The sequence below is a fragment of the Anomaloglossus baeobatrachus genome, chromosome 6 (assembly GCF_048569485.1).
Source record: "Anomaloglossus baeobatrachus isolate aAnoBae1 chromosome 6, aAnoBae1.hap1, whole genome shotgun sequence".
NCBI lineage: Eukaryota > Metazoa > Chordata > Amphibia > Anura > Aromobatidae > Anomaloglossus > Anomaloglossus baeobatrachus.
Window position 1 is genome coordinate 162,087,421 of NC_134358.1, and position 414,211 is coordinate 162,501,631.

The 414,211-nt window shown below is 45.9% G+C and overlaps 1 protein-coding gene across 1 annotated transcript; it reads left to right on the plus strand.

Annotated features, from left to right (window-relative positions):
• Positions 1–11,271: 11,271 nt before the first annotated feature.
• LAMA3 (laminin subunit alpha 3) lies at positions 11,272–302,903 on the plus strand. The gene is made up of 73 exons (XM_075353342.1): positions 11,272–11,438; positions 14,655–14,752; positions 16,324–16,439; positions 49,957–50,075; positions 58,325–58,415; positions 63,028–63,159; positions 72,757–72,822; positions 75,393–75,530; positions 82,651–82,785; positions 85,031–85,165; positions 85,426–85,563; positions 91,697–91,743; positions 98,129–98,228; positions 98,346–98,398; positions 98,596–98,701; positions 111,853–111,952; positions 114,084–114,240; positions 127,637–127,769; positions 131,458–131,600; positions 136,691–136,788; positions 139,469–139,622; positions 139,795–139,952; positions 141,395–141,503; positions 143,260–143,357; positions 146,079–146,250; positions 146,532–146,658; positions 149,233–149,372; positions 150,222–150,337; positions 160,926–161,137; positions 162,265–162,469; positions 163,964–164,108; positions 167,226–167,366; positions 174,780–174,941; positions 175,484–175,585; positions 183,138–183,221; positions 188,104–188,334; positions 201,280–201,393; positions 203,070–203,188; positions 204,785–204,865; positions 205,025–205,131; positions 205,399–205,440; positions 207,600–207,751; positions 208,267–208,377; positions 229,719–229,830; positions 230,880–231,041; positions 232,432–232,628; positions 233,707–233,823; positions 236,789–236,943; positions 243,722–243,863; positions 246,760–246,859; positions 246,998–247,114; positions 247,212–247,391; positions 249,867–250,006; positions 251,425–251,607; positions 251,788–251,939; positions 253,045–253,204; positions 260,267–260,400; positions 263,725–263,872; positions 264,023–264,148; positions 264,456–264,592; positions 264,685–264,802; positions 266,115–266,255; positions 268,510–268,646; positions 272,023–272,157; positions 272,561–272,714; positions 274,879–275,048; positions 278,018–278,207; positions 278,703–278,843; positions 279,240–279,399; positions 279,481–279,611; positions 280,230–280,323; positions 290,439–290,558; positions 294,637–302,903. Exons 1-73 carry the CDS (start codon positions 11,313–11,315, stop codon positions 294,780–294,782), a joined length of 9,612 nt encoding a protein of 3,203 aa, XP_075209457.1. The 5' UTR covers positions 11,272–11,312; the 3' UTR covers positions 294,783–302,903.
• Positions 302,904–414,211: the final 111,308 nt, after the last annotated feature.

A 414,211-nucleotide genomic window follows, 5' to 3' on the forward strand; every position in this document is an offset into this window, starting at 1 on the left:
TCCCCCCCAGCCTCTCTCGTCGCCCCCAGCCTCCCCCCCAGCCCAGCCTCTCTCTCCCCCCAGCCTCCCCCCCAGGCCTCTCTCTCGCCCCCAGCCTCCCCCCCCAGCCTCTCTCTCCCCCCAGCCTCCCCCCAGCCTCTCTCCCCCCAGCCTCCCCCCAGCCTCTCTCTCCCCCCAGCCTCCCCCCCAGCCTCAGCCTCTCTCCCCCCAGCCTCCCCCCAGCCTCCCCCAGCTCTCTCCCCCCAGCCTCTCCCCCCAGCCTCTCTCTCCCCCCAGCCTCCCCCCCAACCTCAGCCTCTCGTCTCCCCCCAGCCTCCTCCCCAGCCTCTCTCTCCCCCCAGCCATCCCCCCCAGCCTCAGCCTCTCTCTCTCTCCCCCCAGCCTCCCCCCCAGCCTCTCTCTCCCCCCAGCCTCCCCCCGAGCCTCAGCCTCTCTCTCCCCCCAGCCTCCCCCCGAGCCTCAGCCTCTCTCCGCCTCCCCCCGAGGCCTCAGCCTCTCTCTCCCCCCAGCCTCCCCCCAGCCTCATCTCTCCCCCAGCCTCCCCCCCAGCCTCAGCCTCTCTCTCTCCCCCCCAGCCTCCCCCCCAGCCTCTCTCATCCCCCCAGCCCCCCCCAGCCTCACCTCTCTCTCTCCCCCCAGCCTCTCTCTCCCCCAGCCTCCCCCCAGCCTCAGCCTCTCTCCCCCCAGCCTCCTCCCCCAGCCTCGTCTCTCTCCCCCAGCCTCCCCCCAGCCTCAGCCTCTCTCCCCCCAGCCTCCCCCCCAGCCTCTCCCTCCCCCCAGCCTCCCCCCCAGCCTCAGCCTCGTCTCTCCCCCCCAGCCTCCCCCCCAGCCTCAGCCTCTCTCTCCCCCCAGCCTCCCCCAGCCTCTCTCTCCCCCCAGCCTCCCCCCCAGCCTCAGCCTCTCTCTCTCCCCAGCCTCCCCCCCAGCCTCAGCCTCTCTCTCCCCCCAGCCTCCCCCCCAGCCTCTCTCTCCCCCCAGCCTCTCTCTCCCCCCAGCCTCCCCCCAGCCTCTCTCTTCCCCAGCCTCCCCCCCAGCTCCTCTCTCCCCCCAGCCTTCCCCCCCCAGCCTCAGCCTCTCTCTCTCCCCCGCCTCTCTCTCCCCCAGCCTCCCCCCAGCCTCAGCTCTCTCCCCTGGCCTTCTCTCCCCCAGCCTCCCCCCCAGCTCAGCCTCTCTCTCCCCCAGCCTCTCTCTCCCCCCCAGCCTCCCCCCCAGCCTCAGCCTCTCTCTCCCCCAGCCTCTCTCTCCCCCAGCCTCCCCCAGCCTCAGCCTCTCTCTCCCCCAGCCTCCCCCCCCAGCCTCTCTCTCCCCCCAGCCTCCCCCCCAGCCTCAGCCTCTCTCTCCCCCCCAGCCTCCCCCCCAGCCTCTCTCTCCCCCAGCCTCCCCCCCAGCCTCAGCCTCTCTCTCCCCCCAGCCTCCCCCCCAGCCTCTCTCTCCCCCAGCCTCCCCCCAGCCTCAGCCTCTCTCTCCCCCCAGCCTCAGCCTCTCTCTCCCCCCAGCCTCCCCCCAGCCTCTCTCTCCCCCCAGCCTCCCCCCAGCCTCAGCCTCTCTCTCCCCCCAGCCTCCCCCCCAGCCTCTCTCTCCCCCCAGCCTCCCCCCCAGCCTCAGCCTCTCTCTCCCCCCAGCCTCCCCCCCAGCCTCAGCCTCTCTCTTCCCAGCCTCAGCCTCTCTCTTTTCCCAGCCTCCCCCCAGCTTCTTTTCCCAGCCTCCCCCAAGCCTCTCTTTTCCCAGCCTCCCCCCCCCAGCCTCTCTTTTCCCAACCTCCCCCCCCAGCCTCTCTTTTCCCAACCTCCCCCCCCAGCCTCTCTTTTCCCAGCCTCCCCCCCCAGCCTCTCTTTTCCCAGCCTCCCCCCCAGCCTCTCTTTTCCCAGCTTCCCCCCAGCCTCTCTTTTCCCAGCCTCCCCCCCAGCCTCTCTTTTCCTAGCCTCCCCCCCCAGCCTCTCTTTTCCCAGCCTCCCCCCCAGCCTCTCTTTTCCTAGCCTCCCCCCCCAGCCTCTCTTTTCACAGCCTCCCCCCCCCAGCCTCTCTTTTCCCAGCCTCCCCCCCCAGCCTCTCTTTTCCCAGCCTCCCCCCAGCCTCTCTCTTTTCCCAGCCTCCCCCCCAGCCTCTCTCTTTTCCCAGCCTCCCCCCCCCAGCCTCTCTCTTTTCCCAGCCTCCCCCCAGCCAAAAAGAGGCATCGCAACGATCATCAACTAACCTGTAAGGTGCCCATACATTCTAGGCTCTGCCTTACGCATACCTGCTCCGGTGCCTGCTGCCCTGCTCTGCTATTATCCTCTTCTCCTGGCTGGCTCCAGCTCCAGTCGCGTCCTCCTCCGCGGCGTGTGTTGTCTGCAGAATTGGACGCTGCAGCACGGGGCAGTGAGCTGATTGGCGCGCCCGCGCGCCTCTGACCCGGAAGTGCAGGTGCTGGAACTTCCGGGGTTAATCAGCTCACTATGCCTGGTGCCCTCCGTGTATTTAAAGAGACAGAAGTGCGCCTTTCCTCTCCCTCTCAACCCCCCCTCCCCCCCGAGAACACAGCGAAGTGCAACGGAGGGAGGGGCGGGGGGCGGGGATGTAAAAAAAAAAAAAAAAAAAAAAATTTACATTTTTTTTTTTTTTTTTTTTTTTTTTTTTTTTTTGCTGCCAGAAAGTGCCGCCCCCCCTCAACGTGCCGCCCTAGGCACGGGACCACAGGTGCCTAGTGGCAAATACGGCCCTGGGCCTATGCATAAAATAGATTATCAATAGCTGATTGGTGGGATTCTGGCTCTCAGCACCCCCACGATCAGCTACTTGTAGCTCCTGCTGCGTATAAACTGTATAACGCAAGCAGGCTGGTCAGAATGGTTAGACCCATATTGACCACTTTCGCTCGCACTGGTTACCCCGACAGCCGAGATTCAGTCATATCACTTCAATGCCGAGATAAAGAAAAAGCATTACCACTTCCAGCACCAGGTTGGATTTAGGGTATGGTAAAATCAAGCCTTTATATATAAATATGAGAGCTTCGATGAGGAAATAAGTGGCGCACTACCAGCCATTGAGGAGGAAGAAGACTTCTAGTGGGGTGGAGGACAGAACTCCATGTCTTCTCCCTTTGGACGCCATGTTGTTGCTCCAGGGATGCTGTGATGTCACATCCTGGATACCGGCGGCCGGTACTTTCTTATTTTTGCAGAATCTACCAAAGTGTTGATTTGGCCATGTCGAACTTGTGTTATCTATGATGGATTTCGTCTTTTTTTTCAGCTAATGATGGTCTGTGTCTCTTCCATTGAGAGTTCCTTTGACCGCATGCTGTAGGCTCACAGTTATAGCTTCCAAATACAATTGCCACACCTGGAATCAGCTCTAGACCTTTTAGCTGCTTATTGATGATGGATTCATGAGGGAATAGCCATTGCAGTCTAGTAAAGAGCTCTTGAGATTATTGTTCAAATACTTTTAGTCTCTTTAAAAGAGCAGCTACATATTAAAGAGCTGTCATTCATAAACCTTTCCTCCAATTAGGGTGTGAATACCCTCATATTAAAGCTGAGAGTTTGTACTTTAAGCTAATAATGATTATATAATTGTAAGTTAAATATGTTTTGTTAAACAGCTAAAATGCCAAAACGTGTGTAATTGTCCAAATATTTCTGGACCTGACTGTATGTACTGTATGTACAGTGTTTATTCATATTTTTACAAAACTCTACTTGTGTCATCTTGACGCGTGTTTCTTGAATCTGCTGTCTGATGGGAGTCTTATTTCTGCTGTTTTATTTCCCCCATACAAATATTCATATTGTTTCTGATCAAAGACCTTTATGTTTCTAACAATTTAGCCAGATGTTGCATGCCCACTGACACCAAGCATCATCATATCACAATCATGCAATCTGAGACATGAGATAGACTGGACCAGATTACTTAGGAGCATGTGCACCACAGATCTGAGGATCTTATCTTATCATATCTCTGATGGGGGCACTCAAAAAATTGATTAGTCCGAATACTACAAACCAGTAGTACATAAAAACTGCAGCTGGTAAAAGTAATAATGAAAAAATAATTTATGGTGATGATAATAATAGCATTATTAATTTGCCAAAGACAGAATTTCATCATCCTTTCTATTTTCCATCTATTCACCCATATCCTCTTCTCTTATGGCTCTAAGGCTAAGTTCACACTTCAGTTGTTTTGCATCAGTCACAATCCGTAGCGTTGAGGAATTACGGAATCCTGCAAAATATTTTGCAGGAATCTAGTATTTCCCCATAGACTTCTATTAGTGACGGATTGCGACTGATGACCCTGCGTTGCATCCGCTGCGTCGCGATCCGTCGTTTTTGACTGACCGCCGAGCGGGGAGCAACGCAGAATGTAACGTTTTTCGGGCCGTCAAAATTAACGCGCCGCGCAGGAATCCGTCGCCATCCGCCACACTTGCAATGTATGTCTATGGTGCTGGATTCCGTCGTAATCTGTCTTACGACGGAATCCAGCGCTGGATTCCGCCATGCTCTACTGAGCATGCCCAGCATGTTTGGCACACCCACTGGGCTGTCCCAAACACAAACGGATCATGACTGATCCGTCAAAAAACGGATGCACAGCGGATGTAACGGACACAACTGATCAGTTTTTTCACAGGATTCCTATGAAAGAAATCCTATGAAAAACACATCAGTTGCATCAGTTGACATCTAAAAAACAACTGATCCGTTGCTGACGGACCTGACGGATTGAAAACAACTGAAGTGTGAACTTAGCCTAAGGTAAAAACCACCACATCAACGCAGATAAAAGTTAACCAATATATCCCTAATCTTCACACAAACCAATAAAATGTAGCACTAAATATAAAACTAAAAAAAAGGAAAGACCTTTGATCCGCCGTGAAGGCCCCTTGTTCATCAATATTGTATACGATGGACAGTGATGTTGCTTGTATTCTTTTCTTTGAAAACTAATAAAACTTTAAATTGGAAAAAAAAAAAATAAGGAAAGACAAACATAAGTAAAAACTGAAAATATTTGCAAATTACAGAGACACTTAAATTAGAGAAATGGTACAAAGCTCAGATTCTTACAACGCACTGACTTTTAGGTTTCTATTGAATAGTTGAGACTTGAGGAGAAGCTTTGAATTTTTTAGTTTTTTTTCAAGAAACATGTAAAAACTGACACATGGACCAAAAAGGATCCAGCACAGGGAATAAAGGGTCAATTTATCACATAAGTCTGTACGCCCCTGTGGGCCTGCTATCATGCTAAGGCTGTGTCCGCACTTTGCGTTTTCACCTGTGTTTCAGCTGCTTTTCAGCAGCGTTTTGAACTGCACCGTTTTCATGCCAAAATGCATGCGTTTTGATTTTCAAGCAAAGTCTATGGAAAATGAGTATTTCTTGTCCACACTTTGCAGTTCAAAACGCTGCTTTTAATTTGCATAATTTGGGGCAAAAACTCAGCGTTCAAAGAAGCAGCATGTCAATTGTTTTTGCCATTTGGGCTGCGTTTTGCTAACATTGAAGTCAATGAGAAGTAGCAAAAAGCAAGCAACATCAAAATTCCAGCGTTTTACATGCTTTTTAGCTGCAGAAAACATGCGTTTTGGACTATATAAGTTTCTGACATCAAAATAATGGTGTCGCGGGCGGAGGAGGGGACGCTGCGCTCACCCACTGCTCGGGTCCGGCTGCTGCTGCTGCTGCTCGGTGGTGGCTCGAGCGGTGGGCCAAATCCTGGGGACTCGTGCGGCGTTCCTCACCCGTGAGTGAAAGGGGGTGGTTTGGGTTTAGGGATATTGTCCGTGACGCCACCCACGGTTGTGGTGAGATTGGTGACACCACCGCTGCTCTGGACCTGGGATCCCGGGAGCGATGACAGGGAGCAGCTTGGATGTTGGTTCTCCCCTCTGTGTGTAGGGGGTTTGGTTGTCCCGGGGCCCGGTGAAGGGTTGGGTAGGAATGGCAGGCGGGTCATGGGGCCTGGTGAGGTGCAGGGTCGCGGGGGCAGCGCTGTGCCGCACGGCACGGTGGTACTCACTCAGCCAATGACGAATGCAAAGTCTCCGGTAAAACAAACGGCTGGATGGACGGGTCCCACAGACGGCTGCGGTGTTTCTCCTCCCGGCAGGTTGATGGTGACTGCCTTTCCCTGCACCTGTGTTGTGTGATGGTTCCAATGGCTTCCCACTGGTAACCCTCTCTCCAGCTTGGGTGGATGCTGAGGGAGCCCCTTTTGCCCGCAGGCTCTGGCCCTGGGAACTGTAGCCTTGGCGGTGACTGTGTTTCCCTTTTCGGTTTGAGCTGTCGCCTTCAATCGGGACTTGAGTGCTGGGAAACCCCGGAGGTTCCCTTCGCTAACGGATTTGACAAATTCAACGGCGACTCCTAGCCTTGTCGGGGTCCGTAAGCCCTGCCGGATGGTGCTGGCTTCTCTTTGCTCGCTGATCCGGTACCGCCGGGCCACCGCCCGTCCACGGTCCTTACGGTTTGCTCCAATAGGCCTCTCCTGCAGACGGTCACCACCGTCTGCCAACCTTGCTGTTCCGTCCGGGCCACACACCCGGACCACCTTCAGACTGCTCCACTACCACTTTACGTCCTCTCACTTTCACTACTCAACTCTCAACTCCTTCCCTTTTCCCGCCTCCAGGACTGCGAACTCCTCGGTGGGCGGGACCAACCGCCTGGCCCACCCCCTGGTGTGGACATCAGCCCCTGGAGGGAGGCAACAAGGATTTTGTGTTTGGCTTCGGTGTGCCTAACCGGGGTGTGGGGTGTGTTTGGTGTAGTTCTGTGACGACCTGGCTTGTCCAGGGCGCCACATTGGCATGATATGTCCCTTTACACACACACATAGTCCGACAATTAAATTAATGAAAAATATTAATTTATTGATATTTTAGCCATATATAGTATATAACCGCTATAATTATATTAAATAAAACTATTTTCTTTGTGAGTTATAACATTATATTAGTTTTCATTTTTTTTCTCCCTTTTTTCATAGTGTTTGTATGTTAAAGGGAACCTGTCAGCAGAAATTTCGCAATAAACCTAAAAGATTCCTTTTCTGCAGATCCTGGGCTGCATTCTAGAAAGGTTCCTGTTGTTATTGTGCCCCCTTTGAGACCTAAATAAATACTTTAGAAATTCTTACCTTTTTGTATGCAAATGTTTTTTTATGGTCACGGGGCGGGCTGTCTTGCTTCCGTTATTCGCCTACTGCCGCTTTACGCCGTCCCCCATTGCTCATTTCCATACATGAGGACGCCGCCCAGTGCTCCCGAGGTCTCGCGCATGGCCAGTGGCACTATCGTGGGACAGAACTGTGTAAAGCGTGACCGCTGGTGAGGTGATTGCGCAGGCGTGAGATTTTGGGCGGCGCTGTGATTGTCGTCAGCAGCGTCATCCAAGTACCCGCCCATAATCTCATGCTCGCGCTTTTCCCTCTGCCTCCACCGTCTCTGCCTGCACCGTTATGCCATATGAAGCCACGTCACCTATTACTGCAGGCGCGAGATTATGGGCGGGTACTTGGATGACTCTGCTGATGACAATCACAGCGCCGCCCATAATCTCGCGCCTGCGGTAATAGGTGACTTGGGTACATATGGCCAGCGCTTGCGCATAACGGTGGAGGCAGAGGTAAAAACGCAGGCACGAGATTATGGCCGGGTACTTGGATGACGCTGCCGATGACAATCACAGCGCTGCCCATAATCTCACGCCTGCGCAATCACCTCACCAGTGGTCACGCTTTATAGAGTGCTGTCCCGCGTTAGTGCCACTGGGCATGCGCGAGACCTCGGGAGCACTGGGCGGCGTCCTCATGTATGGAAATGAGCAATGGGGGACAGCATAAAGCGGCAGGAGGCGAATAACGGACGCAAGACAGCCCGCCCCGTGACCATAAAAAAACATTTGCATACAAAAAGGTAAGAATTTATAAAGTATTTATTTAGGTCTCAAAGGGGGCACAATAACAACAGGAACCTTTCCAGAATGCAGCCCAGGAGCTGCAGAAGGGAAACTTTTAGGTTTATTGCGAAATCTCTGCTGACAGGTTCCCTTTCAAACTTTATTTAGTAGTGTCTTTGTAATTAAAACGCATCTGTCTTTTAGCAATGGAAAAGCATGTAAATAGCGCTAAAAACGCGGCTAAAACGCGGTAAATACGCACATGTATTTATCGCGTTTTGATGATCAAAAGCTAAAGCGATCTCGTTGGTGTCACATAATTCGTGACGCACATCCAGCCGCTTTAGCGATGTCGTTGTGTGTGACACCTATGAGCGATTTTGAATCGTCGCCAAAACATTCAAAATCGCTAATCGGTGACATGCCCCCCTCTTCCCAAGTATTGTTGCTGCTGCAGTAACGATGTTGTTTGTCGTTCCTGTGGCAGCACATATCGCTATGTGTGACACCGCTGGAATGACAAACATCTCCTTACCTGCGTCCACCGGAAAAGGAGGAAGGAAGGAGGGGGGCGGTATGTAATGGCCGCTCATCTCCTCCCCTCCTTTTCTATTGGGCGGCGGTTCAGTGACGCTGCTCTGACGTCGCTGTAACGCTGAACGAACCTCCCCCTTAGAAAGGAGGCGGTTCGCCGGTCACAGCGACGTCGCAGAGCAGGTATGTGCATGTGACGCTGCCGTAGCGATAATGTCCGCTACGGCAGCGATCACCACATATCGTGCCACCGACGGGGGCGGGTGCTATCGCACGCGACATCGCTAGCCGATGCTAGAGATGTCGCAGCGTGTAAAGCGGCCTTAAGAGAGAAGAATGAGCGCAGCAACTAATGCCTCTGTGACTAGTCACTGCGCTCATTAGCATATCATAAAGGATCTTTAGAAATACTTTTTCTAAAGATCTCTTTATCTATGCTAGTGTATACAGGGACAGTTAGGCAGGGATTAGCAATATGCACCCAGAACTGCTCGTGGTCCTGGGTACATATTGCACCTGACAGGTTCCCTTTAGGTTAACTTTAGAACTAATACATATTTTTAATATTGTGCTGTGCTAATGGGATTACCTAAAAAAAAACCCACATATGTAAAGACTCTTTGATCTCAAAGAAAATTCTTGGGTGTAATATTTGAGACGAAGTAATTGTTCCAAATGTTTTTGCGTTGCATTTGGATAATAAGATAAATAATGGGTGAAGAAGCATGTCCTGAGCTGAAAATATATCTATAAAATAGAACATCTGTTCATGTCTTTCTGGTTCCAAATAATGTAAATTGCTTTTCATGGTGCTGATAAACTTGCCAAAACTTGGGAACCACGCCTATGTGTTGTATAATTATAAAAAAATAATTACCTTTTCCAAACTTGCTACTGGATCAGTAATAAAGTCATTTAATTGTAATGGAATGTAATAAGATCAGCATTGAGTGAAGGGAAATCAAATGCAAGTTCTGACTGTGCCAGTTATACTGTACTTTGGAGAGTGCATGAGGGTGATGATTGTTGTTAAACACAATGTTTCCGACAAGTATTGTCTTTTTAAGAGCACCACTCATTTTTTTTTTTTATTTCACCGCTGGAGTGATGCTTTAAGGGTATGTGCGCACGTCTGCGTATTACATGCAGTTACGCTGCGTTCTGCACCGCAGCGTAACTGCATGCGTCCTGCGTCCCCTGCACAATCTTTGGAGATTGTGCAGGGGCCGTGCGCACGTGGCATGTTAGAACGCAGCGATTCGGCTGCTTGCCGAATCGCTGCGTTCTAAGAAGTGACATGTCACTTCTTTCGTGCGTTGTGCATGCTGTTTATAGGGAGAGGCAGCATGCAGAGCGCACGAATCTGCCGGCACCATGCGCTTCAGAACGCACATTTTCGGTGCGGTGCAGAGCGCACACGTGTGCACATAGCCTAAATGTAAGTCCCTTTTCCCCTGTCTTAAACTCACCTGCCACCATCTTTATCTGTTTCCGGCACCGCTCTGGTCTGTCTCCAGCAATTTGTGTCTTGCCTGCAGCTCTAATGTTTCATGAAGTATGTTAGAGGTCACAAATCAATACAATTCTATAAGAACCATGTTCTGGCTATCATAGAGTTAAATTGAAAGCTTGTGACTTAAATTCTGACTTTTGGCCAGTCAAAAGTTACAGGCAAAAGATGGCGCCGCGAGACACTTAAAGCACTACTTTAGCGCTGAAAAAAACACCAAAATGCTGAAGTGGTGCTTTAAAGCGGTTTTAGTCAAAAGTCTTATAATTGAATATGTTCATTATATACAGCAATTATAAAGCCTTTAAGAAGCGACTAGGTTATATGTTCTTAAGCAAGAATCACCCCTATTATGCTATTGCATCAATAGAAAATAACGGATACATAGTGTCCGATGTACGCTGCTGATTTGTTTCTCATGCCGAATCGGCATGAGAAAAAGCACTGGTCACGCTGCCCCATACTATGACATTGGTCCGAGGGCTATCTGATAAAACATCGGATTGCCCTCGTCCAAGGTATACGCTCATGTCAACGAATCCTCACAGCCATTTCATGCCCTAACGAACATTACTAACCTTGAAAACTATGTGAAGCCTCCAGATAGGGAAGCTACATATTTATACATGGAGGGGTAATAGCTCTAATAAGAGGCAATAAATATACTTTTTTTAGGGGGAAAATTAATTATTAGCAATTGCTAGCGATATCGTACGCAAAAGCACCCACCCCCGTCGTGCATGCGATTTCGTGTGATCGCTGCCGCAGCGAACATTATCGCTACGGCAGCGTCACACATACTTACCTGGTCGGTGGCGTCACTGTGACTGCCGAACAATCCCTCCCTCAAGGGGGAGGGACGTTCGGCATCACGGCGACGTCACTAAGCGGCCGGCCAATCAAAGCGGAGGGGTGGAGATGAGCGGGACGTAACATCTGGCCCACCTCCTTCCTTCCTCATTGCGGCCGGCGGCAGGTAAGGAGACGTTCCTCGCTCCTGCGGTGTCACACACAGTGATGTGTGCTGCCGCAGGAGCGACGAACAACATCGATAATCAACCATTACCAATTTTTGGTTTTGGGACGACCTCTCTATGGTGAACGATTTTCACCATTTTTGAGGTCGCTTAAGGTCGCTGGTAAGTGTCACGCGCTGCGATATCGTTAATGACGCCGGATGTGCGTCACTAACAACTTGACCCCGACGATAAAACATTAACGATATCGTAGCGTGTAAAGCCCCCTTAACCAAATACTCAATGTGTGGCCTAAAAGGTTTATAAATTATGTTTTCATAAACTATTGATTTATGTTGTGTGTTTCAGGTGGTCGTGAGGCTGGTAAGCGGACGGCCTGGTGCTAAGCATTTCATGGACTCTCCTATACTAAGAGAATTTACAAAAGCTACAAACATTCGTCTGCGCTTCCTCAGAACAAACACTCTTCTTGGTCATCTAATATCAAAGGCAGAAAAAGATCAAACAGTAACACGAAGGGTAAGTGCCATTGGAGAGATTTTGTTTGCCTCTACCGTGTGTATGATGTATGTGACATACCTTTAAAAAACACTTGGTAAAATCACACCTATATTCTAACCAAAGTTCCACATAAAGGAATTAAAGACAGAAAAATAATAATGTCTAATATCATGACCGTGTTGTCATCAGGGGAGGACATATCATTGGTGCAACCCGTACAGCCGCTCAGGGGCCCAAGAGATCAGGGGGCAATTTCCACTGCTAAAAGAAGACGGGATTGGGCATTTTCATGAGCTATTTGACTACAAAGGGCCCATATATTGTTATTGCACAGGGCCCTTTTCTGTCTGTGTCCACCAGTGCGTGTCATATATTTCTTTCATTGATTGCTCAGTGTTTTCATAGTTTATAAAACTTCCTAGAAGGTAATTCTACTACCTTTCTGCTAGTAACCCACTTTCAGCCAGGATGTGACATTTCAGCTTGTTTTCCCTAAATCACGAGTAGAGGCCAATGAAGGGGGTTGTAAACTGTGGAGTAATAATATTATTTTTGGATGCAGGAGGCTTTTAGTAGTCCAGAAAAGTGAAACACTCAGATTACTGCTCAGCAAGTACTGAGAACACATAGACTGGCCATTTCGGTCAATATGAGGTTCCCTTCTCATCGGTTGTCTACTGATTGCTGCTGATGGCTCTTTAAAGGGATCCTGTCTGTAGGTTTTAAATATTGAAGTAGTAGTATTGTTGAGTTAGGATTAAAAATGATACATCCACTATGCCAGTCAAGAGAAATGTAATCAGAGACGCCAAGGCTAGGAGTACATTGAGGGCGCATCCACATTCCCAGACCGCCTCTTCCAGTGACCCATCCCTTGTACATTTCTTGCCTGATTTGTATATGGTGTATCAGATCTGAAAAGAAAAGGTATAATTTTTATTGGTCACAAGCGTCGGCTCAACTGATCCACTGCTTCTTTATCATAGGTTCCCTTTAATGTGTGCAGGTGATAAGGAATACCTGCACACAGGAGTGCGGTATGTTAATAGGCACTTTATTGGCGGTATAAAACAGCTGCAGTAGATTGTGTTGGGATTTAAGTGAAGCTAGTTAGTCTACATTCCCAAGATCAGTATTTGTTGAGCTTTTGACATTACAGAATTTCTGCACCTTTTGTAACTTTTTTCATTGCGTTTTTTGTGTGTTTTTGACACTGCATTTTTATTGCGTTTTTGATGACACATTTTTTTGTCTCTGTTTGGTGTATTATGCTTTAAATAAAGCTGCCTGGTATTGACCTTCTTAGGTGCGGATTACATGTGTTTTGGATATGTTTAGGCCTAGGAAATGCAGTAAAAACGCATGGGCTATTTTATACCTGCGGATTTTCTGCTTCTAATGCAAGTGTGTGGGGAAATTCTGCACAGAAAACTCAGTGTACCCATAAGAGAAATTTCCATGATGCGACTTGGAAAAACGCACTTCAGATGAAATTACACAAAGTGGACATCAGATTTCTATTAATCACTTTGCTTGAACTGTAAAACGCAACATCAAAAACGTGGTAAAAACTCATTGTGATTATGTATCCTAAGGCTGCTATATGCATAGGCTGGGTGCAGATATGCAGGCAGCACCATATATTAAATGTTGATAAAGCAATCATGTTTTATTCTAATATTTTCTTATCCATAAACTCTTTGAAAACATTTGGGTACGTGCATATGATCACTGTCCTTAGCGTTTTGTACCCAGCATGTTTTCCCTGCATCCAAACTGCTGAATTGTACAGTACAAGCACAGTGGATGGAATGTATAGAAATCCCATGCCCACTGTGCTTCTTATTTCCACAGCGTAAACTGATCTGTGGCTCGGCTTTCAAGGTGAAACATCAATTTATGCCTTCGGGGTCGAGAGTTTTCTTGGCCAGGAACATAGCTAGAATCCACTGCGCCCAGAAACTTGATTGTGAACACAGACACTGCATAGTTCTGCGGAGAGCTCTCGGGTCCCCGCAAGAGGAGACACGCTGTATCTAGAATACAGCGTGTCCTGATCATGGGCATGTACTCCCATTTTTCAATTTCCAAAGGACATGATTTCTATTGGTATAATATGATAAAATACATAGAAATAAGTAACATATACTAGTGTAATATGTATGTGTATGTATGTGTATATATATATATATATATATATATATAGATAGATAGATAGATAGATAGATAGATAGATATACAGTGTGTCCACCCATATCCTGTCTACCGCCATTAACTTGAGAACGGCGGCAGCTATAGGCATAGAAGTGGTGTCTAGGTATAGTAAAGTAGCCATGCGCTTGGCAATGAAACCACCTATAGCGCCACCTGGTGGAAAACAACGGAATTAGCATTTTTATCATTGAAAACAGAACGAGATAGAGAAAAAAAGTGAATTAAAAAATTGTAGGGCATCATCAATTCAATACGAATTGACACCTTGCATATAAAACTGCTATGATATGAAACCCATGACCCCACCAAAACATTAAATGCGGGTCACGCATATGGCGCTCATTTAACTTTGATGCTCAAAGTGGCTTCCGTCAGCTGCAATGCACATCTGGACTCTGGACAGCATACTGTATCTTGCTGCACGTTGTACAATATGGTAGGTGACACATTTGCACAAGCATCTGTGATACGTCGTCGTAGGTCCTGCAATGTTGGTGGAGGGGTCGCATACACCTGCTGTTTGATGTGACCTCACAGAAAGAAGTACAATGGGGTCAGGTCAGGTGAGCGTGGAGGCCACTCCACACAGCCACCATACCCAATGACTTGTAGGAAGGTCTCCATGAGGTATCGCTTCCCGTCCGCAGCCTTGTGAGTTTTACACGTTCTTATCATAGCATTTCTGTATGCAAGGTGTTGATTCGTATTCAATTGATGATGCCCTACGACTTTGTAATTCACTTTTTTTCTCTATCTTGTTCCGTTTTCGAGAAAAAATGCTAACTCCGTTGTTTTCCTCCAGGTGGCGCTATAGGTGGTTTCATTGCGTAGCGCATGGCTACTTTACTATACCTAGACACCACTTCTATGCTTATAGCTGCCGCCGTTCTCATGGTAATGGCGGTGGACAGGATATGGGTGGACACACTGTATATACAGTATATATATGTCACACTTTAGTATTTATTTGTTAAATAGAGTATATTTTTGAGTAACAGCTAATATAATTTATCTTTCTAGTATTACTATAGTATTAAGGATGTAAGCATTGGAGGTCGCTGCGTATGCCATGGTCACGCTAATGTTTGCAGTGTATGGAGTTTTGGCAACCAGAACCTGTAAGTAACAGTTGATGTTCAAAATTTAAGGGTTTGTCTGGTCTACAATGATAAGTCTGCAGTCATTGTATATAGCTGTAGACTTCTAAATCCTCAACGCACTCACTGAACCCTGCAAGGATTCGCTGGATTCTTAGGTGAGAGCGGTGGTTGATTGATTGCAATTATGTAGTATGCATACCCCTGGCCAGAATCTGACTAGTAGTCGCCGCCTTGCTCAATACACTAATATCTCCTGAAAGTGCCTGACTTTGCTTAGAACTTCACGATTGTTGGATCCTTGTGTGCAAACAAAGATTTCAATGGATAATTTAGATGTTTGGGGTGATATGGGATATGTCTCTGATTTTTTTTTTTTTGCGAACACACGGTCCACAAAAACTTTCCAGACACATAAATATCTCCATAGATTATAATGGGTACATGTTCTACACATTAAAAATACAGGTAAAACATGTACATGAAAACCATACAAGTCAATGGGGCCTAAATATGGGTTTCAGACCTCCATGCACATGCAGAATGCAAAAACAACCTCATTTAGATGTATTCAGCCACAAAACTGTCACCCTTAAGGCCGCTTTACACGCTGCGATATCAGTACCGATATCGCTAGCGTGGGTACCCGCCCCCATCTGTTGTGCGACACGGGCAAATCGCTGCCCGTGCTGCACAACATCGCCCGGACCCGTCACACTACTTACCTGTCCGGCGACGTCGCTGTGACCGGCGAACCGCCTCCTTTCTAAGGGGGCGGTTCGTTCAGCATCACAGCGACGTCACAGCTGCGTCACTGAGCGGCCGCCCAATAGAAGCGGAGGGGCAGAGATGAGCGGGACGTAACATCCTGCCCACCTCCTTCCTTCCTTCCGCATTGCGGCCGGGAGGCAGGTAAGGGGAGCTTCCTCGTTCCTGCGGTGTCACAGGAAGCGATGTGTGCTGCCGCAGGAACGAGGAACAACTTCGTTACTGCTGCAGTAACAATTTTTGAGAATGGACCCCCATGTCACCGATGAGCGATTTTGCACGTTTTTGCAACGATGCAAAATCGCTCATAGGTGTCATACGCAACGGCATTGCTAATGCGGCCGGATGTGCGTCACCAATTCCGTGACCCCAACGACTTCACATTAGCGATGTCGTAGCGTGTAAAGCCCCCTTTAGGTAATTGCATTACTAGCAATTATTTTACAATAATACTGAATAGGTAGCTACCGCTTTACATCCCTTATTACATACAGTGACATCTCTAGTATTTTAGGCAGCATTTTTGTGCAAAAATCATTATACTTGTTGATATTCATCATGTGATTTCTAATGACAGCGTTCAGAGCTTCTTTAATGATTTACTAGGACATTTATGAAAGAGCAGTCAGTAATTGAGAATAATATTGAAATCCAGCGACCACATTGCTATAAATGCTGCTCTGTAATCTTCTGTTTACCAGGCAGAACTTAAATAAAATTAATTATTACTACAATAAACATGGAAATATCCTGCTATGGGGATTAGTCGTCCATTAACAAAACATACCGTTCAGCTATTAATTTGTTTTATATTTTTTGTGAAGGTATCGATGTACCTGCCAACATAACACGTGCGGAGAAATATGTGACCACTGCTGCCCAGGGTATAATCAGAAGCCTTGGCGTCCAGCCACTGTGGACACTGCCAATCAATGTGAACGTGAGTGTTCTTCATCACTACTAGCACAGTTGTGAACATGATCTAGCTGGTATAATGTACAGTGCCTACAAGTAGTATTCAACCCCCTGCAGATTTAGCAGGTTTACACATTCGGAATTAACTTGGCATTGTGACATTTGGACTGTAGATCAGCCTGGAAGTGTGAAATGCACTGCAGCAAAAAAGAATGTTATTTCTTTTTTTTTTTTAAATTGTGACAAGTTTATTCAGAGGGTCATTTATTATTCAACCCCTCAAACCACCAGAATTCTGTTTGGTTCCCCTAAAGTATTAAGAAGTATTTCAGGCACAAAGAACAATGAGCTTCACATGTTTGGATTAATTATCTCTTTTTCCAGCCTTTTCTGACTAATTAAGACCCTCCCCAAACTTGTGAACAGCACTCATACTTGGTCAACATGGGAAAGACAAAGGAGCATTCCAAGGCCATCAGAGACAAGATCGTGGAGGGTCACAAGGCTGGCAAGGGGTACAAAACCCTTTCCAAGGAGTTGGGCCTACCTGTCACCACTGTTGGGAGCATTATCCAGAAGTGGAAGGCTTATGGAACTACTGTTAGCCTTCCACGGCCTGGACAGCCTTTGAAAGTTTCCACCCGTGCCGAGGCCAGGCTTGTCCGAAGAGTCAAGGCTAACCCAAGGACAACAAGGAAGGAGCTCCGGGAAGATCTCATGGCAGTGGGGACATTGGTTTCAGTCAATACCATAAGTAACGTACTCCACCGCAATGGTTTCCGTTCCAGACAAGCCCGTAAGGTACTTTTACTTTCAAAGCGTCATGTCAAGGCTCGTCTACAGTTTGCTCATGATCACTTGGAGGACTCTGAGACAGACTGGTTCAAGGTTCTCTGGTCTGATGAGACCAAGATCGAGATCTTTGGTGGCAACCACACACGTGACGTTTAGAGACTGGATGGCACTGCATACGACCCCAAGAATACCATCCCTACAGTCAAGCATGGTGGTGGCAGCATCATGCTGTGGGGCTGTTTCTCAGCCAAGAGGCCTGGCCATCTGGTCCGCATCCATGGGAAGATGGATAGCACGGCCTACCTGGAGATTTTGGCCAAGAACCTGCGCTCCTCCATCAAAGATCTTAAGATGGGTCGTCATTTCATCTTCCAACAAGACAACGACCCAAAGCACACAGCCAAGAAAACCAAGGCCTGGTTCAAGAGGGAAAAAATCAAGGTGTTGCAGTGGCCTAGTCAGTCTCCTGACCTTAACCCAATTGAAAACTTGTGGAAGGAGCTCAAGATTAAAGTCCACGTGAGACACTCAAAGAACCTAGATAACTTGGAGAAGATCTGCATGGAGGAGTGGGCCAAGATAACTCCAGAGACCTGTGCCGGCCTGATCAGGTCTTATAAAAGACGATTATTAGCTGTAATTGCAAACAAGGGTTATTCCACAAAATATTAAACCTAGGGGTTGAATAATAATTGACCCACACTTTTATGTTGAAAATTTATTAAAATTTAACTGAGCAACATAACTTGTTGGTTTGTAAGATTTATGCATCTGTTAATAAATCCTGCTCTTGTTTGAAGTTTGCAGGCTCTAACTTATTTGCATCTTATCAAACCTGCTAAATCTGCAGGGGGTTGAATACTACTTGTAAGCACTGTATATGATAATATATAAACTGAAAAGTCATGTTCATTTTCCTGTTCATGGATAATTTTAAGAACCTTGTAAATATATTTTCATGTAACGTGGACTATTCTAATAAAGCTGAGTGACTTACACAGTAGATTTAGGGGTACTTCGCACATAGCAAGATCGCTAGCAAGATAGCTGCTGAGTCACGGTTTTTGTGACGCACCAGTGACCTCATTAGCGATCTCGCTGTGTGTGACACTGAGCAGCGATCTGGCCCCTGCTGTGAAATCGCTGCTCGTTACACACAGTGCTGGTTCATTTTTTGGACGTTGCACTCCCGCTGTGAAGCACACATCGCTGTGTGTGACAGCGAGAGAGCAACGATATGAATGTGCAGGGAGCAGGAGCCGGTGTCTGGCAGCCTGCGGTAAGCTGTAACCAAGGTAAATATCGGTTAACCAAGCGAAGCGCTTTGCTTGGTTACCCGTTATTTACCTTGGTTACTAGCGTCCGCCGCTCTCAGGCTGCCAGTGCCGGCTCCCTGCTCCCTGCACAAGTAGCCGGAGTACACATCGGGTAAATAAGCAAAGCGGTTTGCTTATTAATCCGATGTGTACTCTGGATAGGAGTGCAGGGAGCCAGCGCTAAGCGGTGTGCGCTGGTAACCAAGGTAAATATCGGGTAACCAAGCACTTGGTTACCCGATATTTACCTTAGTTGCCAAGCGCAGCATCGCTTCCACACGTCGCTGCTGGCTGGGGGATGGTCACTGGTCGCTGGTAAGATCTGCCTGATTGACAACTGACCAGCGACCATGTAGCGACACAGCATCGATCCTGACCAGGTCAGATCGCTGGTGGGATTGCTGGAGCGTCGCTAAAGTGTGACGGTACCCTTAGGGGCACTTTGCACACTACGACATCGCAGGCCGATGCTGCGATGCCGAGTGCGATAGTGCCCGCCCCCGTCGCAGCAGCGATATGTGGTGATAGCTGGCGTAGCGAAAGTTATCGCTACGCCAGCTTCACACACACACTCACCTGCCGTGCGACGTCCCTGTGGCCGGCGACCCGCCTCCTTGTTAAGGGGGCGGGTCGTGCGGCGTCACTGCGACGTCACACGGCAGGCGGCCAATCAGAGCGGAGGGGCGGAGATGAGCAGGATGTCAACATCCTGCCCACCTCCTTCCTTCCGCATATCCTACGGAAGCCGCAGTGAGGCCGGTAGGAGACGTTCCTCGCTCCTGCGACTTCACACACAGCGATGTGTGCAGCCGCAGGAGCGAGGAACAACATCGGACCGTCGCGTCAGCGTAATCATGGATTACGCCGACGCTGTACCGATGATACGATTACGACGCTTTTGCGCTCGTTAATCGTATCATCCAGCCTTTACACACTGCGATGTCGCATGCGATGCCGGAAGTGCGTCATTTTCAATTTGACCCCACCGACATCGCACCTGCGATGTCGCAGTGTGCAAAGTGCCCCTTAGTCCACCTTTAAGATGATTCTAACATTGTGTTAGTAAAAATATTACTTTAATTATGAGATACTTTACACAATCTAGATGGTGTAATATGCTAGTGAGTCTGACAGTGACTGCTATGAGATAAAGTGCCTTAAAAAACTATTCATACTCTGTGACTTTTTGCACATTTTTTCACATTACACCCACAAACTTAAATGTATTTTTTTGGGACTTCATGTGTAATACCAACACAAAGTAGCAAGTACCGTATTTTTCGTTTTATAAGGCCCCTTTCACACGTCAGTGATTCTGGTACGTTTGTGCTTTTTTTTAAACATACCAGAATCACTGACATACGCAGACCCATTATAATGAATGGGTCTGCTCACACGTCAGTGATGTATCACTGCACGTGTCTCCGTGCAGCGTACCCGCGTGTGCGTGATTGCTGCACGGAGACATGTCCATTTTTTTCTGGCATCACTGATGTTCCACGGACCACGCAGTGGTGTGGTCCGTGAAACACGTGCCAGAAAAAAACGTGCATTTAAATAATAAACATTTTAACTCACCCAGCTTCAGGCGCGCTCTCTGCAGCCCGTTCTCCCTGCTGCTTCTAAGCCGGCTGATTACTGTCGCGCATATTCATTATGCGCGACACAGCCGACCCGGAAGCAGCTGCTGCAGGGGTCACCGCGGGCCGGATGCTGCATCGTGGGAGGATTCAGCACCATGGACAGCGGGAGCGGGCGCAGGTGAGTTGTTTTCTAAGTGCAATCACGGGCCACGGAGAGCGGAGCCCGGATTGCACTTAGACAACCCATGTGTGCCGTGAATCACGGCACACGCAGGGACATGTGCGTGTTTTACACGCCAGTGAAAAACGTCACTGTTTTTCACTGACGTGTGAAACGGGCCTAAGATGCATCGGAAAAAAAAATGGGGTCCATCTTCTAATACGGTGTTGTCTTACTGGGTGGGAGCGGCAGCAATCGTGGAGCAGGGCGATGCTGCGGCCGGTGCGGATGTCCCAGATGCTCGGTGGTGCTGTGAGACTGAGAAAACAGACAGGAACTATAAGCAGTTCAGGCTTCAAAGAAATAGCGCCAAGAGTCGGTGCATGTGCAAATTGAGTTATCGGCTCAATGACAAGCCGAGATCTCATCTGCGCACATGCGCCACCTTAAGTCCATTGCTGGGACATCAGTGGGCCGGAGGCGGCGTATGTGCAGAGAAGATCTTGAGCCAAGCAGCACTGCCCTCTGCACAAAGCAGTACCGCACAGAGCAGCGCTGCCCGCCGCACAGAGCACTGCACAGAGCAGCACCTGCTGCACAGCCTAGCAGCAGCACAGCGCCCGCATCACACAGCCCACAGCATCGCCACTGCTCGCCCTTGCCTCCTGTCACCATTCTCTACCCGCTCTCACACCCCCAGTAATCTACATTCAGATTATAAGACGCACCCCTCCCAACTTTTTGGGAGGAAAAGTGCTTCTTATAATCCAAAAAATACGGTATTTGTGAAGTGTAAAGAAAGGATACACAGTTTTCTACATATTTTAAACACATAAATTATAATGTGCATTTGTATTCAGCCCCCTGTGGCCTGATACGCCTAAATAAAATTGTGAGTGGCCAATTGCCTCCAGAAGTTGCCTAATTAGTTAATTAAATACACCTGTAATTTATTCTCAGTGTGACTACAGTTTAAGAACATTAAGGATCAAAATTCAGCATGAAAACCAAGGAATACAACAGATAGGTCAGAGAACAAAGTTGTGGAAAGAGTAAAGCAGGGTTAGGTTATAAAAATAAAATAGCTTACACTCTGAACAGCTCACTTAGCATTGTTCAATCATCCAAAAATTGAAGGATTACGGCACAACTGCAAACCTATCAAGGCATGGCCGTCCACCTACACTGACATCTCCAAAAATAACACTTCTCTTTTAAACCAAAAAGCTCTATTTTGGTCTCAACTGTCTACAAATCATTGCCTACTGGCTTCTCCAGATGATCTTTAGCAAACTGCAGACAGAATTGAAAGCAAAAACCACAGAAAACAGAAATTAAATTTTCCCCCCAAAATCCAACACAATTACCACAACAAAAGAAAAGCAACAGTATTTACCTACCCATCCCCCGTGATAAACGTGGAGACAGCACAAGTGCAAAATACTGATGAGACAACCTTACAACCTACCAATTCATGGAGGGGTGACTGGTTAGCATTAGAATTGCACCCGTAAAATGCTTGCATAGAGCGCTGGTTACACACATGGTGCACAGTGTCTGGCTTACAGCCTATTAGTGACTCCCTACTATTAGATTAGGCAGGTTGCGTATTTTGGCTAAATATTGACTAGTACCTCATATATTTATTATATAAAAAATGTTTACACTTTATATTTATTTTCATGCAGAATGCAGCCAAGCTCTTCTATGTTGGCCTTGTAAACTAGAGTGTCTGGTGGGGTGCACTTGTATAGTGCTGGGCAGCCTGCCTGATCTAATAGTATGGGTGTCACTAGGATGTAAACCAAACACTGTGCACTACATTGTGTGACCAGCACCTGACACCAGCGTTATCCGTGTGCAATTCTAATACTAGGCAGTCACCCCTCCATGAATTGGTAGGTTGTAAGGTTGTCTCATCAGTATTTTGCACCTGTGTTGCCTCCCCCTTTATCAAAGGGATCTGCTGCATCCTGCTAGCATATTAGTTTCTGTGACCTGGGTAGGTCCTTTAGTAATATCCTTATATTGGTCCCCTTTTATCCCCTATTATGACGTTGTTCACATACAAACACAAAAAAATCTTTTCACCTGTCCTCCATTACCTCCGTGCCGTCTTACCTGTTTCTTGCAGACCACAGGCACATAGACTCCTCGATGATCTTGGCCACCGCTGCCATCAGCGCTTTATTTACTTCAGTCGAATGATTTGCGTCACCGCATATAATTCAACTGAAGCAAAACTCTGACGACAGTGGCGACCCCTGCACCGGCCGAGATCGTTGATGGGTCTATGTGCCTGCGGTCCTCAAGAAGAAGGTAAGAGGACATAGAGGAAATGGACGACAGGTAAAAAGATTTTTTTGTGTTTGTATGTGAACAACGTCATAATAGGGGACAATAAGGGGACCAATATGAGGATATTACTAAAAGACACCGAGGGAACGGAGGATAGGTGAGAATAATTATTTGAGTATACATGAGTATAAGCAGAAGGGGGCTTTCTCTGCAAAAAAATGTGCTGCAAAAGTCTGCTTATACTCGAGTATATATGGTAAATGCTATCTTAAAGGGAACCTGTCAGCAGAAATGTCCCCTAAAACCTAACAGATTCCCCCTCTGCAGCTCCTGGGCTGCATTCTATAAAGGTCCCTGTTATGATTGTGCCCACTTTCTGACCGAAAAAAAGTGTTTATAAAGTTGTACCTTTTTGGCTTCTGATTCTGTAAATCCGTCACGGGGGCGGGCTGCCTGATGGCCATTATTCTGCCCCCTGGTCCTGTATGCCGCCCCCATCGCTGATTTCAATACTTCTGGACGCCGCCCACTGCTCCAGCCATCCCCGCGCATGCCCAGTGCCCATCTCTCGGGGATGAGCACTGTGCCCAGCGTCACCGCTGGTGACGTGCACGCAGGGTTAAGATTATGGGCGGTGCTGTGATGTTTATTCCTAAGCAACCGCCCATAATCGCGGGACCGCGCTTTCGGTGTAGTCACTGCTCCGCGCTCTTCCCATCTATTTCCTGCCTCGGGGCAAGATGGGAAGGAGGCGAAGTGAGGTCAGCAGCAGCGCGCTTGCGCAGAAAGAAGCAGGCCGAGGGGGAAAGCGCGGTCCCGCGATTATGGGCGGTTGCTTAGGAATAAACATCACAGCACCGCCCATAATCTTAACCCTGCGTGCACGTCACCAGCGGTGACGCTGGGCACAGTGCTCATCCCCGAGAGATGGGCACTGGGCATGCGCGGGGATGGCTGGAGCAGTGGGCGGCGTCCAGAAGTATTGAAATCAGCGATAGGGGCGGCATACAGGAACAGGGGGCAGAATAACGGCCATCAGGCAGCCCGCCCCCGTGACGGATTTACAGAATCAGAAGCCAAAAAGGTACAACTTTATAAACACTTTTTTTCGGTCAGAAAGTGGGCACAATCATAACAGGGACCTTTATAGAATGCAGCCCAGGAGCTGCAGAGGGGGAATCTGTTAGGTTTTAGGGGACATTTCTGCTGACAGGTTCCCTTTAATCACTAGGTTGGAGAAGGCCTTAAAATGGACACAAGCAACTTACTATGAATATGCTAACAAATTTAACAGGATGCTAGGTCGGAAACTCAAACAAAGGGAGACATTGAACTCAGTCTTTGCAATAAAGGACTCTACAGGTAATACCACATGACATCCAGATAAAATGTTTTCCTTTTTCCATTCATCCTATCAGCAACTCTTTTCAAACCCGAAGTCCACACCAACAGACCTTATACAGTCTTTCTTACAGAATTCTCGTATCGATAAAATAAATACTCTAGCAGGTGTTACTGAAGAAGAGATTTTATTGGTAATTAAGCATCTCAAAGATGGGAATACTCCAGGGCCAGATGGTCTCACAGCTATTTATTACTGTTTGTACGGAAAGTATTCAGACCCCTTTACATTTTTTACTTTATTTCATTGCACCATTTGGTAAATTCAAAAAAGTTCATTTTTTGTCATTAATGTACACTCTGCCCCCCATCTTGACAGAAAAAAACGAAATGTAGAAATTGTTGCAAATTTATTAAACAAGAAAAATTTAAATATCACATGGTCATAAGTATTCAGACCCTTTGCTCTGTATTGAGTAATAATAATAATAATAATAATAATAATAATAATAATAATAAGTTTTATTTCTATAGTGCCAACATGTTCCGCAGCACTTTACAACTCAGAGGAGACATGTACAGACAATATGAGAATACAAAATAACAAAATTAAGATACCAAGAGGAGTAGAAGCACCCTTTTAAGCTAGTACAGCCATGAGTCTTCTTGGGAATGATGCAACAAGTTTTTGACACGTGGATTTGGGGATTCTCTGCCATTCTTCCTTGCAGATTCTCTCCAGTTCCGTCAGGTTGGATGGTGAACGTTGGTGGACCGCTATTTTCAGGTCTCTCCAGAGATGCTCAATTGGGTTTAGGTCAGGTCTCTGGCTGGGCCAGTCAAGAATGGTCAGAGTTGTTCTGAAGCCACTCCTTTGTTATTTTAGCTATGTGCTTAGGGTCATTGCCTTGTTGGAAGTTGAACCTTTGGCCAAGTCTGCGGTCCAGAGCACTCTGGAAGAGGTTTTCATATCTCTGTACTTGGCTGCATTCATCTTTCCTTCAATTGCAACCAGTCGTCCTGTCCCTGCAGCTGAAAAATGCCCCCATAGCATGATGTTGCCACCACCATGTTTCACTGTTGAGATTGTATTGGGCAGGTGATGAGCAATGCCTGGTTTTCTCCACACATACCGCTTAGAACTTTCACCAATTATCTTCGTCTCATCAGACCAGAGAATCTTATTTCCCATAGTCTGGGAATCCTTCATGTGTTTTTTTGCAAACTCTATGCATGCTTTCATATGTCTTGCACTGAGGAGAGGCTTCCGTCGGGCCACTCTGCCATAAAGGCCTGACTGGTGGAAGGCTGCAGTGATAGTTGACTTTTTGGAACTTTCTTCCATCTCCCTACTGATTCTCTGTATCTTTAGCCACAGTGACCATGGGTTTCTTCTTTACCTCTCTCACCAAAGCTCTTCTCCCGCAATTACTCAGTTTGGTGGGAAAGCCAGTTCTCGTGGTCCCAAAGTTCTTCCATTTAAGAATTATGGAGGCCACTGTGCTCTTATGAACCTTGAGTACTACAGAAATTCTTTTGTAACCTTAGCCAGATCTGAGCGTTGCCACAATTCTGTCTCTGAGCTCCTTGGGCAGTTCTTTTGACCTCATGATTCTCATTTGGTCTGACATGCACTGTGAGCTGTGAGGTCTTATATAGACAGGTGTGTGCCTTTCCAAATCAAGTCCTATCAGTTTAATTAAACACAGCTGGACTCCAATAAAGGAGTAGAACCATCTTAAGGAGGATCACAAGGAAATGGACAGCGTGTGACTTAAGGCCCAGTCACACACAACGACTTACCAGCGATCTGAAAAACGATGTGACCTGATAGGGATTGCTGGTAAGTCGCTGGGAGGTCGCTGGTGAGATGTCAAACAGTCAGACCTTACCAACGATGCAGGAACGATACAGGTCGCAGTAGCGACCTGTATCACGATCTCAGCAGTCACTGTGACCCTGTCACACAGTGCAAACACAGCGATGTGTCCTGCCCAGCAGGACATCGCCTTTGAAGAAAATGGCCTGGACCATTCTGCAATGACTAGAGATCTCACAGCAGGGGCCTGATCGCTGGTAGATGTCACACATAACGAGATCGCTAACGGAATCGCTACTGCGTCACAGAAACCGTGACTCAGCGGCGATTTTGCTAGCGATCTCATTATGTGTGACGGTACCTTTACATATGAGTGTCTGAGCAAAGAGTTTCAATACTTATGACCATGTGATATTTCATTTTTTCTTGTTGAGTACATTTGCAAAAATCTACATTTCTGTTTTTTTTTCTATCAAGATGGGGTGCAGAGTGTACATGAATGAGAAAACAATTAACTTTTTCGAATTTACCAAATGGTTACACTGAAACAAAGAGTGACAAATTTAAAGGGGTTTGAATACTTTCCATACCCACTGTATAAGAAATATTTACAAGTCTTACTTCCACATGTTAAAACATACAGCAATGTATTACTACAAGGTAAACAGATGCCACCAGAGTTTTATATAGCCCATATAACTGTTATACCCAAACCCAAAAGAGATCCATTATTACTAAAGAACTATCCACCTATTTCACTTCTTAATGTAGACCGTAAGATATTTATGTCTGTATTAGCACAACAAATTAATAAATTACTTCCATATTTAATCCACCTAGATCAAGTTAGTTTAATTCCCACCAGACAGGCCACCGATAATATTAGAAGAAACCTAAGTATCATGCAGTTAGCGAATATTAATAAGATGCCTCTAATGATGTCAGCATTAGATATACAAAAGCATTTGACTCAATTTCACGGCCTTATATGTTTCAAATATTAAACAATTATAGGTTTAACCACAGTTTTTGTTCAGCCTTAAGACTTCTTTATGATACTCTAACTGCATACTTAAAGTTGCCGCCTTCAAAATCTTTATAAATATTTAGAGGCATGAGACAACCGGATATTTAATATAAAGGGCCTCTTTGCAGATGACCTTTTGATGTCAATCTTTCGACCTGTAATATCTTTACCTTGCTTCTGTCTACTTCAAACATTTGAGACAATCTCAAGACTAAAATTAAATATAGATAAGTCAGAAGCACTATTTATAAATACACCCGCTCAAGAAGATCATAATATCTCACAATACGGTTTCACCAAGAGAAATCATTATCTTACTTATTTTAGTCTTTTTTTATTTTACCTGGGGGATATATGTGGAATCAGAAGGGATTGTCCTAGTAGCGGACAACCCCTTTAACTTAACTTCTAATAAGTCCACTTTTTTCAGGTGGAATTATGGCCCACTTATACAAAGGTCTACGTTTGACCAAGCCAGGTGGTCTCCCACATCTTTGTCCTGGATGGGTAGAATCCACTCAATAAAAAATTGTTTCTCTGCTGAGACTTATATATATATATTGCTATCCCCATAAGAATGTTTAATAATACATATTCCATGATCTCAAAATCTATCTGGCAGGCTCAATAACCTAGAATTTGGTTACGTAATATGTTCTGTCGTAGAAAGATGGGAGGACTATCTCTATCTACTTAAGGCAGCTTAATTAACCGTAATAGTCTCTCAGAAAGGTTCTCCTAGATGGGTTGGTCATCTCTCATATTACCATATTTGTTATCTGGTTTATGGTCAAGAAGTCCAGTTCAAGAGAGTTGGGCATAGCTCCTTTTGTACAACTCTTTGCATGTTTGTAGAGAAACTTAGATTTCATTATAGTTTACTATCTAATCCCTTTCCTCGATTGGCTTTATTGTATTTAATAATCCAATGCTCACACAGGGATTGCAATCAAGAGAATTTAAATGGTGGAAGATGAAAGGAACTAGCAGTCTGAAACATATTTGGTCAAATAATAAGAATATGTTATATCAAATTCTTCATTTTGTAAAGAATAATCCCCCAAGAACCCTTTTTTACCACTTTCATGCTTTGAACAAATATGCTTAAATAACCCATTTGGAGGAGAAATAATTTCTGCAATTTACTCTAACTTATCTCTAAAGGGCCCATTACACATATCGATTTATCGGGAGTTATGTCGTCGGGGTCATGGATTCCGTGACGCACATCCGTCATCGTTTGCGACGTCGTTGCGTGTGACACCTATGAGCGACTCTTAACGATCGCAAATAGGATGAAAATCGTGGATCGTTGACACGTCGTTCATTTTTAAAAAAATGTTTGTTTTGGGGAACCAGCCGACAAATTGCTCTGTTTAACACCCTGCCAACATCGAACAACATTTAAACGACCGCCTGGGTCCAACAATATATCGTTGATCTCTGATGCATCGATTTTGAGATCGTTACGTGTAACAGCAAATAAAATACAATACTGGCAAATTGTAAATACGATTTGGGCGTGTCGCGTCGCACATGCGATAGTCAGATAAATTGTAGCGTGTAACGGGCCCTTAACTCTCCCTGACAGAACAAATAAGTCTAAGTTCATATAACAATTGGAAGAGGATCTAAAGTGTTCAATGTCATTAAAGAGATGGCATCATTGCTGTGATATGTTATCAAAAGGCAATAATCAGACCTCTCTGACATAAACATCACTTAGTCTTACACTGGGTGTATTATGTTCCAGCCAGCACGATAAAATATACCCTAATGTATTAGATTAATATTTTAAAAGTTGTGATGTATTAGGTCACATGAAGCATACGTATCTGACATGTGAACTTAGCCTAAAGAAATACATTTGCACATTTTGTGCCTCTTACAGAAAAGTTATTTGGGATAATTTTCCTTACAAAAAAAAACGTCAGTCCAATATTTTGGGCTCATTTGTTTGATTTGTTATCTACTTTTATCTGATGAGGTTTTAGATAAAATATATGCACCAATATGGAAAATTCTGAATGGTTCAAAAACATTCATGTACCAGTGTAGTTATTATTTATTATTATTTATTATTATAGCGCCATTTATTCCATGGCGCTTTACAAGTGAAAGAGGGTATACGTACGTACAACAATCATTAACAGTACAAAACAGACTGGTATAGGAGCAGAGAGGACCCTGCCCGCGAGGGCTCACAGGGCATGGGTGATGGTACAATAGGTGAGGACAGAGCTGGTTGCGCAGTGGTGTACTGGACTGAGGGCTATTGTAGGTTGTAGGCTTGTTGGAAGAGGTGGGTCTTGAGGTTCCTCTTGAAGCTTTCCACGGTAGGGGAGAGTCTGATATGCTGAGGTAGAGCGTTCCAGAGTATGGGGGAGGCATGGGAGAAATCTTGTACGCGATTGTGGGAAGAGGAGATAAGAGAGGAGTAGAGAAGGAGATCTTGTGAGGATATGAGGTTGCGTGCAGGTAGATACCGGGAAACTAGGTCACAGATGTAAGGAGGAGACAGGTTGTGGATGGCTTTGTATGTCATGGTTAATGTTTTGAACTGGAGTCGTTGGGCGATGGGAAGCCAGTGAAGGGATTGGCAGAGTGGCGAGGCTAGGGAATAGCGGGGGGAGAGGTGGATTAAGCGGGCCACAGAGTTTAGGATAGATTGGAGGGGTGCAAGAGTGTTGGAAGGGAGGCCAGAGAGCAGGAGGTTGCAGTAGTCGAGGTGGGAGATGATAAGGGCATGCACTAATGTTTTTGCTGATTCTTGGTTAAGGAAAGCACGGACCCGGGAGATATTTTTGAGTTGTAGTCTGCATGAGGTGAGGGTTACTCCAAGGCAACGAGCTTGTGAGACTGGGGAGAGTAAGCAACCATCAAGTTTGATGGAAAGGCTTGTTGGAGGAGATGAGTGAGGAGGAGGAAAGACAATGAACTCTGTTTTGTCCATGTTAAGCTTTAGGAATCGCGCAGAGAAGAAGGATGAAATAGCAGACAGACATTGTGGAATATTGGTTAGTAGAGAGGTAATGTCAGGTCCAGAGAGGTAGATCTGTGTGTCATCGGCATAGAGATGATACTGAAAGCCATGGGACTCTATGAGCTGTCCCAGGCCGAAGGTGTAGATGGAGAACAGCAGGGGTCCAAGAACTGAGCCTTGGGGGACACCGACAGATAGCGGGCGAGATGAGGAAGTGGTGTGAGAATGGGAGACGCTGAAAGTTCGGTTGGTTAGGTATGAGGAGATCTAAGATAGGGCCAAGTCTGTGATGCCCAGAGATGAGAGAATCTGTAGTAAGAGGGAATGGTCTACTGTGTCGAAGGCAGAGGACAGGTCCAGCAGGAGGAGGATAGAGTAGTGTCGCTTGGCTTTGGCGGTTAGTAGATCATTGGTGACTTTGGTTAGGGTAGTTTCAGTAGAGTGATGTGGTCAGAAGCCAGATTGTAGCCGGTCAAAGAGGGAGTAGGAGGAGAGGTATAAGGACAATTCAAGATGGACATGCTGTTCCAGTAGTTTTGAGGCATAGGGGAGAAGGGATATGGGGAGATAGTTTGACACAGATGATAAGTCAAGGGAGGGCTTTTTGAGGATGGGTGTAATGGAGGCATGTTTAAAGCATGAGGGGAATACACCACTTGTTAGTGATAGGTTGAAGAGATGGGTTAGGGCTGCTATGAGGACTGCGGTGATGTTGGGGATTAGATGCGATGGGAGCGGGTCAAGTGCACAGGTGGTTAGATGTGATCTTGAGAGTAGAGTGGAAAGATTATTTTCTGTCATGGTGGAGAAGCTGGATTTGAAGGAAGAGGGCTGAGTAGCTATGATGAGGGGCTGTGGTGATTGTGGGCCAAAGCTTGCTCTGATGTTGTCAATCTTCTGCTTGAAGAAAGAGGCAAAGTCTTCAGCTGAGATGAGAGGAGAGGAAGGTGGTGCTGGGGGACGGAGGAGAGAATTGAAAGTGTTGAATAGCTGTTTAGGGTTGTGAGAGAGAGAGGATATGAGGGATGAGAAGTAGGTTTGTTTTGCAGCAGTGAGTGTGGACTTGAAGGTGGTGAGGGACTCTTTATATTCAATGAAGTGCTCAGTGGAATGAGATTTCTCCCATCTGCGCTCAGCAATTCTGGAAGCCTGTCTCAGTTGTTTAGTCTGACTCGTGTGCCAGGGTTGCCTGTTGATTGTGCGGGTTTTGGTGTGTGCGAGGGGGGCAGCTGATTCGAGAGCTGCAGAGATTGTAGTGTTGTATAAAGTTGCAGCAGCATCGTGTAAAAATGCAATGTCTATGAGAGGGAGAAGGGACTGAGAAAGTGCGTGTAAATCAAGGTGTTTGATATTTCTGCGAGGGTGTAAAAGTTTGTGGAGGGGGGGTTGCATACTTGGAGAAGAGAGGGAGGAGAATGTGAGTAGGTTGTGGTCAGACAGGGGGAGAGGCGAGTTAGAGAGGTTAGATAGGGAACAGAGGCGAGTGAAGATGAGGTCCAGCGTGTGGCCATCTTTGTGAGTAGCTGCAGAGGACCTGAGACCGAAGGAGGAAGTGAGTGTTAGAAGTTTGGAGACAGATGAGTGGGAAGTGTCAATGGGGATGATGAAATCACCCATGATGATGGTGGGGATGTCGGTGGAAAGGACGTGTAGTAGCCAGGTGGTGAAATGATCAAAAAGGCAGTGGCTGGCCCTGGAGGGCGGTAAATTACAGCCAGTTGAAGGTTGGAGGGGGAGTAGATGCGTACGGAGTGCACCTCAAAAGAGGGAAGAGTAACAGAGGGTGGTAGTGAAATTGGTGTAAAGGAGCATTGGTCGGACAGGAGCAAACCAACTCCTCCACCATGCTTGTTACTGGGGCGGGGTGTGTGCGAGAGTTGGAGACCGCCATAAGAAAGTGCAGCAGGAGAGGCTGTGTCAGAGGGGGTGAGCCAGGTTTCTGTGATGGCGAGGAAGGAAAGTTTATTAGTGATGAAAAGATCATGAATGTAGGATAGTTTGTTGCAGACAGAGCGAGCGTTCCATAGTGCTCCTGTTAGTGGTACTGGGGGAGCAGGGGCTGGGTGGATGGGTATGAGGTTAGAGAGGTTGCAGAAATTTGTGCTAGGTTGTGGATGAGAGTTTGAAGTGACAATAGGGATGTGGTGAGGAGGACCTAGATTAGGAGAGATATCCCCAGCAGTGAGGAGAAGCAGTTAGAGTGTTAGTAGGTGGGAGCAGGAGAGGCCATGAGATGGTCGTGTGTGTCTGGAGACACAGGGTGAAATGTGGAGGAAGATATCTGAGGGGAAGGTGAGATGGGTGGGGAGGATGGAGGGAGAGATGAATAGTTCATTACTGGGTTTAGGTATCAGAGGGGGGAGTAGAAAGTGAAGTAATATAGGGGTGAAAGTAAAGAAAAACACAAACATTGTTTACAGTGACTATGTTTCCACCTTCCGGTCACTTCCGGCCCATTTCTGGTCCGATTCAATGCATCATACTTATATGGTGCATACTTGTATTGGTGCAGACGAAAAGTTTTGTGCAGACTTTTTAGTTGCCCCAATATATACATATACAAGTGCAATCAGCTGTGAAGAGGTGGGGTGCAGCAAGGACCTCTTGATCACTCAATCAAGGAAGCCAGATGCAGCATCAAAAGAATAGAAAAAAAGATTTATCAAATAAATATCACAAGAGAAATACAAATCTTAGAAGTAATCCACTTAATTTTAATTTTCCAATACATAAATTTTAAATATCTAACAATGAAAAAAAGGAGAAAATTGTGAAAGAGAGTATTTTGCACATGATGTTTAAAAATAATAATAAAAATTAAACATTCTGGAATGAAAATTCTTATGAACACTCATGCCAATTAGCACGCACAAAAAGGCCTAAAACTAATAATATAATCAAACCGATCAGAAAACTAAGGCTTACCCTTTCATGCTACAGCAAACCTTTTTTATACAGTAAGCAGAACTGTAGCACCTCCCTGCGATCCATTATTTTGGACAAATATCCTCCAAAGCCTAAATATCATCATTGTATAACTGTCCAAGTTTTTTGAATAGATTGAAGAATAAAATGCTCACTGCTGTGTAACTAGCTGAATTAAACAAAGTATTTGTTGTTCTGGCATTGCTTTACTTTAAGAACAGAAAAGTCTTTCTGGGCCTTGGTAGCTATGAACATGCTTGAGCACAGTTATCAGATCTTCCATCTGAATTCCATTCCATATAGGTACACAAACTGTTCACAACTTAGTCATGGTTACACAGAATCCTGATTGCCACAGAGAGTGACCCCAGTTTTCCATCTATTGAAGAGAAAGAAGACATGAAGTTACATAAATATATCATAAGGATTAGATTTTGTTGTTTCAGAAACAACAACAAAATCTAAGCCTGATGTAGAATGTTTAATGAGAACATGTCATGTAAAAAAACGCTATTAACTGTCAGGTCTGGTGTTTCTGCACCTGAGCGGGACTGTTGTGCTTGCTCCTACGCATGCTCTGGCTCTCTGACGGGTCACCCACCACCCTGCTCCGGCCACGAAGAGCGGGGTGTTACCGTTGGGAGGCAGAGCTCGCACGAGCGCTCGCACTAACCGAGCACGTTGTAACCTGGGGTCACTGGGAGGCAGGACGCCGCTGCTTCCATCACAGGTGTCACTGAGGGGCCTCGGGACACCGGGTCCCCTGCTGTAAGCTATTTCCAGCGGATACGGGACGCTGTATCCTCTGACACATTCAAATGGTGGGAGGTTCCCTCCATTCCACTCTCCTCCTCTTGTTCCGTTGTTCTGTGGACAGAGGGTGGGGAATGGGTGTTGCCTCAGCCAGTCACATGAGTTCAAGGAGGTAGATTTCGACCTGCAATCTGCCTTCCTTAGTTGCTGATTAATTCAGTAGTGTGGGGTGGTTTGGCTGGTTTCGCTTGTGCTGGTTCTCTGAGGTTTTCCTCTTGCATCTCCTACTACAGGTTGGAAATGCAAGGAGATGTTTACAGTTGGGTTCAGCTCCCTTCTTAACTACTGCTGTAGTATCAGCCTGGTCAGCGGTGTAGCTACAGGTTTGGCTCAGAGGGGTCGAAACTTCTGAATGGGCCCCTATCCGGGTAACTATATTTACAACTATGGTGTCGCACCCTAAGGGCTTGTGCAGACAACCGTATTTTTGTTTCAAGTGTCGGTCCGACAAAACATTGGATTGCACTCGGAGCAGTATTATCCAATGAAGCAGTGCATATGTCCAATTTTGTCCTCAGACCAAGTGGTCCTAGAAAAAGAAAAAAATGTCAGCATGAATGCACACATTAATATAGTCAAGTGTAGCGGCAGGGCCGTAGTTGGCGTTCTTGCTACTCTAAGCACTTAAATAGATCATGCCCCCAACAGGTAAGTCAGACTAAAACCTCATGCAGATGTCTGTGATTCATGTTCGTGATCTATCTGTGGTTTTCACAGATACACTACGTACCCATTATAGTCTATGGGGCAGTTCACATATCCGTGTTCTTTCACAGACTGTGTGTCCTTGCAAAATAAAGAGACGTGCACAGAAGGAGCATATTAAATGGATTGTCCAGGTTTACCATGTGATGCAAGTATACTGAGCGAGACTACACATGTCTAGTCAGAATGTGGTCAGTAGAATGCAAATCACACGCTTGTGGTTACATGACGGCGACTCTCTTACCACTGGCACTGGGAAACCCTGACAGTGCACTGTGCGCATGCTATGAGGATTTATAAGTCTGCAGTCACAGGACATAAACGACTGCCGATCGGCTTCATATAACCAACCGGACGATGATCGTTTAAGGTCGGCAATTGTCCAGTAGAAATGCACCCTTAGATCCAGGTACCTTATTGGTGACTTCTTCTATGATTGGTTTTGTATCATGCCATTCTTCTTCATCTGGTCCAGATGACATGATGACTTTGGACATCCACAGCTCGTTTCTGGAGACTTCCATCTTCTTCGGTCTTCTGCAACATATCTCAACGCGATGCCCTAAAAAATAACAATGTCATTATAATTACACCTAAATAAAAAATATCCATACATGTTGTGCAGTAAATAACATATATTCTCTGCACCAGAAAAAATATTATGCTCTCTGACCAAAAAATTATCCTCCCACACTGTCCCCCTCATATACTACAACCACTTCCCCAATCCCCCCCCCCATGAAATATGGCAACCACCCTGTCAAACTATCCCCCCTCGTAAACCATAGTCTACACACTGTCCATACAACATAATCTACCTGTGATATAAAAAATGGCTTTCTTCGGCGCTCTATTGGGAGACCCAGACGATTGGGTGTATAGCACTGCCTCCGGAGGCCACACAAAGCAATTACACTAAAAAGTGTAAGGCCCCTCCCCTTCTGGCTATACACCCCCAGTGGGATCACTGGCTCACCAGTTTTCTGCTTTGTGCGAAGGAGGTCAGACATCCACGCATAGCTCCACTGTTTGTAGTCAGCAGTAGCTGCTGGCTCTATCGGATGGAAGAAAAGAGGGCCCATATAGGGCCCCCAGCATGCTCCCTTCTCACCCGCGGTGGTGCTTGTAAGGTTGAGGTACCTATTGCTGGTACAGAGGCTGGAGCCCACATGCTGTTTTCCTTCCACATCCCCTGGAGGGCTCTGTGGAAGTGGGATCTTGCCGGCCCCCAAGCCCTGGGGCCGGGCTCCATCCACAGACCCATAGAACCTGCTGGATTGGGAGCGGGAGTGCCGTTCAGGGACAAGGCCCTGCAACTTTCAGGTACTCTGTGTCCCCGGCAGGCACGGACACTCTCAAGGCTTGCTGAGTGTTATAGTGCACCGGGGACAGTAGCGCTGTACGCTGGGGGTTAGGTCACTGCAGCTTTGCTGAGTGACGTTATATGTTGGGAACTACTGCGCCGACCGCTCCTGGAGCGGCGGCGCAGCTGCGACTTGTGGTGCGCCGGGGGCTTTGCGCCGACCGCGCTTTTACGGCGGCGGCGCTTCTAACTTTAGCCCCCGGCTTCTGCGGCCTAGCGCCGCTTCGTTCCCCGCCCCGACCCTGTCAATCAGGGTAGGGGAGAGACGCTGCTCAATGGCAGCGCCGAGGGCTGGAGCTTTATTTACATGCTCCAGCCCTCTCACTAGGCACAGGGGGAAGCAGACTTCCCGCTCTTCGTCGGTGTACGCCCAGGGCCCGCCCCCCCTCTCCACAAGGACGCCGGCAGCCATTACACATGCGATCTGGCTGGGGAAAGGCAGCAGGCTCTGGGAGACCCAGACTAGAGGGATTTCTGGCGACCACACACCGCTCCTAAGCGGGCGGTAAGCTGCACAGTAGTGCTGGCCCCACTAGTGCCTCAGTGATATATTAGTGTACTTCTTGCTTGGTACCATATATATATATATATATTTATATAGTGCACTGTAAGGTCGCTTCTTGGCTGGACACCCTGTACTGCTCTGAGGAGGCAGCAACATGTCATCCGCAAAACGCAAGGCTGCCAAGGCACGGGCCGTGTGCACTGTTTGTACTGCATGTGGGGCTGATCTACCGGCAGGCTCCACAAGCCCCAATTCTCCTCGTCCAAAGGGACTCAGAAAGGACAAGGGAGCTCAGATTCCTGGCGGGCTCACTCACGCCCCAGGAAAGCAAATGCAGGAACCGCTTCCAAGGCGGCTACCTCATGACTTTCGGCCTCCTCCCTCCGCATCCTCGGTCGGTGGCAGGCTCTCCCGCTTTTGCGACATTTGGCTGTCACAGGTCAAAGACCGGTGGGTAACAGACATTTTGTCTCGCGGGTACAGAATCGAGTTCAGTTCTCGGCCCCCACTTCGGTTCTTCAGAACCTCCCCACACCCCAACCGAGCAGATGCCCTGCTGCAGGCGGTGGACTCTCTAAGAGCAGAAGGAGTCGTGATCCCTGTCCCCCCTCTGGAACGGGGGCGAGGATTTTACTCCAATCTCTTTGTGGTTCCAAAAAAGGACGGCTCCTTCCGTCCTGTTCTGGACCTAAAACTGCTCAACAAGCATGTGAACGCCAGGCGGTTCCGGATGGAATCCCTCCGCTCAGTCATTGCCTCAATGTCCCAAGGAGATTTCCTAGCATCAATAGACATCAAAGATGCTTATCTCCACGTGCCGATTGCTACGGAGCACCAACGCTTTCTGCGCTTCGTGATAGGAGACGAACATCTTCAGTTCGTGGCTCTGCCATTTGGTCTGGCGACAGCCCCCCGGGGGTTCACCAAGATCATGGCAGCAGTGGTAGCAGTCTTGCACTCTCACGGACACTCTGTGATCCCTTACTTGGACGATCTACTGGTCAAGGCACCCTCTCAGGAGGCATGCCAACTCAGCCTGAATTTTGCACTGGAGACTCTCCAGGCGTTCGGGTGGATCATCAACTTCCCAAAGTCAAATCTGTCACCGACCCAATCACTAACGTATCTTGGCATGGAGTTTCATACTCTCTCAGCGATAGTGAAGCTTCCGCTGAGCAAGCAGCGGTCACTACAGACAGGGGTGCAGGCTCTCCTTCAAAGTCAGTCGCACTCCTTAAGACGCCTCATGCACTTCCTCGGGAAGATGGTGGCGGCAATAGAGGCGGTTCCGTTTGCGCAGTTTCATCTGCGTCCACTTCAATGGGACATTCTCCGCCAATGGGACGGGAGGTCGACATCCCTGGACAGGAAAGTCTCCCTTTCCCAGACGGCCAAGGACTCTCTGCAGTGGTGGCTCCTTTCCACCTCATTATCACAGGGAAGATCCTTCCTACCACCGTCCTGGGCGGTGGTCACGACAGACGCGAGTCTGTCAGGGTGGGGAGCAGTGTTTCTCCACCACAGGGCTCAGGGTACGTGGACTCAGCAGGAGTCCAGCCTTCAGATCAATGTTCTGGAAATCAGAGCAGTGTTTCTTGCCCTACTAGCCTTCCAGCAGTGGCTGGAAGGGAAGCAGATCCGAATTCAATCGGACAACTCCACAGCGGTGGCATACATCAATCACCAAGGAGGGACTCGCAGTCGGCAAGCCTTCCAGGAAGTCCGGCGCATTATGATGTGGGTGGAAGCCACGGCCTCCACCATATCCGCAGTTCACATCCCCGGCGTAGAAAACTGGGAAGCAGACTTCCTCAGTCGCCAGGGCATGGACGCAGCGGAATGGTCCCTTCACCCGGACGTGTTTCAGGAAATCTGTCGCCGATGGGGAAGGCCGGACGTCGACCTAATGGCGTCCCGGCACAACAACAAGGTCCCAACCTTCATGGCACGGTCTCGCGATCAAAGAGCTCTAGCAGCAGACGCCCTAGTGCAAGATTGGTCGCAGTTCCGGCTCCCTTATGTGTTTCCACCTCTGGCACTCTTGCCCAGAGTGCTACGCAAGATCAGATCCGACTGCAGCCGCGTCATACTCGTCGCTCCAGACTGGCCGAGGAGGGCGTGGTATCCGGATCTGTGGCATCTCACGGTCGGCCAACCGTGGGCACTACCAGACCAACCAGACTTACTGTCCCAAGGGCCGTTTTTCCATCGGAATTCTGCGGCCCTCAACCTGACTGCGTGGCCATTGAGTCCTGGATCCTAGCGTCTTCAGGCTTATCCCAAGGGGTCGTTGCCACCATGAGACAGGCTAGGAAGCCCACGTCTGCTAAGATCTACCACAGAACGTGGAGGATATTCTTATCCTGGTGCTCTGCTCAGAGAGTGTCTCCCTGGCCATTTGCATTACCTACCCTTCTTTCTTTCCTGCAATCTGGGTTAGAAAAAGGTTTGTCGCTCGGCTCCCTTACAGGACAAGTCTCGGCGCTATCCGTCTTTTTTCAGAAGCGTCTAGCACGACTTTCTAAGGTGCGCACGTTCCTACAGGGGGTTTCCCATATAGTTCCCCCGTACAAGCGGCCGTTAGATCCATGGGATCTGAACAGGGTACTAGTTGCCCTCCAGAAGCCGCCCTTCGAGCCTCTGAAGGAGGTTTCACTTTCTGGACTATCACAGAAAGTGGCTTTTCTGGTAGCGATCACATCTCTTCGGAGAGTGTCTGAGCTAGCAGCGCTGTCTTCCAAGGCTCCCTTCCTGGTCTTCCACCAGGACAAGGTAGTGCTGCGCCCCATTCAGGAGTTTCTCCCGAAGGTGGTATCCTCTTTTCATCTTAATCAGGATATCTTTTTGCCTTCGTTTTGTCCTCATGCAGTTCATCGGTATGAGAAGGATTTACATTTGTTAGATCTGGTGAGAGCACTCAGAATCTACATTTCCCGCACAGCGCCCCTGCGCCGTTCGGATGCACTCTTTGTCCTTGTCGCTGGTAAGCGCAAAGGGTCGCAGGCTTCTAAGGCCACCCTGGCTCGATGGATCAAAGAACCAATTCTTGAAGCCTACCGTTCTGCGGGGCTTCAGGTTCCATCAGGGCTGAAGGCCCATTCTACCAGAGCCGTGGGTGCGTCCTGGGCATTGCGACACCAGGCTACGGCTCAACAGGTGTGCCAGGCAGCTACCTGGTCGAGTCTGCACACTTTCACCAAACATTATCAGGTGCATACCTATGCTTCGGCGGACGCCAGCCTAGGTAGAAGAGTCCTGCAGGCGGCAGTTGCCTCCCCGTAGGGGAGGGCTGTCTTTGCAGCTCTAACATGAGGTATTTCTTTACCCACCCAGGGACAGCTTTTGGACGTCCCAATCGTCTGGGTCTCCCAATAGAGCGCCGAAGAAGAAGGGAATTTTGTTACTTACCGTAAATTCCTTTTCTTCTAGCTCTTATTGGGAGACCCAGCACCCGCCCTGTTGTCCTTCGGGATTTTTGGTTTGTTTGCGGGTACACATGTTGTTCATGTTGAACGGTTTTCAGTTCTCCGATGTTACTCGGAGTGAATTTGTTTAAACCAGTTATTGGCTTTCCTCCTTCTTGCTTTTGCACTAAAACTGGTGAGCCAGTGATCCCACTGGGGGTGTATAGCCAGAAGGGGAGGGGCCTTACACTTTTTAGTGTAATTGCTTTGTGTGGCCTCCGGAGGCAGTGCTATACACCCAATCGTCTGGGTCTCCCAATAAGAGCTAGAAGAAAAGGAATTTACGGTAAGTAACAAAATTCCCTTCTTCACACTGTCCACATCTTCCGTGCACCTCACCACACTGCCCCCTCTCCATACTGTGCACCCCTTTTCACAGCCTCCATAATGTGCCCTCACGTTGTCCCTCGTATACTGCTCCCCCAATGCTGTGCCCTCACACTGTCCTTATTTTTGTATGCTTTCTCTCATAGTGTGCCACACTTTGTATACTGAGTGAAACCCCCTTTTCTCCCTCCCACACTTTACAGTAAACATTCCTCGCATCTTCAGCTCCACGGTAGAGCACTTACGTTTCATCTTCACCTCCTTTGTGGTGCTCTGTCCCACACTCACTGCACCCCCAGATCCCACACAGCCTGCACCCCCATATCCCACACACCCTGCATCACTCATGTTCCACACACCATGCACCACTCATGTCCCACGCACCATGCACCCCTATATCACACACAACCTTCACCCCTCTATCTTACACACCCTGCACCCCCATATCTCACACACCTTACAATCCAATATCCCCTACTGACCCTGCATCCCATAACTCATAGCTTATGATCCAATATCCCCTACAGACACTGATACCCATATCTCATACACCATGCACCCCCATATCCCACACACCTTTCCCCCTCACTCACACATTGTGGCCTCCATATCCTGCACCCCCATCTCACACACCCTGCCCAGTGCTCCCCATATACCACGCACCCTGAACCCCACCCTTACCCCTTTCTCAAACACCGCTCTGTCACAGTCTGAGACTGTACCTCTCATGCCACTCACCCTGTACTCTCCATGTCCCCTCATTACCTGTCACACGTGTCCACATATCGTCCAGCTTCTCCTTTACCCCCTACTGCTACCTGCCTGGCAAAACTCTGTGGTTCCTCCCACATGGATCACATGTAAATGACATCATCGCAGTTCCTTTACCAATGGCAGACCAGGTATTGTCTTCCATCTGGGCAGGAGCTGATTAGTTCTCCTCTGCATCAGCAGCGCTCGTACAGCAAATTTCTCCAATTCAGCCCTGGATAGCAGTAGCTCCGGTGGGCCCTTCCAGGTCTGGGGCCAGGGGTGACCGCCCCCTCTGACCCTCCTGGTAGCTACACTACTGAACCTGGTCTTTGATTTTCTTTCTGTTTAGTTATTTTCTTGGTGCAATTGACCTACCTGCCGCTGTGTTCCGGGTCGCCAGCTGCTGCTCTGTTTGCTGCCTGGGAACTGCTCTGTTAAAATCCTCCATTGCCAGAACCAGCAGGCAGGTGAAAAATATCCCCGGCCCTTTGGCTTTCAGTCATAGAGGTATGATCACTTGGCTTAATTCACCGCTTAGTACATAGTGGGGAACCAAAGGATCTCATGATCAAAGATCAATTAATCCACATTTGTCCATTGGATGTATGACAATTTGTATCTCTCATCTTCCTCTTGACAATACCCCATAGATTCTCTATGGGGTTTAGGTCAGGCGAGTTTGATGGCAAATCAAGCACAGTGATACTGTGGTTATTAAACCGGGTATTGGTACTTTTGGCAATGTGGACAGGTGCCAAGTCCTGCTGGAAAATGAAATTTCCATCTCCAAAAAGCTTGTTAGCAGAGGGAAGTGACTCACCCCAGGGCTATGGGGTACTCGGTCCCGGGCAGTGTATCTACTGAGACAGTTCACTGGGTGGCCGTTGCCCAGTTCCGTGACCCTGGGGGTCGCTTATAAGGGGTTATATAAAGGGAAATATTAATAAAGGTGACCCCACTTGCGGGTTGCAGCTAGGTAGATGGAGCCACCGCTGCACAGTCTCTCACCGCTGGGGCTGATGTTAATGGCACCCTGGATGTTGGGCCCTACGCAAGTAGGGCCAGGCCCCAGGGGGTAGGTGATGGAGTTAGGCGTGGAAAGAAGGTATGCCACACAAGGGATTGCAGTGTAACTGGTTTCTTTACTCACAGCGTTGTTATGCCTGGCAAGCCGAAGAAAGCTGATCCTCACCGCTGGTCCCCTTAGTCCCAGTGACGGTGTGGTAACCTGGTGGCTTCTTTCCCCTGCACCTGGCTCTGGTTGGTAGGTCCCCATGGCTTGGAACGTCTGGGGGTCCCCTCCTTGTAGCCTTTCAGTCTTTAGTCCGTACAGGGGAGTCAGTTTGAACCCTGTAGGGTCGGTGTTCCGTTCCGGAACCCTGGTTTTCCCGTCACTGCTAGTACCCCAGACTTTACGGTCAGTGAGGTCCTTGGTGGTCCCCTCACTGTGCAGATTTTATCAGGTCTGCCTGGAGCGTTTGCCTGACCTAGGGCTCTGTACCCCGTCAGTGCTATGGTTCCGAGAGTACTCTACCGTACTCCTTCGGCAACCACACGCCTGCACCTGACCGGTTACGGTTACACACTCCCGTCAGTACAGTTACGTTCGTCCTTCCACTTCCACTTACTGACTGTTTAACCCCTCATCCCTGGTTGTCATCTAGTGGACTGCATCGGCTCCACCCCTAGGTGGCCATCCATTGGGTCCAACCCTAGTGTGTCACCAGTGCTTGGGAAAGGGAAAAACAGGGATTATATAAATGTTTTGGTGTTACCAGCACTGGTCTTCTGTGTTCCTGGGGGTAGGCCCTGCATCTTTGACAGGATGCAGTACCTTGTAGCTCCTGATGGCTTCAGGGCGCTACAGATGCATGAAGTGCTCTAAAATTTCCTGGTAGATGGCTGCACTGACTTTGGTCTTGATAAAACACAGTGGACCTACACCAGCAGATGACATGGCTCCCCAAACCATCACTGATTGTGGGAATGTCACACTTTACCTCAAACAGCTTGGATTGTGGCCTCTCTCTTCCTCCAGACTCTGGGACCTTGATTTCCAAATGAAATGCAAAATTTACTTTAATCTGAAAACAACATCTTGGACCACTGAGCAACAGTCCAGTTCTTTTTCTCCTTGGCCCAGGTAAGACGCTTCTGGCGTTGTCTATTGGTCATGAGTGGCTTGACACAAGGAATGGGACACTTGTAGCCCATGTCCTGGATACGTCTGTGTGTGGTGGCTCTTGAAGCACTGACTCCAGCAGCAGTCCACTCCTTGTGAATCTCCCCAATTTTTTTGAATGGCCTTTTCTTAAAAATCCTATCAATGCTGCGGTTATCTCGGTTGCTTGTGCACCTTTTTCTACCACACCCTTTTTCCTTCAATTCAACTTTCCATTAATATGCTTGGATACAGCACTCTGTGAACAGCCAGTTTCTTTAGCAATGACCTTTTGTGGCTTACCCTCCTTGTGGAGTGTGTCAATGACTGCCTTCTGGACATCTGTCAAGCCAACAGTCTTCCTCATGATTGTGTAGCCTACTGAACCAGACTAAGGTCTTGTGGCCACAGGGCTTTTTTTTCATGCTTTTTCCTTCCTTTTTTAATCGATAAAAAGTAAGGAGAATGCATCCCAGCAAAGTCTATGAGAATCGTGACTTGTGCCCACGTTGCTCCTTTTTTCGTTGCTTTTTTTGTTGTTATTGAAAAAAAGAAGCAGCAAGTCAATTGTTTCTGCTATTTTCCTGTTTTTTTCCCTATCTCAGTAGATAAGAAGCATGAAAAAAACATGAAAGGAAGCAAATAAGTATGAAAAAAGCACAAAAAAACCAGCTTTTTTCCTGCCAAGACATGCTTCTTTGTGCTGAAAAAAGCACTGTGGGCACATAGCCTAAGGGACCATTTTAATCAAACGCTTAAGAAGCCTTTTCAGGTGTTTTGTGGTAATTATTCTAATTTTCTGAGATAATGATTTTTGGGCTTTCATTGGCTGTAAGCCATATTCATCAACACTAACAGAAATTGACACTTGAAATATATCCCTCACTCTGTAATGACTATGTAATATATGCATTTCCGTTTTTGTATTGAATTACTGAAATAAACTTAGTTTTTGATGATATTCTAATTTAATGAGATACATCTGTGTTTATGTGTATATATATGGTGTATCTATATATATATATCATTTAGATGTGAAGGGGCTTGTGTATTTACTTTGAAAATCAGTGTCAAAATGGTTGTATAATCCTTTATGAAAGTTCTTCCATCTGATGTTATACTAAGCAAGAGACTGATAGAGCGTGCGAGTCCACGTGTATTCTGCGGTCTTTCATCCACCCTGACTGACAGCTGCAGATTGTACTGAGCAGTGTGAAAAGAAGGGACACTTAGGAGCTGTGAAAGGACAAGCCGGCAAAGTCTAATCTTTCAAAAAGAATAAGGATAGTAGATTCAGGTGTATGATATTCACCAAATAAAATATGTCCTTTACATTGTGAAATCTGGTGCCAGGTTCTCTTTTATCCCATTTTTATTAATCCTTTTTTAACCTTTGACGTACCCCATACATTATGGTCAGATAGGGCTTCCCGACCCTTGATGTAGGGGGTACATCATGGTAATTGCAATTTTACAACATGTTGTTCATGTTGAACGGTTTTCAGTTCTCCGATGTTACTCGGAGTGAATTTGTTTAAACCAGTTATTGGCTTTCCTCCTTCTTGCTTTTGCACTAAAACTGGTGAGCCAGTGATCCCACTGGGGGTGTATAGCCAGAAGGGGAGGGGCCTTACACTTTTTAGTGTAATTGCTTTGTGTGGCCTCCGGAGGCAGTGCTATACACCCAATCGTCTGGGTCTCCCAATAAGAGCTAGAAGAAAAGGAATTTACGGTAAGTAACAAAATTCCCTTCTTCACACTGTCCACATCTTCCGTGCACCTCACCACACTGCCCCCTCTCCATACTGTGCACCCCTTTTCACAGCCTCCATAATGTGCCCTCACGTTGTCCCTCGTATACTGCTCCCCCAATGCTGTGCCCTCACACTGTCCTTATTTTTGTATGCTTTCTCTCATAGTGTGCCACACTTTGTATACTGAGTGAAACCCCCTTTTCTCCCTCCCACACTTTACAGTAAACATTCCTCGCATCTTCAGCTCCACGGTAGAGCACTTACGTTTCATCTTCACCTCCTTTGTGGTGCTCTGTCCCACACTCACTGCACCCCCAGATCCCACACAGCCTGCACCCCCATATCCCACACACCCTGCATCACTCATGTTCCACACACCATGCACCACTCATGTCCCACGCACCATGCACCCCTATATCACACACAACCTTCACCCCTCTATCTTACACACCCTGCACCCCCATATCTCACACACCTTACAATCCAATATCCCCTACTGACCCTGCATCCCATAACTCATAGCTTATGATCCAATATCCCCTACAGACACTGATACCCATATCTCATACACCATGCACCCCCATATCCCACACACCTTTCCCCCTCACTCACACATTGTGGCCTCCATATCCTGCACCCCCATCTCACACACCCTGCCCAGTGCTCCCCATATACCACGCACCCTGAACCCCACCCTTACCCCTTTCTCAAACACCGCTCTGTCACAGTCTGAGACTGTACCTCTCATGCCACTCACCCTGTACTCTCCATGTCCCCTCATTACCTGTCACACGTGTCCACATATCGTCCAGCTTCTCCTTTACCCCCTACTGCTACCTGCCTGGCAAAACTCTGTGGTTCCTCCCACATGGATCACATGTAAATGACATCATCGCAGTTCCTTTACCAATGGCAGACCAGGTATTGTCTTCCATCTGGGCAGGAGCTGATTAGTTCTCCTCTGCATCAGCAGCGCTCGTACAGCAAATTTCTCCAATTCAGCCCTGGATAGCAGTAGCTCCGGTGGGCCCTTCCAGGTCTGGGGCCAGGGGTGACCGCCCCCTCTGACCCTCCTGGTAGCTACACTACTGAACCTGGTCTTTGATTTTCTTTCTGTTTAGTTATTTTCTTGGTGCAATTGACCTACCTGCCGCTGTGTTCCGGGTCGCCAGCTGCTGCTCTGTTTGCTGCCTGGGAACTGCTCTGTTAAAATCCTCCATTGCCAGAACCAGCAGGCAGGTGAAAAATATCCCCGGCCCTTTGGCTTTCAGTCATAGAGGTATGATCACTTGGCTTAATTCACCGCTTAGTACATAGTGGGGAACCAAAGGATCTCATGATCAAAGATCAATTAATCCACATTTGTCCATTGGATGTATGACAATTTGTATCTCTCATCTTCCTCTTGACAATACCCCATAGATTCTCTATGGGGTTTAGGTCAGGCGAGTTTGATGGCAAATCAAGCACAGTGATACTGTGGTTATTAAACCGGGTATTGGTACTTTTGGCAATGTGGACAGGTGCCAAGTCCTGCTGGAAAATGAAATTTCCATCTCCAAAAAGCTTGTTAGCAGAGGGAAGTGACTCACCCCAGGGCTATGGGGTACTCGGTCCCGGGCAGTGTATCTACTGAGACAGTTCACTGGGTGGCCGTTGCCCAGTTCCGTGACCCTGGGGGTCGCTTATAAGGGGTTATATAAAGGGAAATATTAATAAAGGTGACCCCACTTGCGGGTTGCAGCTAGGTAGATGGAGCCACCGCTGCACAGTCTCTCACCGCTGGGGCTGATGTTAATGGCACCCTGGATGTTGGGCCCTACGCAAGTAGGGCCAGGCCCCAGGGGGTAGGTGATGGAGTTAGGCGTGGAAAGAAGGTATGCCACACAAGGGATTGCAGTGTAACTGGTTTCTTTACTCACAGCGTTGTTATGCCTGGCAAGCCGAAGAAAGCTGATCCTCACCGCTGGTCCCCTTAGTCCCAGTGACGGTGTGGTAACCTGGTGGCTTCTTTCCCCTGCACCTGGCTCTGGTTGGTAGGTCCCCATGGCTTGGAACGTCTGGGGGTCCCCTCCTTGTAGCCTTTCAGTCTTTAGTCCGTACAGGGGAGTCAGTTTGAACCCTGTAGGGTCGGTGTTCCGTTCCGGAACCCTGGTTTTCCCGTCACTGCTAGTACCCCAGACTTTACGGTCAGTGAGGTCCTTGGTGGTCCCCTCACTGTGCAGATTTTATCAGGTCTGCCTGGAGCGTTTGCCTGACCTAGGGCTCTGTACCCCGTCAGTGCTATGGTTCCGAGAGTACTCTACCGTACTCCTTCGGCAACCACACGCCTGCACCTGACCGGTTACGGTTACACACTCCCGTCAGTACAGTTACGTTCGTCCTTCCACTTCCACTTACTGACTGTTTAACCCCTCATCCCTGGTTGTCATCTAGTGGACTGCATCGGCTCCACCCCTAGGTGGCCATCCATTGGGTCCAACCCTAGTGTGTCACCAGTGCTTGGGAAAGGGAAAAACAGGGATTATATAAATGTTTTGGTGTTACCAGCACTGGTCTTCTGTGTTCCTGGGGGTAGGCCCTGCATCTTTGACAGGATGCAGTACCTTGTAGCTCCTGATGGCTTCAGGGCGCTACAGATGCATGAAGTGCTCTAAAATTTCCTGGTAGATGGCTGCACTGACTTTGGTCTTGATAAAACACAGTGGACCTACACCAGCAGATGACATGGCTCCCCAAACCATCACTGATTGTGGGAATGTCACACTTTACCTCAAACAGCTTGGATTGTGGCCTCTCTCTTCCTCCAGACTCTGGGACCTTGATTTCCAAATGAAATGCAAAATTTACTTTAATCTGAAAACAACATCTTGGACCACTGAGCAACAGTCCAGTTCTTTTTCTCCTTGGCCCAGGTAAGACGCTTCTGGCGTTGTCTATTGGTCATGAGTGGCTTGACACAAGGAATGGGACACTTGTAGCCCATGTCCTGGATACGTCTGTGTGTGGTGGCTCTTGAAGCACTGACTCCAGCAGCAGTCCACTCCTTGTGAATCTCCCCAATTTTTTTGAATGGCCTTTTCTTAAAAATCCTATCAATGCTGCGGTTATCTCGGTTGCTTGTGCACCTTTTCCTACCACACCCTTTTTCCTTCAATTCAACTTTCCATTAATATGCTTGGATACAGCACTCTGTGAACAGCCAGTTTCTTTAGCAATGACCTTTTGTGGCTTACCCTCCTTGTGGAGTGTGTCAATGACTGCCTTCTGGACATCTGTCAAGCCAACAGTCTTCCTCATGATTGTGTAGCCTACTGAACCAGACTAAGGTCTTGTGGCCACAGGGCTTTTTTTTCATGCTTTTTCCTTCCTTTTTTAATCGATAAAAAGTAAGGAGAATGCATCCCAGCAAAGTCTATGAGAATCGTGACTTGTGCCCACGTTGCTCCTTTTTTCGTTGCTTTTTTTGTTGTTATTGAAAAAAAGAAGCAGCAAGTCAATTGTTTCTGCTATTTTCCTGTTTTTTTCCCTATCTCAGTAGATAAGAAGCATGAAAAAAACATGAAAGGAAGCAAATAAGTATGAAAAAAGCACAAAAAAACCAGCTTTTTTCCTGCCAAGACATGCTTCTTTGTGCTGAAAAAAGCACTGTGGGCACATAGCCTAAGGGACCATTTTAATCAAACGCTTAAGAAGCCTTTTCAGGTGTTTTGTGGTAATTATTCTAATTTTCTGAGATAATGATTTTTGGGCTTTCATTGGCTGTAAGCCATATTCATCAACACTAACAGAAATTGACACTTGAAATATATCCCTCACTCTGTAATGACTATGTAATATATGCATTTCCGTTTTTGTATTGAATTACTGAAATAAACTTAGTTTTTGATGATATTCTAATTTAATGAGATACATCTGTGTTTATGTGTATATATATGGTGTATCTATATATATATATCATTTAGATGTGAAGGGGCTTGTGTATTTACTTTGAAAATCAGTGTCAAAATGGTTGTATAATCCTTTATGAAAGTTCTTCCATCTGATGTTATACTAAGCAAGAGACTGATAGAGCGTGCGAGTCCACGTGTATTCTGCGGTCTTTCATCCACCCTGACTGACAGCTGCAGATTGTACTGAGCAGTGTGAAAAGAAGGGACACTTAGGAGCTGTGAAAGGACAAGCCGGCAAAGTCTAATCTTTCAAAAAGAATAAGGATAGTAGATTCAGGTGTATGATATTCACCAAATAAAATATGTCCTTTACATTGTGAAATCTGGTGCCAGGTTCTCTTTTATCCCATTTTTATTAATCCTTTTTTAACCTTTGACGTACCCCATACATTATGGTCAGATAGGGCTTCCCGACCCTTGATGTAGGGGGTACATCATGGTAATTGCATGGACACAGGCACTGCCGGGCTTATCTGACATCCTAGACCCTGTTCTCACAGCCAGGGATGGTCCCCACATGTTTCGCTATTTAGCCCCCTAAATGCCGCATTTGATACCGATCGCAGCATCAATATAATCATAAGGGCTCGATTGTTACTATAGTGACCCAAGGTCATCATGATGACCTACATGCCACCAAGCTACGTGCGGGCCTGGGATCATGGGGTGCTCCACTGCTTAGGCACCTCAAGGGCTCTCCAAACGCGACATGGTGTCCACTAAAAATTCCAACCAATTTTGCTATCAAAAAGTCAAATGGTGCTCTTTCTCTTCCGAGTGCTGTCATGTGCCCAAACAGTAGGTTTCTACCACATATCAGGAATTGACGTACTCTGGAGATATTGCACAATAAATTGTATGGCACATTTTCTCCTGTAACTCTTGTCAAAATGGAAAATTTGGGGCTAAAGTAATATTATTGTGGGAGAAAGTAAAAATTTCATTTTTTCCTTCAATGTTACTTTTGTTCCTGCGAAGCACCTAAAGGGTTGATAAACTTCTTGGATGTGGTTTTGTGCAGCTTGAATAGTGCATTTTTTTAGAATGGTGTCACTTCTAAGTTTTTTCTGTCACCTAGAACCTTCAATGTAATTTCAAATGTGATGTGATCCCTAAAAAGTGGTTTTGTAAATTTTGTTGAAAAAATGAAAAATTGCTGATAAACTTTGAACCTTTTTAAGTTCCTAACCAAAAAAAAAGATGTTTCAAAAATTGTGCTGATGTAAAGTAGACATTTAGGAAATGTTATTTTATTTATTATGTAAATTATTTTGTGTGACATAAGTCTCTGGTTTAAGGGTAAAAAAAATGTGAAGTTTAAAAATTGTGAAATTTTCTCCAATTTCTGATATTTTCACAAATAACGCAAACAATATTGACCTAAATGTACCACTATCATGAAGTACAATATGTTATGAAAAAATAGTCTCATGTTTATAAAAATTGCAAGTAGCAATTTTTTTGATCACTAATGAATATTATATTTCCTTCCCATAGCTTGCAATTGTCATGGACATGCATCTGATTGCTATTATGATAGCGATGTAGACAATCGGCAAGCAAGTCTTGACATACATGGACAATTCAGCGGTGGAGGAGTCTGCATTAACTGCCAGGTACTTGTTCACATAGTGCTTTGTTTATAGAAAAATATACTCCTGCCATGTTTAAGTGTCTTTTATAGTATAATGTCTACATTAGCGCTTTACCTACTGGTCAGTGATTAGTAAGGGCTAAACCCAGTGTCATTTTATCACTGGGGTTAGCCATTATCCAACAATAGATTTTATCGCTGTGATAGTTATGCAGTCAGTACAATATAGAAAGTAGCGTTGTATGTAATATATTTATTTTTCATAATAAAGAAAATCACCTTTACACATAAATCCCAATAGCATCTATTTACCTTTGTTTCATTATTTTGTATTGTATTGAATGATTTTATTTTAGTACTAAATAATTATTTTTTTGTATAAATAACAAATCATTATAATGGCAAGAAAATGATGAATAGCAAATATATAAAAAAGATCCAAATGGCAATTTACATTCATCTACTGCAGATATACAATTATACAATATTTCAGCAAGTCCTCAGAGGGTCTGATCTATTGGTTAGTTCTGATGAGTATTTCAACATTAACCCTTACTAATTTGTATTGACATATGTCTTCTTGTACTAATATGTACAATAATAATTATCTAGAAGAAATTGAAGAGGAGTTGGGGTACAATATGCACTACTCATACTACTCATGCACTTCTGTATTGATCAAGTCTTATTTTGTTTAGGTTTAATAATGGAAAAGGGGGAATTGTCACGTGACAGATTCTAACCACACACATATTTAGAAATTGAAGGGAGAATATCACATAATGGTATGCTGATACTAGTGTATAAAAAAATTGGTCCGATTTTAATCCTGAAAAAAAGGACAATTTTTTTCTCCCTTGTCATCCGTGTGCTGTCTGTATGCAATCCGTTTTTTTTCTCAGCTGCTGTTATTCATTTACAATCATTTACAGGATCATTTACAGAGTCCTATGTTACAGAATGGAAATGTATCCGTAAAGCACATGCCACTAGGATGGTTCATGTGGCATCCGATATTTTTCTTGCACCCATAGACTTAAATGGGTGAATCTCGTCCAATTTATCAGTCCACTCACAGCTTGCTGTGATCCTTTGCCTCAGGCCGGATACAGCAGAGAAAAAAATCTCAGATTTTTCCTATCACAAAGAGTAATATTGAGCCGAGTGCAATCCCTTTTATTTTCTCGCATTGTACTTGTCTGAGTTATACACTAGTATGGGCGTACCCTAATTCTGATTTGTACAAACCACTAAGGAGTACTTTGCACACTACGACATCGCAGCTGCGATGTCGGTGGGGTCTAATCGAAAGTGATGCACATCCGACGTCGCTGTCGATATCGTAGTGTGTAAATCCTTTATGATACGATTAACGAGCGCAAAAGCGTCGTAATCGTATCATCGGTGTAGTGTACGACATTTCTATAATGTAGCTGCAGCGACGGTACGATGTTGTTCCTCGTTCCCCTGAGGCAGCACACATCGCTGTGTGAGAAGACGCAGGAGCGAGGAACATCAGCTTACCTGCGTCACCGCAGCTCACGCCGGCTATGCGGAAGGATGGAGGTGGGCGGGATGTTTACGTCCCGCTCATCTCCACCCCTCCGCTTCTATTGGCCGCCAGCCGTGTGCCGTCACTGTGACGCCGCACGACCCGCACCCTTAGGAAGGAGGCAGGTCGCCGGCCAGAGCGACGTCGCAGGGCAGGTGAGTGCATGTGAAGCTGCCGTAGCGATAATGTTCGCTACGGAAGCTATCACATGATATCGCTGCTGCGACGGGGGCGGGTACTATCGCGCTCAGCATCACAAGCATCGGCTTGCGATGTCGTAGTGTGCAAAGTATCCCTAAGGATCTGTTTACTTGGACATACCGGTAGCACCAAATAGCCGCTGATCAGTAAACCTTTACCGATTGGTAGTCATTTAATAGCTTGTTGGCAGGTCAAAGTAAATGATGTGCAATGAACGATCTGTAATTGACCTGTGATCTCTCAGTGCACATAGACTGCCATGGTTCTCGAAAGTGCAAGTTCTGGTTACTGTTACTATATTATAAAGTGTGAGAATGCAACTGATAACTTTTGTTTATGGGGTTATACACTTCAAGGCATTCAGACATGTTATTTTTCATAAGCCAGAAAGAGGAAGAAAACGACCAGAAGAGCCCAATTGCAAGGTGAAAAAACTTTATTAAGGTAGATGGTGATCGGCACAATCACAAGAGACACCGATGTCAGAAACTCCCGGTAAAGGAATGAAAAATCACTCAGGGAACATATAGTTGTTCGCCATATACACAGTATAGATGAAAATTACTTATATACATAGTATAAAAGGCAAACTTGCCAAAGGAAACAGGCATACATGTATACAAGAGCAGACTGTGGATCTCATGTAACACTAATCACCACGTGGACATTATAATGTATTAAGCACAAAGGCCATATCAACCACAGAAGAAGCTCAAAAGGAACAATGTCCAGAGAAATGGATATACCTGTTTAAAGACCGGGAGGCCTGGACCAGCGTTCACCCGACGGCCATTTTGGCGGGAAAGCCTTCGTCAGGGGGAGTGGTGTGAGAAGGGAAGTGCGCGGCTAAAAAGGAGGCATCGTCCAATCAAACTGTGGGCGGTTGTGTGACGCATGCGTTGCCACGGCATCCAGGGCGCCGCTCGCCCACCGCGTCATGCGTCGCCCGACGTCACGGTCACGTGACAACCACGTGACAAATCACATGGCAGTCACGTGAGCGGACACCGCGCGAGGCGTATAGACACAGTGTCGCGAGAACGCCCCAGAGCGAGAGGCACGCATGCGTACACGCCCAGATGGATTATCTATGCAGGAGGCCAGAACAGGCTAATGCCAATGCTGCGGTATTGTAAAAATATGTAGAGGCAAACGGAGCGGCCATCCTAAATTTAGTTCTGCATTATTATTATATATTGGTATACTGCGCTGTATATATACAGAGTAAAGCACCTCCAAATAATTCATTCAATACATAAAAAATTAATTAATAAACCGGCCACAACCGCCTAAACCAAATATGGGCCTGCAAAAGCACGATACTGTTAGATATGTGAACCATATCATATAAATAACAGACATGCATCCAAAAGGACCATGTCAAGGGACATCCCATATATGTGGCCGGTCTATTAATACATGGTCACACTGGAAGCCAGTTAAAGGTATATTTATATAATATATCAAAAATTCAGAAGAAATCACAAATATTAAGAGTTATATTATTTTTCATGTATGTAAAAACACAAACCATTGTTCATTAGTGTTTTGTTTCTGAGTTAATTGGATTGGAGTCAATATGCGTGTGAAATCTTACAGGGGTGTTCTCAAGCTTAAAGCTCATATTCACAGAGTAGGGGATAACGTTCCGATTTCTGGGGTCCAATCTCTGTGGCCCCCACCGATTCTGTGAACCAGGTCTCTAAATAACCCCGACTGAATGTAGTGAAGGTTGATCATACACACCGCCAATCCATTCCTTCTGAATGAGAAGCATAGGAGGTTCTCGATCACATGCTTGGCGGATCTTCAGCACTCCTATTAGAATGAATGGAGAGGTGGTGCACGTGATCAATCTCCACTCCATTTAACTGCTGTTCTTCAGAGCCCTGGTTCTCAGAATCAATGGAGACCATAACTGTCAGGACTCTCTTTTCTATGGATAGGGGATAAATTTAAACTTGAGAATTCTCCTAAAAGGTGATATTCATCCATCTGTTTCTGTTTTTACATGCATCAAAAACAGACCATTTTTCTCTTATATTATTGGTTTTTCATCCTTTTTTCTTTCTCATCCATTGTTGAAAAACTGAAGGCAGTAAACAATTTTTTTTTTCCATTGACAGTTAGTGGCAGATCAGTTAAAAATTGATGAAAAATGATAGACTGATGTGAAATAGATGTCTAGTTTTTTTATCTGTTTTTGACAACTCCCCATAAACTTGCATCTGATCCTAAAAACTGAGGAGGAGAGGACATGCATGGAGTTTGACGCAACAGACACAGATCCATTTATAAAAAAAACAGATATGTGAATGGTTTCCTGAAACTATGTGTCAGGGGGCTGTCACTTGTAAAAATAGACAATGAATGAATGAGAAAAACAGATGGGGAATGTAGAGTAACTACCAAATAAAATAAGGTGTAAAGTCTGGATATTTTACTGGTGTACTCTCCCTGTCCATTAATTATATATAACTAATAATAAGGCAGAGCATGTCTTGTGGGGTCTTGTCTGTTGAGTGAGTCAGGAGTTGAGAAAAGTCGTCAATCTGAAGAGCTGTAGTTACTTGATCAATGTGATCATATCAAGGTGGTATTTATTGTCGAATTTGGAATGATGGATTTGATTCTTAGAAGGTGATGGCATGATCTGGCTTGTCTTCATGTAATCTATCCATACAGTGTATTGGATTACTATACAATATAGATTTATTAGCGTTTTGTAGACAGAGCAAATTGTTCCAGATCATTGAACAGCGAGCAATGGGCACTCTCTAGAATTTGACAGATAGGAAGGACTGTGCCGGATCAGCTCCGGAATAGAGGTGATCAGACCTAAACGATTAATGTTCAATGTTCGTACTGAACGCAAAATTTACAAAAAAATCAGTGTTCAAGTTCAGATGCTTTATGTATGATCACCACTCGAGCAAACATCGCCGTGCTCGGGTACGTTTAGTGCTCAGCCCAGTGTGAGGCACTTGTAGTGTTTGAAAGGCTCGTACTGGGGGTAAAATCAGCATTATCGGATGTAGTGTGCACTAGAAAAAAATGTATATAAAAACGCCGACCTCCCTCTCCCGTAAGTGATCTCTTTATGGCTGGCTGCATGTGGGTGGAGACCCGAACTGCCCAATTAGTGACTCCATTGGAGTTCAGCTCAAGTCACGGTCCCAATCCGAACTTGATCTGAACCCACCGAACTAAACTTCCACGGGTACACTAATTTCTGCTCAGGAACCATGCAGATGACATGAACAATTGTGCTGAAGGCAATAGACCTGACCGTTATCCATTCAAGTTATAAAATTAATGTCCATAGAATTGAGTCTTCATTAGTGATGGGCAGACCTGGACTGTAAAAGTCTAGATCCATGCGGTTTCAAACTTACTCAGGTGCTGGACCAGGGCCTGGTGTTTGATCCGGATCCGGTAACTCAGGAAATAAAAAAAATAAAAATGAAGCAAGCGCTTTATACTTATCGAGGCACTGACAAGGTTGCACATTGTTCCAGTAGCCTCTCCTTCACTTTCTGGGCTATCATAATCATCGGCCTTCCTAGCATCCTGATTGGTTGCAGTCAGACGTGCCCCCAGGCTGTGTGACAGCGTCTGCCTGCAACCAATCACAGGTGCTGTCTGCGGGTCTACCATATTATGATACCTAGCACAGATAAAGCGCACGGCTACAGGCTTATTATTTAAATAAATAATTTAAAAAAAAAAACCAGCATGCGATCCCCCCAATTTTGATACCCAGCCATGATAAAGCCTGACAGCTGGGGGTTGGTATTCTCAGGCTGGGGAGACCCATGATTATTGGGAGCCCCTCAGGCTTATAGCATCCTGCAGCCACCCCGGAATTGTCATATACATTAGATGCGACAATCCCAGTGCTCTACCCAGCTCTTTCGGATTGCCCTGGTGTAATAGGAGTTAATGGCAGCACACAATTGTTACTAAGCGCAGAATTAGTGATGGGTAGGGGTCTATGAGACACCCCATCACTAATCCTATAAGTCAAAAAATAAACACAAACACAGAGAAAAATCCATTATTTGAAATAAAATACAGCACCCTCTGTCCCCTGTTTATTAACATCAAAAATACTCTTGAAGTTCCGCCCTAATCCACATGACATCCCACAATGGTCCTAGCTGTGCTACATCCGAGCCTGGAGAGACCAAAAACATGCCCAATCTCTCCAAGCTCAGAGAAACACTGACAGGGGGACCTGGCTGGCAGCAGTGACATCACTCAGTTGACCGGAGGTCATACCCGGGTTTCCACAATATGACCTCCTGTGACCTGAAGCACATTGGCTTAAAGTGCGGGGTCACTCTCCACACCCAGCCAGCCTTTTACCAGTGACATTGCCAGTCGAGGAGTGCGAGGCTTTATGCACTCCCCTCCCCCAGCTGGCACTGTCACTGTTAAAGTGTGGGGCCCACGGTATGACCTCATCCCGTCAGCCCTTTGACAATGCTGTCTAGGGGTCGGGGAGTGCAGGGCAACCCCAGCCGGCACTGTCAGTGTGAAAGGGCTGACGGGGTCAGGGGTATATCCCGCTCTTTAACAGTGACAGTGCCAGCTGGGGAAAGGGGAGTGCAGGCAGCCCTACACTCCCCGACCTCCAGCCAGCACTGTCAGTGTTAAAGGACTGGCGGGGTGCGGGGCACAGCACGCACTTTAACAGTGACAGTGTTGGCCGGGGCGAGCAGCCCCAGCACTTCCCACCCCCCTTGGCCGGCAGTATTAAAGGGGTGTGGAGCACGACCCTGCACTTTAACAGTGATGGCTAGAGGGTGGGGAGTGCGACCCCCGGCCAGAACTGTCAGGGTTAAAGGGCCGGCAGGTTGCGGGGCACAACCCCGCAATTTAAAGTGACAGTGTCGGCCGGGGGGGGAGGGGAGTCCGGGTAGCCCCTCCCCCTGGCTGACTCTGTCATCATGAAAGGGGTGGCATAGTGCGGGGCACGGCCTCGCACTTTAACAGTGACAGTGCCAGCCAGGGGAAAGAGAGTGCGGGCAGCCCCGCACTCCCTGACCTAGGCCAGCACTGTCAGAGTAAAAGGGCTGGCAGGGCACAGCCCCGCACTGTAACAGTTACAGTACCAGCCAGGGGGAGGGGAGTGCGGGCAGCCACGCACTCCTCGACCCCAATCGACACTGTCAGTGTGAAAGGGCTGGCAGGGTGCACACTTTAAGCCAAAGTTCTTCAGGTCACTAGAGGTCATACCGTGGGACCCTTGGAATGACCTCTGGTGAACTGAGTGACGTCACTGTTGCCAGCTGAGTTCTGCTTGTCAGTGTTTCCCGGTGCCTGGAGAGATCAAACATGATTTCGGTCTCTCCAGGCTCGGATGTAGCAGAACCAGGACCGTCGTGGGACGTCATGTGGATTACGGCGGAACTTCAAGGGTCTTTTATAGAACTGATAATCATGATTAAGGGCTAGTTCTATGTTAGGCCTGAAACGCGTAGACCCTCGTCTACATGCTGAGCTTTTTATCCACTGTATGTTTTTTATGGATTTTTCACAATAAAGCTTCAGAGTTTTTCCAAGATGGTTGCTAGCTTTTGACACTTCTCGTAATCATCTCTGTTACACCAGGATCAGGCCTGATGTGCCTGGCACCATCCATCATTTGGGATACTTATAGGTCTAGGTGAGCTGTGATAACATATTATTTTTGTTTATAATGAGTAAATGAATAAAATGATAGCTAATCTTAAAAAATTGGTTTTTTTTTGTGTACTATAAGGGTTCGCTCACATCTGCGTATAAATACGCCAAGTACAATGCGATCCAAAATCTCATTGCACTCGCACCAATGTTAATCAACGAGGTTGATCTGTGAGTTTTTGTTCAGCTGTCGGCCTGAGGAAAAAATTTACAGCATGGTCGCGTAAAGTACCCAAGTCTCGCCAATGCAAGTCGATGGGTATGAGGGAAAAACGTACGGCACACGGACTATCTGTATGCTGTCTGTTTTTGTACGTATACTTTACAATCATTTACAGGACCATTTACAGTTTTCTATGCTACAGAATGGTAGAATAATAGTTACACACGGATGTCATTTGGATGGTTAGAAAAAAATGGCACACTCGCATAGTACTCACGTGACATATGGAAACCCAAACGAATTTCACTCGTCCAACTATTCTGGATGAAAATTGGACCAAATTTTTTATGCGCAGACTTGAGTGAACCCTCAGAGCAGGATTTATTGTAATATCCCTTGATGGACAAATATATTGTTTCATTTCATCTAAAGAGATAAGGCAGTTATTGTTAGCACTATAATGGTAATTCCGTCCTAGAAATATATTTATTTTCAGTAGTTACATAAACTGCGTTGTATCGGTGGAAGCCTGAACATTGGATATGATCACCCTGTAACATGTAGGGAAAAGGTTTTGTAGAAACGTCTTTGAATTATTATATTATGGCTCTGATAATATTTCCATTTCCTGGACAATATTTTGATGTCTCTTTTGGCCCTATTGCAGCATAACACAGCCGGTATAAATTGTGAGAAGTGCGCTGTCGGATACTTTAGGCCTTATGGAGTCCCAAAAGAAGCTGCACACGGCTGTATCCGTAAGTTTTCTATATATTTCTGTTTTGCTGTCCTTGCAACTATGAAATGCTCTGCCATTTGTCTATGAATGGATGATGCTATGCCATTAAATATTAGGAGACATTTTAGCAATGGAGTGAGGAAATGCAGGAAAAAAACTCCCTTCTGTTGTTTTTTCATTTGATTTTCTGAAAACATGCTTTTTTAACAAACTCACAGCAAGACCATAGCCCAGGGGTCTCAAACACGCGGCCCGCGGGCCGCATGCGGCCCTTCAGGTGGCTTCTTGCGGCCCGCAGGCCCGTGGACCTGGTAAAGATGGCGACCGGTGCAGGGGCCGCAGCTGTCAGTTATTTATTTCAGCCTACAGTTTTGTGTTTGCCGCGCACAGTGAAGTTCTCGCTGCAGAACGCAATGACAGCCGCCTGCCAATCAGAGGCAAGCACCTGCTGCATATGACCTCAGATGCTTGCCTGTGATTGGCCAGTGGCTGTTGTGCAGTGAGAACTGCTCTGCACGCGCCGGCCGAACGTTCAGCGATGACAGCAGCTGTGATCATTACCTGGTCCACGTGCCTGCGTGCCGCTGACAGCAGGTGAGAAGAATGTTTTCGTGTTGCTGGCTGAGGCTGCAGTCTCTGTGTGTGTGTGTCTGTCTGTCTGTGTCTCATGCCGTGTGTGTGGTTCTGTTGCTGGCTGAGGCTGCACTGTGTGTGTGTGGTAGCTGAGGCTTCACCGAGTCCACGTGCCTGCATACCGCTGACAGCAGGTGAGAAGAATGTTTTCGTGTGTGTTAGCTGAGGCTGCACAGGGTGGGGGGGATGTGTATTTGCTGAGGCTGCACAGGGTGGGGGGAGGGGATGTGTATTGGCTGAGGCTGCACAGGGTGGGGGGAAGGGATGTGTATTGGCTGAGGCTGCACAGGGTGGGGGGAGGGGATGTGTATTGGCTGAGGCTGCACAGGGTGGGGGGAGGGGATGTGTATTGGCTGAGGCTGCACAGGGTGGGGGGAGGGGATGTGTATTGGCTGAGGCTGCACAGGGTGGGGGGAGGGGATGTGTATTGGCTGAGGCTGCACAGGGTGGGGGGAGGGGATGTGTATTGGCTGAGGCTGCACAGGGTGGGGGGAGGGGATGTGTATTGGCTGAGGCTGCACAGGGTGGGGGGAGGGGATGTGTATTGGCTGAGGCTGCACAGGGTGGGGGGAGGGGATGTGTATTGGCTGAGGCTGCACAGGGTGGGGGGAGGGGATGTGTATTGGCTGAGGCTGCACAGGGTGGGGGGAGGGGATGTGTATTGGCTGAGGCTGCACAGGGTGGGGGGAGGGGATGTGTATTGGCTGAGGCTGCACAGGGTGGGGGGAGGGGATGTGTATTGGCTGAGGCTGCACAGGGTGGGGGGAGGGGATGTGTATTGGCTGAGGCTGCACAGGGTGGGGGGAGGGGATGTGTATTGGCTGAGGCTGCACAGGGTGGGGGGAGGGGATGTGTATTGGCTGAGGCTGCACAGGGTGGGGGGAGGGGATGTGTATTGGCTGAGGCTGCACAGGGTGGGGGGAGGGGATGTGTATTGGCTGAGGCTGCACAGGGTGGGGGGAGGGGATGTGTATTGGCTGAGGCTGCACAGGGTGGGGGGAGGGGATGTGTATTGGCTGAGGCTGCACAGGGTGGGGGGAGGGGATGTGTATTGGCTGAGGCTGCACAGGGTGGGGGGAGGGGATGTGTATTGGCTGAGGCTGCACAGGGTGGGGGGAGGGGATGTGTATTGGCTGAGGCTGCACAGGGTGGGGGGAGGGGATGTGTATTGGCTGAGGCTGCACAGGGTGGGGGGAGGGGATGTGTATTGGCTGAGGCTGCACAGGGTGGGGGGGATGTGTATTGGCTGAGGCTGCACAGGGTGGGGGGGATGTGTATTTGCTGAGGCTGCACAGGGTGGGGGGGATGTGTATTTGCTGAGGCTGCACAGGGTGGGGGGGATGTGTATTGGCTGAGGCTGCACAGGGTGGGGGGGATGTGTATTGGCTGAGGCTGCACAGGGTGGGGGGGGATGTGTATTGGCTGAGGCTGCACAGGGTGGGGGGGATGTGTATTGGCTGAGGCTGCACAGGGTGGGGGGGATGTGTATTGGCTGAGGCTGCACAGGGTGGGGGGGATGTGTATTGGCTGAGGCTGCACAGGGTTGGGGGGATGTGTATTGGCTGAGGCTGCACAGGGTGGGGGGGATGTGTATTGGCTGAGGCTGCACAGGGTGGGGGGGGGGATGTGTATTGGCTGAGGCTGCACAGGGTGGGGGGGGGGGGGATGTGTATTGGCTGAGGCTGCACAGGGTGGGGGGGGGGATGTGTATTGGCTGAGGCTGCACAGGGTGGGGGGGGGGGGATGTGTATTGGCTGAGGCTGCACAGGGTGGGGGGGGGGGGATGTGTGTGTGTGTGTGTGTGTTAGCTGAGGCACATTGCTACAAGGGGACAAGGATGCACACATTTTTACAGAATGGGAAACAAGATGGGGCACATTACTACAAGATGTTGGCCAAAATTACTATGCGGTGGTTATTGTAAAACTGTATTACTTACAAAAAGGGGAAAAAATGTAAAAAAAAGTGTGTGTATGTATGTATGTATATATATACATACATATACACACACTACACCTTTGTTATAATGGACAAATGAAAAATGTTCAAAAACAGTGATTCAAGGTTGTATAGAAAGAAAAAATGGTACCACTACCAATGTCACTTTGTCCTGAAAGGAATGCGGCCCCTCAAATTATTTTTTTCCTGTGTGCGGCCCATACACCCAGCCGAGTTTGAGACCCCTGCCATAGCCTGAACGGATCATGTGAACTGGACCTTACACCATTGTGCATTGATATATACTTTGGGTATGGAAAGTATTCAGACCGCTTTAAATGTTTTATTTTTATTTAATTTTATTATTTCTTTATTTCATTGAAGCCATTTGGTAAATTCAAAAAAGTTATTTTTTTTTCTCATTAATGTACACTATGCACCCCATCTTGAGAGAAAAAAAACAGAAATGTAGAATTTTTTTGCAAAGTTATTAAACAAGAAAAACTGAAATATCACATGGTCATAAGTATTCAGACCCTGTGCTCAGTATTGAGTAGAAGCACCCTTTTGAGCTAGTACAGCCATGAGTCTTCTTGGGAATGATGCAACAAGTTTTTCCACACGTGGATTTGGGGATCCTCTGCCATTCTTCCTTGCAGGTCCTCTCCAGGTCCGTCAGGTTGGATGGTGAATGTTGGTGGACAGAAATTATCAGGTCTCTCCAGAGATGCTCAATTGGGTTTTAGGTCAGGGCTCCTTCTGGGCCAGTCAAGAATGGTCACAGAGTTGTTCTGAAGCCACTCCTTTGTTATTTTAGCTGTGTGCTTGGGGTCCCTGTCTTGTTGGAAGGTGAACCTTTGGCCAAGTCTGAGGTCCAGAGCACTCTAGAAGAGGTTTTCTTCCAGGATATCTCTGTACTTGGCCGCATTTATCTTTCGTTCAAGTGCAACCACAACCAGTCGTCCTGTCCCTGTTGCTGAAAAACACCTCCATAGCATGATGCTGCCACCACCATGTTTCACTGTTGGGATTGTATTGGGCAGGTGATGAGCAGTGCCTGGTTTTCTCCACATATACCGCTTAGAATTATCACCAAAAAGTTTTATCTTCAACTTATCAGACTAGAGAATCTTATTTCTCATAGCCTGGGAGTCCTTCATGTGTTTTTTACAAACTCTATGCGGGCTTTCATATGTCTTGCACTGAGGAGAGGCTTCCGTTGGGCTACTCTGCCATAAAGGCCCGACTGGTGGAGGGCTGCAGTGATAGTTGACTTTGTACAACTTTCTCCCATCTCCCTACTGCATCTCTGGAGCTCAGCCACAGTGATTTTGGGGGTTTTCTTTAGCTCTCTCACCAAGGGTCTTCTCCCACGATTGCTCAGTTTGTCTTGACCGCCAGGTCTAGGAAGAGTTCTGGTAGTCCCAGACTTCTTCCATTTAAGGATTATGGAGGCCACTGTGCTCTTAGGATCCTAGAGTAATGCAGAAATTCTTTTGTAACCTTGGCCAGATCTGTTGATTGCCACAATTCAGTTTCAGAGCTCCTTGGGCAGTTCCTTTGACCTTATGATTCTCATTTGGTCTGACCTATGTCCTGTGAACTGTGAGGTCTTATATAGATAGGTGTGTGCCTTTCCAAATCAAGTCCTATCAGTTTAATTAAACACAACTGGACTCCAATGAAGGAGTAGAACCATTTCAAAGAGGATCATAAGCAAAAGGACAGCATGTGACTTAAATATGAGTGTCTGAGCAAAGGGTCTGAATACTTATGACTATGTGATATTTCAGGTTTTTTTATTTATTTAATAAATTTGCAAACATTTCTACATTTTACTTTACTGAGAAAAAAATGAATTTTTTTGAATTTACCAAATGGCTGCAATGAAAAAAAGAGTATACTGTGAGCCAAACAGATAGAAGTAGGTGCAGGAGAAATACCTGTGTTGTTAAATATATGAATAGATTTTAGCTTTGACACACATCATATTTATATAGTAAAATAATAATTTAAAATACCATCTTAATAATAAGAATTAATTATTAATATCCCCAAAGCTTGCAGCTGTAACCCTGAACATACAGACGGCTGTGAGGATGGTTCAGGACGGTGCTACTGCAAGCCCAACTTTAGTGGAAGTAGCTGTGAGAGGTGTGCGGAAGGCTACTACGGGTACCCACTCTGTCTGAGTAAGTAAGAACAATTGGTCTCATTTTATTTGTGTAACAATTTACTTAATTTCACATACTTAATAGTACCAGCAAATAATAAGATATAACACAAAAATCCAACTGCTTCCTTGTGGGACCAATATAGTCTGGAACATGTATTTGCTCTGTGCCAAATTATAAAATGGTTTGAAGTTAATATATTTAAAGAGAGCCTGTTACTTGCTGAAAAATATGCAGTTAAATACCCTGTAAAAATCCCCGAGCTCCCTGGATCTGTTTCTTTTTTCCATTTTGCTCCAGTCGCCCCATTACAGACATATTGACAATCATTTTGGAGGGCAGTATGTGAAATCTCTGCTCGTAGTTCAACTGGGTGTTTCTTCAGAGTCTCTTATGGACGTGTATACAATCACCACTCTTTCCTAGATGTTGTCAATCATAGTATAGCAACTAATCTATCAGTGTCAGATGCTATTGAGTTTCGTTTTTTAGCATCTCGGAGGGTGGGGTGAAAGCACACCTACCAAAGAAGGCTGTGAAGAAGCACCCAGTTGCACTACAGACAAAGATTTTACATGTTGTGCTCCACCAACACTTGTGAATCTTTGCACTAGAGCAATGTAGCGCGAAACAGAAAAAAAGCAGCAAAATTGGAGGAGCTCAGAGGTCCTTTGGGACCCATGTTTTGTTGATCAATGGGCTTCCAGCATTCAGTCCCCTAGTGATCATTCATTGATAATCTATCTTGTGGAGAGTTGATATACAGTGTTCCTCAGCATAAATGACCACACCCTTTGAAAAGTAAGAGTTTAATCAATATCTCAATTAACACAAGAACAATTTCCCAAATTTTTATTTTTGCATAGTCATTTTTTTTTATCCCATAACATGAAAGTAAGGTTAATAATATAACTTTCATTACAAAATCTTCAGTTTTACTCAAACAAGTTGATGTAAAAATTAATCCAACCCACATCAAAAACTCGGGAAGGCAATAAACTGGAAAGAAAAAACAAGTTCAAATAGGGTCTTATCTGAGGATAGTGGATAATGTGGAGACAAAAAATAGGCTCACCTGGGGAAGTTGTGAAAGCCACAACTACTGAGAAGGCAAAGTTAGCTGCTCCAGCATCCCTGGGGTAGTGGTATTCCTCAAATAAGCAAAGATGGGATATCGCCGAGCAACCATGGAAAGATAATAATAATAATATATATAATATTTATTCACTTATATAGCGCTATTAATTCCACAGCGCTTTACATACATTGGCAACACTGTCCCCATTGGGGTTCACAATCTAAGTTCCCTATCAGTATGTTTTTGCAGTGTGGGAGGAAACCCACGCAAACACGGGGAGAACATACAAACTCCTTGCAGATGTTGTCCTTAGTGGGACTAAAACCCAGGACCTAGCGCTGCAAGACTGTAGTGCTAACCACTGAGCCACCGTGCGGCCCAGATCCAGACAAGATGATAAAATGGTGATTATTATTTTACACGCATTTCTGAGAGCAGTTTCTCCTTCTTCATGACAAAAGTCACATCGATTTTTCATTTGATTTTTGTCCTGAAGAAGAAGTTGCTCTCAGAAATGCACCGACAATAAAATTACCATCTTATCATCTTTGATTTTTCCACGGTGTCGCGCCGATATCCCATATTTGCTTCTTTAAGGAATATCACATCAAAAACTACTACAGCTACTATTTTGTATAACCACAATGATTTTTATGAACAGCACCAAGTCTTCTTGGCATGAAATGAACAAGTTGGTAGCATATTGCAACATCTAACGTATTTTTATATATTCTTCACGAGCGACCTTTTTTTTTTTACAGCATGTCATATTTATAAATCAGTGTTAAGCTTTAATTCAGATGAAATGGCAGCCACCGAAAAATGGCTATACATAGAGGTCCAATGTGTGTTTATAGCAGGCTACACAAGCGCTATGTAAGGGGTCTGTACAACATATGTGCAGCAGTTCTGCAAGTATTTGGTGCACTTTGTATGTTATAGACAGTATAACAAAACCTTACAAATCTTTGAAGTAGAATACGGTTAAAAGCAATGGAACAAGTTCTGTTTGCACAGATTTTTTCCCACAAATATCAGTGAATTTAATACAAAGCATCCTGTGTCTGTACAAAAGGCAAACACTTAGAGAGTAAATAATGACACAAGCGAAAAGTACCTGAGCATTTCTGCTTTCTGTGAAGTTGTCTTTCTTTGGAGAAATACCACTCTGCGTTCATATCACTAGACTGGTCAAGTGTTGCAACATTATTAAATTGTAGTCCTAGATTCTATTGACCTAAATTGCTCCACCTAGGTGCTTCATTCACCATGAGAACTCCTGTGTAGGGTAAAGACATATATCGTAGGTCCTCTTATAGGAGATTCTTTTATTCACATGATTAAATATATACACCCTTTTTATACAGTTTGAGATCCTGTGCAATTGGATAATAATAAAAAAAACTATAACAAAACAATTGAAAATTGCAACATGTTGGTAAATTGTTTTTGTAGCAAAGATATCGCAATAGTAGTCGAACAAACAACTATTGTAAATGGGCTTTGAAAAAATAATCCTAAATACAGATGTATTCAGTAAAACCTTATGGCAGTCACACTAAATTAAGGCTGTTCGCCATGGCATTGTGCGCTGTTTCATGGGCGGACATATCATTGGTGCAACTTATGCAGCCGCACAGTGGGCACTTTTACCTCCAAATCAAGTATAATTGTGTATTTTGATGAATTGTTGGATTGCAGAGGGTCCATATACTGTTTTTGCACAGGTAACCTTTTCTGTCTGTCCGCTAGTGCGTTGTTGGTATAGTGGCTGTTTTTATATCATCTTAGCACTTCTCAACTGTCAAATTGGCAACAGCTACATCTGTACATCACACATTTTGTATAATGTCCAAAGAAAGCAAAAAATACGGTTAAAAATATATATATAGTACTTTACAAAAGTTTTACTCACAGGCAAAACTGCTTCAATGTAAGAATGCATTCAAAAATAGAAATGTTAATAGTTTTTTTTTATCAATTAACAATCTGCAAAGTGAATGGCCAAAAGAGAAACCTAAATCAAATCAATATTTTGTGCAACCATTCTTTGCTTTCAAAACCGCATCAAAGCATCAATTCTGATTGACTTCAAATTTACTCTGCATCAGGACAACCACCCCAAACATGTGGCCATTGTCAACTATCTTCCATATAAATAAGAACAAGGAGTCTTAAGGCCCCTTTACACACTGCAACATCGCAAACGACATCGCTGTAACGTCACTGGTTTTGTGACGCAATAGCGACCTCCCCAGCGACATTGCAGTGTGTGAAACACATCAGCGACCTGACCCCCGCTGTGAAGTTGCTGATCACTGCACATCTCTCAGGACCATTCTTTGGTCCTTTGTTTTCCGCTGTGCAGCATGATCGCTAGAAAGTCTCAGTGTGTAAAGGGGCCTTTACAGCGACTTCGTTAGCGACTTCCCTTTCAAAAAGCTGCTTTACAACGTCCCCAATGACTAACTAGGTCGTTCTGCAGGTCCGTATCGCTGTTGCGTCGTTTTCAGGTATGCCTGTTTGACAGCTCACCAGCGAGCGACTCACCAGAGACTTTGTAGCGATCCCGGCCAGGTTGGGATCGCTAGTGGGATCGCTAGAAAGTCTCAGTGTGTAAAGGGGCCTTTAGAAGTGATGTGTTGACCTCCATAGAGCCCTAATCTCAACATCATCTAATTTGTGTTGGATTACATGATTTGATAGAAGGATTTGCACAAATCTACATCCACAGAAGATCTGTGGGTTGTTCTCCAAGGTGTTTAGAACCTTCCTGTCAAGTTTATCCAATCACTGTGTGCAAGAAGAATTGATGCTGTTTTGAAGGCAAGGGGCAATCACCGCAAATATTGAATTGATCTAAATTTCTTTTCAAACGAGCCTTTGATGGTGGTGTTGGCACCCTTGAGATTGTTCCGGAAAATTAAGTATTTCTCCCTAAAAATTGTTGTAATTACACTTGTTCTGTTATACAGATGTTTATTTCCTCTGTGTGTATTAGAACAACACACAAAAGAACTGAGGTAAAAAATGCAACTTGGATGTACTGTCACACAAAACCCCAAATATGGGCAGGACAAAATTGCTCGCACTTTTCCAAAATTGTGAGTAGACAAATTTGTTTGAAGCATGTGATGCTTTTTCAAACTCAACTGTGGCAAGTAACAGGTGTGGACAATATGAATATCACACCTGAAATCAGATCAAAAGGGGAGAAGTTGATTAAATCTTTGCATTGTCTGTCTGTCACACTAAGAGAACAGAAAACGGAGAAGAGAATGGTCCGAGGACTTGAGAACCAAAATTGTTGAAAAATATAAATAATCTCAAGGAGACAAGTCCATATCCAGAGATCTTCTATGGTGCGCAACATAATCAGGAACTTTACAACCCATGGCACTATAGTTAATCTCCTTGGATGTGGACAGCAGAAAAAATTGATGAAAGGCTGCAATGTGTGACTCTCCATGCTGGTACATCACGTGTGAGTGAGCATGGACCCCCTGAGCCACAGGGGGGCCAGGGCTTACCCCGTTGTGGGAATGGCGTGACTAAGTGGTCCTTCACTAGGGCCAGTGATGGTGTGAATAGACTTATGCCGCAGGTAGCCACCAGATGCCACTCCTGGGGCAGTGTCCTGTTTTTTGATAGCTGAACAGAGCTAGTTGAACAGCAGGACGGGAATGAAGCCACAGACTGGATTGGTCTGACACAGGTGCACAGACAGAGCTTAAACAGTTATACAGAAAGGATTGGAAAAGGTACATAGAAAAAAATGAACAGGAACACTGGCAGGACTGGATCTAGGAATATGGACAGGTTAGGTACAGGATCACAGGCTGGACAAGTCCAGGAATATAAACAGGACAGGCAAAGGATGGGATGGGTACAGAAACACAGGCTGAAGAAGTTAAGGAACTCAGGCAGGTCGGTACTGAAATACAGTCTGGTCGGATCCAGGACCACAGGCAGGACAGGAACTGGAATGCAGGCTGGCTGGATCCAGGAAACTCCAGCAAGGCCAGTATTGGAATCCATGGTTGGACAGATCCAGGAACAAAGTCAGGTCCGACACTGGAACATGGACTGGATGGACCAGTAACTGAGACAGATCCCATACTGGTATAAAAGTTTGGATGGACCAGTAACACTGACAGGACCGACAATGGGAAACAGACTGAATGGGTTCAGGAGCACAGAACTGATTACAGGCAAGAGTGGTGCTGGATACAGGCAGACCGGAGCAACAGGCTAGACCAACGTCGCGGGACAAGGCTAGGATCCTATTGAGTTGCTCATGACTCTTCCAACAGAAGAGGGAGCTTTTAATACTTTGTGCCTTCCAGTGATAGGCTGGGGTCACCTTTTCAAGGAGCATGCACTACCCCTTTAAGAGATGTGAGCATGTGCGCACACCCGAGACTAATGACCATGGAACCCGTGCAGTGTGCACACGCTCTGGGACCTCAGCGGAAGCTGCGGGCTGAAACACACATGGACAGCCGCGGGATAGAGCCAGGGACCACCCTATACGAGGACAGCAATGCAGGAAAGCAGGGGGCTGAAACCCACATGAGTGAACATGCAGCAGACAAGGGGACTGAGATGCATGTGCACACCCACAACAACAAGTGAGTAGCCAAGGAGGTAATAGTGTCAATCTCCCTGTCAGATGGGGGGAGAGGTGAGAACAGGGCCATTGGCGCAAGCAAGCATCGGACCGCCAGCGTACTAGGGCTAGAAACACCAGCGTTAAACAACCTAGGATAGTCTGGATGGTGGATAATCAGCCGCAATCAAGTTCCAAATAAATTCAAACTGTTCTGCAGGCTAAACGTGCATTAGTGTCATGAACTATTCATCAACATGTCAATAAATGAAACGCTATGGCAGGAGACCCAGGAGAACCCCCACTGCTGACACATGGACATAAAAAATGTAGACTGCAGTTTGCCAAAATGTTCATGAGTAAGCCAAAATTCTTCTGGGAAAGCGTTTGTGGACAGATGAGACCAAGATAAAGCTTTTTGGTAAAGCACATCATTCTACTGTTGACCGAAAACGGAATTAGGCCTACAAAGAAAAGAACACACTACCTACAGTCAAATATCATGTAAGTTCAAAGATGTTTTGGGGTGGTTTTGCTGCCTCTGGAATTTGGTGCCTTGACTGTGTGCAAGACATCATGAAATCTAAAGATGACCGAAAGATTTTGGGTTGCAATGTAGTGCCTAGTGTCAGAAAACTTTGTTTGCGTCCTACGTCATGGATCCTTCTAGCAAGACAATGACCCCACACATACTTCAAGAAGCCCCTAGAAATAGATGGAAACAAAGCACTGGAGAGTTCTGAAGTGGCAGCAATGAGTCCGGATCCAAATCCAATTGAACACCTGTGGAGAGATCTTAAAATTGCTGTTGGGTGAATGCAAACTTCAAATATGAGAAATCTGGAGCAGTTTGCAAAAGAAAAGGGGCCCAACATTCTAGTTGAGAGGTGTAAGACGCTTGTTAATTGTAATAGTAAGCTATTAATTGCAGTTATTTATTCTTTGCTCTGTTTTGTGTTGTACCAGTACACACAAAGATCACCAAAGAGGAAGTATTAAAAAAATATAACAGTTGTAGTAAGGGAAAGGTAGGGGCTTTTTTAACTAAAGTATATTAGGAAAGAATTTAAGTTATAACAATAAATAGATTTAGGAGTCTTTATTCCTGTTATTTTGTTTCATAATTCCAATAAAAATAGATTGAACATAAATAGATTTAGGATTAAAATAAAGCATTTAGAGCATTTAGGATTAAAATAAATGTTAGTTTTGGACTACCACTTAAGGTTTATTAAAAATCAATAATTAATGAATTGTATGTGCAATATTAATAACCTTGACTACGTATGCTAGCTTTTCAGACAATGAAAGCTGGATTAATTCAGTAATTTTTTGTATTCTTATTTGTTGATCAATTAAATAAATAAATCTGTAGTAATGTGATATTAATGTTGGTGATCTGTGTACCGGGAAAACCTCCTTAATCTATGGGTCAACTTAGGACATGTTCCTTGCGACTCCTGATCAGGGACTAAACGAAACCAGAACTTGATGTAAATATTGATAATTAAAGGTGACGCAGTGTTTGATATCAGGGAGGAAAAAGACTGAAAGGTAACGCGAAACTGTGACACATCCTCTCATTCTGTTGGGATAATAGGATTGAACATTGAGACTGCTTATCTTGATTTATTATGCAGCCAATGTTTTATTGATTAATATTTTATTAGGCTCTATGGCACTTTACAGGCAATATAGTAGTGAATAAGTGAGAGTGGTATACAAAGTTTGGTAATTATGTTATGCTTCATTAACTTACAAATATATTTGCATTATTCTGCTTTCTTATGTTGTCCACTTGTCTAAAAAAAAAACAAAAACGGAATTGCCACCATATTGGTAGTCATGATTCCTACCCCCGCATGACTTAAAGGGATTCTGTCAGTAGGTTTTTGCTATGTAATCTCAAGACAGCATGCTGAAAGGGTTAAAGCATAGAACTCAGGGATGCCTGTCTTGTTTATTTGCTATGTTTGTTTACGCGGCACTACTTCTCATTGCTCAGACTACATTGTCTTGTGTACAGCAGTCTGGCATGCCCCCTCCTCTGATTGACACCTGACTGTCTATACTCAATCTCTATAGTGCCTGGTGTGTGCAGGACAGCACTCACAGCTCTAATAGGTGACTAAAGGCCGCTTTACATGCAACGACATCGCTAACGCGATGTTGTTGGGGACACGGAATTCGTGACGCACATCCGGCCTCGTTAGCGACGTCGTTGCGTGTGACACGTACGTGCGACCGCTAACGAGCAAAAATACTCACCTTATCGTTGCTCATTGACACGCTGTCCAGTTCCCAAATATCGTTGCTGCTACAGGTACGATATTGTTTGTCGTTCCTGCGGCAGCACACATCGCTATGTGTGACACCGCAGGAACGAGGAACCTCACCTTACCTGCGTCGACCGGCAATGAGGAAGGAAGGAGGTGGGCAGGATGTTACGTCCCGCTCATCTTCCCCCCTCCGCTTCTATTGGGCGGCCGCTTAGTGACGTCGCTGTGACACCGAACAAACCGCCCCCTTAGAAAGGAGGCGGTTTGCTGGTCACAGCAATGTCGCTAGGCAGGTAAGTAGTGTGACAGGTCCGTGCGATGTTGTGTGCCACGGGCAGCGATTTGCCCATGACGCACATCCGATGGGTGCAGGTACGCACGCTAGCGATCTCACTAGCGAGATCGCAGCGTGTAAAGCGGCCTTAAGTCTAAAAATTCTGATTGTCTCAAAACAGCTGCAATTAGTAATCTAAGTGATACATCGTTGGATTCAGGATGTCTTTGCCTACATCATGCTGCTCTCAGATGAGGTAGCAAACACCTGCTGACAGATTCTCTTTAAATGAAACATGACTCATTGATCACCTTATTACTTCTGTTCATTCAGAATTAGTTATAAAAATCAAAAGAAGCTAACTTTCAGGTTTTATTCAAGTCAGAACTGTCCAAGAAAGTGAGAAAAACTGAAATTGTGGTTTTTGAGTGCAAAAAACATTGATACAACTTAAGAAAAGTCTGGGACGAAACAAAATATGATCGTATGGTTCTCTATGTTATCATAATTGATTTGGTGATCAATAAACAATATAACGGTTACCTCTTTCAGGACTGCAGAAGAGTAGAAAGCTAATAATTTACATTTATAAATTTTGTGCAAATAATATGGCTGCATCTCCATATTGTATCTCCGTATGTAATTTGCAAATAATTACAAAGACTAGGAATTACTCTTATTTTTTTGAATGTATCTCATAAATGTCTGTCCACCAAAGATTGTCCCCCTGCCATAGAGATAGTTCTGTTTCATATAACTTGTTCCTTTTTTTTTTTTTTTTTTTTTTTTTTTTTTTTTTACTGCACTATTCTAAGTCCTGTTGTGTATAAATACGTGACTCTTCAGATTTTGTGTTATACCATGCCTGATGAAGAGACCTGAGTAGTCTCGAAAGCTTGCAATTATTACCATCTTTTCAGTTAGCCATTAAAAGGTATCAACCACTGAGGACTCTCTGTTCTTTTAAACAATTTTTTTATCTCTACTGGCTAACACGGTACAAAGATATATTTTACTTGTGTCCACCAAAGATAACACTGCTGAGTTCCTGAATAACGGCAGGAACAGGGTAGCGCCTGATTACTGGCAGAGTTTTGGCTACTTGTAAGCAGGTCACTCTCCATTAAAATCTATGTGGACTTGGCTATCTCCATCCATATGGGATTGATGACAATGCAGACACGAAGACCTTTACTTATGACGTATTTATGGCATAACTAAGGAAGATTGGCAAATTCCATGTAATAAGAGCTTTTTTTTCTATATTTCAAGTAATAAAAGCGTAAATGCAAAAAAATAAATATTGCAGAACAGAAATTCTGGTTCTTTTATCGCTCAGAAATATGTGATAATTTCATTTTTTTTTCCTTTTCAGGAATTCCTTTTTATCCTGTTCCTACCACATCAATTCCTGTGGGACCAACAGCTGGAAATATAAAAGGCAAGAGATTACCGTTCTCAGTTAGATTATGTATCCCCCATATTATATATCTCCATAGAGTGATACAAATTCTTTTTTTCCCTAATCTTATTTATAGATTTATTATACTATTTTATGTGGATGATACAGGTAAATATTTGGCCTCAGCCCATTGCTGGCCTCTTAGTTGGAGGTCTGTGCTTGTTACTGATCCAGTCACACAGATCCATCTGGTCCGTCAAGAGTCACTCTCATCAAATCAGTCCATAAAACCTTTAAAAAATCTGTCTGTAGATATTTCTTGGCCCAATGTGGACATTTCAACTTTCGTGTCTTGTATAGTGATGGTTGGGTTTTAGCCGAAGTTGTAAACAGTCCCGAATTTCCACGACAGTCCTCAAAATAAGGGCACTTTCTTCCCTGTCCTTAAAATAAATTTAAGGTGTCCATTTTTTTTGAAGCTGAAGAAACTTATAAAGATTATTTTGACTATAATTACCATCATTTTAGTTTACAGTGAATGCAGCTGATGTGTTCTTATCAGAATTATAGACTTTAGACATCTACAGTATCACTTATAATCATAATGATGTATTATGTTTTCCCAATGTGTCTGTAAAAAATATTGCCTGTCCTTGATTTTTTGATAATGTGTCCAAAAAAAAAAAAGTCAAGTTGACAACCCTTGCTTTCAGCTTCCCTTACCTCGGACGTGTGTCTGAGCACTGAAGATCTTGTACTTCTGGGCCTCCAAGGAGGCTTCAGTTCTGGAATATGACAACACTGGAGGAAAATGGGTTCTTGGTCAATTCATGTTTGATTTTTCTCTAAAAAAAAAAACCTTTTTAAAACTTTTTTGTGACTCTGTTGACTATTTGCAACAATGCTTCCTTGTGCCCCAATCTCTTAGCAGTTTCAAGACTGCTGCATTCCTCTATAAGATGTTTAACAATTATTGACATTTCATAGTCAATTAAATCTTTTCTTTTTGCCCATTATGTCTGCGGAAAACAAGCTGCCTAGTAGTTCTGCACGCCCTGATAGAGGTTATTGTTTCCTTAGGCCACACCCTCCCTCATTACAGAAATACACATCACCTGATCTGCTTCTTCCGATAAGCATTCAGGTGTATACAGCTTGAGGCCTCTTTTACACGTTTGTGAAAAATCACACATGTTTTGCACAGACTTGTTAAAGGTGCATATGACCCTCCGTGTGCTGTGATTTTGGCACATACGTGTTCTCTGTGTGCTATCCGTCATAATACACGGAAAAAAGGAACTTTCTGCTCACCTGTCCCGGTCACTGTTGTCTGGTGCTGATGTCTTCTGCTCTGCGGTCTCCTGTCCTGCTGACTCCCAGCTGGTGCTGCTGCTTCCGGTCCTTGGTGCAGTGCATATGCAATGAGCATAATAAGCGGGGATCGGAAGCAAGTGACAGTAGCGGCAAAGACAGCAGCGCTGGAGAAGGTGAGTATAGAAATTAATTTTATTTCACAGAAACGTGTTTTTCTCTGGTATGTGTCACACTGATGTCACGTGGATCACATCTGTGCAGTCCGTGTGATACCGGTGCTGCCGGAGAAAAGCAGACATGTCTACGTGTGGAGCACACGGACACGTGTATGCTCCACACTAACACACGTTCCATGTGAAAACACGCACGTGTGCACTGACCTGTTGATTTTAATAGGTCTACGTGTGTCAGTGTGTTCGGTACGTGTGAAAACGGACGTCACTTGTACCAGAGACACGGATGTGTGAAGGGGGCCTGAAGGAGGAAAATCTGCATACAAATGATGGTATGGTGAAAATGCTCACTTGCCTAATAAATGTGCACAGAGTATAGTATTAAAGGGGTATTACCATCTCCAAGATCCTATCCCAATTTGTAGTAGGTGTAATAATAATAATATTATCAAATCCCTCCAATTAGAAATATAGTATAGTTCTCCTGAGTCACTATGTCACTTACCTCATGTTCAGGGCATTGCAGGACCTTAGGTATCCATGGTTATGACCACCAGCAACTAACTAACTATCTGTCACTATATGCATGGTCGTAACCATGGATACCTAAGGTCCTGCAATGCCCTGAACATGAGGTAAGGGACATCAGGAGAACTATACTACATTTCTAATTGGAGGTATTTGCTAATATTATTATTATTATTATTATTATTATTATTATTATTATTATTACTACTACATATTGGGATGGGATCTTGGAGATGGGAATAACCCTTTAAATAAAAACATGTTCAAGCTGAGTCCAGAAGAGTGGGAATAATCTGTAGAGTTCTCCCTTGCCTCTGACAAGTGTAGAGAAACGTCAGAAGAGGAGATTCTCCTTTCTGTGACGGTGGTTATTCAGGCTCTGTAAACCAGCAAATGTAAAAGTGCATTGTTTGTACTGTCTCACCTGAGCGTAAAATGAAGAACACTAAAAATCAAAACTTATTCTGACTCTTTAAACAGAAGATGTCTGAGTAGGGTACGGGATCATTTCCAATTCTGAGAGATGATAGGACTTACCTAAAAAAGGCCATGTTTTCTGTGACTAGCAATCATATATGTTGTTTTTGCTGATAGGTTGCAGCTGTACCGGAGCTGGAGCACTGAGCAATAATTGTGACACATTGACAGGACAGTGTCCCTGCCGTGTAGGATTCCGGGGAACATCTTGCGATACGTGTACTCCTGGATACTTCCATTATCCGTTCTGTCAAAGTAAGTTTACAACGAATAATTAGCATTTTACAACCATTAAAAGAATTAGTCCAGCAGGTTTGGCTCAAGCTCTCTACTATGTATTCCATAGGGGCTTCTCCTGTATTGTGGTCAGGAGTATAAATATGAGAAGGAGAAGTGAGCAGGAGTCCCCAACCTTTTTTACATTGAGAGCCACATTCGACTTTGAAAGTTGGTCAAGCGCCACATTGTGGAGATGGAGACATAGTCAAAGCGAATTTAGCTGTAGAAAACAGGAAACAACATTTGGAAATAAAGAATCTTCCCCATATTAATATCAGAGAGAAAAATTGCCCACCATACACCACACAATCCACTATACCAAGACCAATAACACCACATGCAAGGGAGAGATACCGCCACACCGTGACCAGACAACATATTACCACCATATAGTGACCAAATACAACCACATACAAGGGAGAAATAACGCCACACCGTAACCAGACAACATATTACCACCACATAGTGAGTGAATAACATATATAACAGGGGGCTGACATTTAAAGAGCTACTCCACCACTGAAAAAATGCTGCAGTGGTGCTTTAAAGGTGTTACAGGCTGATGTGGTTCACAGACAGGCAGGGCAGAATTATAGGCGGGGCAGACAGGGCTTCAGCCCAGGGGCCCCCACCACAAGAGCTTCTGAGGGGGCCCCCACCACCATCTATGTGGCCGCCATTTTAGTAACGCCGCAGTGTTCAGGACCGCACTGTACCTTTAAAGATTTTCAATCCCGGCCGGCACTGTGCTGCAGACACGCCCACTGCACGCTGTGTGGGCTGCGTCTGCATAGATGACGTCATCGCGCGCCTGCTGTTGCTGCTTCTTCGTGCTGTAGAGGAGCTTGTGGGAGGACCGGAGCAGAGGCCTCTGTGGATGACGGTGAGTGTGACGTCATCCATCATGGTGCTGGGCAGGAGGTTGCAGTGAGGGGGGAGCAGGACGGGATTCCATAGTGTCAGCGGCAGCTCTGCCGGCAGGACCAGTGCGAGTTATTGCAGGAGTGTGACCTGCTGCAGATCAGGTCGGGCTGTCAGTGCCGTGTCTTCAGCCTCATCCCTCCCCTGCAATAACTCACACTGATCTTCAGCAGAGACATCACTACACAGATCCTGCACTGATCACATCTGAGCCTGCAATACACATTACACTATATGGCCCATATTACATATAGAATATGTGAGGTGCTGTAGGCCCAGGTGTGATCAGTGCAGGACATTGTATATCTGTTCACATGGTATACCACATCCAGTGTACAGAGCAGTGTGATATACTGTGTACATTATATACCACATCCAGTGTACAGAGCAGTGTGATATACTGTGTACATTGTATACCACATCCAGTGTACAGAGCAGTGTGATATACTGTGTACATTGTATACCACATCCAGTGTACAGAGCAGTGTGATATACTGTGTACATTGTATACCACATCCAGTGTACAGAGCAGTGTGATATACTGTGTACATGGTATACCACATCCAGTGTACAGAGCAGTGTGATATACTGTGTACATGGTATACCATATCCAGTGTACAGAGCAGTGTGATATACTGTGTACATGGGATACCACATCCAGTGTACAGAGCAGTGTGATATACTGTGTACATTATATACCACATCCAGTGTACAGAGCAGTGTGATATACTGTGTACATGGGATACCACATCCAGTGTACAGAGCAGTGTGATATACTGTGTACATTGTATACCACATCCAGTGTACAGAGCAGTGTGATATACTGTGTACATGGTATACCACATCCAGTGTACAGAGCAGTGTGATATACTGTGTACATGGTATACCACATCCAGTGTACAGAGCAGTGTGATATACTGTGTACATCGGATACCACATCCAGTGTACAGAGCAGTGTGATATACTGTGTACATGGTATACCACATCCACTGTACAGAGCAGTGTGATATACTGTGTACATGGAATACCACATCCAGTGTACAGAGCAGTGTGATATACTGTGTACATGGGATACCACATCCAGTGTACAGAGCAGTGTGATATACTGTGTACATGGTATACCACATCCACTGTACAGAGCAGTGTGATATACTGTGTACATGGGATACCACATCCACTGTACAGAGCAGTGTGATATACTGTGTACATGGTATACCACATCCAGTGTAGAGAGCAGTGTGATATACTGTGTACATTATATACCACATCCAGTGTACAGAGCAGTGTGATATACTGTATACATGGTATACCACATCCAGTGTACAGAGCAGTGTGATATACTGTGTACATGGGATACCACATCCAGTGTAGAGAGCAGTGTGATATACTGTGTACATTATATACCACATCCAGTGTACAGAGCAGTGTGATATACTGTGTACATGGTATACCACATCCAGTGTACAGAGTAGTGTGATATACTGTGTACACACATCAGATGGTATATAATATGTATGTCGCGGGCGGAGGAGGGGACGCCGCGCTCTCCCACTGCTCGGGTCCGGCTGCCGCGGCTGCTGCGGCCTGCTGCTGCTCGGTGGCTCGAGCGATGGGCCGGATCCCGGGGACTCTAGCGGCGCTCCTCGCCCGTGAGTGAAAGGGGATTTTGGGTGTGGGGATTGGTTATTGTCCGTGACGCCACCCACGGTTGTGGTGATTTGTTGACACCACCGCTGCTCTGTATGGGGATCCCGGGAAGGATGGTATGGAGCAGCCAGTTGTTGTGTTGCTCCTCCGTGGGTAGGGGTTGGTGATCCCGGGGCCCAGTGATGAGGTGGGTGATGCAGGGCTTGGTGGGCGCAGGGACGCGGGGAGGCAGCGCTGTGCCTTGCGGCACTGTGGTACTCACTCAGCCTGAGACGTTGACACAGTTTTCGGTAAAACACACGGCTGGAAAGACGGTTCCCACGGACGGCTGCACTTGCTTTCCCCAGTAGGTGACGGTGACGGTCCCTCTGTCCTGCACCTAAGTTGATGATGGTTGCGATGGGTTCCCACCGGTAACCCGCTCCCCGGCTTGGATATGGGCCGGAGGAGCCCTACTTTGCCCGCAGGCGCTGGCCCTGAGAAACTGGACTTGGTTGTTTGGAGACAGACGTCCCCTTCACTGACGGATTTGGCAAATTATGGCGACTCCTAGCCTTGCCGGGATCCGAGAGGCCCCTGCCCTGGTGCTGACTGTTCTTCGTATACTGCTCCAGACCGCCGGGCCACTACCCGTCCGCGGTCCTTCCAGCAACCTCTGAGCAGTCCCCCTCCAGACTATCACCGCCGTCTGCTGACCTTGCTGTCACTGTCCTGGCACACAGCCGGACCAACTTCAGGCTTTACTACTGTCACTTCAGCTTCTCTCTTTAGCTCCACTACTACTTCCTTCTACTTTCAACTCCAACTTGAACTCCACTGTTTACTCCTTCCACTTCCTCCTCCGAACTCTATCTTTGCTCCACACTCAAGCTCTCCCTGAGCTAACTGTTTACTCCTTCTACTTCTCTAGCTGTTCTTGCTTCCTCTCACTTTCACTTCCCTCACTTGACTCCTCCTCAGACTCTAGTCTGGCTTCAACTGCCTGGTTCTCCCGCCTCCAGGGCTGTGAACCCCTCGGTGGGCGGAGCCAACCGCCTGGCCCACCCCCTGGTGTGAACATCAGCCCCTGGAGGAAGGCAATAAGGATTTTGGTAGCTTGGGTGTTCCTAACTGGGGTGTGGGGTGTGGTGGTGCAATGACCTGTGACCCCTGGCTTGCCCAGGGCGTCACATGTATATTGTATAACATCTGGTGTCTGTATCACAGTAAACCCGGTACTATGTGAGGATGCCTAACACTATCTGGGTCTGTACTGTGCTGGCTGTATACTACATGAGGATGTCTAATACTATCTGGCTCTGCACTGTGCTATATAGGGGCTGTGTACTACGTGAGGATGCCTAACACTATCTGGGTCTGTACTGTGCTATATACTGGCTGTATACTACATGAGGATGCCTAATACTATCTGGCTCTGCACTGTGCTATATAGGGGCTGTGTACTACGTGAAGGTGCTTAATATTATCTGGTCTGCTCTGTGCTGTATAGGGGCTGTGTACTACATAAGGGTGCCTAATGCTATATGGACCTGCATTGTGTTATATGGGGGCTGTATAAGACATGAGGGTTCCTACTGCTATATGGGTCTGCATTGCACTATATAGGCGCTGCTTAATGTAATATGGGGGCTGCATAGTGCCATATGGGGGCTGAATAGTGCCATATGGGGGCTGAATAGTGCCATATGGGGGCTGAATAGTGCCATATGGGGGCTGCATAGTGCCATATGGGGGCTGCATAGTGCCATATGGGGGCTGCATAGTGCCATGTGGGGGCTGCATAGTGCCATATGGGGCTGCATAATACTACATGGAGGCTACATAATACTATATGGAGGACTATGGGAGCTTCATACAACTATTCCCCCAGAGTTGTATGTCCCCTCCACCTGAGAGCTGTATACCCCCAGAGCTGCATGTCACCCCCCCACCTCAGAGCTGTTTGTCCCCCCACTTCAGAGCCACTGTCCCCCTCTAGAGCTGTATGCCCCCATTGATATATACCCCTTTCCTCAGTAATATGTATGCCCCCCAGTAATGTGTATGTCCCCAGTCTCTCTTGTGATGTATATACAGCAGTGTTAGTGTTCTCTATATGCGGCCATGTCTGTTAGTGTCGGCCACCAATCAGCGTGGCACAGACACGTGCCCAGGAGGAGCTGGATGGAGACAAGCGGGGAGGTGAATGAGGCTGTTGCCGGCTTCACAATATTAGAAATATATATAAAAATTTAAAAATGTGTCTGTGTGTGCATGTATGATGTGTATCTGTGTATGTCATCTATGTATGTCAGTGTATATGACTGTGTCTAGATTTATGTCTGTTTATATGTGTTTTTGTGAATTTCTCTTTAAATATATATGTGTACATATGCCTGTATGTGTATGTATCTGTGCATGTCTATGTGTGGATGGGGCCCACTAGGACTCTTTCGCCCAGGGCCTACAAAAACCTGGAGCTGGCCCTGCGTGTACCAGTCATGTATTCTCCTGTACACTGTACAGGTGCGTACCTTTGGAAGGCATGTGGCATATTTGTCCCTGCACAGCAATCAGGGGGGCACCATTGGAAAGTGTGAGGCAGCAGTATGGTGGGAGAAAATTGTAAGTGGATAGTATTGAGAAAGAAAGTGTAAGGGGCATATAATAGAGACTGTGTAGTGGGGGGGGATAAGCAGTACAGAGAAGTAGCAGCATGGTGGCCAGTGTGAGGGCACAGTATGGAGGGCACAGTATGCTGAGGCGGGGGAATGTGAGACTGAGGTACAGTATAGTGACTGGATAATGAAGCAAGTAGGCAGTATAGAGAAGGGGCAGCATGGTGGCCAGTGTGAGGGCACTGTATGGAGGGCACAGTATGCTGAGGAGGGGGAATGTGAGACGGAGGTACAGTATAGAGAAGGGGCAGCATGGTGGCCAGTGTGAGGGCACTGTATGGAGGGCACAGTATGCTGAGCAGGGGGAATGTGAGACGGAGGTACAGTATAGAGAAGGGGCAGCATGGTGGCCAGTGTGAGGGCACTGTATGGAGGGCACAGTATGCTGAGGAGGGGGAATGTGAGACTGAGGTACAGTATAGAGAAGGGGCAGCATGGTGGCCAGTGTGAGGGCACTGTATGGAGGGCACAGTATGCTGAGGAGGGGGAATGTGAGACTGAGGTACAGTATAGAGAAGGGGCAGCATGGTGGCCAGTGTGAGGTCACAGTATGGAGGGCACAGTATGCTGAGGAGGGGGAATGTGAGACGGAGGTACAGTATAGAGAAGGGGCAGCATGGTGGCCAGTGTGAGGTCACAGTATGGAGGGCACAGTATGCTGAGGAGGGGGAATGTGAGACGGAGGTACAGTATAGAGAAGGGGCAGCATGGTGGCCAGTGTGAGGTCACAGTATGGAGGGCACAGTATGCTGAGGAGGGGGAATGTGAGACGGAGGTACAGTATAGAGAAGGGGCAGCATGGTGGCCAGTGTGAGGGCACTGTATGGAGGGCACAGTATGCTGAGGAGGGGGAATGTGAGACTGAGGTACAGTATTTATATCTAAATGCTACAGTTCGTGCTCTACTGTTATGGCTAAAAATGTTAACGTTATTGGGCCCCCACCAGATTTTCTGCCCAGGGGCCCCCACCAACCTTAATCTGGCCCTGCAGACAGGCTACAAAATATCATAACCAGAGAGTCACCCCGCACCACCACCTGAGGCGAAGTGCTGATCTCGTCTCATGGCTGAAGAGACCCTGATTACATTTGCTTATGTAATTTTGGGGTCCATTTGATGCCATATTACAGAATGAGTTCCATTTAGAAACAAAAAAAATCCTTCTTCCATTGTGCACATAGAGAAGGAAATTAAAAATCTTGAAAAATAACAAGTTCATTCTGCTTAAACCTTTCATTGACAGAACCTGCCATAATAAAAGCATCATCGCGGTATAAAAGGTTGTCTTGCTCTTATATAATGTGATTTATGACAGGGTCCGATGTGTGAGTCAGGCGGGAGTTTCTTGCAATCACAGTCACATTGGAATTCTCCTATACTGTCATATTGTCCAAAGGTCAATAACTTCCTAAGTTATAATCCTGTACTGTGGCCTATTTCTGGGTGTGAGTCCACACGCGCATTTTTTTGGAACAGTCATTTTCCGCCTAACCAGAGTAAATTCATTCAACTTTTTTGCTACAAAAAGTGAGATAAAATATTTTAAAAAGTTCTTATTAATTAAAAAATATTTGAATCTCTTGGAATTATAGCTATTCATCATATATACAGCATTATAATAAATGAAATATGCAGAAAGCTTACAAAAGCCTAACATTCAATAAGTCAGCAATGTAATGTGTTATATGACCGACATGTTTTCCTCTCTGTTCTTCCAGCTCCATAATGATGGATTTATTTTTTCGTAGAATGGGCATAGTTTAGAGCTGAATTCCTTTATTGTTGACACTGTAACTAATTTCCTGTCAGTGTCATAAAATAAAAATGATATTTTTTCAATGTATAAAGGCCATTTCCTTTGATTGTTTAGGGTGTGATTGCAATCCTGCTGGCATGCTCCCCGAGGTATGCAGCCCTACAGGAAAGTGCCTGTGCAAGCTTAGAGTCGAGGGGGCACAGTGTGACCAGTGCCGACCAGGCTACCATTCCTTTCCAAACTGTAAAGGTTGGTTTCTTTATAGCTATTTTATATCAATTTCAACCATATATATGAAGCTAAAGTTAGAAACCATGAGCCATAAATATCAGATGCAACCGCTACCAAATGTATAGGGCTGTGCCTGACAAAAATGTAGGGGACACTACAGTCCCTTTACAGTGCTGACCTCTGCGGCTTGATGGGAATCAGACTCCTACTGATCTGATATCTCCCTTGAGGATAGGCCAATAATATTAGAGAGAATCTGTCAGCAGGAATTAGCACTATAAAGTAAATACATGGCTATAATGGCGCTATGATAGATGCATATGATGGTGATTAAATAGGTACCTGCATTGAAGGAATACGAACTTTGGTTGCTGAATAATGTTCCTCTAAAATTTTCATGATGACGTCATCTGTGGTTCGCTTGTGCATCTTGGCGAGACTTGGGGGTAGGGTCTTCTCCTTTTCTACCCCTCCACCTGCCTCCTGTTTTTTTCTACAGGTCACTGATTATTCTTTATTATTTATTGCCTTTTTGAAATTCCGTGCCACCACCACCGCCATAATTCATTGTGAGGCAGGTCAATGAATGATCAGTGAGCTGTAGAAGAAGAAGAGGAGGGGAGGGGCGGAAAAGAAGCAAAAGACCCTACTTCGATGCACGGCTTTAGAAAACTTTAGAGGAAGATTATTCTGCTTCCAAAGATCAGATTTTTTCACTGCAGGTATCCATTTAATCAGCATCACAGCACCCTAATGGCCATGTATTTACTTTACAGTGCTAAATCCTGCTTTTTGTGTTTGTCCACTCACTTTTTAAGAATTGGTATTAAGATCTGTGGAGTTTCCTGGCCATGGTCCCAAAATGTCAATGTTTTGTTCACCAAGCTAATTTGTTATCACTTCTGCCTACAACATTCTCTATCTACTGGAAAAGTAAAAAATGCATCTCCATATTGCTCCTGGATCTTATGACTGGGCTCATCCTTTCTACTCCACACAATAATTCTTCCAGATGTCCAAACAGTATTCAGGGAACTTCATTAGTGAAAAAACTGTACCCCAGTTCTCTGCAGTTCAATTCCTGTACTTCATGCTGAAAGTTATCCTATCCTTGATGTTTTTCTTGGAGAGAAGTGGCTTCTTTGCTGTCCTTTACACCAGGCCAGCTTTCAAAAGCCTTCTCTCCACTTTGCATGCAGATGCATTGATGCCTGCTGCCATTCGTGGACAAGCTCTGCACTGGTGTTGAACCGATCCTGTAACTCAGTTCTCATTTACTAAATGGTCCTACCACTATCTAGGCTTTCTTAAGTGCCTTTTAAGCCTTTTTCAATTGAACCTCTTTCTTTGAAGTTTTTGAAGATCCTACAAATGGTTGATTTAAGTGCAATGTTATAATGTTATAATGTTATAACCAGCAATGTCCTTCCCTGTAAATCCTATTTGATGAAAAGTAATGACGATCACGCATGTTTCCTTATAGGCAACCATGGTTTACAGAAGAATACAATGATGTTAAATTTATTCCCCCTTTAATACCAATCAGTCAGCTCTTATAATGTAATCAGCATGACAGAGTGATATCAACTGCCTTGTTCTCGTTAACACTTTCTCCCGAGCTAACGAGAAAACTACTTAAATATTGTAAGCTGGTTATTTTGCAGTAGGGCTAAAAATAATTAAATTCTTGTGATTAAGTGAAACAGGTATTCCCATGTCTAAGATCCTATCCCAATATTTAGTAAGTGTAATAATAAGTATATTAGCAAATACCTCCAATTAGAAATATAGTGTAGTTCTTCTGAAAAGTTATGTCACTTACCTTATGTGCAGGGCATTACAGTAACTTAGGTAACCAAGGTTACGGCCACGCATATAGGGACAGTTAGTTGCTAGTGGTTGTAACCATGGATACCTAAGCCACTGTAATGCCCTGCACATAAGGTAAGTGACTTTTGAAGATGGGAATACCCCTTTAATTTTCATGGCAATGAATGCCTTCACTCTTTTTTGCAATTCATCTGATCATCTTTAATTACAAGCTAGAGTTAATGCAAATTGTCACTATAAAAACTTAAGCAGCAAACTTTAAGAAAACCAAAATTTGAGCCTGTCTAAAACGTTTGGCCACAATTGTATGAAAAGTCACAGTTAACCTCTCGTCAGGCCATGATGTACGTACTTATAAATGCCATACGCAACTTTCAGACTGTGACTAATTCAGCACTGTTTAATTACATTTCTATTTTCTTTTTCATGCTAGAATGTGACTGCGGTATGATTGGTTCCATAGACCCTTCATGTGGACCTAGGGGAGAGTGTATTTGCCACCCTAATTATGCAGGACAGACATGTAATCAGTGTGCACCAAATTTCTACAACTATCCCATTTGTATAGGTGAGTATAGCCATCAGTATGAGATTGTAATAAGAGTCCTAGCCAACATGTGATAACTGTTATATTAGGCCAGTATTGCAGATTAGTTTACTGACAAAACAGAAATATATTTTTTCTTTAATGTTTCCAACTTTTTTCATTGCCAGTGGAAACTTTCTACTTTGGGGTGTGATTATAACTTTATAGGATGTCTTTTTCTTTGTGTATATTCTGTATTATGGCAGCAGTTTATAATATGTGTATTATGTATTGTTCTTTAGCCTGTCAGTGTTCTCCACAAGGCTCTTATCAGAGCGCATGTAACTCCATTACTGGACAATGTGAGTGCCGACCAGGGGTTACTGGGCAGAAGTGTGACAGGTGCTCGTCTGGATTAGATAACTACCCATATTGTCAAGGTACGTTATTTTGTATATAGAGGTAAGTAAAATGTTGCATAACACAGCTCAAAAGACAGAGTTATATCATTTCCCAATTTTAGAAAATTTCATGCCACAGCGTAAGTATATAATCAGTACCTGTGTTTGACATTATTACACCAAAATAAAGAAAGAGGTTGTCCTGTCTATGCATGTTCCCAGCCAAAACCTGACTAGTGGATACAGCCTCACTCAATACAAGTGTATGGAATGAGCTCATCTGACTAGTTGACGCGGCTGTGTTGTAAGCACAGGCTTGTTCCATACACCTGTATTGAGTGAGGCTGCGCCCACTAGCCAGGTTTTGGCCAGGAACATGCATATCGCACAGTTGCGGTCACGTGACCTCCATTCCTGGTTTAGAAACCGTCAAATCCTTGCAGTGCACAGTTCGAGTTCTTGGAGACTTCAGAAGTCTGCAGTCACATAGAAGGACTGCAGACTTATCATTTAAGACCAATCAAGAAATAATGTCTGGAACACCATTCTGAGTCTGAACTGGGTGCAAAAACCTAAAAAATCTACACTATATGGAGAGAGGGTATGCACCCCAGTGACCATGTAAGGGGAATATATGAAAAGCAGAAACTGCTGTGTGAATACTGACATAAAAAAATCCAATAGCTATATGTAAGAATGAAAATATGAAAAATGGAATCTGCATTACTGCCATAAACATATGAATAAAGAGAAATTTAGCTATTGAATTGATCAATGCAACAGAGCCCCAACACTACGCCAAAGTATTTCTCTACGTTGGGGTCCCTAGCTTGTGTGTGTCCTCTCATGCAGTTAAAAAACTTACCGTGTATGGGAAGCTGAGACCCAGGCTATATATGCGTATAATATGGACTGGCAATAGGTATGGGTGGGTGGGGCTCTGTTGCATTGATCAATTCAATAGCTAAATTTCTCTTTATTCATATGTTCATGGCAGTAATGCAGATTCCATTTTCATACTTTCATTCTTACATATAGCTGTTGGATTTTTCATGTCAGTATTCACACAGCAGTTTCTGCTTTTAATATATTCCCCTTATATACAGTTAGGTCCAGAAATATTTGGACAGTGACACAATTTTCGCGAGTTGGGCTCTGCATGCCACCACATTGGATTTGAAATGAAACCTCTACAACAGAATTCAAGTGCAGATTGTAACGTTTAATTTGAAGGTTTGAACAAAAATATCTGATAGAAATTGTAGGAATTGTACACATTTCTTTACAAACACTCCACATTTTAGGAGGTCAAAAGTAATTGGACAAATAAACCAAACCCAAACAAAATATTTTTATTTTCAATATTTTGTTGCGAATCCTTTGGAGGCAATCACTGCCTTAAGTCTGGAACCCATGGACATCACCAAACGCTGGGTTTCCTCCTTCTTAATGCTTTGTCAGGCCTTTACAGCCGCAGCCTTCAGGTCTTGCTTGTTTGTGGGTCTTTCCGTCTTAAGTCTGGATTTGAGCAAGTGAAATGCATGCTCAATTGGGTTAAGATCTGGTGATTGACTTGGCCATTGCAGAATGTTCCACTTTTTTGCACTCATGAACTCCTGGGTAGCTTTGGCTGTATGCTTGGGGTCATTGTCCATCTGTACTATGAAGCGCCGTCCGATCAACTTTGCGGCATTTGGCTGAATCTGGGCTGAAAGTATATCCTGGTACACTTCAGAATTCATCCGGCTACTCTTGTCTGCTGTTATGTCATCAATAAACACAAGTGACCCAGTGCCATTGAAAGCCATGCATGCCCATGCCATCACGTTGCCTCCACCATGTTTTACAGAGGATGTGGTGTGCCTTGGATCATGTGCCGTTCCCTTTCTTCTCCAAACTTTTTTCTTCCCATCATTCTGGTACAGGTTGATCTTTGTCTCATCTGTCCATAGAATACTTTTCCAGAACTGAGCTGGCTTCATGAGGTGTTTTTCAGCAAATTTAACTCTGGCCTGTCTATTTTTGGAATTGATGAATGGTTTGCATCTAGATGTGAACCCTTTGTATTTACTTTCATGGAGTCTTCTCTTTACTGTTGACTTAGAGACAGATACACCTACTTCACTGAGAGTGTTCTGGACTTCAGTTGATATTGTGAACGGGTTCTTCTTCACCAAAGAAAGTATGCGGCGATCATCCACCACTGTTGTCATCCATGGACGCCCAGGCCTTTTTGAGTTCCCAAGCTCACCAGTCAATTCCTTTTTTCTCAGAATGTACCCGACTGTTGATTTTGCTACTCCAAGCATGTCTGCTATCTCTCTGATGGATTTTTTCTTTTTTTTCAGCCTCAGGATGTTCTGCTTCACCTCAATTGAGAGTTCCTTAGACCGCATGTTGTCTGGTCACAGCAACAGCTTCCAAATGCAAAACCACACACCTGTAATCAACCCCAGACCTTTTAACTACTTCATTGATTACAGGTTAATGAGGGAGACGCCTTCAGAGTTAATTGCAGCCCTTAGAGTCCCTTGTCCAATTACTTTTGGTCCCTTTAAAAAGAGGAGGCTATGCATTACAGAGCTATGATTCCTAAACCCTTTCTCCGATTTGGATATGAAAACTCTCATATTGCAGCTGGGAGTGTGCACTTTCAGCCCATATTATATATATAATTGTATTTCTGAACATGTTTTTGTAAACAGCTAAAATAACAAAACTTGTGTCACTGTCCAAATATTTCTGGACCTAACTGTAGTTACTGGTGTGCATACCTTCTCTCCATATAGATCATTTAAGACCAACAACCACTTTAATGGTTACATTTTGTGTATGTGGGAGGATGATAATCTGAGCAATACTCTGAACTGGACGTGTGAAGGGTCATATTCAAAACAGTCCTCTGGCCCCTGTGTAAGGCCACGTGCACACGTTGAATATTTGGTGAGTTTTTTACCTTTGTATTGGTAGCCAAAATCAGGAGTGGGTAAAAATTCAGAAGTGGTGACGTGTTTCTATTATAGTTTTCTTCTGATTGCTCCATTCTGGGTTTTGGCTTACAAATACTGAGGTAAAAAAAAAACCTCACCAGGTACTGAATGGGTGCACATGGCCTTACTGACAGCGATTTAACAGATATGATGGATTTAGAGTAGAATTTCAGGCTATCCTCCGGGAGGGGAAAGCTTACTCTGTAGTGCCATCTGTTGGAGATACTGCAGCTTCCTTTAATGATTTACAAGAAGACTAGAGAATTATCTGTAGACAACTGGCTAATATTCCTTCATATTGCAAGACTCCTTAAAGATTAAGACCTTAACCTACAGGATAGCCACATCCAATAGTTGGTGCTAAAAAGACAGTTTTCCTTTCTTTCCCGGAAAGCTATTTTGTATACTTTTTCCTTTAGAAATCACACTAAATGACCCCATACAGAATTTTGACACGTATTTTTCTCTTTCTAATTCAAACGGAATCTATCATAAATAAGGTTCTGCTTCCCTTCCCATTAAATCAGTGCAGTAAGGTCTTATACATAATCCCTTACCCTAATTTATACATGTAAATGACCCGTATGATCCTTTCTAAGTGAGTTTACAGTAGATGTCTGTTGTCAGATAGACCTTAGTGTGAGAACAGTGGCATGTTAGGTGGTTATCAGAGAAATAACTGACCCCCGTTGTCATCCTCCAGTCAATCTAATAGACCAGGTCTTCTCAAACTTTTTCTACTAGGGCCTCCCCATAGTGATCAAGATGATATTTCAGCCCCACCATCTGTAATATAAGTCCATACTAAAATTACAAATATCTATACATTTTCCTTTTTTAGGCCTCCTAAACTACAGAGAATAGTGAAATACGAACAAAATGGGCAATTATATTGTTAAACTACAGATTGTTGCAATCATATAAAGGTTTGGGCAAAATATGCCTTCTACCAAAAGCCAGGGGTGCCTCACAGCTTGAGAAGAAACTTTGAGAATTGTCTTCACTCATGTTCTTTATACAGTCTGATGAAATCATAAGGCTCAGATTGTACTCTAATCTTGGCAGAACGGTAGCACAGACAGATGTGAAAGATTGCCTTAGGAGAGACCAAAGAAGTAACAGATTCACAAGAGTTTGTTGGTTCTTGACCGAAGTCTGTGGTTGTCAGGGCGTGCTGAAAGTTAGAGTTTCTGTTCGGGAGTTTGTAGCTATTATGAATCCTTTGTCTTTGTCCAACATTGTAAGATTCCTAAAAACAGACATGTTCTGGGTAATTTGCTTTATAGACAATATAACTTATTTCACAAACCGGCTCCTTGGCATATTTCCGCTGTTGGTTCAGACATCTGGGCTCACATCCAGTGCTCTTACTACCAAACTATTACATTTTCTTGTTTCCCAAGCATTGTCAAATGTGTGACACTTGTGAGGTACGGTCCTAAGGGAAACAACTAACAGACAAAGGACTTTTGTGAGACCGCGCTGGCTGCTAGTTTTATAACCCAGATCTCTAGAGATTGTTAATCAAGTCCGCTTTATTACAAATGTGCAGAGCCGCAGAGTTTAGTTCCTCTGAAATATTTGGATTGACGCCATTGCCATACGTATATAGACGCTATTGTGACCCTTTTTATGATTGCGGATGCGAATAGGTATTCACCAATGTGTGACAATTGTTTTATGAGGTTTGATGTCTTGTTCCAAAGGTCAACTGTATTGTAACAAAAGCTATATTTCTCTGTTAAAGGGATTCTGTTTTTGTCTTTTTGACTTTTACTAATCACAGCTACCATCTGTCACTCTGATATATACCATACTTAAAAGCATAGCCTCCGTAATACGGCATGCAAATATATTTCTGGTAAATTTCATAGGAAGAAAATCTCCATTTGGCTTCTGTATGAAATAAAAAGCATTCTGAAGTCTAATATGGGACCTTAGATTTGTATGGGAGGTGTATTTTATGGGTACAGTGAAAGAGAGGGGCATCGGGCGCGCCACACTCCTTTGTCAAGGAGACCCCGTGAGCGGATGTGACTTCTGGTGGGGTGTATGACACTTAACTTCTTTCTTCGGAGTGATGTCCATCACCCTGCTGGAAGTCGTCGTCTTAGACAGTTAGTAACACACGCAACACTAGAGTTCACTTGGCCAAACAAAATTGTTCACTTTTATTCTTCACACCTTTATGGCAGACATAACCTTCATTTCCTTTCGTTTGCTTAGTTAAAGATATTGCTCCTTGACCTATTCCCCCCATCTTGGATCTCTTTCTCAAGCTCTGGGGTCTGTGTCTCCTTTCAGCCTCCTCCTCACACCTGCGTTTGCTGCTGGCCCCCAGTAGCTTTCTAGCCAGACAACTCTCAAAGCCAATCGGGGTGAGCCATAGGCTCCAGGGCTCAGGGTTCCCTGACTGGCCCTAGCACCGAGGCCACATCTTTGAACCCCACACTAAACTGTTCCCTCTTGAGATCTCCCCACTGTCCTAATTCCCACATCTGTCACTTCCTCCTTAACCCCCTTTTTCCACTCCGCTGCTGGTAACAGTCCCACTACATATTACAATACAATTGGTATAACACAGAGAATACATAGCATACCCAGTACAGGCGCAGTCCACCTCCTACAGCAGAATGCTTTGTCCGTCTGTAAAGTACAACCCTGAAACGCGGCCCAGTGCATGAGTTTTAACAAAACGTCTCCCAAACTGAGTTGACAAATGTTCTTACTTATGACCATTTTAGAAGGAGTAAAATGAAAGGTATTTTTGTTAAATGGGTTGACATTGACTAACAGTATTGATGAGCTATTCTGAAGATAGGTCATCATTATTAGATTAGTGGGGGTCTGACACCTAGCAACTCCACTAATCAGCGGTTTTTAACTTCAGAAGTGGCTGGTATTGGGTACTACAAATCAATGTCGATAAGAGCTGAGTTGCAGTACCCTGGAGCTGCAACTAAACAGTGAATTTTCCCTATGGTCACTGTTTGCATCTACCACCACCATAGCTCAAAACAGCTGATTGTTGCATCCCCACAAATCTGATATTGATGACCTATTCTACGAAACATCATCAATGTAGTAAACCTGGAAGACCTCTATTAGTTTATTATAATCATTAGACCACCTGCATCTATATTCTTGACATTTAATAATGTTTATTGTGTTGTTTATTATAGATGTTAATGAGGAATGTGATCCTGTAGGGACGCTTACATCACAAACTGTAAGTTCAATTTCATTTTGCTGCCTTTATTTGCACAGTTTTATCATCTATTACATAATGGCTCCATTTTTTGTACAGTAAATGAAACATGTAAGTGCTTATTTCATGTAGGGCTTATGTGCAGTATGGAGACTTGAATTACAAGTGTTATCATTTATTTGACTGGCTATCATGCAAAACTGCTTTATATAAATGTACTATGAAAGGGGTCGTCTGTGGTAAGCTCTTTAAAGGGGTAGTCGGAAGGCAAAAGTAAATTTCATTCTAACTCCCTATTTCATGTCAAAATCTAAGCTATTGTCTAGTATATTGCATTAAAAATTCCCTACTGTTCTCTAAATACACTAACTACTATTTTTTTTTGTTTTCTACTTCCTGTCTGATGACGTTTCGTTTGAAAATCCCAGTGCATGCTTGGATACTCAAACAAAGTGTCATCAGGGGGCAGAGTCTGTGGCAATGATCGCATCCTCTGCTCCCTCCCTGAAACAAAGCATCATGAAGGACTCTCATTTCAGGGGCTAGGGTGTTCCTGCTGTGTTCCTGCTCTGGCCCTCCCTGCGCACTGTGCACTTTGTGATCTGTACAGTGCAGAGCGCCCACTCTGTTGTCGGTTGAGATAAGTAATAATTAGTGATGAGCGAAATTATTTGTCACTCTTCCTTATTTGCACAACTATTACGGTATTCAGGATATTCGTTACTTGTTGAGTATTTTGGTATTAGCCTTGTGAGTTTCGAGTCAACTCCCCACATGTTTGGCACCTAATTTTTAGCCACTAAACATGCAGAGATTGCCTGCCAATCACAGGAATGATGTAGCTATCTTTGATATTGGCATTACTGTGATTTACAGGTTAAGTGGGAAAAAAAAATTATGTATGATCCTCTGCCTATTTGTGATAACCAGTGCAGGTAAAGGAGACAGCTGGGACTGGTATTCTCAGGCTGGTAAGGTTCGTGGTTATTGGGCCCTCCCCAGGCTAAAAATAGAAGCCCACAGCTGCCACACAATTGGCGCATCATTAGATGTATCCTGATTGCCCTGGTGCGGTGGCAATCTGGGTAATATATGGGGTTGATGTCACTTGTGATTTTGTCAAAAACCACAGCTGCCATCAAGCCCTGGGTTGGTATTGGAGAGGTGTCTGAAACCCTCCCCCCATTACCCATCCTGTAAGTAAAAAGATAAAAAAAATACAAACTCACAAAAAGCCTTTATTTTAAAGAATAGAAAATAATGACACCCTCTTTCACTAATTTATTAACCCCCAAAATAACCCTGCAGGTTCGACATAATCCACACAACATCCCACGACAATCCCAACTCTGCTATATCCAGAAGCTGCAGAGATGAAAAATGCGAACGATCAGTGCAGTTCCCGGGGAACACTGAGGGCATCGGGGGACCTGACTGACAGTGACCTGACGTTCCCATGGTACCAAGTGTGACCACTGGTGATTGGTGAACCCAATGCTGGATTGCCGGACTGCCATACTGCGGGACATGGTGGTACAGCAATCCAGCAGTCAGGTCACTGGAGTTTACACTCGGGCTGCCCTCAGTGAACCCATTGCTGAATTTCTGGACTGCTGTGCAGCTTTGTCACGCAATCTGACAGTCCAGCAATCCGGCAGCAGGTTCAACGGAGTTTACTGAGAGCAGCGGGGGTGAACTGAGGTGACCTGACTGTAGGACTGCAGTGCGGCCATGTCCTGCAATTCAACAGTCCAGCAATCTGACAGCGAGTTTAACAGAGTTCACTGAGAGCATCGGGGGAGCGAGTGTGAACTCAGGTGAACTGTCTGCTGGATTGCTGGACTGCGGCATAGTAGTTCGACAGTCTAGTAGCTGTGAGGCACAAAAACTTTAAGGAAGCCTTTAAGCTTCCTGGAGTTCCCACCTGTTGGGACACCTGGAAGGTTTGAATTCTTAATAGAGTTCACAGCTTCCAGAGGTCCCAGCAGCTGGGAATTGCAGGAACAGTAAAGGCTCCCTTCAAGTTACCGAGTTGACAGCTGCCATGAGACTTGGTGGCTTTGAGCTCTGGTAACCTAAAAGCACCAGTATAGCACTGCCTTTACTTTATATGCGCAAATCCTGGTGGTTGGTTTTCTTTAAAGGAGCCTTCCTGTAGTTCCCAGCTGTTGGGACACCTGGAAGCTGTGAACTCTTACTAAAGTTTACAGTATGCAGATACCTCAGCAGCTAGAAATTCCAGGAACGTTAAAGGCTCCCTTAAAGTTACCAGGTTGACAGTTGCCAATGAAACTCCGTTGAACCTGTTGCTGATTTGACAGACTATTGGATTGTGGGATGACATTGCTATGCTACAGTCCGGCAATCAGACAGCGGGTTCAACTGAGTTGACTGAGGGAGCCCAAGTGTGACCTCCGGTGACCTGACTGCTGGATTGCCGGACTGCTCTGCCACCGTGTCCCACCATCTGGCAGTCCAGCAATCCGGCAGCGGGTTTACTGGTGGTCACACTTGGTATCTTGGGAACTCGACTGTGAACTCTGGCCTGATTGAACTCACCGGCACCGCTTCTCACAGCCGGGTCATCCGCTGTCCTCAGTATGTCCCAAGAGCTGCAGTGGTCATTCGCTTTTTCCATCATTGCATCTTCTGGATGTAGCATAGCCAGGATCCTCGTGGGATGTTGTGTGGATTATGTGAAAAAGGGTGTGGTGGTTTTTTAATTATTTAAAATAAAGGATTTATTTTATTTTTTTTACTTACAGGATTGGTAATGGGCACCTCCTGGACTCCTCTCCATTACCATCCCAGGGCTTGATGACATCAACCCCATATATTACTCTGATTGTTACCACACCAGGGCAAGCAAGCAGTGTGTGTGCAGTGACGTCCAAGAAGCCATCAGAGTTCCCAATGAACTGATGTAGCGCGGGTGTCACGGGGGTGTCATCAGGATGTCATCAGAGTTAATTGGGAACTCCAATGACCTCCTGGACGTCACTGCACACACACTGCTTGCTGGATACTCACCTGTCACCGGAGGTGCTGTCCCCGATGCTGTCCCCGCGGTGCTGTCACTGCAATGCTTCTCCGGCTTCCAGGTCCTCAGTGCAGTGAATAATCAATGAATATAATGAGCGGGTGAGAGAAGCAGGGGACAGCAGAGCCGAAGAAAACAGCACTGGATACAGGTGAATATAGGAAATATTTTTATTTCAAAGACCTGTGTTTTGTCCGGTACGTGTCACACTGATGTCACATGTATGCAATCACAGATGTCACACATGTAACACACGTGTGACACACATATGACCATACCGATGCGTGTGGCTTGTACCCGATTAAACTCGGACATCTGAAAGGGGCCTACTAGTGCTTGGGGTTGATGTCTTCTGTGTAGTGTCTAAAAACACAGCTGGCATCAGGCCCTATTGTTATTAATAGACAAGTGTGTTTCAGACACCCCCATAACTAACCCAGTAAGTAAGAAGAAAAAAACACAAACACAAAAAAACTTTATTGAAATAAACACTCCATGACAATTTCCCCCATTTACCACTTCATTAAAAAAGAAAAATCCCATGCATGTCCGACATAGTCCACTAAATCCAACATAGTCGACCGAATCCGAAGTAGTCCACAAATAGAAGCCTGAAAAAAAAACAAAAATCTAAAATGTGAATATTCATGAGCATAATGAGTGGGCCCATAAGCAAGTGACGGCAGCACCACAGACAGCAGCGCTGGAGACAGGTGAGTATAGAAAATCATTTTATTTCAAAGACACGTGTTTTCTCCGGTACATGTGACACTGATTTCACGTGGATCACATCAGTGTGTGGTCCATGTGACATCTGCGCTGCCGGAGAAAAAAAGAACATTTCGCCGTGTGGAGCACACAGACACGCTGTCTGTGTGACAACATGGATGTATGCGCAAACCCATTGATTTTAGTGGGTCTACTTGTGTCCGTATCTCCGGGCGTGAAAACGGATGTCACACGTACCGAAAACATGGACATGTGAAAGATGCATTAAAGAGCATCGGTCACCAGGTTTTTGCTACCAAATCTGTGAGCAGAATAATGTAGAGACGCAGACCCTAATTCTATTGATGCATCACTTACTGAGCTATGATAAAATCACTGTTTTATCTCCATGAGATTATCTCTAGAGGACTAGTAAACCTGCTGCCGTGTAAGCCAGCATATTCATGAGCCCTGTATAATCCCACCCTGTCACTGATTGGGCTGTTTTCTGTCCATGTACAGTGTTAAAAGAAAGCTGACAATCAGTGGTGTGGGCAGGGTTATCAGAGCTCAGCATTCACCTCTGCCCTTAAGTTATGCTGTTCTCAGATGGGGTATAATAACTGGGTAACAGATTCTCTTTAATTGAGACACAAGGCTGCCTCTTTGGCCTCTTTAACACGTCTGTGAAAATCACAAACGTTTTTCACGGACGTGTCAAAGGTGCGTATTGCCCTCCGTAGCACACATGTGTTCTCCGTGTGCTATCCGTGATAACAGGAACTTTCTGCTCACCTGTCCCTGGCGTTGCTGTCCGTGGTTCTGATCTATGGTCTCCGATCCTGCCGACTCCCCACTGCTGCTGCTTCCAGCCTGCAGTGGAGTGAATATGTGATAAGCATAATGAGCAGGGGTTGGAAGCAAGTGACAGCAGCAGCAGAGACAGCAGCGCTGGAGAAGGTGAGTATAGAAATTCATTTTAATTCACAGACACATGTGTTTTCTCTGGTACGTGTCACACGGATCACAACCGTGCGTTCTGTGTGACAACCGTGATGCCGGACAAAAACGCACATGTCTGCGTGTGGAGCACACGGACAAACGGTCCATGGCAAAACACGCACGTGAGCGCAGACCCATTGATTTTAATGGGTTTATGTGTTCCCGTGTCTCGGCATGTGAGGAAACGGACCAAACACGTCCTGGTACACGGACGTGTGAAGGAGGCCTTAGACTCAATCAGATCACAGTGAAAATTAGATCTTAAAAAGTGACTTTTACCTGGATGTCTGAAGAAGAATATATCTTAGGATACCTTCACATGTCCAAGCGAAAAAGAACATTTTGTACCGTCCATTGTGGAGTTCCGTGGACCATCCATGTGGCAGTGTGTGTGTCATCAGTGTGCTGTCCGTGTGCTATAGCATACAGACAGAATGAACTTGTATACTTACCTGTCTTTGGCACTGCTGTCACACTTGCTTCCAGGTCCGCGGCCAGTGCAGTGCATATTCATGAGCACAATGAAAGGGCCCGGAAGCAACAGCAGCACTAGAAACAGGTAAGTGTAAACATTATTTTTTTTTAAACTGACATGTTTTCTCTAGTACTGTCACATAGATCACATCGGTGTGCGGTCCAAGTGACCAGTGCTGCCATCAGAAAACAGACATGTCGCCATGTGGAACACACGGATACGCATGTGTGGCACACGGACACATAGTCCATGTGAAAACACTGACGTGTGTGCAAACTCATTGAATTTAATGGGTCTATGTGTGTCCGTCTCTCCGATATGTGCAGAAATGCATGTCACACATACCGGAAACACGGCCGGGTGTAGGGAACCGTAATCTGATTACACCCTAAAAGTTACTGACAGTTATGCGGGCGTCACACTATACGATCTATAGTGCGATCGCACAAGGGACCGTACCCGCCCCCGTCGTTTGTGCGTCACGGGCAATTAGTTGCCCGTTGTGCACAAAGTCGTTAAAGTCGTTACCTGCTGAGCGACAGCGCTGTGGGCGGCGAACATCCTCTTCCTGAAGGGGGTGGGACGTCACACAGCGGCCAGCCAATAGAAGCGGAGGGGTGGAGATGAGCGGGACGTAAACATCCCACCCACCTCTTTCCTTCCGCATAGCCGGTGGGAGTCGCGGGACGCAGGTAAGCTGTGTTCATCGTTCCCGGGGTGTCACACGGAGCGATGTGTGCTGCCCGGGTACAATGAACAACCGGTGCCAAGAAAAATAAACGACTTTTTAAAATTGAGCGATGTGTCAACGATACACGATTTGTGAACGTTCTGCGTCGCTCGTAGGTGTCACACAAGACGACGTCGTAAACGATGCCGGATGTGCGTCACGAAAACCGTGCCCCCGACGACATATTGCACGATAGATCGTCTCGTGTGACGCCCGCATTACTCTCGAGCGGTTTTCTACTACTTTGAAAGTTATTATTAATGTGTACAAGATCATGTAGGAATAAAAAAAATGAATTTACCAGACCAGCACCACTCCTCCATATAAACTGCATACTGTGTCCCCCACTAGTCTCCTGGCTTTCTCTTCCAGGGGGCCCACTAATTGTACATAATGCACAAAATAATGAATTACTTATCTATTTATTTATTTCAATGTTTTTATATTGCAGGGTCACTGCCAATGCTTACCAAGAGTGGAGGGTACAACTTGTGACCACTGCAAGCCATTATTCTGGAATCTGGATGAAGACAACCCTCAAGGTTGCATTGGTAAGAAATTACGATTTGAACCTCTAGCTTTAAAAACGTGCATAATTATATATATATGTACCATGTTATGTATAGCCTGCAATAAGTACATTGAAGTAAAGTTGTTTTCTTTTTCAGACTGTGCTTGTGATGTAGAAGGGACAATAAGTGGAATAGGTGAATGTGATCAGGTAATAATACATTGAGGGATTGTAGAAGAATAGTAAAGTGACTATGACCTTTTCCCATTATACAGCGCCACTCTTGTCCATAGGCTGCATCTGGTATTGCAGCCCGGCTTCATTAATGTTAAAAAGCTTTATGAATTCATTCTAATGAGTTTAATATTTCTCCATACTTGTACAAATGTTCTTACTTTTCTTCTCAGACTGAAGGAGATTGTCATTGTAAGCCAAACACCTGCAGCACATCATGCGGAACCTGCAAAGATGGATATTTTTACCTTGAAGGCAAGAACTATTTTGGCTGTAAAGGTAGGTTGTTTTTGGGAGTTCTGAAAAACTATTTACTGTAAGTTCTGCTGGTATTATAGTTCAGAAAGTGTTAACTGCATTTATTAACTAAAGATCTGTAAGAGCTATTCACTGGATCAGTTGGGATATATTTGGTTAGACCCCTGCTTATACCAAGAACAGGAAAATGGGGGGAAAAATATTCAGATAAAGAAATGATAATAGAGTATATTAAAAAAAGTTAGTACACCCCTCTCATTTTTTTTATTATTATTACTTATCATGGAACGACACTGAAGATATGACACTTTGATACAAAATAAAGTAGTCAGTGTACAGCTGTTATAAGGGCTCATGCGCACGTTGCGTACTTACATGTATTTACACTGCGTATTGCACTGCAGCGTAAATGCATGCGTCCTGCGTCCCCTGCACAATCTATGTAGATTGTGCATGAGACGTGCGCACGATGCTTTTATGAACGCAGCAATTTGGGTGCTAACATTTTGACCCAAATCTGTGCATTCATAAAATGAGCATGTCAATTATTCCGTGCACTATGGATGCAGCTCCCACTCTGTCTATGGTGGGGGCAGCAGCCGTAACGCATGAAATCTTTCTACAAAAGACTGCATCCATTATGCAATGTTTCTGCAGCGATTTGAAGCGCACATGTGCTGTCAAATCGCTGCAGAATTTTCAGCAGGTACGTGCGCATGAGCCCTAACAGTGATTATTTGGTGTGCCCTCTAAATACCAACACAGTCAATAATGTCAAAAACACTTGCAACAAACGTGAGCACATCCCTAAGTGAAAATTGCCAAATGTTATCCAATTAGCCATTTTTCATCCCTGGTGTCATGTAACTCATTAGTTTTACAAGGTATCAGGTGTGAATGGAGAGTAGGTGTGTTAAATTTGGTGTTATCGATCACACACTCTCTCAGGCCCCCTTCACATGCACGTGTCTCTGGTCCGTGCCCGCATGTACCGGAGACACGGGCACATGTAAACCCATTAAAATCAATGGGTTTATGTGCATGCACGTGTGCAGCCATTGGCCCGTGCCTCCGTGTGGAGCATACGTGTGTCCGTGTGCTCCACACGGATGCATGTCCGTTTTTCTCCAGCAGCACGGGTGTCACTTGGCCCGCATACGGACCACACGGGTGTAATGTGGATGCGGTCCCGTGAGACACACGCCAGAGAAACTCACGTGTCAGAGAAAAAAATAACAAATCTTTACTCACCTTCTCCAGCCCTTCTGTCTCTGCTGCTGCTGTCACTTGCTGCCGACCGCCGCTCATTATGCTCATTTAATATTCACTTCACTGCGGCCGGAAGCAGCAGCAGCGGGAGTCGGCAGGGCTGGAGACCGAAGATCAGCACCACGGACAGCGAGGCCAGGGACAGGTGAGTTGAAAGTTCTCGTTCTCCGTGTGTTATCACGGAGAACACACGTAGTGATATAAACACGGCACACGGAGGGGAAAACGCACCTTTGACACGTCCGTGAAAATCACGCACGTTTTTCACGGACGTGTGAAGGGGGCCTCATACTGATGACTGGAAGTTCATCATGGCTCCTCATGGCAAAGAATTCTCTGAGGATCTGTAAAAAAGAATAGTTATTTTACATAAAGATGGCCGAGGCTATAAGAAGATTGCCAACACCCTGACACTGAGCTGCAGCATGGTGGCCAAGGCTATTCATATGGCCGTTTTCACTTAGAGGTGTACTCACTTTTATTGCCAGTGGTTTGGCATTAATGGACAAAGCATTCCTTGCGGAACACGGGTCAGGTGTGGCAGGGGCCTGGGCTGTGACTCCCTTATTGGCATAGCCGTACATAATATTGCATTGTGATTCCTTTCTTTAGCTTTTATTTAAATTTATGCGCAATATTGGCTAAACCTTGTAAAGGCTCTTCCTCTTAATAGCTTTAGCATCTACAGATCTATACGGTTTTCCACTTCTTTTTGGGGATAGACCTTTTGGTCTGTATACATAAATAAATTACTAGATTGGATATAGTCCTTTTTTCTTTTATATTACTATTGTCTTATTACTGCAGTGTATACACACCCATGCCTTATTATTAATACTGAGTCCCTGCCTTCAGTTCTTGTGCTGTATTTATGAATTCTACTTATTTATTGTCATTTGTTATTCTAATATATATTCATTAATAAACATTAAGTATTTTATATAAATGGGCTTGCATTTTCTTTCCAATTTTTGTGTTTCCTATCTATTATACATATGAGCCACACTAACAGGTTTTTGACAATAGGTTCTATTAATGACTGAGTGTTGAGTAGTGTTGAGCGGACCCAGATTCGCAAAATCCGGATCCGCACAGTTTGAGCACCCGATCCGAGTCCGACCAGTACCCGGGATTCGGGGTGCACGATCCGGATCCGTTTTTTTTTTTTCCTCTCTCTCTCTCTCTCTCTCTTGTCCTGGATCCCCATTGATTTACATGGCCGCGGATTCCGGATCGGATCCGGACTTCGGCGGCAACCCGATCCGGATCCGCCGGACCTGGATTATGACCGATCCGCTCAACTCTAGTGTTGAGTTATTTAGAAGGCACCAAATTTACACTGTTACACAAACTGTACACTGACTACTTTACATTGTATCACAGTGTCATATCCTCAGTGTTGTTCCAAGAAAAGATATAATGCAATATTTACAAAAATGTGAGGGGTGTACTCACTTTTGTTATATACTGTAGCTGTGAAGGCGAGTTTGTCAATGGCTTTTGTGAGAACGTTTAATGCCTGAGAGACATAGGCAACCATATGAATTTAGAAAGGCAGTGTTCCACAGTGTCATTTCATGTTAAGGCTATGTGCGCACGTTGCGTATTTGCATGCAGTTACGCTGCGATCTGCACCGCAGCGTAACTGCATGCGTCCTGCGTCCCCAGCACAATCTATGATTATGCAGGAGACGTGCGCACGTGGCATATTAGAGCGCAGCGCTTCGGCTGCTGCCCGAAGCGCGCGTTCTAAGAAGTGACATGTCACTTCTTTCCTGCGCTCTGCATGCACCCCCGCTCTGTCTATGGGAGGGGCTGCATCCAGAGTGCATGGAATCGGCTTTTTTTATTACATACTCTTTCTGCAGCGATTTGAAGCGCACGTTTGCTGTTCAAATCGCTGCAGAAATTTCTGCAGGGACAGAACGCTACGTGTGCACATAGCCTAATACTGTGCTAGTTAGCATTTAGGCAAGTAGCAACCTTACCACCTTTGAGGGCATTTACTTACATTACTCTTCTAATGCCCTTGGAAAGGCCAAAGATCAAGTGAAGTCAAAACCCTAATTTTTCAGAGAAACTCATTTGGCAGTAACTTATCTGCACCAGACAAAATAATCATCTGTTAAAATTCAAAAGCCCGGAATCTTCTTTTCCCCAACGTCAGCTGTCAGAGAGGGCTCAGGAGTCTCCAAACACATAATTATTAGTATTCGGGCAACCGCTATCTAATGTATTTGGGGGCCTTAAATTTGTGACTGTAGGAAAGAAAACAAAGATGTAAATAAAGGCCTTGTCTCTATGAAGATATGATTTAGATAAAAAGAGCAATCTATTGAAACAGGACCTGTCAGCTCTTTGGACTAGAGATAAGTGGATTCGCAGATAACCCGGATCGGCAGGTCGCTGTTATCTTTTGTTTAAAATCTGGTTCCGGTCCGGAACCCAGTCCCCATATAAGTCTATGCGGACCAGAATCCGGAGATTAAAAATGTTGGTAGAAGGGATGGAGCATAGGAGCGGCGCGCTGTACTCACCGAGGATCCATCATGGCGGCACACTGCTTTCAGGTTGCGCATTCACTTCCGGTGACGTGCATTAGGCTCATCGCGTATGCACTGCTTTTTCCGCCCACCAGCCATCCTGGCACCTCTGATTGGTTGCAGTCAGAGGCGCCCTCGGCCTGCGTGATTGCGTCTTACTGCAACCTCTCACATTCACTGTCAGCGGGTCAGTATCATGGTATAAAAATAAATAAATACATAAAACAATTGGCCTAGTGTCCCCCGTATAATGATACCCAGCACAGATAAAGCCCATGGCTACAGGCTGCAGCCTTCAACCCTGCACCTATCTTGGCAGTATCTCAAAATAGAAGGAACTGCATGCGGCTTTTTTTTATTTGTTTTTTGTTTTTTTTTCCAATTTAAGATTTTATTAAATTTCAAAGGAATTACAAAATTAAAACATACATCATACATCCATGCTGTACCAAATGATACAGATCAGAAATCCCAAGTCAATGCAATACCATGCCTTCGCAGGCTTCGTGATATTATATGGATAGTAGAAATAATACCCGGGTAAACATTTAAAACCTTAGATGATAATGTAACAAGAAGAAGAGATTAAGTTGAGTGATAGTCATAGAATCCAAAGAAGGAGAGGTATTTCAGAGGAAAGAGGGGAGAGATAGAAAGCAGGGTGAGGCGACCGGGGCTGATGCCTTGTCTATTGAGCTAAAATTTGTCGGGAGGATGGTGTGTACTGTCTAAAAGAGAAAAGGCCAGGGTGCCCCCAATCCGGAGATTAAATTAGTTCAAGAAATTTCTCACTGGACAGGAAAGACTCCCACTGGAACCACTTAGTGGCTGTTTCCACTGTTTGCCCTCGTGATTGGGCCATCACCATCTCCATGCGATGGATCACATTTACCTCTGTTACCCACTCGTCCAATGTCGGGGGGGTAGAGTCTTTCCATCGCCGTGGGACCACTGTCTTGGCGGCCTGAAGAAGGTGACCCAAAATGGATTTTTTAAAAACCTTTTCCGGTACGTTAAAGATATACAGTAAAGCTGCCTCCGGGCGGCTGGGTACTACGATCCCTGTAACCTCTTTTATGGCTACCAGTACTTTGTTCCAAAAGACCGACAGGCCCGGGCAGTGCCACCAGATGTGAGACATGGTGCCTCCTGAGGCCCCGCAACGCCAGCACGTGTCCGGTATTTCGGGGCACCACGCATGAAGAGACGCCGGAACCCTGTACCACCTGGAAAGTATTTTATAGCTGGTTTCTTGCATCCTAGTGGCAACTACCGACCTGTGGGTCAAGCGGAAACAACGCTCCCATAGATTCCTGGGGATCGTTTGGTTGAGTTCCAACTCCCAAGTTCTACAAAAGCGAGGAAGCGACCCCTCTGCTGCACTAGTCATAAGCTTATACACCCTTGATATTGCATGACGCGTGTCGGAAGGCCCAGTGCAAAGGTTTTCAAAAGGAGTTTGGGGTGGGGAATGAGCCCTGGTAGTGTCCTGAGAGGCTAGGAAATGCTTGAGTTGAGCATACTCAAAGTTAAATCGCATTTTGAAATTCCGGCCCTCTACTATCTCCAGGAGTGGGATGAGAGACCCGCCCGGAGCCACCCGGTTTAATCTTAAAGGAGTCAGTTTCGTGCTTCCCAGAAAATTATTAGATGACGCTCCCGGTAAAAACTCCGGGTTATCGGTTAGTGGCATAAGGGGCCCTCCAGGCTGAATCATGAGATTGCGTGATGACACAGAGTGGACCGTTTTCAATGTTTGTTTAGTACTATAAGACATCTCAATCTTATGTCTGGTGAGGAGCGGCCAGGTCCAGGGCAGGGTCGGTAATGATAAGGGGCACATATCCTGTGCCATACAGACCCAAAGCTTAGAACCAGTATTATGTAAAAGGTCCAGGATCCTGGCATAAGCGGCTGCTAAGTAGTACCGCCTACAGTCAGGTAGTCCTGTCCCTCCCGCATTCTTGGTCCTAGTTAGGACGCTACTCCCTATACGGGCACGCCTTCCGGACCAAACAAATTGATTGAATATGCGCTGCATCTTGGCCCAATAGGATGCTGGAACATAAACCGGAACTGTCTGTATCAAGTACAGCAATCTCGGCAGCGCCGTCATCCTGAGTGCGCTGATCCTGCCGAACCATGAAAGAGTGCCTCTGTGCCACCAGGCTAAATCACCCTCGAGCCGTGACAGGAAACTTTGGTAGTTTAATTGAAAGAGCTTGGACAAGTCAGATGGGATCTTGATGCCCAAGTACCCAATATTACCGTGGGGTGGCCATCTAAAGGGAAGGTTTGGTTTTATAACATTCACAGTTGTTTGGGGTAGAGAAATATTTAAGGCTTCTGATTTATCAAAATTGATTTTAAAATTGGACCATTTGCTAAAGCGGTTCAGCTCCACCATTAAGGATGGGAGAGAGGTGATGGGGTTACATAGATAAATAAGGAGATCATCAGCAAAAGCAGCACATTTATGCTCCCGGTTGGCGATTTTAATTCCCTTTATGTCCGGGTTGGCCCGGATGGCCGACAACAAGTGTTCCATGACTAAGACATACAATAAAGGTGACAAGGGACATCCCTGCCGTGTCCCGTTTCGAATGGAGAAGGGTTTCGATAGAGTGCCATTAATCTTAAGGTGAGCAGTCGGGGCATGGTATAAAGCCATAATTTTGGATGAGAAAACCGGTCCCAAACCTATGTGGTCCAAGGTCTGTGCAATTGACTGCCAGGAGACTCTGTCGAAAGCCTTCTCAGCGTCCAAGGATAGCAACATCATCGGCAGTTGTTTAGTATGTGCGTGTTGAATTAAATCCAAGGTTTTTATGGTGTTGTCCCTTGCCTCTCTACCCGGAACAAACCCAACCTGGTCCAAATGGATCAGGTCAGGAAGCAAAGGACCAAGTCTATTTGCCAAAAGCTTGGCATAAATTTTTAAATCTACATTAAGAAGTGATATTGGTCTAAAACTACCACACACTGTGGGGTCCTTTCCAGCCTTACTGAGTAATGAGATGTGTGCTGTGGTGGAATGGGGTGGGAAGGGGACAGAGTCCGAAATCGAGTTAAAGGAAAGGAGCATTAGGGGTGCTAATTGTTCCGAAAAGGATTTATAAAATTTGGCGGGGAATCCGTCGGGGCCAGGGCTCTTGTTTCCAGGCGTGTCGCGAATCACTGCCAGCAGGTCCTCCAGTATAAATGGACTTTCCAAGTTGTCAATTATAGAGCTATCGAGACGTCCAAAAGGTGAGGGCATTAAAGGACCCTCATCACTCGACCTGGGGGGCTCGACCGGTAAATTATATAACTTGGAATAATAGTCGTGGAAAGTATTCGAGATTTCTGGGGTGGCATAGAGTATTTCGTCGCGTGGGTTCTTGATGCAAGGTATGAGGGTATGAGCTCTTTCTTCTCTCAGCGCGTTGGCCAACAATCTGCCGGGTTTGTCCCCAAACTCGTAAAACCTCCCCCTTCCCACCTGTATTAGACGCTGATATGAGGAATCAAGCAGTTTTTTAACCTGGAACCTAGCTTGTAAAAGGGCTTGTAGATTTGTGGCCGATAAGGCTCGCTTGTGGATGAGCTCCAGTTCAGAGACCTTCTGGAGAGCTTTTACTATGCTTTGGGCCTTTTCTTTCTTGATTCGGGACCCGTGTTTAATAAAAATACCTCGTAGGACACATTTCAATGCTTCCCACTTATATGTGGGGGCTGTGTCATCTACTGAGTGGTCCTCCATGAACCTAGTAATAGAGGTCTGAATATCAGTAACACAAAGCTCATCCAGTAGCAACGACTCATTCAGCCGCCACGACCCTTTAGGAGCCGAAAGAGAGGGGATCTCTATTGTGCAATACACCGGCGCGTGGTCTGACCACAATATATTATCCATTCCCGTATGTTGGATCCATGGGAGAGCGCTATGTTGAATTAGTATGTAGTCAAGACGACTATAAGAGTCCTGAGTGTGTGAATAAAAACTATAGTCTCTGTCCGAGGGATGCTGTATTCTCCAGGTATCAAACAATTGAATGCGCAGTAGAGCTTTTTTGATCCGTTTAATGGTGGTGTATGCAATACTAGATTTCCCTTTGGAATTATCTAATGTGGGGTCGAGGGTGACATTTAGGTCGCCACATAAAATCACCGTGCCCTGTAGCAAGGGGATCGCGACGTCAATCAGACGGGAAACAAAGCTGTCCTGTTTTTGATTTGGGGCGTAAGCATTAATTATTGTGAAAATGTGGGTTCCCACCCTCAGTGAGAGTATAATATATCTTCCAAGACTATCTGTCGTGCACTTTAAGATTTGATGTGGGAGGGATTTATGGATGGCTATTGCCACGCCTTTAGAACGGGAGTCTGGGTTGTCTGAGGATACCCATGTCTGGTAATATTTATTTTTAAGAATAGGGGCATGTCCTTGTTTGAAGTGTGTCTCCTGGAGGCACGCTATTCTCACCTTCCGTTTATGAAGATGATACAGTATCTGTGTCCTTTTCTCCGGAACATTGAGGCCCCTGGCATTGAAAGAAGCAATGGTTAGGTCCGCCATCTATAAAAGAGTAGTACATTAGAGATATATAAGAGAGGGTATCGAACACTATCAGCCCGGCCGCCGAGAATAGAAAGAAGGGAAAGCTGGAGGCAAGTAGGATAAAGTGGGGAGAAGAGGAAAAGAGTAACGAAAACAAGGAGAACATCAGGCAAAAAAAACCTTGCACAGTAAACTAAATCCGAACAATTGTTCCTAGGGAACATATCCGCCTGATCTAGGCAGGACAGAGGATCCCGACCTATTTGGGGAAAAAGGATGTCAGACATAGCCAAGCCGAGCGCCATGCATGCAAGAAAAACATTAAAGATAACCACAGGAACCGGCAACAATATCAAATATTCATGCAGTACGGGCGATGAATAAACTTAAAGGCAGCATACATTCCGCCACTGAGCACATCTATATCGGTCACCGGGGACGGCCCATCCCCCGACCCCGCCTTTCTCTCGGGGGCAGCCCCCTGCCGGACACAGGAGGTGTGGACCGTCCAGAAGAGGCCGGCCGTCCCCTAGGTACCCACTGCTGGAGTAGGGTAGTCGGCCAGGTTGCAATAGGGATTGTAGGTAGATTCAGGCTCTTAGTAAAAGCCGGGAGGTCTTCTGGGGATCGCAAGACCATCCATCGGGAGTCCTTCCGCACCGACAGGGAGAACGGAAATCCCCATCGAAACGGTAGACCCCTCTCCTTCAAGGCATCAAGAAGGGGCTTAAGGGTCGCACGTTGGGCCAGGGTGTGGCGTGAGAGATCCGGCATTATGCGTATGGTAGAGCCATTAAACGACAAGTTTTGTTTCCCCCTAGCTGCTTGTAGGATGGCCTCTTTTACAGCGAAAAAATGCACTCTGCACACGATATCCCTCGGGCGGGGGTCATCTGGATCCGGGGGACGTAGGGCTCTATGGGCTCTATCGAGCTCGAGGGGAGCCCCTGGTGGCCTCTTTAGCAGATTGTTAAAGATAGAGCGGAGAGCAGTAGGTATATCAGAAGCGGCAATAGATTCCGGGATACCTCTAATACGTAAATTGTTCCGTCTGTTTCTATTCTCTAAGTCGTCTACATGTTGTTGAAGGGCAAATAGTTGCTTGGATTGGTTTTCTACAGTCTCTTGAATAGATTGAATAGACGTCTGAGAATTTGATTGTTGCTCTGTCAGGGTGTCGACCCTGTGAGTAAGTGAGGAAAGATCTTGTCGTAGTTGGATAAACTCTTGTTTACATTCCGCCACCACTTGATTAGCCAGTGCTGCAATGTCGTTCTTGGTGGGGATCGCTTGCAACAGTGACCGTAGGTCTGCCAGGGAGGCCGGGCGGTCCTCGCCCATCGAGGTGGCAGCACAAGACGTATTGGGGTATGAATAGAAAGAGTCCTGTATAGCTGGACCGTATATTAGTGTTTGCGTTTGCGTGCTTTGGGGGTTTTTCATATCGTCCCATATTAGTGGCATGGATGTATGGCGCATTGGGGGTGTTCCCAATGCCCTGGGCCCTCCATCCCTGGGAATCAAAATGCCCTTTTCTCTGTCCGAGACTGTCGGGCTCTCAGCCCAGGAAGATCCAGTGGACCATCGATCTGGAGAGGGAGGGGTTGCTTCCCTCTGAGGTGTCCCCCAGGATTCGTTGGCAGCTACCCAGGATTCAGGTGGCTCCCCTGCATTTCCAACTTCCCCTGCAGGTCTTTTAACCCCTGGTGCATACGCCTGGCTGGTTACTTTACCTCCCTCTCTGGTAGGAGTCCCGCTCCCCAAGCCCTCCCGCGGTCCCTGTACCTGGGTCCTTTCTCCCAGCAGTCCTTCTGGGCATATCGCTGCTCCCTCCTTTCCTCTGGCTGCCGGGCCAGTGTATGCAGACAGGGGCAGCAGTGCCTGCAGCGCGGCTTCCCTGTGCAGCGCCTGCTTCTCCCGTGCCCGGGCCTGCCACGGTGATGCATCTTCTGGGCCCGAGCACACGTGCACTCCGTGCACGCACGCCACATTACTCTCCGCTCCCCTGATGCCGGCCGCCGGTGAGTCATCCGGATTACCCGGCTCCAGCAGAGATGTCGCGGGGCGTGAGGCAGGTAAAACGCCTGCTGCGGTCGACCCATCTTCCCTTCCCGGTCTGCTGGATGGCGTCTCCATGGCGCGGCCGCCATCTTGGAATGGCGCCGCAGATGATGCCGCTTCCTCCACCGCAGGGGGTCCACTGATTCCCGCCGTCCCCGGGTGTTCTTTGGAGGGTCCATCCTTGTCATGTGGGGACCCTGCCGCCTCACCCCTTCTCTGGGTCTTCGGGCCCATCGCCCCAGCGGACACCGGTGCAGGGGCCCCTTCAGGCTGTAGTTCTCTCCCAGGCTGAGAGGCAGTCCCAGGCTCCCGGGAACGGGTGAGGTACACCCCAATCGTGCCCTGAGATGCAGGAAGTTGCCCTGAGGTGTTGGGCTTGTTTTTCTTGGTGGATTTGCCCATTATATATATAGTAAACCGGCCCTTTGGATGGATATTTAGAGGAGCTCTAACAAGCAGCTTCCTCACTCGGCCATGTCCAGCTCCGCCCCCCCTTTTATTTGTTTTTTAACTAGTTAAATAAATAATTTAAAAAAAACAACGTGCGGTCCCCCCAATTTTGATACCCAGCCAAGATAAAGCCCGAAAACTGGGGGCTGGTATTGTCAGACTGGGGAGGGTTTTTTGTATTTTATTCCAAATAAAGGATTTTTTTGGTGTTTGTGTTTATTTACTTTCAGTTACAGATTAGTGATGCGGTGTCTCAGACACCTGCCATTACTAATCTAGGACTTAGTGGCTGCTGTGGGCTGCCATTAACTCCCTCATTACTCCGAATGCCACCACACCAGGACTGTCGGGAAGAGCCTGGTAAAGCGCCTGGCTTGTCGCATCTAATTTTTAGGCTGGGGGATGGCCCAATAATAATAATAATATTTGTTCATTACATACTTGTTCTTTACATACAATGGCAGCATTGTCCCCATAGGGAACTTAGATTGTAAGCCCCAATCAGTATATTTTTGGATTGTGGGAAGAAACCGGAGTATCCGGAGGAAACCCACGCAAACACAGGGAGAACATACAAACTCCTTGCAGATGGTGTTCTTAGTGGGATTTGAACACAGGACCCCAGCGCTGCAAGATTGCAGTGCTAACCACTGAGCCACCATAAGCATGGACCTCCCCAGTTTGCGAATAGCAGCTCCCAGCTGTTGAGCTTTATCTTGGCTGGGTATCAAAATTTTAGCTCCCAGCTGTTGAGCTTTATCTTGGCTGGGTATCAAAATTTTACAGTCCAGGTCCGCTCATCACTAATCTGGACTTTTTGGCTTTGGTAAATAATTGCATTCTCCATAAATTAAAATTTTGAAGCATCTTTTCTTATAACTCCTCATTGTTGCATTCTTCTGTGTTTTTTCTTGAGTATGTATGAATAAATGGACTACTTTATTCTTTTTATCAGTGAGTAGTATCCCTGTGCACGTCTGTTAGTGCCCCTTCTGTGCTGACAGTGTCGCTATATGTGGGGACACCCACTGTTACTGAGAGAAGTTGTGCTACGATGATTACGGGATAGCGGGAACTGGAGCTCCTTAGCTGACCCTCAAGCTTGGGGGCCCTATGCTATCCCTAACCTCAGGGATTCTCCTAATGGTGCAGAGGCCTGAGTCTCCTTCCTAGCTCTTCTCCTGACCAGTCCTGATCTTATTCCCTCTCCTCCTCACCCCAGGAAGGGACGGGAGTGTGTTGAAAACCACAGAAACAGAAAGACAGGGGGAACCAAAACTCTGTTAGGACTTGTTCGCATGTAAATGCTGAATATTCTGCAGCAATTTGACAGCCCATGTGCTCTTCAAATCGCTGCAGAAACACTGCATAATGGATGCAGTGTTTCAGAAAAAAAAAAGCCGATTTCATGCGCTATGGCTGCTGCCCCCACCATAGACAGAGTTGGAGCTGCATCCAAAGTGCAGTAATTAATAGACATGCTGCTTTTATTAACGCACGGATTGGGTCAAAATTTTAGCACCCAAATCACTACTTTCAAAAAAGCAACGTGCGCACATATCATGCACAATCTACATAGATTGTCCTGGGGACGCAGGACGCATGCATTTACGCTGCAGTGCAATACGCAGCGTAAATGCATGTAATTACGCAACGTGCGCATGAGCCCTTACTCAGCACACGCACAGAGGACAATAAGAGATTAGGATGAAAACAAAAGCATTAAGGAAGTACAAAACAGGTGTATACTCCACAACTACACCAAGCAAAATCAACACTTTCACCAGAAAGTCTGGTACAACAAAGCTCACAGGCTAACACAGGATAACCTATAGTTGGCATGGGTAGAAGACCTCATCAAGCATAAATAGGAAGGGAGTAGATGTGATTGGCTTCCGCATCACATGTGATTATAGGGGCCTAATTAACAGACTAGCACAGATTAACTCTTGCTAGCCTGCCTATGCATGAGCTCACAGCACGTTGACTCCTGAGTCTGCCTGTGTTGATTCCAGACACCAGAGAGACCATTGGGTGAAGTGTTAGAATCTACAATGTGAACAGAGCTCAATGCCATGACAGTTGGCGAAGTTTGTGCAAAACTCTGTGTAACAAGTTGTCAGTTTATTCATTGTGATATTACCTAAGGTTTTATTAGCTGAGATTTTGATAGCAGCTGAGATGATATTTTATATATGTATTGTATAGAGTAACAAAATGATACAGATTATGATAATCATTGATGATAAGTATCAGTTAATGGGGATTTGAATTGTTTGGTTAATATTAGTGTCTACATTGTTTGACAGGTTGTCAGTGCGAAGTTGGAGGATCGATCAGTCATCTCTGTGATGAGTCCACAGGAAAATGTATATGCAGAAATAATATTGAAGGCCAGAAGTGTAACCAGTACGTATATATTTACACCTAATCCACCAGATTATATTATATAAAGTGATAGTGATACATGACAGTACTTATTAATGTTTTGTTAAACTTTTTCACTTTTCTTAATTGGAATTTAAAAAAATAGGAATACTGAAATGTATAACTGTCAATGAGGGCTTGTGCACACTGTTATTGAGCCTGTCCAACTTGTCATTACAGAGGCACATTGCTTGTATGGGAGAATTGCTCTATACATACCATCTCTGATGCAGTGTGCCATGATTTTTTTTTTCCATGAGAAAGACTTTGAAGTGTTTGTACATGAACCAACTGGTATAAGGCTGTGTCCGCACTTTGCGTCGTCGTAGTTGCAGTTCTAAACGCATCCTCTGGCATAAATTGATTTTGCCAAAGTTGCTTTTGAGCCCAGAAACGCGATAAATACGCATGCGTTTTTACTGCGTTTTAGCCACGTTTTTAGCGCTTTTTACATGCTTTTCCATTACTTAAAGACAGATGCGTTTTGAACATAAAGACACTGCTAAATAAAGTTTAAACAGTCAAACACTATGAAAAAAGGGAAAAAAAATGAAAACAAATATAATTAATTAAATCATAACGAAATTAGTTATATTTAATATAATTATAGCGGTTTTATACTATTTAGCGGTAAAATAACAATAAAATAATATTTTTCATTCATTTAATTGTCGGACTATGTGTGTGTGTAAAGGGACATATCATTCCATTATTTTGATGTAAGAAACGCATTTGTTTATGTAGTCCAAAACGCATTCTTTCTGCAGCCAAAAAGCATGTAAAACGCTGGAATTTTGATGTTCTTGCTTTTTACAACTTCTCATTGACTTCAATGTTAGCAAAACGCAGCCCAAATGGCAAAAACAACTGACATGCTGCTTCTTTGAATGCAGAGTTTTTGCCCAAAATTATGCAAATTAAATGCAGCGTTTTGAACTGCAAAGTGCGGGCAACAAATTGTTACGTCACCGCCGGAGTCTGCTCCAGCGACTTCTGCTCCGATCGCCAGGCGACGCCGTGTTCCTGCCGTGGATGGTGCTGGTGATGGGAGAGGAGTCGATGCCAGCGGCACCGGTGGGCGCAGGCTCCGATCATCCACTGGGCTGGGTTATCTTGGGATCTGCAGTACCGCTGGCTGACTGTGGGTGCCATGTGTCTTCCAGCTGAAGTTGCCAGCGTTCAGCTACAGCCAATGGGAAGACACCACACCCTTCTTATTCCCCCTCCTGTCACATGACCACTGCCAGAGATAGCTCTGATTTTTTTGGCTCCTGTTACGTCCTATTCTGTTGGTGATTCCTGTGTGTTGACTTCTGCGTGTTTTCTGACTACCCTCATGCCTACTGTTTTTGTACCTCACTGCCCGATCCGGATTTGACCTCTGCTACGTTTTCTGATTATGTTCTTGCCTACCGATTCTGTCCCTGTTCTGCTATTTCTGGTTTGACCCTGCCTGACTACTACTCTCTCGGACTGCAGCCTTCCACAGGTAGTGATCTCCAGGGCCCTGTGTAATTCCAAATCCCTGTATAGGGGTTAAAGGGTTTCAGGGTTCTGGGGGTCCTGCTTGGTGAGTGGCTTCCCTCTAGCCTCCCCTTTACAGCTCATCTGAGTCTGTGATCCAGGCAGGCGTTACACAAATCCACTTTTCCTATAGACTTTGCAGGACAATCAAAACGCATGCATTTTGGCATGAAAATGCTGCAGTTCAAAACACTGCAGAAAAGCAGGTGAAACGCAAAGTGCGGACACAGTCTAAGAAGGGAATGGTAGAGATGACATGAACCTGTATGGGTGCACTATTACAGCTCCATGCAAAAAGAGTAAAGTCAAGTCTTTAAACAACCTCAGGACAGAATTAAACATGGGGTTGTTTTTATACAAACCCAAAAAAGGATGTAGTGATATATCTTGTTCCAGACAAAAAGGACTGATCAGCTCAGACCACAAACTCTATGTGATACTGGTCTATTCTTGTATTATTTGTATGGTTGGCTGGATTGTGCCGCACTTATTCTGTGTATTATGTTTTAATATAGTTTGAGTGTAAGGTCTATATATCAAAAATAGCAACAAATTATTTTAACCATTAAATGTATCTCTGTTCTCCAAGGCCCAAACAAAACTATTACTTCCCTGATCTACATCAAATGAAGTCTGAAATTGAGGATGGCACGACTGCTAATGGAAGATCTGTTCGCTTTGGATATAACTCTCAAGAGTTTCCAGGATTCAGCTGGAGGGGATATGCGCAGATGTCTTCCATACAAGTAAGAGAGTTTTACTAAGCCATCTTTAATGATTTTACCCTAATCTAAGGCTTTTTTTTACATTTTTGAACTGTATTAGATCTTTAGGGCTCATGCATATGGCTTACCTTACACTCTGGTTTGTAAACATCCCTAATAAAGCTATTATACAGTCATGGCCAAAAGTGTTGGTAGCCTTGAAATTCTTCCAGAAAATTAAGTATTTCTCCCAGAAAATTATTGCAATTACACGTGTTTTGTCATACACATGATTATTTCCTTTGTATGTATTGGAACAACCCAAAAAAAAAAACAGAGGAAAAAAAGACAGTTTGGACATACTGTAATTTCACACAAAATCCCGAAATGGGCGGGACAAAATTGTTGCCATTTTTCCAAAAATGTTGGTAAACAACTTTGTTTCAAGCATGTGAACAGTCTGAGGACTTGAGAACCAAAAATGAAAAATGTCAACAATCTGAAGGTTAAAAGTCCATCTCCAGAGATCTTGATGTCCCTTTGTCCACGGTGCACAACATAATCAAGAAGTGTACAACCCATAACACTGTAGCTAATCTCACTGGACATGGACAGCAGAGAAAATTTGATGAAAGGTTTCAACACAGGATAGTTTGTATGGGGGATAAGCAGCAAAAATCAAGTTCCAAACAAGTTCAAGCTATCCTGCAGGCTCAGGGTGCATTACTGTCAACGTGAACTATCGATCAACGTTTTAAATGAAATGAGTCGCTATGGCAGGAGACCTAGGAGGACCCCACTGCTGACACAGAAACATAAAAAATAGACTGCAGTTTACCAAAATGTATGTATGCCAAAACCCTTCTGGGAAAACGTCTTGTGGACAGAGGAAACTAATATGGAACTTTTTGGTAAAGCACATCATTCTATTGTTTACCTACAGTGAAATATGGGGGAGGTTAAAAGTGTTTTGGGGTTGTTTTGCTGCCTTTGGCACTGGGTGTCTTGGCTGTGTATAAGGCATCGTGAAATCTGAAGATTATCAAAGTTTATTGGGTCAGTATGTAGTGCCAAGTGTCAGAAAGCTGGGTTTGCATCCTTGGTCATGGGTCCTTCCAGCAAGACAATGACCCCAGATATACTTCAGGAACCCCCCAGAAGTGGGTGGAAAGAAAGTGCTGGAGAGTTCTGGAGTGGCAGGAATGATTCCAGATCTAATGAAATAAGTAGGATCAAAAAAACACCGCTGTATAATAAAACAAAGTCATATTTATTGCAACATCGTCCAATAAGATGATACACCACTCATAAAGAATCTGATCAAGCTTCTAGCTAAACATGAGTCATACATGGAAAAAACAACATGACCTCATGTACCTCTGAATAAAGATAATACCAGCACCTTCATCACGATACTGACACGCCAGTGGGGATAAACTCTCCTGGAGCAAACAGAAATGGGACAGTGATCAGGGCACCATTCAGTTTTATTTGCAAACATCTAAATAACGTTTTATGTCCATTTCCTGTCTTGTGATTTGTTTCTTAACCTTTTCGCACCAGAGCCTGTTTTTGCCTTCGTGACCGGACCAATTTTTTTATTTCTGACCAGTGTCACTTTGACAGGTTATAACTCTAAAACGCTTCAATGGATCCCGTCAATTCTGAGATTGTTTTTTTATGACATATTGTACTTCAAGATAGTGGAAAAATTAAGACAATATATTTTGTGTTTTTTTGTGACAATATCGAAAATTTGGTAAAAAGTTAGAAAATTTTGCAATTTTCAATTTTTTTATTTTTATGCCCTTAATCCAGAGGGTTATGTCCCACAAAATAGTTAATAAAAAACATTTCCCACATGCCTACTTTACATCCGCGCAATTTTGGAAACATAACTTTTTTTTGTTAGGAAGTTATAAGGGGTCAAAGTTCATCAGCAATTTCTCATTTTTCCAACAAAATTTCCCAAATAATTTTTTTAGGGACCATACCCTATTTTTAGTGACTTTGAGGGGCCTAAGTGACAGAAAATACCCAAAAGTGACACCATTCTGAAAACTACACCCCTCACACTGGTCAAAATCATATCCAAGAAGTTTATTAACCCTTCCAGTTCTTAACAGGAACTAAAGCAATATGGAAGGGAAAAATGAAAATTTTACTTTTTCCCACAAAAATGTAACTTTAGCCACAAATCTTTAATTTAAAACCGACGAGCCATTTTATTACTTTTTAGATTTTTATATATATAATGTACTCAACAGTACGCTACTAACTGATTGACGCTACTGACAGATTAACACTACTGATTGATAAAAATTTATTTTTGATCAATTTTTAATCTTTATATATTACTAAATTATTTATCTAACTTATCTAATCAACTTATATTATACTAAACTATACTTTATTCTATACTACACTATACTGTATATATTCTATACTATACTGTATTCTTACTATACTATACTGTATTCTATAATGTATTCTATACTATACTGTATTATATACTGTATTCTATACTACACTATACTGTATTCTATACTATACTGTAATCTATACTGTATTCTATACTATACTGTATTATATACTGTATTATATACTACACTATACTGTATTCTATACTATACTACACTATACTGTATTCTATACTATACTGTATTCTATTCTATACTATACTACACTATACTGTATTCTATACTATACTGTATTCTATTCTATACTATACTACACTATACTGTATTCTATGCTATACTATACTGAACATCTACCCTATCTAACCCTATATGCTGCCTAACTGGGAAAAGGGGGAATTGATTTCTATAGATGTAATATGTGGGTTTTTTTACTGTGTGAAAAATCGCTGACTGACAGAGCTCCTGTCAGCAGCACTTGTCACACTGTTTCTCCTCAGATCAGTCACACACGGAGGATCTGAGGTTAAGCAGTGTTTTATACCGGCAGATTGCCCAGGCAAGTTTGTAACTACAACAAACTTTCCCAGCGATCGTTTTCATTGGTTAGCGCGGCGCTGACGTCACCAGGACCTGAACCAATCAGATCCTGGTGAGGTCAGGGGTCGCAGCTAGCGTCCTGCACCGGAATCCCGGCGCTTACAGGTACCATACGGTCACGATCGCTGCAAAACCGCGGACCGTTCATAAACGTTGGCGCTGCACAAAGCCCAGCAAGCGCCGACGTTTATATACCGTCCGCGGTCGGGAAGAGGTTAATATCGAAGCTGCATTTTTCTGTCCTGTCCAAAGAAAAACAGTATCTAGACGTATACACATTTCAGGAGGATGGCAGAGAATCCGTACAAGCATAAGCATTTCTATTGACTCTTGTTGAAATAGGATACAATTTTCTACTCTAAAGGCCCCATTACACGCATTGATTTATCTGACGATATGTCGTCGGGGTCACGGATTCTGTGACGCACATCCGGCATTGTTAGCGACGTCGTTGCGTGTGACACCTACGAGCTACTCCGAACGATCGCAAATAGGATGAAAATCGCGGATCGTTGACACGTCGTTCATTTTTGAAAAAATTGTTCGTTTTGGGGAAGCAGCTGACATATTGCTCCGTTTGACACCCTGCCAACGTCGAACAACATTCAAACGATTGCCTGGGTCCAACAATATATCGCTGATCGCTGATGCGTCGATTTTGAGATCGTTACGTGTGACAGCAAATAAACGACCAATAAGCTATACCGGCAAATCGTAAATACGATCTGGGCGTGTCACGTCGCACATGCGATCTCATGATAAATCGACGCGTGTAACGGGGCCTTTAGTAGTAAAAAAGGACTGTCAATGTCATGGAGCTTTGTAATAGAAAAACTGAGCTATATAGGAATATGAAGAAATTAATTGCTGCAAATCGTAAAATCATATTCGGTGTTTTGTGAGCCCATGGAAGGATTTGGTAATCATATCTGTCTCCTCTTCTGCTTTGTCTCCTTTCTGCCAGGCCTGGCTCTGCTTGTCTGCAGCTTGTGTTTCCTTCTTTCATCTTCTTAATGTGCTCTGCTCATTTTCCTAAATGTCTTTAAAGGAATTATTTAGTTACTCTGTGCTTTCTTCTTCCGATGCTTCCATTGTCTACCAGAGGATTTGTAAGTTTTGAGGCTAAAGATATTTTTTTCTTGAATAAATAGTTGTTGTTCGGCTTCAAGTATCGTAACTGTCCCTGAGAAAAAATTGCACATAGCCCGACATTTTATACAGTTGTTATATACAGCTTAATGACTCTTGGAGGTCACTTTGTTCTGTCGATTCAGGTGTGTCTTAGCTTCAGGTGACATGAGAAGTTGACATCACTGGCGGTATTTGACACCTACTCATTGGTAGATCATGGAGCTCCAACCTGAATGGACACAATATTCAGAAGATCGCTGGGGTTCCAGTTCAATCAATATGAAATCTGAAAAGTTTTTATAGAAGTTGCCCAGGATTGTTCAATTGACGGTCTGGCTGTAGTGTAGATCAGACACGCAAACACGCGGCCCTATGCCAGGGGTCGGCGCCGGCAGGACTTTACTACAGTTGAATCATTTGCAGTGACACGCAGAGACGTTGTCTGCACTATACCAATGGCTGCCGCCCGCCAATCAGATGCAATGAGGTAAGGTCGCTGTATGACGTCATCTCCTTGCATCTGATTGGCCGGCATCAACTGTTGGTATAGTGCAGACAGCTCTTCTACGTGTTACCGCAAATGATTCAGCTGTAGTAAAGTCCTGCTGGCGCCGACCCCCGGCATGGGGCAGCAACAAGCAGGTACAGTATGTACCCACGATCAGTATCCGCTGTGTCCTGGACGCGTCGGGTTCTGACCTACGGGGCCGCTATTCTCCTCCGCAGGAGTCAGCAGCTGCCCGTGCCTGCGATCAGGGTTCGGAGCGCTGCGGCATCCTCACTGTGTTCTCCCTAGGGAGGGCGCATGCAACTCCTCAGCAAACAATTGACATGATGCAGCCTCTGAAAGCCGCACCGCGGGTCAGTGTTTGCTGCAGGCCGCACACGCACAGTGGGCATGGAATTTCTAGAAAGCCCATTCACTCTGCTTGGACTGTACAACACAGCGTTTTGGACACATCAAAAACATGCTACATCCAAAACTCTGCAAACACTGATCGTGGGCACACAGCCTAATAAAAGGGAATGGAGGAAAGGTGAGGAGATTTTTTTTTTTGCGTATTACTAAAGGATGGGCATAATACTACAGGGCACATGGATGGGCACAATACTACAGGGCACAAGGATGGGCACAATACTACAAGGATGAGCACAATACTACCTGGCACAATACTACAGGGCACAAGGATGGGCACAATACTACAAGGATGAGCACAATACTACAGGGCACAATACTACATGGCACAAGGATGGTCACAATGCTACAAGTATGAGAACAATACTACTAGGCACAAGGATGGGCACAATACTGCAGGGCAAAAGGATGGGCACAATACTACAAGGATGAGCACAATACTGCAGGGCACAATACTACAGGGCACAAGGATGGGCACAATGCTACAAGGATGAGCCCAATACTACAAGGATATGCACAATACTGCAGGGCAAAATGCTACAGGGCACAAGGATGGGCACAATGCTACAGGGCACAAGGATGGGCACAATGCTACAAGGATAAGCACAATACTACTGGGCACAATACTACAGGGCACAAGGATGGTCACAATGCTACAGGGATGAGCACAATACTCCTGGGTACAATACTACAGGGCACAAGGATGGGCATAATACTACAAGGATGAGAACAATACTACTGGGCACAACACTACAGGGCACAAGGATGGTCACAATGCTACAAGAATAAGCACAATATTACTAGGCACAATACTACAGGGCACAAGGATGGGCATAATAATAATACAGCGCACAAGGATGGGCACAATACTAAAGGGCACAAAGTTGGAAATAATACTACAGGATGTGCACAATACTACAGGGCACAAGGATGGGCACAATACCACAAGATGAGCACAATACTACAAGGATGAGCATCTTACTACAGGGCACACGGGTGGGGGACATTACTGCAAGATGTTGGCTAAAGAAGGGAATTTTGTTTACTTACCGTAAATTCCTTTTCTTCTAGCTCCTATTGGGAGACCCAGACAATTGGGTGTATAGCTTCTGCCTCCGGAGGCCACACAAAGTATTACACTTTAAAAAGTGTAACCCCTCCCCTCTGCCTATACACCCTCCCGTGCATCACGGGCTCCTCAGTTTTGGTGCAAAAGCAGGAAGGAGGAAACTTATAAATTGGTCTAAGGTAAATTCAATCCGAAGGATGTTCAGAGAACTGAAAACCATGAACCAAAAGAACAATTCAACATGAACAACATGTGTACACAAAAGAACAACCAGCCCGAAGGGAACAGGGGCGGGTGCTGGGTCTCCCAATAGGAGCTAGAAGAAAAGGAATTTACGGTAAGTAAACAAAATTCCCTTCTTCTTTGTCGCTCCATTGGGAGACCCAGACAATTGGGACGTCCAAAAGCAGTCCCTGGGTGGGTAAAAGAATACCTCGATAAAAAGAGCCGAAAACGGCCCCCTCTTACAGGTGGGCAACCGCCGCTTGAAGGACTCGCCTACCTAGACTGGCGTCTGCCGAAGCATAGGTATGCACCTGATAGTGTTTCGTGAAAGTGTGCAGACTAGACCAGGTAGCTGCCTGACACACCTGCTGAGCCGTAGCCCGGTGCCGCAATGCCCAGGACGCACCCACGGCTCTGGTAGAAGGGGCTTTCAGCCCTGAAGGAATCGGAAGCCCAGAAGAACGGTAGGCTTCAAGAATCGGTTCCTTGATCCACCGAGCCAAGGTTGACTTGGAAGCCTGCGAACCCTTACGCTGGCCAGCGACAAGGACAAAGAGCGCATCTGAACGGCGCAGGAGTGCCGTGCGAGACACGTAGAACCGGAGTGCCCTCACTAGATCTAATGAGTGCAAATCCTTTTCACATTTGTGAATTGGATTAGGGCAAAATGAAGGTAAGGAGATATCCTGATTGAGATGAAAAGGGGATACCACCTTAGGGAGAAATTCCGGGACAGGACGCAGAACCACCTTATCCTGGTGAAAAACCAGGAAGGGGGCTTTGCATGACAGCGCTGCAAGCTCCGACACTCTTCGGAGTGATGTAACTGCCACTAGAAATGCCACCTTCTGCGAAAGACGTGATAAAGAAACATCCCGCAGTGGCTCGAAAGGTGGTTTCTGAAGAGCCGTTAGCACCCTGTTAAGGTCCCAGGGTTCCAGCGGACGCTTGTATGGTGGGACTATGTGGCAAACTCCCTGCAGGAACGTGCGGACCTGCGGAAGCCTGGCCAGGCGCTTTTGAAAAAATACAGAGAGCGCCGATACTTGTCCCGTGACAAACCCTTGTCCATTCCGGATTGAAGGAATGAAAGAAAAGTGGGTAAGGCAAACGGCCAGGGAGAAAAACCATTATCAGAGCACCAGGATAAGAAGATCCGCCAAGATCTGTAATAGATCTTGGCGGACGTTGGTTTCCTGGCCTGTCTCATAGTGGCAATGACATCCTGAGATAATCCTGAAGACGCTAGGAGCCAGGACTCAATGGCCACACAGTCAGGTTGAGGGCCACAGAATTCAGATGGAAAAACGGCCCTTGTGACAGCACGTCTGGGCGGTCTGGAAGCGCCCACGGTTGACCCACCGTGAGATGCCACAGATCCGGGTACCACGATCGCCTCGGCCAATCTGGAGCGACGAGAATGGCGCGACGACAGTCGGACCTGATCTTGCGTAACACTCTGGGCAGCATCGCCAGAGGAGGAAACACATAAGGCAGTCGAAACTGCGACCAATCCTGAACTAATGCGTCCGCCGCCAGAGCTCTGTGATCCTGAGACCGTGCCATGAAGGCCGGGACCTTGTTGTTGTGTCGTGACGCCATGAGATCGACGTCCGGCGTTCCCCAGCGGCGACAGATCTCTCGAAACACGTCTGGGTGAAGAGACCATTCCCCCGCGTCCATGCCCTGACGACTGAGAAAATCTGCTTCCCAGTTTTCTACGCCCGGGATGTACACTGCGGAGATCGTGGAGGCTGTGGCTTCCACCCACTGCAGAATCCGCCTGACCTCCTGGAAGGCCTGACGACTGCGCGTGCCTCCCTGATGGTTGATGTATGCGACGGCCGTGGCGTTGTCCGACTGTATACGGATCTGTCTGCCCTCCAGCCACCAATGGAAGGCCAATAAGGCTAGGTACACCGCCCTTATCTCCAGAACATTGATCTGAAGGGAGGACTCTACCGGAGTCCAGGTTCCCTGAGCCCTGTGGTGGCGGAAAACCGCTCCCCACCCTGACAGGCTCGCGTCCGTGGTGACCACAGCCCAGGTTGGGGGTAGGAAGGATCTTCCTTGCGATAGAGAATTGGGACGGAGCCACCACTGAAGAGACGTCTTGGTTGCAAGGGACAGAGAGACGTTCCTGTCGAGGGAAGTCGACCTCCTGTCCCATTTGCGGAGAATGTCCCATTGGAGTGGCCGCAGATGGAATTGCGCGAACTGCACTGCCTCCATCGCTGCCACCATCTTCCCCAGGAAGTGCATGAGGCGCCTCAGGGGGTATGACTGACCCCGAAGAAGAGATTGTATCCCTGCCTGCAGGGACAGCTGTTTGTCCAGCGGTAGCTTGACTACCGCTGACTGTGTATGAAACTCCATTCCGAGGTAAGTCAGTGATTGAGTCGGTGTCAACTGGGATTTTGGGAAGTTGATTATCCACCCGAACTGCTGGAGAGTCGCCAGAGCGTCTGTAAGGCTGTGTTGACACGCCGCCCGAGAAGGTGCCCTGACTAGGAGATCGTCTAAGTAGGGAATCACCGAGTGGCCCTGAGAATGTAGGACCGCCACTACGGATGCCATGACTTTGGTGAACACCCGTGGGGCTGTTGCCAGGCCGAAAGGCAATGCCACGAACTGAAGGTGCTCGTTTCCGATGGCGAAACGCAAGAAGCGTTGATGTGCGGGTGCGATCGGCACATGGAGATAAGCATCCTTGATGTCGATCGATGCTAGGAAGTCTCCTTGTGACATCGAGGCGATGACCGAGCAGAGAGATTCCATCCGAAACCGTCTGGTGCTCACATGTCTGTTGAGCAATTTGAGGTCCAGAACGGGGCGGAATGATCCGTCCTTCTTTGGCACCACGAACAAGTTGGAGTAAAAGCCGCGACCATGTTCCTGAGGGGGAACCGGGATCACAACTCCCTCTGTTTTCAGAGTGGCCACTGCCTGAAAAAGTGCGTCGGCCCGAGCGGGGGGCGGAGAGGTTCTGAAGAAACGAGTCTGAGGACGAGAGCTGAACTCTATCCTGTAACCGTGAGACAGAATGTCTCTCACCCATCGGTCTTGAACATGTGGCCACCAGGCGTCGCAAAAGCGGGAGAGCCTGCCACCGACCGAGGATGCGGTTCGGGGATGCCGAGAGTCATGAGGAGGCCGCCTTGGAGGCAGTGCCTCCGGCGGCCTTTTGGGGGCGTGACTTAGACCGCCACGCATAGGAGTTCCTCTGGCCTTTCTCCGGCCTGTTGGACGAAGAGGACTGGGGCTTGGCGGAGGGACGAAAGGACCGAAACCTCGATTGAATTTTCAGTTGCTGAGGTCTCTTAGGTTTGGACTGGGGTAAGGAGGAGTCCTTTCCCTTGGATTCCTTAATAATCTCATCCAATCGTTCGCCAAACAATCGGTCACCAGAAAACGGCAAACCGGTTAAGAACCTCTTGGAGGCAGAGTCTGCCTTCCATTCGCGCAGCCACATGGCCCTGCAGACTGCCACAGAATTAGCGGATGCCACCGCTGTACGGCTAGCAGAGTCTAGGACTGCGTTCATGGCGTAGCAAGAAAAAGCTGTCACTTGAGAAGTCAGAGATGCAACCTGCGGAGCAGAATTACGTGTGACTGCATTAATCTCAGCCAGACAAGCTGAGATAGCTTGTAGTGCCCACACGGCTGCAAAGGCCGGGGCAAAAGAGGCGCCCGTGGCTTCAAAAATGGATTTCACCAGGAGCTCTATCTGCCTGTCAGTGGCATCCTTCAGCGATGAGCCATCTGCCACCGATACTACAGATCTAGCCGCCAATCTAGAGACTGGAGGATCCACCTTGGGACACTGAGCCCAACCCTTAACTACGTCAGAGGGGAAGGGGTAACGTGTGTCAGTAAGGCGCTTAGTAAAGCGCTTGTCCGGAACCGCTCTGGGCTTCTGGACAGCATCTCTGAAGTTAGAGTGATCGAAAAAAGCACTCCGTGTACGTTTGGGGAACCGAAACTGGTGTTTCTCCTGCTGAGAAGCCGACTCCTCTACAGGTGGAGGCGGGGGAGACAGATCTAACACCTGGTTAATGGACGAGATAAGATCATTAACTAAGGCGTCCCCTTCAGGTGTATCAAGATTGAGAGCAACGTCAGGTTCAGAGCCCTGAGCTGCGACGTCCGCCTCGTCCTCCAGAGAATCCTCGGGCTGGGAACCCGAACAGCGTGAAGAAGTCGGGGAAGATTCCCAGCGAGCCCGCTTAGTCGGTCTGGGACTGAGATCTGGGCAGGAGTCCTCCGCGTGGGACCTAGGGCCCAACCTGGGAGCGCGCTGCGGCGCGGACCGAGAGGGGCCTGGAGGCGACGAGCTAACGGGGACCGGGGCCTGTGTAAGGACCGGTCTGGACTGCAAAGCTTCTAGCAGCTTGGCAGACCATTTGTCCATAGACTGAGCCATGGATTGCGAAAGTGACTCAGAGAGTTTCTCAGCAAACGCAGCAAACTCTGTCCCTGCCGCCTGGACAGGGGGAGCAGGGGGGTCTACATGAGCCGAGGGGCCCACTAGTGACCGAGGCCCTGGCTGAGCAAGCGAAACAGGGGTTGAGCATTGCTCACAGTGAGGGTAGGTGGAACCCGCAGGCAACATAGCTGCACAAGAGGTACAGGTCGCAAAAAAACCCTGTGCCTTAGCACCTTTGCTCCTTGTGGACGACATGCTGTTGTCTCCTAGGAGAGTGATCACTGAGGGTATATGGGAAGGGGTATACAGCCCGACCGAACAGAAATATGTATATAAATACGTATCTATTCTGTCACCCTGGGGGGGGACCAGCACCGGGTGACCGGTGTGGCTTACCGACCGCTAAAAAGCGAGTGTGTGTCCTCCAGATTCCCTGCCTTAGGTCTCCCAGAGCTGCAGAGCTCTTCTCTGATAATCCTCCACCGGCAGAATGCCAAAAACATGGCTGCCGGAGCTCTCAGGGGAGGAGTGGAGCCGTGGGCGGTGCTAGAAAAGTGCGGGAATCTGGGGTCCCCACAGTGATCAGTAAGGGGGGAGGAAACATACAGGATGCTCCGGCCCTCACAGCCGACGTCAGGCCGGCCGTCCCGCCCTTACCCCTGACAGGCAGGCCCGGGGGCGGGATTTTAGCTACTAGGCCGCGATGAAGCCGGGGACTAAATTTAAGACTGCGGCCGACAAGCAGGCTCGGTCGGCGTGGAAGTCCGCCGGTCTTCCGAAATCAGCAGCTGCTGCAGCGTCCGGGAATAAGGCGCTCCATGCACAGTCCCCATGGGGACACAGAGTACTTTATAGATGCAGGGCCCGATCCCTGAGGAAGAATATACTCCTGTCCAGCAGATTCCCACAGGGGCTGCGGAAGGAGCCCGGTCCCAGTGAATGGACGACCAGTCAGGATCCCACTTCTCCCAGAGCCACTAAGGGATGGTGAAGGAAAACGGCATGAGGCTCCGGCCTTTGTACCCGCAATGGGTACCTCAACCTTAACAGCACCGCCGACTTTAGTGGGGTAAGAAGGGAACATGCCGGGGACCCCGTGGGGGTCCTCTTTTCTTCCAACCGATATAACTAATCTGAGAATGCATGAGTGGATGTGTGCCTCCTTCCACACAAAGCATAAAACTGAGGAGCCTGTGATGCATGGGAGGGTGTATAGGCAGAGGGGAGGGGTTACACTTTTTAAAGTGTAATACTTTGTGTGGCCTCCGGAGGCAGAAGCTATACACCCAATTGTCTTGGTCTCCCAATGGAGCGACAAAGAAATAACTATATGCTGCTAATTTTAAAACAATATTATGAGAAGGTGATAAAATGTAAAAAAAAATTCTAAATAAAGCATGACATTTTTTTTGCCATTAAAAATGCTTTTTTGTATATAAACTGAACAAAAAGTCCAGGTTTGTTATAATAAACAAGCAAAAAATGTTAAAAAAAAGTTATCCAAAAGGTGTACAGAAAAAAACATGGAATCACTAAAAATGTCACTTTGTCGTGCAAATAATGCGGCCCTGCTCAATTTTTTTTTCTATGTGCGGCCCTTATACCCAGCTGACTTTGAGTCCCCTGGTGTAGATCATCACTATTACATCCCACTGATTACTGGTCAACTGGCTCCATGCCTGCGGATACACTGTGTAGTGGAAGTTTTTGGGTACTCCAGTTCTGCCCCATTTAGTTCAATAGGACTTTAGCAGCAGAATCCTAGAACTACACTTCACCATTTTTGGAGCTGTAGTCTTCCAGCTCCATACACTGTGTACTCTTGACCATTTTTGGACATGTTAGAAGCCGACAGTGGGGTTGCCAGTCCTTGCATTGCCATGATTTGATTTTTATAAATTATCCAAAGGCTAGGACATCAATAATATAGTCCCGTATAACCCTTTTAAATACAGAGGTATTTTTTTTTAATTCATGTTAGTGTACCTACATTTTAATATTCTGCTACAGCCATATCCCTCGCACCCATTCAAGTGAATGGATGCGAGAGATACATCGGACTGCACTCGGATGTTATCCCAGTGCAGTGGGATATACGCACAGGCTGACAGTGGAGGAGATGGGAGGATTAACCCCTCCCTCTCCTCCGCAGCGCCCGTCCTCAGCTTCACAGCTGTGACCTGATCGCAAGACCGGACTACAGTCGCATGACACTCGGCTTATGCTCACAGCAGAGCCTGAGCCGGGGGTCATTAGCATATCGCATCCGATGCTCTCTCATCGGATGCCATACGCTCGTGTGAGTCCAGCCTTATGATCAGTACAGGCCCGTTAGGTGTAGTTTGTACAGTTATTCACCACAACGTGCAATGCTTCTACACTCAATTTTCTCAATACTGTATTTGCTCAGAAATAATTGTGGGTATGTTTATGGATGTTGTACAGAAATACAATTCTATGTAGTAAATCAGGTGTGCCCGCCATTTCCGAGCTCATGTTTTCCATTATTACACCACTAATTCAAATGGATCTGTTGGTCTTCACCCAATTACGTCCATGGCAAAAGAGAAGATATAAGTGGCGCGTAGCTCATACAATGTTATATGGAGAGCAGTGTCGCCACCGTCTACATTCACACTATTCTGTTTCACCAGAATGAAATAAGAGTGCCAGTCACTGTGGGAAAATCCAATCTGAACTTGTTTCGTATTATATTACGATACATTAATCCTGAAAGAAATGCAATAACTGGACGAATTTCGGCACACAGATCTCGCTCAACCAAAGGTAAGTCCAAAATATGACACGATGACATCCATAGATAGCAAACACTTATTTTAAATTGATAACCTACAATATTTGCTTCACATATCTGGGCATCATGCCTTGTAAATGAGCTGCTGCCTATGCAAATAATGTAATCTTTTGCTACATACCTAATATCACACTGCATCTTGATGATTCGTTTGGGCTTGTTATATCTGTATTACGAGGTTACGTCACACATTACAGTGCACAAACTCTCATTAAGGGGCATAAGATGAATTTGTTTTTAGAACAGGATTCAGCTATGCCTGACATATCCATTTACTTCATTGAGTCAAATGGAGCCCAAAGGATGAAGGTTTAGCCTCTGCTTGAACTCCTCTCCAAGGCCTCTGTCACACGTTCGTGCCATGGAGGTACGTACACACGTGGACATATGATTTCATAATGGTTTGGACACACGTAAGTATTTTGGAACGGAACGTGTGTCCGTTCCATACTTATGTGTGTCCGTGTGTTCCTCACGCCGACATGTCCACGTTTTCTCCGGCAGCACAGGTGTCACACGGCCCGCACCCGTACCACATGGATGTAGTGTGGATGAGGTCCCGTGTGACACGCGCTGGAGAAACACTTGTAATTATTTTAAAATAAAAAAAAACACATACTCACCTCGACCAGCCCTGCAGAATCTTCCGCTCCAAACAGTTGCTGCCGGCCACCGCTCGTTATGAGCGTATTTTTTGAGGTGGGCGTGCTGTCACGGGCGCTAATCTCCGCCCCTCCGCTCGGCCGCAAGCAGCATCAACGGGGAGTGGGCGGGGCTGGAGCCGAAGATCAGAACCCTGGACAGCAGCATCTACCACGTGAGTATTCAAATTACCGGTTTTCCGTGTGTTATCGTGGATAGCACATGGAGAACATACGTGGCCCGCACGTACCAGAGACACGTACTTACCACACGCAACACGCAGGGAAAATACGTGTCTCACGGCACGTGCGTGATTTCCACGTGAGTGGGGCCTAAGGCTGTGTCCGCACTTTGCGTTTCAGCTGCTTTTCTGCAGCGTTTTGAACTGCAGCCTTTGCTGGAAAATCAAAATGCATGCGTTTTGGCATGAAAAGTCTATGGAAAATGGGGATTTCTTGTGCGCACTTTGCAGTTCAAAACGCTGTGTTTAATTTGCATAATTTTGGGCAAAAACTCTGCATTCAAAGAAGCAGCATGTCAGTTGTTTTTGCCATTTGGGCAATGTTTTGCTAACATTGAAGTCAATGAGAAGTTGTAAAAAGCAAGCAACATCAAAATTCCAGCGTTTTACATGCTTTTTAGCTGCAGAAAACATGCGTTTATGACATCAAAATAATAGAATGATATGTCCCTTTACACACACACATAGTCCGACAATTAAATTCCTGAAAAATATTAATTTATTGGAATTATAACGATAAATAGTATAAAACTGCTATAATTATATTAAATCTAACTATTTTGGTTATGATTTAAATAAGTATATTTTTTCATATTTTTTTAACCTTTTTTTCATAGTGTTTGTATGTCAAAACTTTAATTAGTAGTGTCTTTGTAATCAAAATGTATCTGACTTTAACCAATGGAAACGCAGGTAAAAAGCGCTAAAAACGCGGCTAAAACGCTGTAAAAAAACGAACGGGTATTTACCCCGATTTTGTGGTCAAAAGCAACTTTGGCAAAAGCAATTTAGAACTGCAACTACCTCGACTAAAAGTGCGGACATAGCCTTAGGCTATGTGCGCACGTTGCGTTTTTTCATGCGTTTCCGCAGCGTTTTGAACTGAAGGGTTTCAATGCCAGAAAGCTTGGGTTTTGTTTTCTAAGCAAAGTCTATGGGAATTTAGCAAAATTCGTCCACACGATGCTTTTTTAAATGCTGCGATTTGAGTGACAAAATTTTGTCAAAATCTCTGCGTTTATAAAAACAGCATGTCAATTTATTTTTGCGTTTTGGCAGCGTTTTGGTAACATTGAAGTCAATGACAGCTTTGAAATTGCATCCAAAATCAAAATCCTAGCGTTTTACATACATTTTTGATGCTAAACGCATGCTTTTTTGTCAAAATCAAAGCATGCGTTTTTGGCATTATAGTGAGGTCAAGAGGTTTCCTCCCTCACATCCAGCCCGACTTAAAATAAAACAATGAGTTAATTTTATTTTTAACATAAATATTAAATCTCAATAATTATTTTAGGAAAATTATCATTATAGTGTATGATTTAAAGGATGATTTTTTTTTTCACTTTTTTCCTAGTGTTTGAATGTTCAAACTTTATTTAGTAGTGTCTTTGTATTGAAAACGCATCCCATTTAAGCACTGAAAATGCATGTAAAACGTGGTCAAAACACGGCAAAAACGCATGCGTATTTCCTGCGTTTATGTGGTCAAAACCAAATTTGACAATGGCAAATTCTGCCAGAGGATGCGTTCATTTCAGCAAGTTACAGAACGCAACGTGCGCACATAGCCTTAGGCTATGTGCACATGTTGCGTATTTGCATGCAGTTACGCTGCGATCTGCACCGCAGCATAACTGCATGCTTCCTGCATCCCCAGCATAATCTATGGAGATTGTGCAGAGGCCGTGCGCACGTGGCGTATTAGAGCGCAGCGCTTAGGCTGCTGCCCGAAGCGCGCGTTCTAAGAAGTGACGTCACTTATTCCGTGCGCTCTGCCTGCATCCCCCGCTCTGTCTATGGGAGGGGCTCAGAGCGCATGGAATCGGCTTTTTTTTTTTTCATTACGGACTCTTTCTGCAGCGATTTGAAGCGCACGTGTGCTGTTCAAATCGCTGCAGAAATTTCTGCAGGGACAGAACGCTACGTGCGCACATAGCCTTACACTATGTTCCTCCTTATACCTTCAATTTATTATGAAGACATTGATGTTTTTTTCTGTATAGAGGATGGAATCCAACAGAGAAAATGTTTTGCCTGTGTTCTGTAGGATGACAAACATGGGAATCCATTGTTCATTGTTAAATTTCTCTTGAGGAACATTTCTCATGGCTAAATTTGTCAATTTTCATCAAGTTTAAAGGGAATCTGACAGCAGGTTTTTGCTGTGTAATCTGAAGACAGCATACTGTAAGGGGTAAAATATAGAATTCAGAGATGCCTGTTTTGTCAAGGTCTGATCTGTTGTTTATTTGCTATGGTTACTTTACCAGCAGGACTTTTCATTGCTCAGACTCACATGCACGGCAGTCCAGCATGCCCCCACCTCTAATTGACACGTCACTGTCAATTACAATTTCTATAGAGAGCCTGGTGTGGGCATGGGCAGCTCTCTCAGCTCTGCTACATGGCTAAATCTAATTGTGTCAGAACAGCTGCACACAGTAATCTAAGTGATACATTGTTAAATTCAGGATCTCTTTCCCTACATCATGATGCTCTCAGATGAGGTAGCAAAAACCTGCTGGCAGTTTCCATTTAACGTAATGTGTGTGGGCACCTTAACATAACAATTTACAGATTTAAAAAAAGCATACAAAAAAAAGTTGCAGGATTCTCATTTTAAACATGTAATATTTATTATGCAGTAGTGATTAATTCACAAAATATTAAAATGCTTGATATGTAATAGTAAAATAACATAGCCTTTACATTATATTCTGAGTTCTTGCAATCCCATTTTTTTCAAATTGTGAAAGAGTGTGTATAATCTATAGGTTCATTAGATGTCAAAGACATTGTGTTCCCTCCAAGCGCGGAGCCAGCATTCCTTACTGTGCCAGGAAAAAGTTTTGCAGAGCCGTTCTCTTTGGTGCCTGGAAACTGGATAATTACAGTTTCTGTAGAAGGAGTACTTTTGGTAAGATCACTGCTCTCAGAAGACACAATGATTGCAGTAGTATGGATCTGTGTATAGTAGTGTTCCTCAGCCTGTGACCGCCAGCTGAACTACAGCTTCTAGCATGCCCCTGACAGTCAGAGCTGGAGAGCCGTAGGTTGCGTTGCACCCTTATTATGGTTTTTATGTATAAATGTAATATCTGTTTTTATCAGTATTTACGGTATATAGCTCTAGAATAGACAACCTGAAACTCCCTAAAAATATTTCACTATATTATATGTATCCAATGCACTAGTTCTATCCTTAAAGCACCACTCCAGCATTTAGATTTTTTTTTTCACAGCTGGAGTGGTGCTTTAAATCAAAGTCTTCTGTCCCCGGTCTTATACTCATCCTCCGGCGTTTTCATTTTTTGTCAATGTTGCTCTGATCCTGCGGCGCCATCTTGTGCCCATAAAGTCAAAAGTTGTGACACAATCTCTGAATGCAAGTGTATAAGAGCCAGAATGAGGCGCTCATCGAGATGTATTGATTTGTAACCTTTGGCTTGCTGCGTTGAACACTGGAGCTGCTCACAGGTCACAAATTCCCGGAGACAGACAGGAGCGATCATGTGAATATTTACCTGTCATTTCAGGACCAATATTTAGTGTTGAGTGATTTAATCTATATTCCAGTTCATAAGTTAATTTTTAGGTTCCAAATCCACTATGTAGCCATATAATTAAATCTTAACTTTCTAGTTGCTACCATTAAAAGGAGCTTTCTTTCTAATATTAGTATGTATTAAAAAGAACCTGTCACCAGGTTTCCACATATGGAGTAGGGCCAGCATCTTTCAACCCTCTATTACAGCATTCTAGAATGCTGTAAATATATGTCCCCAAGCCATTCTGCATAACGCAATAAAGATCTAATATTATATTCACCTATGGGATGGTCCATTTTGATGGGCGTCGCTGGTCTTGATCCAGTGCCTCCTTTCTTCTTACGATCACCATCCTCCTTCCTTCATGTTTTGATGACACATCCTACGTCATCCACACAGTGTCCTCCATCGTGCTCCTGTGCAGGCGCACTTCTCTCGGCCCTGCCAAGGACAGACCAAATTACTGTAGCGCACATGCTTTCCCCATGCTTGCGCATTACAGTGTTTTGCTCTGCCCTCGGTAGGTCAGAGAGAAGTGTGCATGTGCAGGAGCACAATGGAGGACACTGTGTGGATGAAATAAGATGCGTCAGCCACACAAAGCAATGAAGGAGTACAACTATCGCAAGAAGAGAGGCGGCGCCTGATCAAGACCAGTGACGCCCATTGGACTGGACAGCCCCATAGATAAGTATAATAAAAAGGTCTTTTTTACTTTATGGAGAGCAGCTTGGAGATATATATACAGCATTTTAATAACCTGTAACAGAGGCCTGAAAGATGCTGGCCTTACTTTATATGGAGAAAACCTGGTGACAGATTCCCTTTAAACTTCTAAGCTCCATCTATTGGTGGTTGCAACCCTAACATACACTGATCAGCAAAAAGAGTAACAATGTCTTGAACGTTTGACTTAAAAGCTTCATATCAAACCATCCACTACAGCTTTGAGCATGAGACTACAATCATTTTATAATCATCTTGGCTATCTCATACATAATTTGACTTGCAACTATTTAGCATATGATTAGTTTGATTAGTTATACAGATGATTGTAATTTCACTGCATTGTTACTGTTTTGCTCCTAAAAATATAAATTTTAATTTTAATTATTTTGTTAGTATTTTGTAAATCCACCTTTGGCTTTCAGCACTACCTGAATCCTTCTGGTCATGCTCTCGATCAGATTCAAGCAAGTCTTGACTGATCCCAGGTCTTTTCTGCACATTCCCAATGTTGGTGCATACTGGTCAACTCATTTGGAATATCTGTACAGCTTTTTCTTCAAATCTACCCTCAAGTGTTTGATTGTGTTGAGGTCTGGAGACTGTGGGGGCCAATCCAGCACCTCTACTTCATTGTCATTCAACCATTTCTTTGCTAATCTTGATGCATGCTCCAGGCCGTTGTCCTACTGCAACACTATGTTGTCCTTTTCATACCCATAGTATTCAAGTGTACGAAGTAACTTGTCTTGTAGGATATTTTCATATAGCTATAGACCACCATCGATCCAAGTTAAGATACCTCAGCTGTGAAACAACCCGATATCATCAGGCTTCCTGCAACAAACTTGACAACTACTTCAATTTCTCTGTCCGTTAGCCCCTTACTTCTTCCAAACTCATTTGCATCTATCCGGACCTAGTCTATTGACTTTTGTCTCATTGTTCCAAATTTCTCATTTCCAATCTTCTAGTTTTGGTACTTTTTTGCAAATTCGAGCTTATGCTTCTTATGACGATATTGAAGTTAAGGCTTCTTCACCTTTTTTCAGGCCACTATTCCAGACGTGTGTAATAGCGTCACACGATGTTTGTATGAAAATCTGTGATCTCACTATTATGAAGCATACAACCCACCTCCACTGCCATGTTTGTCGCGCCAGAACTGACAGACCTTGTGATAAGCTGACTCTTTCACTCCAATATTTTTCCTGGACGTCCACTTTATGGCTTTTGAATGGCTAGACAGACGTCATTTCGTATTCTTCCAAATGTCATGGCACTCACATGATGCAGTTTGGCAATTTTCTTGACCGAGAGACTGCTATCGATGAGCTGGATGATGCTATTTTTCTTTTCTTGGGAAATCTTCTTCATGGCTGCTCCATAATTTGAACCAGTGACATTTCGCTTTCAAATCAACCTAATAGCACATTGAGTTATTAAGGAATGTGAGAACAGGTTGTAATTTGTAGTAGATGTGAAGAAAAAGATTTTTGCACCACCAGGAGTAAAACAGTAAAAGGTGCTTTACACGCTGCAATATCGCTAGCTAGCGATGTCGTGCGCGATAGCACCCGCCCCTGTCGTTTGTGCGACATTTGGTGATCACTGCCATAGCGAACATTATCGCTATGGCAGCGTCACATGCACATACCTTTTCAGCGACGTCACTGTGACCGCCAAACAATCCCTCCTTCAAGGGGGAGGTGCGTTCAGCGTCATAGCAACGTCACTGCGGCGTCACTAAGCAGAGGAGGGGCGGAGATGAGCAGCCGGAACATGCCGCCCACCTCCTTCCTTCCTCATCGCCAGTGGGCGTAAGTAAGGAGATGTTCGTCGTTCCTGCGGTGTCACACATAGCAATGTGACGCCGCAGGAATGACGAACAACCAGCGGCATGCACCACCAACGATATTATGAAAAGGAGCGACGTGTCAACGATCAACGATTTTTGACGTTTTTGCGATCGGTGATCGTCGCTCCTTGGCGTCACATGCTGCGATGTCGCTAACGGCGCCGGATGTGTGTCACTAACGACGTGACCCCGATGATATATTGTTAGCGATGTCGCAGCGTGTAAAGCACCCTTAACAATGCACTGCCTCAACAAGATTCTGCATAGCTAATCATATACTAAATAGTTGCAAGTCAAATTTATCTTTGAGATAGCCAAGATTATTGTCTATAACATAAAGGTAGTCTTACCTTCAAAGCAGTAGTGAGATATGGAGCCTGAAAGTAAAAAATTCTAAACATTGTTACCTTTTTTTCTCGTCAGTGCATTTTAGGATGTTTATCCTTAAAAGGGTTGTCCACTCCTAGGCATCCCATTATTAATCGCTCCAGTGTGCATCCTTAGGCTATGTGCCCACGGGAGCTCGCACCTGCAAATTTTGCTGCAGAAAACCTGCAGATTTATCTGGATTTTCTAGATAAATCTGCAGGTTTCAGCAAGTACAGGACTCCCCATGTTATCCTATGGGACATGGGGAGTGTCTGTGTCTGTTCATGCTGCGGTATGTGCGGCTGCGGAACATGCTGTGGATTTCCCGCAGCTGCACAAAACTGCATGTCAATTATTCCTGTGGAAATCTCGGCCCTCCACTATGAAGTATAGAGTATGAAGTATGAAGTAATATAGAGTATTTCCGCAGGTAAGCCGCATGAATGTCCGCAGGTTTACCGCAGATATTTTTCTGGAATCCCACAGCTATGTATAGCTGCAAATTCCAGGGAGCTGCTGCGGGAAACCTGCGGACATACCTGCGGATATATCTGCAGGTGCAAGCTCCCGTGGGCACATAGTCTTTTGTGACCGACTAGTGAAAGCTGCAGCTGATCAATGGCCGCTGTTTGGCTACAGCGATCACATGATGAATCTCAGCACTGACATTGCTGGAGCTGTGCTGCTTTGAAGGTAAGTATCAACAGGTTTATTTTATGATGGCCACTATAGTGATTGAGAAGGGGTGTCCACTAATGGACTATGGTGAAGGTATATCCTACCACGCTAAAGCGGGCTTTACACGCTGCGACATCGCTAGCATTTTCTGGTGATGTCGAGCGCGATAGTACCCGCCCCCGTCATATGGCCGAAATGTGGTGATCGCTGCCGTAGCGAACATTATCGCTATGGCAGCGTCACATGCACATACCTGCTCTGCGACGTCGCTCTGGCCGGCGAACCATCTCCTTTCTAAGGGGGCGGTTCGTGCGGCGTCACAGCGATGTCACACGGCAGGTGTCCAATAGAAGCGGAGGGGCGGAGATGAGCGGGACGTAACATCCCACCCACCTCCTTCCTTCCTCATTGCAGGTGGATGCAGGTAAGGAGATGTTCGTCGCTCCTGCGGTGTGACACATAGCGATGTGTGCTGCCGCAGGAACGACAAATAACATCGCTAATAAGCAGAAAATGATTTTTTGTTTCAGGACGACCTCTCCGCAGCAAACGATTTTGACCGCTTTTGCGATTGTTTAAGGTCGCTCATAAGTGTCACACACTGCGATATTGTTAATGACGCCGGATGTGCGTCACAAACACCGTGACCCCGACGATAATTCATTAATAATATCGTAGCGTGTAAAGCCTGCTTACGTCTTTTCTGAATATTTACCAATTCTGTGAACATAGAGGAAAAACAGGATTTATCTAGCAACAAAACAGTCATGGATCTTTTCTCTATTTTTATAAATTTGTACCTTATTTTACAACCACATTTTCTACTAGGATTACCTTGTGCTGCTGCCAAGTGATTACTATGAAGCCTCCATTCTACAGATGAGAGTTACACAGCCATGTGACTATAATGGACCAGTTGGGAATAAGTAAGTCAACGACTGCAATCATGTTTTATATAAAACATTGTTCTAAAAACAAATCTGGCATGACCTCAATAATTGTAATAATCACTATTACCTCACCCACTGATTCAATAGTATAAACTATGATCACAGAAAACCATACATTGATGCATTTCTTTTCAAACCCAGCCATTTCTGCAGCCGACCTCTCCTTCCTAATTGATTAACGTGAAGTTGTTATCCATAGTCTGCCATATCACAAGTACAGGCCGGTCACAGTCACTAAAGCAGTATGGCAGAACTGTTTGTGGAAGATTTTCAGATTATTTCAGCTGTACCTCTATCTATAAAGCTTGTATGCTATCTGTCTATGCTGTCTGCTCATCCAGCATTGAACTGTACTTCCTTCCTCGCTGATTGATATAAAGGAGAAAGTAATGGATTGCAGTAATGATAGTCTTCTCCAACTGTCCTTTAATTAATAAATCGATCACTGAATGTTCAGTTTTGCAATTTACAATTTTCACCATAAGCCAATATTACTCATTATCTGTACACGTGTAATTCATAAAAAATCTGTACCATTATTTCTGTTTGGGCCGGCAGTACCAAGACATTAGCCACATACAGATAGATCTAGAAATATTTGGACAGTGACTGAATCTTCATGATTTGGGCTCTGTATGCCACTATTTTTGATTTTAGAATGAAACAACTGAGATACAATTGAAGTGCAGACTTTCAGGTTCAAATAAAAAGATTAAACAAAAATATCCTTCAAAATGTTTCGGAATTGCAACCATTTTTCTACAAAGCCTCCTCATTTCAGGGGCACAGAAGTAATTGGACAAATTCACTTTACCATAAATACAATGTTCAAATGTTCATTTATAAAACTTTACAGAGCATTCTCTGCAGACAATGACTGCCTGAAGTCTGGAAGCCTCGGACGTCATCAAACACTGGGTTTTCACCTTTGTGATTCGGTGCCGGACTTTACTGCAGCTGACTTCAGTTGTTGCTTCTTTGTGGGTCTTTCTGACTTACATTTTGTCTTAATACTAGAAGTCCCAGAAATTTCGAGCTCCCCCCTGAAGTCCCGAAAGAGGGTCAAATGACCCTTAGTCCAAATTGAATAGAACTAACTAGAAACTAAATGGCTAAACTCAATGGAAAACAACAACCTCCTGTGGTGCGACAGTAATGGCCTTAATTACAGAACAAAAGACGGTGATTATAGGATGTTAGCTAAAATCCTTCAGGTTATTCGACCCGTCTCTGGGTTCCAAAGGTAGAAATGTTAAATGACCCCTTTCTGGGACTTCTAGTTTTAAGCATTTGAAATGTAGGCTCGATGGGGGTGAGATCGGCCATTGCAGAATATTCCACTTCTTTTCCTTACAATAAACTCCTATGTTGCTTTTACAGTATGTTTTGGGATATTGCCCTTCTATACTGTGAAATGCCATCCTATCATGTTTGCTACATTTGGTTGAATCTGAGCATAAAGTATCACCCTGTACACTTCAGTATTCATTCTGCTGCTTCTGTCTTCAGTCACATCTTCAAAAAACAATAGTGACTCGAATCCATTGGAAGCCATACGTGCCCATGCCATCATGCTGCCTCCATCATGCTTTTCAGAGGATGGGGTGTGCTTTAGATCATGAGCTGTTTTAAGTCTATTCCATACTTTCTTCTTCCCATCATTCTTTGTGGCACAAGTTGATCTTAGTTTCATCTTTCCAAAGAATGCTTGTCCAGAAATTAGCTGGCTTCTTTAGATGTTCTATTGGCAAAATCTAATCTGGCCTTTCTATTTTTGAGGCTGATTAATCCACCTTGTGCTGAACCCTCTACATTTTCTCTCATTAAGTCTTCTCTTTATGGTAGATTTTGATACGGAAGCACATCCTTGAGAGTATTCTTCACTTTGGTGGATGTTGGGAAGGAGTTTTACTTCACCATGGAAAGGATTCTGCTGTCATCCATCACTGTTGTCTTCCATGGATATCTAAACCTTTTCCGTAGATGACCAGTGTGTTCGTTTTTTTTGAAGAATGTACTAAACTGTTAATTTGGCCTCTCCTAAGATTCTATTTCTCTGATGGATTCTTTTTTTTTTTTTTGAAGCCTAATAATGGTCTGTTTCTCTTCCATTGAGAGATCCTTTAACCTCAGATTGAGGTTTCACTGCAACAGTTTCCAAATTGAAAAGCCATACCTGGAATCAGCTCCAGACCTTTTGCCTGATAATTGATGATGGCTTAAAGAGGGAATAGCCCATGCAGCCCATTCTTTAAAGAGCTTTTGAGATAATTGTCCAATTACTTTTGGTCCCTTGAAAAAGAGACAACTAGATGTTAAAGAGATGTAATTCCTAAACCCTTACTCCAATTAGGATGTGAATACCTTCAAAGTAAAGCTGAGAGTCTGCACTTTAAGTCTTTATTAATTATATAACTGCATCTGGAATATGTTGTAAATGGCTAAAATGCCAATATTTGTGTCACTGTCGAAAAATATATCTTGACCGAACTGTATAATAGCAATTGCCATTGCTTTTTACAATCCGTACAGAACACCTTTTTACTCCACCCCTACAAATACTTTATGAAGATACCAAAACATGTTATAGGTGACTGTCTATTTAGCAATTTATTTATAATGTAGTAATATCTCACTTTTTTCAATTGCTGCTTAGCTGCTTAGTTTTTCAGCATTTGCCCATGGAAAGGTTTACCTGTCTACATGGTACCGAAATGGAGTATTTCAAACAGGATGGGGAAAATCGTCCAATAATTTTTCGGCAACCAAGTTATGGACATCCTCTAATGGCAGCTATTTCTGGAAATCAGGTACAACGTGCTTGTTTTTATTGTTTCTTTCAACGTGCAGATTGGGTGCAGAAAATTACTGCATCAAATCTGCAGCATATGCACATAGCCTTACTATAGTATTTTTTGATTGAGATGAAGAAACATGACATAGTTATGAAACTAAAAATATTGTTTGTATTTGTTCTCGAAGGTGGAATTATATTTTAGCATTAAAGTCCCTCGGGCTGGAATTTATGCTCTTATTTTTAAATATGCCAATGAAGACGCTGAACGATATTTTCTGAATGTGATGATGAGAAATAACCCCAGTACATCAGGCAGAGTGAACGTGTACAGTTGTAAATACAGGTACAGTGCGAGTATTGTTCTGTTTGTCTATGATTGCATTTTCATGAGCAGCACATTCATTGGTTTACATTACCTCTACTAACTCATAGGACTCATGTTTTTATTAAGGTGTTTGCCAGTTTGTTAATGACTGGGGATAGAGAAGTGAATACTGTTTTCATTGCTTTCCTGAATGTAATATTCAATGAGGGTCCTGCTGTAAAAGCAATCCTTCTAGAGTAGAAAACCTCCGTACATAAAGCGTCCAATAGACCATGCCATAAATTATTCTATCAAGGCTCGAACACCTCTATGTCAGCATAATTACTGCTTTTTCCAAAACAGAGCCACAAAACCAATTCTACCCCCTATTAAAATTTTGATGTTTTGAGATATACCTAAAAATTGTGTAAATATTCATTTCTTGTAAAAAATGGTAGGAAAAAATGGGCAGAATTATTAGCAGACTAATTATTCGGCCCTGCAATCTTTTGGGTGCTGTAACTACAGGTGACCATGACAGGAGCAAGGGGGCTCCCGGCGAGTGGTGTAACACAGTGGGAGCATCAGAGTAATGTAATGCCGGGGGAGGTGAGGACCCCCGGCAAGCGACGCAGCACAAAGGGTACACCAGGGAAATGATACAACAGTCGGCCCGTGGTAGGGAGAGGGGAGTGGGGTTGCTTCCTAACACTCACCTGAGGCTGATCCCTACACTCCGTAATGTCCCTAGATGGGTCCTACCCTCCCCTACATTGATCATGTGCCTAGGCCCGCTCTGTCCTTGCACTCACCCTGAATAGTGAAGGTCAGCGAGACGCTAATACAATAAGTCAACACGAGGAAGATAAGATAAAACAAGTGGGGAAAGACACAACAAGAAGCTCTCCTATCTTTCTTCAGTAAGGAACTTCGCAGCTGCAATAGAAACGACACCAATGCTATGCAACGAGCTTCTTGAACATGGTCAGCATAGAAATGAGCTATAGCTGGCATAGTGAGGAGTGAGGAGCGGATATTGATAGCAAAAGGGAGTGGCTGTAGCTAAGGTTACAACTACCTGTTACATCACTGCAGGATAGAAATTAACCTTAACAGCTTCAGTACCTGATGGAATAAAATACACCCCAACTCAGGGTAAATGACGAGCGGATCTTTGATCAACAATACTCTGTGACGGTCTGATCGCATATCACATCAGGGCATGACACACTCGTTACAGTAACTTGATTATGAGAACCTACAATAATGGCTATGCTGCTAGAAAAGATGTCTGTGATGTTGTAGAAATAAGAAAAATACATATGGACCTAAAAAGCATTAGCCTGCCCTAGTAGCTTATCAGCTAAGTCTTTTTGGTGCTTGAAAACATTAGCCACTTCTGAACATTTGAGAGTTTATGTGCAGAAACATACTTGTTGGAGTATATTCTAAATTACCGTTTTCTGTATGTTGTACTGCAGCTTCCTGTGTCGCAGTATTGTAGTGGACAATATGAATCGCGTTGCAAAGTTTGAGATGACTTCTGACACTGAAATATGCGTGACAGCATCATCAGTCAATTTCCTGCTGGTGAGTTCCACATTTCCATTATTGACACTATATAGTGTGCTCTTCTCTAAGGCTGATATTCTCTAAGGCTGCTTTCACACATCCGTTTTTTGCCGTCAGGTACAAACCGGCAAAAAACGGCGCCGGATCCGTTTTATTCCCCATTGACTTGTATTATGACGGATTGTGCTGAATGGCCTTGCGTTGCATGCGGCGTCCGCCGGATCCGGAGAAATGTCTTTGTCCTGCTGCCGGAAAGGACGCAGCATGCAGCGTTTTTTGTCTCCGGCAAAAAAACAGATCACGCCGGATCCGGTGCCGTCCGGCATGTTGTATAATGGAAGCCTATGAGCGCCGGATCCAGCGTCATTCAGCAAAAAACGCATTCCAGTGATGGATCCGGTTTTTTAATCTGAGCATGCTCAGATGAGATGTGAATTCATTTCTGGCCTCTCTCTCTCTCTGTCGGTCTCTCTCCCTCTCCCCCCTCTCTCATACTCACCGATCACAGGCATGGCGCTGCACGGCTGTCACACTGCTCTGGCGGCTTCTCCTCTTTTGAAAATGCAGGCCGCTCATTATTTCATTTCGTATTCACTGCTTCCTCCGCCCACCGGCGCCTATGTGGTTGCAGTCAGAAACGCCCCCACGCTGAGTGACAGCTGTCTCACTGCAACCAATCACAGCCGCCGGTGGGTGAGTCTATATCGTGCAGTACAATAAATAAATAAATAATTTTAAAAAAATGGGGTGCAATCCCCCCAATTTTGTTACCAGCCAAAGTAAAGCCACACGGCTGAAGGCTGGTATTCTCAAGATGGGGAGCCCCATGTTATGGGGAGTCCCGCAGCCTAAAAATATCAGCCAGCAGCCACCCGGAATTGCCGCATCCATTAGTTGCGACAGTCCCGGGACTCTAACCGACTCATCCCGTATTGCCCTGGTGCGGTTGCAATTGGGGTAATAAGGAGTTAATGGCAGCCCATAGCTGCCACTAAGTCCTTGGTTAAGCATGGCAGGCGTCTATGAGACACCCCCCCATGATTATACTGTAGTGAAAGTAAATAATCACACACCAAAAAATCCTTTATTTGAAATAAAAGACAAAAAAAACAAAACACCCTCTTTCACTACTTTATTAAAATCCCCAAATAACCCTCCAGGTCTGACGTAATCCACACGAAGTCCCATGACGCTTTCAGCTCTGCTACAACGGAAGCTAACACGAGTGGCCACAGACCATGACCGCTCTCTGTCAGCTCCATGGAGCAACTGAAGTGAGTCGCGCTGTCAGCGGTGACATCACTCAGGTAGTGACGGTGTGTGCGTTGATGATGGGGGCGGTAGTGCCTGTGTGTGTGCGCGGTGATGATGGGGGCAGTAGTGCCTGTGCGTGTGCGGTGATGATGGGGTTTCTCTTTCTCTCTTACTCTCCCTTTGACATGAAAAAAAAAACGGATCCGATTTTTGCTGCATCCGTCGCATCAGTTTTTACACAATCTGCGACGAATCCGTTGCTGATGGCAAAAAACGAATGTGTGAAAGCAACCTAAGGGTTCCAGTTCAGGGCTTAGTTACTGTGACGATATATCATTCTATTATACCTTTTACTTTGTTATTTAAACATTATTTCTCATTAAATTGATATTATAGATATATATATATATATATATATATATATATATATATATATAAATATATATATATATATATATACACACACATATATACACGTTTACTATATGTTACTTTGCTTCATTTGATCATTGTGTTTCAGCACACTGTATGCATCATCCCTCTGGAGGAGTTCTCTATTGAGTATGCCGAGCCAAAGGTGCGATGTATAGCCGCTTATGGACGAACCCCTGCTCAAAGGTAAATGTACTGTATATCCCTAAGGTCTACAACTTTGATATTGATGACTTAGGCGTAGGCTGGGGTCACACAAGCATATTAAAAATCGGTCCCATTTTCATCTAAACAAGGGGGACAATAGTTTTACACACTTGTCATCTATATATAATTCATTTTTTCAACGTAGCAGCTATTAATCATTTACAAGACTATTTAAAGTTTCCTATGTTACAGAATTGTAATAATTTTATTCTCGCACCCTTAGACTTGAACGGGTGAGTCTTAAGGCCGCTTTACACGCTGCAATGTCGCTACCGAGATAGCCAGCGTGCGTACCCACCCCCATCATTTGTGCGTCGTGGGCACATCGCTGCCCGTGGTGCACAAAATCGCTTAGACCCATCACACTACTTACCTGCCTAGCGACGTGGCTGTGACCGGCGAACCGCCTCCTTTCTAAGGGGGCGGTTCACTCGGCTTCACAGCGACGTCACTAAGCGGCCACCCAATCGAAGCGGAGGGGCGGCGATGAGCGGGACGTAATATCCCGTCTACCTCCTTCCTTATTGCCGGCGGCCGCAGGTAAGGTGAGGTTCCTCATTCCTGCGGTGTCACACGTAGCGATGTGTGCTGCCGCAGGAACGACGAACAACATCGTACCTGCAGCTGCAACGATTTTTGGAATAGGGGAGCATGTCAACGATAAACGATTTTGCACAATTTTGCAACCTTTTTTGATCGCACGTAGGTGTCACACGTAACGACATTGCTAACACGGCCGGATGTGTGTCACGAATTCCGTGACCCCAACGACATCGCTTTAGCAATGTCGCTGGGTGTAAGGCCTGTTTCACACGTCAGTGATTCTGGTACGTTTGTGTTTTTTTTTCTACGTACCAGAATCACTGACATACGCAGACCCATTATAATCAATGGGTCTGCGCACACATCAGTGATTTTTCACTGAATGTGTCTCCGTGCGGCATACCCGCGTGTCCGTGATTGCTGCACGGAGACATGTCCATTTTTTTCTTTTTTTTGATGTCCCACAGACCACGCAGTGGTGTGATCCGTGAAACACGTGCCAGAAAAAAACATGCATATAAAATAAAAATAATTTTTACTCACCCGGCTTCAGCCGCGCTCTCTGCAGCCTGTTCTGCCTGCTGCTTCTGAGCCGGCTCATTACAGTCGTGCATATTCATGAATGCACGACACAGCTGACCCGGAAGCAGCTGCTGCGGGGGTCAGCGCCGGCCGGATGCTGCACCGCGAGAGCGTTGAGCACCAAGGAGAGCGGGAGCGGGCACAGGTGAGTTAATCTCTATGTGCAATCACGGAAAACGGAGCCCGGATTGCACTTAGACAACCCACGTGTGCCGTGAATCACAGCACACGGAGGGACATGTGCGTGATTACATGCCAGTGAAGAACGTCTGTGTTTTTCACTGACGTGTGAAACGGGCCTTAGACAGAGCTGGGCTGTTACACCCCATACACTCTTTAGTGGCTGATCTGATCTGCTGCTCCCGGCAGTAGTTGCTACACATTTGATGGAGCTGGGCTGTTACACTCTTTACACTGTTTACATCTGGTTTGCTGGCAGAGCTTATAACAACTGATCAATGGGGGTGCCAGGTGTCAGATCTCATCAATCTGATATTGATGACCTATTGTAATTACAGATCATCAATATCAAATAATTGGACAAAACTTTTCTATTTTTTTTGTATGGCAATTTCAATTTTGGAACTGGAGTTTTTATCTTTCCTGTTGGTAAAAAACTTTTAGTCATCTCTTGTACATAAACTAGTTTTTCCAACTCACACACAAAATATAGCTCCATATAACCGCCCAGTAAGTATCTGTATTACAGCACATATAGGCTTCGTGCATATGGCTGTGCTGTGTGCCTGACATCTTAACGTAAATTTTTATGATTCATACATAACATTTTAAATGGGAGCTTTGTTTATACCATTTTCTGTTCTTTTTTAATAGTTCACAGTTAAAGGGAATCTGTCACCAGGTTTTTGCTACCTCATCTGAGAGTAGCATGATGTAGGCAAAGACACCCTGAGCTCAACAATGTATCACTTACATTAATGGCTACAGCCATTCTGACACAGTGAAAGATTTGAGATTTTGCATGTAGCAGTGCTGGGAGAGCTGCCTCCGTAAGGCTTCCAGTGTATACTTCCATAGACAGAAGCAGCTAATCACAGAAGGGGGTGGAGTCGGACTGCAACTCATGTGCTGCTGAGACCCACTAATGATAAAGATAAGAGGCTTAAGCTAACATTGCAGGTAAACAAAAAAAGGTGGTGACATAACAAAGGGAAGGCTGAATTCTCTGATTTAAATCTTCCAGCATGCTGTCTTCTGATTACATGGCAAAAACCTGCTGACAGAGACCCTTTAATGGTATCTTTAGAGTTACCTTTCAGTAGTAGATTCAACATCATGTGCATGAAGAAACACTGAGATAGGATATAATTATATAAATCAAGGCAGCTGGTGGCTCAGTGGTTAGCACTGCAGTCTTGCAGCGCTGGGGTCCCATTGAGGTTGACGTCTGCAAGGAGTTTGTATGTTCTCTTGTGTTTCTGTGGGTTTCCCCCCACACTCCAAATACATAGTGGTACGGAATTTAGATTGTGAGCGCTAATGGCACTATATAAGTGAGTTAAATCAATAAATAAATTAATTAAAAATATAATTTATATTGTTCTTGTCTTGAAGTCCTTCTTGTATCCAGTCTTCAGTCTATGAAAATCCACCTCTTTCCTTATTGCTGGACCCCTTGAGAGATGGTAGAGATTCTGATGGGCAGAGGAGTACAGGACAAGAACCTGTCCATGGAGCAGGTCTTCCTTGGCACCAGGGCAACAAAGTATTGCTGACAGCACACCAGGTATTTGCTAAGTTTTCTAGTGTTGCTGGACCTGTGGACACCTGCAACAGTGCTGCAGTGTTCAAATTTAAGTAAAATTAGCATTATTAGTACTTTTATATGAATGCACAACCCATCTAAGAATAGTAAATATAAAAAAATTAATTTGTGTACTGAAACCAGTTGGTTGGTTGACTTTGATCTAATGTTCTTGGCCAACTTTTCCTACAAGTTCCTAAAGCCTTTGTAGTATTTTTATACTAATAATAGTTGTATTTGTCTGTTATTTGTCTGTTGTACAGAATGAGATCATTTTTGGCAGAAGAATCCCTAATACAGGGAGGTATGTCTTCATTGTCCATTACTATCAGACTCAGAACCCGACATTTCCAGTCTCCGTGCTGGTTGACGGTGGAGCACAGTGGTCAGGTATGATGTTGTACGCTCCTTCATATATGGTCATTTTCATTTTTTGTAGCAATGATATGAATGAATATCTGGTATTTCTTCGGCGCTCCATTGGGAGACCCAGACGATTGGGTGTATAGCACTGCCTCCGGAGGCCACACAAAGCAATTACACTAAAAAGTGTAAGGCCCCTCCCCTTCTGGCTATACACCCCCAGTGGGATCACTGGCTCACCAGTTTTCTGCTTTGTGCGAAGGAGGTCAGACATCCACGCATAGCTCCACTGTTTAGTCAGCAGTAGCTGCTGACTATGTCGGATGGAAGAAAAGAGGGCCCATATGGGGCCCCCAGCATGCTCCCTTCTTACCCCACTTGTGGTTTGTAAGGTTGAGGTACCCATTGCGGGTACAGAGGCTGGAGCCCACATGCTGTTTTCCTTCCCCATCCCCCTGAGGGGCTCTGAGGAAGTGGGATCTTACCGGCCCCCAAGCCCTGAGGCCGGGCTCCATCCACAGACCCAGTGAACCTGCTGGATACGGAGCTGGGTACCGTTCAGGGACAAGGCCACGGCCTCCACCATATCCGCAGTTCACATCCCCGGCGTAGAAAACTGGGAAGCAGACTTCCTCAGTCGCCAGGGCATGGACGCAGGGGAATGGTCCCTTCACCCGGACGTGTTTCAGGAAATCTGTCGCCGCTGGGGAAGGCCGGACGTCGACCTAATGGCGTCCCGGCACAACAACAAGGTCCCAACCTTCATGGCACGGTGTCGCGATCACAGAGCTCTGGCGGCAGACGCCTTAGTGCAAGATTGGTCGCAGTTCCGGCTCCCTTATGTGTTTCCACCTCTGGCACTCTTGCCCAGAGTGCTACGCAAGATCAGATCCGACTGCAGCCGCGTCATACTCGTCGCCCCAGACTGGCCAAGGAGGGCGTGGTATCCGGATCTGTGGCATCTCACGGTCGGCCAACCGTGGGCACTACCAGACCGACCAGACTTGCTGTCCCAAGGGCCGTTTTTCCATCGGAATTCTGCGGCCCTGAACCTGACTGTGTGGCCATTGAGTCCTGGATCCTAGCGTCTTCAGGATTATCCCAAGGGGTCGTTGCCACCATGAGACAGGCTAGGAAGCCCACGTCCGCTAAGATCTACCACAGAACGTGGAGGATATTCTTATCCTGGTGCTCTGCTCAGGGAGTGTCTCCCTGGCCATTTGCATTGCCTACATTTCTTTCTTTCCTGCAATCTGGGTTAGAAAAAGGTTTGTCGCTCGGCTCCCTTAAAGGGCAAGTCTCGGCGCTATCCGTCTTTTTTCAGAAGCGTCTAGCACGACTTTCTAAGGTACGCACGTTCCTGCAGGGGGTTTGTCATATCGTACCCCCGTACAAGCGGCCGTTAGATCCATGGGATCTGAACAGGGTACTAGTTGCCCTCCAGAAGCCGCCCTTCGAGCCTCTGAGGGAGGTTTCACTTTCTAGACTATCACAGAAAGTGGCTTTTCTGGTAGCGATCACATCTCTTCGGAGAGTGTCTGAGCTAGCAGCGCTGTCATCCAAGGCTCCCTTCCTGGTCTTCCACCAGGACAAGGTAGTGCTGCGACCCATTCAGGAGTTTCTCCCGAAGGTGGTATCCTCTTTTCATCTTAATCAGGATATCTCTTTGCCTTCTTTTTGTCCTCATGCAGTTCATCGGTATGAGAAGGATTTACATTTGTTAGATCTGGTGAGAGCACTCAGAATCTACATTTCCCGCACGGCGCCCCTGCGCCGTTCGGATGCACTCTTTGTCCTTGTCGCTGGTAAGCGCAAAGGGTCGCAGGCTTCTAAGGCCACCCTGGCTCGATGGATCAAAGAACCAATTCTTGAAGCCTACCGTTCTGCTGGGCTTCCGTTTCCATCAGGGCTGAAGGCCCATTCTACCAGAGCCGGGGGTGCGTCCTGGGCATTACGACACCAGGCTACGGCTCAACAGGTGTGCCAGGCAGCTACCTGGTCGAGTCTGCACACTTTCACCAAACATTATCAGGTGCATACCTATGCTTCGGCGGACGCCAGCCTAGGTAGAAGAGTCCTGCAGGCGGCAGTTGCCTCCCCGTAGGGGAGGGCTGTCTTCGCAGCTCTAACATGAGGTATTCTGTACCCACCCAGGGACAGCTTTTGGACGTCCCAATCGTCTGGGTCTCCCAATGGAGCGCCGAAGAAGAAGGGAATTTTGTTACTTACCGTAAATTCCTTTTCTTCTAGCTCCTATTGGGAGACCCAGCACCCGCCCTGTTGTCCTTCGGGATTTTTGGTTGTTTTTCGGGTACACATGTTGTTCATGTTGAATGGTTTTCAGTTCTCCGACGTTACTTCGGAGTGAATTTGTTTAAACCAGTTATTGGCTTTCCTCCTTCTTGCTTTTGCACTAAAACTGGTGAGCCAGTGATCCCACTGGGGGTGTATAGCCAGAAGGGGAGGGGCCTTACACTTTTTAGTGTAATTGCTTTGTGTGGCCTCCGGAGGCAGTGCTATACACCCAATCGTCTGGGTCTCCCAATAGGAGCTAGAAGAAAAGGAATTTACGGTAAGTAACAAAATTCCCTTCTTTATCAGGTACTTTTAATGCTTCATATTGTCCTCACACTTTTGGATGCCAAGATTTGGTTGTTGCTGGCAATCGTATCAGCCTTGATGTCACTAACCCAGAACTGTCAGTAACCGTGAGAGCTCCACCAGACAAGCCCCTACTCTTGGTGAGTTAAGACTTTAATTTTTTTTATTTATTTATTTATTTATTTATTTATTTTTTTTAAATGCTGCTGGAGTAACTAAACTTTTATTGTTTACATTATTTTGTTCGTAAATATAATTGCATGTGAGTGGCTGCCAAACCATTGCTATTCCCAGTCTATTTGCCTTCCTGTAGCTGAATTTTTATAAAGAAAATACTCACTGGAGTACAGATGATGGCAGTGAAAGGGGAGAAGGGCAGCACTCCAATGACCATTTCACTGCCATCATCTGTACTCTAAATAAGTATGTTCTGATATTAATGCAGCTGAATCCAGGCAACATTTCTGGGGAAAAGCAGGGATTTGAAAGTTACTTCCAGTTTTTTAACATGAATAATGATAAATTTCCTGTTAAAGTGATTTAAAAAGTTTCATAAATTTCCATGCTGGACAAAGTTTAAAAAAAATAAATGAATAAAATTAAGTTACTCTATAATTTTTGAACTTTTAATTCCCTTAGTTCTTAGTTTTCTACCCATTTCAGGAAAAGACCTCTAGAATTTCCATGCAACCAAGATGCCCCAGAATAATTAGACATAATGTTGTTAATTACTTTCCATGCACTCACTATGTGATTCTGGTGTTTTTTATCTGGTACAATTTTATAGTCTCTGTACTAAACTAAAGTTGTTTTTTATTGCATTTTTATGTGTTTGCAGAAACATTGGGGTTTTTTTTTTTTTAAACATATAATTTTTATTAACATTGGATAATCACCAAAAGCACAAATATTGTTTTTACATTTGTTTTCTGCATTCCCAACAAAACTGAGTATTAGTTCACTATCATTAACTTATTGTTCTTTTTCAGGAATCTATCCTGCTTGTACCGGCGGACAGCTATACACATGACATCCTGCTGGAGAAACCACTGGATAAATCTTTTGACTTCATAAATATATGTGGAGAAAACAGCTTCTATGTTGAGTAAGTAATGATTTTGTTTCCATTTTAATCTTTTTTATTTTAGCTTTTAATTCTATGACATTCGCTGTATTAACCTCTTCACAGCCAAGGAGATATTAGTACGTCCTTGGCCGTATCTGTCCGGTCATCCCTCTACATGTACGAGGGGCTGCTGATAAGTCTTTGGCTTTACCGAGAAAGAAACAAGATGGGATGATGAAACTTTACATTTATTCCACATACTCTCCACTGATGTCAACACACTTCTTAAGCGGGTTTTACACGCAACGACATCGCTAACGAGATGTCGTTGGGGTCACGGAATTCGTGACGCACATCCGGCCTTGTTAGCAACGTCGTTGTGTGTGAAACGCACGAACAACCGTTAATGATCAAAATTACATACCTAATCGTTGATTGTTGACCAGTCGTTCCTATCCCGATTACCGTTGCTGTTGTAGGACGCAGGTTGTTCATCGTTTCTGTGGCAGCACACATCGCTATGTATGACACTGCAGAAACGAGGAACATCACCGTACCTGCGGCCGCCCGCAATGAGGAAGGAAGGAGGTGGGCGGGATGTTCGGCGACGTCACACAGCGGCCGCCCAATAGAAGCGGAGAGGCGGAGATGAGCGGGACGTAACATCCCACCCACCTCCTTCCTTCCGCATTGCCGGCGGGACGCAGGTAAGCTGTGTTTGTCGTTCCTGGGGTGTCACACGGAGCGATGTGTGATGCGTCGGGAACGACGAACAACCGGCGCGCAGAAGGAGGAACGACTTTTTGAAAATGAACGACGTGTCAACGAGCAACGATAAGGTGAGTTTTTTTTGCTCGTTCACAGTCGTTCGTAGCTGTCACACACTACGATATCTCTAACGATGCCGGATGTGCGTCATGGAATCCGTGACCCCGACGACATATCGTTTGATATATCGTAGCGTATGACGCCGGCCTGAGGCTAAAAAATTCTTAATGACGCTCGTGAAAGTACCCGCCCCCGTCGTTTCTGAGTCCCGGGCAAATCGTTGCCCGTGGCGCACAATATCGCTGGGAGCCGGCACACATTCTTACCTTCCTAGCGACGTCGCTGTGACGCCGCATGAACCGCCCCGTTAGAAAAGAGGCTGTTCATTGGCCGGCAAACAGCCTCTTTTCTAAGGGGGTGGTTTGCGCAGCGTCACAGCGACGTCACACGGCAGGCATCCAATAGAAGCGGAGAGCACCCACGGAAAGTCACGCCCACCTCGTTGCCGGCAGGACGCAGGTACGTTGTTGTTAGTCTTTCCTGGGGTGTCACACGTAGCGATGTGTGCTGCCTCGGGAACGAAGAGCAACCTGCATCCTGCACGAGCAATGACATTTGGGAAATGGACGATATGTCAACAATCAACAATTTGGTGAGTATTTTACATCGCTAGCGGTCGCTCGTACGTGTCACACACAACAACGTCGCTAACGAGGCCGGATGTGCGTCACGAATTCCGTGACCTCAATGACATCTCGTTAGCGATGTCGTTGCATGTAATGGGGCCTTTAGGGTCTGTGCGCACTGGAAAAATGATTCTTAATTAAAATCTGCACATGCGGCAAAAAAACGCACCCAAAATCCGCATGCGGTTTTACTGCGGTTTTGGTGTGGTTTTTCCACGGGTTGGTCCCTGCGGTTTTTAAACATTATTTAATGGCAAAACCACAGGTACCTGTGGAAAAGAAGTGACATGCTATTTCTTTTTGCTGCAGAAATTCTGCAGAAAAACCTATAGGGAAAAAAAACGCAGTGTGTGCATAGCATTTTCGATTTCCCATAGATTTTGCTGGGAAAGGACTGCAGGAAGGTTTTGAACAAAAACCGCACCTTTTCTGCAGCAAAAACCGCGGCAAATCGGCGACAAAAAACGCAGTGTGCGCACAGGGCCTTATATTGGTTCTTTGTTTGTTTTTTAAATAAAAATTGTGATTTGAGTTAAAAAAATGAATTGCCAATTTATTTTTAAAGACGTGAATTTGTTTTCTTTTACAACAAAATCCCACAATTATAACGTGTAGACTCGTATAATATCATTTTTTGATAATCACATATTACCAGAACAGATGGAGATTATTTTATTTCTGAATGTGCTGCTGCCACCTTGTGACTACAGACGGAAGTTACTCATATTACAGTATATGTGATGCTGTAGGTCCAGATCTGCTGTCTTTTGGCAAGTTAATTACAGAATGATTAATAGATACAGTGCTTTGAAAAAGTATCCATACCCTGTCAACTTTTCCATATTTTTACCACTTTACTCCGACAAATGTAAATGTATTTTAGAGTTTATGTGAGATACCAACACTAAGTAGTAAGTATTTGTGAAGTGTAAAGGAATAGATGGTTTTCTAAATGTTTAAAAAATACATTGTAGGACCACCTTTCACTGCAATTACTGCTGCAAGTCTTATAAAATATGTCATTACCATCTTTGTACATCTAGGAGGCTGAAATTTTTGTCCTCAGTGAGATTGGATGGAGGCGTCTGTGACAACAATTTTCAAGCTTTGTCACAGATTCACAATGGGATTTAGGTCTGGGCCATTTTCAGCAGTAATTGCAGGGAAAGTTGGTCCTACAAAGTATAGACTCAGGTGCTGAATACAAATGTTCGGCACAATTTTGGGACTTACAATATGTTTTTCAAATCTTTAGAAAATGAAATTTGTGAGGAAAATATGTGGAAAAGCTAACTAGAAACAAGTATTCCCTCAAATGTAGGTAAAATCAATATATTTATTGGTATGCATTAAAATAACAAAAAAAATAAATAATACACACAAAAATACAATGTGCATGTATATATAAGTGACTATATACTTAGGTTTGTAGGCTAACGGGAAAAAATGTGGAGCTGCCGCCCCACCACCGTGCGGAGCTGCCGCCCCACCACCGTGCGGAGCTGCCGCCCCATCTACACCCCACCTACTGTCTCCTCCCCATAATCCTATAGAATGTAAGCCCGCAAGGGCAGGGCCCTCTTCCCTCTGTACTAGTCTGTCTACTGTAACTTGTATATGTATTTTGTATGTAACCCCCTTCTCATGTACAGCACCATGGAACTAATGGTGCTCTATAAATAAATAATAATAATAATATGATATCAATACTCTTTCAAGGCACTGTAGTTCCAGCCCTCTGAGAAGAAATATTCCTGCATAATTCATATACTCTAATGGAGACCAACATATTGCAAAAGAGAAGACAATCAACATTCTTATTATTGACAGAATGCAGATCACAAAAAAGGGATGCAATCATGCTCTCTATACAGTATATGTATCCTGGGACTGGTAGTATGTGGGTAGAGCCAGCTATAGTTCTTCTTAGCAGTGTAAATCACAAAACCCCCATAAGTATCAGCCTTAGAGCACCACCTAGCCCTTCACAGTACCATGCATCTCTGATACCTAGTTGGAAGATACAGTGAGAGTCCATTGTGTTTGAATCCACATTAAAGGGGCTGTCCACTACAAACCCTTCTCAATCAATATATTTCCCCTTTTTAAAATAATAAAACTAATACTTGTGGCGACATGGACTCTCATGGGTTAAAGTTTCTTAAAATCCAGCCAGACAGCACGATAGATTGTCTTTAGACGGGGGAGAAGTCCCTCATTGTTTTTACAAGACTCTTGTTGACTCAATGTAATTGTGTTGGCCACTGAAAGCCAGACGTATTGTTCTCCAGACATTTCCAGTAACCATTGTATTGTAGTTGTGTATTGATAATGTAATTACCTTAGTAGCCATTGTCTAGTCGGTGACTTGCCGACTCCATGTAGATATACTGAGTCTTTCTATGCACATCATTTAAATGAACATTATCCATGCAGCTTGAAATTCATCCAATGGGGGAAGCAATCTTGTCCAACCAATCGATGAGGACGCAGTGTATCCTAAGGGAAGGTTATGGCTATAAAAGGGACTTCTTTAAGCCACCAGTGTTGATGAAGGTTGATGGATGCTGATGGATCCAGTCTAAGCTCTTTGGAGCTGACTACAGGATCAGGATATCTTATGGCTTCAATCTAGGGGCTCCGGTTCCGGTTGGAGACCATATCCACAGCCTAGGGATTTTGACCCCGGCTGCCAGGATTGTATCATCATACCAGGACTACCTAAGGAGGACACTCAGGTTGGGACAGTTCAGTCACCTGTTACAGACTTTGTAGACCTTACACAGCTTCCTAAATCTGGCGTTATTCCAGTCACGGTAGGTGCCCGCCAAAAGCGGGGTGCTGCTGGATTGGAGTGAGTAGCCCTGGAACCTGTGAGGCATGGACATTCTAAATCCCTGGTGAGCCAGCGGAAGTTGAGACTCTGTTGCCTGTTACATTTGTGTGTTTTGCTGGTTATGTGTTATGTGCCGTTAATTGTTTGGGGATACAATAAAGTCTAATTATTGTGGTTCTCTCACCCTGTGTTGTCTGAGTAGTGTTACGCTTTCGGTTAAGGAGGCCGGCGTTTAGTTGGGATGAGCCCTGAGCCACGCTGTCTTTCTAAAGGCGCCGGGTTTTAGTGGACGAGAGCATCCACTGAGCCCCGTGTCTCCACAATTGGTGGCAGCAGTGGGATACTACTCAGCCTGGTTTACCCAGGGGAGCTGCAGTGGACTGGTGTTTTCGGACACCGTCCAGGGCTCAACAACCAGGGAGGCACATAAGCATACCCAGCAGGCCATAGGGGAGGCATTCAGGTTTCGGACGCTGCCATGTCCAACCCCATCAGCTCAGCCATGGGACAAGGACAAGAGAGGAGTTACGACCACTGCAGTAAATGGATGCTACAGGATCTGTGCCAGAGGCGAAAGATTATCTACTGGAACGCTGAGACTCGGTCAGACTTGATCCAGAAATTAGTCCATTGGGATGCCCAGAATGATGCAGAGGACGATGAGGATCCCGCCGATATTGACCCAGAGGATTTAAACTATGTGCCACATCATGGATCTAGTGACAATCGGAAATCAACTTTGTCCAAAATGGCCCAAGCCACAGCATTGTTGGATGCATTGGGGCCTAGATCCTCAAGAGAAGAGAGGGCTTGGGTTCTGGAATATGTTTATGGGATTCCAGCTGCCGTACTGCTAGCACCAGCCGGTCGAGAAGGATGGTCCCGCCACCCAGCAGAAGCTGCGCCAAAACAAAGGACTACAAACAGGGCCTGTGACTCGCCCAATCTATGGCGCTGTTATACATGTGGGCGCCATGGACATATAGATAGAGATTGTCTCCAAAAGCGAGGCCGCATGCTTGGAGCCCATCTACCAGCTCAGCCGGTCAAGAGCCAGGGACTACGAGACACTGTTTCCTCCATTACAATGGTAAGTGCAGTTATTGTTTCCCCAGAAGACCCTGTACCAGATTCCCAATTATCCATCTCCCTGGCTGAGGGCCAGCGCTCAGACGTTCCTCTGGCATGTGTGCAGTTGGACCTAAGGACCGACCAGGGAGAGGTCGAGGTGGAGCTTGTGGACAGCCTCCCCACACCTGGTATTTTGGGGACCAACCAGGAAGTGATCGATGTGGGGATTGTGAACAGCCTCCCCATACCTGACATTGTGGAGACTGACCAGAGCAAGGCTGATGTGGAGCTTATGGACACCGTCCCCACACCAGTTATTTCGGGAAAGGACCAGGGAGAGGTTGAAGTGAGACTTGTGAACAGCCACCCCACACCTGTCATTGTGGAGACTAATCAGAGCAAGGCTGATGTGGAGCTTATGGACACCGTCCCCACACCAGTTACTTTGGGGTCTGACCAGGAAGAGGTCCATATGGAGTTTACGGACAGCCTCCCCACACCTGTTGTTTCCGGGACTAGCCAGGAGGAAGTTGAAGTGGGGTTCATAGATGGCCCCACCAAGCTTGTTGTTTCGGATACCACTCAAAGGGAAGGGAAAGTGGGGCTTGTGAATTACCTGCTCACACCAGTCATTTTGGAGAATGACCTAGGACAAGGACTATCCAGTCAGTTTGAAGCAGCCATCACCCACCTCCAAGCCAAGCAGGACCCTGATGTGGATCTTTCTAACATCATTTCCAGAGATGGTTTGCATTCCCGGTCTCCATCATCCACTTCTGAGCCAAGAACCGTGAGTAAGCCTAACCACACTGTGGCTATTGACTGGGGGAGGATTGATTGTGGGAGATTTATGCAAGCCCAACTCATGGACCCCACCTTAGTGCTTGTCCGCAATATGGCTGCTCAACTTGGAGGAGGTAATCAGGGGGTGGTGTATAGATGCAAGCCTCTGTTGCTGACCTCACCATTAAAAAGGACAATGCCGTCAAGAGGAGAAGGATGATCGGAAGCCTATCATGTCTGGCTAATATTAAGAAGGGGGAGGAATGTGACGACATGGACTCTCATGGGTTAAAGTTTCTTAAAATCCAGGCAGACAGCACGATAGATTGTCTATAGACGGGGAGAAGTCCCTCATTGTTTTTACAAGACTCTTGTTGACTCAATGTAATTGTGTTGGCCACTGAAAGCCAGACGTATTGTTCTCCAGACATTTCCAGTAACCATTGTATTGTAGTTGTGTATTGATAATGTAATTACCTTAGTAGCCATTGTCTAGTCGGTGACTTGCCGACTCCATGTAGATATACTGAGTCTTTCTATGCACATCATTTAAATGAACATTATCCATGCAGCTTGAAATTCATCCAATGGGAGAAGCAATCTTGTCCAACCAATCGATGAGGACGCAGTGTATCCTAAGGGAAGGTTATGGCTATAAAAGGGACTTCTTTAAGCCACCAGTGTTGATGAAGGTTGATGGATGCTGATGGATCCAGGCTAAGCTCTTTGGAGCTGACTAGAGGATCAGGATATCTTATGGCTTCAATCTAGGGGCTCCGGTTCCAGTTGGAGACCATATCCACAGCCTAGGGATTTCGACCCCGGCTGCCAGGATTGTATCATCATACCAGGACTACCTATGGAGGACACTCAGGTTGGGACAGTTCAGTCACCTGTTACAGACTTTGCAGACCTCACACAGCTTCCTAAATCTGGCGTTATTCCAGTCACGGTGGGTGCCCGCCAAAAGCGGGGTGCTGCTGGATTGGAGTGAGTAGCCCTGGAACCTGTGAGGCATGGACATTCTAAATCCCTGGTGAGCCAGCGGAAGGGTGAGACTCTGTTGCCTGTTACATTTGTGTGTTTTGCTGGTTATGTGTTATGTGCCGTTAATTGTTTGGGGATCCAATAAAGTCTAATTATTGTGGTTCTCTCACCCTGTGTTGTCTGAGTAGTGTTATGCCCACGGTTAAGGAGGCCGGCGTTCAGTTGGGATGAGCCCTGAGCCACGCTGTCTTTCTAAAGGCTGCGGGTTTTAGAGAGCACCCACTGAGCCCCGTGTCTCCACAATACTCACCTATGGAGTTGGCGCCATTTCAACGGTGTCAGTACAATGTCTCTCAGGATTGCAAAACAGCGTTACATCATGTGATCCCTGCAGCCAATCAGAGGCCGCTTCACTCTCCCCGCCTTTGGACAAATCGGTGACATCTGAAGGAAGTGAGTGCTGCTGCTGCTATCTCTCTTCCTTCAGAAGTATGTGATACGTTCAAAGGTGGGGGAGAGTGAAGCGGCCTCTGATTGGTCACAGGAATCTGATTGAGAAGGGGTTGTCTGAGTAGTGGATAAGCCCTTTAAGGATCACTTTACACGTGTCTCTGAAATTGATAAGCCTAATTTTGATCACTTTTGATCATCTTTCCTCATGTCTCATCTAGTGATATCTAGCAGATGCCAGATATGATCGATTTAACATGAACAAGTAGTGATGGGTGACCTTGCATATATCCGGGATTGGTTCCGGCCCGGAACTGATCCCAGATATTTGACCGGAGTCCGGTCCCCATATAAGTCTATGGGAACCAGAAATCCGGCGCTTAAAAATGCTGGTAGAAGGGATAAGGGGATTAGAGCAAGTGCGCTATACTTACCGAGTCTCCAACACGGCTGTAACTGTTTCTAGGCAGCTCACTCTTCTTCCGGGGCTGTTCATTTACTTTCATGAATATTCACTGCTTTCCCTGCCCACTGACAGTCCTGGCGTCTGTGATTTGTTGCAGTCAGACCCGACCCAGCCTGTGTGACAATATCTGACTGCTTGCGATCACAGACCCTGTCTGCGGGTCTATACCGTGGTATAAAAATCAATAAATAAATAAATTAATGTAGGTCCCCCCGTATTATAAGGCATACGGCTACAGGCTGCAGCCTCCAGCCGTGCACTTTTCTTGGCAAAATAAAAGGAACCGGAATAAGAGGATTAAAAAAGTGTGCGATCTCCCAATTTTGATAGCTGTAATCACAGGTGGAGGTCTGTGGGAACCTCCAGCTGTGATCGCAAATAACCTGAGTAACGTCACCACTCATCCCGTGACTCAGTCTCTGCCTGAAGCTTACAGAGGGCGATCACGTTCTATGGCCGCCCGCTGTCACTTCAGATGTAGCAGAGCTGGAATCATCGTGGGACCTCGTGTGGACTATGTTGAACCTGCAGGGGTGTTTTGGGGGTTAATAAATTGATGAAAGAGGGTGTTTGAGGTTTTTTTGTATTTTTTTCAAATAAAGGATTTTTTGGGTGTTTTTGTGTTTCTTTTCACTTACAGATTAGTAATGGGGGGCCTCATAGACGCCTCACATTTCTAATACAGGGCTTAGTGGCAGCTGAGGGCTGTTATTAACCCCTTATTACCCTGATAGTCAGGCGGCTGCAGGCTGCTAATTTTAGGCTAGTGGGACCAATAAGCATGGGTCTCCCCAGCCTGAAAATCCCAGCCCCCAGCTGTCAAGCTTGTCATGGCTGAGTATCAAAATTAGGGTAGAACCCCTGCCGTTTATTTTTTTTTGTTTTGTTTTTTTTCAAATTACTTATTTTAAAAAATTTTTTTTTAGAAAAACAGCCGCATGCAGTTCTTCCTCTTATTTTGATACACAGCCAGGATAGGGACATGGCTGGGGGCTGCAACCTGTAGCCGAATACTTTATCTGTGGGGGGAACCCTATGACTATTTATTTTTATACCACGATATAGAGCCGCAGACAGTGTCTGTGAATGCAAGCAGTCAGACACTCTATCATTCAGGCTGGGGGCGCATCTGACTGCAACCAATCACACACACCAGGACTGCCAGTGGGCGAGGGCAAGACAAAACAATCACTGATCTCGGGGAGACCAGCCAGAGAAAACACTGCCGACAGCCAGCGAAGGCACTAAACACAGTGAAATCCTAAGTGCATTGCCCCCTGGGAAGTATGCAAATCAAAAAAGGTCCATGGAGCCTCTGTTAGGAGTCTCGACACAGAAAATAGTCAGATTGGTATTGGTATTTCCCTTGTCATATCTTTAAACTCGTCAAAGAGTTGGATATTAGATGCCTTAAAAAGAGCCACTCCTTGGCTAGGTCCTTCCCGGAGGGATATCTGGCTATTTTCTGTGTCGAGACTCCTAACAGAAGCTCCACTGACCTTTTTTGAGTGGGCGGGGGCAGCAATGAATATGTATGAGGCTAATAAGCAGCCCCGGAAGAGGAGTCAGTGACCCGGAAGCAGTTACAGCTACACTGGAAACTCAGTAAATCTAGTGTGCTTGCTTTATTTTTATTGTTCCTTTAATTTTTTTATTTTTCCCGAATTGCCGAATCTGGATAATCATCCGGAGTTCCCTGAGAACTCTGGGCCCGGGTCCGGCACCTGGATACTTTTGAAACCATGAAGATCCCGACTTTTTTTTGACAGTCTGGGTCTGCCCATCACTACTAACAATCTAATTTTACTTTCATAAAAGTTTAAGCAATGATAAACGAGTGAATTATTGCCAGTCTGTGAATTGATGCACTGGACAATTAGAAACATTTGCTTGATATAACAATGTTTTAGACAATATTCACCATCTATGTACAAATTAATAACATTCTCTTATATTTACGGGCTTTGGCGAACATACCAGCCCTCATGTTCTCTATTATTATATTATTCCTTTTAAATAAAGGTATTTGTGTAATTAAAGGGATTTGGTTCTTGTATTTCAAATAATACAGAGTGTAGACTTGCTTATAAAAGAAGTAAACAAGTGCACATATGACCAGAATCCGCCCCCGCTCCAAAGCTTAAGCGGTTATTGCCGGACCAGTTGCGATGATGTCCCAGCCAATAGTGACCTGACCCTACAACCAATCAGTAGTCTCAGCAATGAGGTCTCAGGGGGTTAAGACAACCGTACTCCAATTCTACTGGAGACTATCGAGTTAAGATGGATTCCATTTATATGAGTTTTGCCATTTATTGTCCCTTATTCTGGTTTGCATCTTCTATTTTGCATAATTTTTGATATAAAAAAAGTGGCCCCATGGCCCACCGTTATTCATGGGCAGAATGAATGGCATGGAAGTAGCCGCCTTTGATGAACAAAATTTTGTCTGAGGCTAGCATGCCACAGTATATGCTGTTATACAATTTCAGTTGTCACACTTTCTGTTGTGAAGTCAGCAACAGTCTTTTTCCAACTGTCTAGAACGATATATAATAATTTCTTTTTCCTTTTCTCTAGTCCATTTTCCTCACCTGAATTTTGCAAAGATTCTGCAAGATCTTTAGTGGCATATTATAATGATGGAGCACTGTGGTGTGGATGCCACGCAGAAGGATCCACAAACCCAGTGTGCAATCCGCTTGGAGGGCAGTGCAGCTGCAGACCTAACATCATTGGGAGAACTTGTAGCCGTTGTGCCACTGGTTACTATGGATTTCCACACTGCAGACGTGAGTTAAAGTTGACTTTACTCTTCTTAGGCTAGGGCCCCACTTTGCATTTCCACCTGCGTTTTAGGTGCTTTTTAGGTCCGTTTTGAGAAGCACCTTTTTCATGCCAAAAGGCATGCGTTTTGATTTACCAGCAAAGTCTATGGAAAAAGTGGATTTCCTGACCCCACTTTGTGTTTGTCAACGCTGCGTTTAATTTGCATATTTTGTGGCAAAAACCATGCGTTCAAAGAAGCAGCCTGTCAATTGTTTTTGCCATTTTGGGTGCGTTTTGGTAACATTGAAGTCAATGAGAAATGGCAAAAACCAAGATTCCTGCAAATTCCAGCGTTTTACCTGCTTTTTCAGTGCAGAAAACATGCGTTTTGGACTACCAAAACTCATGCTTTTTGGACATCAAAATAATGATTTCATATGTCCCTTTACACACATACATAGTCCGACAATTAAAAATAAGAAATTTACTAAATTATTGCTATTTTTCCATTAAATATCATATTACCGCTATAATTTCATTAAAATAATTTATTTCCATTATTTTTCACAAAAATATAGATTTGTTTCTTTTTTCCAATTTTTTCATTGAGTTTGACTATTTAAACTTTATTTATCAGTGTCTAGATGTTCAAAACGCATCTATCAAAACGCAGGTAAAAAAAACAGGTAAAAAGCGCTGAAAACACATCTAAAACGCGGTAAATACGCATGCGTTTTCAGCGCTAAATTTCTGAAAAAGGCAACTTTGGTCAAATCAATTAAGCCCAAAACGTGCGTTCTGAACTGCAAGTAGGAAAACGCAAAGTGGGGCCCTAGCCTTACATTGTATCTTATGACCCTACCGCCAACATAGCTCTCATATCCCTGTGTTTCTTAATGGAAAGTTATGTCCCTGTACAAGTCAGCGTGGATAATTGGAGCCATTACACATAAGTCTACCTTAATTTCAGAGATCAGATGCTAAAACGTGCAATGTCCTCCTAAAGATAGGTTGCCAGACTCTGTGGTCTTGTTCTTCTCCTTGAGCTTGAATCGTTCCCGGTACTTGATTTTGGAGATAATGCATTGGTCTTTAAGTTACTTTTTCTGAAATACTCATTTAACATGCAAATATTTTATTCACAATTTAGCATGCACGTGTGGTCGTCGCCTCTGTGATGAAATAACCGGAAAATGCATCTGCCCACCTCAGACGGTCAAACCTATGTGTGAAGTCTGTGAACAACATACATTCAGTTATCACCCTCTCCTGGGGTGTGAAGGATGCAACTGTTCAGCCACAGGAGTCATTCAGCCATTCCGGCCAGAGTGCGATTCTACAAGTGGACAGTGCAGGTCGGGTACTGGATTAATTTTCTGATGTTTATTTCTGTACCTATAGTCATACATCAAAGCATGTGAGATTTTAACTATTAAATGGTTACACTGGTTTTACAGAATTAAAAAGCTGTCTAATGATTTTGTCTGGTATTGTAGCACTGTTCCTATAAAGTAATCGGAGCTCAGCTGAGAAATCACACAGCCTGTAGACAAGATGGTCCTTGCCTTCAGAAAAATGCAGCCATGATTTTTTGGACAATATTTTTAAAGTGGTACCCCAGGCTTAAAGGGAATCTGTTAGCAGGTTTTTGCTACCTCATCTGAGAGCAGCATGATGTAGGTAAAGAGATCATGAAACCAATGATGTATCACTTAGATTGCTGAATGCAGCCGTTCTGACACAATCAGTATTTTTAGATTTAGCCATCTTACAGAGCTGAGAGAGCTGTCCCACGTACACCAGGCTCTATATCGAGATTGTACATGGACAGTGAGGAAGGGCGTGCCGGACTGCTGTGTGCGTGGCATTGTAGTATGAGCAATAATAAGGTTCCTGCTGCTTGAACAATCATAGCAAATAAACAGCAGATCGGACCTTGACAAGACAGGCATCCCTATATTTTCTGTGTTAACCCTTACAGCATGCTGTCTTCAGCTTATATAGAAAAAACTTGCTGACAGATTCCCATTAAAGGTACAATGTCGCATTTTTTATTTTTGTATTAATAATAGTGATTATGAAATCAAGTATTTTTAGTACAAAATTAAATTCACTGTTTATTTAGTTTTTATTTAATTCTAGTTTTACTGAAACACTGGGGGCTGCCATCTTGAAATTGCTGTGTGTAACGACACTCAAATACAGCAGCGCCTGTGCATAAGTGACAGTTGTTGGACTACGACCCTATTCTCTGAAACTGTTTCTGCTGTGAGCTGGATACTCCCCCCTGGGCTGTCCAGATCACAGCAGAGGGAGGAGATTGCCACCATCTTTGTGGAGCTCACAGTGTATGCTGTGTGCTGCACTTTCCCCCTGTCACCCGTTCGGGAGGTGTGAGTACAACAAAATGGCTCCACACTGTGATCCTAAACTTCATCTTCCCTTATCCTTCTGGAAACACCCAGATTGGGAGGGGGAGGTGACATCATGCACAGGAGAGCAGATTCCACCCACTTTTACTGCAGCTGTAATGTGAGCTAGTTCTACAGTAGCTCTACAGTAGGATTTCAGAAGCTGCTCCCCCTAGTGTTTAAGAGTGGAAAATATCTAACTTTTAAAATATTTTTTATATATTTATTATACCTGCAGTATTATAATTCAAGTGGCCCATTAAATAATAGTTATTAGCTACATATTTTTATGGATAACTGTAGATGGTGGTGTCTGACGTAATTTACTGATGTTTGAAATAAATGATAATCTATTGTATGAGAGCAGGTGATATACTATGTGGGAGGAAATCCACTTTACTTTACTTTAACTGGCACACTGCTGCTTGTCTCTCACAGGTGTAAACCAAGAATATCTGGTAGGCAATGTAACCAATGTACCCCGGGTAACTTCCGCTTCCCTGACTGCATTCCTTGTGACTGCAACCCATATGGGACTGAAGACCAAATCTGTGACCATCACACTGGGGTCTGCCTGTGCAAGGTATTATATGTATTATTTAAAACAAAAATCACTTTTAACTTCTATTCTTTCTAGAATGTGAAAAAGGATTTTGTTTAGAACTAAGCTAAAATTACGATGACATCTTGGCGCCTTTGTTGGCTATAGAAAATAACAACATGATTTTCCTTCGGGCATGCTAAAGTTTGACAGCGTCTGATCATCAAAAGAAGGCATAATTGGCTTTTAATGTATAAAATGTAATCCACAAAAAAAATAATCTGAACTATAAGATTTATCGTGCCATTTAGTTTTATGTTAAGATACCAAGAACCTTGTGATAATTCTATGAAGCCTGTGTGTTAGGTAATATGCAAAGCCAAGATAAGGTAAACCATCCTACTGAGTGAAAAGACAAATAAATATTCACAATTGATTAGTAACTAGTTTGCCAAAGCAAAGCCTGGTGTGTCCTATGGTGGGAAGTGTAGTTTTCATTAGTTTCAGTAATTTAGAATCAGGGTATGGCTCCACTTGCATATAGCTTATGATGCGAGAGCATCTGAAGCAATATGTTAATGACCCTCTGCTGCGAGTGTGAGCTGAGGATCATGTGACTGTGATGCGATCTTGCAATCATAACTCGGGTGTGGAGAAGAGGGAGGGAACACTTTCTCCCCATCTCCTCCGCTATCTGTCTCTGCATACTTCGCACTGCGGTTGGATGACATGCGAGTGCAGTACATTGTTTCACACGCTCCCATAGACTTGTATGGGGGTGCGTGAGCCGAGTCTCACTGGTAAACGCAGGATGCTGTGATTCATTCCGCATGCCACCATGGCATAAGAAATCAATTGCAGATGGACACTGCCCCATAGGTTTGCACTAGAGTGAGAGCAATCTGTTGTTTTATCGGATTGCACTCGTCCGTGCAAAACGCAAATGAAATCAAACCCTCAGGTTCAGTATTTTCTATAGTGAGATAGTTCTGGGACCAAATAAAATCAATACTGATAACTGAAACATGAGCTAACATTTCTCCATGAGTATATAGGAATTATTGCCGTGAAGTCATAGGTGAAATCTTCCCAACACCCAGATGCCTGGACTACAAGGCTGCATGTTCTGATCATGACCATAGTCTGGAAAAATACTGTTCCCCCGATAACTGTTAGTGCAGTGTAAAGAAAGGCAGACAGAAGGGGGCGTTCTCCTGCTGCTCTCTACTATACAGCATATACCATGGAGAGGTTGCATCTGGATGGGTCCTCACCTCTCAAGAACCATTAGCAATTTTCTGTAACTTGTAGCTCCATGTCAATGAGACTACAATTCCAAGTCTGACCTGCCTGGACCCCCATTGATGCAATCATTATGACATGTCAAAAAGACATGAGACTTAAGTATAATCATCTTGCTATAGTGCTTATGGTCAACAGCATAGAGAAATGCCTTTCACCACTAAAAGATAAAAAAAAATCCTTATTTTCTCTCCATCTTGAAATAAATCTTATCTTAGATGTGTAGAAAGAGCTGTCAGTGAACTCTTCACCTCGTATTGATAAATGTAGGGTATGTATTGTATATATAGTTAGACATAAAATCAACTTGCAGGATTATTCCTATTTCATTAATGGGTATTGTCGGATAGTGCTTGCAGAAATCAGCAGTTTTTCAATGTAGTGCTTACTAAAATTTGCAGGCTTACTTGTGATTTTTTTGTTTATATCTTATTACCTTGGAGACTGAGAACTGAAGAACAAGATCAGCAAAACATGTGCCATACTAGAAAGCAGAACATATACAGAGCTTATATCCACTTTTCTATTAAAGGGAACCTGTCACCACTTTTTTGCCCTATAACCTGCGGCCACCACCAGTGGGCTCTTATATACAGCATTCTAACATGCTGTATATAAGAGCCCAGGCCGCTGTGTAGAACGTAAAAATCACTTTATAATCCTCACCTAAACCAGTTGCTGCGGTGGATGTGGCTCAAATGGGCGTCTTCGTCCGGTGCCGACGCTTCCTCTTTCGGCCATCTTCATCCTCCTTTTGAAGCCTGTGTGCATGACACGTCTACGTCATACACACTCACCGGTCCTGCACATGCACATTACGATACTTTGATCTGCCCTTCTCAGGGCAGATCAAAGTGCGCCTGCTCAGGACCTGAATGCTGGCGAGTGTGTATGACGTTGGACGCGTCATGCACCGCGGCTTCAGAAGATAGAGGGCAAAGATGGCCGAAAAAGGAGGTGCTGGCACCGGAGGACAAAGACGCCCATTTGACCCACATCCACCGAAGCGACCGGTTTAGGTGAGTATTAGGCCGACTTCATACTTGTGATTAACTCGCACGAGTGCAATGCGAGAAAATCTCACATTGCACTCGAACCAATGTTAAGCAACGAGGCAGCTCCCATCTGCTATTTTTTTCTCAGTCCAAATCGGACTGAGAAAAAATGGCAGCATGCTGCGTTTTGGTGAGTTTCTCGCACGAGTCACTCCAATGAAAGTCCATGGGTGCGTGAAAAAAAACGGATGTCACACGGACGGCACATACACAATCCTAGTGTCATCCGTTTTTCTCAATACATTTCACGCATGTAGCAGAGAACAATGTAAATGCTTCTGTACATAACATTACATGAGTAGCAGCTGCTGAGGGTAAAAACTGATTGCACACTGATGGCATACTGACTGCACACTGATGAAAAGTGAACTAAAATCGTCTGACTTTCTAGCATGAGAATCGGACTGATTTTACACGCACAAGTGTGATTCCAGCCTTATAAAGTGTTTTTTATGTTCTACACAGCTGTCTGGGCTCGTATATACAGCATGTTAGAATGGTGACAGGTTCCCTTTAAGCTTGGAAGTACTATTTTGAAGCTGGTCATGATCACAAAAGCACACTGTTACCTCCTAATTCTGTCCGGCTAGACAGCAGCAGTAGTCTGTCTCCTAGGCAACTAGCTGTAAACAAAAGAAAGATGTTAATATCTTAAGAAAAACTGCTAATTTTAGGAAGAAGAAAATTGCAGAAATGTTTGCACTTACAATGACTATCCGACAATATTCATTTGTAAAAATGGGAATAAACCTTTCAGTCCAGTTAGATTATAACTTTTTGATCATAACTTTCTTACATGCAGGAAAATACTGAAGGCTCGAGATGTGATGTATGTCGCAGAGGATCATTTTATCTTGACCCTTCAAACACCAAGGGCTGCATCAAATGTTTCTGTTTTGGAGCAACTGATATTTGCCATTCATCCAGTAAACATAGGAAAAAGGTAAATGAAAGCAATTATTTAAAATATTTATAGAATAAGCTGAAATATCCAATATCTAACTTAACCGTTCATATTTCTTTCATATGAGAATGAGAAATAATTGCAAAATAATTCCGGATACGGTGTATTTTCGGAGCTGTTTAAAGCTATGTGCGCACGTTTGTGCGCGTTTTTCGAGTGCGTTTTTGGCCTCAAGACTGCATGACTTTGCTTCCCCAGCAAAGTCTATGAGTTTTCATTTTTGCTGTCCGCACACAACTATTTTTTAGCTGTGTTTTTGAGCTAAAAATCAAAAAGGACATATCAATTCTTTTCTGCGTTTTGCTGCGTTTTTCACCCATGCATTGGAAAAACGCAGCAAAACACAGTGATCAAAAACGCAGCGAAACACGGTAAAAACACATGTGTTTTTTATCGGTGCGTTTTTGCCGCGGGTGCGGTTTTTTAAGTTTTTGTGTGTTTTTTGCAGCCAAAAACGCACAAAAATGCAGCGACAAAAAAAAGCTGTGTGCGCACATAGCCTAAGGCGGGCTTTACACACTACGACATCGCAGGTGCGATGTCGGTGGGGTCAAATTGAAAATGACGCACTTCCGGCATCGCATGCGACATCGTAGTGTGTAAAGGCTCGATGATACGATTAACGAGCGCAAAAGCGTCGTAATCGTGTCAACGGTGCAGCGTCGGCGTAATCCATGACAGTCCAATGTCGTTCCTCACTCCTGCGGCAGCACACATCGCTGTGTGTGAAGCCGCAGGAGCGAGGAACATCTCCTACCAGCGTCACTGCAGCTTCCGTAGGATATGCGGAAGGAAGGAGGTGGGCGGGATGTTTACATCCCGCTCATCTCCGCCCCTCCGCTCCTATTGGCCGCCTGCCGTGTGACGTCGCTGTGACGCCGCACGACCCGCCCGTTTAATAAGGAGGCGGGTCGCTGGCCAGAGCGACGGTCGCAGGACAGGTGAGTCCATGTGAAGCTGCCGTAGCGATAATGTTCGCTACGGCAGCTATCACAAGGATATCGCAGTTGCGACGGGGGCGGGCACTATCATGTCGCGGGCGGAGGAGGGGACACCGCGCTCTCCCACTGCTACTCGGGTCCGGCTGCCGCGGCTGCTGCGGCCTGCCGCTGCTCGGTGGCTCGAGCGATGGGCCGGATCCCGGGGACTCGAGCGGCGCTCCTCGCCCGTGAGTGAAAGGGGTGTTTTGGGTGTGGGAATTGTTTATTGTCCGTGACGCCACCCACGGTTGTGGTGATTTGTTGACACCACCGCTGCTCTGTATGGGGATCCCGGGAGGGATGGTATGGAGCAGCCAGTTGTTATGTTGCCCCTCCGTGGGTAGGGGTTGGTGATCCCGGGGCCCAGTGATGAGGTGGGAGATGCAGGGCTTGGTGGGCGCAGGGACGCGGGGGCAGCGCTGTGCCTTGCGGCACTGTGGTACTCACTCAGCCTGAGACGATGACACAGTTCTCGGTAAAACACACGGCTGGAAAGACGGTTCCCACGGACGGCTGCACTTGCTTTCCCCAGTAGGTGACGGTGACGGTCCCTCTGTCCTGCACCTAAGTTGATAATGGTTGCGATGGGTTCCCACCGGTAACCCGCTCCCCGGCTTGGATATGGGCCGGAGGAGCCCTACTTTGCCCGCAGGCGCTGGCCCTGAGAAACTGGTGCCCTGGCGGTGGCGGTGTCTCTCCGTTACGGTTGGACTGTTGCCTTCAATCGGGACTTGGTTGTTGGGAGACAGACGTCCCCTTCACTGACGGATTTGGCAAATTATGGCGACTCCTAGCCTTGCCGGGATCCGAAAGGCCCCTGCCCTGGTGCTGACTGTTCTTCGTATACTGCTCCAGACCGCCGGGTCACCACCCATCCGCGGTCCTTCCAGCAACCTCCGAGCAGTCCCCCTGCAGACTATCACCGCCGTCTGCTGACCTTGCTGTCACTGTCCGGGGCACACACCCGGACCAACTTCAGGCTTTACTACTGTCACTTTTCTGTCACTTCAGCTTTCCTCTTTAGCTCCACTGCTACTTCCTTCTGCTTCACTCCCCTAAACTCATCTGCTTGGTTCTCCCGCCTCCAGGGCTGTGAACTCCTCGGTGGGCGGAGCCAACTGCCTGGCCCACTCCCTGGTGTGAACATCAGCCCCTGGAGGAAGGCAACAAGGATTTTGGTAGCCTTGGTGTTCCTAACTGGGGTGTAGGGTGTGGTGGTGTGATGACCTGTGACCCCTGGCTTGCCCAGGGCGTCACAATCGCGCTCGGCATCGCAGCATCGGCCTGCGATGTCGCAGCGTGCAAAGTGCCCCTAAGGCCTGTCTATTCATTTAACAGTTATAGATCTTACCTGATCCTCAGAGCGGATGACCTCATCCCATATAAATTAGTGACATAATCAAGTTACTGTAACTTCAGGTTTTAGCCTATCCCAAGGATTTCTGATATTCCTGGATTAGGAAAGACTTTCTTGTGGTTTGTGTGTTGTTTTATAGTAAAGAATTTATAGACAACATGTGTTAAGGGATCGTGGAAGTGACTCATGAGAGTGTAAAACTCCAAGAGATTGGACGCTTTCATTTTGAATAGGAACACTAGCACTGGTGGTCGGATCATTTAGGTTCTGCTCAAGAGACAATGGTCATAAGTGGCCATAAGGCCTAATTCATTTACAACTTTCCTAATTCCAAAAAAGATCTGGGCCCGAAAAACTAAAAAGGTGGTTATGTAACCTAAACTTTTAAAGGGGGCCTGACAGGTCCCCTATGCCCCCCCCCCCCACCAGCATTTATTTATTTATTACTAAATACCCTGCTTAAAACCAAAGCAGCAGCAAGATTGCTACAGGGTATATATGGGACAATTCAAACCTCAAAGAACCAAAAAAAACCCTGTTAGGCTAAGACCGCACTTTGCATTTCCACCTGCGTTTCAGGTGCTTTTTAGGTCCGTTTTGAACTGCACCTTTTTCATGCCAAAAGGCATGCGTTTTGCTTTTCCATAATAGTCTATGGAAAATGTTGATTTCTAGACCGCACTTTGCGTTTTAAAACGCTGCGTTTAATTTGCATATTTTGTGGCAAAAAGCCATGCGTTCAAAGAAGCAGCATGTCAGTTGCTTTTGCCATTTCTGCAGCGTTTTGCTAACATTGAAGTCAATGAGAAATGGCAAAAACCAAGAAACTTCAAAATTCCTGCGTTTTACCTGCTTTTTAGGTGCAGAAAACATGCGTTTTGAACAAACAAAACGCATGCTTTTCTAACATTAAATTAATGGAATCATATGTCCCTTTACACACACACATAGTCCGACAATTAAAGTAAAGAAAATTATGATTTTATTGCTATTTTAGCAATAAATATTATAAAACCGCTATATAAATATTATAAAACCGCTATAATTTCATGAAATATAACTATTTTCTTAAATAATTCAAAAATTATATATGTTTTGCTTTTTTTTCTCTTTTTTCATTCTGTTTGACTTTTTAATCTTTATTTAGCAGTGTCTTGATGTTCAAAACGCATCTGTCAAAACGCAGGTGAAAAAGCGCTGAAAACGCATCTAAAACGCAGTAAATACGCATGCGTTTTTAGTGCTAAATTTCTGAAAAAGGCAACTTTGGCTAAATCAATTAAGGCAAAAACGTGCGTTTACAACTGCAAGTAGGACGGCGCAAAGTGCGGTCTAAAGGCTACTTTACACACTGCGATATCGGTCCCGATATCGCTAGTGTGGGTACCCGCCCCCATCTGTTGCGCGACACGGGCATATCGCTGCCCGTGCCGCACAACATCGCCCACAGCCGTCACACATACTTACCTGTCCGGCGACGTCGCTGTGACCGGCGAACCGCCTCCTTTCTAAGGGGGCGGTCCGTGCGGCGTCACAGCGACGTCACTGAAACGTCACTGAAACGCCGCCCAATAGCAGCGGAGGGGCGGAGATGAGCGGGACGTAACATCCCGCCCACCTCCTTCCTTCCGCATAGCAGCCGGGAGGCAGGTAGGGAGAGCTTCCTCGCTCCTGCGGCGTCACACGCAGCGATGTGTGCTGCCGCAGGAACGAGGAACAATCTCGTTACTGCTGCAGTAACGAGATTTGAGAATGGACCCCCGTCTCGCTGATTAGCGATTTTGCACGTTTTTGCAACGATGCAAAATCGCTTATCGATGTCACACGCAACGGCATCGCTAATGCGGCCGGATGTGCGTCACGAATTCCGTGACCCCAACGACTCCACATTAGCGATGTCGTAGCGTGTAAAGTCCGCTTTAGCCTTAAAAATTAACTTTTAATAAATAAGCTTAAAAGATATAGCCCAAAAAAAGAAGACACACGTAATTTGATTAAAATTTGCAGCAAGGTACCTAGATAGGTCAGGAGGCAGTGAAGATTAATAGGGAAAAATAGTTATAGTCAATCACATATATACCGTATTTTTCGCTTTATAAGACGCACTTTTGTTCCCCCAAATTTTGGGGGAAAGTAGGGGGTGCATCTTATAAGCCGAATATACGGGGGGGAGGGTGTGTGTATATATATATATATATATATATACACTGCAGGGTCCGCTCTGGAGCGCTGCTGGGGGCAGGTGAATGCTGCGGGCATATAATATGCACAGCCGCTGTCCATCACCGTAATGCTGAAACCGCACCGCAGTGACGGGCTGGGGCAGCGGTGCATATTATATGAGCCTGCGTCCCACTGTGATGGCACATGCCCCCCCCTGTGTTAGATATGGCCCCCATGCTGCTGCTCACCCTAAAATAAAAAAGCTTTACTTACCCCCTCCAGCGTTTCTCCCCGGTGTCCCTGCTTCCACTGTGATCAGGCACGCAGAGATGAAGTCACTCTGCTGTGCCGATCACATGACCGGCACCAAGAACCAGGAAATGGAGGAACAGAAGCACAGAGGGAGACAGGAGGGAGATCAGCGCTGGAGGAGGTAAGGAAAGAGTGTTTTATTTTACTATGGGCAGCAGCATGGGGGCGATATCTAACACAGGGGAACGTGTGCAATCCATAGGGGGCCATAGGCAGCACAGGGGAACGTATGCAATCCGTAGGGGACCATAGGCAGCACAGGGGAACGTATGCAATCCATAGGGGACCATAGGCAGCACAGGGCAACGTATGCAATCCATAGGGGACCATAGGCAGCACAGGGGAATGTATGCGATCCATAGGGGGCCATAGTCATCACAGGGGAACGTATGCAATCCATAGGGGGCCATAGGCAGCACAAGTGAACGTGTGCAATACATAGGGGGCCATAGGCAGCACAGGGGAATGTGTGCAATCCATAGGGGGCCATAGGCAGCACAGGGGAACGTATGCAATCCATAGGGGGCCATAGGCAGCACAGGGGAATGTATGCAATCCATAGGGGACCATAGGCAGCACAGGGGAATGTATGCAATCCATAGGGGACCATAGGCAGCACAGGGGAATGTATGCAATCCATAGGGGACCATAGGCAGCACAGGGAAACGTATGCAATCCATAGGGGACCATAGGCAGCACAGGGGAACTTATGCAAGCCATAGGGGGCCATAGGCAGCACAGGGGAACGTGTGCAATCCATAGGGGGCCATAGGCAGCACAGGGGAACGTATGCAATCCATAGGGGGCCATAGGAAGCACAGGGGAATGTATGCAATCCATAGGGGACCATAGGCAGCAGAGGGGAATGTATGCAATCCATAGGGGACCATAGGCAGCACAGGGGAACATATGAAATCCATAGGGGACCATAGGCAGCACAGGGGAACATATGCAATCCATAGGGGACCATAGGCAGCACAGGAGAATGTATGCAATCCATAGGGGGCCATAGGCAGCACAGGGAAACTTATGCACTCCATAGGGGGCCATAGGCAGCACAGGGGAATGTGTGCAATCTATAGGGGGCCATAGGCAGCACAGGGGAATGTGTGCAATCCATAGGGGGCCATAGGCAGCACAGGGGAACGTATGCAATCCATAGGGGGCCATAGGCAGCAAAGGGGAATGCGTGCAATCCATAGGGGGCCATGGGCAGCAAAGGGGAATGTGTGCAATCCATAGGGGGCCATAGGCAGCATAGGGGAACGTATGCAATCAGATTAATCGATGTTAGCTAAAAGACATTTTAGCTTAATGATTACAATTATGTCTAGCCCAGAGAATGCTATGCATAGTTCTAGTACAGAAATACCATCCCAATCCGGCTTAATACATATCGACATCAGAAACACGCCCCCCGGATTGATTGGCGGCATATCCCCGAAAGCCCACCCACGTCACAGCATCTCAATATGACAAGTGCTGCATTCATTGCTAAGCCAGACAATCTGGTCCCGCTATGCAGAGATCGCGCATTCTAGCAAGATCTCAGAGGTCAATACATGGTCAAAAACAAAGTAGCCTCGAGTCGCTGGGACCCGCCTATGCGCAGTAATGTCTTATGTCTTACTGCCACAAGCTACCAGTCATCATTAGATCCAGGTATTAATAATAGGAAACCACCAATGAATAATAGACAAATATCATTAAGGGCAGACAATAATTAAGAGAAATACTGAACCTAAATAGATACATGTACCATATTTTACAGATGAAAACTCGATTATTAAGCCAATCAACCAGCCGTTATATAAACCTGATATAGGGAAAGTAATTGCAAGCCTTAAAAATATATGATGAAGACGCGTGTCAAGTACCCTGTGTTTTCATTTACTTACTTTAGGAGATGTACACTAATTGAATTGGTTCTAAATATATGGTCACGGTATAGCAGACCGCTGGGGATTGCAGCCCATAGCCGTCTGTTTTATCCGTGTTTATTATCAAAAATATGGCAGGAGCTCATGCCAATTTTTTAAAATTATTTCTTGCTTGCTTTTTACACTATTATACAGCTATTTGGTCTGCAACAAATTACAGATGTCTACACAGAGGGTGGGGGCCGTGTATAGCCTTTTAGAGCAAATCACAGACCCTGGCACATAGGGTGGGCTGGGGAAGCTGTGAATATTCATGAAGCTTAATGAGTGGGCCCACAAAAGAGTATGTCTGCTGTGTTATCTTCCAGGAAACATGTTATGTATAACTGTCCTGATCTTACCCTCATTTAGCTTCTGCTTGTAGCCCCCTAGCCCTTACTGTGGCCATTGTACAGCACAGAAATTCTCGTCCCCATTGACTTGTATGGGGTTCGTTATCTGGGGTCAAGTTCGGTTCATTTTTTTAGTCCGAGCGGATTCAGCGAACCCAAATATCCAAATGTCCGCTCATTACTAATTGTAATGAATATTATTGCGTTATTAAATATTTATGTACCGTATACTGTTTTTTTAGTTGTTAAGGTCTCAGTCCTGACTTCACGTACGTTGTCATTTCTATAAATATTGTTCTTCTGTTAAGTTTGTAGATATGAGGTTCTGGATACTTGAAACATCAGATCAGACCAGAGTAGATGTCACCTTTAATCCAGGAAGCAACAGTGTCGTAGCGGATGTGCAAGAATTACCCCCATCTGTTCACAGTCTGCACTGGGTGGCGCCAGCAGCGTACTTGGGAGAGCGGGTACGTAAGAATAAGTGCATTGCCGGAACAAGCGTGTATTGAATATGCTTCATGGCTCTGGGTTTTTTAGGGCTCATTCAAAGGGGCATATTATATCTACTTGTACTATCCGTGTAAATATCGGATTTCACACAGACCAATGTTATTGAATAGGGCTGTTGAGATGACACTTTTTTAACATAAAAAAGTGTCCAAGTGAAAAAAAAAGCACCATGCACTTGTCATACACATCTTGGATGAGGCTCACTTATTTAAATTTATGGGCACGCAATATGAATCATCCTTATGCATCCAAATCTTATGATTACTTTGCAGTTCTGAAAATAGGAAACTGTATTTGGTCTTCTGATTTTTTTAGATGTTGATGAACAACAACAGATTCCATACAGATGTAAAAACAGCCATACACACGTGCATTTTTCTGGGTGAAAATTAGATGTATTTTTCACACAATCGTCTGACCCCGTCCATAACCTCACTACTATGTCACCAGTTCCCCATTATGATCCGCTCTCAGCCTAATAATACGTACCTGTGTGCAGGTTTCTTCATACGGAGGCTATCTGACGTACCAGCTGAAGTCTTTTGGCTTACCCAGTGAAGGCATGGTCCTATTAGACAAGAGGCCAGATGTTCTGCTCACAGTAAGTATATCCCGAATTGCAGTTTTGTAAAGCGAAAATCTGGAGACAAGAACATATTTTTCTGTAACCATGTAATTACGATGTAACGCTGTATCAGTACTTTACAGTCTTGCTGAATGTGTTCTTGTATCATGAGACACAAAATGATATGTTGTCTGGGCAAGTCATGATTTTCTGGTTCAGTGCTTGCAGTAAGCAGTGTGGTGGGGAGTTGGATCTGAGCGCTCTGCTATTAGCGGCCACAGGCTGTCAGTCGCTATTATGGATGAGGCATTCTAAGCATTCTTGCTCAGCCATGTTTGCTGCCATTTCACACCTCATTAGCCTTGACCTGGCGATAATAGGTTACATGTAGACTGCATAAGATGCAAGAATTATTTAAAAGAACTGAGAGTCCTCAGTGGTTGATACCTTTTTAATGGCTAACTGAAAAGATGGTAATAATTGCAAGCTTTCGAGACTACTCAGGTCTCTTCATCAGGCTCGGTATAACACAAAATCTGAAGTCACATATTTATACACAACAGGACTTAGAATAGTGCAGTAAAAAAAAACAAAAAAAACAACAAGTTATATAAAGCAGAACTATCTCTATGGCAGGAGGGAAAACTGTTGTGGCCATAAATTTTGCTGCAGTTCAGTGTGAAAGTTTTATTGTCCTCTGATCAGGGTCTGGTCCGGGCTGTGACGCGCTCGGATGGTCAGAGGAGCACATCTTTTAACTGATGTAAAAAGACATGAATCCATGACACACATTCATTCCTACTCTGAATGTGTGAAAGTTCATCATAAGTTTGTACTCCCAGACTCTCCTGTCTCTCTGGGTCTTGAAGTTTCCTTTCAATACCATCAATTTCATGTCCAGGATACTGTGGTCTGGGTTACAAAAATGTTTGGCCACAGGTAGATCCATCCTTTTTTCTCTAATTGTGTGTCGGTGAGAATTCATTCTTGTCCTGAGCTGTTGTCCTGTCTCCCCTACATACAGACCCCCAGTTGGACATTTGGTACATAAAATTAAGTACACCACATTGGTTGTGGTGCAGCTGAAGGTACCTGGGATCTTGTAGTCCTGATGTGATCTGGGAATCTTTATCTTGTCCATTGTCAATATTAATGGACAGGTCTTACATTTTTTCTGGTTGCAGGGAAATGTTCCTGTTGGTGTTGGAGAGGACAGGGAGCTTCTGACAATGATGCTTCTTAGATTTGGGGGCTGTCTAAAACACAGAAGTGGGGGGTCTGGAAAAATAGATTTTAACCGGGCATCTTTTTGCAGTAATGGTTGTAGTTTCCGTGCAGCTCCTCTAAACACCTCCAGATGTGGATTGTAGGTGACTACAAGAGGTACCCGGTTGTTTTCTTCTTTACTTTTATAATGTAGGAGATGGTTTCTTGATATTCTGGTGGCTCTTGTAATCTGGTTTTCAATTGTTCTTGGGTGGTAGCCTTGATTCAGAAAGGTCTTTCTGAGGCCCTCAAGGTGATTGTCTCTATCTGTACTGTTGGAACATATCCGATGGGAATACAAACTTATGATGACCTTTGACACATTCAGAGCAGGAATGAATGTGTCTCATGGATTCATGTCTTTTTACATCAGTTAAAAGATGTGCTCCTCTGACCATCCGAACGTGTCACAGCCCGGACCAGACCCTGATCAGAGGACAATAAAACTTTCACACTGAACTGCAGCAGTATTTATGGCCACAACAGTTTGCCCCCCTGCCTTAGAGATAGTTCTGCTTTATATAACTTTTTTTTTTTGTTTTTTTTTACTGCACTATTCTAAGTCCTGTTGTGTATAAATATGTGACTCTTCAGATTTTGTGTTATACCATGCCTGATGAAGAGACCTGAGTAGTCTCGAAAGCTTGCAATTATTACCATCTTTTCAGTTAGCCATTAAAATGTATCAACCACTGAGGACTCTCAGTTCTTTTAAACAATTTTTTTATCTCTACTGGCTAACACGGTACAAAGATATATTTTACTTGTATTAAGATGCAAGAAGCAGTGTACAAGGAATCCAAGCACCATAGAGGGATAAACAAGGTGAAAGCTGCTGTCACCTGCTGCAGATCGTTACTTATCCTGCAAGTCTCTGTTGACTGTCAGTACTCCAGGATGACTGGAGATATTCTACTAGAAGGTGTTGAATCTCTCACATTTTTTCTTCTCTAACAAGATGGTCACATTCCTGCGTTCATTTAAAGGGACAGAGAGAAAAGACAAGCAATTTCTTCTGATCAAGCTGTTCATTCATTCATGGGATACTTCATTAGATCTTAGGCTAGGGCTACATCTAGAATTTGTATATCTCCCTCTAAAACATTCACAGTTGTATAGGAATGCATTATTAGAATATTATTAAACTTCTTTTGAAACCCCTCTAAAATTGATTTTATCTGCTGGGTAGAAAAGAAGTCTAAGGCCATTTGCGCACTAGAAAGTGCCTTTTTCTTAAGAAAAATCCAGACCCTCTTAAAGAATCCCGCACCCGCGGTAAAAACCCGCACCAAAACCGCAGCGAAATCCGCATGCGGTTTTACCGCCGTTTGCCGCGGATTTACCGAAGGTTGGTCCCTGCGGATTTTTACTATTATCTATGGCAAAAAACGTAGGTACCTGCGGAAAAGAAGTGACATGCTCATTAACTCCGCAGCGGAAAATCCGCGGGTATAAAAAAACAGTGTGTGCACAGCATTTTTTAAACCCATAGGTTTTGCCGGGGAATGACTGCAGCAATGTTAGACACATTTTCTGCAGCAATTCCGTGGCAAATCCGCAGCGTGCGCACAGGGCCTTAGGCTGGATTCACACATCCATGTGAGTGTTGCCATCCAAGAGAAACGAACTGGTTCATCATCCAAGTTGCATTACTTTTTTTCTCTTCCTTTTTTTTCTCTGAAGAATTATGCTTTCTTCCAAGCCAACAACATTTTTGGGAAAGTGACATGTTTTTTATTCAGATTTATCACTGAGCAACAGATCCATGAGACATGGATACAATACAGAAGGCTTCTAATTTGCATCCACGTTTTTTGTATCCCCGTAGACTTGCATGGCTGAGTCTGATCCATAAATTTGATGAGAACAGGAGCGGCTCGGAGTCCCACAGATCTCACCTTAGGATTTGTGATTTTAGTGGATTTGTAGATACATCAAGTTTATTCTATGGGTTAAGTGTTGTCCAGGAAAAAAATCGGACAGCACTTAGACGTGTTTTGTATCTACAGAGTGCCCTATATACACAGAGGTTATGTGCAATCTGGCTCAAAATTGCCTGCTTTTTTTCTGCAAATGGTTGCAGTTTTGCTGAACAGTTTTCATCTGCATCACAAGTACAAGTGAATTACATAAAAACCATGTGTATGACTGACATGGACTTGCTACATAATCAAAAACCGAACCCCTTAAACACTGCGGTCCCCATTCATCAAAAATTTTGCACATCTTTTTGACACAGCTGATGTACGCCACAGCAAGCAACGTACGCCCATCAGTGACTGCACCCATAAAATTATCACATTTCTTTGAGGCACTCAGCCATGTTCCCTCCCAGTAAAGTTCCGCCCACTATTCAAAGGTAAAAATACCAAAAGTTGCTGAATTTTTCCACAACTATGGCTGGATTAATCACACTTGCGAGTGTAAAATCGGTCCGATTCTCATGCCAGAAAGTCGGACAATTTCTTCTCACTTTTCATCAGTATGCTGCCAGTGTGCAATCAGTTTTTACCCTCAGCAGCTGGTATTCATGTACTGTTATGCACAGGAGCATTTACAGTGTTCTCTGCTACTTGCTAGAAATCTATTGAGAAAAACAGATGTCACTAGGATGGTGTGTGTGCCGTCCGTGGGACATCTGTTTTTTTCACGCACCCATAGACTTGCATTGGAGTGACTCGCGCGAGAAACTCACCAAAACGCAGCATGCTGCAATTTTTTTCTCAGTCTGATTTGGAGTGAGTAAAAAATAGCAGAGCGGAGCTGCCTCATTGATTAACATTGGTCCGAGTGCAATGCGAGAATTTCTCGCATAGCACTCGTGCGAGTTAATCGCAAGTGTGACTCCAGCCTAAAAGTGACTCAAAAATTTACTGAAAACTGATCAATCAGTCCCTATTTGTACTTCCATTCTTAGTATAAAAGTCTAGAAAAAATTCCAATCAGAGAAATTTACAAGACAAATATAGATCCATAGAATAAAACCTGATATTATTCATAAGTAAATTAAGAATTCAAATACATATATAAAAACACTTGAGACACAGACTAAAAAACAAACTCATGGGGGAAGTAATTTCCAATAGTATAATACATGTAAACCTAATAGGTTAGAAGGAACCACCTGTAAATAAAAACCAATAAGCCTGGAGGTAGATGGTGACTTTGGCCGTTACACAAGTCATGTAGCCAAGGATCACTATGTAGCTGCTGCATTGCAGCGCAATACAAGTGAATCGGATTGCTTTGCAAACCTCTTGGTATTGCAACATGTAAGTTGTTAAAAATTCAATCCTGTTGGATCTCTTGCAACTTTGATTGTTGCAGTCGCGGTACCCCAGTTGTCACAATGCAACGCCAGTAATTTGCATTGCACTGCTACACATAGTAATCTTTGGCCGCATGATTTGTGTAATGGTCAAAGTCGTCAAGTAGCCCTAGCCTAATGATTACAAATGGTAATATGCAGTATATTCAAAACAAACAAGATCTAATTTAATATAGAATAGGTACAAGATGGGTACCCCAATAACATGTAACAAGGTAAAGAATATCATATACAAAAGTATACAGAGTTAACCAGCTAACATAGTACCAGCTCTCCCACCACACACCTGACGCGCTTTTCACAACTGCTTCAAAACGTGTCGGGTGTGGATCCAGCCACGGTATTAGTGCATGAGGACATCATACTCAGCTTTGGTTATAAGTATTATACAAAAATTCTATTTGTAACATTAACATACATTTGGCGACCTGTAAGGTCACTTGTACACGTGCAGCACCAGTGGCGTAACATGAGGCTTGTGGTCCTTCCCCAATGCAGAATCTCCAACAGGGCCCCCAACTAACAGTTTTTTTTGTAACAGAAAACAGAAAACATGCAACTTCTGCTGTAAAATTCCCACACATTTATCTGTTTGCCACAGCTGTAAGATTGCTGATAGAGGTGCATGAATAGTGTGTGCTTCATATTAAATGTGATGTAACAAGCTATTATCCACTGCTTCCATAACAATTGGTGTCAGAAATGCTCACCATACATTTTGAGCAGATTTCACCCCTTGTTATTTAACAGGTAAAATACCTTAAAAATTTGCTGCAAAACTCTTCATCTAGGGCATAGTGAAATAAAAAATATGAGTATGGTCTTATAGGGTTGCAAATATGGTCCTGAAATGTTTACTGTCATTTCAACAAATTTCTAAAATCAACTGAAAAAATTAATGTAAAAAATCTAGTGATATATCTTCTCAGGAAAATGATTCTTCTTTCTCCATTTATGAGCCACATATTGTACTCTTTGCCTTCTGAACTGATGAGTCACTGAAATCTGTCTCTAAATTTGACCAAGTGGTCAAATCAAGATGACGGCTAGCACAGTCAAACCTTTTGTACGCTATGAAGAGGGGAGGAATGAGGGAGAGGTAGACACTGACATAGGCAGAGAAACAGAGGTTGGCTGCACCTTCTCAATCAAGAAATGTATCTCATCCTAGAGTTGGATTCACAGCTACACTGGACAGTGCTGTCTTCCATGCAGCTGCTGCTTCTGTCTGTGTGTTACACAGAGTAAGGCCAGAGTCACAATTGCGTGAGTCTCGCATCGCATCACCTGGCACAACCGCACACTCTCCTGACAGGAGCGGGTCTGCTGCATGTATTTCTATGCAGCTGAGACACTCCCGTCCGGAGAGCAGCAGGCCGTGCCATGGTGATGCGATGCGAGACTCACGTGAGTCACATGCAAGACACTCTCAAGTGTGACTCCGGCCTTAGAAGAGTAGAAATCCCTCTCCTTGTGTACTGACTGTAGGAAACTTAATAGCATCCTACTAGTTCAATGTGAGCCGAAAACTAAATATAGCGCCTGCAGATGAGAAAACTGATGAAAAATGCAAAATACAAATAACATAAAAAATTGAATTATTCCTCATGTACACACAGAACAGCATCTTCAAAAAGTTACCTGAAATGATAGGTATACTTAAAGGAAACCATAATTCAGTCATTATTTAAGCTCTGTACAATGCAAATACTTTATTTTAATTCCAACAATTTCAACTTAAACAAGTTCTATGATTGGTGAACTCAGCTGTTATGTGTTTAACCTGCCATGTTCATAAATGTTATTTACCTGAAGCTATAGGAGTAATGTACAGATAAATTGCATGAAAGGCATGTTAGGACATGTTCGCACGTTGCGTCGTGTCACTGCATAAAATTCTGCAGGGATTTGACAGCTCATGTGCGATTCAAATCGCTGCAGAAACACTGCATGATGGATGCAGTGTTTCTGCAGAAAAAATGCCGATTTCATGCTCTCTGGATGCAGCCCCCACCATAGACAGAGTGGGAGCAGCATCCAAAGTGCACGAAAGAAGTGGCATGCTGCATTTTTGAACGCAGTGATTTGGATCAAAATTTCAGCATGCAAATCGCTGCACTCTCAAACGCAACGTGCAGATGGATTATGCACAATCTTCATAGATTGTGCTGGGGACGCAGGACGCATGCATTTACGCTGCACTGCTAAACGCAGCGTAAATGCATGCAATATGCACACATGCGCACACAGCCTTAGGCTATGTGCGCACGTTGCGTATTTACATGCAGTTACACTGCGATCTGCACTGCAGCGTAACTGCATGCGTCCTGCGTCCCCAGCATAATCTATGGAGATTGTGCAGGAGCCGTGCGCACGTGGCGTATTAGAGCGCAGCGCTTCGGCTGCTGCCCGAAGCGCGCGTTCTAAGAAGTGACATGTCACTTCTTTCCTGCACTTTGCCTGCATCCCCCGCTCTGTCTATGGCAGGGGCTGCAGTCAGAGCGCATGGAATCGGCTTCAAATCACTGCAGAAATTTCTGCAGGGACAGTACGCAACATGCGCACATAGCCTTAGGCTTCATTACTCAGCAGTGGCTACTGGGAGAAAATTACATTTTATTCTCCCTGCAGCCTCTTACTTCCAGTCATCATGGCGGTGCAGGGAGCAGTTACATTTACCACTCACTTCACAGTGATCGCTCTGTAACCACTAGCTGTCAATTTAACTCTGCACACAGTATAGTGAGCCATTACTATACCTTCTCCCTGCACCGCCCCATGACTGGAAGCAATCGGCTACAGGAAGGTTATAAGTTTAATTTGTCTCTACAGCCGCTGCTTCGGTACGGCAGCTAACACAATTTTCATGCGATTTACATGCAGATTAACCCTATATCTGCAGGTTAATAGCACTTCTGAACACAAAATTTCCTTTTGTTATTTAGAATTTATGTGTTTAATAAAAATAAAATCTTACAAATGTTATTTTTCTAGGGCAGACAAATGACAATTGTTTATGTGGATCCAAATAATCCATTACCAGATAGACAATACTATGGCCGTGTGCAGCTTGTAGAGGTAAGATGGTTACTATTTCTATCTATTTACATATGTCACATGTATTTACGTATGGCGATGATGTATATTGAGGATCATGTATAAAAAATGTCTTTGCAAAATAAAATATGGAATTCATAAAAAAAGGCAAAACTCTCTCACCCATTCAACGCATGCATGAATATGTCTCAATGTGCTTAGACTGAGAACATGACAGAACTTGTCCCAGATATCTGCTGCTATGGATTTCTTAAAATGTTTGATAAAAACATTTATTATTATGTTGCAATATATCAAGTATTTTAAACTAGTATAAACCTCGTCATAATCCCTGTAATATTGCTGATTTAGTAATAGAGTAAACTCAACAGTTCCCATTACTGCTGACTGCTCGTAGACTATCCAAGACTGGATATTAAACTTCTTCTTACTTCATCTAGTAATTTTGTCTAGCACTCAGATATTAGTGGTACCTTATCCTCTTCATGACACATAATGTACTGGGTACGTCATGGATCGTGTCAGGTTAATGCCTGCCTGCCGCCGCCAGCAGCTATCGCTGCACATGTCAGCTGATTTGAACAGCTGACATGTGTGGTTATCAGGCACGAATGGATTCGCTATCCACTCGTGCCTGTTAACCTTTCACTGCGCACTGTGAAAATGTCACAGCGCGATGTAACAGCGCGCCGCCGTAATCATTCACTTACCCGGCTCCATCGGAAGTCACGTGATGTGATCACGTGGATCTGATGGTTGTTATAGGTAGCACAGGGTCATGTGATGACTCCTGTAGCTGTCATGAGTCTCTTTCTCTCACACCCAGCAGACTGCTGTTTGTAACAGGAGAGCTGCTTTTCTGCAGATCTCAGCTGTGTAGCTGTGATCTGGAGAAATGGAAGAGCTATCAGACTGCTGATCCTTATAGTCCCCTAAGAAACTTAGTAAAATAAAAAAAAAATTAAAAAAAGTTTTAAAAAATAAAAAACCTAAAAGTTCAAATCACCCCCCCATTCGCCCCATTGAAAATTAAAGGGTTAAAAAAATAAAAATATACACACATTTGGTATCGCCACATTCAGAAATGCCCGATCTATCATCAAAATCTAAAATCAATTAATCTGATCAGTAAACGGCATAGCGGCAAAAAAATTCCAAACTCCAAAATTATGTTTTTTTGGTTGCTGCGAATTTTGCTCAAAATGCGATAACAGGCGATCAAAACGTAGCATCTGTGGAAAAATAAACCTGCTGCCATGTAGTCCTCCATATTTATGAGCTTTGTATAATCCTGCCCCCACCACTGATTGTCAGCTTTCCGTGTACACTGTACATAGGCAGAAAACTAGTGGTGTGTGCGGGGCTATACAGAGCTCAACACTCAGAGAACTTCTAGAACTGCAGCCGTTAAAACAGTAATTTTATCAAAATGACAGCAAGCAGCTCAGTATGGGACATATCGCTGGAATCGGGGCCTCTGCTCCTATATCGTGCTGCTTACAAATAGGGTAGCAAAAACCTTGTGACAGATGATTTTACATTTGTGTCAGCTACTGTACACTTTGGAGGATGGAACTTAAACTTCAATTTAGGAGCTGCCTAGGATAATACATGTTAAGGCCCCTTTACACGTCTGTATTTCCGTTACGTGTGATGTCCGTTTCCACACATACCGAAGACAAAGTCACACGTAGACCCATTAAAATCAATGGGATTGCTCTCACGTCCGTGTTTTGACATGGACTGTGTGACCATGTGTAGCATGTTTGTTTTTGGCTGGTAGCACGGATGTCACATGGACCGCACAATGTTTTGATCTATGTGACATCATTATGACTTGTACCGGAGGACGTCTCACTGAAATTAAATGGATTTTTATACTTACCTGTCTCTGGCGCTACTGTTGCTTCCGCGTCACGCTCATTATGCCCTCATACATATTCACTGCACTGGCTGCGGACCCTGAAGCAAGTTTGACAGCAGCCCAGAGATAGGTAAGTAAACAAGTTTATGCTGTCCTTGGGTTATCAGGATGTCACACTGATGACATTCACACTAACACATGGATGGCCCACGGAACTCCACAATGGACTGTGCACTGTTTTTTTGCATGGACTTATGAGGAGGGCCTTAAGGCCCATTTACACGCAATGACATCGCTAACGAGATGTCGTTGGGGTCACGGAATTTGTGACGCACATCCGGCCTCGACATCGTTGCGTGTAACACCTACGAGCGAGTGTTAACTATCAAAAATACTCACCTAATCGTTGATCGTTGACACGTCGTTCTAATCTCAAATATCGTTGCTGGTGCTGGACGCAGGTTGTTCGTCGTTCCTGAGGCAGCACACATCGCTACGTGTGACACCCCAGGAACGACGAACAGTACCGTACCTGCGTCCTCCGGCAACGTGGTGGGCGTGTCTTTCATACGGCTGCTCTCCGCCCCTCCACTTCTATTGGACGCCTGCCGTGTGACGTCCCTGCGACGCCGCAGGAACCGCCCCCTTAGAAAAGAAGCTTTTCGCCGGCCACAGTGGCATCGCTATGAAGGTAAGTACGTGTGACGGGGCCTAGCGATATTGTGCGCCACGGGCATTGATTTGCCCGTGACACACAAACGACGGGGGCGGGCGCTTTCACAAGGGACATTGCTAACGATGTCACTGTGTGTAAAGCAGCCTTAAGGCTATGGTCATACCTCCATTTTATGATCTATTTTTCTATTTGAGGATCAATCTAATGGAATAATATAAAAAACAGGTGTGTTGCATGATGGATGTAAATGGAATGTGACGGACCCAAATTGATTATTATGGGATCTGTCAGAGATCTATTATGTGTCAGTTTTTAGAATGGAAGAATAAGTTCTGCATACTGCACTTCTTCTGTTCTAAAAGTGCACACATAACAGAACCCAAAGAGACTCCATAATAATCACTGGGGTCCCCTGGCCACGAATTGCATCAATTATGCAACTGATCTGTTTTTAACAAATTATTACATTTGTCTGTTCCTCAAACAGATAAAGGGATTGTAAAGTATGCACTTATCCTAACGTATTATTTTATTCTTTCTGTACATTTCTCTGTTCCTCAAAATGGTACAAACAAACGGAATGTTAAAGATGAAGTGTGAATGTAGCCTTAGGGTCTGTGCGCACGTTGCGTTTTTTCATGCATTTATGCAGCCTCTTAAACTGCAGCGTAAATGCATGCGTTCTCCTTCCCCAGCAAAGTCTATGAGAATTAAGCAAATTCCATCTGCATGTTGTGCTTTAAAACGCAGCGTTTTGGATGCCAAATTTTTAACAAAATCGCTGCGTTCTAAAAAGCAACATCACTTCTTTTGAGCGTTTTGGATGCTTTTCCCTCTCTGTCTGCGGCAGAGCAAGCATCCAGAATGCATCCAAACTGCATTCATTCTGCAATAAAAATGCATCCAAAACGCAGCGTTTTATTTGTTACGCCAGAACGCAACATGCGCACATAGCCTTAAACAAAAAACAAACAATTTGTGGATTTAAATGTATTGTATCGATTTTGCATTTTATATGGATTCTTTTGGCAGGTTTTTGCTATGTAATATAACAGCAGTATGAGGTATGAACAAAGACCCTGATTCTAGCGATGTATCACTTACTGGACTGCTTGGTGAAGTCTTGATATCATCCCTGTTTTCTCTGATGTAGATGTAGCAGTGGTCAGAAAGCTGAGCTGTGTATAATCCCACCCACACGCCTGTCCAGCAGCCAGAAAGCTGCTTAGTGGTGGGGGAGTAACTGGACTAGAGGGCATGAGACAGCTTGTCATGTAGTGATAATCTTGTGCTGATAAAACACTGCTTGTATTAAAACTGCACAACACAGCCCAGTAAGAGACACATTACTGTAATGAGGGTCTCATACCTTCCATCATGATGTTTTCTGATTATATAGCAAATACCTGGTGACAGATTAAACCTCTTATATTCTACCTATGCCTTAAGGCCCCTTTACACACTGCAACATCGCTAGTGATATCGCTGTAACGTCACCGGTTTTGTGACGTAATAGCGACCTCCCCAGTGACATTGCCGTGTGTCACACGCATCAGCCACCTGGCCCCTGCTGTGAGGTCGCTGATCACTACAAGGAACATTCTTTGGTCCTTTGTTTCCCGCTGCGCAGCATGTATCGGTGTGTTTGACACCATTACAACGACTTCGTTAGCGACTTCCCTTTCAAATAGCTACTTTGAGACGTCCCGAACGACCAGCGAGGTCAGTCTGCAGGTCCGTATTGCTGCTGCATCGTTGGCCAGATCTGCCTGTTTGACAGCTCACCAGCGACTCACCAGAGACTTCCCAGCGATCCCGGCCAGGTTGGGATCGCTGGTGGGATCGCTAGAAAGTCTGTGTGTAAAGGGGCCTTTACAGGAGGTACAGGAAGCTTTTCTTGTGTTATAATAGACTCTGTGTATATCTCTTTTTTTTCGGCACCTGTGTGGTACACATTGGGAAAATTCACAAACCAATACCTCCAGTGTGTCGATACAGCCCCATGCACTAAGTAAATGATAGAAGATAACACTTATTAAAACACATGTAGAACTCAAGATTGCCGGAACCACTCTTCACTAGAAGCGCTCCTCTCAGGGTCATAGACGGGCAATCTCCTGTGTGTAGCCCATACGCCTTGGTAGGGAATGTGGACTGGGTTGTCATTCTGACATGAACTTCTAACAGAGCTAGATAGCCATGGAGCAGTTGTAGAATGGTGATCCGCATATTTTTGAACATTACAAGCACAGACGTGAAGATTTGGTAAATTATTTAAAAACGGAAGAATGTTAATTCTTCTTTATGGATGAAGCGTCCTGTCTTCAGTAATCCATTGTTAATAGACTGCTGTTACTATTTAGAGCAACTTCCGGCATGCAAGTAGCAACAGCCTGGTGTCTCGAGAAGAACTGATGATGATCTTGTCCAGACTGGAAAGCTTGCACATCCGAGCCCTGTACTTCACGGAGACTCAGCGCCTCACCCTTGGAGAGGTTGGGCTGGAGGACGTCACCAGTTCAGGAAATGGACGTGTAGCACTGAATGTAGAGATATGTTCCTGCCCACCAGAATACACAGGTGATTCATGCCAGGTATGTTTTTAGATAGTCTGGTACCTTATCTTATGCTATCATCCTGTTGGCAACCAAGTAAACTATTAATTTGGCACCTTTGTTCTTGATGTAACTATATCAGGATACTGATAGCGCTCTACAAATATACTATTACAGTATGCTTTTATAATCCTAGTCTGATGTGAAAAATATTTAAAAATAAAATATCTTTAATTTTAACATTTGATTGTGGGGTTTCAGTAGGATTTCCATGAAATTAGTTGACCTCCATTCTGCAGAATATGGAAGCCTGCTACATGAATCCACCACTGTTTAACACTAGAACTACTGAGGTAGTCATTTTGACTACTTTGCACTATGTATTTCTATATAGGTGTCACGAGTCCAGTAGTTCTAGTGTTAAGGACTGCTACGTACGTGTAGACAAACATATTTGAAAATGTATAATTTTAGAACACCACCAATTATTAGAACAGTGGTCTCAGGTCCACTGCCCGCATCTGAATGGTTGAACACCAGTGCATTCACTGTCTATCGTCCCACTGGTCATCAGACTCCCACCAGTCATCTATGGATCACCAATTCTGTTCCTGGGATAACCCCTGTATATTTTACAATTGTTTTATAGTGAATACTCTACTTTGATTATAATCTTAGGAAGACACCATGCTCGGGTGCTCGGTACTCGTAACGAGCAGTTGGATGCTCGGATGAGCGCGACTCAAGTACCCTAGTATAATGAAAGTGAATGGAGAGCTCAAGCATTTTTTGGGAAGATTTCCCAGAAAAATGCTTGAGTCTCCCTTTGATTTCCATTATACTCGGGTACTTGAGTCGCGCTCATCCGAGCATCCAACTGCTCATTACAAGGACCAAGCATAATAGTGCCCACTTATCACTAGAAGACACAACACTGCTGGCTAGAGTCTCCATGATCTGTCAAAATAGAACATTTCAGATTGAATGTAAAATGTAATGCGTATATTGTAACTTTTTCTATATACAAAGTCATTGTACATGTCTCTGCAGCGGGGCATTTCCACTGCACAGCATATGCTATGAATGATATCATTTTTCTGACACAAATGGTAGAAATTCAATTTACACAATACTCTACTCTAAACTATCTTTCTCTATACAGTTCATATTATTGCGCCAAGAATAGAAAAAATGTAAAATCTTTGCCTCTAGTACAGATTTAAGCACACAGTAACTAAAGTTGGGAGTGGGATATGGGTGTGCCTCTATGAATGCTTTAAGCAGACAAGTTCAGACCTTGACAACATCACCTTTGGACCTGCAGCATTGAAACGATTGACTTCATCCATGAATTCATACAGTACATAATGTACAGCTCTCCAGCTTTATGCTTCTAGGGCCATTTATGTCATTTTATATATTTATGTTCATTTTACATACTCATTGTACACTTAATAATAATTGTTCAGTTGTCTTCAAATGTATAAACATGGACCAAAGTGCATCAACATGTTGAAGCAATGGGGAGCAATTCATTTTTCCATTGATTTATTCAACCATTGTACTGTTATCATCAGCTTCCCCACATAATATGATGCCCCCCCCCATAACCCTCCCACACCGTATATCTCCACAGAATGATGACCTCAGAGCCCCCCCACACAGTATGATGTCATCACAGCCTCCCACACAGCATGTTGTCATCACAGCCTCCCACACAGTATGATGTCCCCACAGCACTGCCACACACAGTATGATTCTCCACAGCCTCCCAACACAGTATAATGCCAAAAAGTCCCCCAAAACACAGTATGATGCCATCACAGATCCCCAACATAGTATGATGGCTCCACACACAGTATGATGGCCCCACAGCTCCCCACACAGTATGATTGAACTCACAGCCCCCACACACATTTTGATGTTTCTCACAGTCCTACATATGGTTTAATGGTACTCACGGCACTCCCACACTGTATGATTCCCCATATACAGCCTCAAACAACGAATGATGGCCCTAGTATACCTCCACAGACAGTATTGATGTTCCTCCCAGCCCTCCCCACACACTGTATGAAGGTCATCACATCACCCCACATGTTAGTATGATGGTCCTCACATCCCTCCTGTATACAGAATGATCCCACACACAGCCCCCTGAATACAGTATAAGCCCCACATACCTCACCTATATACAGGAAGAGCCCACACACACATTCCTATATTTAGTATGAGCCCCCACACAGCCCAGATACACATTCTGAGCCTACACGCAAGTACACAAATGGTATGATGCCTTACACAGCCCCCTATATACAGTATGAGCCCCCAGATAGTCCCTCTATATACAGTAAGAGCCCACACAAAGCCCCTTATACACAGTCTGAGCCCCCATACAGTTACCCAAATGGTATGGTCCCATACACAACCTCCCTATATAAAGTATGAGCCCACACACTCAGAATTATTAAAAAAAATAGACTGTTTTCTCCCTATCAATCCCCCGGTACTCTGCTACAATTTTGTGACAGATAGCAACGAAATTGGGACACCAGGTGGGAAAGGGGGGGACATGGTGTGGACAGAGACAACCGAAGGTCTGGAAGCAATGGACCACAGGCCAAACAGGAACAGCTATAGGGCTGGATATGGCCCTTGGGCTGCACTTTGCTCAGGTCTATATTGGAGCATATTTAGGGTATACCGGTATTTACTTTGGTGTTATTTTGCTATGTTATATATTAAAAAAATGTTAAAATCGCTAATTTATTTCCTTGAAATTATTTTATTTTTTGCTCATGCTAAATGTAGAGGTGAGAATTATTAATAACTTGTGTCATGTTCCATTGTATGAAAGTTAGGCCTCACTCGCTTTTAATATAGACGAGCGCAATCCAATAAAAAATCAGATTGTACTCGCACCAATGTTATTCATTGATGCAGAGCAAATGTGCAAGTTTTTCCTAAGCTGGAATGTAGCTGAGGAAAAAAATCGCAGCATGCTGCGTACGGTATCACTCGAGGCTCGCCAATGCACATCTATGGGTACGAGAGAAAAAAACTAAGGGCACACAGACCATCCGTATGCTGTCTGTTTTTTAACGGATACAGTACTGTTCTGTAGCATAGAACACTGTAAATGGTCCTGTCAATGATTGTAGAATAATAGCTGCGGAGAAAAAAACACATTGCATACCTATGGGATACGGAGCGTAGGCAAGAAAAAATAACAAACTCGCATAGCACTCGCATGACATATGGAACACCAAACGGATTTCACTTGTCCAACGTTTGTGGATAAAAATAGGTGCAATGTTTTATAGCAAGTGGGATGAGTGTCATGCGTATGGTCTTGCGTATGTCATGCGAGTGCGTTTTTTTCTAGTATCCGTATTACATATGAGTGTCATGCGAGTGCCATATGAGTGTCATGGGAGTGCGTATTTTTCTCACCAAGCATCTGTGTGACATGCGTATTCCATCCGTATGACATGCATATGCTATCTGTATGACATGCGTATGCTATCCGTATGACATGCGTATGCTATCTGTATGACATGCGTATGCTATCCGTATGACATGTGTATGCTATCTGTATGACATGCGTATGCTATTTCTATGACATGCGTATGCTATCTGTATGACATGCGTATGCTATTTCTATGACATGCGTATGCTATCTGTATGACATGCATATGTATCCGTATGACATGCACATGTTATGCCGTGCAACAGTTTTCTCGCACCCATAGACTTGCATTAGATGTTTTATCGGATTGCACTCACCCATGAAAATCGCAAGTGGAACCAAGCCCTAATACCGAACCATCATATGGAAAATGACTATTGTACCCAAGAACCAAAGCTTTTCTATATAAAAAGCTCGTAGTATCTATGGGCTTTTACTATGGCGCAGCACTGACTCCATGTGTGGCCTGACAGGTAACTAACAGTATTTGTTTTTAAAGGGATTTTTCTCATTGGTGGCCCATCCATATTATCCAGTCTTACACTGATTACCTACCCAAAGGTGATGCTCTCGGCGCCTAATATAATGGTTTGATAAGGGATGCTAGCAGCTGCCACATGCTATTTTCTGAAGAATGTGAGAATTGGTGCCCCCATTGAACGTGACTTTGACCTGTATCATCGTCAGGCCGTAGGCTCCCTGCCCCACCACTGCATTTCATGTAGTCCGGAGTCTGCGGTAGGCCTACATTAGTACCGACGCATGCAGCCCGCTCTGTGTACAGAGGAAAAGAATACTCTGTGAGTATAAACTTTATTATTTTGCACTGGATTGGTACAAAGGTGGCATTATCACTTTTGGAGGGCGGCACACAGGTGTCAGCTTTCCCAATGTCTGGTCTCTAGAAAGCTGAGTGACCATCTTTGTAGAAACGAACTTGACCAAAGACAAACTCATGTTCCTTACAGGTAATATCAGTAAACTGGTCATCGGCTTTCATCTAATATTTCACAGATTTGAACAGGTTAATCAGAAGTGCTAATACTATGAATATGGAATATTCAGCTCTGCTACAAGCCGGGGCTTGCTTCCTAAAATGCTGTAACCGGCTCTCATGTAACAGTGTTATGCCGAAAATATGTAGCCCAAAGGAAGCTGCGGCACCTCTGACTGATCCGTCACACACATCCTATCTGTCTGCTGCATTACTCAGGCTGAGATTTACCGTCCTAGTGGTCTAGAAATGTCTGAGTGTCACAGGGTGGAGGTGAAGTGTTATCAGACACACCTTAGATACGCTGCTATATTCTAAACTGTCAGCCCTTGGGGCCACTCATTTATTACACAACATGACTCATGCTTTGGGTTGGGAGGTGGGGCGATGCGCAGCACCATGCGAGCCTAGTAGAAGGTCTGGATACCTGAGTCACAAGGCTGCAGTATAAGAAGGATTTGACAAGGTGGATGACACTTTTGTAAATTGGCAACTGCACTGTGAAGAATGGGCGCTCACTAAAATACAGCGGACACCTTACTGTGAAGAGGAGATTCAGTGTTACTTATGGGAAAAATGATTCACTTGCTAAACTTCCTGTTGGGATTGGTGCTGTGTGGGGCACTGGGCACCCAGCAGAGGGTAGAGTTCCTGCAGATGCCCCTTAGAATCAATCAGCAGCAAAACATCCTGAACGGACAAGACAACAATGTGAGTATATGTGAGGCGTGTGTGTGATCTTCTGTATGACGAGGAGTAAGGAGGAATCTATTAATGTTACTTTCTTCAGTGCTGAAGTGAATATACACAATATAGTTCATCTCAATGGTGGATACGATGGATATGGATTTGGACTCTCATCACTATCCCTGTTATAATCCATCATCATCCTCTGATTACCTTCACAATGATTGTTAGCTTTTGATGATTTCTTCCTATAATGATGACGTCCCTACATGAATACATTAATAGTAATATTGCAGCTGCTGCGTCCGTCAGGGCCTGTAGATCCCACCGGCGGCCAAGGATATGCAAGTGAGTGCATGTTCTCAATCCATCAGTGTCCCTGTATATCAGCACCTGGACTCCAGCTGCATTGTACACATTATGGTGCCTATATACCGGATCATCCCAAAGTTTATTGTCACTCGTTACGTCTTACAAATTGTTACTATTATCTGAAACACAAAAGACGCATTTAGGAGAATCTGGGATGTGTTCTAGGTTGTCTACTATGATCTATTCTTTTACCTCGGGATATAAAGCTTAGTCGTCTTTGCTTTTCAACACAAGGGGATTCCTCCAAACTCTTTTTAATGGGCATCCTTCTGATATACATGTGTCAAATAAATCCTATGAACATGTCTGCATATATGTTGGGAGATACAGTGCCTTGCAAAAGTATTCGGCCCTCTTGAATTTTTCAACCTTTTCCCTCATTTCAGGCTTCAAACATAAAGATAAAAATGTTAATGTTATGGTGAAGAATCAACAAGTGGGACACAATTGTGAATTTGAAAGAAATGTATTGCTTTCAACTTTTTTTAAAAAATAAATAACAGAAAATTGGGGCGTGCAATATTATTCGTCCCCTTTAAGTTAATACTTTGTAGCGCCACCTTTTGCTGCGATTACAGCTGCAAGTCGCTTGGGGTATGTGTCTATCAGTTTTGCACATCGAGAGACTGAAATTCTTGCCCATTCTTCCTTTACAAACAGCTGGAGCTGAGTGAGGTTGGATGGAGAGCATTTGTGAACAGCAGTTTTCAGCTCTTTCCACAGATTCTCTATTGGATTCAGGTCTGGACTTTGACTTGGCCATTCTAACACCTGGATACATTTATTTATGAACCATTCCATTGTAGATTTTGCTTTATGTTTTGGATCATTGTCTTGTTGAAAGATAAATCTCCGTCTCAGTCTTAGGTCTTTTGCAGACTCCAACAGGTTTTCTTCAAGAATGGTCCTGTAGTTGACTCCATCCATCTTCCCATCACTTTTAACCATCTTCCCTGTCCCTGCTGTGGAAAAGCAGGTCCAAACCATGATGCTGCCACCACCATGTTTGACAGTGGGGATGGTGTGTTCAGGGTGATGAGCTGTGTTGCTTTTACGCCAAACTTCCACATATTTGGTGTGCTCATATTTATCATCATCAGTCATTTAGGACAATATTGGATCATTCAGAGATCCTCAATGAACTTCTGGAGTGAGTTTTCTTCACTGAAAGTAAAGGGGACGAATAATATTGCACGCCCCAATTTTCAGTTTATTCAAGTCTATTATAAGCAATAAATTTCGTTCAACTTCACAATTGTGTCCCACTTGTTGTTGATTCTTTACCATAACATTAAAATTTTTATCTTTATGTTTCAACTATGAAATGTGGGAAAAGGTTGAAAAATTCAAGGGGGCCGAATACTTTCGCAAGGCACTGTATTTCCAGAATGCACACTGATATTAATCACAGATGTGGTGTGAATTTAGCCTAACGTTTTGTTTGGGCAAGATGTTTTTGTCCATTTCACCTAGTACTGGCTCAACATGGACGAGCATTACGTCTCCTCTAATGTATATTTATACATGGAAGATCATAAATCATTTCTATGGATCTTAATGAGGTTTTTGGTGGCAAGCATATGGTTTTCTGAAAGCCCCATTTAGTCTATCTATATGTGCATGCTGCAGATTTGTGCCTTAAGTGAAAAACGCACCCTCTGGCAGAAAAACGCATCTCTGGCCAAAAAACGTATACATTTTTGCCGCTTTTCGGCCCATGCATATTTTTAATGTTTTCAGTGGCAAAACGCATGTCAAACGCCCAAAGAATTGACATGCTGCTTCTTTTTTTCTGCACCAAAAACTGCAAGGAAAAAAAAAGCAACTTTCGCATGGCATTTCTGATTTCTCAAAGTGCACCAAAAACGCATCAAAAACTGCACTGTGTGCACAGGCCCTTAGGCTGAGTTCACATGTCCTGTAATCATCCGTTAGAATGAGATCTGATACCAAAATGATGTTTTCTTAACGTTGGAGTCTATAGAAAACGGATACATTAACATTACTATTTATCTTCCATTTGTAACGGATACTGTAATAAATAAATGGATCCATTACAAATGCAAGAATAATGGATGACTAAATAGCAATCCGTTAACGGATCTGTTCTCCATAGATTCAAATGTTTAAAACAACGGAGCCGGCTGTCATCAGTTATTTAACAACAGCCAAAAAAATTATGTTTGCAGATCTTTTTTCCCAAGGTATCTCTCTAGGATCCGTTCTCACTGATGATTACAGGACATGGGAATGTGACGCCCTGGACTAGCCAGGTAGTCACATACATACCAACATACACACCCCCCCACCCTAGGCAGTTACAACAGTCAGACAAAAACCCTTGTTGCCTCCCTCCAGGGTCTGATGTCCACACCAGGTGGGGCGGAGCCAGGTTGTTGGCCCCACCCACCGAGGAGTTCACAGGCCTGGAGGCGGGAAAAACAGACAGATCAGTTTTGGAGGTGAAAGTGAGAGGAGTAAAAGGTCTGCGTGTGCCTGGGTAGGAGCCCAGGCACTGACAGCAAGGTTGGCAGACGGTGGTGGCCGTCTGCAGGAGTTGGTGGAACTCTGCAAAACCGTAAGGATCGGGGCTGGGCGGTGGCCCCGCGGTACCGAACCGGGGAGCGGAGTGAAGCTAAGCACACAGGCAGGGCCATCGGACCCCTACCAGGCTTGGAGCTGCCGTCAATAGTCAAATCCGAGTGTGACAGGAACCCCAGGGATTTCGCAACAACCAAGTCCCGACAGAAGGCAACCGCTCACACCGTGAGGATATACAGCCACCGCCACAAGCTAGAGATCCAAGGGCCAGCGCCTGCGGGCAAAACGGGCTCCTACGGCACCTATACGCCGGGGAGCGGACTACCGGTGGGCAACCACAGGAGTCAGAACATTCTAAAAGGTGCAGGGAAAGACAGCCACCATCAGCCGTCCGGGGAGAGCACAACAACAACACTGTAGCCGGCTGCGGGACCCGTCCATCCGGCCGTTTTGGTTTACCAGAGAATCTGTCAGTGATTGTCTGAGTGAGTACACCAGTGCCGTCCGCACTGCGCTGCGCAGTCCCTGCACCCCAGCCATCCCAGCCTCCCCATTACACCACCGGGCCCCGGGATCACCAACCCCCCTACCCACGGAGGGGACAACATCCTAGCTGCTCCCTACCATCTCTCCTGGGATCCCCGTTATCAGCAGCGGTGGTGCCATCATCACCACGCCCCGTGGGTGGCGTCACGAACAATCTCCCCCAAACTAACCATCTCCTTGTCACTCACGGGTGAGGAGCGCTGCTCGAGCGGTGGTCCGGCCCACCGCTCGAGCCACTGAGCAGCAGCAGCAGCAGAAGCCCCGGACCCGAGCGTGGCGAGCGCGTACCCTCCGCCCGCGACAGGAACTCAGCCTTAGGCCTCTTTCACACGTTTGTGCAAAACACACTAGTTTTACACGGTCCGTGGTGTAGGTGCGTATGGGTGTGCGTGTGTTCAGTGTATGCTGTCCCTGTGCTATTCCTGTGACATCCACATAGCACACGGACAGCATGAACTTCTATACTCACCTGTCCCTGGCCTTGCTGTCTCCTACGCTTCTGCTGCTTCCGGGTCCGCGGTGCAGTGAGCATAATGAGCGGGCCCAGAAGCAAGTGACCTCAGCGCCAAAGACAGCAGTCCGTCGTCCGTGTGACACCCGTGCTGCCAGAGAAAAACGGACATGGCGCCACATGGACACACATCCGTGAGAAAACGCAGATATGTGCGAAGACCCATTGATTTTAATGAGTCTGCATATGTCTCTGCCTCCGATACGTATGAAAACAGACGTCAAACGTACAGGAATCACGGACGTGTGAAGGGGGCCTTAGATGAATAGAGCAGTCACAGAAATCTGACAAGTGTGAATATACTGTGTATCACATGTGTATGAGGGAATTATTTTAATAGCAATTTCCTCATATAATCTTTATTATTGGAAGTCAATTCTTTCAGCATTTTTGCAGATTTTTCACCTATAGAAAGCAATGCGAGTACAAAAAGCACAACTTTGCGTTTTTTGGTGAATAAAATCAATATTATTAGGCTTCATGCACATGCTGAGTATTTGGGGCGGTAATTTTCTGCATCTTCTAGCAGAAAAATGCACCAAAAACGCGGTTGTTGGTGCATTTTGCCCCGCATTTTTGGTGCGTTTTTCATAATGAAGTCAATGGGAGGAAGGGCTGAAAAACGCACCAACAATTGACATACTGCAGATTATTTTCTGCACCAAATCTGAAAGGAAAAAATAAGCAACGTGTGCACGGCACTTCACAATTCTCATTGATTTTGCTGGCATAAAGATAGGTATGCAGATTTGTAACAAAACTGCACTAAAAAAAACTATCAATAAACACACTGTGTGCACATGCCCTAAAACATACTGTAGACAAAGGACACATATAATCCACCCCAAAAAATGCAGCAAAAACGTATAAAAAAAGTTTAAAAAAAGTTCGGCAAAATCTGATTTTGTCTTTTCTGCCAAGAGAGCAGATTTTGCCTGTAGAAAAAAAAACGCTTAAAAAACGCAACGTGGAGACTTGGAGTGGAATAGGAATTTACAGTTGTCATCTGCATCCATCAGACACGTATAGGTGCTGGTTACTGGTATTCTAATGCACTGCAGTCACAGGTTATCAGAATGTGACACCTTCTATCTGCATTGCACAGATCCTGTCCTGTTGACAGATTACCTTTAATAATGTGTACAGTTTTGTTGTGAAATTTTGTGTCAGATCTGCTTTAAGCCCCTTAAAATAACAGCATCTCCAGTCTTTGCACCGTTATTCTTCTATCACTATTAAATTTATGTCCAGTTTGTTGTTAAGAAATTCTCACTTGGCATTGACTGACACAGACTTCAGGAATCTATAGCCATATACACTGCTTGGGACCACTTTTCCTTAACACTAGAAGTCCCAGAAATTTCGAGCTCCCCCCTGAAGTCCCGAAAGAGGGTCAAATGACCCTTAGTCCAAACTGACAACTCTGATGGCTCCAATTAGCATCCTTTCATTTGTAAATGTGGCCATTGCCTGAGGAATCTGCAGGGGGCAATTGTATTGATCCACCTCAATTATGATTATAGGATGTTAGCTAAAATCCTTCAGGTCATTCAACCGGTCTCTGGGTTCCAAAGGTAGAAATGTTAAATGACCCCTCTCTGGGACTTCTAGTGTTAAAAGTATACAATAAGATATATAGAAACTTTGAAGCCTAGCGTAATAGTTTGTGTTCGTAAAGTGACCAGTGGATGTAACCAAAAAGAAACAGAAAAAAATGTGAGATGGCACAAATACAGTCAACAGTCTAATGTGTATGGAGAAGCCCAATATCCCCATCGTCTGCCCATCTGTCCCTCCAGGATGTCAGCCGTCTCTAGCTGGGGCGAATTCCCCACCCCTTGTTGACAGCCAGTACAGTGGGTTCTTTGGGTGACTATCTCTAACCCAGTAATCTTGTGTCCAACCAACTCAAACTGATGGTCCAAAATAAAGCACAAATTGAAAGATTGCCCCAGTGACCTGACCGTGTGTGGGTCCAATTGATCACTATTAGAACTGGCAAAAAATGTATGTTTTAATAACTTGGGGCATCAAAAATTAACAAAGCCTTTTTTGATTGTGGCCTCTGTAGTACATGAAATTCAGGGATAGCCTATGGCCGAGGAACAATAGATGTTTTCTATACATGAATTGATTTTAGATGACTTTTACCAGACCCTGAAATCCTCCCTCCATGTTCCAGTTTTTTATCACACTTTACTAGAGTATTATACTAAACTTGCAATTTTGGTTATTGGCCATCATTTACCCAGTTTCTAATTCATGGATTAAACATGCAGCAGAGCGCAGCCTGTATAGAAGCAAAGGCAGGGTTCCTACAGAGAATCCATAGACTCCTAATAAACAAGACTGACGTTTTGCACTCAAGAGGCGCCAAATTTATTAAGAGCCTCTTATTGAATTTTGTGCATCCTTCAGCTGCTGAGCCCACTGTAAGGAATATTCTGCATTCAGTGACTGTAGTACGTGGGTTGTATTTTTATCCACTATTGTGGCTTAAATTATGATGATTTTGATGGCCATCCTCAGCCACGAATTCTGCTAAGCTGTGCCTTCTTTTTTTTTTTTTTTTAAGAGTTGGTGAAGGTGACACCATACACCATAAGTTGCAAACTTTTTGTGCAACTATAATTTTTTCAGTTCCCTATTTTTTTACATGTTTTATTACAGAATTTTGAAACTGTATACAAAATGAATGTGTCAGCTACAACCCAGTGACAACCTGGTCTGAAACCAAACCGCAACTGTAAGTGTGGTGGCTGCCATATAATTTTAAGCAATGAGATAACAATCTATATCTTGTATTTGTTTATCTTGGCTGTTGGTACCAAGAGCCCAGACACATAAAAGATATAGATTTGGTTTTAGATCTGGTTTTCACTGGGTTGTGGGTTACACAGTCTTTTTATATACAATATTTAAGGTATATCAGTAGAGGTTAAGTTTTAGACTCACTTTGGTGCTTATTTATTGCTAATCATGAGATCAAGAGAAGAGAATTGGTTCATCGCCATTGACTCACTATTTGCATTTTTCTTAGGCCTAAGACACACGGCATGAAAATGAGAGCGAGTGGAATGCGATAAAACATCGCATTCCACTCGGACCAATATTAACCTATGTGCCAGCACCCATGAGCGATTATTTTTTCAACCCTAGTCGGACCAAGAAAACAGTCGCAGCATGCTGCAAGTGTAATGCGATCCTTGTTTCTATCGCACCCATTCATGTCTATGGGGCGAGAGAAACATCACACTGCACTCGCTGTACACTGGTGTACTGTGACTACAGTGCGAGAATGGCAATAGCCGGCAACGGAGGAGAGGGGGAGATAAATCCCTCCCCTCCATAGAGCCTGCCTGCCCCTCCTCAGTGCCGGCCCACCCCCCCTCAGTGCCAGCCTGCCCCCCACAGCTGTGGTTTGATCACACGATCGGACCTCAGTCGCAATGACACTCGCATGACACTCGACTCCTGCTGTGCTGCCAGCGTGAGCCGAGTGTCATGCGAGGATCGCAGTAGTCCCCGTGTGGCCCCGGCCTTATATTACAGAATTTTGGCAACAACTGATGAATGGAGGCCCTGTCTTTTATGGGTTCTACTACTATTTTAGACAAAGAGCTGTGAACCCTTATTTTGCTCACATGCACAAATTTTCTCATACATGTACATTTTTATATTCTTTCCTTATTCATTCATTTTTCTCTTTCTAAGGCCAATGTCTGCAATGAGCAAATCAGCTCCATGGCTGAGCAGACGCATCTCTTGGTCACATAGTTCGAGGTTCTTTGAAACATTTTTTGAGCGAAACCTGGATATGCAGGAGCCTCTATATTCTTATACATGATTCATTTCTTCTCACAGGAGTGTGCACCTGGCCATTATCGAGAGAATAAAGGCTTGTACCTTGGAAGATGTGTCCCTTGCAGATGTAATGGGCACTCCACTCGATGCCATGATGGATCTGGAATATGCATTGTAAGTTCCATTTCATTTTGAATATTTGTTATTTATTAAGAATGTTACATAACTAGACTAATGTCTGACTACAAAAAGTCACACAACTATTTTAGAGCTCTGATTTTCTGTAAATCAAACAACCAAGTTACAGACAAGTTGCATGCATGTCACATATTACCAGCGACTTGCATATGGCAAATATGTTACATGTGACAGAAAATGCCACTATCACAGTCACACTATGCCAGACCATAGGTAATTGTTACATCCAATATTGCAAAGTGTCAATGTGATTTCAGTGTTGTACATCATGTCACCGTTTTAGCCTAAATCAGAAATGTATTTACTCACGTACATTTTCAATTACATTATGGTTGGCACATGTCTGCAGTCAGCACCTTTTATACAGGTGATATAGGTAAAGTGTATGAATGAACTAACTGTATTGTATAAGCTGACATTTCTTAATGCCAGTGCACTATATGAAGTCCTTTTCAGTCTCCTCCAGCACATTATGCAACAGATTCATCAACCTGAGGAATCTGCTATTGCTGGGAAGGCACTGAAGTGCTATTCAGGTTATGTGCGCACCCTGACTATTTGGTTGCAGAAATCTCTGCACCAAATCTGCATCTGTTGGCAGAAAAAAAAATGCGGATTTTTGCAGAGTTTTTTGTCTTGGTTTTTTATATATTTTTGATGCTTTTTTTTTCCAAGTGTTTTCCATGCATTCTGGGGTGGAAAAACCTGAAATAATTGACATGCTGCGGATTTATTTCTGCACCAAATCTGCAAGGGAAAAAAAGCGACATGCCCAACACTTCAGAATTTTCATTGACTTTGCTGGAATCAGAATTTGCATGAAGATTTATGACAAAACTGCACATAAAAACACACTGTGTGTCTTAGGGTCGACATACAGAAATATGTAAGCGCTTGTGACCTAAAGCTGAAGTTCAGCTCTGATCATGAATGTGCTTGATCCTGGGCAGCCCTATGTAACGTGACAGTGTTTGTTTACCTGGAAGGAGGCAATACCCCCAAACCAAGTCATTCTTGTTATTAGAATTACATTTTTCTGCCATGTACAAAGTGTGCCAAAACATTGTATATGAAGCTGACACATAAAGACCACCTGATGTGCTCCATTTATAAGACTTGAGGGGCAGAAGGGCATTTGAATCCCTTACGCACCAGGTTCTGCCCCTCTTATAATTTCGCCTTGTCACAAATCATTTCTAATGAAATATTGAGCATGTGTAAATGAAGTAGAAATGCTGCCTTTGTGGCTGATTTTGGCTGCAGCCGTCAGATCTCCTGGTAGTTTGCAGTTCGTTCGGTTCAGGGAGCGGCTGTACATACATTCAGGACAAGCTGCTACAGGATGGCGCTGCATAGTATGCGGACTCAGAGCATCAGACTATGAGAACAGTCAGTAATTCTGCATGTCCTCATGTCTTAAAAAGGAAAAGTATGATTAAGCTCATGATATGTGGTCTGGAACATTACCATTACATTAGTACATAGCCCTATAATAAGAGCATAGTAATTACTACTAGGAGGCCTATTTAATTAGCACAATTGCTTTTTTGTGTCTGTTGGAACATGTAAAGAGAAGAGAATTGAGAAAACAGTTTCATCAATTATGTTATTAGAATGTACTCATGCACTGATTTGCTCCTGATTGTGTGTAGAATTGCCAGCATAACACGGAGGGCGACCACTGCCAACTGTGCAAAGAAGGCTACAGCGGGGATGCCACCCAAGGCTCGTGCGCGTTATGTCCCTGCCCTCTCCCCGTGGCTTCAAACAGGTGGGTCTGTCATGTATCACACGTATTATATTATAAGCTGGTATGAAGAAGTAATATAACTGAAGGGAAATTATATACCTGAATCATTATTTTGCAATATTCAATTTAGTATGAATTATATTGCGTTATGTCTATGTACGGTTTCCAGGAAGAAGTATGACAGTCACTTACTGCTTTCTCAGTGCTGTAAGATAGACATAACAGTGCCCAATCTGCAATAAGAACAGTATCAAAAGGAATCTGTCACCAGGTTTTTGTCCCTTGACAGCCGTACATTGTAGGGGCAGAAACTCTGATTCCAGCGAATTGTCACTTACTGGGCTCTTTGTTTTCATTTTGGTGAAATCAATGTTTTATCAGCAGGAGATTATCACTAGAGGACTAGTAAATCTGTTGCCATGTAGCCCTCCATATTAATGTGCTCTGTATAATTCTGCCCCCACCACTGATTGGAAGTTTTCTGCCTATCCACAGTCAAGGGAGGAGAAAAAGGAGATAAGGCAAAAACATAATGCAAAAATATAACAATTTTATTAATAATATAATATAAATACAGTACAAGAGAATAAAGGACAAAATAATAGTGGATAAAAGTGCGGCTGTAAATGGAAAAAACCCTGACATGCAATATGCAAGAGCCGCTGCATTACCTGATGGTGAATGGGGCTGGTTCCGGAGGCAAGTGCTACCTGTTCATGGTTCTCACCCTGACATGCCCCACATGTTCATTTGAGAGGGCACCGGCTCCTTTTGTAGCCCCCCCTTTTTGAGGCACTCATGTCTTTACACACACATTATATGTGCCCTCTTATGTCCGAGCCGCTGCTTATCCTCATTTTCTGGTGATACTTATACCAGCCATTGCTGATTTTACCCACATACGTCCATTTAATACCTTTTTGGGCCTGGTTCCGCTTTGGCAACTAATTTAACCCCCCTTTTACTCAGGAAATATCCCCTTTTTCCTCACCCACACCCTGTTTACCTTTCCAATTTTTGTCCTTTATTCTCTTGCACTGTATTTATATTTTTAATAAAATTGTTATATTTTTGCATTATTTTTTTGCCTTATCTCCTTTTTCTCCTCCCTTGACATGTTTATTGGAGTCGGCAATTCTCCCAAGGGATACCATCTTGCTATCCACTCGGTGTATTAGCTATGGCCGAATTATTGTATTTAATGTGCCTATCCACAGTGTACACTGAAACTACCGATCAGTGGGCGGGGTTATACAGAGAACGGATAGAACTACAGCAGATTAACACTAAAAATACTGGACTCGTGACACCTATATAGAAATACATGGTGCAAAGTAGTCAAAATGACTACCTCAGTAGTTCTAGTGTTAAACAGTGATCTAATCAAAACAGCAGCAGGAAGCTCAGTAAGGGACATATAACTGGAATCAGGGTCTCTGTCTCTATATTATGCTGTTTTCAGATGAGGTAGCAAAAACCTGGTGACAGATTCCCTTTAATATTATGCCAATTCTTCTGCCTAACATGAAGAGAGCTGTTCTGGTGCTCATTATTTATTTACACACATAATATTGCTTTTAGTTTTTAGAAAGTGTTAATGATCTTTTTTCTTTATAGTTTTGCTACCGGATGTTCTGGAAGTGGCAGAAATATCCGGTGTTTCTGTAAACCAGGATACACTGGGTTCAACTGTGGGGAGTAAGTATACTGCGATCTAATAGAATACGTCACTGCACGCTATTGCTTTCATTACTTTATAAAGGTATATGGGGTTTTTCAAGCCAGATGTCGGAAGCCACGTGTCACAGCAGTGTGTCACATAACATGATGTTCACCTATAGATCTTCTGTTTTGTAGATGTGCACACGGCTATTATGGAAATCCTTTAAGGCTTGGTGGCAAGTGTCTGCCATGTAACTGTGGAAACAATGGCCAGCAGAGAAGTTGTGATCCCCTAACAGGAGGTGGGTGTGAAGATTAATGTCTCTTTCCAGTTCCTCCTCATTACTGTCATTAATCAAGGATGAAGCTTCAGCTCCAGACTGTTGGACTTGGCTGTAGGCCACATAGTCCATAGATAGTTCATTATATCCGTCTTATGAGGGAGGTATTAATACGTTGTAGAGATCATTTGTATAATGAAAAATGAATAAATGAACCTGCCAACTGCTGCTCGATACCATATCAATAATGTGATATCTTTATATATATATTTATTTCCTACATTATAGAATGTCTTGATGAAGATCCCAAAGACACAGGAGGTGATGACTGTAAGTAGAGACACTACAGAGAAATTCATCAGTAAAAATAGAAAGTGTGTCTATCCAGAACTGCAAATATATCACATCGAGTCCCTGTGTTACTCTGTCGGTGGGCTTGGCTACCTCTTCTATGTAGGGCAAGAAGGAGATGTCACATGAAGGGATTATATCTGCTTATATAAGACTAAAGGCCGCTTTACACGCAACAACATCGCTAATGAGATATCGTTGGGGTCACTGAATTCGTGACTCACATCCGGCCTTGTTAGCGATGTCGTTACGTGTGACACCTACGAGCGACCACTAACGATCAGATATACTCACCAAATCGTTGATCGTTGACACGTCATTCCTTTCCCAAATCTCATTGCTGGTGCTGGACGCAGGTTATTCGTCGTTCCTGAGGCAGCACACATCGCTATGTGTGACACCTCGGGAACAACGAACAACAATGTTCCTACGTCCTCCGGCAACGAGGTGGGCGTGTCGTTAATGCGGCTGGTCTCCGCCCCTCCGCGTCTATTGGCGAGCCGCTGTGTGACGTCGCTGTGATGGCGCACAAACCTCCCCCTTAAAAAAGAGGTTGAACGCCACCCACAGCGACGTCGCTAGGAAGGTAAGTATGTGTGACGCGTCCTAGCAATATTGTTCGCCACGGGCAACAGTTTGCCCGTGACGCACAAACGACGGGGTCGAGTGCGATCACTAGCGACATCGCTAGCGTTTTCGCAGCGTGTAAAGCGCCCTTAAGTCTAGATGTGTCATGGTGGTAAAGATTCCCACCAGATTGCAGATTTTAGGAGCCACAGAGTGTAAAAAAGTAAAACACAGACTTAACTAGGTAATTTATTGGTGGTGTATGGTAGAAAGACACCAAAATGGAGCCTAAACGGGGCACAAAAAGTCCCTTTGACCCACATAAGAAGACCATGATAGTTTGGGGGCTTGGTTGGAGATTTTGCATTGAAGCTTCAAGTTACGTCACTGGGTCAATCCTAGGTTTTCAACCTGTAGTATCTGTCTGCAAGACATAAAATCAAGGTCTCCCTGCTTTGTTTTTACTTGAATACTGCCCAGCTATCTTACATAAAGTGCGACTACCAGGAATAAATAAACTTATTTCCGCCAACTTTCAGTCATGGGGGCTTGCATGGAGCCATGACAGGCACCACTAAGGGGCACTTTGCACACTGCAACATCGCAGGTGCGATGTCGGTGGGGTCAAATTGAAAATGACGCACTTCCGGCATCGCATGCGACATCGCAGTGTGTAAAGGCTGGATGATACGATTAACGAGCGCAAAAGCGTCGTAATCGTATCATCGGTGCAGCGTCGGCGTAATCCATGATTACGCTGACGCGACGGTCCGATGTTGTTCCTCGCTCCTGCGGCATCACACATCGCTGTGTGTGAAGTCGCAGGAGCGAGGAACGTCTCCTACCGGCCTCACTGCGGCTTCCGTAGGATATGCGGAAGGAAGGAGGTGGGCAGGATGTTTACATCCTGCTCATTTCCGCCCCTCCGCTCTGATTGGCTGCCTGCCGTGTGACGTCGCAGTGACGCCGCACGACCCGCCCCCTTAACAAGGAGGCGGGTCGCCGGCCACAGGGACGTCGCACGGCAGGTGAGTGTGTGTGTGAAGCTGGCGTAGCGATAACTTTCGCTACGCCAGCTATCACCACATATCGCTGCTGCGACGGGGGCGGGCACTATCGCACTCGGCATCGCAGCATCGGGCTGCGATGTCGTAGTGTGCAAAGCCCGCCTAACAGCACTGCTTACTATACAATAAGTGGTGGATGGATCACTGCCCGTCACTTTGACTGACAACTCGCTCTGCACAGATGCGCTGCAGAGTTGGCTGTCAATCAAAGTACCAGGCAGTGATTCATCCGCCACTCAGTGTAGTGAGCGGTGCTATGAGTGGTGACTGTAGCAGCCAGGCTACATTGTAATACTATTTACCTGTAAATTAACCCTATATCTCTAACTAAATAGCATTTAAGGCTGCATTCGCACCTTATTCTTTTGCAGTGATTTTCCAAAATTGTGGTAAAAATATTACAGTTGTATCACAATTGCCCAAAAAGCATATTGAAGTAGGCGCATATGAACGCAGACTGAATCCTAATCTGATGATCATGTGTTCATGACTGTTTCTTTCCAGCATGTGACACCTGCGTCGATACCCTCCTTATGGACCTAATGACGGTAAATGATGAACTCAACCTAATTAAGGCGAGATTGCAGAGCATCAATGCCACCTCCCGGGCCCTGCAACAGATCAGAGCTCTAGAAGCCCGCATCCGAGAAGTAAAGGTAAGGATGGAAGTGCCATGTGCTTTCTCTTCATTGCCATTGGTATAATTTGATGTAACTATATTATGCTAAATCCCCTTATTCCCATGCAAATTTTTAACCTACTGCTCCCCCAGCCCTATAACATACCTTAATGTATAATGTGGAACACATACTAGAACACATTAAAGGGGTTTAACATTTATATAAAACTGAATGCTGATCCTTAGGACAGTCCATAATATCATATAGGTGCAGGCTATTCCAATAAATGTACAAAGTGCACTGAGCAATATAAACCAATACAGAGTCCATTGGGTACAGGGAGTCCAAAACCTGAAAACCCATTAAGATTAGTTGGTTTTATTGTATACTAATCAGTTAGCTAACACCCTCACATTCTCACAACATCGCATAGGCACATACAGCATGCACATTTTTTTGATAGAGTATCACAAAATCATGGTTATTTTTCAAAGTTACAGACAAGTAAAATTATACTAAAAATGGTATTTATTTCCGGATTTATTTTGCAGCGACAGTATGACAGTTACAACAGTAAACTCACAAGTCAGCGTGTGAAGGTGAACAGCCTGGACACAGAAACAAATGCCCTCAAAGTGCAGATAACAGGTCTGCTAAAAAAGGTAAGTGTGAAGCCCCGCAAGTATTGTGTCGGTGCATTACCTTCAGGGACTCCACGCAGCTGGATCCTGTCACAGGTAGGAGATCTTCTTCTAGGATTGTCGTGACGCCACTCTCAGAATTGCGGTCAGTGGGGACCGCCACTGCAGGTTAAGGGATGCCTGGGGCTGATGGTGGGTGCAGTCAGTTGTAATAGCCTCCTGAGAGTGAGGCAAGCCCCAGGGCCCTGTGTAGGTGTGTAGAACCACAAGGCGCAGAATAACTCCACACAAGCAGATTGTCTTTCAGGGGTTTTACTCACAGTTGATGGCAGGGTGAGTAACCCGGGCGTAGCTGGGATGAAGCAGGCTGGAACCAGGTATCCTTCAGGCTGACTGATGATGGTGACTACCGACTCGCCTTCCTTAGCCCTTGGTGGTTTGGGGTAACCCCGACTTTGAGTCCCTATGGGGGTCACCCAGGGAAGATGCTGAAGCCTCTCTCCCCTTCGTTTGCCGTGTGCTTGTCGCCTGGGCCAGGCCACTCCAGCTGCTTGCCTCCTGTGACCTATGGGCCCTAACTGTGGCTACGTGGCTGCGGCTTTTAGGTGTTGTGGTGTGGGCTTTGAGGGCCCCACACCGGCAGGTTTAGCAAAAGAAAGCTGGATCTATCTCCGCTTCGGGATCTGCCGCCCGTTTGGGCCTGGTACTCCCTAGCAGTCTCCTTACTTTCCACTCCGTGCTCTCTCTTTAGCTGAGATGGATTTCGGGTAGCACTCCTAGGTGACCGTTCTCCCCCGTCGGTAGCCACTGCGCGGACGCTGTCAGACTACAGCAGCCCAGGGGAAGGGGTCAGCTCTCCTCGGAGCTCCCTGGACTCTGCACTGAACCGGCTCACATCTGGGACCTTCACTGCTGCTCCTGTCAGAGCTTCACTTTTCTGCTCCTCACTCCTCCACACTCTGCTGCAGACTCTAGACTGTTTACTCCTCCTTCTCTTTTCCCTTTTGTGCCTGCCTACGCCACCTAGCAACCAGACTCTCTTACCACACCCCTTGAGAGGAGATGGAGGCTTTTGGCCCCCTCCACTATTCCAGTGAAGGTGAAGGCTTTTCCCCCTCCTGGGATCCCCAGGGGTCCTCTCATGGGTACATGTGTGAGACCTGATCACTATGCGCCTGTGTTCCACACCCCGGTCAGCCTTCTGGATTACCTGTATTGTACTGTCCCCAGCATGGGTGCAGTACTCAGTGGTGCCTGACCAGGTCAGGGGCGCCACATAAGCACAATCTAAAGCCCCCCGTCACATTTAGCGTCTTACCAGCGATCCCGAAAACGATGCGACTTAATAAGGATCGCTGGTAAGTCGCTGGGAGGTCGCTGGTGAGATGTCACACAGTCAGATCTTACCAACAACGCAGTAACGATACAGGTCGCAGTAGCGACCTGTATAACGATCTCTGCTGTCATTGGGACCCTGTCACACAATGTCAAACATAGCAATGCGTTTTGCCCAGCAGGACATCGTCTTTGAAGACAATGGTCCAGGACATTCAGCAACGACCGGCGACCTCACAGCAGGGGCCAGGTCGTTGCTGGATGTCACACATAACGAGATCGCTAGCGAGATCGCTGTTGCGTCACAAAAACCGTGACTAACAGAATGACCTTACATTCTACTGTTAATGTCCAACTTTTGTTATTATGATTTAGTTTTTAATATATGTTATAGCGGATCTCTGTTTCTTTTAAAGCAGAGCTCTGTTTCTTGTATACCAAGTTCAAAATCCCCATTGACTTACTGTAGGTTTAATGCATAGCACACTGGTGTCACAATACATATGGGATAGCTGGGGACCGGTGCTCCTAGGCTGCCCTTCAACCTAGGGGGGCCTATGCTATCCCTAACCTCAGGGATACTCCTGATGGTGGAGAGGCCTGAGTCTGCATCCTGGCCCTGTTCCTGACCAGTCCTGATCTGATTCCCTCTCACCTTCCCCCAGGGAGGGACGGGACAGGAGTGTGGTGAAACCCACAGAAAAATACAGACAGGGGAAAACCAAAACTCTGTCACACAGCATGCACACATAAAGGTAAAGACAATAAAAGGTTCAAGAGGAAAAACAAAAGCAGGAAGGAAGCAACAAAACAGGGGTAAACTCTACAATTGCACTAAGCAAATAAGCACAACTTCCACCAGACAGTCTAGGACACCACACCTCACAGACCAACATAGAATAAACTATAGCTGGCATCGGTGTAAGTTTTCAACCAACATAACTAGGAGGGGAGCAGATGTGATAGGCCTCTCAACATGTGACCAAAGGAGCAAGCAGACCAGCAGAAATTAACTTTTGCTAGCCTGCCTATGAATCAGCACGTCGATGCCCGAATCTGAATGTGTTTATCCCAGATACCAGAGAAGCCATCAGGTGGAGTGTCAGAATCTGCATTCTGAACAGCGCCCAACACCACCATGCTAAAATGGGGAGACAGAAGGCGCAATAGGATCTTATCCGGTGTAAAGCGTTTAGAGGTAAAGAGAGGTACACTCACCTGGTCGGGTTGTGACAGTCACAACTCCTTAGTAAGCATGTGAGTGTCCGCGTGGTCCAAGCGGCGGCCCCGTGCAGGATACAGCAGAAAATATTTTATAGGAAAAAACGGGTTTAATGCCGCGCTAAAGGATCACTGATGTCAGTAAGATGAAAATCTCTTTTCTTTGTCGCTCCATTGGGAGACCCAGACAATTGGGTGTATAGGCTATGCCTCCGGAGGCCGCACAAAGTATTACACTAAAAGTGTAAAGCCCCTCCCCTTCTGCCTATGCACCCCCCGTGCTCCCACGGGCTCCTCAGTTTTTTGCTTTGTGCGAAGGAGGCAGACATGCACGCAAGCTCCACAGCTTAGTCAGCAGCAGCTGCTGACTATGTCGGATGGAAGAAAAGAGGGCCCTTAACAGGGCCCCCAGCATGCTCCCTTCTCACCCCACTCTTGTCGGCGGTGTTGTTAAGGTTGAGGTATCCATTGCGGGTACGGAGGCTGGAGCCCACATGCTGTTTTCCTTCCCCATCCCCCTTAGGGCTCTGGGTGAAGTGGGATCCTAATCGGTCTCCAGGCACTGAGACCGTGCTCCATCCACAGCTCCTGAGGACTCTGCTGGATAGGAGCCGAGTATCGTTCAGGGACATGGCCCTGCTACTTTGAGGTACTCTGTGTCCCCGTGGGGACCGCGCACAGCAACACTCCAGCATTGCTGGGTGTGCTAGTGCACCGGGGACCGCGGCGCTGACCGCGTTTGTGCCATTACACACTGCAGCGTCGCTGAGTGTGTCAGTGTATGGGGACTGCCGCGCTGACCGCCGCTGCCATTGTTATCACTGCGGCGCGGCTGGGACTGTTAGTGCGCCGGGGACTTCCGCGCCGACCGCGCTTATACGGCGGCCGCGCTTATAACTCGAGTCCCCGGCTTTTGCGGCCTAGTCTCTTTTTCTTCCCGCCCCCAGCCCTGCCAGTCAGGGGAAGGGCGGGACGCTGTACAGGACGGCAGCACTGAGGGCTGGAGCATGCTTTGCATACTCCACCCCCCTCACTGTGCACAGTGGGGCACCAGTTCCCGCACTTTCTGGGTCACGCCCACGGCTCCCTCCTCTCCTCAGAACGCCGGCAGCCATTCCTGTCAGCTCCTCTGATGCTGCAGAGGGGAGACAAGCTCTGGGGGACCCAGGCAGGGATTCTGGTGGCCACACAACCGCTTTAAGCGGGCGGTAAGCAGCACCTGAGGTGCTGGCCCCACTTGTGCAGAAGTGTAATTATAGATTATATGTTTATAGGCTATACTTTACACTGTATGGTGCACGGTTGATTTCTGGCTATATACCCTATTGTGTTGCTCAGGGGAGACAACAGCATGGCGCCCACAAGAGGCAGGGGTGCCAAAACACAGGCTTACTATGCTGCCTGCGCCGCATGTACGACCTCGCTACCGGCAGGTTCCACTGACCCTCATTGTGTGCACTGCTCGGCCCCTGTGGCACTTGCTCAGCCGGAGCCTCTGCTAAGGGGGGCCCAGGGGGAACCACCAGCTAACACTGTCCAGGTGACAGGGACGGAGTTTGCAGTTTTTACTGACAGACTTTCTGAGACTATGGCTAAGATTCTAGAAGCTTTGCAGTCCAGACCGGTATCTCAGACCATGGGCACTGTGGAATCATTGCCCCCTGGTTCCCCTCAGGTGGAACAACAATGTTCCCCCGGGGTGTCTCATAGATCCCAGGGTGAGGTCTCTGACACGGACCGCAGCCCCAGACCGCCTAAGCGAGCTCGCTGGGAAATCCCCTCGACCTCATCACATTGTTCAGGGTCTCAGAGGGAGGACTCTCTGTATGATGAAGCGGAGGTAGCTGATCAGGATTCTGATCCTGAGGCCGCTCTCAACCTTGATACTCCTGATGGTGACGCCATAGTGAATGATCTTATCGCGTCCATACATCAAATGTTGGATATTTCTCCCTCGGCTCCTCCAGTGGAGGAGTCAGCCTCTCAGCAGGAGAAATTCCATTTCAGGTTCCCCAAGCGTACAACGAGTATGTTTCTGGATCACTCCGACTTCAGAGAGGCAGTCCAGAAACACCGAGTTTGTCCAGATAAGCGTTTTTCCAAGCGCCTTAAGGATACACGTTATCCCTTCCCCCCTGACGTGGTCAAGGGCTGGACTCAGTGTCCCAAGGTGGATCCTCCAATCTCCAGACTGGCGGCTAGATCCATAGTTGCAGTTGAAGATGGGGATTCGCTCAAGGATGCCACTGACAGACAGATGGAGCTCTGGTTGAAATCCATCTATGAAGCTATCGGCGCGTCTTTTGCTCCAGCATTCGCAGCCGTATGGGCACTCCAAGCTATTGCAGCGGGTCAAGCGCAAATTGACGCACTCACACGTACGTCTGCGCCGCAAGTGGCGTCCATAACTTCTCAAACGTCGGCATTTGTGTCTTACGCTATTAATGCTGTCCTGGACTCTGCGAGCCGTACGGCGGTTGCAGCCAACAATTCGGTGGCAATACGCAGGGCCTTGTGGCTGCGGGAATGGAAGGCAGATTCGGCTTCCAAAAAGTGCTTAACCGGTTTGCCATTTTCTGGCGACCGTTTGTTTGGTGAGAGGCTGGATGAAATCATCAAACAATCCAAGGGAAAGGAAACATCCTTACCCCAGGCCAAACCAAAATTACCCCAACAGAGGAGGGGACAGTCGAGGTTTCGGTCCTTTCGGGGTGCGGGCAGGTCCCAATTCTCCTCGTACAAAAGGCCTCAGAAGGATCAGAGGAACTCCGATCCATGGCGGTCTAAGTCACGTCCTAAAAAGACCGCCGGAGGTGCCGCTACCAAGGCGGCTTCCTCATGACTTACGGCCTCCTCACACCGCATCCTCGGTCGGTGGCAGGCTCTCCCGCTTTTCCGACATTTGGCTGCCACAGGTAAAAGACCGTTGGGTGAGAGACATTCTGTCTCACGGTTACAGGATAGAGTTCAGCTCTCGTCCTCCGACTCGATTTTTCAGAACATCTCCGCCTCCCGAGCGAGCCGATGCTCTTCTGCAGGCGCTGGGCACTCTGAAGACAGAAGGAGTGGTGGTCCCTGTTCCTCTTCAGCAACAGGGTCACGGTTTTTACACCAACCTGTTTATGGTTCCAAAGAAGGACGGGTCTTTCCGTCCTGTCCTGGACCTAAAACTGCTCAACAAACACGTAAAGGCCAGGCGGTTCCGGATGGAATCCCTCCGCTCCGTCATCGCCTCAATGTCCCAAGGAGATTTCCTTGCATCGATCGATATCAAAGATGCTTATCTCCACGTACCGATTGCTCCAGAGCATCAGCGCTTCCTGCGCTTCGCCATAGGAGACGAACACCTTCAGTTCGTGGCACTGCCGTTCGGCCTGGCGACAGCCCCACGGGTTTTCACCAAGGTCATGGCTGCAGTAGTTGCGGTCCTCCACTCTCAGGGTCACTCGGTGATCCCTTACTTAGACGATCTGCTGGTCAAGGCTCCCTCTCAAGAGGCATGCCAGCACAGCCTCACCGCTACTCTGGAGACTCTCCAGAGTTTCGGGTGGATCATCAATTTTCCAAAGTCAAATCTGACACCGGCCCAATCGCTGACATATCTTGGCATGGAGTTTCATACCCTCTCAGCGATAGTGAAGCTTCCGCTGAACAAGCAGCGTTCACTACAGACGGGGGTGCAATCTCTCCTTCAAGGTCAGTCACACCCCTTGAGGCGCCTCATGCACTTCCTGGGGAAGATGGTGGCAGCAATGGAGGCAGTCCCTTTCGCGCAGTTTCACCTGCGTCCTCTTCAATGGGACATCCTACGCAAATGGGACAGGAAGCCGACGTCCCTCGACAGGAACGTCTCCCTCTCTCAGGCAACCAAAGCTTCCCTTCGGTGGTGGCTTCATCCCACTTCATTATCGAAGGGGAAATCCTTCCTACCCCCATCCTGGGCGGTGGTCACGACGGACGCGAGTCTGTCAGGGTGGGGAGCAGTTTTTCTCCACCACAGGGCTCAGGGTACGTGGACTCGGCAGGAGTCCTCACTTCAGATCAATGTTCTGGAGATCAGGGCAGTGTATCTAGCCCTAAAAGCGTTCCAGCAGTGGCTGGAAGGCAAGCAGATCCAATTCAGTCGGACAACTCCACAGCGGTGGCTTACATCAACCACCAAGGAGGAACACGCAGTCGGCAAGCCTTCCAGGAAGTCCAGCGGATTTTGATGTGGGTGGAAGCCACGGCCTCCACCATCTCCGCAGTTCACATCCCGGGCGTGGAAAACTGGGAAGCAGATTTTCTCAGTCGCCAGGGCATGGACGCAGGGGAATGGTCCCTTCACCCGGACGTGTTTCAGGAGATCTGTTGCCGCTGGGGGATGCCGGACGTCGACCTAATGGCGTCCCGGCACAACAACAAGGTCACGGCATTCATGGCACGTTATCACGATCACAGAGCTCTGGCGGCAGACGCCTTAGTTCAGGATTGGTCGCAGTTTCAACTCCCTTATGTGTTTCCTCCGCTGGCACTGTTGCCCAGAGTGTTACGCAAGATCAGGGCCGACTGCCGCCGCGCCATCCTCGTCGCTCCAGACTGGCCGAGGAGGTCGTGGTACCCGGATCTGTGGCATCTCACGGTCGGCCAACCGTGGGCACTACCAGACCGACCAGACTTGCTGTCTCAAGGGCCGTTTTTCCATCTGAATTCTGCGGCCCTCAACCTGACTGTGTGGCCATTGAGTCCTGGATCTTAGCGTCTTCAGGATTATCTCAAGAGGTCATTGCCACTATGAGACAGGCTAGGAAACCAACGTCCGCCAAGATCTACCACAGGACGTGGAAAATATTCCTGTCATGGTGCTCTGATCAGGGTTTTTCTCCCTGGCCATTTGCCTTGCCCACTTTTCTGTCCTTTCTTCAGTCCGGATTGGAAAAGGGTTTGTCGCTTGGCTCCCTTAAGGGACAAGTCTCTGCGCTCTCTGTGTTTTTTCAGAAGCGCTTGGCCAGACTTCCACAGGTACGCACGTTCCTGCAGGGGGTTTGTCACATCGTCCCTCCTTACAAACGTCCGTTGGAACCCTGGGATCTGAACAGGGTGCTGATGGTTCTTCAGAAACCACCGTTCGAGCCAATGAGGGATATTTCTCTCGCACGCCTTTCGCAGAAAGTGGTTTTCCTAGTAGCAGTCACTTCACTTCGGAGAGTGTCTGAGCTAGCAGCATTGTCATGCAAAGCCCCTTTCCTGGTGTTTCACCAGGACAAGGTGGTTCTGCGTCCGGTTCCGGAATTTCTACCTAAGGTGGTATCCCCTTTTCATCTCAATCAGGATATCTCCTTACCCTCTTTTTGCCCTCATCCAATTCACCAATGTGAAAAGGATTTGCACTTGTTAGATCTGGTGAGAGCACTCAGACTCTACATTTCTCGTACGGCGCCCCTGCGCCGCTCGGATGCACTCTTTGTCCTTGTCGCTGGCCAGCGTAAAGGGTCACAGGCTTCCAAATCAACCCTGGCTCGGTGGATCAAGGAACCAATTCTCGAAGCTTACCGTTCTGCTGGGCTTCCGGTTCCCTCAGGGCTGAAGGCCCATTCTACCAGAGCCGTGGGTGCGTCCTGGGCTTTGAGGCACCAGGCTACGGCTCAGCAGGTGTGTCAGGCGGCTACCTGGTCGAGCCTGCACACTTTCACGAAACACTATCAGGTGCATACCTATGCTTCGGCGGATGCCAGCCTAGGTAGGCGAGTCCTTCAGGCGGCGGTTGCCCACCTGTAGGACGGAGCCGTTACGGCTCTATTATGAGGTATTATTTACCCACCCAGGGACTGCTTTTGGACGTCCCAATTGTCTGGGTCTCCCAATGGAGCGACAAAGAAGAAGGGAATTTTGTTTACTTACCGTAAATTCCTTTTCTTCTAGCTCCAATTGGGAGACCCAGCACCCGAACCTGTTTTTTTGTGTACACATGTTGTTCATGTTGAATGGTTTCAGTTCTCCGATATTCCTTCGGATTGAATTTACTTTAAACCAGTTTATAATTTTTTTTCCTCCTTCTTGCTTTTGCACCAAAACTGAGGAGCCCGTGGGAGCACGGGGGGTGTATAGGCAGAAGGGGAGGGGCTTTACATTTTTAGTGTAATACTTTGTGCGGCCTCCGGAGGCATAGCCTATACACCCAATTGTCTGGGTCTCCCAATTAGAGCTAGAAGAAAAGGAATTTACGGTAAGTAAACAAAATTCCCTTCTTTTATTTTAGTCAATCCAACGCGTTTCAGAGACAAGGACCGTCTCCTTCTTCAGGGAAAAATGATGAAGGATGATTTCTTTTTTTCCTTGAAGAAGGAGAAGGTCCTTGTCTCTGAAACGCGTTGGATTGACTAAAATAAAAGAGATTTTCATCTTACTGACATCAGTGATCTTTTAGCGTGGCATTAAACCCGTTTTTTCCTATATAATATTTTCTCCCAACACCACCATGACAGTCGGCAAAGTTCGTGCAAAATTCTGTGTGACAACTGGCTGCTGCAACCATTACTTCGAGCCTAAAGGGAATGTGTAAGAAGGTTTTTACTATGTTATCTGAGAGCAGCATGATGTAGAAACAGAGACTCTAAGTTCAAGGACGTGTCACTTACTGGACTGCTTGGTGCAGTTTTGTTACAATACCAGTTTTCTCAAATGTAAATGTAACAGTGGTCAGAAAAATGAGGTGTGTTTAAGCCGGCCCACACCACTGATTGGCAGCAGATTCTACATCAATCATTTTTGGGGGTGGGGTTACACAGATTAGCCTGACTGGTTTGCATGTGAGACCTAGTCCGGCAAAACGTCAGGCAGCTGCAGAGCAAGTGGCACATCTTGGAATCCGTCTTTCTGCTACTACATTGTGCTGCCCTCAGTTTAGCAAAAACCTGATGACAGATTCCCTTTAATGTGTTATTAATTAATTCAGTATACAAACAATATGGAGTAAGCTCCTTAGCTCCCTCTTGTGGTGGGGCAGACAGTTAGAATATTTTATATGTGTGTCAGTCAAGAAGATTTGGAGTTCTGTATGAGGAAAAACTGAGCTCTGACCACTATAAAAATATCAAGAAATGAATCAGCAAATACATTTTTAAACTATTTGGACTGAAAAAGGAAATTTTCTATTTTGAATGTGGTTTTATTAATATAGTGATTGTACAACATTCTAATATTTCTTTGTTTACTTGTGTTTCGTGGCTCCTAAGGTGTTAAAGGTACTTTACACGCTGCGACATCGCTACCGATATTTCGTCAGGGTCACGTTGTTAGTGACGCACATCCGGCGCCGGTAGCGACATCGCAGCGTGTGACACCAAGGAGCGACGATCAACGATCGCAAAATCGTTCAAAAACAGTGACCGTTGACACGTCGCTCCTTTCCTTAACCCCATAGCGACGGCCTAACGTCTCAAGACGTCGGAAAAACAGGGTACTTTTCTTCAGCGCTCTATTGGGAGACCCAGACGATTGGGGTATAGCTACTGCCCTCTGGAGGCCACACAAAGCACTACATTAAAAGTGCAAGGCCCCTCCCCCTCTGGCTATACCCCCCCGTGGTATCACGGGTTCTCCAGTTTTAGCTTTGTGTGCGAAGGAGGTCAGACATTCCATGCATAGCTCCACAGATTTTAGTCAGCAGTAGCTGCTGACTATTTCGGATGGAAGTAAAGAGGACACATATAGTGTCCCCAGCATGCTCCCTTCTCACCCCTGGATGGTGTTGTAAGGTTGAGGTACCTATTGCTGGTACAGGGCTGGAGCCTGACATGCTGTTTTCCTTCCACATCCCCTTGTAGGGCTCTGTGGAAGTGGGATCCTGCCGGCCTCTCAGCTCTGATGCCGGGCTCCATCCACAGACCCATTAGAACCTGATGGAGACGGAGCAGGAGTACGATCAGGGACAGGCCCTGCATCATACAGGTACTCTGTGTCCCCGGCAGGCACAGACACACTCCGGGCTGGCTGGGTGTTGTAGTGCGCCGGGGACCGCAACGTGGAGTTGGTGTCCCTACAGATTACTGGGGGATTGTTTGTGTTTGGGAACGCAGCGCCGACCCCCTCTGGACCGGGCGGCGCTGCTGTGACTTGTGGTGCGCCGGGGATCCGCCGTCCGCGCTTTTACGGCGGCGGCGGTTATAAATTTAGTCCCCGGCTTTTTGGGCCTAGGACGCCGGCAGCTCCGTTTCGTTCCCGCCCCCACCCTGTCATTCAGGGTAGGGGAGAGACGCTGTTCGCTAGCAGCGACGAGGGCTGGAGCCTGATTTACATGCTCCAGCCCTCTCACTTGGCACAGAGGGAAGCAGGCTTCCCGCTCTTGGCCAGGAACGCCCAGGGCCCGCCCCCCTTCCTCTCTCGAGACGCCGGCAGCCATTACATGCATGCCTGGCTGGAGGAAGGACGCAAGGCTCTGGGAGACCTGGACTAGGGGCTATCTGGCGACCACACACCCGCTTTTTAAGCGGGCGGTAAGCGATTTTTCTGTGCTGGTCCCTCTAGTGCCTCACTGTGTATCAGTGTACTGGGTACAGATATATAGTTATTGTATTACTTGCACTGTGAGGTGCGCTTCTGGCTGCATATCCCAGATCGCTCTGTGGAAGCAGCAACATGTCATCCTCAAAACGCAAGGCGGCCAAGGCAAAAAGGGCTGTGTATACTGCGTGTGCTGCATGTGGGGCTAATCTACCAGCAGGCTCCGATGACCCCCATTGTGTGCAATGCTCCGACCCGGTGCTGCTTCGCCAGCCGGAGTCAGGAGAGGTAGCGACCCAGGCTGAGACGCTTGTAAGTTCTGCCCCGGTGACAGGGACAGACTTTGCAGTTTTTGCAGATAATATGTCTGTATCTATGGCAAAAATCCTTGAGACCTTGCAATCTATGCATGGGGCTCAGTCTCTGGGCACGGCGAGGCCTCTGTCCTCAGGTCCCCCTTACTTGGAATGTATCCAGCCCACAGGGGGGTCCCCGGCTTCACAGGCCGAGGATTATGACTCAGATGATGGCCCCAGCCACCCTAAGCGAGCTCGCTGGGAAAGACCCTCGACGTCTTCACACTGCTCAGGGTCTCAGCGCAATCAGTCTCCCTGTGATGTGTCTGATGAGAGTGATCAGGAATCCACTCCTGGAACCCCTCTCAACCTGGATACCCCGGATGGGGATGCCATGGTAAACGACCTTATCTCAGCCATCAATAGGCTGTTGGATATTTCTCCCCCAGCCCCTTCAGCAGAAGAGGCGGCTGCGGAGCAGGAAAAGTTTCGTTTCCTTTATCCCAAGCGTAAATTGAGTGCTTTGTTAGATCACTCTGACTTCAGAGAATCAATCCAGAAGCACGACGCTCACCCAGAAAGGCGTTTCTCTAAACGATCTAAAGATACGCGTTTCCCTTTCCCCCCTGAGGTGGTCAAGCGCTGGACACAGTGTCCAAAGGTAGACCCCCCGATTTCCAAACTTGCAGCTAGATCCATAGTTGCAGTGGAGGATGGCGCTTCACTTAAAGATGCCAATGACAGACAGATGGACCTTTGGTTAAAATCTGTCTATGAAGCTATAGGCGCGTCGTTTGCTCCGGCATTCGCAGCCGTATGGGCACTCCAGGCTATTTCAGCTGGCTTAGCAAAAGTGGATGCTATCATGCATCCAGCAGTGCCGCAAGTGGCGCACCTTACCACGCAGATGTCGGCGTTTGCGTCTTACGCTATCAATGCGGTCCTAGAATCTACCAGTCGCACCTCAATGGCGTCCGCCAATTCGGTAGTTTTGCGCAGAGCCTTGTGGTTAAAGGACTGGAAAGCAGATGCTGGTTCCAAAAAATGTTTAACCAGTTTGCCTTTGTCTAGAGATAGACTGTTTGGCGAGCCATTGGCTGACATCATTAAGCAGTCCAAGGGTAAAGACTCCTCTTTACCACAACCCAGAACATCCAAACCTCAGCAGAAAAAGTGGCAGCAGAGGTTTCAGTCCTTTCGAGGTTCGGGCAAGACACCATTTACCTCGTCCAAAGGGACTCAGAGGACGCAAAGAAACTCAGATTCGTGGCGGACTCACACACGCCCCAAGAAAGCAAATGGAGGTACCGCTTCCAAAGCGGCTACCTCATGACTTCCAGCCCCCCCCCTCCGCATCGCCGGTCGGGGGCAGGCTCTCCCGCTTTTCCGGCATTTGGATGTCACAGGTCAAAGACCGGTGGGTGACGGACATTTTGTCTCGCGGGTACAGAATCGAGTTCAATTCTCGTCCTCCAGCTCGGTTCTTCAGAACCTCCCCACATCCAGACCGAGCAGATGCTCTGCTGCAGGCGGTGGATTCCCTAAAAGCGGAAGGAGTGGTTATCCCAGTCCCTCCTCAGGAACAAGGGCAAGGGTTTTACTCCAATCTCTTTGTGGTTCCAAAAAAGGACGGCTCGTTCCGTCCTGTTCTGGACCTAAAACGGCTCAACAAACATGTGCACGCCAGGAGGTTCCGGATGGAAACCCTCCGCTCTGTCATTGCCTCAATGTCCAGAGGAGACTTCCTTGCCTCAATAGACATCAAAGATGCTTATCTCCACGTGCCAATTGCTACAGAACATCAACGTTTTCTACGTTTTGTGATAGGAGACGACCATTTTCAGTTCGTAGCTCTTCCATTTGGTCTGGCGACAGCCCCACGGGTCTTCACCAAGGTCATGGCGGCGGTGGTAGCAGTCTTGCACTCTCAGGGACACTCGGTGATCCCTTACCTAGACGACTTATTGGTCAAAGCTCCCTCTCAGGAGGCATGTCAGCACAGCCTGAATGCTACGCTGGAGACTCTACAGTCTTTCGGATGGATCATCAACTTTCCAAAGTCGATCCTATCACCGACTCAGTCACTAACGTATCTTGGCATGGAGTTTCATACTCTAGCAGCGATAGTGAAGCTTCCGCTGGACAAGCAGCGGTCACTACAGACAGGGGTGCAATCTCTTCTGCAGGGCCAGTTGCATCCCTTGCGGCGCCTCATGCATTTCCTAGGGAAGATGGTGGCAGCCATGGAAGCAGTTCCCTTTGCGCAGTTTCATCTGCGCCCACTTCAATGGGACATTCTCCGCCAATGGGACGGGAAGTCAACGTCCCTGGACAGGAAAGTCTCGCTTTCCCAGACGGCCAAGGACTCTCTACAATGGTGGCTCCTTCCCACCTCATTATCTCAGGGAAGATCCTTCCTGCCCCCATCCTGGGCAGTAGTTACGACAGATGCGAGTCTGTCGGGGTGGGGAGCAGTGTTTCTCCACCACAGGGCTCAGGGGACGTGGACTCCGCAGGAGTCCACCCTTCAGATCAATGTTCTGGAAATCAGAGCAGTGTATCTTGCCCTACTGGCCTTCCAGCAGTGGCTGGAAGGAAAGCAGATCCGAATCCAATCGGACAACTCCACAGCGGTGGCATACATCAACCACCAAGGAGGGACGCGCAGTCGGCAAGCCTTCCAAGAAGTCCGGCGCATTCTAATGTGGGTGGAGGACAGAGCATCCACCATATCCGCGGTTCACATCCCAGGCGTAGAAAACTGGGAAGCAGACTTCCTCAGTCGCCAGGGCATGGACGCAGGGGAATGGTCCCTTCACCCGGACGTGTTTCAGGAAATCTGTCGCCGCTGGGGAGTGCCGGACGTCGACCTAATGGCATCCCGGCACAACAACAAGGTCCCGGCATTCATGGCGAGGTCGCGCGATCAAAGAGCTCTGGCGGCAGACGCCTTGGTTCAAGATTGGTCGCAGTTTCAGCTCCCTTACGTGTTTCCGCCTCTGGCGCTCTTGCCCAGAGTGCTACGCAAGATCAGATCCGAGTGCAGCCGCATCATACTCGTCGCTCCAAACTGGCCGAGGAGGTCGTGGTATCCGGATCTGTGGCATCTCACGATCGGTCGACCGTGGTCACTGCCAGACCGACCAGACTTACTGTCCCAAGGGCCGTTTTTCCATCAGAATTCTGCGGCCCTGAACCTGACTGTGTGGCCATTGAGTCCTGGATCCTAGCATCTGCAGGATTATCTCAAGGAGTGATTGCCACAATGAGACAAGCTAGAAAGTCGAATTCTGCTAAGATCTACCACAGAACGTGGAAGATTTTCTTATCCTGGTGCTCGGCCCAGGGAGTGTCTCCCTGGCCATTTGCATTACCCAAGTTTCTTTCTTTCCTGCAATCGGGGTTAGAAAAGGGCTTGTCGCTCAGCTCCCTTAAAGGGCAAGTTTCGGCACTATCCGTGTTTTTTCAGAAGCGTCTAGCACGTCTTCCTAAGGTGCGCACGTTCCTGCAGGGGGTCTGTCATATTGTGCCCCCGTACAAGCGACCGTTAGATCCATGGGATCTGAACAGGGTACTAGTTGCTCTCCAGAAGCCGCCCTTCGAGCCTCTGAAGGAAGTTTCCTTTTCTCGGCTGTCGCAGAAAGTGGCGTTTCTTGTTGCCATCACATCGCTTCGGCGAGTGTCTGAGCTGGCAGCTCTGTCATCCAAGGCTCCCTTCCTGGTGTTCCACCAGGACAAGGTTGTGCTGCGCCCCATTCCGGAGTTTCTTCCTAAGGTCGTATCCTCTTTTCATCTTAATCAGGATATTTCCTTGCCTTCTTTTTGCCCTCATCCGGTTCACCGGTATGAAAAGGACTTACGTTTGCTAGATCTGGTGAGAGCACTCAGAATCTACATTTCCCGCACGGCGCCCATACGCCGTTCCGATGCACTTTTTGTCCTTGTCGCTGGTCCGCGCAAGGGGTTGCAGGCTTCTAAAGCCACCCTGGCTCGATGGATCAAAGAACCAATTCTTGAAGCCTACCGTTCTGCGGGGCTTCCGGTTCCTTCAGGGCTAAAAGCCCACTCAACCAGAGCCGTGGGTGCGTCCTGGGCATTACGTCACCAGGCTTCGGCTCAACAGGTGTGCCAGGCAGCTACCTGGTCCAGTCTGCACACTTTCACCAAGCATTATCAGGTGCATACCTATGCTTCGGCGGATGCCAGCTTAGGTAGAAGAGTCCTGCAGGCGGCAGTGACACCCCCATAGGGGAGGGCTGTTTTGCAGCTCTAACATGAGGTATTTATTTACCCACCCAGGGACAGCTTTTGGACGTCCCAATCGTCTGGGTCTCCCAATAGAGCGCTGAAGAAGAAGGGAATTTTGTTACTTACCGTAAATTCCTTTTCTTCTAGCTCTTATTGGGAGACCCAGCACCCGCCCTGTTGTCCTTCGGGATGTTTTTTTGTTGTTTGCGGGTACACATGTTGTTCATGTTGAACGGTTTTTCAGTTCTCCGATGTTATTCGGAGTTAATTTGTTTAAACCAGTTATTGGCTTCCTCCTTCTTGCTTTGGCACTAAAACTGGAGAACCCGTGATACCACGGGGGGGTATAGCCAGAGGGGGAGGGGCCTTGCACTTTTAATGTAGTGCTTTGTGTGGCCTCCAGAGGGCAGTAGCTATACCCCAATCGTCTGGGTCTCCCAATAAGAGCTAGAAGAAAAGGAATTTACGGTAAGTAACAAAATTCCCTTCATTCTGTTCCGACGTCTTGAGACGTCAGGCCGGAAAAACCCTGTAGCGCCCCCCAGTGACGAAAAATCTCGGGGGTTTCAGCTACCGGGGGTAGCTGAGACCCCCCAGATTATGAATCGGGGTGTTTTGTATGCACCCCGTTAATGCGATCGCCGGTATACACCGTATACCGGCGACAACATAAAAAAAAAAAAATGGCTGGTAAAATTTATTTATTTCTCATCTGACGTGATCAAACATGTCAGATGAGAAATAAATGTGAGCCCTTAGTGCCCCCAAAGCCCCCGGTACCGGAGAAATCCATCCAACCCCCCCCCCCCTCCGGAAAATCCAAGATGGCGCCGACGCGCGCTGAAAACTCCCGCCGCCGCCGGCTCTGCATTCATTTCCCTCCGATCTGAAATGATCAAACATTTCAGATCGGAGGGAAATGTCCCCCTCCTGACCTCTCCTCCGGTACACCGGAGCTCTTTGGTCCCTGGAGCCCCCTCCGGTTCCTCAGAGCCCCCCTCCGGAGCGTGCAAGATGGCGCCGACGCGCGCTGAAAACTGCCGCCGCCGGCTCTGCATTCATTTCCCTCCGATCTGAAATGATCAAACATTTCAGATCGGAGGGAAATGTCCTCCCCCTGACCCCTCCTCCGGTCCACCGGAGCCCTCTGGTCACCGGAGCCCCCTCCGGGTCTCCAGAGCCACCCCCCTCCCCCGCATTCATTCTGCTCTTTCTACCGCATGTGACACGTCACATGCGGCAGAAAGGTGTCCCCAGGTTCCCCCAGGTCCCACTAGGTCACCCCCCCCCAGCCCCCGAGCCCCCGAGCCCCCGAGCCCCCGGTCATACGTTACCTGTCTGGTGATCCGTCCCGCGATCACGCCGCCTCCTTCTTGAATGCTGACGGCGCATGCGCAGACAGCGGCTGTCAGCTGGATTCCTCCCCCGGTCCACAGTGGAGCAGCCTGTGCATCAGCGACGTCAGTCTTGCAGGGACGCTGACGTCGCTGATGCACAGGCTGCTCCACTGTGGACCGGGGGAGAGTGAGTGCAGTAATCAGCAGTCTCTCCATGTGAGGAGTGTGGTCCTCACATGGAGAGACTGCTGTTCCAGAAAATGGGGGGTACGTTCTGTGAGCGTGCCCCTCATATTCTGGAATGAGGTTACTGCAGGTCACTCTGCCCTAAGTTGGACCGGGGCAGTGTGAGTGCAGTATTCTCAGATTACTGCACCCACACTGCTCATGGAGAGCTTGCTCTTCCAGAAAATGGGGGATACGTTCCCTGAACGTGCCCCCCATATTCTAGAAGATCCAGAGTCGGCGTGGGACCTCACGGATTACAGCGGATTACAGCGACCGTAATTTCTTTATTTTCAATAAATTGGGGAAAGAGGAATGTTTCGGGGAGTTTTTTTTCAAATAAATTTTTTTTTGTCTTTTTTTTTTTGTCTATTACTTGACTGGGTTAGTGATGTCGGGTATCTGTTTAGATGCCGTGACATCACTAACCCCAGGGCTTGATGCCAGGTGACATTACAGCTGGTATCAACCCCATATATTACCCCGTCTGCCACCGCACCAGGGCGCGGGATGAGCTGGGGCGAAGCGCCAGGATTGGCGCATCTAATGGATGCGCCACTTCTGGGGCGGCTGCGGCCTGCTATTTTTAGGCTGGGAAGAGTCCAATAACCATGGCTCTTCCCACCCTGAGAATACCAGACCCCAGCTGTCCGCTTCACCTTGGCTGGTGATCTAATTTGGGGGGGACCCCACGTTTTTTTTAAAAAAACGCCTGGGGAGCCCTCCAAATTGATCACCAGACAAGGTGAAGCTGTCAGCTGTGGTTTGCAGGCTACAGCTGTCTGCTTTACCCTAGCTGGCTATCAAAAATGGGGGGGACCCCACGTCGTTTATTTTAATTATTATTTTTTTGGGGGGCTAAATACAAGGCTAGGCACCCTTTAGTGCCACATGAAAGGCACTAAAGGGCGCCAGCTTAGAATATGCAGGGGGTGGGACGTTATATATGTTTGACGTGTATCCATTCATCCATTGTAGCATTTTAGGATGTGCGCCCACAATCGGGATTTGCAGCGTTTTGGGTGCAGAGTGTTTTCCCTGCGTCCATAACGCTGCATTGTGCAGTAGAAGCACAGTGGAAGGATTTTTAGAAATCCCATGCCCAATGTGCTTGCCCAATGTGCTTCTTTTCTCCGCCACATAAACTGACCTGTGGCGCAGCTTCCCGAGCCTCAGCATGTCAATTTATGCTGCGGAGATGAGTGTTCTCTGCAGGTAGCATAGAGCTCCACAGCGGCCTGAACCCAAATCGTGGGCATGGGCAGCTGCGTTCTCCCGTGCACAACACTCACATCTCTGCAGGAGGCTGACACTGTGTACTAGACGCCGTGTCGCTGGCTCATGGCCACATAGCCTAAAAGTGAGACATTGGTTGCTACAGCAACATTTTTGTGAAGTACCTGTGGATTCAAAATGCTTATTATACTGCTGAATAAAATCCAGTTTCCAAAATGGGGTCACTTGTGGGGGTTTCTAATGTATAGGTACCCAAGGGGCCCTGCAAATGTGACATGGTGCCCGCAATTTATTTCAACTTTTCCAGAATTCAAATGGTGCAGCTTCCATTCCAAGCCCTCCCATTTATCCAAACAGAGGTTTTTGGCCACATGTGGGGTATCCCTGTGCTCATAAGACATTGGATAACAACCTGTTGGGTCCACGGTTTGTTGTTGTCTCTTGAAAAAGTGAGAAATTTGATGCTGAAGCAACATTTTTGTGAAAAAAATGAAAATTTTCAATATGGCAACCTAAGCTTATCAAATTCTGTGAAGTATTCGTGGATTCATACTGCTCACTATACACCTAGATAAAAGCCTTGAGGTGTCTTGTTTCCAGAATGGAGTCACTTGTGGGGGACCTCCACTGTTTAGGCACCTCAGGGGCTCTCCAAATGCAACCTGGCGTCCGCTATTGATTCCAGCCAATTTTGCAGTCAAATGGCACTCCTTCCCTTCCGAGCCCTGCCATGCGCCCAAACAGTTGATTTCCACCACATATAAGGTATCGCCAAACTCAGGAGAAATTGCACAATAAATGTTATGCTGAATTTTTTCCTTTTACTCTTGTAAAAAAAAAAGCTACCTGGTTGAAATAACAATTTTGTGGTAATTTTTTTTTTTTTTTTTCATGGCTCAACGTTATAAAATTCTGTGAAGCACCTGGGGGTTCAGGGTACTCACCAAACATCTAGATAAATTCCTTGAGGGGCCTAGTTTCCAAAATGGGGTCACTTGTGTGGGGTTTCTGCTGTTTAGGTACCTTAGGGGTCCTCCAAATGTGACATGGTGCCCGCAATCTTTTTCAGCCAAATTTCCTTTCCAAAATTCAAATATTGCTCCTTTCGTTCCAAGCCCTCCCATTTGTCCAAACAAAGGTTTCAGACCACATGTGAGGTATCACCGCGCTCATAAAAAAGTGGTTAACAAACCTTGAGGTCAAATTTTTGGAATTACCTCTTGAAAAAGTGAGAAAATTGATGCTAAAGCAACATTTTTGAGAAAATTATTAAAATTTTCAATATGACAACGTAACGTTAACAAAATCTGTGAAGTACCTGTGGATCTAAAATGCTCACTATACCCCTAGATAGAAGCCTTGAGGGGTCTAGTTTCCAAAATGGTATCACTTGTGAGGGGTTTCTTCTGTTTAGGTACCTTAGCGGACCTGTAAATGCAACATGGTGCCCGCAATCTATTTCAGCCAAATTTGCTTTCCAAAATTCAAATATTGCTCCTTCTGTTCCGAGCCCTCCCATTTGTCCAAACAGAGGTTTCTGACCACATGTGGGGTATCGGCGCACTCATAAGAAAGTGGGGAACAAGTTTTGGGGTCCATTTTGTTGTGTTAGTTCTTCTAAAAGTGAATAAATTTGGGTTAGAGCAACATTTTTAGGTAAAATTTAATTTTTGCTTTTTTTCATTCTACATTGCTTTTGTTCATGTGAAGCACCTGAAGGGTTAATAAACTTCTTGAATGTGGTTTTGAGTACTTTCGGGGGTGCAGTTTTTATAATGGTGTCACTTTTGGGTATTTTCTGTCATCTAGGCCTATTGAAGTCACTTCAAATGTGATGTGGTCCCTAAAAAAATGGTTTTGTAAATTTTGATGTAAAAATGAGAAATCGCTGATAAACTTTGAACCCCTCTAACTTCCTAACAAAAAAAAATTTTGTTTCCAAAATTGTGCTGATGTAAAGTAGACATGTGGGAAATGTTATTTATTAACTATTTTGTGTCACAGAAATCTCTGGTTTAACGGTATAAAAATTCAAAAGTTGAAAATTGCTAAATTTTCAAAATTTTTGCCAATATTCAATTTTTTTCTTCAATAAATGCAAAAAATATTGTCCTAAATTTGGTACTAACATGAAGTCCAATATGTGACGAAAAAACAATCTCAGAATCACCGGGATCCGTTGAAGCGTTCCAGAGTTATAACCTCATGAAGTGACACTGGTCAGAATTGCAAAATTTGGTCTGGTCATTAAGGTGAAAATTAGCTCCGTCACTAAGGGGTTAATATCGCTGCTGCCACAGGTACGATGTTGTTCGTCGTTCCTGCAGCATCACACATCGCTATGTGTGACACTGCAGGAACGACGAACATCTCCTTACCTGCGTCCACCGGCAATGCGGAAGGAAGGAGGTGGGTGGGATGTTACGTCCCACTCATCTCCGCCCCTCCGCTTCCATTGGACGGCCGCTTAGTGACGTCGTGGTGACGTCGCTGTGATGCAGAACGCACCTCCCCCTTGAAGGAGGGATTGTTCGGCGGTCACAGCGACGTCGCTGACAAGGTATGTGCGTGTGACGCTGCCGTAGCGATAATGTTCGCTATGGCAGCGATCACCAAATGTCGCACATACGACGGGGGCGGGAGCTATCGCGCTCGACATCGCTAGCAATCGCTAGCGATGTCGCAGCGTGTAAAGTACCCTTTAGACCTTAATTGTGCCTGCAACCTCTAATACATGGGTCCCCAATTCCAGTCCTCAAGGGCCGCCAACAGTGCATGTTTTCAGGATTTCCTTAGAATTGCACATGTGATAATTTAATCACCTGCACAGCTGATGATTCCAACACCCATGCAATGCTAAGGAAATCCTGAAAACATGCACTGTTGGTGGCCCTCAAGGACTGGAGTTGGGGAACCCTGCTCTAATACCTCTAATACGCCAACTAACACAATCATTTATACTTATTCACACTTTCTCCTTCAGGCTGAAATGAATTCTAAGAAATATGAATCCATCATGATGAATGCGGACGATACCTTCCGTAATGCCAGTCACATGCTGCTGACCGTAGACCTTCTCATAAAGAATATTAATAGTAAGTCATTTATGATCCCTTGCAGTCCAATAACCCAGCTTCAAACTATATTGTCCAATATCAAATTATCTTTAAAAAAATGCAGGTTTCTATAGAAAATCTATAAAAGCAATAGGAAAATAAAAATGTTTAATGCAATATCTATCCTAACCCCTTAGGGCCCACCTATTTTTGGCCTTGGGGACCTGTCAATTTTTATTTTTTTTATTTTAAATCACTGGCTGAATTAAATAGCCTGATAATTCTATAGATGGTGTTGGCACGAATGCAGTGACATTTATATTTACTTTTTTTTTTGCTGACACAATAAAGAATTTTAAGTGCGGAATAATGGATTTTCAGTGTACACTGTATTATGCCTGTCAGTGAAAAAGCTTATTTGTCCTATCAATTGTCTTTTTTATAGTCTAAAAAAAAATATTTATTTTTTATCAATATGATGTTCAACTACACTTTATAGTCACACTGAAAATGACCCCATAGATCCTTGTGCCATATGGACAGTGTGATTAGTCTCTTTTTTTTTATTTGGCGTGCCCATTGAGTTTGAACTTTTGATTAGTGTCTGGTCAGTGTGTGAACAGCGCCCTAGACTAAAATGGGGGTACACGTTCTATCTGTAAAAACCATAGATAGAAAATGTACATAAAAAGTGGCTGTCAGGATGAGGCCTAAGAAGGATCACATGACTGAGGTGGGGTAGTGACAGATGGAGATCTCTCCCTCTGTGCAGCCACATACTGTAGATGCCACTGTTTATATTTCCTGCCAGTTTTTATGGTACAATGTTAATTAAAGATTGCTGAAAATCACAGATATTCATGATGGAGAGTTTTCTGAATATTGAAGCTCAGGTAAAAAAAAAAATTATATATTTTCAGCGCAACTTATTTGCAGCCTGTTACCATGGATGCAGTTTTTTTCATATTTATATAGTTGGTATTACAATCACTTTGCTTTATATTTTTATAGAGTTATCTATTGACATTTTGCTGCATAGGATTCAGGTTTTGTATTTTTATTCAGAGTCTTGTGCTGTTATTTTTCAGTTCTTATTAAGAATATTGGGAATGTACAAGGTGGAGCAGCAACCCCTGAAGAAGTGACCAAGAACATGGCTGAAGCTCAGCGAATGTTAAATGAAATGCGGAAACGCAGCTTCAATGCACAGAAAAAAGAGGCTGAACTGGAGAAAGGAGAAGCCGCCTCTTGTAAGTCATGATGGAATACCTTTTAATACTGTTTCTAGGACACTTAGCTTTATATTGGGAGGATCTCTTAGGGCCCCGTCACACACAAACGAGATTGCTAACAAGATCGTTGCTGAGTCACAGTTTCTGTGACGTAGCAATGATCTCGCCAGCGATCTCGTTATGTGTGACACCTACCAGCGATCAGGCCGCTGCTGTGAGATCGCTAGTCGTTGCCGAATGTCTGGACCATTTTCTTCAAAGGCAATGTCCTGCTGGGCAGGATGCATCGCTGTGTATGACGCCTACCAACGACCTCCTAACAGGGTCCCACTGCCGCCGAGATCGTTATACAGGACGCTCATCGTTACTGCGTCGTTGGTAAGATCTGACTGTGACATCTCAGCAGCGACCTCCCAGCGACTTACCAGCGATCCTTAGCAGGTCGTATCGTTGTCGGGATCGCTGGTAAGTCGTTGTGTGTGACTGGGCCTTAAGTATACCCCCAACAGAAGGCATTGATGTTTCCCACTGTGTAGACTTGTAGTAGAATATGTTGCCTATAGGCTCCGATTTTAAAAATGAATTATGTGGTATAACACTTTATAGGAAAGTATAGTTGACCAAACATTCCTGTACAGTAAAAATATCGGTCTTTTACCAGCTTATGGCAAACGTACACACAATAGGCGTATGCTTGGTGCATATGGGACCATGGACATGCTGAAATATACATCCGCGGTGAAAACTTGACATATTTTTTGTGTAGTAAATCAATATGTGAACATAGTCTTATTTTCCATATTTCCTAACAACTTATGAGCATTTTAGCCAGCTTTTGTTGGTTTGGTTTTTTTTAAAAATATAGTTAATAGGAGCAGTAATAAAGTTGGATATAATTCCAAAGGCTATACTAAGGACCAGGGGCACTCACTGCAAGTGAAAGAAAAGCGATTCCGGCAGCTAAATAGGAAAGGGTTCTTTACAGTTAGAGCAGTCAGACTGTGGAATGCCCTACCACAAGAGGTAGTAATGGCAGATACTATAACCGCTTTTAAAGAGAGGGCTGGATGATTTCCTCAGTACAAACATTGTTGGTTATAAATGATTTTGTGACAAATGTATAATTGGTGGTAGAAGGTTGAACTTGATGGGCCTAGGTCTTTTTTCAACCTATGTAACTATGAATAATCATAAATATATTTTCTGAGATTAAGATACTGAAAACCTTAGAATAGGTCATCATTATCAGATGAGTGGGAGTCCAAAGCCTGGCGCCTGCACCGATCAGTAGTTACCAGCTCCATTCATTGTGTAGTGCTCGTTCCCTGCTTCTGCAGTTCAGCTCCTATTCACTTCAATATTGTAACCCTGGAAAACTCCTTTAATAATTTATTTAATGTCTTGTTAGTGCTGAATCGGGTGAGGAACCAGTTCCAGAAGCACCAGGATCAACATAAGGACCTGATCAGACAGATCACCAAGTCAATACAAGATTATGAAGAAAAATTAAACGATCTCCGGGATGCACTGAATGAGGCGTCTGGCCAAACCAAACAAGCAAATGACTTGAATAAACAAAATGCAATAACCCTTGAAGATCTTAAGGTAATGATTGTGTATTTCTGGTAACTCCCACTAGGATGATATAGTATGTATAGTTATATGTATATGATATGTCTGTGAAATAGATGTTTTTCTTGGATTCCTAAAAATATATAGGTTTTATATGTATATATTTAGGTAGAGTAACAATTTGTTCCTGGAAGAAACTGTTATGCCATAGGATATACTTTGATTTAAGGAAGTTATCTAAAGGATTCCTTATTAAGTAACTGCAGTAGAAAGTTAAAGGGAATCTGTCACCAGGTTTTTGCCACCTAATCTGAGACCAACATAATGTAGGGGCAGAGACCCTGATTCCAGCGATGTGTCACTTTTCTGGGCTGCTTAGTGTAGTTTTAATAAAATAACTGTTTAATTAGCAGTAGATTATCATTAGATGACTACTTGGCGTGCTGCCAGATAGTCCAGCATATTCATGATCTCTTTATAACTGCTAGATCTGCAGCAGAGAAAACAGTGATTTTATCAAAATGACAGCAAACAGCTCAGTAAGTGACACATCGTTGGAATCAGGTTCTCTGTCCCTATATTATGCTGCTCTCAGATTGGGAAGCAAAAACCTGGTGTCATATTTTTATGGAACAGATGTATTTAATTATAAGCTTATGTCTCTTTAATTCTAAGTATGCTAAGTATTACTATTTGGGGTGAGAGAATATATTCATAGAACCCTGGGCCAGCAGACACGTTAGTATTTCGTGACCACTCCATCGAACCCGGCAAACTGCCTCTTACCTGATTGCGTCTGTGGCTCCTCTTTTGATTAGTCAGCCTGGCATGACGCACACAGTGATGTGTTAGGTCAGCTAATCAATAGGGGAGCCACAGATGCCGGCAGGTAAGAGGCAGTTTGCGGGGGTCCTGTTTTATGTCCACAGAATACTGACTGTCTGCTGGACCAGGATCCTGTGAATATATTTGATCATCTTTATTTACTATCTCTTGCAGTCAAAGAACTAAATGTGTTTGTCACTTTGGTAAATGTATAGCTAAAAAGAATAGGCATGGAAATATAGAGTTTCTGTAATATTTATAAGTATTTTTCCCGTATTCATTGTAGAGAAGAGTTGATGACTTAAGAAGACAACAAAAGGAGGCATCAAATCATCTGAAGGCAGCAGAGACCAGTCTGGCACAGACTAGCAGTTTGTTGAATTTACTGCAGAAAAGTAAAGAGGTACATCATAGGAATCAATATATATTGCATGCCCTCCATGATTTTTCTTATAACTGCAACTTTTATTGAGATTTCTAAAGTTTAACAATCAGTATAAACATAAAACCAAAAATTTACATTAAGAAAAATTAGATCAGTGGGTGTGAAGAGCAGTAAAACTTATCATTAGGAACGAATGACCATCCAGTGATCCCTAAGACATATCACGTCCTGCAACATAGTGATAAAATTGAAGGTGTAAACAATCCCCATATGCCAGTTATCCACAGAGCCACTATGAACCCCACCCGCTTCACCATATTGATACAAGATTTCCTTATTAACAATACCCAGATAAAAGGCAGAAGACTCACACACATTGGGGAAGGGGGGAAAATGCTTGACATGAGGACCTCCATGATTTTTAAGGACAACACTAAAGGCCACTTTACACACAGCGACATCGCTAGCAATGTCGCTGGTGAAAGCACCCGCCCCCGTCGGTTGTGCGTCACGGGCAAATTGCTGCCCGTGACGCACAACATCACTAACACCTGTCACACATACATACCTTCCTAGCGACATCGCTGGGGCCGGCGAACTGCCTCCTTTCTAAGGGGGGCGGTTCGTGTGGCGTCACAGCGACGTCACTAAGCGGCCACCCAATAGTAGCGGAGGGGCGGAGATGAGCGGCCATATCATCCCGCCAACCTCCTTCCTTCCTCATTGCCGGCGGCCTCAGATAAGGTGTTGTTCCTTGTTCGTGCGGTGTCACACATATTGATGTGTGCTGCCACAGTAACGACGAACAACCTGCGTCCTGCAACAGCAACGATATTTGGGATTAGAACAACGTATCAACGATTAGGTGAGTATTTTTTAGCGTTAACGGTTGTTCCTGCGTTTCACACACAACGACGTCGCTAACGAGGCCAGATGTGTGTCACGAGTTCCGTGCCCCCAACGACATCTCGTTAGCGATGTCGTTGCGTGTAAAGCCCCCTTTATTCTTCTATGCATGGAATGAATAAGTTGTCGACATATTGCAACACCTCTCTTTTTCCATTCTTCAAGAACGACCTCTTTTAGAGCTTGAATGCTGGATGGAGAGTGATGCTCAACTTGTCTCTTCAGAATTCCAAATAAGTATTTTGGTTGGGTTCGGATCAGGAGACATACTTGGCCATTTAATCACTTTCACACTGTTCTTCTTCAGAAATGTAACAGATGTGTGTTTTCGATCATTGTCATGGTTGAGGAATACACGTCTACCATGTGCATGGATTGATGGTGACATCTTCTCTTTCAGTATAGTGCAGTACATCTGTGAATTCATATCATTTATGAAATGTAGCTTATGACATCAACACCTCTCATGCAGAACTGCCTCCACCATGTTTCACTGTAGGTAGATTGGATTTAGAAAAATGAATTTAGAAAAATGCTTGGTACTTACAGTGAAACATGGGGGTGCCAGTGTCCTTATGTGAGGCTCGAGTGCTGCCGGTGTCAGGGAGCTACATTTCAGTGATGATATGAATTTACAGATGTATTGCTGTATATTGAAAGAGAAGCTGCCTCCATCACTCCATGCCCTTGGTAGATGTTAAAGCGCACCAATCACCAGGATTTTTTTCCTATATAACCTAAAGCCAGTGCTATACTGGCACTATAATGCTGATTCTATACATACCTCTACTTGACAGCTAGGATGTATAGGTTTTGAAACACAAGCAAGTAAATTTTGTCAAATGAGCAGCTTTATGATTGGCATCAGTTACCGATCAGCTGATAGCTGGGGTGGGTCATTTCCACCCCCCTGCCTGTCTGTCCTCCCCCTGGTATTTATGCTAATTCTATTATAGAATCATTTTACTATATGACTAAAAGGACCTGTGCTGATGTCATACCCATGTGACCAGAAGGGGTGGGGCCTCAGACAACATAACTGATACCAGAAAGCAACATTATTTTTCTGTTGGCTGAGGCCCCGCCTGTTCTGGTCACATGGATATGACATCAGCACAGGTCCTTTTAGTCAGATATTAAAACGATTCTAATTGAAGTAAACTGTGGAAAAAGAAAGCGAAACAGGGTCTTACCCGGTATATACCGAGAAAAATGTCAAAGGAATGCACTCACATCAAGGAGTTGTCAGTCACAACTCCTATATAAGCATATGATGTTAAGATGAACTCTGCTGCAGTCCCCGTGGTAGATAACAAAGAATAATAGAGAAGGGGTTTATGCCGCGCTATTCACCAGAAGAGAGGACCAGAAGATGATCAATGTTCCTTTATTGTGGCTTGTGTCTACGCGTTTCAGGAGCTCTGCTCCCTTCATCAGGATAGACAGCACAAAAACAACATATCTCTTATATGTTGTTTTTGTACTGTATGTCCTGATGAAGGGAGCAGAGCTCCTGAAACGCGTAGACACAAGCCACAATAAAGGAACATTGATCATCTTCTGGTCCTCCCTTCTGGTGAATAGCGCGGCATAAACCCCTTCTCTATTATCCTCTATTAAAACGATTCTATAATAGAATTAGCATAAATAACAGGTTGAGGACGGACAGGCAGGGGGCGGAAATAGCAGCTTTCAGCTGATTGGCAGCTGCTGTCAACTACAGGTATATATAGAATCAGCATGATAGTGCCAGTATAGCACTGGCTTTAGGTTATATAGGAAAATCCTGGTAATTGGTGTGCTTTAAGGGATAAAAAAATGTTCTATGAAACTCAGTCTTGTCTTGTTCTTGTGTTCAGTAATATATTCGGTAGGTATCTTGCACCCTAGACTAGGATGTGTGCATGATATCTGCCAGACGCACCCCACGGTCACCGCTTTGGCAGCTTCTCTCGGCGTCCGATGCAGATGTGAGAGGTGCTGGACAAGTTTTACTAACATCAGGATAAAATCATAGGGATTGAAATAATTGCAACTTACTAATGTTTGGTGTTTGATATTTTGCATGAAACAAAAGGAATATGAGAAGTTGGATGCACAGCTGCACGGCGCTAAGCAGGAACTCAATGAGAAAGTCAACAACATCTCCAGAGCAGCCAGTAAGGAGCCATTGGTGATACTGGCAGAAAAGCACGCTCAGTCCCTGCAGGATCTGGCCAATCAGCTGTTGGAGTAAGTAATAGACTTTTTGCTTTATTAATTTTAATTTGTCAGTTGCTTAAACAAACTTTCAGTAGTGATTAGTACAAATTTGGCATTAAATGGCACATAGCAGCTGGTTTTGGCTGCCCAAACCATGAATCAAAGAATGTTTCCATTATTGCAGCCATGTATGTTGCATTCTGGAACACTGTACGTTTCATTGAAAAGATACTTTGAAACTTCAGCCGAGGATGAGGTGACTAGGGGTGACTTTCGTCCCTGCCAGCTTCTCCTCTCCCTGCTCACTACGTGCCATTATTACGTACCCTTCCCGTGCTATCACTGTGGTGACCCATGACAGTCCTGGAAGTAGTGATGTCCTGTCTATCAGTCACCTGAGTGCTGCAGCCAGTGACTGGTCTCACTAGTCGCATGCCAAATATGCATGAGACCACTGAGACAAGTAATTAGCCAATAGATGATACGTCATCACTTTCCGAACCTGGAAACCACTAGGCAGGAGCAGCAGATGATTTAATGAGGATAAGAAATGCTTATTTCTTTGTCGCTCCATTGGGAGACCCAGACAATTGGGTGTATAGCTTCTGCCTCCGGAGGCCACACAAAGTATTACACTTAAAAGTGTAAAGCCCCTCCCCTTCTGCCTATACACCCCCCGTGCCTCACGGGCTCCTCAGTTTTCATGCTTTGTGCGAAGGAGGCTGACATCCACGCATAGCTCCACATCTTGGTCAGCAGCAGCTGCTGACTAGGTCGGATGGACGAAAAGAGGGCCCATAACAGGGCCCCCAGCATGCTCCCTTCTCACCCCACTCTGGTCGGCGGTGCTGTTAAGGTTGAGGTACCCATTGCGGGTACACAGGCAGGAGCCACATGCTGTTTTCCTTCCCCATCCCTTAATGGGCTCTGGGTGAAGTGGGATCCTAATCGGTCTCCAGGCACTGAGACCGTGCTCCCTCCGCAGCCCCTGGGGAATCTGCTGGACAGGAGCCGGGTATCGTCAGGGACAAGGCCCTGCTACTGTGAGGTACTCTGTGTCCCCCTGGGGGACCGCGCATGGAGCGCTTGTGCCATACACACTGCAGCACTGCTGGGTGTGTTAGTGCGCCGGGGACTAAAGCGCCGGCCGCGCTTATTTGCCGGCCGCGCTTATAACTTTAGTCCCCGGCTTTTGCGGCCTAGTATCGCATATTCCCGCCCCCAGGCCTGCCAGTCAGGGGAAGGGCGGGACGCTGCACAGGACGTCAGCGCTGAGGGCTGGAGCATACTCTGTATCCTCCTCCCCCCTCACTCAGCTCAGTGGGGCATCAGATTCCCGCACTTTCTGGGGCACGCCCACGGCCCCCTCCTCCCCACAGAACGCCGGCAGCCATTCCTGTCAGCACTTCTGACGCTGGAGAGGAGAGACAACACGGCTCTGGGAGGCCCAGGCAAGGGAATCTGGTGATCACACAACCGCTTTGAGCGGTCGGTAAGCAGCACCTGGGTGCTGGCCCCACTGAGTGCCGAAGTGTACATATATATATATATGCTATACATTTACACTGTACGGTCGCAACAGCATGTCGTCCGCAAAAAGCAAGGGTGCCAAAGCACAGGCTTACTTTACAACCTGTACCTCATGTGCGGCTATACTACCGTCAGGTTCCACCGATCCTCATTGTGTGCAATGCTCGGCCCCTGTGGCACTTACTCAGCCGGAGCCTCTGCTACTGGTGGCCCAGGTGGAACCACCTGCTACCACTGTCCAGGTGACAGGGACGGAGTTTGCAGTATTTGCTGACAAACTGTCTGAGAGTATGGATAAATGGTCTGCTAAGATACTAGAAGCCTTACAGTCCAGACCGGTGACTCAGGCCACGGGCACTGTTCAATCATTGACCCCAGGCCCCCCTCAGTTGGAGCAGCAAAGTGCTCCTGGGGTGACCCATAGGTCCCAGGGTGAGGTCTCTGACACGGACCGCAGTCCCAGGCCGCCTAAACGGGCTCGCTGGGAAATTCCCTCGACCTCATCACACTGTTCGGAGTCTCAGCAGGAGGACTCTCTGGATGATGAAGCGGAGGTAGCAGATCAGGATTCTGATCCTGATGCCGCTCTCAACCTAGATACACCTGAAGGTGACGCCATAGTGAATGACCTTATAGCGACCATCAATCAGGTGTTGGATATTTCTCCACCAGCTCCTCCAATTGAGGAGTCAGCTTCTCAGCAGGAGAAATTCCGTTTCAGGTTTCCCAAGCGTACATTGAGTACGTTTCTGGATCACTCTGACTTCAGAGAGGCAGTCCAGAAACACCGAGCTTGTCCAGATAAGCGTTTTTCCAAGCGCCTTAAGGATACACGTTATCCCTTCCCCCCTGACGTTGTCAAGGGCTGGGCTCAGTGTCCCAAGGTGGATCCTCCAGTCTCCAGACTGGCGGCTAGATCCATAGTTGCAGTGGAAGATGGGGCTTCACTCAAAGATGCCACTGACAGACAGATGGAGCTCTGGTTGAAATCCATCTATGAAGCTATCGGCGCGTCTTTTGCTCCAGCATTCGCAGCCGTATGGGCACTCCAAGCTATCTCAGCTTGTCATGCGCAGATTATTGCAGTCACACGTACGTCTGCTCCGCAAGTGGTGTCCTTAACCTCTCAGGTGTCGGCGTTTGCGTCCTACGCCATTAATGCTGTCCTGGACTCTGCGAGCCGTACGGCGGTAGCATCCGCCAACTCGGTGGCAGTCCGCAGGGCCATGTGGCTACGTGAATGGAAGGCTGACTCTGCTTCCAAAAAGTTCTTAACCGGTTTGCCATTTTCTGGCGACCGTCTGTTTGGTGAGCGATTGGACGAAATCATTAAACAATCCAAGGGAAAGGATTCATCCTTACCCCAGTCCAAACCAAACAGACCTCAACCACGGAAGGTACAATCGAGGTTTCGGTCCGCGGGCAGGTCTCAATTCTCCTCGTCCAAAAGGCCTCAGAAGGATCAGAGGAACTCCGATTCATGGCGGTCTAAGTCACGTCCTAAAAAGACCGCCGGGGGAACCGCTCCCAAAGCGGCCTCCTCATGACTTTCGGCCTCCCAAAACCGCATCCTCGGTCGGTGGCAGGCTTTCCCGCTTTTGCGACGCCTGGCTGCCACAGGTAAAAGACCGTTGGGTGAGAGACATTCTGTCTCACGGTTACAGGATAGAGTTCAACTCTCGTCCTCCGACTCGGTTCTTCAGAACATCGCCGCCCCCCGAGCGAGCCGATGCTCTTCTTCAGGCGGTGTGCACTCTGAAGGCAGAAGGAGTGGTGATCCCTGTTCCTTTTCAGCAACAGGGTCAAGGTTTTTACTCCAACTTGTTCGTGGTGCCGAAAAAGGACGGATCCTTCCGTCCTGTTCTGGACCTAAAACTGCTCAACAAACATGTAAAAACCAGGCGGTTCCGGATGGAATCGCTCCACTCCGTCATCGCCTCAATGTCCCAAGGAGATTTTCTAGCATCAATCGACATCAAAGATGCTTATCTCCACGTACCGATTGCTCCAGAGCATCAGCGCTTCCTGCGTTTCGCCATAGGGGACGAACACCTTCAGTTCGTGGCACTGCCTTTCGGTTTGGCGACAGCCCCACGGGTCTTCACCAAGGTCATGGCAACAGTAGTAGCAGTTCTGCACTCTCAGGGACACTCGGTGATCCCTTACTTAGACGATCTGCTTGTCAAGGCACCCTCTCAAGTGGCATGCCAACACAGCCTGAGCATTGCTCTAGAGACTCTCCAGAGTTTCGGATGGATCATCAATTTTCCGAAGTCAAATCTGACACCGGCCCAATCACTGACATATCTTGGCATGGAGTTTCATACTCTCTCAGCGATAGTGAAACTTCCGCTGGACAAACAGCGTTCACTGCAGACAGGGGTGCAATCTCTCCTTCAAGGCCAGTCACACCCCTTGCGGCGCCTCATGCACTTCCTAGGGAAGATGGTAGCAGCAATGGAGGCAGTTCCTTTTGCGCAGTTTCATCTGCGTCCACTTCAATGGGACATTCTCCGCAAATGGGACAGGAAGTCGACGTCCCTCGACAGGAACGTCTCCCTGTCTCGGGCAGCCAAGGCTTCCCTTCAGTGGTGGCTTCTTCCCACTTCTCTGTCGAAGGGGAAATCCTTCCTGCCCCCATCCTGGGCTGTGGTCACGACGGACGCGAGCCTGTCAGGGTGGGGAGCAGTCTTTCTCCACCACAGGGCTCAGGGTACTTGGACTCAGCCAGAGTCCTCCCTTCAGATCAATGTTCTGGAGATAAGGGCAGTGTATCTTGCCCTAAAGGCGTTCCAGCCGTGACTGGAGGGCAGGCAGATCCGAATTCAGTCGGACAACTCCACAGCGGTGGCTTACATCAACCACCAAGGCGGAACACGCAGTCGGCAAGCCTTCCAGGAAGTCCGGCGGATTCTGCTATGGGTGGAAGCCACAGCCTCCACCATATCCGCAGTTCATATCCCGGGTGTAGAAAACTGGGAAGCAGACTTTCTCAGTCGCCAGGGCATGGACGCAGGGGAATGGTCCCTTCACCCGGACGTGTTTCAGGAGATCTGTTGCCGCTGGGGGATGCCGGACGTCGACCTAATGGCGTCCCGGCACAACCACAAGGTCCCGACATTCATGGCACGGTCTCAAGATCACAGAGCTCTGGCGGCAGACGCTTTAGTTCAGGATTGGTCGCAGTTTCAACTCCCTTATGTGTTTCCTCCTCTGGCACTGTTGCCCAGAGTGTTACGCAAGATCAGGTCCGACTGCCGCCGCGCCATCCTCGTCGCTCCAGACTGGCCGAGGAGGTCGTGGTACCCGGATCTGTGGCATCTCACGGTGGGCCAACCGTGGGCACTACCAGACCGACCAGACTTGCTGTCTCAAGGACCGTTTTTCCATCTGAATTCTGCGGCCCTCAACCTGACTGTGTGGCCATTGAGTCCTGGATCCTAGCGTCTTCAGGGTTATCTCAAGAGGTCATTGCCACTATGAGACAGGCTAGGAAACCAACGTCCGCCAAGATCTACCACAGGACGTGGAGGATATTTTTATCTTGGTGCTCTGATCAGGGTTTTTCTCCCTGGCCATTTGCCTTGCCCACTTTTCTTTCCTTCCTTCAATCCGGATTGGAAAAAGGTTTGTCGCTCGGCTCCCTTAAGGGACAAGTCTCAGCGCTCTCTGTGTTCTGTCAGAAGCGCCTAGCCAGACTTCCACAGGTCCGCACGTTCCTGCAGGGGGTTTGTCACATAGTCCCTCCTTACAAGCGGCCGTTAGAACCCTGGGATCTGAACAGGGTGCTGATGGCTCTTCAGAAACCACCTTTCGAGCCAATGAGGGATATTCCTCTCTCACGCCTTTCGCAGAAAGTGGCCTTCCTAGTAGCAGTCACATCACTTCGGAGAGTGTCTGAGCTAGCAGCGCTGTCATGCAAAGCCCCTTTCCTGGTGTTTCACCAGGACAAGGTGGTTCTCATCTCAATCAGGATATCTCCTTACCCTCTTTTTTTCCTCATCCAGTTCACCAATGTGAAAGGGATTTGCACTTGTTAGATCTGGTGAGAGCACTCAGACTCTACATTTCTCGTACAGCGCCCCTGCGCCGCTCGGATGCACTCTTTGTCCTTGTCGCTGGCCAGCGTAAAGGGTCACAGGCTTCCAAATCAACCCTGGCTCGGTGGATCAAGGAACCTATTCTCGAAGCCTACCGATCTTCTGGGCTTGCGGTTCCCTCAGGGCTAAGGGCCCATTCTACCAGAGCCGTGGGTGCGTCCTGGGCATTGCGGCACCAGGCTACGGCTCAGCAGGTGTGTCAGGCAGCTACCTGGTCGAGCCTGCACACTTTCACGAAACACTATCAGGTGCATACCTATGCTTCGGCAGATGCCAGCCTAGGTAGGCAAGTCCTTCAGGCGGCGGTTGCCCACCTGTAGGAAGGGGCCGTTTTACGGCTCTATTTCGAGGTTTTACTTTACCCACCCAGGGACTGCTTTTGGACGTCCCAATTGTCTGGGTCTCCCAATGGAGCGACAAAGAAGAAGGGAATTTTGTTTACTTACCGTAAATTCCTTTTCTTCTAGCTCCAATTTGAGAGACCCAGCACCCGCCCCTGTTCCCTTCGGGCTGTTGTTCTTTGTGTACACATGTTGTTCATGTTCAATGGTTTCAGTTCTCCGAAATTTCTTCGGATTGAATTCACTTTAAACCAATTTATAACTTTTCCTCCTTCTTGCTTTTGCACCAAAACTGAGGAGCCCGTGAGGCACGGGGGGTGTATAGGCAGAAGGGGAGGGGCTTTACACTTTTAAGTGTAATACTTTGTGTGGCCTCCGGAGGCAGAAGCTATACACCCAATTGTCTGGGTCTCCCAATTGGAGCTAGAAGAAAAGGAATTTACGGTAAGTAAACAAAATTCCCTTCTTCTTTGGGTTTTTTTTAATATTTCCTACCATAATTCAGAGAGCACTTGCCACAGGTGGAAGAAAGGAGGTTCAAGCAGCTAAATAGGAAAGGGTTCTTTTGTGTTACAGCAGTCAGACTGTGGGATGCCATACCACAAGAGGTAGTGGTGCCATACACTATAACCTCTTTTAAAAAAAAAGGACTGGATGCTTTCATCAGCAAATTGGCATTGTGTGATCTAGATAATGTAGTGACAAAGAATGTGTAATTAGTGGAGAAAGGTTGAACTTGACAGACCTAAGTCTTTTTTCAATCTATGTAACTGTAGAAATGTAAAAAACCTGTTTGTCTGACATACAAGTCTAACTAAAATGTCATGTATTTCACAGAATTAAGAAGAACACGAGCAATACGGAATTGGTGCGCTGCGCTATGGATGCGGCTAATGCTTACCAAGATATTATAAATGCAATCAAAGCTGCAGAAGATGCTGCAAAGAAAGCCAAGACAGCGGCTGACTCTGCTCTGAGCGTAAGTCTGAGGGCTCGCTCACACCACCGTCTAAATCAGATGAGTGTAAACTAATAAAAAGGGATTGCACTCAGACTAATGTTATTCTATGAGGCAGTGCTGATGAACGATTTTTTTTATCTCATACCAAATCATCGTGAGAAAAAAATCACTGCATGCTTTGATTTGACCTTAAATCGGTGGCGACTCATCCATTCAAATCTATGGGTGTGAGAAAATGTTAAAATGCCATACGCATGTGTTTGGTTATACTGAAATTCATCTTGAGTCCCCATTGTGGCACAATCTGGACCTTTCCCACTTCTCGGGACTCCATGACTTTAGAGAATGGCAGTACAGGGGAATAACGTCTGTGGGCTCTTTGGTTCACAACAATGTGTTTTGCTCCTTTGCGCAGTTGCCCCAGGATCCCACTTTTATAAATGTCTTCAGATTAGACACACGTTCATCGACAGTTCCCCAGAAAGGCATCAAATTCTCATTGTTCCCAATTATCGGAATTGTCAGGTCCCAGGGTCCCAAAGGCTTAATTTCCAGGTTATACTCTTTGCTCATTCACTACAGGCACGAAATAATCCACTGCATGTCTTAAGCCTGCTTTACACGTTGCAATTTCGCATACGATATCGTATGCAATTTGCACCGCCCCCATCGTATGTTCGGCACATTCAATTTGTTGAACGTGCCGCACAAACGATTAACCCCCGTCACACGTACTTACCTTCCATACGACCTCGATGTGGGCGGCGAACGTCCACTTCCTGGAGTTGGAGGGACATTCGGCATCACATCGACGTCTCGCGGCAGCCGGCCAATAGAAGCGGAGGGGCGGAGATGAGCGGGACGTAAACATCCCGCCCACCTCCTTCCTTCCGCATTGTGGGCCGGGAGCCGCAGGACCCAGGTAAGATCAGTTCATCGTTCCCGGGGTGTCACACACTGCGATGTGCGCTACCCCGGGTACGATGAACAACCTGACGTGCAATTCTAGAGAAAGGTACAATGTGCGTGCGATGAACGGTTTAACGTTCAATCGCAATCGCACGTACCTGTCACACACTGCAATGTACCTTACAATGCCAGATGTGCGTCACGTCCGACGTGACCCCGCCGACACATTGTAAGATACATTGCAGCGTGTAAAGCGGGCTTTAGACAAATGGTGGTTGAGCATACCAGAGCTGGATGATATTGTTGAATCTCATACCCTTGTATCTCTGGCTATTAATAACAAACTCATCCAATTGTACATTATTCATCAGAGCTATATTACTCCTGTAAGATTGAGTAAGATGGGGGGCTCTCGGAGTGACTGCTGCTTGAGATGTGGGAGGGCTAATGCAGATTTTTGGCACATGATATGGGACTGTCATTTTATCAAGGCATATTGGAGGGATGTGCTGCAGCTTCTCTCGACAGTTCTGGACCTGGAGGTCCCGCTGGACCCTATATTGTGTCTATTTGGGGTATTAAATGCAGAAGAATGGTCATGGCATGACAATACTTTTCTGAAGAAAACTGTTTCTTGCGTGTAAGGGGATAATTCTTGGATGGATGGATAGTCGCCCCCCCACTCACTCAATGTGGATCAGGCTGGTGAATACCACCTCTTCTTTCAAACACTTAAGAATAATGGCTGTCCACAAAAATTTGAAAAGGTTTGGGGGGGTTGGCTAGACTCCCCGAGGACTGGAGGTTCTGAGCAGCTTCTCGGGTCCAACTTAAGGGATTTGGACCTTGCTTTCCTAGTGCCACTTTACAAGCTCCGTGACTCTTTTTTTTCTTCTCCTCTCCTTGATTATACTCATGAGTCGGTCAATGAGTTTGTTTCATCAACGTTTTGATATGTTTATGTTTTGAAATTTTGTTTATAATGCGGTATGGACAATGTGGATGTACACTGTATACTCTTGAAAATTCATAATTGTTATTGAAGATGAGAAGTTATTATTGTGATACATGAGTTATACTGATCTCCTGCCCCCGATCTCATACTCAGTGTGTTTACCATTGTTCTGACGCCGCTCTGGTCCCACAGCGCCATCTTGTGACCCTAACCTCTGACTGTATAGAAGTCAAAAGTTATGTCACAAACTCTCAGTGCAAGTCTATGAGAGCCAGAACGAGGCTCTCATAGCTGTATTGAGTTGTGACATCCGGTACACTCCATGAGACATTGCAGCTGCCGCCAGGTCACAAGCTGGAGAAGACTGACGAGAGCAACGCTGATAATGGATGACGCCAGAGGATGAGTATAACAGTAGGGGCAGGGGCTTAGATTTAAAGCTCAACTCCAGTGATGAAATTAAAAAACATGCTGGAGTGGTGCTTTAAGTCTTACGGACATTGCCCTTTACATCACAGATCAATCATCACTTATAGATTATGTAAACCTATCACTCCTGGGCAAAGAAAATAGATATAATTGTTTACATTTTGGGGTTTAATAGTAGTTTAATTGAAACTAATGTATTGCAGGATTCGTTTTGGCAGATAACCACTAGGTGGCAGAACTAGTCTGAGTTATATGATGGCTGCCTGTTCTACATGAAGGGGACTATTGCATGCGTTTTACCTGAATAATTGTTGCATGTCCCATTGCTGTGAAGCCTTGGTCCATATCTGATATCTGCCCCATTGTGGTGATGGAAGACATCTTCCATTAGCTGTGTAAGCATTTTGTGAGTGGCTACAATGCTTAGTCCTATAAAATAATGTGCCGCACTAGAGCAGGGGACAGCAGCACACAAGACTGATATACAGTGGTGGTCAGAACCGACCTTTGGACCGGGACAGGTGGTGTCTAGATAGACAGGACAGAATCTCATCACTTGTCATTCATTGTTATGTAACCATTTCCTAAACCATTTTACACAATCTTATTTATGTTTTTTAGAAAGTACAAAGTGAGGACCTGCCTGGAAAAGCCAAGAAGTCTCTGAAGGATTCAGAAGCCCTGCTGGATCAGGCCAAGAGAACACAAAAAGCACTTACAGGTAAAGCTCATGCTCATAAAGGAGAAGCAATCTCTACATCTTGGATCTCTATCAATGCCTTAATGTCACTCATAAGAGCAAAACAGATTGATTCCTATCTTATTAACCATTTTTTGTAAATTCATTTTTTAATATCAGATGTAACCCCCCAACTTGAAGATATAAAGGACAGATTGACGGACGCCACAGATAAGAAGAATACGCTGTCAGGTGACCTCACGTCTGTGCAGAACAGCATCAACGACATCAAGAGAGGTGAGCAGCTCGTCTTCTCCATGTGTCTTCCTCACTTGTAACCTGCTGTCATGTTAACCTCCTCCCGCCGATTTACCAACACTTGCCTGCTTTTCAGATGACATAGAGAACATGATCAATAATGCTAAGGGATTAGTTTCCAATGCAAATGGAATTACTGACAAGGTCGAAACGGAATTAAAGCCCATCAAAGAAGATGTGGAAAACCTTAAGGGTACAGTGGGAACGGCGCAGAACGATATTTTCAATGAGGCTCTGAAGGAAGCAAGTAACTCTGGTGAGCAAGAAGACAAAATGTGTTATCATACGGATGTATTGATTCAGTTTGGGAAGCAATTGGCTAGCACTGAATCATTTATCCCATCTGTTAGGCTCCATGATATTTTATTTTAGTGTCTAATTTTATGTACTATATATTTAATGTTATTTTTTTTTATTTATTTTTTGTTATTCATTACTGCTTGTTTGATGCTGCCCACATTACAGAGTTTCACCAGCTATCCTGGAGAAGAGTGTGTGTGTGTGTGTGTGTGTGTGTGTGTGCGCCATCCATGTGCTGGAATTGGGGCTGATTTACCCCTGGAGATCCTCCACTCTTTACACTTGCATCTGTGTAGACAGTAGATGCCATACCCACCTGTATATGACACTGTTTGTGGGCAAGAACAGTGCATTCTCCCCCACAAGACTCCTCTAGTGTCTCCACTAGAAAAATTACGCTGCTTCCAGAATGCCTGATCGAGGCCACATACCATTAGAAATCATCAGAGGTGCACACAGTGCCAGTGGTTTACAATCATTACTGGTATGGCCATTAACATTTGATAAGTCGTCTGAACCCTCCAGTCATTTAATATGTGGGGAGGTCTCCTGGCTGTCCCCCAAGAGATGTTTTTGGTGGCAGTAAGGGTCAGAGGTTTTGAATTTAGACACCAAACTCTTGTGTACTCCACATAAGCCATCGGGCAGCGACTGATGAGCAGCAGCTTTCTCTGCTCACCCTATTGAAACCACGGGAATGCTTGGCTGAAAGTTCATGGATCTAATGGAGCCAGGAGGACATATAGAGGATCTGTTCTTCCGACAGCTATTCCATTTATTGGTCAGCTTAAATCTTATTCACACATCATTACTGGATTCTGCTTGTCTAGTTTTTGGTGTTTTTTATTTTACTCCCTTATATAGCACCATTAATTCCATAGCACTTTACAGACATCATCATCACTGTCCCCATTGGGGCTCACAATTTATATTTCCCATCATTATTAGGGATGATCGAATGCCTCAAATATTCGGCTTCGCGAAAATCCGACAAATAGGTCGCCGCTATGCGAATATTCGATGCGCAATGTAAGTCTATGGGAAGCCCGAATAGTTCCAAATAGTTATTATTCGGGTTTCCCATAGACTTGCATTGTGCATCGAATATTTGCGAATAGTGGCGACCTATTCGGCAAATATTCGCAATGCCGAATATTTGAGGTATTGGATCATCCCTATTCATTATGTCTTTGTGTGGGTTTCCTACAGGTTCTCTGGTTTCCTTCCAAACACATGGGAGAACATACAAACTCCTTGCAGATGATGTCCTTGGTGAGATTTGAACCCAGGACCCCAGCGCTGCAAGACTGCAGTGCTAACCACTGAGCCACCATACAGTGCTAACCACTGAGCCACCATACAGTGTTAACCACTGTGCTGGTTTAAGCTTATTTTTTTAATTACACCGAATCCTTATTAGTTATGTGTTTTTTAATAACATATGTGTTATTTTATTTGTTCTCCTGTTTGTTTTTTATCTTTACCATTGTGCGTAGTTTGGTTTTCCAGCCATTTACAGCTGATTTATCAATGTACTCCAGACATTTTCTGTATTGATTTTTATTTTTTGTTCGGGAGAGATTTGTACCCAAATGTGAGAGTTTATAACAATTTTTAAGTTAGGGGTCTCAGAAAATGGCAGGCCACAAACATTTTTTTTAAAAAAAACAAAAAAGTGAGCCGAAGTATGAGTATGCAGCTTGTATGCTCATGTTCACACTGGCCATAGGACAAAGGAGAACCAAAGATGAAAATAATATGAACATATACACTGCTGTAACTAAAATAAAAGCATAATGCATATACATAACCATAGGGTACTTAGTAAACACTGTTTTTGATCAAAAAAGCATAAAACCATCCCACCGCGACAAGGTGTTCCCAGTCGGGATAGTACCTGGACTCTCTAATATTAAACCTCACCAGGTGTCAACAGACATCAATGTGAATAAGGGCAGAGAGTGACTGGGTCCCAACTGGATACACAGCCATAGGAAGCATAAGATGAAATGCCTGACTCACTGAGGGGGGCCGCACCCTATTTGTGCTGAGTACAAGAGACAATTTTTTTTCAAACTTCTGATTTTTTTTCCCCACCGAAATAAAAGTTCGGTATCACTGTAATTTTACTGACCTGGAAAATGATGTTCTCAGGTCATTTGTACTGCACAATGGACATCGTAACAATAAATCCCACAACACAATGGCTGAAGTGCAGGTGCTTTACAACATTTGCTCGAACTTGGAATAGTTTCTCCATTTTCCATGATAGCAAAATGATTAACGTCATTCAAAACTACAACTTGTCTTGCAAAAGAAATGCTTACCCTTGGGAGAAGGGGAACAAGAGACAAGAGCGCAAAAACAAAATATTGTGAGGTGAAAAAAGTTTGAATTGTTTTCTAATTTCTCATTTTCTTTTAAAACCTAGTGCTGAAACTGAGCGGGAGCCTTCCCGATGTATTTGATGCCATGAATCGGATCAATAGTCTTGTGCCTTTAGGAAATATCTCTGAGAGTGTGAGTCGTATAAGAGAGCTTATTCAGCAAGCCCGAGATGCGGCAAATAAGGTGAGATCTGAGCAACATTAACCAGCGCTGCAGCTAATCCTCACATTACTGCCTTATAACTGCAGATTTCTTCATTGTTTGGCCCCAATTCATTTTCACCCCCTCATCAAGATCATTTTCTCTTCAGTCTTGATGACGAGGGTGTGAGGGAGTCAGATACTCCCAATTCATGAAGAAGTGCACACCCCTTCATGAATCTGGAGTATCTGATGAGCGGCGTGCGCCTCCATGTGTTATTCCAGAAATCTTACTCCAGTCAGAGAGTGGAGTGAGATTTCTGACATACAGAACACCACAGCTCACCATGGATTAGACGAACTGTGGTGTGGTGCGCCCCAACTCCACCCATTTCATCAAGGATGGGAGAAACTGACGTAAAAACGACAAAAGTGGCAACATTTTGGCACAATTTTTAATTCAGACTTTTCAATGTTTTCACACCAAAATTCTGTCGTGAAAGCTTTGAGGAATCGGGCCCTTTGTCATTTTCTTCATTGTGTCTTCCTCAGATTAGTTAATTTTTCATAGCCGTGTCAAAGTGAACTCATATATAAACAAAAGTCCTAATAATTCTGAATTTTTGGGAGAAATCTTCTGGATGAGAACCACATATGACTCGCTACTTCTTTGAGTAACTTCTTTTCAGCTTTGATTCTTAAAGGAATTGTCCATTACTGGACATGCTGGCAACGCTTTTCCAGGTGATTCACTTGAGGGATGTCCGCTCTGATGAAATAGTAAAGGCTGCAGCTGAAAAGTGGCCATTTGTTGGTTGCATTCAGCCCGTGACACAGCATGTCATGTCATTCACTGGGAGCAGCGCTGCTGCGGGAGATGAGCAGCCAGCATTTTGTGTCAATTCGGGCTCTAAAATGATTAATGTGGGTTTTTCCAGCAGTAGACAAGTCCTTTAAAGGGACTGTATCATCACTTCTTTAAATATGTTTTTTTCTTTATTCATGGTGATATTTTGTCACAGATCCAATGTTATCTATTTTAACAATGAATCCTGAAATCTTGCAGTTTTCACTTTTGACTTTGAAGCCACATGATAGTTGGACACTTCATTTTTCTTCATCTCATTATAATCATTTACAGAAATATAATAAAAAGTAATACCTGTATCATAAAGCTGGAGCTAGATAACACAGAAAGCACCTCTGACAATAATGTAGGTGATGTCACAGCTCACCTCCTCTTCCTCTTTGCTCAGTAACGTAAAACTCCCTCTATAGTCCACGTGGCTGCTGTAAAGCATATCTCTGACTGCTGTCAACAGTGCGGTACGGTAGCTAGGGCAAGATGGCTGCCCCAATAATCATATACATGTGGGCAGGAGAATTGTATTTATGTGGCTCTCTAGAACCCACCTAGAGCATTGTCTCCAGTTCCATTTCAATGTGATTATCTCTTTATAGGTTGTTGTACCAATGAGGTTTGATGGCAATTCTGGAGTTGAAGTACGACCCCCAAGCAATCTAGAAGACTTAAAGGCCTACACTTCACTTTCATTCTTCCTTCAAAGACCGCAAAGTCGAGGAGATCGCAGGAAACGTCAGCTGTCGGCAAATATGTTTGTGATGTACCTGGGCAATAAAGATGTAAGTGCGATACTAATGCTAAAATATCAGCTCTTTCTACACAATAAAATTCATTTTACACCATTTATTTAAAAATTTCCCAAACAAAGCAAAATGGTTTCCAAGAGTTATTAGTGGTGGGCTGCAGTACACAAGATAAGTACATAGTATAAGAATACGACCAGCCATCTCTCTTTACAGACTTCCAAGGATTACATTGGCGTAGGTGTTGAAGATGGCCGACTCATGTGTGTGTATAATCTTGGAGGCAGTGTGGGTGAAATCAACGTGGACCCATTTGTTTCATCCAGTAAATCAGAAGAGGCTATACTGGACAGAGTTGTTCTAGAAAGGTGCGTATGGGAATGGAGAAATGTCTAAAGTTTAATGAGACTGACGTTGGCTCCGGTGGACAGATGTCTCTGCTTTACAGCAGACATGTACAACCTGGAAGTAAAACATGGGCCCCGATTCATCAAAGTATTTATGGCAGTTTCGTAAAACACTCTAAAAAGGCACAAAATTATTGAGCAAGGCTAATATTTTGAGACTTTTTACTTTTTTCATACACTTTCAGTCAACTTTACCAACGTGGGTGAAGTTTGGGGGCCGACATTTCTTTTATTTTTTATAACTCCAGTTTTTATTGAATTATATAAAGTTGAACCGATATCAGTTAACAAAACCCCAATCCAATCGTATACTAAAAAAAAAGTATATCTAGTAGTGTGGGCCTCTTACTGAATTTGCCTCATCTTACTTCTCCACACCCCTCATGAAGACTGATGTGCAAAATGCCGGTCTTAAAGAGGACCACCCACCAGGATTTTTGTATATAAACTAAAGCCAGTGCTATACTGGCACTATCATGCTGATTCTATACATAACTTTAGCTGTGAGATCAGATGTATAGTTTCTGAAATATAGGCACGTAAAGTTTGTGAAATGCGCTCTTATCTGATGAGAGGTGCAATGGAATATGTAATAGGTGAGTCGGGTTTAGCTATTTATTCCCGCCCCTGTCTGCCTGCCTGTCCTTCCTCCCCCTGTCCTTCCTCACCCTGTAATAACAGAGACAGGGGGAGGAAAAACAGGCAGGCAGACAAGGCTGTGAATAACTAGCAAAATCAAACCCACCTATTAGATATTCTGTAGCTGCTATCAATCAAAGAACTCTGCATTTCACAAACTGTACTTGCCTATGTTTCAGAAAGTATGCATCCAATGTCACAACTAAAGGTAGGTTTAGAATCCCCATGATAGCGCCAGTATAACACTGGGTTTAGTTTATATACTAAAATCTTGGTGGTTGGTCCTCTTTAATGAATTATGACCTTCAAATTTTTACCTGATACATGCTAATATTCTTATTTATAGAATCAGTTATATGCTTGACCTGATGTAATGGTAAAACATAAGAATACATTATAGACATGCATCCTCCTTGTCTTATTTCAGGATCTACCAATATGTTACTCTGAATTACACAAAGTCATTCACATCCAACAAACCAGATCCAACCCGAACATATACAGCTGAAACCCAGAGAAACACTCTGCTCAATCTGAATGCTGACGATGTTGTGTTTTATGTTGGAGGATACCCAGATGACTTCACTGTGAGTTTCTACAACCAGCTACATGTGTTTTTTCATTTATTATTACAGTGAAAAATCTTTTTCTGTGCTTTAAGCAGATATTTAGGGAAAATGTAAGGAACAGTTTAGTTTTATTCTCTATACTACAAGACATTGTTTAGTAAGTAGCATTCCTTAGTAATCTCATGCATACATTTACTGCATGTTATAAGCAGCCTTTCTCCAGTCAACCCCCTTTGACTCAGAACCTCTTAAAGATGGAGCTTGTAAATCTATCAGCCCCATTTGCACAGAGAATTGAATTCCATAACTGAATTTTCCACTTTGCCAAAATGTAGTGCTTTGATAAGACACATCTAGATTTCTTGTGTTGACATTTATAATTATGAATTACAGTATATATTTATTACATAGTTTCACAATTGCACTGCCCTTCTCCATATTGTCCTCCCACACTGCCCTTCTACATATTATCCCACTACACTGTCCATCTACATAATATACCCCCTGAAACACTTCCCCTCTGTTTAATATGCTTCCTCCACACTGACCATTTCCATAACCCCCTCCACACACTGCCCCTCCCATAATGCCCCTCTTCATAATATTCCCCACACACATACAGTGCTCCTCTCCATAATACCACCCCACACTGCCCCTCCCTATAATACCACCACACTACCCTTAGCCATACTGCCCCCCCCCACACTGAGCCACTCCATAATACCACCACCCCACACACACACCCACACTCCAAAATATCACTACCCCTTTCTATAATATTGTTAGGGCCAGGTGGATGGGCAGACCCGGGAGGTGGATCCACTGGGCCGAACTCCCCGATGAGGAAAGGAGTCCGGTAGCCGGAGCACTATAGGTAGCAGAACAGTCCGCGCACAAGAGCACAATGGAGAAGTCCCTGGAACCACGGGGTCACTGATGGTGGTCCGGGTGACGGAGCTCAGGTTCGGAAGCCGGGATGATGTCAGGCGGGGTCCGGAACCGTTGGAGCGAGATGACGGGTCACCGCAGGGAACAGAGATGGTGCGGACTGTCAGGATGGCAGATAGGCAGCGTTCGGGGTTCGGGATACGGCAGGACCGGATGGCAATGCAGGATCGGCTCTAGAAGAGAGAGAGGTAAGTATCTCACAGGAACACAAGGAGACCTGACTCCTAGCTTGGGAAACACGAAGATCAGGCCCCGCCCCCTTGGACATTGCACCCCTTTATACCCCGTACCTGTGTGCTTCATTTCCTGTCAGTGGACACTGGCCCTTTAAGAAAGGGTCAGTGACCGCGCGCGCGCCCTAATGCGCATGCGCGCGGCCCGGGTGCCAGAAGCCAGGGCAGGAAGCTGAGAGGAGGACGCAGCAGAGCCGGACTGGGGCTGGGAAGCCGACGGGCGCCGGGAGCGGGGACCAGGAGGCCTGGGAAGCGCGGGCGATGGAGGCTGGAGAGCGGGGAGCGTGGCAGGTGAGCCGGGAAGCGGAGCAGAGGACCCGGGGAGCGTGACAGTACCCCCCCCCCCCCCCACGCCCCCCTCCCCGCAACCGGGACAGGAAGGCACGGATCAGAGGAGTACCCACATTCTCTCTGGGCTCCCAGGACCTATCCTCAGGACCATACCCAGCCCAGTCCACCAGGAAGAACTGTCGACCCCGTACGGTCTTCATGGCCACGATATCCCTTACCGCATAGATGTCGTCATCAGCAATAGGAGGAGGAGCCGGACTGGCAGCAGCGGAGAAGGGACCAAGGACAACCGGCTTGAGCAGAGAGACGTGGAAGGAGTTGGGTATCCTCATCGTGGCCGGGAGCTGCAGTTTGTAGGAGACCTCATTGATCTTGCCGAGGACTTTAAACGGTCCGATGTAGCGAGGACCCAGCTTGTAAGATGGTAACTTCAATCGGACGTACTTGGAAGCAAGCCAGACGAGATCTCCGGGGGAGAAACACGGAGGATCCAGACGTCTCTTGTCTGCGTGTCTCTTCATCCGCAGGGATGCACGTGCAAGGGACGCCTTAACTGAGTCCCAAATGGTTGTAAAGTCACGGACTACCGCATCGGCAGCAGGGACATCCGAGGAAGAGGATACAGGCAATGGGACCGAAGGCTGAAGTCCGTAGACGACATGGAAGGGAGAACTGGAGGAGGACTCACTGACGTGGTGATTATGGGAGAATTCAGCCCAAGGAAGAAGCGTGAACCAATCGTCATGATGGGCGTTGACGTAGTGACGTAAGAAAGAGGTCAAAATCTGATTGACCCGTTCCACTTGGCCGTTCGACTGAGGATGGTAGGCTGAAGAAAAGTCCAGGGTTACTCCCAGATGTTTACAGAGAGCCCTCCAGAAGCGGGAGGTAAACTGAGTTCCTCTGTCGGACACAATGTGTGATGGAAAGCCATGCAAGCGGAAGATGTGATGTATATAGGCGTCCGCGAGTTCCTGGGCAGAGGGCAGTCCAGCCATAGGGACGAAATGGGCCATTTTCGAGAACCGATCCACCACGACCCATATGACTGTGTGTCCGGAGGACAATGGCAAGTCCGTAATAAAGTCCATCGCAATGTGTTGCCAGGGAACTGAGGGTATAGGCAGAGGCAGAAGACGACCATATGGCAGGTGTTTGGGCGTCTAGTTCCTGGCACAAGAGGAGCAGGCAGAGACAAAAGAGGCGACGTCCGTGCGAAGGGATGGCCACCAATAATGACGTACAATCACACTCCAAGTTCTTTTCTGGCCAGCATGACTGGCTGTTTTCGAGGCATGGCCCCAGTGTAACACTTTTTGCCTGTCAGTCTCAGAGACATAGGTCTTCCCGGGCGGTATCTGGGCCAGGGTGACAGGAGCCACCGGAATAATCTTACTTGGACAGATGATGGGTTGGGATGTCTCCTCTTCCTGCTCCATGGGCATGAAAGACCTAGACAAGGCATCAGCGCGTACGTTCTTGTTCGCGGGTCGGAAATGGAGCTGGAAATCGAACCGGGCAAAGAATAAGGACCACCTGGCTTGCCGTGGGTTCAGTCGCTGAGCAGACCGCAGGTATTCCAGGTTCTTGTGGTCCGTGTAAATTATAACGGGGTACACTGCTCCTTCCAGAAGATAACGCCATTCCTCCAGAGCCAGTTTGACTGCCAATAGTTCTTGGTCACCGATGGTGTAATTGCGTTCAGGCGCTGAGAAGCTCTTGGAGAAGAAACCGCAAGTCACCATCTTCCCGGAGGAGGACTTCTGCATGAGCACTGCTCCGGCTCCCGAGGAGGAGGCATCCACCTCCAAGGTGAACTGGCGGTTTAACTCCGGACGGTGGAGTACAGGAGAGGAGGCAAAGGCCCGCTTTAGGGAGCCAAACGCGGCGTCGGCCGCAGGTGACCAGTCCTTTGGATTAGCCCCCTTCTTGGTCAAGGCGGAGAGAGGAGCAGTCAGAGCAGAGAAATGAGGGATGAACTGGCGGTAATAGTTGGCGAATCCCAGAAAGCGTTGGATTGCCTTCAGTCCAGAAGAAGGAGGCCAGTTGAGAATGGAAGAGACCTTCTTTGGATCCATCTGCAGTCCGGTATCGGTGATGAGGTAACCCAGGAAGGGGAGAGAAGACTGTTCGAAGACACACTTCTCGTACTTGGCGTACAGACGATTCTCTCTCAGTCTTTGTAGAACCAGTTGCACGTTCTCTCGGTGGGTCTGAAGGTCCGGAGAGAAGACAAGGATGTTATCCAGATATACCACCACACAGACGTAGAGAAGGTCCCGGAAGACGTCGTTCACTAATTCTTGGAAGACTGCTGGTGCGTTACACAGGCCGAAGGGCATCACGCAGTATTCATAGTGCCCATCGCGAGTGTTAAACGCGGTCTTCCATTCGTCCCCCGAGCGGATACGGACCAGGTTGTAGGCACCCCGAAGATCCAACTTGGTGAACACGCGAGCTCCTCTGAGCCGATCAAACAATTCGGGGATGAGCGGCAGGGGATACTTGTTTTTACGGTGATTTGGTTCAATCCCCGGTAGTCTATGCATGGGCGTAAGTCGCCCTCTTTCTTCTTTACGAAGAAGAAGCCTGCTCCAGCAGGAGAGGAGGATCTCCGAATGAATCCCCTTGCCAGGCTCTCTGTGATGTAAGAAGACATGGCCCTTGTTTCGGCTGGAGACAGTGGATATATCCGTCCTCGAGGTGGTGTAGTTCCCGGGAGCAGGTCAATGGCACAATCGTAAGGACGATGTGGCGGAAGTACCTCTGACTCCTTCTTATCAAAGACGTCCGCGAAGGACCAATAGTCTGAGGGTAGTCCCGGTAGGGACTCTGGAACTGGAGGTCGCCGGATGGGTTGTATGGTCTTCAGACAGTTCTCATGGCAAGAAGAGCCCCATCGAGTGATTTCACCAGTGCCCCAGCTGACTGAAGGGTCGTGTGTCCGTAACCAAGGAAGGCCCAGCAGGATTTGATGTGACATGTGTGGGAGGACGTAGAGAGCGATGTTCTCGGTGTGCAGAGCACCGATACGCAATTCAACCGGCCTGGTGATCCAGGAGATGGTGTCAGAGAGGGGTCTCCCATCCACAGAGGCAATCACGAGGGGTTTGTCGAGTGGAGTAACAGGCACCTGGTACTTGTCCACCGTGGCCTGCTGGATGAAATTGCCTGCTGCCCCAGAATCGAGGTACGCCTCAGCCGTGAACCGCGTCTCTCCCGTTGTCACTTGCACAGTCCATGTAACCGGGTCTGAGAGAGTCCCAGCACCTAGGGTGGCCTCTCCTACCAACCCTAGGCTTTGGAGTTTCCCGACCTCTCTGGACAGGAGCGTAGCAGGTGTGTGCCCTCTCCGCAGTAGAAGCAGAGACCCTTGGCGAGCCGCTCTGCTCGACGTTGTTCAGACTGTCGCACACGGTCGACCTGCATGGGCTCATGGACGGAGACACCAGATGCCGTTGACTGGAGAACGGCGGACTTCTGCGGAGGAGAGGAATGCCGTACCGGGCGTCTCTCACGGGACACCTCTTTGGACCGCTCCTGAAAGCGAATGTCCACTCGAGTCGCTAGGGTAATCAGGGCGTCCAGGGTGGACGGTACGTCACGACCAGCCAGCTCATCTTTGATTCGACCCGAGAGTCCTTCCCAGAAGGCGGCGGTTAGGACCTCGTTATTCCACCCGAGTTCCGAAGCCAAGGTGCGGAAACGGATGGCGTATTGACCCACCGTCAGAGTTCCCTGACGTAACCGGAGAAGAGATGAAGCAGACGCGGAGGCGCGTCCGGGCTCGTCAAAGGTGCTGCGAAAAGCCTGCAGGAACTCCTGGAGGTTCTTGGTCATAGGGTCCTCCTTCTCCCACAAGGGGTTCATCCACGCCAGTGCCTCGCCCTCTAGGTGAGACATTATGAAGGCGACCTTGGCTTGGTCGGAGGCAAACAAATGCGGCAGCTGCGTGAAATGGAGGGAGCATTGGTTTATGAATCCCCTGCAGGTCTTGGGATCTCCGGCGTACCGGGGTGGTGCGGCCAAACGAAGTCTGGAAGCATCCGAGGAGGCTGCCACGGGAGCGGGAGCCGTGGATTGACTAGTGGAGGCCGGAGGTGCTGAAGATGTGATCGATGCTTGTAGCGTGTTCAAGCGGGCGTCCACGGAAGTCATAAAGTTCAGCATGCGGGTCTGGACTTCACGCTGGCGTTGGAGTTCCTCATGCAAGGCCGCTAGTGCTTCGGCGGGATCCATGGCCTGATCTTACTGTCAGGGCCAGGTGGATGGGCAGACCCGGGAGGTGGATCCACTGGGCCGAACTCCCCGATGAGGAAAGGAGTCCGGTAGCCGGAGCACTATAGGTAGCAGAACAGTCCGCGCACAAGAGCACAATGGAGAAGTCCCTGGAACCACGGGGTCACTGATGGTGGTCCGGGTGACGGAGCTCAGGTTCGGAAGCCAGGATGATGTCAGGCGGGGTCCGGAACCGTTGGAGCGAGATGACGGGTCACCGCAGGGAACAGAGATGGTGCGGACTGTCAGGATGGCAGATAGGCAGCGTTCGGGGTTCGGGATACGGCAGGACCGGATGGCAATGCAGGATCGGCTCTAGAAGAGAGAGAGGTAAGTATCTCACAGGAACACAAGGAGACCTGACTCCTAGCTTGGGAAACACGAAGATCAGGCCCCGCCCCCTTGGACATTGCACCCCTTTATACCCCGTACCTGTGTGCTTCATTTCCTGTCAGTGGACACTGGCCCTTTAAGAAAGGGTCAGTGACCGCGCGCGCGCCCTAATGCGCGTGCGCGCGGCCCGGGTGCCAGAAGCCAGGGCAGGAAGCTGAGAGGAGGACGCAGCAGAGCCGGGCTGGGGCTGGGAAGCCGACGGGCGCCGGGAGCGGGGACCAGGAGGCCTGGGAAGCGCGGGCGATGGAGGCTGGAGAGCGGGGAGCGTGGCAGGTGAGCCGGGAAGCGGAGCAGAGGACCCGGGGAGCGTGACAAATATCCCCCTCCACCCCACTGGTCATCACTATACTGTACCCCCTTTCACAATGCCCCCCCATAATGTGTGTGCCTTGGCAGTAACACCAAACCTCCCCTCATCTAAAATGATTATACATTTAATCTTCACCTCCTCCATGGAACGCTTACTGGAGCTGAAGTCACCTTTGCCCCAGCAGCAGTGTGATGATGTTATCACGCTGCTGCACCTCTCTTTCCTGAAGTGTCATTTCCCTGTGTCATTTCGTACACATCACTAAATTTATGGACATCTACGGTTTAACTTCTTTGGCTGTTATCGACATCTGGTGAGAAATTCATGACAATATTACCTTTAGAAATATATTTACTTTAAAAATTGGTGACATGATCGATACCTATTTCACCCGCTGTATATTGCCGACTTGAATTACACTGCAGTTTATGATTAGTAATAAGATTGTGTCATAATAATCTCTATATACATACCATACTTGTGATTGAATTTGTCCTGTAACTTAGCTTAATATGCGTGAAAGAGGAAAATCGCACAATCGCATATCCAGTCTGTTAGGTACATCTCCAATGAATAAATACATAGCGTTCTCCTTCTTAATACTGTTTTTTCTTTTCTTATTAAAAGCCTCCACCCAGATTGAATTTTCCAAAATACCAAGGCTGCATTGAACTCGATGACATGAACCAAAATGCAATCAGCTTGTACAATTTCCGACAGACATTCAACATTGACACAGTTGCGGTTGAACCTTGCAAAAGGTATGTGTGTAAGGCCTCTGCCACACTCACGTGAATTTCACGCACGTGCCGAGAGACACGTATTTTCCCTGCGTGTTGTGTGCAGGTAAGTACGTGTCTCTGGTACGTGCGTGACACGTGTGTTCTACGTGTGCTATCCGCGATAGCACACGTAGAATCAGTAATTATTATACTCACCTGGTCCTTCCTGATGTCCGCGCTGCTGTCCGTGGTGCTGATCTTCGGCTCCAGCTCTCCCGTCTCCCCGCTGCTGCTGCTGCCAGGCAGTGAAGTGAATATTCAATGAGAATAATGAGCGGCGGTCGGCAGCAAGAGGCAGCAGCGGCAGAGACAGGAGGGCTGGAGAAGGTGAGTTAATGTTTTTTTTTTTTTTCACTGACATGTGTGTTTTCTCCGGCGCGTGTCACACGGGACCGCATCCACACTACACCCGTGTGGTACGGGTGCGGGCCGTGTAACACCCGTGCTGCCGGAGAAAACACTGACATGTCAGCGCTTTGAAAATCGCACACACGTACAAACGCACACGGACACACGTTCCGTGTGGTTTTACGTGTGTGTGCCTGCTACCATAGGGTAGCATTGGTTAAAGTGTCTCCGTGCCGCCGGTACGTGTAAAAAATGACAAACACGTGCCGGCAGCACGGATGTGTGGCACAGGCCTAAAAGTGTTTGTCAGGGGTCTAAAAATCCTATTAGGGAATCCTGAGCTAATAAAGGGGGATCAATGGGGGACGGAGCACGGCCAGGCAGTACATCTGGATGTGATCACAAGCTGTGTAGTGCTTCATTTCTCCCACAATAGTGCATAGATGAACACTTGCTGTTGCCTTTTTGTTTTTTTTTTTATTATTATTATTATTATTTATTATAGCACCATTTATTCCATGGTGTTTTTACATGTGAAAAGAGTTATACATAATAGAGACAAATACAATAATCATAAACAGTACAAGGCATAGACCGGTACAGGAGGAGAGAGGGCCCTGCCCGCGAGGGCTCACAGTCTACAGGGGATGGGTGAGGATACCGTATGTGGCGGTAGAGTCGGTCATGCAACGCTATAGCGGACTGAGGGTTATGGCAGGTTGTAGGCTTGTCAGAAGAGGTGGGTCTTCAGGTTCCTTTTGACGCTTTTCAAGATAGGCGAAAGTCTGATATGTTGTGGTAGAGTATTCCTGAGTATGGGGGAGCCACGGGAGAAATCTTCGATGCGATGGTGGGAAGAGAAGGTGAGAGGGGAGTTGAGAAGGAGATCTTGTGAGGATCGGAGGTTACATGCAGGTAGGTACTGGGAGACTAGGTCACAGATGTATGGAGGAGACAGGTTGTGGATGGCTTTGTATGTCCTGGTTAGGGTTTTGAACTGGCGTCGTTAGGCAATGGGAAGCCAGTGAGAGATTGGCAGAGAGGAGAGGTCAGGGAGTAGTGGGGGGACAGGTGGATTAGTTTGGGCAGCCTTTCCTCAGTGGATCATTGTGGTCACAGCAGATATCAGTTGATCATTGTGTAACCTTGGAATTGTGCAAAGTAGACAACCCCTTCCAGGGTGAGTACAGACGTGTGGAATCACTACAGATCTTTGCGGATTACACTCTTAACCCCTTAACGACCTCTGACAGATCCTTCCGTCATGAAGCGTGTGCCGCTAAGCCCCGCCCCCTGCCGCGGGCAGGATGCGGCGATCGGCGCACATATCAGCTGTTTTCAACAGCTGACATGTGTGCCTGCATGTTACGAGTAGAATCGCATTCCACCCTTAACATTAACCCCTTACATCTCGCTGCCAAAGTCTGGCAGCGAGATGTATATACGGGCGGTCACGATTTTTACTTACCGCCGCCCCCACCGGAAGTCACGTGAGTGATCACGTGACTTTCGGTGGTTGCCATGGTAGCACAGGGTCATGTGATGACGCCTGCAGCTATGACGTTTCACTTTAGTTTTCACTCGGCCGGGAGGCCAGTGAAGCAGGAAGTGACCGTATCCGCTGTTTACAGCTGTATAGCTGTGATCAGCAGATAGTGCAGAGTGATCGGATTGCTGATCGCTATAGCCCCCTAGGGGGACTAGTAAAATAAAAAAAAAAGTAAAAAAAAGTTTAAAAAAATCCCCTAAATGTTCAAATCACCCCCCTTTGACCCCATTGAAAATTAAAGGGTTAAAAAAAAATAAATATACACATAGTTGGTATCGCCGCGTTCAGAAATGCCCGATCTATCAAAATATAAAATCAATTAATCTGATTGGCAAACGGCGTAGTGGCAAAAAAATTCCAAACGCAAAAATTACGTTTTTTGGTCGTCGCATGTTTTACGCAAAATGCAATAACAGGCAATCAAAACGTAGCATCTGCGCAAAAATGGTACCACTAGAAACGTCAGCTCGAGACGCAAAAAATAAGCCATCAGTGAGCGATAGATCCCAAAAAATGAGAACGCTACGGGTTTTGGAAAATGGCGCAAAACGTATGCCACTTTTATTGGACAAGCTTGTGAATTTTTTTTAACCCCTTAGATACAAGTAAACCTATACATGTTTGGTGTCTACAAACTCGTACCGACCTCAGGCATCATACCCACACATCAGTTTTACCATACAGTGAACACCGTGAATAAAACATCCCAAAAACTATTGTGCCATCACACTTTTTTTGCAGTTTTTCCACACTTGGAATTTTTTTGCTTTTTTCCAGTACACCATATGGTAAAACGTATGGTTTTATTTAAAAGTACAACTTGTCCCGCAAAAAACAAGCCCTCATATGGCAAGATTGCCGAAAAAAAAAAAAGTTACGGCTCTCGGAAGAAGGGGAGCAAAAAACAAAAACGGAAAGTGCCCCGGGGGCTGATGGGGTTAAAATCTGCAACAACTCACAGTACGAAACGTGTGTATACACAATACATGTTGTTGGTCCATTTGGGGCTAATGGTAACAACGTTTGGCCATACTTGTTAAAAATATCAATGTTGTGCTGGTCATTCTGTAACTAATAATTTAGCCATGTGGCAACATTCAAGTTAACAAAAACATGACACAACAATTGAAGCCTGATAGATTTTAAAGAGGTTGTCCATCTCTCTTTTTAATTTAACAATGGGCCCAGCGTTGTCTATACTCACTGTCCGATCCCTTGACGCTCCTCTGTACCGATGTTGGTGTCCTTGTCCTCTAGAAGTAAAGTCGGTGATCAACCACCGTTGGCCCACTTTGGTTATGTTATCGTAGTTATTTTTGCATGTGAAATAGTTATTTCACATGCACATAATTTCGTATTTTATCTTTCACTTGATTGCTTAACTGAGGGACTTTTTACTGCCATAGATTTAAAGAAGAATCAGAGCAAAGTTTCTTTGAAGGTATTGGCTATGCCAGCATATCATACAACGTGCCCAACATCAAATTTCTGCGCTTTGAGCAAATCATCCAGACCACCTCAGATGTCGGCTTGCTGTTTTTTTCCGAAAAAGAGGTATTTAGCTATCCAAAATAGATTCAGCATAACGTAAAGCAATGTGTGAGTTCAGTTTACATACAGATGTATAATACTCACATATACAATGTATACACTGTATATGGTGACTTTCATAAGGGTCATTTTAACGTTGTGTTTTAAATACAGGATAGTTACATCAGTATTGAAATTGAGGACGGCCTCCTTGTCCTTAAATACAAAATAAATTCTAACCCAGAGCAGCAAATGAAAAATCCCACATTTAAGCGTGTAAACACCGGAGCAGAAGTCCGTGTAAGTAGTCACACACTGTGTCTATATGTATTTCTTTTTTTAGCTTCACTTATCAAACCATATTTTCCTTTTTTCCTTCTTTTTTTACCTCCGCAGTCCATTCTGCCTCTGCTCGTTAAGTTTCTACTACTGACTCTGTACTAAATCTAGCCGTCACCAGCACCATAGTGCAAAGCTTGGTATATCACTTGCTATACTACTTCCTTTATTCTGTCATTGGCTTTCAAACAGCGTATTATGGTATAATATACTATATAATTTGCAGCCATGCTGTTATAAATAATTGGCTTTTTCATTGCTTTCACAGATTCAGGTGCTGCTCGCACCCAGCGATAAAGTCATACGTGTGCTTCAAGGTCAGGAGGTCCTAAGTGCTCCCAATGTGGATGTATTTACTACGGGCACATACTATTTGGGAGGAGCCCCCACAGAATTTAGAGAAAAGTGAGTCAATGAAGCCCTGTTATCCACAGTAGTGTCCATAGTTCATTAATATATCTATAGCACTGAATATATTTCATGCCTACTTTACACAGGTTTAACATAAAAACTCCACCTTTCCGAGGATGTGTTAAAAATGTAAGGACCCCTGTGAGCGCCGCCTCATTTAAAGAAACCTACGGAGTCAGCAGGAGGTGTTACAGTGAATGGAGCGTAAGTGAGACCGTCATTTTAAGAACTGTTTTATAAAGTTAGATAAAGGGGTTGGCTTATGCAGATGCCCCCTGTACATATGGCCTACTAGGGGTTATGGCGGGTGTCCCTTGTTGGCTACCACTTCATAATCCACAAAGGAGATAAGCTCTCTAAGTAGGGCTCCTTTTTGTCAGATTTCAACTATTTATGTATTATAACTAGGGATTATTGAATACCTCAAATATTCGGCTTTGCGAATATATGCCGAATAGGTCTATTCGCAAATATTCGATGAGCAATGTAAGTCTATGGGAAACCTGAATAACAACTATTCGGGCTTCCCATAGACTTACATTGTGCATCGAATATTCGCATAGCGGCGACCTATTCGTCGGATATTCGCGAAGCTGAATATTTGAGGTATTCCATCATCCCTAATTATAACCTCACTTAAGGGTAGGGTCACAAGACCGTTTTCTCCACATCCAAGACAAACGGTCCAGTTATTTTGATCAGACTGATCAAATTGGCATCAGATTTTCTCCGTGGAGAGCAAAAAAACTAAAAACAAAAAAAGTATTTCCACCTTCTTCATTCTGTCAATCCGTTCAATCCGTGAAAATCAGATTGGACTCCGAGTGCGGGACAATTTTTTGTTTTTCACGGACAATAGACTTGCATTGCCAATTTTAATCTGACACTTGGATCAAAATCGGAGATGTCTCTGATTTTTTTCAGTCGACCACTCAGTCTGAACAAAAAAACTGAACATGTGCGCAGTCCCATAGTATATCATAAGTACGAGTACTATCTATGAAAACAATAGATAACACTCGTACAAGAAAATCGGTCGCGCACAAGCCCTTAGGGAAATTGACCGCAGTATCCTGTTTTGGGGTACAGGCCTGTGGTGATCAATTCATAAAAATACCTTTTTTAATACAGTTACTAGTTTAGGATACCTGTATTTTTTAATGCAAAAGCCAGCTCTGTGTAGACCGAAAGAAATGCAGGGAGATTTCAGCTCTGAAGGCTGCAGAATTCTAAATTAAGTTCTGGACAATATACAGCCTGTAAATCAGTATAAAATAATTAATGTGAAGCATTCAAAATTTCACTTACATTTATATAAATAGTATGCTATGTTTCAACAGTATAGTGCTTTAATAACACTCATGAAGCAGTATGATGGACTCTTTTTATGTTTTAGTTGAGCTGCTCCTTTTAGGAGTAAATAATTCTGTGGTCTCCTATTGCTATTGATATGTGACATTGGTGACATTTTTCCAAAGATGTCTTGATGAAGATACATTTTCCCTTTTTGTTTCAGACTGTCCGTTCTGCAGAATTCTCTAATGGAGGAACTTTGGGCCTGAAGCCAGATGGCTTCTCCTTCCCTGGGGACTTCCAGGCATCTTTTGGCTTCCAGACTCCTCAGATGGATGCTATGCTGTTAAACCACAATACCCAGGTTTGTTCTTCATGGCTGGTACAGGTTTTAACCTTATTTATCCACTTTTAAGCAATATTAGTATAACTACATGCACATTGAGGGAATGCTCACAGTGGTGGTAACATAGGAGTGGCAGTGGCTTTACTACAATAGGCAATTAGCTGCCATGATACATACAGTATAGGATTCAGCAATCAATAATTTACTAGAAAATGCTGGTAACAGACAAACTAAAATGTCTACGAGGAGGTAGTCTTTCACTTCTGTTTTTTTCAGCATGTGGACATCCTGGTGACTTACCATCAATATCTACTGGTCCCCACTCACAAGGTCCACCATCACATTCATAATTTAGCTCTTCCTGGGTTCCCTTATTATCAACCTTTTTTATGAACAAATTATATATGTTTTTATCATTGAGATTAAAGCGGGCTTTACACGCAACGACACAGGCAACGACATCGCTAATGAGATGTCATTGGCGTCACGGAATTTGTGACGCACATCCGGCCTCGTTAACGGTCGTTCGTATGTTTCACACGCAACAACGTCGCTAACGAGGCTGGATGTGTGTCACAATTACTCACCTAATCATTGATCGTTGACCAGTCATTGTAATCCCGATTATCGTTGCTGTTGCAGGACGCAGGTTGTTCGTCATTCCTGCGGCAGCACACATTGCTATTTGTGACACCGCAGGAACGAGGAACATCACCGTACCTGCGGCCGCCCGCAATGAGGAAGGAAGGAGGTGGGAGGGATGTTCCGCCCGCTCATCTCCGCCCCTCCGCTTCTATTGGGTGGCCGCTTAGTGACGCCGCTGTGACGCTGAACGAACTGCCCCCCTTAGAAAGGAGGCAGTTCGCCGACCACAGCGACGTCGCTAAGCAGGTAAGTATGTGTGACGGGTGAAAGCGATGTTGTGTGCCACAGGCAGCGATTTGCCCGTGACGCACAACCGACGGGGGTGGGTGCTTTCACCAGGGACATTGCTAGCGATGTCGCTGTGTGTAAAGCCGCTTAACGGTAATGGATTGAAACAACTATTGGAGACTAATCTCAAGGGTTTGATGGCTCAGCTGGATGGCACTGCTCTTTTAACCATTTGTGGTGTTCCCTACTCCACAAAGTCTCACTGCAGTACCTGACTTCATGAATCAGGAGTGTCTGACTCCATCACGCCCCTTCATCAAGACCAGCGTGAAGACCTCCTGTCTTGATGAATCGGGCCCAATGTATTTATTAGTCACCAGGGTTTTCCTGCTTCATCTGAGAGCAGCATAAAGTAGGGAAAGAGACCCTGATTCCTAGAATGTATCACTTAGTTTTCTGAGTGCAGCACGTGTGACACAATCAGAGTTCTTAGATGTACCGTGTAGCAGAGTTCAGAAAGCTAACCCCACAGACACCACAGCTTTCTGTGTACATTGTTTAGTGACGTTGAGTTGCTAATGAATGCTGGGAGCGTGGTTGGTCTAGCAGGCACGCGAGACTTAGGGGTACTTTACACGTTGCAACATCGCTAGCATCGGCTATCGATGCCGAGCGCAATAGTACCTGCCCCTGTCGCACATGCGATATCTTGTGATAGCCGCCGTAGCGAACATTATCGCTATTGCAGCTTCACACGCACTTACCTGCCCTGCGACGTCGCTCTGGCCGGCGACCCGCCTCCTTCCTAAGGGGGCGGGTCGTGCGGCGTCACAGCGACGTCACACGGCAGGCGGCCAATAGAAGCGGAGGGGCGGAGATGAGCGGGACGTAAACATCCCGCCCACCTCCTTCCTTCTGCATTGCCGGTGGAGACAGGTAAGGAGATGTTCCTCGCTCCTGCGGCTTCACACACAGCGATGTGTGCTGCCGCAGGAACGAGGAACAACATCGTATCTCCTATTGGTGCGACATTATGAAAATGACCGACGCTACACAGATCACCGATTTTTTACGCTTTTGCGATCGTTTATCGGCGCATCTAGGCTTTACACGTTGCAACGTCAGTACCGGCGCCAGATGTGCGTCACTTTCGATTTGACCCCGACGATATCGCAGTAGCGATGTCACAACATGCAAAGTACCCCATAGTCTGGGCACTAATCAATTTCTGCTGATAATTCACTCATTCAATTGAACAGCACAGAGCCTAAAAAGTGACCCATCCCTGAAATCAGTATCTCAGCCCCTACCTCAAGCTATCCTCAAATTACATATCAAAAACTTGCTGATAGATTCCCTTTATTTGAATTGTTGTAATACCCTATATTTCTTCCTGCAGTCTGATGAGTTACATGTTTCTCTGGAGGATGGAACAGTTACTGTAACTACTACTAACTCGAATGTCAACTTGCGATCCAGGGACAAGTACAGCGATGGAAAGCTTCACTATGTGTCAGTGATAAGAAACGATAATGAGTAAGTACCAAAACTGTCAAATGCAGTAACTGGTTATGAACAATTTATTAAAATGATATAAAGCAAACTAAAAAATAGTTCAGATAAATTCAGCTGTGGAAAGAACCCTTCTACATAGTCACTGGAAATCCATTACTTTCTTTCTATTATTGTAGTAACCTTTAAGGATATCATGATAGGTGTTGAAGTTATCCAGGCAGCTCACTCTTTATGATTTATGATTGGGAACCTGTCACCAGGATTTTCATATATAAGCTACAGCCACCACCAGTGAGCCCTTATATACAGCTTTCCAGAATACTGTATATAAGAACCAAGGCCGCTGTGTAGAACGAAAAACCACCTTTTATTATACTGATCAGATTGGCTGTTGGGGGACCATCATAGTAAATAGGGGCTGTAAGAAGAGCCATCATACTATATGGGGGCTCTATGATCAACCATTGTACTATATGGAGAAGGTGGGGGACCATCTTAGTATAGAGGGGCTCTGAGATGGAGTCTCATAATATATTGTAAGATGGACCATAATACTATATGAGGGGGTTTGAGGGACCATAATAGCTGATAGGGGCTGTGAGGTGGACCGTCATAATATATAGAGACTCTGAGGTGAACCATCATACTCTATAAGTTGCTTTGAGGTGGGCCATCATACTATATGCTGGGCTGTTGGGGGGCCCATCATACTATACAGCGGGTTGTGGAGGGACAGTAATACTGTATTGGGACTATAAGGAATCTTTATAGTTTGTGGGAGATATATACTGTGAGGGCAACCATCATACTGCATAGGGTGGTTGTGGTGTACATTATACTGTGTGTTGTGGCTGTGGTTGACCTTATACTTTGTGGAGGTCTATGTGGTACATTATACTATATTGGGGCTGTGATGACCATCATACTGTATAAAGTGGTTATAAGGAACATCTTACTGGATGAGGGCTATGGTGTCATCATACTTTAAGGGGGCTTTGGTAGAACTTATACTTTATATAGGGGCCTATGGTGGACATTAGGGTCTGTGGTGCACCTTATAATGTATATTGGGGGCTGTGGTGAATATCAGAACTTATGGGTAGCTGTGGTGACAATCTTACTGTGTGAGGTGCTGTGGGGCATCATACTTTATGTAGGTTTTGTGAGGCAATCATACAATGGGGGGGCATAATACTCTATATCGGTCATGAAAGGGGTATTATACTGAGTGAGACCATGTAGGGGCTTTTGTAGGAGCATAATAACTGTAAGTGCCGCAATACATATCCTTGTCTGTTTAGTAAAAAGATGGGAAATATGGCTTTCTTTGACTGCACTCGGATAACTTGTGCACTCTGATAATTCTCATGTGCTGACGCTAAGGGGTACTTTGCACGTTGCGACATCGCTACTGCGATATCGTCGGGGTCAAATCGAAAGTGACGCACATCCGGCGCCGGTAACGACGTCGCAACGTGTAAAGCCTAGAAGCACCGATAAACGGTCACAAAAGCGTCGAAAATCGGTGATCTGTGTAGTGTTGGTCATTTTCATAATGTCGCACCAATAGGAGATACAATGTTGTTCCTCGTTCCTGCGGCAGCGATGTTGCAACATTCAAAGTACCCCTAAGAGTTGGTGATCATGTGACCGCAAGTATGCAATTTGCATACTTTCTGTCACATGCTGACTAGACGTGCATGACCTCGCTCAATACAAGTGAATTCAGCAAAGCAAAGTACATTTAGTTGGAATGTGGCCAGAGGTGTGTAAATTGCATATTTGTGATCAAATGTCAGCCCGCTCCCAATGCCGGCACCAGAGAATCCTGACAGTGCGCACTGTTAAGAATCTGAAGTCTGAGGTCACATAGACTTTAACTTCATCCCATGAAAGATTGTTATAGTGGTATTATCAATACTGTATATTTTGGTAACATTTGATTATGGTTTGTTGGTATTTGATAGTGCCACAATAATAATATTGCAATATATTATGATTCAATCTTGTACAGCCGTATTATTTCAAATATATGTCTTGTAGTACATTTTTTATTTATTGCAGGCAGGGTAATATTAGTAATAGATATCCCCATCTGGGGCTCGGGGCGGGACAGCATGGGCCTGTATGCTTTCAAATGCCAGGGCTGAATATGAGTCCCAGTCTGTCCCTGATGGCAATGTGTCACCACACCATCCAAAGGCTTGCAGGTTGCTGCTCGGCCATGGAAATCCAAGTTTTTGTGCTGTTGATGTCGGGGAAGGTTTTGAGCTATGGAGTCAGCAGAGTGTTGGTGACGTTCTGCTTCCGCACTCACCAACCTCCATTTCTCAACTTCTTACACTTCCCAGTAACCAGATCTGCAGCTATTCCTTCCACCTGACTTTCTATTATTTAGATGCCATCCTCATGAAGCGCACATAGTAATGTACATCGCCTGAAATTACAGTCTGCGCAAACAGCAGGAGATTAAATACACACTGTTAAATACCACATCAGACTCTATTCTGTGCCCCTGGAGATTAATTAACACCTTTGCATCTCCCTAAAAATGAAGTCTTGCGTCAGAGGAGCTGTACAGTCAGAGAACGGGCTATTTTTAGGTGACCACAGGCGGCTTTGCTATAGGTTAGAAATCTGCTCAGCCTGATTATAGTAAGATAAGTATATACAGTATAACTGGGTATTCATGTCCTGAAAACACATGACTACTGTACGGTATATAACAAATCTGCACAACTGCAGGTAAATCCTGATGATGACCGAAACGCATTACACTAAGGTTGACTGACCATCTCATATACAATGTTCAGTCCATAAATAAGCAGGATCCTGGTCCAGCAGCTACGTCATTAGTCCATGACCTCCTCCTACCTGCCAGCGTTCCAGGTGCCATTTCTGATTAGTAAACCCGCTTGTGTTTTCATGCCTGTATCACTTTAAAACGATGACATAATACCAGATATACTAATCAGAAGAGGCGCGAGTGGTGCTGGCAGGTAGGAGGGCAGTGCTCAGGGCCAGCGGCCACACACTACTGAATTGGCCACTTGGCCAGGATCCTATGAATCATTTTGTTTAATTTTAATGTTTAATGACCCAGTAATAGAGCAAAGCATTGGGTAGGACTGAAATATGGAATATCTGTCCTTATAAATTTATGGCCCCTTTTGAACCCAATAAATTAATCTTCGTGAAGCGCCGTTAGTCTGAATATTATTCTGTAATCTCATTTCTGTCCATTAGTTACTGAACTGCACTTTTCATTGAGCTCATGTCTGATTGTTGTAGACAATAAATATTACCGATGTGTGCATAACATACAACTGAGCCCCATATGTGACCCTATATTCATTACATATGACTGTGACAAGTAACAGTGATTATTTTATTTCAGGTATAAGCTCTTGGTTGACGACAAAGAAGAAACAGAAAATACTGTCAGTTCCAGAAGACCAGGTTCATCCCCCTCCGATATATACATTGGAGGAAATGGCTTCAAGGGCTGTATGACAAATGTGTTTATTAAAAGGTAATTGTATTGTCTTCCACTGTATACAATGGAGTTGCAGGCTGCTATTTTTATTCCTGCTTCATACTTGATTTAGAAGCTCTGGCTCTGTGCGGTCAGGTATTGTAGCAGGATAATGTGCGGTACATGCACAATGTGGCCACTTTATGTACAATTTCATTTCTACCCTGACAGCCTGTATTCTGTAGGCTCACGACAGCTGGAAAGCCTCAGTCTACAGACCACTGAGCTGGGGTCTCTAATCCCTATTATGAAGCAGGAGAACAGGGGGGTCAAGCAATTACGGTGGATTCATTCAATTGAAACATCTCAGAGCTATTTACACCTTATACATAATTTATGTCACAACTGTAAGTCACATGCTCATACTAATGTTGGCTGCTAATCTTTTTCTCAATTTCAGAACTTTACAAAATCCCACTGTACAGAACCTGTTTGACCACACGGAGAAGAATAAGGTGTCACTAGGAGTGTGCACCCCAGAGGAAGCCCCCATGCCTCTGAAACTACGAGGACTCAAACAGCCTTTGAATCTCAGACTTAACGACATTGACTTGGTAATTCCTGGGTTCATGGATTTATATTTACAGACTGGCTGATAAGTATCTGCAAAGTTTAGATCTTCATGTGCAGCACATAGAGCATGTCCCATCCGAACATTCCTCATCATATTCAGATGCTTTTTGTACTCAGGAACCAGTGGGATGGTGTGCAGAACTAGTATGGGGTGGAGTAATGGTATAAAACACCTGAAGCTCTGTTCACATCACTGATTTGTTTATTTAATTTTGTTGAGGTTTCACTATTTTTTTTATTGGAAAGCTAAAGGATCCCATTATATTGCAACGAGGCCGTTCAGATCTGTCTAGAAGCATATAAGCATCTAGTGTCATACTGGTCACGGGTTAGTGAAAAAGATCTTGCCATTTCTTACGTGTTTTAGGAAATACTTGGATTCTTCATGACAATAGCATTTGTTCCTATATGACCAAATTCACACATCCATATAATACCATTCGTGCTAAGATCACAATTCCCAGTCTGATCGCAAGTCATCTGATCTGCACTACGATAGACATATATGAAGCGGTTAGTTTGTCAGAAGACCTGCAGTCCGGGAGGGAGTTGCTCGTCAAGTACCAATCGTATAATACGGACGTGTGACTATGACCTTATAAATGCTTCAGAATGGTTACATCATGAAAAATACAAGTATTCTGCACCCCATGTTCTTATGCCTCAAATTCCAAACCGAGAACTAAGTATTACCAATCTTCTTGTCAAAGGAGCTTGATCATATATATATATATACTCTGGCAGACTAATCAGAAAGAAGAGGAGTAATAAGACTCAATTGCCAATTTATCCATACTTTTACCAGAGGATTAATGGAAGAATGGTACAGGGCTACGGTCTAAAAAGAGGTTCTAGGGCTCTTATATGAGGAATACATAGATTTACTAAATCGGACATTTTTTAGAGGTGGTGACAGGTCCTTTTTATGTAAGTAAGCCATAAAAGTAGTGTGATTAGACTAATTTGGCTGGATTCACCCTTGGGAATATTATGCATGAGTAGAAAATATACTGAGATTCATAGGTACTTCACTTGGCAAATCATATAGTGTCAAAATAAGAACAGGAAAAAAAGAGTATTCCTGTTCAAAAAGACTTAAGTGTTTAGTCTCTTCTCAAAAGGTAGTTTCGGTTGCAAGTTTGGCAATAATTACCGTAAATCTTCATTTATTGTCAGTGCAACACTGTCAGCGATTGGCAGTCGTACAATGCCAGACATCTGTCCTACACAGCTGCACGGCATACTCATAGCTGGATCTACATCTTAACACTAGAAGTCCCAGAAATTTAAGCTCCATAGGGTTCCAATGGTAGAAATGTTAAATGACCCCTCTCTCTATGACTTCTAGTGTTAAGGGTGCTTTACACACTGCGACATCACCCGGCCCCGTCGTTCGTGCGACATTTGGTAATTGCTGCCTTAGCAAACATTATCGCTACGGCAGCGTCACACGCACATACCTTTTCAGCGACGTCACTGTGACCGCCAAACAATCCCTCCTTCAAGGGGGAGGTGGTTTAGGCGTCATAGTGGCGTCACTAAGCGGCCGCCCAATAGAAGAGGAGGGGCGGAGATGAGCGTCCGGAACATGCCACCCACCTCCTTCCTACCTCATTTCCTCATTGCCGGTGGACGCAAGTAAGGAGATGTTCGTCGTTCCTGCGGCATCACACATAGCGATGTGTGACGCCGCAAGAACGACGAACAACCAGCGGCATGCACCACCAATGATATTCTGAAAAGGAGCGACGTGTCAACGATCAACGCTTTTTGACATTTTTGCGATCGTTGATCGTCACTCCTTGGTGTCACATACAACGATATCGCTAACTGTGCCGGATGTGCGTCACTTACGACGTGACCCCGACGATATATTGTTAGCGAAATCATTGTGTGTAAAGTACCCTTTAGAGTCCTCCATCTCAGTCTGTGTGCTTTAAACGCTGTCATTGACCCTTCTCTGACTGACGCAATATTTTACATATATTTCTGCAAAAAAATGATTTAGAGAAACCTTTTAATAGTATTTATAACTGTCCTTGCCCTAGAGGTAAACCATCCTCTTTGTTCACTTTAATGTAGGGTTTCTCATTGACTTTTGCTTCTTGACATTTAATAACTGACCTTGTGCGTCTCCTCTAACAGTCGGGCCTAGACATTATGAGCAATCTACTGAATACACAAACTGGACTGAAGAATTCACAAGGCTGTACTCCTCACTCAAACTTCACATCTAACCTGAGGTCCTACAGATTTGGAGACACTCCAGCAAGTCACTTGATTTATGATTTAAGCAAGCAGAGTTTCAAGGAGAGGTATGTGTGATGGCCACCTACAGGAAAATGTAATTTGTTATATTGATAAGGTGTATTAATGATAATATACAGTAACCAGTTGTAAACAGTGATTGGGTATGACCCACCAAAATCTGTGTGGCCCCATTGTAGCCTCTTCTTTCATGCCATTATCCATCAAATGTTATTATGGAAGAATTATATTACTGGCTTAATATCTCTATAATGTGGTACATCACACAAGGTTTACAGTAAGTAGCTACAGATTCGAAAAAGCTGAGTGTGTAGTACTCTTTGCTGTGTGTACAAAGGCAAAAACAGGGTGGCACGTCCATAATGCACTTTAGTGGTGGTCATTATTTAATTTACTAGAAGGTGGCCCGATTCTACGCATCGGGTATTCTAGAATTTACGTATTGTGTAGTTAATGTATGATTTTTGTTATATATATATAGATGTTGTTGTGTGTAGTTACCAAGTGTTTGTGTAGGGCGCTGTACATGTTCTGGGTGTTGTCTGGGTGTGGCGGGGGGTGAGAGCGGTGTTGTTTGTGTGTTGCGTTGTTTGTGGAGCGCTGTGTGTCTGTAGCGTTGTGTGTGTGTGTTGCGCGGTTTGTGTGGGGTGTGTGTGTGTGTTTTGGGGGGAGGTATGTTTTGTGCAATGTGTGTGTTGTGCGGTATGTGCGTATATTTGTGTGTGCCGCGGTGTTTGTGTGTTGGGTGTTGTGTGTGTGCGGCGTTGTCTGTGTGTGTGGGTGTCTGTGTAGGGCGGTGTTTGTGGTTCCCAGTGTGTGTGTGGTGTGTTGTGCAGTGCGTGTGTGGCTGTGTGTGTGTGTGTGTTTTGTGGGGAGGTGTGCACTCCCCATCGTGCTCCATCCCCCATGCTGCGCACCCCCCATCATGCTCCATCCCCCATGCTGCGCACCCCCCATCGTGCTCCATCCCCCATGCTGCGCACCCCCCATCGTGCTCCATCCCCCATGCTGCGCACCCCCATCGTGCTCCATCCCCCATGCTGCGCACCCCCATCGTGCTCCATCCCCCATGCTGCGCACCCCCCATCGTGCTCCATCCCCCATGCTGCGCACCCCCCATCGTGCTCCAACCCCCATGCTGCGCATTCCCCATTGTGCTCCATCCTCCATGCTGCGCACTCCCCATCGTGCTCCATCCCCCATGCTGCGCATTCCCCATCATGCTCCATCCCCCATGCTGCGCACTCCCAAACGTGCTCCATCCCCCATGCTGCGCACTCCCAAACGTGCTCCATGCCCCATGCTGCGCACTCCCAAACGTGCTCCATCCCCCATGCTGCGCACTCCCCATTGTGCTCCATCCCCCATGCTGCGCACTCCCCATCGTGCTCCATCCCCCATGCTGCGCACCCCCCATCGTGCTCCATCCCCCATGCTGCGCACTCCCGATCGTGCTCCATCCCCCATGCTGCGCACTCCCCATCGTGCTCCATCCCCCATGCTGTGCACCCCCCATCGTGCTCCACAGTCACACATCAGACAGTATACACGCACACATCTGATCGCATACACTCACACCCCACTTCTTCCTGTGCCCTCCGGTGTGCGGTCCCAGCAGCTGTGCTACACGCAGTGCTCCTCTGCCTTCTGCCGACACGCACACACCCGATTGCGTACACGCACACACCCGATCGCATACACGCACACACCCGATCGCATACACGCACACACACATTGACGATATTGCACATACGCGCTCATACTCACAACATCCGGAGATACCACATGCTTCTGGCCATGTGATCCTCCGGCAGGTCCTGGAAGGTCACTACACGCACAGTATCGCCGCCGAGAAGCAAGCGATATCACGGGATGTTGTGAATGTGTGGATGCGATCTGATGTGTGTGTGAGGTGTGTGTGAGAGTGAGTGTGATCTGATGTGTGTGTGTGTGTGTGTGTCTGTTCTTATGTGTGTGCGTGTGTGTGTGTTCCGCCGCTGCAGGACCTTGATGCGCTCACCTGGGAGCCGGTGCACGCTGGTAACCATGCTACACAATATTACTCGATGTGTACCATGGTTACCAGCGTACCCCGCCCCCCGCTCGCACGGGAGCCCACAGCAGCGTACGCCGGCAACCCCAGCAATGCGAGGGTATGTGTCGGCTGGGTTGGCGGCGTACGCTGATTTGGGCTCCCGGGGGTACAGCACTCACCTGGGAGTTGGGGCTCCGTGTCGGTTCGGGGAATGCGTGCGGGGCCAGAGCGAGCGTGCAATGCGTGAGGGGGGCGGGGCGGGGCCGAGTTGCCAATGCGTGCAGGGGGGCGAGAGGCCAATCCGTGGGGGGGCGGAGCCTGGGCGAGCGGGCAATCCGTGGGGGGGCGGAGCCGAGGCGAGGCGAGCGGCCAATGAGACGCTTGTCGCGGTAAGGACAGAATTTTGGAGCAAGACAGACAGACAGAATAAGGCAATTATATATATATATCTGTGTAAGAGACATGAATATTGTGCATAGAGAATGAGTTGACTTTTCAATTCCAGTCAAAAGTTTGGACACATCTGTTCATGCCTTGTTTTTCCTTGTACTTATTAAAATGTCCACATTGTAGATTCAGGGTGAAGGTAGCAAAACCTCAAAGGAACACATCTGGAAACAAGAAGTATAGAAAAACGTGTGAAACAAAACAGAGTTTGTGTAAAAACATAGATTTCTCACATTTACTCTAATGACTAATTTACAGCAGCATGGCATGCTCTCACCTTTATGGTCTTCAATGAGTTCCCAAAGGAGACGAGCACTTGTTGGCTTCTTTGGCTTCACTCTGTGATGCAACTCATTCCAAACCATCTTAATTAGGTTGAGGTTTCGTGATTGTGGAGGCCATGTCATTTGACATCCTCCTTCTTGCTCACATAGAGCTATCATAACCGGAAGATGTGGTCGTTGTGTTTGGTTGTCCAAACGTTTGTCTGGTACTGATACTGTATATTAAAACACACGTGTTCTTGCCTTGCAGGTCACACTTCTCATTAGAGGTGAAAACTGAACAGTCTGCTGGTTTAATTTTCCTAATGACTGATAAACAGGACTCCAGTTACCTGGGCCTTCATGTGTCCAAGGGCCGCTTTGTGTTTTCCTTGGGCACCAAAGGCAACAAGCTTAAAATAAGAAGCCAAGAAAAATACAATGACGGGAAGTGGCACACGGTAAGTAAGAACAGTCCGACATAGCTGGGATCCAGACATCTCCGCCTAATAGCATTTGTAAAAATTAACATAAAAACATTTTCTTTTTCTAACTTTGGAATTTCTCTTTATTGCTTTTTTTTTAATTACCATGATCTTGACCTTGCCCAATATTGGAAGGATCATCCCGGTGGAAGTTGTATTAATCTCATTGTATGCCTTACGGTACTAAGTTACTACTGAACTACACGGTATAGTTTAATAATGGTCTATGTAAATTACACCGGTGAATAAATATATAAAATATTCCAGATATGGGCAGTGCTGAATGATGAACACTAATGATACGCCCATAAACAGATTGTAGCATAGCATATTCAGTGTTACCATAAGACTAACCATATAGCTGCAAAAGTGGATTTGTATAATACAAATCATATCAATCATACATCGATAGTGCAGGAGCTGAGAGGGTTTAATATTTTATGATCCAATTTATTTTTTGTGTGTGTGTAGGTTGCATTCAGCTGGGATGGGATAAATGGTCGTCTTGTAATAGATGGTCTTAAAGCTCGGAAAGGAAATCTGCCAAAACACTTGAGTTTAGAGAATATGTCACTGCTCTACCTTGGAGGGGTCCCTTCTCTGAAGGTGCAGGTAAGGACTTCTAGTCTATGATTGTGCATGTTATCAGCATTATATAAATGTGACTACGTACATATCCCAGCAGACATGTTATAGCAGTATTTCGCTGGTTTAGCATATTTGACATTCATGGTCCAAATGGTCATGAGTCTCCTGATCCAAACTCAACAGCCTCATTTAATTGTTGAGTTCGGGCATGGAGATTTGTGGCTACTTCAGACATCATGCTCCACATTCGGACTATCAATGTCGGACACTTGATACTTCCAACAGTCTTTACTGTTTGGCTTTATTTATTGGTCCTATATGGCAGAACCAGATTTCTGATTCTTGTGACTAATTTGTTTCGTTTATAGAAAAAAAACTTGATATCTTATGAAATGCATGATTAAAATATATGTCTTTCAGGGAATTCCCAAGAAAAGCTTTATTGGCTGCTTGAAAAATGTGAAAGTGAATGAGGTTACGTTAGCCAAACCATGGAGAATAGTCGGGGTCACTCCTTGTTATGATGGCTCTTATGAGACAGGGGTGTATTTTGCTCAGGAGTCAGGACATGTGGCTGTGGGTAAGTAGAAGTACTTGTGACAGTTTTAGGTAACTGCTCACTTACATGTCCATTACAACGTGCTGCTTTTGTTTCTTTCAGATAATGCATTGAACTTGGGACGTGAGTTTGAAATATCTTTCGAATTCCGACCACAAACTCAGGAATCTGTATTATTACACACAAGGGAAGGAAAAGAAAATATCCTCAGCCTATACGTAGATAATGGGAAGGTAAGTAGATGGATTTTTGCGGAAGTTCTTGAAATAGTACCAGTTATGGAGTTGAGTAGTTCACTTATATCATCGGTGACTATTAAGGCACCACTCCAGTGTTTTTTTTTATTTCACAGCTGTAGTTGTGCTTTAAATCTAAGTCCCCTGCCCCCTCTCTTATATTCACCTTCTGGCATGTTTTTCTATGTTTTTACCTCTGCTCTGGTATTTCTTCTCCAGTATGTGACCAGTGTTTCATGTATTACAACATAGGTCACAACTCAATACAACTCTATGTGGGCCTCGTTCTTGCACTCATAGACTTGCATTGAGAACTTGTGATATGACTTCTGACTTCCGGCCAAACAGAAGTTAAGGTCATAAGATGATGCTGCAGGAGAAGAGCAACAAAAAATGGTGAAGACGCTGGAGTGGAAGTAAAAGACCAGGGGCAGAGGACATAGACTTAAAGCACCACTCCAGCACTGAAAAAAATGCTGCCAAGGTACTTTAAATAAGTCTTTTTAGTTAACATAATCTTCATATGCTACACTGTGAATAATGAGACCATTTGAATATTCATCATGAAGTTCAGAAATGATTTATTTTTTGTGTTGTGTTTTTTTCTCTCTCTAGGTATCTTTGTCCATAAGTAACAATAAAGGCAATTTCCAGGCTTCAGTTACCCCTGCTGCACTACTTTGTGATGGAAAATGGCATAGTGTAACAGGTGAGCATTATTATTAGTATTATTAGTATTATATAATACAATAGCAGGGTAAACTATGGCAATTATAAAGAGTGGGATTATATTTTTAAAGTTCTGCATCAGATTTTTTGGTCTTAAAAAGTTGCAGGTGCAGATTGTATTTGCGCAAATATCTGTAGCTTTTCCCTATTCCTGACACTTTCCAAAAATGTCAAACATAGGTTAATTGTGAGGCACTTGGTTTTATTTGGGCCAACAACTACCATATTTTTCGGACCATAAGACGCACTTTTTTTCCCCCAAATGTTGGGGGAAAGTTGGGGGTGCGTCTTATGGTCTAACTATAGGGCTGCGGCCGGGAATGAGGGTGGAGCAGACCATCGGGGGCACGAGCAGGCTGTAGCAGCCTGCCGTGACCACGTGGGCCCGCTCATTTCATATGCACGCCCATCCTCCCGCCCATCTCTCAGCGCTGAAGCCATCACTGACAGGTGGGCGGGGGGGTGCGCGCATAATTAACAGCCGGCTCACATGATCACCCCTGGCAACTACAGCCTGGAGTGATCATGTGCGGCTGTATTCACTGCTCCCTGCGCATCATCATCAGCGCAGGGAGCAGTGAATAAGTACGGCATACTCACCGGACACTTCCGTGCAGCACCGCGATCTCCTCCAGTCTGCCGGTCAGCTGATCTGTGTAGAAAGCAGTGAGCACAGCGATGACGTCATCGCTGTGCGCCGCTAGTCACGCAGGTCAGCTGACCGGCAGACTGGAGGAGATCGCGTGCTGCTCGGAAGTGACTGGTGATGGCTCCACGCTGGTAAGCGGTGCTGCTGCCGCCAAAGACTGGAGGACGAGTGATAATGCACGGAAGTGACCGGTGATGGCTCCACACAGGTAAGCGGTGCTGCTGCCGCCACAGACGGGGAGGAGCGATGCTGCATGGAGCGAGGAAAGGTGAGTATAAACGTTTGTTTTTTGTGTGATACAGGATACATGCCATATAGGAGCATGGGGCCATATAGGAGCACGGGGCCATATAGGAGCACGGGGCCATATAGGAGCACGGGGCCATATAGGAGCACGGGGCTATATAGGAGCACGGGGCCATATAGGAGCACGGGGCCATATAGGAGCACGGGGCCATATAGGAGCACGGGGCCATATAGGAGCATGGGGTAATATAGCAGTATGGGGCCATATAGGAGCATGGGGTAATATAGGAGCATGGGGTAATATAGCAGGATGGCAGTATATAGCAGGATGGGGTATATAGCCGGATGAGGGCATATTCCAGGATGAGGGTATATAGCAGGATGGGGGTATATACCAGGATGGCAGTATATAGCAGGATTGGGGGTATATAGCAGGATGAGGGCATATACCAGGATGGGGTACCTTAGCAGAGAATTTGGGGACATTACCCCCATAATAGTGTCAGCAGCAGATCCTCGCCCCATAACAGTGTGTCATGACCACATTTCTTTATCGTTCCTTTGGGAGACCCAGACCTTGGGTGTATAGCTTCTGCCTCCGGAGGACACACAAAGTACTACACCTAAAAGGTGTAGCTCCTCCCTCTGAGCCTATACACCCCCTGGTGAACCAGTCACAACCAGTTTTTCGCTTTGTGTTCAGGAGGCATACATCCACACATGCGTTCTCATATGATTTTTTCCTTTTTTTGGAAGAAGATTGAAGAACTGCGGGTCCACGTCTGGACTCCCGGCATGTCCCTTCTCACCCCACTGTGTCGGTGGTGTTGTAAGGTTGATTTCCAAGGCTGGAGCCTTACATGCCGTGCTCCTTCACCATCCCTCCTGGGCTCTGGATTGAAGTGGGAGCCAGCACGGTCTCCATGCCTGGCAGAAGACCGGTCTCCGGCCACAGCCCCTTGAGGACCCTGCTGGACCGGAGCACTCACCCCCAGGGACCTGGCCCTGCGTCTCAGCAGCTAAGTACCTTGAGACGTTCATATGTTGGGGGTCCCTGTCATTTATTGTGGGAGGAGAGTGTGTTTACTGTGTTTTTTAGCATTTCCGGCCGGTTCTCTGGCTTTTCGCTCGAGACCGCGCCGATTGTGCCTGCGCGTCGGCCTCGCTGCTTAAATTTAGGCCCCGGCTTCGCCGGAGGCCTAGTTTCTGTTACCAGCCCTCGCATGTCACTCATGCTGAGGGACGGCATGGCCCCTCCCGATGGCCGTCCTGCACAGGGGAGGGACCCTCCTCACTGCTTGTGTGCGACTCCCCCCCCTGCAGGCCTCTATGGCCCTCCAGATCTCGCCCTTCCTACAGGGACGCCCAAGGTTCCGCCCCCTCTCTTCGTTCCGGCGGCCATCTTCTTGGGCAGGTTTCACTCTGTTCTGGCCCGTCCTGCACTCTGCATCCCTGCTGAGGTGCTGTGCATTGGGGGTCCGGGCTTTGGGATCTGGAGGGCACACAACACCGCTGCCAGCGGTCTGGTAAGACACAGCCGGTCTCCGGTTGTGGACCTCTGCTATATTCTCCCTGGGATTCATTCCTTTTATAGAAGCTGTTTCCCCCCACTCAGGCAGCATGTCTCACACAAGGAGCAAGGCTCCAAAGATTTATGCTGTATGTGCTGCATGTAAGCTGCCGCTGCCTGAAGCGAGCACCTATCCACATTGTGAGGTCTGCTCTAACTTGGAGGTGCCACGGCCTGGGGTCTCGGCCCCAGTGGTCTCTCAGGCTGCCCCTGCACATGTGGCTGAACCCCCGGCCTGAGTAGAGTCTTTTTCTAGGTCTATTTCCCAGTCATTTGCTGAGTCCATGGGACTTCTGTCCAGGACTTTGATGAATATGCATCAGCCCCCTCCACAGGGTGCCTCTAATGCTCTTGCTAAGGGGTCTTTAGGACTGGAGCTCACAGAGGATTCATCATCAGGGCACGGACCCCGTCCGTCTAAGAGGCTCCGCACGGTTCCCTCTCCCTCCTCATCCCGTGGCTCTGATTCAAGGGCTGAGAACTCGCAGGATGAGGAGGATGCCTATACAGGGGGCTCAGAGGCTAACTCCATGTGCCCCATTGCTCCTTCCGAGGGTGACTCAGAATTTAATGACTTGATTGCTTCTATTAATTCTGTACTGGATCTCAATCTGCCAGTATCAGAGGAGCAACCCTCTCTGGCAGAAAAGCACCAGTTTACCTCGCCTAAGAGAGTAAAGAGTGTGTTCTTTAACCACTCCAGTTTTCAGGCCGCTGTGACCAAACCCAGGGCCTGTCCTGACAAACGCTTCCCAAAGCGTGGTTCTGATGACCGTTTTCCCTTTTCACCTGAGGTGGTCAAGGAGTGGGCTCACTCCCCAAAGGCAGACCCTCCGGTGTCTAGGCTCTCAGCCCGGACCGTTGTGTCGGTGGCTGATGGCACTTCCCTTAGGGATGCCACTGACCGTCAGATTGACCTTCTGGCCAAATCCGTGTATGAAGCGGTGGGGGCCGCGTTTTCTCCAACTTTTGCAGCAGTGTGGGCCCTCAAAGCCATCTCTGCTTCTCTAGAGGAGATGCATTCCCTCACCAGGGAATCTATGCCTGAGATGGTTGCCTTAACTTCTCAAGCTTCAGCTTTTTCTTCTTATGCCATGTCTGCCATGCTGGAGGCTTCTCACCGCGCTGCGGTGGCTTCGGCTAATTCCCTCGTTATCCGCAGGACCTTGTGGCTTCGAGAGTGGAAGGCAGATGCTTCTTCAAAGAAGTACCTTGCTGGGCTCCCTTTTGCTGGTTCTCGGCTGTTCGGTGAACAGCTGGATGAAATTATTAAAGAGGCTACTGACGGGAAGAGTACTTCCATGCCACAAACCAAGACCAGGAAAACTGCCCAGGGTAGGATTCAGTCGAGGTTTCGCTCCTTTCGTTCCTCCAACTGGTCGTCCTCTAAGCCCTCCACCTCGTCCGCTAACTCAGCCAAGGACCAGAAATCCAGCTGGCGCTCCAGGGCGCGTCCGCAGAAGGCCGCAGGAGGTCCTGCCACTAAGGCAGCCTCCTCGTGACTCTCTGTCCGATCCAGCCACGTCCTTAGTCGGTGGCAGGCTCTCCCACTTTGGCGACGCTTGGTTTCAACAAGTCTCCGATCAGAGGGTGAGAGATATCATTTCTCACGGCTACAGGATAGAATTTTCTTCCAGCCCGCCAAACAAATTTTTTCTCTCAACTCCCCCCTGCTCCAGGGCCGCCGCCTTTTCACAGGCCGTGGCAGCCTTGCAGGCCAACGGAGTAATTGTACCAGTTCCCGCCCGGGAACGGTTCAGAGGTTTCTACTCAAACCTCTTCCTAGTTCCCAAAAAGAACGGTACCTTCAGGCCCATCCTGGATCTCAAGCTTCTCAACAAGCATGTTCAGGTGCGGCACTTTCGCATGGAGTCCCTGCGATCAGTCATTGCCTCAATGACCCAAGCGGATTTCCTGGCGTCCATCGACATCAGAGATGCCTATCTGCATGTGCCCATTGCGGTTTCACACCAGCGTTGGCTACGCTTTGCTATAGGAGAAGATAATTTCCAATTCGTGGCTCTCTCCTTCGGGTTAGCCACGGCCCCTCGGGTATTCACCAAGGTCATGGCAGCAGTGATTGTGGTTCTGCACCTCCAGGGGTTGGCAGTGCTCTCTTACCTGGACGACCTTCTAGTCAAGGCTCCATCCAGCGCAGACTGTCAGCGGAGTGTCTCGCTCACTCTCAGCACTCTAGCCCAATTCAGGTGGCTTGTCAATCTTCCCAAATCCACTCTGACTCCGACCCAGAGTCTCACGTACCTAGGGATGCAGTTCGAGACTCTGCCGGCTCTTGTGAAGTTGCCCTTAGACAAACAGCTGTCACTCCAGTTGGCGGTGCGCTCTCTCCTGAGGCCCCGCCGTTATACCCTCAGGCGTCTGATGCAGGTACTGGGTCAAATGGTGGCGTCCATGGAGGCTGTTCCCTTTGCCCAGTTCCATCTGCGCCCCCTGCAGCTGGACATTCTCTGCTGTTGGGACAAGCGGCCTTCCTCCTTACACAGGTTAGTGGCTCTGTCGCCGCGGACCAGGAGCTCTCTTCAGTGGTGGCTTCGGCCCCTCTCCCTGTCCTAAGGGCGCTCCTTCCTGGCTCCATCCTGGGTGATTCTCACCACGGATGCCAGTCTATCCGGCTGGGGAGCGGTATGTCCCAGAGCACAGGGCACTTGGACTCCGTCCGAGTCAGCCTTTTCAATCAATGTGCTGGAAATCAGAGCCGTACTTCTAGCTCTCCTAGCATTTCACCATCTGCTGGCGGGCAGGCACATTCGAGTCCAGTCAGACAACGCAACAGCGGTTGCCTACATCAACCATCAAGGCGGGACACGCAGCCACCTGGCAATGATGGAGGTACAACGCATTCTTCAATGGGCGGAGGACTCCAGGTCCACCATATCCGCAGTCCACATCCCAGGCGTGGACAACTGGGAGGCAGATTATCTAAGCCGTCAAAGTGTGGACGGTGGCGAGTGGTCCCTGCACCTGGCAGTATTTCAGTCGATCTGCCGCAAATGGGGCACTCCGGACGTGGAGCTAATGGCATCCCGTCACAACAACAAAGTTCCTGTTTACGTGGCTCGCTCCCACGATCCTCAGGCCTTCGCCGCGGACGCTCTGGTTCAGGACTGGTCCCAGTTTCGTCTGTCCTACGTGTTTCCCCCTCTAGCTCTCTTGCCCAGAGTCCTGCGCAAGATCAGAATGGAGGGTCGTCGAGTCATCCTCATTGCACCGCCACTGAAAATAAAGATAGCGCATATGAGAAGCACCCGTGGGACAAAGTTTGTTACAGCGTATTAAAAACTGCTCACCTGATTGAGTTGTGCGCCCTCGCACAACCTCGGTGATATCATATGATTCCTCTGGAGGATGGTGGGTTATCTCGGCTGGTGTTATCCGATGTTAGGCTGGGTGAACCTGGGGAGATGGCCGCTCCTGGTTCCTAGTTCCCCGACTCATAAGATCCTGGAACTAATTGCGGCCGTTTGTCTTCCCTCTAGGGTTATTTGGGAGGATTAAGATCTATTGCTTTCAGCAGCTCTGAGCCGGAATCCCTTAAAGGGAACCTGTCATCAGAAATTTCGCCCAAAAGCTAAAAGATTCCCCCTCTGCAGCTCCTGGGCTGCATTCTAGGAAGGTCCCTGTTATTATTGTGCCCCATGTGAGACCAAAATAAAGCCTTTATAAAGTTCTACCTTTTTGTATGCAGCTTCTGTAAATCCGTCACGGGGGCGGGCTCTCTGCCGTCCGTTATTCTGCCTCCTGGTCCTGTATGCCGCCCCCCATCGCTCCTTTCCATATCTGATGCACCGCCCACTGCTCCAGCCATCCCCGCGCATGCCCAGTGCCAGTCTCACAGGACTGAGCAGTTTGACCGCTGGTGACGTGTGCGCAGGCAAGTGATTATGGACGGGACTGTGACTGTTATCAGCAAGTACCCGGCCATAATCTCTTGAGCGCGCAAACCTAACCAGCGGTCACACTGTGCTCAGGATTTATGCTAGACTGTATGGGCTGCTTCCAGGGATGACGTCCCTTTGTCATGTGATAGTATTTCGAACACGCCCCTATCACATGACAAAGGGACGTCATACCTGGAAGCAGCCCATACAGTCTAGCATAAATCCTGAGCACAGTGTGACCGCTGGTTAGGTTTGCGCGCTCAAGAGATTATGGCCGGGTACTTGCTGATAACAGTCACAGTCCCGTCCATAATCACTTGCCTGCGCACACGTCACCAGCGGTCAAACTGCTCAGTCCTGTGAGACTGGCACTGGGCATGCGCGGGGATGGCTGGAGCAGTGGGCGGTGCATCAGATATGGAAAGGAGCGATGGGGGGCGGCATACAGGACCAGGAGGCAGAATAACGGACGGCAGAGAGCCCGCCCCCGTGACGGATTTACAGAAGCTGCATACAAAAAGGTAGAACTTTATAAAGGCTTTATTTTGGTCTCACATGGGGCACAATAATAACAGGGACCTTCCTAGAATGCAGCCCAGGAGCTGCAGAGGGGGAATCTTTTAGCTTTTGGGCGAAATTTCTGATGACAGGTTCCCTTTAAGGGAGTGAAGGCATGTAGATAGATAAAACCGGTCCTTTGAGCGCTAATAGATCTATTATCTCAGGTTTTCTTTGTGAATAATTATGCTTTATTTGTGACAATTAGATTTAAACAAATAAAGCTCTTGTTATCACAACGCGTTTCAGCAAGATAAACTTGCCATCATCAGGTACACCTGATGATGGCAAGTTTATCTTGCTGAAACGCGTTGTGATAACAAGAGCTTTATTTGTTTTAATCTAATTGTCACAAATAAAGCATAATTATTCACAAAGAAAACCTGAGATAATAGATCTATTAGTGCTCAAAGGACCGGTTTTATCTATCTACATCCTCATTGCACCGGACTGGCCCAGGTGAGCTTGGTATCCGGACCTGCTCCAACTGTCCGTAGAGATGCCGTGGCCTCTCCCGGACCGTCCAGACCTACTCTCGCAAGGTCCGTTCTTTCGCCCGAATTCTGTGGCCCTCAAATTGACGGCGTGGCTCTTGAGTCCTGGATTTTGACGGCTTCTGGTATTCCCCCTGAAGTCATCTCCACTATGACTCGGGCCCGTAAGTCTTCATCCGCTAAGATCTATCACAGGACTTGGAAAATTTTCCTGTCCTGGTGTCGCTCTACCGGCCATTCTCCTTGCCGACCCTTCTTTCTTTTCTACAGTCCGGTCTGCAGCTAGGTCTGTCCCTCAACTCTCTCAAGGGACAGGTTTCGGCCCTGTCAGTCCTGTTCCAGAGGCGTCTCACTCGGCTGGCTCAGGTCCGCACCTTCATGCAGGGCGCGTCTCACATCATCCCGCCTTACCGGTGGCCCTTGGACCCCTGGGACCTTAACTTGGTTCTCACGTTCTTGCAGAAACCCCCCTTTGAGCCCCTTAGGGAGGTTTCTTTGTATCGTCTCTCACAGAAAGTGGCCTTTCTGGTTGCTATAACTTCTCTCAGGAGAGTTTCTGATTTAGCTGCGCTCTCCTCAGAGTCACCCTTTTTGGTCTTTCATCAAGACAAGGTGGTTCTCCGTCCGACTCCGGACTTCCTTCCTAAGGTGGTCTCTCCTTTCCACCTTAACCAGGACATTACCTTACCTTCCTTCTGTCCGGCCCCTGTTCATCGCTTTGAAGAAGCTCTACATACTCTAGATCTGGTGCGTGCTCTCCGGATCTATGTGTCTCGCACCGCTGCGCTCAGGCGGTGCACCTCTCTTTTTGTGCTAACCACAGGTCGGCGCAAGGGCCTCCCTGCTTCTAAACCGACCTTAGCCCGTTGGATTAGGTAGACCATTTCGGACGCCTACCAAAGTTCACAGGCTCCTCCCCCGCCGGGGATCAAAGCGCACTCGACCAGGGCTGTCGGTGCCTCTTGGGCTTTTCGGCACCAGGCTACGGCTCAGCAAGTCTGTCAGGCTGCCACTTGGGCTAGTCTGCATACCTTCTCGAAGCACTACCAAGTGCATGCTCATGCTTCGGCAGATGCGGGCTTGGGCAGACGCATCCTTCAGGCGGCGGTCGCCCATTTGTGAAGTTAGGTTTCTGCCTACTTCTTAGTTTTTTTGTTTCTTCCCACCCAGGGACTGCTTTGGAACGTCCCAAGGTCTGGGTCTCCCAAAGGAACGATAAAGAAAAAGAGAATTTTGTTTACTTACCGTAAATTCTTTTTCTTATAGTTCCGTCTTGGGAGACCCAGCACCCTCCCTGTTGCCTGTTGGCAATTTCCTTGTTCCGTGTGTTTTCACGTGCTGTTGTCGTGAACAGAGTCTCCGGTTGTTCCGGCTCTTGCTCTGTTCTACTTGTGGGTGGCTATTCTCCTTCAGCTTTTGCACTAAACTGGTTGTGATTGGTTCACCAGGGGGTGTATAGGCTCAGAGGGAGGAGCTACACCTTTTAGGTGTAGTACTTTGTGTGTCCTCCGGAGGCAGAAGCTATACACCCAAGGTCTGGGTCTCCCAAGACGGAACTATAAGAAAAAGAATTTACGGTATGTAAACAAAATTCTCTTTTTTTTTGCTTACATTTTTTTTTCCTATTTTCCTCCTCTAAAACCAGGGTGCGTCTTATGGTCCGGTGCATCTTATAGTCCGAAAAATACGGTATAAAGGGAATATGTCACCAGGTTTATGTAGTGGCAGAGACCCTGATTACAGCGAGTTATCATTTACTGGGCTGCGTTTTTATATTTTTTTGTAAAATCACATTTTGTCTTTTGCAATATACTAGTTCTCTGAATTCTGAGCACTGTATAACCCCACCTACACCACTGATTAGCATCTTACTCTGCATAGGCAGAAAGCTGAAAATCAGTGGTAGGGGCGTGAGTATGCGGAGCTCATGACTATGAAGGACTACATGGCAGCAGGTTTACTAGCCTTAAGTTACTAGTGATGAGCGCCTCCTGATACAACACTGAAAAAAAGCTGATGATGCTTTCTTTCAAGGAGGCTGCAGCAGTGACTGCAGCCCCTTCCCCCTAATGACGCTTTGTTTGAGTATCCCAGCATGCACTGGGAATCTCAAAGGAAGCATTATCAAAAAGGAACTAGGGAAAAAAAACATAGAAAACCAGTTAGATAGTGTAGTTAGGGCATCATAAGGACATTTTTAATGCAAGTATATTAGAAAATAGTTTAAATTATTGCACTTAATGGATAGGGATTTAGAAATTACTCAGCCTCCGGGCCACTCCTTTCTTTAACTATTTGCATATCAGAAATCAGTGTTTTACAAGTCTAATCATGGCTCCTGAAAGCAGCTAAGCACTAGTTCAGAACAGTTAACAATTAAATACACGTAGCTTGTGAGTACATGGCCTTGTTAAACTTCCCCCGATGTATACGCTTAATGTAGCATCCCAATGGCAGGCAGGCAGTTAGTAACAATTATCACCATCCACGACTAATCTCTCTAATTAGTTCTGCAGAATTAATCTTTTCCAAGAAGTACTGATTAAAGGCATATAACGCTGTTGTCTGTGTGCTATTACTGTTTGTTGTATGTGATGACAGTTTTCTTTTCACTGCGGTTTAAAAAATATGTCATTTCATCACAATGTATCTTTAAAATTCTATTTTTCATTTTCACAGTGAGTCAGAAAGATAACATAGTAGAGCTGGATGTAGACAACCAGTCCAGAGACTCAGCCGGCCCAAACTCTGCACTAAGGGTCAGCAAAGAGACCACATTGTATATTGGTGGGCTCCCAGGTAAGCTGAGCAGACATTATTCTCATATATAGTTCTTATACAGCCGCAAAGTGTTTTTTTTCCCAATTGAAACAATATACATGCCAAATTCCCACAATTAATATTTATCATTATAGGTTTAAGGCTGCTTTACATGGTACGACCGATTGTGCGATTTCACAATCGATCGTACCCACCCCCGTCCTTTTTGCGTCACGGGCAAATCGCTGCCCGTGGCGCACAAAGTCGGTAACCCCCGTCACACATACTTACCTCTCGTGCGACCACGCTGTGGGCGGCGAACGTCCACTTCCTGGAGTGGGAGGGACGTTCGACGTCACAGCGACGTCACACGGCCGCCGGCCAATGGAAGCGGAGGAGCGGAGATGAGCAGGATGTAAACATCCCGCCCACCTTCTTCCTTCCACATAGAGCCGGCGGCTGACGCGGGAGGCAGGTATGCGATGTTCATCGCTCCCGTGGTGTCACACGGAGCGACGTGTGATGCCACGGGAACGATGAACAACCGGCGCCCGATTTCAGAACCGATATTATGGAACCTAGCGACCAGTACACGACTCACGATTTGTGAGCGATACTGCGTCGCTAGGAGGTGTCACACAGGCCGGCATCGCCAGCGATGCCGGATGTGCGTCACAAAAAACGTGACCCCGACGATCTATCGCACGATAGATTGTCTGGTGTAAAGCAGCCTTTACTCCAAGGTATTTAAAGGGTATCAGTCAATAGGATCAACCATTCTAAACTGTCTATTTGGGCATATAGGTCATAGGAAGAAGAATAAAATGCTACCTTGATATCTGTGATCCAATGTGTTATTCAAGAGAAATCTACGCTTTTCTTATATTTAAATGAGCTGTTCCAGGCTAGGGGCCGGACACTGATTACACAGTTACGTAGTTACTTAGGTTGAAAAAAAGACCTAGGTCAATCTAGTTCAACCTTCCTCCGCCAATTCTACCTTTTGTCACTAAAGCGGGCTTTACACGCTAAGATATTTCTAGCAATTGCTAGCGATATCGTACGCAAAAGCACCCGCCCCCGTCGTGCATGCGATATCGTGTGATCGCTGCCGCAGCGAACATTATCGCTACGGCAGCGTCACACGCACTTACCTGGTTGGCGGCGTCGCTGTGACTGCCGAACAATCCCTCCCTCAAGAGGGAGGTGCGTTCGGCTTCACCGCGACGTCACTAAGCGGCCAGCCAATCAAAGCGGAGGGGCGGAGATGAGCGGGACGAACATCCCGCCTACCTTCTTCCTTCCTCATTGCGGACGGGACGCAGGTAAGGTGAGGTTCCTCACTCCTGTGGTGTCACACATAGCGATGTGTGCTGCCGCAGAAACGAGGAACAACATCTATAAACAACCATTAACAATTTTTGTTTTAGGACGACCTCTCAATGGTGAACGATTTTCACCACTTTGGAGGACGTTTAAGGTCGCTGGTAAGTGTTACACGCTGCAATACCGTTTGACACCGGATGTGCGTCACTAACGATGTGACCCCAACGATAAAACATTAACGATATTGTAGCGTGTAAAGCCCCCTTTAGTCACTTATAACCAACAATGTTGTGTGTACTGAGGAAATCATCCAGCCCTTTTTTAAAAGCTGTTATAGTATCTGACATTACTACCTCTTGTGGTAGGGCATTCCACAGTCTGACTGCTCTAACTGTAATGAACCCTTTCCTATTTAGCTGCCGGAATCGCTTTTCTTCAGTGTATGCCCCCTGGTCCTTAGTATTGTCTTTGGAAGGAATAAGTCATGTGCCAGTCCTTTATATTGACCACACATGTATTTATACATATAAATGAGATCTCCTCTGAGACGTCTTTTTTCTAAGCTAAACATATCTAACTTTTTCAACCTGTCATCATATGGGAGGCCTTCCATTCATTGTAGTAGTCTAGTTGCCCGCCTTTGAACTGACTCTAACTTCTGAATGTCCTTTTTAAAATGTGGAGCCCAAAACTGGATCCCATATTCCAGATGTGGCCTTACAAGTGATTTATAGAGGGGTAACAATACGTTGGGATCACTGGATCTAATCTCTCTTTTTATACACCATAAAATCTTGTTTGCTTTAGCAGCTGCTGCTTGACACTGAGTGCTGCTGCTCAGCTTATTTGTAATGAGAATACCCAAGTCCTTCTCCTGTTCTGTAGTCCCGAGTTTACTTCCATTTAATGTATACGCAGTTATAGGATGACTCCGTCCTAGGTGCATTACTTTACATTTAACAACATTAAATCTCATTTGCCAAGTATCTGCCCATTCTGACATCTCATTCAGATCTTTTTGTAATATTGTACTATCAAGGTCAGTTTTTAATATCCTACATAGTTTGGTGTCATCAGCAAAGCCTGACACGTTACTATCAATCCCATCAACAAGGTCATTAATAAAGAGATTAAAAAGAATCGGTCCTAGCACAGATCCCTGCGGCACCCCACTGCTGACTATAGGCCATTTAGAGAATGTACCATTTATGACTACTCTTTGTTTCCTATCTTTTAGCCAATTCCTTACCCAGTTGCATATAGTTTCCCGTAGTCCTTGCTTCTGGAGCTTTAGTATAAGGCTATTATGTGGTACAGTATCAAATGCCTTTGCAAAGTCCAAATAAATCACATCAGCTGCATTACCAATATCCAGGTTTGCACTTACCCCCTCATAGAACCCCAACAGGTTGTTTAGTCACGACTTATCTTTCATGAATCCATGCTGTCTGTCAGTTATTATATTATTTTCTGCAATATATTTTTGCATGTCATCCCTTAAAATGCCCTCAAAAACTTTGGATACTACTGATGTCAGGCTTTCTGGACGATAGTTGCCTGGATCTACCCTCTTACCTTTCTTAAATATCGGTACCACATCAGCAATCCTCCAATCCTGAGGCACCAACCCTGTTACAAGCGAGTCTAGAAAGATGAGATACAGTGGTCTTTCGATTACGGAGCTTAATTCCCTCAGTATCCGTGGATGAATGCCATCTGGCCCTGGGGATTTGTCAATGTTTAATTTACTCAGACGCAGGCATACTTCTTCTTGTGTTAAATTAATTATATCGGGTGGTGAACTTTGATTTTTCACTTGTTCAATGATCCCTGGTACAGTCAGTTCCTTGGTGAACACAGATGTTCACACGATGGATAAGGAATATTTTACAATTGTAGAAATACCCCTTTAATACAGTACAACTCATATTCTGTTGGAATTCGCTGTCCATATATTATATGGATAGACATTTATCTGTATCACTGCAATCTAATACTAATCGTCTGGCTTCCCACTTTGCAGAATCAGCTTCCGATTAGAAGAGTTTTAAGTTGGAGGTTAAGGCCTAAGCCACACGGCGAGAAAATCAGTGTGAATGGTGTGCGATAAAAAATCGTATTCCACTCGGACCAATTTTAGCCTGTGTGTCAGCACTTATGAGCAATTATTTTCTCAGCCCTAATCGGACCGAGAAAACAATCGCAGCATGCTGCGACTGTAATGCGATCCTGTTTTGTCTCGCACCCATTCAAGTCTATGGTGCGAGAGAAATATCGCACTACACTTGCAGTAAACCGGTGTACCGCTAGTGCAGGGCGAGAATGGCAATAGCCGGCTACGGAGGAGAGAGGGAGATAAATGCCCCCCTCCCCTCCTCAGAGCCAGCCCTCCCCTCCGAGCCCTGGCCCGCCCCTCCTTATTGCTGGCCCGCCCCCCACAGCTGAGGTCCAATCGCATGATCGGACCTCAGTCGCAGGGACACTCCCATGACACTCGGCTCTTCTGTACTGCCAGCGTGAGCTGAGTGTCATGCGAGGGGATTGCAGTAATTAATCCCCATGTGGCCCCAGCCTAACTTTTAAGCTGTGGACAATGCTGCTGGCGCTAGGTGATTTAACTAATAGGTTATATACAATCCATAGCAGTCAGTAACTACCTGGTATCAGTACATTCAAATACACACCAGTGTTTTTCATTATTTCAGAAGATATTTCATCAGCATAGGAAATGTAAAACCCTGAGTTGTTCTGTTCAGTTTTAAAGCATTTACAAGATCCTGCTCTGTTTCAGATGCCTTGGAAACACAGTTGCCTCCTGTGAAGAGATCGTTTGTTGGCTGTATGAAGGACCTGAAAGTCAATAAGAAAGTCATCAACTTTACAAAAACAACAGACGTTCATGGCGCTATAAGCCTAAGCCGGTGTCCTGCAGCATAACTGTTATGTACAAGTCACGAATCACTCTCCAGGAAACTTACAGGGATCTACATCTCTTAAGAAGAACGGTCTTCCATCTTAACTAACAGTCTCTAGATTAAATAATGGTCACTCCTCAGACTCCTCATCTGGGCATTTGTGGTTTGTTCAAAAAGTCACAATGCAACTACCTCAATAAGATTGTATGTTACTATTAAAATGGTAAATTGTTATAGAATCTGCTTTTTGAAATGTGATAGATCATGGGGGATCGGTGTGTCATGGTTAACAGAACGGTCTACTGGTAGCAAACATTCCGAAGGTCCCCTTCACACGTGAGCATAGAAAAATACACGTGGCACATTCTATTTTGACCATCCATGTGTATGTGAATGTTATCCATGTGCTATCTGTGTGTATGTGTGTGCCATCCGTGTGACACGTACAGGAAAAATGGTTTAAGATGTGCAAAGATAGATAGAGAGATAGATGATAGACATCTAATAGATAGATAGCTAGATAGATTGTACAGTTATTAATCAAATAAAAAATTAAAAGAAAAAACAACGTAGGGTTCCTTCATTTTACATTATGGGGTTGGAAAGGTCCGTGGCCCTTCCCAACCTAAAAACACCAGCCCCAAAAGTGGAGCATCACATGATGTTCCAATTCTGGTGCCTCGGCTCCTTCTGATGCTCTGGTGTGGTGGCTATTGGGTAATGATTTTTGGAATTTAGGACAGCTGTGCAGTGTCTAAAAACCAGCTAGTGTTAGTAATAGAGAGGTGTCTATCAGACACCCCCATTACTATCCCTGTAATAAATGTTAACAAAGACACACACACACACACATAAAAAAATACTTTATTGAAATAAACGCTCCACAACATTTTTTTTCATTCCCCACTTTATTAAAAAAAAATCCACACAGGTCTGCCATAGTCCAGGGAATTCTCTGTAGTCCACAAGTGGAGACATGGAAAAAAATAACCATACATGCACAAATAAATAAAGCAAGACACTTCCCCTTGTTCACCACTTTATTAAAAAAAAATTCCCATGCAGGTTTGATTGAAAATTGAAAATTCCTGAAAACATAAGAAGTTTATAATGCTTGCCATTACGGAGTTGTGAGATACTAGTCACTAGGTGACGCTGGATGGTAAGCTAGACACTGTGGGCTGTAGTATGAAGTTAGTAACTAGATGGTGCTGGAAACACTAGTGTACTGAGAGAGCAGAGGGAAAGTCAGACTAGCCAGGATCAGAAACCAAGAGGACATGTCAGAACACAGGGAGCAGGTAGAAACAAGGTTTAGATACAGGCCAAGAGTCAGGACACCAGGAGAGTACATATGGGATGCAAGGAGCAGGCGGGGACGTGGTCAGGAGGAGATCAGAGGTCAGAAGCCAGAAGGTAACAACAGGGTTCAGGGAGGCAGGCAGAGCAGAGTCAATAACAGTCAAGGTTCGAGTAGCCGAGATCAAATAGCAAGACACAACAGAAGCCAAGCACTCACTGCAGAACAGGAAATACGACTTGCATCGTTCCGGCCGAGCACGCTCCCTAATAAAGCAGAGCAATCACAGAGAATGCGGAGCATTTGAGCAAGCCCCTCCTCACAACAGCGTAGGACCCGGTGCAGGAAAGAAACCCATCCACAGGAATGCAAGACAGCAGAGCATCAAGGCAAAATGAAAACAGGTGAACACCGACTCCGTAGGAGAGCATAACAGACCGTCACAGCACAAAAGATGCACCGCAAATCAGATCCGTAACAAAGTCCTTACGATTGGAGATGGGCAAATTTTGTCCTTATCTTCAAAAAAGGAAAGAAGATGGAGCCAGGAAATTAAAGGCCAGTGAGCCTTTCTTCTATACCAGGAAAGATTGTTGATCAAATTTTTAAACAACATGTATGTAAGTACTTGAATAAGAATGCGGTAATTAACCAGAGTCAGCATGGCTTTCTAGCAAACAAGTTATGTTAGACTAATCTAATTTCCTTCTATGAAGGAATCACTGAGTGGGTGGATCAGGGCAGTGCGGTAGATATAGTATATCTCAACTTCAGCAAAGCATTTGACAAAGTATCTGATACATATATGAAAAAATGACCAAGTATGGGATCGACAAGGCTACCGATAGGTGGATTCATAATTGGCTCAGTGATCGTATTCAATGAATGGTAATAAATGGTTGCACATCAAAATAGAAGAGTGTTTCAAGTGGGGTACCACAAGGCTCTTGGCCCCAGTGTTGTTCAACATTTTTTAAATGATCTAGCTAAGGGAACTGTAGATAAACTAATCAGATTTGCAAATGATGCAAAGCTAAAGGCCACGTCTCACTAAGCAACATCGCTAGCGACATCGCTGCTGAGGCATGACTTTTGTGACGTAGCAGCGATGTTGCTAGAGATGTTGCTGTGTGTGACATCCAGCAACAACCTGGCCCCTGCTGTGAGGACGTTGGTTGTTGCTGAATGTCCTGGACCATTTTTTAGTTGTTGCTCTCCCGCTGTGAAGCACACATCGCTGTGTGTGACAGCGAGAGAGCAACAACTGAATGTGCAGGGAGCAAGGAGCCGGCTTCTGCGGACACTGGTAACCACGGTAAACAACGGGTAACCAAGAAGCCCTTTCCTTGGTTACCCGATATTTACCTTCGTTACCGGCATCCGCCGCTCTCACGCTGTCAGTGCCGGCTCCCGGCTCCCTGCTCCCTGCACACATAGCCAGACTACACATCGGGTAATTAACCCAATGTGTACTCTGGCTAGGAGTGCAGAGAGCCAGCGCTAAACGGTGTGCGCTGGTAACCAAGGTAAATATCGGGTTGGTTACCCGATATTTACCTTAGTTACCTAGTGCAGCATCGCTTCCACACGTCGCTGGGGGCTGGTCACTGGTTGCTGGTGAGATCTGCCTGTTTGAAAGCTCACCAGCAACCCATGTAGCGACGCTCCAGCGATCCCTGCCAGGTCAGGTTGCTGGTCGGATCGCTGGAGAGTCGCTTAGTGTGACAGTACCTTAAGAGAGATAGCTAATACTAGAGAAGAAAGAGAAAGGATTCAGAAGGATCTAGATAAGCTGGAACAATGGGCAGCAACTAATAGAATAAATAGAAAAAATGGGGTAGTCAGCTCACCAATCCCTTAGAAGAACAGCCGTCACGGATCCAGGGAGACTCCAGCATGACAATATATAAAGAAAATATCCAGCGTCCGTTCTTCTTCTCTATGTTCTTTCACATTGAGAAAGAAGTCCGAAACATGTCTGTGTGTACACAGACCCTAGGCATTTCGAGGACCTTTGCTCTCTGATTTTACCTACTATGTGTTCAATACCTGTTTTAAAGATTTTGGAATAAAATTTGATCTTAGAAGAACGGACGCTGGATATTTTCTTTATATACAACTAATAGAATTGTATTTAACAGGGAGAAATGCAAAATTCTACATTTGGACAAGAAAAACAAAATAATATCTACAGAGGAGGAATAGAACTAAGCAACAGTACATGTGAAAAAGATTTGAGCATACTAATAGATAACAGACTGCACATAAGTCAACAGTGCAATGCAGCAGCAAAAAAGGCAAAGCTCATGTGAAGTAATTATCCCCCTCTACTCCACTTTGGTCAGACCTCATGTGGAATACTGTGTCCAGTTCTGAGCACCACATTTTAAAAAAGACATCGAAAAATTTGAGCAAGCTTAGAGAAAAGATACCAGGATGGTGAGTGGACTGCAAACTATGTTTGCCGAATAAAGTCTATGGAGCTTTGTACTGACACTCCAGACTTTGCTAATCGGCACTTATGGGTTACAATGCACTGCATGGAACCCGGCGCCTCTCAACAGCGGTGACATCAGCAACACTACGACTGTTCAGACACTGTTCCGACATTCCACATACCGCTGCCCTGTTCATAAGTCTGTGACTCTCAAAATTGGTAATGTTACTGATGTCACCGCTCTTTAAAGTCGCCCAGTCTTGTGCAGTGCAGCATGACTTGGAAGTGCCTGTTAGTGAAGTCTTCTATGGAGGGTGAGAACAATTCTCCATAGACTTTGTTTGTCAGAATCGATGGACTACGTCGGACCTCCATGGATTTGAAAATAAATAAAAATAAAGTAGTGATCAAGGGTAAGTGTCTTGCTTTATTGCTCTGTGTTTGGATGTTTGTGTATTATTCAGGTCTCCATTTGTGGACTACAACAGATTCAGTGAACTATGGCAGATTTCCCTGGACTACGGCGGACCCGCATGGATTTTTTTTATTTTAAATAAAGTGGTGAATATAGGAAAGTGTTTATTTCAATAAAGTATTTTGTGTGTGTGTTTTTTTTTTCATTTAGTACTGGGTTAGTAATGGGGGTGTCAGATGGACACCTCTCCATTACTAACACCAGTTATGTTTTTGGACACTGCACAGCTGCCAATAACCCCAAAACTCATTATCCCGATTGTCAGCACACTAAGGCATCGGGAAGATACAAGATGAAGTGCCAGAATTGGAGCATCTTGTGATGCTCCTTTTCTGGGGCGGCTCCAGGCTGGTAAGTTTAGGCTGGGAAAGGCCAAATTACAAGGACCATCCCAGCCTGATAAAATTAGCCCCCAGCTGTCTGCTTTACATATGCTTGCTATTAAAATTGGAGGGGACCCCCACATCATTTTTATTGTTTTTAATTTATTTATTTGGTGAATATCTGTACAATCTATCTGTCTCTATCATCTATCCCTCTCGATCTATCAATCATCTATCTATTATCTATCATATTTGCACATCTTTAATACTTAAAAATCAATAATTCTTGATTGCATTTCATTTTGGTCTGTGTCACATGTACGGCACACAGATGTCACGTAGATGTCATCTGTGTGCTTGACGTGTTTTTCAAGGACTCATTGACATGTATGGATCCACGTGATCCGGGCTGCTTGGAAAAAACAGATATGTTCCGATGTGGTTCACACGGACACACGATCCTTATGAAGACATTGAGGTGTGAAGATCAATATAGATTATAATATGTGTGATAGTGTCTCCAGTACATGTGAAACCGGACGCCACAACAGATCCACAACACTGATGATGGACAATAAAGATTACCGTACATGAAAAATAATCATTGCACAATGAGACAGGCTGCCTTAAGAACGTCACAGAGACACAAATCGCTGGCCAGTATGACAGATAAGTGCTGTATGTGTCACAGTCATCTGCATGGCTCTGGTAAAAGTGATTGTGTCCAACAAATAAAAATTTGTTGTGCGGGTCACTAAAATATTAGGCACGCTTTGATTATTTTGTTTCATTGGTGATCAGATAATAAGTTCTGTGCCACAACGTTGGTGCTATCTTTACATTTTTTGGATTAGTATGTTGATTTACATTTATTGTTACACTTAATTTTAAAGCTATTAATCATTGTAAATTGGAAATATCCAAGAAAAAGTTATATTTATAAATAGATACATTTTCCATCCATTCCTAATGGGCATTGGTGTTACAAAAAAGCTGTATATTTTCTATTTTGATAGTAAAGGCAGGAACCCATATTTAAATGGGTGTTTTCAAGTTTTCGAAATTGTCCATAGTGTAGGGGGAAACTTCTCGATCATGCGCACATCCGCTTTTTAAAGTAGTGTCGGCTCCCAATAGCAGGTTTTTGCTATGTAATCTGAGGACAGCGTGCTGTAGTGGTTACAAAACAAGCAAACATCAACAATGCCTCTTATATCAGGCTCTGTGCTGTTGTATACTTAAACTAAAGGCTTTGTCACTTGATGATTATCATTTCTGTGACTAGCTGGTTGGTGCCATTTTGTTCTACACACCCCCTCCTGTGATTGTCATCTCACTGTCAATGTACAATCTCTATTGAGAGTCTGGTGAGGACAGGACAGCTCTCAGCTTGGCTGCTTTGCTAAGGCCTAAGGGGTACTTTGCACACTGCGACATCGCTAGCCGATGCTAGCGATGCCGAGCGCGATAGTACCCGCCCCCGTTGCAGCTGCGATATCTTGTGATAGCTGCCATAGCGAACATTATCGCTACGGCAGCTTCACACGGACTTACCTGCCCTGCGACGTCGCTCTGGCCAGCGACACGCCTCCTTCCTAAGGGGGCGGGTCGTGCGGCGTCACATCGACGTCACACGGCAGGCGGCCAATAGAAGCGGAGATGAGCGGGACGTAAACATCCCGCCCACCTGCTTCCTTCGGCATAGCCGGTGGAGGCAGGTAAGGAGATGTTCCTTGCTCCTGTGGCCTCACACACAGCGATGTGAGCTGCCGCAGGAACGAGGAACAACATCGTATCTCCTATTGGTGCGACATTATGAAAATGTCCGACGCTACACAGATCACCGATTTTCAACGCTTTTGCGATCGTTTATCGATGCATCTAGGCTTTACACGTTGCGACGTTTTTACCGGCGCCGGATGTGCGGCACTTTCTATTTGACCCCGACGGTATCGCAGTAGCGATGTCGCAACGTGCAAAGTACCCCTAAGACACACGGCATGAAAATCGGACCGAGTGGAATGCAATATTACTCGGACCAATATTAGCCTATGTGTCAGCACCCATGAGCAATTTTTTTCTCGGCCCCAATCCGACCGAGAAAACAATCGCAGCATGCTGCAATTGTAATGCAAGTCTCTTTCTCTCGCACCCATTCAAGTCTATGGGGTGAGAGAAAGATTGCACTGCACTCGCGGTACGCCGGTGTACTGCGAGTGCAATGCGAGAATGGCAATAGCCGGCTACGTAGGAGAGAGGGAGATAAATCCCTCCCTCTCCTTCTCTGTGCCGGCCCGCCCCTCCTCAGCACTGACCTGCCCCTCCTCAGTGCCGGCCCGTCCCCCGCAGATGAGCTCCAATAGCATGATCAGACCTCAGTTGCAGTGACACTCGCATGAGACTCGGCTCCCGCTGTGCTGAGCCGAGTGTCATGCGAGGATCGCATTAGTCCCCGTGTGGCCCCGGCCTAAATCTAAAACTTCTGATTATATCAGAATGGCTGCAGCCAGTAAACTAAATGATACATCATTAGATTCAGAGTCCCTTTACCTACATCCTTCTGCTTTCAGATAAGGCACAAAAACCTGCTGACAGATTCCCTTTAAGAATGAATGGAGCTGATGTGCGCATAATCGACCTCCAATCCATTCATATTGGGATCTTGAGAGCTCTGATTCTTTACATCGGGGGGCTCACGGCATTCACCCCTCCAGAGATCATTAAGTTGTCCCCTATTTCAAGGATAGGCGTTAACTTTCAAACTTGAGGATATCCGTTTAATCTCCTAAAAATCTAAAAACAACCAAATGTATAGTAAAGATTAGAAAATTTACTATCAGCAAGTCAACTATATTGTTCATTTTCAGAGTGAACTTCATTTCTAATGTCAGTGTATAAAATATTTGCTGTGCTGGGACGTGTACATAATCCCTGGATGGTATTGGTAATTTGTTAATGTTCACTTAACTTTTCAGACTTTGTGCTTTTCAGGACATGATCCTAAATTTAAAAATGATATCAATGATGATAACAATTAAACTTTAGATGAAAAATTCATATGTTGTGATAAAAATGTCTCTACATTATTGGAGGCCTCTACATGCAGGGCTCACAGTTTGCTGCTCTCTACAATTTAAGCGTTAAGGCCACATTTGCAAAGATCAAGGGAATTAATATAAAAATACACATCAGTTGCATAACGAATGCCAGAGCTTCTGATTATAGCGACTGGGTTCTGCAATGTGTCCATTTTTACAGCAGAAGAAAAAGCGCATCGTGCATTTCTTCTATTCTACAAAGGAACACGTAACAGACCCCTCACAGTCGCTATAATAATCAATGGGACCACTCTGCTTCCATTGGCATCAGTTATGAAATGGATCCGTTTTGACATGAATTTATTTTTCGCTGTTGCTAAAGACGTAACAAATAAATGGAAATTGCAAACATAGGTGTGAACATAGATCTATACAATTGATATTGGGGTTTAATGTATATAATGTGCTATTATCCAGCTGTATTGTACAACGGTAAATAAAATGTAACATAATATACAGATGTAGTAGAAGTCATTGTCTGTAAAAGCAATTAAATACGTGGGCGATCAAAACAAGACCCCTACAGATATATGTGAGGGCTGACTATCTGTCCCTTTATCATTAGTTTCTGCCCCGAATTTATGCTGCCTTCAGATTGAGAAGCATAAAGTGGTGATGGATTAAGGGAAAAAAAAACATCTACAGTATATAAGTGCATCTCAATAAATTAGAATATCATCAAAAAAGTTAATTTATTTCAGTAATTCAATACAAAAAGGGAAACACATATATTATATAGAGTCATTACACACAGAGGGATCTATTTCAAGTGTTTTTGTCTATTAAAGGGAACCTGTCATCAGAAATTTAGCTTGAAACCTAAAGTTTCCCCCTCTGCAGCTCCTGGGCTGCATTCTAGGAAGGTTCCTGTACTTTTTGTGGCCCCTTTTAAACCAAATTAAATACTTTATAAACTTGTACCTTTTGCTATGTAAATTTTGTAAATCGTCCATGGGGGCGGGCTCTCTGCTGACCGTTGCTGTTCCTCCAGCACATTGACGCTGTCCCCCCACGCTCCATTTCATCCATCAGGACGCCGCCCACTGCGCCCGAGGTGCCGCCCACGCCAGGATCGCTGGTGACGTGTGTCACAAGCACGAGATTATGGGCGGCGCTGTGATTGCATCGCAAGTGCCCGCCCATAATCTCGTGGACGCGCTTTACCCCACTGCCTCCAGCGTTCTGCGCAAGCGCTCGCCGGCCAAATAACCCGACGTCACCTCCTTCCCATCTTACCCTGCAGCAGGGCAAGATGGGAAAGAGGTGACATCGGGTCATCTGGACAGCAAGCGCTTGCGCAGAACACTGGAGGAAGAGGGGAAAGTGCGGTCACGAGGTTATGGGCGGCACTTGCTGATGACACTCACAGCGCCGCCCATAACCTCGTGCCTGCGCAAAACGTCACCAGCGGTCACACGTGCACACAGTGCACAGTCCCGCTACAGTCGCACAGCGCATGCGCGGGACCACGGGCGCCCAGGGGCGGCGTCCTGAGATATGAAATTCAGCATTGGGGGGCGGCGTAAATCTGCTGGAGGAACAGCAACGGTCAGCAGAGAGCCCGCCCCCATGGACGATTTACAAAATTTACATAGCAAAAGGTACAAGTTTATAAAGTATTTAATTTGGTTTAAAAGGGGCCACAAAAAGTACAGGAACCTTGCTAGAATGCAGCCCAGGAGCTGCAGAGGGGGAAACTTTAGGTTTAAAGCAAAATTTCTGATGACAGGTTCCCTTTAATGTTGATGATTATGGCTTACAGCCAATAAAAACCCAAAAGTCATTATCTCAGAAAATTAGAATATTATTAGTGATGAGCGAGTATGCTTGTTACTACTCGGTACTCGCACGAGTATCAATGTACTCGGGCTACTCGGCGGGGACCGAGTAATCTCGCGATACTCGTGCTGTACTCGTGGTCTTCATGTTGGCGCTCTTTTTACAGCCATCCCTTATGCAGGGATTGGCTGGCAGACCACTGCAATGCCACAGCCCTGTTGTGGAATTGCAGTGATTGGCCAGCCCGCACAGCGTGACCGTGCCTTTAGCCCGACACTTCCCCGCTCGGCTACGGCCCCTCCCGCACTCCACTCCGCGTGTATATATATATATGCACGCTTACACACACACGCACGTTTTTTTTTTTAATTTACAGTTTTATGGTTTCTACATGCTGCCGGGGGTCATTTCAGAATAATACTCGGGTCTCCCATAGGATAACATTGGGCTCGGTGCTCGGGCCGAGTACACGAGTATTTTGAGATGCTGGGCCCGAGCCTCGAGCTCCCGAGCATTTTAGTACTCGCTCATCACTAAATATTATATAAGACCAACTGAAAAAAATGATTTTAAACTCAGAAATGTTGGCGCCTACTGAAAAGTCTGTACATTAAATGCCTCAATACTTGGCCGGCTCCTTTTCCATAAATTACTGCATCAATGCGGCGTGGCATGGAGGCGATCAGCCTGTGGCACTGCTGAGGTGTATGGAAGCCCAGGTTGCTTTGATAGCAGCCTTCAGCTAATCTGCATTGTTGGTCTGGTGTCTCTCACCTTCCTCTTGACAACACCTCAGAGATTCTCTATGGGGTTTAGGTCTGGCGAGTTTGATGGCCAATCAAGCACAGTGATACTGTGGTTATTAAACAAGGTATTGGTACTTTTGGCAGTGTGGACAGGTGCCAAGTCCTGCTGGAAAATGAAATTTCTATCTCCATAAAGCTTGTCAGCAGAGGGAGGCATGAAGTGCTCTAAAATTTCTTGGTAGACGGCTGAGCTGACTTTGGACTTGATAAAACACAGTGGACCTACACCAGCAGATGACATGGCTCCCCAAACCATCACTGATTGTGGAAACTTCACACTAGACCTCAAGCAGCTTGGATTCTGGCCTCTCCACTCTTCCTCCAGACTCTGGGACCTTGATTTCCAAATTAAATGCAAAATTTATCTGATAATAACACCTTGGACCACTGAGAAACAGTCCAGTTCTTTTTCTCCTTGGCCCAGGTAAGATGCTTCTGGGGTTGTCTATTGGTCATGAGTGGCTTGACACAATGAAGCGCATGTCCTGGATACGTCTGTGTGGGGTAGATCTTGAAGCACTGACTCCAGAAGCAGTCCACTCCTTGTGAATCTCCCCAAAATTTTTAAATGGCCTTTTCTTAACAATCCTATCAAGGCTACAGTTCTTCTGATTGCTTGTGCACCTTTTTCTAGCACAGTTTTTCCTTCCACTCAACTTTCCATTAATATGCTTGGATACAGCACTGTGAACAGCCAGCTTCTTTAGCAATGGCCTTTTGTGGCTTACCCGTCTTGTGTGTCAATGACTGCCTTCTGGACATCAGTCAAGTCAGCAGTCTTCCCCATGATTGTATAGCCTACTGAACCAGACTAAGGGACCATTTTAAATGCTTAGGAAGCATTTGCAGGTGTTTTGAGGTATTTAATTTATTGAGGTGCACTTGTGTAGTGCCCCACAGGGCAGGCGGTTAACCTACTCGTTGCCGGGCCATCAACTGTCATTGTCACGGGCAGCCTAGCTCCGTTGCCCCGAGGCGTACAGAAAATGGCTGGGAAATGATGATGGGGGTAGTAGTCCGGTGAATGTCGTGACGCCATCTGTGGTATGCAGCCAGAGAAGGGGCCGCCGCTGCTGTGGCTGTCCTCCGGGGCAGATGGTGGTAGCAGCTATGGGTGGTATCGCTCCCCACAGGTGGAGCGTGCCCCGAGGAAGATGATAGGGGGAGTTGTAATGGCGGACGATGAAGTGCTTAGCGGTGGTTCCAGTAATGAAGAGATAGAGTCTATGGCTACAGTTCCAGGTTGTTTACTCACTTTTAGTGCTGTGCCGCTCACCCGGGTAATACTAGTCACTTGCTATGATGGGCTCTGTTGAACCCGAACCCATTAGAGATAAGTCCGGGTGGGTGTTCGGTGGGTTTCCTCCTTGTAACGCCTGTCTGTGGATCCCCTAGCTTGAAGCTATGAAGGGACCCTGGGTTTCACGAGTAGAACTCTTGTCCCTATATGCAGGTGCTGCGGTTCCGATGTGTGGTCTGGTGTTATCCTAGGCCCCGGATCCTATATGGCACTGTGCTCTAGAGCACTTTGTGGTCAGGGAAGCTTGAAACTTTACCCGTCCAGGCAGATTCTGGAAAACCAACATGGAGTATGATCTTCTCTAAGGTCCTGCCGCCCTGTGTGGCGTTGATTCTGTGGCGAGTAGGTTCACTCTCCCCACGGCAATTGTGTGACCTTCTCCTCCTTCCCACCGGAGCACCTGCAAGATTTGACTGCTCCCTTCCTCTCCTGCTGGAGAACTCTCTAACTGTTGTGTTGGCTCCTGACTTCCCCTGCTGGCTGCTCCTCCCTCCTCCCAGGTCCTGAGCTAGTGGTACTGTGGCCCCTGTTTGACTGCATCCTGTAAATACCACTCTGTCGGCGACCCCTTTAATACCCTACCCTAGCCCAGTCTCCAGTGGGAACAGGGCAACCTAGTGTGTATTTGAGTATGTAATGTGGTTAAACCGGGACTGACATCCTCAGGATCTGGGTTTAGCATTACACCCAAAATTGGGTGCAATATTTTGAGGCGACTGAAGCCTCAGGGGCGCCACACTCCCCCACAGCAAATAGTGGCACTTCCGGGGCGCAACCATTTAAAGTTGGTATACTGCATTATTTTTATATGCATAAACAAAGAACATTCTTCCCTTTATGGGAGGCACCATCATTAAACTTTTCAAACATTTTCAGGAGTAACATTATGCAATTAATATCAACATTTGCATAGAAGCAAGAAAGAAAGAAAAAAACTTAACAAAAAAAATTGAAGAAAACAGTTATTCTTTCTTGACTGCTGGTGATACCAGGGGGCTGGTCCTAACCCCATGGCTCTGGTTATTCGCTGCACACCCGCGGTCAAAATGTCCAACTTTGTCCCAGCGCTGGCAGGTCGGCTGCCCATCAGCACCATAATGATCAGGAACGGGTAGCAGCGGGAGGTCATCAGCACTGGAAGCCAGTTCAATGGTCACAGGTTGCTGAGTCCCCTGCTTGAGTTGCATTGCTTTGAGCAGAACAGCCATACCTCCGGTCAGTTCCAGGACCTGGACCCACAGTTCATTGATGGAGTCTTTATAAAGCGTCTGTTCACAGGTTGGTTAAGATACTGTTTTTCTGGCTTTCAGCCAAAGGGTACCCATGAATCAAGCAGTACAGTCTGTCTTTAAAGTCACTCAGGTATGCGATTCTCCTCAGTGGACATGTCCTTGCAGGCACATGGTTTGCTGTCAGCTGCTGGCAGTCGGGCTCATTTTGGCGTACTTTCTGAGCTCCTTCCATGCTTTTCGCGCTCTTTGCGAGTACCGCCCATGACGACACGCCCCTTCTTTTTCTCACGCTTCTCAGTCCAATAAGGTGCACAGTACCCAGATTTTTGGCTGGGCACGGTATCCTGTTCGTGACGCCAAATGTAGCGCCCCACGGCGCAGGCGGTTAACCTACTCATTGCTGGGCCATCGACTGTCGTTGTCACGGGCGGCCTAGCTTGGCTCCATTGCCCCAAGGCATACAGAAGATGGCTGGGGAAGGATGATGGGGGTAAGTCGTGCTGTGAATGTCGTGACGCCAGCTGTGGTATGCAGCCAGAGAAGTGGCCGCCACTGCTGTCGCTGTCCTCCGGGGCAGATGGTGGTAGCAGCTATGGGTGGTATCGCTCCCCACAGGTGGAGCGTGTCCCGAGGAAGATGATGGGGGGAGTAGTAATGGCGGACGATGAAGTGCTTAGCGGTGGTACCAGTAATGAAGAGACAGAGTCTATGGCTGAAGTTCCAGGTTGTTTACTCACTTTTAGTGCTGTGCCGCTCACCCAGGTAATACCAGTCATTTGCTATGATGGGCTCCGTCAAACCCAAACCCGTTAGCGATCAGTCCGGTTTGAGTGTTCGGTGGGTTTTCTCCTTGTAACGCCTGTCTGTGGATCCGCTGGCTTGAAGCTATGAAGGGACCCTGGGTTTCTCGAGTAGGCCCTGGATCCTATATGGCACTGTGCTCTAGGGCGCTTTGTGGGAAGCTTGAAACTTTCCCCGTCCAGACAGATTCTGGAAAATCAATGTGGAGTATGATCTTCCTTAGGGTCTTGCCACCCTGTGTGGCGTCAATTCTATGAGGAGCAGATTCACTCTCCCCACGGCAATCGTGTGAACTTCTCCTTCCCACAAGAGCACCTGCAAGATGCGACTGCTCCTTTCCTCTCCTGCTGGAGAACTCTCTAACTGTTGTATTTGCTCCTGACTCCCCCTGCTGGCTGCTCCTCCCTCCTCCCAGGTCCTGAGCTAGCGGGACTGGGACCCCTGTGTGAGGGCATCCTGTAAATGCCACTCTGTCAGTGACCGCTTTATTACCCTACCCTACCCAGTCCCCAGTGGGAACAGGGCAACCTGGTGTGTATTTGAGTGTGAAATGTGGTTAAACCGGGACTGACCTTCTCAGGATCCGGGTTTAAAATTACACCCAAAATTAGGTGCAATACTCTGTGGCGACTGAAGCCTCACGGGCGCCACACTTGTATGTTCAGAGACCGGTTATGATGCGTTATATAAGGCATACTGTTATGGCTAAAGATAAGATTAACGCATACCCCAAGTGAGCAATATAAGAAATAGTATAAAATATACAATAGTTCGTGTTACTTTAACAATGCAGAGCCCTTTTGTTATCCTCTAGCACTTTATTGGTCATGTGTTACATATAGGTCTGATTTTGGCTTGTAATTTTGCTTTTTTTGTGATAAATTTTCCAATAAAAAGAGATTACGGTATACATAAAATATATAATAGTATAAAAAAACTCATCTTTTAATCACAATCCACAATAGCTTTTCTTGCCCTCCTCCCCAGAAGTTAAAACTTTTTTGGGGAGTGGGAGAGAGTTGTGACTATATCAATGTAATATGTAAAGAATCTGTCTGGAATTCTCATCCTTTGTAGCCTGTCAATCAAACTTTTAACGTTGGGCAGATTTTCCTTATCTCCATTCTGCCAGCACTATGGTTTCTGGCATGTCTTCTCAGTTCCCAGAATGCATTTCACTTGCCATGCCCTGAACTAAACACCTTTCTCTGTTATTGTTATTCCTGTATAAGCTTGACAGACAGGAGTGTGGGAGAAGAGAAGGAAGAAATCCCCCCCAATTCCTGCAATATGTAAAATTTTGACTTGAGTGATAATATTGTAACTTATTAAAGGGATGAATCGCCCAAGAGTGCTTTATTTTATGAGCGTTAGCCATCAGATGATCAAAAATATATAAAAATGACAGTGACCATTTATTATCTAGATTCTAGAGCCCTTTACTTTCTCCCTGCTGATGTCAGTTGCAGATGTAGATAGATAGAGATGATGGTGAATTTACACCGTTAAATGATATGAGAAATGTATTTAATCTCCAATATATACATTTTACTAAAATGTCTTCCCATACAAGTCAGAAGAACTCAAAAATAGTAATGTAGTGGAAAGCGAAAATGTTTAATAAAAGTGGACCCCAAACAATTCCCATAATGTAAAATAACATACTGTACTCTCCTTCCCTCTCTCCAGTGCCAGCTCCTCGCTGCTGATGTGTTTTGGCTTAGCCAGTGAAATCACATCAACTTCTCGCATCACCACTGCAGCCAATCACTGAGCTCAGCAGCTCTAGTGATGTAGATGGCACAAGACACTTAACTCAGTGATTGACTGCAGCAATTATGTGATCAATCAACGTTATGTAACTACCAAAAAACATTGCAGTGTCAAAATCTGGCATTTGAGCAGGGGAGGGTTAGGGTCATCTTTGTTATTTTTTATTGCTGGAATCGTTTGGGGATCACTTTTCTATAAGTGGAAAACCCCTTTAAGGCCCCCTTCACACGTCCGTGAAACACGTGCGTGTTTGTTCCGTTTCCGTATATACCGAAGACACGGACAAACATGCACCAATGTTAATCTATGATTGTGGTCACACGTGCGTTATTTCATTATGTCCGTGTGTGCGTGTCCGTGATCCGTATGTGTTTGCGTTTTGCACGGATGCATGTCCGTTATCTGCACGGAGCACGCACACGTGGACACAATGAAAGTCTATGGGTATTTGCACACACGTTAGTAAACACGTATGCATCTACCTATAGTCCGTGTCCGTTTGGTGTTTTTATTTCTAGTGATGTCCGCCATTCTTTCTATTTCTCTGTATGTCGGTCAATCTCCCTGAGTCCGTCGGTCGGTCTCTCTGTCGGTCTCTCTGTCTGTCTGTCCCTCTCTCACAGTCTGTCGGTCAGTTTCTCCCCCTCTCTCATACTTACCGTTCCCCGATCACCGGCGCGGCTCTGCACGGCATTCACACTGCTGCAGCGGCTTTTATTATTTTGAAAAAGCCGGCCGCTCATTAAACAATCTCGTATTCCCTGCTTTCCCCGCCCACCGGCGCCTATGATTGGTTGCAGTGAGACATGCCCCCACGCTGAGTGACAGGTGTCTCACTGCACCCAATCACAGCAGCCGGTGGGCGTTTCTATACTGTGCAGTAAAATAAATAAATAATTAAAAAAACTGACGTGCGGTCCCCCCCAATTTTAATGCCAGCCAGATAAAGCCATACGGCTGAAGGCTGGTATTCTCAGGATGGGGAGCTCCACGTTATGGGGAGCCCCCCACCCTAACAATATCAGTCAGCAGCCGCCCAGAATTGCCGCATACATTAGATGCGACAGTTCTGGGACTGTACCCGGCTCTTCCCGATTTGCCCTGGTGCTTTGGCAAATCGGGGTAATAAGGAGTTAATGGCAGCCCATAGCTGCCACTAAATCCTAGATTAATCATGTCAGGCGTCTCCCCGAGATTCCTTTCATGATTAATCTGTAAGTTACAGTAAATAGACACACACACACCCGAAAAAATCCTTTATTAGAAATAAAAAACACAAACATATACCCTGGTTCACCAATTTAATCAGCCCGAACAAGCCCTCCATGTCCAGCGTCATCCAGGATGGTCCAGCGTCGCTTCCAGCTCTGCTGCATGAAGGTGACAGGAGCTGTAGAAGACACAGCCGCTCCTGACACCTCCACGCAGCAACTGAAGACAGACGCGCGATCAGCTGAGCTGTCACTGAGGTTACCCGCTGTCACTGGATCCAGCGTTGACAGCGGGTAACCTCAGTGACAGCTCAGCTGATCATGCTATTGCCTTCATTAGCTGCGTGGAGGTGTCAGGCGCGGCTGTGTCTTCTGCAGCTCCTGTCACCTTCATGCAGCAGAGCTGGAAGCGACGCTGGACCATCCTGGATTACGCCGGACATGGAGGGCTTTTTCGGGCTGATTAAATTGTTGAACCAGGGTATATGTTTGGTTTTTTTTATTTCTAATAAAGGATTTTTCTGGTGTGTGTGTGTTTATTTACTGTAATTTACAGATTAATCATGGAAGGTTTCTCGGGGAGACGCCTGACATGATTAATCTAGGACTTATTGGCAGCTATGGGCGTTCTCATAGACTTGCATTAGCTGCTGAAAATCCTCGAGTAAAAAAAAGTATGTGTTTTTAGTGTGTTTCAGCTGCATAATCCACACACAAGTATATCAATAAAGTTTTGTCAAAACCAAATACCAGAAAGTATGAAAAACAAAACCAATTTGTTTAAAATACAACAGACCAACAAGGGACAAAAAACGTAGTGTCAAAAACATATGTAAAAAGCACAATATAATATATTGTAATTATAATATATTATAATTATAATATACATAGTATAATTTATCTAATAGGTGTAATATCAAAACCTCACCAACAGCTCACCGGGGGAACATAACCTAAGTTGCAAGCATTTGTGAAATAACTATTTTGATATTATTATTTTTGTTTGCAGTTTTAGTTCTCTATGGCATAATGTGATACAGTATATATATATATATATATATATATATATATATATATATATTTATTTATATATATATATATATATAAAACTGGGACATCACCACCACCAGTGGTCTTCTTGGAGATGTGCTTGGGATAGATATCATGCTGAAATACTGCCCTGCAGCTCAGTTTCTGAAGGACATTCTCTGCTTCAGTATTTCACAGTACATGTTCTCATTCATGGTTCCCTCAATGAACTATACTGTAGCTTCCCACAGTTGACAGCACTCATGCAGCCCCAAACTGTGACACTCCTACCACCATGCTTCACTGTAGGCGAGACACACTTGTCTTTGAACTTATCACCTGGTTGACACCACACATGCTTGACACCATCTGAAACAAATAAGTTTATCTTTGTCTCATCAATAATCCATGTCCTTTGTCTGCTTGTCTTCAGCAAACTGTTTGCGGGTTTTCTTGTGCATCATCTTTAGAAAAGGCTTCCTTCTGGGACAACAGCCATGCAGACCAATGTGATAGTATGCGGTGCATGATCTAAGCAATGACAGGCTGACCTCTCCCAGCCCTCCACCCCTTGAAACTCTGCATCAATGCTTTCAGCACTCATACGTCTATTTTGAAAAGACAGCCTCTGGATATGATACTGAGCACGTGCATTCAACTTCTTTGGTTGACCATGGCGAGGTTTGTTCTGAGAAGAATCTGTCTTGTTAAACCCCTGTATGGTCTTGGCCACCATACTGCAGCTCAGTTTCAGGCTGGTGGCAATTTTCTCATAGACTAAGCCATCTTTATGTAGAGCAATAATTTTTTTTTCTGATCTACAAAGAATTCTTTGCCATTAGGTGACATGTTGAACTTCCAGTGACCAGTATGAGAGAGTGTGTGAGCGATAACGCCGAATTTACAACACCTGCTCCCAATTCACACCCGAGATCTTGTAACACTAATGAATCACATGACACCAGGGAGGGAAAATGGCTACTTGGGCACAATTTTGCCATTTTTACTTACGTGTGTACTCACTTTTGTTGCCAGCGGTTTAAACATTAATGACTATGTGATGTTATTTAGAGGACACACCAAACTGTTATACAAGCTGTACACTGACTACTTCACATTGTATCAAAGTGTCATATCTTCAGTGTTGCCCCTTGAAAAGATATAATAAAATATTTCCACAAATGTGAGGGGTGTACTCACTTTTGTGATATACTGTGTGTGTATATAGATCAGAGCAAACATTTTTGTTGTGTTTCGTCTGCAGGCCTTTATTGCAGAATTGTTTTATCATTAACGCGGTTGTTCTAAATCTACCAGAAAACAAACAATCCTGTGTATTCCCCCCTATACCCAGAGACATTTTGGTCAGATTAGTCCTCGCTGGTTTCATGTGCCGGGATGTCTGTATCTAGGACACAGTCCCATATGTATACTTGGAGAGCAATTTTGTAATGTGCAGTTTGTTATTAAGTTTGTTCTGTTCTTGCTATGACATCCCAGACTGCGGATTAAATAATATTAATTACTCTGCCTGCAGTGAATCTATTTTACTTGATCTCCTAAAGTACAAATTAAATCTAGAGAGTTGATATCTACATTGTAATAAATAGAATGAGATCATAATGTGGAACATATTCTCCAGTAATGTCGGCTTGTAATGATACTCTCCAGGCAGACGTGAAAAGGCAAACCGCAAAGTCAGTCGCTAGGTGTATAGTATTAAATGGCTCACTCCTCCCGTAATGTTACCTGCACTCTTATACAAGGCGACTATATGCAGAATTTCATCTCAGGTGATTCCTAAATATCAAAGGGAACCTGACAGCAGATACATGATGGGCAGCATTTTCTAAAAATTTTCAGTTTAACATCCACAAGGGATCAAGCCACACAGTGTATTCGGAAAGGCAGGTCCCTGGCGGGTTCTCCCCGCCCACTGCCAGTGATTGACGGGTCTCTCCCTGCATTTGCTTCTAAGGAGAGACCTGTCACTCCAGAGTACAGGGCGGAGAAGCCATCGATATATGGTGCCATCCTGTGATTGTAACGTCTGACTGGCTGTAAGTTTGAAGTTATGTCGCAAGCACTCAATAAAACTCTATGAGAGCAAGAGCGATGCTTCCATAGACTTGTAGGGAGTTGTGACTTCTGGTTCCCTCCATAAAACATTGGATCTGGTGGTAGGTCAAAAATCGCCAGAGACCAACCAGAGCGGTGGCAATAATAGAAGAAAACAGAGGCAGATAAGTATCAGACATGGGTAAATGTAGTTAGATTAAAAGCACCACACCAGTGCTGAAATTAAAAAAAAAAGTTGACATTGTGCTTTAAACAGTCATTGGAGCTAGTCCCGGCCACTACTTCTACAGGCAGATGCTGGTTGTGTAACAAAGCGTGTAGTATGTGTGGGCTAAGCTCATGAGAAAACTCCATATAGCGGCAACCAATGTGTGACATACCAGTACATATGTGTCACATGTTCAGATGGGGTTAAAGTGGTGGATGGCATTTGTGGCAGCCAGTTTGAGTGTTATGTGTAGTACAGAGCCTGGCATACAGATTCTCTCTTTGAGGTTTTTGGATCCTTGTGTATAGCATGCACCACATGCCCAAGAAAGATCCAAGTCAACTCCATACAGCACAAGTCATTTCAGGCCCAAATAGTATGATTTATTATAGGCAACTAAAGCGGGCGTCACACGGTACGATATATCTAACGATATGTCATCGGGGTCACGTCATAAGTGACGCACATCCGGCATCGTTTGACATATCATAGCGTGTGACAGCTACGAGCGACTGTGAACGAGCAAAAATACTCACCTTATCGTTACTCGTTGACACGTCGCTCATTTTCAAAATATCGAACGTCCTTCTGCGCGCCGGTTGTTCATCGTTCCCGAGGCAGCAAACATCGCTCCGTGTGACACCCTGGGAACGATAAACACAGCTTACCTGCGTCCCGCCAACAATGTGGAAGGAAGGAGGTGGGCGGGATGCTTACGTCCCGCTCATCTCCGCCCCTCTGTTTCTATTGGGCGGCTGCTGTGTGACATCGCTGTGACGTCGAACGTCCCTCCCCCTTCAGGAAGTGGATGTTCACCTCCCACAGCGAGGTCATTTAGAAGGGAAGTACGTGTGACGGGGGGTTACAACATTGTGCGACACAGGCAACAAATTGCCCGGGCCGCACAAACGATAGGGACGGTGCGATCGCAAATCATGATTATTTGCAGCGTGTAAAGCAGGCTTTACACAAATTGGGACTTTTGATTCCTGTTGCAGACGCTCTGTCAAGTATAGTAGCACCAGAGCTGTCTTTACTACTTATGCTACCTGAGTGCCGAATGTCTGCAATACAATCTAAGGGGTACTTTGCACGCTGCGACATCGCAAGCCGATAATAGCGATGCCGAGCGTGATATTACCCGCCCCGTCGCACATGCGATATCTTGTGATAGCTGCCGTAGCGAACATTATCGCTACGGCAGCTTCACACGCACTTACCTGCCCTGCGACGTCGCTCTGGCCGGCGACCCGCCTCCTTCCTAAGGGGGCGGATTGTGAGGCGCCACAGCGACGTCACCGCGATGTCACTAAGCGGCTGGCCAATGGAAGCGGAGGGGCGGAGATGTGCGGGATGTAAACATCCTGCCCACCTTCTCCCTTCTGTATTGCCGGTGGATGGCGGGCGCAGGTAAGGAGATGTTTGTCGCTCCTGCGGGTTTACACACAGCGAAGTGTGGAGCTGCAGGAACGACAAATAACATCGTACCTGCGGTCGCACCGACATTATGAAAATGAACGATGTGACACAGATCAGCGATTTTTGACTGTTTCACGCTCATTCATCTTCTCTCCTGGGCTTTACACGTTGCGACGTTGTTACCAGCGCCGGATGTGCGTCACTTTTGATTTTGACCCCGACGATATCGCAGTAGCGTGCAAAGTACCCCTAAAAGTCACAATTTCTGTGAATTGGGCCCTTTGTTCTCTACTTTGTTGTCCTAACGGGACTCTGTCAGCACAGAATGACTGATCAAACCAAGTACAGTCGCACGGTGCATCATGGCCAAACATTTAAATACACCTTCCCATCTGCTTGAATTCCCTCTATCTCCACTCTCACTCCTACTATTTGATTTACAGTTCTGGCTTCGTAGAGCCAGAGAAGGGCAGAGATAGATGGAAAACAAGTAAGGTGGGAAGGAGCACCTAAATGTTTGGCCACGCCATAATACATCGAGCACCAGTGCTTGGTTTGAGCAGTCATTTTTTGTCGACAGTCCCGTTTATGGGACAACCTGCTCTGCATTATGCATTATTGTGTAGCGTATATATATGCAGAGCAGGCTGTCAATCAGGGTGCAGACAGTGACTTTTGGAGCTCTCAGCACTACCCTGATAAATAGAAGGGTTGTGATTACATAAAGAATAAAACTTTATTTTGTTTCTCCATAACCACCCTTCCTGGAACAAAATATGGTTAAAACGCTATTTATTCTGCCGATTACCACCATATCTGTAGGTAAGTTGCCTTTTTAGAGGTGACAGATTCCCTTTCATAGGAACCTGTCATGTAAAAAATCACTATTAACCTGCAGATATGGGGTTAATCTGCAGGGTAATAGAGCTCTGACGCCATGCGGCCACCACACTGGGATCCCACTGCCGGGAGGAAATTAACTTTATTCCTCATGCCAGCTTTGGGCTTTCAGTCAAAGGTTTGGCTGGTGGGGTTTCAGTCACCGCTCTGTGCATTGTGAGCGGCAGCTTTAACCACGCCCCCTCGCACTGACTGAAAGCCGGCTCTTTACTGATGCGGAGGCTGGGATCTCAGAACGCGATTAACCTGCAAATTAACCCCATATCTGCAGGTTAATAGCATCCTAATAATAATCCTTTTAAAGAGAACCTGTCGGCTCTAAAAAAAATGCCATTCGCCTACACATAAAGTAGTAATCAGAAAAATAGCATTTTAACTATATTTTGCTGTGTTCCAGCAATAGCAGCTATAATATTACATGACAGGTTCCCGTTAAGGGTGAAAAGGATAACTGAATATGACATTCGATAGATGCCATACTGTCCAGGCAGCTACAATGATGGGCAATGTAATAGAGAAAATATTTAAAGCTTCAAGGACTTCCCTAAAACATGAATGAAGGATATAAATAATGTCTTTATGTTGCAGAATATAATGTATATAATTACTGTACATAATCGTCCCTTCAGAGCAGAATGGTCAACGCCCGAGAGTCGTATAATGTTTATTGTTATAATGTGCGGGTGTAGAGATCGTTATTTAATAGTTAATGAAGCTGCGGCAGTCAGGCACAATAAACACTGACTCCTCCGACAGGATCATGCCTTACCCTAAGCACAACTGAATAAACCATTTCTAGACAAGCTAAAAATGATGTACACATAGGGCTCCATTCATCATTTGCAGAGTTTTTACATCACTCTTCTTTTTACTGTCTTGTGATATTCTCTGATGTTTTTTGCACTAAATTTCCTAAATTGTGTAAAACAAAAAAAAAACATAATTGTAAAACAAAAACTTGCATGGTGTGCCAACATGTTGCAAAAAAAGGCTCAAAATGCCTTTGCAAAAAAAATAAAAAATCTTGAAACTTTTTGAAAAGCCACAAATGATGAATATGGTGAAAATATTTTGTAACCCCAGATACAGTGGCGAATAGACAATCCCATATAAAGTCCTGCTCATGGGTATTGGCACCCGTAAAGTGTAGGTACATAATGTGGAATATCTCCTGAAAAAAATGAATCAAGTGAGACAGCTTTTCTGTATAGAGCACCCGTGTTAAATACAAAAGAGCAAATGATAAAGAACAATGTAAAACAAAAAACAATGGGCGGGAAAAAGAGAAAAACCTAACGCTTGCTGTGACGCTGGTATTGGCTCCTTTACATTAAATTAGCATAGAAACACATTTTTACTTGCCTGTGGTAAATCACAAATGAGAATCACTTGTGATAAATTGTCAGTGCCCATGTGACATGAATTAGCCAATGAATGATGACTTCAGAGTTTTTAAAAAGCCACATGGTAGGGTCCTGTTCATTTGTTACAAAAGTGAAGACGGAGTTGTCTGAAGACATCAAAACTGCTTTTATTAGCAAATACAAGACTTCCAAAGGGTATAAGGCCATCTCCAACAACAACTATATCCCAGTTTCAACAGTGCGCAATGTTATTAAGAAGTTTGCCAAGCATGAATCCATCAAGCACCTCCCTGACCATGGGGGAATGAGGAAAATTGACAAGAGATGTCTTCGAAGGTTGGTTCGAATGGTGTTAAAAACACCACGTCAAACATCCAAAGACCTGAAGGTCAACCTGGAACAGTCTGGGATCATGGTGACAACAAGTACCATATGCCGCACACTAAACCAAGCAGAGCTTTATTGGCAAAGGCCAAAGAAGAGAACATTGCTGAAGAAAAGACATAAAAAGGAACAACTGATCTTTGATAAACCACAATCCTTATGGGAAAATGATCTGTGGACAGATTAAACTAAAATAGACCTTTTATTATTATATTATTATTATTATTACCTTTTTGGCAATGCAAAGCAACAGTTTGTTTACAGACGGCACAATGAAGCTTATAAGGAAAAGAACACCCTACCAACACTTAAGCATGGTGGAGGAACCATAATGCTGTGGGGTTGTTTTGCTGCATCTGGTACTGGAGAACTTGCCTGTATCACAGGAATTATGAAATCAGAAAATTATCAAGAGATTTTAGACCGAAATGTCATACCCAGTGTAAGAAAACTTGGTTTGAGTCAAAGATCATGGGTCTTCAAGCAAGACAATGACCCAAAGCACACATCAAAAGGTACACAGGAATGATTAAAATAGAAAATATGAACTATTTTAAAATGGCCATCAATGAGTCCTGACCTCAATCACATTGAAAATCTTTGGGGAGAGCTGAAATCTGCCATTGGAGAAAAGAACCCTGCAAACATTAACCCCTTCAGCCCCCGGGCACTTTCCGTTTTTGCGTTTTTGTTTTTTGCTCCCCTTCTTCCGAGAGGCGTAACTTTTTTATTTTTCCATCAATCTTGCCATATGAGGGCTTGTTTTTTGCGGGACGAGTTGTACTTTTAAATGAAACCATAAGTTTTACCATATAGTGTACTGGAAAACGGCAAAAAAATTCCAAGTGCGGAAAAATTGCAAAAAAAGTGGGATTGTACAATAGTTTTTGGGATATTTTATTCACCGTGTTCACTATATGGTAAAACTGATGTGTGGGTATGATGCCTCAGGTCGGTGCGAGTTTATAGACACCAAACATGTATAGGTTTACTTGTATCCAAGGGGTTAAAAAAAATTCACAAGCTTGTCCGAAAAACGTGGCGCACGTTTTACGCCATTTTCCAAAACCCGTAGCGTTCTCATTTTTCAGGATCTGAGGCTCAGTGATGGCTTATTTTTTGCGTCTCGACCTGACGTTCTTAACGGTACCATTTTTGCGCAGATGCTACATTTTGATCGCCTGTTATTGCATTTTGCGCAAATTTTGTGGCGACCTAAAAACGTAATTTTGGCGTTTGGAATTTTTTTGCCGCTACGCCGTTTACTGATCAGATTCATTGATTTTATATTTTGATAGATCGGGCATTTCTGAACGTGGCGATACCAAATATGTGTGTATTTTTTATTTTTTTAACCCTTTAATTTTCAATGGGGTGAAAGGGGGGTGATTTGAACTTTTAGGTTTTTTTATTTTTTTTTAATTTTTTAAAACTTTTTTTTTTACTTTTTTTTTTTATTTTACTAGCCCCCCTAGGGGGCTATTGCGATCAGCAATCCGATCGCTCTGCACTATCTGCAGATCTCAGCTACAGAGCTGAGAACTGCAGATTTGCTGCTTCACTTTCAATGCCGGCTGTATTCCGGCATTGAGAGGAAGTGACTCATGTTAGCCACAGGCGTCATCACATGACCCTGTGCTACCATGGCAACCGCCGAAAGTCACGTGATCATGTCACGTGACTTCCGGCGGGGGCGGGGTAAGTCACTGTCATGGCGGCACCCATATACATATTGCTGCCAAGACTTTGGCAGCGAAATGTAAGGGGTTAATGGCCGCGGGTGGAAGCGATTCCACCCGCGGCTAGCAGGCACACATATCAGCTGTTGATAACAGCTGATATGTGCGCGTCTCGCCGCCGCCGACCGGCGGCAGGGGGCGGGGCTTACCGGCACACGATCCATGACGTATCTAGTACGTCATGGGTCGTTAAGGGGTTAAAGAGCTTGAACAAACTACAAAGGAAAAGTGGGAGAAAATACCTACTGACAAGTGCAAGAAGCTTATAGATGGCTACAAGAAACGTTTGGAGGCTGCCATTAATGCCAAAGGGTGTGCAACCAAGTATTAATTAGGGGTGCCTGTATTGCTGCAAATTGCAAAATATAAGTTGACAAACAATGTTTTATTGTTGTATTACTGAGGACTAGAGTTGAGCGCGGTTCGCGGTTCGAGGTTCTCCAGTTCTAGGCTCGAGTGATTTTGGGGCCTGTTCTAGATCGAACTAGAACTCGAGCTTTTTGCAAAAGCTCGATAGTTCTAGAAACGTTCGAGAACGGTTCTAGCAGCAAAAAAACAGCTAATTCCTAGCTTGGTTTCCGCTGTAATAGTGTAAGTCACTCTGTGAATCACACTATTATGACATTTCAGTGTATAGTGTGCGGGAACAGCGCCTTCAGATCACTGCTGTTTCTATAATGGCGATCGCCATTTTTTTTTTTTTTCCTTGTCTTCCTTCCCTAAGCGCGCGCGTGTAGTGGGGCGGGCCAGCATGTCAGCCAATCCCAGACACACACACAGCTAAGTGGACTTTTAGCCAGAGAAGCAACGGCATGTGTGATAGGATGTCCATGTCACATGTCCCTGCATTATAAAACCGGACATTTTCCTCCAGGACGCCATTATCTCTTCTGCGTCTTTGGTGTCAGACATCACTGTCGCAGCTCCGTCCTTTGTCCTATCGCTGATACAGCTGTATGCGCTCCATACACAGCGCTGGACAGCTTAGGGAGAGCACTTTCTAGCAGTCCTTTTAAGGGCTCAAACCGGTAGGGTCAGAGCCATAGGTGACAGGTCCTGAAAACAGCGACAGCGTCTGTGTAGCCAAGGTCAGGGATTTCCTCCCTGCATTTCCCTATTAGGAGTGAATAGAAAGGAAGGCTTCCATTCCTCTACCCAGAGCCCCACAATCCTGGCACTGTACCCTCCTGTCCTCTGCACACTCCAACTCATTATAACTAAGCCATTATACTAGCAAACACTCAGTGTACCTAGTGGCATCCTAAACGTGGCTATTGGACTTTGCTATAGTCCCACTAGTGCAAAGACATTTGCAGAGCACGTCTGCCTGCATTGCACACTCCAACTCATTATAACTAAGCCATTATACTAGCAAACACTCAGTGTACCTAGTGGCTTCCTAAACGTGGCTATTGGACATTTGTCTAGTCACACTAGTGCAAAGACATTTGCAGCACCTCTACCTGCATTGCACACTCCAACTCATTATAACTAAGCCATTATACTAGCAAACACTCAGTGTACCTAGTGGCATCCTAAACGTGGCTATTGGACTTTGCTATAGTCCCACTAGTGCAAAGACATTTGCAGAGCACGTCTGCCTGCATTGCACACTCCAACTCATTATAACTAAGCCATTATACTAGCAAACACTCAGTGTACCTAGTGGCATCCTAAACGTGGCTATTGGACTTTGCTATAGTCCCACTAGTGCAAAGACATTTGCAGCACGTCTGCCTGCATTGCACACTCCAACTCATTATAACTAAGCCATTATACTAGCAAACACTCAGTGTACCTAGTGGCATCCTAAACGTGGCTATTGGACATTTGTCTAGTCACACTAGTGCAAAGACATTTGCAGCACCTCTGCCTGCATTGCACACTCCAACTCATTATAACTAAGCCATTATACTAGCAAACACTCAGTGTACCTTGTGGCATCCTAAACGTGGCTATTGGACTTTGCTATAGTCACACTAGTGCAAAGACATTTGCAGAGCACGTCTGCCTGCATTGCACACTCCAACTCATTATAACTAAGCCATTATACTAGCAAACACTCAGTGTACCTAGTGGCATCCTAAACGTGGCTATTGGACTTTGCTATAGTCCCACTAGTGCAAAGACATTTGCAGAGCACGTCTGCCTGCATTGCACACTCCAACTCATTATAACTAAGCCATTATACTAGCAAACACTCAGTGTACCTAGTGGCATCCTAAACGTGGCTATTGGACTTTGCTATAGTCCCACTAGTGCAAAGACATTTGCAGCACCTCTGCCTGCATTGCACACTCCAACTCATTATAACTAAGCCATTATACTAGCAATTTTTGCTGCCAGTTTAAGGGCCGTAGTTGCATTGTCAGGGATATTTATTCTTTATTATTCTGCTGTTAATAAAGCTAGACCACCACTGCAATCTACACCACCTCTCAATTTTTACTACCGCATTTTCAGTCCACAATCTTGTCGCAATCAACATGAGTGGCAAAATGACAGATGCTGGTGGAAAGGGGAAGAGGCGTGGTGGAAAAGGCAAAAAAGGTTTTGTCCGTGGGGAAGGTGGCAAAGCTCCATTATCATCTGCTGAAGATAGACCATCTACCAGCAAAAGTAAGATGTCTACTACTTACCGTGGACAATCCGATGTGCTCCCTTTTTTACGGACACGAACAACAGGAACAAAGGTAGATGATGGGCAAAAAAGGAAAATGCTTGAATGGATCTCAAGTGGTCCAACAAGTGCCCTCTCAGCCACTTCAAGTACCGCATCCAAAAAACACCAGTCCTCTGAGTTGTCATCCCAATCAAACTTGATTTCTCCCAGCTCTGAAGTCTCCATCAGCCCTGCACAGTATGGTGGAACTGAGATGGCTGAGTCTGCAGAGCTGTTCAGTCACACTATAGCCTGGGAATCAGAGGTCTGCTCCCAAGCTACAGTGAGTACAGAACAGGAAATGGTCTGCAGTGATGCCCAGAACCTTTGTGACTCTGATTCAGGCCGTGAGGACCAAGTTTCGGAGCATAATGTTGACCCTTTGTCACAAACTGTAACACCTGTGGTTATAGACAATGAGGAACATACTGATGAAGATGAGACTCAGATACCCGATTGGGATGACAACTTAAATATTCGGTCAGGGCAAGAAGAGGCTCGGTCTGAGGGGGAGGGGAGTGCAAACACAACAATTGATGATGAAGTTCTAGATCCCACCTACTGTCAACCCACAGTCAGGCACTCGAGGAGGTCAACAGAGGTGGTGGAGGAGGATGCAACTGATGACGAAGTTACCTTGCGCCTTCCTGGACAGAGTCGGAGTACTGGTAGCACGTCTACAACTGCATCCTCAGCCACCACTCTGCCTCTGAGCATTATTCGGGGTGGATCAACAGGTCGCATGGCCTCTAAGCCTTGCCTAGCCTGGTCCTTTTTTGACATAGAAAAAGATCGCCCAAATTATGTGATCTGTAAAATTTGTCATGGTTCTCTTAGTAGAGGTCAAAACCTCAGCAGTTTGACAACTTCTTCCATGAATCGTCACATGAATAAATATCATATGGCCCGGTGGGAAGCTCACCGTGCTGCAATGTGGCCTAGCGGAGCGAACCATCCACCGCCTGCCCCTTCCAGTGCATCCGCGCGCTCGTCATCTTCTAGGACTGTGGGGACAGCTGTCACACCTGTTTTTCCACCCACAACTTCCACCATTGTAACCGCAACAGGCAGTTTGCTTGGTAGGTCGTCAGTTGTTTTGGAAGGGGAAACAAGTGAGTGTGTACAGTTCTCTCAGACATCGATAGCACCAACTTTGGATGAAGGCAACATCATGTCTCCGCCTGCACTTTCCTCACAAACTTGCATTTTTCCAGGGACACCCTACTCAACACCGTCTACACACAGCAGCCAGATCTCTGTCCCTCAGATGTGGACAAATAAAAGGCCATTTCCTGCGACCCATGACAAAGCTAAGAGGTTGACTCTATCCCTCTGTAAGCTGTTGGCTACAGAAATGCTGCCTTTCCGCCTAGTGGACACACAGGATTTTAGAGACCTTATGTCTGTCGCTGTGCCCCAGTACCAGATGCCTAGTCGCCACTACTTCTCTAAGAAAGGTGTGCCCGCGCTACACCAGCATGTCGCACACAACATCACCGCTTCCTTGAGAAACTCTGTGTGTGAACGGGTGCATTTCACCACCGATACTTGGACCAGTAAGCATGGACAGGGACGTTACATGTCGCTGACTGGGCACTGGGTAACTATGGTGATAGATGGTGAAGGGTCTGCTGCACAAGTCTTGCCGTCCCCACGACTTGTGTGTCAATCCTCTGTCTGTCCAAGTTCCGCCACTGCTTCTGCATCCTCCACCTCATCTGGGTCCTCCACCTCCGCCCCAAGCCTGCCTGGTCAGGCCACCAGCATTCTCACTGCGCAGAAGGAATCACGCACCCCTCATTACTATGCTGGCAGCAGAGCGCAACGGCATCAGGCGGTCTTTAGCTTGACATGTCTTGGGAATAAGAGTCACACAGCTGAGGAGTTGTGGTCAGCTCTGCGGTCCGAGTTTAATAAATGGTTGTCTCCACTCAACCTGCAGCCTGGTAAGGCCGTGTGCGACAATGCTGCAAACCTGGGTGCGGCCCTTCGCCTGGGCAAGGTGACACACGTACCTTGTATGGCTCACGTGTTGAACCTTGTCGTGCAGCAATTTTTAACACAGTATCCCGGCCTAGATGGCCTTCTGAACAGGGCACGAAAACTGTCTGCTCACTTCCGCCGTTCAAGCGCCGCAGCTGAGCGACTTGCATCGCTCCAGAAGTCTTTCGGCCTGCCGGTTCATCGCCTGAAATGCGATGTGGCGACACGCTGGAATTCAACTCTCCACATGTTACAGCGACTGTGGCAGCACCGCCGTGCCCTGGTGCAATACGTCATGACGTATAGCCTGGGCCAACGAGATGCAGAGGTGGGGCAGATCACCCTGATGGAGTGGTCTCAGATCAAGGACCTATGCACCCTTCTGCACAGTTTCGACATGGCGACGAATATGTTTAGCGCTGACAATGCCATTATCAGCATGACGATTCCAGTCATTTACATGCTGGAACACACGCTAAACACTATTCGGAGTCAGGGGGTGGGACAACAGGAAGGGGATGAACTACAGGAGGATTCATATGCGCAAGACATAACAACATCACCAAGGTCCAGACGTTCATCATCACCAAGGCGCCAGGCATGGGAGCATGGGGGACAGGGATCAACAAGGGCGCATGGTAGCAGGCGAGATGTTGAGGAAGGTGCAGGAGGACATGAAGAAATGGAGGACGAACTGTCCATGGACATGGAAGACTCAGCAGATGAGGGAGACCTTGGTCAAATTTCAGTTGAAAGAGGTTGGGGGGAGATGTCAGAGGAAGAAAGAACGGTTAGCACCTCTATGCCACAAACACAGCGTGGACTTGGTCTGCATGGCTGCGCAAGACACATGAGTGGCTTCTTGTTGCACTACCTCCAACATGACCCTCGTATTGTCAAAATTAGAAGTGATGATAACTACTGGCTTGCCACACTATTAGATCCCCGGTACAAGTCCAAATTTTGTGACATAATTCCAGCCATAGAAAGGGACGCACGTATGCAGGAGTATCAGCAGAAGCTGTTACTCGATCTTAGATCCGCTTTTCCACCAAACAACCGTGCAGGTGCAGGGAGTGAATCTCCCAGTTGTAACTTGACATACATGGGACGGTCTCGTCATCTCCATCAGTCTACACGTACCAGTAGGACCGTATCTGGTGCTGGTAACAGCAATTTTATGGAATCTTTTCATAATTTTTTTAGACCCTCCTTTGCAAGGCCACCAGAGACAACAAGTCTGACACATAGTCAACGGCTGGAGAGGATGATACAGGAGTATCTCCAAATGAACATCGATGCCATGACTTTGCAAATGGAGCCTTGCTCCTTTTGGGCTTCAAACCTAGAAAAATGGCCAGAGCTCTCAACTTACGCCTTGGAGATTTTGTCGTGTCCAGCTGCCAGCGTTGTCTCTGAACGTGTCTTCAGTGCTGCTGGGTGTGTGCTGACAGATAAGCGCACGCGTCTGTCCAGTGACAATGTGGACAGACTGACGTTCATCAAAATGAACAAGTCATGGATCCAGAAGGAATTTACAACCCCTGTGTCATCCTGGGGAGAGTAAATGCTTGTGGATTTGGAATGTGCTTGATGCAAATCTAGCTGTGAAGTGTACAACTAGGGCACAAGTGCTGCCACTGAATGGGTGGGTGTGTGTGGGGCACAATTTTTGGAAAAAAAAGGGAGACTCCGCTTGGAGTAACCCTTGCTTACATTGTTTTTAAAAGAAGCCAAGATGAACAAGTCATGGTTCAGCAAAGACTTTATCTGCCTACCCCGGTGTCATGCTGGGGACGGTTAATTATGGCGTATTTTTGAATGTGCTTGATGCAAATCAAAACATCCTGTTTGCAACTAGGGCCCAAGTGCTGCCACTGATGGGGTGGGTGTCTGTGTGGCCCAATTTTTGGAAAAAAGGGAGACTCCGCTTGGAGTAACCCTTGCTTACATTGTTTTTAAAAGAAGCCAAGATGAACAAGTCATGGTTCAGCAAAGACTTTGCTACCTACTCCGGTGTCATCCTGGGGACGGTTAATTATGGCGTATTTTTGAATGTGCTTGATGCAAATCTAGCTGTGAAGTGTACAACTGGGGCACAAGTGCTGCCACTGAATGGGTGGGTGTGTGTGGGGCCCAATTTTTGGAAAAAAGGGAGACTCCGCTTGGAGTCACCTTGCGGTGTTTTACATGACTTTAGAAGGGCGTGCCATGCCTATATCTGTGTCTCCTCCTCTTTTTCCTTGTCCAGCTCTTTTGTTTTTGCATAAGTATATGTCCTTGTCACTTTCCCATGTGTTTGTGTTGTGTTGTGAGTTGTTTGTGACCTTTTGGACACCTTTGAGGGTGTTTTCTAGGTGTTTTTATGTGTTTGTGATTGCCTGCCATTGTTTCCTATGCAGTTCGAGTTCGGTTCGTCGAAACGTTCGACGAGCCGAACTCGAACGGGACCTCCGTTCGGCGAACCGACCTCGAGCCGAACCGGGACCGGTTCGCTCATCTCTACTGAGGACCACTAATTAAAAAGTCCTTAGGATATAATTTTGATAGATTTCCATTTATTTCTGAAGATATTGTACAGTCTATGAAAAAGAAAAATGGGGTGCCAATAATGGTGAGCAGCAGTGTAAGGCCCCCTTCACAGGTCCATGGTGTAGGTGCGTATGTATCTGTGTGTCTGTGTGTGTATGTTATGTGTGCTATAACATCCGGATAGCATACGGACTGCATGAACTTGTATACTTACCTGTCTCCAGCACTGCTGTCACATTTGCTTCTGGGTCCACAGTCAGTACAGTGAATATTCATGAGCATAATCAGCGGGCCCAGAAGCAAGTGTTAAGCGGGCTTTACACGCTACGATATATCTAACGAGATGTCGGCGGGGTCACGTCATAAGTGACGCACATTCGGCATCGTTAGTGATATCATAGTGTGTGACAGCTATGAACGAGCAGAAATACTCACCTTCTTGTGCATCATTGACACGTCACTCATTTTCAAAAAATCGAACGTCCTGTTGTTCATTGTTCCCGAGGCAGCACACATCGCTCCGTGTGACACCCCGGGAACGATGAACTGCAGCTTACCTGCGGCCTCCGGCAATGCGGAAGGAAGGAGGTGGGCGGGATGTTTACGTCCCGCTCATCTCCGCCCCTCCGCTTCTATTGGGCGGCCGCTGTGTGACGTCGCTGTGACGCTGAACGTCCCTCCCCCTTCAGGAAGTGGATGTTCGCCACCGCCCACAGCGAGGTCGTTTGGAAGGTAAGTACGTGTGACGGAGGGTTACAGCATTGTGCGCCACAGGCAACAAATTGTTCGTGCCGCACAAACGATGGGGGCGAGAGCGATCGCAAATGCGATCGCACGAAAAATCGGCACATGTAAAGCAGGCTTTACAGCAGCGCCGGACACAGATAAGTATAAAATTCTTCTTTTTTAAGTAATGTGTTTTCTCCGGTACGTGTCACACTGATGTCACATGGATCACAACAGTGTGTGGTCCGTGTGACACCTGTGCTGTTGGTAGAAAACAGACATGTTGTCATGTGGAGCACATGGACATACGTGTGCTCCACATGGACACACGGTCCATGTGAAAACACGGATAGGTGCGCAAACTCATTGAATTTACTGGGACTATGTGTGTCCGTGTCTCCGGTACATGCGGAAACGGACATGACACATACTGGAGACACGGATGTGTGAAGGAGGCCTAAAACAGACTTGAAAAAAAGCCCAATTGGAAAGATGAATTTGGTGCAAACTAAAAAAATGGACACAAAACACCAAAAGGTCAACCAAAAACAGACGCAAATGCAATAATGAATCTGGCCCATTGTGTAAATATAAGGTGTAAAGGTGGCGCAGCCTCAGGCTAGCGCCACACATCCGTGCCTCCGGTACGTGTTTGGCATTTTTTACACGTACCGGAGACACGGAGACACGAACAGCAATGCCACCCTATGGTAGCAGGCACACACACGTAAAACCACACGGAATGTGTGTCCGTGTGCGTTTGTACGTGTGTGCGATTTTCAAAGCGCTGACATGTCCGTTTTTTCACCGGCAGCACGGGTGTCACACGGCCCGCACCCGTACCACACGGGTGTAGTGTGGATGCGGTCCCGTGTGACACGCGCCGGAGAAAACACACATGTCAGTGAAAAAAAAAAAAACATTAACTCACCTTCTCCAGCCCTCCTGTCTCTGCCGCTTCTGCCTCTTGCTGCCGACCGCCGCTCATTATTCTCATTGAATATTCACTTCACTGCCTGGCAGCAGCAGCAGCGGGGAGACGGGAGGGCTGGAGCCCGAGGATCAGCACCACGGACAGCAGCGCGGACATCAAGAAGGACCAGGTGAGTATAATAATTACCGGTTCTACGTGTGCTATCGCGGATAGCACACGTAGAACACACGTGTCACGCACGTACCAGAGACACGTACTTACCTGCACGCAACACGCAGGGAAAATACGTGTCTCTCGGCACGTGCGTGAATTTCACGTGAGTGTGGCAGAAGCCTCAAGCTGTGCAGGCTCTCCAGGCTCTAGTCTAGTCAGTCAGTATTAAAGGGGTGTTGTCATCATCAAGAACAGAAAATGTTGCAAAGTGCTTTTAAAAATAGTTAACTTTTTAATTTACTTATTATTAAAAATCCAATCCATTCTTGAAGACTTATTCCCATCTTCATTGATAGATATTGTTTGATATTATTTGTAAAAACAAGCACTTATGCAATTTACTGCTTATTACAGATTGACAGCTGTTCTTGAGATATTAACACCTTTGTTTATTGAGACGGATGCCGACCACTGCTGATTTCTAGCTTCTAACGACTATGCTGAAGATGGCCGATATTAGGAGGTAGTGAGGCACTCGAGGGATCCTGACCAGCTCCACAACAGTGCCGACAAGCTCAAAAGAAAATTGCTTGCATCCACTGTGTGCATTCATGTTACACTGTCAAGCTCTGGTGGTCGGCCTCCAAGGCAATGTGCTATAAAAAAAAAAGGCAAAACATTTCAACATATAGTACATTGCCAAATTGCTTTTATTTACAAGCACTATCTGATAATACTCTTTTGATGGGAATAACACTTTAAGAATACAGGAATGTTCATTTGTATTGTGCAGTGCACGTGGCCTAGGTTCATAGCCTCCTAAGCAGCTATGGCAGTTCTTGTTCTAGGGAAGGGTATGGTGCTAAGAGCTCGCTCACATGAGCGACCATTCTCTCTTCTAAGAGAGTCCGGATGATTGTGGTAATAACACTTCAATCCAACTGTGATCCGAGTTTGAGCAGAGTACAGATGACTGGCATCCGATTCTCTTCCATGAGAGAATTGTATCATAGGTGCGGAGAAGAAAGATTTTCATTTCTCCATTGTCTATGGCGGCATATATCCAAGTCCACTCAGATGACATCAGTGCAGTCTAGTGTTTTGCATGCACCCATAGATGTGTATGCGCTCCATCCGAAATATGATGCTAATCACAGCATGCAGCAATTTTTTGTCTTGCATTATGTCCCCCGACTAGTGCGCCCTCATAGCATGATAGTATGCCCACAGGGGCGTACTAACATGATATTCAATGCAGCGTCACCAGCGGACACGCTCGTACCTGTGTTCACTGTGACCGCTCTTCTGAATGCCGGGCACTCTCGGTAATGTGCAGTATGAAGCCGGGTGTACGTGTCCCAGCTTCAGAGAGGTCTAGTGCACATGACTGGAAGTGCCTGCATTCAGAAGAGCGGTCACAGCAAACATAGGTATGAGCAGCACCGCTGGTGACGCTGCATTGAATAGCATGTTAGTACACCCCTGTGGCATGCTAAGAGGGCGGCTAGTCGGGAGAAATAACGCCCTTGGGACTAGTCCCTGTGCTCATTAGCATAAGATAAAACATCTTCAGAAATACTTTTTCTAAAGATCTCTTTATCTATGCTACTGTATACAGGGAGGGTTAGGCAGGGATTAGCAATATACACCCAGAACTGCTCGTGGTTCTGGGTGTATATTGCACCTGACAGGTTCCCTTTAAAGGCCTCCAAACATAGTATGTATTATGGCGTCCAATTAATTAAATTTTGGTCTCATCTGACCCGACTATATTCTTCCAGTATTTCACAAGCTCTTCCGCTTTTCCAATCTCATCAGTAACATCTGCCATCTCATATGTAGATAGAAGAGAGGAGTGGGCGGAGCTCTGCCTGTAGCTCTTCCCACCTCCGGTCTACATACACAAGTACCCATAGCACCTGCCATCTCCTATCTCAGTAATGGGAAAGTCTTCCCTGAACACAGAATTTACCCCAGAATTGAGAATTTTGATAATTACTGAACAATTCAAGCAGAGAAAGAAGCAGATTTGTCTAATAAGATGTATTACAAAGTTGCTTACTTTCATGTGTACTATTGCTTTAAGAAATAAAATTTTAAACGACGGTTATGCTTTAAAGCACCACTCCAGCATTTTGTTTTGATTTTTATTGCAGCACTGAGGTGGTGCTTTAAATGTAAGTCCACTGCCCTCTGTCTTATACTCACGTGCCCCCAAATTCATAGTTTTCCAGTGTCACTCTGTTTGGTCTCTGACGATTTGTGACTTTCCAGCAACTCCAGTGTTTCAAATCAATACATATCTTTGAGAGCTGGCTCTCATAGACTTGCATTGAGCTTTCGTGACATACTGTAACTTCTGAATAGTTAGAAGTTATGGGTACAAGATGACACCGCAGGACTAAAGCTGCACCCAAAAAAGGTGAAAATAGGTAAGTATAATACAGGGGGCAGGGACTTTGATTTAAAGCACCATTCCAGTGCTGATGTAAAAAAAAGCTGGAGTAGTGCTTTCAGGTAGCTCCTTTATACCGGCATTCAGGGTCTTCCTGATGCTAATATCCATCAGATAGTTTGAATAGCACTTTACCAACAAATGGCATTATTGTATTAAAAATTAGTATTTCTGTAGCACCCGGGCTGGTGTGAGAGCCTGGTATGTCGTGGTGGCCTGTCCGGCTTCGTGCCCTGATGTGTACACCAATAAGGAGGAAGTAGGATAGGGGTTGTAATAGGAAAATTGTCGTGATGCCACCTGTGGTACGCGGTCAGGGAATAGCCGCCGCTGCTGTTGGTAACAGCAGCAGAGATGGTGTCGCTCCCCACAGATGGAGCGGGCCCCGGGGAGGATGATGAGGGGAGTAGTGATGGCGTAGGCCTTTGGGGCATCTGCACCGGTAATAAGAATTTTTAGTCAAATGCTGCGGTTCCAGGTGTCTTTACTCACTCTTTGTGCCTCTTGCCCAGGTACTACTGGTCACTCGCTATGATGGGCCATGTCGACCTCGGATAAGTTAGAAGCAGTCACCGGTGTTTGAAAGAAGAAAGTCCTTTGTCAGAGTTGCCCTTCTAGCTGTGAGGAACCTGGACTGAGCGCTCGCTCCAAGCCCCAGTCCCCGTGAAGAGAAGAGAGGTGATGGTCTCATGTCCCAGAACTGGTGCCCCAGGTAGACTGTCTGAACATTGTGTGAGTTTGTTCCTACTTCTACCCCAAGTGGACCCCGCCCTCCCAGGTGGCTGGTTTCAGTGACCGGGGAAGTCCCATGCCTCGTGATAGCCACCCCCCTGCCCCCCTGTGGGAAGGGTCCTAAGCTTTATGTAAAGTGTGAATGTGGAAAACCGGTGATTAACCCACTCCATACCCGAGGCGAATATTGCACCTTAAATAAGGTGCAATACTCTGTGGCGACTGGTGCCTCAGGGGCGCCACATTTCCAAGTATTGGGATCTTGATGAGCCATTGCCAGCTTTACCCACATAAATGACTTGTGTCATTTATTTTAATAGAATAGGCTTGACTTTATGTGAGGTGAAAAATGTCATTTTTAACCTGATATTGTTCCTTATACTCCCACACTACTCTACAAAACCCAGTAACACATGTGAGAGCAGGTATGTCATGCTACATAAAGCTACCCTTTATAATGTGACTGGCTAAAGGCCTTTAATCACTATAAATAGCCACCGATAATACAGTAATGTAAGCTGCTGTGGAATGGAGACATCTATAACAAGGATTATTTTTAGACTAAGGCTCTTTCACATTTAGGGCACAGCCAGATGGACGTATAAATCGTAGGAGTATCGCATTGTAGTACTCGGACTGACCGGCGGCTCTCCTGACTTGAACAGGACAGCTGAATAGAAATACATGAAGCTCAGGTCAGGGGAGCCAGTCCTTGCTCCACTGCGATGTAAGCCTTTTCCGAGTTACATGGCCGTCTGACTGTACCCTTAAATTCAGGCTCCGTTTTGGTTTATTTACTGGAACCTGTAGACAAACTAATGAGCCAGCAAATCAAAATCCCAACAGAACAAGGACCAGACATGATGGAGGCAGATGGAAACAGAACTTGAACAGCATTGATCCTAAAAGTCTGCCTCATGTAAGCAGAAGACGTTCCTTCTTGTCTACAGCTGTATTCTGCCAGGTTATCATTGAATACATCCTGGAATCAAGTTACTATATTTTCAATGACTGATGTGACTAATGACTAAAGGCCACTTTACACGCTGCGATATCGGTACCGATATCGCTAGCGTGGGTACCCGTACCTGGTTGTGCGACACGGACAAATCGCTGCCTGTGGCGCATAACATTGCCCAGACCCGTCACACTACTTACCTGCTCTGCGACGTCGCTGTGACCGGCGAACCACCTCCTTTCTAAGGGGGCGGTCCGTGTGGCGTCACAGTGACGTCACTAAGCGGCCGCCCAATCAAAGCGGAAAAGTGGAGATGAGCGGGACGTAACATCCCGCCCACCTTCTTCCTTCCGCATTGCGGGCGGCGGCAGGTAAGGTGAAGTTCCTCGTTCCTGCGGCGTCACACGGAGCGATGTGTGCTGCCGCAGGAGCGCCGAACTACATCGTACACGCTGCAGAAGCGATATTTGAGAAGGGACCCCCATGTCACCGATGAGCGATTTTGAACGTTTTTGCGACGATTCAAAATCGCTCATAGGTGCCACACGCAATGACATAGCTAATGCGGCTGGATGTGCGTCACAAATTCCGTGACCCCAACGGCATCGCATTAGCGATGTCGTAGCGTGTAAAGCGGCCTTTAGGCTAGTTTCACACTTGCGTTGAACGGCATCCGTTGCATTGCGTTGTGTGACAGATGCAACAGATCGTACAAAACAACAGAATCTGCTTTTTTTTTTTTACAGTTTTACAGGCAGTAGACTATTGTGAACGATCAGCTGATCACCCGGCTGCCGGGCGATCAGCTGATCGCTCTCAAAAGCCGGGCGATCAGCTGAGCGCTCTCAAAAGCCGGGCGATCAGCTGAGCGCTCTCAAAAGCCGGCTACCGGGCGATCAGCTGAGCACTCTCACAAGCCGGCCGCCGGGCGATTAGCTGATCATTCGGCCACCGAGAGACAAATCAAAGTTTCTGTGATTAAAAAAAAATAAAATAAATAAGATGAGCATGCGCAGTGACAAAATAAAGGATTCCGCTGCTCAAAAAACGCTACATGCTGCGTTGCCTCTGCCCGACGGTCACCGACAAAACAACTGATGTGCCGCCGGCCGGATTCAACGCAAGAGCATCCGTTGCAATCCGCCCTTAATAGAAGCCTATGAGGAATAAATGGATTTCTGCAACGGTTCCCGTAATTCCTCAAGGCGGCAGATTGCAACGAATGCCGCACAACGCAAGTATCAAACTAGCCTTAGGGGTACTTTGCACGCTGCGACATCGCAAGCCGATGCTGCGATGCCGAGCGCGATAGTCCCCGCCCCCGTCGCAGCTGCGATATCCTTGTGATAGCTGGCGTAGCAAACATTATCGCTACGGCAGCTTCACATGGACTCGCCTGTCCTGGGATGTCGCTCTGGCCGGCGACCCGCCTCCTTATTAAGGGGGCGGGTCGTGCGACGTCACAGCGACGTCACACTGCAGGCGGCCAATAGGAGCGGAGGGGCGGAGATGAGCGGGATGTAAACATCCCGCCCACCTCCTTCCTTCCGCATATCCTACGGAAGCCACAGTGACGCCGGTAGGAGCTGTTCCTCGCTCCTGCGGCTTCACACACAGCGATGTGTGCTACTGCAGTACCGAGGAACAACATCGGACCGTCGCGTCAGCGTAATCATGGATTACGCCGACGCTGCACCGATGATACGATTACGACGCTTTTGCGCTCGTTAATCGTATCATCGAACCTTTACACACTACGATGTCGCATGCGATGCCGGAAGTACGTCATTTTCAATTTGACCCCACCGACATCGCACCTGCGATGTCGTAGTGTGCAAAGCCCGCCTTAGATCACCAGGACTGCACAATTCACAATGTTCTGGATGAGTGGTGACACCAAGCATTGCTGCAGTAAAAAGTTAATCTGTGCATCACAATGGGGTCAAGAAGACACTATAGTATATGTGCCATTTAATAGTGACTCTATGAAGTACAGAAAAGAGCTAAATGTGCTGGTCTGCTTGTAGTACATGTACTGTATTGCTCTTAACATGTACTGTATGCACTGTACCCTATCAGTACTTGACCACTGAGGAAGGATTCTCCGGTCGTGATGGTTAGTATACCCACTTAACCTAATAAATAACACACCGACTGCATGTGACTTGGTTAAACAAATTGGCCACAGCAGCCTTTATTTACCTATTATTAACATACTAACACAAGGGGGCGCCGTCCAACGGGCGACCCCAAACAAATAATAGGTAACACATAAATAATAACTGTACATGTAACCACATGTAGGCCCGGTCCAGAAACCACTTCCTCCAACAATATCCCTGGCCGCAACACTCCGACCCAGAGATGAGGTATTAATCACCCCGTGGATTAATACCCCCCAAACCTTGCAGAACCCCGTGCCTGCAATTTACCGGAACCCGGAGACACCATACCAAGACAGTGCCTCTCAGTCCAGCCACCAATCCCTTACAACCGCCTCTGGACCAGACCTACCCCCGCTGCTGCGACAGAACATACGACTCTTTTAACCTGTATTCCCTTTTTTTTTTTTTTTTTTTTAAAACCGCATCATTCCATTTTCTCATTTTGTTTTCATTTTTTTTTTTTTTTTAAAAAAAAAAACAAACATAGCCAAAACAAACTTGCAAAAACACAAGGGCGGGTGGGCGGGAATCCTTTACTGTCCGGAGTCACAAGGAAGGTAAGACCCCTCCCCTATAGTTTATATACTAGCCCCCTCCCCACCCTACAGTGACCCTATTCCACCAATCCCCTATAAGGGCCCATAATGCCCTTTAATTCACTTTATTAACCCCTCACTCCCTCCCTTCCCTCTGGTCATGTCGCCCCTCCCCCCTATGGGGTCCATGGCTTTCTTGACCACTGAGGAAGGATTCTCCGGTCGTGATGGTTAGTATACCCACTTAACCTAATAAATAACACACCGACTGCATGTGACTTGGTTAAACAAATTGGCCACAGCAGCCTTTATTTACCTATTATTAACATACTAACACAAGGGGGCGCCGTCCAACGGGCAACCCCAAACAAATAATAGGTAACACATAAATAATAACTGTACATGTAACCCCATGTAGGCCCGGTCCAGAAACCACTTCCTCCAACAATATCCCTGGCCGCAACACTCCGACCCAGAGATGAGGTATTAATCACCCCGTGGATTAATACCCCCCAAACCTTGCAGAACCCCGTGCCTGCAATTTACCGGAACCCGGAGACACCATACCAAGACAGTGCCTCTCAGTCCAGCCACCAATCCCTTACAACCGCCTCTGGACCAGACCTACCCCCGCCACAGGACAGGACACGTGACACCTTACGTGGCCTGGACCCGCCACACACCCAAGGCTTGCTCCACCATCACGCAAACCCAAGGCCCATAGATCAGAACCAATCTCAGTAAGGTGAACCCCATCACCTCTTCGAAACTGCCACTTTGGCGACTCCAGATCCGCACGGCACACTACAATACCGCCGTTTCTCCGCACGAAACGCGCAACCACCCTGTTCACATGAGCCCGGGCGCGATTCAGCTTCTCAACTGACCGTGCCCCCCTCCACACCAATGTGGCCACAATCCGACCATACCACTATCAAACCCGGATACCTGGTCCATAAACGCAATAGATCCATCTTGATGTCCCAGATCAAATCACGTGATGCCCGCACTCCCACGTCATTTCCCCCCCCACGTGCAAAAACCAACACGTTCGGAGGTCTATCCACCCTGCAATAGTATTCAAACTCCGTCACGACCCTGCTCCATTCCATGCCCCGCACACCGAACCACTTGACCAACGCAAGCGATCTGTCCACCCAACTGCCGACCATTCAGGCGAGCATCGGCCCGACGGGCCCCCCAGAACACGAAGGAGAGCCCCAGAATCCATATCAGGCAGATTCCTACAACCGCAGAAACGTTACCAAACAAACCCCACCAACACCAATTTTTTAGCATGAAACCCCGACAAAGCCACAACCAACTACTCCATAAAGCCCTCACTGGGACAACAACTGTGGGCGCACCTAACCCCGAAAAACGATAAGACTCCCACCATGTCATCACCCAGGCCACAACGCGAAGCCTCCGCAGCCGCCCCGATCCTGAAGGAATGAGGCCCGTAATCTCCCGAGCATTCCCCCGCACAGCGCAAACAACTCCTCAGTACGGCCACAAACTGGTAACGAGACAAACCAAGACCCATCCACGTGCCATAACAGCAGGCCCGGAGGACCGCCCCCAAGCCGCAAAACTTCCTCACCAACTGCACCGGGCACAACGCATCCATCACAACCAACCTGCCTCGACCCATCAGGTCTGTTTTTTGAACCGCCTAAGCTGACACTCTACTCTCCATCCCACCAATGCCACAACCTCAGACATCAGACCACCCCCCCTGAACCTGGAAGGGCTCACCAACGCCCCAAAAAGGCTAACACAAAAGCCGTTTCAAAAGCACCCTCTCATAAACTGAGACACAAATTTCCCGCAAACCGTCCACCAATTGCCGTAACAAAACCAAAGAAATGGGCCACCTAGTGTCCCGCTCCTTCGCCCCTTTTTCGAAAACCCTTCAAGGCCTGCCGCACCCAAAATTCCGCGGCACGCCCCACTCACCCCTGACCTTCAACCAAAAAGGCCACAGCCGCCACCCTAAGTATCATTGCTGATGCTGACTTCCCAGCCCTGAAATCCTCGCTCACTAGTGCCAGTAGCGCCAACACGTAATTTGCTCGCCCGTCACCAAACATAACTCCCAGCATCTCCTGCCACTCACCGAATTCCTAATGAAACCCGCAATCAATGCCTCACCAGGCTCCACAAGTCCTCTGGACACACTGCTCCGATCTCGTCTGCCCCCCGGCATGAACTCCCACAACCTGTGGACTGAAAATGAGATAAAGCGTCCGCCACCCCGTTATCAACCCCCACCACGTGTTTCGCAACCACATGAACGTTCCACAGTAAACACTTGAGCACCAAATGCCGCAGATAAGCCACTACCGGTCCGGACTCTGCTGACACGCTGTTTATCGCATGCACCACCGCCTGATTATCGCAGTGATCGCACACTTTACATCCCGAAAATTGCGACCCCCCACAATTCCACCGTCACCACGATCGAAAATAACCACAGCAAGGCCAGATTCCTTACCAGACCAACCTGCCGCCATTCCTCAGGCCACCTCCCAACGTACCAATGTCCCTGAAAAGTGGTGACGAAACCTGCCACCCCGGCCGCGTCCCGGTACAGTTCTAGCACACCATTGGGCACCACCTTCTTCAACCACAAGGCTCGGCCGTTAAAACATTGCAAGAAAAACATCCCAAACCAGAAAATCCTCCTTGATCTCCCGCGTGACCCGCACAAAATGCGCCGGGGGACCGTACGCCTACCATATCTGCCGCCAAAATCTTGGCGAACACCCGCCCCATTGGCATAATCCTGCACGCAAAGTTCAAAATTCCCGAGCAAAGACTGCACCACCTTCAGCCGCCCTTTCCGTGCTGCAAGCATTGCTGCTACCACTCACCACAAGGCTACCATCTTCCCCTCCGGCAGCCTGCATTCCATAGCCAAAGAGTCAATCTCAGTCCCCAAAGAAAACAAAAATACCGCATAACCGTCGCCGGCCCCTCCGATTTATCCTGTGCTAAAGGGATCCCAAAGCTATCCGCCACTCTCTGTAAGGCGAACAACGAGCCAGCGCAAACCATGGATCCCGCCGGACTGACACCAAGAAAATCATCTAGATAGAGGATAATGGAGGACAAACCAGACACGTCCCGCACCACCCACTCAGCAAAGGAACTAAACGCCTCAAAATACAAACCAGAAATTGAAACAGCCCATAGGCAAACAATGATCAACATAAACTCATCACCCCACCAGCAACCCAGAAGGTGCTGGCTCTCCGGATGCACCGGCAGCAAACGAAACGCCGATTCTACATCCCCCTTTGCCATCAATGCACCGCATCCCGCCGCCCGCACCAAGTCCAGCGCTTTGTCAAACGAGACGTAGTACACTGCCGACAATTCTAGCGCGATGCCATCATTCACTGACGACCCCCCCGGAAATGAAAGATGATGGATGAGCCGAAATCTATCCGGCTCCTTCTTTGGCACCACCCCCAACCGGGACACCACCAGATTACTGCACGGCGGGCTCTCAAATGGACCCCCCCATCCTGCCCAACTCAACCTCTGTCCCCAACTTCCCACCCACAACCATAGGGTGGTCCCTTGCCGACCGTAAAGTACGACAAACCGGAGGCCATGCCTCAACCGCCGACGGAATCTGAAAACCGTATACAAAAAACCAAACCGCAAAATTGACGCCGCTGCCCCGCCCGGATACCTATTTAAAAGATGGCGCCATCGCCCCTATTTTCACTGGCGTCCTCCCTTTTACCAAAACCCGTCCCCCCTCAGCCGGAGCACTCATGCTCGAACCTGCATGCTGCCCCAAATTTGCACCGGCCGTCGCCAACTTGCCAGCACAATCCCTTTTCTGGGTACCCGAGGGCCTGGCTCCCGTTCCCCCCGGCGCCGCCATGACAGGGGGGGGGGTTGGCTCGGGGCCGCCATTCAACGCATCCATAAGGAAATGTCCTCACGGTCCCACCGCATGCCGGGCCGCAACGCCTTCCGCCGCCTAAACTGCTCATCATACCGCAGCCATGGCAAGCCCCTGTCCGTGCGATACGCCTCCCCCATTGCATCCCGATAATCAAACAGAGCCGAGCAGTGCTCCGGCTCCTTTTCCCCTATGACACTTGCCAAATTGCAAACGCCTGCAGCCAATTGGAAAAAAGGGGGCGAGGAATGAGCATATAACGGCGTTTTTCTTCCTCTTCCCCTTCCTTCTTGGTAGTCGTTCGGCTTCACCTCGTCCAGATTAAATTTTTTTTTTTTTTTACAGGGGTAGCAGGGAAAATATCTTCACATACTCCCCCTTCCCAATCTTGTCCCTCACCTCCCTCTTGAGGTGAGCCCCTAACGGTCCCTCAAAGCACACGTAAACTTAGCCCTATCCGCCAAACGCACCACCTCATCCCCATTTTCCTTTTCTACCGCTGTTTAACCCGTGGGCTCCACTACTCCACCAACCGCACCCGTCCCTACCGGCGCCGCCTCGCTGCTGACCGACGCTGCGCCATCCACCGTCGACCCGTCCAGGCCGCTGCTGCCGCCGGCGCGCGCGTTAAACCCTGCAACAAGCCCAGCAACTGACTAAGCAATGCTGACCCCCCTTGGCGCTGCCGTGCCCGCAGCCACCTCCCCAAAACTAGCACCCCGCGCCGCAAGCAATGCCGAATCCATGGCTAGCTCACCCGACCGTGGCGCAGAAATGGAAATTGGAACCGCGACGTCCTCCGCCATCTGCTCGTCAGATTCGTCCCCCCGACCTGAGGGCTCCCTCTTCTTCCTCGCTGTAGTCGTCCTCCACCATTCCAGCTCCAGGGGACGCAGCCGATGCATCCCCTCCACCACGGCCGCCCTCCTGGGCCGCCGCGTGGGCACTGGCGGTGGGCATCCGTCTCTTCCTGTGCGGCGACAGCTCGCGAGACCGTCCTGTCCCCCGGGCCGCCGCTGACCGAATTCTCTTCCTGGAGGAGCCTCTCCCTGAGCTCAGGGGGCTCCCCACCGTCGCCTCCAGCCCTCCAGGGGCCCCAACCGTGGCATCCCGCTGGGTCCTCCCCGGGAGGGGGAGACCGCTGCTGCCGGGCGCAGTACTGCTGACCTGAGGGACCTGGCGGGAACCGCAGGGCTCCTGCCGTCCCCCCTGCTCCCCGCAGCCTCACGGGTATCCGGGTGCCGCCTGCACACACCGGTCCCCCCGCTGGCTGCCTGCGCCCAGCCCCCCCCGCCACCCACGGGGGGTACTGCTGGCCTCATTCAAGCTGCAGGGCCCGCTCCCAGATAGAAGCTGCCGCAGGGCCGTGTCACACCGCCGGGTGCCCGTCACCAGGAGCAGGCCCCCAGGTTGGGCGCGCCCCCTCTCAAGCCTCCGATCTCCGCTGGGCACGCCCCCCGGTCCCGGGCTGCCGCTGGCCTGGTAAATTGAGCCCGAGGCCTGGGACCGGAAGTAGGCCCCAGGCCGGGCCCGCCTCCGTCCAGGCCGCCGCTGGCCTCAGATCGTCGCCGGGCTCGCTCCCGGCCGGGAGACGCCGCTGGGCTCCTCACTCCAGCCCGAGGCCCGACATCCGAAGAAGGCCCCAGGCTGGCCACGCCCCCTTCGCGGCCGCCGCGGCCTCGCCGGAGATTCCTCCCAGCGGCCGGGGCAGACGCTGGAAGCAGCCGCTGCCCGCCCCGCCGCGGAGGGTCCCGAGGGGGGCTCTCACTGGGCCTCCTTGCCCCACCTGCGCCCGGGGAATACCTGATGGGGGGTGGGCCTGGAACGCCGCCCGCGGCCGAGGGGGGGACAAGGGGCAGGTGCCGACGGGGAAACCCAGGCAGCCCTGAAGTGGGACTGCACTGCCTGGGCCCCGTGCACCGCCATCGTTGATCGGATCAGTCCGTCCAGTGCCTGGAGGTCCGCCATGCCGGTGGTCAGGTCGGAATCCTTTACTGTCCGGAGTCACAAGGAAGGTAAGACCCCTCCCCTATAGTTTATATACTAGCCCCCTCCCCACCCTACAGTGACCCTATTCCACCAATCCCCTATAAGGGCCCATAATGCCCTTTAATTCACTTTATTAACCCCTCACTCCCTCCCTTCCCTCTGGTCATGTCGCCCCTCCCCCCTATGGGGTCCATGGCTTTCTATATGTTCTGTACTGCTCTTTACCAGCTCTCCACCTGTAGTGCTTGTACTCTACAGCTCTTAACTTCACTACAGCGGCATCTATATGGTTAAAGGCACTATGCAGGACTTTTTTTCTCTATGGGGCTAAGCACTTATTGACAGGTAGTTACTAAATACCTGCCTGTGCTGCCCTGAGATGATCTCTCCTGGCTCAGAGTGATCACAGATCCCTACTGCCGGCATTCTCCTGCTTCCTGTAATCTTATGTAAACTGAGCAGTTCCTTTACTTCCTCTGTGCAATGTCGATGGGGCGTCACTGCCGACGTTATGGATGACCGACAGCAGACTCAGCCTAAGAGTAAATTCACACAAATGTTCCGTTTCTGCGGTCTCTAAAAAATGGTCCTGTTTATCCTCATATACATGTGTGTGACATCCGTGTGACAACCGCATCCATTCTGTATACAGTCCGTTTTACAGCTCAGTGCCTTCCGTTTTTTTTTTTGTGGACTGCACAAATAAAAGGAGAGAGGGTTAAGCGGGCTTTACACGCTACGATATCGTTAATGATTTATCGTCGGGGTCACGTTGTTTGTGACGCAAATCCGGCATAATTTTTTTTTTAATCCAATCAATTTTTTTTGTAGGAAGTTACATTACAAAAAGGAGAAATTCAGGTATCATTGGCAATAATACACAAAGAGGACAACGCTGTAACATGTGGTAGTATCCTCTTTGATTATGATTCACATTTCCTGTCACACCACCAACAATCATGTCTGATGCAAGTTGCAACTTTTTTAGGTTAATCAATACCCAATACGTATAGAGTCAACCTACCAATTTACTCTTTAATCCTCAAAACGAGGGTTACAAATCCGGCATCATTAACGATATCGCTGTGTGTGACACTTATGAGCGACCTAAAACGATCTCAAAAGTGGCCAAAATGGTTGTCGCGGAGAGGTCGTCCTAAAACAAAAAATCGTTCTCTTCTAATTAGAGATGTTGTTCGACGTTCCTGCGGCACCACACATCGCTGTGTGTGACACTGCAGGAGCGAGGAACATCTCCTTACCTGCCTCCACCACCAATGCGGAAGGAAGGAGGTGGGCGGGATGTTACGTCCCGCTCATCTCCGCCCCTCCGCTTCTATTGGACGGATGCCGTGTGACGTCGCTGTGACGCCGCACGACCCGCCCCCTTAGAGAGGAGGCGGATCGCCGGCCAGACCAACGTCGCAGGGCACGTAAGTCTGTGTGACGGGGGTAAGCGAGGTTGTGCGCGACGGGCAGCGATTTGCCCGTGTCCACCACCGACGGGGGCGGGTACGATCGCTTGCAATCTCGCTAGCGAGATCGCAGCGTGTAAAGGCCGTTTTACATACAGTCAAAAGCTAGAAAGATAGATAGATAAGACATACATATATAATGTCCCACTCCCCTGCATTTTGTAAGCTTGCACCCTTTACTGCCTTTCATGTGGCACTAAAGGGTGTTAAGCCTTGTTTTTAGCCACAAATTCATTATTTTCCCCCCAAAAAACGACGTGGGGTCCTCCCTATTTTTTGTACACAGCTTAGGTGAAGCAGACAGCAGCAGCCTGCAGACCACAGCTGGCAGCTCTACCTTGGCTGGTAATCCAAAACAGAGGGCACCCCACGCTGTTATTTTAAACTAAATTAAATAATTAATTTAAAACAAACAACTTGGGGTATCCCCAAATTGAATCACCAGCCAAGGTAAAGCAGACAGCTGTGGTCTGGTATTCTCAGACTAGGGAGGTCCATGGTTATTGGACTCTACCCAGCCTAAATATAGCAGGCCGCAGCTGCCCCAGAAGTGGTGCATCTATTAGATGCACCAATCCTGGCTTTTCCCCCTAGCTCAACCTATTGCCCTGGTGCAGTGGCAAACGGGGTAATATATGGGGTTGGATACTAGCTGTGTAATGTTACCAGACATCAAGTCCTGTTATTAGTGATGGCACAGCGTCTATCAGATACCCGACATCACTAACCCAGTCAGTAATTAAAAAAATAGACAACAAAAAAAAATGTATTTGAAAAAACACTCCCCAACACATTCCCTCTTTCACCAATTTATTGAAAAGAAAAACAAATCTTGAGGCGGCGTAAGGGGGTCCCACGATGATCCACACTCACTATACCAGTCAATGAAGAACAGAATGTTCCCCATGGGCTGGGAGAGAAGTGCAGTGACCTGAGCTAACATCATTAAGTCAGGCCAGGTCACCGCAGGGCATGCCGTCATGAGGTCAACTAAGTTCATTACCTGCGGTGATGATCTCCACTGAAATTGTGATGTCAGCGCTCGACATAAAGTTCCATGGCCGCTGCGTTCTCACGCGAAGTATCGCGGGAGCCCATAACGTCACTGCTAGTCAGAGCCTCAGGCCAGCCTCGAGACTTGAGGTGAGAGCGCGGAGATCATCACCGCAGGTAATGAACTTAGCTAACCCCATGATGGCAGCGTTCGTCATCCCCGCAGTTGCTCGCACACTGCTGTGAGCCGCTGTGGGGCTGGCAGGGGCACCCATATACAGAAGCAACACGGAGGTTCCTAAAAAGTGCCCTGCCTGTAGAGTTCTATATCTCTGACTCAGCAAGCTGCAGCAGAAACGCTGAGATAAGGTTGAGTTCCCATGTCCTGTAATCATCTGTCAGAATGGATCCAGCAACAATCCGTTGAAACACGAACCAGAAAAACACGGACATTGAAAACAAAAAGCTTTTTAAACTCACCTTCTCCAGCGACACTGTGTTCGGCAGCTGCTCTCTGCTTCTTCCTGGCCGGCTCATTACTGGTATGCTTATTCATGTATGCAGCCAGAGCCAACCCGGAAGTAGCTGCAGAGTTGAGAGACACAGCGGCCGGATGCAGCAGAGCTGGAGTGTTCAGCACCACGGAGAGCAGGAGCAGGGACAAGTGAGTATACGTCCATGTGCTATCACGAATCCATAAGATGTGCCAATTCTGGAGCTGGGATCGGCTCTCCTGATTGCCCTGGTACGGTGGTAATCAGGGTAATAAGGGGTTAATTGCAGCCCATAGCTGTCAATAAGCCCTAGGTTACTGATATCAGACGTCTTTGAGACACCCCACATCAATAATTTGTAAGTGAAAGTAAATAACCACAAACAGCCAAAAAATCTATTATTTGAAATAAAATAAAAAGCCCCCTCTTTCACCACTTTATTAACCCCCCAAACACCCAATCCAGATCCGAAGTAAGCCATACGAGGTCCCATGGCGATTCAGCTCTGCTACATCCCTGTCCTGTCACAGTGAGCATCATAGAACATGACTGCCAGCTGTGAGTGCAGATAGAGCCGCGCGATCAGAATGAACTGGGGTGAACCCCTGACGTCACAGCTATGGGCCCCGCAGTACGGCGTGTGTCACGGAAGTGACTTAATGGGTTCACCGCTGTGAGGTTCAGGTCACTACTGAAGTGAGCTGCGCCATCAGCGGTGCCGTCACTCATGTGAGTCCTCCAACTGCGGCTTACTTCAGTTGTGGCCTGATTTTCTTTCACAGGTAGAGGACTCCAGCTGTGGCTGCAGCTAACCTGAGTGACGTCACCACTGATAGCGCGACTCACTTCAGTTGCTGCTTGGAGCTCACAATGGGTAGTCTTGTTCTATGGTGATCGCTGTGAGTGTGCCGCCCCTGCAGCAGTCGAACCGCTTGGATTCGGGGGTTGCTGCTGCTGTGGCTGGAGGGTCTCCGTGGTGTGCGGTAAGGGGAGTACCGCCACTGCCGATGGGAGTACCCGGGGGAGATGAAGTGGGGCAGCCAGATGGAGTTTCCCTCCACGGGTAGGGGAGGCCCCGGGACTCTGGATGGAGGGGTGCAGGGGAAAGCAGGGATAGGTGGTAGCATGGGATGACCATGTACTCCCTCAGACAGCGTCGATGAAGAAAAGCAGACTCTGACAAGGTAAACCAAGTCTCTGGATGTCGCTGCCCTCTTGGGGAGCCTGTCCGGGTATCCGTCCCCTATAGTACTGCCTGATGGTCCGGAGCCTGCCTCCGTGCACAAATTTGGGGAGTGAATATGTATGAGCTTAATGAGCGGGTGTAGTGAACATGTAATGAGGCTAATGAGTGGGTTGAGAAGAAGAATGAGCGGCAGCGGGAGTAGTGTGACAGCCGTAGGACGGTGATCGGTGCGTATGCAGCGCTGGGAGAGACAGAAAGAGACACTGACACCTCAAAATCACTCCAGCATTGATTTTGTTATTCTGGAACTAAGTTAGTGAGCTGCGTTTTTGTTGACAAAACCGTGGGTAAAACGTATGCAAAGCGCACCAAATTGATAGCATGTGTTTTTCATCCTCTTATTGATTTTAATGGGTGACAAATGTTGACAAAAATGCAAGAAGAATGAACATGCTGCTCAATAACTGCAACGTGCGCACAAATCTGACTTCTCATGGAAAGTTATGACCACAAAACTACCAAAAACGCGACAAAAAACGCAGAGTGCGCATATAACCTTGGTCTGTGCACAGATTATTTTGGGGGGAGGTTTTGGAGCAGATACTGAGAAGAAACTTTTCACATCCCAGGCAGCACAGTGGTTAGCACTGCAGTTTTGCAACGCTGGGGTCCTGGGTTCAAATCCCACCAAGGACAACATCTGCAAGCAGTCTGTATGCTCTCCCCCTGTTTGTTTCCTCCAAGTTCTTCGGTTTCCTCCCACACTACAAAGACATACTAATACGGAGTTTAGATTGTGAGCCCCAATGGGGACAGTGTTGCTGATGTATGTAAAGCGCTGCGGAATTAGTGGTTCTGTATAAGTGAATAAATATTATTAAATCTTCCTCAAAGACGCAAAACGCCTCAAGGTTCTGCTCAATTTTCAGAAAACTGCAGAAAGACTTGATGTGTACACACACACACACAGTACATACACAAAGTACATACACACACACTACATACATACACATACATACACACACACTACATATACACACAGTACACACACACGCACGCACAGACACACACACACAGACACACACAGTACATATACACACACACAGTACATACACACACACTACATACACACACACACACTACATATACACACAGTACACACACACACACACAGTACATACACACACACAGTACATACACAGTACATACACACACACACACTACATACATACACACACACACACACACACTACATACATACACACACACACTACATATACACACAGTACACACACACGCACGCACAGACACACACACACAGACACACACAGTACATATACATGCACACACACACTACATATACACACACACACACACACACAGTACACACACACACACACACACAGTACACACACACAGTACACACACACACACACACACACACACAGTACACACACAGTACACACAGTACACACACACACACACACACACAGTACACACACACACAGTACACACAGTACACACACACACACACACACACACACACACACTTTAAGAGTTTTTGAAGGTTGTTTTTTCTATCATTTCTGAAGTGTTCCTGTGGGCACAGTGTGGGGGCTGCTCAGTGCCCCCTGTCAGTGTTATGGAGGGGTCGGTATGCTGCCTCCATTATGGGGCACAGTGACAACACGTCATTGTGCCCGGGATGCCGGGGTGGTGGCTCCAGAGTGCAGGTGCCCGGTATATGCCATTATCACAGCCTATAGATGTCCACACGAGGCGGCTCCTCCATTGTGATGAGGGCAGGCTGCACCCAGGGACGGAGACAAACGTCAGCTCAGCCTCACATCACCACCACCACCATCATCATCACTATTATTACTCCCATCATCACAGAGCCGCAGCTGGGGCCTCCTCTTCCTGCCCCTCCCCCTCAGCACACGAGTTACACACGGGCAGGGTGTCACTGGTGTCCTGCGCTCAGCCCGGGCACACACTGGCACACGGGACGTCTCTGCACCATGGCCGAGCAGCAGACCTCAGGGCAGGGGGAGGCCGACCGCTTGGACCCGATGGATGATGCGGAGCTGGCCCTGGTGGGCATCAACATGCTGCTCAATAACGGCTTCAGAGAGTCGGATCAGCTGTTCAGGAAATACAGGTGAGGGCAGAGGGCAGTGTGAGGACAGTGTGGGGACAGTGTGGGGACAGTGTGGGGACAGTGTGGGGACAGTGTGGGGACAGTGTGGGGACAGTGTGGGGACAGTGGCAGGAGGGGCAGGGGCCATCACACTCCGCACAGCACCTGTCAGACCGCAGCGCTGCTGGACGAGCACCTGTCGGGAGGAAACTGATTCTTAAGATCCTTTGTTGATCTCCATGGCAGTCAGGATCCCTGCAGATCACTGCGATGTTCAGGACCCTTGGACCAGCACTGTGGTACCCAGGAGTCCCTGCTGATCATCGCACATAGGGTGCTTAAATTATCACTGGGGTCCTCGGGACCCTACTGTAGTATGCAAGATCCCCTCTCAATCACTGTGGCCCTCAGGATCCCCGCAAGTCACTGTGGCCCTCAGGATCTCACCATAGTATATACGACCCCCCGTACAGTCACTGTGGCCCTCAGGATCCCCGCACAGTCACTGTGGCCCTCAGGATCTCACCATAGTATATACGACCCCCCGCACAGTCACTGTGGCCCTCAGGATCCCCGCACAGTCACTGTGGCTCTCAGGATCTCACCATAGTATATACGACCCCCCCGTACAGTCACTTTGGCCCTCAGGAGCACACCATAGTATATACAATCCCCTGCACAGGCACTGTGGCCCTCAGGATCTCACTATAGTATATACGATCCCCGCAGTGTCACTGTGGCCCTCAGGATCCCATTATAGTATTTACAATCCCTGTACAATGCACTGTGGCCCTCAGGATCCCACCATAATATATACGATCAGTGCACTGTGGCCCTCAGGATCCCTACGTAGTATATATGATCCCTGCACAGTCACTATAGCCCTCAGGATCCCCGCAGTCACAATGACAGAATGCCTTGATGATTCCCCTGTGTTGTTGCTGGCCTATCGCTGACAGAGTGCTGGGATTACCGTGCTTTAGTGATGACCATGGACTCAGGATCCCTGCAGATGATTGTGGCATTCAGGATCGCTGTTCAATCACCATCACTCTGGATCCCTGCATAGTCATTGTGGCGTAGTTCTGTGGGATCGTTGTGGCCATCAGTGGTCCACTCAATATAGTAGTGAATTTCAGGGCCAACACTGGCTCTCAGGACTGATCACTATATCGTTGAGGATTATTGCGCGATCACTCCAGGATCTCTGGATGGTCACTATTCCAGCATTTTGTAAGGTCACTACAACAGTCGGGATCTTTGGGTGATCACTGTGATGTAATCCCCATTACTGGACCCACTTCGGCAGACATTGATGAGATCCATGATAAATTTTGGGGCTGGTCAGATCCGCTCCTGGTCACAGAGTTCTCTCCCTGCCCTTATTGCTCTTCTGGGTTGTGCTGTAATCATAGCAGTAAGAATGGCCCATCTGGACCAGCCAATAATCGGGAACGAGCCTTTGTAGGAACTTTCGTTCCCGATTATCAGCCGGCAACCACCTGACGAACAAGCAAAGCGCTCATTTGTCTGATGTGATGATTTGCAGGCAGAAAGCTCATTGTTCTCTGCAGCACATCCCCCCCCCCCCCCCCCTGTAAATAGCACGTGTGCTGCCAATAGCATGACTTTATTTCCTTACAACTGATTGTTCTGTACACACAGAATGTGTGGTGGCCAGGGATAGGCTGGTTTCACACTACGTCTTTTTAACATCCGTTGAAAACGTTATTTTAGCGGAAGTACGGATCCAGTGCAAATGCGTTTTCATTTCAATGCATTTGCAATGGACTCGCGTTAACATCCGTTCACCTGCGTTTGCGTGCGTTATAGTGCGGATCCAGCGACTTGCAGTTTTTTAACATGTTTCAAAAACGCTACTTGTAGCGTTTTTGAGCTGCGTCAAAATACTGCAAGTCACCGGATCCTGACTAAACAGCACGCAAACGCATGTGAACGCTGGCGTGCTGATAGACAGGATCCTGCTTTTGTACTGAACATGCCCAGAAAGTACTGAGCATGCCCAGAACCAGTCTCGCGTGATCTGTCTCTCCTCCTCCCTCACCCTCTCTCTCTCTATCTGTCTTTCCCCCTTCCTCTCCTCCCTCTCTCCCACCTGAGAGCTGCGGACACTCGTAACCAAGGTAAATATCGCGTAACCACTTATCTTAGTTACCCGATGTTTACGTTGGTTACGCGTGCAGGCAGCCCTGCTCCTAGCAGCTGCAGACACTCGTAACCAAGATAAATATCGGGTATCCAAGGCCGATGTTTACCTTGGTTACCAGCGTCTGCAGCTGTCAGAAGCCGGCTCCCAGTTTAGTTCCCATCACTCCCGATCACATGACTCCAATGCCCGCCCCTAAACATCCAGTGCAGGATCCTGCAAAATAACAGATGCGTTTGCATACGTTATTTGCTGTAAAAGCAGGATCCGTATTTCCGCTAAAATAACGTTTTCAACGGATGTTAAAAAGACGTAGTGTGAAACCAGCCTTAATACGCCGGTTTACCACCACCCATCAGACAACTTGGTGGCCACTTTGGGTTTGTTCACACACAGCAGATTTGTTGCTGAAATGTTTTATATTTGGTTCATTCTCCTGAATAAGATTTGCAGAAATCAAACCTGCTGTAATAACGTCATTCAGATGTCAGGAATGGATTCGGAATCAGAAATGTCTCCGCACACGAGTGTACAGATCACTCGGTAACTACGTCTAGATACAACACAAGGCTAACACCGGCCACGAACTGTAGGAATAGCTATTCTTCCATACATATGCACACTGGCTCTGCAGTAGGAGAGGAGTCGGCCACATCTGGTGGTGGCACATCTTTAAAAACAAACGATTGGGCTTGATCAATGTACCATACCTAATTCAGGACACCACTATACACAATAGGCGAGTACCACTAGGATGGTCTAGTTCCGCTACATTCAATAAGTCTTCCACCATCAGGCTTGTTGTGTTGACTCCATTTCTTCCATGCTCCTTGGTGATGTGCAACACGTTGCTCCATCATACTACCATAACCTTACGCAAACTCACAATCATCCAAACTGTTCAAAAATGTCCAAGGGCAAATCGGTATTCGTGGTGGTGTCAAAGAAAATGGGGAGCATAATGTGTAACCAAGACTTTACTTACCTTACACCATCTGTTTGATCATGGAGTGTTTTTTGGTAAGTGGCGGATATATTTTTAGCTGCCCATGTACTGGTGTTTTGTGATGTTGACCAGCGCCTACCTCATGGCTCTGACGTTGGTGCACCTGACTTGTTCCAACCTTTGTATACTGAGGAGCACACTTCACGTTGTAAAGTTCAGATTGCTTCATCCTAGCGAGAGTTATTACAGAATACTATGATTTTATAAATCGCATTTGCTTTGCGGAGAACTAACACTATATAGTACCCTGAAAACACCATCCCCACTGTCAAACATAATGGTGGCAGGATCATGCTGTGGGGATGCTTTTCTTCAGCAGAGGCAGGTAAGCTGGTCACACTTGATAGGAAGATGGTTTGAACTAAATACAGGGAAATCCAAGACAAAAACCTGTTAGAGGCGTCAAACCACTTGACACTTGGGCGTAAGTTAACTTTTCAGCAGAACAACGACCCTAAATATTCTGTTGTATTACAATGGAATGGTTTTAAGCATATTCATGTGTGGCAATGGCCCAGTCAAAGCTGAGACCTGAACCCCATTGAGATCTGTGCTGCAGCTTGAAAATCGCTGTTCAGACGCCTCCATCCAATCTCACTGAGATTGCCCATTTTTCTTTGTAAAATAGCGCTAAAATTTCAGTCTCTAGACGTGCAAAGCTGGTAGAGACATACACCAACAGACTTGCAGAAGTAATTGCAGCAAAAGATGGTCCTACCAAAGTATTGACTCAGGATGCTGAATTTATTATATTTATAGTTTTAAAATATTTAGAAAACCATTTATCCTTCCTTTACACTTCACAATTACTTACTACTCTGTGTTGGTAAAAAAAAATAAAATACATTTAATTAAGTTTGTGGGTGTAACGTGAAGAAATGTGGAAAAGGTCACGGGGTATGATTACTTTTTCAAGGCACTGTATATGTGAAATAACTGATCAGTTTTCACAGTGCCCGGTCTCTGTGACAATTCTGAAGGTTTTAAAAAGGGTATGTACTTCTATCCATCCGAATAATAAGCCCACCTAATACCCCGCACAGCAGTATTATCTCAGTATATGTTCTAAGGATTGTGCCAGCTCGATTGGGTTGTCAGGTTAAAAGCTCGATTGGGTTGTCAGGTTAAAAGCTCGATTGGGTTGTCAGGTTAAAAGCTCGAATGGGTTGTCAGGTTGATAGCTCGATTGAGTTGTCAGGTTAAAAACTCGATTGGGTTGTCAGGTTAAAAGCTCGATTGGGTTGTCAGGTTAAAAACTCGATTGGGTTGTCAGGTTAAAAGCTCGATTGGGTTGTCAGGTTAAAAGCTCGATTGGGTTGTCAGGTTAAAAGCTCGATTGGGTTGTCAGGTTAAAAACTCGAATGGGTTGTCAGGTTGATAGCTCGATTGGGTTGTCAGGTTAAAAACTCGATTGGGTTGTCAGGTTGATAGCTCGAATGGGTTGTCAGGTTAAAAGCTCGAATGGGTTGTCAGGTTAAAAGCTCGAATGGGTTGTCAGGTTAAAAGCTCGATTGGGTTGTCAGGTTGATAGCTCGATTGGGTTGTCAGGTTAAAAGCTCGATTGGGTTGTCAGGTTAATAGCTCGATTGGGTTGTCAGGTTAAAAGCTCGATTGGGTTGTCAGGTTAAAAGCTCGATTGGGTTGTCAGGTTAAAAGCTCGATTGGGTTGTCAGGTTAAAAGCTCGATTGGGTTGTCAGGTTAAAAGCTTGATTGGGTTGTCAGGTTAAAAGCTCGATTGGGTTGTCAGGTTAAAAACTCGAATGGGTTGTCAGGTTAAAAGCTCGAATGGGTTGTCAGGTTAAAAGCTCGAATGGGTTGTCAGGTTGATAGCTCGATTGAGTTGTCAGGTTAAAAACTCGATTGGGTTGTCAGGTTAAAAGCTCGATTGGGTTGTCAGGTTGATAGCTCGAATGGGTTGTCAGGTTGATAGCTCAATTGGGTTGTCAGGTTGATAGCTCAATTGGGTTGTCAGGTTGATAGCTCGATTGGGTTGTCAGGTTGATAGCTCGATTGGGTTGTCAGGTTGATAGCTCGATTGGGTTGTCAGGTTGATAGCTCGATTGGGTTGTCAGGTTAAAAGCTCGATTGGGTTGTCAGGTTAAAAGCTCGAATGGGTTGTCAGGTTAAAAGCTCGAATGGGTTGTCAGGTTAAAAGCTCGAATGGGTTGTCAGGTTGATAGCTCAATTGGGTTGTCAGGTTGATAGCTCAATTGGGTTGTCAGGTTGATAGCTCGATTGGGTTGTCAGGTTGATAGCTCGATTGGGTTGTCAGGTTGATAGCTCGATTGGGTTGTCAGGTTGATAGCTCGATTGGGTTGTCAGGTTGATAGCTCGATTGGGTTGTCAGGTTAAAAGCTCGATTGGGTTGTCAGGTTGATAGCTCGATTGGGTTGTCAGGTTAATAGCTCGATTGGGTTGTCAGGTTGATAGCTCGATTGGATTGTGAGATTGCAACGAAGGTTGAACTAGCTGGACCTAGGTCTTTTTTCAACCTACGTAAGTATGTAACTGCGGAAAACATAAAACTATACAAAAACAAAGGAGCAAAAAAACAGTACAGTACAAAAAACTATTCTGAGTGTTGTGCTCCCATAGTGGACGTCTCCTTAGCAAGTCTGACGTTTCCCATGGAGGACGCTTCATGATTGTGCATAACTCCGCTCATAGTTACTTGGCTGCCTCTATTACATGACTGCGGTATTTCTAAGACTTCTATATACAGGACTGTCAGACTGCAGTCATACACATTAGATCATCAGATTGTGTGCTGTCATTAAAGGGATTGTCCAGCCTGGGTTGGTAGATTGATGGGTCCTGCTGATGAGCCGTGGCACTCGTGGTCGTGCTGCAGTCGGATCACTGGCTGGCTCCTACAGTTAGTGGCTGGACACAAGGTATTGTGGCGTTGTCTCGAATAAAAGAATGGGAATATACTGTAAACCTTGTACCTCAGCTCCTCAAAGAAAACCCCATCTGTCCATTTGTAGGAATACTGGAGAATGGGGTAATGGAGGGGTGCAGAATAAACTCCCAGAATCGGTGGAGCGGCACCGAGCAGAGGGCGCACTCGCTTTAAAATACAGTGAATAGTCATCTTCAAGGCAAAGTTCACACTCAGGAGTTACTGCTGGATGTGTACTGCAAATCCCCTGAACTTTACAGCACTATATAATCAAATGGGGTTTTCAGAATCCTATTCACACATTGTGGACCAAAGCCATAAGAAAGTGAGAACAAGGTGGGATTTCCAAATCTGAGCACTGCACTAATTCTGCGGCTTCATTGGGATTTCACACTCAATAAGGCTACTTTCACACATCCGGTTTTTGCTCTGCGGCACAATACAGCGTTCTGCAGAAAAACCGCAACCGTTTTTTTTGCCGCCGGTTGCGGGTTTTTTTTTTTGCATAAACTTACATTAGTGCCGTATTGTGCCGCATGGGCTTGCGTGCGGTCCGGTTTTTGCCGCATGCGGCAGATTTAGCCGATGCCGCGGCCGGATGGAACGTTGCCTGCAACGTTTTTTGCTCCAGCAAAAAAAACGCATCGAGCCGCTGCGGCGCATTTTTCAATGCATGCCTATGGACGCCGGATGCGGCGCGATGCGGAAAAAAACGCATCCGGCCGCCGCATGCAGTTTCTTCCACTGCGCATGCTCGGTAGCGTGCCGCAACCGGAAAAAAACAGACGGGCCGCATGTAAAAACTTATGCAAAGGATGCGGTGTTTTCGCCGCCTCCGTTGCATAGGTTTCACAGCCGGATTGAGCCGCACTGCTCAAACCGGATGTGTGAAAGTAGCCTTACGCAGTTGGATGAAACCTGCAAGTAACACATTCACATTCTGCAGCAACATTTCTTGTGACCCAATCTGCAGGGGAAGTTTCCACAATCTTAGTAAAAGTCCTTAAGGCCCTGTGCACACTGCGTTTTTACCCGCGGTTTTTTTTTTGCGTTTTTGATGCAGAAATTTCTCAAGAACATGGTTGCAACCTCTCTGCAGACATTCCCCAGCAAAACCTATGGAAAAAAAAATCTGTGCGCACACTGCGTTTTTTTTTCTCAAGAACATTCTTTCTGCAGAATTTCTTGAGAAAAAGAAAGAGCATGTCACTTCTTTTCTGCAGGTGCCTGCGTTTTTTGCTATAGATAATGGTAAAAAAACGCAGGGACCAACCCGCGGGAAAAACGCGGTAAAAACTCATGCGTTATTGGTGCGTTTTTGTTTTTCTTTCAGACTCTCAAGAAATGAGAGAAATCTTTTTTCTAGTGCGCACAGGGCCTATAGCTTATTGCTCTGCATTTTAGCTTCTATTAGTAAATATTCTGCATATTTATTTTATAAACGCGTAAACAAATCAGGGAAGTGCCAAACTAGAGCACAAATGTGACGTTTTGTTAGGCGAAACTTTATACATTTATGACCCTTGATCAACAATGGGTTAACACATCTGCGCTGGTGATCGGTGTCCTCAAGCACAATGAAGTTCACTGCTCTTCAATACTGATGGAGAGGAGGGAGCAGGGAAGCAGTGTGGAGGGGAAATTAATAGATTGGGACTGAGGAAAGACCAGAAATTAAAGGGCCAGTGTACACAAATGGGAAGATTATCTAGAAAATGTTAACCCTCTAGTTACTGCAGTGGTTATTGATACATTTCCTGAATTCAGCAGCTGGTAAAGAGGGACCATTATTTTCTTTTTGTACAAACTATCATAATTTAGGGATGAGCGAGCATTACCAAGCTCTGGTCCTTGTATCGAGCAGTCGGACGATTGGATGGGTTTGACTCCTGTACCAAGTATAATGGAAGTCAATGGGAAGATCTTCCTGAAAAATGCTCGAGTCCACTTCCACTTCCACACAAGTCGTGCTCATCTGAGATTTCTGACTGCTCGTTACGAGTACCCAGCACCCGACCATGGTATTGCTCGCTCATCACTAACCATAATGACCCCGGTAGTGATCGGACGCCATTCTAGTCCTCATTGATACATTCAGCATATGGTCCTCTTTTTATTTTACAGGTTCTGTATACACTTATGTTTATGACCCTCTAATCAGGTATTTGATCTTTCTGACTGCAAGAATAGGCCAATCTGCTGCCCATCACCGGGCAATGAGATTTGCAAGGATTTGCTTAAAAAAGAATCTATCATAGCGGCCATAGAACTGGAAGCCATGATGCCTTTGTTAAAATCCACACCAATATGTACCCCGATATTAGATACATCCATTTATAAGCATTATGGCATAAATCAATGGCGGTAATCACATTTGCAATGTATTACATTATGTCTGATTTGCTTAATATATTGCAGCAATGTCCTTGTCTCACTTCTTATCATTCCCTGAGGACCCTTCACCTCTAGGAATACAATTAGTCGTTTACGAAGCGACATTAATGACTTATTGGTTAAGATTATCCAGCAGTATGAGGCGTCCTGATGGTCACTGGAGCAATGTGGTACTGGATTTATAAATGGTTAGTCGTGTATTATCCTGTGGATGTAGCCTGAAATTGTATCACCATACGAGACCACCATACCGGATAGGATCCATAAAGGTGGGAGCAGAATTTGGGCGCAGGACATTGCAGCTGTTTATAAACAATGGAGCATCAGCGTCTTATCTAATACACTGTGTGCAGAATTATTAGGCAAATGAGTATTTTGATCACATGATACTTTTTATACATGTCCTACTCCAAGCTGTATAGGCATGAGAGCCAACTACCAATTAAGTAAATCAGGTGATGTGCCTCTCTGTAATGAGGAGGGGTGTGGTGTAATGACATCAACACCCTATATAAGGTGTGCTTAATTATTAGGCAACTTCCTTTCCTTTGGCAAAATGTGTCAGAAGAGAGATTTGACGGGCTCTGAAAAGTCCAAAATTGTGAGATGTCTTGCAGAGGGATGCAGCAGTCTTGAAATTGCCAAATTTTTGAAGCGTGATCATCGAGCAATCAAGTGTTTCATGGCAAATAGCCAACAGGGTCGCAAGAAGCGTGTTGGGCAAAAAAGGCGCAAAATAACTGCCCATGAATTGAGGAAAATCAAGCGTGAAGCTGCCAAGATGCCATTTGCCACCAGTTTCGCCATATTTCAGAGCTACAACATTACTAGAGTATCAAAAAGCACAAGGTGTGCCATGCTCAGGGACATGGCCAAGGTAAGGAAGGCTGAAAAACGACCACCTTTGAACAAGAAACATGAGATAAAACGTCAAGACTGGGCCAAGAAATATCTTAAGACTGATTTTTCAAAGGTTTTATGGACTGATGAAATGAGAGTGACTCTTGATGGGCCAGATGGATGGGCCAGAGGCTGGATCAGTAAAGGGCAGAGAGCTCCACTGCCAGCAAGGTGGAGGTGAGTACTGGTATTGGCTGGTATAATCAAAGATGAACTTGTGGGACCTTTTCGGGTTGAGGATGGAGTGAAGCTCAACTCCCAGACCTACTGCCAGTTTCTGGAAGACAACTTCTGCAAGCAGTGGTACAGGAAGAAGTCGTTATCATTCAAGAAAAACATGATTTTCATGCAGGACAATGCTCCATCACATGCTTCCAGCTACTCCACAGCGTGGGTGGCCAGTAAGGGTCTAAAAGATAAAAAAAAAAAAAAATGACATGGCCGCCGTGTTCACCTGATCTGAACCCCATAGAAAACCTGTGGTCCCTCATAAAATGTAGGATCTACAGGGAGGGAAAACAGTACACCTCTCGGAACAGTTTCTGGGAGGCTGTGGTGGCTGCTGCACGCAATGTTGATCATAAACAGATCAAGCAACTGACAGAATCTATGGATGGTAGGCTGTTGAGTGTCATCAGAAAGAAAGGTGGCTATATTGGTAACTAATTTTTTGGGGGTTTTTGTTTTTGCATGTCAGAAATGTTTATTTCTAAATTTTGTGCAGTTATTTTGGTTTACCTGGTGAAAATAAAGATGGGAATATATTTAGTTTTTATTAAGTTGCCTAATGATTCTGCACAGTAATAGTTACCTGCACAAACAGATATCCTCCTAAGATAGCCAAATGTAAAAAAAAACCCTCCTCCAACTTCCAAAAAATATTAAGTTTTGGTATTTGAGTCTTTTGGGTTGCTTGAGAACATAGTTGTTAATCAATAATAAAAAACCATCCGCTAAAATACAACTTGCCTAATAATTCTGCACACCGTATACATTGTGAAGAAACTTAATAGATTTTTTTCTCATTGATTTCTGCCATTGTGTCTATAATTGAAGGAAATGCACAACACGATCAATAGTGTTATCATTATTTAGAGAAAAAAGAAAACCAGTTTATTGTGAATGGTGAGACCCCGATTTCTTGTAATATGCAGCGATCATCTCCTGAGACTTCATCACAATCTCAGTCTTGTGTTCTTGCAGATTTGCTTGAATGAAATATGAAAGAAGGAAATCCACTCCAGTCTCCTGCAGCCGTGTGTTGTGAGCAGACGTAGGCGTGTGGCATTCTGGATTCCTGGAGACAGGCGTCCGCGTTCTTGTGCTGATCGGGTTCACTTACTTCTAGGTGAATTCTTGCACTTCTGCTTCCTGAATGCCGTCTCATGCTGACTGCTGGTTTCATCTGATTTGTGTTGTCAGTCTGTGACGTCGGCTGTGGTGTCACTTGTCATGTTGGAGGCCTTTGTGTCACATATTTGCCTAACCTGAGTGAGTCTCACGCTAACTTTCATCTGGATCACTCTGACCTGTCATCCGTCTGATCAGAGACCGTGCAGGCATGACAGACAGCTGAAAACATGGCTGAATAAAAAATATATAACGTGATCTTTTGTTGTAGAGTAGTTGCTGAACTTGAGGATTTCCTCCTATGAAGCCCACCAAAGTGAGTCACATCCAGTACTATGCAAAGGGTTTAGGCAGGTTATAAAAATGCTGCACGGTAAGAATGCTTTCAGGCATAGAAGGGTTAATAGCTTATTTTTGTCAACAGAGTGACTGAACAAAACAGAAATGTCAATGAATATTTGGTGTGACCACCCTTTTTTTTTCCCTTCAAAGCAGCATCAATTCTTCGAGGTACACTTGTGCCATAGGTTTTTCAAAGAACTGGTCAGGGAGGTTGTTCCAAACATCTTGGAGAAGGACCACAGATCTTCTGATGATATAGGAGTGCACAAACCCTTCTGTCTCATATGATCCACACATATCAGGGCTCTGTGGGGGCAGAATCATCACTTCCTTGTTCTTAGACATGACAAAAGGCCAGGTCTACCTAGAGATCTGAAGGCAAAGGGCGATCACACCAAATATTTACTTGATATATTTTCCATTTTTCTCTCACTTTGTATTTTTATTGACAAAAATAAACTATTACTTTTTCATACTGTGCAGCACTACCTGCCAGTATCGTCTGCACAGTACTGTATGCCTCCCCCTTTCATTTCCCCATTAGCCATTTTACAATCTCGGAGAACCTGAATTAGGCTGGAGTCACAGGAATATATTATAAAATCGGTTCTATTTTCATCTGGAAAAGTGTAACGATTTTTTTTTTTTCACCTGTCATCCTCATCCATGTACAACCCATTTTTTACAGCAACAGCTTTTAATAATATACAGGAGCATTTACAGTTTCCCATGTTACAGAATGGTAGCGAATCTGTAAAAATCTGATGATTTACTGTGACATCCGACTTTTCTTCTCGCACCCATAGACTTGTATGTGTGAGTCTCATCCAAATTCTTTTTATTTATTTTTTAATGTATTTTATTTTTTCACACACAGATTCTGTCAGTGAAAAAAAATCATTGATCTCCCCTTTCCCATTGAATATTATCCTGAGTGCAGCCCATTTATTTCACGGATATCACTCGGATGGAAAATGCGGTGATGTGAGCGAGCCCTTAGCTTCCCTCTTGCCTTGCCTTGTTTTTTCATTATTGGTCGTGGTACGCTATATTTTGTTGGATATTCATGGTTCAGCGTAGACCATTCTGTGGTCGTCCATAACAGAAAACAACCGATATGTTTTGCAAATGCAAATGGGGGTCCTCTGTGTATTTTAGTTTGAAGCATTATTTTCTCTTGCCTTAGTGATGCACCAAGTTTCTACTTTATTATGGCTACAAAATGCCATTTGATCACGTAGCGTTTGTCCCTGCAGAAATTTCTGCAGTGATTTGAACAGCACATGTGCGCTTCAAATCGCTGCAGAAAGAGTCCGTACTGAAAAAAAAAACCAAAAACGATTCCATGCGCTCTGGATGCAGCCCCTCCCATAGACAGAGCGGGGGCTGCATGCAGAGCACAGGAAAGAAGTGACGTCACTTCTTAGAACGTACGCTTCGGGCAGCAGCCGACGTGCTGCGCTCTAATACGCCACGTGCGCACGGCTCCTGCATAATTTTCTTAGATTGTGCAGGGGACGCAGGACGCATGCAGTTACGATGCGGTGCAGATCACAGCGTAACTGCATGCAAATACGCAAAGTGCGCACATAGCCTTAGAAGAAATTGTCAGCTGGGATAGAATATAAATGCCACTTTCATCCCCATTGGCCTTCTTCTTTATAGAGGCTGCACCGCCAGGGCCTTCTAGATAATGGCACACTCTTTGTAATACTTTCCATTACGTGTCTTATAAACTGATCGGTTAGACATGGCCTCCTATGTGTGTGGACGGCTGGGCTCCCGGGACTTGTCCTGTGCTGGTCCTGACCACGGAGCCTAAAGGTGGCTTTACACACTGCAACATCGCAAACGACATCGCTGTAACGTCACTGGTTTTGTGACGTAATAGCGACCTCCCCAGCGACATTGCAGTGTGTGAAACACATCAGTGACCTGGCCCCCGCTGTGAAGTTGTGATCGCTACAAATCGTTCAGGACCATTCTTTGGTCCTTTGTTTCCCGCTGTGCAGCAAAGTCTCAGTGTGTAAAGGGGACTTTACAGCGACTTCGTTAGCGACTTCCCTTTCAAAAAGCTGCTTTACAACGTCCCCAATGACCAGCTAGCTCGTTCTGCAGGTCCGGATCGCTGTTGCGTCGTTGGCCAGGTCTGCCTGTGACAGCTCACCAGAGACTTTGTAGCGATCCCGGCCAGGTTGGGATCGCTGGTGGGATCGCTAGAAAGTTTGTGTGTAAAGGGGCCTTTACATCCGCCTTTATATGTCGGCCGCTTTAATACAGCATTGTATGGAGAATAGATGTGGCTGCTCATGTTCATTAGGGCAGAGCTGAATAACCGGTTTCTCTGCCTCGTGTGTTTGATATTGTGAGTTCCCTCTGATGTTGGATGGATTTATGGCTCGTGGTGCAGAGATCTGCATTGTATGATATCCTTTCTGAAGTGCATTAACAGAAATGAGCACCGCATCCGCTCCATCCATCTGAAGCCGCCATGATGGGCCTGATGTTATCTATGTGGGTTCTACAACAGGCTCCGGACATTTCTGCGCCAAACCCGGCATTTCTGTCCATGCATTGTTCAGCTGTGACTTGTATTCTCTATACGTGCACTCCTAGGGGCAGTTAACGCTGCCAAAAAACCCGCTACAAAACAAACAGCCCGCTCTTTTATTTGCCCTTCTGGACATATACATGACATTTTTCACCTTTGTCCGTGTGTAAATAATGCAGCTGAGGTCAATGGACGAGTTCACTGATGTCATAGCTGTAGGCTGCTATGTTATATCACCGGTCGCCATGTAAAAGGAGTCTGATACTTATCTATTAACATTTTAAAAGACTGATTTTAAAGCGTTACTGTCATTTTCATTTTTATTCCATAAATCAATAGTACACATGAAAATAAGTAGCTTTGTAATATATCTTATCAGAGAAATCTGCTTCTTTCTCTGCCAGAATTGATCAGTCATTATCAAAATGCTCAATTCTGAGGTAAAATCTGTATTCAGTGAAGACTTTCCCATTACTGAGATAGATGGCGGCTGTTACTGATGAGAATCTATGTAGATAGAAGAGGAAGGAGAAGGCGGAGCTCTGCCTCTTGCTCCTCCCTCCTCCTGTCATCATAGTAACAACTGCCTTTGGGTAGTAGTTATCATGACCGGATGGCATCACACTGACATATAGCACCCAATGTGAGAGAATTGGATGTGAGATGCTAACGACACTCGGCTTGATCTCTGCTCGGGGCGTGAGCCGAGTGTCATTCACTGTGATCCAATTCTCTTGTATGTGAGAATCCGATCACAGGTGAGGAGGAGATGGAAAGATTAAAGGGGTATTCCCATCTCCAAGATCCTATCCTAATATGTAGAAGGTGTATTATTATTATAATTATTATTATTAATTGCAAATATCTCCAATTAGAAATGTAGTATAGTTCTTCTGATTCTCAATGTCACTTACCTCATGTGCAGTGCATTGCAGGACCTTAGGTAACCATGGCTATGACCACGCATATAGTCACAGTTAGTTGCTCATGGTCGTAGCCATAGATGCCTAATGTTCAGGGCCTTGCAGAACCTTAGGTAAGTGGCATAGGGAATCAGAAGAACTATACTACATTTCTAATTGGAGGTATTTGTTGCTGTTATTATATTTACTAGATATTAGGATCGGATCTTGGAGATGTGAATACTCCTTTTAATCTCTCCATCTTCTCCATTGCCTGCCTCTGTATTTCGCATTGCGCTCAGATGTCACCAGTGCAGTCCGGTGTTTCACACTGTCCCATAGACCTGTATGGGTGCGCATGATCTGAAATATGCTCTCATTTGTAGCATGCTGCGATTTTTCTTCTCATGCCAAATTGTCATGAGAAAAAAAAATGTTGATTGGCACTACCCTATAGTATAACCTTGGGGCGAGTCCCATCTGATGAAACCTGGGATAACCCTCGGCCGAGTTATATGCAGATGTAAGCGATCCCATATCATGAAATCACAAACTTTGCCTGGCTGGTTAAACGCAGAGGTTTTCTGCACAAAAATAATTTCCGCTATGAGAGAACTCTGTCTAAGGCTCTGTGCCCACGTAGCGTATTTACATGCAGTTACGCTGCGTATTGCACTGCAGTGTCACTGCATGCGTCCTGCGCCCCCTGCACAATCTATGTAGATTGTGCCTAATCCATGCCCACGTGGCGTATTAGAACGCAGCGCTTCGGCTACTGCCAAATCGCTGCGTTCTAAGAAGTGACACGTCACTTCTTTCATGCGCTTTGCATGCAGCCCCCGCTCTGTCTATGGGAGGGGCTGCATCCAGAGCGCATGAAATCGGCTTTTCATTACGCAGTGTTTCTGCAGCGATTTGAAGCACCCGTGTGCTGTTGAGATCACTGTAGAAGTTTCTGCAGGGACAGAACGCAACGTGGGCACATAGCCTAATGCAGCGTGTGGTCACCCCTGCGTCCTGCCGCCCCATTCATCCTCTGTGGAACTGACAAAGCTGTTGTGTGTGTGTTCCCCTACCACTGGGCAGAAAACCCAAGCCCCCTCTTTTGACGACTTGTGGGGGACCCAAAACCGACCTATTTGGTTGATTGATGATGGCTTATGTAGACTAATTAGGGATTTTCCTCTTTACAGAAGGTGATCTGCTGTTCCAGGACTCCATTTATGTATCTCTCCAAAAAAGGCAGAAACCGTGAGTGGGTGCGGAGCATGAGTCTCTCCTCAGAGACCCTGAGGAGCATTTCTCCCACGAGTCTATATACATGTGTTTTTACGTGCACTCAGTGGAGCGGTATTACTTTGGTAGTATACTGTAGATTGTCTTGCGTTTGTTTTTCCTATTGACGAGGTGACCTGAGGGACTTGTGGACTGTCTCGCTGATGATATGTTAATGTTGCTAGCAGCGTGTGTCTCCTAAATGTCGGCTGACATTTCACTAATAAGCATAAATGACTGAGGAGCGGGAAGCACAGAATGGGGAGTATTTATTAACACTGTATTATGTCTATATTGTAACATTATACGTATAACACATGATTACGGGATTTTATTTGCAGTAGTTGGTCTTGTTCACACGCAGCGTTTCTGCTGCATCTTTTGCGGTTCACTTTACAATAACAGCAAAATAAATCTGATCTCTAAAATCTTAAGATCTCATTGACAGTGCGTTTTTATTTCCTTGCGAATTTTGAGCCACGGTGACTTTTTTTTTTAATTGTCAGCATGTGGATTCTTGTCGCTCGGGCTCAGGCTGCCCGTGATTTGGGCAAGACTTTCATTGCTTGCACCAATCCTTGATATAAATTGCTTGTCCAATCATCTAATATTGATCAGAATCTGATCTGCCAATCTCATTGAATGGAGCTGATCACTTCTGATTGTGTGGATGTCGGACCTCCACCGACCTGATATTGATTGACTCATCCTAGGTCATCAATATTGTGTGCCCCAAGAAGCCATTGATTTTGACTCCTTTTATGTTTTTTCTTTAATTTCCTTCTGGTTCGGAGAACACTTATTTTAACCCTTTAAGGGTTACTTGTCAGAGCCTTCATCTTTTTTAAAAGCAATATAAATTAGTTGCAGATTCACTGCCTGTCGCCTGTATGCTTCGTAGAACTTTCCACCTGTACCCCAAAAAGTCCAGTGATATTGATTGTATACACGATCACCCCTCCCTGCAGCAAAGCCTTGATTGATTTTGCCCATTGCAAAATAATATGGAGCAAAATGGAGAAGAATCGATACCCCACTGATCATCTGACCAAAGAAGGTGGCAATAGTTACCACAGCACCCAGCTACCTGTGACTGGGTGTGTGACTGAGCAGGCAGACAGTACGCTGATGAATGATACAAAGGAACTTTATTGGGACCGGGAGAAGATACCACCAAATATCAATATAGTTCCTTAGCGTCTGCAACAAAAGAACAAGTCCGGGGGCACCACCCGGTAATCCAACGCCAAGGAAAATGCAACAACAGTCCTTAGATCCAGCAGGGTGGCCGAGACAACACAATCCCACGTGGCAGCTGATCTTCAATGTCTAATAGTCCATACATAGGTACGAGGACCTGGTAACAGATCCTAGCCCTTCACCCAACAAAGCATCAACTAACCAACAAAACATGTGGCTGATTCTTCCACCTCTCCTTAGATCCGCCCCCTGGATGTGTAGAAGTGCTCACTCCCACCCCTTTAACAGTTGCTACTTGTAGCTCCTAATATAAAGAAGTTTCGAAAACAGTCTCCAGGGATTGTGTATTAGAAGCCCCCTGCAGAGGAGAACAATATACATGCAACCCCCCACCAGATCAAGGACAATAGATACTGTTGAAGGCCTAATAGGCCTGATTACATTATGGTACAGGCTGGGGGGCACACTGTTACACGACCATTACAGAGGTGGTCTGGTAAACCATGAAGGAGACACGGCTCATTAACCAATGTGGCTTCTTTAAAAAAAATAAAAAAAACTTTATTAACAAAGCACAACAGTAGTTTTGTCTGTGAGGATAAAACATGAGCATGTATGTGCACAGTGATGCAGTGCCCCTGCGTGATGAGTGGCATTTCGATGGCGTCCTTCCGCGTGCTCCTCTTTGCTGGCTCTCTTTGTACACATATTGCAGCGCTTGCTTTATCTGTGCTTGGAGGAGCAGGTGCCGCACTTGGAGCTTTTAGGGAAATCGACTTTTAACTCCTGTATTGATTTCTGTAACATTTGTCCTGTAAATAATTCACAAGTTCCTCTGTATGAATTTGTCAGCTTTTTTTGAGCCAAAACAATAAGTCTAAGAAATGTTTATAATAAACAATATACTTTTTACCTGGAGGCCTCCATGCTGGGCCGTCACCAGCGTCCCTGAGAGTATGAGGGCCCCATGAACTGTCCTCAGCACAGCGCAGTGGGTATTCCCAAATAAATGACACTGTCTATAGCCTACACTAAAGAGTTTGTTGACACGTTGATGAAGTCATGAGTGTGTCACACCCTGGAGAGTCATCAGGGGTGGGGAATAGAGATTAGAGGGTCTCAGCATTTGGTTGATCGCAGATTCGTTTCATCTCTTATTCTGAGTAGCAGTATATTTAATTCCATTTGGTGTTGAATGAATTAATGTCTCTTTTCAATCCTGTTGAGATTGTCTTGTAGATCTTAATCTCAGCTGTAGCCTTGCTTTTCCGCTGTATAAACTCACTCTCTCCTGTGCCGACTATAGTTCATTCTGTAAGTGACCATTTTGAAGGAGCCTAGGCCTTTAGGAGCTGAGGTGTTGTTTCTGTTGCAGCTGAGAAGCTTCCGGTTTGAGTAGCTGTGGCAAACTGTTTTTGTTGTGTCTTTCCCTACCCGTTTGTCTTACCTTCCTTATGTTGTGTTATTGTACTAGCCGGCCTTCGCACTAGTCAGGGTGAGTTCAGGACTATCGAGGGCCTAGGCGCGTGACGGTGCACTGGGTGTAAAAATGACAGTAGGGAGTGCAGCAGGGATCAGCCTCACGTGAGTGTTAAGAGGTGACACCGCTCTCCTCTCCCTAGCGCCAGGGCCATCCGTTGTATTGTTTCTCTTGTGTATTGTTTGTGTTGCTCGCTGGGGGCCCTCTTGTCCCTGGCGTGAGACTATTTTCAGGGCCATCATCTAGTTCAAGGACCCTTTAAAGAGCCTAGGTATACTTTTGTTGGAGAACTCACTAGTTATTGTAGTGAAACCTTCTGTAGAGGCCATGGATAATATCCTATGGTCTGGAGTGTGAATGCGGCCCTCACATGAGATCCATACCAGCCACAGTCACTGCCAAGTTCAGGCCTGTTCTTCCTCTGACTCCTCTATGGACTTTTAAACATAAGTTAATGTTTTTAAGTGGCTTCTCCGTCTGTGTCATTGCTTGGAAGGATCTATGAGTAACAGCTTGGGTTGTGGTTGATTAAAGTTGGTAAAGTTGTTATGTAATTATAGATCATTTTATCCATTAAAATAAGATGTGTAATCTTAACACCTGCGGAAACTCTGTTAGCAGAGGACTATGATACTGTGCCCTGTTTGGCGGGCTCAGACACGTGTGCGCTTCTGGCCTTAAATTTATATGTGTAGCGGTAGTGTTTGCATACTGGTGTAGCAATTTTTGTGTTGGCAATGTCGCAAGCGATAGCACTCGCCCACGTCAGTGGCACGTCATGGAGTGATCGCTGCCGTAGCGAACAATATCGCTACGGCAGTGTCCCATGCAATTACCTGTTCACAGACGTCGCTGTGACCACCGAACAATCTCTCCTTTAAGGGGGAGGGGAGTTTGTCGTCACAGCGGCGTCACTAAGCGGCCGCCCAATAGAAGCGGAGGGGCGGAGATGAGCGGCCGGAACATCCCGCCTACCTCCTTCCTTCCTCATTGCCGGCAGCCGCAGGTACGATGTTGTTCCTCGTTCCTGCGGTGTCACACATAGCGATGTGTGCTGCCGCAGGAACGACTAACAACCTGCGTTCCAAACGAGGAACGATTTTTTAAAAACGACATGTACACGACGAATGATTTGACACCTTTTTGCGATCGTTAATGATCGCAAAAAGGTGTCACACACAATGACATCGCTAACGAGGCTGGATGTGCGTCACCAACACTATGACCCCGACGATATCTCGTTAGCGATATTGTTGTGTGTAAATGGGCCTTAAGGCTTGGTCCACACGAGTGTATGGCATCCAATGCGACCCCTTGCTGTGCTGCCAGTGTGAGCCGAGTGTCATGCCACTGTGATACAATCAGATCACAGCTGCGGAGGAGGAGGAGGGATTAATCTCCCTCTCTCCTCCATTGCTAGCTGATTCGATTATCGGACTACACTCCTGTGTCATCCGAGTGCAATGCGATGTTTCTCTCGCACCCATAGACTTGAATGGGTGCGAGTGAAAACAGATCAGATTCCACCCGCAGCATGCTGCGTCTATGTTCTCAGTCTTATTAGGGCTGAGAAAATAATCGTACATGGGAACGGCCCCATAGTATAACATAGGTCTTGTTGGAACGCATTTTTTTTTTTTTTTTTTTTAATCACATTCCACTTGGACCATTTTACTTGCCGTGTGTCCTAGCCCTTATGCCCAAAGTGAGATGGCTGCATGGTGTCACGAGGGACCATGGGGATAGTGGTAAATCGGGGCCCCTATTCTGACCCTTAGACTGGGGGGCCTTGTGCTATCCCTATTATCAGAGATGCCCCTAATGATGGGGATGTCGGAGTCTGCTTCTTGGCCCTGCTTCTGACCAGCCCTGATCTTATACCCCCAGCATCTCCACTAGGGGAGGGGGTGGGACAGGAGTGCGATTTAACTCACAGAAATAGACAAACAATGGAACTTAAAATCTGTCACACAGCACACACACAGAAGTACAAGAGATTAGGAGGAAAATAAGAGCATGGTGGAAATAAGAAGATGACGGGTAACTCCACAATAACACCAAGCACAGTCTACTTTATCTCCACCAAGTCTGGGACACCAAACACACAGGCCAGCACAGCATAAACTTGGCGTAGGTGGAAGATTTCCATTGTCATATGTGAATGTGGTCACATTACGACCTGCAGAATACTGCAACCGGAACCAGCAAGTCTCAAAAAAAATCCATCTGGTTCTGACTTGCTTGTTGCTGTTGTGGTACGTTACAGATTCAGATGCAAACCGTATTTATCTGCATTACACTGTGTTGTAGCAGCATAGAGTGATGGTTGTGTCCTCAGTTGCCGTGTAGCCCTAGTCTTAGGGGAGCGCTAGAGAGTGGAGCTGAAACTCCACCCACCTCAGTGGCTATTGGTCCATTGCTGGTGGGCAGAGCTTCACCAACGCAGCTCCACATGGTCTGTCCCTGCCATTACACTCAGGCAAATAGAGGGAAAATATGGAAAACTCATTGTAGGTTTGTACCATGTGATGTGGTCCAAGGAGTCCTGCGCAATAAGACAACAGTGCTAAACACTAAAGGCCACTTTTCACACTACGACATCTCTAAAGCGATGTCGTTGGGGTCACAGAATTTGTGATGCACATCCGGCCGCGTTAGCGATGTCGTTGTGTGTGACACCTATGAGCGTTTTTGAATCGTTGCAAAAACATGCAAAATCGCTAATCGGTGACATGCCCCTATTCTTGATTTATCGTTGCTGCTGCAGGTACGATGTTGTTCGTCGTTCCTGCGATGTCACACATGTGTGTGACACCGTAGGAACGAGGAACCTCACTTTACCTGCGTCCACCGGCAATGAGGAAGGAAGGAGGTGGGTGGGATGTTACGTCCCGCTCATCTCCGCCCCTCCGCTTCTACTGGGCGGCCGCTTAGTGACATAGCGGTGACGCCGAACGAACCACCCCCTTAGAAAGAAGGCGGATCGCCAGTCCCAGCGACTTCGCTAGGCAGGTAAGTAGTGTGACGGGTCCGAGCGATGTTGTGCGCCACGGGCAGTGATTTGCCCGTGATGCACAACCGATGGGGGCGGGTACCCACGCTAGTGAGATCGCAGCGGGTAAAGCGGCCTTAAGCCTTTGGGCATAGGTATACCCTATTTTCATTACTAGTAATTTACTTGTAACGCATTTGATCAAGATGCTTAATATTATTTGTCATGAAATATATAATTAAAGAATAACCCCCCCCCCCCATGTGTGACATCTGAGAAATGGTTGAACAATAACAAATAGGCCCCTGTAGTAGTATTTGCCAGTGTGGCTGCAGGCCATCGTCTGACGTGGTTATTATAAAGCCACCAGCCTCTACGTACGACCTGAAGCTCCCATGTGGTCAGTGCCATTGTTAACATAAAGGTCACGTAGTATTTTCAGGTTCAGAAAGCTCTTATTTTAAGCTCATTAGCGTTAATTACCTACGTTCTGGATTGGTGTAAGCAATGAGCGCTGCTGAGCTGTCTGCCCGGGTACTACAAGTCGTCATCCTCAGGTATGCTGTGTGTCCGAGCAGCATCTGCGAGGATTACAGACTACTTCCCAGGGACACCCAGCCGCTGCCCAGACTTTGTGTAGTCTTATTGATCCTGTGAAGTAACCGGATGGGTACAGATGGCAATGCCAGCGTCTCAGATCAATATAGTCACTTTCCTACCACATTTACCATCATGTCCTGATGTCACCTCTTCTTGAACTTCAGGTGGATCTAGAAAAGATATTTAAATGATCTCTTCACTAAAGTATATAAATAATTCTATGACCTTTTTGTCCTACTCCGGCTCCGGCCCAGCATTTTCCTGCACATTAGGAGCTGTAGAAGTGTTTTCTTCTGAGCTGTGGATAACCATGTCTAACGATGGCCCTATTGTTTTTCTTTTCTATGTGTGCTTACTAGTGATCAGAATCACCATTTTGGATTTCTTGTGCCCCATTAACTTTATATAGCGAAAAACACACAGTTCTAGCCAGCTCACCCTTGTACGCGCTTGCATTCCGTTCCTGCTTCAGCTTGTAGGTACACGATTTGTGGCGCGTGACAATAGGAAAGACTAACAACGTTTTTTTTTTCTCCGGCGATTAACCACGGACCTGAGGATTATTTCAAAATTGCGCTTTTATTCAATAACAATCATTCCATTGGTCAACAGTAAAAACCCACTCCACGCAGGAAGGGGGACACATGCTACACATTTCAACCACCGCAGTGGTCTTAGTCAGTTCATTGTGAAATAATCCTCAAGTCCGTGGTGCATAGCCGGAGAAAAAAAACTTTGTTCGTCTTTCCTTTTAACTTTATATAGCGTGTCCACCCATATCCTGTCCACTGCCATTAACTTGAGAACGGCGGCAGCTATAGGCATAGAAGTGGTGTCTAGGTATAGTAAAGTAGCCATGCGCTAGGCAGTGAAACCACCTATAGCGCCACCTGGTGGAAAACAACGGAGTTAGCATTTTTATCTTGAAAACGGAACGAGATAGAGAAAAAAAGTGAAATTTTAGGGCATCATCAATTCAATACGAATCGACACCTTGCATACAGAAATGCTATGATATGAAACCCATGACCCCCCCCCCAAAAAAAAATTGAATGCTGGTCACGCATATGGCGCTCATTTAACTTTGATGCTCAAAGTGGCCACCGTCAGCTGCAATGCACATCTGGACTCTGGACAGCAAACTGTATCTTGCTGCACGTTGTGCAATATGGTAGGTGATACGTTTGCACAAGCATCTGTGATACATTATCGTAGGTCCTGCAATGTTGGTGGAGGGGGTCGCATACACCTGCTGTTTGATGGACCTCACAGAAAGAAGTCCAATGGGGTCAGGTCAGGTGAGCGTGGAGGCCACTCCACACAGCCACCATTCCCAATGACTTGAAGGTCTCCATGAGGTATCGCTTCACGTCCGCAGCCTTGTGAGTTTTACACGTTCTTATCATAGCATTTCTGTATGCAAGGTGTCGATTCGTATTGAATTGATGAGGCCCTACAACTTAGTAATTCACTTTTTTTCTCTATCTCGTTCCGTTTTCGAGATAAAAATGCGAACTCCGTTGTTTTACACCAGGTGGTGCTATACGTGGTTTCATTTTATAGCGCATGGCTACTTTACTATACCTAGACACCACTTCTATGCCTATAGCTGCTGCCGTTCTCAAGTTAATGGCGGTGGACAGGATATGGGTGGACACACTGTGTAGTATGATTCCCTAGAAATCTTGTATTGGCATTTTTGCAGACCGGAAACAAAACAAGCGAGACACCAAGTTGCCCTTAGTGTAATCTGCAGTGCATAGTGTGCAGTGTACTGCCATCATACCCATTTGCCCTGTAACCCCTTAAAACGTCATTGGCATTATGGGTGTTATTCTCATGCTCCATCATCAAGAGTTGCATGGTATAAAAAACGTCCTTATTACATTGTTTTGACCCTCTGAGCTGCCGCCTGAACTCTGAATTAGGCTTCTTCCCTGTGTCCCCAATGTGTAAGTCACTCTGATTCTGATTAGCAAAAAGTAGCCCTACTTTTAATATGGTGGGTGAACCTGCTGCCTGGCAGACCACAGGCATGATAGGTCAGGTACTGGGTGCCTTACCACAGCTAATCTTTTACTAGAATATGATCTGATATTAAGCGGACGGATCCACTTTACATGGGACTGTCACTTGCTTCTAAGGGGTAATTTATCACCTGGTGTTTAATGAAGCTATTCTTCTGAATCCAGTGTTTCTCTTTCGTTCCCCCTCCTCTCTACTCCTGAGATATGGTCTCCTCTTTATTGGATGAAAATCTAGTCTTGTTAAGGGCGCTTTACACGCTACAATATATCTTATGATGTGTCGGCGGGGTCACGTCGTAAGTGACGCACATCCGGCATCGTAAGGTACATTGCAGTGTGTGACAGCTACGTGCGATTGCGATTGAACGGTAAAACGTTCATCGCACACACGTCGTTCAATTCCTAAAAATTGAACGTCAGGTTGTTCATTGTACCCGGTGTAGCACACATTGCAGTGTGTGACACCCCGGGAACGATGAACAGATCTTACCTGCGTCCTGCGGCTCCCGCCGGCAATGCAGAAGGAAGGAGGTGGGCGGGATGTTAAGTCCCGCTCATCTCCGCCCCTCCGCTTCTATTGGCCGGCTGCCGCGTGACGTCGCTGTGACGCCGAATGTCCCTCCCACTCCAGGAAGTGGACGTTTGCCGCCCACATCGAGGTCGTATGGACGGGTAAGTACGTGTGACAAGGGGGTTATTCGTATGTGCGAACGTGCCGCACATACGATGGGGGCGGGTACGATCGCATACGATCTCGTATGCTGGATCCTATGCTGTAAAGCAGGCTTTAGTCAAGGAGGTGTGGCCCACATTCAGACACCCACTTAGAAGAGTTGAGGACCCCGCCTCTAATATGAACAGATTTACATTATATATTAGAGACCGCTCGCCCTTTCCACCGTATATACATTGCTTTATTATGTATCAGGTTTGTATTGCATGTCGTTTTCTTCTTTATTCAAATCTACAGTAGAATTGAGTATTTTGCTTGTTTCCGGTTCTGAGAGCCGAGCATTATAGAAATCCGTCATCACATTACAGTACGAGGTGACCTGTCTGACAGCGGAGTGCAGCTAGTCTTCATAACTTTGAGTAGCTATAAATATTAATGGAGACTACACCCTGAAAAATTCTCGTCTATACAAAGAATTAAAGCGAATTGTTCCCATAGCTACCGGTGGATTTACGCACTAAAATAGCAGTTAAAGACTATATTGACGATATTGTTACATTCCATGTAGTAATACACTTGCAGCCAAAATATTACAATGCCAGTAAAATCTCGAAAACACGGTCAACTCAATTGGCAGTGGCCTGATTTTACAGAAGGATTTCTTGGTATGAGACACACCACGCACAGTGTAAAATCTGGTGAGGGACTAAGGCTGCTTTCACACATCAGTTTTTTGCCATCAGGCACAATCCGGCAAAAACATGAAAAAACGGATCCGGCGTCTGTTGCCGCCGGATCCGGTTTTTCCCCCATAGACTTTCAGTAGCGCCGGATTGTGCCGGATGGCCTTGCGTTTCATCCGTTTTTTGCCGGATCCGGCAAAATTTACTTGTCCGGCAGCCGGATGAAACATTGAAGTGGTCCGCAAAAAAAACGGATCGTGACGGATCCGGCGCCGTACGGCATGTTTTATAATGGAAGCCTATAGACGCCGGATCCGGCGTAATGCGGCAAGAAACTGATCCGGCCGCCGGATCCGTTTTTTTTTTTTTTTTTTTTAGGGTACTTTCACACCTCCGGTTTTTCTTCTGCGGCACAATCCGGCACTTTGCAGGAAAATCGCAACCGGTTTTTTTTCCTGCCGGTTGCGATTTTCCTGCATAGGCTTTAATTAGTGCCGCATTGTGCCGCATGACCTTGCGTTCCATCCGGTTTTTGCCGCATGCGGCAGATTTAGCCGATGCGGCGGCCAGATGGAACGTTGCCTGGCACGTTTTTTCGTGCGGCAAAAAAAACCGCATCGCGCCGCATTCGGCCGATGCGGCGCATCTCTCAATGCATGCCTATGGCGGCCGGATGCGGTGCGATGCGGCAAATACCGCATCCGGCCGCCGCATGCGGTTTTTGCCACTGCGCATGCTCAGTAGCATGCCGCAAGCGGCAAAAACCGGGCGGGCCGCATGGGAAAAACGTATGCAAAGGATGCGGTGTTTTCACCGCATCCGTTGCATAGCTTGCACAGCCGGATTGAGCCGCAGAGCTCAAGCCGGATGTGTGAAAGTAGCCTTAACTGAACATGCTCAGTATCGCACCGGATCTGTGACAGGCAGACCAAGGCTGGCCACACACATTAGATGGCTGTCGGATGAACAGTTCTTCAACCAACAGCCATTTCACCTGACATCTGTCACACTAGGTACAGGGAAATAGAAAGCGAACTGCGAAAGGTAAGGGAAGGAGACCCTTCCATCTAGGGAAGAGGGAGATGCGACCCCTGACCAAACCTACCTCTGGTCAAGGGGGGCCATCATCACCCTAGATAGGTTTTGCACCCATGTTCCAAGCTACATACCTGACCCCTAGTGCTGGACTCTAAATAGGGAACAGGTGGGATGAGTTCTTCGTCAACCCCACTGATCACTAAAGGATGACACAAAGAGAACACACAGGGGAAAATGCATGAACTACTTATCCACAGATGGCTCAGGCAGAGGTTCAGCAAGCTTCAGCAACAATACCACAGATGAGTACAAGCCACCTGCTTGTAACTAGAGCTAGAATGAACTGAAAAATATCACCATCACCAGTCCAAGGAAGAAGGGAGTATTTAAGCACAAGGGATGAATACTGATAGCAGCTGGACAGACGTTTAGCTCCCCTGGGCCCTAAAGGGGAAGAGATGAAAATCCAGCAGAAAAGCTACCTAGTACAATGAATACAAACAGCAGGAACAACAGAAAACCGGGGAGTATTTTGCGCAGCCAAACGCTGTGACCTTCTTCTGCCAGAAACCACATGACTGTCTGTCGCCCGTGACACATTCGTAACAGCATCGCCTTACATAGCAGCACTTGCTCGGCTCAGCCCTCGTGTGTTCTATGTAAGAAAGCTTCTAACTGAGATATTGGCCAGGGAAGCCGTCAGTAAACTGTCTGCCAAACCTGTCGATATCGGCAGATTCAGCCAATAATGTGTATGGAGGCCATAACGTTTTTTTCCCCCACAAACAAAGTTCATTTTAATCTACAGATCTTGGAATAATAATAAGTCCCACAATTGGATGTATTTTAAAAAAAAAAAAAAAAAAAAAAAGAAAAAAGTTTCTGTGCTAAGATCATCATATACATACACATACTGTGTGTGTGTGTGTGTGTGTGTGTGTGTGTGTATCCGGGATTGACATCTGTACCGTCGCAGCTACAGCCACAAAATTTTGCACACTCACACGTCTGGACCCCGAGAGCGTCATAGGCTATGTTGTGAGGCGAAATTTTAACCCCGCGCGTTCCAATTTACCAATCAACATTGCTCCTATCTACATAATGGGGAAAAAGTGAAACGAAAAGTGTATCCGCACCGTCGCATTTACAATCACAAAATTTTGCACAGGCACCTCATGTGACCCAGGGAACATCGTAGACTATGTTTTGACAGGAAAATTTAACCCCACACTTTACAGTTATTCTCCAAAAAACATGCCTTCATTAAAGTAAATGGAGCCTGGAACTACAGGTTATTAGTAGGAGGTGTGAGTGGTTGCTATAGGAACAAAAGACATTCATACTAGTATAAGAAGGTTATATGTGAGGTAATAAGATGTCGGTGGGGAGACAGAGAGAGACAGACGGGGAAAGAGACAGAGAAACAGAGACAGACAAAAACAGGCAGACAGGGAAAGAGACAGACAGGAAAAGACACAGACAAAGAGACGGGGAAAGAGACAGACCTGGAAAGAGACAGATGGGGAAAGAAAGACAGAGACAGACAAAGAAAGAGACAGGCAGATGGGGAAAGAGACAGATGGAGAAAGAGACAGACCGAGGCAGACTGGGAAAGAGGCAGACGGGGAAAGAGACAGATGGAGCACATTACTTGGCCAATTTAGTTAAATCTGTGTGGAATAGCTGTGGTGATGAAATATATGCTGTGAAATGCTTCTATTCGCTTAGTTTTTGCCTTTTAATAATTACATTTCTATTTGTTTTGTGGTTTTTGTCTGCAGAATACATTTTTGTTAATACATTCTATTTTGTTAACAGCAGTCATTAACCCGGGCGAAGCCGGGTAGTACAGCTAGTATAAATAAATATATATATATTAGTGTGTAAACACCTGATATTTTTTTAATTTTTAATTCTGTCCTTCTGTGTATATGTTTTCTAATCATGTTGCGATAAAGATTTTGATACTTATTTGGTAAAATGGTCTTTTGAGTGATTTATATGGAATTTCTGTGTTTTACACTCAGAGATTACTGATTATTGATTGGTAATAGGTTTTCTTCTTTCAAATAATTAATGCATTACTCTGACTGTTTTTTAAAAACTGTTTTACCTCATAGAATAATTTGCGATCCCGTCCTGTGATATCTATATACTTTTTTACTTCCTCTCCGGCCCAGGAGATGTGGTATGATCAGACCATGTCCCTGTATGGTCAGACACAACCATTACACAGCACATAGCAGAGACACAGCACAGGAACTTTTTTTTTTTTTTTATGTATCCAATTGTGGAAATTATTATTCCAAGATCTATTGATTATAATGAACTTTGTTCGTGGGAAAACCCCTTTTAAGATCTCATCAGGGACCCAGACATTGTGTTGTTTGTTTTTTTTTTTTCCTTTCTTTTATGTTCTGGACCTTTTTTTTCCCATAAGCCCTGTGAAAGTGTCTGGCAGCTGCTTATTTTTCTTGTCTTATGCCTATAGACAGCTTTAAAGGGAACCTGTCACTAGAATTTTCGTTATTAAATTAAAAGAATCCCATTCTGCAGCTCCTGGGCTGCATTCTAGAAAGGTTCATCTTGCTGCTGGCCCCCCTCTCAGACCTAAATAAACACTTTATAAAACCTTACCTTTTGGTATGCTAATGAGGTTTTCTGGCCACGGGGGCGGGCTGTATTGCGTCCGTTATTCCCTCTCCTGCCGCTGTTCGCCATCCCCCAGTGTTGATTGACACACAGATGAGGCCACTGCCCACATCTTCCACAGTGCTCCTGAAGTCTCGCGCATGCCCAGTTGCATTATCACGGGACTGAGCACTGTTCAAATCGCCAGCGCTAGTTATCTTATTTTGCGCAGGCGCGAGATTATGGGCGGGTACTTGGTTGACGCTGGTGATGACATTTTCATCACCAGCGTCATCCAAGTAGCCGCCCATAATCTCGCGCATGCGCAGTGGCACTATCGCTGGACAGCACTTTTCAAATCGCGAGCGCCGGTGATCTTATTGCGTATGCGCGAGATTATGGGCGGCTACTTGGATGACGCTGGTGATGACAATGTCATCACTAGCGCCATCCAAGTACCCATCCATAATCTCGCGCATGCGCAATAAGATCACCGGCGCTGGCGATTTGAAAAGTGCTCAGTCCCGCAATAGTGCCACTGGGCATGCACGAGACTTCAGGAACACTGGGGAAGATGTGGGCGGCGGCCTCATCTATGTGTCAATCAGCACTGGGGAACGGCGAACAGCGGCAGGAGAGGGAATAATGGACACAATACAGCCCGCCCCCGTGGCCAGGAAAGCTCATTAGCATACCAAAAGGTAAGATTTTATAAAGTGTTTAGGTCTGAAAGGGGGTGTAGTAGCTAGATGAACCTTTCTAGAATGCCGCCCAGGAGCTGCAGAAGGGGATTCTTTTAGTTTCCTAGCGAAAATTCTAGTGACAGGTTCCCTTTAATCTATGCTGTAAGTTGAATTATAAATTGATTATATGACTCTTTAATAAATGGTCAGGGCAGAGCTCCCTTTTATCCTTTTCTTATAGTATGAACTCTCATGGGGTGTCCTAAATATCTGATTTGTACATAAGCCCGCCCCAAGTCTATTTACAGACCTGAATTGTAAAATGTCACTTGGGCATTCCAACTTTACTATATCCAAATATCCTGGTAGATCTGTTTTAAGTATTTCTTGGCCGCGCTGCGGAGCGTCAGAACTTGGCAGTCGGGACTTTATTAATGCTGAAGTGTCTGGAGGCTCTGGATGGTTTTACTCTTATCAAGGGCATCCAGCCGTAAGATATATACTGAGGTTACTGAAGCCTTCTTCCTAGGACCTCCTGTGATGATGAACTGCATTTTCCATGAGGCATTGTAGGAAAACAAGCTTCAAAGAGAATTTGGAGATGTAGTAAATTATTTCACTGGTGATTAAGCTGCTGTTGATTTTGCCCCTTTGTAAAATGTGCTGCTCACTGTGAAGCGTTCAGGCTGGCGCTGATAAATAGCCATTTATTCCCCTCATGTGAGTCACCTTCTGGAATAGGAGGCCGCCTTTAGTAGGCCGCCAAAGAGATGATGGGAATAGTGAGACGTTAGATGAAAAATTAGAAACGCTCCTATACTGGGAAGAAAAGTGTGAGTGTGTGCATGTATACATATATATTATCACAACCGTCTAAAACGCAGCCTGTGTTTGATGCCCACACCATCCAATCAGATCTTCGCTTTTACTTTTTAAACTTCTTAAACTTCTATGGTAAAATGAATGCTGCACTGTGATTGGCTGCTATAGGCAACACTTTGGGGATTTGTTTTTTTTTATATTCTATTTTAAGTTGAGTGAACCTAGCAGAAAATAAAAGCGGGTTTCTCAAAACAGGCTAAAAGGAAATCTATCTTTACTGCTTTAGCAACCAATCACAGCGCATCTTTTATTTTACCAAAGTAGTTTAAGAAATAAAAGCTGTGCTCTGATTGGTTGGTGTGGGCTACTAAAGCTGCGTTACACGCTACGATTTATCTGACGACATGTCGTCGGGGTCACGGATTCCGTTACGCACATCCGGCATCGTTTGCGAACGTTCGGAGTCGCTCGTAGGTGTCACACGCAACAACGTCGCCAATAGGTTGAAAATCGTTGATTGTTGACAAGTCGTTTAGTTTCAAAATATTATTCGTCGTTTGGAACGCAGCAGACATATTGCTATGTTTGACACCCTGCCAACGACGAACAACATCCACACGACCGCCTTGGTCAAACAATATATCGCTGAACAATTTAGCGTCGTTTGTGATATGTGTACGTGTGACCGCTACAAAACGACCTATTAGCGATCTCGGCAAATCGTAACTACGATCTGGGCGTGTCACATCGCTAACGAGATCGTCAGATAATTTGTAGCGTGTAATGTGGCCTTAAGATGTATATTCCTTTTAGACATTTTTGATAATCTGCCCTTTTAATCTTTGTAATGTAAAGTGAAAATCAGACTTTAAAGGGAACCTGTCATCAGAAATTTAGCTATAAACCTAAAAGTTTCCCCCTCTGCAGCTCCTGGGCTGCATTCTAGGAAGGTTCCTGTACTTTTTGTGGCCCCTTTTAAACCAAATTAAATACTTTATAAACTTGTACCTTTTGCTATGTAAATTTTGTAAATCGTCCATGGGGGCGGGCTCTCTGCTGACCGTTGCTGTTCCTCCAGCAGATTTACGCCGCCCCCCAACGCTGAATTTCATATCTCAGGACGCCGCCCCTGGGCGCCCGTAGTCCCGCGCATGCGCTGTGCGACTGTAGCGGTACTGTGCACTGTGTGCATGTGTGACCGCTGGTGACGTGTTGCGCAGGCACAAGGTTATGGGCGGCGCTGTGAGTGTCATCAGCAAGTGCCGCCCATAACCTCGTGACCGCACTTTCCCCTCTTCCTCCAGCGTTCTGCGCAAGCGCTTGCTGGCCAGATGACCCGACGTCACCTATTTCCCATCTTGCCCTGCTGCAGGGTAAGATGGGAAGGAGGTGACGTCAGGTCATTTGGCCGGCGAGCGCTTGCGCAGAAGGCTGGAGGCAGTGGGGGAAAGCGCGTCCACGAGATTATGGGCGGGCACTTGCGATGCAATCACAGCGCCGCCCATAATCTCATGCTTGTGACACACGTCACCAGCGATCCTGGCGTGGGCGGCACCTCGGGCGCAGTGGGCGGCGTCCTGATGGATGAAATGGAGCGTCGGGGGACGGCGTCAATGTGCTGGAGGAACAACAACGGTCAGCAGAGAGCCCGCCCCCATGGACGATTTACAAAATTTACATAGCAAAAGGTACAAGTTTATAAGTATTTAATTTGGTTTAAAAGGGGCCACAAAAAGTACAGGAACCTTCCTAGAATGCAGCCCAGGAGCTGCAGAGGGGGAAACTATTAGGTTTAAAGCTAAATTTCTGATGACAGGTTCCCTTTAACCTCCCTCAGACTTCTATTTTACAGCCCTGTAGTTGAACAATATAATTTTTTTTTTTTTTTTTTTACAAGAATATAGTGAAGTCCTGTTGGTTTCTCTTGTTTGTGAAAGGTTTGCTGCTCTGTTCTGACCAGATGCAATCATTTCTCTGACACGATGTTCATACACTGACTATCAAAATTAGAGAACACATAATTTCCTAAATGTTAAAGTGAACCAAACATCAGGATTTTCATGTATAAGGTGCAGCCAGTGCAGTACTGGCACTATCAGGCACATTGTGTACATACCATCAGGGGGCAGCTCGGGTGTTTAGTCAGTGAAATCCAACTTTATAAAGTTTGAAGATTTGTGCACTTTTTGATTGACGTGTGCACCTCGCTGCTAATGTCCAGGCGGGTTATGCACGTTTATCCCCACCCCACACCCCTCCCCCCCGCCACCTGTTCCTCCCTCTCTCCTAATGTCCGGGCGTGTTATGCACTTGTATCCCCGCCCCCCGCCGCCTGCTCCTCTTTCTCACTGGCCGTATGTAAATTTCTCTCTTCAGAAACATGGCGCCGGAGTTGGCACCTGCGCATAGCGCTTATCTCCGGCGCCATGTTTCTGAAGCCCGCTGTACTTAGTATTTTGCGCCCTCGCTTCTTCAGATCCCGTTGTGACCGCACGTAGTCACAACAGGACTGCAGAACAACTGATGAGAGGACGCGATTAGCTGCTCCCACGGTCACAACGGGATCTGAAGAAGCGAGGGCGCATGCGCCGACCTCTCCTGCAAAATGCTAAGTACAGCGGGCTTCAGAAACATGGCGCCGGAGATAAGCACTATGCGCAGGTGCTAACTCCGGCGCTATGTTTATGAATAGAGAAATTTACATACGGCCAGTGAGAGGGAGGAACTGGCGGCGGGGGGCGGGGATACAAGTGCATAACCCGCCCGGACATTAGGAGAGAGGTGCACATGTCAATCAAAAAGTGCACGAATTTTCTAACTTTATAAAGTTGGATTTCTCTGACTAAACATCCAAGCTGCCCACTAATGGTATGTACACACTGTGCCTGATAGTGCCGGTACTGCACTGGCTGCACCTTATATACAAAAATCCTGATGTTTGGTTCCCTTTAAGGTCATTATATAGTCCTATGTGATTATATCCTAACATGAGTAAACTTGCAGTATTTGAAGCTTATGTCATCAATTGAATTTATTCGAAAACACAAAATATAAATGTAAATGAGACAAAAGAAAAAGAAGGATCAATATTAGAGAAAACATTCAGATACCTCAAAGTTATTGGTGTAAATCTGGCACCTGGTGCTAATTTCATTAATTATCTGACAAACCCTATTTAACTGGCAGCCTAACTTTCCAGTTTGCACTGTCTTTGCAAAAATGGTGTGCCGTTCATTCCAAAGTGACTGAAACTCTCCGGCAGTAGGTTGTCCAGATAAAGGCCAAAGGGGTGACCCTATCAGCTATAGCAAGAGAAATTGATCATTCCAAGTCTGATTTCAAGAATATTGCATCTTTAGGACATCACAAACTTTCAAGTCCCCAAGAAGGCTGGTCGCCCTCAAAAGACAAATACAAGAGAGGACAGGATAATGCACATAATCTCCATGGGTAATCGTTTCAACACTGCAGCTGGAAGTGCTCACCAGTTCAGCACTGAACAGGGTAAGGATCTGTCTCGTCGTACAGTGTCACAACGTTTGAGCATTTGGACTGAAAGCCCACTCTGCAGTGACCAAACCTCTCATTAGCTGAAAGAATGAAAAGGCTAGAGTCACCTTTAATGAAGAGCATGTTGTGTGGACAGAGGAGAAGTGGTCCACAGTTCATTTAAGTGATGAAAGCAAGTTTAATTTATTTGTGCCTGATGAGAAACATTATGTTTGTCGACAAACTAGGGAAAGACTGAAAGTGTGGTAAGAAGTCAGTGAAAGGTGGTGGAGGAAGTGTCATGGTTTGGGAAATGTTTTCAGCAGCAGGAGTTTGACCTCTCATACAGATAAATGGCAGAGTGAATGCAAGTGTGTATCAGAACCTTCTTCAACAACATGTGGTTCCTTACTTGCATTCATCACTCAACCACCAATTTTCAGTGCCCCCTGTGACAAAGCAAAACAGGTAAAGCTTTTCCTTGAAACAGAAAACATTAAAACAATGAAATGGCCAGTCCAGAGTCCTGATCTAAACCCAATAGAAAACCTTTGAAAAACCTTTGGAAAGCCCTTGGTAACAAAGTTATGGCCAAGAAACCCATAACAGTCAAAAAACTGTGGAAGAGACTGGACGAAAAGTGGACTAAAATCACACCAGAGCAGTGTGAGAGAATAGTGATGTCCTGTGGCTGCAGATGAGCTGAAGTTATTCAAAGCAAAGGAGATTGGAGAATGTTGTTACCTTCAGAAAATGTAATTATAATCTTTCTCTGCTCTAGTCATTATTGTCCTCTAAATATGATCATCATGTTTTGGGCAAAATAAAGAGTTTATGTTGATAAACTTTGGATCTTTTGTAAAACACTGTTCTGGTGGCATGGTGTACCCTTGCAAAAAAAAAAACAAATGTAGATTACATTATTTCTGAAAAAAGCAAGTGATCATACATTGTTCTCTAAATTTGATCTCCAGTGTATATATCAGCGTACGGGTGTGGACAGCAATGCACGGACTGCCTGCAAGTCTCCTTACACAAACCTGACAGCCTCCTGTATGTCTGAGACTGTCAAGTTCAAGTCGGGAGATTCGTGGTCAGTCTGTGTATCGTGGTCCATATTCTGTCTAAGATACACGGACGTCTGTATTCGGCTGATACGCTCTGGAGATTGCCATGAACATGACTTTTTTCATCACCATGGACAGTTCTAATACATTATTCCCCCTTGCAGACAGAAGAATCTGGGCTTCTCTGAGAAGACATAGCTCTAGATTTTGGAATTATGTTGGCTGAAAAGACCCGTGTGTTCATTATTATTACTTTGGGCACAGGGCATTGTAGAGTAATTATAAGTCCTAAAATAGCGTTTTTGATCAAATATGTTTTTACCTTCAGAAGATCAATGTCACGCTAAGTACAGGGAAGCACTAAGCGCATGGCAAAAGGAAATGGAAGGATAATCCGGTTTCCAGGGAAAGGGAAGATGGTGACCCCTGACCAAACCTACTGCGGGTCCTTGCGGTCCCTCACCACCCTAGATAGGTTCTCCACTATGCGCCGAGCTGGATACTTGACCCTAGGTATCCCTAGTGCTGGGTCTTAAATAGGGAATGGTTGGGATGAGCTCTTCTTCAACCCCACTAAATAAGTGAAGAAGACACAAGCGGGGACGCAGGGGGAAAAGCATGAACTACTCATTAGATGACTCGGGTAGAAGTTCAGCAGCGTTTTCAGCAACAACACCACAGAGGAGTACAAACCACCTGCTTGCAACCTAGGCTTGAAGGAACTGAAAAATATGACCAGCACCAGTCCAAAGGAAGAGAGGGGTATTTAAACACCAAGGGGATACTGATGATCAACGGATGGGTGCAAGTCAAAAAGTCCAAAAGGGAGAGAGATGAATCCAGCAGAAAAGCTACCTATACCAATAAATACTGACAGCAGGAACAATGGAAAGTCAGGGCGCAATCTGCATAGCCAAATGCTGTGACTTTCTATGGCCAGAAACCACATGTCTGTCACACGTGACACATCCATGACAGTCAAAGTATTTTTCAGGGTTCTGGACTGGTAAGCCAAACTCTGACTCTGAATCCTCAATTTCCCTGACTCCGACTCTAAAGGGTGCTTTACACGCTGCGACATCGCCAACGATAGATATATCGTCGGGGTCACGTCGTTAGTGACGCACATCCGGCGCCGTTAGCGACATCGCAGCGTGTGACACTAAGGAGCGACTATCAACGAGCGTAAAAACGTGAAAAATCGTTGCTCTTTGACACGTCGCTCCTTTCCCAAATATCGTTTCAGCTGCAGGTACGATGTTGTTCGTCGTTCCTGCGGCAGCACACATCACTATGTGTTACACCGCAGGAACGACGAACATCTCCTTACCTGCGTCCACCAAGGAGGTGGGCGGCATGTTCCGGCCGCTCATCTCCGCCCCTCCTCTGCTATTGGACAGCTGCCATGTGACGTCGCTGTGATGCAGCACGAACCGCCCCCTTAGAAAGGAGGCGGTTCGCCGGCCAGAGCGACGTCGCAGGGAAGGGTAAGTCCATGAGACGGGTGTTAGCGATGTTGTGCGCCACGGGCAGCGATTTGCCCATGACGCACAACCGATGGGGGCAGGTACGCACGCTAGCGATATCGGCACCGATATCGCAGCATGTAAAGTACCTTAAACATGAGCCATGAATGAGGGCGTTGCAGTTAAAGTGAAAAAATTACTGTAGTAAAATGGTAACATCAGGCTTTTAATCATTATTATGATGCAATAATCAAGCTGTTTAGATAGAATATAAAATATATTTATTAGAATACAAGTTTAGAACACAAAACTGTAATAAATTGTAAATATGCAATACACTGTGCTGTAAGTGGGGGGAAAAAACAGTTTTCATTAAAAATATGCTGAATAACATTTGTGCTGTGTATGAATGTTCTGAGAAATCGTATCTCCTCCATCAGATCCTCCTTCATAGATGACCTCAAATTTGACTTAACTATTTTAAGGTTAGAGAACAACCTCTCTACACTAACTTGGGTTGGAGGCAAAGCGGTAACCACATGGGCAACATCTCTAACAATCATACAGGGTATCCAGGAATTGCCTCGTGCATATCAGTTTTGATGAACCTTTTGAACTCTTCTACTTCTATGAGAGCAAATGAAAAATGTTGCTGAAATATGGTCAATCTATTTACTATGGGAGTGGAGTCCTTTTCCATGCGGTAACAATTTGCTGCTCCATGTCGTCCAAATATTTTTCAAAATTAAACTCCTCATAAGGTGAAGCTGAAGATACAGCAGCAGTAGCACTGGATGACAACTCTTCATGCTCTTATCCATCCTGTAGCCGCTCATCGTAACCACTATCTCGGCTTCTTTTCCTTTAGTAAGCTGTTGATCATCCAGCAATGTCCGATGACTTGAGTCCACATACACAGCTGCCAGAACAATTTTATTTTTTAACCCCTTCACCCCTTGGCCATTTTCTGTTTTTGTTTTTTTTTTGCTTCCCTTCTTCCGAGAGACGTAACTTTTTTTATTTTTCCGGCAATCTTGCCATATAAGGGCTTGTTTTTTGCGGGACGAGCTGTACTTTTAAATGAAACCATAAGTTTTACCATATATTGTACTGAAAAACGGCAAAAAAAGTGTGATTGCACAATAGTTTTTGGGATATTTTATTTACCATGTTCACTATATGATAAAGCTGATGTGTTGGTGTGATGTCTCAGGTCGGTACGGGTTTGTAGACACCAAACATGTATAGGCTTACTCTTATCTAAGGGGTTAAAAAAAATTCACAAGTTTGTCCAAAAAAGTGGCACAATTTTTGCGCCATTTTCCAAAACTTGCCGTTTTCATTTTTTGGGATCTATGGCTCAGTGACGGCTTATTTTTTGTCTCGAGCTGACTCCTTTAACGGTACCATTTTTGCGCAGATGGTACTTTTTTGATTGCCTGTTATTGCATTTTGCGTAAAATTTGCGGGGACCAAAAAATGTAATTTTGTCATTTGGAATTTTTTTGCCGCTACGACGTCTACTGATCAGAGTAATTGATTTTATATTTTGATTGGGCGTTTCTGAACGCGTCGATACCAAATATGTGTACATTTTTTATTTTTTTAACCCTTTACTTTTCAGTGGGCCGAATGGGGAGGGTGATTTGAACTTCTTTTTTTTTTTTAAATTTTACTAGTCCCCTAGGGGACTATAGGGATCAGCAGTCTGATCGCTGTTCCATTTCTCCAGATAACCGCTACACAGCTGAGATCTGGAGAAAAGCTGCTTTACTCTCACACACGGCAGTCTGCCGGCAGTCAGAGAAAGTGACTCATGATAGCTACCCTGTGCTACCATGGCAACCATCGGAAGTCAAGTGATCACATTGTGGCGCCCCTGACCTGGTCAGGCACCACTGAGTACTGCACCCATGCTGGGGACAGTACAATACAGGTAATCCAGAAGGCTGACCGAGGTGTGACTACACAGGCGCATAGTGATCAGGTCTCACACATGTACCTTTGAGAGGACCCCTGGGGATCCCAGGAGGGGGCAAAGCCTTCACCTCCACTTGAGGAGTGGAGGGGGCGAAGCCTCCATCTCCACTCAAGGGGTGTGGTAGAGAGCCTGGTTGCTAGGTGGCGTAGGCAGGCACAAGGGGAAAAGAGGAGGAGGAGAAAACAGTCTGAAGCAGAGTGTGGAGGAGTGAGGAGCATGGCAGTGGAGCTCAGACAGGAGCAGCAGTGCAGGTCCCATGAGTGAGCCGGTTTAGTGCAGAGTCCAGGGAGAGCAGACGTCAGGAGCAGACCCCTGGAGCTGTTGCAGTCTAACAGCGTCCGCGCAGTGACTACCGACGGGGGAGAACGGTCACCTGGTAGTGCTGCCCGAACCCCACACACAGCTAGAGAGAGAGCAGCGTAGTGGAAAGTACGGAGACTGTCAGGGAGTACCAGGCCCAAACGGGCGGCAGATCCCGGTGCGGGGATAGATCCACCTTTCCTTGCTAAACCTGCCGGTGTGGGGCCCTCAAAGCCCACGCCACAACACCCCAAAGACCGCAGCCACGTAGCCACAGTTAGGGCCCATAGTTCACAGGAGGCAAGCAGCTGGAGTGATCTGGCCCAGGCGACAAGCAAACGGCAAACAAACGAGGGGAGCAGCTACTTCCCTGGGTGACCCCCATAGGGACTAAAAGTCGGGGTTACCACAAACCACAGAAGGGCTAAGGAAGGCGAGTCGGTAGCCACCCTCATCAGTCAGCCTGAAGGACACCTGGTTCCAGCCTGGTTCATCCCAGCTACGCCCGGGTTACTCACCCTGCCATCAACAGTGAGTAAAACCCCTGAAAGACATTCTGCTTGTGTTGAGTTATTCTGCGCCTTGTGGTTCCACACACCTACACAGGGCCTTGGGGCTTGCCTCACTCTCAGGAGGCTATTACAACTGACTGCACCCACCATCAGCCCCAGGCGTCCCTTAATCTGCAGTGGCGGTCCCCACTGACCGCAATTCTGAGAGTGGCGTCACGACAATCCTAGATAGAAGATTTCCTACCTGTGACAGGATCCAGCTGCGTGGAGTCCCTGAAGGTAATGCACTGACACAATACTTGTGGGGCTTCACAACATCTTGTGACTTCCAGTGGAGGTGGATAAGTTATGCTTACTGCGGCGAGCTGATACATCTCACTTTCAGAATTTGACAGCGAGATATAAGGGATTAATAGGTGCGGGTGGAACGTGATTCCATTCGCGCCTAGCAGGCACACATGTCAGCGGATTGCCACAGGCTGCCACGGCAGGCGGTGGGGATTAACCTCACACGATCCATGACGTACCCGGTATGTCGTGTTGTGATGAGGTTAATAAGATTGTCGCTCTGTTTCTTTTGAAACAGCAATGCCACCTGCGATTAAACCTCGTCTTTGGGACAGGCAAAACAGCAGGTTCTTCCACTCCTTTATGAAAATGCCGGGAATTAAATCTTCGGCTTGTATTTTTTGTGCTGCTGCACCAAGTGGCTTGATCGACAATTGTCCCTTTTCCAGCACGTCTCTTCAAGATGGAATCAATTGTAGAGGTTCTGGCAGCAATAACCAGTTTCCTCACTTTGCCAGAGTTCCCTCTTGCAGACTCTCTCTTATTGCCAGCTGCAGCGTGTGCACAACACAGCATGTGATGAATAGCCGAGGGATTTGAAGCAGCCTCAACATATCCTCTAATTCTAAAGTATCATTTTGCTGATCTGTAGACATATCTGTTTGTCCTTCAGTTACAGCACTGTGGCCTTCCATCTCACACATACTGAATCTGAAGTTTTCTTCTAGCTGCTGTTCACCTTCATTATTCTCATGTATACGTTTCATTGTACTTATCATGTTTGAAGCATTCAGTTACAATAGCAAGAACCTGTTCTAGTAGTTCTGAGATGAGTGCAGGCATTCCTTCCTTCCCAGTGTGCTTTACCTTTTCTGTAGAGGACCTTTACTACTTGTCATGTACATAAAGTGCAGCACAAATTCACAACTCCGACTCCACAGCCCTAGTATTTTTCCTCAAAAACCAAAGCACGGACCATCGCCTCTGATCAGAATTACGCCAGTGTGAACAGGTACAAGCTTCTATGATTGGATAATATTATTAAACAAAGGAATACAACAGCACTCTGTAATTGCCAAGTCTGACTGTGCACTGTGCCCAAGGCCGCTTATAATTAGTGATGGATACTACCTGCCCTTTAAATTTGTAGGCTTTTAGCCCAGTAGCGGCATCACATTAGGGTAAGCTCCCGTCAAAGAAAGTTTGCCTTGTTGCGGCTGTTGGACTCTCATGAAATTGGCCAATTTATGCGCTATGTACCTAAGTATATTCTATATAGAAGTAATACAGTTCAATTTGTATACATTCATTGTTTGCATACATCCTAATGCTTACAGTGTGCTGCTGTATTATTTTGTTGGGACATTATTTTTCCTCAGGCTGACCTCACAGATGGCACTATACGTGTGCTGAGGTAGTGAATACGGCAGCGATCAAATTCAGATTCACCTGCAGATTTCCAGATGATGACACATCATTCAGAAGGGCAAACCTGCTTCCATTGTTCTCTTTGCTTTCCATCAGACCAGCAAACATTTGGCTTTGTTTGGGCTGATTTGTGGCCTGTGTGTGGCTACTCGCCAAATTCCCACATTGGCCATTTTTATACAGAGGCAGTTTGAAGCTTGCTATACGGCTCAGCACTGTTATTCCATTCAGTGAGCTTATCCGTCCTGCCGCTCTGCCGACGAGCTGCTGTTCTTAACATTTCCACATCACTGACCAGAGAAGCTCTAACAAGGGAAACATGGAAAGAATTGTAATAGAAAGGCAGCATGCTAAGACAGTTCTTCTCCTCAACCAGTTCAATGACTTAGATTGTACGACAGTATCCTTCATTTTATTAAAATATAGTCATGTGTTATACTGTACAGACATGCAAAAGCTTGAGCATCCCTGGTCAAGTTTACTGATATTCTGAACAATTAAGCAAGTTGAAGATGAAATTATCTGTAAAAGCCATAAAGTTAAGGATAACACACATCCTCTGCACTTTAGACAAAAAAAAAATAAAAAAAAAAAATAAATATATATATATATATATTTAACATTTTTAAATTCACAACAGAAAATAAAGTTTGGCAGTGCAAAGTATTGGGTACCCTGCATGGTTAGTACCCTGCAGCACCCCCTTTGGCAAGTATCAAAGCTTGTAAATGTTTTTTGTAGCCAGCCAAGAGTCTTTCAATTCTTGTTTGAGGGATTTTCATGCTTTCTTCCTTTGAAAAGTCTTCTTGTTCTGTGAGATTCCTGGCTCGTCTTGCATGCACTGCTCATTTGCGGTCTAGCCACAGATTTTCAATGATGTTCAGATCAGGGGACTGTGAGGGCCATTGTAAAACCTTCAGCTTGTACCTTTTGACATAATCTAATGTGGATTTTGAATTGTGTTTAGGATCCTTATCCATTTGTAGAAGTCATCCTCTTTTCAACTTCAGTTTTTTTACAGATGGTGTTATGTTTGCTTGAAGAATTTGTTAAACTTTAATTGAATCCATTCTTCCCTCTACCCGTGAAATGTTAGCATGATTAATCCACCCCCATGCTTAATGGTTGGCGAGATGTTCTTCTCATGACATTCTGTCTCCTTTTTTCCCCCAAACATTTGGTTTGATCATTGTGGCCAAGGAGTTCTATTTTAACCTCATCAGTTAACACGACTTGTTTCCAAAATACATCAGTCTTGTTTAGATGTTATTTTGCATACTTCTGATGCTAAATTTTATGGTTAGGACGCAGGTGAGGTTTTCTTCAGATGATTCTTCCATGAAGGCCATTTTTCTGTAGGTGTTTCTGAACAGTAGAACAATGTACCACAACTCCAGAGTCGGCTAAATCTTCCTGAAGGACTTTTTCAGTGAAGTGAAGGTTCTGATTTGCCACTCTAGCAATCCTACGAGCAGCTCTCACAGAAATTTTGCTTGGTTTTCCAGACCTTATCCTGACCTCCACTGTTTCTATAAGTGCCATTTCTGAATTACTTTTCAAACTGAGGAAAGGGCAACTTGAAAACACTTTGCTATTTTCTTCTAGCTTTCTGCTGCTTTGTGGGCCTTCACCATTTTGATTTTCAGAGTGCTAGGCAGCTGCTTTGAAAAATCCATGACTGTTTTATTGGCACAAGGTTAGAGGAAGCTGGGTTTTTATAAAGCTGTGAAATTTGCATCACCTGCCCTTTCCTAACTATGATAATGAACAAGCCACAAACCTAACAGGCTAATTAAGGTCTGAAATGATAGTCAAAGTTATCTGAGCACACAAATCTCCAAGTGTGTTCAAACTTTTGCATTGGCCCATTTTCATTTTTGTAGTTTTTAAAATGTTAAAGATGAAAATATTTTTTTGGTTCTTACCTAAAATATAAAGAAAATGTGTCATCTTTAACTTTATGCCTTTTAGAGATCATTTCATTTTCAACTTGATTAACTGTTCACAATAACAGTAATTTTGACCAGTGGTGCTCAAACTACTGCATAGCACTGTATGTCCACAAATACACTTTATGGACAAAAGTATTAGAGCACATCTTGTACTAATGGAATTCATGCAGCGGTATACAAGCCATACATCACCAAGCACAATGCAAAGCATATGATGGAGTGGTGTAAAGCCATCACCACCGGACTTGATCAGTGGACATGTTCTGTGGAGTGACAAATCACGATTCTCTGTATGGCTGTCTGGTTGTCTGGTTTTGGTGAAAGCCGGAAGAACGTTACCTGGCTGTCAGTGTAGTGCCAACTGTAAACATTGGCGAAGGAGGGATAATTCGAAGAAGCTGTATTACAGGGGTTAGCCTACACCCTTTAGTTCCTGTGAAAGGAAATCTTAATACGTAAGCATACCAAAACATTTTGGACTATTGTATGCCTCCATCTTTGTGAGAACAATTTGGTGAAGGCCCTTTTCTGTTCCATCATGATTATACAGTGCATAAAGGCATGGTTGGGGGAGTTTGGTGTTAGCAGAACTTGACTGGACCGCACAGAGCTCTGGCCTCAAACCCACCCACACCTTTGGGAAGAATGAGAATGAAGATTTTAAGCTAGGTTCTATTATCTGAAATCACGGTTTCATCCAAAAGAGCATTTGTGTGGTCACTGTGCAATAATAACCACGCACCCTCCAAATCCTTGTACATTGCTCTTTGTACCCTTACACTGTTGTACCATCCCTCTTTCTATTCATTGTGAATTTTTCTGTGATTAATTTGTTAATAAAAAACCTTTTTTTATATAAATTTTTTAATTTATTTTTTTTTTGTATTATTTAATTTGGTACTAATACTTTTTGTCCTCCTGTGTTCATCATCACCCTCCAAAATGTTGTAGAAACTCTTCCCAAAAGAGTGTAAGCTTAAAGAAGTTATCCACTAGCCTACCTCATCAATCGTGCTACTGTGTGCACCTCTATATGCATCCATACTCTTGTTATAGTAATATAAACCTTTTATCATACAGATTGCTTCACTTGGTGTCTCCCAGCAGCAGCTCTGATGTTTGTATCGATCTATTCCCCTCCCCTGGCTTACTCTGTGCTATTACTACAAGGTCCATCATGCATTGTTGCAGCCTGTTTGCCAGCACTTAGCAAACCCCCTCCATTCCCCACCCTGTGCTACTGAAGATATTGTGAGATACCAAGTGTCAGAGCAGCCCAGGGTAGGTACTAGCCCATTTGGCATTTGCCAGATGGCCAGTATGGCCCCGTCACTGTGTTTGCTATGCAAATTTCAGCACTTTTCAGCTGTGTAGGTCAGTCATTGGATTACCTAAATCCTTTGCTTTTGAAATGCAGATCACAACACTTCACTAGGTTTCAGCCCCTGCTGTTACTGCTGAATAGAACAGTCAGCTCAGCTTGCATGAGGCAGAATTGTGATTCACTAAAAAACGTCCACACCCACCATCGGGAGCCCAGTGACAACTTCATTCATTCTGTTTGATTTCTGTGATGGAAAAAGGAAGTATCAGACATAACAGAGGAGGAAGAGGAATCTGCATAACAATCCAGTACTATGTGATCTCTGCTGAAAGGCGCTCATATAAGCTATATATCTAATACAATACATTACAAAAGAACTACGATATATGGCAAGGGGGTGATAAAGTAGTGCAAAACCCTTTTAAGGCCATGTGCGCACTAGAAAGTGACTTTTTCTTACGGAAAAACCTGACCCTGTGAAAGAATCCCACTCCTGCGGTGAAAAAAACGCACCAAAACCGCAATGAAATCTGCATGCGGTTTTGCTGTGGAATTTCTGCGATTTTGCCGCAGGTTGATCCCTGCTGTTTTTTACCAATAATTATTGGCAAAACTGTAGGGACCTGCACAAAAGAAGTGACATGCACATTAATTCCGCAGCGGAAATTCTGTGGGTAAATCCGCGGGGACAAAAAAAAACGCAACTTTTTTTTAATCCCCATAGATTTTGCTTAAGAAGGACTGCAGAAATGTTATAAACTTTTTCTGCAGCGAAATCCGTGGCAATTCCGCGGGTAAACCCGGAGCGTGCACACATGGCCTAAAACCGCAAGCTCCATATTGATGGATATAACATTAAAACGGGATTTCATTACATTCATATTGTCCATAGTGTTGGTTATTTAGTACACATCCTTATTATATACCATAATATACAATACCCAAGTCTGTGCGATTCCCTGTCCCCATTATGCCAATGAATACAATTTTCTATCACATTCTACACCATAATTTAGTATTTTCCAGATTATTGTCCATCTTTTTCCTTTGTGCGCTAGGTAGAATATTTGCAATGTGTCACGCACTGAAATCCTATGGCAGCGGGGCATGAAGGTTTAATTGTTATAGATATGTACATAATTTAAGGAAGCAGCATATGGAGAGATCAGTGGGAGCCGAGGCCCATGCTGGGGCAACGTATGTGGCAGTACAACATGGGAATAATAAATGGAATATAGCAGCGATTAGACAAGGGCGCACGACGTGACCTGCAGCTGCGGTAAAAGACCATAGGTAAATTTCATACCGAATTTAGAAGAAATGAAAATGGTATAACCCTGGTAACATTACAGTATTGGGGTCATTTGTAGTGTTTACTATCTAGTACAAAATTATGTACAGTCATCTCATTAGAAATTAGAGGAAATATGTATTCCCCATTCCTGCAACACAATCTGCAAAAATGCTCGTTGTTTTACAACCATGCATAGGATGAAGCATACAAGTGCCTGAGCTGCTCCCATAGCCTCACTCATCAGTGATGAAATGTGACAATAGTAGTTTTTGTGTATCCATCATTATTAGATGTTGTTGTTCTGTTGGATTTTGTTCTCATTTTTGTGAAACAAGACTTAAAGGGAGCCTGTCATCAGAAATGTTGCACTGAACCTAAGATTCCCCCTCTGCAGCTCCTGGGCTGCATTCTAGCAATGTTCCTGTTGTTTATGTGCCCCCTTTCTGACCAAAATAAAGACTTTATAAAGTAGTACCTTTTTGTATTCATATCTTGATAATGGTACACGGGGGCGGGCTCTCTGGTGTCCGTTAGTCGGCCTCCCTGTCGCTTTAGGCTGTCCCCATCGCGCAATTTCAAAGAGGTGACGTGAGGTAAGCTGGCCGGTGGAGGAGGCGGCGGTGAAAGCGTGAGCACGAGATTATGGGCGGGTACTTGATGACAATCACAGCGCCGCCCATAATCTCGCGCATGCGCCGTGCCACTCTTGTGGGACTGTGCAATGTGCACAGTGTGACCGCTGGTGACGTGTTGCGCATGCGCGAGATTATGGGCGGCGCTGTGATTTTCATCAGCAAGTACCCACCCATAATCTCGTGCTCGCGCTTTCCCCTCTGCCTGCACCGCCGCCTCCACCGTTCTACGCAAGCGCTGGCCAGCTTACCTCACGTCACCTCTTTGAAATTGCGCGATGGGGGACGGCCTAAAGCGACAGGGAGGCATTCTAACGGACACCAGAGAGCGCGCCCCCGTGTACCATTATCAAGATCTGAATACAAAAAGGTACCACTTTATAAAGTCTTTATTTTGGTCAGAAAGGGGGCACAAGAACAACAGGAACCTTGCTAGAATGCCCAGAAGCTGCAGAGGGGGAATCTTTTAGGTTCAGTGCAAAATTTCTGATGACAGGTTCCCTTTAACCTGGAACTCCTGAAAATTCTCAGATTTAGCAAAATGGACATAATGTCAGGTAACGGGATTCTTAATATTTTCACTTTCTATGTACTTGTTCCTAAAATTAAAACCTATCACCTATAAATCGTAACAGTGTCAGATTGGTAGGATTTCCATATATCACAATAACAAGGATCCCTGAGTTCCATGTGTGAATGGAGTGTGGCCAACTATTCATTGTCTATGGGACTGCTGCAGAACTATATTCGGTAGTTAGCGATTTCCGGCAGTCCTGTATAATAGAAATGGATCTGTGGTCATGCATGTCCTCTACTTTTTCATTCACTCAAGGGACTTAAAAGGAATCTGTCACCAGGTTTTTGCCACTTAATGTGAGAGCAGCATAACGTAGGGGCAGAGATCCTGATTCCAGCGATGCGTCACTTACTGAGCTGCTTAGTGTAGTTTTGATAAAATCAGTTTTAGCAACAGATTATAACTAGAACTAGAGGACTAGTATGCCTGTTGCCATGTAGTCCTACATATTCATGAGCCCTCTATAACCCCACCACTCATTGGCAGCTTTCTGCCTATGTACAGAGGTACATAGAAGTCCATCAGTGGTGTGGGCAGGGTTATACAGAGCTCAGCATTTAGAGAACAGGTAGATCTGCAGCAGATAAAGCAGTGATTTTATAAAAACTACACCAAACAGCCCAGTAAGTGACACATAAATGGAATCCAGGTCTCTGCCCCTATGTTATGCTGCTCTCAGACTTTGAAGCAAAAACTTGATGACCGATTCCTTTTAAGGGTTTGCAATTTTTGTGAATTGTGTGGATCCCAGTAGTGGGGTCCCAATAAACCATACAGTTATCTATTCTGCTTTCAATAAAATGGCACCGGTATCAGCTCATGCGCGTATCACAATCTCCAGAGATGGCAGTATGCGCATGCGCTGATTCCGGCACCATTTTATTGAACACAATGTCACGATAGCAATGCAGTGCCAACAGCGGTAATGGCGGTTTGAGATATAAATAAAGAAAAGGAGGCAAGGCATGAGGACCCGACCCAGAAAGTACCGCCCCGATGCACAAGCCTGTGCAAAAATTACATTTTGGAAAGTTTAGACAAAGATTGCTCTGCAATAAAGCCTCAGATTTCTCAAATAAAGATATCCTTTTAATCAGCATCCTAGCGCCATTATGGCTTTGCCTCTAGTTTATAGGGCAAAAATCTGCTGGTTGGATCACTTTAAATACTAAAAGCTCTTTACTCCATATTAGCTGCCTCGTTCTACTTTCTGGTCTAAATGCAGATGGAAGAAGCTACAATGGAGACAATGGACCTCATTATTGTCAGTGTTTATTGTATTTGCAAAGTAAAATAAATAAAAATAAATCTTTTATTTTTATATAGCGCTAACATATTCCGCAGCGCTTTACATACATCAGGAACACTGTCCCCATCAGGGCTCACAATCTAAATTCCCTATCTGTATGTCTTTGGAGTGTGGGAGGAAACTGGAGGAAACCCACGCAAACACGGGGAGAACATACAAACTCCTTGCAGATGGTGTCCTTGGTGGGATTCGAACCCAGGACCCCAGTGCTGCAAGACTGCAGTGCTAACCACTGAGCCACCGTAATGCCCGGTCGGAGAGTATGCAGTCCTGTGTAAAAGTTTGTGTGTGATAATAATCCTACAAAGTAAGAATGCTTTAAAAATTAGAGGTGTTGACAGGTTATTTTTATTAGGGTACAGTCACTCAACCGTCCCGTTTTTGCGATCCGCAAAAAACGGTCTTGTTTTTCCACGGATGCATTAGTGTGACATCAGCCTCCATTCCATATATGGTCCGTGTGCCTTCTGTTTTTTGTTGGGTTTTTTTTGCGGTCTGCAAAAAAATGGAAGGAGGCTTACATCCAGTCAAAAGCTAGAAAGATAGATGGATAGATTAGAAAGACACATATAATGTCCCAGTCCCCTGCATTTTGTAATATCGCACCCTTTAGTACCTTTCATGTGGCACTAAAGGGACTTAGCCAAAAAATAAATACATTTAAAAAACCGACGTGGAGTTCCCCCAAATTGGATTACCAGCCAAGGTAAAGCGGACAGCTGTGGTCTGGTATTCTCAGACTAGGGAGGTCCACAGTTATTGGACATTCCCCAGCCTAAAAATAGCAGGCTGCAGCCACCACAGCAGTGGCGCCTCCATTAGATGCACCAATCTGGCACTTTGCAACAGATCATCCCGTTGCCCAGTTGCGGTGGCAAATGGGGTTATATATAGGTTTGATACCAGCTGTGAAATGTCACCAGGCATCAAGTCCTGGCATTAGTGATGTCACGGCCTCTATCCAATACCCAACATCACTAACACAGTCAGTAATAAAAATAAATAGACAAACAAAAAAAATGTATTTGAAAAAACAATAAGGGGGTCCCACAACTATCCATTCCATACTCACTGTCCCAGTCAATGAAGAACAGAATGTTCCCCATTGGCTGGGAGAGTAGTGCAGTGACCTGATCTGACATCAATAGGTCATGCCAGGTCACCGCAGGGCAAGACGAGCGTAGACATCATGAGGTTAGCTCAATTCATTACCTGCAGTGATGAACTCTGTTACATCAGTGCTCGTCACAGAGTTCAGTGACCTCTACGTTGTCACGTGGAGTATCACGAGCGGCCCGTGGCATCACCACTAGTCACAGCCTCAGGCCGCTTGCGAGACTTGAGGTGATATCACTACGGTCATGGAACTCAGTGATGAGCGCTGACAACACGAGTTCAGCAGAGTGCGTTACCGCAGGTAATTTTCTGAGCTAACTTCCTGACGGTAGCGCTCGTCATCCTCACAGCTGCTCGCACACTGCTGTGAGCCGCTGTGTGGCTGGCAGGGGAGTGGAACACAGACTGTAGGTGCACCAATTGATGGAAGCTACATGGAAGTGCTTTCACGTGGCTTTCAGGGATTTTGCAGACCCCTTGACTTGTATTGTGTCACAGTCCACATTTGCAGAATAGAATTGGACATGTTCCATAATAACGGAACGGACATACGGACCCAGATGTGTTTTCTGTAGGAACTGATGGCACACGGAAGTGCTTTCCACGTGCCATCCGATCCTACACAAAACACATTGGAGATGGTCTTGTCAGTAGGCTTGCAAAAAAAAAGGAACCGACCAGGACAAACGGAACAGTCGTCTGAATGAGCCCTTAGTTAGGAAAATCAATGAACAAAGAAGGGAATTTTGTTTACTTACCGTAAATTCCTTTTCTTCTAGCTCCAATTGGGAGACCCAGACAGTGGGTGTATAGCTACTGCCTCTGGAGGCCGCACAAAGAACTACACTTAAAAGTGTAAGGCCCCTCCCCTTCTGGCTATACACCCTCCCGTAGGAGTACGGATTCCTCAGTTTTAGTACCAAAGCAAGAAGGAGGAAAGCCAATAACAGTTTCAAAAACAAATTCAATCCGATAACAAGATCGGAGAACTTAAGAAACAACATGAACAACATGTGCACCCGAAAAACGAAACCCTAAGAACAAATAGGGCGGGTGCTGGGTCTCCCAATTGGAGCTAGAAGAAAAGGAATTTACGGTAAGTAAACAAAATTCCCTTCTTCTTTTTCGCTCCTAATTGGGAGACCCAGACAGTGGGACGTCCAAAAGCAGTCCCTGGGTGGGTAAAAAGATACCACATGAACGGGCTGTCAGACAGCCTCTTCCTACAGGTGGGCCACCGCCGCCTGAAGGACCTGTCTACCTAGGCTGGCATCTGCCGAAGCGTAGGTATGCACTTGATAGTGTTTGGTAAACGTGTGCAGACTCGACCAGGTAGCCGCCTGGCACACTTGCTGAGCCGTAGCCTGATGCCGCAATGCCCAGGACGCACCCACGGCTCTGGTAGAATGGGCCTTCAGTCCAGATGGAATCGGAAGCCCAGCAGAACGGTATGTGTGAAGAATTGGTTCCTTGATCCACCGCGCCAGGGTGGATTTGGAAGCTTGCGATCCCTTATGCTGACCAGCGACTAGGACAAAGAGCGCATCAGAACGGCGTAGAGACGCCGTGCGAGAAATGTAAATCCTGAGTGCTCTCACCAGGTCCAACAGATGTAAACCCTTTTCAAATTGGTGAACTGGATGCGGACACAAAGATGGCAAAGTGATATCCTGATTGAGATGAAAGGAAGAAACCACCTTGGGAGAAAACTCTGGAATTGGACGCAGTACTACCTTGTCTTGGTGAAACACCAGGAAGGGAGATTTGCAAGATAACGCCGCTAGCTCGGACACTCTTCGAAGAGACGTGACCGCCACAAGAAAAACTACCTTTTGTGAAAGCCGAGAAAGGGAAACCTCTTTCAAAGGCTCGAAAGGCGGCTTCTGGAGAGCAATGAGAACCTTGTTCAGATCCCAGGGTTCCAATGGCCGTCTGTAAGGAGGAACGATATGACAAACTCCTTGGAGAAACGTGCGTACTTTAGAAAGCCGTGCCAAGCGCTTCTGAAAGAATACGGATAGCGCGGAGACTTGACCCTTAAGAGAGCTAAGCGACAAACCTTTTTCCAACCCAGACTGCAGGAAGGAAAGAAAAATTGGCAATGCAAATGGCCAGGGAGAAAACCCTTGAGCCAAGCACCACGCTAAGAATATCTTCCACGTCCTGTGATAGATCTTAGCTGAGGATGGTTTTCTAGCCTGTCTCATTGTGGCAACAACTTCATGAGATAAACCTGAGGCCGCTAGGATCCAGGACTCAATGGCCACACAGTCAGGTTCAGGGCCGCAGAATTCAGATGGAAAAACGGCCCTTGAGACAGCAAATCTGGACGGTCTGGTAGTGTCCACGGTTGGCCTACCGTGAGATGCCACAGATCCGGGTACCACGACCTTCTTGGCCAATCTGGAGCGACGAGTATGGCTCGATGGCAGTCGGACCTGATTTTCCGGAGAACTCTGGGTAACAATGCTAGAGGTGGGAACACATAGGGGAGTCGGAATTGCGACCAATCCTGAACCAAGGCGTCTGCCGCCAGTGCTCGGTGATCGTGAGACCGTGCCATGAAAACTGGGACCTTGTTGTTGTGCCGTGACGCCATCAGATCGACGTCCGGCGTCCCCCAGCGGCAACAGATCTGCTGAAACACGTCCGGGTGAAGGGACCATTCTCCTGCGTCCATGCCCTGGCGACTGAGAAAGTCTGCTTCCCAGTTTTCCACGCCTGGGATGTGAACTGCGGATATGGTGGACGCTCTGCTTTCCACCCACGTCAAAATCCGCTGGACTCCTTGAAAAGCTTGGCGACTGCGTGTTCCCCCTTGGTGGTTGATGTACGCCACCGCCGTGGAATTGTCCGACTGAATCCGAATCTGCTTGCCTTCCAGCCATTGTTGGAAGGCTCGCAGGGCAAGATAGATTGCTCTGATTTCCAGAACATTGATCTGCAGGGTGGACTCTTCCTGAGTCCACGTCCCCTGAGCCCTGTGGTGGAGAAACACCGCTCCCCACCCTGATAGGCTCGCATCCGTCGTGACCACTGCCCAGGACGGGGGAAGGAACGACTTTCCCTGTGACAATGAGGTGGGGAGAAGCCACCAACGCAGAGAGTCCTTGGCAGTCTGAGAGAGGGAGACAGTCCTGTCGAGGGACGTCTATTTCCCATCCCATTGGCGTAGAATGTCCCATTGTAGAGGGCGCAGATGAAACTGCGCGAACGGGACTGCCTCCATTGCTGCTACCATCTTTCCTAGGAAATGCATGAGGCGCCTCAGTGAGTGCGACTGGCTCTGAAGGAGAGATTGCACTCCAGTCCGTAGCGAGCACTGCTTGTCCAGTGGAAGCTTCACTATCGCTGAGAGAGTATGAAACTCCATGCCAAGATAAGTCAGAGATTGGGTCGGGGTTAGATGAGACTTTGGAAAGTTGATAATCCACCCGAAACTCTGGAGAGTGTCTAGTGCCACCTTCAGACTGTGCTGGCATGCCTCTTGAGAGGGTGCCTTTATAAGCAGGTCGTCTAGATACGGGATGACCGAGTGACCCTGCGAGTGCAGAACAGCTACTACTGCTGCCATGACTTTGGTGAAGACCCGGGGGGCTGTTGCCAGACCGAAAGGTAACGCTACGAACTGCAGGTGTTCGTCGTGTATGACGAAGCGTAGGAAACGCTGATGCTCTGGTGCAATCGGCACGTGGAGATACGCATCTTTGATATCTATTGATGCTAGAAAATCTCCTTGAGACATTGAGGCTATGACGGAGCATAGGGATTCCATCCGGAACCTCCTGACTTTTACGTGTCTGTTGAGCAACTTTAGATCCAGGACGGGTCGATACGATCCGTCCTTTTTTGGGACCACAAACAGATTGGAGTAAAAACCGTGACCTTGTTCCTGAAGAGGGACGGAGGTCACCACTCCTTCCGCCTTTAGAGCGGCCACCGCCTGCAACAGAGCATCGGCTCGGTCTGGTGGTGGAGAAGTTCTGAAGAAACGAGTTGGCGGACGAGAACCGAACTCTATCCTGTACCCGTGAGACAGAATATCCCTCACCCAACGGTCTTTGACGCGTGACAGCCAAATGTCGCCAAAGTGGGAAAGCCTCCCACCGACCGCGGGTGTGGGAATCGGAGACTGCAAGTCAGGAGGACGCCGTCTTGGCAACGGTTCCTCCGGCTGTCCTTTTTGAGCGTGACTGAGACCTCCAAGAATCTGAGCGTCTCTGGTCTTTTTGAGTCTTTTTTGACGAGGCGAACTGGGACCTGCCCGGTCCTCGAAAGGACCGATAACCAGACTGACCCTTCCTCTGTTGGGGTTTGTTTTGTCTGTGTTGCGGTAAGGATGAGTCCTTACCCTTGGAGTGTTTGATGATTTCATCCAAACGCTCTCCAAACAATCGGTCACGAGAAAAAGGCAAATTGGTTAAGCACTTCTTGGAATGAGAATCTGCTTTCCAATGTCTCAACCACAGGGCCCTACGCAAAACAACGGAGTTGGCTGACGCCACTGCCGTGCGGCTTGTAGCGTCAAGAACAGCATTAATCGCGTACGACGCGAATGCCGCCATTTGCGAGGTCAATGGTGCTACCTGCGGGGCAAATGCACGTGTGACTGAGTCGACTTGCGCAAGCCCGGCTGAGATAGCTTGGAGTGCCCATACGGCCGCAAAAGATGGCGCTAATGACGCTCCAATCGCTTCATAGATGGATTTCAGCCAGAGCTCCATCTGCCTGTCAGTGGCATCTTTAAGTGCCGCTCCATCTTCAACTGCAACCAAGGATCTAGCTGCAAGCCTAGAAATTGGAGGATCCACTTTTGGACACTGGGTCCAACCCTTGACCACCTCAGGGGGAAAAGGATAGCGTGTATCTTTAAGCCGTTTAGAAAAACGCCTTTCAGGATAAGCGTGGGGTTTCTGGATTGCGTCTCTAAAGTCAGCGTGGTCCAGAAAAGTGCTTAATGTACGCTTAGGGTATCTGAAATGGATTCTCTCGTGCTGCGAAGCTGACTCCTCTACAAGAGGAGCTGGTGGGGAAATATTTAACATCTTATTGATGTTAAATATAAGATCATTAACTATGGCGTCACCATCTGGTGTATCTAGATTGAGAGCGGTCCCAGGATCAGAATCTTGATCAGTTACGTCCGCCTCATCACCCATAGATTCATCTCGCTGGGATCCTGACCATTGAGATGAATGTGAAGGCCCGTCATAGCGAGCCCGCTTAGGCTGCCCGGGGCCATCGTCCGAGTCAGAGTCTTCACCCTGAGGTGTATGTGCCCGTCCCGGAGCTTGGAGGTAACTCAGCTGAGGGGGACCAGGGGGCAATGATTGCACAGTGTCCGTGGCCTGAAGTACAGGCCTAGCTCGCAATGTGTCAAGAATTTGTGACATAGTGAGAGACATTCTGTCAGCAAAAGCTGCAAACTCAGTTCCTGTCACCTGGACAGCATTCACAGGTGGTACACCCTGGGTCACGTCCAGCAGAGGTCCCGACTGTGCAAGCGCCGCAGGGGCCGAGCACTGCACACAATGGGGGTCCGTGGAGCCTGCCGGTAGAAAAGTCCCACATGCGGTGCAGGAAGCATATAATGTCTGTGCCTTGGCACCCTTGCGTTTTACGGACGACATGCTGCTGGCTCCCTGCAATGTGAGAGAGTCTATAGCCAAAGGGCGACCAGCGCTATGCAATACAAAGTATTTGTAGAAACAAAATACTAAGAATACTACTGGCACAAGAGGGGGTGAGCCCTGAGGGCTGCTTACCGCCCGCTGAATAGCGGGTAAGAGGCGCAGAATTCCTTGTCTGGGTCTCCCCGGCTCCCCTCTGCAGCTCAGCGTGTCAGCAGGAATGGCTGCCGGCGTCTGTGGAGAGGGGCGGTCCGTGGGAGTTCCCAAACAAAAGTGCGGGAAACAGTGTCCCCTCTGTGCCGATTGTGAGGGCTGGAGTATGTAAAAACGACTCCAGCCCTCGGCGCTGATGCACTGACCAGCGTCCCGCCCCTCTCCTGACTGGCAGGTCTGGGGGCGGGAACGAACGGAAGCAGGCCGCAAAAGCCGGGGACTCGAGTTATCAGCGCGGCCGCCGTAAAAGCGCGGCCCGCGCTGAAGTCCCCGGCGCACCACAAGTGCCAGCCGCGCCGCAGTCCCAGCGGCCGGCGCGACCGATTCCCAGAAGTGTGCCTGCTTCAGCGAAGCTGAATGAGGCCATGGCACAAGCGCCGCAGCGCTGATGTCCCCGGCGCACTACAACACCCAGCATGCTGCGGTGTGAGCGCCAAATGCACGGGGACACAGAGTACCTTGAGGAAGCAGGGCCATGTCCCTGATGTACTCCGCTCCATCCAGCATCTTCTCCAGGGGCTGTAGATGGAGCACGGTCTCAGTGCCTGGAGACCAGTAAATCCCACTTCACCCAGAGCCCTGTAAAAAGGGATGGGGAAGGAATCAGCATGTGGGCTCCTGCCGCCGTACCCGCAATGGGTACCTCAACCTTACAAACACCTCCGACATACAGTGGGGTGAGAAGGGAGCATGCTGGGAGCCCTGTATGGGCCCTCTTTTCTTCCATCCGACATAGTCAGCAGCTGCTGCTGACTAAAAACAATGGAGCTATGCGTGCGTGTCTGACCTCCTGCGCACAAAGCTAAAACTGAGGAATCCGTACTCCTACGGGAGGGTGTATAGCCAGAAGGGGAGGGGCCTTACACTTTTAAGTGTAGTTCTTTGTGCGGCCTCCAGAGGCAGTAGCTATACACCCACTGTCTGGGTCTCCCAATTAGGAGCGAAAAAGAAAAATTAATTCGCATCAGTATTTTAGTGTGGCCAGCATAAATTCTTCTAGGTACACTATCCAGTTTTTGAAAGAAGGGTGGTTGTTTCAGACATCTTCGAGAGCTAACCACTGACCTGTGGCTGTAGGCTTGGACAAATCCTTCTGTTTCTCATTGTCATCCCAGACAGACTCAATGATGTTGAGATGAGGACTACTTGTTCTTCTTGATGCTGAAGATACCATAGTTCTTAATGCGGAGTTCCACTGGTTACTCCAGGTACTGCTGGTCATCTTCTGCTTTTATTCGGAAGCATGATGTGTCTTTCATCTTCAGCGCTAAGTTTCCCTGGCCGACCACTGCATGTGTATTTTCCTCAAGGTTCCACATTTTTATGATTCGTAAAAGCTGAGAAATACAGGCAGATACTTGCTCAATATTATCAGGGAAGCATTTGATTGGCTTCAAATTTGTTCTGCAGCCGAACAACGATCCCAAACATACAGCCAATGTCATTAAGAACTATCTTCAGCTTAAGGAAGAACAAGGAGACCTGTAAATGATGACATGATCTCAACATCATGGTATCTGTCTGGGATTATGACACGCCCACACCGGGGCCTGGGGTTACTTGTTACCGGGCAGTGGTTCTGCTCCTGGGGCGCCGCGGTGGCGAGACCCGGTTCCGTGACTCTGGCGGTGTCGTTTAGGGAAAGGGAAGGGGATGATGACAGTTTATTCGTGAAGCCACCTGTGGTATGCGACAAGTTAGGTGCCGCCGCTGTGGGATGGGGACTTCTGGGGCAGATGGTGACACAGCTTAGATGGTGCAGCTCTCCACAGGTAGAGCTGGGCCCCAGGGCGGATGGGGGTAGTAGTAGTGTATGGCGGCGGAGGCTGCTAGGTGGGAGTCGCAGGCGAATAACTGAGCGACACAGGGATGTAGTCTCAAGGTTTTTACTCACTGTAGCAGGTTCCAAGGTAACACGACATGCCAGTGACCGCCTTTGGAGTGCTAGGGTTTCACTGTGATGGGCTCCAGCTGATCCCGGGTGGTTCGGAGGTCGAGTCCGGTGCACCTTCCTTAAGTGTACCTTCACTGGTCGTCTTCCTGCACTTGCTTCCCCCTCCTGCCTTGCGCCCTCACTCACTGAACCATGTGCCAGTGCCCGTGGACCCTGTTGGGTGGCGTGAAGCTCTATCCCTTGGTCCTTTTGGGGTCACCTACCAGCGAATTTGTGTGCGGATGTGACCTCAGCCGCTGGTTTTACTAGTGGTGTACGTAGGTTCTTCTCCTCTAGCCTAGGGACCAGTCCCTGAGTTGCGGCCAAGTCCTTCCACCTGTAGATTATATGTGTAAGAAGGCCACGGGAGGTTATGGCACTCCCATGGTCTCTAGGACCCATTCTGTCTGTGGCCAGGCCGAGCGGTACCAGCTCCAGGCCACGGGTCTTCGCTCCTCCACTGCTCCTCTCCTTTCCTTCTTTCACCACACTCCATGACTGTGTGTCTGTTCCCACTCATAAGATTCCACCCCCCCCCCCCCACTTCCCGGTCTGGCTTCGGATATAATCACGCCCTTACCATGTCTGATGAGGTGTTGCTGAGTGAGACTGTTGTGTTGTGTGTGAACCGGTGGATGGTATCCTCCTTACCCATGATGGGATACCACACCTCTGACTGAGGTGCAGTTACTCTGTGGCAACTGAAGCCTCAGGGGCGCCATAATTACATGAAGTGTTAGAAGGATTTGCACTCTTATACCCATAGAGGAATGTTAGTTAGGTCTACAAAATATTTGGAAGAACCTCCTATGCAAATATATCTAGAAGAAATTGAGGCTTTGATGCTGTTGAAAGTAAACTGTGTTCACACCAAATATTGAATTTGATTTCTCCTTCTTTCTTTCCTTTTGCATTATAACCACTGCTATATTTGAAAGTTTTTACACTTTGTATCATTTTTCCACACCTGTCTAAAAATGTTATATAGTGCTGATGCCACTATAAAATGTTTATTTATGACAGATTTATTAAAACATAATTATAGGGAGCCATGGGTATGATGAATCAAAATCTAGCTGCTTGAGTGCGTCCAGGTATGTTGCAATATTTTCATGTTTTACGAGCCGGGTGGGGACAGTAGGGATAGATGTGATGAGTCCAGTGTGCCCCCTGTATTGTTCTCACCTCACTGCAGGTGATTGACCGGTCTCTCCTAATGTACACATATGGCAAAGACATCTCAAATACAAACCTTGCTGCAATTGCACAGCCAGTCTCCCATTCATGCTGCCTGTGGTTCAGGCACCATGAATCTTGTACAGATTTCCTTTAACAACCAAACAAGCTCAGAAACAAGAAAATGGGGTGAACCACAAACGACTGGTTGCATAAAGCCACATAATTAAAAAGTAAAGTGCAAGCAAATAGGTCCAAATTGTTGCAGAACCACAATTATCTCAAACCCAAAGCATGGCAGTACCAATGTCTTGGCTTTATATATGTTTATGTATGACCACCCAATCATTGTGACTAGAGATGACCGAACCTGTGGAAGTTTGGTTCAGTGCGTGCAGCCAAACCGTACCCCCATGTGTTTGAACTTGGCTCAATCCACAATGGAAGTCACTGAATTGCAGTGCAGGTCTCTGACTACACGCGGCCACCCATAAGCAGATCACTCACGGGGCAAGGCTTTTCCTTTCTTTTTTTGGGGGGAAGGGGGTTGCATACTATATCTGATAACTCTGTTGTTACCCCCAGTGCGAGACGTTCAAACACTGCAAGTGGCTCCCACTGGGCCGAGCACTGAGTGTACCTGAGCACAGCGATACTCGCGCAAGTGAAGTTCATATGTAAAGCACCCGAAAAAAAGTCTGTGTTCTGCTGCAAACCAAACTGAACACTGAACCTCGGGTTCACTCATCTTTAATCTCTAGTTGTGACGTGTCCTTGCAGTCTATAGAGGGATTTACTACCATATTGCAATATTGAAAAAAACAAAAAGCCAGCACTAAATGTGCACTTCAGCACTAAAAATTCCAAACTGTACTTATTATAAAAATTTTGAGATTTTTGGCAAAAAATTGCAATTTCTTGAGCTGCCTCGCCACGTCACGGCAAATCTCATTTGGGGCAGTCCTACACTAAAATATTTTTATAAAATGTGCCATACGGCCTCACATATGAATAGTAGAACTGCTCTTAGCAGCACTCACCTGGTCTATTTCAATCCCGTACCCATGACTGAGTCATGGCTGTGGGCAGGACAGGTCCAAGCAAATGCTGCATGAAGTAAATAGCCTGTGGACAGGGCCTGATGACTGAATGTGAACAGTCACCAACCGCCAAAATCTAGACAGGTGGAATACATCCCAAAATGGGGTGCATAGCAAGGTGAGGGTCAGCCACCGACCAATTCAATGAAGAAAAAACAAAAAGCCAGCACCAAATGTGCACTTCAGCACTAAAAATTCCAAACTGTACTTATAAAAATTGTGAGACTTTTGGCATATTACAATATTGCATTGATTTTGTGTTGTCATAAATTGGAATTCTTATTGGAAATCCCAGAAAGGCAAATGTTTAAGACTGGTCTCACCCCTGCCTTTGTCAGTTCCGTCATTTTCACCTGAAGAAAATGTGCAGCCTACTATGCTACTTTTTTCCAGTAAAATGATGGACATCCTAACAGGTAACACTTTACAGGTATCGAACAGGTGAATAGTTTTTAGAAGAGCAGCCCGTATACCTCTCTGTATCATGTCTGTCAGTCTCTGTGCAGGAATAGCTCTTATAGCTCTTATATACTCCCTGGTTTGTTTTTTAGCCTGATAAAGCCTGCTTTACACGAGTCGATCTCTCGTGCGATAGCACGAGCGATCATACCCGCCCCCGTCGTTTTTGCGTCACGGGCAAATCTCTGCCCGTGGCGCACAAACTCGTTTAACCCCCGTCACACGCACTTAACTTCCGGACGACCTCGCTGTGGCCGACGAGCGTCTACTTCCTGAAGTGGGAGGGACGTTCGGCGTCACAGCGACGTCACACGCTAGCCGGCCAATAGAAGAGGAGGGGCGGAGATGAGCGGGATGTAAACATCCCGCCCACCTCCTTCCTTCCATTAAGCTGGCGGGTGCCGTGGGATGCAGGTACGCTGTGTTCATCGTTCCCGTGGTGTCACACGTTGCTCCGTGTGATGCCACGGAAACGATGAACAACCTGCACCCATGAAAATAAACGATGATATGAAAGTTAACGACGATTTGTGAGCGATACTGCGTCGCTCGGAGGTGTCACATGAGACGACGTCGTGCGCTATGCCGGATGTGCGTCACGAAAACCGTGACTTTGACGACATATCGCACGATATATCGTCTCGTGTAAAGACCGCTTAAGTCTAGTTGGCATGTGACTGCAAGTATGCATAATGCAGAACATGTCATCCTACTGCTAACTGAATAACATTAAAGGTGACAAATGACTGGTGCCATGCTTATTATTTAGGGGGCTCATAGTTATGTTATATATTTACGTTATATCGTTCTACTGCAGATTATTAAAAAAATAAATAAATAAATTAGGCAGCTCCTTTTTAAGAAAGTAATTTTTACAGCATTTGGCTATTTTCAAGAGTAATTGCCAATTCAGAAAACTTTTGACATATCCTAGATATGTCAGAAGTTTTAATCTTTGGGATCCGGGTGCTGAGTCCGTGAACGATTGCTCGGAGGGGCAGTTGTGCTCAGCCCAGTGCTTCTCTAAGACGGGCTCAGTTCTGGAAGTCCATCTTCAGTCTCCGAGGACAGCACAGCTTGGTGGAGCGCATCTGGCTCTTCTTCATCACAGCAGCGATGAAATCTTCTGACCTGTCAAACGTTTTCTGATTTTCCAGTTATAATTTCAGTTCTCAATGGCCCATCACATAGAAGAACGGTCAGACGCCTGTGTCTGTTGTATGGATTAGGACTTCAGACTTCATGCTGTCTGCGTAAGATAACATTATACAACATTAGAAAAAGTTGCTTAGAATCTTTGAAAAATATAAAATGAGGCCTAGTGGTTTTTTGTAAATGCAAACTGCTGATTTAATCACATGTACCGTAATCTGTTATGTGGGGTACAGCAGGATCTAACCGAATACAAGCTTCCACTTGTGCCTGTTTAATTTGTTTCCGAGGAACCAAATATTAGATTTTCTTTTTAGCTAAACTGTCTATAAACATTCCTCGTGATGAAATTTATAGTGTTTTTTTGTTCCTTGTTTCTTGTTTATTCTTTTTTTCAGCATAACCTTGCCGTGAGTAGTTTAATCATAAGGAAAACACTAAAGGGTGCTTTGCACGCTGCGCCATCGCCAGCGATCTTGTTAGCGATGTGACACGCCAGATCGCAGATAAGATTTGACATTGGTCATTTTTTTTTTTTTTTTTATAGCGCCGGTCACATGTGCGATCTCGGCAAATCGTATGTGTGTTCTGGCGTGTTACATCGCTAACGATGTCGCAGCGTGTAAAGCACCCTTAAAGGAAAGACCAGCGCAATAGGGTCTTGTCTGCAAGAAAATCTTTAATCCTGAATTCACTGAGTGCTCACCTGTTGGTAGTTATTTACCCACACCAACTAGGAATACACTAAAAAATGCAGCCCCTCTGATTGCAGAAATGGATAATAGGAGATGAAGGATTAAAACCCACGCTGCTGATGGACTAGAAGCACAGGATATCAAGCAGACAAGCCAGGTAAGTATAATACAAGTAGTTTATTAGAGCTACGCGTTTCGAAGTATACTTCTTCAGGACAGAAACTATTATAAATTATAGTAGTTCTGTCCTGAAGAAGAAGTTTATACTTTGAAACTCATAGACCTAATAAACTACTTGGGTTATACTTACCTGACTTGTCCTATTCACATCCTGTGCATTTTGTCCATCGGCAACGCAGATTTTAACCCTTCATCTCTTGTTATCTAGTTTAATCGTAAAACGGTCATGTATCTTTTCAGCAGAATCACCAGTTTTTGTGTCCGATACCCTTTCATGATGCTCTCCAGTATCATCAAAGGGTATCGGTAAGAGGGAAAGGGTCAAGCCCTTCCCCCTATCTGCAGTCATAATACTTAGGAAAAAAGTTACTGGCTGGCTAATTCTTGGTGCAGTACAGAGAACGGTGTCCATCTTCTCATGGTGAAATCCAGTGGTGTGGTTGTGGTGGAGTGTTGGACGTTCACCATTTTCATTTCTTTTCAAGGCTGCCTGAACCTATCCTGTCTCTAGAATTTAGAAATGTCCTTGTCATCCATTGCTGTGATGGAGGTGGCAAGCCACTGTTATCTCTCCTGTACGATAATTTGTGTAGGTTTTTTTTATGCCAAAAGAAAATAACAATCCATCTTTGGATCAGGATCTGACAATAATTTTGTTTCTATGTTGGTTGTCAGGTACACTTGGGAGTCTGTTTTTTGCATCATAGATATTTATATCTTCTCCCCTATTCCATTTACCATTATCGGGCAAGAATCTTTCTTCTGTGAGTGTCTACTGATTCCTATAAATCTTGGGTAATGGAGGAACAGTGGTTTACTTTATCTATAAAATTAAAAATGGCTGATCCTTCTTTCCCTCGGCATTGTCTGTCAGGGGACAGTTGGGAAGTCCCTACACACCTTAGAATGGTCAGCCGGACTCACTAAAATTGTCAGATGCTGCCGGTATTAAAGACGGTCTAAGTGCACAGATTGACTGACTATGCAAACCAAGCACAGACACTTTGCGCACGCTCTGTATGACTATGCAAACCAAGCACAGACACTTTGCGCACGCTCTGTATGTCAAGCAAGTCACTGCACTTTCACTTGTTTTCTGTCTCTATCCTACTCTTTCTTGATTAGGAACACTGTAAAATGTGGATCTACCACTGTGCTGCTGGAGATACGACACACGTCCAGAAGTATAATGCAAGGTGGTTTAATTCAACGCGTTTCAAAGTATACCCTGACCAGTGTCATTCTGGTGGATTTCCTGATGAAGTGGGGTAACACTTTGAAACGCGTTGAATTAAACCACGTTGCATTATACTCTCCTGGATGTGTATCGTATCTCCAGCAGTGCAGTGGTAGATCCACATTTTACAGTGTTCCTAAGCGGCTTTTGGGCTTGTCTAGCAAGTTTTTGGGCTTTTCTGCAGCAGCTGGTCACAGGCTTTATATCTAGTTGTGTGTTACACAACTTAATAAGGTGAGCATATTCTCTTATTTATTTTCACTCTGTTTTTGGGCTTTTTTTTTTTTTTTCCCCTCCAGCACTTTAAACTCTTACTTGATTGATATCTCAGGAACCAAAGGAGGGCATAAATAGATGAAAAACAAATAGGCGGAAATTGGGACTGGACAGCTGCTTGGTCTTACCAAGGCTACACCGAGTATCTGTCCTTGGTTTGAACACTAATTTTGTCCCGACAGACTCCATTCAATCTAACCTGTGTGGTGAGCTCATAGATCCATTAATACGTGGCAGATTAGTTGCAGAGATTCATCTTGATTTGGCCTAAAGGCCGCTTTACACGCTACGACATCGCTCAAGCGATGTCATTGGGGTCACAGATTTTGTGACGCACATCCGGCCGCGTTAGCGATGTCGTTGTGTGTGACACCTATGAGCGATTTTGCATCGTCGCAAAAACACTAATCGGTGACATGCCCCTCTGTTCCCAATTATCGTTTCTGCTGCAGGTACAAGGTTGTTTGTCGTTCCTGCGGCAGCACACATCACTACGTGTGACACCACAGGAACGGGGAACCTTACCTTACCTGCGGCCGCCGCCAATGAGGAAGGAAGGAGGTGGGCGGGATGTTACATTACGCTCATCTCCGCCACTCCTCTACTATTGGGCGCCCGCTTAGTGACGTCGCTGTGACGCCGAACGAACCGCCCCCTTAGAAAGAAGGCGGTTCGCCGGTCACAGCGACGTTGCTAGGCCGGTAAGTAGTGTGACGGGTCTGAGCGATGTTGTGCGCCATGGGCAGTAATTTGCCCATGTTGCACAACCGATGGGGGCGGGTACGCACGCTAGCGATATCTGTAACGATATTGCAGCGTGTAAAGCGGACTTAACATATGGAATGGAACAAATTGGTCTTTCTGTAACTCATGTTGGCAACGATCATACAGTCCCGTCTCCTCTTTGCCAGCGGTAAACTTTCCCAAAGACTTGGTGTAGGACAAATGTGTGATGAGACCGCATGTGGAGTACAAGCTGCTGTGTTTTTGCGCTGATCTGATGTTGCGTACATCTCGGACCTTTATTAACTTATTTATATTGATTTGCCTTCTAAGTCTGCGGCAGGGGTTCTTACTCCGTCATTGCTCAGACTAAGTAAAGTACAGCTGTAACGGAAGTTTTAATATGCAAGGTATTGATTAAAGGACATAATAGCTTTTTCTGAATGTGCACTGGGTGTTTTTTTTTCTGAAACACACCACAAAATATATTTTTTATGTTATTTCAAGAAATAGGCGGAGGCTTGGTAAATATAGATCATTGAGGGTAATTTGTGGGTAGCTGGCACGGAGCTGTGCAGTGACTCATCCATTATTTCGTTGCTCCCACAGCCTGTGTTTGATAATGGCTTTGGTGGGTAAATCAATGTACTGAACATTTCTAAAGCCTCTCACAAAATGCACAAACCTTTCATGTGACGTAGAGAGTGAAGCGCTCGTGGCCTCCAGTTTCCGTTTTTATAGAATGTTACAGGGCTATTAAAGGCAATTTACAATGTCATACATTGCAATGGAGGTAACGCAAAGCATTTTTGGGACAACTTTGACTTGATGGCTTTTTATGGTAAATAGGATCATCACAGATCACATCCCTCCACCTTTCTACCTTGGTGTATTTGTATTCAGTAATCGTTTAGCTAAATGGGGAGTGGAGGTAAAAGTGACACCTACGCACTTCAACTTGGGTGGATCCAAGGGAAGATCTTTCCGAAAAATGGTCATGTTTACCATTGATTTTCATTATACTTGGCACACAAGTTGAGCCCACCCGAGTGTCGCACTGCTCATTACGAGTACTGAGCACCCAAGCATGGAAGTGGTCGCTCATCACTAGTGAGAACTGTTTGGACATGTGAACAACCCCATAGACAATCATAGGTACGAGTCCTGTCCATGTCCATACAACCCCATAGACAATCATAGGTACGAGTCCTGTCCATGTCCATACAACCCCATAGACAATCATAGGTACGAGTCCTGTCCATGTCCATACAACCCCATAGACAATCATAGGTACGAGTCCTGTCCATGTCCATACAACCCCATAGACAATCATAGGTACGAGTCCTGTCCATGTCCATACAACCCCATAGACAATCATAGGTACGAGTCCTGTCCATGTCCATACAACCCCATAGACAATCATAGGTACGAGTCCTGTCCATGTCCATACAACCCCATAGACAATCATAGGTATGAGTCCTGTCCATGTCCATACAACCCCATAGACAATCATAGGTACGAGTCCTGTCCATGTCCATACAACCCCATAGACAATCATAGGTACGAGTCCTGTCCATGTCCATACAACCCCATAGACAATCATAGGTATGAGTCCTGTCCATGTCCATACA

Coding starts and splice junctions, on each gene's coding strand:
- LAMA3 (XM_075353342.1), top strand. CDS start 11,313: ATGGACTCTCCTATACTAAGAGAATTTACAAAAGCTACAAACATTCGT. Junction 91,744..98,128: donor GGACGCTTACATCACAAACT/GTAAGTTCAATT, acceptor TTTATATTGCAG/GGTCACTGCCAATGCTTACC. Junction 183,222..188,103: donor GCCGTGTGCAGCTTGTAGAG/GTAAGATGGTTA, acceptor GTTACTATTTAG/AGCAACTTCCGGCATGCAAG.